Source organism: Anomaloglossus baeobatrachus, chromosome 4, assembly GCF_048569485.1.
Source record: "Anomaloglossus baeobatrachus isolate aAnoBae1 chromosome 4, aAnoBae1.hap1, whole genome shotgun sequence".
In the NCBI taxonomy this organism is placed as follows: domain Eukaryota; kingdom Metazoa; phylum Chordata; class Amphibia; order Anura; family Aromobatidae; genus Anomaloglossus; species Anomaloglossus baeobatrachus.
The window spans coordinates 182,164,824-182,741,539 of NC_134356.1; positions in this window are offsets into that span (position 1 = coordinate 182,164,824).

A 576,716-nucleotide genomic window follows, 5' to 3' on the forward strand; every position below is an offset into this window, starting at 1 on the left:
GAGACTCCGCTTGGAGTAACCCTTGCTTACAGTGTTTTTAAAAAGGAGCCAAGATAAACAGAGCTGGGATCCGGAAAGACTTAGCTACCTACCCCGGTGTCATCCTGGGGACGGTTAAGAATGACATATTTTTGAATGTGCTTGATGCAAATTTAGCTGTGAAGTGTACAACTGGGGCACAACTGCTGCCACTGAATGGGTGGGTGTGTGTGGGGCCCAATTTTTGGAAAAAAAGGGAGACTCCGCTTGGAGTAACCCTTGATTGCTGTGTTTTTTTAAAATGATCCAAGATGAACAGAGCTGGGATCAGGAAAGACTTTGCTACCTACCCCGGTGTCATCCTGGGGACGGTTAATTATGGCGTATTTTTGAATGTGCTTGATGCAAATCTAGCTGTGAAGTGTACAACTGGGGCACAACTGCTGCCATTGAAAAGGTGGGTGTGTGTGGGGCCCAATTTTTGGAAAAAAGGGAGACTCCGCTTGGAGTAACCTTTGCTTACAGTGTTTTTAAAAAGGAGCCAAGATAAACAGAGCTGGGATCCGGAAAGACTTAGCTACCTACCCCGGTGTCATCCTGGGGACAGTTAAGGATGGCGTATTTTTGAATGTGCTTGATGCAAATCTAGCTGTGAAGTGTACAAATGGGGCACAACTGCTGCTACTGATGGGGTGTCTGTGTGGCCCAATTTTTGGAAAAAAGGGAGACTCCACTTGGAGTAACCCTTGCTTGCTGTGTTTTTTAAAAGGAGCCAAGATGAACAAGTCATGGTTCAGCAAAGACTTTATCTACCTACCCCGGTGTCATGCTGGGGACGGTTAATTATGGCTTTTTTTTTAATGTGCTTGATGCAAATCTAGCTGTGAAGTGTACAACTAGGGCACAACTGCTGCCACTGAATGGGTGGGTGTGTGTGTGGCCCAATTTTTGGAAAAATGGGAGACTCTGCTTGGAGTCACCTTGCAGTGTTTTACATGATTTTAGAAGGGCGTGCCATGCCTATATCTGTGTGTCCTCCTCTTTTTCCTTGTCCTGCTCTTTTATTTTCGCATGAGTATATGTCCTTGTCACTTTCCCATGTGTTTGTGTTGTGTTGTGAGTTGTTTGTCACCTTTTTGACACCTTTGAGGGTGTTTTCTAGGTGTTTTTATGTGTTTGTGAATGCCTGCCATTGCTTCCTATGTGGTTCGAGTTCGGTTCGTCGAACGTTCGACGAACCGAACTCGATTGGGACCTCCGTTTGACAAACCGACCTCGAGCTGAACCGGGACCGGTTCGCTGATCTCTACCCCTGAGTACCCTTAGTTGCTGAAGCCTCACAGAGAAGGCAGATTGGAAAAGTGGGAAGGCATACCACACAGCTCAGCAACACAGTCCTGGAAATATTATACAGTGACAGTCAATGCAAACATGACACGCTGTCCATTTAAGGTTTTAAATGTAACTGACACCTGACACAGCAGAGGCTGCAAGTTTTACTGTGTGTATATGTAGCACCCACAGGGCAAGGGGTTAAACGTGTTATTCGTCGCCGGGATGTCACGGGTGGCCCTGCATGGCTTCATGGCCATGAGGCGTACAATAAAAGGGGATGGAGGCTGGTGGAGGATGAGGGTAGTAGTGGATGGGGGTGATGAGGATTGTCTTGTGACGCCACCTGCGGTATGTGGCCAGGGAATTAGCCGCTGCTGCTGTCACTGTCTTTTGGGGCGGATGGTTGTAGCAGCCGAGATGATTCTGCTTCCCACAGGTGAAACGGGCCCCTGTGAGGATGATGAGGGGAGTAGTATTGGCCATTGGTGCCAAAGCGCGGGGTGCCAGCAACGGCAATAACAGGCTGACACAGTATCTGTGGTTCCAGGTGTCTTTACTCACTGTTCCAGTGCTGTCCCAGAGTACCGGTGACTGCCGTGATGAGCTCCGGCGATCCCGGATCCGTTGGAGGTTGGGCCCGGTACAGTTGTCAGTGGGTCCTTTCTGCTTGCGCCTGTTATAATGGATCCCCATGGCCTGAAGCTACTTGTGGACCCTGATTCTTGACTCGTTGTTTCCCGTCCCGTATGCAGGTGCCACGGGTCCGCGGTGGGGTGTGACGTGGGTCTCAACTCCGGACCCTATGTGGCATTGTGCTCTGGGAACTGTGGTAGCCAGAGGGGCGCCACATATATATAGTCAGCCTAACTATAACAGATAGGTGTTTTGGTACCAAAACATAAAATGTAGCGTTCACGCGGTCCTGGGCCCAGCCTACTGTACCCGGGTACTATGGTGTCCAGCAGCCATAATAGGAGACTTGGAGTTCCTCTCATGGTGAACCAGTAGAGCCAGCAATTGCAGAATGGTGATCTCCGATATAGGATGCTGCTCATATGCGTCGCAGTCCTCCTGGCTAATCTCCAACACGAATCTTCTCCCAATTCACTTAAATGTTTCTGTGGTGACTACTTTCCGTTACACACACTCAAGCGCCTCCTCAGCCCTCGAAACCCAGTCCAGAAGTTTGTTGAGATGTTGCTATAGCAACTAAACAGTCGAATGCAGACGCAAAACAGCGGCCTCTTGTGGCTGGTCAGTAACAATGCATACAATGAACAGTAAATAAGTGTTTTGCAGCAGTTCACAGTGGATAAAGGTCACGAATACACTCTCACCCTCTCTCAAATGTTTCCATTCATTTCAAAGATTTCCAAGCCCCCCTCATGGAGGGTCTGCCGGAAACATGCTCAAATTTCCCATTGACTTCCATTACTCAAGATAGGCACCCGAGCATTAGAAATTGCTTTGCTCAAGTAACGAGCACCCAAGAATTTTAGTGCTTGCCCATTATTAGTTATAATGATACAGAACTCAGCAGCAGAGCAGACAGCACTATGGAAGGACAAGGGCTTCTAAAAATGTTTGGAATGAGACAAATTTTACTTGTTACTGAGTTCTTTCTGATTTGTGTGATTGTGAGAGCTATGTCTCACTTATTACTTGGCTCACACTTATAATGCCTCCTTTCATTTACGATAAGCTCAGAAGGCAGATTCTTATGCAGATCTGTGTCTTGCCCGTAGCCTGGAAAGCTTATATACATATTAGAAAAATATAGATTTCTCTGGAATAACACATCAGATTGTAAGTATCAAGTTAACTTTTTATTTAACTTTCCATAAGGTCTCCTTCATACATCTGTGTCTTCAATACGTGTGACGTCCATTTTCACACGAAGAGGAGACTCGGACACAAGTTGACCCATTAAAAACAATGGGCTTGGTCAAAAATCATTGTTTTCACACGGACCATGTGTGTATGTGGAGCACACGCATGTCTGTGTGCTCCACTTGCAACATGTCCGTTTTCTGCCAGCAGCATAGGTGTCACATTAACAACACACTGATATGATCCATGTGACATCAATGTGACATGTAGCAGAGAAAACACATCACCTAAAAAAAAGAATTTTTATACTTCCCTTTTCTCCAATGCTGCTCTCTCTGCCTCGTCTGTTGCTTCCATGTTCCGTTCATTGTACCTCCTAAATATGAACCGCACTGACCACGGACTCGAAAGTATGATCAGCACCAGAGACAGGTAAGTACAGAAGTCCATTCTGTCTGTGTGCTATCCGGATATTATATGGAAAGCACACTGACAGCATGCGTAGAACACACACATGGACACATGGATGGCTTTACGTACCTTCACCACAGACACACACACGTGATGTGGGAAAAAGGCCTTAACTGCATGCCCTTTTATATGTATTATGTGTGTTAAACCTACTTACAGATTTGCTTCAATGGTCGTATTTCATTACAGCACGGGATCACAGCTGATTCTTTTTGTGAGGTAATACATTTTCTTGCCTGTTTTTAAAAAATGTTTTACCTCAAAGAAAGATTTGTTTAAGAAGTAACGTGTAAATATTTTCTTACTTCCTCCCCTGCCCGGGAGATGTGGTATGATCAGACCATGTCCCTCGACAGTCAGACACAGCCATTACACAGCACATAGCAGGGACACATATATAATATTATCTCAGCACAGGAACATTTTTTTAAAACACATCCAATTGTGGAAATTATTATGATTCTAATATCTATTGATTAAAATGAACTTTGTTCTTAGGACACCTTTAATTCTTCCATTATCAGCACCAGTCTATTCCTCATCTGTATTACTCAACCGGCGCTGACAAGCAGAATTACATGGTACTGTACTGGTGGACTGGAAGTTATGATCTATATGTATTCCTACGAGAACGTTGATGTGTGTCTTATCAGATTGTACAGAGAAAATGGCTCTCAGTGTTCATACTGGTGACACAGTAAAAAACTAGTAACAGAGTGAGTCACATAATACAGAGGTAAAATAAAATTGCTGAAAAAATAAAAATAAAATGTAAAATAAAATGCTGAAATACAGAGTGACGTCTAGCATAGCTTATTGAAAATCATTTAAAAAACATTTTTGTCTTTCTTACAATACTCCATGTATATACTATTTCACAAGGCTTACTAAGCAGAAGCCTAGGGATAAGGGGCTGATCATTAATACAAGGTTTCATACATTTAGTGTGTAGTCCAGAATGCTGTATATATCCTTGAATTAATACATTTTAAACAGTTCTCTTAATGGCACATTCCCCCACTTTACTGATATGAATATACAGTATATATACAATATGTGTGAATATGTTGCAAAAGATTTCTATGTAAGAATATTTTACATTTTTCCTGTTAAATGTTAAAACACACTGAAAAATGAAATTCACACAAAATTCTATTATTTGCTATTTTTGAGGCAGTGCATTTTCAGCACAGCTTGCGTCATTAGAGAATATCATGTGTAGCATGCTCCGGGCAGCAATTTATTTCTAATTGGAGGGCTTCCAGTTATTTCCAGTAGGCTGACATAAGTTTATTTTTTCTCCCTGGTTTTCCTGCTCCGTGCCCTATTCCTTGCTGTCTGTTGCCTGAGTATTAATCGAGGAGATATGCCCTGGAGCAAGAGGACTTTTCTGTTCTGAGCATTTCTTCAATGTAAAAATAACACTGATGTCGTGGTGCTAAAGTAAAGCTGCAAAGCAGTTTGTTAATAGTGCTCCTGCTGTGTCCTATGGTGAAACGTGTGGCTTAATCTTTATCAGGGAGAAACTTTACAAACAAGAATATCAAAATGTACTAGGCATGGCTTCTGGGATCAAGAAAGCAATGTAGAATATAGAAAAATACTAATAATGAAGGAAGAAGTCGCTGATCAGTGCATCTTTTTGTTAAATGGAGATTTCTTGTGTTATAGGGCATGTCAGTAATTAACTGGATGCACCCTGACTGCTGTGCCCAGGCAGTACAGGGTTAAGCATTCTTCCCATGTCCGATTTAACACACCCTCCCCTTATAGATTTTGCCTCTCCCCTTATAGATTTTGCCCAATGGGATCGTTCCCAGAGTTCCATAGCTTTCCCCTATATAAAGTCCCTCTCTTCCTGATTCCGGCCTCTCCTCACTGTGTGAGAACCGGATTAAGCTGGTGAGAGATGACTGACAGGCTTGGTGACGCTGTCAGGGACAGGATCAGGAGGGAAGGGGACGCATGGCTTGCTGCAATTCTAGGTGAGCAGCGTCCCCCCCCTCCTGAGGCACAGACACTACAACCGGTCGGCAGGCGGCCTGCCCGTTCAATCCGCCCTCCGGAGCGTCTGAGCCCCTCTGCAGGAGCGTCTCAGCGCAGGCGCGGGGGGCGTGTGCGCGCCTCGCGCTCGGGACGCGCGCGTTCATGTCCCTCATGTGAAGACCCGCCCACCCGCCCAGCTCCAACGCATGCAGCGGCCGCAAGCCTTACCTGTCCTGCAGGCAAAGCGGCATTGCCATCTTTAACTCCATCGCTCCCTGCTCTGCTTCCGTCTGCTGTCCCACAAACGCTGCAGTGCTCTGCACTTCCTCCACCTCCTGTAAGGCCTATTCCCTCTGCTATGGGAGGCCATAACAGCCGCAGCAGCTCCTCCTCCTCCTCAGCAGAGGAGTGTGCGGCACAATTAATGCCTCCAATAGCAGTTGCTTACCCTTCCCTCCCACTCTGCAATGCCTCAGAAGTATGCAGGGTGGGATCTGCGGCAGAAGCCACAAATGTAGCACCCCAAACACTGCCACAAATCATTAACAATCAAGGGGGGATGGCTGCTCATCCTGCTATGGCTGCATCTGCGGTGATGGCTTCGCCTCCTGCAGCACCTGCGGTGATGGCTTCGCCTCCTCCTGCAGCACCTGCGGTGATGCCTTGGTCCCCTGCAGCATCTGCGGTGATGGCTTTGCCTCCTGCAGCACCTGCGGTGATGGCTTTGCCTCCTGCAGCACCTGCGGCGATGGCTTTGCCTCCTGCAGCACCTGTGGTGATGGCTTTGCCTCCTGCAGCACAAGCAATGATGGCCTTGCCTCCCACAGCGCAGAACGTACCCCAGCCCCCTCCTACTCAATCTGCCCCCTGGGTGGATTATGCAGCGGGTGCTGGAAGCACGGCCCACGGTCGGCGACGCCGTGGGCACGGTAACCGCTCTGCTGCCTCCTCAGCCTCTTCGCATTCCCGAAGCCCTTATAGGCGTAGTCGCTACGATAGGGATCATGATCGACATACCGGCTATTCTACGCGCCAGTCCAGGTCCTCTCGCCGACGTCATCGTTCACGGTCCTCAAGATGGCGTTCGCCTTCAACCACGGCGGAGTCGCCTGATGAGTCTGGAGTGTCTGGTAGACCCTCTCGACACAGAACCAGCCGCCAGAGGGACGCCGAGACATATATAGACCAGGCGCATGTTTCAGCTGCTCCACAGATACCGCTTAATCCTACAGATCCTCCTGCTGTCGGTGAGTACAATTATTCGGGGGCTTGGGCAGGGCCTGATACAACGGCTATGTCATTACAAACATTGCTAGCACATATTAATACCCCGGGTAATAAGATATTAGTTAACCCTTTATAACTTGGCCGGCAACCTGAAAAGAGACCCGACCCCCCTCCCCGTGCGGATATACATAGGGACACGTTTTTTTTGTGGTATTTCCCCCTTGAGTTCGCACCTTGATACCGAGACTACTAATAAAATATGGGCCAATGACTACATTGACATTTGGTCTCTGGTATCCACTAAACAATTCACGATTGACAAAGAGCGGCGGTCCGCTGATCGGCCTTTTGAGAGGAAACCCAGAGTCGCGAAAACAATTAACAATTGGTTGCAAGCCTTTTTTGTCATGGGTTGCGTTATGGGTCAAAAGCACCCCGAACGTTGTTCTGAGCTCTTTATATATGCCGATTCAATTTATAACTCTTTCAAAGCGCATGGCGGCTCGGCCTGGTGGCGCTATGATGAAGACTTTCGGCGCCGTTTAGCACTCCAACCCCATTTAGGTTGGGGAGTAAAAGCTACGGACTCATGGTTGCGTTTCATGATGACACCAAAAACCCCCTTTCCGTCTGCGGCCTCTGGCAACTCCGCCGATTCCAGTTCAGTGGCCATGCGTAGGCCCGGCACGTGCTGGTTGTTCAATGAGGGTCACTGCCGATTCTTCGGTCTCTGCAGATATAAACATGAATGCTCCAATTGTGGAGGCACACATGCTGCAGTCAAGTGCTCTCGACCTTCTCCAAAATTGTCAGCTAAATCGTCGTCAACTCCGTCCGACCATAAAGACCCCGGTGAGCGTAGCCGCGATGGGGCCGTGGCTCGACCGTTACCCCAATAAAGAGGCTGCCGCGCAGTTGCGCTTTGGATTCAGTTTCGGGTTCTTCATCCCCTTCAACTTTACCAGACTCCCTCTTTTTGCTCAGAATCTTAAGTCCGCGCATGAATTCCATGACATCCTACTAGACAAGCTTAACACTGAGTTAACTAAAGGCAGAATTGAAGGCCCTTTCCTTTCACCACCATTTTCCAACTTGCGGGTGTCCCCCCTTGGAGTCATACCAAAAAAAGAGCCTGGAAAATTCCGTTTGATACACCACTAGTGATGAGCGAGTACTAAAAAGCTCGGGTGCTCGAAGCTCGGGCCGAGCCTCCCAAGATACTCGTGTACTCAGCCCGAGCAACGAGCCCAATGTTATCCTATGGGAGACCCGAGTATTTTTGTGAAATGACCTCCCGGCAGCATGGAGAAACCCTAAAAATGGCACAAAAGTCTCAGAAGAGTGCTCAAATGACATGGCAACAGCATGGGGAAGACCCCTTGAAGCATTTATCACTCAAAAGTCACAGCTGTGAACAATTTTGTCCGCGTTTTACGCCATTTTTACGGACTCACCAGAAAACCTTCCAAAATGACCCCAAAATGATTTTTCATGGCGGAAATGTTAAGGGCACATACCCAATAGTGAGATAGATCTGGTGTATGTTACTTTTTGAGATTAATACATGAAAGATTTTAAGTGAAAACATTGTGTGGCACTCCGATGTCCCTGAGAAGAGACGTACATGAAGGCCTCTTGAGTCTAATGTGCCCATTTTGAGGAAGTGAGTCTTTGTAGTATTTTCCTTTGCCAGGGCAGTCCAAAATTGTGAGGTTCACCAATGGCCCTGCATACAGACGTGCATGAGGGCCTCAAAACATTAAGTGTCCATTGTCAGGAAGTGGGTGTATTATAGTATAGCCCTTAGGCAGGGCAGCCAAAAATTGGGAGGCTCCACATTGTCCCTGGATAGAGACGTGCATGATGGCCTTTAAACCTGAAGTGCCCATTGTAAGGAAGTGGGTCTATTTCAGTATAGCCCTTTGCCAGGGCAGCCAAAAATTGGGAGGCTCCACGTTGTCCCTGGGTAGAGACGTGCATGATGGCCTCAAAACATTAAGTGTCCATTTTAAGGAAGTGGGTGTATTTCAGTATAGCCCTTAGGCAGGGCAGCCAAAAATTGGGAGGCTCCACATTGTCCCTGGGTAGAGACGTGCATGAGGGCCTCAAAACATTAAGTGTCCATTTTAAGGAAGTGGGTGTATTTCAGTATAGCCCTTTGCCAGGGCAGCCAAAAATTGGGAGGCTCCACATTGTCCCTGGGTAGAGACGTGCATGATGGCCTCAAAACATTAAGTGTCCATTTTAAGGAAGTGGGTGTATTTCAGTATAGCCCTTAGGCAGGGCAGCCAAAAATTGGGAGGCTCCACATTGTCCCTGGGTAGAGACGTGCATGAGGGCCTCAAAACATTAAGTGTCCATTTTAAGGAAGTGGGTCTATTTCAGTATAGCCCTTAGGCAGGGCAGCCAAAAATTGGGAGGCTCCACATTGTCCCTGGGTAGAGACGTGCATGAGGGCCTCAAAACATTAAGTGTCCATTTTAAGGAAGTGGGTGTATTTCAGTATAGCCCTTAGGCAGGGCAGCCAAAAATTGGGAGGCTCCACGTTGTCCCTGGGTAGAGACGTGCATGATGGCCTCAAAACATTAAGTGTCCATTTTAAGGAAGTGGGTGTATTTCAGTATAGCCCTTAGGCAGGGCAGCCAAAAATTGGGAGGCTCCACATTGTCCCTGGGTAGAGACGTGCATGAGGGCCTCAAAACATTAAGTGTCCATTTTAAGGAAGTGGGTGTATTTCAGTATAGCCCTTTGCCAGGGCAGCCAAAAATTGGGAGGCTCCACATTGTCCCTGGGTAGAGACGTGCATGATGGCCTCAAAACATTAAGTGTCCATTTTAAGGAAGTGGGTGTATTTCAGTATAGCCCTTAGGCAGGGCAGCCAAAAATTGGGAGGCTCCACATTGTCCCTGGGTAGAGACGTGCATGAGGGCCTCAAAACATTAAGTGTCCATTTTAAGGAAGTGGGTCTATTTCAGTATAGCCCTTAGGCAGGGCAGCCAAAAATTGGGAGGCTCCACATTGTCCCTGGGTAGAGACGTGCATGAGGGCCTCAAAACATTAAGTGTCCATTTTAAGGAAGTGGGTGTATTTCAGTATAGCCCTTAGGCAGGGCAGCCAAAAATTGGGAGGCTCCACGTTGTCCCTGGGTAGAGACGTGCATGAGGGCCTCAAAACATTGTTCCCATTGCAAAGGAGCGGGTCTCCTGTCGTTGTAATGTCCATTCTGCAAAGAATGGGCGAAAAAATTTACCACTGGGGGTATACCTGAAACAAAGACCTAACTATTGTAACGGTCATCATGATGGCGCATGAGGAGAAGGAGGAGCAGTCCAGCGATTATCCAAAGTCGAGAAGTGTACCCATGGGTGAGTGGAGGTACATGGCAAACTTTAAATTCCGCTCTCATTTGCTGGTGGTGTGGTGAAGTCTGGCCCAATCCAACCCTTGTTCATCTTTATCAGAGTCAGCCTGTCAGCATTTTCAGTTGACAGGCGGGTGCGTTTATCTGTAATGATTCCACCTGCGGCACTAAAAACACGCTCTGACAAAACGCTAGCAGCAGGGCAGGCCAGGACTTCCAAGGCGTAGAGAGCCAATTCATGCCACGTGTCCAGCTTGGATACCCAATAATTGTAAGGCACACAGGAATGTCGGAGTACAGTTGTTCGATCTGCAAGGTACTCCTTCAGCATCTGGGCAAACTTAGGATTTCTTGTGGCACTACCCCGCACCTCAGGGGCTGTGGTACGTGAGGGGCTGAGAAAACTGTCCCACATCTTAAAGACTGTTCCCCTACCTCTGGCGGATTGGACTTGTGCCTCTCTCGGCTGTACGCCTCGGTTGTCCACTGATTCCTGACCTATGCCGCTAGCGTTTTGTGAGGGGAATGCTTTGCCTACTTCCGTGAGTATGGCCTTCCGAAACTGCTGCATTTTGGTTGACCTCTCCTCCACGGGAATAAGAGACAAAAAGTTCTCCTTGTAGCGTGGGTCTAACAGTGTTACCAACCAGTAATGATTGTCGGCCAAGATGTTCTTAACGCGAGGGTCACGAGACAGGCAGCTTACCATAAAGTCAGCCATGTGCGCCAGACTCTTAACAGCCAGGACTTCAGTAGCCTGACCAACAAGATGACTGAACATGCTGTCCTCCTCCTCCTCCTCCTCCTCCTCCTCCTCATCTACCCTGTCCTCTGGCCAGCCACGCTGAATCGAGGATATGACTGGTGTGCATGTCATATCCTCAATTTGGCCGGAGAGTTGCTCCATGTCTTCATCCTCCTCCTCGTCATAGTCCTCCACTGCACGTTGTGATGAGACGAGGCTGGGCTGTGTGTTATCACCCACACCCACTACTGTTTCTTGCTGCAACTCATCGCGCTCCGCCTGCAATGCATCATGTTTGTTTTTCAGCAGGGACCGTTTTAGAAGGCAGAGTAGCGGTATGGTGACGCTAATAATGGCGTCATCACCACTCACCATCTTGGTGGAGTCCTCAAAGTTTTGGAGGATGGTACATAGGTCTGACATCCATCTCCACTCCTCAGGTGTTATGTGTGGAGTTTGACCCATTTCCCGACGGCTTAGGTGATGCAGGTACTCAACAACTGCCCTCTTCTGCTCACATATCCTGACCAACATGTGCAGAGTTGAATTCCAACGCGTGGGGACATCACACACCAGTCTGTGAGCCGGAAGATGCAAACGGCGCTGAAAGCCGGCAAGGCCGGCTGAAGCAGTAGGTGACTTTCGAAAATGTGCAGACAGGCGGCGAACTTTTACCAGCAGATCAGACAGCTCTGGGTATGACTTTATAAACCGCTGAACCACGAGGTTGAGCACATGGGCCACGCATGGAACATGTGTCAGCTGGCCTCGCCTCAAAGCCGCCACCAGGTTCCGGCCATTGTCACAAACGACCTTTCCTGGCTTTAGGTTCAGAGGTGTGAGCCAGTGATCTGCCTGCTGTTTCAGAGCTGTCCACAGCTCTTCTGCATTGTGGGGTTTGTCACCTATGCAGATTAGCTTCAGCACAGCCTGTTGCCGCTTCGCCGAGGCAGTGCTGCAGTGCTTCCAGCTTGTGACTGGTGTGGAGGGCACAGTGGATGAGGATGCGCAGGAGGAGGAGGAGGCTGAAGAGCATGACATTCCGGAGCTGTAGAGTGTGGGTGAAACACTGACTGAGGTAGGGCCTGCAAACCTTGGTGTGGGAAGGACGTGTTCCGTCCCTCGCTCAGACTGGGTCCCAGCTTCCACAATATTAACCCAGTGTGCCGTCAACGAGATGTAGCGGCCTTGCCCACAAGCACTTGTCCACGTGTCTGTGGTTAGGTGGACCTTGGGTGAAACAGCGTTGTTCAGGGCACGTGTGATGTTTTGTGACACGTGGTTATGCAACGCGGGGACGGCACACCGGGAGAAATAGTGGCGGCTGGGGACCGAGTAACGTGGGACAGCTGCCGCCATCAGGTCACGGAATGCTTCTGTCTCCACCAGCCTAAAAGGCAACATTTCCAGCGCAAGCAGTCGCGAAATGTTAGCATTTAGAACTGTGGCATGTGGGGTGTTGGCAGTGTATTTGCGCCTGCGTTCAAAGGTTTGCTGAATGGATAACTGAACGCTGCGCTGGGACAAGGACGTGCTTGATGATGGTGTTCTTTCTGCGTAGGCAACTGCAGGTGCAGGAGTGGAGGAGGCTTGTTCGCAGGCAGCATGGACAGAGGATTGGCTCGCATGCACAACCAGCGAAGACGTAGCAGTGACATCAGCAAGCACTGCTCCTCGACTCTGTTGTACTTCCCACAAAGTCGGGTGCTTGGCTGACATGTGCCTGATCATGCTGGTGGTGGTCAGGCTGCTAGTTTTGGTACCCCTGCTGATGCTGGCACGGCAGGTGTTGCAAATGGCCTTTTTTGAATCATCTGGATCCAACTTAAAAAACTGCCAGACTCGTGAAGACCTAACATTTGTACAGGCACCTTGTGTCGTCGTGTTGTTCCGGGGAACGGTTGCCTGACTTCTGCCTGGGGCCACCACCCTGCTTCTTACTGCCTGTTGTGATGCTACGCCTCCCTCCCCCTGTGCACTGCTGTCCTCGCTCTGCATATCCTCCTGCCAGGTTGGGTCAGTTACTGGATCATCCACCACGTCGTCTTCCTCTTCCGCACCCTGCTCCTCCTCCTGACTTGCTGACAATTGTGTCTCATCATCGTCCACCACTTGTTGAGACACGTTGCCAACTTCGTGAGAACGTGGCTGCTCAAATATTTGGCCATCTGTACAGACGATCTCCTCATGACCCACTTCAATATGAGCTGGCGAGAGGCCAGAATGTGTGAATGGAAACGTGAACAGCTCTTCCGAGTGTCCAAGTGTGGGATCATTAATGTCCGAGGAGGACGTGTACTCAGCCTGGTGGTAGGAAGGAGGATCAGGTTCAGAAATGTGCGGTGCAGTATCACGGCTACTGACACTTGACCGTGTGGAAGACAGAGTGTTTGTGGTGGTGCCAATCTGACTGGAAGCATTATCCGCTATCCAACTAACAACCTGTTGACACTGGTCTTGGTTCAAGAGCGGTGTACTGCTGCGGTCCCCAAGAATTTGGGACAGGACGTGCGAGCGACTAGATGTGGCCCTTTGTTGTGGCGAAATTAGAGCTTGCCCACGACCTCGGCCTCTGCCTGCACCACCATCACGTCCACTTCCTTGTTCCTTGCCAATGCCCTTGCGCATTTTGCAATGCTGTGCACTGCTGACGTGTATATTCACTACGTGTGCGTTATATCAAAGTTTCTGGAAATTGCACACAAGTGCACCTGTACGCTGCCACCGACAGGCACACACGTGCGGTTTTTAAATGCAAGCACGGACGCACTAAGAACCTAACACAGGTTTTAGGAGCAAAAATTAAGAACTCTGACACTATCAGCCACTGCTGACTGACGTGTATTATACACTACACTTGTACGTTATATAATAGTTTGGTAAAAACGCACACCAGTGCACCTGTACGCTGCCACCAACAGGCACACACGTGCGGTTTTAAAAACCAAGCACGGACGCAATAATAACCTAACACAGGTTTTAGGAGCAAAAATTAAGAACTCTGACACTATCAGCCACTGCTGACTGACGTGTATTATACACTACACTTGTGCGTTATATAATAGTTTGGTAAAAACGCACACCAGTGCACCTGTACGCTGCCACCAACAGGCACACACGTGCGGTTTTAAAAACCAAGCACGGACGCAATAATAACCTAACACAGGTTTTAGGAGCAAAAATTAAGAACTCTGACACTATCAGCCACTGCTGACTGACGTGTATTATACACTACACTTGTGCGTTATATAATAGTTTGGTAAAAACGCACACCAGTGCACCTGTACGCTGCCACCAACAGGCACACACGTGCGGTTTTAAAAACCAAGCACGGACGCACTAAGAACCTAACACAGGTTTTAGGAGCAAAAATTAAGAACTCTGACACTATCAGCCACTGCTGACTGACGTGTATTATACACTACACTTGTGCGTTATATAATAGTTTGGTAAAAACGCACACCAGTGCACCTGTACGCTGCCACCAACAGGCACACACGTGCGGTTTTAAAAACCAAGCACGGACGCAATAATAACCTAACACAGGTTTTAGGAGCAAAAATTAAGAACTCTGACACTATCAGCCACTGCTGACTGACGTGTATTATACACTACACTTGTGCGTTATATAATAGTTTGGTAAAAACGCACACCAGTGCACCTGTACGCTGCCACCAACAGGCACACACGTGCGGTTTTAAAAACCAAGCACGGACGCAATAATAACCTAACACAGGTTTTAGGAGCAAAAATTAAGAACTCTGACACTATCAGCCACTGCTGACTGACGTGTATTATACACTACACTTGTGCGTTATATAATAGTTTGGTAAAAACGCACACCAGTGCACCTGTACGCTGCCACCAACAGGCACACACGTGCGGTTTTAAAAACCAAGCACGGACGCAATAATAACCTAACACAGGTTTTAGGAGCAAAAATTAAGAACTCTGACACTATCAGCCACTGCTGACTGACGTGTATTATACACTACACTTGTGCGTTATATAATAGTTTGGTAAAAACGCACACCAGTGCACCTGTACGCTGCCACCAACAGGCACACACGTGCGGTTTTAAAAACCAAGCACGGACGCAATAATAACCTAACACAGGTTTTAGGAGCAAAAATTAAGAACTCTGACACTATCAGCCACTGCTGACTGACGTGTATTATACACTACACTTGTGCGTTATATAATAGTTTGGTAAAAACGTACACCAGTGCACCTGTACGCTGCCACCAACAGGCACACACGTGCGGTTTTAAAAACCAAGCACGGACGCAATAATAACCTAACACAGGTTTTAGGAGCAAAAATTAAGAACTCTGACACTATCAGCCACTGCTGACTGACGTGTATTATACACTACACTTGTGCGTTATATAATAGTTTGGTAAAAACGCACACCAGTGCACCTGTACGCTGCCACCAACAGGCACACACGTGCGGTTTTAAAAACCAAGCACGGACGCAATAATAACCTAACACAGGTTTTAGGAGCAAAAATTAAGAACTCTGACACTATCAGCCACTGCTGACTGACGTGTATTATACACTACACTTGTGCGTTATATAATAGTTTGGTAAAAACGCACACCAGTGCACCTGTACGCTGCCACCAACAGGCACACACGTGCGGTTTTAAAAACCAAGCACGGACGCAATAATAACCTAACACAGGTTTTAGGAGCAAAAATTAAGAACTCTGACACTATCAGCCACTGCTGACTGACGTGTATTATACACTACACTTGTGCGTTATATAATAGTTTGGTAAAAACGCACACCAGTGCACCTGTACGCTGCCACCAACAGGCACACACGTGCGGTTTTAAAAACCAAGCACGGACGCAATAATAACCTAACACAGGTTTTAGGAGCAAAAATTAAGAACTCTGACACTATCAGCCACTGCTGACTGACGTGTATTATACACTACACTTGTGCGTTATATAATAGTTTGGTAAAAACGCACACCAGTGCACCTGTACGCTGCCACCAACAGGCACACACGTGCGGTTTTAAAAACCAAGCACGGACGCAATAATAACCTAACACAGGTTTTAGGAGCAAAAATTAAGAACTCTGACACTATCAGCCACTGCTGACTGACGTGTATTATACACTACACTTGTGCGTTATATAATAGTTTGGTAAAAACGCACACCAGTGCACCTGTACGCTGCCACCAACAGGCACACACGTGCGGTTTTAAAAACCAAGCACGGACGCAATAATAACCTAACAGGTTTTTTTGGGGAGCGACAATTACAGTACAGACAAGTCAGACACTATCTGGACTGTTTTACACTGTGTACACCAGCCCCAGATATGAAGGCTGGTATACGGTCACCACTACCCTGCCTGCCTGCCTGCCTGTATACTGCTACAATAGTCCTGACAAGGACTCTTTTGGTCACTAGCCTGTATTCAGACCTGGCTATACCCTGCCTGTATATAGCAACAATAGTCCTGAGAAGGACTCTGCTACTGTACTCCGACCTGGCTATACCCTGCCTGCCTGTATACAACTAGAATAGTCCTGAGAAGGACTTTTGGTCACACTGTTTGCAGCCCTGCAACTGAAAAAGCTATAAAGGGCCGCAAAGCTTTCCCTGAATCAGCGACACTCTCCCTACACTCACTGTCAGAATAGCTGTGAGCAGAGCACAGCGCGCCGGCCTATATAAAGGCTCGGTGACGCTGTGCAGGCCGGCCAATCACTGCAATTCCACAACTAACAGGGCTGTGGCATTGCAGTGGTCTGCCAGCCAATCCCTGCATGAGGGCTGGCTCTCAAAAGAGCGCCAACATGCAGAAATGAAGACCACGAGTAAAGCACGAGTATCGCGAGATTACTCGGTCCCCGCCGAGCAGCCCGAGTACAGTGATACTCGTGCGAGTACCGAGTAGTGACAAGCATGCTCGTTCATCACTATACACCACCTATCTCACCCTAGAGGTTCTTCCGTTAATGACGGTATACTTGAGTGTGAGGCGTCGGTGACTTATGTATCTTTCGACAGAGCCGTTGAGTTAGTCAGGAAGGCCGGTCCGGGTGCGCTCATGGCCAAGTCAGATATTGAGTCGGCTTTCCGCCTCCTGCCGGTCCACCCGGATTGTTACCATTTACTCGGTTGCTTCGTAGATGGTTATTACTACTTTGACACTTGCCTTCCTATGGGATGCTCAATCTCATTTTCCTATTTTGAATTATTCAGTTCGTTTTTGGAGTGGGCGGTTAAGGTTGAATCCCGTTCCCAATCTGTCATTCATTATCTTGATGACTTCCTGTTTGTGGGCCCTCAAGGTTCCTCCCATTGTCAAGTCTTATTGGATACGTTCTGTACCCTCATGGCCAGATTTGGCGATCCGTTGTCTGAGGACAAAACTATCGGTCCTTCTCCAGTCCTGTCTTTTCTAGGTATCGAGATCGATTCAAACGTAATGGTCTTCCGGCTTCCAGATGACAAGGTGTCGAGGCTGCTGTCCATGATAAAGGGGTTCTGCGCTGTACGGAGTGTGACCCTACGTCAGATGCAATCGTTGCTGGGCCTCTTAGTGTTTGCCTGTCGGGTCATGCCAATGGGCAGAATTTTTTCCCGCAGGCTCTCACTGGCTACAACAGGTGTTCGGCTCCCCCATCATCGTATCCGGATTACCTCCCGCTTGCATGAGGATTTGGCCGTGTGGGAAGAATTTCTTTCCAGGTACAATGGTCGCACTTGTTTTCAAGACAGTTTTGTGTCCAATACAGAGCTACCACTTTTTTCTGAAACATCTGGGTCGTTGGGTTTTGGCGTTATCTTTAAAGACCAATGGTGCGCGGAGCGTTGGCCTTCCTCCTGGCATACCAACGGTTTCATTTCCGACATAACGCTCCTTGAGTTGTTCCCCATTGTGGCAGCTGTGTCTATGTGGGGCCCTGCTATTCAGAATAGGAGAATTTTATTTTGCTCGGATAACTCGAGTGTGGTCCACGCGATTAATCACCTGACTTCGTCTTCCCTGAATGTTATCAAGCTGCTGAGATTTTTGGTTTTTAAATGTTTGGAGCTCAACATTTGGTTAAAAGCTCGCTATGTTCTGGGTACGTGTAACATGATAGCTGATTCCTTGTCCTGTTTTGACTTTCAGAAATTCCGACACCTTTACCCTCATGCCCAAGCAGAGGGACTCTCGTGCCCATCCAGCATGTGGGACCTGCTGGCCTGCAATTGATGCCATGTTGGTGACATCCTCCGTGGCCCCAGTGACATGGCGTTCTTACGGTAAGGCATGGGCCGAATGGTTAGTTTTCGCTGTGGGCCACCTGATCGCTACATCTGAATGTTCCAGGCTGGAAGTGACTTGCCAATACCTGATGAATATGTACAGTTAGGTCCAGAAATATTTGGACAGTGACACAAGTTTTGTTATTTTAGCTGTTTACAAAAACATGTTCAGAAATACAATTATATATATAATATGGGCTGAAAGTGCACACTCCCAGCTGCAATATGAGAGTTTTCACATCCAAATCGGAGAAAGGGTTTAGGAATCATAGCTCTGTAATGCATAGCCTCCTCTTTTTAAAGGGACCAAAAGTAATTGGACAAGGGACTCTAAGGGCTGCAATTAACTCTGAAGGCGTCTCCCTCGTTAACCTGTAATCAATGAAGTAGTTAAAAGGTCTGGGGTTGATTACAGGTGTGTGGTTTTGCATTTGGAAGCTGTTGCTGTGACCAGACAACATGCGGTCTAAGGAACTCTCAATTGAGGTGAAGCAGAACATCCTGAGGCTGAAAAAAAAGAAAAAATCCATCAGAGAGATAGCAGACATGCTTGGAGTAGCAAAATCAACAGTCGGGTACATTCTGAGAAAAAAGGAATTGACTGGTGAGCTTGGGAACTCAAAAAAGCCTGGGCGTCCACGGATGACAAAAGTGGTGGATGATCGCCGCATACTTTCTTTGGTGAAGAAGAACCCATTCACAACATCAACTGAAGTCCAGAACACTCTCAGTGAATTAGGTGTATCTGTCTCTAAGTCAACAGTAAAGAGAAGACTCCATGAAAGTAAATACAAAGGGTTCACATCTAGATGCAAACCATTCATCAATTCCAAAAATAGACAGGCCAGAATTAAATTTGCTGAAAAACACCTCATGAAGCCAGCTCAGTTCTAGAAAAGTATTCTATGGACAGTAGAGACAAAGATCAACCTGTACCAGAATGATGGGAAGAAAAAAGTTTGGAGAAGAAAGGGAACGGCACATGATCCAAGGCACACCACATCCTCTGTAAAACATGGTGGAGGCAACGTGATGGCATGGGCATGCATGGCTTTCAATGGCACTGGGTCACTTGTGTTTATTGATGACATAACAGCAGACAAGAGTAGCCGGATGAATTCTGAAGTGTACTGGGATATACTTTCAGCCCAGATTCAGCCAAATGCCGCAAAGTTGATCGGACGGCGCTTCATAGTACAGATGGACAATGACCCCAAGCATACAGCCAAAGCTACCCAGGAGTTCATGAGTGCAAAAAAGTGGAACATTCTGCAATGGCCAAGTCAATCACCAGATCTTAACCCAATTGAGCATGCATTTCACTTGCTCAAATCCAGACTTAAGACGGAAAGACCCACAAACAAGCAAGACCTGAAGGCTGCGGCTGTAAAGGCCTGGCAAAGCATTAAGAAGGAGGAAACCCAGCGTTTGGTGATGTCCATGGGTTCCAGACTTAAGGCAGTGATTGCCGCCAAAGGATTCGCAACAAAATATTGAAAATAAAAATATTTTGTTTGGGTTTGGTTTATTTGTCCAATTACTTTTGACCTCCTAAAATGTGGAGTGTTTGTAAAGAAATGTGTACAATTCTTACAATTTCTATCAGATATTTTTGTTCAAACCTTCAAATTAAACGTTACAATCTGCACTTGAATTCTGTTGTAGAGGTTTCATTTCAAATCCAATGTGGTGGCATGCAGAGCCCAACTCGCGAAAATTGTGTCACTGTCCAAATATTTCTGGACTTAACTGTACAACAAGGGTTTGTCCAGCGCGGTTGCTAGGAACCGGTTGTCCGGCCTCGCTTTTCATTTTAAGCTACGGGGATGGTCTGATGTTACCAAATTTTTCATAGTGCGGCAGGCAGTCAAGGGATGGAGCAGAGGGCGACCTAGCAAGGAGAGCAGGAGGCCAGTTTCCTTTAGCCTCCTGTCTTGCATCATTGACGGCATTCCTGCCGTCTGCCCTTCTCCTTTCGAGTCCGCCCTCCTCTCCGCCTCTTTCACTTTGGCCTTTTTCGGTGCATTACGCATCGGTGAGTTGGTGTCTTCTTCTAAAGGCACCCATGGTGGCCTCTGGCATGACGATGTTATTTTGAGTAATGTGGGTTTACGTATTCACATACGTAAATCCAAGACTGACCAATCCGGTAAGGGCTGCTGGGTTCCCTTATTTTCCATATCCGGACCTGTGTGCCCCGTTAGATTGGTTCATAATTATATGGCGGTCCGCCATGGGGAATTTTCCTTCCTAGTTCATGAAGATGGTTCCCCTATGACGAGATTCCAGTTCCTGTCGGTTTTTCGCAAATGCCTCAGGTCCTTGGGTTTTTCTCCATTGGAGTTTGGCACTCATTCCTTTAGGATCGGGGCTGCAACGGAGGCAGCCCGGGCGGGATTGCCCAATGAAGTTATTCAGCGTATTGGCCGCTGGCGTTCAGCTTTTTTTGCACGCTATATCAGACCGGAACTACTGCTTCATTGATAATTTCCTTTGCAGGTTGTCTGTTAAAATGCCAGTTGCTGTTCCCGCAGTAACGGTTTTTTACTTTTAGGCGCTGCTAAACCGGTGATTTGGCTGCTCGGCCATTCCTATATTTTTTGGGCTGGACAGCGAGCTGAGAATCGACCTGGCGGACAGGCCCTTGGATTCCGTGGCTTTGAGGTCAACTGGAGAGGAATTAGGGGTCTGATCTGGCCTCAGGTTCTCCCGGAGGTAGTTGGGATCGCTAGGTCAGCCCTGTCACCAGTGGTCCTTGTCATCCATGCCGGAGGAAATTACCTCGGTTCTCGTCGTTTGGCGGAGCTCATTACTACCATGCGATCGGACTTGGATAAGTTTCATGCATTTTTTCCAGAGCTGGTCATCGTGTGGTCCGAGGTCATTTCTCGGGTTGTATGGCGGAGGGCCCAGGGTGCTGCAGCGCTCGAGCGCTCTCGCCGTACGCTCAATTCGCGTATATCGCGATTTGTGCGTTTTAAAGCTGGAATTGTGGTTCGACATCGGCAATTAGAAGGGGACAATTCACCCCTCATGATTACGGATGGCGTTCATTTGAACGAAATTGGCTTAGACATATTCTTGTCTGGCCTACAAGACGGCATAGAGCAAGCGCTGTATTTGATGGGTGGGGGTCGGAGCGCAGTCTAAAGTCTTTGCTCCTCCGTGGCGGTATTTATCCAAAACTGGTATGTTTGTTAAGCTGAAGTGTGCCGGGAGTCCGGCCTGGCACAACGCTTCGTTTTGGAAGTTGCTAATAGTTATGGTTATCTTTGCTGTGACCGACCTACCTCCACAAAAAAGATGAGAGTATATAAGTGTTTTTGATAAAGCTCTCCAATAAAGTTTTATATTTTGGTTACATCGGTGTCGGTGTGTTTAATCGGACATGGGACGTGTTGGTTGGGGTGTTCAGGGTCTCAGCAGTCTATAGGGCATGTCAGTAATTAACTAAATGCACCCTGACTGCTGTGCCCAGGCAGTACAGGGTTAAGCATTCTTCCCATGTCCGATTTAACACACCCTCCCCTTATAGATTTTGCCTCTCCCCTTATAGATTTTGCCCAATGGGATCGTTCCCAGAGTTCCATAGTTTTCCCCTATATAAAGTCCCTCTTCCTGATTCCGGCCTCTCTTCACTGTGTGAGAACCGGATTAAGCTGTCCCACCCTCCCTCCCTCCCTAATGTTTGTGAATTTTACAAGTCACAGCGGTATTTATCCAAAACTGGTATGTTTGTTAAGCTGAAGTGCGCCTGGAGTCCGGCCTGGCACAACGCTTCATTTTGGAAGTTGCTAATAGTTATGGTTATCTTGGCTGTGACCGACCTACCTCCACAAAAAAGATGAGAGTATATAAGTGTTTTTGATAAAGCTCTCCAATAAAGTTTTATATTTTGGTTACATCGGTGTCGGTGTGTTTAATCGGACATGGGACGTGTTGGTTGGGGTGTTCAGGGTCTCAGCAGTCTGGAGATTATTGGCACACAGTATGTGAACAGTGGATCCATCGGTGTAATTTTATTCTCTTTTTAAATGTAGCATTAGGTTATGTGCCCACGGGACTCTGTACCTGCGGATATATCTGCAGGTTTCCCGCAGCAGCTCCCCAGAATCCGCAGCTGTACATAGCTGCAGGATTCCAGCGAAATATCTCCAAAAGCCTGCGGACGTTCATGCGACTTACCTGCGGACGTCCCAGCCTCTATCTCCATAGTGGAGGGCCGGGAATTCCGCAGGTATTTCCGCAGAAATAATTGACATGCAGTTATGTGCGGCTATGAGACATCTGCAGCATATTCCACAGCCGCACATACCACAGCATGCACACTGCACACAGACACTCCCCATGTCCCATAGGATAACATGGGGAGTGTCTGTACTTGCTAAAACCTGCGAATTTATCTAGAAAATTCAGATAAATTCACAGGTTTTCTTTGGCAAAATCCGTGGGTACAGAGTTCCGTGGGTACATAGCCTTAGGGGTACTTTACACGCTGCGATCTCACTAGCGAGATTGCTAGAGAGTGTTCCTGCCCCCGTCGGTTGTGCGTCAAAGGCACATCACTGGCCCGTGGTGCACAACATCGCTAGGAAATGTCACACATACTTACCTGCCTAGCGACGTCGCTGTGATCGGCAAACCGCCTCCTTTCTAAGGGGGCGGTTCGTTCGGCGTCATAGTGACGTCACTAAGCGGCCGCCCAATAGAAGCGGAGGGGCAGAGATGAGTGGGCTGAACATCCCGCCCACCTCCTTCCTTCCTCATTGTTTGCGGCCGCAGGTACGGTGATGTTCCTTGTTCCTGCGGTGTCACATATAGCGATGTGTGCTGCCGCAGGAATGACGAACAACCTCGCTACTGACCAGACAACGATTTTTGGTAAATAAACGACGTGTCACAGACCAACGATTTTTACCTTTTTTGCGATCGTTTAAGGTTGCTCATAGGTGTTACATGCAATGGCGTCGCTAACGACACAGATGTGCATCACAAACACCGTGACCCCAACGATATATCATTAGCGATGTCGCAGCGTGTAAATGGCCCTTTGGGGTATCCCCTATTTTTTTTACTTCAATTTTTTTAACTTATACCCTCTTATTTTTTTCTTGTCTAATATAAAAACACTCAGAAATCAAATTTCCTACCATTTGGTGTACGAGTTGCATCGAAACATGTTAGTACTTGCATACTTAGAAGCACATGCTCTAAAGGCCGCTTTACACGCAGCGACATCGCTAACGAAATGTCGTTGGGGTCACGGAATTCGTGACGCACATCCGGCCTCGTTAACGACGTCATTGCATGTGAAACGCAGGAACAACCGCAAACAATCAAAAATACTCACCTTATCGTTGATCGCTGACAAGTCGTTCTAATCCCAAATATTGTTGCTGCTGCAGGTACGATGTTGTTCGTCGTTCCTGCGTCAGCACACATCGCTATGTGTGACACCGCAGGAATGAGGAACATCACTATCCCTGTGGCTGCCGGCAATGAGGAAGGAAGGAGGTGGGCGGGATGTTACGGCCGCTCATCTCCGCCCCTCCGCTTCTATTGGGCGGTCGCTTAGTGACTTCGCTGTAACGCCATATGGACCGCCCCCTTAGAAAGGAGGTGGTTCGCCGGCAACAGTGACGTCACAAGGCAGTTAACTACGTGTGACGGCTGTTAGCGATGTTGTGCACCACCACGGGCAGCGATTTGCCCGTGATACACAACCGACGGGGGGCGATGTCACAGCATGTAAAGCACCCTTTATACCTCCCTGCCTCTGCTTCATAGTTTTGGTAATTCACAAATTGTTTTCAGTGAAACATCATGTCATTGTGCATGATTTTGTAATATTCATGAAGTTAAATTAACTGTTAGTGAAAGCACAAATCTTGCTAATCGTGAGTGTATTATAGTTTTGGAAGAGATAAAATTTAGTGATGAGTGAATGTATTCATCACTATTCGCTATTTGCAGAATAGTGCAGTGTTCAGGATATTCATTATATAGCGAGTAATAGTGTATTGCCTCGCTATATTCAGATGTCCCTCCCAGCAGGTTGGGCGGCTGATCTGCAGCCACTTAACATGTTGGGCTTCTTAACCAATCACAGTAATGCCACCGCAGCCATCTTGGTTGTGGGATTACTAGGATTCGCTGGCCGAGCAGCGTCATAGGGACTATAAAAGATCTTCCGCCGCATTTTGCGCACATTGCAGTCAGAGCCAGCATTGTATGCGTCGTTAGCGACGTCGTTGCATGAGTATAGGGATAGAGTGAGCAGCTGTTAGAGATAGTGTAGGCCCCTTAATAACACAAGAAGAGCATTTCAGGGCTACTTGCAGTGCATAGTAGGTCCGTGGAAGGAGGGACAGATTTCTAAGCAGGGACAGTGTTTAAAGCAGTATGTGTCACTACCACTATAGCACCATGCAGAAACCAGAATATTATAGCTCTTTTAAGAGCTGAAACTAGTGAACAAAGTCACAGCAGGAAGAGAGAGATTGTGGATTATGCAGGGAATTGGGACCTTTTTCTACAATATTTAGGGGTTCACAGCCTGCCTTGTGGCATCCAGATCAGCCACATTAATACATTGTTAGTGGCTTTTGCAAATAGTTACAAAGCAGTGCTCTAGCATTCAGCGCTGCCTGATACAGTAAATGCACAGGTTCTGTTTCCACAATATTTAGGGGTTCACAGCCTGCCTTGTGGCGTCCACATCAGCCACATTAATACGTTGCTAGTGGCTTTTGCAAATAGTTACAAAGAAGTGCTCTAGCATTCAGTGCTGCCTGATACAGTAAACACATCCTTCTTGTTTCCACGATATTTTGGTGTTCACAGCCTGCCTTGTGGTGTCCAGATCAGCCACATTAATACATTGCTAGTGGCTCTTTCAAATAGTTACAAAGCAGTATTCTAGCATTCGGTGCTGCCGAATACAGCAAACACACAATTTCTGTTTACACAATATTTAGGGGTTCACAGCCTGCCTTGTGGCGTCCACATCAGCCACATTAATGCGTTGCTAGTGGCCTTTGCAAATACAAAGCATTTTGTGCTGCCTGGTACAAAGTACTCACTTGTACTTTCTCAACGATATTTTGGGAGTCAAAGTTTGCTCGGCTTGGGCTATCAACATCTGCAAATATTTCAGTAAAACCAAAAATGACAAAAAAAGGCAGTTATTAAGCCACAGGGATGTGTACGTGGGCATGGTGTTGTCAGAGGTGGGAGACAAGGCACTGAGTCTGTGTCCTGTCAGAAGCTTGATGTATCCACTATGTTCCTTTCCAACTTTCCCAGTCTGGAATGTAAACATGTGTGGAAGCCAGAAGAGCGAGAGCAGGTTATGTCTTAGATGGCAGACAAGGCCTCTTTGCATTTCTTAAGAAGCAACAAATCTTTCACGACCACCCAGGCTATTGTGGATATACAGAAAGCTGGCCAATCCAATCCTCAACCTGGACCTCCTTCCTCCCACATCATCAGTCACAGGAGACATATGACCCCAGTTTTGGCCACTCTGAGGATCTGTTTTGTATGTATCCTTTGGTTGGCTTTGGCCTCTCACCATGCAGCATGGAAGAGGGACGTGTGGAGGTGGCATGGGTTGATGCACAAGTATTTGAGTACCTACGGCCAGAAAAAAAGACACTTTGAGAAACATGATTCACTGTGTCCAGAGGTGGAGGTTGATGATGATGAGACACAGTTGCCATCGGGTCAGCCTACAATCTAAAGTGGGAAGTAGGGTGAGATGGAAGACTAGTTGGTTGATGATGATGAGTCCACTGATCCAACCGGGACTGTTGAGATGCATAGCCAGCACAGCAACACAGAGGAAGATGGATATGTAGCACCAACACAGGCACCAAGGGGTAGTGGTTTGCTCAGAGTTAGAACTGGGTCAACTGTTCCCAAGAGCACCCCCAGTGTGGCCCAAGTCAGGGCAAGGGCAGTCTGGATGTTTTTTCTGAAAGTCCTTCAGAGAAAAACATTGTAATCTGTAGCATCTGCCATACCAAGCTGAGCAGAGGCCAGGGCAAAGGCAACCTAACCACAGTAGTATGCGGAACCATATGGCAGCCAAGCACCCCAGTAGGTGGGCAGAACACCAGGGTACTAAATTTGTGTCTGCAGGTCAAACCACTGCCATATCACCTGTACTAAGTGCTTCAAAACCTGCTGTCTAAGAAGCAGGCACTCATACATCCAACCTGCAAGGTGCAATTGAACAGACACAGCAAACATCAACTACATTATTTTTCTTGTCCCAGGGAAGCGTCCAGTTGTCTATGGCTGAGATCTTGGAAAGGAAGTGTAAATACCCAGCCACGCACCCACAGGCACAAATTGCTAGCCATGTAGATGTTGCTGTTTAGGCTTGTGGGAACACAGTGTTTCCATGATCTCTTGGCTATGGCTGCCCCACAATACAGTGTTCCTGGCCACCATTCTTTTGCCCATTGTGCAGTCCCCGTGTTACACATGCATGTGTTAAACAATCTCAACCGAGCTCTGACCAACGCCACAACAGGGAAGGTTCACCTAACAACAGACATGTGGACAAGCTGTTGTGGACAGGGACAATACATATCTGACACGGCACACTGGGTAAACCTGGTGGAGACTGGGACAAAGTTGCAAACTGTAACATCACACATCCTACCCATGCCAAGAATAGCGGGCCTAACTTCTACCAAAATACACACCTCATTACATGCCACTTCATGTCTCCCCTCCTTCTCCCCCTCCTGCTCTTCATCCTCTGCTGCATTACCCTCCACATCACTGCCAAGCTGGGAGCATTGAAGCAGCGCATCGGCAAAGTGGAACACAATCTGCTGAAGCTGATCTGTTTAGGTCACAAACCACACAATGCAGCAGAGCTGTTGCAAGGTATAAATGAGCAGACTGATCAGTGCCCCCCCCATGCTGCAGCTCCCACCCAGCCTGGTCATTTGGAGCAATGAGCGTAATCTGGTAACAGCTTTAAAGGTCAGCAAGCTGGTACATGTACCATGCATGGTTCACGTGCTGAACATAGGTGTTCAGAAATTTATGAAAACATACCCTTACTTGCCATACCTACTTGAGAATGTGTGCCGTATTGCTGCCCATTTTTGCCATTCCTTGAAATTACCAAGTCACCGACTCATGCGTGACCTGCCTATTAGGTGGAAGTCTACAATCTACTGTATATGTTGGTGAGGATTACTGAGCTGCAGAGGTCAGTAGCTGAATACCAGCTTCAACATGCCTGTCAGACTGAGAGTCAGCCACCACACCATAACAACTGTCAAGTGGGTGTGGATCGCTGACATTTGTGAGGTTCTTGAGAACTTTGAGTACAGCACCAAGCTCGAGAGTGCTGATCAGGCTATTAGTAGCTTCACCATCCCGCTGCTTTGTCTGTTGAAACAATTACTGCATAATCTCAAAGAGGAAGCTTTGAGTGCCCAGCATATGGCTATGGAGCAAGATTTTCCAATGTGCGATACTACCCAGCCCAGACAATATTCTGAGGCAACATTAGGTGAGGATGAGGAGAAGATTTGCTTTTCTGTGCTACCCAGTTCATCCCGTTGCCCTGGTGCAGTGGCAAATGGGGTAATAAATGGGGTTGATACCAGCTGTGTAATGTCACCTGGCATCAACCCTGGCATTATTGATGTCACTGCATGTATCAGATATACTTATACCGACACCACTAACCCAGTCAGTATTAAATAAAAAAAGACAACAAAAACATTTTTATTCGAAAAAACGCTCCCCAAAACATTCCCTCTTTCAGCAATTTGTTGAAAAGATAAAACAAATCTGGGTCCGGCGTAATCCAATAAGGGGGTCCCACGACGATCCATACCATACTCACTCTCCCAGTCAGTGAAAAACAGAATGTTCCCATTGGCTGGAAGAGCAGTGCACCTGAGCTACCATCATTAGGTCAGGCCATGTCACTGCAGGGCATGACGAGCACTGATGTCATGAGGTTAGCTGAGTTTATTACCTGCAGTGATGAACTCCGCTGAACTCGTGTCGTCAGCGCTTGTCACTGAGTTCCATGGCCGCCGTCCTCTCCCATGAACTATCCCATGTGCCCATGATGACACCGCTAGTCACAGTCTCGGGTGACCTGCGATACTTGATGTGAGAATGCGACATCATGAAAGTCAGTTACGAGTTCAGCGGAGATCATCACAGCAGGTAATGATATGTGCTCACCTCCTGATGTCGGCGCTCATCATCCTGCAGCTGCTTGCACACTGCTCTATGAGTCACTGTGGAGCTGGCCAGTGCAACATAGACTGCAGGGGCATCGATAGACTGAAGTCATACTGAAGTTCTTCCGTGTGGCTTCAGGGGATCCTAGAAACCATATGTGAGTTAGAAATGCATGCAGCCATATTTTTCAGGCTCTCTCCATTCAGTTTCATCACTTTCCCATTCATTTCAGCCTTTTCCTCAGGCCACCAGACCTCTTTGTTGGGTCCAGCAGAAAATTACTCGCATTTCCCGTTGACTTGCATTCTACTTGCTATTCGTAACGAATACACAAATATTACAAAGTACTCGCTACGAGTATAGTGAATACAAATATTATGGTATTTGCTCATCTCTAGTAAGAATATATTCAAAATCTTTATCCAGTTGTGTAAAAAAGCTAATGAATTTGCAATAATGTGCAAAAATGTGCAAAGAAAACTCAAGACATATTTGAGCATCGTAGAGAAGAGATTTCAATCAATTTAGATAGTCTATTTGACATTGTATATACCGATGCACTTTAGTTAATGAAAATAGAAGAAAGCAAGATATATTTACAGTGTCAGAGAGAGCCAGACCCAACCAAAACTTACCTGGAGTGGATAGAAAACTCGCTGAAAAAGAAGAGCATGTGAGACAAAGGGCAACATAAGAGGAAAATCGGCAAATAAAATATCTCTCTTTGGCATCAACACCTTCAGCAGCATATAATATTACAAACTTACCTGACAATTAATCTTACAGTTCAGATGATAATATTGAAAGTTCACAATTGCAGTTGTCAACATTTACTGAGACATCACAATCTTAAGCCCACTTTAAGCCCACTTTACACGCTTCAATATATCTCACAATCCGTCATTGGGGTCAAGTTGTAAGTGACGCACATCCGGCATCGTTTGTGAGGTATCTGCGTGGGACATCTACGTGCGATCAGGATTGAACGCAAAACCGTTGATCGCAAGCACATCGTATCTTTGTCTAGAATTGAGCGTTTTGTTGCACGAACCTAGTCAATTGTAACGTGTGACATCCCTCATACGATTTTGATGTCTGAGGCTATGTGCGCAGGTGTGTGCTCTGCACCGCAGCTTAAAAAAGGTCCGCTTCAGAGCGCAGCTGAAAAGCTGCGTTCTGACGCGCCTCACAATGTCTGTCATTCACTAATCTCTGTCAGTCGGTCACTATCTCTGTCCCTCACTCTCTGTCCATGTCAGTCTATCCCCCTCTCTCAGATACTCACCGATCCCCGACCTCCGGCGCGGCGCTGCACGGCATTCACACTGCTCCGGCGGCTTTTACTATTTTGAAAAATCCGGCCGCCCATTAAACAATCTCGTATTCCCTGCTTTCCCCGCCCACCGGCGGCTATGATTGGTTACAGTGAGACACGCCCCCACGCTGAGTGACAGGTGTCACACTGCACCCAATCACAGCAGCCGGTGGGCGTGTCTATACTGTGCAGTGAAATAAATAAATAATTAAAAAAAACGGCGTGCGGTCCACCCCAATTTTAAAACCAGCCACAGGCTTAAGACTCTTGTGAAACGAGGTAGGAAAGATTTTGTTATGCTGAAATTGCAGCTTTAGACTCAGTTTTCATTCTTCAAGGCCCTTGAATACAGGCACTTGGACATAATGTTGAAGATTTTCTGGTAAACAAGTAATTTATTCAATGAATTTCGACAGAAAAATGAAAGGAACGCTTAGTCATGAAAATTGATTTTCAAAATGAGGTAAAAGAACTTCTTATAGTAATTTATCTTGGAAATAAAGAAAAACTTATTGGTGTGCCAAAATTGGACAATTCTAAAGGCAAAAAGCAGACACAAGTTGTTTGGAATGTGATCACTAATTGGACCCTGTTAAATAAAGTACAGATTCCCTTTTGTGACACTACAGCCTCAAATACAGCTCCTATCAATGGTGCTTATGTGCTCTTGCAACAATTTTTTTTTTACAGAAATTTGCCAGTTTTCGCCTGTTGTCATCTTTGAGCTTTTGTTTGAAACTGTGTGTGAAGTCAAAATTCACCGAGTTATGACAGGTCCAGATATTCAACTTTTCTAAAAGTTGAAAGATAGTTGGAAAAACATTGATCTCAATAAGATATTAAGATATAATTCTGCAAGGAAACTGTGGAAGCGCATTTAAACTATTCCAAAATTGACGCATTGCTAGAGTTCTATTAAGCCAATCTAAAAGAAAATATTGCAAGAGACTATTGTTAATATAGTTCACCCTTTTCTTCTTAGGTGAAGATGTTTAGTGATGTGACCTGAAAACCAAACCTCCAAGTGACCTGCCCCAAGCTTGTTGGATGGTGAGATCACTTTACTTTCTGAAGATATTGCTACTCAGCTCTCAGTTCGGACCAATCCAGAAAGATTGGTAATGTAACAGTCGAACGTCCCGCCATGATTTGAATTGTGGCAGGCGGATCTACTGACGTGTCATCACAAATGTATATATAGAGGCTCCTCCTGTGCTGATGATATATTGTTCCTTTGATGTCCTGAGGAAGGAGAAAGATGTCTCTGAAACGCGTAGACCTGTATGAACAATAAAGGAATCATATTAATACAATATTGAGTATCAGCGCGGTATATACCCAATTTCCTTCTACGCCCTATTACAGAATTTTAGTATATAACTAAAGCCAGTGGCATACTGGCAACATCAGGCTGATTCTATACATACCTGTAGTGGTCAACTCGGATGTTTAGGTTTTGAAATCCAAGAAAGCAAAGTTTATAAAATCAAATGCTTGTTGAGTGACAGCAGCTGAGGATCAGAAATCTGGAGGGTATTCATAGTTATCCCCTCCCGCTGTTAGAATTAGCATAAGTATTATACAAACAATTCACTTTGTCTCTTGCAGGACCTGTGTGAGGTCATACCCATATGACCAAAAGGGGCGAGGCCTCAGCCAACAAAGCTGGATACCAGGTCATCTGGGTATGACCTCACACAGGTCCTGCAAGAGACAAAATGAATTGTTTGTATACTACTTATGCTAATTCTAACAGGGGGAGGGGATAACTATAAATAACCCCCAGGTATTATCTGATCCTCAGCTGCTGTCACTCAAGAAGCTGCTGATTTTATAAACTTTACTTTCTTGGATTTCAAAACCTAAACATCTGAGCTGACCACTACAGGTATGTAGAGAATCTGCCTGACAGTGCCAGTATAGCACTGGCTTTAGCTTGTATACGAAAATCCTTGTTATTGGCTCCCTTTAAGTCATTTATAATCAACAATGTTATGTGTAGGGGGAAATTATCAAACCCTTTTTTAAAAGCTGTTATTCCACAGTATTATTGTTATAACTGTAAAGAGCCCTTTCCTATTTAGCTGCTGGAATCACCTTTCTTTCACCTGCAGTGAGTGCTCCTTGGTCCTGTTATGTGCCAGTCCTTTGTCCACACATGTATTTATACATATAAAAGAGATCTCCTCTGAGACGTCTTTTTCAATCTCTCATCATATGGGAGGCCTTCCATTCCTTGCAATAATCTAGTTGCCCACCTTTAAACTGACTGTCTTTTAAATAATATTTTTAAAATGTGGAGCCCAAAACTGGATCCGATATTCCAGATGTGGCCTTACAAGTGATTTATAGAGGGGTAACAATACGTTGAGATCACGAGATATAATCTCTCTTTTTATACACCCTAAAATCTTGTTTGCTTTAGCAGCTGCTGCTTGACATTGAGTGCTGCTGCTCAGCTTATTTGTAATAAGAATACCCACGTCCTTCTCCTGTTCTGTAGTCCCGAGTTTACTTCCATTTAATGTATATGCAGATATAGGATTACTCCGTCCTAGGTGCATTACTTTACATTTATCAACATTAAATCTCATTTGCCAAGTATCTGCCCATTCTGACATCTTATCCAGATCTTTTTGTAATATTGTACTGTCAAGGTCAATTTTTAATATCCTACATAGTTTAGTGTCATCAGCAAAGACTGACACTTTACTATCAATCCAATCCACAAGGCCATTAATAAAGAGATTAAAAGAATTGGTCCTAGCACAGATCCCTGCGGCACCCCACTGCTGACTATAGCCCAATTAGAGAATTTAGCATTTATGACTATGCTTTGTTTCCTATCTTTTAGTCAATTTCTTACCCATCTGCTTATAGTTTCCCCTAGTCCCTGTTTATGGAGCTTCATTATAATGCCTTTACAAAGTCGAAATAAATCTCCTCATAGAAACCCATCATGTTGGTTAGACATGTCTTAGCTTTCATGAATCCATGCTGTCTTTCAGTTATTATATTATTTTCTGCAATATATTTTTGCATGTCATTTCTTAAAATGCCCTCAAAAACTTTGCATACTACTGATGTCAGGCTTACTGGACGGTAGTTGCCTGGATCCACCCTCTTACCTTTCTTAAATATTGGTACCACATCAGCAATCCTCCAATCCTGAGGCACCAACCCTGTTACAAGAGAGTCTAAGAAGAGAAGATACAACAGTCTGTCAATTACCGAGCTCAATTCCCTTAATATCCGTGACTTCAATGTGTTTCTGCAAAAAAAGCACCTTACCAAGACTTCCTAAAGTCAAAGAAGGGTTTTGAAAGTGTGGACGAAAACATGCCAAAAGCAGCTTTGCAGAAATTTTGCCAGCATTTATTGTAACTGATGAAGCAGCTGTCTTGTAATGGTTTGATGATGACCAAGAAACAAAAGCAAGAATGGTGTTAAAGCTGGACAATGAAAATATAGCAGCCACCAGGAAACGATACATGCCATCGAAGAAGAACTTTGCAGTTCATATGGTAATTTTATTGACAAATTTCTTTATTCCGATACCACTTTCATGCTAACCATTTTTTATTTTAGTTCAAAGAAAAACATTGATGATTTTATATCAATCAAGAGAAAAGATTTTTTTCTCGTGTTTCAAGATTGATGATAGTTTTCTCCAAGAGGATCCTTCTTCATGGAAGATTAGTGTCTCATTTTTGGAAGCCAAAAATAATGTATTGTCCCTTACAGTAGTGACCGATATAGCTGAAAAGTCTGTAAAGTTCATGCTAGACTTACATTGTCTAATTATTTCAGAAAAGAAACAAAACAATTTTTGCTTTGTATAATAATAGAGAGAGTTGTACACTGCATGAAAGAAGCTTTAAAAAGAAATTATCCCAATTAATTATTTTAAGCGTATTAAGATATTATCTTTCTAATGTATATATTACGTTATTAAATAAAAAATAATAAATAATTAATATTTTCAATACATTCTTGCTTTTTTCCTTAACTACATAAAACGTGAAATCATAGCTTAGTGACTAGTTTCCATATAGTAACTTCAAGTCAGCACGAGTTGATGTTTTCGTGATAATATCTTATAAATGAATGTTGGACTAAATGGAAAAAAAGCATTTTGTGCTCAACTGGGGGTGCAGTTGTCTTTATCTTCTGCCTTCCACTCTCAGTCAAATGGTCGGACTGAGTGCACAAATCTAACTTTGGAAACTTACCTCAGGTGTTTTGTCTCCAAGAAGAAGTAGGAGTGGGAATCTTACCTATTGTTGGCCGAATTTGCTATAAACAATATCCATCAGGAGACTACTGGCAAGTCACCTTTCTTTGGTGTATACAGTTTTCATCCAAAATTTGGTACGTTTAGTGGTAGAGGGGCTTCAGGAATTCCTGAGGAGGAATGTTTTGCCTTATCGCGCTCTTCTGTATGGCAAGTGTTTTAAAGTAATTTGGAGGTGAAGGGAAACAGATATAAAAGTATGGCTGACAAAAAACGCTTGACGGGTCTAGACCTAACGCAAAACCAAAGCCACAGCAAGGGATAGCCACAGGGTATATAAATCACAGAAAAACCTCAAAAGAAAAACCCTGTTAAATATTAATTTTTAATAGATAAGTTAAAAGGCCCAAAGAGGACATACATTTAGTTTAAAATTGAACAAAGTACCATAATAGGTCAAGGGGGCAGTGACAGTCACATAAAATATTAAAGATACAGTGCCTAATACTGACGTGCTATGAAGGGAAAACAGGGATTAACCATTTTCAATCAAGGGTATTCACAAGGCAAATGACCCTAATGAGCCCTAGAAATCCCAACCTACCAATGGAGGGTGTGACACCATACTGTTTTGGGCGCCCCCATTCACCGTCGGGAAGCCCTAGGCCAACCCTACAGTGACCCTGTCCACATTGACACACCTATCACCAAAAGGTAAGATTGCTTATCTGAATTTTCATATCCACAAAACGTCCCGACGCGCTTCTACCTAGTTTCCAATACACCAGGGTTCATCAGGGAAAAAGAAACAATTAATACTCAGGAGTCCCAAGTCCAGAGACTCCAGAAAAAGACAGCTGTGTGCCAAGATCTGGAAATGTCGGGAAGTTTTGTGGATATGAAAATTCAGATAAGTAATCTTACCTATTGGTGATAGGTGTGTCAATGTGGACAGGGTCACTGTAGGGTTGGCCTAGGGCTTCCTGACGGTTAATGGGGGCACCCAAAATAGTATGGTGTCACACCCTCCATTGCTAGGTAGGGATTTCTAGGGCTCATTAGGGTCATTTGCCTTGTGAATACCCTTGATTGAAAGTGGTTACTCCCTGTTTTCCCTTCCTAGCACGTCAGTATTAGGCACTGTATCTTTGATATTTTATGTGACTGTCACTGCCCCTTGACCTATTATGGTACCTCATTCAATTTTAAACTAAATGTGTGTCCTCTTTTGGCCTTTTAACTTATCTATTAAAAGTTAATTTTTAAAAGGGTTTTTCTTTTGAGGTTTTTCCCGGGTCTGGACCTAAGTCTGAATGAGTGTGTGGTTGTCTACAAGTTGAAGGTTTCTGGAAGCTAAGACTTAGGTTTATTGGTTCTATAAGGTAATCACCATCATTAACCCAGTAGCATTTCATCTGGAGTTCCCTCATGCTCTTAAGATCCACAATTTGTTCCACAGGTCTCTGCTCAGGAAGAATGTGGTACCCTTGGAGCCGTCTCCCTTGCCACCGGTCCCAATTATGATTGATGGCAATTTAGAGTTTCAAATATCTAAGATTGTTGATTCTCATTTTTTACATCGTTCCCTTCAATACTTAGTGCACTGAGAGGGTTACAGAGCAAAGGAGAGGATGTGAATGCCACAAGGTTGGCTCATTCATTTCATCCTGCCCATCCAGATAAGCCTGGTCCTGACTGTACGGAGACCAGTCATAAAAGGGGGATACAGTCACATGAATGTCATAGGTGACAGACAGTCCTGCGATGTCCGGCTAAAGAAAGTTGCAGCGTTTGGCTGTGCAAAATGCTCCCTTACTTTCTATTATTCCTGGTTTGTTTATTTGATAACCTGTATATCTCTTCTGCTTCAGATTTAGCCCTTTCCTTTAGGACCCTGCAGATTTCCTCACCCTTTCAGCTGTTTTCATCAGCACTTCCCTTTGTGTCCTTAAAGAGAAGGTACCGCAATTGTAAGTTTGAATTAATAGTGAGTGATTATGGAATCAATTATTTTTAATACAAATTAAATTGTTTAATTAGTTTTTATTTAATTCCATTGTTATTCAAACATTGCAGGCTTCCATCTTGAATTTGCAATAACGACAGTTAAGCTGGGTTCACACATAGCGACAGCGACAACGATGTCGCTGTTACTTCACCATTTTATGTGACGCAACAGCGACCTTGTATGTTGCTGTTATGATCACTGCTTAGCTGTCAAACACAAATGTACAAAGCTGTGGAAAAAGAAGCGCAGATAGGGTATTATCCCAATAATATGGGGTGAGGAGAGGGGAGTGAATACTCACCAGATAAAGTTGTGCAAGTCACAACCCCTTTAATCGCATGTAAGGTATTGATCCAGGCTGCAGCCACCCGATGGCAGATAACAGAGAATAATAGAGATAGGTGATAATGCCGCGCCAAAGATCACTTCTGGAACCGTAAGATTAACGTATCTTTATCTGGCGTAGACCTATGCCAATAAAGATACGTTAATCTTACGGTTCCAGAAGTGATCTTTGGCACGGCATTATCACCTATCTCTATTATTCTCTGTTAGCTGTCAAACACAGCAGACGCAGCAGCGATCATAACGTCGCTACATGTGCAGAGAGCAGGGAGCCGAGCACACTGCTTAGCGCTGGCTCCCTGCTCTCCTAGCTACAGTACACATCGGGTTAATTAACCCGATGTGTACTGCAGCTACATGTGCAGAGAGCAGGAGCCGGCAGCACAGGCAGCGTGAGAGCGGCGGAGGCTGGTAAGGAAGATAAATATCGGGTAACCATCTTGGTTACCTGATGTTTACCCTGGTTACAGCTTACCGCAGCTGCCAGATGCCGGCTCCTGCTCTCTGCTCGCTTCATTTCGTCGCTCTCTCGCTGTCACACAAAGCGATCTGTGCGTCACAGCGGGAGAGCAACAATAAAAAAAATGAACCAGGGCTGTGTGTAACGAGCAGCAATCTCACAGCAGGGGCCAGATCGCTGCTCAGTGTCACACACAGCGAGATCGCTAATGAGGTCACTGCAGCGTCACAAAAATCGTGACTCAGCAGCGATCTCAGCAGCAATCTCGCTGTGTGTGAAGCACCCCTTACACACTTCAAATACAACAGTCCCTGTACATAGAGACAATAGTGGACATCTGACCCTATCTCCTGCACTGTGGCTGCTCCCTGCTGTGACCTGGAGATGACCCCTGGGCTGCCCAGATCACAGCTCTGGGAGCAGACTGCCACCATCTCTGTGGAGCCCACAGCGTTTATTGAGCATGGGGCTGGCGGCGAGCAGTGATTTGCAGTCTGGTACTGTACTGTAGATTAGAGTTGAGCGCGGTTCGTGGTTCGTGGTTCTCCAGTTCTAGGCTCGAGTGATTTTTGGGCTGTTCGAGATCGAACTAGAACTCGAGCTTTTTGCTAAAAGCTCGATAGTTCTAGATACGTTCGAGAACGGTTCTAGCAGCAAAAAGCAGGGCTTTTTACAGCTACAGTGTGCAGGAGCCATCGCTGGCAGCCTGCCACAAGCTGGTAACCAAGATAAACATCGGGTATCCAAGCAAAGCGCTTTGGTTAGTAACCCGATGTTTATCTTAGTTACGTGCAGGAAGCCCACACTTTCCCGCTCAGCTCACTCCACCCCCTCCTGCCCGCGGCATGTACACATACATACACACACACACACACACACACACACACACATCCCCCCCCCCGCTCGGCTTACCTGCGGTGATGAAGTCCCGCCATCCCGACCTCAGCGCTGTCACTGTCCTCCATGGCCGCCGCTTGTCACATCACCTCTCGCTTCCGACCCGAGACTGACTAGCGGTGACGTCACGGACCTCTCGCGATGTTTGGCTGTGAAGGAGCCGGTCACTGAACTCAGTGACAGGGGCTGTCAGTGTGCTGGAGATCAGCGCAGGTAATGTACCTCGCTGACAGCAGCACTTGTCACCCCCCTGCAGTGACCTGGGCTGACCCATTGATGTTAGCTCAGGTCACTGCATTGCTTTCCCAGCCAATGGGGAACATCCTGCTCTTCATTGACTGGGACAGTGTGGATCGTCATGGCAACCCCTTGGATTACAGCAGACCTGGATTTGTTTTTCAATCTAATAAATTGGTTAAAGAGGGAATGTTTTGGGGAGTGTTTTTTCAAATAAAAATGTGTTTGTCGTCTATTTTTTTTATTACTGACTGGGTTGGTGATGTCGGGTATCTGATAGACGCCTGACCTCACCAACCCCAGGGCTTGATGCCAGGTGACATTACACATCTGGTATTAACCCCATATATTACCCCGTTTGCCACCGCACCAGGGCGCAGGATGAGCTGGGGCGAAGCACCAGGATTGGCGCATCTAATGGATGCGCCACTTCTGGGGCGGCTGCGGCCTGCTATTTTTAGGCTGGGGAGATTCCAATAACCATGGACCTCCCTAGTCTGAGAATATCAGACCCCAGCTGTCTGCTTTACCTTGGCTGGTGATCCAATTTTGGGGGACCCCTACGTGTTTTTTTTTTTAATTATTTATTTAATTTAAAATAACAGCGTGGGGTGCCCTCAGTTTTGGATTACCAGCCAAGGTGAGGTTGCCAGCTGTGGTCTGCAGGCTGCAGCCGTCTGCTTTACCCTAGCTGGCTACAAAACTAGGGGGAACCCTACGTCATTTTTTTTTCATTTTTTTGGCTAAATACAAAGCTAAGCACCCCTTAGTGCCACATGAAAGGTACCAAAGTGTGTTCCACTTTTTCTCCATTTTTTTCTCCACTTTTTCTCCATTTTTTTCTCCACTTATTCTCCACTTTTTCTCCTCTTATTCTCCACTTTTTCTCCACTTTTTCTCCACTTTTTCTCCATTTTTTTCTCCACTTTTTCTCCACTTTTTCTCCACTTTTTCTCCACTTTTTCTCCTCTTATGCTCCACTTTTTCTCCACTTTTTCTCCTCTTAATCTCCACTTTTTCTCCACTTTTTCTCCACTTTTTCTCCACTTTTTCTCCACTTTTTCTCCACTTTTTTCTCCACTTTTTCTCCTCTTATGCTCCACTTTTTCTCCACTTTTTCTCCACTTTTTCTCCACTTTTTCTCCACTTTTTCTCCTCTTATGCTCCACTTTTTCTCCACTTTTTCTCCTCTTAATCTCCACTTTTTCTCCTCTTATGCTCCACTTTTTCTCCACTTTTTCTCCACTTTTTCTCCACTTTTTTCTCCACTTTTTTCTCCACTTTTTCTCCTCTTATGCTCCACTTTTTTCTCCACTTTTTTCTCCACTTTTTCTCCTCTTATGCTCCACTTTTTCTCCACTTTTTCTCCACTTTTTCTCCACTTTTTCTCCACTTTTTCTCCACTTTTTCTCCTCTTATGCTCCACTTTTTCTCCACTTTTTCTCCTCTTAATCTCCACTTTTTCTCCTCTTATGCTCCACTTTTTCTCCACTTTTTCTCCACTTTTTTCTCCACTTTTTCTCCTCTTATGCTCCACTTTTTCTCCACTTTTTTCTCCACTTTTTCTCCTCTTATGCTCCACTTTTTCTCCACTTTTTCTCCACTGTTTCTCCACTTTTTCTCCTCTTATGCTCCACTTTTTCTCCACTTTTTCTCCACTTTTTCTCCTCTTAATCTCCACTTTTTCTCCTCTTATGCTCCACTTTTTCTCCACTTTTTCTCCACTTTTTCTCCACTTTTTCTCCACTTTTTCTCCACTTTTTTCTCCACTTTTTTCTCCACTTTTTCTCCTCTTATGCTCCACTTTTTTCTCCACTTTTTCTCCACTTTTTTCTCCACTTTTTCTCCTCTTATGCTCCACTTTTTCTCCACTTTTTCTCCACTTTTTCTCCACTTTTTCTCCACTTTTTTCTCCACTTTTTCTCCACTTTTTCTCCACTTTTTTCTCCACTTTTTCTCCACTTTTTTCTCCACTTTTTCTCCTCTTATGCTCCACTTTTTCTCCACTTTTTCTCCACTTTTTCTCCACTTTTTCTCCTCTTATGCTCCACTTTTTCTCCACTTTTTCTCCTCTTAATCTCCACTTTTTCTCCTCTTATGCTCCACTTTTTCTCCACTTTTTCTCCACTTTTTCTCCACTTTTTTCTCCACTTTTTCTCCTCTTATGCTCCACTTTTTCTCCACTTTTTTCTCCACTTTTTCTCCTCTTATGCTCCACTTTTTCTCCACTTTTTCTCCACTTTTTCTCCACTTTTTCTCCTCTTATGCTCCACTTTTTCTCCACTTTTTCTCCTCTTAATCTCCACTTTTTCTCCTCTTATGCTCCACTTTTTCTCCACTTTTTCTCCACTTTTTCTCCACTTTTTTCTCCACTTTTTCTCCTCTTATGCTCCACTTTTTCTCCACTTTTTCTCCACTTTTTTCTCCACTTTTTCTCCTCTTATGCTCCACTTTTTCTCCACTTTTTTCTCCACTTTTTCTCCTCTTATGCTCCACTTTTTCTCCACTTTTTCTCCACTTTTTCTCCACTTTTTCTCCTCTTATGCTCCACTTTTTCTCCACTTTTTCTCCACTTTTTCTCCACTTTTTCTCCACTTTTTCTCCTCTTATGCTCCACTTTTTCTCCACTTTTTCTCCTCTTAATCTCCACTTTTTCTCCTCTTATGCTCCACTTTTTCTCAACTTTTTCTCCACTTTTTCTCCACTTTTTTCTCCACTTTTTCTCCTCTTATGCTCCACTTTTTCTCCACTTTTTTCTCCACTTTTTCTCCTCTTATGCTCCACTTTTTCTCCACTTTTTCTCCACTTTTTCTCCACTTTTTCTCCACTTTTTCTCCTCTTATGCTCCACTTTTTCTCCACTTTTTCTCCTCTTAATCTCCACTTTTTCTCCTCTTATGCTCCACTTATTCTCCACTTTTTCTCCACTTTTTCTCCACTTTTTTCTCCACTTTTTCTCCTCTTATGCTCCACTTTTTCTCCACTTTTTCTCCACTTTTTCTCCGTTCTTTTTCTATGGTCAGTCTACCCATTAGCTCTGCCATGCATACTGTAGCTCTACACCTACTGCACATGTTACTTTATGATTGACATCTCTTTCGTACCAGAGCTGTCTAAGCCTACTCTGACCCCATATTTGTCATTACTATATTGTCCTTGTACTGTATTATGACATTTGTATCATGTGTTTCATTTCTTGCTGTGTTGCAATTTTTTTGCTGCATCCCAATTGTACCTCTACATTGTTCGAGTTTATGTTATTGTTCTCTAACTCTTATGTGATACTGATTATTGTCATTTGTAATGATTACATGCAGATAAGTCCAATCTGACGAAGGCTCAGGCCGAAACGTCATTTGTAACTTGTTTTGGACAAAAACATATATGCTTATGAAAAAAAAAATTTCTTAATACGGACCAATAAAGAGTGATTTTGCATTACTATCCATTGTGACTTACTGACTTAGTCTGGGAGATATAGAGTGCCGAGGTTACTCACTAATTTTATCTATTATTACCTCTGAGCACCTATATACCAGTGAGCAGAGCTTCCTCTACAGTAGTTCTCCTGATTAGGCATGCCCTTACCTCATGAGCAGGACATTGCAGCTTTGGTAGCAACCATTACGACATGGACTCTGCTGCTGTGGACCCGGGGAGAGTGAGTGCAGATTCATTGCACCCACACTCCTCACATGAAGGGTCCGCACTCCTAGAAAATGGGGGATACGTTCCCTGAGTGTCTCCCCCCCCATCTTCTAGACAGTCCAGAGTCGTCGTGGGACCCCTTTATTTTTTTTCTTACAATAAATTGGTGAAAGAGGAAATGTTTTGGGAACTGTTTTTTCAAATAAATTTCTTTTGTCGATTTTTTGTTTTTGTTAGTACTGACAGTTTATGATGTTGGGTATCTAATAGACGCCATGACATCACAAACTGCTGGGCTTGATCTCAGGTGACTTTACAGCTAGTATCAACCCGATTTATTACCCCGTTTGCCACTGCACCAGGGCACGGGATGAGCTGGGGTGAAGCGCCAGGATTGGCGCATCTAGTGGATGCGCCACGTCTGGGGTGCCTGCGGCCTGCTATTTTTAGGCTGTGAAGGCCCAATAACTATGGACCTTCCCACCCTGAGAATACCAGACCACAGCTGTCCGCTTTACCTTGGCTGGTGATCCAATTTGGGGGGGACCCTACTTTTATTGTGTAATTATTAATATTTATAAAATAATTATAAAAAAGAGCCTGAGGGGACCTCCACATTGGATCCCCAACCACGGTAAAGCTGCCAGCTGTGGTTTTCAGGCTACAGCCGTCTGCTTTACCCTAGCTGGCTATCAAAAATGGGGGGACCCAACGTAATTTTTTTTTTTAACTATTTTTTAAATAGAAAAAATTAATGGGCTTCCCTGTATTTTGATTGACAACCAAGGTAACGGCAGGCAGATGGGGGTGGCAACCCATAGCTGTCTGCTTTATCTGCGCTGAGAATCAAAAATACCGCGGAGCGTTACGTCATTTTTTTAAAGATTTATTTTTACAGCACTGTGATGTCCAGCAATCAAAATACAGGGAAGCCCATTTTATTTTTAGTTATTTAAATAAATAATTAAAAAAAAATATATATGGGCTTCCGCTGCATTTTTTGTATTGCTAGCTAAGGGTAATCCAAGCAGCTACTGGCTGCTAACCCCCACTGCTTGGTGTTACCTTCACTGGCAATAAAAAATCCAGGGAAGCATTTTTTATTTTTTTTGCCAAAAAACTACAAAAAAAGGACGTGAGCTTCGCCATTTTTTTGTATGCTAGCCAGGTATAGCAGGCAGGTGCTGGAAGAGTTGGATACAGCGCCAGAAGATGGCGATTCTATGAAAATGCCACTTTCTGAGGTGGCTGCAGATTGCAATTCGCAGCAGTGGGGCCCAGAAAGCTCAGGCCAACCGGTGGTGCGGATTCCAATCACCAGCTGACTAGTTGTACCTGGCTGGACACAAAAATGGGGCAAAGCCTACGTCATTTGTTTTCTAATTATTTCATGAAATTCATGAAATAATAAAAAAAGGGCTTCCCTTTATTTTTGGTTCCCAGCCGGGTACAAATAGGCAACTGGGGGTTGGGGGCAGCCGTACCTGCCTGCTGTACCTGGCTAGCATACAAAAATATGGCGAAGCCCACATAATTTTTTCAGGGGGCAAAAAACTTCTGCATACAGTCCTGGATGGAGTATGCTGAGCCTTGTAGTTCTGCAGCTGCTGTCTGTCTGTATGGAGAAGAGCAGACAGCAGCTGCAGAACTACAAGGCTCAGCATACTCCATCCAGGACTGTATGCAGAAGTTTTTTGCCCACCAAAAAAATGACGTGGGCTTCGCCATATTTTTGTATGCTAGCCAGGTACAGCTGGCAGCCACGGGCTGCCTCCAACCCCCAGTTGCCTATTTGTACCCGGCTGGGAACCAAAAATATAGGGAAGCCCGTTTTTTTTTAATTATTTCACTTATTTCATGAAATAATTAAAAAACAAATGACGTGGGCTTCGCCCTATTTTTGTGTCCAGCCGGGTACAACTAGGCAGCTGGGGATTGGAATCCGCAGCACAGGTTAGCCCGAGGTTTCTGGGCGCCTCTGCTGCGGATTTCAGTCCGCAGCCGTCCCAGAAAATGGCGCTCTCATAGAAGCGCCATCATCTGGCGCTGTATCCAACTCTTCCAACAGCCCTGGAGCCGGGTGGCTTGTTGGGTAATCATGAGTTAATACTGGCTTTGTTTTACCAGCCAGTATTAAGCCAGAGATTCTTAATGTCAGGCACGTTTGACCCGGCCATTAAGAATCTCCAATAAAGGGTTAAAAAAAAGACACCACACAGAGAAAAAATACTTTAATAGAAATAAATACACAGACACATTAGAGACTCCATCTTTATTACCCCTGTCAGCCCTCCACGATCCTGCTCTTCTGTCTTCTTTCTTTCTAGTGTAGTAGTAGTGACGATTGTAGTGAGGATGAGATTCACCAGCTCATCACTTGGGGCTGGGGAACCTCCATCCTCACTACAATGCTCACTACAATCGGGAAGCAGCGTACAGCCTTCACTCCGTGAGTGATCAGTGCTGGCTGCTAGCGGTAACGCTGACAGACGCGTTACCATACCAACGGTGCTCTCGGAGCCGCGGTTAGCGGTGACGTCACCGCTAACTGCGTTGCTATGGCAACGGTGATCTCCGTTAATGACCGGCTGTGTCAGCCGGTCCCTAACGGAACGGGGAGTCGACCGTGTGCTAAGGCATGTCGCCGGTACACGGCGATACACATATGTGCACCGTGTACCGGAGAGATGCACTCGCAGGTCCTACATGACGTGTCATAGTCATGTGACCAGTCTGTAGCCAATGAGATAATAGCCACGTGACTGGTCACATGGCTATTTTGACGTCACGATAGGTCCTGCTTCTCTGCTGGCAGTGCAGGTCACCGGGAGGATTCAGCGATCATCGGATGGAATAGCGGCAGGAGACAGAGTGCAGAAGGGATCGCGAGGACCGGTAAGTGTTATGGCAATGTTTATTAACTGTTTGTGTACATTTATAATGCATTTTTATGTGTTTGTGATTGCCTCCCATTATAGCCTATACGTTCGAGTTCGGTTCGTCGAACGTTCGACGAGCCGAACTCAAACGAGACCTCCGTTCGGCGAACCACCTCGAGCCGAACCGCGACCGGTTCGCTCATCTCTACTGTAGATGTCATGCTGTGATCACCGCTCCCCCCCGGTTGTAACTCACATCGGACCTCCGCTCCTGGCAATTCCTCCTGTCAATATTTTGTGCGCTGACAGGAGGAACTGCCAAGACACCAGGCTGACAGACAGGGGGAACTGCCGGGAGCGGAGGTCTGAGGTGAGTTACATAGTGTAAGCAGTGATTGCAGTGAGACATCTATAGTAGAATACCAGGCTGCAGATCACCACTTGATGCTGGCCCCATTCTCAGGGACCTCCACTCCCAACAGGAGGTGCTGCTCAGATCAGAGGTGACACAGTATTATGGGGCACAGTAATATGAGGGTACAGTATGTGGGGCACAGTAATATGGGAGCACAGTATATGGGGCAAAGTGATATGGGGCACAGTATTATGAGGCACAGTCTATGGGGACACAGTAATATCATGCACAGTACATGTGGCACCCCAGGGTTCAGTTGCCACAAATATACCTGTACCTGGGCAGGGAAGGATCTCCACATTAGGTAATCCCACATACAACATTTCCACTCCGAGCCTGGAGGGGGAGCTCTACAAGTCGAGTTCAGGTGAGGTCCCCTTTAAATCCAGGTTTGGAGGCGGAGTCAGAGAGACAGTTGACAGTTGGAGAAAAGGAGACTGTGCGAGCAGAGAGTGAGGGAAGACATCAAAATGGAGAGGACAGTGCTTAGCCCGCACAAGTAACTGTGTGACCGCCTGAGGGATCAAGAGTGAGGCAAAAGAGGAGTGACCGGGGAGGTGGAGCCAGACCGGTTCATCCCCAAGGAACAGCGCTGATTATCGGACACCGGCGTCCGAGATTGTGAGGGATCTAATCTGCCCAGCAATAAAGACCGGGGGCCAGGGAGACTGCAGATCTCCTGGCCACAGCAGCACCTGAAGGCAAAGTCGCTACACAGAGCTTAGGGACTGCAGTAAGTACAGCAGTGCCCCTTAGAGAAGCTCCCGCCGCCTGCCATACAGGTGAAGACAATGAGAGAGGGACAAGGTAAAGCTCCAGGTAGCCTAGTACCAAGGAGAAACATAGCGCAGCAGGGAGGCCTCACAACTAACCTGGTGCAGAGATCCTGAACTGTTCCCAGATCACCAAGAACTGTAACATCAGAAACTGAATCTTTTTAACACCTGCAAGTAAAATCTGGTCAGAGTTAATGAATTGGTGTGACACACTTTATTTCTTCATCTGAGGAGCCATAGGCTGCTGCACTAAAGTGACAGTTGAAAAGGCTGTGAGGAAAAACGGCCGCCATATCTGTGTACTACTAAAACTGCCCTGGGGAACCCGCCTCACCTACAGGAAGCGTAAAACAACTGGCTGCCTAACCATCACCCCAGAGGTCTGACCTGCAGCCCCAGTAACCATACTGGAACTGTAGGTGGCGTCACGAAATACTTTTATTTATTTATTTATTTGTTTTTATTTTTTTTATTTTTTTTTAATTTTTATTATTTATTGACTTTCAGCGACCACCAGGGCCACGGAACTGGGCACAGGCCCCCGTGACATAATCCTATTAACCAACACCCGGATCCGAGTACCCCATGGCCCTGGGGCGGGTCAGCTTTTGGCGTCACGAACAGGATCTGGACAAGGCCCAGTAACCCTGGGTAACGTGTGCCTTGAAAACTGTTTAATAATAACTGAACTTTGCCGCCATTTTGAGCATTTGAAAAACTAACTGCGCCACAGTGAGGTTGGAGATGCAAGGCGATGCAGCTGCAGCACCTGAAGCTGTAGCCCCGATCATGCCGCTTGCTCTGCCGTATGTCCCAGGGGCGGCATGGTTACCGCAATATGCTGGGGAGCCCAATACCCTAGCTGAATTTAGAGAAAAGATGTGCAATTTCCTGGATATATACTCTATGACTGACAAGCAAAAAGTGTCTGTTTTGCTGGGGCAACTGACGGGTGCAGCAGAGCGAGAGGTTAAATCCTGGCTGAATACAGATAAAAGGACAATAACCCAGATATTTGCTAATTTAAAAGCTGCTTTTGAAACTCGTACTGTAGCTGAGCTAAGGGGTGCTTCACACACAGCGAGCTCGCTGCCGAGATCGCTGCTGAGTCACGCTTTTTGTGACGCAGCAGTGACCTCATTAGCGATCTCGCTGTGTGTGACAATGAGCAGCGATCTGGCCCCTGCTGCGAGATCGCTGCTCGTTACACACAGCCCTGGTTCGTTTTCTTCAAAGCCGCTCTCCCGCTGTGACACACAGATCGCTGTGTGTGACAGCGAGAGAGCGACAAATGAAGCGAGCAGGGAGCAGGAGCCGGCATCTGACAGCTGAGGTAAGCTGTATCCAAGATAAACATCGGGTAACCAAGGTGGATACCCGATATTTACCTTAGTTACGAGCCTCTGCAGCTCTCACGCTGCCTGTGCTGCCGGCTCCGGCTCTCTGCACATGTAGCTGCTCTACACATCGGGTTAATTAACCCGATGTGTACAGCAGCTAGGAGAGCAAGGAGCCAGCGCTAAGCAGTGTGCGTGGCTCCCTGCTCTCTGAACATGTAGCTGCATTACACATCGGGTTAATTAACCCGATGTGTACTGTAGCTATGGTAGGAGAGCAAGGAGCCAGCGCTCAGTGTGCGCGGCTCCCTGCTCCCTGCACACACAGCTGTGCGCTGGTAACTAATGTAAACATCGGGTATCCATACCCGATGTTTACCTTAGTTACCAGTCTCCGCAGCTTCCAGATGGCAGCTCCGTGCAAGCGCAGCGTCGCTTGCACGTCGCTGCTGGCTGGGGGCTGTTCACTGGTCGCTGGTGAGATCTGCCTGTTTGACAGCTCACCAGCGACCATGTAGCGATGCAGCAGCGATCCTGACCAGGTCAGATCGCTGGTCGGATCGCTGCTGCATCGCTAAGTGTGAAGGTACCCTAAGAATGAGGTTTTACAACTGCAAACAAAGACCGCAGGATAGCATACGGGATTATGCATTGAACCTTCAGGAGGCGCTGCAGGCTGTAAAGCAGGTAGACCCTGAAAGTGCAGGAGAGGAAGATAAAATGTTAATTGAACAATTTCTTGAGGGGCTACATTCACCAATTCATCAAACACAGCTGCGTCTATGGGTCATGGAGCATCTGAGTCTAGACTTTGTAACTCTGAAGAACCGGGCCATTAGAGCACTGCGAGTCCCTGTGACTACAGACCCCGCACCTCAACCGCGGCAAGCAATCACCTCTCCCTCAGAGGTGGCGTCACTTTCCTTAACTCCAGCAGAAATCAATGGACAGACTGTAATACCTGGTGCCTCTGATGACTTGCGTTCCCAGGTACAGCAGCTGACAAAAGATGTGGCCATGCTCCTAAAGGCCATGCAACTCCAGCAGAAACCACAGTCGTCGGAGAGGATCCAGTTGGCTGACAGCCCTGAGGACATCCCGTGGATGCGAGGAAGGAGGAACCCACCGCCCAGAGGAAGACCCAACGACCGCTACGACTCGTCAGGACAACCTATCTGCCGCCGTTGTAACGAGGCGGGCCACTTTGCCAGGTCATGTCCTTTAAACCAGCGACTCCTGGGGCAGCGGGCTGGCCACCAGGAATAAAACAACCAGGCCCATCGAACTTGCGCGATAGATATGTGGGAGGACGACCATTCCTATCTATCGTGCTAGATGGCATTCCCACACTTGCTCTATTGGACACTGGCTCACAGGTGACGACGATCCCGCATATCCTTTACAAAAGATTTTGGGCCGATTCTGAGCTCACTCGCCCAGACCAAGACCTTACTATATATGCTGCTAATGGACAGCCGGTATCACAAGTAGGGTACAAGGAGGTGACGATAAAGGTGGGGAGGGAGGAGCTAAAAGGCCAAGGACTTATTGTGGTGGATACTGATTGTCGTGAAAGAAATCCAACAATAATATTAGGTACTAATGTTGTTGAAAATTGTCTAGGAGAAGTTCTTTTCTTGCTCCAGCAGGTTGCAGAAACTGCCAGCATTGGGCAGCAGAGGGTCCTACAGAAAGAAATCAAAGCCCTTCTGCAGAGACAACAGGTAGAGTTGTCTGGTGGAGAAATCGGCAGTGTACGGGTAAGCGACCCATTCCCCATTGTGTTACCCCCAAGAAGTGAAGTGATGATTTGGTGTCGGGCAGCTATAGGCCTCAGAGGGCGGGATTACCAGGCAATGGTAGAGCCCATGTACTCAGATAGTAGGCCCACAGTCCTGACAGCCAGGGGGATAGTTGATGTACGCAAAGGGAGGGTACCTGTACGAATTTTAAACTGTGGAGAGGAAGAGGTCAAGCTACCCAGATTGTTGTTCACTGTCAACAACATTTCAATTCAGGCAGTGGAACCCTTGACCCCGTCCGACCAGGCGGAGGACAACAGCTCCAAGGTACAGCTGGAGGACTGGTGTCAGAAGCTGCATGTCGGCACTGATTCCACCCCTTCTTACCAAAGGCACGGAGTTTAAAGGGTGGTGAAGGAATATGAACGAGTCTTTAGTAAGCATCCATTAGACTTTGGGCGGATAAAAGGGGTACACCATCGCATACCCATGGGAGACCATCCACCTATAAAAGAGAGATACAGGCCTATCCCACCAGCTCACTATCAGTGTGCTAAAGATATGTTACGGGAAATGAAGGAAGCTGGGGTTATTAGAGATAGTTGTAGCCCATGGTCAGCTCCACTTGTCCTGGTAAGAAAGAAAGATGGCACAATGAGGATGTGCGTTTACTATAGGCAGATAAACCGCATAACACACAAGGATGCTTACCCGTTGCCCCGCATTGAGGAATCACTTGCTGCACTGAAAGCTGCTAATTTCTTTTCCACCTTAGATCTTACCAGTGGGTATTGGCAGGTTTCCATGGCAGAAGATCGAGAGAAGACCGCATTCACGACGCCGATGGGTCTGTGTGAGTTCAACAGCATGCCGTTTGGACTCTGCAATGCACCCGGCACGTTCCAAAGGCTGATGGAGTGTTGCCTGGGACACCGAAACTTCGAGACTGTACTGATATATCTTGATGACGTCATCGTGTATTCCAAGACGTATGAGGAACATCTGGAGCACCTGGCCGAGGTGTTTGAAGCATTGTCAAAGTTTGGTATGAAACTAAAGCCTTCAAAATGCCATTTGCTGAAGCTGAAGGTTCAGTATCTTGGGCATGTGGTCAGTAGAGTTGAGCGCGGTTCGTGGTTCGTGGTTCTCCAGTTCGCGGCTCGAGTGATTTTGGGGCATGTTCTAGATCGAACTAGAACTCGAGCTTTTTGCAAAAGCTCGATAGTTCTAGAAACGTTCGAGAACGGTTCTAGCAGCCAAAAAACAGCTAAATCCTAGCTTGGTTTCTGCTGTAATAGTGTAAGTCACTCTGTGAATCAAACTATTATCACATTTCAGTGTATAGTGTGCGTGAACAGCGCCTTCAGATCACTGCTGTTTCTATAATGGCGATCGCCATTTTTTTTTTTTTTTTTTCTTGTCTTCCTTCCCTAAGCGCGCGCGTCTTGTGGGGCGGGCCAGCATGTCAGCCAATCACAGACACACACACACCTAAGTGGACTTTGAGCCAGAGAAGCAACGGCATGTGTGATAGGATCTGCATGTCACATGTCCCTGCATTATAAAACCGGACATTTTCTTCACGAACGCCATTATCTGCCTTCTGCGTCTTTGGTGTCAGACATCAGTGTCGCAGCTCCGTCCTCCTGAGTCCTATAGCCGATACAGCTGTATGCGCTGCATACACAGCGTTAGACAGCTTAGGGAGAGCACATTCTAGCAGTCCTTTTAAGGGCTCAAAGCGGCAGGGTCAGAGAGCCATAAGTGACAGGTCCTGCAAACAGCAACAGCGTCTGTGTAGCCCAGGTCAGGGATTTCCTCCCTGCATTTCACCATTAGGAGGGAATAGAAAGGCAGGCTTCCATTCCTCTACCCAGAGCACCACAATCCTGCCACTGTACCCTCTTGTCCTCTGCACACTCCAACTCATTCTAAGTAAGCCATTATACTAGCAAACATTCAGTGTACCTAGTGGCATCCTATACGTGGCTATTGGACTTTGCTATAGTCCCACTAGTGCAAAGACATTAGCAGAGCACATCTGCCTGCATTGCACACTCCAAGTTTTTTAAACTAAGCAATTTTACTAGCAAACACTCAGTGTACCTAGTGGCATCCTATACGTGGCTATTGGACTTTGCTATAGTCCCACTAGTGCAAAGACATTTGCAGAGCACGTCTGCCTGCATTGCACACTACAACTTTTTTAAACTAAGCAATTTTACTAGCAAACACTCAGTGTACCTAGTGGCATCCTATACGTGGCTATTGGACTTTGCTATAGTCCCACTAGTGCCAAGACATTTGCAGAGCGCATCTGCCTGCGTTGCACACTCCAACTAATTATAACTAAGCCATTATACTTGCACACACTAAGTGTTTTTTAGTGGCATCCTATACGTGGCTATTGGACTTTGCTATAGTCCTACTAGTGCCAAGACATTTGCAGAGCGCATCTGCCTGCGTTGCACACTCCAACTAATTATAACTAAGCCATTATACTAGCACACACTCAGTGAACCTAGTGGCATCCTATACGTGGCTATTGGACTTTGCTATAGTCCCAATAGTGCCAAGACATTTGCAGCACGTCTGCCTGCGTTGCACACTCCAACTAATTATAACTAAGCCATTATACTAGCACACACTCAGTGTACCTAGTGGCATCCTATACGTGGCTATTGGACTTTGCTATAGTCCCACTAGTGCCAAGACATTTGCAGCACGTCTGCCTGCGTTGCACACTCCAACTAATTATAACTAAGCCATTATACTAGCACACACTCAGTGTACCTAGTGGCATCCTATACGTGGCTATTGGACTTTGCTATAGTCCCACTAGTGCCAAGACATTTGCAGCACGTCTGCCTGCGTTGCACACTCCAACTAATTATAACTAAGCCATTATACTAGCATACACTCAGTGTACCTAGTGGCATCCTATACGTGGCTATTGGAATTTGCTATAGTCCCACTAGTGCCAAGACATTTGCAGCACGTCTGCCTGCGTTGCACACTCCAACTAATTATAACTAAGCCATTATACTAGCACACACTCAGTGTACCTAGTGGCATCCTATACGTGGCTATTGGACTTTGCTATAGTCCCACTAGTGCCAAGACATTTGCAGCACGTCTGCCTGCGTTGCACACTCCAACTAATTATAACTAAGCCATTATACTAGCACACACTCAGTGTACCTAGTGGCATCCTATACGTGGCTATTGGACTTTGCTATAGTCCCACTAGTGCCAAGACATTTGCAGCATGTCTGCCTGCGTTGCACACTCCAACTAATTATAACTAAGCCATTATACTAGCACACACTCAGTGTACCTAGTGGCATCCTATACGTGGCTATTCGACTTTGCTATAGTCCCACTAGTGCCAAGACATTTGCAGCACGTCTGCCTGCGTTGCACACTCCAACTAATTATAACTAAGCCATTATACTAGCACACACTCAGTGTACCTAGTGGCATCCTATACGTGGCTATTGGACTTTGCTATAGTCCCACTAGTGCCAAGACATTTGCAGCACGTCTGCCTGCGTTGCACACTCCAACTAATTATAACTAAGCCATTATACTAGCACACACTCAGTGTACCTAGTGGCATCCTATACGTGGCTATTGGACTTTGCTATAGTCCCACTAGTGCCAAGACATTTGCAGCACGTCTGCCTGCGTTGCACACTCCAACTAATTATAACTAAGCCATTATACTAGCACACACTCAGTGTACCTAGTGGCATCCTATACGTGGCTATTGGACTTTGCTATAGTCCTACTAGTGCCAAGACATTTGCAGAGCGCATCTGCCTGCGTTGCACACTCCAACTAATTATAACTAAGCCATTATACTAGCACACACTCAGTGAACCTAGTGGCATCCTATACGTGGATATTGGACTTTGCTATAGTCCCACTAGTGCCAAGACATTTGCAGCACGTCTGCCTGCGTTGCACACTCCAACTAATTATAACTAAGCCATTATACTAGCACACACTCAGTGTACCTAGTGGCATCCTATACGTGGCTATTGGACTTTGCTATAGTCCCACTAGTGCCAAGACATTTGCAGCACGTCTGCCTGCGTTGCACACTCCAACTAATTATAACTAAGCCATTATACTAGCACACACTCAGTGTACCTAGTGGCATCCTATACGTGGCTATTGGACTTTGCTATAGTCCCACTAGTGCCAAGACATTTGCAGCACGTCTGCCTGCGTTGCACACTTCAACTAATTATAACTAAGCCATTATACTAGCACACACTCAGTGTACCTAGTGGCATCCTATACGTGGCTATTGGACTTTGCTATAGTCCCACTAGTGCCAAGACATTTGCAGCACGTCTGCCTGCGTTGCACACTCCAACTAATTATAACTAAGCCATTATACTAGCACACACTCAGTGTACCTAGTGGCATCCTATACGTGGCTATTGGACTTTGCTATAGTCCTACTAGTGCCAAGACATTTGCAGAGCGCATCTGCCTGCGTTGCACACTCCAACTAATTATAACTAAGCCATTATACTAGCACACACTCAGTGAACCTAGTGGCATCCTATACGTGGATATTGGACTTTGCTATAGTCCCACTAGTGCCAAGACATTTGCAGCACGTCTGCCTGCGTTGCACACTCCAACTAATTATAACTAAGCCATTATACTAGCACACACTCAGTGTACCTAGTGGCATCCTATACGTGGCTATTGGACTTTGCTATAGTCCTACTAGTGCCAAGACATTTGCAGAGCGCATCTGCCTGCGTTGCACACTCCAACTAATTATAACTAAGCCATTATACTAGCACACACTCAGTGAACCTAGTGGCATCCTATACGTGGATATTGGACTTTGCTATAGTCCCACTAGTGCCAAGACATTTGCAGCACGTCTGCCTGCGTTGCACACTCCAACTAATTATAACTAAGCCATTATACTAGCACACACTCAGTGTACCTAGTGGCATCCTATACGTGGCTATTGGACTTTGCTATAGTCCCACTAGTGCCAAGACATTTGCAGCACGTCTGCCTGCGTTGCACACTCCAACTAATTATAACTAAGCCATTATACTAGCACACACTCAGTGTACCTAGTGGCATCCTATACGTGGCTATTGGACTTTGCTATAGTCCCACTAGTGCCAAGACATTTGCAGCACGTCTGCCTGCGTTGCACACTCCAACTAATTATAACTAAGCCATTATACTAGCACACACTCAGTGTACCTAGTGGCATCCTATACGTGGCTATTGGACTTTGCTATAGTCCTACTAGTGCCAAGACATTTGCAGAGCGCATCTGCCTGCGTTGCACACTCCAACTAATTATAACTAAGCCATTATACTAGCACACACTCAGTGAACCTAGTGGCATCCTATACGTGGCTATTGGACTTTGCTATAGTCCCACTAGTGCCAAGACATTTGCAGCACGTCTGCCTGCGTTGCACACTCCAACGAATTATAACTAAGTTACATTGTCAGGGATATTTATTCTTTATTATTCTGCTGTTAATAAAGCTAGACCACCACTGCAATCTTCACCACCTCTCAATTTTTACTACCACATTTTCAGTCCACAATCTTGTCGCAATCAACATGAGTGGCAAAATGACAGATGCTGGTGGAAAGGGGAAGAGGCGTGGTGGAAAAGGCAAAAAAGGTTTTGTCAGTGGGGAAGGTGCCAAAGCTCCATTATCATCTGCTGAAGATAGACCATCTACTAGCAAAAGTAAGATGTCTACTACTTATTGTGGACAATCCGATGTGCTCCCTTTTTTACGGACACGAACAAGAGGAACAAAGGTAGATGATGGGCAAAAAAGGAAAATGCTTGAATGGATCTCAAGTGGTCCAACAAGTGCCCTCTCAGCCACTTCAAGTACCGCATCCAAAAAACACCATTCCTCTGAGTTGTCATCCCAATCACACTTGATTTCTCCCAGCTCTGAAGTCTCCATCAGCCCTGCACAGTATGGTGGAACTGAGATGGCTGAGTCTGCAGAGCTGTTCAGTCACACTATAGCCTGGGAATCAGAGGTCTGCTCCCAAGCTACAGTGAGTACAGAACAGGAAATGGTCTGCAGTGATGCCCAGAACCTTTGTGACTCAGATTCAGGCCGTGAGGACCAAGTTTCTGAGCATAATGTTGACCCTTTGTCACAAACTGTAACACCTGTGGTTATAGACAATGAGGAACATACTGATGAAGATGAGACGCAGATACCCGATTGGGATGACAACTTAAATATTCGGTCAGGGCAAGAAGAGGCTCGGTCTGAGGGGGAGGGGAGTGCGAACACAACAATTGATGATGACGTTCTAGATCCCACCTACTGTCAACCCCCAGTCAGGCACTCGAGGAGGTCAACAGAGGCGGTGGAGGAGGATGCAACCGACGACGAAGTTACCTTGCGCCTTCCTGGACAGAGTCGGAGCACTGGTAGCACGTCTACAACTGCATCCTCAGCCACCACTCTGCCTATGAGCATTATTCGGGGTGGATCAACAGGTCGTATGGCCTCTAAGCCTTGCCTAGCCTGGGCCTTTTTTCACATCGAAAAAGATCGCCCAACTCATGTGATATGTAACATTTGTCATGATTCTGTTAGTAGAGGTCAAAACCTCAGCAGTTTGACAACTTCTTCCATGAATCGTCACATGAATAAATATCATAAGTCCCGGTGGGAAGCTCACCGTGCTGCAATGCCGGCTAGCGGAGCGAACCATCCACCGCCCGCCCCTTCCAGTGCATCCGCGCGCTCTTCATCTTCTAGGACTGTGGGGACAGCTGTCACACCTGTTTTTCCACGCAAAACTTCCACCACTGTAACCGCAACAGGCAGTTTGCTTGTAAGGTCGTCAGTTGGTTTGGAAGGGGAAACAAGTGAGTGTGTACAGCTCTCTCAGACATCGATAGCACCAACGTTGGATGAAGGCAACATCATGTCTCCGCCTGCACTTTCCTCACAAACCTGCATTTTTCCAGGGACACCCTACTCAACACCGTCTACACACAGCAGCCAGATCTCTGTCCCTCAGATGTGGTCAAATAAAAGGCCACTTCCTCCGACCCATGACAAAGCTAAGAGGTTGACTCTATCCCTCTGTAAGCTGTTGGCTACCGAAATGCTGCCTTTCCGCCTAGTGGACACACAGGATTTTAGAGACCTTATGTCTGTCGCTGTGCCCCAGTACCAGATGCCTAGTCGCCACTACTTCTCTAAGAAAGGTGTGCCCGCGCTACACCAGCATGTCGCACACAACATCACCGCTTCCTTGAGAAACTCTGTGTGTGAACGGGTGCATTTCACCACCGATACTTGGACCAGTAAGCATGGACAGGGACGTTACATGTCGCTGACTGGGCACTGGGTAACTATGGTGATAGATGGTGAAGGGTCTGCTGCACAAGTCTTGCCGTCCCCACGACTTGTGTGTCAATCCTCTGTCTGTCCAAGTTCCGCCACAGCTTCTGCATCCTCCACCTCATCTGGGTCCTCCACCTCCGCCCCAAGCCTGCCTGGTCAGGCCACCAGCGTTCTCACTGCGCAGAAGGAATCACGCACGCCTCATTACTATGCTGGCAGCCGAGCGCAACGGCATCAGGCGGTCTTTAGCTTGACATGTCTTGGTAATAAGAGTCACACAGCTGAGGAGTTGTGGTCAGCTCTGCGGTCCGAGTTTAATAAATGGTTGTCTCCACTCAACCTGCAGCCTGGTAAGGCCGTGTGCGACAATGCTGCAAACCTGGGTGCGGCCCTTCGCCTGGGCAAGGTGACACACGTACCTTGTATGGCTCACGTGTTGAACCTTGTCGTGCAGCAATTTTTAACACACTATCCCGGCCTAGATGGCCTTCTGAACAGGGCACGAAAACTGTCTGCTCACTTCCGGCGTTCAAGCGCCGCAGCTGAGCGACTTGCATCGCTACAGAAGTCTTTCGGCCTGCCGGTTCATCGCCTGAAATGCGATGTGGCGACACGCTGGAATTCAACTCTCCACATGTTACAGCGACTGTGGCAGCACCGCAGAGCCCTGGTGCAATACGTCATGACGTATAGCCTGGGCCAACGAGATGCAGAGGTGGGGCAGATCACCCTGATGGAGTGGTCTCAGATCAAGGACCTATGCACCCTTCTGCACAGTTTCGACATGGCGACGAATATGTTTAGCTCTGACAATGCCATTATCAGCATGACGATTCCAGTCATTTACATGCTGGAGCACACGCTAAACACTATTCGGAGTCAGGGGGTGGGACAACATGAAGGGGAGGAACTACAGGAGGATTCATATGTACAAGGGACAACAACATCACCAAGGTCCAGACGTTCATCATCACCAACGCAGCAGGCATGGGACCATGGGGAACAGGGATCGACAAGGGCGCATAGTAGCAGGCGAAATGTTGAGCAAGGTGCAGGAGAACATGAAGAAATGGAGGACGAACTGTCCATGGACATGGAAGACTCAGCGGATGAGGGAGACCTTGGTCAAATTTCAGTTGAAAGAGGTTGGGGGGAGATGTCAGAGGAAGAAAGAACGGGTAGCACCTCTATGCCACAAACACAGCGTGGACTTGGTCCGCATGGCTGCGCAAGACACATGAGTGCCTTTTTGTTGCACTACCTCCAACATGACAGTCGTATTGTCAAAATTAGAAGTGATGATGACTACTGGATTGCCACACTATTAGATCCCCGGTACAAGTCCAAATTTTGTGACATAATTCCAGCCATAGAAAGGGACGCACGTATGCAGGAGTATCAGCAGAAGCTGTTACTCGATCTTAGCTCGGCTTTTCCACCAAACAACCGTGCAGGTGCAGGGAGGGAATCTCCCAGTTGTAACTTGACAAACATGGGTACGGTCTCGTCATCTTCACCAGTCTACCCGTACCAGTAGGACCGTATCTGGTGCCGGTAACAGCAATTTTATGGAATCTTTTCATAATTTTTTTAGACCCTCTTTTGCAAGGCCACCAGAGACAACAAGTCTGACACATACTCAACGGCTGGAGAGGATGATACAGGAGTATCTCCAAATGAACATCGATGCCATGACTGTGCAACTGGAGCCTTGCTCCTTTTGGGCTTCAAACATAGAAAAATGGCCAGAGCTCTCCAGTTACGCCTTGGAGATTTTGTCGTGTCCAGCTGCCAGCGTTGTCTCTGAATGTGTATTCAGTGCTGCTGGGTGTGTGCTGACAGATAAGCGCACGCGTCTGTCCAGTGACAATGTGGACAGACTGACGTTCATCAAAATGAACAAGTCATGGATCCAGAAGGAATTTACTACCCCTGTGTCATCCTGGGGAGAGTAAATGCTTGTGGATTTGGAATGTGCTTGATGCAAATCTAGCTGTGAAGTGCCCAACTAGGGCACAAGTGCTGCCACTGATGGGGTGGGTGTCTGTGTGGCCCAATTTTTGGAAAAAAGGGAGACTCCGCTTGGAGTAACCCTTGCTTACATTGTTTTTAAAAGAAGCCAAGATGAACAAGTCATGGGTCAGCAAAGACTTTGCTACCTACCCCGGTGTAATCCTGGGGACGGTTAATTATGGGGTATTATTGAATGTGATTGATGCAAATGTAGCTGTGAAGTGTACAACTAGGGCCCAACTGCTGCCACTGATGGGGTGGGTGTCTGTGTGGCCCAATTTTTGGAAAAAAAGGGAGACTCCGCTTGGAGTAACCCTTGCTTGATGTGTTTTTAAAAGAAGCCAAGATGAACAGAGCTGGGATCAGGAAAGACTTTGCTACCTACCCCGGTGTCATCCTGGGGACGGATAAGAATGGCGTATTTTTGAATGTGCTTGATGCAAATCAAAACATCCTGTTTGCAACTAGGGCCCAAGTGCTGCCACTGATGGGGTGGGTGTCTGTGTGGCCCAATTTTTGGAAAAAAGGGAGACTCCGCTTGGAGTAACCCTTGCTTACATTGTTTTTAAAAGAAGCCAAGATGAACAAGTCATGGGTCAGCAAAGACTTTGCTACCTACCCCGGTGTCATCCTGGGGACGGTTAATTATGGGGTATTTTTGAATGTGATTGATGCAAATGTAGCTGTGAAGTGTACAACTAGGGCCCAAGTGCTGCCACTGATGGGGTGGGTGTCTGTGTGGCCCAATTTTTGGAAAAAAAGGGAGACTCCGCTTGGAGTAACCCTTGCTTGATGTGTTTTTAAAAGAAGCCAAGATGAACAGAGCTGGGATCAGCAAAGACTTTGCTACCTACCCCGGTGTCATCCTGGGGACGGATAAGAATGGCGTATTTTTGAATGTGCTTGATGCAAATCAAAACATCCTGTTTGCAACTAGGGCCCAAGTGCTGCCACTGATGGGGTGGGTGTCTGTGTGGCCCAATTTTTGGAAAAAAAGGGAGACTCCGCTTGGAGTAACCCTTGCTTGATGTGTTTTTAAAAGAAGCCAAGATGAACAGAGCTGGGATCAGGAAAGACTTTGCTACCTACCCCGGTGTCATCCTGGGGACGGATAAGAATGGCGTATTTTTGAATGTGCTTGATGCAAATCAAAACATCCTGTTTGCAACTAGGGCCCAAGTGCTGCCACTGATGGGGTGGGTGTCTGTGTGGCCCAATTTTTGGAAAAAAGGGAGACTCCGCTTGGAGTAACCCTTGCTTACATTGTTTTTAAAAGAAGCCAAGATGAACAAGTCATGGGTCAGCAAAGACTTTGCTACCTACCCCGGTGTCATCCTGGGGACGGTTAATTATGGGGTATTTTTGAATGTGATTGATGCAAATGTAGCTGTGAAGTGTACAACTAGGGCCCAAGTGCTGCCACTGATGGGGTGGGTGTCTGTGTGGCCCAATTTTTGGAAAAAAAGGGAGACTCCGCTTGGAGTAACCCTTGCTTGATGTGTTTTTAAAAGAAGCCAAGATGAACAGAGCTGGGATCAGCAAAGACTTTGCTACCTACCCCGGTGTCATCCTGGGGACGGATAAGAATGGCGTATTTTTGAATGTGCTTGATGCAAATCAAAACATCCTGTTTGCAACTAGGGCCCAAGTGCTGCCACTGATGGGGTGGGTGTCTGTGTGGCCCAATTTTTGGAAAAAAAGGGAGACTCCGCTTGGAGTAACCCTTGCTTGATGTGTTTTTAAAAGAAGCCAAGATGAACAGAGCTGGGATCAGCAAAGACTTTGCTACCTACCCCGGTGTCATCCTGGGGACGGATAAGAATGGCGTATTTTTGAATGTGCTTGATGCAAATCAAAACATCCTGTTTGCAACTAGGGCCCAAGTGCTGCCACTGATGGGGTGGGTGTCTGTGTGGCCCAATTTTTGGAAAAAAAGGGAGACTCCGCTTGGAGTAACCCTTGCTTGATGTGTTTTTAAAAGAAGCCAAGATGAACAGAGCTGGGATCAGGAAAGACTTTGCTACCTACCCCGGTGTCATCCTGGGGACGGATAAGAATGGCGTATTTTTGAATGTGCTTGATGCAAATCAAAACATCCTGTTTGCAACTAGGGCCCAAGTGCTGCCACTGATGGGGTGGGTGTCTGTGTGGCCCAATTTTTGGAAAAAAAGGGAGACTCCGCTTGGAGTAACCCTTGCTTGATGTGTTTTTAAAAGAAGCCAAGATGAACAGAGCTGGGATCAGGAAAGACTTTGCTACCTACCCCGGTGTCATCCTGGGGACGGATAAGAATGGCGTATTTTTGAATGTGCTTGATGCAAATCAAAACATCCTGTTTGCAACTAGGGCCCAAGTGCTGCCACTGATGGGGTGGGTGTCTGTGTGGCCCAATTTTTGGAAAAAAAGGGAGACTCCGCTTGGAGTAACCCTTGCTTGATGTGTTTTTAAAAGAAGCCAAGATGAACAGAGCTGGGATCAGCAAAGACTTTGCTACCTACCCCGGTGTCATCCTGGGGACGGATAAGAATGGCGTATTTTTGAATGTGCTTGATGCAAATCAAAACATCCTGTTTGCAACTAGGGCCCAAGTGCTGCCACTGATGGGGTGGGTGTCTGTGTGGCCCAATTTTTGGAAAAAAGGGAGACTCCGCTTGGAGTAACCCTTGCTTACATTGTTTTTAAAAGAAGCCAAGATGAACAAGTCATGGGTCAGCAAAGACTTTGCTACCTACCCCGGTGTCATCCTGGGGACGGTTAATTATGGGGTATTTTTGAATGTGATTGATGCAAATGTAGCTGTGAAGTGTACAACTAGGGCCCAAGTGCTGCCACTGATGGGGTGGGTGTCTGTGTGGCCCAATTTTTGGAAAAAAAGGGAGACTCCGCTTGGAGTAACCCTTGCTTGATGTGTTTTTAAAAGAAGCCAAGATGAACAGAGCTGGGATCAGCAAAGACTTTGCTACCTACCCCGGTGTCATCCTGGGGACGGATAAGAATGGCGTATTTTTGAATGTGCTTGATGCAAATCAAAACATCCTGTTTGCAACTAGGGCCCAAGTGCTGCCACTGATGGGGTGGGTGTCTGTGTGGCCCAATTTTTGGAAAAAAAGGGAGACTCCGCTTGGAGTAACCCTTGCTTGATGTGTTTTTAAAAGAAGCCAAGATGAACAGAGCTGGGATCAGGAAAGACTTTGCTACCTACCCCGGTGTCATCCTGGGGACGAATAAGAATGGCGTATTTTTGAATGTGCTTGATGCAAATCAAAACATCCTGTTTGCAACTAGGGCCCAAGTGCTGCCACTGATGGGGTGGGTGTCTGTGTGGCCCAATTTTTGGAAAAAAAGGGAGACTCTGCTTGGAGTAACCCTTGCTTGATGTGTTTTTAAAAGAAGCCAAGATGAACAGAGCTGGGATCAGGAAAGACTTTGCTACCTACCCCGGTGTCATCCTGGGGACGGATAAGAATGGCGTATTTTTGAATGTGCTTGATGCAAATCAAAACATCCTGTTTGCAACTAGGGCCCAAGTGCTGCCACTGATGGGGTGGGTGTCTGTGTGGCCCAATTTTTGGAAAAAAAAGGAGACTCCGCTTGGAGTAACCCTTGCTTGATGTGTTTTTAAAAGAAGCCAAGATGAACAGAGCTGGGATCAGGAAAGACTTTGCTACCTACCCCGGTGTCATCCTGGGGACGGATAAGAATGGCGTATTTTTGAATGTGCTTGATGCAAATCAAAACATTCTGTTTGCAACTAGGGCCCAAGTGCTGCCACTGATGGGGTGGGTGTCTGTGTGGCCCAATTTTTGGAAAAAAAGGGAGACTCCGCTTGGAGTAACCCTTGCTTGATGTGTTTTTAAAAGAAGCCAAGATGAACAGAGCTGGGATCAGCAAAGACTTTGCTACCTACCCCGGTGTCATCCTGGGGACGGATAAGAATGGCGTATTTTTGAATGTGCTTGATGCAAATCAAAACATCCTGTTTGCAACTAGGGCCCAAGTGCTGCCACTGATGGGGTGGGTGTCTGTGTGGCCCAATTTTTGGAAAAAAGGGAGACTCCGCTTGGAGTAACCCTTGCTTGATGTGTTTTTAAAAGAAGCCAAGATGAACAGAGCTGGGATCAGGAAATACTTTGCTACCTACCCCGGTGTCATCCTGGGGACGGATAAGAATGGCGTATTTTTGAATGTGCTTGATGCAAATCAAAACATCCTGTTTGCAACTAGGGCCCAAGTGCTGCCACTGATGGGGTGGGTGTCTGTGTGGCCCAATTTTTGGAAAAAAAGGGAGACTCCGCTTGGAGTAACCCTTGCTTGATGTGTTTTTAAAAGAAGCCAAGATGAACAGAGCTGGGATCAGCAAAGACTTTGCTACCTACCCCGGTGTCATCCTGGGGACGGATAAGAATGGCGTATTTTTGAATGTGCTTGATGCAAATCAAAACATCCTGTTTGCAACTAGGGCCCAAGTGCTGCCACTGATGGGGTGGGTGTCTGTGTGGCCCAATTTTTGGAAAAAAAGGGAGACTCCGCTTGGAGTAACCCTTGCTTGATGTGTTTTTAAAAGAAGCCAAGATGAACAGAGCTGGGATCAGGAAAGACTTTGCTACCTACCCCGGTGTCATCCTGGGGACGGATAAGAATGGCGTATTTTTGAATGTGCTTGATGCAAATCAAAACATCCTGTTTGCAACTAGGGCCCAAGTGCTGCCACTGATGGGGTGGGTGTCTGTGTGGCCCAATTTTTGGAAAAAAGGGAGACTCCGCTTGGAGTAACCCTTGCTTACATTGTTTTTAAAAGAAGCCAAGATGAACAAGTCATGGGTCAGCAAAGACTTTGCTACCTACCCCGGTGTCATCCTGGGGATGGATAAGAATGGCGTATTTTTGAATGTGCTTGATGCAAATGTAGCTGTGAAGTGTACAACTGGGGCACAACTGCTGCCACTGAAGGGGTGGGTGTGTGTGTGGCCCAATTTTTGGAAAAAATGGAGACTCCGCTTGGAGTCACCTTGCGGTGTTTTACATGATTTTAGAAGGGCGTGCCATGCCTATATCTGTGTGTCCTCCTCTTTTTCCTTGTCCAGCTGTTTTGTTTTCGCATGAGTATATGTCCTTGTCACTTTCCAATGTGTTTGAGTTGTTTGTCACCTTTAGGACACCTTTGAGGGTGTTTTCTAGGTGTTTTTCTGTGTTTGTGATTGCCTGCCATTGTTTCCTATGCAGTTCGAGTTCGGTTCGTCGAACGTTCGACGAACCGAACTCGAACGGGAGGTCCGTTCGGCGAACCAACCTCGAGCCGAACCGCGACCGGTTCGCTCATCTCTAGTGGTCAGTGCGGATGGTGAGGCACCAGACCCTGAAAAGGTCACTGCTATCAGAGACTGGCCAAGGCCAACAACCGTCAAAGAGGTGCGTCAGTTCTTAGGGCTGGTAGGATACTACAGGAGGTTCATAAAGGACTTCACGAAAATTGCGGCGCCTTTGTAAGATCTCCTGGTAGGCCAGACCAAAAAGGGCAAGACTTCCGGCCCTCCGTTTGAATGGGGTGAGAAAGAAGAAGACTCCTTCAAGCACATGAAGTGGGCCCTGACCGGTGAGGAAATCCTGGCCTACCCTGATTATAATCTGCCATTCGTGCTGTACACAGATGCCAGTAATGTGGGATTGGGAGCTGTGCTGTCGCAGGTGCAGAATGGCAAAGAACGTGTAATTGCCTTTGCAAGCAGGAAGCTCCGTCCTACTGAGAGAAACCCAGAAAACTACAGTTCGTTCAAGCTGGAATTCCTGGCCTTAGTCTGGGCCATCACTGAACGATTCAAGCACTACCTGGCATCTGCGAAGTTTACCATATTTACGGATAACAACCCGCTTACTCACTTGGACTCCGCAAAACTAGGTGCACTAGAGCAGCGATGGATGGCCCGGTTGTCAAACTATGACTTCACCATCAAATATCGGGCAGGCCGCAAAAACGCTAACGCTGATGCATTGTCGAGAATGCCCCATTTACCAGATGCAGGAGAAGACTCGGATGAGCTAGAAGAGATAGAGCTGCCGGCTTTTCACCGCAACAGTGCATCCCAGTGTAACCAAGGTGTTAAAGGCAAATGCCAAGAGGCCACGCTGAACCCATTACCTTACCACGGGTGGGAGGAAACGCAAGACAGCGATCCGGCTGTTCGCCTAGTTAAAGAGCTAATAATCCAACCAGACTCAAGTCTTAGCCCAGATGCCTCACCGGAAGCGCAGCACCTGTGGAAGGAAAAGAGCAGATTGTTCATCTACAGGGGTAGGCTATACAGACAGTACATCAACCCCCGAACCTATGAGAGGGTGTGGCAAATAGTGGTACCGAAGAGAGATGTTCAGATGGTGCTGGAGGCGTACCATGATGGAGCAGGACACTTCGGGTGGAAGAAGCTTGAGGTACTGTTACGCAACAGATTCTATTGGGTTGGCATGAGAACTACCATTGAGAACTGGTGCCGAAACTGTGGTCCATGCAACCTGAGAAGAAAGGATCATGCCAGTCAAAGAGCTCCACTACAACCAATTATCACTAAGCAGCCGCTGGAACTTGTAGCCTTGGACCATGTGAAATTGACACCCAGTAGATCCGGTTATACGTATGCCCTCACTATGGTGGACCACTATTCCCGGTTTCTGGTGGTAGTACCTGTAAAGGACTTGACAGCACGAACCGCAGCGAGAACCTTTCAAGCCTACTTCTGCAGACCACATGGCTACCCGGAACAGGTGTTGACGGATCAAGGTTCTGCGTTCGAAGCTGAAGTGTTCCAGGAGTTTTGCAACCTGTATGGATGTAAGAAAATCCGAACCACACCGAATTACCCACAGACAAACGGCATGTGTGAGAAAATGAACCAGGTTGTTATAGACCTGTTGAAAACCTTGCCCTTGGAAGAAAGAAGCATGTGGCCAGAGAAGTTGCCTGATTTAGTGGACATGTACAACAACATCCCTGTGAGTTCCACCAATTGCACGCCAGCATACTTGATGAGAGCAAGACCCGGGAAGTTACCAGTTGACTTAGAAATGGGAATTGTTGTTCCTGAAACCAGTTCACCTGAAGCTGATTGGGACACTAAGCGCCAAGAGCAGTACAAAAAGGTACAGGAGTGCGTAGAAAGAAGCCTAGACCAAATTAGAGAAAGGCAAGAGAACTACCTGTCGCAGTAGAACCAGAGAACCCTGCTATTGGGGATCCTGCCAGTCCTATGGTAAGACTAAGACAACATTCACGCATACCAATATTGCGTAGATCCTCATGCAGACTAGTAGATAGTGCACACATAGCACCAGCACTAGGTACCAGTACACTGCACCGACCAGTTGTGACACAGGCATTACGTAGGTCTAGCCGTAGCAACTTTGGTCAGCCCCCGTCCCGTTATATAGAAGAATATTAAATAGAAAGTGTAGTAGTTAGTAAAATGTTAAAATATTTTATTTATTTGTTTATTGCAACTAAGTAAATCCGTAACCGTCAAGCGTGTTGAGCCTGCAGGACTTTTTGCATGAACTTTTGCATCTTCTTGAACTTTTATGGACCAATGGACCAAAGAACTGGTAGTGGTCAAAAACGTTCTTATATATACCATACTCACATTTTGCAGCGGAAGGACTGCATTTTTCTGTTTTATTGGTTTTTGTAATTTTTATTTTTTAAAACTTTGTACTACTCTTTATTGTTGCTAATGTTTGATAAGTTTGTGTTTCCAGTCCAGGAGTACTGAATTTAACTAAGGGGGAATGTGGCACCCCAGGGTTCTGTTGCCACAAATATACCTGTACCTGGGCAGGGAAAGATCTCCACATTAGGTAATCCCACATACAACATTTCCACTCCGAGCCTGGAGGGGGAGCTCTACAAGTCGAGTTCAGGTGAGGTCCCCTTTAAATCCAGGTTTGGAGGCGGAGTCAGAGAGACAGTTGACAGTTGGAGAAAAGGAGACTGTGCGAGCAGAGAGTGAGGGAAGACATCAAAATGGAGAGGGCAGTGCTTAGCCCGCACAAGTAACTGTGTAACCGCCTGAGGGATCAAGAGTGAGGCAAAAGAGGAGAGACCGGGGAGGTGGAGCCCGACCGGTTCATCCCCAAGGAGCAGCGCTGATTATCGGACACCGGCGTCCGAGATTGTGAGGGATCTAATCTGCCCAGCAATAAAGACAGGGGGCCAGGGAGACTGCAGATCTCCTGGCCACAGCAGCACCTGAAGGCAAAGCCGCTACACAGAGCTTAGGGACCGCAGTGAGTACAGCAGTGCCCCTTAGAGAAGCTCCCGCCGCCTGCCATACAGGTGAAGACAATGAGAGAGGGACAAGGTATAGCTCCAGGTAGCCTAGTACCAAGGAGAAACATAGCGCAGCAGGGAGGCCACACAACTGACCTGGTGCAGAGATCCTGAACTGTTCCCAGATTACCCAAAAACTGTAACATCAGAAACTGAACCCCTTTTTAACACCTGCAAGTAAAATCTGGTCAGAGTTAATGAATTGGTGTGACGCACTTTATTTCTTCCTCTGAGGAGCCATAGGCTGCTGCACTAAAGTGACAGTTGAAAAGGCTGTGAGGAAAAATGGCCGCCATATCTGTGTACTACTAAAACTGCCCTGGGGACCCCGGTTCACCTACGGGAAGCGTAAACAACTGGCTGCCTAACTATCACCCCAGAGGTCTGACCTGCAGCCCCAGTAACCATACTGGAACCGTAGGTGGCGTCACGAAATACTTTTATTTATTTATTTATTTTTTTATTTTTTTTTTTATTTTTATTATTTATTGACTTTCAATGACCACCAGGGCCACGGAACCGGGCACAGGCCCCCGTGACATAATCCCATTAACCAACACCCGGAACCGAGTACCCCACGGCCTTGGGGCGGGTCATACATGGGGGCACATTAATATGTGGCACTGTATATGGGGGCACAGTAATATGGTGCACAGTAAATGGGGGCACAGCAGTATGGTGGTAAAGTATATGGGTTTACAGTAATATGATGCACAGTATATCGTTGCACAGTTATTTGGTGAACAGTATACGGGGCACAGTAATATGATGCACACTACATGGGGGTACAGTAATATGGTGCACAGTATATGGGCGCACAGTATATGGGGCACAGTAATATAGTGCACAGTATATGGAGGCGCAGTAAGGCCATGCCCATGCTGCGGAAAATGCGGGGAATTTGCCGCGGATTTTTCGTGGAAATTCCGCGGATTTTTCAAAAATCTGCAGCACAGCAACTCCCCAGCCATTTCTATGGCATTTGGGAACTGCTGTGCCCACGCTGCGGATTTTTCCCGCAGCGGAAATAATGCGGATTTTCCTGCGGAAAAATCAGCAGCATGTCAATTATTCCTGCGGATTTCTCCGCAGGGTCCCATATACTTACCTGCCTCACCGGAGTCATTTTCTCCGTCCGGTGTACAGGAGCACGTTAGATCCAGGTACAGGAAGGAAGAGGTGGGCGGGGCCTGCACGAGCTCCAGTCATGTGACAGCCGGAGCTCGTGCAGGCCCGCTCACCTCCAGCACAGTGCACCAGACTCTGACAGAGTGATACGGCTGCCGGAAAGCGAGGTGCTGCGCCATGGAGGTAGGTATGAACTCCCCCGATCACTGAGCACTTGTTCTGCTTTGAGGATGCAGTGCCGAAGCCATGGTACTGTATCCTCAATGCAGAATGCCAGCACCATATCCGCAGGACATTCCGCTGTATATCCACAACATGGAAACAGAGAAAGTTCTGCTGCGGATTTCTGGGAGCTCCTGCGGAATGTCCTGCGGATATAACCGCAGGACACTATCCCCGTGGGCACATAGCTTAATGGTGCACAGAATTGTGGTGCACAGTATATGGGTTAGCCAAGGGCAAGGTATCCTGCTCAGCGCATAGGTGTGGAACCCATCCAGAGTGATGAGGGAAGCTGGGACCAATCCCCGTTTACCTGAGATACAGGGTCTCCTTTTCCTTTTGCCTACTTCCCCGTACCTAACATGACATTCACTGTCCCTTTTCCTACTTGATCTGAAGAGGGCAAACTTTTGTGCCAAGGGCCATTTGGAAGTTTATCACGTAATTTATGGGCCGTACAGAAGTGGTTAGGCTTGTGATGTAAAGTAGCATTAATGATGTTGCTACTCACAACTGCTTTTCCAGGTAGAGATGGGTAAATTAGCAGTGCAGCTGACTCTTCAAGATGGTACGTTTTGAAAACAACTAATCATAGCTTTAAGTTGCACAAACACAGATAATATTTTAATGTGATTCTGATCAATGTGTGAAATTCATCACTGCTCATGTTTAGTGATAAGCAAACCCAAACTGCACAGTTTTGGGTTCGGTCCCGAACATGGATATTTCACTGTACGTCCGGTTTGAGTTTGTTATCTGAATAAAGCTTATGGAAAGGCAGAATAGCAGCCAATCAGCAAGATTTATCAGTGTTGACACTTCTGGGCCCATCACAAGCATGTCAAGTATTGGATAAGGCTTTGATTGGCTGGCATCCCACTTGAAAAAACTATGGGCTGCAACCCCCTGCTCTCAGCTTTACTTTGAAAAGTTATCCAAAATACGGAGGATACCATGCCATTTTTTAAAATTATTTAAAAAAATAAATTAAAAAAAATGTATGGGGTTCCTCCTTATTTTTGATAACCAGCGGACAGCGGACAGCTGGGGGCTGGTATTATCAGGTTTAAAAGGGTAATTGTGATGCCATGGCCTATCAGGTCGTCACAGGATATTGTGCAATCTGCTCTTTTGTGCAATATCCACCTCCTCCTTGGTTACTGGTCCCTCACATTTGCTGTTGCCAAGAACAAGCTAATCAAAATCCTAATAACACTCTGCACTACACCCACCAGACACAACAGTGGACAGCCTGAATGGAATAGGGTCGCCCACTTGGGGGGGTTGGTTAAGGGGAGGTCAGGAGTGTCAGGAGTCAGTCAGTGTGTTGAGTAGCTCTCAGAGAGAGAGGAGGTGAGGAGTTGGGCTCCTTGGATCTACTAGGTGGCAGACGTTGGTCTGGGCCTAGTAGGAGCTGGATCCCGGTTGCAGGGGATCGTGACAAGGGGCACTGACTGTCGAGGAGGACAGCTGGCGGCCTTGTGCCATCACTGGGCAGGGGCCAGGGCACGACGGGGTACGTGGACCCTAGGTCAGGGAGTAGCTTCAAGCATCCTGACAATTTACCCGACGAGGACTGAGCCTTCAAGATCCGTTCTCCACCCGCTCCAAAATCGGGGGTACTAGTGCAACGAGGGGGATAGGGCTTTCCACTACACAGTCCAGAAAATCCCAAGCGTGAACCCTGAGAGCAAGCTCACCCAGTTAGCCATACTGGGGAGCGGGATCCGATAGTTTCAGGCTAAAGGGACCAACTGGAAGACCAGGTGCAACGGGAAAAGGTCACAGGCCAACAGGCAACACCGACGGGCACGGGACCCAGGCGTGCTCCCTCAAAGCGGCAGCGTTGTCCAGAACTTTGGTTTACTACAGTTTTCGGTGTCACCGTTATTGGGCTGAGTGAGTATGCAAGAGACCCTTACCGCCCCAACGGCACACCCCCCGTCACCTTCACCGAGTCCCGGGGCATCCCCCCTACCCGTGGAGGGGTTAAACACCTGGCTGCCCGCACCATCGCCACCAGGTGCTCCCAATTGCAGCGTTGGTACTCCATCTTACCACGCACCATGGGTGGCATCTCGAACTTTCCACACCATCCCCTGTACATAGCCCCTCTTGGTTTGAGGAGCCATGCAACCCTCGGGTCCGGAGCCCTCTCGAGCCACCGTGGATCCGGATCCGAGCAGCTCAGCTGCTGATGCGGGGGCGACACATAATGGTTATCTTTCCTTCCCAGCCGAAAAATAGCAGCCACAACCACCCTAGAATTGGCTCATCACATTAGCTGTGCCAATTCTGGAGCTTTATCCGACTCATTCCGATCGCCGTGGTACGGTGGCAATCGGGGTGATATATAGGGTTGATAATTGCTGTAATTTGTCTAAAATAGGTAAAAGAGGGTATCTGTGGTTTTTATTTCAAATAAAGCATTTTTCTGTATTTGTGGTCATCTGTTTTGACTTACAAGGTTAATAATAGTGGTGTCTCATAGACACCTCTTCATTACTAACCTAGGGCTTGATGGCAGCAGTGATTTTTGTCATATCAAAGCTTTCAAAAACCTGCTATTATCATGGTGGGATAAGATATGGATATTGACCCTTTGCAACCTGGATATCAACCCTCAGCTGCTACTTTATCTTCGCTGGTTTGCATAATAGGGGTACCCCACGTCACTTTTAAAATAGTTTATTAATTTATTTATTTTTAAACTATAATACAGAAAACTAACTCTAACCAATCACAGACAATAGCAGAGAGGGTGTGGGGCTTGTATAGCAGTCTGATTGCAGCCAATCACAGATGCTGGCATGGTGGGTAGGCAGACAAGTAGAGAATATTTATGTAGTTTAATGAGCAAGCTAGAAAGGAATCTGACTGCTGTGTTATCTTCCTGGTAAGATAGTATGTGTAATTTGCATGCGCTTAATCCCAATTTGCTTTATTTTGTAGCCATCTGGCACTTACTATGACCACTTTGCAGTTATTTTTCAGCAGAGACATTTAGATTCCCATTGACTTGTCACTTGTGTAGGGTTCGGTGTCTGAGGTCAAGTTCGGGTCAAGTCCAGTTATCGAGATATTTTTTTTAAGTCCGGCCGAATCCAGTGAATCCAAAAATCCACGGGTTCTCTGATTTCTATTCATGTTACATTTATAGAACTCATGCAGTGTGAGGTCTGCTGTATAAATCAGATAGGAAAAACTAAGGGTCTGCTGTATACATCACATAGGATACATTGAGACACTGCTGTATACATTAAATAGGATACACTGAGACTGCACTATAAGTCGCATATGAAACACTAAGGCTGCTGTAAGCATTTCATAGGATACACTGAGGCTCTGCTGTTTACAACAGAGAGAGCCAGCAGTATAATCACAGACAGCTACATATAAATCTCATAGGATAACTATTACATTTTTCTATAAACATCACATAGGATACACTGAGACTGTTGTATACAGTGCCTACAAGTAGATTTAGCAGGTTTACACATTCGGAATTAACTTGGCATTGTGACATTTGGACTGTAGATCAGCCTGGAAGTGTGAAATGCACTGCAGCAAAAAAGAATGTTATTTCTTTTTTTATTTTTTTTTTAATTTGTGAAAAGTTTATTCAGAGGGTCATTTATTATTCAACCCCTCAAACCACAAGAATTCTGTTTGGTTCCCCTAAAGTATTAAGAAGTATTTAAGGCACAAAGAACAATGAGCTTCACATGTTTGGATTAATTATCTCTTTTTCCAGCCTTTTCTGACTAATTAAGACCCTCCCCAAACTTGTGAACAGCACTCATACTTGGTCAACATGTGAAAGACAAAGGAGCATTCCAAGGCCATCAGAGACAAGATCGTGGAGGCTCACAAGGCTGTCAAGGGGTACAAAACCCTTTCCAAGGAGTTGGGCCTACCTGTCTCCACTGTTGGGAGCATCATCCGGAAGTGGAAGGCTTATGGAACTACTGTTAGCCTTCCACGGCCTGGACAGCCTTTGAAAGTTTCCACCCGTGCCGAGGCCAGGCTTGTCCGAAGAGTCAAGGCTAACCCAAGGACAACAAGGAAGGAGCTCCGGGAAGATCTCATGGCAGTGGGGACATTGGTTTCAGTCAATACCATAAGTAACGTACTCCATCGCAATGGACTCCGTTCCAGACGAACCCGTAAGGTACCTTTACTTTCAAAGCGTCATGTCAAGGCTCGTCTACAGTTTGCTCATGATCACTTGGAGGACTCTGAGGCAGACTGGTTCAAGGTTCTCTGGTCTGATGAGACCAAGATCGAGATCTTTGGTGCCAACCACACACGTGACGTTTGGAGACTGGATGGCACTGCATACGACCCCAAGAATACCATCCCTACAGTCAAGCATGGTGGTGGCAGCATCATGCTGTGGGGCTGTTTCTCAGCCAAGGGGCCTGGCCATCTGGTCCGCAGCCATGGGAAGATGGATAGCACGGCCTACTTGGAGATTTTGGCCAAGAACCTCCGCTCCTCCATCAAGGATCTTAAGATGGGTCGTCATTTCATCTTCCAACAAGACAACGACCCAAAGCACACAGCCAAGAAAACCAAGGCCTGGTTCAAGAGGGAAAAAATCAAGGTGTTGCAGTGGCCTAGTCAGTCTCCTGACCTTAACCCAATTGAAAACTTGTGGAAGAAGCTCAAGATTAAAGTCCACATGAGACACCCAAAGAACCTAGATAACTTGGAGAAGATCTGCATGGAGGAGTGGGCCAAGATAACTCCAGAGACCTGTGCCGGCCTGATCAGGTCTTATAAAAGACGATTATTAGCTGTAATTGCAAACAAGGGTTATTCCACAAAATATTAAACCTAGGGGTTGAATAATAATTGATCCACACTTTTATGTTGAAAATTTATTAAAATTTAACTGAGCAACATAACTTGTTGGTTTGTAAGATTTATGCATCTGTTAATAAATCCTGCTCTTGTTTGAAGTTTGCAGGCTCTAACTTATTTGCATCTTATCAAACCTGCTAAATCTGCAGGGGGTTGAATACTACTTATAGGCACTGTATATCCCAAATGACATACTGAGCCTCTGCTGTATACATCACACTGGAGACATGGATTTGTCTATATATACATCACATAGGAGACACTGCTGTATCATTTACATAGGATACACAGAGACTGCTGTATATACATCAAATAAGTGACACTGACATTGTTGTTTACATTAAATAAGATACACTAAAACTGCAGGGTGTATCACATAGGACAAACTGAGATTCTGCTGTATACATTACATAGAATACCCTAAGACTGCTATATATGCATCACATAGCATACACTGAGACACTGCTCTATCTTTTATCTTTTACCACAAACGTAAGTACACCCTTCACATTTTTGAAAATATTTTATTATATCTTCTCTTCGGACAATACTGAAGATATGACACTTTTGTACAATATAAAGTAGTTAATGAATGTACAGCTTCTGTAACAGTGTAAATTTGATGTTTCCTCTAAATAACTCAACACACAGCCATTAATGCAAAAAATGCTGGCAACAAAAGTGAGTACATACATAAGGAAAAAATGACAAATTGTGCCTAAAGTTTCAATATTTTGTGTGGCCACCTCTATTTACAAGCTCTACCTTACCTATCTTGGGCATGGAGTTCACTAGAGATTCACAGGTTGCTATTGGAATCCTCTTACACTCCTCCATAACGACATCATGGAGCTGGTGGATCTTAGAGACCTTGTGCTTGGCCAGTCTAGTGACTTTACCCCCAGTTTCTTTAGCAAAGCAGTAGTGGTTTTGGTGGTGTGTAGTTTGAGGACATTATTATGTTTCCGAAAGAGAGGATTGTGCTCTGCTTAAGTAAGTTGGCAGTACATGTTGGCATTCTTGGTTCCCTCAATAAACTGTAACAAAGTATAAAAAACACTGCACTTCTGATATGAGTGCTTAGGTAGTATCCAGTCCCGTAATTTAACCCCTTAGCGACCCATGATGTACTGGGTACATCATGGATCATTTGAGGTTAATCCCCCCCCCTGCCGTGGGCATGCCGCAGCGATCCGCACACATATCAGCTGATTTCAACAGCTGATATGTGTGCCTGCTAGTCGCCAGTAGAATCGTGTTCTACCCACGACTATTAACCCCTTACATCTCGCTGCCAAAATCTGGCAGCGAGATGTATATGCACGCCGCCATTATGATAACTTACCCCGCCCCCATCGGAAGTCACGTAATGTTATCACTAGAGTTGAGCGATGTTCGAGGTTTGCCAATTTCATGCTCGAGTGATTTTGGGGGGTGCTTGAGATCGACCTCGAACTCGAGCTTTTTGCTAAAAGCTCGACAGTTGGAGTTAGGTTCGAGTTAGGTTCGATCAACATAAACGTAGCTTTTCACAGTAAGGCTATGTGCACATGTTGCTATCTGCATGCATCCTGCGTCCCCAGCACTATCCTTCTCTCTTTCCTACTCACCGTTCACGGGCGTCTCGCTTCACGTCTGTCACAAATCTGCGGTGTCTTTTCCTCTTTAGAAAATGGCTGCCGCTTCATTAGTTAATTAGTTATTCCGTGATCTCCCCGCCCACCGGCGCCTATGATTGGTTGCAGTCAGACACGTCCCCAAGCTGAATGACAGCTGTCTCACTGCAACCAATCACAGCCGCCGGCGGGCGGGTCTATATTGTGCAGTAAAATAAATAAATAAATAATTTAAAAAAAAAAATGCGGTTCCCCCATATTTGATACCAGCCAGGATAAAGCCGCATGAAAGCGCCCTTTTCTGGGGCAGCTGCGGACTGCAATTCGCAGCAGAGGGGCCCAGAAAGCTCAGGCCAACCTGTGCTGTGGATTCCAATCCCCAGCTGCCTAGTTGTACCTGGCTGGACACAAAAATATGGCAAAGCCCACGTCATTTGTTTTTTAATTATTTCATGTAATAAGTGAAATAACTAAAAAAAACGGGCTTCCCTATATTTTTGGTTCCCAGCCGGGTACAAATAGGCAGCTGGGGGTTGGGGGCAGCCTGTAGGTGCCTGCTGTACCTGGCTAGCATACAAAAACATGGCAAAGCCCACGTCATTTGTTTTTTAATTATTTCATGAAATTCATGAATAATTAATAAAAAAAAGGGCTTCCCTATATATTTGGTTCCCAGCTGGGTACAAATAGGTAGCTAGGGGTTGGGGGCAGCCCGTAGGTGCCTGCTGTATCTGGCTAGCATACAAAAATATGGCGAAGCCCACGTCATTTGTTTTTTAAATAACGATATCGTTAATGTTTTGTCGTCGGGGTCAAATTGTTATTGACGCACATCCGGCGTCATTAACGATATCGCAGAGTGTGACACTGACCAGCGACCTTAAACGACCTCAAAAATGGTGAAAATCGTTCACCATGGAGAGGTCGTCCCAAACCCAAAAATCGGTAAGGGTTGTTTATCCAGGTGGTTCATCGCTCATGCGGCAACACACATCGCTATGTGTGACACCGCAGGAGCGAGCAACGTCTCCTTACCTGCCGCCGGCCACAATGCGGAAGGAAGGAGGTGGGCGGGATGTTACGTCCTGCTCATCTCCGCCCCTCCGCTTTGATTAGCTGGCCGCTTAGTGACGTTGCTGTGATGCCGAACGTCCTTCCCCCTTGAAGGAGGGATTGTTCGGCAGTCACAGCGACGACGCCGACCAGGTAAGTATGTGTGACGCTGCCGTAGCGATAATGTTCGCTACAGCAGCGATCACAAACAATCGCATGCGCGACGGGGGCGGGTACTTACACGCTCGCTATTGCTACAAATTGCTAGCGATATCGCTACCATGTAAAGCCCCCTTTATAGTGTCACAGCACCTGCTGGTGCAACATTAAACCTACCGTTATTTTCTGGGCTAATTCAAATAGATTATATTCTATTCTAATACTAAAGCTATTAGTCTGCAGTTAGTGCTGGGCAAGCTGATGAATTATAGATAATACTACATCTAGATACATGTAGACAGGAATTAAAGCCTTACAAAACTAACTGCTGTTACATAAATAATCTATTCTATTCTCTAATAATCTCACTCCTAACAGCATTTAATATAGGGAAAGCTGCTAGAAAAGGGATAGTGTATAAGAGTTATGTAAGCTGGGATTCAAGCTTTAAGGCCGCTTTACACGCTGCGATATCGTGATCGATATCGCTAGCGTGGGTACCTGCCCCCATCGGTTGTGCGACTTGGACAAATCGCCCAGATCTGTCACACTACTTACCTGCCCTGCGGCGTCGCTGTGACTGGCGAAACGCCTCCTTTCTAAGGGGGCGGTTCGTTCAGTGTCACAGCGACATCACAGCTGCGTCACTGAACCGCCGCCCAATAGAAGCGGAGGGGTGGAGATGAGCGGGACGAACATCCCGCCCACCTCCTTCCTTCCGCCTTGCGGGCGGGAGGCAGGTAAGGAGAGGTTCCTCGTTCCTGCGGTGTCACGCGTACCGATGTGTGCTGCCGCAGGAACGAGAAACAACTTTGTTACTGCTGCAGCAACGATATTTGAGAATGGACCCCCATGTCACCGATGAGCGATTTTGCATGTTTTTGCAACGATGCAAAATCGCTCAAAGGTGTCACACGCAACGGCATTGCTAAAGCGACTTGATGTGCATCACAAATTCCGTGACCCCAACGAGATTGCTTGAGCGATGTCGCAGCGTGTAAAGCGGCCTTTACAGTCCTTGCTGATGAAACATTAAACCAAAACTCTTTTTCAGGCCCCCTTCACACGTCCGTGAAAAACACGCACGTGTGTTACGGGCCGTTTTTTGGGTCCGTGTCCCGTTTTTGTGTCTGTTTTTATGGTCCGTGTGGCATCTGTGTGAATTGCGTATGCTAGCCGTGTTTGTGTGTAGAACGTCCGTGTGTGCGTGTGGAATGAACGTGTATGTGCACGTGGAATGTCCGTGTGGAATGTCCGTGTGTGTGATGCACAATGTCGTTTATAAATGTCGGCTGACAGCCGACAGAGTTGCGCGATGAGAATGAACTCGGGTGAACTTCAACCGACTTCATCCTCATACCGCGGCTCTGTCTGTGTCGAGTACTGATTAGCAGTCACCTGTGAAGGATTCACCGGTGACCACTAATCCCCCGAGTGACTGAAGTTTCCCCCTTCTCCATACTCACCGATTCCCGATCACCGACGCGGCGCTGCACGGCATTCACACTGCTGCGGCGGCTTTTACTATTTTGAAAAAAACGGCCGCTCATTAAACAATCTCGTATTCCCTGCTTTCCCCGCCCATCGGCGCCTATGATTGGTTGCAGTGAGACGCCCCCACGCTGAGTGACAGGTGTCTCACTGCACCCAATCACAGCAGCCGGTGGGCGTGTCTATACTGTGCAGTAAAATAAATAAATAAATAATTAAAAAACCCGGCGTGCGGTCCCCCCCAATATTAATACCAGCCAGATAAAGCCATACGGCTGAAGGCTGGTATTCTCAGGATGGGGAGCTCCACGTTATGGGGAGTCCCCCACCCTAACAATATCAGTCAGCAGCCGCCCAGAATTGCCGCATACATTAGATGCGACAGTTCTGGGACTGTACCCGGCTCTTCCCGATAGCTGCCACTAAATCCTAGATTAATCATGTCAGGCGTCTCCCCGAGATTCCTTTCATGATTAATCTGTAAGTTACAGTAAATAAACACACACACCCGAAAAAATCCTTTATTAGAAATAAAAAACACAAACATATACCTTGGTTCAACAATTTAATCAGCTCGAAAAAGCCCTCCATGTCCGGCGTATTCCAGGATGGTCCAGCGTTGATTCCAGCTCTGCTGCATGGAGGTGACCGGAGGTGCAGAAGACACCGCCGCTCCTGACAGCTCTACGCGGCAAATGAAGTGCCGCGCGATTAGCTGAGCTGTCACTGAGGTTACCCGCTGTCAACGCTGGATCCAGTGACAGCGAGTAACCTCAGTGACAGCTCAGCTGATCGCGCGGCTGTCTTCAGTTTCTGCGTGGAGCTGACCGGAGCGGCGGTGTCTTCTGCTGCTCCGGTCACCTCCATGCAGCAGAGCTGGAAGCGACGCTGGACCATCCTGGAGTACGCCGGACATGGAGGGCTTTGTCGGGCTGATTAAATTGTTGAACCAGGGTATATGTTTGTGTTTTTTATTTCTAATAAAGGATTTTTTCGTGTGTGTGTGTTTATTTACTGTAATTTACAGATTAATCATGAAAGCAATCTCAGGGAGACGCCTGACATGATTAATCTAGGATTTAGTGGCAGCTATGGGCTGCCATTAACTCCTTATTACCCCGATTTGCCAAAGCACCAGGGAAAATCGGGAAGAGCCGGGTACAGTCCCAGAACTGTCGCATCTAATGTATGCGGCAATTCTGGGCGGCTGCTGACTGATATTGTTAGGGTGGGGGGCTCCCCATAACGTGGAGCTCCCCATCCTGAGAATACCAGCCTTCAGCCGTATGGCTTTATCTGGCTGGTATTAATATTGGGGGGGACCGCACGCCGATTTTTTTAATTAGTTAATTATTTATTTTATTGCACAGTATAGACACGCCCACCGGCTGCTGTGATTGGGTGCAGTGAGACACCTGTCACTCAGCGTGGGGGCGTCTCACTGCAACCAATCATAGGCGCCGGCGGTGGGCGGGGAAAGCAGGGAATACGAGATTGTTTAATGAGCGGCCGGCTTTTTCAAAATAGTAAAAGCCGCCGCAGTAGTGTGAATGCCGTGCAGCGCCGCGCCGGTGATCGGGGAACGGTAAGTATGAGAGAGGGGGAGAAACTGACCGACAGACTGTGAGAGAGGGACAGACAGAGAGACCGACAGAGAGACCGACCGACGGACTCAGGGAGATTGACCGACAAACACAGAAATAGAAAGAATGGCCAACATCACTAGAAATAAAAACACCAAACGGACACTTACTATGGGTAGATGCATACGTGTTTACTAACGTGTCTGCACATACCCATAGACTTTCATTGTGTCCACGTGTGCGTGCTCCGTGCAGATAACGGACATGCATCCGTGCAAAACGCAAACACATACGGATCACGGACACGTACACACGGACATAATGAAATAACGCACGTGTGACCACAATCATAGATTAACATTGGTGCATGTTTGTCCGTGTCTCCGGTATATACGGAAACGGAACAAACACGCTCGTGTTTCATGGACGTGTGAAGAGGGCGTCAGACGTACATCTGGACTATTCCCTATATATACCACTGTTAGCTGCATTTGTGACGCCCTAGCAAAACCAGGTAGTCACACAGTTAGGCCCCTGCATAACACCTTCACACACAGGGTTACATTCAGCCGACCTGAAATCCTAGCCACCCCTCCTTAGGGTAGGACAGACACACCGGTGGGCCGGACAAGGTGGATGATAAACGCCCACCTGGGGGTCTAGAGAAAAGAGTTGAGAGGAGTGGAAGTTCAAGGGGAGCAGTCTTGCTCCAGTGAAGTGCGGAGTCAGAAAGGAAAGGCGACGGGATTGGAGCCCCGGCGTACTGACTAGGTGGCAGACAGTGGTCCACATCTAACAGGAGATGGGAAGACGGATGCCGGAGATCCGAGGTGGACCGGGACAGGGTTGGAGCCCTCCGGTACCGACAACGGAGAACCGACCCGAAAACCGTGCACAGAGGGGGTACTTGGACCCTTAAGCCAGGACCAGAACCGACGGCCTAGCTAATTAACCAATTGAGTGCAGGATTATAGGTCCTGTCCCAACCAAAGTCCCAAAAGCAGACAACCACTCACAGAGAGGGATAGGGCATCCGCCAGGGCCCGGTAGATCCCAAGGGTCAGCGTCAGCGAGCAAGGCTCCCAACAGAAAGGACCAGGAGCGGACTCCCTTGTTTCACACCGGGAAGTCTAACACACCACACTCTCAGTGCAGAGGAAAATGATACGGATCATCAGCCCGGGTGTGGGACCAGATACACCCGACCGCGGCGGCTGGCCACCAGCACCTTGGTTTACCACTGGACTTGTGTGATTTATTCAACCGTGAGTAACCTACCATCTCCCGGTCCGACCGGGCGCGCTGGCCCCTGCAATCACCATCCCCGGCATAGAGACACTGGGCCCCTGGGCATCCATCCCTACCCACGGAGGGATGAACATCCAGCTGCCATCCCATCGCCCCAGGGAGCCCCACAACTGCAGCGGTGGTGCCATACTTTATCACACGCCGTGGGTGCCGTCACAAATGGTTTACGGCAAATCCCGTACAAATATGTCCCCTTTTATTTGAGGTGTCCATGTGACCCCCGGGTCCGGTAGAATCTTTCGAGCCACACTGCGGATCCGGATCCAAGCAGCCCGGCTGCTGGCACGGGGGCAGCACACATTCAGTGTTGGGATAGCTGCTGAAGGAGTGATAGTTTTTGATTAGTGGCATATAGGCAGAGTATATTTTTTTACAATTCTTCTCACTCAGGTATATTGCTGCTGTAACCTAACAGCATTGGTTAGCGCCTGGGAATGTTATGGGACATGTGCTGGTGTAAGGTGGAGATGGAAAAACAGGAAAAATATAGGCGGCTGAAGACCGAGTACAGCGGGATGTCCGCTGCAATAAAGTTGTGAAAAGCCTCAGAGTCCACAAGCCTAAACGGCAACATTTCCAAGGCAAGCAGTCAGGATATGCATGCAAGTAGCACCCTGTGTACTGTCACCATCTCCATATAGGCTACATGAAAAGCTTCCTATTTAACTATGAGCAGTGAGCATTTGAGAAGACACAAAAATGAGATGTTTATGCTGATTTTGATGTGATCAATGCGCACCATTTTGGTTACTTCCTCATAGTTTTAACCCCTTAATGACTGCGGGCAGTAAAATTACATCCCAGCGTTCATAGTGTTAATTCCAACTGGCTGCCGCGGGCAGCCAGTGGGGATCCACACACATGTCAGCTGATTTGTACAGCTGACATCTCTGGCTAGCAGGCATGAGCAGATCTGCGATTTGCCCATACCTGTTAACCCCTTAAATGGTGCTGTCAAAATGTGACATTATAATTGCGGTCGAAATAAAGGTTTACTCACCTCCCGACCCCAGAAGTCACGTAATATGATCATGTGGATCCGGTGGTTGTCATGGCAACACAGGGTCATATGATGACTCCTGTTGCTCACATGACTCAGGTCCTGTAACCAGCAGTCGAGTACTGCAGGTTACAAGAGATGATCATTTCTCTCTATTTGAGCGGTGTTGCTCTAATTGGGAGAAGAGAATGAGCAATCAGACTGCTGATCCTTATAGTCCCCTAGGAAGACTATTAAAAAAGTAAAAAAAAATAAAAAAAAATAAAAGTTCAAATCACCCCCCCTTTGCCACATTGAAAATTAAAAAATATACACACATTTGTTATCGTTTAGTTCAGAAACGCCAGATCTATCAAAATATAAATCAATTCATTTGATCGGTAAACGACGTAGTGGCAAAACATTTTCAAACATCAATATTACATCGCCACAAATTTTGCGCAAAATGCAATAACTGGAGATCAAACTGTAGCATCTGCGCAAAAATAGCACCATTGAAAACATCAGCTGGAGACACAAAAAATAAGCCATCACTGAGCCATAGATCCTAAAAATGAGAACGCTCCGGGTTGCGGAAAATGGCGTAAAACGTGTCCACCTATTTTGGGACAAACGTCTGGTTTTTTTAACCCCTTAGATAAAAGTAAACCTATACATGTTTGATGTCTACGAACTCGCACCAACTGGAGGCATCACACCAACTCATCGGTTCTACCATATAGTGAACATGGTGAATAAAACATCTCCAAAACAATCGTGCAATCACACTTTTTGTGTACTTTTTATGCATTTGGAATTTTTTTTGCTGTTTTCCAGTACACTATGTAGTAAAACTCATGGTTTCATTTAAAAGCACAGCTCATTCCTCAAGAAACAAGCCCTCACATGCCTATATTGAAAGGAAAATAAAAAGTTATGGCTCTTGGTAGAAGAATTGGGAAAAAAAGAAACGGAAAGCGCAACATCAGCCGGTTCTGAAGGGGTGAAAGAACCTCATGTGTGTCAGACATCGAAGCTCACTCATTGGTTCTTATATGCGGACAATGAATGGAATACCAATGGACATGTTGCAGCTGCTGATCACAAAGCCTTGCTAATATGTGTAATGTAGAGCTAAAACACATGATCACATCACACACCAGTCGGTGCGCTGGCACTTGCAAGCACTCTTGCAGCAATGTCAGACTGGCGGCAGCTGTATCTGACTTGTTCAAATAAGCATATTAGGTGTACCTTCACAAGTAGCTAAGGCACATGTGGGCTGGTTTTCAGAAAGCGCTGAAATACTACATTAAGCAAGAGAACAAGGCTTAGTAGGTGTGCCAGCTTCCTAAGCTTCTGACACCACCAGCTTACGACTATTATCAAACATAACCATGCCTGGTTGTAGATTCAAATAGATCGGATTAAATAGATATGATCAAATCAAATAGATAGGATCAAATAGACCTTTCAATAACTTTGTGGCAGTGTGCTTTTTGTCACCTAAACAAATTAGTTTCAGCAGAGGTTGTTGACACTTCACCCTGGCAGTTCTGCAGTGCTTACAGCTTGTGACTGATGTAGATGACATGCTCCAAGATGAAAATTTGGAGTTGGAGGAGGAGTGAGTACAGGAATTGGTACAGGAGTGGACAAACAAAACCCAGATGGAACTAGGGCCTGAAATCCTCAGTGTTGGTAGCATGTGTACCATCCCAGTGTCAGACTCGATTTCGGCCTCCACAATGTTCACAAGGCTCACCCTATGTGCCATCTGGGAAATGTAGCATCCCTGGCCACAAGAACTTGTCCACATGCTGGTCGTTAAGTGGACCTTCAAAGGAACTGATTTGGTAAGGGTATGGGTGATGTTATGGGACATGTGCAGGTGTAAGGCGGGATGGTACACAGTAGAAAATAGTGACAGCTGCTGACTGGGTACCATGGGATGGCTTTCTAATAATTATGAGTGAGGGCCATCTGATGACACTCTACAAATTATGAGAAACGGCAGCCAGATGGCCCTCCAAAATTGATGAGTGATTACTGCCTGATGGCTCTTCAACATTTTTGAGTGAGGGCCGCCTGGTGGCTCTTCAAAATTTATGAGTTAGGCCCACCTTATCGCCCTCCAAGAATTTGAAACTAGGGTCGCACAGTGGCAAGCTACAGTGCTTACAATTTGTGACTGATATGGACGACATACTCGTACATGACAATTCGGAGATAGAGGAAGAAGAGGGGGTGCATCACCTGGTGTATGAAGTGGGGGAAACCTTGGAACTAGGGGCTGCAATCCTTGGCAATGGCAGCACATGTGCCTTGCTCCAGGGTCCAATTCTATCCCGACCTCAACAAGATTGACATAATTTGCCATCAAGCAAATGTAACCACCCACGCCACAAATACTTATCCACATGTTGGTTAAGTGGACCTTCCCCGTAACTATATTGGTGAGGGCATGGAAGATGAAATGGTATATGTGCTGATGTAAGGTGAGAAAGGCAAACCGGGAAAAATTGTGGTGGTTGGGGAATGAATACTGAAGGACGGCCGTCGACATGAGGTTGTCGAAAGCCCCAGCATCCACAAGCCTAAATGCCACCATTTCCAGATAAAGCAGCCTGGAAATGTACCTATTTAGTGTTTGGACCTGTGGATGCATGGATGAGTGATTATTTATGTTTGCGTTCAAAGACCTGGGGTTAGGACAGCTGAACGCTGCCCTGGAATAAAGAATTGGAGAACATTGCTGATGGTGCTTGTGAGTGTGGCATCAACGCCTGCATCCTGGACATGGAATTGGCAACCAGGAAGCACGGGGGAGGAAGCAGTGGTGTAACACAAAGACAGTGACTGTGGATCCAGGCATTCAGCTCTCCTATTCAAGTGCATTGATGACAAGCAAGGGAATGCTCGGCACAACACAGAGGTTACAACAGGAATGAAATGGGTAGTAAGGTCCTAGCAGTGTGGAGAGGGGAGACGGGTAACATCATGACAGTAACCTGTGTCTGAACCCTTGAATCCCTAAAGTCCTTACATATGTCCTTCCCACATCGCCATCACATGGCTAGTTTATAGGTGTCCTTCCATTTACACTGAATAATGCACAGGCAAATGAGTGCACTGGACTACACCACTGCAATAGTCAAACACAGAGAAAGGAGACAGACAGAGGACCAAAGACAAAAGGATATACACTAATTTCATAGTCACAGCGCAACAACAGGGCTGTAAACAACAGGACTCCAAGAGCTCCAGAGACTTCCTAACTCCACAGTGATTCTATAACTGGCATCAGGTGATGGAAAAGGTGACTATTTAAAGGAAAGGAGAGTGGTCATAAATGAGCTGCCCCTGAGATTGAAGTTACAAGGAACTACCAGCAAGGAAAGAGTCATTAACCCTTGCTACATAAAAAAGTTGGGTGGCACAAACCATCTGACATACAGATATGTTAATATTCAAACTAAATTATATTGCATCTTTTGAAGAACTGCAGTCTATTGTCCCTTCAAAAAATTTCATGGTTTAAATACAAACAGCTTAGATCCTTTAGTCATGCATGAATGAGAGAGGGACGGCATTCTTTACTTGTTCTACCTACTCCATTTGAGGACCTATTTCTATTGAATTCACCACCTTCTCATCAGATTTCTCTGATAATTTCTTCAATCAATCATATTGTGCAAATGATCTTAGCTTTATCCGAAGTTAGGAAAGCGAGTTGTATACTGTCTTTTAAGAGGAGGAAAAACGAAAGTCATATATTCACTCAGAAAATTTTAGTAGCTGGATATGTTAAAAAAAAAAGCTACAAGATTTATACAAGGTGGTACAAATACCCAGCAAGAGTGCACTGAATGTTTTCTTCAGTACCAGAGTCATGTTGGCGTTGTGATGCAGAAAGGTGCACTATTGCCCATATTTGGTGGGATAAAGTCTTTAAGGTATACCATCAGATTTCTGGAGAAAGAATTGCCCCTTCCCCACAAATAGCCATTTTATCAATGTTTCTGGGCTCCATTAGGGCTCAAGAATGTTCTCTCCTAAGATTTTGCCAACATAGACATCCTCTACATCTGAATAGTGAAGAGAATTTTCACATATCTGTTATATCAAAGATAATTAAGTAAGATCCATCACTCAAACTTGTAGAATTTGCAAAAAGAAACATTTTTCTTTTTGCAAATTCTACAAGTTTGAGTACCGGATCTTACTTAATTGTTTATGGAGTTGGACCCTATCTGAACATCAACAAGGTTCATAAGGAGTGCCGTATTTGTAACCAGAATTGTTAAATCAAAGAGTTATCAACAGAAGTTTCTGGAAATAATGACAAAATTGTAAGATTGTGGCAACCTTGGATCATTTTCAGGGATTCATTTGATTTACAATCTTTATTCTTATGATTACATGTACCTTCAGCTCTTATGCTTTTTATCTCCCCTTCTCCTCCTCTCTTCTCCCCTTTCTTCCCTTCTTTTTTTTCTCCCCTATAGATCTATGCTTCTTCTCTTCCTCTTAGGTAGCTAGTATTTTATCTTTCAAGTGTTATTTCATTTCACATAAATCTAGCTATTTTAACAAAACTGGGAGTATATAATGTTGGCTACAGTTTAACATTGCTGATAAATAATATAATTGTATTCCTGGTTTACACAAAAGTATTCATCGTAGTTTAACATTAGCATCTGGAACAGAGCATGTTTACATCTTTTTCTCTCCTTAAATCTTTCTTGTTAGGACTGAAAATCAATAAAACTTGATTAATCATAAATGGAGTGAGGAGGAGTTGTTTGGTGAATGCGGAGATAGGAATGTGATAGGTAGTTGATGGCATCAGTGGTTGAAGGTATAGTGGGTAGAGTTGAGCGCGGTTCGCGGTTCGAGGTTCTCCCGTTCTAGGCTCGAGTGATTTTGGGGCCTGTTCTAGATCGAACTAGAACTCGAGCTTTTTGCAAAAGCTCAATAGTTCTAGAAACGTTCGAGAATGGTTCTAGCAGCAAAAAAACAGCTAATTCCTAGCTGGCTTTCCGCTGTAATAGTGTAAATCATTCTGTGACTCACACTATTATGAAATTTCAGTGTATAGTGTGCAGGAACAGCGCCTTCAGATCACTGCTGTTTGTAGAATGGCGATCGCCATTTTTTTTTTTTTTTCCTTGTCTTCCTTCCCTAAGCGCGCGTGTGTAGTGGGGTGGGCCAGCATGTCAGCCAATCCCAGACACACACACAGCTAAGTGTACTTTTAGCCAGAGAAGCAACGGCATGTGTGATAGGATGTCCATGTCCCTGCATTATAAAACCGGACATTTTCCTCCAGCACACCATTATCTGCCTTCTGCGTCCTTGGTGTCAGACATCACTGGCGCAGCTCCTATCGCCGATACAGCTGTATTACGCTCCATACACAGCGCTGGACAGCATAGGGATAGCACTTTCTATCAGTCCTTTTAAGGGCTCATACCGGCAGGCTCAGAGCCATAGGTGACAGGTCCTGAAAACAGAGTCAGCGTCTGTGTAGCTAAGGTCAGGGATTTCCTCGCTGCATTTCCCCATTAGGAGGGAATAGAAAGGCAGGCTTCCATTCCTCTACCCAGAGCCCCACAACACTGGCACTGTACCCTCCTGTCCTCTGCACACTCCAACTCATTATAACTAAGCCATTATACTAGCAAACACTGAGTGTACCTAGTGGCATCCTAAACGTGGCTATTGGACTTTTGTATAGTCAAACTAGTGCAAAGATATTTGCAGCACGTCTGCCTGCATTGCACACTCAAACTCATTATAACTAAGCCATTATACTAGCAAACACTGAGTGTACCTAGTGGCATCCTAAACGTGGCTATTGGACTTTTGTATAGTCCCACTAGTGCAAAGATATTTGCAGCACGTCTGCCTGCATTGCACACTCAAACTCATTATAACTAAGCCATTATACTAGCAAACACTGAGGAAACTTAGTGGCATCCTAAAAGTGGCTGTTGGACTTCTGTATTGTCCCACTAGTGCAAAGATATTTGCAGCACGTCTGCCTGCATTGCACACTCAAACTCATTATAACTAAGCCATTATACTAGCAAACACTGAGTGTACCTAGTGGCATCCTAAACGTGGCTATTGGACTTTTGTATAGTCCCACTAGTGCAAAGATATTTGCAGCACGTCTGCCTGCATTGCACACTCAAACTCATTATAACTAAGCCATTATACTAGCAAACACTGAGTGTACCTAGTGGCATCCTAAACGTGGCTATTGGACTTTTGTATAGTCTCACTAGTGCAAAGATATTTGCAGCACATCTGCCTGCATTGCACACTCAAACTCATTATAACTAAGCCATTATACTAGCAAACACTGAGTGTACCTAGTGGCATCCTAAACGTGGCTATTGGACTTCTGTATAGTCCCACTAGTGCAAAGATATTTGCAGCACGTCTGCCTGCATTGCACACTCAAACTCATTATAACTAAGCCATTATACTAGCAAACACTGAGTGTACCTACTGACATCCTAAACGTTGCTATTGGACTTCTATATAGTCCCACTAGTGCAAAGATATTTGCAGCACGTCTGCCTGCACTGCACACTCAAACTGATATTTACTAATCCATTATACTAGCAATTTATGCTGCCAGTTTAAGGGCCGTAGTTGCATTGTCAGGGATATTTATTCTTTATTATTCTGCTGTTAATAAAGCTAGACCACCGCTGCAATCTACACCACCTCTCAATTTTTACTACAACATTTTCAGTGCACAATCTTGTTGCAATCAACATGAGTGGCAAAATGACAGATGCTGGTGGAAAGGGGAAGAGGCGTGGTGGAAAAGGAAGAAAAGGGTTTGTCCGTGGGGAAGGTGGCAAAGCTCCATTATCATCTGCTGAAGATAGACCATCTACCAGCAAAAGTAAGATGTCTATTACTTACCGTGGACAATCCGATGTGCTCCCTTTTTTACGTACACGAACAACAGGAACAAAAGTAGATGATGGCCAAAAAAGGAAAATGCTTGAATGGATCTCAAGTGGTCCAACAAGGGCCCTCTCAGCCACTTCAAGTACCGCATCCAAAAAACACCAGTCCTCTGAGTTGTCATCCCAATCAAACTTGCTGTCTCCCAGCTCTGAAGTCTCCATCAGCCCTGCACAGTATGGTGGAACTGAGATGGGTGAGTCTGCAGAGCTGTTCAGTCACACTATAGCCTGGGAATCAGAGGTCTGCTCCCAAGCTACAGTGAGTACAGAACAGGAAATGGTCTGCAGTGATGCCCAGAACCTTTGTGACTCTGATTCAGGCCGTGAGGACCAAGTTTCTGAGCATAATGTTGACCCTTTGTCACAAACTGTAACACCTGTGGTTATAGACAATGAGGAACATACTGATGAAGATGAGACGCAGATACCCGATTGGGATGACAACTTAAATATTCGTTCAGGGCAAGAAGAGGCTCGGTCTGAGGGGGAGGGGAGTGCAAACACAACAATTGATGATGAAGTTGTAGATCCCACCTACTGTCAACCCACAGTCAGGCACTCGAGGAGATCAACAGAGGTGGTGGAGGAGGATGCAACTGATGACAAAGTTACCTTGCGCCTTCCTGGACAGAGTCGGAGTACTGGTAGCCCGTCTACAACTGCATCCTCAGCCACCACTCTACCTCTGAGCACTAGTCGGGGTGGATCAAAAGGTCACATGCCCTCTAAGCCTTGCCTAGCCTGGTCCTTTTTTGACATAGCAAAAGATCGCCCAAATTATGTGATCTGTAAAATTTGTCATGGTTCTATTAGTAGAGGTCAAAACCTCAGCAGTTTGACAACTTCTTCCATTAATCGTCACATGAATAAATATCATATGTCCCGGTGGGAAGCTCACCGTGCTGCAATGCGGCCTAGCAGAGCGAACCATCCACCGCCTGCCCCTTCTAGTGCATCCGCGCGCTCTTCATCTTCTAGGACTGTGGGGACAGCTGTCACACCTGTTTTTCCACGCACAACTTCCACCACTGTAACCGCAACAGGCAGTTTGCTTGGTAGGTCGTCAGTTGGTTTGGAAGGGGAAACAAGTGAGTGTGTACAGCTCTCTCAGACATCAATAGCACCAACGTTGGATGAAGGCAACATCATGTCTCCGCCTGCACTTTCCTCACAAACCTGCATTTTTCCAGGGACACCCTACTCAACACCCTCTTTACACAGCAGGCAGATCTCTGTCCCTCAGATGTGGTCAAATAAAAGGCCACTTCCTGCGACCCATGACAAAGCTAAGAGGTTGACTCTATCCCTCTGTAAGCTCTTGGCTACCGAAATGCTGCCTTTCCGCCTAGTGGACACACAGGATTTTAGAGACCTTATGTCTGTCGCTGTGCCCCAGTACCAGATGCCTAGTCGCCACTACTTCTCTAAGAAAGGTGTGCCCGCGCTACACCAGTATGTCGCACACAACATCACCGCTTCCTTGAGAAACTCTGTGTGTGAACGGGTGCATTTCACCACCAATACTTGGACCAGTAAGCATGGACAGGGACGTTACATGTCACTGACTGGGCACTGGGTAACTATGGTGATAGATGGTGAAGGGTCTGCTGCACAAGTCTTGCCGTCCCCACGACTTGTGTGTCAATCCTCTGTCTGTCCAAGTTCCGCCACTGCTTCTGCCTCCTCCACCTCATCTGGGTCCTCCACCTCCGCCCCAAGCCTGCCTGGTCAGGCCACCAGCGTTCTCACTGCGCAGAAGGAATCACTCACCCCTCATTACTATGGTGGCAGCAGAGCGCAACGGCATCAGGTGGTCTTTAGCTTGACATGTCTTGGGAATAAGAGTCACACAGCTGAGGAGTTGTGGTCAGCTCTGCAGTCCGAGTTTAATAAATGGTTGTCTCCACTCAAGCTGCAGCCTGGTAAGGCCGTGTGCAACTAGGGCACAAGTGCTGCCACTGATAAGGTGTCTGTGTGGCCCAATTTTTGGAAAAAAGGGAGACTCCGCTTGGAGTAACCCTTGCTTACATTGTTTTTAAAAGAAGCCAAGATGAACAGAGTTGGGATCAGGAAAGACTTTGCTACCTACCCCGGTCTCATCCTGGGGACGGTTAATTATGGCGTATTTTTGAATGTGCTTGATGCAAATCTAGCTGTGAAGTGTATAACTGGGGCACAAGTGCTGCCACTGAATGGGTGGGTGTGTGTGTGGCCCAGTTTTTGGAAAAAAGGGAGACTCCGCTTGGAGTAACCCTTGCTTACATTGTTTTTAAAAGAAGCCAAGATTAACAGAGCTGGGATCAGGAAAGACTTTGCTACCTACCCCGGTCTCATCCTGGGGATGGTTAATTATGACGTATTTTTGAATGTGCTTGATGCAAATCTAGCTGTGAAGTGTATAACTGGGGCACAAGTGCTGCCACTGAAGGAGTGGGTGTGTGTGGGGCCCAATTTTTGGAAAAAAGGGAGACTCCGCTTGGAGTAACCCTTGCTTACATTGTTTTTAAAAGAAGCCAAGATGAACAGAGCTGGGATCAGGAAAGACTTTGCTACCTACCCCGGTCTCATCCTGGGGACGGTTAATTATGGCGTATTTTTTAATGTGCTTGATGCAAATCTAGCTGTGAAGTGTATAACTGGGGCACAAGTGCTGCCACTGAAGGGGTGGGTGTGTGTGGGGCCCAATTTTTGGAAAAAAGGGAGACTCCGCTTGAAGTAACCCTTGCTTACATTGTTTTTAAAAGAAGCCAAGATGAACAGAGCTGGGATCAGGAAAGACTTTGCTACCTACCCCGGTCTCATCCTGGGGACGGTTAATTATGGCGTATTTTTGAATGTGCTTGATGCAAATCTAGCTGTGAAGTGTATAACTGGGGCACAAGTGCTGCCACTGAAGGGGTTTGTGTGTGTGGGCCCCAATTTTTGGAAAAAAGGGAGACTCCGCTTGAAGTAACCCTTGCTTACATTGTTTTTAAAAGAAGCCAAGATGAACAGAGCTGGGATCAGGAAAGACTTTGCTACCTACCCCGGTCTCATCCTGGGGACGGTTAATTATGGCGTATTTTTGAATGTGCTTGATGCAAATCTAGCTGTGAAGTGTATAACTGGGGCACAAGTGCTGCCACTGAAGGGGTGGGTGTGTGTGGGGCCCAATTTTTGGAAAAAAGGGAGACTCCGCTTGAAGTAACCCTTGCTTACATTGTTTTTAAAAGAAGCCAAGATGAACAGAGCTGGGATCAGGAAAGACTTTGCTACCTACCCCGGTCTCATCCTGGGGACGGTTAATTATGGCGTATTTTTGAATGTGCTTGATGCAAATCTAGCTGTGAAGTGTATAACTGGGGCACAAGTGCTGCCACTGAAGGGGTTTGTGTGTGTGGGCCCCAATTTTTGGAAAAAAGGGAGACTCCGCTTGGAGTCACCTTGCGGTGTTTTACATGATTTTAGAAGGGCATGCCATGCCTATATCTGTATCTCATCCTCTTTTTCCTCGTAACGCTGTTTTGTTTTCACATGAGAATTTGTCCTTGTCACTTTCCCATGTGTTTGTGTTGTGTTGTGAGTTGTTTGTCACCTTTTGGACACCTTTGAGGGTGTTTTCTAGGTGTTTTTATGTGTTTGTGATTGCCTGCCATTGTTTCCTATGCAGTTCGAGTTTGGTTCGTCGAACGTTCGACGAACCGAACTCGAACGGGACCTCCGTTCGGCGAACCGACCTCGAGCCGAACCGGGACCGGTTCGCTCATCTCTAATAGTGGGGTTTATATAAAGAAGTCAAGAAGTGTAGCTCTCTTTGGCTAGAAAAAATGTGACTAGGTTTGTGGCATTGGTCTATTGTGCTCAATGGCTAGGTTGATTAAAGCCTTACTTTATACTCCACAATGTCTAATTAGTTAAATTCACACCTAAGCACCTCAGCATGGCTTATTCTTTGCTTCAGATACAGTTCTTTTCTCTATGGATCCCTTTCTGTATGACTTCCAAGGACTCTGAGGTCCCGGCCACCTGTAAGGTTCAACTTATATATTTCTTCTGCTGGTTGAAGGAGGCAGAGTGCTTTCCCTTCTCTACTTGCTGTGCTGAGAAATGAGTTATGATACACTCATGGATGTTTTTCCCACTATCTGGCATGAAATCAGAATAAACCTTTCCCGTTTTAGTTCAATTAGGAACCAAAATGATTTATATTTGCCAAATGCTAGAATAATGAGACAATGTCATAAGTTTACATATATTTCATTAGTATTTCGTAGCTTTGCCCTTAAACTGTATGACTTGGGTCAAACGTTCTGGATATCCCTCCACAAGCTTCTCCCAATAGTTGGTAGGAATTTAGGACCATTCCTCTTGACAGAACTGGTGTAACTGAGCCATGTTTGTACGTCATCTTGTTCGCACCTGCCTTTTGAGCTTTGCCCGTACATTTCCAATAGGATTGAGATTCGGGCTTTATGATGGTCAAAGAATGCTTTGGGTCATTGTCCATTTGAAAGACACATTTCCTGGTTGTCTTGAGATGTTGGTTCAGTATTGCCACAAAATCTTCTTTCCTCATGATGCCATCTATTTTGTGAAATCCACCAGTCCCTTCTGTAGTAAAACAACCCAACAACATGATGTTGCCACCACCATATTTCATGGTTGGGATGGTGTTCTTAGGCTTCCAAGCTTCAAAGTAAGGTCTTTGTTCCTGTCTGGATTTGCAGACATTAATCTGGCTATTTTTATGTTTCTGTTGGAGTAATAGATTCTTCCTGGCATGTTGATAGAGTACTCGTTTCACTGTGAATAATGCCACAATCTTACTAGCTTCCACCAGCATATTCACATTTTGATTTTGTTCTTGGGTTGATACAATATGCACATGTCAGACTGAAGAACGTTCATCTCTGGTACACAAAACCTGTCTCCTTCATGAGCAATATGATGACTGGACATTCCCATTTTTATTGTACTTGTGTATAATTGTTTGTACAGATGAATGAGGCACCTTCAGGTATCTGGAAATTGCACCCCAGGATGAACCAGACTTCTGTAAGTCCACAATTCTCTTCCTGAGGCCTAAAACACACTTCCGCATAAAAACGTACGTGTCTCACGTTCCGTTTTTCGGGTACGAGTTCCATTTTTTATGGCCATTTCTCTGGTTCGTATGACATCCGTGTGATGGCATATGCTAGCCGTGTGTGCGTGTGGAATGGCTGTGTATGCATACGTGTAATGTTCGTGTGAAATGATCCGTGTGTGATGCATAATGTCGTTGATACATGTCGGCTAACAGCAGACAGAGTTGCGCGATGAGAATGAACTCGGGTGAACTTCACCCGACTTCATTGTCATACCGCGACTCTGTCTGGGTGTCCCGTACTGATTAGCGGTCACCCGTGAAGGACTCACCGGTGACCGCTAATCCCCTAAATGACTGAAGTGATCCGCGCGATTAGCGCTGCTGTCTCTCAGGCTACCTGTGGCCAGCTGGAGTCCTCCCCCCGAGACTGCAACTCTCCTGTGACTTCATCGCTGTCTCTTGGGCGACTTGCTTTCACAGGTGGAGGATCCAGCGGTGGCCGCGAGTAACGTCAGTGACAGCACAGCTGATCATGCAGCTCACCTCAGTTGCTGCGTGGAGCTGTCAGGAGCGGCGGTGTTCTTCTGCAGCTCCTGTCACCTTCCTGTAGCAAAGCTGGAAGCGACGCGGGACCTCCGTAGATTACGCCGGACATGGATGGGTTTTTGGGGCTTAAAAAATTGGTGAACGAGGGTATTTGTTATTGTTTTTTATTGCAAATAAAGGATTTTTCGTTGTGTGTGTTTATTAACTTTAAATTACAGGTTAATCATTGGGGGTGTCTCATAGACGCCTGCAATGATTAATCTAGGACTTAGTGGCAGCTATGGGTTGCTGCCATTAACTCCTTATTACCCCAATTGCCAACGCACCAGGGCAAATCAGGAAGAGCCGGGTAGAGTTTCAGAACTATTGCATCTAATGGATGCGGCAAATCTGGGCAGCTGCTGGTTGATATTTTTAGGCTGCAGGGCTCCCCATAACGTGGAGCTCCCCATCCTGAGAATACCAGCCTTCAGCCATATGGCTTTAACCTGGCTGGTATCAAAATTGGGGGGGACCGCACGTCGTTTTTTTTAATTAGTTAATTATTAGTGATGAGCGAGCATGCTTGTCACTACTCGGTACTCGCACGAGTATCGCTGTACTCGGGCTGCTCGGCGGGGACCGAGTAATCTCGCGATACTCGTGCTGTACTCGTGGTCTTCATTTCTGCATGTTGGCGCTCTTTTGAGAGCCAGCCCTCATGCAGGGATTGGCTGGCAGACCACTGCAATGCCACAGCCCTGTTAGTTGTGGAATTGCAGTGATTGGCCGGCCTGCACAGCGTGACCGAGCCTTTATATCGGCCGGCGCGCTGTGCTCTGCTCACAACTATCCAGACAGTCAGTGCAGGGAGAGTGTCGCTGATTCAGGGAAAGCTTTGCGGCCCTTTATAGTTAGTTCCGGAGCAGGGCTGCAAACAGTGTGACCAGAAGTCCTTCTCAGGACTATTCTAGTTGTATACAGGCAGGCAGGGTATAGCCAGGTCGGAGTACAGTAGCAGAGTCCTTCTCAGGACTATTGTTGCTATATACAGGCAGGGTATAGCCAGGTCGGAATACAGGCTAGTGACCAGAAGAGTCCTTGTCAGGACTATTGTAGCAGTATACAGGCAGGCAGGCAGGGTAGTGGTGACCGTATACCAGCCTTCATCATATCTGGGGCTGGTGTACACAGTGTAAAACAGTCCAGATAGTGTCAGACTTCTCAGTAATTGTCGCTCCTAAAAACCAGTTAGGTTCTTATTGCGTCCGTGCTTGCATTTAAAAACAGCACGTGTGTGGCAGTCAGTGGCAGCGTACAGGTGCGCGTTTTGCACAAACTATTATATAACGCACAAGTCTAGTGTATAATACACGTCAGTCAGCAGTGTCTGATAGTGTCAGACTTCTCAGTAATTGTCGCTCCTAAAAACCAGTTAGGTTCTTATTGCGTCCGTGGTTGCATTTAAAAACAGCACGTGTGTGGCAGTCGGTGGCAGCGTACAGGTGCGCGTTTTGCACAAACTATTATATAACGCACAAGTCTAGTGTATAATACACGTCAGTCAGCAGTGTCTGATAGTGTCAGACTTCTCAGTAATTGTCGCTCCGAAAAACCAGTTAGGTTCTTATTGCGTCCGTGCTTGCATTTAAAAACAGCACGTGTGTGGCAGTCAGTGGCAGCGTACAGGTGCGCGTTTTGCACAAACTATTATATAACGCACAAGTCTAGTGTATAATACACGTCAGTCAGCAGTGTCTGATAGTGTCAGACTTCTCAGTAATTGTCGCTCCTAAAAACCAGTTAGGTTCTTATTGCGTCCGTGCTTGCATTTAAAAACAGCACGTGTGTGGCAGTCAGTGGCAGCGTACAGGTGCGCGTTTTGCACAAACTATTATATAACGCACAAGTCTAGTGTATAATACACGTCAGTCAGCAGTGTCTGATAGTGTCAGACTTCTCAGTAATTGTCGCTCCTAAAAACCAGTTAGGTTCTTATTGCGTCCGTGCTTGCATTTAAAAACAGCACGTGTGTGGCAGTCAGTGGCAGCGTACAGGTGCGCGTTTTGCACAAACTATTATATAACGCACAAGTCTAGTGTATAATACACGTCAGTCAGCAGTGTCTGATAGTGTCAGACTTCTCAGTAATTGTCGCTCCTAAAAACCAGTTAGGTTCTTATTGCGTCCGTGCTTGCATTTAAAAACAGCACGTGTGGGGCAGTCAGTGGCAGCGTACAGGTGCGCGTTTTGCACAAACTATTATATAACGCACAAGTCTAGTGTATAATACACGTCAGTCAGCAGTGTCTGATAGTGTCAGACTTCTCAGTAATTGTCGCTCCTAAAAACCAGTTAGGTTCTTATTGCGTCCGTGCTTGCATTTAAAAACAGCACGTGTGTGGCAGTCAGTGGCAGCGTACAGGTGCGCGTTTTGCACAAACTATTATATAACGCACAAGTCTAGTGTATAATACACGTCAGTCAGCAGTGTCTGATAGTGTCAGACTTCTCAGTAATTGTCGCTCCTAAAAACCAGTTAGGTTCTTATTGCGTCCGTGCTTGCATTTAAAAACAGCATGTGTGTGGCAGTCGGTGGCAGCGTCAGGCTCCATATTGTCCCTGGATAGAGACGTGCATGATGGCCTGTAAACATGAAGTGCCCATTGTAAGGAAGTGGGTCTATTGTAGTATAGCCCTTAGGCAGGGCAGCCAAAAATTGGGAGGCTCCACGTTGTCCCTGGATAGAGACGTGCATGAGGTCCTGTAAACCTGAAGTGCCCATTGGAAGGAAGTGGGTCTATTGTAGTATAGCCCTTAGGCAGGGCAGCCAAAAATTGGGAGGCTCCACGTTGTCCCTGGGTAGAGACGTGCATGAGGGCCTGTAAACCTGAAGTGCCCATTGGAAGGAAGTGGGTCTATTGTAGTATAGCCCTTAGGCAGGGCAGCCAAAAATTGGGAGGCTCCACGTTGTCCCTGGGTAGAGACGTGCATGAGGGCATCAAAACATTGTTCCCATTGCAAAGGAGCGGGTCTCCTGTCGTTGTAATGTCCATTCTGCAAAGAATGGGTGAAAAAATTTACCACTGGGGGTATACCTGAAACAAAGGCCTAAGTATTGCAATTTGTAACGGTCATCATCATGGTGGCGCATGAGGAGAAGGAGGAGCAGTCCAGCGATTATCCAAAGTCCAGAAGTGTGTACCCATGGGTGAGTGGAGGTACATGGCAAACTTTAAATTCCGCTCTCATTTGCTGGTGGTGTGGTGAAGTCTGGCCCAATCCAACCCTTGTTCATCTTGATCAGAGTCAGCCTGTCAGCATTTTCAGTTGACAGGCGGGTGCGTTTATCTGTAATGATTCCACCTGCGGCACTAAAAACACGCTCTGACAAAACGCTAGCAGCAGGGCAGGCCAGGACTTCCAAGGCGTAGAGAGCCAATTCATGCCACGTGTCCAGCTTGGATACCCAATAATTGTAAGGCACACAGGAATGTCGGAGTACAGTTGTTCGATCTGCAAGGTACTCCTTCAGCATCTGGGCAAACTTAGGATTTCTTGTGGCACTACCCCGCACCTCAGGGGCTGTGGTACGTGAGGGGCTGAGAAAACTGTCCCACATCTTAAAGACTGTTCCCCTACCTCTGGCGGATTGGACTTGTGCCTCTCTCGGCTGTACGCCTCGGTTGTCCACTGATTCATGACCTATGCCGCTAGCGTTTTGTGAGGGGAATGCTTTGCCTACTTCCGTGACTATGGCCTTCTGGAACTGCTGCATTTTGCCTGACCTCTCCGCCTCGGGAATAAGAGACATAAAGTTCTCCTTTTAGCGTGGGTCTAACAGTGTTACCAACCAGTAATGATTGTCGGCCAAGATGTTCTTAACGCGAGGGTCACGAGACAGGCAGCTTACCATAAAGTCAGCCATGTGTGCCAGACTCTTAACAGCCATCACTTCAGTATCCTGACCAACACGATGACTGAACATGCTGTCCTCCTCCTCCTCCTCCTCATCATCTACCCTGTCCTCTGGCCAGCCACGCTGAACCGAGGATATGACTGCATGTCATATCCTCAATTTGGCCAGAGAGTTGCTCCATGTCTTCATCCTCCTCCTCGTCATAGTCCTCCACTGCACGTTGTGATGAGACGAGGCTGGGCTGTGTGTTATCATCACCCACACCCACTACTGTTTCTTGCTCAAACTCATCGCGCTCCGCCTGCAATGCATCATGGTTGTTTTTTGAGCAGAGACCATTTTAGAAGGCAGAGAAGCGGTATGGTGACGCTAATAATGTCGTCATCGCCGCTCACCATCTTGGTGGAGTCCTCAAACTTTTGGCGGATGGTGCATAGGTCGGACATCCATCTCCACTCCTCAGGTGTTATGTGTGGAGTTTGACCCATTTCCCGACGGCTTAGGTGATGCAGGTACTCAACAACTGCCCTCTTCTGCTCACATATCCTGACCAACTTGTGCAGAGTTGAATTCCAACGCGTGGGGACATCACACACCAGTCTGTGTGCCGGAAGATGCAAACGGCGTCTTAAGCCGGCAAGGCCGGCTGAAGCAGTAGGTGACTTTCGAAAATGTGCAGACAGGCGGCGAACTTTTACCAGCAGATCAGACAGCTCTGAATATGACTTTAGAAACCGCTGAACCACGAGGTTGAGCACATGGGCCACGCATGGAACATGTGTCAGCTGGCCTCGCCTCAAAGCCGCCACCAGGTTCCGGCCATTGTCACACACGACCTTTCCTGGCTTTAGGTTCAGAGTTGTGAGCCAGTGATCTGCCTGCTGTTTCAGAGCTGTCCACACCTCTTCTGCATTGTGGGGTTTGTCACCTATGCAGATTAGCTTCAGCACTGCCTGTTGCCGCTTCGCCGAGGCAGTGCTGCAGTGCTTCTGTGTCGCCCTGGACAAGCCAGAGGCCACTAAGCACAACACTTAAATACCCCACACTCCCTGCAGGCATATCATAGTCAAAACACAAAATCCTTGTTGCCTTCCCCAGGGGCTGTTGTCCACACCAGGGTGTGGAGCCAGGCGGTTGGTCTCCACCCACCGAGGAGGAGGGAAAACACAGGCAGTGAGAGTTAAGCTAAGGAAGTGGAAGGAGGAAAGTAGTAGAGAGGAGAAAAGTGACAGCAAAGAGCCTGAAGTTGGTCCGGGTGTGTGGCCCGGACAGGACAGCAAGGTTGGCAGGATGTGGTGACCGTCTGCAGTGGAGGCTGATTGGAGTCTGCCGTAAGGACTGTGGACGGGTGGTGACCCGGCCGTACCGGACCGGTATACAAAGAGAAGCCAGCACCATTGGCAGAGGACTTTCGGATCCCGGCAAGGCTTGGTGTCGCCGTGAATTTGCCAAATCCGTTAGTGAAGGGAACCTCAGGGTTTCCAAACAGCCAAGTCCAGATAGAAGGCAACCGTACAACCGTGAAGGGGAGACACAGCCACCGCCAAGGGCAACCGTCTCCCAGGGCCAGCGCCTGTGGGCAAAAGGGGCTCCTCCGGCCCATATCCAGGTCGGGGAGCGGGTTACCGTTGGGAAACCATCACTACCAACACTTAACTTAGGTGCAGGGAGAGACAGTCATCACTAACCTGCAGGGAGGAACAACCGCAGCCGTCCGAGTGACCCGTCCATCCAGCCACTTGTTTAACCGTGAACTGTGTCATCATCATTGGGCTGAGTGAGTACCTCCGTGCCGTGCGGCACAGCGCTGCCCCTGCGACCCTGCACCTCATCAGGCCCCGCAACCCGCCTGTCATCCATGTCTACCCCATCACCAGGCCCCGGGACAACCAACCCCCCTACCCACGGAGGGGAGAAATAACAACAAAGCTGCTCCCTGTCACAGGCTCCCGGGATCCCCGTCCAGAGCAGCGGTGGTGTCCACACAATCACCACAACCGTGGGTGGCGTCACGGACAATATCCCCAAAACCCAAACCACCCCTTTTCACTCACGGGCGAGTAGCGCCGCTCGAGTCCCCGGGATCCGGCCATCGCTCGAGCCAACGAGCAGCAGCAGCCGTAGAGCAGCGTCAGCCGGACCCGAGCAGTGGGAGAGCGCACCGTTCCCTCCTCCGCCCGCGACACTTCCAGCTTGGGACTGGTGTGGAGGGTAAAGTGGATCAGGATGCGCAGGAGGAGGAGGAGGCTGAGGAGCATGACATTCCGGAGCTGTAGAGTGTGTGTGAAACCCTGACTGAGGTAGGGCCTGCAAAACTTGGTGTGTGAAGGACGTGTTCCGTCCCTCGCTCAGACTGGGTCCCAGCTTGCACAATATTAACCCAGTGTGACGTCAACGAGATGTAGCGGCCTTGCCCACATGCACTTGTCCACGTGTCTGTGGTTAGGGGGACTTTGGCTGAAACAGCGTTGTTCAGGGCACGTGTGATGTTTTGTGACACGTGGTTATGCAATGCGGGGACGGCACACCGGGAGAAATAGTGGCGGCTGTGGACCGAGTAACGTGGGACAGCTGCCACCATCAGGTCGCGGAATGCTTCTGTCTCAACCAGCCTAAAAGGCAACATTTCCAGCGCAAGCAGTCGCGAAATGTTAGCATTTAGAACTGTGGCATGTGGGGTGTTGGCAGTGTATTTGCGCCTGCGTTCAAAGGTTTGCTGAATGGATAACTGAACGTTGCGCTGGGATAAGGACGTGCTTGATGATGGTGTTCTTTCTGCGTAGGCAACTGCAGGTGCAGGAGTGGAGGAGGCTTGTTCGCAGGCAGCATGGACAGGGGATTGGCTCGCATGCACAACCAGCGAAGACGTAGCAGTGACATCAGCAAGCACTGCTCCTCGACTCTGTTGTACTTCCCACAAAGTCGGGTGCTTGGCTGACATGTGCCTGATCATGCTGGTGGTGGTCAGGCTGCTAGTTTTGGTACCCCTGCTGATGCTGGCATGGCAGGTGTTGCAAATGGCCTTTTTAGAATCATCTGGAGCCAACTTAAAAAACTGCCAGTGTCAGAGTTCCGGGTTTTCCAGTTTTCTTTTGAAAGAGCTTGCCCTTTGTTAACATGGAGTTTTCTGTTCTGTTGCCCTACTTCCTGTCCATCTGTTTAAAAGCCGCCCCTAAAGCTTAGTCCAGTGCCTGAGTATACTGCTTCCTGTGTGCTCCTGCCCTGCTGCTTTTGGTTCCTGATTGTTATTCGGATCCTCTTGGAAAACAACCGACACCGACTCTGGACTTCATCTGGTATCATCTAGCTGTGCCCGGACTCCGTTTGCCGTCTTTGGTCGGCACTTCTGCCCGGTTCCTTCCGTTTAATACCACTCTGGACTCACATCACGTACAGAAATTTTTGGACTTACCTATTGCCCTTTTGTGTCCCGGCTGCTGCACATTTAGGGCTTCTGGGGTGATTGCCAGACAGTCCCTGTATAGGGGTTCGCTCTTGGTGGTCTCCCTGGGGGAGTCCGGTGCGCGGTCCCGGGAATTCCCTTTCGCTCCGTCACTGGAAGGTATTTCCTGTATTTATGTTCTACTGTGTTTTTGTTCCGTTTATGTACATATTTGCTGGTTGCATATTATAAACGTCTTGCACCAAGAACTCGTCTCTGGTTGTCATTGCCCTAACGCAATCGAAATCCTCAATACATACAATAGTATTACAGCCAGACTCGGGAAGACCTAACATTTGTACAGGCACCTTGTGTCGTGTTGTTCCGGGGAACAGTTGCCTGACGTCTGCCTGGGGCCACCACTCTGCTTCTTACTGCCTGTTGTGATGCTACGCCTCCCTCCCCCTGTGCACTGCTGTCCTCGCTCTGCATATCCTCCTGCCAGGTTGGGTCAGTTACTGGATCATCCACCACGTTGTCTTCCTCTTCCGCACCCTGCTCCTCCTCCTGACTTCCTGACAATTGTGTGTCATCATCGTCCACCCCTTGTTGAGACACGTTGCCAACTTCGTGAGAACGTGGCTGCTCAAATATTTGGGCATCTGTACATACAATCTCGTCATGGCCCACTTCAACAGGAGCTGGCGAGAGGCCAGAATTTGTGAATGGAAACGTGAACGAACAGCTCTTCCGAGTGTCCAAGTGTGGGATCAGTAATGTCCGTGGACGTGTACTCGGCCTGGTGGTAGGAAGGAGGATCAGGTTCTGAAATGTGCGGTGCAGTATCACGGCTACTGACACTTGACCGTGTGGAAGACAGAGTGTTTGTGGTGGTGCCAATCTGACTGGAAGCATTATCCGCTATCCAACTAACAACCTGTTGACACTGGTCTTGGTTCAAGAGCGGTGTACTGCTGCGGTCCCCAAGAATTTGGGACAGGACGTGCGAGCGACTAGATGTGGCCCTTTGTTGTGGCGAAATTAGAGCTTGCACACAACCTCGGTCTCTGCCTGCACCACAATCACGTCCACTTCCTTGTTCGTTGACAACGCCCTTGCGCATTTTGCAAAGCTGTGCTGATGTGTATTCACTAGACTTGTGCGTTATATCCAAGTTTTTGCAAAACTCACACAAATGCAGCGGAAAGCTGCCACCAACAGGCACACACGTGCGGTTTTTAAATGCAAGCACGGAGGCACTAAGAACCTAACAGGTCTCTATCCAGGGACAACGTGGAGCCTCCCAATTTTTGGCTGCCCTGCCTAAGGGCTATACTATAATACACCCACTTCCTTACAATGGGCACTTCAGGTTTACAGGCCCTCATGCACGTCTCTATCCAGGGACAACGTGGAGCCTCCCAATTTTTGGCTGCCCTGCCTAAGGGCTATACTACAATAGACCCACTTCCTTACAATGGGCACTTCAGGTTTACAGGCCATCATGCACGTCTCTATCCAGGGACAATGTGGAGCCTCCCAATTTTTGGCTGCCCTGCCTAAGGGCTATACTATAATACACCCACTTCCTTACAATGGGCACTTCAGGTTTACAGGCCCTCATGCACGTCTCTATCCAGGGACAACGTGGAGCCTCCCAATTTTTGGCTGCCCTGCCTAAGGGCTATACTACAATAGACCCACTTCCTTACAATGGGCACTTCAGGTTTACAGGCCATCATGCACGTCTCTATCCAGGGACAATGTGGAGCCTCCCAATTTTTGGCTGCCCTGCCTAAGGGCTATACTATAATACACCCACTTCCTTACAATGGGCACTTCAGGTTTACAGGCCATCATGCACGTCTCTATCCAGGGACAATGTGGAGCCTCCCAATTTTTGGCTGCCCTGCCTAAGGGCTATACTATAATACACCCACTTCCTTACAATGGGCACTTCAGGTTTACAGGCCCTCATGCACGTCTCTATCCAGGGACAACGTGGAGCCTCCCAATTTTTGACTGCCCTGCCTAAGGGCTATACTACAATAGACCCACTTCCTTACAATGGGCACTTCAGGTTTACAGGCCATCATGCACGTCTCTATCCAGGGACAATGTGGAGCCTCCCAATTTTTGGCTGCCCTGCCTAAGGGCTATACTATAATACACCCACTTCCTTACAATGGGCACTTCAGGTTTACAGGCCCTCATGCACGTCTCTATCCAGGGACAACGTGGAGCCTCCCAATTTTTGGCTGCCCTGCCTAAGGGCTATACTACAATAGACCCACTTCCTTACAATGGGCACTTCAGGTTTACAGGCCATCATGCACGTCTCTATCCAGGGACAATGTGGAGCCTCCCAATTTTTGGCTGCCCTGCCTAAGGGCTATACTATAATACACCCACTTCCTGACAATGGACACTTAATGTTTTGAGGCCCTCATGCACGTCTGTATGCAGGGGCATTGGTGAACCTCACAATTTTGGACTGCTCTGGCAAAGGAAAATACTACAAAGACTCACTTCCTCAAAATGGGCACATTAGACTCAAGAGGCCTTCATGTACGTCTCTTCTCAGGGACATCGGAGTGCCACACAATGTTTTCACGTAAAATCTTTCATGTTTTAATCTCAAAAAGTAACATACACCAGCTCTATCTCACTATTGGGTATGTGCCCTTAACATTTCCGCCATGAAAAATCATTTTGGGGTCATTTTGGAAGGTTTTCTGGTGAGTCCGTAAAAATGGCGTAAAACGCGGACAAAATTGTTCACAGCTGTGACTTTTCAGTGATAAATGCTTCAAGGGGTCTTCCCCATGCTGTTGCCATGTCATTTGAGCACTCTTCTGAGACTTTTGTGCCATTTTTAGGGTTTCTCCATGCTGCCGGGGGGTCATTTCACAAAAATACTCGGGTCTCCCATAGGATAACATTGGGCTCGTTGCTCGGCCCGAGTACACGAGTATCTTGGGAGGCTCGGCCCGAGCTTCGAGCACCCGAGCTTTTTAGTACTCGCTCATCACTATTAATTATTTATTTTACTGCACAGGCGGCTGTGATTGGTTGCAGTGAGACAGCTGTCATTCAGCGTGTGGGCGTGTCTAACTGCAACCAATCATAGGTGCCTGTGGGCGGGGGAAGCAGGGAATACGAGATTGATTAATGAGCGGCCGGCATTTTCAAATTAATTGAAGCCGCGTATCTTTGGAACAGCTGTTCTTCGCCGCGCTGATGATCGGGGATCGGTGAGTATGCGACAGGGGAAGATACAGACCGAGCGCAAGAGGGATGATGACTGAGAACAGCAGAAAAAAAGGTAAGTAGACTGACATTTAACAAAAAAACAAACAAACCTGATATCGTTAGTTTAAAAACGCACACGGACGGTACGTGCTGAACACGGACATGCTACGTGTGCCATCCGTGCAGGCACGGACTTATTGACTTTAGCGGGTCCGTGCTTGCGTGCTGACCGCCAAAAATGGACATGTCGACCGTGTGGGAAAACGCACACACGTACTAACCACACGGACACACGTTCCGTGTGACTTTACGTGTGTGTGCCATCTACCATAGGGCAACATTGGTCAACGTGTCTCCGTGTCTCTGGTATGTGCAAAAGCATACCAAACACGTACCGGAGGCACGGATGTGTGTTGCAGGCCTGAGATCTTGTCTGGTTTATTTTGACTTTCCCATGATGCTATGCAAAGAAGCAGTGTGTTTCAAGTGTTAATTAAAATACATCCACAGGTGTGTCTCTCATTAACTCAGATATCTCCATTAAACCTATGAGAAGCTCCCAAAAACATGACATCATCATATGGGCTCTCCCATATTGTTTTAAGGCATAGTACTCTTAGTGTATGTAAACTTTTAACTTTGCAGAAAGTAATAAAAATGCCTTAAAACATTCTCACTCTCTCATTATTCTAACATTTGACAAATATGAATAATTTTGGTTCCTAATTGACCTAAAACAGGAAAGGTTTATTCTGATTTCATGTCAGATAATGAGAAAAACATGCAGATGTGTCTTTTTAGATTGTGTATGTAAACATGCTTTCAACTGTATGTCAGCAGATGCTGACAAGACTTTTTCCACTAATGGGCCTTTGCCAGTTTTTGACTTGACAAAAGGGAGCATGTATGTTTGCATTATGGAATCAATAGGGGCTCATTTAAAAACAGGTTAAGAAGAAGATTTGTAAAAGGAAAAAAATGTATATATTTATGTTACTGTTGCTTGAGCATTTCAGAATTGAAAGATTGAAGAATGGGAAAAAGCATATGAAGCAGAAAGGTGAGGAATGTATCAGGTAAAGGCTGATCCCCATACTTTTGGAAATAGGATGCAGGCATTTGCTATTTTCTAGCTTCATAGGCAGCTTACACATGGATACAAAACAGTGGATTGCGGTGGAAGATTCATGAGAGCAGAAATGTTTTGCATGGAATAGTAACCATCGCAACGAGGGAGGAACTTCCTCTGTCAGACGCTACTGAAGGGCTCCTGCCTTTGACGTCAGCGTGCTGGCAGCGAAAGCTCTGGGGCATCGGTTGCATGGTTACCCAATACACATCTTGTACCGGTGAACTGCAAGTCCCAGGAGGCCAGCGATGGAACGGAAGGTAAGGTGAGCATAATATGTGTGTGTGCGTTCGTGTTTGTGCATGTTTGTAAGTGTTTGTGTTTGCCTGCCATTGTTCTCAATGGTGTTCGAAGGTGTTTGAAAGTGTTTGATAAACGTTCGTCAAACGTTCGACGATCACATCCGCCGTTCGACGAACTGAACCGAATTCGAACACTAAGGTGGTGGCTCATCTCTAGTCTTGACATTTAAAAAAACATTCAGGCAGAGAGCAGGATATTGGCATCAATTCCCCCCTTCCCCATTTCCCCATAGTGTTTTGCCACAGCAGGGAATTATGAACATGCAACGCAAAGCATGTGGGCTGGCATTTTTTAAAAATGAGCACACAATAATCGTGCCTTCTGCAGCAGAGCATCCAAGCCGGAATAGTGCTTTAGAAATTTCTGTACAACTAGGTAGATCTATGCAATGTACATGTGATGTCACCAGGCGTTATGCTTCCACCAGGTTTGCACCATTATCACACATGTTCTTCCCTGGCTCCAGGTTCAGTAGAGATAGCCATTAATTAAACTGGGACTGGATAGTGGTTCTCAACTCTGCAGCTAAGTGACTGGGTTGTCCAATGCATATTAATTTAAGCACTGCCTGATTGTGTTGACTAACACACTGAATGTTGCATGGTATTTTCATTTTAAAAATCAAGAGATTCATGAGTGACAGGCATAGGCCTCTCGCTCCCACAACCCTAACAATACAGACAAAAGACAATTTGGAGGCCCATCTTGGAGTCTTCAGATTAAAAACCTTACAGGCAGACAGCATGACAGTGGCATTAATTGCCCCTACCCCATTTTCCCATAGTGTGTTTGCACAGCAGGGAGGTATGGTCCATGCAACACACAGGATGTGGACTGCTATCCATTTTTTTTTAAAATAAAGAGATGCATGAGTGGCAAGCAAAGGCCTCCTGCTTCCAGAGCCTTGTCAATACTGACAAAAGACTATTTGGAGACCCATCTTTGAGTCTTGAGATTAAAAACTTTACAGGCACACAGCGGGACAGTGGCATTAATTGCCCCCCACCCTACTTTCCCATAGTGTGTTTTCACAGCAGGGAACTATGGTCCATGCAACACACAGTATGTGGACTGGCATTTACATTTTTAAAATTAAAGTGATACATGAATGACAAGCGTAGGCCTCCCTCTTGCTCCCAGAACTCTGGCACTACCGACGAAAGACAATTTTGAGACCCTACTTGGAGTCTAAACATTTTCAAATAATATGGTAAGGCAACAAGTGAAGTGGCAGCAATTGGCATAGACTACAAATAGTCCAACAAAGCAAAATGGATGCTTGGGAATGGTCCTGTAACAAGGCCTGAACCAGACCTTCACCAGAGACAGCAAGATGACAGACAGGCTTAGGCCTCTTGCTCCCAGAACTCTGGCATTAGCAACAAAATACAATTTGGGGATCCTACTTGGATTCTCCCTATTTCCAAATTTAAGGTCAGGCAATAGGAAAAATCGCAACAACTGGCACAGACTAAAAATTGTGGAATGCTGAAATATTGATGCTTGGGACCGGCACCATAACAAGGCCTGAACCATCATTTCTACCTTCACCAGAGACAGCAAGACACCATCGCCTAGTCTGCACAGTCTGGGACTGGGGTGGCAAAGTCATTAGACATCCATGACTTGTTCATCTTTATGAAAGTTAGGTGGTCTACATTTTCAGGGGACAACTGGATGCGCTTTTGCATCCAAACACCATCAGAAGTGCTGAAGACATGTTGTGAGAGAACACTGGCTGCCGGGCAGGCCAAAACGTCCAAGCGTGACTGGCAAGCTCAGGCCACTCTTCCAGTTTTAAAGACCAAAATACAAAAGGGTCCAAGCCCCCCCCCCCTTATGGGATCAAAATTGAGCTATAGATACTCCTAAATTATCCTCTACAGTCGTTCACTATGTGTCACACTTCTGCTCTGTTCTGCTGGTGCACGTGATGGTCTAAAAAATGTGTGCTAGACCTCACAGAAACTGCTTCTGCCACTTGAAATACTGCTGCTGCTAATGTTTCTGTGTTGTTGACGTGATGTTCCCGTGGTTGGAATTCTAGAATGCACGCTGTGTGCCTCACTGCTGTCTTGTGTATAACTACTGTTAACAAGGTCTACAAGATTGTTTCGATACTCTAGCATCCGAGTATCACTTTCCAGGGGGGAAGCATCTTGCTAAATTTACTTTTGTAAGGTGCATGTAACAGAGTGGCAAACCAGTAGTCAGCACTATTTCTAATACTAGCAATACAGACATCATTTTGCAGATATTGCAGCAACCTGGCATTTTCATTTTAATAATCAAGAGATGCAAAAGTGACAGGTGTAAGCCTCTTGCTCCCAGAACCCTGGAAATATAGACAAAAGACAATTTCAAGACACATTTTGGAGTCTTGAGATTAAAGACATTTCAGGCAGACAGCAGAACAGTGCCATCAATTCCCCCCTCCATCTCCCGATAGTGTGTTTGCAGACCAGGGAAGTATGGTCCACGCAACATAGGATGTGGGCTGGCATTTTCATTTTTAAAAAAAATCAAGAAATGCATGAGTTGCAGGCATAGGCCTCCTGCTCCCAAAACCATGGCAAAACAAACATGACACAACTTGGAGACCCATATTGGCATCTTGATATTTCAAACCATTGCAGGCAGACAGCAAGACAGCATAATCAATTCTCCCCCTTCATTGCCTCATAGTGTGTTTGCACACCTGGGAAGTATGGTCCATGCAACACACAGAATGAGGGCTGGCATTTTTATTTTTAAAAATTAAGAGATGCATGAGTGAAAAGCATAGGCCTCTTGCTCCCAGAACTCTGGCACTACAGACAAGACACAATTTGGAGACCCTACTTGCAGTCTTGATATTTAAAGCATTGCAGGCAGACAGCAGGATCAATCCTTCGACATTTCCCCATAGTGTGTTTGCACACCAGGGAAGTATGGTCCATGCAACATAGGATGAGGGCTAAAATTTTAATTTAAAAAAAACAATGCACGAGTGAAAGGCCCCATCATCACCGCACACACCGGCACTACCGCCCCCATCATCACCGCACAGACCCTGGCACTACTGCGCCCATCATCACCGCACACACCCCGGCACTACCGCCCTCATCACTACACACACCCCGGTACTACCGACCCCATCATCACCGCACACACCCCGGCACTACTGCCCCCATCATCACTGTACACCCGCAGGCACTATCGCCCCCATCATCACCGCACACACACTGGCTCTACTGCACCTATCATCACCGTACACACCAGCACTACCTCAGTGACGTCCCCACTGACAGCATGATTCACTTCAGTTGCTGCGTGGAGCTGACAGGAGCGGCGGTGTTATCCGGCCGCTCCTGTCAGCTTCATGTTGCAGAGCTAAAAGCATCGTGGGATCTCGTGTGGACTACATTGGACCTGGAGGGGTATTTGGGGATTAAAAAAGTGGTGAAAGAGGCTGTTTTTTGTCTTATATTCCAAATAAAGTATTTTTTCGGGTGTATGTGTTTATTTACTTTCACTTAAAGGTTAATCATTGGGGGTGTCTCATAGACACCTGTCATGATTAACCTAGGACTTAGTGGCAGCTATGGGCTTCCATTAACTCCTTATTACCCTGATTACCACCGCACCAGGGCAATTTGGGATGATCTGGGAAGAGTCCCGGGACTGTTGCATCTAATGCATGTGGCAATTCCGGGTGGCTGCTGGCTGATATTGTTAGGCTGGGGGGCTCTCCATAACGTGGAGCTTCCCATCCTGAGAATACCAGCCTTCTGCCGTGTGGCTTTACCTTGGCTGGTATCAAAATTGGGGGGGACCGCACGTCGTTTTTTGTTAATTATTTATTTATTTATTTTACTGCACGATATAGAACGCCCACCGGCGGCTGTGATTGGTTGCAGTGAGACAGCTGTTACACAGCATGGGGGCGTGTATGACTGCAACCAATTATAGGCGCCGGTGGGTGGGGAAAGCAGTGAATACGAGATGGAATAATGAGCGGCTGGCATTTTCAAAAGAGGAAAAGCCGCCAGAGCAGTGTGACAGCCGTGCAACGCCATGACGGTAATCGGTGAGTATGAGAGAGAGGTGAGAGGGAGAGACCGACTGACAGAGAGAGATAGAGACCGAGAGAGAGACCGACCAACAGACCGACCGACCGACAGAGAGAGAGAGATCGACAGACAGAGAGAGACCGACCGACCGAGAGAGCGAGAGACCAGGAGTGATTTTAAACGATTTAGAATGTTCTGCTGGACATGCTGAGCATGCTCAGTAGAACTTGATGAAATCCTGCACTGGAATCCGTCGCCAAATGTATGGCGACCAAATCCAGCACCATAGACATACATTATGCCTCTTAACGGATCCCGACGGAATCCTGGGGAGTGCATTTTTTTACAGCAACAAAAAACGCTACATTCAGCGTTCCTTCCGCCCGACGGTCACTGACGGTCACCGAACAAAACAACTGATGCGCCATGGGGTGGATGCAACGCAAGACCATCCGTTGCAATCTGCCCTTAATAGAAGCCTATGAGGAATAAACGGCTCCCTGCAACGGTTACTGTAATTCCTCAAGGCGGTGGATTGCAACGGATGCCACACAACGCAAGTGTGAAAGTACCCTTAAGCTCGCTTTACACACTACAATATATCTTACGATGTGTCGGCGGGGTCACGTCGTAAGTGACGCACATCCGGCATCGCAAGGTACATTGTAGTGTGTGACAGGTACGTGCGATTGCGATTGAACGAAAATCCGTTCATCGCATGCACGTCGTTCCTTTCTCATGAATTGAACGTGCGGTTGTGCAATGTTCCCGAGGCAGCACACATCGTAGTGTGTGACACCCCGGGAACATTGAACGACAGCTTACCTCCGTCCGCGGCTCCCGCCGACAATGCGGAAGGATGAGGTGGGCGGTATGTTTACGTCCCACTCATCTCCCCGCCCCTCCGCTTCTATTAGCCAACTGCCGCGTGACGTGGATGTGACGCCAAACGTCCCTCCCACTCCAGAAACTGGACGTTCGCCGCCCACATCGAGGTCATATGGACGGGTAAGTACGTGTGACAGGGGTTAATCGTTTGTGCGGCACGTTCAGCAAATTGAACGTGCCGCACATACGATGGGGGCGTTGCAAATCGCTTACGATATTGTATGCGAAATTGCAACGTGTAAAGCAGGCTTTAGTCTGTCAAGTTTCCTGCATCTAATTGTTTATTCTATATCGCAATGGTTTTCCTTCATTCAAGCAACATTTGTCTCCTCATATGTAGTTTAGGTTCCGCTAAACAATCAGTATCAGATGCTTCAATTTACAATGCAATATTTAATCATTATTTCCATTCATTTTTTGGACAGTTTATTTGTTTGATTAATTTTGTTTATATTATTGCAATATTAATGAAGATTTTGTAACCAGTGTACTATTTATAATAACCCTTGGGCTTATGTTAGATGATTTATTTTTCATTTATTTTTTTTTTCATTTATTTACCTTGTTTGGATGGTCTATGAGATTTGACATACCTGGAAAATCTTTGCCTGCTTATCCATCGTAAGTGATGGTATTAAAAACACTTTGTGTGAATGTCTATGCGCTTTCCTGGATTAAAGGCCGCTTTACACGCTGCGATATCGGTACTGATATCGCTAGCGTGGGCACCCGCCCCCATCTGTTGTGCGACACGGGCAAATCGCTGCCCGTGCCACACAACATCGCCCAGACCTGTTACACATACTTACCTGCCCGGCGACGTCGCTGTGACCGGCGAACCGCCTCCTTTCTAAGGAGGTGGTTCGTTCAGCGTCACAGCGACGTCACGGCAGCGTCACTGAACCACTGCCCAATAGAAGCAGAGGGGCGGAGATGAGCGGGATGTAACATCCCGCCCACCTCCTTCCTTCGCATTACGGCCGGGAGGCAGGTAAGGAGAGGTTCCTCGTTCCTGCGGTGTCACACGGAGCTATGTGTGCTGCCGCAGGAACGAGGAACAACCTCGTTACTGCTGCAGTAACGATTTTTGAGAATGGACCCCCATGTCACCGATGAGCGATTTTGCACGTTTTTGCAACGATGCAAAATCGCTCATAGGTGTCACACGCAACGGCATCGCTAATGCGGCCGGATGTGCGTCACCAATTCCGTGACCCCAACGAGTTCGCATTAGCGATATCGTAGCGTGTAAAGCCCCCTTAACTCTGTCTGCTGATCCTTTTTTTGGAGTTTTGAAGATACCATATCTTGAATGTCTATGAGTTTTCCTGCACAAATTTTGCTGCTGACTTACCTACCTAATGATAATGAAGACACTTTCTTTGAATGCCTATGAGCTTTCCTAGCTTAAAATTGCCAGCTAAGTCATCATCTTTATTGTCCATGAGTTTTCCTGGACAAATTTTACCCGCTGATTTGGCTACTGTACCTGATGGTACTGAGACACTTTGTTTGAATGCCTATGGCCTTTCCTGGACTAAATTTTGCCAATGATTTATTATCTGATATTATTGAACATTGTTGCCCAATGTTTTTCACATGGCTTTGAATGGATACTGGATGTGTTTATCCACCCTTATAAACCATTCATGGACTTTTTTGTTATTATTTATTTGAGCTTTGTGGATTTGATCTATTGGATCTGGGTTTTAATGTCTTTAATTTTAGGATCCTGAAAGTTGTAGGTGTTGGTAATATATTTGGTACAGTTTGCAGACTTAATGCGGGCTTCACACGAGACGATTGTCACACGCAACGACGTCACAGACGATGCCGGATGTGCGTCACGAAAACCGTGACCCCCGACGATATATCACACGATAGATCGTCTCGTGTGACGCCCGCAAAAGACTCTCTCGTCACGACTCTATACTCCTAAGTAAAGGCACGTATATAAAGGTGCTTATTTGCTGATTAAATAAATCTCTTGTATGCTAATGAGTTGCAAGTGCATTCGGGCAGGCACTGCACTTACAGCTCTCTTGCCTTTCTTCCTTTAGCCTTCCGGCTGCCTGACTCATGTCTCTTACTGATAGGTCAATCATGTTTTAGTGACCTGTCAGTCAGAGACAAAAGGCAGTGGGTGGGTAGTAGGCACAGAGACAGATGAGCTGTACGTGCTCTGCTCACCCCACTGCAATTGAAACTCATTAGAATATGGTTTTAATTTCATTAGCATACAATCTCTACTAATGATTTCTCTGAAACAGCCAAATGGATTTCTGTGAACAAGGTAAGGACTTACTATGCAATAAAGTGACTTTACATGCATGTCATTAGTTTGGGATATAAAATGTGGATGACAGAGTCTCTTTAAGAGGTCAAGTCTGCATAGCATGTCAGGTTCCCTGACAATTAATTAAGGTTTAATTGATGGAAAAATTCATGGTGATAGGGTAAATTCTAAAATGGTGGAATCCTATTATAGAGAATATGATTTCTCTAAGGGATCGACCCTGGAAAGCAAGTTATAATTATTATACTCTGATTATGCTACTGTAGATTAATAGTTTGTTAATAGTGAGTGGTCTTCTGGGTATTACAATGATTGCTTCTCAAGGTCTTGATTTTTAAAGAATCATTATGTTCTACTTACTGTGTTTCCATCTTACAGCTTTTGTGTTTAAACAGGTTTTGTGTTTGAATAAAGATCAATAAAGGCTATGACCATTTTCTGCCGATATTAATCATTGTTTTGTGTAGTCATTTTACTAAGCCTGCTTTCACACTACGTTTTTTTAACATCCGTCATGTACGGTTTTTTAACGCAAAAACGGATCCAGTGCAAATGCGTTTTCATTTCAATGCATTTGCAATGGACTCACGTCAACATGCGTTCACCTGCGTTTGCGTGCGTTATAGTGAGGATCCAGCGAGTTGCAGTTTTTTAACATTTTTCAAAAACGCTACTTGTAGCGTTTTTGAGCTGCGTCCAAATACTGCAAATTGCTGGATCCTGACTATACTGCATGCAAACGCATGTGAACGCTGGCGTGCTGATAGGCAGGATCCTGCTTACCCTACTGAGCATTCCCAGAAACAAGCCTCGCGTGATCAGTCTCTCCCTCCACCTCCCTCTCTGTCTCCCTCCGCCTCCCTCTCGCCCCCTCCCTCTCGCCCCCTCCCTCTCTGTCTCTCTCCCTCTCCCTCTCCTCTCTCCCTCTCCTCTCTCAACCTCTCCCTCTCCCCCGCCTGAGAGCTGCGGACACTCGTAACCAAGATAAATATCGGGTAACCAAGGAAAGCGCTTCTCTTAGTTACCTGATGTTTACGTTGGTTACGTGTGCAGGGAGCAGGGAGCTCGGCTCCTAGTTGTCGCGGGCGGGGAGGAGGGTGTCAGCACACCGCGCTCACCCCTTCTGCTCGGGTCCGGCAGCTGCTCCTGGTGGCTCGAGCCGTGGGCCGGATCCCGGGGTTTCTCGAGCGACACTCCTCGCCCGTGAGTGAAAGGGGGTGTTTGTTGGGTGAAGGGATTGTTATAGTTCGTGACGCCACCCACGGTTGTGGTGATTGCACCACCGCTGCTCAGTGTGGGGGTCCCGGGGATGGTGATGCGGAGCAGCCAGGTGTTGTGTTGCCCCTCCGTGGGTAGGGGTTGGTGATCCCGGGGCCCGGTGATGAGATGTAAAGTGTAGGGCCTGGAGGGCGCAGGGACGCGGGGGCAGCGCTGTGCCTTGCGGCACTATGGTACTCACTCAGCCTGACACACGGACACAGTTTGTACGGTAAACCAACGGCTGGTAGGACGGTCCCACAGACGGCTGCACCTGCACTCCCGGTAGGTGACGGTGATGTCCCTCTTCCTTGCACCTGTGTTGACTGATGGTAGCGGTGGATTCCCTCCGGTTACCCGCTCCCCGACTGCAATCTGGGCCGGAGGAGCTCTACACTTTGCCCGCAGGCGCTGGCCCTGAGAAACTGGTGCCGTGGCGGTGGCGGTGTCTCTCCAATACGGGTTGGGCTGTTGCCTTCAATCGGGACTTGGTTGTTGGGGGATCTGCGTCCCCGTCACTGACGGATTTGGCAAATCTGGCGACTCCTAGCCTTGCCGGGGTCCGAGAGGCCCCTGCCCTGGTGCTGACTGTCCTTCGGAACACTGCTCCAGACCACCAGGCACACAGCCAACGGGGTCCTTCCAGGAACTTCCAAACGGTCCCCCTCCAGACAGTCACCGCCGTTGCTGACCTTGCTGTTCTGGCCCTCACCAAGCTGGACCCTTCAGGCTGTCTTTCTCTTCTGTCACTTTACTTGTTTTTCCTCCTTTTCTACTTTCACTTTCACTCTGTCTAGACTACTGCTCCACTCCTTCCACTTCCTCCTCCCTGACTAGACTCCTCACTCAAGCTCTCCCTGAGCTCTTCTGCCTGGTTACTTCCTGCCTCCAGAGCTGTGAGCTCCTTGGTGGGCGGAGCCAACCGCCTTGCCCACCCCCTGGTGTGCATCATCAGACTCCTGGAGGAAGGCAACAAGGATTTGTAGTTAGCTGTGATGTGCCTACCTGGAGTGTGGGGTGTGGTGGTGTTTGACCTGTGTCCCCTGGCTTGCCCAGGGCGACATATTCCCCCTTAGCAAAATGCAGACCGTCCGCGGGCTGCCGTCCTACACCGGTTTTATTTTTCTGTAAAAGGGGTAACAGGGTTAAGCAAAACATAAATAACATTTTTAATAACTCTTCCCAAGACGGGAGGCACATTTACTTAAACGTTGCAACAGTTTGCGGTCACGGTTTCCGCTCTCTCCCACCCAAGCAACCTGGCCCTGATGCTGCCCCTAAAGCCCAGGCAGCACCCCTTGACCCACAGTCCAGCACAAGTTACCCGAGCGGGATCTGTCCTTCCCCTCCAGAGGGTGGCCACCGGTTCCTTTGGTGGCTGGGCCCTAGCCTGCTCTGCTCAGGGCCCTCCCTCCAACCTGCCTCTCCGGAGGCGGTATTGCGGAAACGGTAACGGTAACCAACATATTTACAAGCCACTTAATGTTTGTGGTGCCCTGCAAGTTTACGGGCTTGTCCATGGATAGTTCCCATGCATTTTAAACGGTCCCCACGGGGACAACGGTGCCGGCTCCTGCCGGTTCAATCACAAGGCCAATCAACAAACAAATCAGGTGACTTCTTCGGTAATTTCACTTATCATTTCAAACTTTTAAACAAACAACAACTTCAGTGATGGTCCCAACGGGGACGGTGCAACGGGCATCCGCTGCCCTACTCCGGTCCTTTTGCTGCTTCATCCGAGGGAGGGGATGCAGAGCTCACCTTGCTCTCCGGGCTGCCCTTCAGCTTTACATCCAGGGCAAACCACCCCCTCTCTCCACAGTGCCGGGTGTAACGCACCACGTCCCCCGGTATAAGATTGCGGCCAGGATGCTCCTCGGGCAGATGGGCATTCACGTCCCGCCGGGCCACAAACACCTCGGCCTCCAGGCCCGGTTCGTATATGAATCCGTAGCCCCGGCGGACATCAAACCGCCTCACCTGCCCCTCGTAGAACGGGCCCCGGACACGGAAGGTCGCTTGCCGCAGGTTTTCCTTTTCCCGAATGGCTCGGGCCACCAGCTCGGCTTTCCTTCTCTCCCTCTCCGCGATCTCCAGGCCCAGCTTTGTCGGCTCCCTGTCCCAGTATGGCGCTGCTGCCAGCTCCGGCGCACGGGTTGAGCCCCGCGGGACATCCAGCACGTTACCCACTGTCAGGAAGGTGGGCAGCGTATCCCGCGGTGTCATGGCCTTGGGCGCTGCCTTGCAGCAACAACCCGGCGCCACCTCAGCCGAGGTGTGGGGGATGGGCACAGGGGCTTTCCGCAGTTGGGCCTTCGGCTCGGAGCGGGTCGTCGGCTCCGGCTCGGGAAACTGCTCGGGGACTGTCTCTGGCACAATCTTCGGGGCCTTCCAAGGTAATGCCTCCGGTTGGTTACGGGCTCCGGCTACAGGTCGGTCCGCTGGGGCGGACGGGCTGGGTATCGCTACCGGTTGCGGTGGTAGCGGGCCTAGTGGCGGGGTCACGGCCTCCGAGACGGGTGGCGAGGGAGGCAACGGGGGGAGAGGGCTTGGACCGGGCCCCACAGCCGCGATGACCAGCCCTGCAAGGGCATCGGGACGTGGGTCACTCACCCTCCCTTTCTCCGCCTCCTCCTCGCGTCTCCGCACGGTGGCTACAACGTCCGCCATGTCGGCCTCCCACTCCTCCATGAGGAGCTGCATCTTCACCTGCAGCCGTTGATAGAGCTGCGCGGTCCGGATCTCCACCCACGCCGCGGTTCCAGGCGCGGGGGGTACGGTGTCGCGGGACGGCATCCACATGGTGTCTTCACTGTTTGCTTCCAGGAACGGTATTCTCGCAAGGTCCTGGCGTCCCTGCTTTTATAGCCGCAGCTACATGCGTCCAGCCGCCATCGCGTCCCCCTTAGCTCTTTCCGGCCCCTCCTCTCTCGGGGCGGAGCCTTGGCCTTCGCGCTTCTACTGCTCGAGAAGACGCTCGAGCGGGAACTTTTCGCGCCAAAGATGGCGGCTTCTGAAATTTTTCTGCCGGATGCCTCCGGCGGTAACAAGGCGCACCTCTACCTGACGGCAGAGCGGTAAGATCCTGTTCGTGACGCCAAGTTGTCGCGGGCGGGGAGGAGGGTGTCAGCACACCGCGCTCACCCCTTCTGCTCGGGTCCGGCAGCTGCTCCTGGTGGCTCGAGCCGTGGGCCGGATCCCGGGGTTTCTCGAGCGACACTCCTCGCCCGTGAGTGAAAGGGGGTGTTTGTTGGGTGAAGGGATTGTTATAGTTCGTGACGCCACCCACGGTTGTGGTGATTGCACCACCGCTGCTCAGTGTGGGGGTCCCGGGGATGGTGATGCGGAGCAGCCAGGTGTTGTGTTGCCCCTCCGTGGGTAGGGGTTGGTGATCCCGGGGCCCGGTGATGAGATGTAAAGTGTAGGGCCTGGAGGGCGCAGGGACGCGGGGGCAGCTCTGTGCCTTGCGGCACTATGGTACTCACTCAGCCTGACACACGGACACAGTTTGTACGGTAAACCAACGGCTGGTAGGACGGTCCCACAGACGGCTGCACCTGCACTCCCGGTAGGTGACGGTGATGTCCCTCTTCCTTGCACCTGTGTTGACTGATGGTAGCGGTGGATTCCCTCCGGTTACCCGCTCCCCGACTGCAATCTGGGCCGGAGGAGCTCTACACTTTGCCCGCAGGCGCTGGCCCTGAGAAACTGGTGCCGTGGCGGTGGCGGTGTCTCTCCAATACGGGTTGGGCTGTTGCCTTTAATCGGGACTTGGTTGTTCGGGGATCTGCGTCCCCGTCACTGACGGATTTGGCAAATCTGGCGACTCCTAGCCTTGCCGGGGTCCGAGAGGCCCCTGCCCTGGTGCTGACTGTCCTTCGGAACACTGCTCCAGACCACCGGGCACACAGCCAACGGGGTCCTTCCAGGAACTTCCAAACGGTCCCCCTCCAGACAGTCACCGCCGTTGCTGACCTTGCTGTTCTGGCCCTCACCAAGCTGGACCCTTCAGGCTGTCTTTCTCTTCTGTCACTTTACTTGTTTTTCCTTCTTTTCTACTTTCACTTTCACTCTGTCTAGACTACTCCTCCACTCCTTCCACTTCCTCCTCCCTGACTAGACTCCTCACTCAAGCTCTCCCTGAGCTCTTCTGCCTGGTTACTTCCTGCCTCCAGAGCTGTGAGCTCCTTGGTGGGCGGAGCCAACCGCCTGGCCCACCCCCTGGTGTGCATCATCAGACTCCTGGAGGAAGGCAACAAGGATTTGTGGTTAGCTGTGATGTGCCTACCTGGAGTGTGAGGTGTGGTGGTGTGTGACCTGTGTCCCCTGGCTTGCCCAGGGCGACACATTAGCACCTGCGGATGCTCGTAACCAACGTAAATATCGGGTATCCAAGCAAGTTACCCGATGTTTACCTTGGTTACGAGCAGGGGTGGGATTCAAATTTTTAACAACAGGTTCTCTGTAAACCCCGCCCATTTGAAAACCACACCCATTATGTATCCACACCCATTTTGTTAGCCACACCCATTTTCATGCACTTTCCTCAACCAAAAAATACAAGTAATTTAAAGTAAAATCTCCTTCCCCTTCTTCCCCTCCTCTACAGTCACTCTCCTGTCCAGCACCAGATGTTCCAGTCACTGTCTGTTATATTGTATTAAATGGTTTTTCTACAGTTTTTATAAATTATTGCTAAAGGAGCCCTGCTACAATTGGAACTGACGACCTTTCCCATACAAATCTCATCCCATGTGGTCTCTTTCCCCAACAGATCCCATCCCATGTGGTCTCTTGCCTCGTGCAGATTCCATCCCATGTGGTCTCTTTCCCCAGCAGATCCCATCCCATTATGGCCTCTTTCCCCAGCAGATCCCATCACATGTGGCCTCTTTCCCCAGCAGATCCTATCCCATTGGGCCTCTTTCCTCAGCAGATCCCATCCCATTATGGCCCCTTTCCCCTGCAGATCCCATCCCATTATGGCCTCTTTCCCCCTGCAGATCCCATGCAATTATGGCCCCTTTCCCCTGCAGATCCCATCCCATTATGGCCTCTTTCCCCCTGCAGATCCCATGCCATTATGGACTCTTTCCCCTGCAGATCCCATCCCGTTATGGCCCTTTTCTCCCTGCAGATCCCATCCCATTATGGCCGCTTTCCCCTGCAGATCCTGCCCCATTATGCCCCCTTTCCCCCTGCAGATCTCGTCCTATTATGGCCTCTTTCCCCCTGCAGATCCCATCCCATTATGGCCTCTTTCCCCCTGCAGATCCCATCCCATTATGGCCTCTTTCCCCTGCAGATCCCATCCCATTATGGCCTCTTTCCCCCTGCAGATCCCGTCACATTATGGCCTCTTTCTCCCTGCAGATCCCGTCCCATTATGGCCTCTTTCCCCTGCAGATCCCATCCCATTATGGCCTCTTTGCCCCTGCAGATCCCATCACATTATGGCCCCTTTCTCAATGCAAATACCATCCTATTATGGCCCCCTCTCCTCATATAGCCACATATAGCTCCCATCTTAATGTGCCCCTCTCCCTAAATAGCCACATATAGCTGCCATCTTATGTGGCTCCTCTCCCCATATAGCGCTCCCCTCTTATATGGCTCCTCTCCCCATATAGCGCTCCCCTCTTATATGGCTCCTCTCCCCATATAGCGCTCCCCTCTTATGTGGCCCCTCTCCCCATATAGTGCTCCCCTCTTATGTGGCCCCTCTCCCTATATAGCCACATATAGTTCCCATCTTATGCTTCCCCTCTCCCCATATAGCTGCCATGTTATGCGGTCCCTCTCCCTGCATCTTCGGCTGACTGAGCGCTTACCTGCAGCGGCGGCCTCTCCTTTGTCTCCCGTCCTCCTCCGCGGCTCTCTGCACACTGACGCTGACAGACGGCAGGAGGAGGAGCTCCATCCTCTCACTGCCGGGACCTCTCTGCAACGTCAGCGCGTCACTGAACGCCGGGTCAGGGAGCAGACAGGCTCCACTGAACCGGGAAGTGCGGCGCGGAGGGGCGGGGATTCATTTGCGCTAGTGTCTTAAAGAGACACTAGCACAAATGAATACAGAGAACCGGATCGCTGCAGCTGTTTCTTGCCAGTTCTGGGAACCGGCTGCAATTTTAACAACCGGTTCTCCAGAACCGGACAGAACCGACTGAAGCCCACCCCTGGTTACGAGCCTCTGCAGCTGTTAGAAGCCGGCTCCCAGTCTATCACTTTCAGTTCCACTAACTCCCGATCACATGACTCCAATGCTCGCCCATAAACTTAAAGTGACAGGATCCTGCAAAATAACACATGCGGTTGCATGTATTTTTTTGCTGTAAAAGCAGGATCCGCTTTTACAGCAAAAAACGTTCATGACGCATGTTAAAAAAACGTAGTGTGAAAGCAACCTTAGTTTTATGATAGGCAGCATGGATTTGCCTTTGTTTTGCTTGTTTGTTTTGCTTGTTTTAAAGGGTACCTGTCATGTGAAAAAAACGTGTTACTTGCAGATATGGGTTTATTCTGAAGAATAATAGCACTCTAAACCTGCCCGATGCCCACACCGAGAGACGGCATTAGGGCTGGCTTTCAGTCTGTGGCAGGGTGCATTTACAGTGGTCACTCATTATGAACACAGAGATCCTTGTGACTGAAAGCCGAATGCTACTGGGAATTAATTTCCTCCCGACAGAGGAACTTTTGATGTGGGCACTGCACATGTTCAGAAAGCTAATAACCTACAGATTAACCCTATATCTGCAGGTTAATAGCGTTTTTTCACATGACAGGTTCCCTTTAAACATTTTCTTAGCTTGCTTGAGTGGTCACTAAATGCTCACTGGATGCAATCTGCAGCAGATACTAGATAAGGGTGACATTTTGAAAAAAGGAAGTTATTCAAGGGAATGTGTCACTAGGTTTTTGATACATCATCTGAGAACATTATAAAGAATGAAATAAGACCCTGATTCCAGCAATGTATCACTTAATTTATTGGATGCAGCGGTTGTTAGACAGAGTTTTTAGATGTAGTATGTAGCAGAACTCAGAAAGCTGAACGCGCACACACCACAACTTTATATGTACTTTGTCTATAAGCAGTGAGCTGCTTATCAATGTTAGAGGAGTGGCTGGGCAAGGTCACATGAGACATCGTAAGGCAGTGATAATCTCCTGCTGATAAAATACGAATTGTATGTGAACAAGAGCACACAGCCTAATAAGTGACATTTTTCTTGAAATCAGCGTCTCAGCCACTTCCTTTTGCTATCTTTAGATTACATAGCAAAAACCTACTGACAGATTCCCTTTAAGGATGTGATATACTGTAGAAGGGGTAATATTTTTCTCACTTCTATATGCTGTTTAATATTATTTAGCTCCATATTTTGTTTAAGGTTTATCATTGTTTCATATATTATCTAATATCTTTTTATCTTATATGCAATGTTCTGGGAAGCTGTGTGTCATAGGTAGTATGCTGAAAAAAGGAAAGCTAAAAGTTATGTCATACTTCCAAAGAGAGGATGGCTGGGGGGAGGTTCCAATGGGAACTTTTCATGCAGAGTTCCTTTGTCAGTAAATGGTATAGGAAAACTGCTTACAAGGCAATAAATAGCATTGAATATGCTCATGACAAGTCTGTATTCTCGTATCTGATTGATTATGATTAATGGCGTCTAGTCTCACAATTTGGCCTCACTGGTGATCCTGCAGTCTAACCTTGGGTCAGAACAAAACAGCTACAACAGGTGCATCTACGCTGACTAATAATGACGAATGAGCATTCCCAGTACGGTAAGTTCCGGATAATCGGGTTGTCTAAACAGGTCACCAATCCAACAGATGAGCAAAATGCTCATTCACTGGGTGAAATTAACTTTCGCACCAAAAAAATCATCATTTTTAGCAGTTCATCATCCTGTGTAAACAGGATTCACAACTAAAAAGAACCAAAGTAGACAATGTGCACTGGGTAATCTAGTATACATGACTCCGTGCGCATCATTTACCTTGGCGTGCCTGTGTAAAAAGGCATTTAAAAGACCGCACATTGGTAAAAGTCTACAGACCCATAGAAACCCATTCCAAGTTTTAAAGCCTGTCTTTAGTTTCGATGTGTGAAGTATGAACAACTCAATTGAATGGGCAGATTAGCGTAGTTTTCTAAAACAATAGTAATATATGCAAAATTGTATGCAAATGGCCACAACTTTTTTTAAGAAGTTACAAGAAGCATGTAAATCCATTCTAAACAAAATAAATAAATAAAACTGTCTCTCAGCTTATAAAGATAAATGAGTTCTAACGGCTAAGCATAAATCTTGGAGTAAAAGAGAAGAAACAAAAGCGTCTTATTCATCTAGCGCCAATTAAAGTTCAAAGCCGAGGATATATGAGAACCATCTGCGCTAACAGTCAATGATTTGCATTTCAACATAAATACTTATGGCTTGCCTTTTGAGGAAGCCAAAAAATTCTGTTACATTTCTGACGCAAGTAAGCATAGAATTTTAATTTCCATATTGAATATTACTTTTAAAGTATTATCAGTTTGAAAAAATATTTTTAATTAGGTACGCGGGAAGATCACTGCAATCTCTGCGTCTTTTAACACACAATAATATTGCAGTACAGCTGTCTTTGATTTGCCTTCAGTAATCAGTAATGTATTTTCTATGAAGATTATAAGCTGAATTCATAGTAGTATACTGACTGAAATATTGATAACATAGACATCCAATACGGTATGGAAATGTAGAAACTTAAGAATGATGAATAGTGTAATGGAAAAGCAAGCCACATATCTAAAGTGTAACTGTCATTTTAATTTTGCAGAATAATAATATTCATGAAAATAAGAAACCTGGTAATATATCTTAGCAGAGAAATTCTCTTGTGTCTCTGTCAGGACTGATCGTTCATTCTCAAAATTCTAAGTTCATGAGTAAAATCTGTATTTAGGAAAGACAGATTTTTACATTGTAGAGAAATGACAGTTGGTACTGATAAGCTTCAATGTAGAGAGAAGGAAGTAAGGGGGGATAGAAACTGGAGGCAGAGCTCCTTCCACCTCCAGTATACATAGAATCTTATGACCACCAACTGTAACTGTCATCCACATCAGTAATGGGACAATCTGTATTCACTGACAACAGATTTTACACAGGAGTTGAGAATTTTCAGATTGAATGATTAGTCTTTGTGCAGAAAAAAAGCTGATTTCTCTGATAACATATTTTATGACAGATACACTTTATAGGGGACCTGTCAAGTAGAAAAATACTATTAACCTTCAGACATGGGGTTGAACTGCAGGTTAGTAGTATTCTGAACCTGCCCAATGCATGCACATTAAACCCTACTTCTGGGAGGAAATTAACTTTAATCCTCTAGGCAGCGATTCAGTTTCAGCCATGGAAGTGGTGCCAGCGTGGATTCAGTCACTGCTTTGTGTATGGAGAGCGGTGGCTGTTACCCTGCCCTCCATTGACTGACAGCTTCCTCTAAAATAGATTGGCTCTCAGTCAGTGCAGGGGGAGTGGTTACAACCGCCACTATCCATACACAAAGATGTGACTCAACCCACACTAGAACTGCCCCCATGACTGAAACTGGAATGCTGCTGTGAGGATTAAAGTCAGTTTCCTCCTGCCAGCAGCATTCAATGTGTAGGTTCAGGCATGATTCAAAAGCAATTAACCTGCAGATTAACCCCATATCTGGCATTTAATAACATTTTTCCATTCCACATGATAGGCGCCCATTAAATCAAGTATCCTTGTCTTCCCTTTTCATTAACAAAATGGATTGGATGCAATCGACAATGAGATACATAGGACACAATTCAATAACCCCTTTAGCACCCAACCTTTTTTCACTTTACTGACCAGGCAAATTTTTCAATTCCGACCAGTGCTTATGTAACGCAGCCGTCTGTCACGCTTCCTCCTAGCCGGCGAACTAACCCCCCAGTTGCTCTGCAGTGAAATTGGCATCTATCCTACCTGTCAGGTGCCCAGGCTCCCGGGAGCACCCTTAGGGCACGTGTGAGTGCTGACTCTTAAAGGGCCAACGTGCCCTAACTGGGAAGTGACAGCCTACGGCTGAGAGGCATAAGGTTCTTAAGGCATCCTCTCCCCATGGGAAGGGGCATCATGGTTTATTGCTAGAGTTATTCTGCTAGTTGTGTGTTTCCATCCCATTACCTGTATCTAATATCCTGTGTCTATATCTGTGCTTGCTAATCTGTACCTGTGTTCTAGTACCCAACTGAACCTGCCATACCTCCTGAACCTGTCAGTACCTGCTGTACCAGCCATGGCTGCTGTACCTGCCGTACCTGCTGAACTTGTTGTTACACCTGTACCTGCGTACCTATTGTACCTTTTACACCTCCTGTAACAGTCTTACCTGATACACCTGTCGTATTAGCCGTACCTTCTGCACCAGCCTGCACAAGTTGTCCAGTCTGAAACAGCTGTACTGACTGCACCTGATTGCACTGGAGACTGTACCTGCCTGCATCTATATCTGTACCTGCATCTCAGACTCCTGGGCCAGCTATTATAGTACTGTGCCTCCCTGAGTTTCACCTGGTGGCTATTTTCCAGCACAAGTATATTGTCTTCATGAGAGGCTCCAGTGAAGAAAAAGTAGTCACTTAGTCACAACTTTTCAGGTCGAACTGGTACTTTGCCCAGTAAGTCCACTCCCACTCGTACCTACAAGCATATCAGTTTGTCCAGGCCATGGATTCCGCTGGTTCCAATACTACACAGCTTGCATATCTGAAAAAGAGATAATCCATCAATGGGAATAAGAAGACAGAATCCTGAACTATTTGCGGTCAGTGGACGCCAGTCTGCTTACATTGACATGAACGGCTCTACCTGACATTGTTACGCCTGTAGTGCCTGCTCCAGCAGAATATTCAGCTCCTTGTTCCCCTCCTCGCTTGGCTGCTCCTCCACAGTTTGAAGGCGATCCCAAACATTTCAGTAGATTCATTAACTATTGCTTATAGCACTTAAAATTTATCTCTCACCAGTTTGTCTCAGATTGGGCCAAATGGCCTTTTTGAAAACCCACCTGACTGGTGAAACCCTCACTTGGATCAATCCATTATAGTAAAGAAGTGATACTGTTGTCTTTGACCTGCAAACCTTCCTAGAGGTGTTCCAATGGACAGTGGCATCAATTGCCCTACTGTACCCATAGTGTCTTAGTGCTGCAGTCAAGCATGGGCCATAGTACATGTTATGTGTCTCACAGCTGTCGTGGAAAACTAGTTTTAAGATGGCCTACAAACTTGTTTAGATACCACAGCATCCGTGTGTCACTTTCCAGGTGGGGAAGCATTTTGCAATAATATAATCTTGTACCAAGGATCTAACAGAGAGGCAATCCAATTGTCAGCATTATTTCTAATACTGACAATATGAACATCATGTTGCAGATATTGCAGTAGGAAGGCTCTCATGTGTCGGACGATTCCATTATGTGGTCTGGCATTTCCATTTTAAAAAATCAAGAGATACATGAGTGACAGACGTAGGCCTCTTGCTTCCAGAAGACTGGCAATACAAACATGACACATCTTGGAGACCCATATTGGAGTCTTTGAAAAAAAAATTCAGGCAGACAGCAGGACACTGGTATCAATCCCCCCCATTTCCCCATAGTGTGTTTGCACATCAGGGAAGTATAGTCCATGCAACACACAGAATGTAGGCTGGCATTTTAATTTGAAAACATCAAGAGATGCTTGAGTGACAGGCATAGGCCTTTCTCCTAGAACCCTGGCACTACAGACAAGACACGACTTAGAGACCCATAATGGACCCTTAACATTTGAAAACATTGCAGGCAAACAGCAGGACAGCAGGACAGTGTCATAAATCCCCCCCTCCCCCACACACACACTCATATCCCCACCCCAGAGTGTGTTTGCACACCAGGGAAGTATGGTCCATGCATAACCCTAGATGTGGACAGGTATTTTAAGTTAAAAAAAATCAAGAGATTCATCAGCGACAGGCATCGGCCTCTTGCTCCCAGAACCTTTGCAATACAGAAAAAATACAATTTGGAGACCCATCTTGGAGTCTTGAGATGAAAAACCATTCAGGCAGATAGCAGAACAGTAGCAAAAATTCCCCTCCCCCATTTCCCTATAGTGTGTTTGCACAGCAGGGAGGTATAGCCAATGCAACACCCAGGATGTGGCCTCGGGGTCTCACATGGGCCAAAAACACCAGGCATTGTCAATTCCGTAACAGCTGACAGGCTGTCACTCACCCTGAATGTAGTAGGTAAACAAGTGGAGGTTACGCAGTTGGTGACCTGTGTGAGAATAGTTTAGTGATGCAAGAAAAGGAAGAAGCAGCAGAAGCGGTTGATTTGGTGGGCAGTATGTGGGTAGGCCTGATAGTCCACATTTTAGCACAGTAAGTTACCCACAGTAGTGCATGTTGGTTGAGAATGTCTCAGTTCATGCATGTTGTAGTCAAATTATTTGAACTTCTACTACTGAGTCGTTGTTTACAACTTTGGCAGGTAACGAAAGTTGGGTCATCCTTTGCGCTCTCAAAAAGGTCCAGGCTACGCAACCCTTCCTACTAACTGCAGACCTGCGACCGCTGCTGGCCACAGCCAGAGTTATGGCGGAAGATGTATTGCTTTTCATAATTACATCACTATGTGTTTGTTTGGAAATTGCCAATTTTACCTGCTTCACTGTAGAGTTAAAAATATAGCGCATATGAGAAGCACCCGTGGAGTGATTTCTGTATATATATATTATAGAATTGCTCACCTGGTTAGGTTGTGCGCCCTCGCACAACCCCGGTGTTAGATGTATAATTCCTCTGGGGGATGAAGGACTGTCTCAGCTGGCGTTATCCGTTGTTCTGCTGGGTGGATCCAGGTTTGTTTCCGCTGCTGGCTTCAGATTCACCGACTTTTTGAATCCTGGAGCTCTGTGCGGACCTGTGTCCTCCCGCTGTTAGTTCAAATGATCTGATGGATTCTATTACTCACAGCAGCTCTACCCGGATTCCCTTATGGGAGTAGGCATGTAGAAAAAAGATTCCGGTCTTTGTGAGCGCTAGTAATAGATCTTTGGTCTTTGATCTTTTAAGAAATTTGGCTTTATTATTAATAACATAAAGCTCTTGTATTAACACAACGCGTTTCAGCAAGATACACCTGAGGATGGCAAGTGTATCTTGCTGAAACGCGTTGTGTTAATATTTCTTAAAAGATCAAAGACCAAAGATCTATTACTAGCGCTCACAAAGACCGAAATCTTTTTTCTACAATTTTACCTGCTTTGCTTAATCCTCCCCCTCCTCCTCATCTGCTGAGCTACACAGCTGTGTGCCTCTGGGTTCACACCAATTGGGATCTACAACTTCATTGTCAGGCTCATTGTTTTCCCACTCCTTCTGTTTCTGATATGATATCACATAACAGTACGCGTTCACTTAAGTTAACCGAGTCTCATTGTTATCACCTCAACCATTGGGGGTTAACGTCAGTTGACGAGTTTCGGGATCCTGTTCAGACTCTACTTCGTCTGGGCCATGATCCAACTCACAAGGATTTTGGCCATCAGCGCAGATGTTTTCCTTCTCTTGAGTCTGGGAATCTTTGTAGCAGACCTCTGCCCATGGGATAGAGTGTGTGAACAGCTCTGGACTTGCCTATATGTGGTTCCCCACAGTTAGTTTGCTGGTTGGATAATTGTGACATGGGGGGAAACAAGTGTAATTGGAGTGGCACCTCTGAGTAATGAACTGGTTGTCATGTTGGGGTGCAGGAAAAGGAGGAGAGGTCACTTGATGCAGCGCTTTCCATCCACTCTAGCACATTCTGTTAATCAAACTCATTTGGAAGTTGAAATGATTTGCAGCTGCCAAGTAAATCTAGTGGAGTAGGCTGTCCATTAATAGAAGTTGTTCTCATTTCTCTTGGGATAGGATGATCCAGTGTTTGCTCACTAGAGCTATGACTAACAGAACGTCCTACAGGTACACCTACAACACCCAGCCTATTCACCCTCCTAGCTCAAATTTGTTGTGGTTTACCATTCATGGTGATGTACCGTTCCCCTTTCAAACAGATGTTCCGCAACCCTACAGCCACACCTGTCAGACACCTGATACAAAAGATAAATTATTTCTTTCCTGCCTCAGTTAGCAATGTAGTGACACTAAAAAGTACCAAAAACTAGAAATGTGGTTCACTGCTTAATTTTGAGCAGACACTGAAAAGTGCCAAAACCTTTTTAGCTTGTACAGTAGCAACTTCATAGCAGGCAATACAAACCAATAATACCTAGAAATTTGGTTGATTAAGGAATTTCGAGCAGGCAATGAAAAATTCTCAGACCTTTAGAGCTAGCTCACCAACAAACTGACAACAGGCAGTGCTAACTAAAAATACCTACAAATTGAGGGCGTGGCTATGGTCTGGAGCTAGGAGGACGTGTTTGTGGCAAGCTCCATTATCCTGAAGGCGAATCCTGCTGATATACCGGTGGGGGAGGCTGTGATTGTTCCCCTAAGGGCCCCTGGAGAGGTGTACAGGCAGAGGAGCGCTCGGAGGTGCGGTGCAACTGTCAAGAGAACCAGGAGCGGTGACAGACGCTGGAGCCTTGCTGAGCATTCAGGCAGCGGATCCATATTGTGCACAGCGTGCAGAGCAGACAGAGGACCGTGGAGTGGGCCCGGCAGGAAGAACGTGATAAGAACTTACCTACTGCAGAACTCCGAGCTTCACTGTGTTATCTCTGCAGCCTTCACTTTGTTATCTCTGCAGCCGAGGAGAGGAGATACCGGCAGGCAGACGCCAGACTGGTAATTGCTTTACAGCAGGTGCGGTGTCCCTGGGTCCTAGTGCCCTCCAGCTTTATCTTCTCCCTGTGCCTTAGAGGAGGGGGCGCTCCGGAGCTGTACAGGAGATCCCTGGGAGCGAATATCAGCCGGGAGGGAGAGAGGAGACAAGATGGGGCCACCCAGAGGTGTGGGGAAGGCTTCACAAGATGGCGCCACAGGTGCTGGAGTGGCGGGAAAAGGAGGCAGATCTGCAGCACAGCAGAAAGCTGCTGCAACACGCCTGGCTCAATTTGCCAGACAACTCCCCAGGTCCGGAACCCGGCACTAGAGGGACAGCCTCCAGGTCACCCCAAGCTAGGCAGCAGCGGCAGGAGAGGGCCCAGGAATTGCAGGACCCACAGGCCATGATGGAGGAGGAAGAAGAGATCCTGTCTCCACCTTCCCCATTGCAGCTTACAGATGGATTGCAGCAAAAATCCTCTCAATTAAACTCATCGGCCCAGGAAAGTACAGATCTCCAAAAAGAACCCACTTTGTCTGATATCATGGCAGCTATAGGAGTCTGCAACACCTCCCTCAATAACCTCACATTTCAAGTGGGCTGCCTCACTAGAGACTTGGCTGGTGTGAGAAAAGATATGAAACAACAGGCTGAAAGAACCCCAGCCCTGGAGGAGAGAGTGAGCGAAATGGATGATGTACTATGGCCCATGTCGCAAAAAATGCAGGTGTATGGCAGAAATATCAACGCCATACAAGCTAAACAGGACAACCTGGAGAACCGCCTGCACAGAAGTAACATCCGTCTAGTGGGAGTGCCGGAGAGAGCGGAGGGAACATGACCTGCTGAATATTTTGAAGATTGGATTATACAGACTTTTGGAAAGGGCACGTTGACCACATTATTTGCTATTGAGCGGGCTCATAGGGTCCCTACCAGACCCCTCCCGCCAGGGACCCCTCCGTGCACAGTGCTTATAAAGATCCTGCACTACAGAGATAGAGATAACAATCTAAGAGCAGCAAGAAATATCCCAAACCTCTCTATAAATGGTCAGAAAGTGTCGCTTTTTCCTGACTACTCGGCAGAGATCCAAAAAAAGAGGGCACAGTTTCTGGACATTAAACAACGACTACGCCAGCTGGATATACCCTATTCAATGCTGTACCCTGCACAACTTCGAGTGGTAGCTATGAATTCTACACATTTTTTTGAAGCTCCTAAGGACGCACAGAGCTGGTTGGATCAACATGAGAAAAACATCCGGGATTCTTTCCCTCATTCTCTCCTTTATAACTCTATATTTGGGATGCGGGGAGAATGTATTGTGGGGGATGTGGGGGGGGGGATGAAGGTGCGGTTTTATGAACAAGGGGGAAATTTGTTATGGTTACATTACATTGCTGAATACAGGTATGTCCCCCGGGACTCTCTTTGGTCCACGGGCTTCATTGACTGTTCTCCCTCGCTCCCCCCTCTCCCTTCCTCGCCCCTTATTTTCCTTCTTCATTGCTATGTTTTCTTCTTTTCTCCTTTCTCTCTTTCTCCTCGCACTCCATGGAATATTCATCCGGACATTGTTGATGGGGGGGGGGGGGGTGTTGAGATGTGCTGTGGGGGGGGAGACGGCGCCACAACACTATATGCAAAAAGTAGCTTCATGTAAAGTATTGAAAGCAGCTTGCCATGGACTAAAAGAGTCCTTTGAGTTGCACACATTCCCCAAAGGGTAGGAGTAGTGGTTTTGGACAGTAGTTTTTCTTTTGGTCTGGACTCCTACTGGAGAGGAGTTGTAATACTATTGTATAAGCTGAGGATTTCGATTGCGTTAGGGCAATGACAACCAGAGACGGGTAGACGGGTTCTTGGTGCAAAGAAGTTTTATAATATTCAACCAACAATATGTACATAGGAAAGAACATAAACACAGTAGAACATAAACACAGTAAATACCTGCCAGGTTCGGAGCAAAGGGGAATTCCCAGGGCCGCGCACCGGACTCCCCCAGGGAGACCACCAGGAGCGAACCCCTATACAGGGGCTGTCTGGCGATCACCCCAGAAGGCCTAAATGCGCAGCAGTCGGGACACAAAAGGGCAATAGGTATAGTCCAAAAATGTCCGTACTTGATGTGGAACGGGAGTCCTAGGGTGGATATGACACGGAAGGAACCGGGCAGAAGTGCCGACCAGAGACGGCAGACGGAGTCCGGGACCAGCGAGGGCACAGCTTGATGAGACCAGGTGGAGTCCAGAGCCGGTGTCGGGTGTTTCAACAGGATCCAAATAGCAATCAGGAACCAAGAGCAGCAGGGCAGGAGTAGACAGGAAGCAGTATACTCAAGCAACTAGACTAAGCTTAGGGGCGGGCTTTTAAACAGATGAACAGGAAGTAGGGCAACAGAACAGAAAACTCCATGTTAACAAAGGGCAAGATCCTTCAGAAGCAAACTGGAAATCCCGGAACTCTGACAGGAGTATTTTTAACAGACCCTACTGTCGACTTGTTAGTGGTCATGATTATTAGGCTGTTTTTTTGCCTTAATGTTTTTGAAGATGTTTTTTCTTTTGGGCTTTATGGGAAACCGGAAATGTATGGTGTTGCCGATGTTGTGGTTCTTTACGGGATTTTACCCTCTACGGTCCTACAGGTGGGAGATCATAAGTGTATGATGTCATTGGGGGAGTGTTGGAGGAGCAAAATGTTATTATTTGTCTGGTATGGCGCGGAAGGTTAATATCTTAACGTGAAATGTCAGTGGTTTAGGGGATCCCACAAAAAGGGCGGCTGTTATGGATTTCGTCAGGGATAATTTTCCTGCGATAGTCTGTCTACAGGAAACTCACTTAGATGAGGAAAAAATAACATACCTGAATAGATCATGGATTAGTTATAGTTATCATTCTACTTTTTCATCCTATTCCAGGGGGGTCAGCCTATTGGTGCATAGAGCCATACCGTTTGAGCCCATTGCATCTAAGTTAGACAGGGAGGGGAGGTTTCTGTGGGTTCGGTGTAAAATTCATCCCTCCACCTTATAACAATGGGGTCATTAAGATGGTGGCGGAGGCTATGCAGGAGAATTCCGGTGTACAGGTGATATGAATGGGGGATTTTAACAATACTATTCACCCATATTGGGATAAATTTAACAATGACCCTTCCTTGGCGACATCACCTATCTCCGGCTTTGGTGAGACCTTAAAAGATTGGGCACTGACGGATGTGTGGAGGGTGGGACACCCGGGGGTTCGCCAATTCTCCTGCTATTCTAAGTCACATAAATCCCTATCCAGAATAGATATGACACTGGGGTCCTCGGGAGTGTTGCCACTAGTGGAGTCGGTATGTTACCTTCCAAGAGCCATATCGGATCATTCGCCCATGGTGACTTGCCTCTGGCTTGTTCCTGACCCTGATAAGACTCTGTTTACCTGGTCTCTGAACCCTTTTTGGCTGCAAATTATTGAGACTGACCCTATTGTTATCACTTTAAACCATTACTTTAAAGAAAATGTACAGGAAGATATTTCTCAATATGTTATATGGGATGCCATGAAGGCCTGTTTGAGAGGGGCATTAATACAGGGGATTAGCAGATCTAAGACTCGGTCATGCCAGTTTGGGATATTTCTCCGGGACAGAGTTCAGTCTACGGAAAGCCGGTATATAGAGTCGGCAACCACTCAGAATATGCTGGAGTGGAATGAGGCCCAGAAGTCATGATCTTCACCTCAGGGAAAAGGCCAAAAATAGGCGAATGTTCTGGCAGCACAAATTTTTTGAAGAGGGGGAAAAGGCAGGACATTTATTGGCTGTGATAGCTAGGGCACAGCAGGGAAATTCCTTTGTGGGGGCAATAAGGGACTCCACGGGGACTGTGGTTAATGAATCAGAGAAGATTTTGCGGGTTTTTGCTGACTTTTACCAGCAATTATATACTTCTAGGTTAAGTTTTAATGAGGAACAGATTGACTCATATCTGGAGGACATATCTCTTCCTAGGCTAACTGAGTCGGATACCTTAATGGTCCACTGCAATTGGAGGAACTACAGCTGGCGGTGATTTCCATGTCTAATGGAAAGTCCCTGGGATCGGATGGTCTTCCCATAGAAATATACAAAAAATGTGGAGACATCCTATTACCGCAGCTCCTGGAAATGTGCCAAGGAGCGGTCAAAACAGGCCGCTTTCCTCCATCAATGCAGGAGGCAATTGTGGTAGTCATACTTAAACCAGGTAAGGACCCCTTACTTCCTGATTCATATAGACAAATTTCTCTCCTTACCACTGATATTAAAATCATAGCCAAGGTATTGGCATCTAGATTGAAAAAAGTGATTTCCTCCCTGATTCATTCTGACCAGTCTGGCTTTATGCCCTCTAGATCTACAGCGGTTAACATTAAGCGTCTTCACCTCAACCTACAACTCCCAGTAGATAACCCAGGGGACAGAGTAATCTGCTCCCTGGACGCTGCTAAAGCATTCGACTCCATTGAATGGAACGTCTTGTGGGCGGTCCTCCATAAGTTTGGGTTAGGGGAGGATTTTATCTCCTGGGTGACACTATTATATGGCAGGCCCACTGCTAGAATCTGTGTTAATGGTAGGCTCACATCAGAATTTAATCTGACCAGGGGCACTCGTCAGGGGTGCCCTCTCTCACCCCTCCTGTTTGCAATGGCTATAGAGCCCATGGCAGAGATCCTGCGCAGACACCCGAATATAACGGGCTTTAGAAGAGGGGACCGAGAAGAAAAAGTGGCTCTATATGCGGGTGATACTCTCCTATTTTTGTCAGACGCATCGGTCTCATTACCAATGGCCATGGAGGTGATTCAGAGGTTTGGGACTTACTCTGGGTTAACTACTAATTGGGGGAAGTCTGTATTACTCCCTGTGGATTACTTGGCTGATACCCCTAGTTATACTACTTCAGGACTGCAGATCTCCTCGCAGTTTAAATACTTGGGAATTAATATTACCACCAGAGTAAATGATCACACTACACTTAATTTGTCCCCAATCCTTAAAAAATTTAAGGATAAAATTGACATATGGACCCGACTACCTCTGTCGGTGGTGGGACGGGCGAACTTGGTGAAAATGATATGGATGCCTCAGCTGTTGTCCGTCCTACTTTATTCTCCCCATTGGATCCCCCAGAGATATTTCTATAAAGTTAACTCACTCTTCAGAGAATTGATTTGGAGGAGGCGTAGTCCAAGAATTAAATTAGAAACTCTACAGAGGAACAAATGCGATGGAGGACTCTCAGTGCCAAATCCATGGGCATACTTTGCAGCCGCCCAGATGCAACACATCCGAGGGTGGGAGGACCGGGGGGGGGCTCGCAAAGAGTGTTATTGCAGCAATATTTCAAGTCACTTAGTCTCTATGAGGTCCTAGAAGCAGGTAAATTTAATACATCATCGGAATCTATGCCTACCCTTCTGCTGATACATAAGTGTCGCGGGCGGGGAAGGACGCCACTGTGCTCGCTAACACTCGGGTCCGGCGCTGATGCGATGGCTGCTCTGTGGCTCGAGCGGGCCGGATCCCGGGACTTGAGCGGTGCTCCTCGCCCATGAGTGAAAGGGGGTAGTTTGGTTTGGGGATTTGGTCCGTGACACCACCAACAGGTTGTGGTGAGGTTGGGCACCACCGCTGCTGGTGACGGGGATCCCGGGAGCGATGGCAGGGAGCAGCTAGGATGTTGTTTTCCCCCTCCGTGGGTAGGGGTTGGTGGTCCCGGGGCCCAGTGAGATGACGGGGAGGCAGGGTTGGATGGGTGCAGGGTCGCTTGGACTGCGCAGCGCGGTGCCGGACGGCACGGTTGTACTCACTCAGCCACAGAGGTACAAAAAGTCTCTGGTAAACCAAACAGCTGTATGGACGGGTCCCGCAGCTGGCTGCTGTGGCTTCTCCTGGACGGTTGGCGGTGGCTGCCTTTCCCTGCACCTTTGTGTATGTTCAGTCCCGACGGATTCCCACCGGTAACCCGCTCCCCAGCGTATATATGTGCCGAGGGAGCCTTTTTGCCCGCAGGCTCTGGCCCTTGGAACTCTAGCTGTGGCGGTAGCTGTATTTCCTTCTGTTGGTTGGACGGTTGCCTTCAATCTGGTCTTGGCTGTTAGGAAACCCCTGGGGTTCCGGTCACTGACGGATTTGACCTCTAATGGCGACTCCAAGCCTGGTAGGGGTCCGTAGGCTCTGCCTGGCTTCACTTCGCTCCCCGGTTCGGTACCGGTGGGCCACCGCCCGTCCCCGGTCCTTGGTTAAATGCAGACCGTCCGCGGGCTGCCCGTCCATCACCGGTTTTATTTTTCTTTTCAACTGTAAAAATAATAAATAACATGTAACAGTCAACATTAAGCATACTTTAGGTCATCTTGAACGTTGCAAAAACACAGGTATTTACATTTTTAATAACAAAGGACGGCTTCCACTCTCCCACCCAAGCAACCTAGCCCTGATGCTGCCCCTAAGAAGTGGGCAGCACCCCTTGACCCCAGTCTAGATCCAGGCTGCCTGAGCAGGAATGGATACGGTGCCTCGCACCCAGCTGTCACTTCAGGGGACCCCACGTCCATGGGGGACCCCTGACCCCCGGAGGATTGCCACCAGTTGCGGTAGTGGCAGGCCTGGGCCATCTCTTTCCTCCAGGCCCATCCTCCAAATCAGCCTCTCCGGAGGCGGCAACGGAAACATGCCCCAGCATATTTACAATCCCACCAGTTCGTGGGTGCCCTGCAAGTTCTCAGGCATGTCCATGAAGAGTTCCTCATGCCAACAGTACAAAGGGTCCCTATGGGGACAACTTGCCGGCAACGGCCGGGTCAATCACGGTGCCAATCAGGTTACTTTCTCAGTTGATTCATTCATTTACTCATTTACTTAACAGGTTACGGTACTGGTGGTCCCAACGGGGACAACGGTGCAACGGAGGAACTGCTGCCTTACTCCAACTCTTCCTCTGAGGTAGCCTCACCCTCCGCTGCCAATATTTCAAACATGCGGTGGCAGGCCTGTTGGGAAAGGGCCGCCCGGTATCCATTTCCACCGGTGCGCGGGACATAGAAAGCTACCGGCCCACTGCCGTGACGACAACTCTCACCCGCTTCCTCGGACTCCGAAACTGGCTCTGTATCAGGTCCGGAATCATCACTCCTAACCCCCTCACGGTCAGGCGCTCCCTCTAGGGCCAGGCGGACTGCCGGGGCTTTCTTCTCCTCTGTGCCAGGCGAGTCATTACCGGGTCCCACCGCCGTAGCACGGGGCAGCAGGTCAAGCAGGTTAGCGCTGGGGAGCCCCATGGTTAGTGGCAGGGATGGTACAAGGGCCAGGATCGGACTGGGTCTCCCAGCCGCAGTAGCCGGTCCCTGTGGAACATGGAGGCGTGGGTCACTCACCAGCTCCGTCACGTCGGCTCCCATCTCGTGCATCTGGGCAATCGCAACCAGCGCTTCCACTTCGGTGGTCCACTGCTCTGCCAGGAGATGTATCTGATTCCGATGACGTTGGTTAGACTCAGTTATTTGGGCCCTCATCAACGCCACGGTCCCGGGCGCGGGCTGTTGGGCCTCGGGCGGTGCAGGCAGGGCTGACATGGTGTCGCGGCTTCAGGGTTCTAGGAACCGGGTTGTTTACAGAGTCCTGGCGTCCCTGTTTTTATGGCCTCGGTTTAAATGCGGCTGGACGCCATCCGTCCCCCCTTGGTCTATTCTCGGCACCTCCTCTTCAGGGGCGGGGCTTCGGCTTTCGCACCTCCACTGCTCGAGAAGACTGTAGAGCGGGAAAATCTTCGCACCCAAGATGGCGGATTCTGAAATTTTTCGGCTGGACACCGCCGGCGGGGCACAAGGCGCACTTCTACCAGCCTGTCCACGATGTGGGGCGGACTCAGCGTCCATGCTCCACATGCTGTGGTCCTGCCCTAGTGTGGAGGCGTTTTGGAGGGGTGTGACCTCAATTGTTAACAGAGTGTATATCACAGATCTGAGCCTTACCCCCTTGGTGTGTATCCTGTGATATATCGAAGACCTGAAATTGGAAGAAGAGGGTAAAGTGGCGGCTGCCCGTATGCTATATATGGCAAGAAAATGAATAGCACAATATTGGATTACGGATCAAGTCCCCACCATATCAGAGTTTGTTAACAAGGTTAATTGGATAGTAAATTTGAAGAAAGGAATATATAAAAAGAAATTGCATGGCCAAATTTGAAAAGATCTGGGCCCCGTGGATAGATGACTCTGGTCTGGCATCTAGGGATCTATTTAGGTTCTGACTGGGCTTGTTTTAAACTATGGTATAAATAGCTGAAAGGCAGTATGACTGTGGGAACTGTAACCTCCTACCATGAACTCATTCCCTGTTTGTGTCTGGGTATAAGGTATACATGATGGTCACTGAGATAAGAACATGGATGTTCCAGATCCTCTAATACTCCATAGGTCAAGGGATTTTCTATGGAGAGCTACGGCATCTATATATCACATGTGGGGAATGGTCAAATATATGTTTACTGCTTCTTGGTTTCTCATGTGGGGCGGAGGGAGGATCTGGGACTGTAGGGGTTATGATGACCCCGAATTGTATGTTTTATGTAATGCACAAAATGTTTAATAAAAACATTTTGGTTTAAAAACAAAATACCTACAAGTGTGATTGACTATGTCATTTTGAGCAGGCGATGAAAACTTACAAAACCTTTTTACCTAGTACACTAGCAAATTTACAGCAGGCACTGCTAACTAACAATATCTTGAAATAGGATTGACTGCGTAATTTCGATCAGGCAGTGAAAACTGCCAGGACCTTTTTACCTATTTCACTAGCAAATTAACAGCAGGCAGTAATAACTAAAAATATCATCAAATGTGATTGACTACATAATTTGACTAAATAATTTTGAGCAGGCAATGAAAACTGACCAGACTTTTATGTCGTTTACTAGCAAATATACAGCAGGCAGTAATAGTGAACAATACCTACAAATGTGATTGACTGCGTAATTTTTACCAGGTGATGAAAACTGCCAAGACCTTTCTACCTAGTTCACTAGCAAAGTTATAGCACACAGTATTAACTAACAATACCTAGAAATGTGATTGACTGCGTAATTTGAAGCACGACATGAAAACTACCAAAACCTTTTTACTTAGTTCACTAGCAAATTTACAACAGGCACTATTAACTAACAATACCTACAAATGTTACTGACTGCGTAATTTTGAACAAGCCATGAAAACTTCAAAGACCTTTTTACCTAGTTCACTAGCACATTTGCAGCACGCAGTACTAAATAACAATACCTAGAAATGTGATTGACTGTGTAATTTGAAGCAGGAAATGAAAACTGCCAATACCTTTTTACCTAGTTTACTAGCAAATTTACAGCAGGTAAACTACCAATATCTAGAAATGTGATTAATTGCATACTTTTGACTAGGCCATGAAAACTACCAAGACCTTTTCACTTAGTTCACTAGCAAATTTACAGCAGCCAGTACTAACAACACCTAGAAATGTGATTGAAGGGCTAAATGGGAGCAGCCTGTAGTAAATAGCAATAGCTATTCAGATCCTTCACTGGAAACTCTTACATAGTTACATAGGTTGAAAAAATACCTAGATCCATCTAGTTCAACATTCCTCCAATTATACATGTTGTCACTAAGTCACTTATAACCAACAATGTTGTGTGCACTGAGGAAATCATCCAGCCCTGATATAAAAGCTGTTATAGTATCTGCCATTACTACCTCTTGCAATAGGGTATTCCACAGTCTCACTGCTCTAACTGTAAAGAACCCTTTCCTTTTTAGCTGCTGGAATCGCTTTTCTTCCACTCGCAGTGAATGCCCCCTGGTCCTTAGTATTGTTTTTGGAAGGAATAAGTCATGTACCAGTCTTTTATATTGACCACCCATGTATACATATAAATGAGATCTGCTTTGAGACGTCTTTTCTAAGCGTAACAAATCTAACTTTTTCCACCTCTCATCATATGGGAGGCCTTTCATTCCTTGTAGTAGTTTAGCTACTGGCCTTTGAACTGACTCTAACCTCTAAATGTGTTTTTTTTTTTTTAAATGTGGAGCCTAAAACTGGATCCCATATTCTAGATGTGGCCTTACAAGTGATTTATAAAGGGGTAACAATACGCTAGGATCACAAGATCTAATCTCTTTTTATACACCCTAAAATCTTGTTTGCTTTTGCAGCTGCTGCTTGACATTAAGCGCTGCGGCTGAGCTTATTTTTAACCACAATACCCAAGTCCTTCTCCTGTTCTGCAGTCCTGAGTTTAATTCCATTTCCTGTATATGCATCTATAGGATTACTCTATCCTAGGTGTATTACTTTACATTTATGAACATTAAATCTCGTTTACCTCATTTTCTCATTCTTACATCTCATCCAGCTAGTTTTGTTATATTGTATTATCAAGGTCAGTTTTTAGCATCCTACATAGTTTGGTGTCATCAGCAAAGACTGACAATTCACTATCAATCCCATCCACAAAGTTATTAATAAAGAGATTAAATAGAATTGGTCCTAGCACAGATCCCTGTGGTACACCACTGCTAACTATAGCCCATTTAGAGAATTTACCATTCATGACTACTCTTTGTTTCCTATCTTTTAGCTAATTTCTTACCCATTTGCATATAGTTTACCCTAGTCACTCCTATTAGGCTATTATGTGGTACAGTATCAAATGGCTGTGCAAAGTACAAATACAGTTAGGTCCAGAAATATTTGGACAGTGACACAAGTTTTGTTATTTTAGTTGTTTACAAAAACATGTTCAGAAATACAATTATATATAATATGGGCTGAAAGTGCACATTCCCAGCTACAATATGAGAGTTTTCACATCCAAATCGGAGAAAGGGTTTAGGAATCATAGCTCTGTAATGCATAGCCTCCTCTTTTTCAAGGGACCAAAAGTAATTGGACAAGGGACTCTAAGGGCTGCAATTAACTCTGAAGGCATCTCCCTTCTTAACCTGTAATCAATGAAGTAGTTAAAAGGTCTGGGGTTGATTACAGGTGTGTGGTTTTGCATTTGGAAGCTGTTGCTGTGACCAGACAACATGCGGTCTAAGGAACTCTCAATTGAGATGAAGCAGAACATCCTGAGGCTGAAAAAAAAGAAAAAATCCATCAGAGAGATAGCAGACATGCTTGGAGTAGCAAAATCAACAGTCGGGTACATTCTGAGAAAAAAGGAATTGACTGGTGAGCTTGGGAACTCAAAAAGGCCTGGGCGTCCACGGATGACAACAGTGGTGGATGATCGCCGCATACTTTCTTTGGTGAAGAAGAACCCGTTCACAACATCAACTGAAGTCCAGAACACTCTCAGTGAAGTAGGTGTATCTGTCTCTAAGTCAACAGTAAAGAGAAGATTCCATGAAAGTAAATACAAAGGGTTCACATCTAGATGCAAACCATTCATCAATTCCAAAAATAGACAGGCCAGAGTTAAATTTGCTGAAAAACACCTCATGAAGCCAGCTCAGTTCTGGAAAAGTGTTCTATGGACAGATGAGACCAAGATCAACCTGTACCAGAATGATGGGAAGAAAAAAGTTTGGAGAAGAAAGGGAACGGCACATGATCCAAGGCACACCACATCCTCTGTAAAACATGGTGGAGGCAACGTGATGGCATGGGCATGCATGGCTTTCAATGGCACTGGGTCACTTGTGTTTATTGATGACATAACAGCAGACAAGAGTAGCCGGATGAATTCTGAAGTGTACCGGAATATACTTTCAGCCCAGATTCGGCCAAATGCCGCAAAGTCGATCAGACGGCACTTCATAGTACAGATGGACAATGACCCCAAGCATACAGCCAAAGCTACCCAGGAGTTCATGAGTGCAAAAAAGTGGAACATTCTGCAATGGCCAAGTCAATCACCAGATCTTAACCAAATTGAGCATGCATTTCACTTGCTCAAATCCAGACTTAAGACGGAAAGACCCACAAACAAGCAAGACCTGAAGGCTGCGGCTGTAATGGCCTGGCAAAGCATTAAGAAGGAGGAAACCCAGCGTTTGGTGATGTCCATGGGTTCCAGACTTAAGGCAGTGATTGCCTCCAAAGGATTCGCAACAAAATATTGAAAATAAAAATATTTTGTTTGGGTTTGGTTTATTTGTCCAATTACTTTTGACCTCCTAAAATGTGGAGTGTTTGTAAAGAAATGTGTACAATTCCTACAATTTCTATCACATATTTTTGTTCAAACCTTCAAATTAAATGTTACAATCTGCACTTGAATTCTGTTGTAGAGGTTTCATTTCAAATCCAATGTGGGGGCATGCAGAGCCCAACTCGCGAAAATTGTGTCACTGTCCAAATATTTCTGGACCTAACTGTAAATATCACGCTTTGACACGTGGCAGACGTGTTCAGACCAAGCGATGTCTGGACACACAACAAAAATACAAACAACAGTAGGGGGGAACAATGGGGACACAATAACAATGGTGGACCCTAGCTCTAGTGAAAGGGGTAGATGGGCACCTCCAGCACTCACCTGCTGCTTACCCTAGGCTTCTAACCTGGTTTTATACAGACTCTTCAACTATCACCAAACAGGAACTTGAGACTCTAAGAAAAACCCTATAGTGACCCTGGCTAGTGCATTGGTTGGTGGCAGACGCTGGCTCCAACACTGCACTAATACACACAGGGAAAGGAAAGATGAATAAGGAAACACAACAAAGGATAAAGTCTAGATGCAGGAACAAGCCTTCACAGGTCCTTACACGTACGCAAGAGAACAAATGGCTTTTTATCTTCAGCAGGGATTGCTGGGTAACACGTCAATTTAAACCTGAAGGGCATGACTACAAAGCTACTGCAGCTGACACACTCAGCTAGAGACTGCTGGAGCAGCTGCCATCAGAAAAACTGACATTAACCATTTAGGTACTGAAGGAAACAAAACCCTATTTAAATGCGGATATCACGATAAAGATGAGAAGCTGTCACTAGTCTCCAAAAACAAAGAGATGACCATGACAGTACCCTCCTTTAACGAGAGAACTCCGGACTCTCATGATTGGTAATATTGTCCACTTCAAATGTGAACAGGTCCCTCCGGATACCAGTTCTAGACACAACACACTTCCGGATCAAGGACCTGTGGACTATGTCATGGGTGTTAAATATTGGGGGTAACTCCAGCCATATTTCCATAGGGTTAAGGATGTCAAGTGACCCTAAAAGGACCGATAAAAATCGAGCCTAGAGCCCCAGACACACTTCTACTTGTGTTTTTAGTGGACACCCACTCATAGTCATTCTTAGACAGGTCTGGACCTAAATGTGTATTTCTACATGTGCACCTGGTCATATAGGAAAAACTCCGGACAGAACCAATAACAGACGAGTCTCTCTGTCCATTCAAAACCTTATGCTCCGCTACCGCACACTTAGTGGAAACTACAACACTCCCACAATCACCTCTATCGGGGGCGCACTGAGGCCTACTCTTTCCCTGAGGTGGGGGAAGAACACTGTCTCTTTTCCTAAATACTAGTGATGAGCGAGCATGCTTGTAACTACTCGGTACTCGCACGAGTATCGCTGTACTCGGGCTGCTCGGCGGGGACCGAGTAATCTCGCGATACTCGTGCTGTACTCGTGGTCTTCATTTCTGCATGTTGGCGCTCTTTTGAGAGCCAGCCCTCATGCAGGGATTGGCTGGCAGACCACTGCAATGCCACAGCCCTGTTAGTTGTGGAATTGCAGTGATTGGCCGGCCTGCACAGCGTGACCGAGCCTTTATACCGGCCGGCGCGCTGTGCTCTGCTCACAGCTATCCAGACAGTCAGTGCAGGGAGAGTGTCGCTGATTCAGGGAAAGCTTTGCGGCACTTTATAGCTTTTTCAGTTGCAGGGCTGCAAACAGTGTGACCAAAAGTCCTTCTCAGGACTATTCTAGTTGTATACAGGCAGGCAGGGTATAGCCAGGTCGGAGTTCAGTAGCAGAGTCCTTCTCAGGACTATTGTTGCTATATACAGGCAGGGTATAGCCAGGTCTGAATACAGGCTAGTGACCAGAAGAGTCCTTGTCAGGACTATTGTACCAGTATACAGGCAGGCAGGCAGGCAGGGTAGTGGTGACCGTATACCAGCCTTCATCATATCTGGGGCTGGTGTACACAGTGTAAAACAGTCCAGATAGTGTCTGACTTGTCTGTAATTGTCGCTCCCCAAAAAAACCTGTTAGGTTCTTATTGCGTCCGTGCTTGGTTTTTAAAACCGCACGTGTGTGCCTGTCGGTGGCAGCGTACAGGTGCACTTGTGTGCAATTTCCACAAACTTTGATATAACGCACAAATAGTGAATATACACGTCAGCAGTGCACAGCATTGCAAAATGCGCAAGGGCATTGGCAAGGAACAAGGAAGTGGACGTGATGGTGGTGCAGGCAGAGGCCGAGGTCGTGGGCAAGCTCTAATTTCGCCACAACAAAGGGCCACATCTAGTCGCTCGCACGTCCTGTCCCAAATTCTTGGAGACCGCAGCAGTACACCGCTCTTGAACCAAGACCAGTGTCAACAGGTTGTTAGTTGGATAGCAGATAATGCTTCCAGTCAGATTGGCACCACCACAAACACTCTGTCTTCCACACGGTCAAGTGTCAGTAGCCGTGATACTGCACCGCACATTTCTGAACCTGATCCTCCTTCCTACCACCAGGCTGAGTACACGTCCTCCTCGGACATTAATGATCCCACACTTGGACACTCGGAAGAGCTGTTCACGTTTCCATTCACACATTCTGGCCTCTCGCCAGCTCATATTGAAGTGGGTCATGAGGAGATCGTCTGTACAGATGGCCAAATATTTGAGCAGCCACGTTCTCACGAAGTTGGCAACGTGTCTCAACAAGTGGTGGACGATGATGAGACACAATTGTCAGGAAGTCAGGAGGAGGAGCAGGGTGCGGAAGAGGTAGACGACGTGGTGGATGATCCAGTAACTGACCCAACCTGGCAGGAGGATATGCAGAGCGAGGACAACAGTGCACAGGGGGAGGGAGGCGTAGCATCACAACAGGCAGTAAGAAGCAGGGTGGTGGCCCCAGGCAGAAGTCAGGCAACCGTTCCCCGGAACAACACGACGACACAAGGTGCCTGTACAAATGTTAGGTCTTCCCGAGTCTGGCAGTTTTTTAAGTTGGATCCAGATGATTCAAAAAAGGCCATTTGCAACACCTGCCGTGCCAGCATCAGCAGGGGTACCAAAACTAGCAGCCTGACCACCACCAGCATGATCAGGCACATGTCAGCCAAGCACCCGACTTTGTGGGAAGTACAACAGAGTCGAGGAGCAGTGCTTGCTGATGTCACTGCTACGTCTTCGCTGGTTGTGCATGCGAGCCAATCCCCTGTCCATGCTGCCTGCGAACAAGCCTCCTCCACTCCTGCACCTGCAGTTGCCTACGCAGAAAGAACACCATCATCAAGCACGTCCTTGTCCCAGCGCAGCGTTCAGTTATCCATTCAGCAAACCTTTGAACGCAGGCGCAAATACACTGCCAACACCCCACATGCCACAGTTCTAAATGCTAACATTTCGCGACTGCTTGCGCTGGAAATGTTGCCTTTTAGGCTGGTGGAGACAGAAGCATTCCGTGACCTGATGGCGGCAGCTGTCCCACGTTACTCGGTCCCCAGCCGCCACTATTTCTCCCGGTGTGCCGTCCCCGCGTTGCATAACCACGTGTCACAAAACATCACACGTGCCCTGAACAACGCTGTTTCACCCAAGGTCCACCTAACCACAGACACGTGGACAAGTGCTTGTGGGCAAGGCCGCTACATCTCGTTGACGGCACACTGGGTTAATATTGTGGAAGCTGGGACCCAGTCTGAGCGAGGGACGGAACACGTCCTTCCCACACCAAGGTTTGCAGGCCCTACCTCAGTCAGTGTTTCACCCACACTCTACAGCTCCGGAATGTCATGCTCTTCAGCCTCCTCCTCCTCCTGCGCATCCTCATCCACTGTACCCTCCACACCAGTCACAAGCTGGAAGCACTGCAGCACTGCCTCGGCGAAGCGGCAACAGGCTGTGCTGAAGCTAATCTGCATAGGTGACAAACCCCACAATGCAGAAGAGCTGTGGACAGCTCTGAAACAGCAGGCAGATCACTGGCTCACACCTCTGAACCTAAAGCCAGGAAAGGTCGTGTGTGACAATGGCCGGAACCTGGTGGCGGCTTTGAGGCGAGGCCAGCTGACACATGTTCCATGCGTGGCCCATGTGCTCAACCTCGTGGTTCAGCGGTTTCTAAAGTCATACCCAGAGCTGTCTGATCTGCTGGTAAAAGTTCGCCGCCTGTCTGCACATTTTCGAAAGTCACCTACTGCTTCAGCCGGCCTTGCCGGCTTTCAACGCAGTTTGCATCTTCCGGCTCACAGACTGGTGTGTGATGTCCCCACGCGTTGGAATTCAACTCTGCACATGTTGGTCAGGATATGTGAGCAGAAGAGGGCAGTTGTTGAGTACCTGCATCACCTAAGCCGTCGGGAAATGGGTCAAACTCCACACATAACACCTGAGGAGCGGAGATGGATGTCAGACCTATGTACCATCCTCCAAAACTTTGAGGACTCCACCAAGATGGTGAGTGGTGATGACGCCATTATTAGCATCACCATACCGCTACTCTGCCTTCTAAAACGGTCTCTGCTGAAAAACAAACATGATGCATTGCAGGCGGAGCGCGATGAGTTGCAGCAAGAAACAGTAGTGGGTGTGGGTGATGATAACACACAGCCCAGCCTCGTCTCATCACAACGTGCAGTGGAGGACTATGACGAGGAGGAGCATGAAGACATGGAGCAACTCTCCGGCCAAATTGAGGATATGACATGCACACCAGTCATATCCTCGGTTCAGCGTGGCTGGCCAGAGGACAGGGTAGATGAGGAGGAGGAGGAGGAGGAGGAGGACAGCATGTTCAGTCATCTTGTTGGTCAGGCTACTGAAGTCCTGGCTGTTAAGAGTCTGGCGCACATGGCTGACTTTATGGTAAGCTGCCTGTATCGTGACCCTCGCGTTAAGAACATCTTGGCCGACAATCATTACTGGTTGGTAACACTGTTAGACCCACGCTACAAGGAGAACTTTTTGTCTCTTATTCCCGTGGAGGAGAGGTCAACCAAAATGCAGCAGTTCCGGAAGGCCATAGTCACGGAAGTAGGCAAAGCATTCCCCTCACAAAACGCTAGCGGCATAGGTCAGGAATCAGTGGACAACCGAGGCGTACAGCCGAGAGAGGCACAAGTCCAATCCGCCAGAGGTAGGGGAACAGTCTTTAAGATGTGGGACAGTTTTCTCAGCCCCTCACGTACCACAGCCCCTGAGGTGCGGGGTAGTGCCACAAGAAATCCTAAGTTTGCCCAGATGCTGAAGGAGTACCTTTCAGATCGAACAACTGTACTCCGACATTCCTCTGTGCCTTACAATTATTGGGTATCCAAGCTGGACACGTGGCATGAATTGGCTCTCTACGCCTTGGAAGTCCTGGCCTGCCCTGCTGCTAGCGTTTTGTCAGAGCGTGTTTTTAGTGCCGCAGGTGGAATCATTACAGATAAACGCACCCGCCTGTCAACTGAAAATGCTGACAGGCTGACTCTGATCAAGATGAACAAGGGTTGGATTGGGCCAGACTTCACCACACCACCAGCAAATGAGAGCGGAATTTAAAGTTTGCCATGTACCTCCACTCACCCATGGGTACACACTTCTGGACTTTGGATAATCGCTGGACTGCTCCTCCTTCTCCTCATGCGCCACCATGATGATGACCGTTACAAATTGCAATACTTAGGCCTTTGTTTCAGGTATACCCCCAGTGGTAAATTTTTTCGCCCATTCTTTGCAGAATGGACATTACAACGACAGGAGACCCGCTCCTTTGCAATGGGAACAATGTTTTGAGGCCCTCATGCACGTCTCTACCCAGGGACAACGTGGAGCCTCCCAATTTTTGGCTGCCCTGCCTAAGGGCTATACTATAATACACCCACTTCCTGACAATGGACACTTAATGTTTTGAGGCCCTCATGCACGTCTCTACCCAGGGACAACGTGGAGCCTCCCAATTTTTGGCTGCCCTGCCTAAGGGCTATACTACAATAGACCCACTTCCTTACAATGGGCACTTCAGGTTTACAGGCCATCATGCACGTCTCTATCCAGGGACAATGTGGAGCCTCCCAATTTTTGGCTGCCCTGCCTAAGGGCTATACTATAATACACCCACTTCCTGACAATGGACACTTAATGTTTTGAGGCCCTCATGCACGTCTCTACCCAGGGACAACGTGGAGCCTCCCAATTTTTGGCTGCCCTGCCTAAGGGCTATACTACAATAGACCCACTTCCTTACAATGGGCACTTCAGGTTTACAGGCCATCATGCACGTCTCTATCCAGGGACAACGTGGAGCCTCCCAATTTTTGGCTGCCCTGGCAAAGGGCTATACTAAAATAGACCCACTTCCTTACAATGGGCACTTCAGGTTTACAGGCCATCATGCACGTCTCTATCCAGGGACAATGTGGAGCCTCCCAATTTTTGGCTGGCCTGCCTAAGGGCTATACTACAATAGACCCACTTCCTTACAATGGGCACTTCAGGTTTACAGGCCATCATGCACGTCTCTATCCAGGGACAATGTGGAGCCTCCCAATTTTTGGCTGCCCTGCCTAAGGGCTATACTACAATAGACCCACTTCCTTACAATGGGCACTTCAGGTTTACAGGCCATCATGCACGTCTCTATCCAGGGACAATGTGGAGCCTCCTAATTTTTGGCTGCCCTGCCTAAGGGCTATACTATAATACACCCACTTCCTGACAATGGGCACTTCAGGTTTACAGGCCATCATGCACGTCTCTATCCAGGTACAATGTGGAGCCTCCCAATTTTTGGCTGCCCTGCCTAAGGGCTATACTACAATAGACCCACTTCCTTACAATGGGCACTTCAGGTTTACAGGCCATCATGCACGTCTCTATCCAGGGACAATGTGGAGCCTCCCAATTTTTCGCTGCCCTGCCTAAGGGCTATACTATAATAGACCCACTTCCTGACAATGGACACTTAATGTTTTGAGGCCCTCATGCACGTCTCTACCCAGGGACAACGTGGAGCCTCCCAATTTTTGGCTGCCCTGCCTAAGGGCTATACTACAATAGACCCACTTCCTTACAATGGGCACTTCAGGTTTACAGGCCCTCATGCACGTCTGTATGCAGGGGCATTGGTGAACCTCACAATTTTGGACTGCCCTGGCAAAGGAAAATACTACAAAGACTCACTTCCTCAAAATGGGCACATTAGACTCAAGAGGCCTTCATGTACGTCTCTTCTCAGGGACATCGGAGTGCCACACAATGTTTTCACGTAAAATCTTTCATGTATTAATCTCAAAAAGTAACATACACCAGCTCTATCTCACTATTGGGTATGTGCCCTTAACATTTCCGCCATGAAAAATCATTTTGGGGTCATTTTGGAAGGTTTTCTGGTGAGTCCATAAAAATGGCGTAAAACGCGGACAAAATTGTTCACAGCTGTGACTTTTCAGTGATAAATGCTTCAAGGGGTCTTCCCCATGCTGTTGCCATGTCATTTGAGCACTCTTCTGAGACTTTTGTGCCATTTTTAGGGTTTCTCCATGCTGCCGGGGGGTCATTTCACAAAAATACTCGGGTCTCCCATAGGATAACATTGGGCTCGTTGCTCGGCCCGAGTACACGAGTATCTTGGGAGGCTCGGCCCGAGCTTCAAGCACCCGAGCTTTTTAGTACTCGCTCATCACTACTAAATACCATGTTCGTCACTACTGGTGGACAGGGTTATAGGATAAGTACCGCAGAGATGGTAGCACGCAGGTACCTGGTTTCAAAGAAATTGCCCCAGCTGACTACTTCCCCTGACTGCCAGTCAATCATAGGGTTATGTCTCTTTAACCAGGGTAGATGCAACATGATGGGAGTGGGTAGATTCTTCAAGACATAACAGGACAGACATTCATTATTAACGGAGCCCACTCACAGGTTGATATTAGGCACGGTATGGGTGACCTCTCTGGGTGAGCAGAGCTGAGTCAATAGCCTGGATGGGAATGGATCTTGACAGTGCATTATGCGTCAGATCCTGAGTCTGAGCAAAGCAAGAATGCACCAATTCTCCGCTGTCCACCAGCACAGAGTTTGTCTCCGTTTTTTCACCTATAACCACCTCAGCTGTAATGGTGAACTGAGACAATTAAATGGAGGAGATATACACAGCCTGGTTATGTCCCTCCACCCGACCACGAGGATGGACTTGACTTATGGCGAGATGGACATGGCTTATGTCTTACAGGACAGGCCACGATGTAATGCCCTTGTCCTCACAGTAAAAGCAAGACACAGACCCATGACGAACCACAAGCGACTCAGACGGAGGGCAGGATCCCCCCAATTGCAGGGGTTTGTCAGCTTGCTCCTGTGAAAACTCCTCTTTTGGGCGCACAGCAGGGGACAGAGTTCTACAGTATCTCTCCCTGAGGTGTCGATCCACTCTAATGGCGAGGGCCATGGCGGCCTCCAGTGACTCCGGGCCAGAGTATTGCACCAGAAAGTCCCTCAGCCTAGCTGAAAACCCCTGACGGAAATGACTTCTAAGCACTGGGCCATTCCACTGGGTGCCAGTTGCCCACCTCCAGAGCTCCAAGTAATACTCCTCCACTGGCCCCACTCCCTGCTGGAGCCTTCGAGGTTTAGACTGCACAAGTGTGACACCATCAGGGTCACCATTCGCAAGGGCCAAAGCCACAAAAAACTCGTTCACTGACCATAATGATGGAAAGTCGGTTGTCAGAGAGAAGACCAAAGACTGCGCATCTCCCCACAACAGAAAGACAACAATCTCCACTTGCTGTTCCTCACTCCTCGAAGAACAAGGGCAGAGCCTGAAGTATAAATTACAAGCCTCCCTGAAGGTGGTTAACTTATCCCTCCCACCAGAAAACCTAAAGCCTGGGTGGGCTATACTTGGTTCTGGTTGCACATGGGCAAGCGCAGACACCAGGAACCCAGTAATTTGTTGGAAAATTCCTGAGATAGGGTCTGCATCAGCTGTGCAAATGTCGCAGCCCGGGTTACAGTGATTCAGGAAAAAAATGTATGGCTGAAGATAATGTCACGCCTTGATACGTGGCGGACGTGTTCAGACCAACCAATGTCTGCATGCACAACAAAAATATAAACAACAGATAGGTGGAAAACCAGGGACACAATAAAAACAGTGGACCCTAGCTCTAGTGAGAGGGATAGATTGGCACCTACTGCACTCATCTTTCTGCTGCGGAGCCTGGGGCTTTGGAGCAGCTGCTCAGCCCAGGTTCCTTCCGCTGATCGCTGACCAGCGAGGACAAACAGGATATTTACACTGACACCGGATAACCAGAGACTTACCAGCAGTGAACCAGGACACTCTCGGGTAATCTCCTAGCCAGTGAGTAAAACACCTGAACCGCAGCTTTTACCTCGTCCTGAATATTTACCGACAATGCCGACCTGCGCTCTGGCGCCTACGGTCCATTAACTACATCACCTACCCCGTGGGGTCCAGGCCCAACTCGCAGAGGGACCAACATCCAGGCTGCCATCACATCAGCCCCAGCAGAACGACTGTGCAGCGGCGGTTCCATCACCATAACTGCAATCCGCAAGTGGCGTCACGACATCAACTTTATTGAACATTCCCCTGTATATAACCCCTTTTAAAGCGACCCCCAAGGTCACGGAACCGGGCAACGGCCACCCAGTGACATCTCCCAGTAATACACCACCCGGGACTGAGTACCCCATAGCCCTGGGGCGGTACAGCTTTCTTGGTGTCATGAGCAGAATTGCACTAGACCTGTTAACACCGGGTGATGTGCGCCTTATGGACTGTTTTTGTGACTTGGGCAACTGTCGCCATTTTCCGTGAAATATCAACTGTGCCATCGCTGTGGAGAAAAGCGCGCAAACAAAAGCCCCGCCCCTTGGAGTCACCAAGCAATATGAGAGTGAAACTGATGCGGAGTACTGGAGCCCTGCGGCAGAATGCTCCAGGAGAGGAGAAGTTCACCAAGTTGATTTGAAAGGTGGACTGCTGGGAGGCTGAAAGAAGAGTTCCGGCGGCTGTGCTGTGTCATGTGGGCACAGCAGCTCCAGCAGATAGAGGAGTGGAGAGACGGTATGATGGAGGTGGTGGTGACCATGCAGGCCCATGAGAACCGGGTGCCGCACCGACCTGTCAACCGGAATCCACCATCGATCAGGCCGCAAAAGACCAAGCTGCATCGTCTCCTGACTCAGCAATGACAGACCTGTCCTGCTTTATTCCTTAATTTCTTTCTTTTGCAAGCTTTCTAGCATTTACTTACACCATTTTATAACACATATATTTGAGTCCTTTAGACTTAGATGGGGTTCGGTGTCTGGAGGGGGGCTGTTTGGGGTCAAGTTCAGCTGCCAAACTAGAACTTTTTTAGTTTGTGCCGGTTCAGCGAGCCCAAACATCCACGAATTTGCTTAACATTAGCATTAACATGCCTCTGTCAGCAGAAAAATAAAAAAAAACTATAGCCGTCAAAATTCGGTGATGCAAAAACATTTATTTTGTGAACAAGCATTTTTTAGAGTGATAGTAGTGAAACCTAAAAAAAATTCTAAACCTGCTATCGCTGGATCCATCGGTGCTTTCACGTATTTCAGAGCTATAGAGGGAAACCCTGATGTCAGTGCTCAGTATAGAGCACCAGATAAAATTGAAGTGATCCAAAATGTTCTGTACCCGAGAATGCCACCAAATAGCATTCAACTCAACTCACAAAAACACAAGTCTGCTCTCATGTCCGTTATCTGTTAAAGGAAATACAGGAGGCTTCCATGTTACTGGCAGTACAAAGATTCTGGAAATGGATCCTCCCTCCAAAAAAGAAAATCAGCAATATTTGTGCTCCCAAATTCAAATGGCCCCTCCCTTTGGAACCCCACAATGTGCATAACCCAAAGTTAATATTCATATATTTAGCATTATTGTAGTGAGGTAAGCTTGCTTAATTTACAGGGTGCTGGTTACCAGAAGTACAAGCTGGGTACAATGTGCGGACACTACAATGCATTGGGCACAATAAGGGCTTAATTTCAATTTCTAATTATGTAACATTCACTATGTTTGACTCCATGGGTGTTTTACAGTGAGTCACTACACCCATAGATTAATTCCCATAAGGGTGTAATTTCCAAAATTTTGTCAATTGAGGGGATTTCTGTTGTTCTGGCACTTATGGTCTCTGTAATGGAGTCCTGATTTAGGAAAATCTGTGCTTCCAAATTCAAATGGCGCTCCTTCCCTCCCGAGCCCTGTGGTGCGGCCAAAAATTTCTGTACAGTCACATTCCCATGTTCAGGAGAAATTGTGTAAAATACCATATGGTCTTTTTTACCCATTCCCCTATTGTAAAATTGGAAATCTTGAGTTAAAACAACATTTTAGTGGTAAAAATATAAATATTTTTTCCTCACTGCCCAAAATTATAAAATTGTGTGACAAACCTGTAGTGTCAATATGCTCACTGCACCCCATGATCAATAAATTGAGCGATGTAGTTTGTAAAATGCAGTCACTTGTGGGGGAATGCTGCTGTTCTTGCACCCAATGGGCTCTGCCTACGTGAAATGGCACACCCAAACATTCCGACTAAACATAAACTCAAATATGGCACTCAACAATCCTTCACTTTGTGCTGTACTTCAGAAGTAGTTTTGGACCACATATACTCAGGAAAAATGGCACACCAAATTGCAAGGTACATTATCTCCTCTTAGCCTAGAGAAAATGAAATATTTTGGAGTAAAAAAATGTTGCAGTTAAAATTTTATTTTTTCATTTTCAGAGCTCTATGTTATAAAATTCTGTGATGCTACTGGGTGTTCAAGGTGCTCACCAAACATCTAGGTAAATTCCAAGAGGGTCTAGTTTCCAAAATGGGGTCACTTGTGAGGGAGCTCCACTGATTAGGTACCTCAAGGGCTTTGCCAATGTAACATGGCACCCACAAACCATGCCAACTAAATCTGAACTCAAATATGGTGCTCCTTCCCTTCTTCACTTTGCACTGTGCCTCAGAACTTGTTTTCAACCACATATGGTGTATTGCAATACTCAGGAGAAATTGCACAGCAAATTGTGTGATCCATTATCTCCTGTTACAGTAGTAAAAATGAAGTATTTTGGGTTAAAGCAACATTTTTGTGGTTAAAAATCTATATTTTCATTTTCACGGCTCAACATTATCATTTTCTGTGAACCACCTGGGGTTCAAGTTGCTCACTAAACATCTAGATAAATTCCTTGAGGGGGTCTTGTTTCCAAAATGAGGTCAATTGTGGGGGAGCTCCACTGTTTAGGTACATCAGGGGCTCTCCAAACATTCCAGACAATTTTGTGCTCTAAAATTCAAATGAAGCTCCTTTCCTTCTGAGCACTGACATGCATCCAAAAAGAAAATTTCTCCCCAAACATGAGGTATCGGTGTACTCAAGAGAAATTTCACAACAAATGTTATAGTGCATTTTCTCATGTTACTCTTTTGAAAAGCCCACATTTGTGGCTAAAGTAACATTCTGTGGGAAAAAGTAAATTTTTATTTTTTCATTCCACATTGCATTAGTTCTTCTGAAGCACTAAAAGGGTTAATAAACTTCTTGGGAGTGGTTTTGAGTGGATTAAAGGGTGTAGTTTTTAGTATAGTGTTGTTTTTGGGGTATGTTATGTTACCAAGGACCCTCAAAGTTACTTTAAATGTGGTCCCTAAAAAATGGTTTTGTAAATTTTGTTAGTAAAATGAGAAATTGCTGAAGAACTTTGAAACCTTCTAACTCCTAGCAAAAAAAAAATCCAAAAATGACTCTGATGTAAAGTAGACATGTGAAAAATGTTATTTATTAACTATTTTGTGTGACATAACTCTCTGGTTTAAGGGCATGAAAATTGATGGTTTTGCTAGGGATCATCAAATATTGATATTTGTTCAGAACCCAACTCTGACTTGTACTTCTCAACATTGTGACTTGTTTGGAGATCTCCTTTGTCTTCATGGCATTGTTTGGTTAGTGGTGCCTCTTGCTTAAAGGCCTTTCAGAAAAGGTGTGTGTGTCACCCTGGGCAAGTCAGGGGACACAGGTCACACACCACCACACCCCACACTCCAGGTAGGCACATCACAGCTAACCTACAAATCCTTGTTGCCTTCCTCCAGGAGTCTGATGATGCACACCAGGGGGTGGGCCAGGCGGTTGGCTCCGCCCACCGAGGAGCTCACAACTCTGGAGGCGGGAAAACCAGGCAGATTAGCCCAGGCAGGGCAAGAGTGCAGATAGCTCAGGGACGAGCTTGAGTAAACAACAGAGTTCAGCTCAGGGAGGAGAGGAGTTAAGAAAGTGAAAGTGAAAGTAGTAAAGGAGGAAAGCAAGTAAAGTGACAGTGAAGAAAGAAAGCCTGAAGGGTCCAGCTTTGTGTAGGGCCAGAACAGCAAGGTCAGCAACGGCGGTGACTGTCTGGAGGGGGACCGTTTGGAAGTTCCTGGAAGGACCCCGTTGGCTGTGTGCCCGGTGGTCTGGAGCAGTGTTCCGAAGGACAGTCAGCACCAGGGCAGGGGCCTCTCGGACCCCGGCAAGGCTAGGAGTCGCCAGATTTGCCAAATCCGCCAGAGAAGGGGACGTAGATCCCCCATCAACCAAGTCCCGATTGAAGGCAACAGCCCAACCTGAACCGGAGAGACACCGCCACCGCCACGACACCAGTTTCTCAGGGCCAGCGCCTGCGGGCAAAGTGTAGAGCTCCTACGGCCCAGATTGCAGCCGGGGAGCGGGTAACCGGAGGGAATCCACCGCTACCACAAGTCAACCATAGGTGCAAGGAAGAGGGACATCACCGTCACCTACCGGGAGTGCAGGTGCAGCCGTCTGTGGGACCGTCCTACTAGTCGTTTGGTTTACCGTACAAACTGTGTCCATGTCTCAGGCTGAGTGAGTACCACAGTGCCGCAAGGCACAGTGCTGCCCCCGCGTCCACCAGGCCCCGCACCTCACAAACCATCACCGGGCCCCGGGATCACCAACCCCTGCCCACGGAGGGGCAACACAACACCTGGCTGCTCCGCATCACCATCCCCGGGATCCCCGTATTGAGCAGCGGTGGTGCAATCACCACAACCGTGGGTGGCGTCACGAACTATAACAATCCCCCACACCCAACAAACCCCCTTTCACTCACGGGCGAGGAGTGTCGCTCGAGAAACCCCGGGATCCGGCCCACAGCTCGAGCCACCACTGAGCAGCTGCCGGACCCGAGCAGAAGGGGTGAGCGTAGTGTGCCGACACCCTCCTCCCCGCCCGCGACATGTGTATATACCAACAGACCATGGGACACTTATGTGACACCCCTGGACTATCAGGTCGTAACAATTATTGCACAATCTACCCTCCCATGCAGTATCCACTTCCCTCTTGGTTATGGGTCCCTAACCAGACGGTGTTGCCTCCAACAGCAAATCAAATCCTAGATACACTCTGCACCATACCCACCACCCACCAGACACACCAGTGGACGGCTTGAGTGGAATAGAGTCGCCCACCTGGGGGGCAAAGGAAGGGAGATGAGGTGTGTAGTTAGTTAGTCACAGAAAGTTGGGAAGTAAACCTCGAGCTGTGAGGAGCTCTAAGGAGGTTGGGAGCGGGGAATCCCGTAAAGAAACTGTCTAGGTTGCAGACGGTGGTCTGGGCCTAGAGGAGTCGGACCCCTGGTCGCAGGGGATCATGGCAAGGGGCTCGGATCTGTCGAGCAGGACAGCCGGCGGCCTTGCACCATCACCGCTCCGGGACCGAGGCACGACAGGGTAGGTGGACCCTAGGTCAGGGAATAGCATCAGGCAACCCGATAATTTACCTGTGGAGAACAGAGCCTTCAAGATTTGTTCCCAACTGATTCAAAATCGGGGCACTAGCGCAACGAGGGGGATAGGACCTTCCATTCAAAACGGTCCAGAAAATCCCAAGCGTGAGGCCTGAAAGCAAGGTCCCACACTTAGCCATAGTAGGGAGCGGGGCCAGGCAAGTTTCACACTACTGGGACCACCAGAGAAGTAAACTTAGTGCCAGGAGGCAGGTCACGGATCACCAGGCAGCACCATTGGGGACGGGACTCAAACTAGCTCCCGTCAGCGGCAGCGGTGTCTAGAGACTTGGTTTACCCAGTTGTTGGTGTCTTCTGAATGGACTGAGTACGAGCGTGATCCCTGGATCCCCCTGCCTTACCTCCCACACCGAGTCCCGGAGCCTTCCCCCTACCCGTGGAGGGTTACAATACCTGGCTGCCCCCCGTCATCACCCCGGGTACTCCCCAACGGCAGCGGCGGTATTCTCTCTAGTTACCGCACACCACGGGTGGCATCACGAACTCTATAATTCCCTTGTAAATACCCCCTTCATTGGAGTGGCCTCACGACCCCCGAGTCCGGAGACCACTGAGAACCCGGATCCGAGCAGCTCGGCTGTTGCCATGGGGGCGGCACACTTACCTAGCACTAACCATGTGACTTATAAAAGTAGTCACATGCATGCACCACTCTGTGCCTCCTTATTACCTATACATGCCACAGTCTTCTGTTATGACCCATAACTGCCACTCTTTCCCTTCTTATGCACAATAATTAGCACTGTCTGCCTTTATGTACTATAGATTGCACACTGTCCTCACTTCACACTTTTCTCTCTCCTTTGTTTCCTCTCAAATGTTCCTATCTCAAGACTGCTACCTCTTCAAAATGTGCCTCCCAACCTACCTTTGTGCTGACATGTTTTAAAACTATCTTCCCACAACTCCATTCTCATTGTTGCCTTTTCATATTGTCTAGCCACGTAGTTCCTCCAAGCTGACCTACGTCTGTGCCCCTTTTGAATGCTTTTTTTTACTCTTCATAAGTTTTCTATGAGTTCTGCAAACCATCTGTCAATTTCACAAATGATTTAGAGAACTGGCCAAACTCCTCTCCTGGGAATGGCTTAATATTGCTCTTTGGGAGGCACCTCAGACCATCTCCTTAGGTGAGATGTTCATCTCACCATATGGTAGAAGCAGCCATGGGATATTGCATCTGGCACAGAGGTGGAAAACAAACAACATGCTCTTCTGTGCTAAGCATCTAAACCTGGCACCATTAAGATTGCCAATTCAGATATTGGTTGCCCTCTCTTCCACTTATATCATTATGTAAAGGATAAGGTAAAAGAGAGAAATCCAATATAACAGGCAGAAAAAAAGAATTTACTTAGCACAAGTTCCAAAAGAGCGTTTAAGTAAATGTTTTAAACATTTTTGTTGTTAGATTTCTGGATATCAGAATATGATGCTCTGATAACTTCTCCATCAGTTTAGGACACTGTATCAGTAATATGAAGTCAAGCATATGAAATACATATGATTATTACAGCCACTGCTTTACTTATTTGTACAACATATACAACTTATCTGTGCTTAATTTTCTGCAGTAGCATTTCAAGGCATCTGTATCCTATGAAACTGTTAGCAAATGCATCCAGTGGAAGAAAATACTCAAAATCCATTAAAACTTTCAACTTCACTTCCTACTTGTTAACACACAACACAGAAATTGCATATAAGTTCAGAAAGCATTCTCAAACCAATTCCACGCGTTCTGCACAATCTTACAACTCCACAAACCTGTCAATGAACAGCCAGTCTTAAATAGCCTTCTCTGATTCTATTTTTCTCATGTAGACAGTGTCCTAGCAATTGGTGCTAGTAAGAAAACGGAATTATGTTACAGTAATTTGTTCTTCTTATTAGAAAGGAAGATTTGGAGGGAAAATAAATTAGTTCCCGAGGATAGAATATTATTTTGCCATTCTGGTGCATAGAGATTAATTGCTGGTTTTAAAGACATTTCTTAATATTTCTATATCTAATAAGGAAGACTGTCAATTTGTATCAGATATTGATTACAGATTTATCAGTTTTATTGCTTTATTTTACCTACAGTTGCTCCTTTTGGTCTTTTGGCCAGGGACTTTTAGGAGTTGTTCGCTATTTTTACATTGATTGCTTACTGTTTGATTACAGACCTATTCTAAGGGGTACTTTGCACGATGCGACATCGCTAGACGATTGTAGCGATGCCGAGCACGATAGTCCCCGCCCCCGTCGCAGATGCGATATCTTGTGATTGATGCTGTAGCGAGCATTATCGCTACGGCAGCTTCACACGCATTTACCTTCCTTGCGACATCGCTCTGGCCGGCGACCCGCCTCCTTCCTAAGGGGGCGGGTCGTGCGACGTCACAGCGATGGCACACGGCAGGCGGCCAATAGAAGCAGAGGGGCGGAGATGAGTGGGACGTAAACATCCCGCCCATCTCCTTCCTTCCTCATTGCAGGCGGGATGCAGGTAAGGAGATGTTCCTCGCTCCTGCGTCTTCATACACAGCGATGTGTGCTGCCGCAGGAACAAGGAACATCATCGTACCTGTCGCTGCAGCGAAATTATGGAAATGACCGACACTACACAGATCACTGATTTTTAACGCTTTTGCGATCGTTTATCGGTGCTTCTAGGCTTTACAAGTTGCAAAGTCGTTACCGGCGTCGGATGTGCGTCATTTTCGATTTTACCCCGACGAGATCGCAGTAGCGATGTTGCAACGTGCAAAGTACCCCTAAGAATAATGTCAGATCACTTGGCTTCCAATACCCAGCAATCCAGCACTCTGTAACAATCACCGTATATAACCTCTGGCGGATGCTATAAATATACCATGTACAGAGCAGAATATCATTGCTCCATACAGTGTTTTGTGATGTCTCATGTGTACTGCAGATTATTCCCTTTTCTCTTAAACTAAAATAATAATAATAATAATAAAAATAATAATAATAGATAATCTCTTTAAGAACAGACACATAACTTTGTACAGTAAATTAATCAGAAAGGTAGGAATATCAGACTAGAAAATCCACAGCCCCAAATGTAATGCTTTATAAGCTTTGATAGATATCAAATAAAAAAATCCCATATTTATTTTTTTTTCTCTTATAGCTCTGACAAGTTACATTAAAATGGAATTTATTTTCAAGGAATTTAACATTCTAGATTATTACGATCAAAATAAGCAATATACTATGGTACCATGATGTCATTTACACACTGCGGTGAAAACCAACTCGTAATTTGTGTGGTGGTTTGAAATCTGCAGTGTCAGTTTATGTTGCAAATATTCTACGCATTGCAGATTTCATCCTTAACAATACAGAGAGCAGTCTTAGGCTATGTGCGCATGTGTGTGTAATTCATGCAGTTACGCTGCGCTTTGTAGCGCAGCGTAACTGCATGCGTCCTGCGTCCCCTGCATAATCTATGGAGATTGTGCAGGGGCCATGCGCACGTGGCGTCTTAGAGCGCAGCGCTTCGGCTGCTGTCCGAAGCACTGCGTTCAAGAAGTGACATGTCACTTCTTCCGTGAGCTTTGCCGGCAGCTCCTGCTCTGTCTATGGCAGGAGCTGCAGGCAGAGCGCATGGAATCGGCTTTTTTTTTTTTTTCTACGGACATTTTCTGCAGCGATTTGAAGCGCACGTGTGCTCTTCAGATCGCTGCAGAAATTTCGGCAGGGCTAGTACGCAACGTGCGCACATAGCCTTAGGCTGCTTTCACACTACGTTTTTTTAACATGCGTCCTGAACGTTTTTTTAACACAAAAACGGATCCACTGCAAATGCGTTTTCATTTCAATGCATTTGCAATGGACTCACGTCAACATGCGTTCACCTGCGTTTGCGTGCGTTATAGTGAGGATCCAGCGACTTGCAGTTTTTTAACTTTTTTCAAAAACGCTACTTGTAGTGTTTTTGAGCTACGTCCAAATACTGCAAATTGCTGGATCCTGACTATACTACACGCAAACGTATGTGAATGCTGGCATGCTGATAGACTGGATCCTGCTGGCCCTACTGAGCATGCCCAGAAACCAGCCTGGTGTGATCAGTCTTTCTCTCACCCTCCCTCTCTCCCCCTCCCTCCATCCCCCGCCTGAGAGCTGCGGAGGCTCATAACCAAGGTAAACATCGGGTAACTTGCTTGGATACCCGATGTTTACCTTGGTTACGTGTGCAGGGAGCCCGACTACTAGCAGCTGCAGATGCTCGTAACCAAGGTAAATATCAGGTATCCAAGCAAGTTACCCGATGTTTACCTTGGTTACGTGTTCAGGGAGCCCGGCTCCTAGCAGCTGCAGACGCTCGTAACCAAGGTAAATATCGGGTAACTTGCTTGGATGCCCGATGTTTACCTTGTTTACGTGTGCAGGGAGCCCGGCTCCTAGCAGCTGCAGACACTCGTAACCAAGGTAAATATCGGGTATCCAAGCAAGTTACCCTATGTTTACGTTGGTTACGAGCCTCCGCAGCTGTTAGATGCCGACTCCCGATCACATGACTTCAATGCTCACCCATAAAATTCAAGTGACAGGATCCTGCAAAATAACACTTGCGTTTGCATGCATTTTTCTTTGTAAAAACAGGATCCGCTTTTACAGCAAAAAAACGTTCATGACGCATGTTAAAAAACGTAGTGTGAAATCAGCCTTAATTGAATCTGATGAATTTTTTGTTTTGGGAACCACTGTGATATCCACACAACTTAAATATTGCAAATTTGAGACTTTTTGACACTACATCTAATAATAGTGTTACCTAGTATGAGTGAGCACTAAAGTGCTCGAGTGCTCGTTACTTGAATCGAGCTGGTCCAATACTCAGACGGGCTTGATTCAAGTAATTAGTATAATGGAAGTCTAAGGTCAACTCGAGCATTGAAATTGATGTACACAGTACTCAAATAGAATGGGAACAACATGAAGAAGTTGTTTGGATGCATCTCTGACTCACAGATCAGAGATGTGGGGTCATCTCCATTTTTTATAATCAGCCAAGATAAATCAGCCATACCTTGGCTGGTTATCAAAAATAGAAGAAACCCTATGCTGTCTTTTTAAATTATGTATTTAGAAATAAATTAAGAAAACATATGGGGTCCACCCATTTTTGGTAACCAGCTAAGTTAAAGCAGACAGCTGTGGGTTGGTATTATCAGACTGAGAAGGCCCTTGGTTATTTGGCCCTTCCCAGACTAAAAGTACTAGCCCACAGCTGCCCAAGAATTGGCGCATCACATTAGATGCACCAATTGTGGTACTTACCCTGGCTCTTCCTGCTCTGGTGTGGTGGCCATTAGGTTAATAGGTTAATGGGTTTGATGTCAGAGGTTTAATATCAGCTAGCATCAAGCCCTGGGGTTAGCAATGGAGAGGGAGTCTATCAGACACTCCCATTACTAAATGTTGCGCTACCCACAGTGGAGTGCGGTAGTGAACCCACAGGACCACAGAGGACTGTGGCAGCTGACCCCAGGAATGGCTTCAGACAAAGCTTGAGGGAAAGGAAGACCTTTATTGACCAGAGTCAAATAACAAGAGTCCTTGTGTAGAGTACAGAGCGCACATGCTCTTAGCACAAAAGAAGTCTGGATACCCATAGGTATGGCAGAGTAGAAATGCAAGCATGTACAGCCTGAGTGCCAGCAGAGTCCAGACCTAAGTGGAGGTAGATGGTATCACTCAGCCAGGTCTTGATCCAGTAGCAGGAAGAGCGTAGACACTTGATGACTCGGTACGGACGTCTACAGGTAATGCTTGGTCCGGACCTGCAAACTGAAGTGAGGTAGTCATGGCCGATCCGGTGTGGACTCTGTGGGAAGTAGGAATCCCAGGCAAGGACTGGAGCAGCAGACAAGGACGACGAGCTCTAAGCGGAGGCAAGGAACAGGGATTAGGAACAAGAAGATGGATAAACAGCAAGGACAAGAAACAGGGACCTGACGGAAAGCAAGGCCCCACTAAGGAACAGAAAGATGTTGCTCAGGCATCTCCCAGAAGGATAGAATGCCTTATATGCCCAGAGCTTCTCCACGATAGGCCAGGAAGCACTTTCGGGTTAAGGCATACTAGCCCTTTAAATCTCTGCAGGATGTGGCAGGTGACACCTAAGGAAAGTCCTGGAAGGTCTGTTCAGTGCACACATGCTTCTGGAAGAACATGTCACAAGTGGAGAGCTGGAGAAAGGTCCAGAATAGCAACCTGGGTGAGTACCCTGTATGGAAGAAAAGATAGCAGGATGGGCAGACCAAACGGAGCCACATGTTGGGTTCCGACCCACCTACCCAGTAGTCGTCAACCCTGTGGTTGGGTGCATGACACCAACTCAGTAAGTGAAAACTTTAAAAAGCACACATATTTAAGAGAAAAAAATGTTTATTTGAATAAAGACTCCCCAGCACTTTCCTTGGTTCACCAATTTATTAAAAAAAATCCCCAAAGGTCTTACGCAATCCAAAATACACAACTGCAACTGCAGCCACTATGAATAGCAGTAAAGTACAGCTATTCCCAGGTGCTAGGTGATGGCAATTCTGCTCAAAGGTGTTGGGTCTCGTTAAGCCCTGATGAGTGTTATCATCTGGCGCCTGTTAATAGCTAAACTTTTTACCCTGAGTGCTACCATACCAGAGCAATCAGGAAGAACCAGGGTGTAATACTTATTCTTTGTTCTGAGGATTTCGATAGCGTAGGGCAATGACAATCAGAGACGAGTTCCGGGTACAAGATGTTTTATAGTATGTCACCACGGTAGAAACAGAACAAACACAACAATACAATAACACATACAATACTTTCCGGAATAGACGCGCAGGGGATTCCCGGGACCACGCACCGGACTCCCCCAGGGAGACCACCGGAGCGAACCCCTATACAGGGACTGTCCGGCAATCTACCCCGGAAGGCCTAAATGCGCAGCGGCCGGGATAAGGAGCAAGCGGTAAAGTCAATGAGTGTCCGTACGGAAATGTTTATCCAGGATGGTTACGAACCAAAAGAGAACCAGGCGGAGTGCTGACCGAAGATGGTAAACGGAATCCGGGCACAGCCTTAAGAGCCGGGTACAGTCCTGAGACAATCGGTAGGTAGTCCTTTAGGGGAATCCCGAGGCAATCCGGAATAAGCAGCAAACACAGCAGGAGCACACAGCAGGCAGTATACTCAGGCACTGGACTGGGCTGGGAGGCGGCCTTTTAAGCTGCTGGACAGGAAGTAGGGCAACAGAACGGTAACCTCCATGTTAACCGAGGGCAAGGGCAGTCAAAAGAGAACTGGAAAACCTGGAAACCTGACATTACTCCCCCCCCAGAGACGGCCTCAGGACGGATCAGGGCCAGGTTTGTCCGGGTACCGGCGATGAAACTGAGCAATCTTCCGGGGTGCCCGAATGTTACCCACCGGTTCCCAGGAATCGTCCTCGGGGGCGTACCCCTGCCAACGTACCAGATACTGAAGCCGACGACGATGGAGCCGGGAGTCAATAATGTCCTCAACCACGAACTGCTCCTCGCCGTCGACCATCACAGGCGGAGGAGGAGGCACAATACGACCATGAAAAGTATTAGGGGAAACGGGTTTGAGGAGAGACACATGAAAGACCGGGTGTACCTTTAGATGGTGCGGTAACCGTAGCCGACAGGCCACAGGGCTCACGATCCCGGTGATTTTGAACGGACCGATGAATTTTTGTCCCAGTTTCTGCGAAGGAACACCCAATCTCAGGTTTTTGGTGGATAACCATACAGAGTCCCCTACCTTGTACATGGGTGCCGGTTTCCGGTGAGTGTCCGCCGACCTCTTGTAACGCTCCTGGGCCGTAGCTACGGTGTTCCTTAGAACCTCCAGATTTTGTCGTAGTTCTGTCACTCTGTCCTCCACCGCTGGTACCGAAACCGCAACCGGTGACCTAGGCAAAATAGTCGGATGGTAACCCAGGTTAGCGAAAAAGGGCGTTACCTTAGTGGAGCTGCTCTGAGTGTTGTTGTAGGAGAACTCCGCCAACGGAAGCATCTTCAACCAATCGTCTTGGAGATGGCTGACATAACAGCGAAGATATTGTTCCAGGGTTTGATTCGTCCGTTCGGTTTGTCCATTTGTCTGAGGATGGTATGCAGAAGACAAACAGACATCAATCTGGAGTGCCGTACAAAACCCCTTCCAGAATCTCGACGTGAACTGCACGCCCCGATCGGAGATGATCTCATCCGGTACCCCATGCAATCGGAATACGTTCTGGACAACCAAATCCACTGTCTCTGCGGCTGAGGGAAGACCGGTACACGGAATGAAGTGAGCAGCTTTAGTCAATCGATCCACCACCACTAAAATGGTATTATGCCCGCCTGAGACCGGCAACTCCACAATAAAATCCATGGAGATAGACCCCCAAGGGCGAGATGGCACGGGTAACGGTTGGAGGAGTCCCGTAGGAGCCACACGAGGGACCTTGCACCGGGCACAAACCACACATGAGTGGACATAGTCCTTCACGTCCTTTAAACAGGTAGGCCACCAGAAAAACCGGCTCAGAAATTCCTGCGTCTTCTGTACCCCCCTATGACCGGCCAACACGGAGTCATGAACCAACTTGAGAACCCGAAGTCTTACGGCCTCCGGGACATAAATGCGTCGTTCTCTTAACCACACACCATTCCGAAGAACAAGAGTTACATCATTCGGGGGGGCAGCAAGAAATACATCACCATCATAGGCCAGCTTGATGTCCTTCCACAAGTCCTGGTCCTGGATTACTCCAACGAAATTGGCATCTGTTAACACGGTCTGCGACGGGGTTCCAGGCACGGAGTCCACGGCAGGGATTCGGGACAAGGCATCGGCTTTCCCATTACGTGAACCTGGACGGTATGTAACAACAAAATTGAATTGGTTAAGAAATAGGCTCCAACGGGCTTGTCGTGGAGACAGGCACCTGGCAGACTTGAGAAATTCCAGATTACGGTGATCTGTGAGTACTATCACTTGCTGCGCGGCTCCCTGTAAGTGGTGTCTCCATTCCTTGAAGGCGGCAATAATCGCCAATAATTCCTTATCCGCAATGTCGTAGTTCCTTTCCGCAGGGGACAACCTGCGGGAGAAGAAGGCACACGGATGCAGGAGACTCTTGTCCCCGGTCCTTTGAGAAAGAATGGCCCCTAATGCGTAGTCGGAAGCGTCGACCTCCACGATGAAGGGAAGTGCGGGATTCGGATGCACTAGTATGGGTGCTGAGGTAAAACATCCCTTGAGACGATGGAACGCTTCCTGAGCCTGGGCGGACCATACAAACTTCTGTCCTTTCTTAGTCAACAGGGTGATGGGACGAACAATCTCTGAAAAGTTACGGATAAAGCGTCGGTAAAAGTTGGCAAAACCGACAAAGCGTTGTACCTCTTTGATGTTTCCCGGTTCCGGCCAGTCGCGAATGGCTTGTATCTTGCTAGATTCCATGTTCAGTCCCTGAGGAGAGATGACATAACCTAAGAATTGTATTTGTGAGCAGTGGAACTCACATTTCTCCAGTTTAATGTACAGGTGGTTGTCCCTCAGCCGGGTAAGTACGGTCTTGACGTGCTCCTGGTGTTCCTGGAGAGAATCAGAAAAGATTAGAATATCATCCAGATAGATCACCATGAATTGGTCCATGATATCCCTGAAAATATCATTAACTAGATGTTGAAATGCCGCAGGAGCGTTACAAAGTCCAAAAGGCATCACTAAATACTCAAAATGTCCGTACCGACATCGGAACGCGGTCTTCCACTCGTCTCCGGGACGTATACGAAGCAGATTATATGCCCCACGGAGGTCCAATTTGGTGAATATCTTTGCCTGTTGGACTCTCTCCAATAGCTCCGGAATCAACGGTAACGGATACCGGTTCCGGATGGTTATTTTATTCAGTTCCCGGTAGTCAATACAGGGTCTCAGAGTCCCCTCCTTCTTTTTCACAAAAAAGATGGGTGCCCCTGCGGGCGAGGTAGACGGGCGAATAAATCCCTTGGCCAGGCTTTCATCAATATACTCCTTTAGGGCTTCTAGCTCAGGTGCCGCCAACGGGTAAACATGACCAAACGGGATTTCTGCCCCTGGGAGTAAGTCTATGGGGCAATCATACGGTCTATGCGGAGGAAGCCGATCGGCCTTTCTTTTGTCGCATATGTCAGCGAAGTCACGATAAACCGAGGGTAAAACGGGTACCTGTACCGTGCCTTCTGCATGTGGTGTTACCGGAACCGGAACAGTTGGACAAATGGCCGGATCACTCTGCGGTGGGAAGGATATCTCCTTAGTTTCCCAATTGATGACCGGATTTGTAGACCGTAGCCACGGAATACCTAGAATAATCGGAAAATGTGGAGAAGAGATCATCATGAAAACAAGAGTCTCCTGCTGACCTGGTTTCATCACGCATTCTAGCGGTACTGTTTCCCGATCCACTGGTCCAGATGTTAACGGAGATCCGTCTACCGTCTCCATGGTAACCGGTAAGGATCTTTGCTGAGTCCGGATACCGTGTTTACTAGCAAAAGAAAAGTCCATGAAATTTCCCCCTGCCCCAGAGTCTATCATTGCAGAGGTAGGAATTAGCTGTCCCTCCCACCGGATCTGAATGGGGAGTGAACAATGGGTATATTTCCCTTCTGAGTCCTTCGGTGAGGTAGACATTACCGTCAAGGGAAATACCGCATCCAAGTGTCCACTTGCCTCAGAGATATCAGACTCTGCGTCCGTGTTATCACACTCTGCCATGGCTGCCAATACCTTATTTGGGCGATTCGGACGTTTCGGGCAGTCGATTAAAAAATGGTCCGATTGACCGCAGTAGAAACACAAACGCTCACGGAGCCGGTGTTCACGACGTTCGTTGGTCTCTCGCTTTTGTAGAGAGTCCACTTGCATAGGAACGTCCTCAGCCTCCCGTGGCGTCCTGAAAGCCGGTTCTCTGGAAGGAAATGTATTATTATTTATACGGTTTATAGCTGCCCATTTTTCCTGTCTACGTTCCGTTAAACGGGTATCTATGCGCACACAGTGCTGGAGAAACAGGTCAAAATCCCCTGGGGATTCGGAACGGGCTAACTCGCCCTTGATGGTACCGGACAAACCCTTTCTGAAAACGGACAATAATGCATTGTTTCCCCAGTCGGTGTCTACCACTAACCTCCTGAACTCAGTGGCGTATTCAATGACAGAGCGCTTTCCCTGACGTAAGGAAAGGAGAGCAGATTCAGCGGTAGCACGGCGATTCGGATCATCAAACATCTGCGCCATTGCGTTCAGAAAGTCATCTAGGTGATTTAAACGGATGTCCCGGTTTTCTATCATCGGATTAGCCCAAGCCAGTGCTCGTGAGGTTAATAACATGATGATACATAACACCTTTGACCGGTCAGAACGGTAATATTCAGCATGTACATCGAAAAACAGTATACATTGGTTAATAAATCCACGGAACTGACTACGATCACCATTAAAACGGAATGGGGGTAACCTAGGCATACCGGTAGCTGGTACGGACGTAGTGGGGACGGCTTCCTGAGCCTCCACTCTGACTCGCAAATCCTGTATAGCCGGACCCAGTACCTGGTGATCATGGCCCAGCTGCGCCTCCACATCTCTAAGCTTAGTCTGCACCACCTCCATCTCCTGCTGCAGGGAGGTAATCATGGAGAACAGCTGATCTACTCGTGTCTCAGTCATTGCCCCAGCGAAATCCTCTAATGGCCTGAGTATAATGTAATACTTATTCTATGTTCTGAGGATTTCGATAGCGTAGGGCAATGACAATCAGAGACGAGTTCCGGGTACAAGATGTTTTATAGTATGTCACCACGGTAGAAACAGAACAAACACAACAATACAATAACACATACAATACTTTCCGGAATAGACGCGCAGGGGATTCCCGGGACCACGCACCGGACTCCCCCAGGGAGACCACCGGAGCGAACCCCTATACAGGGACTGTCCAGCAATCTACCCCGGAAGGCCTAAATGCGCAGCGGCCGGGATAAGGAGCAAGCGGTAAAGTCAATGAGTGTCCGTACGGAAATGTTTATCCAGGATGGTTACGAACCAAAAGAGAACCAGGCGGAGTGCTGACCGAAGATGGTAAACGGAATCCGGGCACAGCCTTAAGAGCCGGGTACAGTCCTGAGACAATCGGTAGGTAGTCCTTTAGGGGAATCCCGAGGCAATCCGGAATAAGCAGCAAACACAGCAGGAGCACACAGCAGGCAGTATACTCAGGCACTGGACTGGGCTGGGAGGCGGCCTTTTAAGCTGCTGGACAGGAAGTAGGGCAACAGAACGGTAACCTCCATGTTAACCGAGGGCAAGGGCAGTCAAAAGAGAACTGGAAAACCTGGAAACCTGACACAGGGATGTGCCAATTCTGGAGCGACTGCGGTCTGATATTTTTAGGCTGGGAAGAGAAAAATAGCTATGGGCCTTCCCAGTCTCATAATAGGAGCCTACAATGTTTAGCCTGGTTTAACCTAATAAGTAAATGGTTAAAGAAAACGGTGTGGGCTTCCCTCCTCCCTCCTGCTACTTTTGATAGCCAGCCAAGGTAAAGCAGACAGCTGTGAGCTGGTATTATTAGGCTAGGAAAGCCCATGGTTATTAGGCTCTAAAAATATCAGCCTGCAGTTGCTCCAAAATTGGTGTATCACATTAGATGCACCAATTCTGGCTCTTCCACCAGATTATCCCGACTGCTCTGGTCTTGTGGCAGTTGTAGTGATATTTTTTGGGATTGATGACAGCTGTGAATTGTCAGCTTGCATCAAGCCCAGGCAATAGTAATAAAGAGGTAACTTCCCAAAGTATCTCTAGTTCACCAATTTATTTATTTTTTTAAAAACCATGTAGATCCGATGTAAGCCATTGTGTAGTGGTCACACAACATTCCCTTAATCTGTACTTCAAGCAATGAAGCCTCACTCAGAGAATGAGGCTCCATAGATCACTCCCGTAAGTGCCCTACCCGGAATATCTCAAGCTCTGACATCACCGTGCGTAAGAAATTCCAGGTTTGGATCTTATCGGGAGTGACCTCTGGAACTTCGTTCCCTTAATTTTTTTTAACTAATTGGTAAAAAAGGGAAAGTGTGGGGGAGTTTTTATTCAAAACATATTTTGTCCTGTTTGTGTGCTTTTTAACTTTACATTTACTAGGTTAGTGATGGGGGTGTCTGATAGACCCCTCTCCATTACTAACCCCTGACATCAACACCGTAAAATATTTCTGCAATTGTCAATGCATAAGTGCAATCAGAAAGAGCTGGGGCAAAGGGACAGAATACCCGCAACTAATGGATGCGCTAATTCTGGGGACAGGCCAAATAACAACATACCTTCTCAGCCTGATAAAACAAAATCCCAGCTGTCTGCTTTTCCTTTGCTGGTGCTCAAAAGTGGGGAAACTCCATGTTGTATTTTTAAATTATTTATTTAGTAAATTAAACCAGGCTAACACTACCCTTTAAGTGTATTAACCCTGCCTACATGCCTACTCTAAACTAAGCGTGCCCCTGATTCATATGCGGTGCCTTTTCTCTCCTCATTCTTCTGCTTGCCTTGTACACCGCATCAGGGTGCACCCAATTTGATTGTTTTGATTGGTGGTGCGCTCCAAAAACATTACTTGTTGTACTCTAAACTAAGCTATCCCTAATACATCAGCTCTCCCTGAATTGCAGTGTGCCGAGCATTGCACCCCAGTCTCATATAAAACCTGATGATGTGATGCAACCGCTAATCACAGCAATGACAGTAGCCAACATGGCTGCAGTAATACTGTCATTGGCGGGCAAGACTTTCATGTTTAGTGGCTGATAAACAGCCATGAAAAATGTGGGGTGGGGACTTGAGCATGGCGCTCAAGAACCCACAGTACTCAATTGAGTATCAAGCAGTGCCGGGTATGCTCACTCATCCCTCATCATAGTCATTGCAGATCCTTACTAGATTACCTATTAATACCACTATTAGCTGCTGCCATAATTTAATTTGCTCCAGCAAATTATGTGACATGAACAGGTGTATAAAGTTGGGCAGGTGAAACTGTGCCTGCTGCATAAGCACAACAGAGACGCATACCAGATGTCCCACTATGCAGGCTGATTTAATTTGGCCGACGAGGTTATTCTGTATGAAGGACACTGTGGGGTCCATTATTCTGGAGAAGGGCTATGTGGGGCCTGCGACTAGGTTGGTAGCAACTTTGTCCAATTTTTTAATTTTTACTCTCTTTGTATTTGAGTTTGACATCCTTAACCTATACTTTGATATTTACTGTAACAAACTGTAGGCGGTTGTAGAAATAGTTAACGCTGCACTGCCGTGAAAGAATGACATGTAGAGGAAATATACATAAAACAAAAAAAATCTTTTCATTGATTCACCTTTTTCCCCATTTAATTCCTTCCTTTTAAGATTTCAAGTAGTCTTATATATTATATATGCCAATTCCTACATTCACTTCACAAATACTATTTTTTGTGCTTTTATGTTAATACCTGGTTGTTCGCCCTTCGATAACACTGTTTTTACACATACAGTGTGTCCACCCATATCCTGTCCACCGCCATTAACTTGAGAACGGCGGCAGCTATAGGCATCAAACTGGTGTCTAGGTATAGTAAAGTAGCCATGCGCTACACAATGAAACCACCTATTGTGCCACCTGGTGGAAAACAACGGAATTAGCATTATTATCTCGAAAATGGAACGAGATAGAGAAAAAAAGTGAATTTCAAAGTTGTAGGGCATCATCAATTCAATACGAATCGACACCTTGCATACAAAAATGCTATGATTAGAACGTGTAAAACTCACAAGGCTGCGGCCATGAAGCAATACCTCATGGAGACCTTCCTACAAGTCATTGGGTATGGTGGCTGCGAGAAGTGGCCTCAACGCTCACCTGACCTGACTCTATTAGACTTCTTTCTTTGAGGTCACATTAAACAGCAGGTGTTTGCAACCCCTCCACCAACATTGCAGGACCTATGATGACGTATCACAGATGCTTGTGCAAACGTGTCACCTACCATATTGCACAATGTGCAGCAAGATACAGTATGCTGTCCAGAGTCCAGATGTGCATTGCAGCTGACGGTGGCCACTGAGCATTAAAGTTAAATGAGTGCCATATGCGTGACCAGCATTCAATGTTTTGGGAGGGTCATGGGTTTCATATCATAGCATTTCGGTATAAACCCAATATATTCTCAGTTATCTATTGTTCACTCCTTTATAAACTTGAATCTGAATCCACATTAGCTCACCAACAGTTTCTGTTTATACAGTGGGTACGGAAAGTATTCAGACCCCTTTAAATTTTTCACTCTTTGTTTCATTGCAGCCATTTGGTAACTTCAAACAAGTTCATTTTTTCTCATTAATGTACACTCTGCACCCCATTTTGACAGAAAAAAAAGAAATGTAGAAATTTTTGCAAATTTATTAAACAAGAAAAACTGAAATATCACATGGTCATAAGTATACAGACCCTTTGCTCAGTATTGAGAGGAAGCACCCTTTTGAGCTAGTAAAGCATGAGTCTTCTTGGGAATGATGCAACAAGTTTCTCACACCTCGATTTAGGGATCCTCTGCCATTCTTCCATGCAGATCCTCTCCAGTTCCATCAGGTTGGATGGTGAACGTTGGTGGACAGCCATTTTCAGGTCTCTCCAGAGATGCTCAATTGGGTTAGGGTCAAGGCTCTGGCTGGGCCAATCAAGAATGGTCACAGAGTTGTCCTGAAGCTACTCCTTTGTCATTTTAGCTCTGTGCTTGGGGACATTGTCTTGTTAGAAGGTGAACTTTCGGCCAAGTCTGAGGTCCAGAGCACTCTGGAAGAGGTTTTCTTCCAGGATATCTATGTACTTAACCGCATTCATCTTTCCTTTAATTGCAACCAGTCATCCTGTCCCTGGAGGTGAAAAACATCCCCATAGCATGATGCTGCCACCACCATCTTTCACTGTTGGGATTGTACTGGGCAGGTGATGAGCAGTGCCTTGTTTTCTTCACACATACCGCTTATAATTTTCACCAAAAAGTTCTATCTTCGTCTCATTAGACCATAGAATCTTATTTCTCATAGTCTGGGAGTCCTTTATGTGTCTTTTTGCAAACTCTATGCGGGCATTCATATGTCTTGCACTGAGGAGAGGCTTCCATCGGACAACTATGCCATAAAGGCCCGACTGGTGGATGGCTGCAGTGATAGTTGACTTTGTGGAACTTTCTCCCATCTCCCTACCACATCTCTATTGCTCAACCACAGTGATCTTGGGGTTCTTCTTTACCTCTCTCACCAAGGCTCCCATGATTGCTCAGTTTGGCTGGACGGCCAGGTCTAGGAACAGTTCTGGTGGTCCCAAACTTTTTCCATTTAAGGATTATGGAGGCCACTGTGCTCTTAGGAATCTTGAGTGCTGCAGAAATTCTTTTGTAACCTTGGCCAGATCTGTGCCTTGCCACAATTCTGACTCTGAGCTCTTTGGGCAGTTCCTTTGACCTCATGATTCTCATTTGGTCTGACATGCACTGTGAGCTGTGAGGTCTTATACAGACAGGTGTGTGCCTTTCCAAATCAAGTCCTATCAGTTAAATTAAACACAGCTGGACTCCTATGGAGGAGTAGAACCATCTCAAGGAGGATCACAAGGAAATATACAGCACGTGACTTAAATATGAATGTGTCATGCTGTACAAAGGGATAGTAAGATGTAGTATATCGTATTCCCTACTAGGTGGCAGCAGAGCAGGGAAGGAAAGACAAAGTGACACTGTAACAGAAAGGCAGCTGAAGTACAACAGAGTAACTTTAGCAGGCAGTTAACAGAAAAACCACCAGGGGGCAATAGAGTAGTCAAACAGTCAGGGTCTAGCTAGAAAAGTTAAGTCACTGCAAAGGGAGGATCCAAATCAAGTCAGAAAACCGAACCGAGTCGGAAGCCAGGAGATCAGGTATGCAGAAGGAAACACAAAGAACAGATAGGTGCAGGAAGCCAGGGACGGGGACAAACAGATGAATGGGGGAGGGTACGATTCAGGATACAGTAGCAGGGAGGCAGGACAGATTGGGAACACTCAGCAGAGCCAGTATAATCGCTACAAGATAGAAATATCACTGGCACTGAACCATAGGTAGAGAGGCAAGATATAGCATCTTGGGATCCGGAATGAGGCAAGGGAAGTTAACCCCTGATATGACCAGGCCAGAGCTGGGTGTAACCAGCAGCAGGGAAAAGCCGACCTGGATCATGACAGAATGTCTGAGCAAAGCGTCTGAATACTTATGACTAGAGATGAGAGATGTTCGAATCGAACCATTCGCAAATTTCAAATTCGAGTGATTTTGGGCGGTGTTCGAGTCATTCGATGAACTCGAACGCTTTGCTTTATGTTCGACCGTTCGAGTTACCGTTAATGATTCGATCACCAAAAGCGTAGCTAGTTACTAGCTGGCTTTTCACTGTCATACTGTCAGTCACTGTTACTAATGATATTATTATCAAAAGTAAGCGTATAGTGTGCGGGGGGGGGTACGGGGTTTAGATCAGTGCTGCTGAGTGCTGAAAGAACAGTGGGGCGGGCCAGGCTGTCAGCCAAACACAGACACACAGAAAAGTGGATTTTTGCCAGACAAGCAAGGGCATGTGTCATTGGCTGTGCATGTCACATGTCCTTGCCCTATAAGACCCGGAGATTTTCCCCATCGCTGCCATTATCTCTTTGCTGCGGGTGTGTGACAGTCACCACTCCCGCTGCTGCTGCTGATGTGTGCGCTATAGACTTATACAGTGCAATCTACACATCGGTTTAGGGATACTTTACAGCATTTCATAGCCATTTTTGCTAGGCAGGTCTGTGCCAGCACTGTGCAAGGGTTTATCACAGCGTCTATCTAAATCAGCTCAGGCAATTCCTTGGGGCATTGTTTTATTGTCAGGGATAGTAAGTGAGGGTTCCTCTGCTGACAAGAAAGCTAGACCACCTCTGCATTGCACACCACCTCTCCATCAGTAGAAGACAAAAAAGCCTCATGACACTAATTGGAAACAAGAAAACAGCACAAGAATGTCAAGATGTTACCTATAAAAGACAATAAAAGTATATGAATATAGCTGCAGAAAAAGAAAACAAAAAAAATTCATCTCAAAAATCATAATTTTTATAGTATTAAAGATATTGCTGAAAAATATAAACCTCATATAGATTTAAGAGATAATCTCCAAATAAAGGGTAGGTTTATCATTTTTTAAAAAAATTACCGCACTGAAGAAAACACACATAATGCATATATGGTAGTACCTGAAAGGAGAGGCAGGGTTCCAAAAACTAACTAATAGCAAGTAATAAGGTCCTGCCTCTTATTCAAACCATCAGAAATACGACTACCCAAGGTCCAATAGCTCTCTCTGATTTCAGTGATGTGCGACTTATTACCGTGTTTCCCCGAAAGTAAGACAGTGTCTTACATTCTTTTTACCCCCAAAAGTCCCACTATGTCTTACTTTCGGAATATATCTTATATTGGAAAAAAATCCCACAGCAATCGCAGCAAGTCTCCATGCAATGTACCGTATGGGGACTTGCCGCGATTACTGCACATGAGGGCACTGAGGCTGCGTGTTTTTGTATGTTGTCCGTGGTCCTGATGGACCACGGACAACATTACTGCAACATTTCTCGGTGGCCAAGCGTTCAGCTGAGCGCCCGACCGCCGGCATGTGACAGCTCTCACCTGAGCGCTCGGCCACCGGCATGTCAGGGCACTCAGCTGAGCGCTCGGCCGCTGGCGTGTCAGGGCGCTCGGCTGGGCGCCCGACCACCGGCTTGTGACGACTCTCAGCTGGGCGCTCGGCCGCCGGCATGTCAGGGCGCTTGGCTGGGCACCCGACCGCCGGCATGTGACCTCTATCAGCTGGGCGCTCGGCCTCCGGCATGTCAGGGCACTCAGCTGAGTGCTCAGCCGCCGGCGTGTCAGGGCGCTCGGCTGGGCGCTCGGCCGCCGGCGTGTCAGGGCGCTCGGCTGGGCGCCCGACCGCCGGCATTTGACGGCTCTCAGCTGAGCGCTCGGCCGCCAGCATGTCAAAGCGCTCAGCTGAGCACTCGGCCGCCGGCGTGTCAGGGCACTCAGCTGGGTGCTCGGCCGGTACTGTAAAGAAGAACTGGGCGCTCGGCCACCGGCATGTCAGGGCGCTCAGCTGAGCACTCGGCCGCTGGCATGTCAGGGCGCTCAGCTGAGCGCTCGGCCGCCGGCATGTCAGGGTGCTCAGCTGGGCGCTCAGCCGGTACAGTAAAGAAGAACTGGGCACTCGGCTGCTGGCATGTCAGGGCGCTCAGCTGAGCACTCGGCCGCCGCCATGTCAGGGCGCTCAGCTAGGCGCTCGGCCGGTACTGTAAAGAAGAACTGGGCGCTCGGCCGCTGGCATGTCAGGGCGCTCAGCTGGGCGCTCGGCTGCCGGCATGTCAGGGTGCTCAGCTGAGCGCTCGGCCGGTACTGTAAAGAAGAAAAAAAAAATAAATAACGCCTTCCGTTTACTATGTCTTACTTTCGGGGTACGTCTTACATTAGCCGACCCCCTCAAAACCCCCACTACTTCTTACTATCGGGGGTGTCTTACTATCGGGGAAACACGGTAGGCTATGTGCTTGTTTTAAGGTTTTATCACCGAAGATTATCACTGTTTTGACTACATTTCACTTAAGCCCTGGTCCAACCATGCCCCTTCCTCTGATAAGAAGCTTACTGACAATATATAATGTACACATAAAGCTTTGGTGAGGGCAGAGTTAACTTTCTGAGCTCTGCTACATTCTACATCTAAAAACTGACTCTGACACAACTGCTACAGCCAGTAAATTAAATGATGCATTGCTGGCATTGCTGGAATCAGAGTCTCTTGTTCTACATTATGCTGCTCTCAGATCAGGTAGCAAAAAACTGGTAACAGATTCTCTTTAAAAGATTTTTCACTATATAAAATGAAAGCACCACTTCTAAATCCTCTTTTTACGTCACTCCAGCAATCTGTGTATAACCTCCCACCCACTCCCTTGAAGATAGATGGATGAAAATTCCTTTCATAATTCCCCTGCAGCCTATGCCAATCAGCACAGGTTGGTCTGATGGGTGTAACAGATCTCTGCTCTGCACTTCCTCTTTCCCCATAATTGCTGACTCTCCTGTCTTGATGGAAGAAGACATCTCCTATGCAATCCATCCAGTGCTATAAATCACAAGTCTCTGCATAGATTCAGACCTGTGCATGTGTCGCGGGCGGAGGAGGGGACGCTGCACTCTCCCACTGCTCGGGTCCGGCTGCCGCTGCTGCTGCAGCCTCTGCTGCTCGGTGGCTCGAGCGATGGGCCGGATCCCGGGGACTCGAGCGGCGCTCCTCGCCCGTGAGTGAAAAGGGGATTGGTTTTGGGGATTTATTGTCCGTGACGCCACCCACGGTTGTGGTGATTGTGTGGACACCACCACTGCTCTGTATGGGGATCCCGGGAGCGGTGACAGGGAGCAGCAGAGTTGTTAGTTCTCCCCTCCGTGGGTAGGGGTTGGTTGTCCCGGGGCCCAGTGATGGGGTGGAGGATGAGGGATGGCAGGCCAGGTGCGGGGCCTGGAGAGGTGCAGGGTCGCGGGGGCAGCGCTGTGCCGTACGGCACGGTAGTACTCACTCAGCCTGAGACGTTGACACAGTTCTCAGTAAAACACACGGCTTGAAAGACGGTTCCCACGGACGGCTGCTGTTGCTTTTCCCCGGTAGTTAACGGTGACTGTCTCTTTCCCTGCACCTTGTATAATGTTGGTAGCGATGGGTTCCCACCAGTAACCCGCTCCCCGACTTGGATATGGGCCGGAGGAGCCCCTCTTTGCCCGCAGGCGCTGGCCCTGAGAAACTGGTGCCTTGGCGGTGGCGGTGTCTCTCTCATACGGTTGGACGGTTGCCTTCAATCGGGACTTAGTTAATGGAGACCCGGAAGTCCCCTTCACTGACGGATTTGGCAAATTCACGGCGACTCCTAGCCTTGCTGGGATCCGAAAGGCCCCTGCCAATGGTGCTGGCTTCTCCTTGTATACCGGTCCGGTACCGCCGGGCCACCACCTGTCCGCGGTCCTTACGGCACCTCCGATAGGCCACTCCTGCAGACGGTAACCGCCGTCTGCTAACCTTGCTGTCTCGGTCCGGGGCACACTCCCGGACCAACTTCAGGCTTTCAAACTGTCACTTTTTCTCTTTCCACTTCAACTCCTCTCACTTGCTCCTCTACCACTCTACTCTCACTTCAACTTCAACTCACTTCAATTCCTGGTTTTCCCGCCTCCAGGACTGTGAACTCCTCGGTGGGCGGAGCCAACTGCTTGGCCCACCCCCTGGTGTGGACATCAGCCCCTGGAGGAAGGCAACAAGGGTTTCTGGTTTAGCTTTGGTGTACCTATCCGGGGTGTAGGGTGTGGTGGTGTCACTACCTGTGACCCCTGGCTTGCCCAGGGCGTCACACATGCATACTTCACTCTGCACTCCTTAGTGTGGAGCGAAAACCTGTAATATGCATGCACTGGTTGCACTACTGGGTTGTAGGCTCCCTCATACTACTGTATCTGCGGGGCATCATAATTTGCGTCAGGCTAAAGGGGCATAATACTTTCTATGGGTGACAATATTTTGTAGAGAGGACTTTGTGGAGGTTATGTACCATAAGAGAGGCAATGTGGGAGTCATATTTTATCCAGGGAAAGAGAGAAATCCCCACTGACCCTATGAGTTTACACTGTGCAGGAGAAAGAGAGGACCCACTGATCATAAAAAACTTGCACCCCACGGTACAGAGAAAGAGAACGGACCCTGCTGACTATTAAAGCTTACACTATTAGGCCTAAAACACACTTCCACATAAAAAACGTCCGTGTGACACAGTCCATTTTTCGGGTCCGTGTTCCGTTTTTTTGGGGCGTTTCTCCGGTACGTATGGCATCCGTGTGATGGCGTATGCGAGCCGTGTGTGCGTGTGGAATGTCCGGATTGACATAAAATACGTACGTGTGCAGTCCGTGAGCCGTCCGTTTTTTCAGATCCGTATTTTCACATAAATAACCTTTTTAGCCCATCATAATGTGCTCCTGGTGTGTTAAATTGGTCAATTAAATACCCAATTTGGTTAGTTTGCTTAAAAAACATGACTTCTGAGCTCATTCTCACATTAGACACACTCCAAAATGTCTCTCTCCAATGAAGCAACCATGTATTTGCTCTGGTTGATATCTAGGAGATTTGGGGTTAGGTGACATATGATTGAAGAAGAGCCACCACTCGAGAGAAGGATGTGGATTCACCCCCTTGTGAAGCTCAGGAAAACACATGGGCATTTTAATATTCTCTATGGCGAAATGCGGAAATTTCCACCAAAATTCCAAGCCTACTGCCATCTCACCATGAATTCATTTGACAACATCCTTGGCTTTGTGTACCATCGTTTGAAGCATCAGGACTAGAGATGAGCGAACCGGTCCCGGTTCGGCTCGAGGTCGGTTCGCCGAACGGAGGTCCCGTTCGAGTTCGGCTCGTCGAACGTTCGACGAACCGAACTCAAACTGCATAGGAAACAATGGCAGGCAATCACAAACACAGAAAAACACCTAGAAAACACCCTCAAAGGTGTCCAAAAGGTGACAAACAACTCACAACACAACACAAACACATGGGAAAGTGACAAGGACATATACTCATGCGAAAACAAAAGAGCAGGACAAGGAAAAAGTGGAGGACACACAGATATAGGCATGGCACGCCCTTCTAAAATCATGTAAAGCACCGCAAGGTTACTCCAAGCGGAGTCTCCCTTTTTTCCAAAAATTGGGCCCCACACACACCCACCCCTTCAGTGGCAGCAGTTGTGCCCCACTTGTACACTTCACAGCTAGATTTGCATCAAGCACATTCAAAAATACGCCATTCTTATCCGTCCCCAGGATGACACCGGGGTAGGTAGCAAAGTCTTTGCTGAACCATGACTTGTTCATCTTGGCTTCTTTTAAAAACAATGTAAGCAAGGGTTACTCCAAGCGAAGTCTCCCTTTTTTCCAAAAATTGTGCCCCACACACACCCACCCATTCAGTGGCAGCACTTGTGCCCTTGTTGTACACTTCACAGCTAGATTTGCATCAAGCACATTCAAAAATACGCTATTCTTAACCGTCCCCAGGATGACACCGGGGTAGGTAGCAAAGTCTTTCCTGATCCCAGCTCTGTTCATCTTGGCTTCTTTTAACCCTTTCACGACCGGCCGATTTTTCGCTTTCCGTTTTTTTTTTTCGCCATTCTTTTTCTGAGAGACGTAACTTTTTTATTTTTCAGTCAATATGGTCATGTGAGGGCTCATTTTTTGCGGAACGAGCTGTACTTTTAAATGAAACCATCAGTTTTACCATATTGTGTACTAGAAAATGGCAAAAAAATTCCAAATGCTGAAAAATTGCAAAAAAAGTGCGATAGCACTATGGTTTTTGAGATATTTTATTCACTGTGTTCACTATATGGTAAAACTGATGTGTGGGTGTGATGCCTCAGGTCAGTGCGAGTTCGTAGACACCAAACATGTATAGGTTTACTTTTATATAAGGGGTTAAAAAAAAATCGGAAGTTTGTCCGAAAAAAGTGGCGCACGTTTTACGCCATATTCCGTGACCCGTAGCGTTCTCATTTTTCGGGATCTTAGGCTCAATGACGGCTTATTTTTTGCGTCTCGAGCTGACGTTTTTAACGGTACCATTTTTGCGCAGATGCTACGTTTTGATCGCCTCTTATTGCATTTTGCGCAAAAGTTGTGGCGACAAAAAAACGTCGTTTTGGCGTTTGGAATTTTTTTTCCGCTACGCCGTTTACTGATCAGATTAATTGATTTTATATTTTGATAGATCGGGCGTTTCTGAACGCGGCGATACCAAATGTGTGTATATTTTTTATTTTTTTAACCCTTTAATTTTCAATGGGGCGAATGGGGGGTGATTTGAACTTTTAGGTTTTTTTGGTTTTTTTTAATTTTTTAAAACTTATTTTTTTACTTTATTTTTTTATTTTACTAGTCCCCCTAGGGGGCTATTGCGATCAGCATTCCGATCGCTCTGCAGTATCTGCTGATCACAGCTGGAAGGCTGTAAACAGCAGATACGCTCTGTTTCTCTCTTGCTGTGCCCCGGGCACAGCGAAAGTGAAACCAATTCATGTGTAGTACAGGAGTCATCACATGACCCTGTACTACCATGACAACTATCGGGAGTCACGTGATCGCGTCACGTGACTTCCGGTTTCGGCGGTAAGTAAAACTTTACCGCGATTGCGCTTATAATGGCGCTGTCATGTATTGACAGCGCCATTATAAGGGGTTAATCGGCACGAGCAGATAACGATTCTGCTCGTGCCTAGCAGGCACACATCTCAGCTGTGAAAATCAGCTGAGATGTGTGCCGATCGCGGCATGCTGCCGCCGGAGGACCGCGGGCAGTAAGATTATGTCATTTAGGACGTAATTTTACGGCCCGCGGTCGTTAAGGGGTTAAAAACACAGCAAGCAAGGGTTACTCCAAGCGGAGTCTCCCTTTTTTACAAAAATTGGGCCCCACACACATCCACCCCTTCAGTGGCAGCAGTTGTGCCCCACTTGTACACTTCACTGCTAGATTTGCATCAAGCACATTCAAAAATACGCCATTCTTATCCGTCCCCAGGATGACACCGGGGTAGGTAGCAAAGTCTTTCCTGATCCCAGCTCTGTTCATCTTGGCTTCTTTTAAAAACACATCAAGCAAGGGTTACTCCAAGCGGAGCCTCCCTTTTTTCCAAAAATTGTGCCCCACACACTCACCCCTTCAGTGGCAGCAGTTGTGCCCCAGTTGTACAATTCACAGCTAGATTTGCATCAAGCACATTCAAAAATACTCCATTCTTATCCGTCCCCAGGATGACACCGGGGTAGGTAGCAAAGTCTTTGCTGAACCATGACTTGTTCATCTTGGCTTCTTTTAAAAACAATGTAAGCAAGGGTTACTCCAAGCGAAGTCTCCCTTTTTTCCAAAAATTGTGCCCCACACACACCCACCCATTCAGTGGCAGCACTTGTGCCCTAGTTGTACACTTCACAGCTAGATTTGCATCAAGCACATTCAAAAATACGCTATTCTTAACCGTCCCCAGGATGACACCGGGGTAGATAGCAAAGTCTTTCCTGATCCCAGCTCTGTTCATCTTGGCTTCTTTTAAAAACACAGCAAGCAAGGGTTACTCCAAGCGGAGTCTCCCTTTTTTACAAAAATTGGGCCCCACACACACCCACCCCTTCAGTGGCAGCAGTTGTGCCTCACTTCTACACTTCACAGCTAGATTTGCATCAAGCACATTCAAAAATACGCCATTCTTATCCGTCCCCAGGATGACACCGGGGTAGGTAGCAAAGTCTTTCCTGATCCCAGCTCTGTTCATCTTGGCTTCTTTTAAAAACACATCAAGCAAGGGTTACTCCAAGCGGAGCCTCCCTTTTTTCCAAAAATTGTGCCCCACACACCCACCCCTTCAGTGGCAGCAGTTGTGCCCCAATTGTACAATTCACAGCTAGATTTGCATCAAGCACATTCAAAAATACGCCATTCTTATCCGTCCCCAGGATGACACCGGGGTAGGTAGCAAAGTCTTTGCTGAACCATGACTTGTTCATCTTGGCTTCTTTTAAAAACAATGTAAGCAAGGGTTACTCCAAGCGGAGTCTCCCTTTTTTTTACAAAAATTGGGTCCCCACACACACCCACCCCTTCAGTGGCAGCAGTTGTGCCCCAGTTGTACAAATCACTTCTAGATTTGCATCAAGCACATTCAAAAATACACCATTCTTATCCGTCCCCAGGATGACACCGGGGTAGGTAGCAAAGTCTTTCCTGATCCCAGCTCTGTTCATCTTGGCTTCTTTTAAAAACACAGCAAGCAAGGGTTACTCCAAGCGGAGTCTCCCTTTTTTACAAAAATTGGGCCCCACACACACCCACCCCTTCAGTGGCAGCAGTTGTGCCCCAGTTGTACAATTCACAGCTAGATTTGCATCAAGCACATTCCAAATCCACAAGCATTTACTCTCCCCAGGATGACACAGGGGTAGTAAATTCCTTCTGGATCCATGACTTGTTCATTTTGATGAACGTCAGTCTGTCCACATTGTCACTGGACAGACGCGTGCGCTTATCTGTCAGCACACACCCAGCAGCACTGAAGACACGTTCAGAGACAACGCTGGCAGCTGGACACGACAAAATCTCCAAGGCGTAACTGGATAGCTCTGGCCATTTTTCTAGATTTGAAGCCCAAAATGAGCAAGGCTCCATTTGCAAAGTCATGGCATCGATGTTCATTTGTAGATACGCCTGTATCATCCTCTCCAGCCGTTGACTATGTGTCAGACTTGTTGTCTCTGGTGGCCTTGCAAAGGAGGGTCTAAAAAAATTATGAAAAGATTCCATAAAATTGCTGTTACCAGCACCAGATACGGTCCTACTGGTACGTGTAGACTGTTGAAGATGACGAGACCATCCCATGTTTGTCAAGTTACAACTGGGAGATTCACTCCCTGCACCTGCACGGTTGTTTGGTGGAAAAGCGGATCTAAGATCGAGTAACAGCTTCTGCTGATACTCCTGCATACGTGCGTCCCTTTCTATGGCTGGAATTATGTCACAAAATTTGGACTTGTACCGGGGATCTAATAGTGTGGCAATCCAGTAGTCATCATCACTTCTAATTTTGACAATACGAGGGTCATGTTGGAGGTAGTGCAACAAGAAGGCACTCATGTGTCTTGCGCAGCCATGCGGACCAAGTCCACGCTGTGTTTGTGGCATAGAGGTGCTAACCGTTCTTTCTTCCTCTGACATCTCCCCCCAACCTCTTTCAACTGAAATTTGACCAAGGTCTCCCTCATCTGCTGAGTCTTCCATGTCCATGGACAGTTCGTCCTCCATTTCTTCATGTCCTCCTGCACCTTCCTCAACATCTCGCCTGCTACCATGCGCCCTTCTTGATCCCTGTCCCCCATGCTCCCATGCCTGCCGCGTTGGTGATGATGAACGTCTGGACCTTGGTGATGTTGTTGTGTCTTGCGCATATGAATCCTCCTGTAGTTCATCCCCTTCCTGTTGTCCCACCCCCTGACTCCGAATAGTGTTTAGTGTGTGCTCCAGGATGTAAATGACTGGAATTGTCATGCTGATAATGGCATTGTCAGCGCTAAACATATTCGTCGCCATGTCGAAACTGTGCAGAAGGGTGCATAGGTCCTTGATCTGAGACCACTCCATCAGGGTGATCTGCCCCACCTCTGCATCTCGTTGGCCCAGGCTATACGTCATGACGTATTGCACCAGGGCACGGCGGTGCTGCCACAGTCGCTGTAACATGTGGAGAGTTGAATTCCAGTGTGTCGCCACATCGCATTTCAGGCGATGAACCGGCAGGCCGAAAGACTTCTGGAGCGATGCAAGTCGCTCAGCTGCGGCGTTTGAACGGCGGAAGTGAGCAGACAGTTTTCGTGCCCTGTTCAGAAGGCCATCTAGGCGGGGATAGTGTGATAAAAATTGCTGCACGACAAGGTTCAACACGTGAGCCATACAAGGTACGTGTGTCACCTTGCCCAGGCGAAGGGCCGCACCCAGGTTTGCAGCATTGTCGCACACGGCCTTACCAGGCTGCAGGTTGAGTGGAGACAACCATTTATTAAACTCGGACCGCAGAGCTGACCACAATTCCTCAGCTGTGTGACTCTTATTCCCAAGACATGTCAAGCTAAAGACCGCCTGATGCCGTTGCGCTCTGCTGCCAGCATAGTAATGAGGGGTGCGTGATTCCTTCTGCGCAGTGAGAACGCTGGTGGCCTGACCAGGCAGGCTTGGGGCAGAGGTGGAGGACCCAGATGAGGTGGAGGATGCAGAAGCAGTGGCGGAACATGGACAGACAGAGGATTGACACACAAGTCGTGGGGACGGCAAGACTTGTGCAGCAGACCCTTCACCATCTATCACCATAGTTACCCAGTGCCCAGTGAGCGACATGTAACGTCCCTGTCCATGCTTACTGGTCCAAGTATCGGTGGTGAAATGCACCCGTTCACACACAGAGTTTCTCAAGGAAGCGGTGATGTTGTGTGCGACATGCTGGTGTAGCGCGGGCACACCTTTCTTAGAGAAGTAGTGGCGACTAGGCATCTGGTACTGGGGCACAGCGACAGACATAAGGTCTCTAAAATCCTGTGTGTCCACTAGGCGGAAAGGCAGCATTTCTGTAGCCAACAGCTTACAGAGGGATAGAGTCAACCTCTTAGCTTTGTCATGGGTCGCAGGAAATGGCCTTTTATTTGTCCACATCTGAGGGACAGAGATCTGGCTGCTGTGTGTAGACGGTGTTGAGTAGGGTGTCCCTGGAAAAATGCAGGTTTGTGAGGAAAGTGCAGGCGGAGACATGATGTTGCCTTCATCCAACGTTGGTGCTATCGATGTCTGAGAGAGCTGTACACACTCACTTGTTTCCCCTTCCAAACCAACTGATGACCTACCAAGCAAACTGCCTGTTGCGGTTACAGTGGTGGAAGTTGTGGGTGGAAAAACAGGTGTGACAGCTGTCCCCACAGTCCTAGAAGATGACGAGCGCGCGGATGCACTGGAAGGGGCAGGCGGTGGATGGTTCGCTCCGCTAGGCCGCATTGCAGCACGGTGAGCTTCCCACCGGGCCATATGATATTTATTCATGTGACGATTCATGGAAGAAGTTGTCAAACTGCTGAGGTTTTGACCTCTACTAAGAGAACCATGACAAATTTTACAGATCACATAATTTGGGCGATCTTTTTCTATGTCAAAAAAGGACCAGGCTAGGCAAGGCTTAGAGGCCATGCGACCTGTTGATCCACCCCGAATAATGCTCAGAGGCAGAGTGGTGGCTGAGGATGCAGTTGTAGACGTGCTACCAGTACTCCGACTCTGTCCAGGAAGGCGCAAGGTAACTTCGTCATCAGTTGCATCCTCCTCCACCACCTCTGTTGACCTCCTCGAGTGCCTGACTGTGGATTGACAGTAGGTGGGATCTAGAACTTCATCATCAATTGTTGTGTTTGCACTCCCCTCCCCCTCAGACCGAGCCTCTTCTTGCCCTGACCGAATATTTAAGTTGTCATCCCAATCGGGTATCTGAGTCTCATCTTCATCAGTATGTTCCTCATTGTCTATAACCACAGGTGTTACAGTTTGTGACCAAGGGTCAACATTATGCTCCGAAACTTGGTCCTCACGGCCTGAATCAGAGTCACAAAGGTTCTGGGCATCACTGCAGACCATTTCCTGTTCTGTACTCACTGTAGCTTGGGAGCAGACCTCTGATTCCCAGGCTATAGTGTGACTGAACAGCTCTGCAGACTCAGCCATCTCAGTTCCACCATACTGTGCAGGGCTGATGGAGACTTCAGAGCTGGGACAAATCAAGTTTGATTGGGATGACAACTCAGAGGACTGGTGTTTTTTGGATGCGGTACTTGAAGTGGCTGAGAGGGCACTTGTTGGACCACTTGAGATCCATTCAAGCATTTTCCTTTTTTGCCCATCATCTACCTTTGTTCCTGTTGTTCGTGTCCGTAAAAAAGGGAGCACATCGGATTGTCCACGGTAAGTAGTAGACATCTTACTTTTGCTGGTAGATGGTCTATCTTCAGCAGATGATAATGGAGCTTTGCCACCTTCCCCAAGGACAAAACCTTTTTTGCCTTTTCCACCACGCCTCTTCCCCTTTCCACCAGCATCTGTCATTTTGCCACTCATGTTGATTGCGACAAGATTGTGGACTGAAAATGTGGTAGTAAAAATTGAGAGGTGGTGTAGATTGCAGTGGTGGTCTAGCTTTATTAACAGCAGAATAATAAAGAATAAATATCCCTGACAATTCAACTACGGCCCTTAAACTGGCAGCAAAAATTGCTAGTATAATGGCTTAGTTATAATGAGTTGGAGTGTGCAATGCAGGCAGAGGTGCTGCAAATGTCTTTGCACTAGTGGGACTATAGCAAAGTCCAATAGCCACGTTTAGGATGCCACTAGGTACACTGAGTGTTTGCTAGTATAATGGCTTAGTTATAATGAGTTGGAGTGTGCAATGCAGGCAGAGGTGCTGCAAATGTCTTTGCACTAGTGGGATTATAGCAAAGTCCAATAGCCACGTTTAGGATGCCACTAGGTACACTGAGTGTTTGCTAGTATAATGGCTTAGTTATAATGATTTTGAGTGTGCATTGCAGGCAGAGGTGCTGCAAATGTCTTTGCACTAGTGGGACTATAGCAAAGTCCAATAGCCACGTTTAGGATGCCACTAGGTACACTGAGTGTTTGCTAGTATAATGGCTTAGTTATAATGAGTTGGAGTGTGCAATGCAGGCAGAGGTGCTGCAAATGTCTTTGCACTAGTGGGACTATAGCAAAGTCCAATAGCCACGTTTAGGATGCCACTAGGTACACTGAGTGTTTGCTAGTATAATGGCTTAGTTATAATGAGTTGGAGTGTGCAATGCAGGCAGAGGTGCTGCAAATGTCTTTGCACTAGTGGGACTATAGCAAAGTCCAATAGCCACGTTTAGGATGCCACTAGGTACACTGAGTGTTTGCCAGTATAATGGCTTAGTTATCATGAGTCGGAGTGTGCAATGCAGGCAGAGGTGCTGCAAATGTCTTTGCACTAGTGGGACTATAGCAAAGTCCAATAGCCACGTTTAGGATGCCACTAGGTACACTGAGTGTTTGCTAGTATAATGGCTTAGTTATAATGAGTTGGAGTGTGCAATGCAGGCAGAGGTGCTGCAAATGTCTTTGCACTAGTGGGACTATAGCAAAGTCCAATAGCCACGTTTAGGATGCCACTAGGTACACTGAGTGTTTGCTAGTATAATGGCTTAGTTATAATGAGATTGGAGTGTGCAATGCAGGCAGAGGTGCTGCAAATGTCTTTGCACTAGTGGGACTATAGCAAAGTCCAATAGCCACGTTTAGGATGCCACTAGGTACACTGAGTGTTTGCTAGTATAATGGCTTAGTTATAATGAGTTGGAGTGTGCAATGCAGGCAGAGGTGCTGCAAATGTCTTTGCACTAGTGGGACTATAGCAAAGTCCAATAGCCACGTTTAGGATGCCACTAGGTACACTGAGTGTTTGCTAGTATAATGGCTTAGTTATAATGAGTTGGAGTGTGCAATGCAGGCAGAGGTGCTGCAAATGTCTTTGCACTAGTGGGACTATAGCAAAGTCCAATAGCCACGTTTAGGATGCCACTAGGTACACTGAGTGTTTGCTAGTATTATGGCTTAGTTATAATGAGTTGGAGTGTGCATTGCAGGCAGAGGTGCTGCAAATGTCTTTGCACTAGTGGGACTATAGCAAAGTCCAATAGCCACGTTTAGGATGCCACTAGGTACACTGAGTGTTTGCTAGTATAATGGCTTAGTTATCATGAGTTGGAGTGTGCAATGCAGGCAAAGGTCCTGCAAATGTCTTTGCACTAGTGTGACTAGACAAAAGTCCAATAGCCACGTTTAGGATGCCACTAGGTACACTGAGTGTTTGCTAGTATAATGGCTTAGTTATAATGATTTGGAGTGTGCAATGCAGGTAGAGGTGCTGCAAATGTCTTTGCACTAGTGTGACTAGACAAAAGTCCAATAGCCACGTTTAGGATGCCACTAGGTACACTGAGTGTTTGCTAGTATAATGGCTTAGTTATCATGAGTTGGAGTGTGCAGAGGACAGGAGGGTACAGTGCCAGGATTGTGGGGCTCTGGGTAGAGGAAAGAGGAAGCCTGCCTTTCTATTCCCTCCTAATAGGGAAATGCAGGGAGGAAATCCCTGACCTTGGCTACACAGACGCTGTCGCTGTTTTCAGGACCTGTCACCTATGGCTCTGACCCTGCCGGTTTGAGCCCTTAAAAGGACTGATAGAAAGTGCTATCCCTATGCTGTCCAGCGCTGTGTATGGAGCGCATACAGCTGTATCGGCGATAGGACTCAGGACGGAGCTGCGACAGTGATGTCTGACACCAAAGACGCAGAAGAGATAATGGCGTCCTGGAGGAAAATGTCCGATTTTATAATGCAGGGACATGTGACATGGACATCCTATCACACATGCCGTTGCTTCTCTGGCTAAAAGTCCACTTAGCTGTGTGTGTGTCTGGGATTGGCTGACATGCTGGCCCGCCCCACAAGACGCGCGCGCTTAGGGAAGGAAGACAAGGAAAAAAAAAAAAATGGCGATCGCCATTATAGAAACAGCAGTGATCTGAAGGCACTGTTCACGCACACTATACACTGAAATGTCATAATAGTGTGATTCACAGAGTGACTTACACTATTACAGCGGAAACCAAGCTAGGAATTAGCTGTTTTTTTGCTACTAGAACCGTTCTCGAACGTTTCTAGAACTATCGAGCTTTTGCAAAAAGCTCGAGTTCTAGTTCGATCTAGAACAGACCCCAAAATCACTCGAGCCTAGAACTGGAGAACCTCGAACCGCGAACCGCGCTCAACTCTAATCAGGACACCTCTATGCACCTCAGCATCTCCCCTAAGGAACGACTGTTGGTGACTTTACGGTAGGTGTTGTCATGTATACTCATGCTTTATCTGTTATTTTGAAATACATGTTAAATCTCAAAGGCATAATTTTGTTGAAATTATGTAATTTAAAATTTTGGTATTTGTTGAAAACTTATATTGATCACATAACCTCATTGCAATCTCAAAATAAGATCTGAGAGTTCACATCTACCATTCTATCTCTACCAAAATTAAAGAAACAAGAGGCTTAATTCAAACAAGCTTGTTTATTAAACAGAAAAATAACTATTTTTCCAATATGGAAAGTAAATATCAACACATATGTTTTCCCAACAAAAGCAATAAAAAAATAGTCATACACACTATCTCGCCAGTCATTGGATGATACAAATATTTGGTGTGAAATACAACTTACATGAATAGTCAAAGTAATGTCATGTTTTTATTCTATTTCAGTTACCTAGCAACTGGGCAATCCATCAGCAGTCTACATTTCGAATTCTTTTTGGGAAGGTTCACAATTGGCAAGATTATCCTGCATACCTGCACTGTGCTATGGGAGACCCTTAGGCATCATGTCATGCAGCTGCCTTCAACACAGGAATGGATGCACATTTCAGATGAATTTTGGGAGAAAACAGCTTTCCCTAATTGTATTGGTGCCATTGACGGAAAGCACATTAGAGTGAAGAAACCACCTAACGCTGCATCAAGATATTTTAATTATCATAAGTTTTTTTCTTTAGTTATATTGGCCATGGTAGATACAAACTACTGCTTATTATTTGCTGATATTGGGGCCTATGGCAGTGCCTCAGATGCACGCATTTTCAGAAGCTCACGTTTAGCAAGACGATTAATGTCTGATAGTTAAAGTTTGACTTCACCAAGACCATTGCCTTGTACAAATGGCCCTATTGTTCCTTTTGTCATGGTTGCAGATCAGGGGTTTGCATTGTCTAGGCATTTGATGCGTCCCATATCCCAGAAGGGGGCTGGACAGATCAAAAGCCCTATTTAATAGCAAATTGGCCAGAGCAAGTTGCTATGTTGAACGTGCCTTTAGCATTTTGGCCTCAAAATGGCGCATTTATCAAACCACCATCCAGCTCCAACCAACCACCATCAAGGCTGTCATTAAAGCTACAGTAGTGTTACATAATTACTGTAGATTACATGAAAGCAATGACGAGACATTGAGGAGTTGCCAGCTTTAAATGCACCATTTGTAGAGAATGATAGTGTTAGAACCACTGTGTCCACTTCTGGTCTACAAGTGAGGAATCAGTTTAAAGATTATTTTACTTTAAATCGCCATAGTCATGTAAAAATTTGACATTGTTATAGTTTTTTATTACTTGGTTACATAAGCACAAACACATATGTAATTCAAAAGAGAAAATGACCATACATAGGTATAATTTGTGTTATTTTTGTTGGTTGGTCGTGTTTGTGGTCCCCATAAGCTATTGTGATATAACTATATTGCTATAAAATCAGGAATTTTTGTTATTCAAAAAACAGTACTACTGAATGTACATGACTAATAAAAATATGGCAAATTGTTTTTGAAAAAATTAGTCCAGATTTATTATTTTATCTATGTATGTATTGTAACGCCTGGTCCCACCAGACCCCGGGGGGGAGCTCTCCCTTTTATCTGCCCAGTCTTAGCATGGCTCCCACGTGCACTCCTGCCCCCACTCCCAGGCAGCGATGGCCTTCCTCTTACCGGCCCCATGGCCCTGCAGACGCTGCTCCCACTCCTAGGCCTGCTGCAGTCTCCTCCTCACACAGAATTGCTGTAAGTGACTCTAGGCTGCGCGCGAGGCCATGCCCCCTTTCTTAAAGTGGCATGCCCCATTTACTGGAAGTGACCTCAGAGGTCACCTGTTGCCTAATAGGTATTTAAGTTCACCTCCCCCGGCAGCAGGCGCCCGAGCAACGCCTCTATTAGTGCATTGCCAGTGTCCAAATCCGTTTGTGCTATTGTTTGTGATCCGTGCATTTGTTACCTGATTCTAATCCTGTGTCTCACCGTAGTGCCATCTATACCATTCCAGCTGTGGACGTCACCACTTACACCTACCGTGGATGTCACCGTGCCATACCTGCCGTGGGCGCTATCTATACATACCCGCAGTGGACGTCACCGCTCATACCGAAAGTGGACGTCACCGTGCCCTACCTGCTGTGGACATTATCTGTACCGTACCTGCTGTGGACGTCACCTGCTGTGAACATCTCCGGTGCCGTTTCCGTGTTCTGCCGGCTGTGGACGTCACAACCTTGCTACACCTGACCCTACAGAGACTCCTTCTACCGGTTCCTGGCCGCCGTGCATTTAGGCCTTCTGGGGAGGTGCCGCGCAGTCCCTGTATAGGGGTTCGCTGCTGGTCGCCTTCTCGGGGGAGTCCGGTGCACGGTCCAGTGGGTCCACCTCCGGATGCTCGCCGCTCCTCGGTGAGCGTAACATGTATGTTATCTTTTGCAATACACCCTGTATTCTTTTTTTTTTTTTTACACAATTTTGTCAGGGACATTAGCCCATACAAAACACTATACTTTATTATGCAATAATGTCACGCAAACATAATTTGTTTGACACTATTGGAATACAAGTATGGGACCAGACCATATGCAGATACTGCATAGTGGCTGGATTTTTAATAATAAAGGTGTCTGAATGTTAGTGTAGTTTATGTGCATGCATTTTTTTCCCTAAACCCAGTTTATTCTAATTGATGGTCCAAACAACATGTCTAGAGCAAGGCAACATTCTAACAGGCAGGTAATGTTTTTGAAGTGATAGAGTAATTTCTATTGAATTTTTGGAAAGGAAAACACAAATATGACCCTATGCATATAGAGTAAGTAATGTGTTACATTTTGATATGTTTTCCCACCAGCAATATCCTAGAAAAAATACAAAAATGTAAAATAATACATTCAATATCCCATTATGATTCAACTAAATCCTCTAGGCTAGTGATGCTTTCCTGTGTAGTCTCAATTGCATTGACACCTACAGAATATGTTTGCTGCACAACACTAGATGTTGTAGTGAGTGACTGATCAGTGTTTCCACTAGTAACAGTTGTTGTACTTGGAACAAATAATGAGGCAGTTGTTTGAGCAGATGGAAGACCAAGTGTAGGTGGTACATATTGATGTGTTGGAAGAGGCCAAGTATGTGTGTATGTGAAGTTAGTTGGGTAAGTCTGTTGTTGAAAGTACTGTTGTTGTGGATTATTAGGAACATGGTAGGATGTTGGTTGTTGAAACATTTGAGGTAGTCTATGAACATTACTAACAATACTAGGATAGTTAAAAGAGGTTTGCATTGGTGTCTGTTGGGGTACTTGTGGGACAAATGATGGCTGTTGAGATGGCCTTTGTGTCATTAATGTACCTGTTTGGTGTGGGACAACTGTTGGCCTAATTTGTACATCAGTTACCATAGAAGAAGATGGACAATGTATATGTGTTTGTTGCACTAGAGGATTTAGTTGAAAATTAGAGAAATGTTCATCTGTTTGGGTTTCCACAGTTTGTTGGGTTGTGTTTGTGTGTGGACCACGTGGATTAGCTCTCCATTGCTCTATCACTTCAAAACAATATATGGGTTCTGTCTCACGTTGGGTAGCAGATATTAGTGTTATTAAGGACGCCCTCAATCTGTCCTGCCTATCAGCATGAACCAATGCAAGAGAGGGAGAAAGGGAGCGACAAAATCTCTCTCCATCACTCTCTGGTATCAGTGAATTCATCATGTGTATTATTCTGGTATCAATGATATCTGGCAGGGAACGTAAATCTTCATAACGCCTATGTCTGCGACCACGGATAGATTGGGCTACTGTGCGCATGGTATTAGTTGATATTCTTGGCTGTGTGCGTGCATGTAGCTGTGGACTACTCTGGTCAAGAACTGGTGAAGGGCCACTTTGTTGCCCTGTAGACTGGCCTGCAATTACATTCGTGGATTGACTTGTTCCCAAACCCAAATCAGAGGACATTTCTTCTGCGTCTGGCTGGTGTTGGGGATTGTTGGTGGTTGATATGAGGTAGGCTCCATCTCTGAAGCAGAGGTCGCTGTTAATACTGCTGACTGGACTTCCTCACTATCTTCTAGATTATCCTCTGTACTTTGATGAAAGAAAAAAAAAAATAATGTGTGCATATAAAAAAAAACCACCATGTGATGTAATGGTTTAAACTTACTTTGGTACTTCCATAATGGGCATGAGGAAGCTGAGTTTTTCATAATGGACTATTTTTTCTTTTTGGCTGCGGCAGCTGTGGTGGCCACTAGGTTATATTCTCTTCTGAACTGGTCACGGGCTGAGTGCCATCGCCGTTTTACAAGATCCACTGTTAAAAAAAAATAAATTGTAAAATATGGTCACAAATTATAACAATTGAACAATAAAAAAATAAAACATTATTCTTGTATTGCAGCAATTTAACCTCATAACGACGGCCGTACGACTTAAAGCGGCGGCAAAACAGGGTACTTATTCTGTTCCGCCGCTTTAAAGCGGCGGCCCGAAAAAACCCTCTAGCGCCCCCCAGCGACCGAAAATCTCGGGGGTTTCAGCTACCGGGGGTAGCTGAGACCCCCCAGATTATGAATCGGGGTGTTTTTTATGCACCCCGTTAATGCGATCGCCGGTATACACCGTATACCGGCGACAACATGAAAAAAAAATAAATGGCTGGTAAAATTGATTTATTTCTCATCTGACGTGATCAAACATGTCAGATGAGAAATAAATGTTAGCCCTTAGTGCCCCCAAGGCCCCCGGTACCGGAGAAAGCCATCCAACCCCCCCCCCCCCCCGGAAAATCCAAGATGGCGCCGACGCGCGCTGAAAACTCCCGCCGGCGCCGGCTCTGCAGTCATTTCCCTCCGATCTGAAATGATCAAACATTTCAGATCGGAGGGAAATGTCCTCCCCCTGACCTCTCCTCCGGTCCACCGGAGCTGTCTGGTCACCGGAGCCCCCTCCGGTTCTCCAGACCTTGCAAGATGGCGCCGACGCGCGCTGAAAACTGCCGCCGCCGGTGCATTCATTTCCCTCCGATCTGAAATGATCAAACATTTCAGATCGGAGGGAAATGTCCTCCCCCTGACCTCTCCTCCGGTACACCGGAGCTCTTTGGACCCTGGAGCCCCCTCCGGTTCTTCAGAGCCCCCCTCCGGAGCGTGCAAGATGGCGCCGGCGCGCTGAAAACTGCTGCCGCCGGCTCTGCATTCATTTCCCTCCGATCTGAAATGATCAAACATTTCAGATCGGAGGGAAATGCCCCCCCCCTGACCTCTCCTCCGGTACACCGGAGCTCTCTGGTCCCCCGGAGCCCCCTCCGGGGGACCAGAGAGAGGGATCTGGAGAACCGGAGTTCTCACCACCGTTCCCAGTCTCTCTCCCACCCGATCTGGGATCCCCCGTTCCCCCAATCCCCTCCCCTGTACCTCAATAAAAAAAATCACCGGTCCCCCGGTCCCCCGCGGCCCCCCTTCTTCTCTTCTCCGGGAAAATGGCGGGCGCATGCGCAGTGTGCTTGCCATAATCTGCCTCCTGCACCCGGCAACAAAAAAAAAAATTCTGATTGGCTGTTTAGATTTGAATACTGTGATAGATCCTATCACAGTAGTCAAAATGCCAATATTTGATAAATATGGCAGCATTTAGGTCTGCCTTTCTCCTCTCTCCCTTGTAGTTTATCTGGGAGAGAAGAGAGAGAGACTACGTGCTGCCATATAGAGAGAAAAAGTTATAAATTCACAAAGATCATCATAAATCTATTCCCAATTTTTCTGATCACCCCCCTGTGATCATCCCCCCTCCATCATTCCGTCATCCCTCGCTGCGTCATTCCCCTAAATATTTTTTTTTTATAATCTTTATAAAAAAATTTAGGGTTTATATAAAAAAAAAAAAAAAAAAAATACTAGTGTTAGGTTTAGGTTTATTTTTTGTTAGCCAGGGATAAAAACAAAAACCATGGCCCGCAGGATGTTTACGGCAGAGCAAGCGTACTCGCTGCTTGCCTCCGGCAGTTCTGGGTCAGAGACCGAATCGGCCTCAGAAAGAGATTTTTCGGATAGCGGTGACGATTCGGCTTCCTCCACGGGGTCCCACACCCCGCCAGTCGCCACTGCTGAAGAGTCAGGGGCAGGACCTAGTTCTGCAGTCCCCCATGCTCTCTGGTACCCCAACCCGTCCTTTACCCCACAAATTCCCCCTTTCATAGGAGACCCTGGCATAAAAATAATTGTCACCAATTTTGCCCCACTGGATTTTTTCCAAATTTTTGTTAACCAACAAGTACTTGAGCTTATCACCCACCACACCAACTTGTACGCCCGCCAATATATTGCCCAAAAGCCAACATCTGTCCATTCCCGTTCCTGGATCCCCACAAGTGTCCCGGAAATCAAAAAATTTTTAGGCATTACCCTCAACATGGGTATAGTGAAAAAACCCAGTATCCGCTCCTACTGGGCAACCAAATCTGTCCACGCCACCCCTGTATTTGCAGCCATAATGCCCAGAACCCGATATGAGACCCTATTGCGATTCCTCCATTTTAGTGATAATTCCCAAGTCCCCCCAAGAACTGACCCCAATTATGACCGCCTTAATAAATTGAAACCCCTAATATCCCTCCTGAAAGAGTCCTTCCTAACTTCCTACAGCCCAGAGGAGAATGTTTCGGTTGACGAGTCCCTAATGAGCTATAAGGGCCGTCTCTCATTCCGTCAGTTTATCCCCTCCAAAAGAGCCAAGTATGGCATAAAATTATATAAAGTGTGCGAAAGCACCAGCGGGTACACATGTAACTTTATCATTTATGAGGGTAGGGACCGCCAAATAAGCCCACCCAACTGTCCCCAGACAATTGGCGTCCCAGGAAAAATTGTCTGGGAGCTAATGTCCCCATTTCTTGGTAAAGGTTACCATGTGTACACCGACAACTACTACACTAGTATCCCCCTATACCAATCCCTCCATGCTGCAAATACAGGGGCCTGTGGGACAATAAGGAAAAACCGTGTTGGTTTGCCGGCACAGTTAGTGTCCAGACGTGTAGAGAAGGGGGCGTCATTCGCACTGGCAAGTGACAAATTGCTTGCCGTAAAGTGGAATGACCGCAAGGACGTCTACATGCTCACCACCCTGCATGAGGACACCACTGTGTCGGTCAGAGAGAGGGGAGCCACCAGGGACAAACAGAAACCCTTCTGTGTGACCCAATACAACAGGTTTATGGGTGGCGTGGACCTGTCTGACCAGGTGCTCCAACCATACCTGGTAAAGCGGAAAACGAGGGCCTGGTACAAAAAGGTAGCAATCTACCTGATACAGATTGCTACCTACAACAGTTTTGTACTGTTTAAAAAATCACAAGGGGCCCTCACATTTCTGCAGTACCAGGAAAAAAATTATTGAGTCCCTCATGTTTGACTCAGCGGCACCAGAGGCAGCCTTCGAGTCAGAGAATGCCCGGAGACTAACGGAACGGCATTTTATGCATCTCGTGCCTCCTACTCCCACCCAAAACCGTCCTAAAAAAAGGTGCCGGGTATGTCGCAAGCAGGGTAGGAGAAGCGACTCAAGATATTATTGTCCCATGTGCCCTTCCCAGCCAGGACTTTGTGTTACCCCCTGCTTCGAGATCTACCACACATCCCACAATTATTAGACGTCATACACTATTCCCAAATTGTGTGGTAGGGTTTTTCTTTTACGTTTATATTTTCTGTGTAGTGAGCCCCTGTGTTACTTGTCAAATAAAATTTACTATTTTCATCAGTAAAACACATTTTACCCCATTTCACAAATAATTCCAGAACTTGATCACTCACATACCGAAGTGTTATGCAGACAAATTCTCGTCATATGCCCACGTCTGCGTACTCCAGAATGTGGACCCCGCAAATGTTCTTGAAACATCTGATCATCTGACAAATAATTCCAAGATTTGATCACTCACAAAGTGTTAGCACCAGTCATCTTAGTCTGACTGCTATTACAACTACGTCTTGGTGATACGGGCATGATAATTTTATTGGAGGATCTGAAGCTGTTCTGTAATTTTACACCATGGGCTTTACTGCATGGTTCTTGCCGAACCTCCTGCACTGGACAATACTTTTATAACCCTGTGGGGGACTGGTTGTTTTGTGCATATAGCGGTTCCGACCTTGGCAGGTAGGAGCCTGTTATGATGTACCATGTCGTCTGGCACAATTGTCCCTCATATAGGGATTGATGATGCTAAACAGACATTGTACGACCAGTCTCTGAAAAATTAACGTGTCCTTCTAGCCCTCCTGGTGTTCCTTCATCTCTGGAACAAGCACAAGTCTGCCATATAGTTGGCGGTATTTTCCTCCACATTTTGCCCTTCACTCCAAGATAAAATGTACAAAAAAATCCATTTATGTGGGTTTTCAGTTGTTCTAAAAACACATAGGCTCTGCAAATCTAATAATCCAAAATTTGAAAAGTGCACCTTCCCTTCCAAGTCCTGCAGTTTGGCCAAACAGAAGTTTTTGACTACATGTTGGGTATCGCTGCACTCATAAGAAAGTGGGTAACAAACTGAGGGGTCCACTTTTTGATGTTACCTCTTGTAAAAGTGGAAAATCTGGTGCTAAAGCATCACTTTTGTGAAAAAGAAGAACATTTTCAATAGGACAACCTATTGTTATAAAATTCTGTGAAGTACTTGTGGGTTCAAAATGCACACTATACCCCTAGATAAAATCCTTGAGGGGTATAGATTCCAGAATGGGGTCAGTTGTGGGGGGCTCCACTGTTAAGCCACCTCAGGGGGTCTCCAAACGCAACATGGCGTTCGCTAAGGATTCCTGCCAATTTTGCAGTCAAATGGCGCTAGTTTCATTCTGAGCCCTGCTGTGCACCCAGACAGTTGATTTCCACCACATATGATGTATCAGCATACTCAGGAGAAATTGCACAATACATTTTATGCTGATTTTTGTCCTGTTACCCTTGTAAAAAAAAAAGCTACCTGGTTGAAATAACAATTTTGTGGTAAAAATGTTTTTTTTTATTTTCACAGCTCAACATTATAAATTTCTGTGAAGCACCTGGGGGTTCAGGGTACTCACCAAACATCTAAATAAATTCCTTGAGGGGTCTAGTTTCCAAAATGGGGTCAGTTGTGAGGGGTTTCTGCTGTTTAGGTACCTTAGGGACCCTACAAATGCAATATGGTGCCCGCAATCTTTTTCAGCCAAATTTGCTTTCCAAAATTCAAATATTGCTCCTTCTGTTCCAAGCCCTCCCATTTGTCCAAACAGAGGTTTCTTACCACATGTGGGGTACCACCGCGCTCATAAGAAGTTAGGTAACAAACGTTGGGGTACAATTTTTGGAATTACCTCTTGAAAAAGTGAGAAAATTAATGCTAAAGCAACTTTTTTGAGAAAAAAATGAAAATTTTCAATATGACAACGTAACGTTATCAAAATCTGTGAAGTACCTGTGGGTCCAAAATGCTCACTATACCCCTAGATAGAAGCCTTGAGGGGTCTAGTTTCCAGAATGGCATCACTTGTGAGGGGTTTCTGCTGTTTAGGTACCTTATCGGACCTGTAAATGCAACATGGTGCCCGCAATCTTTTTCAGCCAAATTTGCTTTCCAAAATTCAAATATTGCTCCTTCTGTTCCAAGCCCTCCCATTTGTCCAAACAGAGGTTTCTTACCACATGTGGGGTACCACCGCGCTCATAAGAAGTTAGGTAACAAACGTTGGGGTACAATTTTTGGAATTACCTCTTGAAAAAGTGAGAAAATTAATGCTAAAGCAACTTTTTTGAGAAAAAAATGAAAATTTTCAATATGACAACGTAACGTTATCAAAATCTGTGATGTACCTGTGGGTCCAAAATGCTCACTATACCCCTAGATAGAAGCCTTGAGGGGTCTAGTTTCCAGAATGGCATCACTTGTGAGGGGTTTCTGCTGTTTAGGTACCTTATCGGACCTGTAAATGCAACATGGTGCCCGCAATCTATTTCAGCCAAATTTGCTTTCCAAAATTCAAATATTGCTCCTTCTGTTCCGAGCCCTCCCATTTGTCCAAACAGAGGTTTCTGACCACATGTGGGGTATTGGCGCGTTCATAAGAAAGTGGGTAACAAGTTTTGGGGTCCATTTTGTTGTGTTATTTCTTCTAAAAGTGAATAAATTTGGGTTAGAGCAACATTTTTAGGTAAAATTTAATTTTTGCTTTTTTTCATTCCACATTGCTTTTGTTCATGTGAAGCACCTGAAGGGTTAATAAACTTCTTGAATGTGGTTTTGAGTACTTTGGGGGGTGCAGTTTTTAGAATGGTGTCACTTTTGGGTATTTTCTGTCATCTAGGCCTATTGAAGTCACTTCAAATGTGATGTGGTCCCTAAAAAACTGGTTTTGTAAATTTTGATGTAAAAATGAGAAATTGCTGATAAACTTTGAACCCCTCTAACTTCCTAACAAAAAAAAATTTTGTTTCCAAAATTGTGCTGATGTAAAGTAGACATGTGGGAAATGTTATTTATTAACTATTTTGTGTCACAGAAATCTCTGGTTTAATGGTATAAAAATTCAAAAGTTGAAAATTGCAAAATTTTCAAAATTTTTGCCAATATTCAATTTTTTTCATAAATAAACGCAAAAAATATTGTCCTAAATTTGGTACTAACATGAAGTCCAATATGTGACGAAAAAACAATCTCAGAATCATTGGGATCCGTTGAAGCGTTCCAGAGTTATAACCTCATGAAGTGACACTGGTCAGAATTGCAAAATTTGGTCTGGTCATTAAGGTGAAAATTAGCTCCGTCACTAAAGGGTTAAATAAATTGGAACACACATCCATGTGTATGAAAACAACAACCCATAACACTCATATAGTGACATAATAACACAATAAGCATGATAAAGAAAACAAGATTTCCACTAAAAAGATTAAACCACTGTATAATCAATTATCTCCTTTTAAATTTCCAAAAAAAAACCTTCAGTAAGCCATGAGAAACAAAATGTCTATAAACCCATGAAGTGCTATAAGTTCCACATATATTTTCCATTATACACTACAGATTACTGTTACCATTCCAGACATGGTGACACCAAGGGACATGCATAATAAACCAAACATGAAAATACAACTCAAAATGTATAGACATTTCACAGGACATTTACAGTAGAAAAAGCACAAAATTGCAAACCAAAAAAAAACCCCAAACATGTTTAATAGTTGCTTGACCACCCTGAAATGCCATTTGTACATGCATAAAATACTTTGCAGCCCACATATACACATGCTGACATTACTAGTAAACTGCAATGAATACTTCAAAAGGCCAGAAAACGACACTCTCCTGTTTGTGAGTCTCCAGTGTATCTCAAAATGAGTCAGGCCCATTAATACATGCCAAACAAACTATACAAATATAGATATAATCTGCCTACAGAATGTGCACATGTAAGTAAAGACAGAAGCAATGCAAATATCTGTACTCACCATATCTATTTTTCTTTCCAGGGGTACTTTGAGACCATCCATTCCTAGGGTAGACTAGCTCTGCCACAGACATCCATGCTCGTTCCACCATTAACGTGTCATGGTAGCCATCAACACGTGTGTCCCACAGCTCTGGATGCCTCTCTACTTCTCCAATCAGCCTCTCTGTATCGATTCTGGGCGCCATGCTCAGTACCTGTGGTGTTCTCTGTGCTCAAAGTTCCCCTGCAGTGAGAGGACAGGTGCCCAGCTGCTGTCTGGCGTGCAAATGAGACAGGAAATGTATGTTTGGTGCCAGAATTAATGGCCTACAATTGACCTGATAGATTGGTAACAAGTGTTTCAAATTTTGTGATTAAAAACTGACACGGACGATACGGGCTGAACACGGACATACTCCGTGTGCGGTCCGTGCAGGCACGGACCCATAGACTAAAGCAGATCCGTGCCTGCGTGTTGCCGGCCAAAAACGGACATGTCATCCGTGTAGAAAAGCGCACACACGTACTTACAACACGGACACATGTTCCGTGTGATTTTACGTGTGTGTGCCATCTACCATTGAATAATATGGGTTTCCGTGTGTACGTGTCTCCGGAACGTGCAAATATGTACCACACACGTACAAAAAAAACGGATGTGTGTTGCGGGTCTTAGGGATTACACTCTACTGGAGATAGACAAAGGACCCCACTGACCATAAAAGCTTACACTCTGCACCGTGTGCAGAATTATTAGGCAAGCTGTATTTTAGAGGATTTTTTTTTATTTTTGATCAACAACTATGTTCTCAATCAACCCAAAAGACTCATAAATATCAAGGCTTAATATTTTTGGAAATTTGAGTGTTTTTTTTAGATTTGGCTATCTTAAGAGGATATCTGTTTTTGCAGGTAACTATTACTGTGCAGAATTATTGGGCAATTTAATAAAAACCAAATATATTCCTATCTCACTTGTTTATTTTCACCAGGTAAATCAATATAACTGCAAAAAAAATAGAAATAAACATTTCTGACATGCAAAAACAAAACCCCCAAAAATGAAAAAAATCACCAATATAGCCACCTTTCTTTATGATTGATGACACTCAACGGCCTACCATCCATAGATTCTGTCAGTTGCTTGATCTGTTTACGATCAACATTGCGTGCAGCAGCTACCACAGCCTCACTGACACTGTTCCAAGAGGTGTACTGTTTTCCCTCCCTGTAGATCTCATTTTATGAGGGACCACAGGTTCTATATGGGGTTCAGATCAGGTGGACAAGGGGGCCATGTCATTATTTTTTCATCTTTTAAACCTTTACTGGCCAGCCATGCTGTGGAGTAGTTGGAAGCATGTGATGAAGCATTGTCCTGCATGAAAATCATGCTTTTCTTGAACGATACTGACTTCTTCCTTTAACACTGCTTGAAGAAGTTGTCTTCCAGAAACTGGCAGTAGGTCTGGGAGTTGAGCTTCACTCCATCCTCAACCCGAAAAGGTCCTACAAGTTCATCTTTGAGGATACAAGCCCATACAAGTACCCCACCTCAACCTTGCTGGCATCTGAGTTGGAGTGGAGCTCTCTGCCCTCAGCCTCTGGTCCATCCATCTGGCCCATCAACAGTCACTCTCATTTCATCAGTCCATAAAACCTTTGAAAAATCAGTCTTAAAGTATTTCCTGGCCCAGTCTTGACGTTTTATCTTATGTTTCTTGTCCAAAGGTGGTTGTTTTTCAGCCTTCATTACCTTGGCCATTTCCCTGAATATGGCATACCTTGTGCTTTTTAATACTCCAGTAACGTTGCAGATGGCATCTTGGTAGCTTCACACTTGATTTTCCTCAATTCTTGGGCAGTTATTTTGCGCCTTTTTTGCCCAACACGCTTCTTGCGACCCTGTTGGCTATTTGCCATAAAACGTTTGTTTGTTCGGTGATTACGCTTCAAAAGTTTGGCAATTTCAAGACTGCTGCATCCCTCTGCAAGACATCTCATAATTTTGGATTTTTTAGAGCCCGTCAAATCTTTCTTCTGACCCATTTTGCTAAAGGAAAGGAAGTTGCCTAATAATTAAGCAGACCTTATATAGGATGTTGATGTCATTACACCCCACACCTTCTCATTACAGAGATACACATAACCTGATTTACTTAATTGGTAGTTGGCTCTCAAGCCTATACAGCTTGGAGTAGCACAACATGTATAAAAAGTATCATGTGATCAAAATACTCATTTGCCTAATAATTCTGCACAGTGTAGAGAATAGAGAGAGACGGTCCTGCTCACCATAAGAGCTTATACGTTAAAGGAGGAGGAGGACCGTGCTGACTATAAGAGCTTACGTTCTACAGGAGAGAGAGAGGACCCTGCTGAACATAAGTGCTTACACTCTATAGAAGAGAGAGAGACGATACTACTGACCATAAGAGCTTACACTTTAAAGGGAACCTGGCACCACTTTTTTGGCCTATAAGATGCGGTCACCACCACCGGGCTCTTATATACAGCATTCTAACATGCTGTATATAAGAGCCCAGGCTAGGGGTATAACATAAAAAACACTTTATAATACTTACAAAAGATGAGCGAGTATGCTTGTTACTACTCGGTACTCGCATGAGTATCACTGTACTCGGGCTACTCGGCGGGGACCGAGTAATCTCGCGATACTCGTGCTGTACTCGTGGTCTTCATCCCTGCATGTTGGCGCTCTTTTGAGAGCCAGCCCTCATGCAGGGATTGGCTGGCAGACCACTGCAATGCCACAGCCCTGTTAGTTGTGAAATTGCAGTGATTGGCCGGCCTGCACAGCGTGACCGAGCCTTTATACCGGTGGGCGCGCTGTGCTCTGCACACAGCCATCCAGACAGTCAGTGCAGGGAGAGTGTTGCTGCTTCAGGGAAAGGTTTGCGGCCCTTTATAGTTATTTCTGTAGCAGGGCTGCAAACAGTGTGACCAGAAGTCCTTCTCAGGACTATTGTAGTTGTATACAGGCAGGCAGGGTATAGCCAGGTCGGAGTACAGTAGCAGAGTCCTTCTCAGGACTATTGTTGCTGTATACAGGCAGGGTATAGCCAGGTCGGAATACATGCTAGTGACCAGAAGAGTCCTTGTCAGGACTATTGTAGCAGTATACAGGCAGGCAGGGAGGGTATGTAGCCATTCCAAGTGGTGACCGTATACCAGCCTTCATCATATCTGGGGCTGATGTACACAGTCTAAAACAGTCCTGATAGTGTCAGACTTCTCAGCAATTGTCGCTCCTAAAAACCTGTTAGGTTCTTAGTGCGTCCGTGCTTGCATTTAAAAACCGCACGTGTGTGCCTGTCGGTGGCAGCGTACAGGTGCACGTTTTGCACAAACTATTATATAACGCACAACTCTAGTGAATAATACACGTCAGTCAGCAGTGTCTGATAGTGTAAGACTTCTCAGTAATTGTCGCTCCTAAAAACCTGTTAGGTTCTTAGTGCGTCCGTGCATGCATTTAAAAAACGCACGTGTGGGCCTGTCGGTGGCAGCGTACAGGTGCACGTTTTGCACAAACTATTATATAACGCACAAGACTAGTGTATAATACACGTCAGTCAGCAGTGTCTGATAGTGTCAGACTTCTCAGTAATTGTCGCTCCTAAAAACCTGTTAGGTTCTTAGTGCGTCCGTGCTTGCATTTAAAAACCGCACGTGTGTGCCAGTCGGTGGCAGCGTACAGGTGCACGTTTTGCACAAACTATTATATAACGCACAAGTCTAGTGAATAATACACGTCAGTCAGCAGTGTCTGATAGTGTCAGACTTCTCAGTAATTGTCGCTCCTAAAAACCTGTTAGGTTCTTAGTGCGTCCGTGCTTGCATTTAAAAACCGCACGTGTGTGCCTGTCGGTGGCAGCGTACAGGTGCACTTGTGTGCGTTTTGCACAAACTTGGATATAACGCACAAGTCTAGTGAATATACGTCAGCACAGCATTGCAAAATGCTCAAGGGCGTTGGCAACGAACAAGGAAGTGGACGTGATGGTGGTGCAGGCAGAGGCCGAGGTCGTGGGCAAGCTCTAATTTCGCCACAACAAAGGGCCACATCTAGTCGCTCGCACGTCCTGTCCCAAATTCTTGGGGACCGCAGCAGTACATCGCTCTTGAACCAAGACCAGTGTCAACAGGTTGTTAGTTGGATAGCGGATAATGCTTCCAGTCAGATTGGCACCACCACAAACACTCTGTCTTCCACATGGTCAAGTGTCAGTAGCCGTGATACTGCACCGCACATTTCAGAACCTGATCCTCCTTCCTACCACAAGGCTGAGTACACGTCCTCGGACATTACTGATCCCATACTTGGACACTCGGAAGAGCTGTTCACATTTCCATTCGCACATTCTGGCCTCTCGCCAGCTCATGTTGAAGTGGGTCATGAGGAGATCGTATGTACAGATGCCCCAATATTTGAGCAGCCACGTTCTCACGAAGTTGGCAACGTGTCTCAACAAGGGGTGGACGATGATGAGACACAATTGTCAGGAAGTCAGGAGGAGGAGCAGGGTGCGGAAGAGGAAGATGATGTGGTGGATGATCCAGTAACTGACCCAACCTGGCAGGAGGCAGCAGTGCACAGGGGGAGGGAGGCGTAGCATCCCAACAGGCAGTAAGAAGCAGGGTGGTGGCTCCAGGCAGAAGTCAGGCAACCGTTCCCCGGAACAACAACACGACACAAGGTGCCTGTACAAATGTTAGGTCTTCCCGAGTCTGGCAGTTTTTTAAGTTGGCTCCAGATGATTCTAAAAAGGCCATTTGCAACACCTGCCGTGCCAGCATCAGCAGGGGTACCAAAACTAGCAGCCTGACCACCACCAGCATGATCAGTCACATGTCAGCCAAGCACCCGACTTTGTGGGAAGTACAACAGAGTCGAGGAGCAGTGCTTGCTGATGTCACTGCTACATCTTCGCTTGTTGTGCATGCGAGCCAATCCCCTGTCCATGCTGCCTGCGAACAAGCCTCCTCCGGTCCTGCACCTGCAGTTGCCTACGCAGAAATAACACCATTATCAAGCACGTCCTTGTCCCAGCGCAGCGTTCAGTTATCCATTCAGCAAACCTTTGAACGCAGGCGCAAATACACTGCCAACGCCCCACATGCCACAGTTCTAAATGCTAACATTTCGCGACGGCTTGCGCTGGAAATGTTGCCTTTTAGGCTGGTGGAGACAGAAGCATTCCGCAACCTGATGGCGGCAGCTGTGCCACGTTACTCGGTCCCCAGCCGCCACTATTTCTCCCGGTGTGCCGTCCCCGCATTGCATAACCACGTGTCACAAAACATCACACGTGCCCTGAACAACGCTGTTTCTCCCAAAGTCCACCTAACCACAGACACGTGGACAAGTGCTTGTGGGCAAGGCCGCTACACCTCGTTGACGGCACACTGGGTTAATATTGTGGAAGCTGGGACCCAGTCTGAGCGAGGGACGGAACACGTCCTTCCCACACCAAGGTTTGCAGGCCCTACCTCAGTCAGGGTTTCACCCACACTCTACAGCTCTGGAATTTCATGCTCTTCAGCCTCCTCCTCCTCCTGCGCATCCTCATCCACTTTACCCTCCACACCAGTCCCAAGCTGGAAGCACTGCAGCACTGCCTCGGCGAAGCAGCAACAGGCTGTGCTGAAGCTAATCTGCATAGGTGACAAACCCCACAATGCAGAAGAGGTGTGGACAGCTCTGAAACAGCAGGCAGATCACTGGCTCACACCTCTGAACCTAAAGCCAGGAAAGTTCGTGTGTGACAATGGCCGGAACCTGGTGGCGGCTTTGAGGCGAGGCCAGCTGACACATGTTCCATGCGTGGCCCATGTGCTCAACCTCGTGGTTCAGCGGTTTCTAAAGTCATACCCAGAGCTGTCTGATCTGCTGGTAAAAGTTCGCCGCCTGTCTGCACATTTTCGAAAGTCACCTACTGCTTCAGCCGGCCTTGTCGGCTTTCAGCGCCGTTTGCATCTTCCGGCTCACAGACTGGTGTGTGATGTCCCAACGCGTTGGAATTCAACTCTGCACATGTTGGTCAGGATATGTGAGCAGAAGAGGGCAGTTGTTGAGTACCTGCATCACCTAAGCCATCGGGAAATGGGTCAAACTCCACACATAACACCTGAGGAGTGGAGATGGATGTCCGACCTATGTACCATCCTCCAAAACTTTGAGGACTGCACCAAGATGGTGAGTGGTGATGACGCCATTATTAGCGTCACCATACCGCTTCTCTGCCTTCTAAAACGGTCTCTGCTCAAAAACAAACATGATGCATTGCAGGCGGAGCGCGATGAGTTGGAGCAAGAAACAGTAGTGGGTGTGGGTAATAACACACAGCCCAGCCTCGTCTCATCACAACGTGCAGTGGAAGACTATGACGAGGAGGAGGATGAAGACATGGAGCAACTCTCCGGCCAAATTGAGGATATAACTTGCACACCAGTCATATCCTCGGTTCAGCGTGGCTGGCCAGAGGACAGGGTAGATGAGGAGGAGGAGGAGGAGGAGGACAGCATGTTCAGTCATCATGTTGGTCAGGATACTGAAGTACTGGCTGTTAAGAGTCTGGTGCACATGGCTGACTTTATGGTAAGCTGCCTGTCTCGTGACCCTCGCGTTAAGAACATCTTGGCCGACAATCATTACTGGTTGGTAACACTGTTAGACCCACGCTACAAGGAGAACTTTATGTCTCTTATTCCCGAGGTGGAGAGGTCAAAATGCAGCAGTTCCGGAAGGCCATAGTCACGGAAGTAGGCAAAGCATTCCCCTCACAAAACGCTTGCGGCATAGATCAGGAATCAGTGGACAACCAAGGCGTACAGCCGAGAGGGGCACAAGTCCAATCCGCCAGAGGTCGGGGAACATTCTTTAAGATGTGGGACAGTTTTCTCAGCCCCTCACGTACCACAGCCCCTGAGGTGCGGGGTAGTGCCACAAGAAATCCTAAGTTTGCCCAGATGCTCAAGGAGTACCTTGCAGATCGAACAACTGTACTCCGACATTCCTCTGTGCCTTACAATTATTGGGTATCCAAGGTGGACACGTGGCATGAATTGGCTCTCTACGCCTTGGAAGTCCTGACCTGCCCTGCCGCTAGCGTTTTGTCAGAGCGTGTTTTTAGTGCCGCAGGTGGAATCATTACAGATAAACGCACCCGCCTGTCAACTGAAAATGCTGACAGGCTGACTCTGATCAAGATGAACAAGGGTTGGATTGGGCCAGACTTCACCACACCACCAGCAAATGAGAGCGGAATTTAAAGTTTGTAACGGGAATTTGCCATGTACCTCCACGCACCCATGGGTACACACTTCTGGACTTTGGATAATCGCTGGACTGCTCCTCCTTCTCCTCATGCGCCACCATGATGACCGTTACAATAGTTAGGCCTTTGTTTCAGGTATACACCCAGTGGTAAATTTTTTCGCCCATTCTTTCAGAATGGACATTACAACGACAGGAGACCCGCTCCTTTGCAATGGGAACAATGTTTTGAGGCCCTCATGCACGTCTCTATCCAGGGACAATGTGGAGCCTCCCAATTTTTGGCTGCCCTGCCTAAGGGCTATACTACAATAGACCCACTTCCTGACAATGGACACTTCAGGTTTACAGGCCCTCATGCACGTCTCTATCCAGGGACAATGTGGAGCCTCCCAATTTTTGGCTGCCCTGCCTAAGGGCTATACTACAATAGACCCACTTCCTGACAATGGACACTTCAGGTTTACAGGCCCTCATGCACGTCTCTATCCAGGGACAATGTGGAGCCTCCCAATTTTTGGCTGCCCTGCCTAAGGGCTATACTACAATAGACCCACTTCCTGACAATGGACACTTCAGGTTTACAGGCCCTCATGCACGTCTCTATCCAGGGACAATGTGGAGCCTCCCAATTTTTGGCTGCCCTGCCTAAGGGCTATACTACAATAGACCCACTTCCTGACAATGGACACTTCAGGTTTACAGGCCCTCATGCACGTCTCTATCCAGGGACAATGTGGAGCCTCCCAATTTTTGGCTGCCCTGCCTAAGGGCTATACTACAATAGACCCACTTCCTGACAATGGACACTTCAGGTTTACAGGCCCTCATGCACGTCTCTATCCAGGGACAATGTGGAGCCTTCCAATTTTTGGCTGCCCTGCCTAAAGCTGGGTTTACACACTGCAACATCTTAAACGACATCACTGTAACGTCACCGGTTTTGTGATGCAATAGCGATGTTGTTTGCGATGTTGCAGTGTGTGAAACCTATCAGCGACCCGGCCCCTGCTGTGAAGTTGTAATCGTTTCAAATCGTTCAGGACCATTCCTAGGTCCTTTGTTTCCCGCTGTGCAGCAAGCATCGCTGGAAAGTTTCAGTGTGTGAAAGACTTTGCAGCAACTTTGTTAGCAACTTCCTTTTCAAAAGGCTGCTTATCAACGTCCCCAACAACCAGCTAGGTCGCTCTGCAGGTCCGGATCGCTGTTGCGTTGTTGGACAGGTTTGCCTGTTTGACTGCTCACCAGCGACTTAGCAGAGACTTAGGGAGGTCGCTGTTACGTCACAAAACCGGTGACGTTACAGCGATGTCCTTTGCGATGTTGCAGTGTGTAAACCCAGCTTAAGGGCTATACTACAATAGACTCACTTCCTGACAATGGACACTTTAGGTTTACAGGCCCTCATGCACGTCTCTATCCAGGGACAACGTGGAGCCTCCCAATTTTTGGCTGCCCTGCCAAAGGGCTATACTACAATAGACCCACTTCCTTACAATGGGCACTTCAGGGTTACACGCCCTCATGCACGTCTCTATCCAGGGACAACGTGGAGCCTCCCAATTTTTGGCTGCCCTGCCAAAGGGCTATACTACAATAGACCCACTTCCTCAAAATGAGCACATTAGACTCAAGAGGCCTTCATGTACGTCTCTTCTCAGGGACATCGAAGTGCCACACAATGTTTTCATATAAAATCTTTCATGTAATCTCCAAAAGTAACATACACCAGCTCTGTCTCACTATTGGGTATGTGCCCTTAACATTTCCGCCATGAAAATTCATTTTGGTGTTATTTTGGAAGGTTTTCTGGTGAGTCCGTAAAAATGGCGTAAAACGCGGACAAAATTGTTCACAGCTGTGACTTTTGAGTGATAAATGCTTCAAGGGGTCTTCCCCATGCTGTTGCCATGTCATTTGAGCACTCTTCTGAGACTTTTGTGACATTTTTAGGGTTTCTACATGCTGCCGGGGGTCATTTCATAAAAATACTCGGGTCTCCCATAGGATAACATTGGGCTCGGTGCTCGGGCCGAGTACACGAGTATCTTGGGATGCTCGGCCCGAGCCTCGAGCACTCGAGCTTTTTAGTACTCGCTCATCACTAATACTTACCTAACGGTCGCTGTGGTAGGCCTTATGGGCGTCTCCATTGTTCGGTGCCGACACCGCCTCTTTTGGCCATCTTCGTCCTCTTTCTGAAGCCTGGGTGCATGACGCGACTGTTTCATACACACTCGCCGGTCCTGCACAGGTGCACTGCAAAGCTTTAATCTGCCCTGCTCAGGACAGATCAAAGTGCACCTGCTCAGGACCTGAATGTTGGCGAGTGTGTATGACGTCTGACCCGTCATGCACCGCGGCTAGAGAAGAAGGAACACAAAGATGGACAAAAGAGGCGGCGCCAGCACCGGACAACGGAGACACCCATAAGGCCCACCGAGCGACCGTTAGCTAAGTATTATAAAGTGTTTTTTATGTTATACCCCCCGGCCTGGGCTCTTATTTGCAGCATGTTAGAATGCTGTATATAAGAGCCTGCTCGTGGTGGCCGCAGCTTATAGGCCAAAAAAGTGGTGAGAGGTTCCCTTTAAAGGAAAAAGCGGACCCTGCTGACTATAGGAGCTTACACTCTACAGAAGAGAGAGAGAACTCTGCTGATCACAAGAGTTTACACTCTACAGGACAGAGAGGGAGTGGACCATGCTGAACATAAGAGCTCACATTCTCTCCAGAGAGAGAGAGAGGTGCCTGCTAATCATAAGAGCTTACATTCTACATGACGGAGATAAAGGACCCTGCCGAGTATAAGTGATTATACACTACAGGAAAGAGTAAGGGGTACTTTGCACGTTGCAACATCGCTACTGCGATTTCGTCGGGGTCAAATCAAAAGTGATGCACATCCGGCGCCGGTAACGACATTGCAATGTGTAAAGCCTAGAAGCACCGATAAATGATCGCAAAAGCGTCGAAAATCGGTGATCTGTGTAGTGTCGGACATTTCCATAATTTTGCTGCAGCGACAGGTACGATGTTGTTCCTTGTACCTGCGGCAGCACACATCACTGTGTATGAAGCCGCAGGAGCGAGGAACATCTCCTTACCTGTGTCCCGCCTGCAATGAGGAAGGAAGGAGGTGGGCGGGATGTTTACGTCCCGCTCATCTCCGCCCCTCTGCTTCTATTGGCCTCCTGCCGTGTGACGTCGCTGTGACGCCGCACGACCCGCCCCCCGACGTCGCAGGGCAGGTAAGTGCGTGTGAAGCTGCCGTAGCGATAATGTTCTCTACGGCAGCTATCACAAGATATCGCAGGTATGGTAATCCACTAGATACCTGTAGGGCATTATGGAGAAGCTTGCATTGCCATTCGAAAGTACACTAGGTCACTCTTTCACAGTATTTACTTATGTAAAGGCTAACTATTTTGCCATATTAGTTTCATAAGTTTCCTAACACCCTGAAAATTGTACTTTTTCAATTATATCTTCCAGGCAGTCCCAGAGAAGACCAATTATGGCAGTACTATCAAATAGATTCCAAGGGCTCCATTCATCAGCTCCGGATGCACCTGTTAAGTTTCTTTTTTCCCATTATTTTCTACAGGGGAGAATGTATTACACAAATACATAATTCATTCTGGAGGCATGAAAACATATCAGAGATTAATGACTTTGTCCTACAGTCCCCTGCCTGAGTGGTATACCTGACTAGATTTTTCTCCTTGCCAACATTTGTCTTATAATTAATTACGATGGTGTGGGATCTAGACAGAGTAACAAGACGAACATGATTTTTTTGAAGTACAAATTTCACATGGCTTCATAGCCTGTCTATGCAAAGATGCAATAAAATGCACCTTTATAATTCCCATGAGTCATAGTTCTTGGACATCATGTAACAAAAGCTTCGGGTGAAAATGCTGCTTAATTTGCATCACTATCTTAGAAGCGGGGACACAGAATTCTCCTATGACAGGATACAGAAAATAAGAGAACAACCTGCTACCAATATTAAGATGTATGAAAGGGTCATAGATCATAAACTGTATATGTCTTCATGAAGCTGCTGACAGCAACCTGAAAAGATAGGGCAAATAATACTCCAGATAAAGTTTGTTCTGCCCATTCATAACAGTTTATATATTATTTAGGTGAAAGGAATGTTTTCAGCAATGACAAAATAAATTCATCAAGTAAAACTAAGGCTATGTGCCCACGTTGCGTATTTGCATGCAGTTACACTGCGTATTGCACTGCAGCGTAACTGCATGCGTCCTGCGTCCCCTGCACAATCTATGAAGATTGTGCATAATCCATGCCCACGTGGCGCTTTAGAACGCAGCGATTTGCATGCTGCCAAATCGCTGCATTCTAAAAAGCAACATGTCACTTCTTTCGTGCGCTTTGGATGCAGGTCCCGCTCTGTCTATGGGAGAGGCAGCATCCAGAGCGCACAAATTCTGCAGTCACCAAAGTTTCAGAACGGAGCTTTTCAGCTGCGCTCTGAAGCGGACAAGAAGCGACTTTACGCTGCGGTGCAGAGCGCACACACGTGGGCACATAGCCTAAAAGATTAGCATTGCTTTAAAGGAAATCTGACGCATAAACCACAGGCAGCATGAATCAGAGGCCAGGTCCAGCATACAACATATGTTTTACTCTAAAACATTAAGGGCAAAAGTCCACACACTGTGGCTTCTAACCATCAATGCTGGGTTTTTATTCAATATTATCTAGACACAAGCACAACACACCATGAAGGAAATATCTATTAAACCAAGTCAAGTGTGGAAGATTTACAGAAAGTACTTATTGAAAGCACTATACATCTACTTATATAACATTGGTCTACAATAATATATACAATAATAAATCTATACAATAATATATACAATAATAATATACAATAATATACTACAGTTAGGTCCAGAAATATTTGGACAGTGACACAAGTTTTGTTATTTTAGCTGTTTACAAAAACATGTTCAGAAATACAATTCTATATATAATATGGGCTGAAAGTGCACACTCCCAGCTGCAATATGAGAGTTTTCACATCCAAATCGGAGAAAGGGTTTAGGAATCATAGCTCTGTAATGCATAGCCTCCTCTTTTTCAAGGGACCAAAAGTAATTGGACAAGGGACTCTAAGGGCTGTAATTAACTCTGAAGGCGTCTCCCTCGTTAACCAGTAATCAATGAAGTAGTTAAAAGGTCTGGGGATGATTACAGGTGTGTGGTTTTGCATTTGGAAGCTGTTGCTGTGACCAGACAACATGCGGTCTAAGGAACTCTCAATTGAGGTGAAGCAGAACATCCTGAGGCTGGAAAAAAGAAAAAGTCCATCAGAGAGATAGCAGACATGCTTGGAGTAGCAAAATCAACAGTCGGGTACATTCTGAGAAAAAAGGAATTGACTGGTGAGCTTGGGAACTCAAAAAGGCCTGGGCGTCCACGGATGACAACAGTGGTGGATGATCGCCGCATACTTTCTTTGGTGAAGAAGAACCCATTTACAACATCAACTGAAGTCCAGAACACTCTCAGTGAAGTAGGTGTATCTGTCTCTAATTCAACAGTAAAGAGAAGACTCCATGAAAGTAAATACAAAGGGTTCACATCTAGATGCAAACCATTCATCAATTCCAAAAATAGACAGGCCAGAGTTAAATTTGCTGAAAAACACCTCATGAAGCCAGCTCAGTTCTGGAAAAGTATTCTATGGACAGATGAGACAAAGATCAACCTGTACCAGAATGATGGGAAGAAAAAAGTTTGGAGAAGAAAGGGAACGGCACATGATCCAAGGCACACCACATCCTCTGTAAAACATGGTGGAGGCAACGTGATGGTATGGGCATGCATGGCTTTCAATGGCACTGGGTCACTTGTGTTTATTGATGACATAACAGCAGACAAGAGTAGCCAGATGAATTCTGAAGTGTACCGGGATATACTTTCAGCCCAGATTCAGCCAAATGCCGCAAAGTTGATCGGACGGCGCTTCATAGTACAGATGGACAATGACCCCAAGCATACAGCCAAAGCTACCCAGGAGTTCATGAGTGCAAAAAAGTGGAACATTCTGCAATGGCCAAGTCAATCACCAGATCTTAACCCAATTGAGCATGCATTTCACTTGCTCAAATCCAGACTTAAGACGGAAAGACCTACAAACAAGCAAGACCTGAAGGCTGCGGCTGTAAAGGCCTGGCAAAGCATTAAGAAGGAGGAAACCCAGCGTTTGGTGATGTCCATGGGTTCCAGACTTAAGGCAGTGATTGCCTCCAAAGGATTCGCAACAAAATATTGAAAATAAAAATATTTTGTTTGGGTTTGGTTTATTTGTCCAATTACTTTTGACCTCCTAAAATGGGGAGTGTTTGTAAAGAAATGTGTACAATTCCTACAATTTCTATCAGATATTTTTGTTCAAACCTTCAAATTAAACGTTACAATCTGCACTTGAATTCTGTTGTAGAGGTTTCATTTCAAATCCAATGTGGTGGCATGCAGAGCCCAACTCGCGAAAATTGTGTCACTGTCCAAATATTTCTGAACCTAACTGTATATATATATATATATATATATATATATATAATTGTATTATTTAGATACTGTGAATGCGTAAAAAGAAATGCTGAATATGTATCTGGCATAACTAATGGGAAGACTGCATACATCAGAATTGTTTAGCTATATAGCAGTGTGAAAGCCAATGGCAGCATTCAGTAATTCAAAAGACATACAATGCGCATCAAGGGTGACACTATGTGATAGAAAAAGGTTAGGGGGTGACATGTTGCTCACCTGTGAAAATTGTGAATGGCACACAACTACAATACAAGCCTGTCTTAAAATCAACTGCTGTAGTCCACCAGCAGGAAGAAGAATCCATTTCTTCTGAAAAATTGTTGATAAAGAGTAGAGTACAGTGGAAACCTTGCATTAAGAGTAACTTGGTTTGAGAGCGTTTTGCAAGACAAGCAAAGCTTTCTAAAAATTTGTAACTTGGTTTAAGAGCAATGCTTTGCAAGAAGAGCAAATACTCACCGTGCACGCTTCCATTTCTGTCCTTTCATGCGCTCTGACCCGCTCTGGAGGTAACTTTCTGTACATATGTATTGTATACTGTATACAGTATACCATTGTACAGTATAGTATATACTATATAGCATGTCTTTCAATTTGCATCTGTGGATACAGTATTGTACTTTATTATTGATAACCAGTGCAGCACATTGCTTATACTGTACCTCTCGCACACCAACAATTTTATTGTAAGCTAAAGTGCAAATTAATTTGCTTTGTATGTTTTTACTGTACAGTATTTTGTATTAGTGTACTGTAATAATGTTATATGAATACAGTACATTATTTTGTATTACTGTAAAACATTTGTATAAATACTGTAAATATTTTTGGGTTGTGGAACGAATTGTCTGCTTTTCAATTATTTCCTATGGGAAAATTTGCTTTGATATAAGAGTAACTTGAATTAAGAGCGCACTCCCAAAACCACTTATGCTTGTAATCCAAGGTTCCACTGTATAGGCGTTTGAGGAAGACCGCACTGCTGTAAAGGATGCATGTTTCACACTCCTGGTAGAGTCAAGTAGTTTTGTTTCTGGCTTGAACTGGCTTGCCCTTTTTCAAATTAAACTACAGATAGGGCCTGGTACAGATGCATGGGGGTTTAAATAATGAAGAAATAATAAAGTGCCAATAAGCCAGGCAACACCTCACTGGGAATGACTGGGGTGTGATATGGAAATAAACTACAATGTTCAGGTGCATGGTACTCGTAACGACCAGTTGGATGCTTGGATGGGCGTGACTTGAGTGCCCGAGTATAATAGAAGACAACAGGGAAACCAAACTTTTTATATAGAAGATTTTCAGGAAAAATAATTGACTTTCATTATAGTCAAGTACTCAAGTCATGCCCATCCGAGCATCCAACTGCTATTGAATACTTAGCACCAGAGTATGGTAGTGCTCGTTCACCACTAATGGCCAGTGAAATTAATAATCATGTACTAATAATGCATAAGAGAAATACGAGTTCAAAGTGTAAAAAAGGAGATATTCTAATTATTATCATACAATGAATTATATTGGTATACTCTGTTTTATACATAAAAGAAGAGATAAGTATAATGGAATGCCATAGTACGATTCTAGGAAGCAGCTATATTGTCTGTTGGGGAAGCACACTAGACAACTATGCAGCTGGAAAGTTTAATCTCCATTGACCACTTAGAAGAGAGAAATATGAAGGTTTTTTATCAAGGTAAAGTGCGTAGAATAAGTGGTGTTAATAAAGCATTAGCTGTAGAGTGCACTAGAGATAAGCAGATCCATGGATGTTCATGTCTGACTTTAGGTAAAGGTTCAGTTTAGTGCCCGAACTTAACTTGAATTTGACTCCGCACCCCGAATCCCATATAAGCAACCCTCCGCTGTCAGCTTTATGATGTCTAGTAATCAAAAATAAAGAGGATCCCAAGTAATGTTTTTTTTAATCTTTAAATAACTAATTAAAAAAAAATGGCATAAGCTCTGCCCTTTTTTAATAACTAGCTAAGGTAAAGCAAAAAGCTAGAGGCTGATATTATCAGGGTGGGAAGGGCCATGGTTATTTAGCCTCTACAAGCCTAAAGATAGCAGACCGCAGCCTCCCCAGAAGTAGCTAAGGAAAAAATATAGATGAAGGATCCAGCACGATTTTTCTTGTTAGATAAAAACATCAAAGCTTTATTTTGAATAATTAAAAATAACAAAAACGTGAAGACCGAAATGTTTAAGGAATCAAAATTGGAACTTAACGCGTTTCGGACTTCATTTTTAAAAACATACAGAGTCCTTAATCATAAGTAAACCCAAGTTATGCCACATCGCTGTTCAATAGACCAAGTGAACAGCAGAAGTAAGGAAAAAAAAGGGGGGGAGAGGAAGGAGGGAGGAGACGGAGGAAGTTCTGATTGAGCAGACATACAGGTGGGTAGAAGGCAAGTATTCTCACCATCCTTAGGGAAAATTCCCAAGGGGTAGGAAAAAAAAAAAAAGTGAAATTGTGAACATTCACCAGACACAGCTCAGGCAATATATATACAACCACTGAGAAAGCAATGAACATGAGTATCTCTCAGGCTAAGCAGAGTTCACTAAACATTAAAATATGTACATTTATAGATGTCATTATATTAGAGTTCAAGAAAAATATATACATTTATATGTGTCATCATACTAAAGTCCAGGAGAAAAAAAATAAATAAATAAAAAAGAAAAAAAAAAAAAATATATATATATATATATATATATATATATATATATATATATATATAAAAGAAAATAATGATAATAGCAAATATATGTATATGAATAGGGAAAATACACATTATTACTAAGGTATTTATCGTATCCTGAAGCTGGTCACAGAAGTAGCACATCAATTACATATGCTAATTCTGGTGCTTTAGTCGACTCTTCCTGATTGCTCTGGTGTGTTGGCAATTATGGTAATACTTTTGCGGTTGATCTCAGCTGTGAATTGACAATTGGCATCAAGCCCAGTGGTTCGTAATGGAAAGGCATCTATCACACACCACCATTACTAACCCAGCAAGTATAGAGTTAAAACAGACAGACACAGAAAAAAAATTATTTGAATAAACACTCTGCTTCACTCACTAGTTCACTACTTTATAACTTTGAAATAAATCCTCAAAGTTCCGATGTAATTCAATCGTGAATAAAGACTCCCCCACACTCCCTCATTCACCAATTAACTAATTTAAAATAAATCCTGGAAGTTCTAATGTAATCCAATGTATAATGTCACACGATGTCCATCGAATCCTATGGAACATCATTTTGAGAACTTTCCAGGAATGGCGCTCCATAGATCACTGCCGGTCAGCCGCACCTCAGAATTTCTTACTAGCATGAGAAATTCCAGGCCTTCCACAGACCAGCAGTGACCTCTGGAGCCTTGTTCTGAGAATGTTTTCAGAATGATGCTCAATAGGTCATGAGAAATTACGAGCATGAGAAATTCCGGCAGTGACCTACGGAGCACCATTCTGAAAAAGTTCTCAGAACAATGCTCGATAGGAATCATTGGACATGGGAAATTACACTTTGGATTATGTCGGATCATTAAGGATTTATTTTGAATTAACAAGTGTGTGGGGGAGTCATCATTCAAATGAACTTTTTTTTTCTTGTGTCTGTGTCTTTTTTAACTGTATAGTTACTAAGTTAGTAATGGGGGTGTCTGATATACTCCTCTCCATTAATTACCTCTGATGCCAGCTGTGCTTTTAGAGCTGACATCAAGCTCAGAAGTAATATCCCAATTGCCACTGCATCAGAAGAAGAGCAGAAGGAGGCCAACCGCCTGGCTTCGCCCCTTGGTGTGACAATTAAGCTCTGAGGGAGGTGACTAGGTTTTAATGTGGTTGGCTGCTGCTACCTTTTTAGGGGGACAGGTGTTATGCGGGGCCTATCTGTGGCTAACTGGCTAGTCCAGGGTGTCCCACTCCCCCTTGGTTAATCACAGACCGTCCATGGGCTGTCCGACCACCAGAGGAAACACATACAATTCTAATAACATTATTTACATTTTTCAAATATATGTGAGGTTTCGTCCCTTGCGGAAGGCATTTTTCTTGAACTGTTGCTAACATTTCTATTGTAATTGGAAATGGGACGGGACCGGTTCTATTCAGTCACCCACCCAAGGACACCTGCCCCTTGATGGTGCTTCTAAGAAACAGGCAGCACCCCTTTTCCCCAGTCGAGGAAACAGGAACAGGTCCGGGTATTGCCCAAATGGGCCGGGTACAAAGTTCCATACCCGGCAGTCTCTCCAGAGGTCCCGCGTCCAGGGGACCCCTAGCCCGGAGGATTGTCACCGGTTGCGTTGGTGACAGGGCTTCGGCCATCACATTCCCACAGACCCTTCCTCCAGCCTGCCTCTTCGGAGGCTGTGGGACCAGAAAGGGTGGTCCGGGACTTATTTACAAACCCAATAGTTTTTGAGTGGCCTGCAAGTTCTCGGCCTCGTTCATGGGTTTAACGGGGAAAAAATCAACAAAGTCCCAACGGGGACGGGCAGCATGGTCTCAACGGGGACTTCAACATGGTAGCCGAGATCTGCTAACTTAATTTTCTTCTAAACGCGGGCATGCGCATCCGCTCTCCTGCTCAGGAGCCAGGCCCACCTGGGTGCCCACGGTGCCAGCTACGACCAGCCTCTCATACTGCCGTGGGCCGCACCAATCAGTGGCCTGCTCCGCCTCTCTGCAGGTGTACGCCGGCTGCTCCACAGCCGGGATGGGGTACTTGGGAATGGCCAGCACTGTGGCCGGGGTAGACTTCCAGTTGGGTGCTGCCTCCGTTGCAGCCGGGCGGACTGCTGGTGTCATCGTCATCACCGCTGCGGCTGGGCAGACTGCCGGAGCCGTCGTCATCACTGCTGCGGCCGGGCGGACTGCCGGAGCCGACATCATCACTGGTGCGGCCAGGCTCGGGGCCGGATGGGATGTCGTCAGCGGTACCAGAGCGATGGTGACGGTAAGGCCTGAGGGCCCAGTAGCTGGGTCCTACCCCGTAGATGGTACGGGCTTTTGCTGCCTCGGACTGGGGCAGCGGGTGGTTGGGGCGTTGGCTGCGGGCATGGGCGACGAGGGAAACGGCAAGGCGGACAGGATCAGGCCGGGCCCCTCAGCCGGGACAGCCGGTTTCTGGGGAACATAGGGGCGTAGGTCACTGCTTACCCGCTCCTCCGAGATCATCTCCACTTCGCACGCCCGGATGGCTGCAGCCATGCCCTTCATCTCCGACGCCCACTTCGCCAGCATGAAGTGGGCTTGGGCCTGGATCTTTCGACACATCCTGCCGCTATTAGCATAACTTCCCCGCCCTATTCGAAATCACGTGATGTGATCACGTGACTTTCGGTGGTTTCCATGGTAACACAGGATCATATGATCACTCTGTAGCTATCATGAGTCACTTTCTCTCACTGTCGGCAGAGAGCAGTGTTTGAGAGTAAACCACTTTTCTCCAGATCTCACCTGTGTAGCTGTGTTCTGGTGAAATGGAAGAGCGATCAGATTGCTGATCATTATAGTCCCCTTGGGGACCTAGTTAAATAAAAAAAAGTAAAAAAAAAGAAGTTTTAAAAAAAAATAAAAAAACCTAAAAGATCAAATCATTGAAAATTAAAGTGTTAAAAAATAATAAAAATGCACATTTTTATTCAGAATCGCCCGATCTATCAAAATATAATATGAATTTATCGGATCGGTAAACGGCGTAGCGGCTAAAATATTCCAAACGCCAAAATTACGTTTTTTAGGTCTGCGCAAAATGCAATAACAATCAAAACATAGCTTCTGCGCAAAAATGGTACCATTAAAAATATCAGCTCAAGATGCAAAAAATAAGCTGACACTGAAATATAGATCCCGAAAAAAAAAATGAGAACGCTACGAGTTTTGGAAAATGGTGCTAAAAGTGCGCCACTTTTTATGACAAACTTGTGATTTTTTTTTAACCCCTTAGACAAAAGTAAACCTATACATGTTTGGTGTCTACAAACTCATACCAACCTGAGACATTGCACCAACACATCAGTTTTATCACATAGTGAATATGGGGAATAAAATATCCCAAAAACTATTGTGCGATCACACTTTTTTTTCAGTTTCTCCACACCTGAAATTTTTTCTTGCTGTTTTCCAGTATACTATATAGTAAAACTCAAGATTTCATTTAAAAGTGCAGCTTGTCCCTCAAAAACAAGCCCTTATATATCAACATTGATGAAAAAATAGAAAAGTTACTGCTCTCGGAAGAAGGGGAGTAAAAAAAAAAAGGAAAAACGGAAAATCGCCTGGTGATGAAAGGGTTAAAGGTGTATTTTAATGTGCTTTAAAGTGGATGTGGAATAATCGTGCAAATAAATGAATATACAGTTAGGTCCATATATATTTGGACACTGACACAAATTTTGTTTATTTACCTGTGTACTGAAACATATTCAAGTTATAGTCGTATAGTGAACATGGATATACATTCCTGATTTTTAGCTTTCATTTGATGGTATCCACATTAAGATTTGATGAAGGGTTTAACAGCTTCAGCTCCTTTACATGTGTCACCCTGATTTTAAAGGGTCCAAGTAAAGGGTGCTTTACACGCTGCGACATCGCTAGCGATCTCGCGAGCGATAGCACCCGCCCACGTCATTGGTGCGATATGTGGTGATCGCTGCCGTAGCGAACATTGTTGCTATGGCAGCGTCACACGCACATACCTTTTCAGCGACGTCGCAGTGACCGCCGAACAATCCCTCCTTCATGGGGGAGGTGTGTTCGGCGTCATAGTGACGTCACTGCGGTGTCACTAAGCGGCCGCCCAATAGCAGAGGAGGGGCGGAGATGAGCGGCTGGAACATGCCGCCCACCTCCTTCCTTCCGCATTGCCGGTGGACGCAGGTAAGGAGATATTCGTCGTTCCTGCGGTGTCACACATAGCAATGTGTGATGCCGCAGGTACGACGAACAACCAGCGGCATGCACCACCAACGATATTTTGAAAAGGAGTGACATGTCAACGATCAACGATTTTTGACTTTTTTGCGATCGTTGAGCGTCGCTCCTTGGTGTCACACGTTGCGATGTCGCTAACGGCGTCGGATGTGCGTCACTAATGATGTGACCCCGACGATATATCGTTAGCGATGTTGCAGCGTGTAAAGCACCCTTAATTAGAGAATTGACTCAAAGGATGTTTCATGGGCATATGTATGCCATTCCTTTGTGATTTCATTCTCAATTAAGCACATAAAATGCCTGGAGTTGATTTGAGGTGTGGTGCTTTTGAAGTTTTTGATGAGAAGTAAACATGCAGTGAAAGGAGCTCTCCATGCATGTGAAACAAGCCATCCTTCATCTAAAAACAGAAAAAAACCATCAGAGAAATTGCTACAATTTTAGGAGTGGCTAAATCTACAGTTTGGTACAACCTGGGAAAGAAAGAAAGCACTGGTGATCTCAAGAATGCAAAAATACCTACACATCAACAGAAGACAACAGTGGTGGATGATCACAGAATAATTACCATGGTGAAGAGAAACTCTTTCACAACATCCAACCAAGTGAACAACACTCTCCAGGATGTCAGTGTATCAATATCTAAATCTGCCATAAAGAGAAGACTGCATGAAAGAAAATACAGAGGACTCACTGTAAAGTGCAAGCCACTCATGAGCCTAAAAAATAAGAAAGCTAGATTGGACTTAGCTAAAAAAAATCTTAAAAAACCAGCACAGTTCTGGAAGAGCATTCTTTAGACAGATGAAACCAAAATTAAGGTCTACCAGAATGAAGGAAAGAAAAAAGTGAGGAGAAGGCATGGTACAGCTCATGATCCAAAGCACACCACATCATCTGCTTGGGCATGCATGGATACCAGTGGTACTGTTTCCCTAATATTTATTGAGGATGTGACACAGGACAGAACAGCTGGATGAATTCTGGGGTTTTCAGATACTGTCTGCTCAAATCCCGCCAAATGCCGCCAAACTGATTGGTCGATGTTTCATAATACAGAAGGATAATTAATCAAACATAAAGCCAAAGCAACCCAGGAGTTTATTAAAACAAAGAAGTGGAATATTTTTGAATGGCCGAGACAGTCACCTGATTTCAATCCAATAGAGTTGCATTTCACTTGTTAAAGACTAAACTTCAGACAGAAAGGACCAGAAACAAAGAGCAACTGACAACCTCTGCAGTAAAGGCTTACAAAGCATTAAAAAGGAGGAAACACAGAGTCTGGTGATGTCCATAAGGTCAAGACTTCAGGCCGCCATTGCCAACAAATGGTTTTTAACCAAGTAGTTAACATTTTATTTCAAAATATTTAATTTGTCCAATTACTTTTAAGCCCCTGTAATGAAGGTATTGAGTTTAAAAAATGCTTTGGACTGTCATAATTTTTATGCAATCATTTTGTTCAACTCATTGAACTAAAACTAGTCTGAACTTCAACTGCATCTGAATTGATTTGTTCCAAATTCATTGTGGTAATGTACACAACAAAAATGTGAAAAATGTTGTTTCTGTCGAAATATACAGTATATGGACCTAACCGTATCAATCTGATGTTTTTATTTTCTAGTTTCTTATTTCCTTTTTTCTATATCATATTAGGAGGGTGAAAGTGGCATTTTTCTGGTAGGGAAATTAAAAATATTATTAATGACCTGCACTAGAGACATATAGATTGAGTTTTCTAAAATGGGCTACAATGCACTAATGTGAATTATAAATATTTTTTATTGAGTATGGATATTAAATAATGTAGAAATTAAAATGGTATGTTTATTTGTTATAAGATTCTTGTGTGATATTCTGTTAAAGAGGAAAAAATTATATTATTATTATTATTATTATTTCCTTCCAAAGATATTCCTCCACTAGGATATTTTTCTCTGTTACTACTTTGACCTATCTGGTGTATTAAATACATGTGCAAACTAACAACACATTGGTATAATAATAAAATACAAGTTTATTTGCTATCAAGACTACGCTTAATTCACAATATAGTACTAGTAACTGTAAAACATATACAGCTGAGGTTTTAACCCAGATAGTGGCATTTCAAGTTGGGTTTTTAGTCTAGCTGCCCAGACATGGAGGTTTTCAACCCAGATAGTAGCATTTCAAGTTAGGTTCCTGGTATACAGAGATTACCTTGCCGTGGTGACCAGGCTCACATGCATTGGCCAATACATATGCTAAATATCTCATATTTTCAAATATTCCTACAGCAGTAATACAGTACTAGAGTTCCCTTATTCATTGTTAGCATTTTAGTGTGCAGCTGTATATGTTTTGTAGTTATAATGTGTTTTTTCTGCTGGCACCTGTTCCCAACTGTTGAATGTGCGGGTCAGTCTTTTTTATATAAACATGATACGTGTCACGCAATGAGTGTGTCGAGCATATTCAGACCAACCGAGGTCTGACACACAACAAAAAAAACACCAAAACAACACTACAGACAAGGGGGTAATACCGGGGACACAATAACAATGTTGGGCCCTGACACTAGTGAGAGCGTAGATGGACACCTGAGCTGTCCCTGCTCTACTAACCAGTCCCTATACAGTTTTTGCAACTGTCACCGAGAATCACCCTGGGTCCACAAGAGACCCTATAAAGGCCCGCCCTGATTAGTGAGAGGCAGGTGAGGTTTGCTGGACCCACCACTGCACTAATAAAGAGACAAAAGGGTAGGGTGACAAACAGGAAATAAAGAACCAAAAATGGAGAAGATACGACTTCAGGACAATCCGTAGCAGCTTCCTTCCACCAGAGTGGCTTTCATACAACTGGTTTGTATAGTCAGCACAGCTTTCTGGGATACCTGTCTATTTAAGCACAAGGGGGTGTGTCTACAAAGCAGGTGCAGCTGACCTCAACTGCAGCAGAGCTGCAAATAAAAAAAAAACTGGCATTAACTACTTCAGTGCCAAATGTAACAAAATGACATTTAAATGCAGAGCCTTAGATAGAGATAAGGGGATCCAGACCTTAAGCTGTCACTAGTATAAAAAAAGGAGACAATCGTGACAACTAGCACATGTTAGTACATATATAAATCAGTATGAAATGCATATATTTAATTATACACAATTGCATTATAGGAAAACACCAGTAAATAGTACCTTCACCAATACATCATTAAACCCCAAATTATCAAATAATGTGCAACCCATGTTGACTAAAACACACACAATTACAGCCCACCCAACACTAACTCTATCCCTATATGGAGATACAGGAATATTAGAGTTAACTGTAATGTAATGCGGGCACGTGCATTGCCAGGTATTTGAGAAGACTCTGTCATCCTGTCAAAGGCTTAAGATTGATAAAGTGTTTTTCCAGCACACAACTTCTCTTTGTATACCTCTCCTCCAGCACTTGTGGTGAGGGGAGGGATATCTATCTATCTATCTATCTATATATATATATATATATATATATATATATATATATATATATATATATATATATATATATAGATTTATAGATATAGTTATACTATGTACCAACACAACACTATATTGTATATATTTTATATTTATTAATAGTTTTTTGTTTATATGCTTATGTGTTTGTTAATTAGATTATTTATTGGACTTTTAAAATAATTTTTGTACTTTATGAGTACAGAAAGGTATTTAATAAGATATATTTGTATAATTTTAGTCTAAAATGTTTTGTTGGATTGTCTGTTGGTCAATTTTAGAAAAAAAGGTTTGTGTTGAATATGTCACGCAACTCTCGAACATTTCGTGGAGAATGCAGGAACCATCTTATTCTATTATTAATAATAATAATAATAATATATTCTTCTACATTTGTGGTTATTTTACAACACGCAACTTTTAACTATTATATCATCACTATTTCAGAGCATCAAAAAGAAAAAAAAATTCCCTGACAACTAACATTTACACAACTATTGCTCTCTTGGATAGATGAAAGATTTGTTTTTTGTATGAAACAAATATATTATGTGCTATCGATTCTTCAGAATTTCTTATTACCCCTGATACTCAACTTTAAAACTTCTAAATAAACATTTCTCATTTGTGAAAAAAAAATAATGTATTGCATATTTTCTATTTCATATCTGTTATCAGCATTTTTTATTTGGGTAAAATCAGCAAAAACTCTAAGGTCAGCGGAATATATTTTTTTAAATGTAGACCATTGTAGCGTAATACAAGCACCATTACTGGAAAACAACATTTTATAATTTTAGACAATGTCTTTAGGTGTTTTGTAACAAAATCCATTTCACAAATTATTTTTCTCCTGTCAATTTTGTTTTTGTTACTTTAGCATCTAAGTCACATTCACAAATGTTATCAAATATAAACTCACTATTGTTTTCCAACTGGCAGATGGGATCACAATGCATTGCAAAGTACTATTTTAACTCTAATATCAGATCACCAAGAAAAAACATTGCTATTCGCCTCCAACTGTGACAAGAACTCGGAAAAGCAATTAACCATAACTTGTTACAGGGTTTATACACTATTTATGCAATTATCTTTCTTAATTTGTACATGGAGATATGAGCAACAGGAGGAAAAATAACAGCACAGAAAAATCTCATTCAATTTCTTTTCCTATTTGTTCTCTGCTGTCAAAATCCTTCAGAAATAAAAATAATTGCTTTGCATTATGGCTTCTGATATTTTGTAAAAGATTAATTATTTCTTGTGTGCCGTCCATAATCCCATTTATTTTAGTCTTTGTCCTTTTTATTCACTTATGGTTAAATATTCTATCTGCAAATGGAGCTCAGTGTACAAAGTGAGGAATAAAATTACACCATGTAAATTTTTATTTACTTTTATATTTGTATGACAAATGTAATCCAAGCTTATGTCTTATGTTCTCTTATATTCCGTTCAAGCAGAAAGCTGGAATGCTTCCTCTTTGTTTAAATGTGTTCTATCTTACAGAACCAGCAACAGCATGTTAATAGGCATTTTAGTGGAAGTTCTGTTTCAAAGAAACAGTGAAAAATTCCCTTTACTAAAATTTGTATTGAAGTGGTTTGTGTTGTAGTGGTAGTTTGTGCTGATGTAGTTGTTTGTGTTGATAAATTAGTTTCTAATTCAATTTATGAAGTTGTCTGTGTTGGTTTAGTGGTTTGTGCTGATGTGCAGTTGTAGTTTGTGTCAATTTACTAGTTTCTATTGATGTGGCTAACTGTTAATATAGTTGTTTGTACTAACGTACAGCAGAGGTTTGTGTTATTTTAAGTAGTTTTGAGTTGATGTACTTATTTGTATTATTAAAACCACTGCTTAGGCTGCTTTCACACTACGTTTACATGAACGTTTTTTTGGTGTAAAAGCGGATCCTGCTTTTACAGCAAAAAAACGCATACAGACGCATGTGTTATTTTGCAGGATTTTGTCACTTTAAGTTTATGAGCGGGCATTGGAGTCATGTGATTGGAAATCAGTGGAACTGAACGTGATATACTGGGAGCCGGCTTCGAACAGCTGCAGAGGCTCGTAACCAAGGTAAACATTGGGTAACTTGCTTGGATACCCGATATTTACGTTGGTTACGAGCGTCTGCAGCTGCTAGGAGCCGGGCTGCCTGCTCACGTAACTAAGGTAAACATCGGGTAACTTGCTTGGATACCCGATATTTACATTGGTTACGAGCATCCGCAGATGCTAGGAGCCGGGCTCCCTGCTCCCTGCACACATAACCAAAGTAAACATCGGGTAACTAAGAGAAGCGCTTTCCTTGGTTACCTGAAATTTATCTTGGTTACAAGTGTCTGCAGCTCTCAAGCGGGGGAGAGGGAAAGGGTGAGAGAGGAGAGGGAAAGGGAGAGAGAGGAGAGGGAGAGGGAGAGAGACCGAGAGGGAGGAGGCGAGAGGGAGGCGGAGAGAGACAGAGAGGGAAGGGGAGAGAGAGACTGATCAACCGAGGCTGGTTTCTGGGCATGTTCAGTAGAGCAAGCAGGATCCTGTCTATCAGCATGCCAGCATTCACATGTGTGTGCATGCAGTATAGTCAGGATCCAGCAATTTGCAGTATTTGGACGCAGCTCAAAAACGCTACAAGTAGCGTTTTTGAAAAATGTTAAAAAAAACTGCAACTCGCTGGATCCTCACTATAACGCACGCAAACGCAGGTGAACGCATGTTGACGCAAGTCCATTGCAAATGCATTAAAATGAAAACGCATTTGCACTGTATCCGTTTTTGCGTTAAAAAAACGTTCATGACGGATGTTAAAAAAACGTAGTGTGAAAGCAGCCTAAGGTACATGGCTACGGGCAGTGGCGTAACTAGAGTTTTCTGGGCCCCGATGCAAAATTTGGATCGGGGCCCCCCTTCACGTACACCGACACTTAGGGTACGGGATAATGACACTGACACTCGGGGTACAGGATAATGATGCTTACACTTGGCTCTTACCCTCAGCACCCAAGTTTCCCATGATCTGAAATCCCTCTATCAGCACCCAGCTTTCCCATGTTCTGTTATCCATCCATATGATTTGATGTTGTCTTTTCTATGGTCCTGAGGAAGGGGGCAGAGCTCCTGAAACGCATAGACCTATGCAACAATAAAGCTACATTAATCTGATCTTCAGACTTGTGATCATTGGCGTGGCATACAGAAACCCGTTTTCTACACCTCTCTCTGTTATCAGCCACTTGGGTTGCCGCTGCCATGGTCCATTTCTACATGCGAATATAGTAGTTGTGACCGTCACAACTACAGTTGGTGAGTATTATTGCTCCCCCCTCCCTTGCCCTGTACTTATAAGGGTAAGACCCTATTGCGCTTTATCTTCCACAGCTTTTTTCTCCTGTTATCCATCTTGTCCTCGGCACTCAGCTTTCCCATGCTCTGCTATACATCTTTCCCTCAGCACCCAGCTTTCCCATATCAGAGCATGGGAAAGCTGGGTACTGAGAGATGTACAGCAGAGGATGGGAAAGCTGGGTGCTGAGGGAAAGAGCCCTTTTCCCTCAGCACAAAACGTTCCCATCCCATGCTTGTATCTTTGTCCCCCCTCGTATATAGCTCTCAAAATACAATAATGGCCCCTGCATAGCCTTCCATATAGCATAAAGGGTCCCACATAACCCTTCATATATTAGAATGCAGCTACATAGTCCTCCATGTATTATAATACATTTCCCATAGCTCTCCATGTATTATAATTCACCCCATAGTCCTCCATAAATTATAATGCATTTCCCATAGTTCTCCATATATTATAATTCACCCCATAGTCCTCCATGTATAAGTAGCCCTCATAGCCCTCCAATTACTATAATGAATTTACCAAAGTTCTCCATGTATTATAATTCACCCCATAGTTGTCAATATATTATAATGCACCCCATAGTATTCCATATATTATACTACACCACATTGTCCTCCATGTTTTATAATGCACCCCCATAGTCCATGTATAAGGTACCCTTCATAGTCCTCCATATATTATTATGTAGCCCCCATAGTCCTATATGTATTATAATGCAGCCCCATAATACCTTCATATTGTGTTATGCAACCCCGTAGACCTCCATGTATAAAACAGCCAGCCCCCCATACTCCATGTATAATACAAGCTGCCCCCTTGCTCCATGTATAATGCAGGCTACCCCCCCATGCTCCATGTATAATGCAAGCTGCCCCCATGCTCCATGTATAATGGAAGCTGCCCCCATGCTCCATGTATAATGGAAGCTGCCCCCATGCTCCATGTATAATGCAGTCCCCCATGGCCTCTGGCCACCGTATACACACTGATTTAATAAAAATAAACAAAAAAACAAACAAAAAACCCCAAAAACAAGTTCTTCTTACCTCTCTCCTCATTTCAGCACTGCTCCGTCCTCAGCTCTCATCCGTCCTCAGCTCTCCTCCGTACCCAGCTCTCCTCCATTCCCCTGTTACTGCCGTCGGCATCCTCCCTTCCTGCGCTCTGTGGTCTGAGCACAGCTGACGCACAGAAGTGACGTCACCGCGCAGGCACGGGGGGGGAATGGCACGGGATGGGGGAGAATGATGGAGCGTGGAGCTGCACTGGCCGCTCCACGCTTCATTGTTCCTGAGCACGATGACCAGGGAGGGGGGCCCGATGTCAGCGGCGGCGGCACCGGGTTATATAGTGGCCGCGTGGTCTGTCCTAAATCAGTGGAGCTCCTCTCACAGAAAGGAGCTAGCTGCTGATCTGCCGGTGCCGGGCGGCCGCGAGACCCTAAGCTGCTGGGCCTGGTCGCAGTCGCGACCTATGGGACCGCGGTAGTTACGCCCCTGGCTACGGTGATATGGATGAAATAAAAAAAGTCCTGCTTAAAATTGAGCACACTTGCCGATCTGTGATGTGCATCACTGATCGGTGCTCGACGTCTGCAGGATGCACAGACGGATGAGGTGCAAAAAGCGATGGGGGATGACAGACAAAACAAAAATCATACTCACAGCACTAGAGGATTAGCAGGAGTATCAGTGACCAGAGGAACTGCAGAGGAATAGAAGACAGCAAGATGGAAGGCTCATCACAGAACCCAGCAGCAGGCAGCAAGATGGATGGCTCACGAGTAGAGTTGAGCGCGGTTCGTGGTTCGAGGTTCTCCAGTTCTAGGCTCGAGTGATTTTGGGGCCTGTTCTAGATCGAACTAGAACTCGAGCTTTTTGCAAAAGCTCGATAGTTCTAGAAACGTACGAGAACGGTTCTAGCAGCAAAAAAACAGCTAATTCCTAGCTTGGTTTCCGCTGTAATAGTGTAAGTCACTCTGTGAATCACACTATTATGACATTTCAGTGTATAGTGTGCGGGAACAGCACCTTCAGATCACTGCTGTTTCTATAATGGCGATCGCCATTTTTTTTTTTTCCTTGTCTTCCTTCCCTAAGCGCGCGCGTGTAGTGGGGCGGGCCAGCATGTCAGCCAATCCCAGACACACACACAGCTAAGTGGACGTTTAGCCAGAGAAGCAACGGCATGTGTGATAGGATGTCCATGTCACATGTCCCTGCATTATAAAACCGGACATTTTCCTCCAGGACGCCATTATCTCTTCTGCGTCTTTGGTGTCAGACATCACTGTCGCAGCTCCGTCCTGAGTCTTATCGCCGATACTGCTGTATGCGCTCCATACACAGCGCTGGACAGCTTAGGGATAGCACTTTCTAGCAGTCCTTTTAAGGGCTCAAACCGTTAGGGTCAGAGCCATAGGTGACAGGTCCTGAAAACAGCGACAGCGTCTGTGTAGCAAAGGTCAGGGATTTCCTCCCTGCATTTCCCTATTAGGAGGGAATAGAAAGGCAGGCTTCCATTCCTCTACCCAGAGCCCCACAATCCTGCCACTGTACCCTCCTGTCCTCTGCACACTCCAACTCATTATAACTAAGCCATTATACTAGCAAACACTCAGTGTACCTAGTGGCATCCTATACGTGGCTATTGGACTGTTGTCTAGTCACACTAGTGCAAAGACATTTGCAGAGCACGTCTGCCTGCATTGCACACTCCAACTCATTATAACTAAGCCATTATACTAGCAAACACTCAGTGTACCTAGTGGCATCCTAAACGTGGCTATTGGACTTTGCTATAGTCACACTAGTGCAAAGACATTTGCAGAGCACGTCTGCCTGCATTGCACACTCCAACTCATTATAACTAAGCCATTATACTAGCAAACACTCAGTGTACCTAGTGGCATCCTAAACGTGGCTATTGGACTTTGCTATAGTCACACTAGTGCAAAGACATTTGCAGAGCACGTCTGCCTGCATTGCACACTCCAACTCATTATAACTAAGCCATTATACTAGCAAACACTCAGTGTACCTAGTGGCATCCTAAACGTGGCTATTGGACTTTGCTATAGTCACACTAGTGCAAAGACATTTGCAGAGCACGTCTGCCTGCATTGCACACTCCAACTCATTATAACTAAGCCATTATACTAGCAATTTTTGCTGCCAGTTTAAGGGCCGTAGTTGCATTGTCAGGGATATTTATTCTTTATTATTCTGCTGTTAATAAAGCTAGACCACCACTGCAATCTACACCACCTCTCAATTTTTACTACCACATTTTCAGTCCACAATCTTGTCGTAATCAACATGAGTGGCAAAATGACAGATGCTGGTGGAAAGGGGAAGAGGCGTGGTGGAAAAGGCAAAAAAGGTTTTGTCCGTGGGGAAGGTGGCAAAGCTCCATTATCATCTGCTGAAGATAGACCATCTACCAGCAAAAGTAAGATGTCTACTACTTACCGTGGACAATCCGATGTGCTCCCTTTTTTACGGACACGAACAACAGGAACAAAGGTAGATGATGGGCAAAAAAGGAAAATGCTTGAATGGATCTCAAGTGGTCCAATAAGTGCCCTCTCAGCCACTTCAAGTACCGCATCCAAAAAACACCAGTCCTCTGAGTTGTCATCCCAATCAAACTTGATTTCTCCCAGATCTGAAGTCTCCATCAGCCCTGCACAGTATGGTGGAACTGAGATGGCTGAGTCTGCAGAGCTGTTCAGTCACACTATAGCCTGGGAATCAGAGGTCTGCTCCCAAGCTACAGTGAGTACAGAACAGGAAATGGTCTGCAGTGATGCCCAGAACCTTTGTGACTCTGATTCAGGCCGTGAGGACCAAGTTTCGGAGCATAATGTTGACCCTTTGTCACAAACTGTAACACCTGTGGTTATAGACAATGAGGAACATACTGATGAAGATGAGACTCAGATACCCGATTGGGATGACAACTTAAATATTCGGTCAGGGCAAGAAGAGGCTCGGTCAGAGGGGGAGGGGAGTGCAAACACAACAATTGATGATGAAGTTCTAGATCCCACCTACTGTCAACCCACAGTCAGGCACTCGAGGAGGTCAACAGAGGTGGTGGAGGAGGATGCAACTGATGACGAAGTTACCTTGCGCCTTCCTGGACAGAGTCGGAGTACTGGTAGCACGTCTACAACTGCATCCTCAGCCACCACTCTGCCTCTGAGCATTATTCGGGGTGGATCAACAGGTCGCATGGCCTCTAAGCCTTGCCTAGCCTGGTCCTTTTTTGACATAGAAAAAGATCGCCCAAATTATGTGATCTGTAAAATTTGTCATGGTTCTCTTAGTAGAGGTCAAAACCTCAGCAGTTTGACAACTTCTTCCATGAATCGTCACATGAATAAATATCATATGGCCCGGTGGGAAGCTCACCGTGCTGCAATGCGGCCTAGCGGAGCGAACCATCCACCGCCTGCCCCTTCCAGTGCATCCGCGCGCTCGTCATCTTCTAGGACTGTGGGGACAGCTGTCACACCTGTTTTTCCACCCACAACTTCCACCACTGTAACCGCAACAGGCAGTTTGCTTGGTAGGTCGTCAGTTGTTTTGGAAGGGGAAACAAGTGAGTGTGTACAGCTGTCTCAGACATCGATAGCACCAACTTTGGATGAAGGCAACATCATGTCTCTGCCTGCACTTTCCTCACAAACCTGCATTTTTCCAGAGACACCCTACTCAACACCGTCTACACACAGCAGCCAGATCTCTGTCCCTCAGATGTGGACAAATAAAAGGCCATTTCCTGCGACCCATGACAAAGCTAAGAGGTTGACTCTATCCCTCTGTAAGCTGTTGGCTACAGAAATGCTGCCTTTCCGCCTAGTGGACACACAGGATTTTAGAGACCTTATGTCTGTCGCTGTGCCCCAGTACCAGATGCCTAGTCGCCACTACTTCTCTAAGAAAGCTGTGCCCTCGCTACACCAGCATGTCGCACACAACATCACCGCTTCCTTGAGAAACTCTGTGTGTGAACGGGTGCATTTCACCACCGATACTTGGACCAGTAAGCATGGACAGGGACGTTACATGTCGCTGACTGGGCACTGGGTAACTATGGTTATAGATGGTGAAGGGTCTGCTGCACAAGTCTTGCCGTCCCCACGACTTGTGTGTCAATCCTCTGTCTGTCCAAGTTCCGCCACTGCTTCTGCATCCTCCACCTCATCTGGGTCCTCCACCTCCGCCCCAAGCCTGCCTGGTCAGGCCACCAGCGTTCTCACTGCGCAGAAGGAATCACGCACCCCTCATTACTATGCTGGCAGCAGAGCGCAACGGCATCAGGCGGTCTTTAGCTTGACATGTCTTGGGAATAAGAGTCACACAGCTGAGGAGTTGTGGTCAGCTCTGCGGTCCGAGTTTAATAAATGGTTGTCTCCACTCAACCTGCAGCCTGGTAAGGCCGTGTGCGACAATGCTGCAAACCTGGGTGCGGCCCTTCGCCTGGGCAAGGTGACACACGTACCTTGTATGGCTCACGTGTTGAACCTTGTCGTGCAGCAATTTTTAACACAGTATCCCGGCCTAGATGGCCTTCTGAACAGGGCACGAAAACTGTCTGCTCACTTCCGCCGTTCAAGCGCCGCAGCTGAGCGACTTGCATCGCTCCAGAAGTCTTTCGGCCTGCCGGTTCATCGCCTGAAATGCGATGTGGCGACACGCTGGAATTCAACTCTCCACATGTTACAGCGACTGTGGCAGCACCGCCGTGCCCTGGTGCAATACGTCATGACGTATAGCCTGGGCCAACGAGATGCAGAGGTGGGGCAGATCACCCTGATGGAGTGGTCTCAGATCAAGGACCTATGCACCCTTCTGCACAGTTTCGACATGGCGACGAATATGTTTAGCGCTGACAATGCCATTATCAGCATGACGATTCCAGTCATTTACATGCTGGAACACACGCTAAACACTATTCGGAGTCAGGGGGTGGGACAACAGGAAGGGGATGAACTACACGAGGATTCATATGCGCAAGACACAACAACATCACCAAGGTCCAGACGTTCATCATCACCAAGGCGCCAGGCATGGGAGCATGGGGGACAGGGATCAACAAGGGCGCATGGTAGCAGGCGAGATGTTGAGGAAGGTGCAGGAGGACATGAAGAAATGGAGGACGAACTGTCCATGGACATGGAAGACTCAGCAGATGAGGGAGACCTTGGTCAAATTTCAGTTGAAAGAGGTTGGGGGGAGATGTCAGAGGAAGAAAGAACGGTTAGCACCTCTATGCCACAAACACAGCGTGGACTTGGTCCGCATGGCTGCGCAAGACAGATGAGTGCCTTCTTGTTGCACTACCTCCAACATGACCCTCGTATTGTCAAAATTAGAAGTGATGATGACTACTGGCTTGCCACACTATTAGATCCCTGGTACAAGTCCAAATTTTGTGACATAATTCCAGCCATAGAAAGGGACGCACGTATGCAGGAGTATCAGCAGAAGCTGTTACTCGATCTTAGATCCGCTTTTCCACCAAACAACCGTGCAGGTGCAGGGAGTGAATCTCCCAGTTGTAACTTGACAAACATGGGACGGTCTCGTCATCTTCAACAGTCTACCCGTACCAGTAGGACCGTATCTGGTGCTGGTAACAGCAATTTTATGGAATCTTTTCATAATTTTTTTAGATTCTCCTTTGCAAGGCCACCAGAGACAACAAGTCTGACACATAGTCAACGGCTGGAGAGGATGATACAGGAGTATCTCCAAATGAACATCGATGCCATGACTGTGCAACTGGAGCCTTGCTCCTTTTGGGCTTCAAACCTAGAAAAATGGCCAGAGCTCTCAACTTACGCCTTGGAGATTTTGTCGTGTCCAGCTGCCAGCGTTGTCTCTGAACGTGTCTTCAGTGCTGCTGGGTGTGTGCTGACAGATAAGCGCACGCGTCTGTCCAGTGACAATGTGGACAGACTGACGTTCATCAAAATGAACAAGTCATGGATCCAGAAGGAATTTACAACCCCTGTGTCATCCTGGGGAGAGTAAATGCTTGTGGATTTGGAATGTGCTTGATGCAAATCTAGCTGTGAAGTGTACAACTGGGGCACAACTCTTGCCACTGAAGGGGTGGGCGTGTGTGGGGCCCAATTTTTGGAAAAAAAGGGAGACTCCGCTTGGAGTAACCCTTGCTTACATTGTTTTTAAAAGAAGCCAAGATGAACAAGTCATGGTTCAGCAAAGACTTTATCTACCTACCCCGGTGTCATGCTGGGGACGGTTAATTATGGCGTATTTTTGAATGTGCTTGATGCAAATCAAAACATCTTGTTTGCAACTAGGGCCCAAGTGCTGCCACTGATGGGGTGGGTGTCTGTGTGGCCCAATTTTTGGAAAAAAGGGAGACTCCGCTTGGAGTAACCCTTGCTTACATTGTTTTTAAAAGAAGCCAAGATGAACAAGTCATGGTTCAGCAAAGACTTTATCTACCTACCCCGGTGTCATGCTGGGGACGGTTAATTATGGCGTATTTTTGAATGTGCTTGATGCAAATCAAAACATCCTGTTTGCAACTAGGGCCCAAGTGCTGCCACTGATGGGGTGGGTGTCTGTGTGGCCCAATTTTTGGAAAAAAGGGAGACTCCGCTTGGAGTAACCCTTGCTTACATTGTTTTTAAAAGAAGCCAAGATGAACAGAGCTGGGATCAGGAAAGACTTTGCTACCTACCCTGGTGTCATCCTGGGGACGGTTAATTATGGCGTATTTTTGAATGTGCTTGATGCAAATCTAGCTGTGCAGTGTACAACTAGGGCACAAGTGCTGCCACTGAATGGGTGGGTGTGTGTGGAGCCCAATTTTTGGAAAAAAAGGGAGACTCCGCTTGGAGTAACCCTTGCTTACATTGTTTTTAAAAGAAGCCAAGATGAACAAGTCATGGTTCAGCAAAGACTTTATCTACCTACCCCGGTGTCATGCTGGGGACGGTTAATTATGGCGTATTTTTGAATGTGCTTGATGCAAATCAAAACATCCTGTTTGCAACTAGGGCCCAAGTGCTGCCACTGATGGGGTGGGTGTCTGTGTGGCCCAATTTTTGGAAAAAAGGGAGACTCCGCTTGGAGTAACCCTTGCTTACATTGTTTTTAAAAGAAGCCAAGATGAACAGAGCTGGGATCAGGAAAGACTTTGCTACCTACCCTGGTGTCATCCTGGGGACGGTTAATTATGGCGTATTTTTGAATGTGCTTGATGCAAATCTAGCTGTGCAGTGTACAACTAGGGCACAAGTGCTGCCACTGAATGGGTGGGTGTGTGTGGGGCCCAATTTTTGGAAAAAAAGGGAGACTCCGCTTGGAGTAACCCTTGCTTACATTGTTTTTAAAAGAAGCCAAGATGAACAGAGCTGGGATCAGGAAAGACTTTGCTACCTACCCTGGTGTCATCCTGGGGACGGTTAATTATGGCGTATTTTTGAATGTGCTTGATGCAAATCTAGCTGTGAATTGTACAACTGGGGCACAACTGCTGCCACTGAATGGGTGGGTGTGTGTGGGGCCCAATTTTTGGAAAAAAGGGAGACTACGCTTGGAGTCACCTTGCGGTGTTTTACATGATTTTAGAAGGGCGTGCCATGCCTATATCTGTGTGTCCTCCTCTTTTTCCTTGTCCAGCTGTTTTGTTTTCGCATGAGTATATGTTCTTGTCACTTTCCCATGTGTTTGTGTTGTTTGTCACCTTTTGGACACCTTTGAGGGTGTTTTCTAGGTGTTTTTATGTGTTTGTGATTGCCTGCCATTGTTTCCTATGCAGTTCGAGTTCGGTTCGTCGAACGTTCGACGAGCCGAACTCGAACGGGAGCTCCGTTCGGCGAACCGACCTCGAGCCGAACCGGGACCGGTTCGCTCATCTCTACTCACGAGCGAGTTCCTAGGACAGGAAGGACCCAGTGATTGAGGCAGATGTGATCGGACCAATGAAGAACTCGGACGACCTGGTGGCAGGAGGTAGGTGATGTCAGAGGAGGACAGCAGATGCCGAGGGTGAGACAGAAGAAGCAAATGGATCGCACCGACCGCAGATGCAAGAGAGTTAAGCCCGCTACACACGCTTCAATATATCTCACAATCCGTCGTTGGGGTCAAGTTGTAAGTGACGCACATCCGGCATCGTATGTGAGGTATCTGCGTGTGACATCTACGTGCGATCAGGATTGAACGCAAAACCGTTGATCGCAAGCACATCGTATCTTTGTCTAGAATTGAGCGTTTTGTTGCACGAACCTAGTCAATTGTAACGTGTGACATCCCTCATACGATTTTGGTGTCTGATGCTATGTGCGCAGGTGTGCGCTCTGCACCGCAGCTTAAAAAGGTCCGCTTCAGAGCGCAGCTGAAAAGCTGCGTTCTGAAGGCGCCTCACAATGTCTGTCATTCACTAATCTCTGTCAGTCGGTCACTATCTCTGTCCCTCACTCTCTGTCCATGTCAGTCTATCCCCCTCTCTCATATACTCACCGATCCCCGATCCCCGGCGCTGCCTGGCGTTCACACTGCTCCGGCGGCTTTTACTGTTTTGAAAAAGCCGGCCGCCCATTAAACAATCTCGTATTCCCTGCCATCCCCGCCCACCGGCGCCTATGATTGGTTACAGTGAGACACGCCCCCACGCTGAGTGACAGGTGTCACACTGCACCCAATCACAGCAGCCGGTGGGCGTGTCTATACTGTGTAGTGAAATAAATAATTAAATAATTTAAAAAAGCGACGTGCGGTCCCCCCCAATTTTAAAGCCAGCCAGATAAAGCCATACGGCTGATGACTGGTATTCTCAGGATGGGGAGCTCCACGTTATGGGGAGCCCCCCAGCCTAACAATATCAGCCAACAGCCGCCCAGAATCGCCGCAAACATTAGATGCGACAGTTCTGGGACTGTACCCGGCTCTTCCCGATTTGCCCTGGTGCGTTGGCAAATCGGGGTAATAAGGAGTTATTGGCAGCCAATAGCTGCCAATAAGTCCTAGATTAATCATGTCAGGCGTCTATGAGACACCTTCCATGATTAATCTGTAAATTACAGTAAATAAACACACACCAGAAAAAATCATTTATTAGAAATAAAAAACACAAACATATACCCTGGTTAACCACTTTAATCAGCCCCAAAAAGCCCTCCATGTCCGGCGTAATCCAGGATGCTCCAGCGTCGCATCCAGCGCTGCTGCATGGAGGTGACCGGAGCTGCAGCAGACACAGCCGCTCCTGTCACCTCCACACAGCAACTGAAGACAGCCGCGCGATCAGCTGAGCTGTCACTGAGGTTACCCGCGGCCACTGGATCCAGCGGTGGCCGCAGGTAACCTCAGTGACAGCTCAGCTGATAGCGAATTTTTTTTATTATTGATCAACAACTATGTTCTCAATCCACTCAAAAGACTCATAAATATCAAAGCTTAATATTTTTGGAAGTTGGAGTGGTTTATTTTTAGATTTGGCTATCTTAGGAGGATATTTGTTTTTGCAGTTAACTATTACTGTGCAGAATTATTAGGAAACTTAATAAAAACCAAATATATTCCCAACATTTCTGACATGCAAAAACAAAATCCCAAAAAATTAGTGACCAATATAACCACCTTTATTTATGATGACACTCAACAGGCTACAATCCATAGATTCTGTCAGTTGCTTGATCTGTTTACGATCAACATTGCATGCAGCAGCAACCACAGCCTCCCAGACACTGTTCCAAGAGGTGTACTGTTTTCCTTTCCTGTAGATCTCACATTTTATGAGGGACCACAGGTTCTCTATGGGGCTCAGATCAGGTGAACAAGGGGGCCATGTCATTATTTTTTCATCTTTTAGACCTTTTCTGGCCAGCCACGCTGTGGAGTAGTTGCATGCATGTGATTGAGCATTGTCCTGCATGAAAATCATGTTTTTCTTGAAGGATACCGACTTCTTCCTGTACCACTGCTTGAAGGAGTTGTCTTCCAGAAACTGGCAGTAGGTCTGGGAGTTCAGCTTCACTCCATCCTCAACCCGTAAAGTTCCCACAAGTTCATCTTGGATGATACCAGCCCATACCAGTAGCCCACCTCCACCTTGCTGGGGTCTGAGTCGGAGTGGAGTTTTCTGCCCTTTACTGATCCAGCCTCTGGCCCATCCATCTGGCCTATCAAAAGTCACTCTGATTTCATCAGTCCATAAAACCTTTGAAAAATCAGTCTTAAAATATTTCTTGGCCCAGTCTTGACAATTTCTCTGATGTTTCTTGTTCAAAAGTGGTCGTTTTTCAGCCTTCCTTACCTTCACCATGTCTCTGAGTATGGCACACCTTCTGCTTTTTGATACTCCAGTAATGTTGCAGCTCTGAAATATGGCCAAACTGGTGGCAAATGGCATCTTGGCAGCTTCACGCTTGATTTTCCTCAATTCATAGGCAGTTATTTTGTGCCTTTTTTGCCCAACACGCTTCTTGCGACCCTGTTGGCTATTTACCATGAAACGCTTTGGTTGTTTGGTGATAACGCTTCAAAAGTTTGGCAATTTCAAGACTGCTTCATCCCTCTGCAAGAAATCTCACAATTTTGGACTTTTCAGATCCCGTCAAATCTCTCTTCTGACCCATTTTGCCAAAGGAATGGAAGTTGCCTAATAATTAAGCATACCTTATATAGGGTGTTGATGTCATTACACCTCACGCCTACTCATTACAGAGATGCACATCACCTGATTTACTTAATTGGTAGTTGGCTCTCAAGCCTATACAGCTTGGAGTAGGACAACATATATAAAAATTATCATGTGATCAAAATACTCATTTGCCTAATAATTCTGCACAAAGTGTACAGTAAATGAGAACTCCTCTGAAACGTCTTTTCTCTAAGCTAAACAAATCCAACTTTTTTAATCTCCCATTCCCATTCCTTGCAATAATCTTGTTGCCCACCTTTATACTGAATATTCTTCTAAATGTCCTTTTTTTAAAATGTAGAGACTAAAACTGGATCCCATATTCCAAATGTTGCCTTACAAGTGATTTATAGAGAGTTGACATTACGTTGGGATCACAAGATCTGATCTCTCTTTTTTTACACCCTCATGCGGGCTTTACACGCTGCGATATCGGTCCCGATATCGCCAGCGTGGGTACCCGTCCCCATCTGTTGTGCGACACGGGCAAATCGCTGCCCGTGCCGCACAACATCCCCCAGACCCGTCACACATACTTACCTGCCCGGCGACGTCGCTGTGACCGGCAAACCGCCTCCTTTCTAAGGGGGCGGTCCATGCGGCATCACAGCGACGTCATTGAGCGGCCGCCCAATAACAGCAGAGGGGAGGAGCTGAGCGGGACGTAACATCCCGCGCACCTCCTTCCTTCCGCATAGCGGCCGGGAGGCAGGTAAGGAGAGCTTCCTCGTTCCTGCGGTGTCACTCGGAGCGATGTGTGCTGCCACAGGAACGAGGAACAACCTCGTTACTGCTGCAGTGACGATTTTTGGGAATGGACCCCCATGTCACCAATGAGCGATTTTGCACGTTTTTGCAACGATGCAAAATCGCTCATCGGTGTCACACGCAACGGCATCGCTAATGTGGCCGGATGTGCGTCACCAATTCCGTGACCCCAACGAGTTCGCATTAGCCATGTCGTAGCGTGTAAAGCCCCCTTTAAATCTTGTTTGCTTTAGCAGCTGCTGCCTGACATTGAGAACTGTTGCTCAGGTTACTTGAACCAGAATACCCAAATCTGTCTCCTGTTCTGTAGTCCTGAGTTTTCTTCCCTTTAATGTATATGCAGCTATAGGATTACTCCGTCCTAGGGGCATTACTCTACTTTTATGAACATAAAATCTCATTTGACAAGTATCTGCCCATTCATACATCTTATCCAGATCGTTTTTCGATATTGTTCTACTAAGGTCATTTTTTAATATCCTTCATAGTTGGTGTCGTCAGCAAAGACTGACACTTTACTCTTAATCCCATCAACAAGGTCATTAATAAAGAGATTAAAAAGAATCAGTCCTAGCACAGATCCCTGTGTTACCCCACAGTTGAATATAGCCCAATTGGAGAATGTACAATTTATGACTACTCTTTGTTTCCTATCTTTGAGCCAATTCCTTAACCATCTGCTAATAATTTCCCCTAGTCCTTGCTTCTGGAGCTTCATTATAAGACTTAGTGGTACAATATCAAATGTGTTTGCAAGGTCTCAATAAATCACATCGGCAGCATTACCAGATTTGAACTTACCCCCCCATAAAAACCTAACATGTTGTTAGACATGACTTATATAACATGAAGCCATGCTTGTAGTCGGTTATTATATTATTCTCTCTAATATGCATGCCATCTCTTAAAATGCCCTCAAAACCCTTGCACACCACTGATAAACATTGTTTTAAGCCATTAAGCATTAAAGCGGTTGTCCACTATTCATACTACTCCTTATCTATGTTTCTCCTCAGTAAAATAATAAGAACTACACTCACCTCCTATGTCGTTGCAAGAGTCTCGGTTCAATCTGTGGCAGCTTCACTGTCCCCTCCTTAGTACAAATCAGACATCCAGAAGAAGCCATAGCTCTCATTTCCTCTGGATGTCATTTACATCCAAAGGAAGTAACAGTGAAATGATCGCTAACTGGATGCAGGGATCACATCACATAATGATGTCTTACCCTCCCCAGGAGAGCCAATGTCAACACCTCTGGAATGGTGCCGGCATCAAAAGTGAGCATAAGTGTGATTATTTTACTGAGGGTAAACATAGGCAAACATAGAGATTGAGAAGGAGTTGTCCAAATAGTGGACAATCCCTTTAATGAACACAAATCTACCTTTTGTGCATTAGGATTTAAAACCATGGATGAAGTTTATCCCACAGGGAGTCATTTATATTTTACATATTGAGTTTTCTGATGGAGGAGATTTTGAATTTGTGATTTATATTCTGAGATAGACTGATGACATGAACAAGCTCACAACCCGTACCCATGTGTCCCGGTGCAGAAATAACAACTACAACTTCATAACCTTTAGTGGACGGGGTCGGCCACAGCTTTATTTTAACCTTAAACTTGTTTTAACCAACTTCCACTCAACACGTGAGTGACATCTCTCTTTGAACCGAAACGGTTGCCCCTCCAGCTCCTGGAGGGCATGTGCGTCCTCGGTCCCTTAACTGTTGAAAATACCGCCTGCTGGGACTTGTATCATAATCGTTAGCAAATTGAAACCACAAACAGGGAGGGTGGGTGGGGAGCTCTCGTCAGCCGATGCCGGAAGAGGAAGAAAACGGGGGTGGGGGAATCTATAAGCCCAAGGGCTAAACCATAAACCCACCAACTATAGGGTGAGCACCATGCAGGGGAGGGGGAGGGGCCCAAGCCCTAACCAGCCCATTAACACCAGGGCGCCCCCTGCCACATTCCACAATCCCTCCTCTTTTTTTTTTTTTTTAAACAAACTTTAATCATGTACCCCTTGGTACAAAACAGCTGCCGGACACCGCTCCATTCCTTCTCCTCCAACCTAGGCCCTCAGTCAGGGACTACTTGCCCATAAAGGGCTCGTACTCCATCAAAAATTTAGAATTTTCCGTAAGACTATCATGATAATAAAAAGAAGATAATTATCTGGCGTTAAAAAAACAATGCTCTTATACTTCTGCTTCAAAGTCATAGAATTATGTAAGTTCCCCAAATAGGACACCAACTAAGTAGACAAAGATTAAAAAATGCAGTTGTGATCCTTTCCAGTTCACTGTAATCGCTCTATGCTTACACAACCAGTGCTATATCTTCAGTGCTGTGATGTATAAAAGTATTTTTAGCCTGGAAATTTTCCAGTTAAAGTTCCTGATGCATATTTTATCTGATGATTTAAATTGCTCCATTTGTTATTATTGTCAACAGGATCTGGAAAATCACCATATTGGTCCATAGCCAACTCAGAAAGTAGACAAGATAATTCCTGACACCATACAGAGCTATTTAACAGAATTATAAGAGTTTCTCAATCATATACGTTTTGTGTAATAAGTTTTCAGCGGTATGGGAAAACAAGCAGACGGTAATGGAGCTAAAGCTAAACGTTATATAATGCACGTGTCTGCCCTGTGGCTACGTGGTTCACACTGTAGACTTCCAGCACTAAGGTCCTGAGGCCAGGTCCATTCAAGCACACATCTAACATCTAAAAGGATGTTCCTCCCATGTTTTTGGGGATTTAATCTAATTTCTCTGATGTCCTCCTACACTCCAAAGACATATTGATAGGCTGAAGTCACACTTGCGAGTGACTCACGCGAGTCTCACATCGCATCACCCGGCACAACAGCACATTCTCTTGAAATGGGCGGGTTTGTTGCATGTATTTTCTTCCAGCTGAGACGATTATATCCAGAGACTGTGTGACCGAGCCGGGTTATGCCATGTGAGACTCGCGCGAGTCACTCGCAAGTGTGACTACGGTCATAGGGAAATTAGATTGTATGCACCAATTAGGATGGTGATAGTCTATATATTGCTACAGAATAATGGCGCCAAATAAGTCAGTAAAATAATAAAAAAAAGGATCTGCATATTCTAAAGGTGGATGCATTACTAAGGCTTATATTGTTTTTAGTATATAATCTAATTTATTAAACATTGGTCATGATTTTAAAATAAATAAATACATTTTAATTTCAGAGATCTGCCTATAGCTGCTAATTTGTTAAATCCCATTGTCATTCTTTGACTGCAGGATTTAGCATGGGGACTTCGCTATTCCTGTGATGTGATAGTGGGGTACCGATGGGTTGTCATGACAGCCAGAGGTCAGCTCATGACCCCTATGTCTGTCATGATCAACTTCCTCTGAATGCCGACTGCGAGCCAGCATTCATAGGAGACCATTATTACTAATTCACTGCATGTACAGCACGAGCCATCAAACAATCGCAGCTTCAATTCCCCTAAGGGGACAAGTAAATACAATAAAAAAGTGAAAAAAAAGTTTGAAAAAAATAAAGAAGACATCATTTTTGCCTCGCTAAAAATAAAACAATAAAAAAATACACATATTTGGCACCGCTGAGTTAAAAAATGTCTGATCTATCAAAACATCAAATAAATTAATCTGATTAGTAGCAGAGTACTGGAAAAAAAATCAAAACACCGGAATTACCTTTCGGCACCTCAACATTAAACTAAAATGCAATAAGAGGTGATCAATACATCACATCTACCCAAAAAATAGAATTATGAAAAACATCAGCTTAGGGAGCAAAAAATAAGCCATCATACAGCCCCAGATCCTGAAAAATAAAAATGTTACAGGTCTTAAAAAATGGCACCTAAAACAATTTTTGTTTTTGTTTATACCAACTTCTGATTTTTTTTTCACCAAATAAATAAAAGAAAAACTATACATGTTAGGTATCTACATATTCACATAGACCTGGAGCATCATACTGCCAGGCCCATCTGAAGTTTGCCAATGAACACCTGGATGATTCTGAAAGTGACTGGTAGAAGGTGCTGTGGTCAGATAAGACAAAAAATAGAGCTCTTTGGCCTTAACTCAACTTGCTGTGTTTGGAGGAAGAGAAATTCTCCCTATGATCCAAAGAACACCATCCCTACTGTCAAGCATGGAGGTGGAAACATTATGTTTTGGGGATATTTCTCTGTAGGACTACTTCACCACACAGGAAGGGCACAGGACTACTTCACCACATCAATGGGACAATGGTTGGAACCATATATCCTGAAGTCCTGAGTGAGAACCTTCTTCCCTCCACCAGGACATTAAAAATGGGTTGTGGCTGGGTCTTCCTGCATGACAATGACCCAAAACATACAGCCAAGGCAACAAAGGAGTAGCTCAAAAAGAAGCACATTAACCCCTTAACGGCTACAGGCAGTAAAATTACGTCCTAGCGGTCATAACGTTACTGTTGGCGGTCTGCCGGCAGCAGCATGCCGCGATCGGCGCACATCTCAGCTGATTTTCACAGCTGAGATGTGTGCCTGCTAGGATCGAGCAGAATTGTTATCTGCTCGTGCCATTTAACCCCTGTAATGGCGCCGTCAATATGTGACAGCGCCATTATAAACGCGATAGCGGTAAAGTTTTACTTACCACCCGATACCGGAAGTTACATAACATGATCACGTGACTTCCGGTGGTTGTCATGGTAGCACAGGGTCATGTGATGAGTCCTGTGCTAGAAATGAACCACTTTCACTTTTGCTTTGTATGGAGGCCAGCCATCACCTCCTCCATATTTTGAAGTGAGTGTGAATGGCTCCACCTGCACCTGTGTTGCCTCCACCTAGTGGGGGTTTGGCTGTATCCTGCTGGAGTAGCAGTAGTCTTTTGGCCTGAGCAATATACAGTTGCAATTCCATCTTGCTGTAAGTAATGATATTTTCTTTTTTGCTTTTTTATTTTGTACGTAGGCCAGGGAAGCAGGAAGTGCATGTATCTGCTGTTTACAGCTGTGTAGCTGTGATCAGCAAATAGTGCAGAGCGATCGGATTGTTGATCGCTATAGGCCCCTAGGGGGACTAGTAAAATAAAAAAAAAAGTAAAAAAAAAGTTTTAAAAAATTTAAAAAAACAAAAAAACCTAAAAGTTCAAATCACCCCCCTTTCGCCCCATTGAAAATTAAAGGGTTAAAAAAATAAAAAATATACACACACATTTGGTATTGCCGCATTCAGAAACGCCCGATCTATCAAAATATAAAATCAATTAATCTGATCAGTAAACGGCGTAGCGGCAAAAATATTCCAAACGCCAAAATGACTTTTTTTGTCGCTACAACTTTTGCGCAAAATGCAATAACAGGCGATCAAAACATAGCATCTGCGCAAAAATGATACCGTTAAAAACGTCAGCTCGAGTAGCAAAAAATAAGCCATCACTGAGCCATAGATCCTGAAATATGAGAACGCTACGGGTCACGGAATATGGCGTAAAACGTGTGCCACTTTTTTTAGACAAACCTCCAAATTTTTTTTAACCCCTTATTTAAAAGTAAACCTATACATGTTTGGTGTCTACGAACTTGCACTGACCTGAGACATCATACCCACACATCAGTTTTACCATACAGTGAACACAGTGAATAAAATATCTCAAAAACAATAGTGCTATCGCACTTTTTTTTGCAATTTTTCTGCATTTGGAATTTTTTTGCCGTTTTCCAGTACACTATATGGTAAAACCTATGGTTTCATTTAAAAGTACAGCTAGTTCCGCAAAAAATGAGCCCTCACATGACCATATTGATTGAAAAATAAAAAAGTTATGTCTCTCAGAAAAAGAATGGCGAAAAAAAAAAACGGAAAGCGAAAAATCGGCTGGTCGTAAAGGGGTTAAGGTCACAGAGTGGCCTAGCCAGTCTCCAGACCTTAATCCCATAGAAAATTTTTGGAGGGAGATGAAGCTGAGAATTGCCAAGTGACAGCCTCAAAATTGTAATGATTTAGAGATGATCTGCAAAGAGGAGTGGACCAAAATTCCTTCTGATGTGCACAAACCTCATCATTAACTAAAAAACGGTCTGACTGCTTTGCTTACCAACAAGGGCTTTGCAACCAAGTAGTAACTTTTGTTTGCCAGAGGGATCAAATACTTATTTCTCTCTGCAAAACGCAAATATATTTATATAATTTATACAATGTGATTTTTCTGGATTTTATTGGATATTCTATCTCTCATTGTTAAAATTAACCTAACCTGATAATTATAGACTGCTCATGTCTTTGTCAGTGGGCAAACTTACAAAATCAGCAAGTAATCAAGAAATTATTTCCTTCACTGTATATACTTAAGATATTTCTTTCATAATTAATAACCCATATTAACTAAGACTACAAGTTCTTACACTTGTCTAAAATATCATATGAATGTAGTTGTTTGCCCCCAATTTATGAATGTTTCTCCAAAATTTAGTTTGCAGCAAATCCATTTCTTGGATGACAAGGACTTCAATTTCCCTGAAAACATGTGTATAACACTCTGAGGGCACCTAGTATGTATTAACCCCTTGACGAGTGACATAGCACATCATGAGTAGAGATGACCAAATCTGTCAAGGTTCGGTTTGGTTTGTATTCACCGACTTTCCCTATGTTCACTTAACAGCTTTATGAACATATCCAAATGCCTTTGAATTCAATGGGAGGCAAAACGTATATGTTAGTAAGGGCTAGGGGGGCTGCTGTTAGTAAGGGATAGGGGGGCTGCTCATTAACCCTGATTGGTTGCTATCAGTCTGCACCCCCAACCTGTGGAATAGCATCTGTGATGGGTTGGAATCACACCCGCTGTCTGGGTCCACTAATGGAGTGTAAAAAATAAAACAAATTGGCTTAGGGTCCCCCGTAGATTGATACCCAGCACAGATAAAGCATACAGTTACAGGCTGCAGCCCCTAGCAGTGTGCTTATCTTAGCTGTGTATTAAAATATGAGGGACCCCATGCGGCTTTTTTAAAAATTACTTAAATAAAAATAAAGAAAAAACAGCCTTAATGCCTCGCAGCGTTCAAATCACATGGTTTAGTACAGTCAATCATGAGAGGCTATTACCTAATATATAAAGCTGTGTATGTGTGTGTATGTATTTATGTATGTCTGCTAAAGGAATTCGCACCGTTGCATTTACAATCACAACATTTTGCACAGACACCTCACCTGACTCAGGGAACATCATAGTCTATATTTTGAGGGGAACAGGTAACCCCGTGCTTTACAGTTACTTCTCAAAAAATCTGCTTACATTAAATTCAATGGAGCTGGGAGCTACAGGTCATTAATAGGAGCTGTGATTGGTTGCTATAAGCAACGAAGGACATCCTTAGTATAAGAAGCTCATGTGGGAGGTAATATGATATCGGCAGAGACAGACACAGAGACAGAAATACACACAGACACACAGAGATGGAAACACACAAAAATACACAGCAAGACAGACACACACATATTGTGTATATATATATATATATATATATATATAAAAACATATATATATTTTATATATCTGTGTATATATATATATACATATATATATATATATATATATATATATGTATATATACTGTATATATATGTATGTGTATATACTGTATATGTATGTATGTGTATATACTGTATATGTATGTGTATATATATACTGCAACCTTTTGCTTATTTATTGTTTACATTTAACTAGGATTGCTTAATCACTTTTGGGAGGGGGGCAGTTTTATTAAAAATACAAAATTTAATTTATGCTTTATTAGTCTAATGTTACATATGTACATGCCACGCCTATGTGACGCCCTGGGCAAGCAAGGGGTCACAGGTCATAACACCACCACACCCTACACCCCAGTTAGGAACACCAAGGCTAACCAAAAATCCTTGTTGCCTTCCTCCAGGGGCTGATGTTCACACCAGGGGGGTGGGCCAGGCGGTTGGCTCCGCCCACCAAGGAGTTCACAGCCCTGGAGGCGGGAAAACCAGGCAGTTGAAGTCAGACTAGGGTCTGAGAAGGAGTCAAGCTAGGGAAGTGAAAGTGAGAGGAAGCAAGTCAAGCTAGGGAGGAGGAAGTAGAAGGAGGTGAAGTGGTAGAGGAGCTTGAGAGAAGGAGTAAAAAGTGACAGTTAGTAAAGCCTGAAGCTGGTCCGGGTGTGCGCCCCGGACTGAGACAGCAAGGTCAGCAGACGGCGGTGACTGTCCGCAGGAGCGGCTGACCGGAGGTTGCCGAAAGGACCGCGGACGGGTGGTGGCCCGGCGGTACCGGAGCGGTATACAAAGTGAAGCCAGCACCAGTGGCAGGGGCCTTTCGGATCCCGGCAAGGCTAGGAGTCGCCGTGAATTTGCCAAATCCATTAGTGAAGGGGACCTCTGGGTCTCCCAACAACCAAGTCCCGATTGAAGGCAACAGTCCAACCGTTGGAGAGAGACACCGCCACCGCCAGGGCACCAGTTTCTCAGGGCCAGCGCCTGCGGGCAAAGTAGGGCTCCTCCAGCCCATATCCAAGCCGGGGAGCGGGTTACCGGTGGGAACCCATCGTTACCAACATCATCTTAGGTGCAGGAAAAGGGACCGTCACCGTCAACTACTGGGGAAAAGCAAGTGCAGCCGTCCGTGGGAACCGTCTTTCCAGCCGTGTGTTTTACCGAGAACTGTGTCCCTGTCTCAGGCTGAGTGATTACCACAGTGCCGTGAGGCACAGCGCTGCCCCCGCGTCCCTGCACCCCACCAAGCCCTGCACCGGCCCTGGCATCCCTCATCACCTACCTCATCACTGGGCCCCGGGACAACCAACCCCCCTACCCACGGAGGGGAGGACTAACATCTAGCTGCTCCATACCATCACTCCCGGGATCCCCATACAGAGCAGCGGTGGTGTCAACAAATCACCACCACCGTGGGTGGCATCACGGACAATAAATTATCCCAAAAACCAATCCCCTTTCACTCACGGGCGAGGAGCGCCGCTCGAGTCCCCGGGATCCGGCCCATCGCTCGAGCCACCGAGCAGCGGCAGGCCGCAGCAGCCGCAGTGGCAGCCGGACCAGAGCAGTGGGAGAGCGCGTCGTCCCCTCCTCCGCCCGCAACAACTTGGCATCACGAACAGGATCTTACCGCTCTGCCGTTGGGTAGAGGTGCGCCTTGTGACCGCCGGAGGTGTCCGGCGAGAAAATCTCAGAAGCCGCCATCTTTGGCGCGAAAAGTTCCCACTCGAGCGTCTTCTCGAGTAGCGGAGGCGCGAAGGCCAAAACCCCGCCCCTATAGAGGAGGGGCCGGAAAGAGGCTAAGGGGGACACGGATGGAGGAATGGCGGCGTCCTCGAACTGGAGCACGGAAGTACCCGCTACCGGGGCATCCAAGCTCTGGGGAAAGAGAGGAGGAGTAGCCTTTGAAGACTGCGGCCCGGGTGAGCTCCCCGCCGGGACCGCTGAGTGGCTGGAGCGGGAATTGGGTCGGTTCTGCTTGAAGGTGAGGGCGCAGAGCCTGCAGCAGTTGATGGATTGGAAGGCGGAGATGCGCAGAATGGTTGCCGTAGTGGGGGCCCGTGAGCAAGGGGCCGCTGCGGCCGTACCGCGTCGCGATCAGTCCACCCAAACCCCAGAACCAGCCCTGATTGAGTGGGAGACGGACATCAGCGCCGCGGCTGGGGGTCCGGAGAGAATGCCGTTGATGGAGGAGGAGGTCCCAAGTATGTTGCATCCGCCGCCGTTCCTAACGGCTGTCAGTGGTTCGGGGTTGAACTGCTGATGGAAGGAGAACCCCATATACCGTTTGGTCCCTGAGTGGGCCGACCCCCTGCGGTGGTAGCCGCTTAAAGGGCAGCGGAGGCCCGCTGCAGTTGTCCCCGTTGGGACCACCTGTGTGTGTTAAAAGTTTTTGAAATGATGACAAATGAAAGTAAAAGATTACCGAACAGTAACCTGATTGTCTACCGTGATTGGAAACCGGCCGTTGCCGGCACCGTTGTCCCCGTGGGGACCATTGAGCTGCATAGAAACTTCTATGAACAGGCCCGAGAACTTGCAGGGCAACCACAAACGTTACGTGGCTTGTAAATAAAAATCTCTTGTTGCAGCTACCGTAACTGCCTCCGGAGAGGCAGGTTGGAGGGAGGGCCCGCAGTGGAGCAGGCTGGGGCCCAGCCACCATAGGAACCGGTGGCTACCCTCTGGAGGGGAAGGACAGATCCCGCTCGGGTAACTTGTGCTGGACTGGGGTCAAGGGGTGCTGCCTGGGTTTTAGGGGCAGCATCAGGGCCAGGTTACTTGGGTGGGAGAGAGCGGCAGCCGCAACCGTTTTAATGTTACCATTTGCAACGTTTAAGTACCGAACCTCCCGATGTGGGATGATGTCATAAGTTGTATTATGTTTACCTTTTATATATTTTTCAGAAAATAAAACCGGTGTTGGACGGGCAGCCCGCGGACGGTCTGCATTTTTCTAAGGGGGAATGTGACGCCTTGGGCAAGCCAGGGGTCACAGGTCATAACACCACCACACCCTACACCCCAGTTAGATACACCAAGGCTAACCAAAAATCCTTGTTGCCTTCCTCCAGGGGCTGATGTTCACACCAGGGGGGGTGGGCCAGGAGGTTGGCTCCGCCCACCGAGGAGTTCACAGCCCTGGAGGCGGGAAAACCAGGCAGTTGAAGTCAGACTAGGGTCTGAGAAGGAGTCAAGCTAGGGAAGTGAAAGTGAGAGGAAGCAAGTCAAGCTAGGGAGGAGGAAGTAGAAGGAGGTGAAGTGGTAGAGGAGCTTGAGAGAAGGAGTAAAAAGTGACAGTTAGTAAAGCCTGAAGCTGGTCCGGGTGTGTGCCCCGGACTGAGACAGCAAGGTCAGCAGACGGCGGTGACTGTCCGCAGGAGCGGCTGACCGGAGGTTGCCGAAAGGACCGCGGACGGGTGGTGGCCCGGCGGTACCGGAGCGGAATACAAGTGAAGCCAGCACCAGTGGCAGGGGCCTTTCGGATCCTGGCAAGGCTAGGAGTCACCGTGAATTTGCCAAATCCGTTAGTGAAGGGGACCTCTGGGTCTCCCAACAACCAAGTCCCGATAGAAGGCAACAGTCCAACCGTTGGAGAGAGACACCGCCACCGCCAGGGCACCAGTTTCTCAGGGCCAGCGCCTGCGAGCAAAGTAGGGCTCCTCGAGCCCATATCCAAGCCGGGGAGCGGGTTACCGGTTGGAACCCATCGTTACCAACATCATCTTAGGTGCAGGAAAAGGGACCGTCACCGTCAACTACTGGGGAAAAGCAAGTGCAGCCGTCCGTGGGAACCATCTTTCCAGCCGTGTGTTTTACTAAGAACTGTGTCCCTGTCTCAGGCTGAGTGAGTACCACAGTGCCGTGAGGCACAGTGCTGCCCCCGCATCCCTGCACCCCACCAATCCCTGCACCGGCCCTGCCATCCCTCATCACCCACCTCATCACTGGGCCCCGGGACAACCAACCCCCCTACCCACGGAGGGGAGGACTAACATCTAGCTGCTCCATACCATCACTCCCGGGATCCCCATACAGAGCAGCGGTGGTGTCAACAAATCACCACCACCGTGGGTGGCGTCACGGACAATAAATTATCCCAAAAACCAATCCCCTTTCACTCACGGGCGAGGAGCGCCGCTCGAGTCCCCGGGATCCGGCCCATCGCTCGAGCCACCGAGCAGCGGCAGGCCGCAGCAGCCGCAGTGGCAGCCGGACCCGAGCAGTGGGAGAGCACGGCGTCCCCTCCTCCACCCGCGACACCTATACTCTACCTACTGCCTCTGTGATTTTGACTTGTGTTAATATTTTGGGTTGATCTCTTTTGGGAAAGGGAAAATTGTGGTTCAAAAAACAAAAGTTATAGTGTAGTAAAAAATGGGTAAAAAAACAAAAAGTGGAAATGAAAGGGGTAATGTAAAGAATAAAAACTAACATATCACATGATCTGACAATAAGAATTTGGGAGTCGTAAGTAGCTGGAGCAGCAGCACTCCAACTGACACCAACTCACAGGTGTATTACCTACCATAGGGCACAACTGTCCTCTCTTGCCTCTGGTAAGCATAGTACTAGGGAAAAATGGTAGGATGTTATTGACTTTATTGCACATCTTAGTCACAGGATAATGTTATGTCTGACAGTAACAGAGAGTCAGTGTACTGTAAATTCCTTGTCCTTCACTGTCAGAATACTTCATCTCTTCAACTATGAGCTTTCAATTTAATGACCCATAGTCCCCTAAGCCACAATGCCCCTGATGCTAAGAAACATATTTTACAACTATTTCCAATATATGTGTTGGACTAGAACACACAGCATTTATACCGGGATGAGATGGGGTAGTGGAAGACATAACTCCATCATGTAGCTTTGTGGATGGTGGTAAAAATAGTGGTATTGGCAGCCAAGATCAGGGGTGTAACTACCACGGTCGCAGAGGTCGCGATTGCGGCGGGGCCTGGCAGCTCAGGGGTCCACTCTGCAGAGCAGATCAGCAGCCAGCTCCTTTCTATGAGAGAAGAGCTGTGCTGTTCTGACACAGACCATGCGGCCGCTCTTTGACCTGGTGCCGCCACTACTGACACCGGGCCCCCCTTCCCGGTGTCAGCGACGGCATTGGGCCCCCCTCCCCTGTCATCGCGCATAGCAATGATGAAGCATAGAGCGGCTGGCATCATTCCATGCATCATCATTCTCCCCCCGTGCCTGTGCATTGATGACACTCCTGTGCGACTGCTGTGCTGAGAGCATAGAGCGCAGGATGGGAGGACACTGACCTGAGGAGCAGGGGAACGGAGGAGAGAGATGAGGACAGCAGCGGTTGAATGAAGAGAGAGGTGAGGATTTGTTTGTTTGTTTTTATTTTATTATAGATCAGTGTGTATATGGTGGCCAGAGGCCTGTAGTGGGAGCTGCAATATACATGGAGGCCTGGGGAGACTGGCTGCTTTATTCTACATTGAGGCCTGGGGAGGCTGGCTGCATTATTCTACATGGAGACCTGGGAGGCTGGCTGAATTATTGTACATGGAGGCCAGGGGAGGCTTGCTGCATTATTATACATGGAGTCCTGGGGAGGCTGGCTGCATTATTATAAATGGAGGCCTGGGGGGGCTGGCTGTATTATTATACATGGAGGCCTGGGGAGGCTGGCTGCATTATTATACATGGAGGCCTGGGGAGACTGGCTGCATTAATATACATGGAGGCCTGGTGAGGCTGGATACATTATTATACGTGGAGGCCTGGGGAGACTGGCTGCATTATTATACATGGAGGCCTGGTGAGGCTAGATACATTATTATACATGGAGGCCTGGGGAGGCTGGCTGCATTATACATGAGGCCTGGGGGTGCTGCATTAAACATGGAGGTCTAGTTATACATGGAGGCCTGGGGGTGCTGTATTAAACATGGAGGTCTAGGGGGCAGTATTATACATGGACTATAGGAGTGTATTATACATGGAGGCCTGGGGAGGCTGGCTGCATTATTATACATGGAGACCTGGGAGGCTGGCTGCATTATTGTACATGGAGGCCAGGGGAGGCTTGCTGCATTATTATACATGGAGTCCTGGGGAGGCTGGCTGCATTATTATAAATGGAGGCCTGGGGGGGCTGGCTGTATTATTATACATGGAGGCCTGGGGAGGCTGGCTGCATTATTATACATGGAGGCCTGGGGAGACTGGCTGCATTATTATACATGGACGCCTGGTGAGGCTGGATACATTATTATACGTGGAGGCCTGGGGAGACTGGCTGCATTATTATACATGGAGGCCTGGTGAGGCTAGATACATTATTATACATGGAGGCCTGGGGAGGCTGGCTGCATTATACATGAGGCCTGGGGGTGCTGCATTAAACATGGAGGTCTAGTTATACATGGAGGCCTGGGGGTGCTGTATTAAACATGGAGGTCTAGGGGGCAGTATTATACATGGACTATAGGAGTGTATTATACATGGAGGCCTGGGGAGGCTGGCTGCATTATTATACATGGAGGCCTGGGGAGACTGGCTGCATTATTATACATGGAGGCCTGGTGAGGCTGGATACATTATTATACGTGGAGGCCTGGTGAGACTGGCTGCATTATTATACATGGAGGCCTGGTGAGGCTAGATACATTATTATACATGGAGGCCTGGGGAGGCTGGCTGCATTATTAATGAGGCCTGGGGGTGCTGCATTAAACATGGAGGTCTAGTTATACATGGAGGCCTGGGGGTGCTGCATTAAACATGGAGGTCTAGGGGGCAGCATTATACATGGACTATAGGAGTGTATTATACATGGAGGTCTAGGAGCTGCATTATACATGGATGTCTATGGGACTGCATTATACAACATGAAGGACACCATCTATATGGAATATAGGGGTACATTATGCATGGAGGAGTATGGGGCTTCATAATACAATATGAAGTTTTATGGGGTTGCATTATAATACATATAGGACAATGGGGGCTGCATTATAATATATGGAGGACTATGGAACCTACCTTATACATGGGCTTTGGGGGTGCATTATAAAACATGGAGGACTATGTGGTGCAGTATAATATATGGAATACTATGGGGGAAATTATAATATATGGAGAACTATGGGGTGAATTATAATACATGGAGAACTATGAGACATTCATTATAATAATTGGAGTGCTATGAGGGCTAATTTATACATGGAGGGCTATGGGGGTGCATTGTAATATATGGAGGAATATGTGGTGTAGTATAATATATGGAGGACTATGGGGTGAATTATAATACATGGAGAACTATGGGAAATGCATTATAATACATGTAAGACTATGGAGGTGCATTCTAATATATGAAGGTTTATGTGGGACCCTTTATACTATATGGAAGGCTATGTAGGGGCCATTTTAGTATTTGGAGAACTATATATACAAGGGGGGACAAAGATACAAGCAGGGGAAGAGAACGGTTTGTGCTGAGGGAAAGAGGCTCTTTCCCTCAGCACCCAGCGTTCCTATGCTCTGCTGTACATCTCTCAGCACCCAGCTTTCCCATGCTCTGCTGTACATCTCTCAGCACCCAGCTTTCCCATGCTCTGCTGTACATCTCTCAGCACCCAGCTTTCCCATGCTCTGCTATACATCTCACAGCATCCAGCTTTCCCCTGCTCTGATATTGGAAAGCTGGGTGCTGAGGGAAAGATGCATAGCAGAGCATGGGAAAGCTGGGTGCCGAGGACAATATGGATATCAGAACATAGGAAAGCTGGGTGCTGATAGAGGGAATTCAGATCATGGGAAACCTGGGTGCGGTAAGAGCCAAATGTCAGTGTCATTATCCTGCACCCCAAGTGTTGGTGTACGTGGAGGGGGGGGGCAGGTCCGAACTTTGCATCGGGGCCCATCAAACTCTAGTTATGCTACTGGCCAAGATGATAGAGGTACTGGCATTGGCAACCAAAATCTTAGTAAATTCTGAGTCAGTGAAAATCTCATGGTGAGAGTTTGATATTTATGACAAAGAGACAAATAGCTGAATGAGGAACAATGATAGCAATTGTGTGGTGAACATAATCCAGAAACTAGATTGTGGTGATGAGAACATCCAGTGACACATCTGCTTCTTTTGTAACCAGTTATCAGTTCCGGAGCACCTGATGCTACAACTGCTTTTAGTAAGGAAGCCTCAACAGTGCTTTAGTGATTTAGTCATGCTCACAGTGCTGGAGAGTCCTTTACGTGGTCATCATTTGTGTGTGAATAGTTTTCCACATTGTTGGCCAATGTATCTTTTGCAGTGTACAAGCTCTGCAAAAGGGAAATTGTTAGGTAAATAATCAGCACCATGCAGCATTAACTCTTCACACGAGAGAATCAATCTTTCTAGCAATATAAGCAAGCTTAGACTGTTCTACTCCTTTTTTTGTGATCTTCTTTCTGGTTGACAGGCTGCATCATTATGTAGCACCTGATCAGCGTTATCATCATCATGCTTCAAAATTACTGCTTGTCGCAATTGAGATTCTTCATTTTCATCTCTGGTGCGTGATCCGATATCCATACCTCATTTTGTGACCAGGCAATAAGAATATGCATCAAGTTACTGCTAGTTCAGTGACTGTTGAGCCACTTAGTGGACTTTAATGTCTTTTGAGAAATGATGATGCATGTTCAGCTTCGATGAAGGATACATAGCTTCCATTATTTTTCTTTGTGCATAAAAAGCACAGTAATTATTGAAAGGGACAGTACATGTCTTTCATGGTCCACTGGGCCAATGTATTGAGTAGCAGTGTTGCACCAAAACAATCAACACAGTGTCACACATGGGCAAAGGATCGTTCAGCACATAGCGCAACACAGAGGTTACAATGGGGGATGGAAAAGGATAGGAAGGCCCTTACGGAAAGGAGGGGGGAGACGGGTCATCCCCTGACACCAATCTGTGTCTGCACCCTGAGCTCCATACTGTCTCTAAGTTGATCCTCATCATTGTCTAATCCCTAGCTATCCCTCCAATCACCCTGGCTAGTGTGAAGGCCAGTGACTGCTTTAGTCTACACCACTGCAGTAGTAAGACACAATGGAAGGAAGTCAGACGGGAAACAAAAACAAAAAGGATATACTCCAACTTCCACAGTTGCAGTCAAGCACCAGGGCTGCAAATAACAAGACTCTAAAAGCAACTGAAAGCTTCTTCCCTTAAAGACGGTCAGATCAGAATGAATCTATACCGGCATCATGTGGTGGAAAATGTGACTAATTAAAGAAGAAGGAAGTGGTCACAAACTGGCTGCACCTGAGAAAAGACTAAATTAAACTACCAACAATGAGAAGGTTATTAACCCTTGGTGAACCAAAAGAAAGCAACTATGTTAAAAAACCAAAGTCTCACAAGGCAAAGTGAGACAAAGATTCCAAATCTCTCAGAAATATCCCAAGGACAGAAGACCCTCATGACAGTAGCCACCTTTCTACGAGAGATAATAGATATTAACAAGGCTCTTATAGACTTGCATTGAAGAGTTATCCTCTAGCTTGCTCCATGAAATAATGGAGTAACCTGCAGGTCACAAACTGCCTGATACCAACAGAAGAAGTGCGTATAACAGATGAGGGTGAGTATCAGACTAGGGGCAGGGGACTTAAATCACCACTCCAGAGGTGAAAAATAAAAAAAATTGGAGTAGTGCTTCAATGCTATCATGAATTTATGGATGTACCTCTCTATAGAGAAAAAGAAGATGCTACCATCACTCCGTGCCCATGGAAAATGTGCACTATTCCCATATGACAATGATCCAAAACACACGTATAAGGCCGCTGTTGTATTTCTGCAGGAGTACAGGGTGAAAGTGATTCAGTGCCATAGTATATCTTCTGATCTGAGCCCATTCAAAACACCTATGGGAATTCAAATTCTAAGAGAGGGCTTTCTTGAAGAATGGAAAAAGATAGATGTTGCAATATGTCACCAATTTGTACATTCCTTGTCTAACAGATCTGTGCACTGTCCTTAAAAACATGGAAATTATACAGAATATTAGACATAGTTGTTTGTGATGTGGCATATATTTATTTTGCATCAATTAATTTGAGTAAAACTGAAGATTTTGAAACACAACTTACGGTATATTTTTATGACCTGAATAACAATGAAGTTTAAAAAAGATTTAAATGGAGAAAACCTTTTTCTGCCAAATCGTAAGTGCTGCTACTTTTTCTTTATTTTAAGATATTGGTTAAAAATGTTCAATGAAACTCAGTCTTGTCAAAATTTTAAAAACTGCTCTTGTATTCAGTGACATACAATTGAAACCAGAAGTTTACATATACTATCTAATAAGACACATCTGCATGTTTTTCTCACCCTCTCCTTTTTTTAGGTCAATTAGGAATCAAAATTATTTATATTTGCCAAATGCCAGAATAACGAGAGAGAGAATGTTTTAAAGCATTTTATTACTTTCTGCAAAGTCAAAAGTTTACATACATTTCATTAATATTTGGTGCCATTTCCCTTAAACTGTATAACTTGGGTCAAACATTTTGGATAGCCTTCCACAAGCTTCTCACAATAGTTGGTAGGAATTTGGTCCCATTCCTCCTGACATAACTGGTGTAACTGAGACATGATTGTAGGTCACCTTGCCACACCTGCCTTTTTAGCTTTGCCCATACATTTTTAACAGGAGTGAGATCAGGGTTTGTGATGGCCACTCCAAAACATTGACTTTGTTATCCTTAAGCCACTCTGTATCCAGTTTGGCAGTTTTGCTGTGGATCATTGCTCAGACCCATTTGTCTTGAGATGTTGCTTCATTATTGCCACATAATCTTCTTTCCTCATGATGTTATCTAATTTTTGAAGTGCACCAGTCCCTCCTGCAGCAAAACCACCCCACAACATGATGCTGCCACCCCTGTGTTTCACAGTTGGAATAGTGTTCTTAGGTTTTTTCCTCCAAACATAATGATGTTTATTATGTCCAAACAGTTCAATTTTAGCTTTGTCAGACCACAAGACATGTCGTCAAAAATTAAAGTCTTTGTTCCTGTTTGCATATTGAAACATTAATATGGTCTTTTTATGTTTCTTTTGGAGTAATGGCTTCTTCCTGGCAGAGTGGCCTTTCAGCTGATGTTGGTACAGTATTCGTTTCACTGTGGATAATAACAGAATCTTGCCAGCTTCTGCCAGCATCTTCACAAGGTCTTTTGCTTTTGTTGTTGGGTTGATATGCACATGTCTGACCAAAGCACGTTCAACTCTGGTACACAGAACCCATCTTCTTGAGCGGTATGATGGCTGGACATTCCCATCTTGTTTGTAGTTGAGTATAATGGTTTGTACAGGTGAACTAGGCATCTTCAGGTATCTGGAAATTGCACCCAAAGATGAACCAGACTTCTGCAAGTCCACAATTCTCTTCCTTAGACATTAGCTGATTTCTTTTGACTTTCCCATGATGCTACACAAAGAAGCAGTGTGTTTCAAGTGTGCATTAAAATATATCCACAGGTGTCTCTAATTAACTCAGATGTTGGCAATGAACCTATCAGAAGATTTCAAAGACATGACATCATCATATGGGCTGTCCCATATTGTTTAAAGGCATAGTACTCTGTGTATGTAAACCTTTGACTTTGCAGAAAGTAATAAAAATTGCTTAAAACATTCTCTCTCATTATTCTGCCATTTGACAAATATAAATAATTTTCATATTCCTTATTGACCTAAAACAGGAAAGGTTTATTCTGATTTCACGTCAGGTAGTAAGAAAAACCTGCATATGTATCTTTTTAGAAAGTATATGTAAACTTTTGATTTCAACTGTATTGTTTAACGTCTAACTTTAAAAAGGGGTGTGGTTAAGCTCAGTACTATACATGAATGAATAAAAAAGATGGCCAGCGCAAACTAGCAAAGAAACTTGTGTAATTATTGGCCAATATGAACAGGTGACAACATTTCAGATCAAAAGTGAGCCTTTGTCAAGCATGTACACTGATGAGGAAAAGGATAACAATATTTTGAAATTTTGACTTTAACCCCTTAAGGACGAAGCCAGATTTGTACTTAATGCCCAGGCCATTTTTTGCAATTTTGACCAGTGTCACTTTATAAGGGTATAACTCTGGAACGCTTCAATGGATCCCGGTGATTCTGAGATTGTTTTTTCGTGACATATTGGGCTTCATGTTAGAGGTAAATTTAGGATGATTTTTTTTATTTTATTTGTGAAAAAATCTGAAATTTGACAAAAAAATTAAAAATTTTGCAAGTTTCAAACCTTTAATTTTTATGCCCATAAACCGGAGAGTTATGTCACACAAAATAGTTAATAAATAACATTTCCCACTTGTCTACTTTAGATCAGCGCAATTTTTGAAACAAAATTTTTTGGGGTTAGGAAGTTAGAAGGGTTCAAAGTTCATCAGCAATTTCCCATTTTTTCAACAAAATTTACAAAATCAATTTTTTAGGGACCACATCCCATTTGATGTGACTTTGAGAGGCCTAGGTGACAGAAAATACCCAAAAGTGACACCATTCTAAAACCTGCACCCCTCAAGGTACTCAAAACCACATTCAAGAAGTTTATTAACCCTTCAGGTGCTTCACAGGAACTAAAGTAATATGGAATGAAAAAAAATAAAAATTAACATTTTACCTAAAAATGTTACTTTAGCACTAATTTTCTTACTTTTTCAAGAGGTAACACCAAAAATTGGACCTCACACTTTGTTACCCACTGTCTTATGAGCGCGCCAATACCCACATGTGGTCAGAAACCCTTGTTTGGGTAAATGGGAGAGCTCGGAATGAAAGGAGCAATATTTGAATTTTGGAAAGCAAAGTTGGCTGAAACAGATTGCGGGCACCATGTTGCTTTTACAGATCCCCTAAGGTACCTAAACAGCAGGAACCCCCCTCAAGTGACCCCATTTTGGAAACTAGACCCCTTAAGGCTTCTATCGAGGGGTATACTGAGCATTTTGGACCCACAGGTACTTCACAGATTTTGATAACGTTACTTTGTCATATTGAAAATTGTAATTTTTTTTCTCAAAAATGTTGCTTTAGCATCAATTCTCTCACTTTTTCAAGAGGTAATTCCAAAAATTTGACCCAAATGTTTGTTACCCACTTTTTTATGAGCGCGGTGATACCTCACATGTGGTCTGAAACCTTTGTTTGGACAAATGGGAGGGCTTGGAACGAAAGGAGCAATATTTGAATTTTGGAAAGGAAATTTGGCTGAAAAAGATTGCGGGCACCATGTTGCATTTGGAGGACCCCTAAGGTACGTAAACAGCAAAAAACCACCACAAGTGACCACATATTGGAAACTAGGCCTCTCAAGGAATTTAGATGTTTGGTGAGTACCCTGAACCCCCAGGTGCTTCACAGAAGTTTATAACGTTGAGCCATGAAAATAAAAAAATAAAATTTTACCACAAAATTGTTACTTCAACCAGGTAGCTTTTTTTTTCACAAGGGTAACAGGAAAAAAATCACCATGAAATGTATTCTGCAATTTCTCCTGAGTTTGGTGATATCTTATATGTGGTGGAAATCAACTGTTTGGGTACACGGCAGGTCTTGGAAGGGAAGGAGTGCAATTTGACTGAACATTTGGCTGGAATAATTAGTGGACGCTATGTCGCATTTGGAAAGCCCCTAAAGTGCCTAAACAGTGGAGGCCCCCCACAAGTGACCCCATTCTGGAATCAAGAAACCTCAAGGCTTTTATCTAGGTGTATATTGAACATTTTGAATCCATGAATACTTCACAGAATTTGATAAGCTTAGGTTGCCATATTGAAAATTTTCATTTTTTTCACAAAAATGTTTCTTTAGCATCACATTTCTCACTTTTTCAAGAGGCAACAACAAAACGTATACCCCACAGGTTGTTATCCAATTTCTTGTGATCGCAGGGATACCCCATATGTGGCCAAAAACCTCTGTTTGGATATATGGCAGGGCTTGGAATGGAAGGAGCACCATTTGAATTTTGGAAAAGTTGAAATAAATTGCGCGCACCATGTCACATTAGCAGGGCCCCTTGGGTACCTATACAGCAGAAACCCCCCACAAGTGACCCCATTTTGGAAACTGGATTTTATTCAGGAGTATAGTAATCATTTTGAATCCACAGGTACTTCACAAAAATGTTGTTGTAGCAACAAATTTCTCTCTTTTAGGCTATGTGGCCATGATCCAGCGACACGGCGTCTAGTACACAGTGTCAGCCTTCCTGCAGAGATGTGAGTGTTGTCCACGGGAGAGCGCAGCTGCCCATGCCCATGATTTGGGTTCAGGCTGCTGTGGAGCTCTATGCTACCTGCAGAGCACACTCATCTCCGCAGCATAAATTGACATGCTGAGGCTCGGGAAGCTGCGCCACAGGTCGGTTTATGCTGCGGAGAAAAGAAGCACAGTGGGCACGGGATTTCTAAAAATCCTTCAACTGTGCTTCTACTGCACAACGCAGCGTTATGGACGCAGGGAAAACAATCTGCGCCCAAAACGCTGCAAACCCTGATTGTGGGCACACAGCCTAAAATGCTACAATGGATGAATGGATAGATGTAAAACATATATAACGTCCCACCCCCCTGCATATTCTAAGCTGGCGCCCTTTAGTGCCTTTCATGTGGCACGAAAGGATGCCTAGCCTTGTATTTAGCCCAAAAAGAAAAAAAAAATAATTAAAATAAATGACGTGGGGTCCCCCCTATTTTTGATAGCCAGCTAGGGTAAAGCAGACAGCTGTAGCCTGCAAACCACAGCTGACAGCTTCATCTTGTCTGGTGATCAATTTGGAGGGCTCCCCAAGCTGTTTTTTTTTTTTTAATTATTTATAAATAAATAATTAAAAAAAAAAAACAAACATAGGGTCCCCCCAAATTAGATCACCAGCCAAGGTGAAGCTGACAGCTGGGGTCTGGTATTCTCAGGGTGGGAAGAGCCATGGTTATTGGACTCTTCCCAGCCTAAAAATAGCAGGCCGCTTCGCCCCAGCTCATCCCGCGCCCTGGTGCGTTGGCAAACGGGGTAATAAATGGGGTTGATACCAGGTGTGTAATGTCACCTGGCATCAAGCCCAGCAATTAGTTATGTCACGGCGTCTATCAGATACCCGACATAACTAATTGACAGTAATAAAAAAAAAAATTGACAACAAAAAAAAATTTATTTGAAAAAACACTCCCCAAAACATTCCCTGATTGACCAATTTATTGAAAAGAAAAAAAAAAAATCCACTGTAATCCATTTGGACGTCCCACGTCGACTCTGGACCTTCTAGAATATGGGGGACACGTTCAGGGAACGTATCCCCCATTTTCTAGGAGGGCAGACCCTCCATTTGAGGAGAGTGGGCGCAAAGAATCTGCACCCACTCTCCCCGGGTCACAGCTGCAGACTCCGTGCAGCAGCAGCAGCAGCCAGCGTCCTGAACACAGGAAGCTGTCAGCTGCTCTGCACGTGTGACCGGCGTCTGCTGAGAAGGAGCCGGAGGAGGGGGCTGCGGGGGATCAGCGCTCTGACAGGTATGTATGACACCGGGGGACACCGGGGAACACCGGGGGGATAGGGGGGGACCCGGCAGGGCCTAGGGAGCAGGTTTATGTCGCATGTGTTATGGCACATACGACAGAAACCATAGGAACAGTGTAAATGCGGCCGGCGCGCTGCTGTGCTCGCCGGTGCGCGCGGCCATCTTGGATTTTCGGGAGGGGGTTGGGGGTCGGGGGGGCACTTTGGGGATACCGAGGGGACCGGAGGGAACCGGGAAAAAGATTTATCTCCCATCTGGCATGTTTGATCATGCCAGATGGGAGATAAATGATTTTTTACCGGCGCGCTCATATACTGTAACCTGATCATCGGTATACGGTGTATACCGGTCATCAGGTGAGCGGGGACTGGAAAAACCGGCCAGAATCATGATCTCCAGGGTCTCAGCTACCCCCGGCAGCTGAGACCCCGGAAATTTTCTGACTCTGGGGGGCGCTAGACCTTTTTTTCCGACCGCCGTTAAAAAGCGGCGGATCGGAAAAAGTACCCTAATTTGCCGCCGTTAAAAGGCGTATCGGCGGTCGTTAAGGGGTTAAGGCTATGTTCGCACGTTGCGTTTTTTTCCGCGTTTCTGAAGCGTTTTTAGCAGCAGCGTTTTTGCGCTAAAACGCATGCATTTTTGATTGCCAGCAAAGTCTATGGGAAAAGCAGAAATCCTGTCTGCACTTTGCTTTTTTTTCAGCAGCGTTTAATTTGCATATTTGTGGTCAAAAACCATGCTGAAAAAGAAGCAGCATGTCAGTTGTTTTGGCCATTTCTGCAGCGTTTCCTTAACATTGGAGTCAATGAGAAATGGCAAAACGCAACCAAAATCACAATTCCTGCGTTTTTCATGCTTTTTACCTGCTTTTCCACTGCGTTTTTGGCTCCAAAAACGCATGCTTTGCTGGACAAAAATTAATGGGTTCTAATGTTCCTTTACACACACACAATAACCGAAAATTTAAATGTTAAAAAATTAGAAACTTCACCTATTTTTCTGATAAAATGTGCATAACCACTATTTTTTCATTAAAATTGATAATTTCCCATATAGTTTTATTAAAAGTTAATTTTATACTTTTTTTCTCTTTTTTCATTCTTTTTGACTAATTCAACTTTATTTCTCAGTGTCTTGATCTCAAAAACGCATCTGCAGAAACGCAGGTGAAAACGCAGGTAAAAAGCGCTAAAAACGCACTAAAAACGTGGTAAAAACGCATGCGTTTTTAGCGCTAAAAAATGGTCAAAAGCCATTTGGTCAAAAACCAAGGGAAGGAAAACGTGCAGAATAAACTGCAGGTACTTCGACGCAACGTGCGCACATAGCCTTAGGCTTCATATCTCACCATTCACTACATCCTTAATTTTTTGCATACAATCATCTTGGCTGTCTCATACATAAACTTGGTTTGCAACTATTTAGTGTATGATTAGTCAGGCAGATTTTGTCATGTCATTGCCTTGTTACTGTTTTGCTCCTGGTATTTGACCTTTTTTTGCCATTGATAAGATGTGTTAATTTTATTAAAGGGAGATGGCAGCAGTTTTTTGCTATGTAATATGAGGACTACATATTGTAAGGCTTAAAACACAGATTTCAGAGATTTATATCTTCAATAGGTCCATGCTATTGTTTATTTGCAATGATTGCTTTAGCACCTGGACCTTATCATTGTGTGCCCTACATCAGCTTCAGTAACTCTAGTCAGACATGCCCCTCCTCTAATGAACAACACACTGTATATAGCCATTATACGTTGACAGCTGTGGTGTGAGCAGAGTTAGGTTTCTCAGCTCTGCTGCATATTAAATCTAAAACTCTGATTGTGTCACAACTGCAGCACCCAGCAAACTAAGTGCTACATTGTTGGAATCAAGGTCTCTTTTCATACATCATGCTGCTGTTAGATGAGGTAGCAAAAATATGCTGACAGATTCCTTTTAAGTGGCATGTACAGTTGAAACCAGAAGTTTACACACAGTGAAGAAAATAATTATTTGGTCTCTTGATGATTTTGTAAGTTTGCACACTAACAAAGATATGAACCATCTATAATTTTAACCTTTTAACGGCCGGCCAAATTTCCGTTTTTCATTTTTTTGCTCCCCTCCTTCTGAGAGCTGTATTGAGGGTGTCACATGGTACGATATATCTGGCGATATGTCGTTGGGGTCACGTCGTTAGTGATGCACATCCGCCATCGACAGAGATATCGTACCGTGTGACACCTATGAACGAGCAGAAATACTTACCTTCTCGTTCACCGTTGACACGTCGTTCATTTTCATAATCTTGTTCCTCCTTCTGTGCTCCAGTTGTTTGTCGCTTCCGTGGCAGCACACTTCGCTCTGTGTGACGGGAGCGACGAACACAGCTTACCTGCGTCCTGACGGCAATGCGGATGGAAGGAGGTGGGCGGAATATTTACGTCCCGCTCATCTCCGCCCCTCCGCTTCTATTGGCCGGCTGCTGTGTGACGTCACTGTGACGCCGAACGTCCCTCCCCCTTCAACTAATTGCCCGTGACGCACAAACGTTGGGGGCGGGTGCGATTGCTTAAGCGATCGCACAATTTTTCGTATCCGTGTGACGCCTGCATAACTTTTTTCTTTTTCCATCAATCTTGCCCTATGAATGCTTATTTTTTGCGGGACAAGTTGTACTTTTAAATGAAACCATAGGTTTTACCATATAGTGTACTGGAAAATGGCAAACAAAATTCCAGGTGCAGAAAATTTGCAAAACAAAGTGTGATTGCATGATTGTTTTTGAGATATTTTATTCACTGTGTTCACTATATGGTAAAACTGATGTGTTAGTGTGATGCCTCAGGTCAGTACGAGTTCGTAGACAACAAACTTGTATAGGTTTTCTTTTCTCTAAGGGGTTAAAAAAATCAAAAGTTTGTCCAAAAAAGTGGGGCATTTTTTGCACCATATTCCACAACCCATATTGTTCTCATTTTTCAGGATCTCTGGCTGAATAATGGCTTATTATTTGTATTTAGAGCTAATATTTGTAACGGCATCATTTTTGTGCAGATGCTATATTTTGATCGCCTGTTATTGCATTTTGTGCAAATTTTGCAGCGACCAAAAAACGTAATTTTGGCGTTTGGAATTTTTTTGCCGGTACGCCGTTTACCAATCAGAATAATTGATTTTATATTTTGATCGATTGGGAATTTCTGAACGTGGTGATACCAAATGTGTATATATTTTTTTTATTTTTTTAACCCTTTAATTTTCAATGGGGCAAATAGGGGGACGATTCTTTTTACATTTTTTTTTTACTTTTTTTATTTTACTAGTCCCCCTAGGGGGCAATGAGGATCAGCACTCTGATCGCTCATTCATTTCTCCTGATCAGAGCAGCACTGCTGAGATCGGGAGAAATGCTCATCTCCTGTAACCTGCAGTACTTGGCTGCTTATTACAGGACTGAAGTCATGTGAACTACAGGAGTGATCACATGACCCTGTGCTACCATGACAAACATCGGATCTACGTGATGACATCATGTTACGTCCGGTGGAGGCCGGTGAGTATGTAATTACCGCAATCGCTATTAAAATGGTACTGTCAAAATTTAACAGGTTAACAGGTACGGGTGGATAGTGATTCCACTCATACCTGCAAGTCAGACATGTCAGCTGTACACATCAGCTGACAAGTGCACAGATATTCCTGGCTGCTTGCAGCAGCTGGTGAGTATTAACACTATGACCACAGGGACGTTATATTACTGCTCGTGGTGGTTTTGGGGTTGAGTAGGTTAATTTTAACAGTGAGAGATAGAATATCCAAAATTAAATCCAGAAAATCACATTTTGTAAATTACATAAATTTATTTACATTTTGCAGAGAGAAATAAGAATTTGATCCCTCTGGCAAACAAGACTTCATACTTGGTGGCAAAACCATTGTTTGCAAGCACAGCAGTCATACGTTTTTGTAGTTGATGATGAGGTTTGTGCATATGTCAGGAGGAATTTTGTTCCACTCCTCTTTGCAGATCATCTTTAAATCATTAAGATTTTAAGGCTGTTACTTGGCAACTCGGAGCTTCAGCTCCCTTCATAAGTTTTCTATGAAATGAAGATATGGAGACTGGCTAGGTCACTCCATGACCTTAATGTGCTTCTTTTTGAGCCACTCCTTTGTTGCCTTGGCTCTATATTTTGGGTCATTTGTTTTCCATTTTTGCGGGGGGGGGTTTGCTCCCCTTTTTCCGAGAGCCGTAACTTTTTTATTTTTCTGTCAATCTTGCCATATGAGGGCTTGTTTTTTGCGGGATGAGTTGTACTTTTAAATGAAACCATAAGTTTTACAATATAATGTACTGGAAAACAGCAAAAAAATTCCAAGCGAGGAAAAACTGCCAAAAAAAAGTGTGATCGCACAATAGTTTTTGGGATATTTTATTCACCCTGTTCACTATATGGTAAAATTGATGAGTCGCTGTGATGTCTGAAGTTTGTGTGAGTTTGTAGATACCAAACATATATAGGTTTACTTGTATCTAAGGGGTTAAAAAAAATTCACAAGCTTGTCCAATAAAAGTGGCTCACGTTTTGCGCCATTTTATGAAACCCGTAGCGTTATCATTTTTCAGGATCTATGGCTCAGTGATGGCTTATTTTTTGCGTCTCGAGCTGATGTTTCTAATGGTAGCATTTTTGCGCAGATGCTACGTTTTGATCGCCTGTTATTGCATTTTGCGCAAAACTTGCGGCAACCAAAAAATGTAATTTTGGCGTTTGGAATTTTTTTGCCGCTAAGCGGTTTACTGATCGGATTAATTGATTTTATACTTTGATAGATCGGGCATTTCTGAATGCAGCAATACCAAATATGTGTATATTTTTAATTTTGTTAACCCTTTAATTTTCAATAGGGCGAAAGGGGGGGGATTTGAACTTTTAGGGTTTTTTTTTTTTTTTTAAACTTTTTTTATTTTACTAGTCCCCCTAGGGGGCTATAGCGATCAGCAATCTGATCGCTCTGCCATATCTCCAGAACACAGCTACAGAGCTAAGATTAGGAGATATGCTGCTTTACTCTCCATGCTGGCACTATGTCGGCACTGAGAGAAAGTGACTCATGTTAGCTACATCACATGACCCTGTGCTACCATGGCAACCACCGAAAGTCACGTGATCACACATGTGACTTCTGGTGGGGGCGGCGGTAAGTAAAAGTAATGGCCATGCACATATACATCTCACTGCCAGACTTTGGCAGCAAGTTGTAAGGGGTTAAAAGTTGCGGATGGAATGCGATTTCACTCGTAACTTGCAAGAACACATGTCAGCTGTTGATCGCCGTGACCTGCCCACAGCAGGGTGCGGGGATTAACCTCACACAATCCATGACAGATTTATGTTATGGGTCGTGAAGGGGTTAAACAATATGGGACAGCCCATATGATGATGTCATGTCTTTGGAAGCTCCTGATAGGCTTAGTGGCAATATCTGAGCTAGAGACAACCCTGTGGATGTGTGTTAATGCACACCTGAAACACACTGCTGCTTTTGTAGCATCATGGGAAAGTCAAAAGAAAGCAATCACGAATTCAGGAAGGGAATTGTGAACTTGCCCAAGTTTGGTTCATACTTGGGTGCAATTTCCAGACACCTGAAGGTGCCCCATTCATCTGTACAAGCAATTATATGCAAGTACAAACACAATGGGAATATCCAGCCAAAATACCGCTCAGTAAGGAGATGGGTTCTATGTACCAGAGATGAACGTGCTTTGGTCAGAAATATGCATATTAACCCAAGAACAAAAGCAAAAGACCTCATGAAGATGCTGGCAGAAGCTGGTAAGATTGTGTCATTAGCCATAGTGAAACAAGTACTGCATCAACATAGACTGAAAGGCATTCTGCTAGGAAGAAGCCATTACTCTAAGAGAAATATAAAAAAAGCCATATTAATGTGTGCAATTCCAAACAAGAATAAAGATCTTAATTTTAGGCGACATGTCCTGTGGTATAACAAAATTAAAATTTAACTGTTTGGTCATAATGACCATCATTATATTTGGATGAAAAAGGGAGAAGCTTAAAATCTAAGATTACGATTTCAACTGTGATACATGGGTTTGGCGGCATCATGTTGTGGGGTTGTTTTGCTGCAGGAGGTACTGGTGCACTTCACAAAATAGATGGCATCATGAGGAAAGAAGATTATGTGGCAATACTGAAGCAACATCTCAAGACATCAGCCAGGAACTTAAATCATGGGCAAAAATGGGTCTTCAAGATGGACAATGTCCAGAAGCAAACTGCTAAACTGGTTACAAAGTGGCTTAAGCATAACAAAGTCAATGTTTTGGAGTGGCCATCACAAAACCTTGATCTCAAAGCTATTGAAAATGTATGGGCAAAGCTGAAAAGGCAGGTCCAAGCAAGGCGACCTCCAAACATGGCTCAGTTATTCCAGTTCGGTCAGGAGTTATTCCTAGCAAATTAACTATTGTGAGAAGCTTGTGGAAGGATATCCAAAACGTTTGACCCAAGTCATACAGTTTAAGGGCAATGGTAACCAATACAGATGAAATTTATGTAACTTTTGACTTTGCATAAAGTAATAAATAAATAAATAAAAATGCCTTAAACATTCTTTGTCTCTCATTATTCTGGCATTTGGCAAATATAAATAATTTTGGTTCCTAATTGAGCTGAAACAGAAAAGGATTATTCTGATTTCATGTCAGACACTGAGAAAACATGCAGATATGTCTTTTTAGAATTTTAGATATTATATGTAAACTTCTGTTTTCAACTGTACCTCCTAATGAATTTAACGCATACTATTCCTCCACATGGTCACGTCAGATCACCAGTTCCATTTTTTTATCGTCATAGATGTATATTTTCAGATAGTGCTTGTAAAAACAGTTTTGATATTTATTGAATATTTAAATTTGCAGCCATCATTGAGATATTAATGTCACTCTAGAGGGTACATATCCTCAGAATGCTGGGAAACACAAAGGTAACAATGGGAATGGTATAGAAGGAAAGCCCTGGCGATAGGGAGTGGAGAGAAGGGACACTTTCGGCAACTCACCTGAGTCTGTACCCTGCACTCCCTAATGTCTTTATACGTGCCATTCCCCCTTTGACATCAAGTGCCTAGGCTCTTGCTTGCCCTGAACTAATCTTGGCTGGTGAGAAGGCCAGTAAGAACACTAGTCTCACCACTGCAATAATACAAAATGAGGTAATAGAAAACTCAGAGGGAAAATATACACAAACGAAAATATTCCAAGTTTCTCCAATACAGCTAAACTCTACAGCTGCAATAGTCCTCTTCTTTTTCTAGAGACAGGTTCCTTCCAAAGTAGTCAGCATAAGAATGAAATTTTCTAACAGAAGTTAGATGATAAGACACGTGACTTTTAATAGTAAAAGAGATTGGTCACAAAAGAGCTGCATCGGAGATTAAGGCTACAAAGCATAGCCCGAAAGTAAAGAGCCCTTACCCCCAACAGCACTAAAAAAAAAGTAGATCCACTTAAATGCAAGTTATAGACCAACAAATTGTGACCTTCTCATCCTGGACTTTACGGAGGTCTCCCCAGAATGAGAGACATTCATGACAAATTACACTTTTCTTTTGTATACAGTTTATTATGTAGGAGAAAGACAACCATTTCAGGCTAGGTTGTAAGCGCTGCACTGATGGCCAGAATTAATAGCTAAGAATGGGTTCCAGCTATCCTTGTCAGCTTTAAATCCTCACTTACAAGCTCATTAGAAAGCAGCTTGTATTTACTGAATGTATTCAGCCATTGCAATACTCATGGTCAGTCTGCTAGTTAACAAGCTGTAAAGAAAATAGAAAAGTGTCTCAAAAGTGGTTGTACATTTTAATCAACAGTAAATTGCAAAAAGCGTTTTTTTACAGGCACTATCTGACAATGGTCATCTATGAAGATGGGATTATTTTGCAATAATCATACCTTCCTTTGTTTGCATACAGCAGTTAGTGCAAAAGTTTAAAACTAGTCTGACTGCGTTCTTGAGCATAAGGAAGCCTTCTTAAGTAATCATTTCTGTGCAGACACTCTACCATGAAGCCCTAATTAATGTATGTATGTTTTAATGCAATATTATTCTATTTAATCTATTTAAAGTAAAAAAAAAATATTCCTTAGTTTCCATGGAAATGCAGAACATTTTTGGCTGAAAATAAACAACCATTTGACTTTAAAGCACACTCATTTTAAATTGTAATAAATCATTCATATTTAATTACAGTATGTCACAGTTATTGAAAAGGAAAATAAAGAAATAGATTTGGAAAGTAATTTACAAAATGATTTTGTGACAATCTGTAAAGAATCTATGACTTCTAACTGTGTTAACATGATTTTTTGTATCATGAGAGATTCTTGACATTTCAGTGTCTCTATCAGATGCAGTCACATCTCAGAAGGCATGACAATGAACTTGCCAGCTGACCTTTCTCTCAGTTTTTTGTCTCCAGCTAAGGAAGGTCACTAAAATCTATCACTCCTCGACTATAAATATGCTTGGGATCTCTTTGTTGAATTTCTATCTATTTAATCCTGAGCAACTGAAAAAGAAAATATTTTAAACAGAGTTGAAAATAATACAACCCAATGACCCAACACTATAGGTAAAATGGTCTTTAACTTACAGTATTCTCAGTAATATTTCTTTCTTGAAATATGCTATTTATCCAATGATCTCTCACAATTATATTCTGATATCCTTGTGCAGAGCCTTATAAAGCAATTAGAGATGATCGAACCGGTCGCGGTTCGGCTCGAGTTCGGTTCGGCGAACGGACGTCTCATTCGAGTTCGGTTCGGCGAACGTTCGACGAACCGAACTCGAACCGCATAGGAAACAATGGCAGGCAATCACAAACACATAAAAAAACCTAGAAAACACACTCAAAGGTGTCCAAAAGGTGACAAACAACTCACAACACAACACAAACACATGGGAAAGTGACAAGGACATATACTCATGCGAAAACAAAAGAGCAGGACAAGGAAAAAGAGGAGGAGACACAGATATGAGTATATGCAAGGGAACGTCGATGCCATTACTGTGCAACTTGAGCCCTGCTCATTTTAGGCTTCCAATCTGGATAAATTGCCTGAGCTCACCACGTACGCCTTGGGGATCTTGTTGTGTCCCGCAGCCAGCGTTTTCTCGGAACGTGTCCTCAGTGCTGCTGGGGGTGTGCTGACAGCTAAGCACACGCATCTGTCCACTGACAATGTGGACAGACTAACGTTCACCAAGATGAACAAGTCATGGCTCTCAGAGGACTTTTCTTCCCCTGGCTCAGCCAGGGGAGGCGAAAGGCACGCGTATTATGAGAGTGCTTCATGCAAAGGATCTTTTGCATCTTGAAAATGGGGTCAACTGATGCCAGTCAAGTGGGGTGTGTGTGGCCCAATTAGTGGAAACGAGGGAGACTGTGGTTGGAGTCCCCTCACTTTTGAAAAAAGAACCAAGATGAACAAGTCATGGCTCTCAGAGGACTTTTCTTGCCCTGGGTCAGCCAGGGGAGGTGAAAGGCACGTGTATTTTTGAGAGTGCTTCATGCAAAGCATCTTTTTCATCTTGAAAATGGGGGTCAACTGATGCCAGTCAAGTGGGGTGTGTGTGGCCCAATTAGTGGAAACGAGGGAGACTGTGGTTGGAGTCCCCTCGCTTTTGAAAAAAGAACCAAGATGAACAAGTCATGGCTCTCAGAGGACTTTTCTTCCCCTGGGTCATCCAGGGGAGGTGAAAGGCACGCGTATTTTTGAGAGTGCTTCATGCAAAGCATCTTTTTCATCTTGAAAATGGGGTTCAAGTGATGCCAGTCAAGTGGGGTGTGTGTGGCCCAATTAGTGGAAACGAGGGAGACTGTGGTTGGAGTCCCCTCGCTTTTGAAAAAAGAACCAAGATGAACAAGTCATGGCTCTCAGAGGACTTTTCTTCCCCTGGCTCAGCCAGGGGAGGTGAAAGGCATGCGTATTTTTGAGAGTGCTTCATGCAAAGCATCTTTTTCATCTTGAAAATGGGGGTCAACTGATGCCAGTCAAGTGGGGTGTGTGTGGCCCAATTAGTGGAAATGAGGGAGACTGTTGTTGGAGTCCCCTTGCTGTGTTTTACACGCTTTTAGAAGGGCATGACATGGCTTAGAGCTTGACTTTCAGCATCTGCAAACTGTTGGCTACCAAAATGCTTCCTTTCCAACCTTTTTAACCGAGGATTTTCGAGACCTTATGCCCATCGCAGTGCCCCAAGAGCCGATGCCCAGGCGCCACTCCTTCTCCAACAAAGGCGTACACGCGCTACACCAGCATGTCGCACTAAACATCACCGCTTCTTTGAGAAACTGTGTGACAGGGTGCATTTCACCACAGATACTTGGCCCAGTAGCATGGACAGGGGCGTTACATGTCGCTGACTGGGCAATGGGTTACTATGGGGAGAGATGGAGAAGGGTCTGCTGTACAAGTCTTGCTGTCCCCACGAGTTGTATCAATCCTTCCTCTGTATGTAGAAGTTAATACACTGCTTCTGCCTCCTCAACCTCGTGTGGGTCCTTCACCTCGGCCCAAACTCTGTGTGGTCAGGGCACCCTTCCTTGTAACTGCGCACAAGGAAAACCACACACCTCCTTACTATGCTGGCAGCAGAGCTCAATGCCATCATGCGGTCAAATGTTTACTTTGAAATGTATGGGAAATGTGAGTCACACCGCTGAGAAGTTGTGGACGGTTAGCTCTGGAGACCAAGTTTCATCAATGGTTGTCTCCACTCAACCAGCAGCCAGGGAAGGCCGGGTGTGACCGTGATGCAAACATGGGTGCGGCCCTTCGCCGTGACAATGTGACACACGTGCCTTGTGTGGCTCACGTGTTGAATCTAATTCTCCAGCAATTTTTAAAACACCATCCCGGACTACATGGCCTTGTGCAGCGGGTACGCTCGCTATGTGCTCACTTCCATCGTGCGCACACAGCAGCTCAACAACTTTCGTCGCTCCAGAAGTCTTTAGGTCTGGTGGTTAAACGCCTGAAATGCGATGTGCCGACATGCAGGAATTTGAATCTGCACATGTTGCAGCGTTTGTGGCAGCACCGCCGAACCCTGCTGCAATACGTTATGACATATAGCCTGACCTAACTTGATCCAGAGGTGGTGCAGATCACGCTGCTGGAGTGGTGTCAGATCAAGGACCTCAGCACCCTTCTACACAGTTTACAAATGTCGACGAAGATGTTTAGCACTGGCAATGCCATTCACAGCGTGACAATTCTGGTCATCTACATGATGGAGCACACTGTAAGCATTATTCGGAGTCAGGTGTTGGGACAAGAGGAAGGGGAGGAAGTACAGGAGGAGTCATATGCGGAAGGGATAACAAGATCTACGAGGTCCAGATGGTCAGCGGCACCTAGGTGGCAGTCATGGTGGGTGAGAGGGATTAACAAGGGCGCATAGTATCAGCAAAAAGTGTTGAGGAAGGTGCAGGAGCCCATGAAGAAATGGAGGACGAACTGGCGATGGGCATGGAAGACTCAGCAGATGAGTGAGAGCTTGCTCACATTTCGGTTGTGCGAGGTTGGGGGGAGAGGGCAGAGGAAGGAGGCACGATTCTCACCTCTCTGCCACCAACACACCAAGGACTTGGTCCTCCTGGATGCACAAGACACATGAGCGCCTTCTTGCTGCACTACCTACAACATGACCCTCGGATTGTACGAATTCGAAGTAATGCTAACTACTGGGTTGTAACACTGTTAGATCCCCGGTAGAAGACAAAATTTGGTGAAATAAATCCTGCCATAGAAAGGGACGCACGTATACAGGAGTATCTGCAGAAGGTGGTACGCAATCTTAGATCTGCTTTTCCACTAAACACCAGTGCTGCACAGAGTGAATCTCACCGCTTTGTCATGGATAGGAGGAAATGGTATTTTACTTGTCCACATCTGAGGGACCGAGGGCTGGCTGCTGTGCTGAGATGGCATTGAGTACGGTGTCCCTGCAGAGTTGCACTTTTGGTCATATACAAAATGAGTTGAAAAAGGACAGATGCTGGTGGAAAGGGGAACAGGTGTGTTGGAAAGGGGAAAAAAGTTTTTGTCCGTGGGTTTGGTGGTTAAGCAAAAGTAACATTTGCTGAAGAAACACCATCTGTTACGGTGGGACTGGCAGATTTGGATAAGGTGGTATATACTATGTTACCGCTATATAACGAAAATTAATAAGAAAAGAAAGAGAAAGGTATATATCCCCATCAGCAGTCAGTGTCCACCGTGCTCCCAGATGAAAAAGGAGAGGTTGGCAACTGGAAGGTTAGGTGGAGGATACAGAGCTGTGTGGCTATGAAACTAATAGTAGCCTGAACTGAGTTAGACGCCACTCGGATCTGGAGACTGGGAGCCCTGTTAGCGTCACAGGGTCCACACGCCCACCCAGCCCAGGAACTCCCTGTTAACATCACAGGGGCAATTAAGTACGCTGACCGTGTGCATTGGGGCCACACCTGTGGACAGCAGGCGCATCAGCAGCAGCAGGACTGTTAATGCCACGGGGCTGCACAAGCAGGACTGGTAGGACAGGAGCTGGTCTTAACCGTTCTGCGTTACCAACTGTGGTGGCGGCCTGCATCGACGCCCTATCCCTGCCTACCTCTGGCCTAAAGCCGCAATGGGTTCAACACATGGAGGTGTGCTCTTTCGGAGCATAATAGAAGACTGCGCACCTCCTTGTTGGCTCCAGCCCGTTTTATAACCTGGGTCCGCCCCAAACCAGGGTGGACCACAATGCACCTCCTGGAGACAAAAGCAGAGTGACACGTCATGAGTGGCATAACTAGCGTCCGATTTGGAACTGCAACTTCAATAATGACCTCATGGCTGCCACGACACAAGCACCTCACCAGTCATCGTCTGACCATCAATAATGAGGTGACAAGTCATAGGGGCGGGCCTCTGCAAGCCATTTGGGAGTGGCCTGGCCACATCATCAGGACACCTGATGCCCTGTGGTCTATATGGGCCCCCCACATCAGGGGCAGAGCCAAAGAGTTCATTACCGGACCTAGTCTCTGATGCAGTAAGTGCCTGAGCATGCTCAGTAGCATGAAATACAGTCTCTGAAAAAAGACTATCAGCTTTAGCATGGTGTCTAAGCACAAAACAGGACTTAGACCCGGCACAAAGTGCAAGTACCTGTGCAAAGAGGCTTTTCGCACTAAGTGTGGGAGCATGCGCTGTATCCCGAAATGAAGACTTAGCCTCAGGAATGGCACAGTCAGGCTGAGCATACTCACTAGGCGAAACACTGTAGTTAGGCTGCGGCTGGAGTAAATCAGCACACGCATGCGCACTAGCTGCCTCTCCACACTTAGACGTAGAGGAGAAATTGCTCTTCGGGTGTGGACTTGGAGATGTTGTCTATGAACAGAAGGAAAAGCTAAAGGTGTGTGTTACAGTAAGGAGCCACCGCGGAAACACTTCGTTCAATTGTGAGGGGAGTCATTTTGGAGTTTGGTGAGGAGTACCGTAACGCCAGTGAGCAGCATCCTGTGCCACAGACCAACATTCTTACGGTGCTGTCTATACTGCTTACCGTGAGAGGAGCGTAAAGTCTGTATTTCTGGCAACTGGACATCACAGTACCCGGGTACGGTAGGCTGTGCCCAGACAATAATGCGGGCACACAACACTTTGTTTTATTAGCAAAACACATATCTGTTCTGGGTAGGCCGACTATTTATAGACAATAAGACTTGCTGCCTCTGCACTGTCAAATTGTCACATACAGTTTAAATCATAGAGGGACAGCGACACATGTTTGCATTGACTGTTGATTTTCAAGATTTCCATGACTGTGTTGCAGAGCTGTGTGGTTCGCATTCACACTGTTATCATCTGCCTTATCTGTGAGGCTTCAGCTAACAAGGGTATTCAGGGGGGTAATGTGTTTTGTCTATGTTTAGGTAGATAACTGGGAAGCTCTTGTGATGCGCCACTGGTAAGTCGTGTTCGCACACACACACACACACACACACACACGCACAAACACACAATTACTGCTACGCAGAGGGATTAGCAGGTAGTAGGCAACAGAATAGATTGTTCAATTATTTAAATTGTATGCATGGTTCTTATTGTTTGTTTTGGTAAAGTTAAACAATCATTTATCAACCCAACTGCCTAGAGTCCTTTTCTTGTTGCCTGGTTTTGCTGCATACTGTGGAGCCCACCCTGTTCACGACTTAAAATGAAGCATAAGTCGCAATGTGAATTTCACTGTGCTACAATGCGGCCTAGCGTGCCTGTGCAACCACCGCCTGCCCCATCAAGTGCATCTACGTGCTCTTCATCCTCTGTGACTGTGGGGACAGCAGTCTCACATGGTTTTTCACACTGAACTTCCACCCCTTTACACGCAACAGGGAGTGTGATTGGCAGGTCATCACTTGTTTGGGAAGTGGAAACAGATTGTATTGTTGAGCTGTCAGACATCGAGAAAACCAACATTCGATGCAGGCTACATTATATCCACATCTGCACCTTCGTCACAGATTGGCTGGACTACCTGCAATTAATAATTGCATTCCAGAAATGGAAAGGAGTGTAGAATGCACATGTGTTGTACCTTGCTTGGCAGCAAAGGAACACTAACTTAGTATTACAGACAATTTTAGGAAGGCAGAAAAAGAGTCAGCTCTTTGGGCAAATTAAATAGCGTGGCAAAAGTGGACAGGTGGGTACAGTGGCCGTGTTCTGTGGGTACCAGGACAGTAAAGGAAGCCTCACTTTCTATCCCTCCGAATGATCAAACGCAGCAAGGAATTTCCTGAGTTTGCTATAAAATTAGCGTAGCAAAATGTGCATGAGGGTGTTATGCAGAGGTGCTGCAAATAGCTTTTCACCAGTGGGACAATAATGGAAGTCCAACAGCCACTTCTTGTATGCCACTAAATGGCAGCATTTTTTGCTATTATTATAGCTTATTAAAAACAGAGCAGGAGGGTGTCATGCAGAGGTGCTAGAAATAGCTTGGCACCAGTGGGGCACTAATGTAAGTCCAACAGCCACTTCTTGTATGCCACTAAATGGCAGCATTTTTTGCTATTATTATAGCTTATTAAAAACAGAGCAGGAGGGTGTCATGCAGAGGTGCTAGAAATAGCTTGGCACCAGTGGGACACTAATAGAGTACAACAGCCACTTCTTGTATGCCACTAAATGGCAGCATTTTTTGCTATTATTATAGCTTATTAAAAACAGAGCAGGAGGGTGTCATGCAGAGGTGATAGAAATAGCTTGGCACCAGTGGGGCACTAATGGAAGTCCAACAGCCACTTCTTGTATGCCACTAAATGGCAGCATATTTTGCTATTATTATAGCTTATTAAAAACAGAGCAGGAGGGTGTCATGCAGAGGTGCTAGAAATAGCTTGGCACCAGTGGGGCACTAATGGAAGTCCAACAGCCACTTCTTGTACGCCACTAAATGGCAGCATATTTTGCTATTATTATAGCTTATTAAAAACAGAGCAGGAGGGTGTCATGCAGAGGTGCTAGAAATAGCTTGGCACCAGTGGGGCACTAATGGAAGTCCAACAGCCACTTCTTGTATGCCACTAAATGGCAGCATGTTTTGCTATTATTATAGCTTATTAAAAACAGAGCAGGAGGGTGTCATGCAGAGGTGCTAGAAATAGCTTGGCACCAGTGGGGCACTAATGGAGTACAGCAGCCACTTCTTGTATGCCACTAAATGGCAGCATGTTTTGCTATTATTATAGCTTATTAAAAACAGAGCAGGAGGGTGTCATGCAGAGGTGCTAGAAATAGCTTGGCACCAGTGGGGCACTAATAGAGTACAACAGCCACTTCTTGTATGCCACTAAATGGCAGCATGTTTTGCTATTATTATAGCTTATTAAAAACAGAGCAGGAGGGTGTCATGCAGAGGTGCTAGAAATAGCTTGGCACCAGTGGGACACTAATGGAGTACAACAGCCACTTCTTGTATGCCACTAAATGGCAGCATTTTTTGCTATTATTATAGCTTATTAAAAACAGAGCAGGAGGGTGTCATGCAGAGGTGCTAGAAATAGCTTGGCACCAGTGGGGTACTAATGGAAGTCCAACAGCCACTTCTTGTATGCCACTAAATGGCAGCATTTTTTGCTATTATTATAGCTTATTAAAAACAGAGGAGGAGGGTGTCATGCAGAGGTGCTAGAAATAGCTTGGCACCAGTGGGACAATAATGGAGTACAACAGCCACTTCTTGTATGCCACTAAATGGCAGCATTTTTTGCTATTATTATAGCTTATTAAAAACAGAGCAGGAGGGTGTCATGCAGAGGTGCTAGAAATAGCTTGGCACCAGTGGGACACTAATGGAGTACAACAGCCACTTCTTGTATGCCACTAAATGGCAACATTTTGTTGCTATTATTATAGCTTATTAAAAAGAGAGCAGGAGGGTGTCATGCAGAGGTGCTAGAAATAGCTTGCCACCAGTGGGGCACTAATGGAAGTCCAACAGCCACTTCTTGTATGCCACTAAATGGCAGCATTTTTTGCTATTATTATAGCTTATCAAAAACAGAGCAGGAGGGTGTCATGCAGAGGTGCTAGAAATAGCTTGGCACCAGTGGGACACTAATGGAGTACAACAGCCACTTCTTGTATGCCACTAAATGGCAACATTTTGTTGCTATTATTATAGCTTATTAAAAAGAGAGCAGGAGGGTGTCGTGCAGAGGTGCTAGAAATAGCTTGCCACCAGTGGGGCACTAATGGAAGTCCAACAGCCACTTCTTGTATGCCACTAAATGGCAGCATTTTTTGCTATTATTATAGCTTATTAAAAACAGAGGAGGAGGGTGTCATGCAGAGGTGCTAGAAATACCTTGGCACCAGTGGGACACTAATGGAGTACAACAGCCACTTCTTGTATGCCACTAAATGGCAGCATTTTTTGCTATTATTATAGCTTATTAAAAACAGAGCAGGAGGGTGTCATGCAGAGGTGCTAGAAATAGCTTTGCACCAGTGGGACAATAATGAAGTCCAACAGCCACTTTTAGGATGCCACTAAGTTTACTCAGTGTTTGCTAGTATAATAGCTTAGTAACAATGAGTTTGAGTGTGCAATGCAGAGGTGCTGCACATAGGTTTGCACCAGTGGGACAATAATGGAAGTCCAACAGCCACTTTTAGGATGCCACTAAGTTTCCTCAGTGTTTGCTAGTATAATGCCTTAGTAACAATGAGTTTGAGTGTGCAAAGGGCAGGAGGGTACAGTGGCAGGGTTGTGGGTCTGGGTAGAAGAAAGGAAGCCCCCCTTTCTATCCCTCCTAATGGGAAAATGCAGCGAGGAAATCCCTGACCTTAGCTACACAGACGCTGTCATCTTGTGTAGCTGTTAAAATCTGTTTTCACGGACTTGACTGTCACCTATGGCTCTGACCCTGCCGGCCCGCTGAGGAGGGGCGGGCCGGCGCTGCGGAGGGGAGGGAGGGATTTCTCTCTCCCTCTCCTCCGTAGCTGGCTATTGCGATTCTCACACTGCACTCGCAGTACACCGGTGTACCGCGAGTGCAGTGCGATTTTTCACTCGCCCCATAGACTTGAATGGGTGCGAGAGAAAGAGTCTCGCATTACAATCGCATCATGCTGCGATCATTTTCTCGGTCCGATTAGGGCTGAGAAAATAATCGTTCATGTGTGCTTATACACAGGCTAATATTGGTCCGAGTGGAATGCGATGTTTTATCACACTCCACTCGCACCGTTTTTCTCGCCGTGTGGCTTAGGCCTTAGAAGGATCAGGTAGACTTCTGTTTCAGATCTTTACGGTTGCTATATCTGGCAATCAAGTGTGGAGGGGTTGAAGGCAAATTAAGACTTTCATTTTTTTGGTTTTACAACTACTATGAACATCTACTCTATATATGTTTTAACTACTTTAAACCATTACTACGGTCACATTACAAGTAGCTCTCCTGAAGGAGGTAGAATAGAGGGTAATGACAAACTAGACACAGAATATATGCTTTTTTCTAAAAAGGAATCATAAATCGGTTCACGGGTATGACCAGCATGCAGAACAAATGTGAAATACTTCCCATAAACTCTGTATTCACGTACAAAACAAGCAAATGACGTGTTTGGGAGTCTAGCATCAGAGGCTCTCTCAAAAGCCACATGGTATAAAAATATGACGAGTCAGATGAATAGATATCTGGCCTTCTAGGGCCAGCAACAGCAGCCACCGGTGGAAGCAGTATGTGGCGCCCCTGACCTGGTCAGGCACCACTGAGTACTGCACCCATGCTGGGGGCAGTACAATACAGGTAATCCAGAAGGCTGACCGAGGTGTGACTACACAGGCGCATAGTGATCAGGTCTCACACATGTACCCATGAGAGGACCCCTGGGGATCCCAGGAGGGGGAAAAGCCTTCACCTCCACTGGAATAGTGGAGGGGGCCAAAAGCCTCCATCTCCTCTCAAGGGGTGTGGTAAGAGAGTCTGGTTGCTAGGTGACGTAGGCAGGCACAAAGGGAAAAGAGAAGGAGGAGTAAACAGTCTGCAGCAGAGTGTGGAGGAGTGAGGAGCAGGAAAGTGAAGCTCTGACAGGAGCAGCAGTGAAGGTCCCAGATGTGAGCCGGTTCAGAGCAGAGTCCAGGGAGCTCCGAGGAGAGCTGACCCCTTCCCCTGGGCTGCTGTAGTCTGACAGCATCCGCGCAGTGGCTACCGACGGGGGAGAACGGTCACCTAGGAGTGCTACCCGAAACCCATCTCCAGCTAGAGAGAGAGCACAGAGTGGGAAGTAAGGAGACTGCTAGGGAGAACCAGGCCCAAACGGGCGGCAGATCCCGGAGCGGGGATAGATCCACCTTTCCTTGCTAAACCTGCCGGTGTGGGGCCCTCAAAGCCCACACCACAACACCTAAAAGCCGCAGCCACGTAGCCACAGTTAGGGCCCACAGTTCACAGGAGGCAAGAAGCTGGAGTGATCTGGCCCAGGCAACAAGCACACGGCAAACGAAGGGGAGTGAGGCTTCAGCAACTTCCCTGGGTGACCCCCATAGGGACTAAAAGTCGGGGTTACCCCAAACCACCAAGGGCTAAGGAAGGCGAGTTGGTAGTCACCATCAGAAGTCAGCCTGAAGGATAACTGATTCCCGCCTGGTTCATCCCAGCTACGCCCGGGTTACTCACCCTGCCACCTGAAGTGAGTAAAAACCCTGAAAGACATTCTGCCTGTGTGGAGTTATTCTGCGCCTTGTGGTTCTACGCACCTACACAGGGCCCTGGGGCTTGCCTCACTCTCAGGAGGCTATTCCAACTAACTGCACTCACCATCAGCCCCAGGCGTCCCTCAACCTGCAGTGGCGGTCCCCACTGACCGCAATACTGAGAGTGGCGTCACGACAAATAGAAGATTTCCTACCAGTGACAGGATCCAGCCGAGTGGAGTCCCTGAAGGTAATGCACCGACACTGCACTTGTGGGGCTTCACATCTGGCGTCACGAACAGGATAAGGACTAGACCTGTTCAGACAGGTGACCATGTGCCTGGGCGGTCCGCTTGAAAAATTGGAAGCGCCGCCATATTGCCACCATGAAAAGCGCGCTGAAAAACAACAGCAGCCCGCGCTGGGAGAAGTTACCGCCCACGAAGAGGTGTGGCTACCCAGAGATCCCCTGCAGAGTTCTGACCTCGCTTGTGAAGAGAGCGGAAGCGTTCGGAGACGTCGGGACAGAAAGGGAGCCAGAAGCCTGCTGCTGGGAGAGGAGCTGCTGAAAGAGGCAGAGCGGAAACTGAACAGCTTGCTACTAGAGGCAACGACGAGTCCACTGCTGGGGAATCGTACAGAAGAGGGCGCAGAAGAAATGGCGTCTGACCGCAGAAACCCAGAACCGGGCTCCGCTGCCTGGTGGTATCGGGAGCTGGCCCAGTTCTGCGACCGACTGGAGACCCGGGTCGTGGAGCAGATCAGAGAAGAACGCATGGAACTTCTGGAGATGGCTGCCGCGGTTCAGGCCTATGAGGGGAGAGCCGTGCGCCGAGTGCCAGACCGGACGGTGACGACTCAGACCCCGATGCTGCCACCGATGGGTGAGTCCAGTGATGCCCCTGCCGGCGCGAGTGCCCCGACCCCTGCTGCCACGCCCGCGGTCCCTGAAGAGGCGTCCGGCGCGGCGACGCTGAGCCAGGCCGCAGCCACGCCAGGTGCGGCCCGCCAAGCCCAGGCCGCCGCAGCGATGCCCTGCTCGGCCCACCAAGACCCGGTCCCTGCAGCGACGCCCAGTCCGGCCCGCAGAGAACCGGCAGCCACCGCGACCCTCATCCACGCCGCAGGTGTGACGCTGACCCAGGCCGCCGCCTTGTTAGGCCCGGCCCGCCGAGACCCCACCGCAGCAGCAACGCTCGTCCGCGCCGCAAGTGAGGTGCTGAACCAGGCCGCAGCCACGCCAGGTGCGGCCCGCCAAGCTCCGATCGCTGCAGCGACGCCCAGCCTGCACAGACCCCATCGCAGCTGCGACGCCGATCCAGGCCGCCGCCATACAGGGCGCGGCCCGCCAAGACCAGGCCGCCGCCATACAGGGCGCGGCCCGCCAAGATAAGATTGCCTCACCATTTACCCCGGCCTGCAAGGCCAGAGCAGACACCGCTCCCCAGTCCAAGGAGGTCCCTGCTAGGAAGCCCACGCTGGGGGAGGACCCCGCATACTGGCAGCTGAAGGCTGACATGGAGGCCAAGTTCCCACAGGAGATGGTGGATCAGTACATGCTCCCTCCGCACACCCCCAAGACGACTCCTGCAGCAATCATGCCAAAGAGATCCCTGCCTGGGCCTGCTGAAGAAAGTCCATCCCCAGCACTGCCACCAAAGGAGTGCTCAGAAGAACTAAGGGGGAGGGGAGGCCAGGAAGCTGAGGAGCTGACTCAGGAGCCACCAGCAGTGGATCCATGCCCAGAGCCAGAGATGTTGCCATATTCTCGCTGGGATGAAGAGGAAGATTTATCCAGCAACCTCACCTGGGAGCCTGCCAGCAGTGAAGCAGCCACCCAGCAGAATCAAGTCCGCAAGACACGGCGCCGTAGCAGAACCCAGTCTTTCCCTGCACCGCCATCCCCAGAGCAGAGAGAAGTCACGGCCAGAGACCTAGAAGAAAAACGGTTCCTGAGAAGAGCCAAAGCACAGGTCAGAGGACCCCTTTGTAGAGGAATTGTGGAAGACTTTAGCCTGAAGTCAGGATACGGATTCATCGTTGCACCTGGTATAAAGGAAGGTATCTTCGTCAATAGAAGAGACGTCAGAGCCCATTTGCCCAGAGGACATCCTGGAAGAAACTTAAAGATGGGAGACTCCGTACAATTTACCATGCATCAAGGAGAAAGAGGGTGGTACGCGCTAGATGTAGCACCATGTCCTAAGGAAGAAGAAAGGAAAGACAGCGATAAAGAAAGAAAAGACAAAGGACCTACTGATGAGACAACCACAGATGAAGAAAGAGATCAAGGAAGCAACAGGTGCCGCAGCCCTACAGGCCCAAGCCCTGGTATGGAGGAATCCACATAAAGTACAGAGAAGCAAAGAAGTTACCAGTTTGAAAAAGTTTGTTTTGCAACGTTTTACAAGTTTAAGAATGTGCCCACATAAACTGATGTGAGAAACGAACCTTAAGGCTATGAACTGGCTATAGCCACAAACTCTCGCAGTGTAAATAGTTACACCAGAGGGCACCACCACCACCAGAGTCAGCCTGTTTAGGGGCTTGGCTCGTCTGCAACCAGGGGGCACGTCCGTATATAGGGCCTTGGCTTACCTGCAACCAGAGAGCATGCCTGTTTATGGGGCCTGGCTCTCCACCACAAAGAGGGTACCTGGTCAGCACCAACTGTGGAGGCCGCCTCTACATCCTGCCAGAAGAGGCTGAAGGCGCGGATCCACCAGGCCAGGTATACCCTGAAGACCACCAGACCATGAAAGCCGCCTCTACATCCTGCCAGAAGTGGCTGAAGGCGCGGCCAACGTGAGAGGGTTTTGGGTGGGTTAACGGACTTGTGGGTGGAGGGTGGTGATGTATGGTACCTGGTGCTTTTAAAAATGTTTTACATGTTTTGATGTTTTATGCATTTTAAAATGTTGTCTTGCAGCCCGAGGACGTGCTGGTGATAACTAAGGGGGAATGTGGCGCCCCTGACCTGGTCAGGCACCACTGAGTACTGCACCCATGCTGGGGGCAGTACAATACAGGTAATCCAGAAGGCTGACCGAGGTGTGACTACACAGGCGCATAGTGATCAGGTCTCACACATGTACCCATGAGAGGACCCCTGGGGATCCCAGGAGGGGGAAAAGCCTTCACCTCCACTGGAATAGTGGAGGGGGCCAAAAGCCTCCATCTCCTCTCAAGGGGTGTGGTAAGAGAGTCTGGTTGCTAGGTGACGTAGGCAGGCACAAAGGGAAAAGAGAAGGAGGAGTAAACAGTCTGCAGCAGAGTGTGGAGGAGTGAGGAGCAGGAAAGTGAAGCTCTGACAGGAGCAGCAGTGAAGGTCCCAGATGTGAGCCGGTTCAGAGCAGAGTCCAGGGAGCTCCGAGGAGAGCTGACCCCTTCCCCTGGGCTGCTGTAGTCTGACAGCGTCCGCGCAGTGGCTACCGACGGGGGAGAACGGTCACCTAGGAGTGCTACCCGAAACCCATCTCCAGCTAGAGAGAGAGCACAGAGTGGGAAGTAAGGAGACTGCTAGGGAGAACCAGGCCCAAACGGGCGGCAGATCCCGGAGCGGGGATAGATCCACCTTTCCTTGCTAAACCTGCCGGTGTGGGGCCCTCAAAGCCCACACCACAACACCTAAAAGCCGCAGCCACGTAGCCACAGTTAGGGCCCACAGTTCACAGGAGGCAAGAAGCTGGAGTGATCTGGCCCAGGCAACAAGCACACGGCAAACGAAGGGGAGTGAGGCTTCAGCAACTTCCCTGGGTGACCCCCATAGGGACTAAAAGTCGGGGTTACCCCAAACCACCAAGGGCTAAGGAAGGCGAGTTGGTAGTCACCATCAGAAGTCAGCCTGAAGGATACCTGATTCCCGCCTGGTTCATCCCAGCTACGCCCGGGTTACTCACCCTGCCACCTGAAGTGAGTCAAAACCCTGAAAGACATTCTGCCTGTGTGGAGTTATTCTGCGCCTTGTGGTTCTACGCACCTACACAGGGCCCTGGGGCTTGCCTCACTCTCAGGAGGCTATTCCAACTAACTGCACTCACCATCAGCCCCAGGCGTCCCTCAACCTGCAGTGGCGGTCCCCACTGACCGCAATACTGAGAGTGGCGTCACGACAAATAGAAGATTTCCTACCAGTGACAGGATCCAGCCGAGTGGAGTCCCTGAAGGTAATGCACCGACACTGCACTTGTGGGGCTTCACAACTACAGTATAGATAATGCACAGTGTGCAGTCAATACCTGCTTGATGGGCATGGCTGTGCAGTGGCATCGAAATAACTATCTGGCAATGTAAGTCAGTAAGGGGGTGGTCGGTATGAGAAGAATTCCGCTCTGAAGACCCCAAACAGAAGGTTTCATTAGGTTTTAGGTGGTTATGTTGTAAGTGCGGCCGGAGCTATCTAGAGGCCAAAAGGGTACAGTGTTGTATTTAATGTTAAGTTATTGCTGATGTTTGTTTATATGCCTTTAAGCATGTAATGTGTTTTGTACCTGTTATTATTAAATGACTATATTGTGTTAAGAGTAAGAATGCTTAGATAAAGTATTAGTACAATATAGGGACAAAATAGCAGGAGTAGGGAAGTGGTAGCTAAGGTATTACTAACATTAGGCCAGTGATGGTTAGAACAGCAGAGTGGTTTATAGATAGAAAATATGTAACAGAGTTAGAAAGGTGCAGGTTAGATAAACATTGCTGGTGGAGTGTAAATAGCCAGGTAGCTCGGATGCATTTCACAGCAAGTACACTTTAAGCCCCTCGGAGGAGCTTGGGAATTAGGTCCCTGGGACAAGGGGAATGTTCATGGAGAAGAAGATGCCTGCCTGAGGAGCAGGGTGTGTGTGGTACCAGGGCAGGACCGGTTCTCCTATGAGTAGGACCGTTCTCGGCAGCCTGCTGGGCGACATAGGGGTACTCGGGACCCTCAGAACAAGGAAGAGTGCAGAACTGGGACCCTAGATATCGGTCAGAGTTGGACCCGTCTGCTGTGACAGCATGCAGCCAATGGAAGAAGCAATAGTACAGTGCAACAGTGCACAGAGAGAGAGAAAGGAACAGATAAAGGAAGAAGTAGAGAGGAAGGATTTAAAGTGATTGTAACCTGTATGAGAAACCCTGCTGAAGATCATTAATGTGTTTGAGAAAAGAAATCCTCCTGTTGTCGTCTCCTTGATTGAACCAGAGAATAGAAGTATCCCCAGGTGTCAAGTGAGTGGGCGCACCCCAGATGTCTACTAAGCCCTCAATCTGCCTGTAGCAGTGCCAGAGTGTTGCACGACACACAGACCATGACTACAGCATCCCCTGTGGCACTGTTTAAAGGTCCATCAAAGGCAGCCATAGCAGCATTAGTACTACAATATAGATGATACATGTCTGAGCCGTCAACATGGGCAGCAGCAGAACAGTACAGAAGACAGATGATGGACAGGCAGGCAGATAGTATACCCAATTTAATCATTGGCATCAGGTGGAAGAAAGTCAACCCTAATACATGCTTAATTAAATATGTCACATGTAAAGTTTTGTTCGATTGTGGAGAATAACCTGGTCCATCTGAGTTTAGCAAAACCATTGGCCGATGAATATTTTCGCTTGCTAGATATGACAGTGTGCTGATGATAAACTGGACCAATATTTTCCATTGATCCAACCTATGAGGCAGAAGTCTACTCAGGCTGTCTGCTGGTGCAATAACAGTGCTGGTACAACTGAATTTGGCTGTTTAGAAAGTGCAATTCTGCACTGAGTTTGCTGTAGCAGCAGAATAAACCTCTGGTCTTTTTATTATATTATATATACTGTACTTAGCCGCTGCTGTTGCTGCTGCTGTATTTTTTGTACCTGTAAATGTAGCACCCACGGGACCTGCAGGGCTTACTCATCACCGGGCCAGTGGTTTTGTGGGGTTGCTGTAAATGGCCTGACCCTGCTCTGTGGCCCTGTCAGCTACAGGCAAAGAGAGAGTCAAAAAGGGGCATGGGGGGGTTTGCTTTGCAGCGCCACACGTGGTGCGCTGCCAGGGATTAGCCGCTGCTGTGAGATGACGCTCTCCTCCGGGGCTGATGTTACTGCAGCCCAGAAAGTCCAGCTCCCCACAGGTGGATGGAGCCCCGGGGAGGACAGTGGTGATGGGGGAAGGGCCGCTGGTGCCGAAGCACGGTCCGGCGGCGCCGGCAAATCAGTCTCACACAGGGGTTGCGGTTCCAGGTGTTTTTACTCACAGTTTGTGTGCTGCACCCGCCGAGTATCGGTCATCGCCATGATGGGCCCCAGCCAATCCCGGATGAAGCACAGGTCACCACCACTGTTGTGAAGCGAGTGACACCTTCCTCCTTTCGCCTTGTAGTGTGGATCCTCATGGCGTGAAGCTACTTGGGGAACCCAGTGTCCTTGCTTAAGTTGCCGTCCCATATGCAAGCAGCGCAAAACTTGTTATGGACCCGACTGTGGCCATGGCTCCTGTCTCTATCTGCTGCTGTTCCCCGGGACTTTTAGTGGTGGGCAATGGGACATGAAATCCCCTTTCCCTGCAGATATGTTAGAGTCCATGAAGGTTCCCCTAACCGAGGGCTCTGCACACTGACTGACATCGGTCCCGAAGGGTCTGTTGGGGGCTCACCGAGTTGCGCCTAGGTCTCACTGCTCCACTTAGGCTGCTTTCACACATCCGGCTTGAGCTCTGCGGCTCAATCCGGCTGTGCAAGCTATGCAACGGATGCGGTGAACACACCGCATCCTTTGCATAAGTTTTTCCTTTGCGGCCAGTCCGGTTTTTGCCGCTTGCGGCATGCTACTGAGCATGCGCAGTGGCAAAAACAGCATGCGGCGGCCGGATGCGGTTATTGCCGCATCGCGCCGCATCTGGCCGCCATAGGCATGCATTGAAAAATGCGCCGCATCGGCCGAATGCGGCGCGATGCGTTTTTTTTTTTGCCGCACGAAAAAACGTGCTAGGCAACGTTCCATCCGGCCGCCGCATCGGCTAAATATGCCGCATGCGGCAAAAACAGGACGGAACTCAAGGCCATGCGGCACAATGCGGCACTAATTAAAGTCTATGCAGGAAAATCGCAACCGGCAGCAAAAAAAACCGGTTGCGATTTTCCTGCAAAGTGCCGGAGTGTGCCGCATTGCAGAAACCGGAGGTGTGAAAGCAGCCTTAGTCATCTCCTCCTTTTCCCAATCCGTCCTGTGCAAGCTCAGTGTGGTGTCATGGCCCCTGGTCCTGGAACTAATTCCTCCAGTCTCCTGTCCCCAGGACCAGTCTGATAATCGCTGCTCTCATAAGGCTGTCTGCTCTCCTCTGCGTCCAAACTGTTCTGGGGTAAAACTCCTTCAAGAGTTAAACTAAGTGTGTTTGCTCACTTCCCAGGCAGTCTCCACCTTTTTGATGACTCATCCTGCCTGGGAATTTCCCAGCCTGTCTTCCTGAGTAATGTAAGTGCTGGCTCACTAAATGGGTGTTTATCTATTGTGTACCGTAAGACAGATGCAATACTCTGTGGCGACTGAAGCCTCAGGGATATTCCACCACAGCAAATGGCAGCACTCCCGGGCTGCAACCAAGCAAAGTTAGTACACCGAAATTTTTGTTATGCATAGAAAATATGAACATTATTCCCTTTATCGGACGCAGGCTCACTTGAACGTTGCGAACATCATTACTCCTATCATTTCTATAAATCCTTATACACTTTACATGAAAAGCAAAAAAAAGAAAATAGAAAAAGAGCAGAGCAAAATAGCATATCATTAGTGATGAGCGACTATGCTTGTTACTACTCGGTACTCGCACGAGTATCACTGTACTCGGGCTACTCAGCGGGGACCGAGTAATCTCGCGATACTCGTGCTGTACTCGTGGTCTTCATCCCTGCATGTTGGCGCTCTTTTGAGAGCCAGCCCTCATGCAGGGATTGGCTGGCAGACCACTGCAATGCCACAGCCCTGTTAGTTGTGGAATTGCAGTGATTGGCTGGCCCGCACAGCGTGACCGAGCCTTTATACCGGCGGGCGCGCTGTGCTCTGCTCACAGCCATCCAGACAGTCAGTGCAGGGAGAGTGTTGCTGCTTCAGGGAAAGGTTTGCGGCCCTTTATAGTTAGTTCCGGAGCAGGGCTGCAAACAGTGTGACCAGAAGTCCTTCTCAGGACATACAAAAAGTTGTATACAGGCAGGCAGGGAATAGCCAGGTCGGAGTACAGTAGCAGAGTCCTTCTCAGGACTATTGTTGCTATATACAGGCAGGGTTTAGCCAGGTCGGAATACAGGCTAGTGACCAGAAGAGTCCTTGTCAGGACTATTGTAGCAGTATACAGGCAGGCAGGCAGGCAGGCAGGGTATATAGCCATTCCTAGTGGTGACCGTATACCAGCCTTCATCATATCTGGAGCTGGTGTACACAGTCTAAAACAGTCCAGATAGTGTCAGACTTCTCAGTAATTTTCGCTCCTAAAAACCTGTTAGGTTCTTAGTGCGTCCGTGCTTGCATTTAAAAACCGCACGTGTGTGCCTGTCGGTGGCAGCGTACAGGTGCACTTGTGTGCGTTTTTCACAAACTATTATATAACGCACAAGTGTAGTGTATAATACACGTCAGTCAGCAGTGGCTGATAGTGTCAGACTTCTCAGTAATTGTCGCTCCTAAAAACCTGTTAGGTTCTTAGTGCGTCCGTGCTTGCATTTAAAATCCGCACGTGTGTGCCTGTCGGTGGCAGCGTACAGGTGCACTTGTGTGCGTTTTTCACAAACTATTATGTAACGCACAAGTGTAGTATATAATACACGTCAGTCAGCAGTGGCTGATAGTGTCAGACTTCTCAGTAATTGTCGCTCCTAAAAACCTGTTAGGTTCTTAGTGCGTCCGTGCTTGCATTTAAAAACCGCACGTGTGTGCCTGTCGGTGGCAGCGTACAGGTGCACGTTTTGCACAAACTATTATATAACGCACAAGTCTAGTGAATAATACACGTCAGTCAGCAGTGTCTGATAGTGTCAGACTTCTCAGTAATTGTCGCTCCTAAAAACCTGTTAGGTTCTTATTGCGTCCGTGCTAGCATTTAAAAACCGCACGTGTGTGCCTGTCGGTGGCAGCGTACAGGTGCACGTTTTGCACAAACTATTATATAACGCACAAGTCTAGTGAATAATACACGTCAGTCAGCAGTGTCTGATAGTGTCAGACTTCTCAGTAATTGTCGCTCCTAAAAACCTGTTAGGTTCTTATTGCGTCCGTGCCTGCATTTAAAAACCGCACGTGTGTGCCTGTCGGTGGCAGCGTCAGGCTCCATATTGTCCCTGGATAGAGATGTGCATGAGGGCCTCAAAACATTGTTCCCATTGCAAAGGAGCGGGTCTCCTGTCGTTGTAATGCCCATTCTGAAAGAATGGGCGAGAAAATTTACCACTGGGGGTATACCTGAAACAACGGCCTAACTATTGTAACGGTCATCATGATGGCGCATGAGGAGAAGGAGGAGCAGTCCAGCGATTAGCCAAAGTCCAGAAGTGTGTTACCATGGGTGAGTGGAGGTACATGGCAAATTCCCGTTACAAACTTTAAATTCCGCTGTCATTTGCTGGTGGTGTGGTGAAGTCTGGCCCAATCCAACCCTTGTTCATCTTGATCAGAGTCAGCCTGTCAGCATTTACAGTTCACAGGCGGGTGCGTTTATCTGTAATGATTCCACCTGCGGCACTAAAAACACGCTCTGACAAAACGCTAGCGGCAGGGCAGGCCAGGACATCCAAGGCGTAGAGAGCCAATTCATGCCACGTGTCCAGCTTGGATACCCATTAATTGTAAGGCACAGAGGAATGTCGTAGTACAGTTGTTTGATCTGCAAGGTACTCCTTGAGCATCTGGGCAAACTTAGGATTTCTTGTGGCACTACCCCGCACCTCAGGGGCTGTGGTATGTGAGGGGCTGAGAAAACTGTCCCACATCTTAAAGACTGTTCCCCTACCTCTGGCGGATTGGACTTGTGTCCCTCTCGGCTGTACGCCTTGGTTGTTCACTGATTCCTGACCTATGCCGCTAGCGTTTTGTGAGGGGAATGCTTTGCCTACTTCCGTGACTATGGCCTTCTGGAACTGCTGCATTTTGCCTGACCTCTCCGCCTCGGGAATAAGAGACATAAAGTTCTCCTTTTAGCGTGGGTCTAACAGTGTTACCAACCAGTAATGATTGTCGGCCAAGATGTTCTTAACGCGAGGGTCACGAGACAGGCAGCTTACCATAAAGTCAGCCATGTGTGCCAGACTCTTAACAGCCATCACTTCAGTATCCTGACCAACACGATGACTGAACATGCTGTCCTCCTCCTCCTCATCCTCCTCCTCCTCATCATCTACCCTGTCCTCTGGCCAGCCACGCTGAACCGAGGATATGACTGCATGTCATATCCTCAATTTGGCCAGAGAGTTGCTCCATGTCTTCATCCTCCTCCTCGTCATAGTCCTCCACTGCACGTTGTGATGAGACGAGGCTGGGCTGTGTGTTATCACCCACACCCACTACTGTTTCTTGCTCAAACTCATCGCGCTCCGCCTGCAATGCATCATGGTTGTTTTTTGAGCAGAGACCATTTTAGAAGGCAGAGAAGCGGTATGGGGACGCTAATAATGTCGTCATCGCCGCTCACCATCTTGGTGGAGTCCTCAAAGTTTTGGCGGATGGTACATAGGTCGGACATCCATCTCCACTCCTCAGGTGTTATGTGTGGAGTTTGACCCATTTCCCGACGGCTTAGGTGATGCAGGTACTCAACAACTGCCCTCTTCTGCTCACATATCCTGACCAACATGTGCAGAGTTGAATTCCAACACGTGGGGACATCACACACCAGTCTGTGAGCCGGAAGATGCAAATGGCGCAGAAAGCCGGCAAGGCCGGCTGAAGCAGTAGGTGACTTTCGAAAATGTGCAGACAGGCGGCGAACGTTTACCAGCAGATCAGACAGCTCTGGGTATGACTTTATAAACCGCTGAACCACGAGGTTGAGCACATGGGCCACGCATGGAACATGTGTCAGCTGGCCTCGCCTCAAAGCCGCCACCAGGTTCCGGCCATTGTCACACACAACTTTTCCTGGCTTTAGGTTCAGAGGTGTGAGCCAGTGATCTGCCTGCTGTTTCAGAGCTGTCCACACCTCTTCTGCATTGTGGGGTTTGTCACCTATGCAGATTAGCTTCAGCACAGCCTGTTGCCGCTTCACCGAGGCAGTGCTGCAGTGCTTCTGTGTCGCCCTGGACAAGCCAGGGGCCACAGAGCACAACACTTACACACCCCACACTCCCTGCAGGCATATCATAGTCAAAACACAAAATCCTTGTTGCCTTCCCCAGGGGCTGTTTTCCACACCAGGGGGTGGAGCCAGGCGGTTGGTCTCCACCCACCAAGGAGGAGGGAAAACACAGGCAGTGAGAGTTAAGCTAAGGAAGTGGAAGGAGGAAAGTAGTAGAGAGGAGAAAAGTGACAGCAAAGAGTCTGAAGTTGGTCCGGGTGTGTGGCCCGGACAGGACAGCAAGGTTGGCAGGATGTGGTGACCGTCTGCAGTGGAGGCCGATTGGAGTCTGCCGTAAGGACCGTGGACGGGTGGTGACCCGGCGTACCGGACCGGTATACAAAGAGAAGCCAGCACCATTGGCAGGGGCCTTTCGGATCCCGGCAAGGCTTGGTGTCGCCGTGAATTTGCCAAATCCGTTAGTGAAGGGGACCTCAGGGTTTCCAAACAGCCAAGTCCCGATAGAAGGCAACCGTCCAACCGTGAAGGGGAGACACCACCACCGCCAAGGGCAACCGTCTCCCAAGGCCAGCGCCTGTGGGCAAAAGGGGCTCCTCCGGCCCATATCCAGTTCGGGGAGCGGGTTACCGGTGGGAAACCATCACTACCAACACTGAACTTAGGTGCAGGGAGAGACAGTCATCACTAACCTGCAGGGAGGAACAACCGCAGCCGTCCGAGGGACCCGTCCATCCAGCCACTTGTTTTACCGTGAACTGTGTCATCATCATTGGGCTGAGTGAGTACCTCCGTGCTGTGCGGCACAGCGCTGCCCCTGCGACCCTGCACCTCATCAGGCCCCGCAACCCGCCTGTCATCCATCTCTACCCCATCACCGGGCCCCGGGACAACCAACCCCCCTACCCACGGAGGGGAGAAATAACAACAAAGCTGCTCCCTGTCACAGGCTCCCGGGATCCCCGTCCAGAGCAGCGGTGGTGTCCACACAATCACCACAACCGTGGGTGGCGTCACGGACAATATCCCCAAAACCCAAACGACCCCTTTTCACTCACGGGCGATGAGCGCCGCTCGAGTCCCCGGGATCCGGCCATCGCTCGAGCCACCGAGCAGCAGCAGCCGTAGAGCAGCGGCAGCCAGACCCGAGCAGTGGGAGAGCGCAGCGTCCCCTCCTCCGCCCGCGACACTTCCAGCTTGGGACTGGTGTGGAGGGTAAAGTGGATGAGGATGCGCAGGAGGAGGAGGAGGCTGAGGAGCATGACATTCCGGAGCTGTAGAGTGTGGGTGAAACCCTGACTGAGGTAGGGCCTGCAAAACTTGGTGTGTGAAGGACGTGTTCCGTCCCTCGCTCAGACTGGGTCCCAGCTTCCACAATATTAATCCAGTGTGACGTCAACGAGATGTAGCGGCCTTGCCCACATGCACTTGTCCACGTGTCTGTGGTTAGGTGGACTTTGGCTGAAACAGCGTTGTTCAGGGCACGTGTGATGTTTTGTGACACGTGGTTATGCAACGCGGGGACGGCACACCGGGAGAAATAGTGGCGGCTGGGGACCGAGTAACGTGGGACAGCTGCCACCATCAGGTCGCGGAATGCTTCTGTCTCAACCAGCCTAAAAGGCAACATTTCCAGCGCAAGCAGTCGCGAAATGTTAGCATTTAGAAGTGTGGCATGTGGGGCGTTGGCAGTGTATTTGCGCCTGCGTTCAAAGGTTTGCTGAATGGATAACTGAACGCTGCGCTGGGACAAGGACGTGCTTGATGATGGTGTTACTTCTGCGTGGGCAACTGCAGGTGCAGGGCCGGAGGAGGCTTGTTCGCGGGCAGCATGGACAGGGGATTGGCTTGCATGCACAACAAGCGAAGACGTAGCAGTGACATCAGCAAGCACTGCTCCTCGACTCTGTTGTACATCCCACAAAGTCGGGTGCTTGGCTGACATGTGCCTGATCATGCTGGTGGAAGTCAGGCTGCTAGTTTTGGTACCCCTGCTGATGCTGGCATGGCAGGTGTTGCAAATGGCCTTTTTAGAATCATCTGGAGCCAACTTAAAAAACTGCCAGACTCGGGAAGACCTAACATTTGTACAGGCACCTTGTGTCGTGTTGTTCCGGGGAACAGTTGCCTGACGTCTGCCTGGGGCCACCACCCTGCTTCTTACTGCCTGTTGGGATGCTACGCCTCCCTCCCCCTGTGCACTGCTGTCCTCGCTCTGCATATCCTCCTGCCAGGTTGGGTCAGTTACTGGATCATCCACCACGTCGTCCTCCTCTTCTGCACCCTGCTCCTCCTGACTTCCTGACAATTGTGTCTCATCATCGTCCACCCCTTGTTGAGACACGTTGCCAACTTCGTGAGAACGTGGCTGCTCAAATATTTGGGCATCTGTACATACAATCTCGCCATGGCCCACTTCAACAGGAGCTGGCGAGAGGCCAGAATGTGTGAATGGAAACGTGAACGAACAGCTCTTCCGAGTGTCCAAGTGTGGGATCAGTAATGTCCGTGGACGTGTACTCGGCCTGGTGGTAGGAAGGAGGATCAGGTTCTGAAATGTGCGGTGCAGTATCACGGCTACTGACACTTGACCGTGTGGAAGACAGAGTGTTTGTGGTGGTGCCAATCTGACTGGAAGCATTATCCGCTATCCAACTAACAACCTGTTGACACTGGTCTTGGTTCAAGAGCGGTGTACTGCTGCGGTCCCCAAGAATTTGGGACAGGACGTGCGAGCGAGTAGATGTGGCCCTTTGTTGTGGCGAAATTAGAGCTTGCACACGACCTCGGTCTCTGCCTGCACCACCATCACGTCCACTTCATTGTTCGTTGACAACGCCCTTGCGCATTTTGCAATGCTGTGCTGATGTGTATTCACTAGACTTGTGCGTTATATCCAAGTTTTTGCAAAACGCACACAAGTGCAGCGGAAAGCTGCCACCAACAGGCACACACGTGCGGTTTTTAAATGCAAGCACGGAGGCACTAAGAACCTAACAGGTCTCTATCCAGGGACAACGTGGAGCCTCCCAATTTTTGGCTGCCCTGCCAAAGGGCTATACTACAATAGACCCACTTCCTTACAATAGGCACTTCAGGTTTACAGGCCCTCATGCACGTCTCTATCCCGGGACAACGTGGAGCCTCCCAATTTTTGGCTGCCCTGCCAAAGGGCTATACTACAATAGACCCACTTCCTTACAATAGGCACTTCAGGTTTACAAGCCCTCATGCACGTCTCTATCCAGGGACAACGTGGAGCCTCCCAATTTTTGGCTGCCCTGCCAAAGGGCTATACTACAATAGACCCACTTCTTTACAATAGGCACTTCAGGTTTACAGGCCCTCATGCACGTCTCTATCCAGGGACAACGTGGAGCCTCCCAATTTTTGGCTGCCCTGCCAAAGGGCTATACTACAATAGACCCACTTCCTTACAATAGGCACTTCAGGTTTACAGGCCCTCATGCACGTCTCTATCCAAGGACAACGTGGAGCCTCCCAATTTTTGGCTGCCCTGCCTAAGGGCTATACTACAATAGACCCACTTCCTTACAATGGGCACTTCAGGTTTACAGGCCCTCATGCACGTCTCTATCCAGGGACAACGTGGAGCCTCCCAATTTTTGGCTGCCCTGCCAAAGGGCTATACTACAATAGACCCACTTCCTTACAATAGGCACTTCAGGTTTACAAGCCCTCATGCACGTCTCTATCCAGGGACAACGTGGAGCCTCCCAATTTTTGGCTGCCCTGCCAAAGGGCTATACTACAATAGACCCACTTCTTTACAATAGGCACTTCAGGTTTACAGGCCCTCATGCACGTCTCTATCCAGGGACAACGTGGAGCCTCCCAATTTTTGGCTGCCCTGCCAAAGGGCTATACTACAATAGACCCACTTCCTTACAATAGGCACTTCAGGTTTACAGGCCCTCATGCACGTCTCTATCCAAGGACAACGTGGAGCCTCCCAATTTTTGGCTGCCCTGCCTAAGGGCTATACTACAATAGACCCACTTCCTTACAATGGGCACTTCAGGTTTACAGGCCCTCATGCACGTCTGTATGGAGGGGCATTGGTGAACCTCACAATTTTGGACTGCCCTGGCAAAGGAAAATACTACAAAGACTCACTTCCTCAAAATGGGCACATTAGACTCAGAGGCCTTTATGTACGTCTCTTCTCAGGGACATCGGAGTGCCACACAATGTTTTACGTAAAATCTTTCATGTATTAATCTCAAAAAGTAACATACATTAGCTCTATCTCACTATTGGGTATGTGCCCTTAACATTTCCGCCATGAAAATTCATTTTGGTGTAATTTTTGAAGGTTTTCTGGTGAGTCCGTAAAAATGGCGTAAAACGCGAACAAAATTGTTCACAGCTGTGACTTTTGAGTGATAAATGCTTCAAGGGGTCTTCCCCATGCTGTTGCCATGTCATTTGAGCACTCTTCTGAGACTTTTGTGCCATTTTTAGGGTTTCTACATGCTGCCGGGGGTCATTTCACAAAAATACTCGGGTCTCCCATAGGATAACATTGGGCTCGGTGCTCGGGCCGAGTACACGAGTATCTTGGGATGCTCGGCCCGAGCCTCGAGCACCCGAGCTTTTTAGTACTCGCTCATCACTACATATCATAACTCTATATCTGTACAGTAATAGCATCAATCAAACTTTTCATCAGCAGAGTCCATGCTGTCAGAAACCGATGCTAGTTGTTTACAAAGGCAGTCCTGGCCACGCATATCACAGTGGCCCAGATATCAACTTTGTGAAGAAAAAGAAAAAAAAACAGTACTTTCTATAAAGGCTACCAAGTATGTAACTAAGTACACCTTTGTCAAATACATATTTACATGCCTCACTGTTGCACAACAGGTGCACAATGCCACAGCCGAGGGTACTCCAGGCATCCAGGGTTGAGGACAACAACAGAGCCGGTCTGCAGGCCGTGCTGCCAATGTTACTGTTTGACAGCCAGGGAAGCTCAATGCTTTTGTGCCGCCCCCACGCCAGCAGCTGGGCTGCTCGGATCCGAACTCGCAGTGTGGCTCGAGGGGTCTCCGGACCCGGGGGTCTCGCGGACACTTCAAATAAAAAGGGGAATTGGTTGTATGTGGGATTTTCTGTATAGTCTGTGTCGCCACCTACGGCGTGTGGTTAGATGGGGTACCACCGCTGCTATTAGGGAGCACCCGGGGGCATTGGCATGGCAGCTAGTTGTTTTTAACCCTCCGTGGGTAGGGGTGAATGCCCCGGGGCCCAGTGTCACTGTGCTGAGGATGGTGGCTGCAGGGGCTGGCGTGCCCGATCGGACCGGGGGATGTTAGTGTACTCACAGTCAAAGAAATCACACAAGTCAAGCTGTAAACCAAGGTGCCAGTGTCCGGCCGCCGTGGCTGGGTGTATTCTGATCCCTCACCCAGGGTCATGGTCTGTGTCACTTTCCTCTGCAGGATTTAGTTCTCTTTGGACTTCCCGGTGTGGAACACGGGAGTCCGCTCCCAGAACTATGGTTGGGAGCCTTGCCCACAGACGCTGACCCGTGGGATCTAAAAGGGCCCTGGCGGATGCCCTATCCCCTGTGGTGGGCTGCTGGTCTGCACTTATGGGACTTTGGGTGGGATAGGACCTATAATCCTGTCCTCAACTGGTGAATTAACAAAGCCGGTGGTTCCGGACCTTGCTTCAGGGTCCAGGTACCCCTTCTGTGCACAGTTTCTGGGTCGGTTCTCCGGTGTCAGTACCGGCGGGCTCCTACCCTGTCCCGGTCTACCTCGTATCCCCAGCAGCCATCTTCCCGTCTCTTGACAGACACAGACCACCGTCTGCCACCTAGCCAGCACGCCGGGGCTCCAACCCCGACGCCTTTCCTATGTGATTTCCGCTTGAACTTCCCTTTCTCCTCTCCTCTCCTACTCCAAACTCTGCACTCTGCACTCAGCTCTCTGCACTCTGCTCTCTGCACTCTCTTCCCGCCCCGGATCCTCTAGACCCCTAGGTGGACTTTTTTCTTCCACCTGGTCCCTCCCACTGATGTGCCATTCCTACCCTGGGGGAGGGTGACTAGGCTTTGCTGACAGTAGCCTTTGTGTGGAACTTTGGTGACAGTAGCCTCTGTGTGGAACTTGGCTGACAGTAGCCTCTGTGTGGAAAATGGATTGAGTTCCTTGCAGAACACAAACAGGTGTCAATGAAGGAACTAAAATACCAGTATGTATAGAATTAAGTGTTATTTCAGTGGAGATGAACTGAGTAGAACACTGACTCAAGTTGATGGTGTCACTGTCAGAGGTTACATTTTCCTGCTATGATTGAGATATGTGGTGTAACATATAACCCACAAAGTTCTCCACTACCTTTCCACTAATGTGCTTGCAAAAAAGGCCAAGTATAACCAGCATTTGGTACGACTACCGCCAGGATGGACAGTGCCACCCGTGGCAGTGTTGTAACTGCTAGTGGTTCTCACAATTTTTTCCATGGTATTTTTTTTTTATTGTACTACATGTGTGTTGCCAGTGCCATTTATTTGTTTAATATACATTTTTGACACAAGTATAACATTTATGCAATTTACAAAAAATGTTTACCACAGTTTTACAACCAAAATATGGAAACAGCCAAATTCCAGGTGGTAGGTAGACAGCATAATAAAGTGCTGTTACAGCACATGATATTGTTTAGCGGCTATAATTGCCAACCTGGAATATTAAAAAAGATATGAAAAAAGCAAAATGTGTGTATAATCCTTTAACATTTTTATTTTTGACTAAAGCGGGCTTTACACGCTACGACATCGCTAATGCGGAGTCGTTGGGGTCACGGAATTCGTGACGCACATCCGGCCGCATTAGCGATGCCGTTGCGTGTGACATCGATTAGCGATTTTGCATCGTTGCAAAACAGTGCAAAATCGCTAATCGGCGACACGGGGGTCTATTCCCAATTATCGTTACTTCAGCAGTAACGAGGTTGTTCGTCGTTCCTGTGGCAGCACACATCGCTGCGTGTGATGCCGCAGGAGCGAGGAAGCTCTCCCTACCTGCCTCCCGGCCGCTATGCGGAAGGAAGGAGGTGGGCGGGATGTTACGTCCCGCTCATCTCCGCCCCTCCGCTGCGATTGGGCGGCGGTTCAGTGACGTTTCAGTGACGTCGCTGTGACGCCGCACGGACCGCCCCCTTAGAAAGGAGGCGGTTCGCCGGTCACAGCGACGTCGCCGGACAGGTAAGTATGTGTGACGGCTCTGGGCGATGTTGTGCGGCACGGGCAGCGATATGCCCGTGTCGCGCAACAGATGGGGGCGGGTACCCACACTAGCGATATCGGGACCGATATCGCAGTGTGTAAAGTAGCCTTAATAGCACTATTATTCTTCCATTTAAAACCATAACCAATAATGCTACATTGGTTAGTTACACGTATAGAAAGGGACTCACAGCAGTAGACAGTTGAAATGTTTCGGAGCTGCATGTTAAACAGGTCTACTAAAACAGTTATGCAAAAAAGTTATGCCTTTTGACAAAAAATCTGTAACCCTTAAATGATCAATGGCAAATGAACAAAACTAACAACCCATTTTTTCAGTGCTAAATTCATTCTTTAAAACAGTTATGTAATGGTTAAATGTTCACCTGTCTACAAATTGTACATTCTGCTTAAATTGTTCATCTGCCATTAGTCATTTGTACCATATACAGTAATGCTTTTTAGTGAGTTCCACCATTTGTTACGACTAAGGACACACAGTGTTCGAAAAGTTTTGGAGGAATTCTATGTACTTGTTATTCTGGATTTCACTTTGAAGAATAAAACTATTTTATCCCCATCTGAGTGTTGTATGTACTTCTCTTTCTTTTTGTATGACCCGCAACACACATCCGTTTAATTTGTACGTGTGCGGTACGTATTTGCACGTACCGGAGACACGTAGACACGGAGACCCATGTTATTCAATGGTAGATGGCACACACACGTAAAATCACACGGAACGTGTGACCGTGTGGTATGTACGTGTGTGCGCTTTTCTACACGGACGACATGTCCGTTTTGGGCCAGCAGCACGCAGGCACGGACCCGCTTTAGTTTATGGGTCCGTGCCTGCACGGACCGCACACGGAGTATGTCCGTGTTCAGCACGTTTCGTGCGTGTGCGTTTTTACACTAGCAATCTTTTCTTTTGTTTTTTTTAAATTAAATTCAGTATACTTACCTTTTTTTCTGCTGTTCTCAGTCATACTTACATCGGCGCTCATTTTTTTTCTTCCCCCGGCTCATACCGCTTCCCGATCACCAGCGCGGCGAGGAACAGCTGTGCAGAGAATACGCGGCAACAATTACTTTGAATATGCCGGCCGCTCATTAATCAATCTCGTATTCCCTGCTTTCCCCACCCACAGACGCCTGTGATTGGTTGCAGTCAGACACGCCCCCCACGCTGAGTGACAGGTGTCTCACTGCACCCAATCACAGCAGCCGGTGGGCGTGTCTATACTGTGCAGTAAAATAAATAAATAAATAATTAATTAAAAAAACGGCGTGCGGTCCCCCCAATTTTAATACCAGCCAGATAAAGCCATACGGCTGAAGGATGGTATTCTCAGGATGGGGAGCCCCACGTTATGGGGAGCCCCCCAGCCTAACAATATCAGTCAGCAGCCACCCAGAATTGCCGCATACATTATATGCGACAGTTCTGGGACTGTACCCGGCTCTTCCCGATTTGCCCTGGTGTGTTGGCAAATCGGGATAATAAGGAGTTTTTGGCAGCCCATAGCTGCCAATAAGTCCTAGATTAATCATGTCAGGCGTCTACCCGAGATACCTTCCATGATTAATCTGTAAATTACAGTAAATAAACACACACACACCCGAGCAACCCTTTATTATAAAAAAAAAACACTAACAAATTGCCTTGTTCACCAATTTAATAAGCCCGAAAAAGCCCTCCATGTCCGGAGTACTCCAGGATGGTCCAGCGTCGCATCCAGCTCTGCTGCATGAAGGTGCTCCTGTCAGCTCCACGCAGCTAATGAAGGGAATAGTGCAATCAGCTGTATTCAGCGTTGGCCGCGAGTAACCTCAGTGACAGCTCAGCTGATCGCGCTATTCCCTTCATTAGCTGCGTGGAGCTGACAGGAGCAGCGGTTTCTTTTGCAGCTCCGGTCACCTTCATGCAGCAGAGCTGGATGCGATGCTGGACCACCCTGGATTACGCCGGACATGGAGGGCTTTTTCGGGCTTATTAAATTGGTGAACAAGGCAATTTGTTAGTGTTTTTTTTTTCTAATAAAGGATTGTTCGGGTGTGTGTGTTTATTTACTGTAATTTACAGATTAATCATGGAAGGTATCTCGGGGAGACGCCTGACATGATTAATCTAGGACTTATTGGCAGCTATGGGCTGCCAAAAACTCCTTATTCCCCGATTTGCCAACGCACTAGGGCTAATCGGGAAGAGCCGGGTACAGTCCCAGAACTGTCGCATATAATGTATGTGTAAACTCTGGGCGGCTGCTGACTGATATTATTAGGCTGGGAGGCTCCCCATAACGTGGGGCTCCCCATCCTGAGAATACCAGCCTTCAGCCGTATGGCTTTATCTGGCTGGTATTAAAATTGGGGGGGACCGCACGCCGTTTTTATTAATTATTTATTTATTTATTTTACTGCACAGTATAGACACGCCCACCGGCTGCTGTGATTGGGTGCAGTGAGACACCTGTCACTCAGCGTGGGGGGCGTGTCTGACTGCAACCAATCACAGGCGTCTGTGGGTGGGGAAAGCAGGGAATACGAGATTGATTAATGAGCGGCCGGCATATTCAAAGTAATTGTTGCCGCGTATTCTCTGCACAGCTGTTCCTCGCCGCGCTGGTAATCAGGGAGCAGTAAGTATGAGAGCGGGCTGCTCACTTCAGTCACTCGGGGGATTAGCGGTCACTGGTGAATCCTTCACAGGTGACCGCTAATCAGTACGCGGCACACAGACAGTGTCGCGGCATGACAATGAAGTCGGGTGAAGTTCACCCGAGTTCATGCTCATCGCGCAACTCTGTCTGCTGTCAGCCGACATGTATCAACGACATTGTGCAACACACAAACGGACATTCCACACGGACATTCCACGTACACGTACACGGGCATTTTACACACAAACACGGACATTTTACACGTACACATGGCTCGCATACGCCATCACACGGATGCCATATGTACCGGAGAAACGCCCCAAAAAAGCGGAACACAGACCCGAAAAACGGACCGTGTCACACGGCCTTTTTTTTTGCGGAAGTGTGTTTTAGGCCTTTCAGACAGGAAAAATTGTACAAGGCAACATATACAGTGGGGAAAAAAAGTATTTAGTCAGCCACTAATTGTGCAAATTCTCCTACTTAATAAGATGAGGTCGGCCTGTAATTGACATCATAGGTAGACCACAACTATGAGAGACAAAATGAGAAAACAAATCTAGAAAATCACCTTGTCTGATTTGGCAAGATTTTGTTTTGCAAATTATGGTGGAAAATAAGTATTTGGTCAATAATAATAGTTCAATTCAATATTTTGTTATATATCCTTTGTTGGCAATGACAGAGGTCAAATGTTTTCTGTAAGTCTTCACGTAAGTAAGGTTGGCACACACTGTTGGTGGTATGTTGGCCCATTCCTACATGCAGATCTCCTCTAGAGCAGTGATGTTTTGGGTCAGTTGCTAGGCAACATGGACTTTCAACTGCTTCTAAAGGTTTTCTATGGGGTTGGGATCTGGAGACTGGCTAGGCCACTCCAGGACCTTCATATGGTGGTGTGGTTGGGATCTTTATCATCCTGAAAGACCCAGCCACGTTTCATCTTCAATGCCCTTGCTGATTAAATATGATTCATTCACTCTGCCCTGTCCCCTTTGCAGAAAAGTACCCTCAAAGTATGATGTTTCCACCCACATGCTTCATGGTTGGGTTGGTGTTCTTGGGGTTGTACTCATCTTCCCTCTTCCTCCAAACACTGGAGTTGATACCAAAAAGTTCTATTTAGATCTCAACTGACCACATGACTTTCTCCCATGCTTCCTCTGGATCATCCAGATGGTCATTGGCAAACTTAAATGGGCCTGGACATGTGCTAGCGTAAGCAGGGGGACCTTGCATGCCGTGCAGGATTTTAGTTCATGATGGTGTAATGCGTTAATAATGGTAATCTTTGAGACTTTTTCATTCTGTCTGCCACAGTTGAAGTGCACCAATGATAACAATTACAGACCTCCCCATTCTTTGTAGATTGTAGATAGGAAAACTTGGCACTCAAGGGCCACTAAGGACTATTCGCGTAATAAAATTTCCAGAGAAGAATTACATAGGCCACAAGTCTCTTTATGTCGATTTGGCACACTCTACAAAGAGGCATTATACTCAGCCAGATCAGACCTTCTGTTTGCATTAATGGGGAACAAATACCCAGAAACCAGTGTTTGTAGATGGATATTTTGGTTTTGCTCCTTTCCAAAGTGAAACAGCTCATTAAAGGGTTGATAATGAATTTCAGGATTGCTATATTCAATAGGTGGCACTAGAGGTCCAATTTTTGTCTTCTCTGAAAAGGATATTGACACACTAGAATATAGGAAAATATTAAGTGATAGCAAATAATATAAGTACTAGTGATGAGCAAGTACCAAAAAGCTCGGGTACTCGAGGCTCAGGCCGAGCATCCCAAGATACTCGCGTACTCGGCCCGAGTACCGAGCCAAATGTTGTCCTATGGGAGACCCGAGTATTTTTCTGAAATGACCCCCGGCAGCATGTAGAAACCCTAAAAATGTCACAAAAGTCTCAGAAGAGTGCTCAAATGACATGGCAACAGCATGGGTAAGACCCCTTGAAGCATTTATCACTCAAAAGTCACAGCTGTGAACAATTTTGTCCGAGTTTTACGCCATTTTTACGGACTCACCAGAAAACCTTCCAAAATGACACCAAAATGAATTTTCATGGCGGAAATGTTAAGGGCACATACCCAATAGTGAGATAGAGCTGGTGTATGTTACTTTTTGAGATTAATACATGAAAGATTTTACGTAAAACATTGTGTGGCACTCCGATGTCCAAAACGCACGTTTTGTGCTTTTTACTAGCGATGTCGGTCATTTTTTTTTTCATTCTATCTCCCGTCGGTCGGTCTTGCTCTGTCGGTCTCTCTCTGTCTTGTCTGTCCCCCTCTCACAGTCTGTCGGTCAGTTTTCCCCCCTCTCTCTTACTTACCATTCCCTGATCACTGCCGCGGCGCTGCACAGCTGTTCACTAAACTCCGGCGGCTTTTCCTCTTTTGAAAAAGCCGGCCGCTCATTAAACAATCTCGTATTCCCTGCTTTCCTGCTTTTCGGCGCCTATGATTGGTTGCAGTGAGACACGCCCCCACGCTGAGTGACAGGTGTCACACTGCACCCAAACACAGCAGCCGGTGGGTGTGTGTATACTGTGCAGTGAAATAAATAATTAAATAATTAAAAAAAACGGCGTGCGGTCCCCCCATTTTTAATACCAGCCAGATAAAGCCATACGGCTGAAGGCTGGTATTCTCAGGATGGGGAGCTCCACGTTATGGGGAGCCCCCCAGCCTAACAATATCAGTCAGCAGCCGCCCAGAATTGCCGCATACGTTATATGCGACAGTTCTGGGACTATACCCGGCTCTTTCCGATTTACCCTAGTGCGTTGGCAAATCGGGGTAATAAGGAGTTAATGGCAGCCCATAGCTGCCACTAAATCCTAGATTAATCATGTCAGGTGTCTCCCCGAGATTCCTTCCATGATTAATCTGTAAATTACAGTTAAAAAACACACACACCCGAAAAATCCTTTATTAGAAATAAAAAACACTAACAAAGTCCCTCATCACCAATTTATTAACCCCGACAAACCCTCCATGTCCGGCGTACTCCACAGTCCTCCAGCGTCGCATCCAGCTTAACTGCATGAAGGTGACAGGAGCTGCAGAATACACCGCCGCTCCTGTCAGCTTCACACAGCAACTGAAGACTGCCGCGCGATCAGCTGAGCTGTCACTGAGGTTACCTGGATCCAGCGGTGGATGCAGCGGTGGCCGCAGGTAACCTCAGTGACAGCTCTGCTGATCGCGCTACTCACCGCCGCACCGGTCAGCTCCATACTCACCTCAACTGAGGTGAGTATCGCGATCAGCTGAGCTGTCACTGAGGTTAATCGCGGCCATCGCTGGATGCAGCGGTGGCCGTGAGTTACCTGACTGACAGCAGCTGATCGCGCTACTCACCTCAGTTGCTGTGTGAAGCTGACCGGAGCGGCGGTGTATTCTGCAGCTCCTGTTACCTGCATGCAGCAGAGCTGGACGCGACGCTGGAGGTCCGTGGATTACGCCGGACATGGAGGGCTTTGTCGGGGTTAATAAATTGGTGATGAGGGACTTTGTTATTGTTTTTTATTTCTAAAAAAGGATTTTTCGGGTGTGTGTGTTTTTTAACTGTAATTTACAGATTAATCATGGAAGGTTTCTCGGGGAGACGCCTGACATGATTAATCTAGGATTTAATAGCAGCTATGGGCTGCCATTAACTCCTTATTACCCCGATTTGCCAACGCACTAGGGTAAATCGGGAAGAGCCGGGTACAGTCCCAGAACTTTCGCATCTAATGTATGCGGCAATTCTGGGCAGCTGCTGACTGATATTGTTAGGCTGGGGGGCTCCCCATAACGTGGGGCTCCCTATCCTGAGAATACCAGCCTTCAGCTGTATGGCTTTATCTGGCTGGTATTAAAATTGGGGGGAACGCACGCCGTTTTTTTTTAATTATTTATTTATTTATTTTACTGCACAGTATAGACACGACCACCGGCTGCTGTGATTGGGTGCAGTGAGACACCTGTCACTCAGCGTGGGGGCGTGTCTGACTGCAACCAATCATAGGCGCCTGTGGGTGGGGAAAGCAGGGAATATGAGATGGCTGTGTGCAGAGCACAGCGCGCCCGCCGGTATAAATGCTCGGTCACTCTGTGCGGGCCGGCCAATCACTGCAATTCCACAACTAACAGGGCTGTGGCATTGCAGTGGTCTGCCAGCCAATCCCTGCATGAGGGCTGGCTCTCAAAAGAGCGCCAACATGCAGGGATGAAGACCACGAGTACAGCACGAGTATCGCGAAATTACTCGGTACCCGCCGAGTAGCCCGAGTACAGTGATACTCGTGCGAGTACCGATTAGTAACAAGCATATTCGCTCATCACTAATAAGTACTTGATTAGCTGCATTATTTAATTTTGCAGAGGAATGTGGCTACATAGAATTAAACCATACGTTCCTACGATTAGCATTTGTCAAGAATTTTGATGCTGCAAAATTGCTGCTCCTTACTTTACTTGTGTTTTTTCACTGGATTTTTGTGTGCGTTTTTGATACAGCATTTTTATTACTTTTTGACACTGTTTTTTTTTTTATCTCTGGTGTGTTATGCTTTAAATAAAGCAGCAATGTTTTTTGAAACTTCCTGGTATTGACATGCTTTGGTGTGGATTACTTGTGTTTTGTTATGCATTTACACTGCGTTTTTTCAACTGCAGATTTTTCCCATCCAATGCAAGTCTATGGGGAAATTCAACACAGAAAACTCAGCGTACCCACAAGAGAAATTGACATGGTGCAGATTGGAAAAACACTTCACATGACTGTTTACACAGCGTAAGAGAGAAGCACAGCAGATATGAGATTTCAATCATGGTAGCATAAAGCCCACTATAACCAATTAACTTACCATTAATAAAGAATAAATACTCAGACACATGACATTTGGATAAAAATGGCCGTGGTGTTTTATTATTGGTAACTTGATAAATTAAATTCACCATATTATTAAAATTAAATAACCATAAAATTCCATAAATACCACCATAAAGTACCATTAACCACTTATAAAGCCACAATCCACCCAACATAGTTGGGCGATTTTTTCCCAACTAATAAAACATCACGACAAAAAATAATAAACAATTAAAAACCATGACTTTACACTGGGAGGGTGGGCGGGGGATTCTTCTTTCTTCACAGCTGGAAACTGACACAGCTGGCTCACAGCTGACTCCTTATAAAGGCAAGTCTCCTGCATATTTACCTCTGTCCACCAATGACAGACTTTAAAATTGGCGCGCAGCAGGCTGACCAATCACACAGCCTGCTCGCGTTACTCACAGGGGGCAGATTAACCCCATAAATTCCCATCATAACTACTTCCATTACCACCACGCAGCAGGCTGACCAATCACAGTAGCCTGCTTGTGTTACCACATGAAGGGCATTAACCCTTCATTCCCCATACTGAATTTGGCACCGCTGAATGCCACAACTTAAACTTGTAACACCTATAAACATAACGTCCGGGGGCCCATGCCACCATGTAATCACCAGGCTATACGCTGCTGGTGATTATACATGGTAGCATAAAGCCCACTATAACCAATTAACTTACCATTAATAAAGAATAAATACTCAGACACATGACATTTGGATAAAAATGGCCGTGGTGTTTTATTATTGGTAACTTGATAAATTAAATTCACCATATTATTAAAATTAAATAACCATAAAATTCCATAAATACCACCATAAAGTACCATTAACCACTTATAAAACCACAATCCACCCAACATAGTTGGGCGATTTTTTCCCAAACGGCCGAGTATTAACAATACGAGGCCCCCCCCAAACACCGCAGCCATTTTCCTATCATGTTCTGGATACCCACATTAAAAATGTCCAGACCAACATCAGAGAGATGTACTCCATCTGACCTGTACAGGCCAACCGTAAAACCTTCCAGATCACTATGGCGATACGAGAAGTCGCCCAAACTAACAAAAAATTTTGCCATGTCACGATTGACACATTTCCTTATTTTTTCCAAAAAGGCAAGCTGGCCATTCCAGACCAGTCTCGGTACAATTTCAGAAAAAATCAATGCTGAATAAGGAAATAGATTCTTTATGAGCGCAAAATCTCTGCGGAAATTAGATAACAAGTCCAATGTCTTTATTTTACCCAAGTCATTCCCTCCAATGTGTAAAATTATAAGGTCAGGATACGGGTGAGTCAACAGCATACCTTTTAAGGTGCCAACTAAATTAGAAAAGTTTAGCCCTCTTATACCGTACCAAAAAACATTTATCAGATCATACTGAAAAGATAAGTTCTCTGTGTAACGTCTACAAGCCGCTCTCCTCTGCGCCCAGTGTATAAACGAATGGCCTACAAGCCAAATCACCATTGGGCCTAGAATTGGAGAGAGACAGACTAAATTAATTACAATAAATTAGGGCGTATATACAACTGATAGCGTTTTGACGCCCATCTACCAATTTTACCAATTCTTTTTCCTTTGAGGCCAGCTCTTGCTGCCTCGGTTGCCGCCCCGATCCGAAAGAATGTGATGAGAAGTTGGAGCTATCTAGCTGCAACTTAACCATACATTTTTTTAATATTGCATTAAATTGAAACTTAGTGGCAGGCGAACAGTCCACATGTAAAAACAACAAACCCGGGGTATCCCCCCGTACAGTAAGCCATTGACATAAATTAGTGACGGGGCATATACATGAACCCCGTAAAGGACGCAACTTCACAGAACACCCTTTACCCAGTTGGTCCATTTTGGACCTACTAATAAATAACACCGCACAAGAGTCAGATACATGAACATCCTTTCTATATAAACCCGAGGTGTTGCACCGACTATGTGACAACAACTCGCTAATTCTAAGTGCTGCGAAGAAACAAATCACAAAAGCTGCACGAAATAAACATAACTCAAAATTATTAAAACAAACTTCACTCAACATAAACCATAACCTTTCTAAGAGATCCACGGATATAGGCCTGCGGCGATCAGGCACAACACAACCTTTTTTACAACCCTTTAGCGCCTGCCGAACCGCAAATATGCTTAATAGAGACTCCTCACCATATAATTTTAAGAAAAAAGAGATTCCACAAAATGTTTTATACAAAAATTTATAACGATAACCTAAACCAACATAAAAATTCAAAAAACCAAGTGCTGTAGACACATCACACTTGTGGGGAACCAGATTCCTGGAGTCACAAAACTGATTCCAAGCCAACCAAGCAGCCGAGTATGCCTTCCAAGTCCCTGGTGCAATAGAATTTTTAATGGAAGCTGCTACTAATCCAAAATCGCCTCCCATAACTGGGACGGACATGCAGTCAAAAGGGGGTCCATCTTTCCTGAACTCTTCCTGAATTCCTCTAACCGCTGAGAAGAGAGGTAAAGAACGGAAGCATTATTGCACTCAGGAGCAAAACGAGCCTTCAACCAAATATTCCACCTCAAACACAAAAGAACCAATTTTCGCAATACACCACCTAGAAACCTACACTTCACCACCAAGGTGTTCAAAGCAAAAACCAAACCTTGACAATGCGATATGAGTATAATCCTCTTATTTGCTAGTTCCTTACCCCAAATATGCACTGAAACAAAAACCGGAAAAAGCTCCAATAACACCTGCTTCTCCAGCAAACCTTCCGACAACCAAGATGAAGGCCATGAAGAAAAGCACCAGTGTGTACGAAAAATCGTACCGAACCCCACTTCCTTAGACACCCCTGTAAACCAAAGGAGATCCTGAGACAACATAAAATCCTGCTGAACGCAGCTAATTCCGTTAAAATTTTCTAAAAATTCATACCAAATTCTTAAATCCTTCCTCATCTCACATGAAATTCTAATGTGTGAACCTGAACACCTAACACCCTTAGTTGCATCATACAAACGTCTTGAAAACACTCTCCCCATTGGCAAAATTCTTAATGCAAAGTTCAAACCACCCAGCAGAGATTGGAGCTCTCGCAGGGTACACTTTTTCTTCACTAAAAAACTCGCAATACAGCCTTTTAACTTCATAATCTTCTGGCCAGGGAGCCTCAATTCCATTTTTTGTGAATCCAAAACAATCCCTAAAAACTCAAGCTCCGTACAAGGGAAAACTGTTTTATCATGAGCTAACGGAACTCCAAAAAACTTCATCAAACCCAAAAATTTATTTAGCAACTGCAAACAACGTCCTGACCTACCAACAAAAAGAAAATTGTCCAAATAATGTAACATACCCCCCTCTGAAAACCCCTCTTGAACTGCCCAATGCAAAAACGTGGAAAAGGACTCAAAATAATAACATGATAAAGAAAAACCCATAGGGAGGCACCTGTCAAAATAAAAAGAGCCCTCAAAACAAAACCCCAAAGAATTAAAACCCAAGGGGTTAATTGGCAGAAGCCGGAAGGCAGACTTAATATCAGATTTGGCCAGGAAACAATCCGGGCCAAATTTCCGTAGCAAATCCACAGCCTCATCAAAGGATGTGTAACTCACCGAAGATGCATTAGGATCAATAGCATCGTTCAGTGAGCTACCTGTTGGATAAGACAGATGATGTATGATCCTAAAAGAATTAACCTCCTTCTTGGGGACAACCCCCAAAGGTGAAATCCTAAAATTTGTAAACGGAGGAAATTCAAAAGGACCAGACACCCTGCCTAACAACAGCTCTTTTTCAATATGTGCCCTAACAACCTCCTTATGGCTATCAACTGATTGTAAATTCTTAGTTACATTACAACCTATACCTTCAAAAGAAGGTACAGGAAAACCATCCTGAAACCCACTACGAACCAGAGCTGCCTTCGGCCTGTCTGGGAAACGGTCTAGCCACGGGAGCATTCCTTCCAGGCTCACTGGAGTCTGAGCCTTTGAAAAACTGCTCCCTAACACCAGATGGCTGTACCGTGGACTGACCATGCTTTTTAAAACATTTAAACAAGGGGTGAGCCCCGCCACAAAACGAGCACTCATGGCGAAAGCGACAGGTACCCTGCCACTTGCATGAGGACTCATTGAATGCAAAGCACACCCCCCTTTTTTAATTGACATTCACCTGCTGTCTGTGAGGGTTCTGACGCTGAGGCAGCATTAAATTCAGCCATAACCCAACATCCTTGACACCCCACTTGACAGCAGGGTGAACCGCCAATTTCTGTCTGAAAGACTCATCGTAATTCAGCCATGCTAAGCCACCGAAATTACGATAAGCCTCCAGAATACAATCTTGGTGTTGAAACAAACCACTACATAATTTAGGAAACTTCTCCCCAAGAACTGCAGCATAAATGGAGAAAGCCTGTAACCATGAATAAAATGATTTAAAATTTTTCTTTCGCTCTGACTCAACCTCTTGTTTTCCATCAGGTTTCTCCACTTTATGCTGCAATTCCCTAGCAACCGGTAACAGAGAAAAGATATCTACATACTCTTGTCTCCAAATCTTTTCCTTAATGGAAGCACTGAGATGAAAACCCAAAGGGGAAACATCACATGTCAGTGCTTCCTTTAAATGAGACTCTGCCACCCCAGGGAACCTGTCCTGAATAGAAACTTCAGCAACAGGTGCCTGAGGAAGCACTACATGCCCCCCAAGCAGCTCTGACAAAGTCATAATGACCATTTCCTTTACACAATTAATATTGGGTGCTCCAGCAAGGGGGCTCTCACCATGTCCTCCGCTCCCAGGTCCATCCAACGCGCTGTACTGGGGTCGACGACCTCCGCTCGCTGCGACGTCCTCTTCGGATTCTTCAGTCGAGCTCCAGACCTGCGTCGCCGCCGCCAAAACCCCAGCTGAGCTCTTTTGCAATGGGGCCGGCGGCGCGTGCAGGCCCGTGAGCGACCCAGGATCTCCGCTATACCCGGCCACAACAGCCGAAGCGGAACTCCCGGCGGCGACTTCCGGGATAATCGCCCGCCGGGCATTCTGGGAGTCGCGCCCCGATGACGCGGCCAAATCTCGTCGGCTTCTTGGGCGGTCTCGCGATGCTCTGGACCCTCCTCTCGCCGGAACTCCCGCCTCTCGCGATGTCTCCGACGCCTTCCTCTCCGCGCCGCACCGACCGCGAGCAGATGCTGACCTCTTCCTCTCTCCGCCGGACCGCTGGGAACAGGATGCAGGCGGTGAGTAGACGTCGCTCTTCTTCCGCAAGGATCTCCGGACATCTTCTCCATCTCCGGGCCGCAGAAGCTCTTCCCTCCTCACAGGAACGCCGGCGGGATCCGGAGCTGGATCCAGGACCACTTCGGCGGCTTCGTTCACCGGCGCCAGGCACCTCTTCAGCCACTCCTCGCCGTCCGCTGCGCCGACCCGAGCCATCATCTTCTCCAGGAGGGACTCCATCTGGATTCTTCTTTCTTCACAGCTGGAAACTGACACAGCTGGCTCACAGCTGACTCCTTATAAAGGCAAGTCTCCTGCATATTTACCTCTGTCCACCAATGACAGACTTTAAAATTGGCGCGCAGCAGGCTGACCAATCACACAGCCTGCTCGCGTTACTCACAGGGGGCAGATTAACCCCATAAATTCCCATCATAACTACTTCCATTACCACCACGCAGCAGGCTGACCAATCACAGTAGCCTGCTCGTGTTACCACATGAAGGGCATTAACCCTTCATTCCCCATACTGAATTTGGCACCGCTGAATGCCACAACTTAAACTTGAAACACCTATAAACATAATGTCAGGGGGCCCATGCCACCATGTAATCACCAGGCTATACGCTGCTGGTGATTATACAATCCAATCCAGTTTGCTTGAACTGTAAAATGTTACATTTTTGACTGCGCATAAATAAGTAGAGTAAAAACCGTGACAAATCATGGGCACGTAGCCTTAGTGTGCTCTTATCTATGGGGAAACCACAATGCCCCATATGTAACCTTGGTGCCTACCAGAATTGAGTATTGGAAAAACTATACAGTGGAACCTTGGTTTACAAGTAACTTAGTGTGAGAGTTTTTCACTATATGAGCAAAGCTTACTGTAAATTTGTAACTCAGTTTACGAGCAAGCTTTGCTGTATGAGCAAATACTCACCGCACACACTTCCAGTTCTGCACTTTCACCGTGCCCTGACCCGCTTTTGCAGTTCGCACAAACACACACAAACACACACAACACACGCACACACACACATTATGCTCACCTTATCTTCCGTTTCCTCACCGGCCTCCTTGTTCTTCTAGTCTGGCAGTAAAGAATGTGTATCGGATAACCATCGCAACGATGGAGGAACTTCCGCTGTCAGCCGCTTCTCAAAGGCAGCACACTGACCAATCAGAGGCAATCAGCTCCTGCCTTTGACGTTAGTGCTCTGGCAGCGGAAGCTCCTGCATCGGTCATGATTGTTACCTGATACACAAGTGTACCGCGGGCAACAAGAACAGGAGGCCGGTGAGGGAACGGAAGGTAAGGTGAGCATAATATGTGTGTGTGTGTGCGTGTTTGTATGTGTTTGTATATGTTTGTATGTGTTTGTATGAGTTTGTGTGTGTTTGTGCGTGTGTGGAATGGCACAATAGGGGACCAGGATGGGACATTGCACAAGTTGTAGAACGAATTGTCTGAGCTGCATTATTTCCTATTGGAAATTATGCTTTGCTAGACGAGTAACTTGGTTTAGAAGCATACTCCCAGAACGGATTGTTCTCGTAAACCAAGGTTCCACTGTAATAGTAAAGTTTTTAGAGGAAAGGTATGAACTTGAAGGACAGCAATGTCATTGTGTAATTTTTTATAAAGTGCCACCATAAGCAATGCTTTGAATACAGATTAAAAACAAAAATGACTTTGTGCATAAAGCTGCTGAGGCTGCATGGCATATCGTACATCTTAATTTAATGTAATATTTTTGACATTATTGATGACAACAAATTCCCTTCAAATTAGTATCTTGAGAGGCATTTATTTGTAATTATTCTGCTGAAAGGATTAATTTGGCAAGCATAAAAGCACTGACACATGAAAAGCTTTAAATAGTGATCTTTGGACCTGGTAAAAAAAAAGTTACAATTCGGAACGAGTGAGGCTACTGGTGGCATTTGCTCTGCTGCTAAGATGCGAATTGAAGGAGACTCACATTTCATTGACTGGCATTAATTGCTTTGCAGCTGATATATAATTGCATCATTCTTTCAGTAAGCTTGTGCTCTAGGGTTGCCATAGTCTATTTTCGAGCAATATTGTGCCATTATTCACAAGCATTCCTTGAGGTCATGAATCATACATGGATTGCTCAGTGTCAGAAAAGGTGAAAAGACAGGGAGAGAAATTTCCATGCATTATCATAGCTTATCTCTAAATTATGGCAATAATATTACAATGAAGGAAAAATTAGCCCTAGATTTATAAATTGGTTGTCTGCTTTAAAAAATATGTTCAGCTGCATTGCTACTTTAAATGTATAAAACATGCTAATATACCATTACATCCAAAGGTCCCCAAATAACAAGCTCAATACTGGGTCCCGAAATCCCCTTAATATATTTTTACAGATTCCTGTCTTTGTATTTCATCAGTCCTATGCGCTCAATTTACTAACTAAGCTAGGCCAGCCAATGCATAGACAGACAAGAGGGCTGGTTTAGCTTATTAAATGGAATAGTCAGCCAACCACCTTCTACTGGTCATGTACCTAAACAAGCGACTCAGTGATGGAAGAGGAGTATGCAGGAAATATGGCTGAGGCTTATAAATATAATGTGTCTGTGTCTTAGATGCAGTAACAGTCCTAATGGTTGCTACTGGAACCATTCAACAGTTTGCCTATAGACACTCTTTAAAAGGACTCTATCAGCACAGAATGATTGTTCAAGCCAAGTACAGGCACTTGGGTGGCTCACGACATGGCTCATCATTTAAATCTACCTTCCCACCTACTTGTCTTCCATTTATCTCCGACCTTCGTTGGCTCTATGAAGCCAGATCTGTCAGTCATAGGCGAGTGGAGAGTGGAGATTGATGGAAAACAAGCAAGTAGGAAGGTGGACTTAATTGATTAGTTGCCATTAGGCATCGAGAACATGATCATGGCTTGCACGGTTATTCTGTTCTGATAGAGTCCTTTAAAGAGAACCTGTTAGCAGGATATTACACCCCTAAAAAATCACTTATGCAAATCCTTACCTTGTTCAAAAAATTTTGTTTTTAGGTTTTAAACAATCCAATTTTAAGTTTTAGTTTAATAAGCCAAAGGGGTGGACACTGCACTTACAGCTCACCAGAATTCCATTCCTTTTTCCTTTTCACCACTGGTCTCTGGTCTTGGACTTAAAGGTCACTCTTGTCTCAGTGACCTGCCTTCTCTGCCATGATTTTGTGTAGGTGCCATCATTGCCTGAATTTATATACTCTAAAGGAGCTGTCCGTGTGCATCAATAGTTTGTCTTTCTCACCGTCAACAGGAGCTTACTGCACATGTACGTCCCCGTCTGATGAAACTACCCCATGCACTGACAGCACCCAAGCAATATCTCAGACAGGGAAGGCAGGATACTGAAGCAAGAGTCACCTGTCAATCAAAGACTGGAGGACGGTAGCATGTGGTGAAACAGGAGAAAGCGTTGCAAAGCTGTAAGTGCAGTGCCCTGCTCCAAAGCACTTGCAGCTCATTATGATACAGCTTAAATTATGGATTTCTCTAAAACATAAAAATGAAATTTTACGAGCAAAGTAAGGATTTGATCAGCATTAAAGAGCCTTCACATAGATGGCCATAAAGTGAATCTGCGGGCAGGTTTTTTCTACCTCATCTGAGAGCAGCATGATGTAGCCAAACAGATCCTGAATACAAAGATGTAGCACTTAGATTACTGGGGACAGCCGTTCTTACACAATCAGAATGATTACATTTAGCATGTAGCAGAGCTGAGATTGCTGGGCGGACCACACCAGGCTTTCATTAGAGATTGTACATTAACAGTGAGGTGTCAATCAGAGGAAGGCACCTGTTGGACTGCCCTTTGTGTCACATTGTAGTCTGAGTAATGATAAGTCATTCTGCTTAAACAAATAACAGATTAGACCTTGACAAAACAGGCATCCCTAAATTCTCTGTGTTAACCCTTGCAATATGCTGTCTTCAGCTTACATAGGAAAAACCTGCAGACAAATTCCCTTTATTGTTTTACTACCTCGACGATAGGTTTCCTTTATATGAATCTGCTGAGCTTCTATGGTGCAAAGCTTTTTGCTGTACTAAATTCTAGTAAATGATGTCTTCCAGAGCCTACACTCAGCACTGTAGAGGGACGGCACAGGGGTTCAGAGGTTAAAATCCTCGCTTTATAGTGCTGCCTTCCGGGGTTCAAATCTCCCAAAGGGCAATATCTGCAAAATACTTTCTCATGTGTTTGAATAGTTTTTCTCGGGGTACTCTATTCTTTTCCATCCTTCTATGGCAATTTAGATTTTACCTGTCAATGGGGACAGTGGTGATGATGATATCAGTAAAGTGGTGTAGAAATGACTGGTGCTATATAATATATTATATATATATACAAATAATCTTGATAAATATATTCATTACCAGGGTAGGTTTGTGTACTCCATTTTTTATAGGAATGGATTTAAAAAATAAACAAATCTTTAGTCATTTTATTGCAGCCGTAACTAATAAACTATTGTACAAAGCTATGAATTATTGCTTCGTGAATTTCCAAAGACTGAAGAGAAGAGACTTAATGCCACAAATAAGCTGTGCAATTTGTAATAGTTTTATGCCTCATGACTTGCTAATTGATTATATTTCTATTCTTCTCAGTATCGGATTCATTTCCTCCTGAGAAGGTGTCACATTTCTTGCCACTATCTGCAACAATATTTATTAAGTGTCCAGTACTAACCTGGGAGGTAGAAGTTTGTGGAAGAAAAGTAAGAGCAGGAGAGCGGCAATCAACTTTACAAATCAGAGTTACAAATCAAGTCTGGCTCTTAAAATCTATATAAGATGAGAACACAAGGAGATTTATGGATACATTGTAGTGAATAGAGATAAGGAGGTTGGAATGGACAGTTTAATATATCAACAGCCTATTTTTCAAAACAAATTGGATGCTCCACATAAAAAAATAATTATTATTTCTATGGCAATGTATTTTGTCCTAACCCCAACCCATACTTCAAAGCTAGCACTGTAGGCAGGTTTGGTTCAAGGATAAAATGACTTGGGTATACACACTGCAAATTAGTCTAAATCGAGAGGTTCCTGTCATAGGCTGGTTTCACATCTCCGGTATTTTGCTGAAAGCCGGATCCGACACAAATGCAATACAGTTACATTCATTTACAATGGAAGCGTGACACCATGCAGACACATGCTTCATACACAACCACATGTGTCTGCACGGTGTCACACTTACATTGTAAATTAATGTAACTGTACTGCATTTGTGCCGGATCCGGCTTCCGGCAAAATACTGGAGATGTGAAACCAGCCATAGTTGCCTTTTAAGTGCTTTTCACTTATCCATCTACATACTCTCTCAAGTTGTTAGCAAATGGTACCGGCTGTAATTGTGTCTATATAGGAATGTAGGTAATAGGAAGCTGAATAAAGGGATACCTTGATAGCTGTGACCCAATGTATTATTCCAGAGAAAGTCACATTTTTTTCTATGTAAATGATTTGTTCAAGGCTATGGGCTCCACACAGATCTCCCTGAGAATCTTCCTCCAGAGCGTATTTTATGTGAAAGGGGGATATACCAGTGTGTTATGTGATGGGCTCTCTCTGCTCTCCTGTCCTCACTGTGAAGCTGTGTGTGATTATAACTGACACATCCACAGGGTCCTCTCAGCTTCAGCCTCTATCTCACAGGCAGACAGTGTTGCAATATTGTTGTAATACAGCAGAGCTGTGAGAGCTGCAGCAAATGTGTTTGCAAGAAGGTAAAGTTCAGATCTACTGTTCTGTGTTAGTTACATGTCTCACACTGGTAATTCCCCTTTTATGTAAAATAATCCCTGAAAGCAGAATTTCATGCACATCAATGTTCTATCCATAGCCTGCAACAGCTAATTTACATATAAAAAAACATGGATTTCCCTCAAACAAAACATCAGATTGCAAATACCATGGTATAATTTTATTCAGCTTCCCATGACATACATGCCCATGTAGACAGCTTATGTGGGTTGAACATACTGTACTGACAAATCCTTTAAAGGGAACCTGTCAACAGGCTTTTCCCATATGAGCTGTAGCCACCACCAGTGAGCCCTTATATACCACATTCCAAAATGCTATAAATAATAGTCCAGGCTGCTCTGTGGAATGTAAAAGAAACACCTTTATATTACTCACCTAAGGGGTGGTCCGGTCCAATGGGCGTCGCTGTCTGGTCGCTGTCGCTGTCTCCATCCTGTGCGATCATCGTCCTCCTGCCCAGCCCCATTTCGATGATGTATCCTACGTCATCCACACAGAGGCCTCCATTGCACTCCAGTGCATGTGCATTTTGATCTGCCCTGCCCAATGTTTTCCTTGGGGTTGCACACTACATGTGATCACGCTGTTGTTACCCCCAGTGTACGCCATTCAAACACTGCAAGTGGCTCATACAAGGCTGAGCACCAAGCATACCTGAGCACAGCGTTGCTCTTACGAGTTAATTTAGCAAATAAAGCATTTGAACTCCAAACCCAAGCCCTGTTTTTTTAAATTGGTGTTTGATTCGAAAACCAAACCTTAGGTTCGCTCATCTCTAACCAAGATAGTAGAAGGTCTTCAAACCAAGTCATATGAAGACCAGCTTAGGAATGTTTAGTTTTCAGAAGAGAAGGCTGAGAGGAGCTTTCTACAAATAGCTGAAAGATAGTCACAGGGCAGAGGGCACTTCCCTGTTGTCATTAGCACAAGGAAGTACAAGAAGCAATGGGTTGAAACTAAAAGGAAGGAGCTCCACATTAGACATTAGCAAAAACGTTCTGGCAGTGAGGGCAGTAAAAGAGTGGAACAAGCGACCACGGGAGGGGGTGAGCTCTCCATCAATTGAAATCTTCAAGCTTAAACTTGTTAAACACATAGCTGGAAAGAAAAAATGTCAGCGCTGTCCAATAAAAATACTCCACTTTATTAGAAAATTTTTAAAATCCAGCATAACAGCTCATGATACAGATCTCAATGAGAACTATGCGTTTCAACGCTAGGTCTTAATCATGTTCAGCCACATAGAACACATAGCTGGGATGATTTAAGATAACCTGCACTTGTAGGGTGTTGCACCCAATGGCCCTTGAGGTCAAAGTTTCCATGTAAATCCCCCAAAAATGAGATTGAGACCAAACCCCTGCTTTAACCATACACTTGTCACGCTGTACTCTAAGATGTACAATAGCAGTATAGCGCAGTAATGTGGGACTGAGAGGATTCCTGAAACTGAGAAGGCAGTTAGCTGGTAAACCACTAGGGGGCGTAAAAGTGGAGGAAACGTATGAGCAGGGAATTCCCTAGCAGAGGTAATACTAGTCAAGCCCACCAGATGGCAGTAGAATTGTCAGAAAGCCGTGTCACAACATGAGGTCTTGTAAGTACACAAGGGCAAAGTCTAAACGTAGTCAGAGGGAAGCAAATAGTCAGTAGCCGGGAAATCAGAGCCTAGAAGCGAGGGGGAGTGGGAAGACAAGACAGAATAAAGGTAAACAGATAAGGAACGAACAGGGAGACAGCGGGAGAGACACTGATGGAAACAGACAATAGAGGAGGTTAACAGGTCAGTTGAACACGGAGGTCAGGAGGGGGCAGGGCAGACAACAGGTCACTCAAGAGCAGAACACAGCAGAGCCAGAAGTATCATTGGCGAAGTCCAAGAGAAACAGTGCCCTAATAAAGCAGCCTGACCTCCAGAATGAGGCAGAAAGGATTAACCCCTAACGTGACTTGCATCAGAAGTGAAACTAAAAAAAAGGCTCAGCTCCAGCTGAGCCAGGAGTCAATCATAACAACACTCCAATGAGGCAGATGGAGCCACTTTGTACTCCGTTTGGCATCTTTTCCTGTGGTCTCCATTAGGTGTGCACAGAGCTGTGATCGTCCATATTCGTGCACTAAATAGACACCTAAAATTATGGGACATTGCTGGGCCGGAGCAGACACCAAATGGAGTCCAAATTGTCTCCATCTGCCTCATTATAATAAGCATTTCCAGGGGAGATATTGCTTGAATCGTGTTTTTTTGGATTTACATGGAAACCGTGACGTAACACTCAGTGAAGACCACAGGATGAATATCAACCAAGATTTGTTCCAATTTTTGTGAGACATAATGAAAAATAGCCAGCAGTACAGGAATAGTTCTTATTTTTATTTTTGTGCATTGCACTGTGCGGTATTAGTGATAGGACAAATTTATTGTGCGGGTCAGTGTGATTACAGCAATACTGGATTTGTTTAGTTTTTTATGTTCTGCTTCTATTACACAGTATAAATGCTTTTTTATATTAAACTAGAAGGTGGCCCGATTCTAACGCATCGGGTATTCTAGAATTTATTGTGTAGTTAATATATGATTTTTGTTATATATATAGATGTTGTTGTGTGTAGTTGCCAAGTGTTTGTGTAGGGCGCTATAAATGTTCTGGGTGTTGTCTGGGTGGGGGTGTGTGAGAGCGGTGTTGTTTGTGTGGAGCGCTGTGCGTGTGTTGCGTTGTTTGTGGAGCGTTGTGTGTCTGCAGTGTTGTCTGTGTGTGGTGCTGTGTGTGTTGCGCGGTTTGTGTGGGTGTGGGGTGCGTGTGTGTGTTTTGGGGGGAGGTATGTTTTGTGCAATGTGTGTGTGTTGCGTGGTATGTGCGTATATTTGTCTATGCTGCAGTGTTTGTGTGTTGGGTGTTGTGTGTGTGCGGCGTTATCTGTGTGTGTGGGTGTCTGTGTAGGGCGGTGTTTGTGGTTCCCAGTGTGTGTGTGGTGTGTTGTGCGGTGCGCGTGTGGCAGTGTGTGTGTGTTTTGGGGGGAGGTGTGCACCCCCATCATGCTCCATCCCCCATGCTGCGCACCCCCCATCGTGCTCCATCAACCATGCTGTGCATCCCCATCGTGCTCCATCCCCCATGCTGCGCACCCCCCATCGTGCTCCATCCCCCATGCTGCGCACCCTCCATCGTGCTCCATCCCCCATGCTGGGCACCCCCCATCGTGCTCCATCCCCCATGCTGCGCACCCCCCATCGTGCTCCATCCCCCATGCTGCACACCCCCCATCGTGCTCCATCCCCCATGCTGCGCACCCCCCATCGTGCTCCATCCCCCATGCTACGCACCTCCCATCGTGCTCCATCCCCCATGCTGCACACCCCCATCATGCTCCATCCCCTATGCTGCGCACCCTCCATCGTGCTCCATCCCCCATGCTGCGCACTCCCCATCGTGCTCCATCCCCCATGCTGCGCACCCCCCATCATGCTCCATTCCCCATACTGCGCACCCTCCACAGTGCTCCATCCCCCATGCTGCGCACTCCCCATCGTGCTCCATCCCCCATGCTGCGCACCCCCCATCGTGCTCTACAGTCACACATCAGACAGTATACACGCACACATCTGATCGCATACTGACTGTGCCCTCCGGTGGGCGGTCCAAGCAGCTGTGCTGCACGCCGTGCTCCTCTGCCTTCTGCCGACATGCACACATCCGATCGCATACACGCACACATCCGATCGCATACACGCACACATCCGATCGCATACACGCACACATCCGATCGCATACACGCACACACCCGATCGCATACACGCACACACCCGATCGCATACACGCACACACCCGATCGCATACACGCACACACACATTGACGATATCGCACATACGCGCCCACACACTCACAATATCCGGAGATACCACATGCTTCCGGCCATGTGATCCTCCGGCAGGTCCTGGAAGGTCACTGCACGCACAGTATCGCCGCCGAGAAGCAAGCGATATCACTGGATGTTGTTGCGTGTGGATGCGATCTGATGTGTGTGTGAGAGTGAGTGTGATCTGATGTGTGTGTGTCTGTTCTTATGTGTGTGCGTGTTTGTGTGTTCCGCCGCTGCAGGACCTTGATGCGCTCACCTGCTCCCGCTCAGCTTCTGGTGAGTATGATTGGGGGTCTTCTTTCTTCTGTCTTCTCTTTTCTGCACATGTGTACCGGGAGCCGGTGTACGCTGGTAACCATGCTACACAATATTACCCGATGTGTACCATGGTTACCAGCATACTCGCCCCCCGCACGCACAGGAGCCCACACCAGCGTACGCCAGCAACCCCAGCAATGCGAGGGTATGTGTCGGCTGGATTGCCGGCGTACGCTGGTGTGGGCTCCCGGGGGTACAGCACTCACCTGGGAGTCGGGGCTCCGTGTCGGTTCGGGGAATGCGTGCGGGGGGCGGGGCCAGGGTGTGCGTGCAATGCTTGAGGGGGCGGGGCCGAGTTGCCAATGCGTGCAGGGGGCCGGGGCGAGAGGCCAATCCGTGTGGGGGGCGGAGCCTGGGCGGAGCCTGGGCGAGCGGCCAATCCGTGTGAGGGGGCGGAGCCGAGGCGAGCGGCCAATGAGAAGCTTGTCGCGGTAACAACAGAATTTTGGAGCAAGACAGACAGAATAAGGCAATTATATATATAGATTGTTTTTCTGTCCCAATTAATAGAGCTGTAACTTTTTGATATTTTATAAAAGAGGGCTCTATGAGGGCTTATTGTTTGTGCCTTGAGTTGGAGGGGTTTTTGGGACCATTTTGGGGAGCATTTTTTGATCCCTATTTATTAAGATTTTTCAGCTGAAGAATGACTCAAATCCAGCAAGTCACTTATTGTTTTTTAATTTATTTTTTTTGCACGGGTCACTTTGTGGTACTAGTGATGATTGATTTATTCTTCGGGTCAGTATGGCTACAGCTATACCAAATATATATAGCCTTTCTATGCTTTGCTACTTTTACACACTAAAATCTATATTTTACAAAAAATTGCCATATTCTGAGTGCTCTATCCTTTATATTTTTTTTCCGAATTAGCCAAATTAGGCCTTGTTTTTTTGCAGTACGGTTTGGTGCTTTAATTTCTATATTTTTTTTTAAATATTACTTTTTGATCGCTTTGTATTTTCTTTTTTTGTGTCAGTATAATGAAGAAATGCCATTTGTGGCATGTTTTTTATTTATTTTTATTTTTCGCCAAACAGAAGTAATGTGACATTTCATAGGTTGGCTCTTTATGGATGCAGCAGTTATGTGTATATTTCTTTGTTTATTTTGGTTTTTACACAGGATCTGCTTATTTAGCAGCAAAATGGATTTTTGTGATTTGTGTGCGATTTTTTTTTTTTTGGTGTTTTTTTTTACTTTTCTACATATTTTTTTTTTTATTTATTTAGTTTTTCAATTAGTCCGACTGTGAAACACGATATTTTCTCAATTTTCTGAATTTGATCACTGCTTATAGCTGGATCTTACAGGCCATCGTACCCAGAGGTCATCAGATAATCCCATGATGCCATGGCAATGGTCAGCAACCACAATTATAATCACAGAGTGCTGATCCATCCCTAGGGGGCTTGTAACCCGCATTCACCTCTTAGATATCACTGCCGCGATTGTCATTATTAAAATACATCATATTATAATGATGACTGAGTCATTTTTTTAGTTTTTTTAATTCAGTACCACAGCTGCATGGCAGCACATGGATAAAAGAAAAATACTCACTAAAGAAGGATGAAAGATTAATTGAATTTAATAAGTCCTCTGCATGACTAAAATAATTTATGCAAAGTTAATAACATGTAACATATCTCATCAGTGCCATTTACAAGCAGCTGCTCGATCTGCAGCAGCATATGTTACACTACAACATTAGAAGACATGCTGATTCCATGAGTGTTACAGCTCAGATCAATAATTCTCTGTGAGTATAACAATATTTACTGTGATATCATTATTCTATTTAACTCTGTGTTGCCATGCAATGCATATTTATGTGGGTTTGAAAATATTTCAGCAACAAAGTCCAGAAGTATAAAAAAATACAAAAATATTTATTTGGAAATAATTAAAAAGTCCATCATGTAAGTATGAAGTCCATAATCAGGGCAGAGGATGCGTTTCGGACTTTTGCGTCCTTACTCTAACTCTGCCCTGCTTACAATGAATACTGGTTTAAAAAGACATGGGACCGGATGTGATATCAAACACAGAGAAACCTAAAAAAAAGCCAAGATTAGACAAAACTGAATAAGGAACCGGAAATATTCATAAGTGTCATATCACAATGGACATAATCAATGATATAAGATTAATATGCATGTAACATATATTTCTTAATATTCATACCAAGGAGGACCCTGGTTTCCATTAGAAATATCAATCTAACGTCCCAACGGTACAGAATCTCTTTGAGGTCCCCTCCCCATCTTTGGCAGGTGAACTTTCTCAATAGCATTAACTCGTAAGCTATCAACATTGCCTTTGTGTACACTGAGAAAGTGCTGAGAAGCACCAGATAGACTTCTCGTTGCAGCATTATCAGAATCATAAATATGTTCTGAGATTCTTTTTCTCTGGACTGAGTGGTACTCCTAACATATTGTAACTGACAGGTTACACATGAAATAACATAAATTACATTGATGGTACTGCAATTTATCAAGGAACCAATATCAAATTTTTTGTTATTAGTGTATGAAATAGGTGTTTTAACATTAGACATATATTTGCATAGTCTGCATGATTTCTGTCTGCATTTATTAGAGCCATTTGTCGGCCACCAGTTACCCATAAGGACAGTGTTCACTGTTTTCATTCTGGTGGTATGATCGCTCAATGATATTAACTAGGGATGAGCGAATATACAGTATTCGCCACTATTCAGTGTCCAGCGGATAATGGGGTATTCGAGGTATTTAGTATCCGACGGCTAATATGGTATTCACTCCGATACTTTCGTTTTCATTTCTGGACTTCCTGGCGCCTTTTTCCAGCCAATGAACACATCTGACGTTGCTTGCCCTCACAGTAATGTTGCAGCCATCTTTGTTGTGGTGTTACTATGATTGGCTTAGCCGCACAGCGTCATAGGGGCTATATAAGGCAGCCGCCATTTTGTGTGCACGCATTCATTCCTGAGCTGCCAGTGTAGCTAGGCTGTACTATGTGCAGGACAGCATATCTCCAGCCAACTAATACTAGTCGTTCTAAGGGCAGAAGATATCTAGCATTAGCTGCTAGAAACTGTGTAAATCATAGAAATAGGCATAGGGAGAGTGCAGTGCGTTCTATGAGATAGTGTTCCTGCTGCACAATCCAAAATGGTCCTTGTAAGGACTGAAGATACTGTCCACTGTGTGCAGCAGCTATGTAAATCATAGAACAAGATATAGGGACAGTGTTAGTGCATTGCTTAGTTAGGTGACAGCCGTTCCTGTTTTAAACCGGCCAAAAAAAAAGTCCTCTTATTAGTGGTGCATACGGTCTGTTACTGCAGTGTGTGATATAGGGAGAGCTTATTCACAGGCAGGGAGAGATTTAAAGCTGTCCTGACATCTGCTACTAAAAATCAACAATCTCAGCGCTACTACATCCCTTGTGTCTGTTATACTAGCAATAGGTATTTGTTAGGGCCAGGTGGACGGGCAGACCCAGGAGGTGGATCCACTAGGCCGAACACCTTAATGAAGGCAAGGGGTCCGGTAGCCGGAGCACTACGGGTAGCAGGACAGTCCGTGCAAAAGAGTGGAATGGAGAAGTCCCTGGGACCACGGAGTCACTGATGGTAGTCCGGGTGACGGAGCTCAGGTTCGGAGGCCGAGATGTTGTCAGGCAGAGTCCGGAACCGATGGAGCGAGAGGACGGATCACCACAGGGATCAGAGATGGTACGGACTGACGGGATGGCAGATAGTCAGCGTTCGGGGTTCGGGAATTGGCAGGACCGGATGGCGAGGCAGGAGCGGCTCTAGAAGAGAGATAGGTTAGTATATCACAGAGACACAAGGAGACCTGACTCCTAGCTTAGGAAACACGAAGAACAGGCCCCGCCCACTTGGACATTAAACCCCTTTATACTCTGTACCTGTGTGTTCAATTTCCTGTCAGTGGACGCTGGCCCTTTAAGAGAGGGTCAATGACCGCGCGCGCGCACCCTAATGCGCATGCGCGAGGCCCGGGTGCCAGAAGCCAGGGCAGGGAGCGGTGTATAGGAAGCAGGGGAGCCGGCCTGGAGCAGAGCTGCCGACGGGCGCCGGGAGCGGGGACCGGGCCGCCTGGGGACCGCAGGTGATGGAGGCTGGAGACCGTGGAGCGGGGGACGCCTGACAGAGGAGCCGGGGAGCGAAGCAGGGAAGCCGGGGAGCGTGGCAGGTGAGCCGGGGAGCAGAGCAGGGGACCCGGAGAGTGTGACAGTACCCCCCCCCACGCCACCCTCCCCGCAACCGGGACAGGAAGGCACGTACCAGAGGAGTACCCACATTCTCCCGGGGTTCCCAGGACCTATTCCTCAGGACCATACCCTGCCCAGTCCACCAGGAAGAACTGTTGGCCCCATGCAGTTTTCATGGCCACAATATCACTTACCGCATAGATGTCATCATAAGCGATAGGAGGAGGAGCCGAACTGGCAGCAGCGGAGAAGGGACCAAGGACAACCGGCTTGAGCAGGGAGACGTGGAAGGAGTTGGGTATCCTCATCGTGGCCGGGAGCTGCAGCTTGTAGGAGACCTCATTTATTCTGCAGAGGACTTTAAACGGCCCGATGTAGCGAGGGCCCAGCTTGTAGGATGGTAGCTTCAATCGGACGTACTTGGAAGCAAGCCAGACGAGATCTCCTGGAGAGAAACACGGAGAATCCAAACGCCTCTTGTCTGCGTGTCTCTTCATCCGCAGGGAAGCACGTCCAAGGAACGCCTTGACAGAGTCCCAAATTGTTGCAAAGTCACGGGCTACAGCATCAGCAGCAGGGACATCCGAGGAAGAGGATACAGGTAATGGGACGGAAGGCTGAAGTCCGTAAACGACATGGAAGGGAGAGCTGGAGGAGGACTCACTGACGTGGTGGTTATGGGAGAATTCAGCCCAAGGAAGAAGCATGGACCAGTCGTCATGATGGGCGTTGACGTAGTGACGTAAGAAGGAGGTCAAGATCTGATTGACTCGTTCCACTTGGCCATTCGACTGAGGATGGTAGGCTGAAGAAAAGTCCAGAGTCACTCCCAGATGTTTGCAGAGAGCCCTCCAGAAGCGGGAGGTGAACTGAGTTCCTCTGTCGGACACAATGTGTGATGGAAAGCCATGCAACCGGAAGATGTGCTGTATGTAGGCGTCAGCGAGTTCCTGGGCTGAGGGCAGTCCAGCCATAGGGACGAAATGAGCCATTTTGGAGAACCGATCCACCACGACCCATATGACTGTGTGTCCGGAGGACAGGGGCAAGTCCGCAATGAAGTCCATTGCAATGTGTTGCCACAGAACTGAGGGTATAGGCAGAGGCAGAAGACGGCCATATGGCAGATGTTTGGGCGTCTTATTCCTGGCACAAGAGGAGCAGGCTGAGACAAAAGAAGCGACGTCCGTGCGAACGGATGGCCACCAGTAATGACGTACAATCGTACTCCATGTTCTCTTCTGACCAGCATGGCCGGCTGTTTTCGAGGCATGGCCCCAGTGCAACACTTTTTGCCTGTCAGTCTCAGAGACATAGGTCTTCCCGGGCGATATCTGGGCCAGGGTGACAGGGGCCACCGGAACGATTTTACTAGGGCAGATGATGGGCTGGGATGTCTCCTCCTCCTGCTCCATGGGCATGAATGACCTGGACAAGGCATCTGCGCGTACATTCTTTTCCGCAGGTCGGAAATGGAGCTGGAAATCGAACCTGGCAAAGACCAAGGACCACCTGGCTTGCCGTGGGTTCAGTCGCTGAGCGGACCGCAGGTATTCCAGGTTCTTGTGGTCCGTGTAAATGATCACGGGGTACACTGCTCCCTCCAGAAGGTAGCGCCATTCCTCCAGAGCCAGTTTGACTGCCAATAGCTCTCGGTCACCGATGGTGTAGTTGCGTTCAGGCGCTGAGAAGCTCTTGGAGAAGAAACCGCAAGTAACCATCTTCCCGGAGGAGGACTTCTGCATGAGCACTGCTCCGGCTCCCGAGGAGGAGGCATCCACCTCCAAAGTGAACTGTCGGTTTAACTCCGGACGGTGGAGCACAGGGGAGGAAGTAAATGCCCGCTTCAGAGAGCCAAACGCGGCGTCGGCCACAGGTGACCAGTCCTTTGGATTAGCCCCCTTCTTGGTCAAGGCAGAGAGAGGTGCAGTCAGAGCAGAGAAGTGAGGGATGAACTGACGGTAATAGTTTGCGAATCCCAGAAAGCGTTGGATTGCCTTCAGTCCAGAAGGAGGAGGCCAGTTGAGAATGGAAGAGACCTTCTCCGGATCCATCTGCAGGCCGGTATCGGAGATTACGTAACCCAGGAAGGGAAGAGAAGACTGCTCGAAGACACACTTCTCGTACTTGGCGTACAGACGATTTTCCCTCAGTCTTTGTAGTACCAGCTGCACGTTCTCTCTGTGGGTCTGGAGGTCCGGAGAAAAGACCAGGATGTCATCAAGATACACCACCACACAGATGTAGAGAAGGTCCCGGAACACGTCGTTCACCAATTCCTGAAAGACTGCTGGTGCGTTACACAGGCCGAAGGGCATCACACAGTATTCATAGTGCCCATCGCGAGTATTGAACGCGGTCTTCCATTCGTCCCCAGAGCGGATGCGGACCAGGTTGTAGGCACCCCGAAGATCCAACTTGGTAAACACACGAGCTCCTCTAAGCCGATCAAACAATTCGGGGATGAGCGGCAGGGGGTATTTATTTTTCACGGTGATTTGGTTCAATCCCCGGTAGTCAATGCATGGGCGTAGGTCGCCCTCTTTCTTCTTAATGAAGAAGAAGCCTGCTCCAGCAGGAGAGGAGGATCTCCGAATGAATCCCCTTGCCAGGTTCTCTGTGATGTAGGTAGGCATGGCCCTTGTTTCGGCAGGTGACAGCGGATATATCCGTCCTCGAGGTGGTGTAGTTCCCGGGAGCAGGTCGATGGCACAATCGTAAGGACGATGTGGCGGCAGTACCTCTGACTCCTTTTTATCAAAGACGTCCGCGAAGGACCAATAGGCCGAGGGCAGTCCCGGTAGGGACTCTGGAACCGGAGGTCGTCGGATGGGTTGAATAGTCTTCAGACAGTTCTCGTGGCAAGAGGAGCCCCATCGGGTGATTTCACCAGTACCCCAGCTGACTGAGGGTTCGTGTGTCCGTAACCAGGGGAGTCCCAGCAAGATTTGATGAGACATGTGTGGGAGGACATAGAGAGAGATGTTCTCGGTGTGCAGGGCACCGATACGCAGTTCCACCGGCTTGGTGATCCACGAGATGGTGTCAGAGAGGGGTCTCCCATGCACAGAGGCAATCACGAGGGGTTTGTCGAGTGGAGTAACAGGCACCTGGTACTTGTCCACCGTGGCCTGCTGGATGAAATTGCCTGCTGCCCCGGAATCGAGGTACGCCTCGGCCGTGAACCGCGTCTCTCCCGTTGTCACTTGAACAGTCCACGTAACCGGGTCTGAGAGAATCCCAGCACCTAGGGTGGCCTCTCCTACCAATCCTAGGCTTTGGAGTTTCCCGGCCTCTCTGGACAGGAGCGTAGAAGGTGTGTGCCCTCTCCGCAGTAGAAGCAGAGGCCCTTGGCGAGCCGTTCTGCTCGGCGTTGTTCAGACTGCCGAAAACGGTCGATCTGCATGGGCTCGTGGACGGAGACACCAGATGACATTGACTGAAGTACGGCGGGCTTCTGCGGAGGAGAGAAATGCCGTATCGGACGTCTCTCACGGGACACCTCTTTGGATCGTTCCTGAAAGCGAAGATCCAGTCGAGTCGCTAGGGCAATCAGGGCATCCAGGGTGGACGGCACGTCACGACCAGCCAGCTCATCTTTGATACGACCCGAGAGGCCTTCCCAGAAGGCGGCGGTTAGAGCCTCATTGTTCCACCCGAGTTCCGAAGCCAAGGTGCGAAAACGGATGGAATATTGACCCACCGTCAGAGTCCCCTGACGTAACCGGAGGAGAGATGAGGCAGACGCGGAGGCGCGTCCGGGCTCGTCAAAGGTGCCACGAAATGCCTGCAGGAACTCCTGGATGTTGGTGGTCACCGGATCCTCCTTCTCCCACAAGGGGTTCATCCAGGCCAGTGCCTCACCCTCTAGATGGGACATCATGAACGCGACCTTGGCTTGGTCGGAGGAAAACAAGTGCGGCAGCTGCTTGAAATGGAGAGAGCATTGATTGATGAAACCCCTGCAGGTCTTGGGATCTCCAGCGTACCGGGGTGGTGAGGCCAAACGAAGTCTGGAAGCATCCGAGGAGGCTGCCACGGGAGCTGTGGCCGTGGATTGTACAGTGGAAGCTCGAGATGCCGAAGATGTGACCGACGCTTGCAGCGTGTTCAGGCGGGCGTCCACAGAAGACATGAAGTTCAGCATGCGGGTCTGGGTCTCACGCTGGCGTGTGAGTTCCTCCTGCAAGGCCGCTAGTGCTTGGGCGGGATCCATGGCCTGTTCTTACTGTTAGGGCCAGGTGGACGGGCAGACCCAGGAGGTGGATCCACTGGGCCGAACACCTTAATGAAGGCAAGGGGTCCGGGAGCCGGAGCACTACGGGTAGCAGGACAGTCCGTGCAAAAGAGTGGAATGGAGAAGTCCCTGGGACCACGGAGTCACTGATGGTAGTCCGGGTGACGAAGCTCAGGTTCGGAGGCCGAGATGTTGTCAGGCAGAGTCCGGAACCGATGGAGCGAGAGGACGGATCACCACAGGGATTAGAGATGGTACGGACTGACGGGATGGCAGATAGTCAGCGTTCGGGGTTCGGGAATTGGCAGGACCGGATGGCGAGGCAGGAGCGGCTCTAGAAGAGAGATAGGTAAGTATATCACAGAGACACAAGGAGACCTGACTCCTAGCTTAGGAAACACGAAGAACAGGCCCCGCCCACTTGGACATTAAACCCCTTTATACCCTGTACCTGTGTGTTCAATTTCCTGTCAGTGGACGCTGGCCCTTTAAGAGAGGGTCAATGACCGCGCGCGCGCACCCTAATGCGCATGCGCGAGGCCCGGGTGCCAGAAGCCAGGGCAGGGAGCGGTGTATAGGAAGCAGGGGAGCCGGCCTGGAGCAGAGCTGCCGACGGGCGCCGGGAGCGGGGACCGGGCCGCCTGGGGACCGCAGGTGATGGAGGCTGGAGACCGTGGAGCGGGGGACGCCTGACAGAGGAGCCGGGGAGCGAAGCAGGGAAGCCGGGGAGTGTGGCAGGTGAGCCGGGGAGCAGAGCAGGGGACCCGGAGAGCGTGACAGTATTAAAACTTGCAAAAAAAGTCCCAAAATTTTAAAAACAATGGGTTCAGGTATACTGTTGTGCCTGTCAGCCACCATCTCAATTCACAGTCTGAGTGTTACCAAATTTTTATTAATACTAGGTGTCAGTGGCACTACTTGTGCCTGAAGCAATATACCTTCATAGCACCAAACTAGCCTAATTTTGGGGATGTTCATATCTTACAGAACTTAGATAGTGGCCTGCTCATATTAAAACACAGTCTCAGTGTTACCAAATTTTTATTAATATTCGGTGTCAGTGGCACTACTTGTGCCTGAAGCAAAATACCTTCATAGCACCAAACTAGCATCCTGATGGTTTCGTCTTCCTATCTTACAGAACTTACATAGTGTTCTGCTCTTACTAAAACACAGTCTGAGTGCCAAAAACCAATACTAACATAAAAGTGTTGTTAAATCCTGTTTTCTTTTGGGGCTGAAAAACATTCACAACATCTTTGTCAACTCCTCCAAGTGGTACATTGTCTAATAAAGATACCTTGCGGTTTTTAGACTTACAGAAACAGCTATCGTGGGAAACTATTATCACAAGTTTAACAACCCGGCATCAGTGTTGTTCCACTGCCTGTACAAAAGGCCTTGTTACAGTATTCACCTTCAAATAATCAAACCAAAAAAATGGGAAAAAGAGGGGGTAAGGGCTGTGGACAAGGTGGTAGTGACAGTGGTGGTCGCCCAAGCAGTGTGATCGAGCCAAAGAAAAAGGTTCTTGCTTTATCTACCTCTGCCTTCCTATCCCAATTTTCTTGTCCACGTGGGAAAGTACTCTTGCGTCCTGAACAGTGCGACTAGGTAAGGAGTTGGCTAGCAGAAAATGCCTCCAGTTACTTGTCGAGTAGCAAATCCCAAGGGTCCACATAGACAGACTTGAGTAGCCCAGAGGCTGGCCCATCAAATCCTCAGCCTTGTCCTCCTTCCTCACAACATCAGAATTCTAAGGAAATATATAACACCAAAGCAGGTTACTCTGAGGAACTGTTTAAGGGAACCTTTGATCTTTCTTGCCTCTCACCGCGCATCACCACTAATGCAGGTGAGGCCGTGGTGTGCAGTGATGCACAGATCTTTCAGCACCCAAGGCCAGAAGAAAGCCATGTTGTTGGCCGTGACATGCTGGGCAATCAGGTGGAAGTGTTGGAGGATGATGAAGCACAGTTGCCCTCAGGGCAGCCTGAAACCTCCATTACCGAAGATGTTGACCTTCAGGAATTTGAAGACGACCTGGTTGATGATGAGGTAACTGATCCAACATGGACGGGTGGCATGGTTTGCATCAATGCAGAGAAGCATGTACCCATAGTCCACAAAAAGGCTGTAAGACATAGGGTTTTGACCACTGCCAGAATTCAATAAACTGTGCACATGACACTACCACCTGTGGCATCTCAGAGTCCAAGAATCTGAGCACCACCTGTGCCATCTCAAAGTGAAAAGGTCCATGCACCACCTCAGCCATCTCAGAGTCCAAGGGTCCGTGCTGCGATTCTGTGGGAGTTTTTTTCAAAGAGTCCTTCAGACCAAACGGTTGCCATTTGTCAAATCTGTCAGACCAAGTTTAGCAGAGGCAGAAATACTTCCAGCTTGGGCACCTCCAGCATGAGAAACCATATGTTAGCCAAGCACACCACTAGGTGGTTGACAGCTCTAGGTGAAGAAAACGATTACCAGACTCAAAACTCTGCCACTTCCCCTGGGCTGCCTGCTTCCCAAACTGGTGTGCAAGAAGGTGGCGCTGATGCCTACTTCTCCCAACCTGATGTTGGCCAAACTCAATCATCAACGACCAATCCGCTTCAGTGTCGCAGCATTCCATTCAGTTGTCCATACCACAGACATTCGAAAAGAAGCGAAAATACCCGGTTACTTACCCAAGGGCAGAAACCATAACAGCACACATTGCACAATTGATAGCCCTTGGGATGTTGCCGTATCGCCTTGTGGGAACAGAGGCTTTTGTGACCTTTGGACGGTGTTAGAACATTGGTAATCTGTGCCTAGCCGCCACTATTTTTCTCATTGGGCCATCCCTGCGCTCCAAAAACACATGTCCGTAAACATCAAATGGCCTCTCACCAATGCCTTAACAGGGAAGGTCCACTTAACCACAGACATGTGGACAAGCGGAAGTGGACAGGGATGCTACATCTCACTGATGGCACACTGGGTGAACCTGGTGGCGGCTGGTACAGAGTCTGAGCCGGCAGCATCCCATATAGTTCCCACACCCAGAATAGCGGGGCTTACTTCAATCACAGTTTCAGTACCGTCCTACAAAGCATCAACTCCCTCCTCCTCCTACTCTTCATTTGGCTCCTGTGCATCCTCCTCAACATCTGGCGGTATCCAACCTTCAACATCATTCCTCTGCTGGGGTCTCCGCACCACTGCCTCGGCTAAGCGGCAACACACTTTACAGAAGCTCATCTGTATCAGTGACAAATCGCACACGGCACCTGAGCTTTTGAAAGCAATAACTGAGCAGACAGATGAGTGGCTTGAGCCAATTGACCTTCGTCCAGGGATGGTAGTGTGCGATAATGGTCGTAATCTGGTGGCAGCTTTAAAGATTGGAAAATTTGTACATGTTCCTTGTATGGCCCATGTTGTAAATTTAGTAGTTCAGCACTTTCTGAAGAAATACCCTGTTATACCAGACCGACTTACCAAAGTACGACATATTAGCGCCCATTTCCGCAAGCCATCTCCCTCTTTTGCTGGCCTGGCAGTGCTGCAGCAGCGCTTACACTTGCCTCGTCACAGACTAATATGTGACCTCCCTATGAGATGGAGTTCAACCTACCATATGTTGGCCAGGATCCATGAGCAGCAGAGGGCAGTATCCCAATTCCAGCTGGAACATGCCCATCAGACGCAGCTGCCAGACATAAGTACTGCCAACTGAGTGTGGATTTCAGACATTTGTCAGGTCTTCGAGAATTTTGCTTACTGTACCAACATTGTGAGCAGTGATTATGTAATCAGCATTACCATTCCACTGATTTGTTTATTGAAACGCTCTCTGGAGGGTCTGACTTAAGTGTTCACGCACCCGAGTTGTCTGTGGATCCAGATTTCACAATGGTTGTTAGTAATTCGCACAACCTCAGCCAATAAGCTCAGGCCACCTTTGCTTAGCATCATGAGGATGAGGAGGATGATGAAGAACAGGAATGCTTTGAAGTTGGTAACCAATGGATTGACAACCCAAGCTTCAGGGCTGTCCAGCATGGATGGTCTGAGGAGGAGAGAGAGACTGAAGAGGAGAGGAGGTTTAGAGGTTTAGGGAGACAGAATGTATTCTTAGCAGTGACACACAAAGGTATCCAGTTCGGAGTCTGGGACACATGGCCCAGTGTTATGATCCGGAACCATGGAAGACCACCATAAATCATTGGTGAAAGGTGACAAGAGCATTGGCAACTAATCTGGCCGTCGTCCCCTTACTAACCATCAACACTAGAAGTAGCCAAGGGGTGAACTAACATCCTGTGGACCGCGAACCCAGCCGGAGAACTAAATATCCTAAAGGAAGGAAAGATGAATAACTTTCTGCCTCAGAAAATAGATAAAGAATAGCAAGCCCCCCACATTCAAAGACTGCGGTGATATAGGAAAACACAATACACAGATAGATGATAGGATTAGCAAAAGGTGAGGCCCCCACTGACTAAAATAGGAAAGGACAGGAAAGGGGCTGATGGTGGCCAGAGAAAAACCCTGCAAAATTCCTGATAGTCCAAAAAGGCCCTCAGATCGCACGACCTGCACTCCGTCCTATACCAGGCGCTCTTGTCATACCAATGAACAGAAAACAAGAATCATTACAAATTCAAAAAGCCACAAACACATGGACTTAAAGGGGCTATACTCCAAACATAGCTGCAGGGAGTTTCCCAGCTAAGCAACTGTGAGGGAAAATCCCTGCATGCAAATAAACTGAAAACAACCACAGCAAATGACAAACTCAGATAAGAGTAAAAGAACCAAACAACAAACAAAGAAAAAAGCACTTATCTGGGGTAGATGTAATGTGGAGCAGAATGAAGCAGGCTGGTGAACAAATAAGAACTGACATCCGGCATAGCCTGCTATCAGACCAGGATTTAAATAGGCAGAGAGTTAGCAATGGAAACGCCCATTGCTCAACACACCTGGTCTGTGTACAAACAATTCCTGGCCACAAGAGGGAGCCTCCCAGCAGCCAAAGCATAACTGACATTCACAACAGTACCCCCCCTTGAGAAGGGGTCACCGAACCCTCACCAACACCACCGGGTCGCTCGGGATGAGCGCGAACCAACCTGTCCGCATGAATGTCAGAAGCCACAACCCAAGAGTTATCCTCCTGCCCATAACCCTTCCATTTCACAAGGTACTGAAGCTGACGCCTACTACGACGGGAATCCAGAATTTTTTCAACCTCATACTCCAGATCCCCTTGTACCAAAACAGGGTCAGGAGGCGCTGCTGCAGGAACTGTTGGCTCCACATGTTTCTTCAACAAGGACTTATGGAAGACATTGTGACTCTTAAATGACACAGGCAGAGTCAAACGGAAAGATACAGGGTTGATAATCCCTAAAATCTTATAAGGTCCAATAAATCTGGGCTTAAATTTAGAAGATGGAACTCTCATAGGAATATTTTTAGAGGACAACCACACCATGTCCCCCACTTTAAACCGGGGACCAACAGTCCAACGCCGGTTGGCAAACTTTTGGGCAGTTTCTTGGGACTGAAACAATTTATCCACTACCAGCCCCCAAATCTGCTGCAATCTGTTTACCACCGAATCCACCCCTGGACAGTCAGATGTCTCAAGCTGCCCCGAGAGGAACCTGGGGTGATACCCAAAATTGCAGAAAAAGAGGGACACCAATGTGGTAGAGTTAGCTCTATTGTTAAGGGCAAATTCAGCCAAAGGCAAAAACAAAACCCAGTCATCCTGATCCGCAGAAACAAAACACCGTAAATAGGTCTCCAGGGTTTGGTTATCCCTTTCAATCTGACCGTTGGTCTGAGGATGAAACGCCAAGGAGAAAGACAGCTGAACACCCAATTTGGAGCAAAAAATCCTCCAAAACCTGGATAGAAACTGCACCCCTCTGTCAGAAACATTTTTTTCGGGAATACTATGCAAACGAACAACATGTTGGAAAAACAAAGGCACAAACTCTGATGAAGACGGCAACTTAGATAGGGGAACCAAGTGGACCATCTTGGAGAATCTATCACAGATCACCCAAATCACAGTCATTTTCTGAGAGATGGGAAGCTCTGAAATAAAATCCATAGAGATGTGCGTCCAAGGTTTCTTAGGTACCGGCAAAGGCAATAATAGCCCAATAGAACATGAACAACAGGGCTTGGACCTAGAACAAACTCCACACGACTGCACAAAATGACGGACATCCCGGGACAGGGAAGGCCACCAAAAAGAGTGTCTCACAAGATCCCGAGTACCAAAAATGCCAGGATGACCAGCGAAAACAGAGCAATGAACCTCAGAAACAACTCGGTCTCTCCATTGGTCCGGGACAAACAGTTTCCCTGTAGGACATCTCTCAGGTTTATCCCTCTGAAATTTCGCCAGTGCCAACCGCAGAACAGGCGAAATGGCCGAGAAAACTACACCATCATTCAGGATAGTAGACGGTTCGACAACCTCCAAAGAGTCAGCACAGAAACTCCTGGAAAGGGCATCGGCCTTAACATTCTTGGTGCCCGGCAAAAAAGAGACCACAAAATAAACCGGGTAAAAAATAAAGCCCACCTGGCCTGCCAAGGATTCAACTTCTTGGCCGATTCCAGATAGGTAAGATTCTTGTGGTCCGTAAGCACCACAACTTGATGTCTAGCCCCCTCCAACCAATGCCTCCACTCTTCAAATGCCCACTTCATAGCCAATAATTCCCGGTACCCCACATCATAATTCCGTTTAGAAGGAGCAAACTTCCGAGAGAAAAAGGCACAGGGCTTAAGTTTACCCGAAGTAGCATCTCGTTGAGACAGAACAGCTCCAGCTCCGATCTCTGAGGCATCGATCTCAACTTGAAATGGGAGAGACACATCAAGTTGCTGCAGGACTGGGGCAGAAGTGAATCACCTTTTAATCTCCTGGAAGGCCACAATCGCCTCTGGGGTCCAATGCTCAGCATCAGCTCCCTTCTTTGTCAAATCTGTCAGAGGTTTGACAATGGCAGAAAAATTGGCTATAAATTTACGGTAAAAATTAGCAAACCCCAAAAACTGCTGCAGGGATTTTAGAGAAGTCGGTTGCACCCAGTCGTAAATAGCCTGAACCTTAACCGGGTCCATTTCGATAGCAGAGGGAGACAAGATGAAGCCCAAAAATGAAATCCTTTGCACCCCAAAGAGGCACTTTGACCCCTTAACGTACAGTGCATGATCCTTAAGTATCTGAAAAACAGCCCGTACTTGTCCAACATGAGAGTCACAATCATCAGAAAAAATCAAGATGTCATCCAAATAGTAAGAGTAACCCTTGCTGTGTTTTTAAAAATGATCCAAGATGCATAGAGCTGGGATCAGGAAAGACTTTGCTACCTACCCTGGTGTCATCCTTGGGACGGTTAAGTATGGCGTATTTATGAATGTGCTTGATGCAAATCTAGCTGTGAAGTGTACAACTGGGGCACAATTGCTGCCACTGAAGGGGTGGGTGTGTGTTTGGCCCAATTTTTGGAAAAAAGGGAGACTCCGCTTGGAGTAACCCTTGCTTACATTGTTTTTAAAAATGATCGAAGATGCACAGAGCTGGGATCAGGAAAGACTTTGCTACCTACCCCGGTGTCATCCTGGGGACGGTTAAGTATGGTGTATTTTTGAATGTGCTTGATGCAAATCTAGCTGTGAAGTGTACAACTGGGGCAGAAGTGCTGCCACTGAAGGGGTGAGTGTGTGTGTGTGTGGTCCAATTTTTGGAAAAAAGGGAGACTCCGCTTGGAGTAACCCTTGCTTACATTGTTTTTAAAAATGATCCAAGATGCACAGCGCTGGGATCAGGAAAGACTTTGCTACCTACCCCGGTGTCATCCTGGGGACGGTTAAGTATGGCGTATTTTTGAATGTGCTTGATGCAAATCTAGCTGTGAAGTGTACAACTGGGGCACAAGTGCTGTCACTGAAGGGGTGGGTGTGTGTGTGGCCCAATTTTTGGAAAAAAGGGAGACTCCGCTTGGAGTAACCTTGCGGTGTTTTACATGATTTTAGAAGTGCCATGCCTATATCTGTGTCTCCTTCTCTTTTTCCTTGTCCTGCTCTTTTGTTTTCTCATGAGTATATGTCCTTGTCACTTTCCCATGTGTTTGTGTTGTGTTGTGAGTTGTTTGTCACCTTTTGGACACCTTTGAGGGTGTTTTCTAGGTGTTTTTATGTGTTTGTGATTGCCTGCCATAGTTTACTATGCGGTTCGAGTTCGGATCGTCGAACGTTCGCCGAACCGAACTCGAACGAGACAGCCGCTTGGCGAACCGAACTCGAGCCGAACAGCGACCGGTTCGCTCATCTCTAGTCATGTTTGCAGAGCCTGTGATGTGCTTAAACAGTAGAAACCCTCCACAAGTGACCCCCTTTTGGAACCTAGACCCCTTCAAGGAACTCATCTAGATTAGACATGAGCACCTTGAACTCTAAAGTGCTTCGCAGAAATTTAGAATGTTGAGGTGTAAAAAAATAAAATCATATTTTTCACAAAAAAATGTTGTTTTAACCCCATATTTTGCAAATTCTCAATGGTAACAGAAGAAAATGAACCAGAAAAATTCTTGTTAAGTTTTTCCTGAGTATATTGGAACCCCCTATGTTGTAGAAAACTAGTCTTTTGGTGCACGGCATAGCTCAGAATGGAAGGAGCGCCATTATGCCCTAGACACCATGTCACATTTGAAGAGCCCCTGACATGCCAAAACAGCAAAACACCCTATAATAGACCCCATTTTGGAATATTACACCTCTTAATAAATTCATTCAGAGGAATAGTGAGCATTTTTAACCCTCATGTGATTCACAGAATTGTCCAACATTATGCTGAGTAAATCAATTTTCCATTAAAATGTTGCTTTATCCAAAAGGTTTTCCTTTTCACAGGAGTAATGGGAGAAAATAAGCAATAAAATTTATTATGCAATTTTTTCTGAGTTCATCAATACCTGATATGTGGTCAAAAACAACTTTTGATGCACAGTGTAAAGCTCAGAAGGGAAATAGCGCCATATTATAGTACACTTATTGCTGTTATGATTTGTGGGTGGCATGTTACCTTGGCAGAGCCCTTGTGGTGCCAGACCAGTTGAACCTCACATATGTGACTGCATTTGACAATCTACACCTCTCAATGAATTTATCTAGCCAAGTAGTGGTCTTATAGACACCAGAGCTGTGTTCCGAGGTTTTATACTATTGGGTGGTGAAGAAAAAAATATGCTTTTTACCACAAAAGTTTTCTTTTAGCAACAGATTTTACATATTCACACATTTCACACAGGAAAGTATAAAAAGACATAAAAAGTTGTCAAATTTTCTGCTGAATGTGGAAATACTCCGCATGTAGCTGTATAGTATTGTTTAGCCACAAGGTGAGACCCAGGAAAGAAGGTGTGCTATTTGACTCTTGGAGTACAAATTTTCTTAAAATAGTTTGTGCACTCCATATACAGAGCTCCTTAGTACCAGAAGAGCAGAATCTCCTTGAGGTGACCAAATTTTTTAAATTACACTCTTTAGGAATTTATCTACAGGTGTAGTGATGACTTTGACTCCCTCTGTATTTCCAGAAACAAGCAGAAACAAATGTTGCTGAGTGAAAATTGCAAATCTGCCATTGTATTGCCAAGAACATTGTAGTGCCCATAGATTGTGCCTAGGTTCTACTTTTGGATATATGTGTACCGCCCCGGGGCTCGGCTGGCTGCCGAGACGCTCGGATTCGTGCTCGTCGGTGGGTGGCTCGAGCTCCTCCCAGACCTGGGGGTCACGTCGCTCTGAAGGAAAGCTGGCGCTACGTGTAGGGATTTCGGTGGGGAAGGTTCACGGCCGAGGCCGTGGCGTTTAGGGATGTAAGTTCGTGATGCCACCCACGGGTTGTGGTGAATGTGGACACCACCACTGCCGTTAACTAGGCTCCCAGGGACAGTGTTATGCAGCCTGGTGTTGACCCCTCCGTGGGCAGGGGGTGATGGTTCCAGGGCCCGATGGTTGAGAGGTGCGGTGCGCGGCCCGAGGGCACTGTTGTACTCACTATGACAGATACACCGGAGTCTCTAGTAAACCAAAAAGGATGGTGGTTGGTGCCCGCAGCTGGCTGCGCTTTGCCCCTTACTCAGGTTGGTGGTTCCCGCCTTTCTCCTGCACCCCTGTGGTCTTGGGACGGGAAAGGACCTAAGGTCCAGACCTCAATCAGGGAATTCGACGTGGTCCAGTGGCATCTAGGAAACAGGCAGCACCCCTTTTCCCCAGTCCAGGAACGGGTCAAATCCCGGGTATTGCCCTTGCGGGCCGGGTAAAAAGTTCCTTCCCCGGCAGTCTCTCAGAGGTTACATGTCCAGGGGACCTCTGACCCGGAGTGTTGTTACCGGCTACATTGGTGATGGGACCTCGGCCTCCTCTGCCGCAGGTCCTTCATCCAGTCTGCCTCTCCGGAGGCTGTAGGATCTGAAGGGTGGAATTATTTACAAACCCACAAGTTATTGGGTGGCCTGCAAGTTCACGGCCTTGTCTATGTTGGAATGGGGTAAAACAGCAAAGTCCCAAACGGGGACAACAACTGGGGTAGCCGGGATCCGCTACCTTTTACTCCTCATCTTCCTCGCACTCCTCTTCCACCATAACCTCAGGGCTGTACAGCGGGGGAGGGGACTGGGGGTGTCCTTTCCTCTTTACGCTGAGGGCAAACCAGACCCTCTCCCTGCAATGACGGGTGTAAGTAACGAGGTTGCCGGGTACCAGGTCATTGTCCGGTGACCTATGGGCAAGTGCGGGTACACGTCCCGGCGGGACACGAACACTTCAGCCTCCAGGCCGGGCTCGTATATAAACCCTCATCCCCGGTCGGGGTCAAATCGCCGGACTTGGCCTTGATAAGTCGGGCCCCACACCCGGTAGGTGGCGTTCCTGAGATTCTCCTTTTCCCGGATGGTACGGGCTAGGATCTCAGCTCTCCTTTTCTCCCGGGCCTCGATTTCCCGCCCACTTGGCTCGCTCGGCCGCTGCTCCTAATATGGGGTGTCTGCTTGCCCGGGGTCTCGTGGTGCGGGGGTCTGGCCCAGCCGGAGCTCCCCGGTGTCGGCAACGACCAACACCCTCCGTGGGGAACCCCGCTGTATCGTGGCCGGCTCTGCTGCCTCGCAGCCACCACCCCGCAGGACCTCAGCCGAGGCCTGCGACCCGGGAACGACCAGCCTCACCTGCTGGGCCTTCTTTCGGGCAGCGCCCACCTCCTTCTTGGCCGGGGCCAGGGTGTCTTCAGGCACAGCTTCTTCCGGGATCGGCGGGACCACATCAGGAACGGGCACCTTCTGGGAATGGTCCTTCCAGGGCAACTGGGTCGGTGCAGGCCGATCATGTGGCCGTCCACTGGCCGCCTCTGCAGGTGGATCCTCGCGGGCGTCTAAGACGGACTCCGCCACCGATGTCGGGGGTGGCGAACTAGGTGGAGAGGCAGCGGCAACCGAGACGGGCGGTGGGGGAGGCAGCATGGAAGGCAGGAGCAGACCGGGTCCCTCAGCCGCAGTGGCCGGTCCCTCTCGAACACAGGGGTGTGGGTCGCATACCTTTCCCTCCAAAACTGCCGCCACTTCACGTGCCCGCACGGCGGCGGATATCCCCTCCATCTCGGCCGCCCAGCGCTCCAGGAGGAAACGCACCTGCGCTTGGAGACGGCAGCTCATGTGTGCGGTCCGGGCTTCCAACCCACGCCGTAGTTCCAGGCGCGGGCTCTGGGTTCTCGGGCTTGCCAGATGGGGCAGACATGGTACACACTCGGGGTCCAGGAACACAACGGGTAGCAGAGTCCTGAAGTCCCTGCCCCTTATCCACTCGGTCACATGGCACGGGATCCTCACCCGCCTCCCCTTGGTTTTGTCGGGGCACTCCGCTTTCTTTCTGTTCAGCTTCCCTTTTCAGCCGCACACTTTTCTGCACCGCTCTGTTCCCAGGGGGCGAGGCTTCAACTCTCGTGCTCTTTTCGCGGGGAAGACGGGTCTGGCGGGAAACTTCGCGCCAAGGGATAGTGACAAGATGGCGGATTCTGAAATTTTTCAACGGGTCACCGCTGACTTCTGCTTCAAGGCGCACTTCCACCGGTAAGTGGATGGGTTCAATCCTGTTCGTGACGCGAGAAGAGTCGATGTGTACCACCCCGGTGCTCGGCCGGCTGCCGAGCCATTCGGATCCGTGCTCATCGGTGGGTGGCTCAAGCTTCTCCCGGACCCGGGGGTCACTTCGCTCTGAAGGAAAGCTGGCGCTACGTGTAGGGATTTCGGTGGGGAAGGTTCACGGCCGAGGCCGTGGCGTTTAGGGATGTAAGTTCGTGACGCCACCCACGGGTTGTGGTGAATGTGGACACCACCGCTGCCATTGACTAGGCTCCCAGGGACGGTGTTATGCAGCCTGGTGTTGACCCCTCCGTGGGCAGGGGGTGATGGTTCCGGGGCCCGGTGGTTGTGAGGTGCGAGCTGGATGGTGCGGTGCGGTGCGCGGCCCGAGGGCACTGTTGTACTCACTATGACAGATACACCGGAGTCTCTGGTAAACCAAAAAGGATGGTGGTCGGTGCCCGCAGCCGGCTGCACTTTGCCCTTTACTCAGGTTGGTGGTTCCCGCCTTTCTTCTGCACCTCTGTGGTAGAACTTGACTGCCTATGCTTCAGCAACTGTAGTCCACTCCCTGGCTTTATGTGTGTCGGGGAACCCATTTGCCCGCAGGCGCTAGCCTGTGGGATCTCTCTGCCTGTGCGGTGGCTTTCTATCCCCCTCGATGGGCTGTAGCCGTCTTTTGGGTCTTGGGACGGGAAAGGACTTAAGGTCCAGACCTCAATCAGTGAATTCGACGTGATCCAGTGGCTTCTGGACCTCGTTCTGGGTCTGAGTACCCCTCCTGGTGCTCCAGTTTCCAGTTGGCTCCCCGGTTCGGTACCGGCGGGCCACTACCCTGTCCCAGTCTCTTACAGTTCCACCAGCCATCTTCCCGACTCCTGCAGGCGGCAAACACCATCTGCCTCCTGGTCGCAGGGTATCTGGGCTCCTACCCAGATCCCTGACAGACATTGACACACTGCTACTACTCTCCTCTCCTCCCTAACTGATCTGCTTGCGTTTTTCCCACCTCATGCTATCCAAACTCCTTGGAGGGCGTGGCTAACCGCCTGGCTCTGCCCCCGGGTGTGAACGTCAAGACCTGAGAGGGGTGACTCAGGGTTTTTAGGTTGGTTGTTTACACCTTTTTAGGGGCTGGTGTTTGTGCAGGGGGTCTACCTGTGACTACCTGGCTAGTCCAGGGCTTCACGCATGCACCCTATAAATTAAGCTGGCTCTCCTCTCTACAGAAGGGCCACACATGTGAATGCTAAATGTGGTTTATGGACACTGTAGGATTGAGACAGGAGGAGGGAATTTGGATTTGTGAGTGCAGATTTGCTGGAATTCTTCTTTTTATCCATAGTGCTTTGAGTTGTTTACAGTCTGGGTAATACATAAGTTCACTGGTACTAATCTACCCAGGTAGATCTAACATAGCCCAAGGGGAAATTGAACTGTGTTTGTTAACATTAAGTGAAACTGTAAGATGCTGGAAGATATGTCTCCAATATCTGGAACATAAATTAGTGAAAGAGAATGAACTATGCAGAGAAGAATTATGGTTTAAAGGGAACTGTTGGGCTCCTTGTGAGAGTGTCATCATCCAGTCCTGGCCAGCTGACGTCAGTAGCAGTATGTGGCCTGCATGGATTCCCAGCCCACACAACAAAAGTCCACACACTCAGCAAGTACTAGGTATTTCATGTTGCGTGCACCCAGAGTGAATCTCTTGCCCTTGATTATCTGTCACGTCCCCACCGGAGTCCGCTTCTGTGACTTCTGCTTCAGTCACTAGGAGCCACCGTATTCCCGGTGCAGACAGTGCTGGTGATAGGGGAAGAGTCAGTGCCAGTGGCTCTGGTGGGCGAAGGCTCTGCCCATCTACTAGGCTGGTGTCACGCTCCCCGTGTCCCAGCACCACTCCTTACCCACTGATCCAGTCCACGTGTCCACCGGTCATGGCTGCCATTCCCGCTCATGCTCCCCAGAGTCCTGTTCCTGGTCTCAGGAGTCTGATTCTGACTAATGTTCTGTATAGGACCGGGCCGCGCCCACTCACCTGGTCTTATAGCCCCAGCACTGCTGCAACAGGAAATGACCTGAGGCTGTGCTGAGTATATAAGACTGGCCTCTCCATGTGGGCGGAGCCTGATCATTGTTTGTGTTTCTATGCCTTGTCTTGTGAGCTAGGTGCTCAGGTCTTTGTTCCTGTTTCCTATTACTGCCTTAAAGTACGCTGTGACCTTAGTGACTTGGTCCTGTCTTTGCTTCCTGATACCTGCACCCGTTCCTGCCACGTTAGTGCTCCAGCTACCGTGTACCCTGCCCTCCAGGTGGGGTGCTCGGTCCAGTGGATCCACCTCCTGGGCCTACCAGTCCTCCCTAGCCCTCACAGCTGGGTTTCTCTGGGACCTGCAGTACCACTGACTGACTGTGGTGGTGTGTGTCTTCAAACTGAAGTTTCCACCTTTCAGCTACAGCCAATGGGAAGACACCACTCCCTTCTAATTCCCCCTCCTGTCTGCTGGTAGTTGTCAGATACAGTTTTGCATTCATGCTTGTTTCTGGTTCTCGCTCTGTTCTGAATATTGATCCCTGTGTTTTAACCACTGCCTGCTCTCTGACTACTCTCCTGCCTGCTGTTTTTGTACCTCGCTGTCAGCTCCAGTTTTGACCTCAGAATGATTTCCTGACTATGCTCTTGTCTGTCGATTTTGTCCCTTTTAAGTATTTCCTGATTTGACCCTGACCAACGACTACTCTGCTCTGGACTCAGCCTTCCACAGATAGCAATCTCCGGGGCTCTGTAATAATTCCAAATCCCTGTATAAGGGGGTTAAATGGTTTTGGGGTTCTCAGGATCCTGCTTAGTGGGCGGCTTTCCTCTAACCTGTCCGTGACAGCCATTCTGAGACTGTGGTTCCAGGCAGGCATTACATTATCGCCCTATGCCACTCTAAACTATCTTCTTTCAAATGATTTATTCAGTTACATCCAAACTCAAGACTAGATGTCAAAAAGTGCTAATTACTGAGCAACCATGCAGCTTTTAACATCTTTATACACAACAGCAAGAAATGATAAAATATTACTTACACATTAAAGTAAGTATGAAAAAAGGTAGAGATGTTATATATCTTCATAAATCAATCATAGCAAACAGAACTACTACATCCATTTAGAATAAAAGCTGAAAAAATAAAGAATAACCATTTCACATAATGAATCTTAAATGTTACATATGCTATTAAACATATTTTTTCAATTTTCAATTTTATAAAAGGGAAATGTATAATGAGTAATATACACTAAAAAGCAGAAAGCATAGAGTTGCACATGGTGGTTAGCTTTTAATGGGCACTGATATATGAGATTGTCCATCTGAAATCCAATAAAATGTATACAGATTTGCATATACTCTAGCAAAACCATAAGCATGAACACAAATAACGTAGTGTACAAGAGTTGGATTTCAATCACAGTAATCCATGTGAGGAAAGCAAAACCATAGTAATCAGAATGAGAAAATCAAGAAAACCATAAAAGTGGGTAAAAGTGGATACTCTGATGGCACTTTATTGCACAAACTCTGCAGGGTCTGATTGAACAATTTCTTGCATTGGATCATGGCTATAAAAAATGGTTTCAAAATCGACCTTGATGAGGTTCATTTCCATAAACTAATGTCTCCTACTGAAAGTGCAAAATATGTTTTATATGGTGGAATATTTCTGGAAATATCCTTTCTTTTAAAGATAAAATCATTTGTACAATATTTTTTTAAGATAAAAGTGAAACTTTTGAAGAGTGACAGTGCCAGCAGTTCAGAATATTTCCCCAAATTTAATTTGCGGTATAAGAATTCACCAATAATCAAAAGTACTGCATGGTCTCCATTTGTACTCCAAAAATGTTTATACCGTTCTCCTAGAACTTTGCCCAATTTACTTTAAGCTATGTAATGCAAACACAGCATTAGTATTTGCAAAGTGATTCCACAAATGAAGAAAAGTCCAGCTCCAACAGAGAAATCCTTACTTTTGTTTTTTTTTTATTTTCCATTGCCACAAATATATTGGCACATTACAATAAGGAGAAAGTAATGACCGACGTCAGCAATGCGTTTCGAGTGACGCACCACTGTTATTAAGATCATGATTAAGAGTGCTGCGTCACTCGAAACGCGCCGCTGACATCGGTCATGACTTTGTCCTGACTGTAATTTGCCAACATATTTGTGCCGAAGAAAAATAAAAAGGAGAGCTAAATTTATTTTCTCATTGCCAAAGTTTACATATTGCTATGGGCAAATAGATGGAAATTGGTGTTAACCAGGAGTTTGTTTAATAACAAATTTTTATACCTTTTAAACTGTTAAAACTATGCTAAATATTCCATTTTTAGGTACAGATACCTGCTATGCACAAGTGGTGTACATAGAAGAAGCTATGACTTTCTGGCAAGTAGTGGTCCAAAAATTGTAATTTTTCTGGGGAGTGGCAAAAGGTTTATTCTTTAGAAAATGAGGAGGCTATAATAGCTTTTCAACACACCTTCAAAAAAGGCTACTTTTTTAGAGCATAAATACGTTTGATATTTGGAATATAAAGAAGCAATCCAAAATTAGCCCTTTTGGGAGCAGAATCAAGCTTGCTGTTTGGAAAGTGATGAAGTTTTGGCATTTTAAAAAGATGTGCAAAATTATTCCTTTTTACGAGCAGTTTAAGGATTACCATATTTACTTTTTGCAGGGTAGGGTTCCCAGTAGACTTACAGCATTCCTTTAAAACACATTAGTCAGGCAGGAGATGTGTGGCTGATTGGCTATCACCTGTGACAGTTGTAGCAACTGCACAGTATAGAATTTGCTGGGATAAGCAATCAGTAGCTCAGCTGTGTAGCGCCAGCACCGGCAACCCCAACAAGAGCTGACACTTTAAAATATAGTATGCAGTGTTGAATTACTTTGCATTTCAACATTGTAAATCAGAATTGGAACTTAGGAAGACTATACTTTATTTGCAAAACCAGCAAGGTTTGCTTTGCAATGTAATGAAATGAAATGCCTAGACACTTGTCTGGCCAGGGTCACCCCCTTCCTAAGTGGGTATATGTCTTTAAAACATACAATTAAATTTACTATTGTTATCATTCAGGGAGAATGAGTTAATTTGCCTGAAAATAGTTAAGCCACATTGTTCAGGGTTCTGAAATGTTGCTGTTAGGGATAGAATAATGTCTGAATGTATAAGGAGGTGAATGAGTATCCACTGGGTTTGGAAGAAAACCTAGCACCGTGATATTATCACTTGTCCTGGTTGCGGTTTTGCATTGCTGCTGTGTAAGGGGTGGGCAGACCCCTTACAAGGAGGTGCAGTTTCCCCCTGAAGATACCTCACTCTGGGATAGTTACTGTTGATGTTATTAATAAACATGTTTTTACTGTGCAGTGGGTTTTCCCCTAAAGCCCGGGTGGGACGGCTGTCCCCATAGAAACAGGGCAGGAGAGAGGAGGAGCCGGCAGCTTAGAGAGAGAAGGGTGTGTGTGTTGAAGTCAGTTGATTCCGGCACGGGGGAGAATGAACAGCCAGGGGCAGAGTGTGGAGCTGAGTGGGCAGAAAGAAAGAAAGAAAGAAGGGAAGAAGAGAAGAAGTGTCCTCAAGGGTGAAGCAGAATTGGTGTGGGTCCAGTCTGTGTTAGCCGGAGTGGGAGCCTAGATGAAGTGGAGTAGCCGGGCACATCCCCACTAGAGGAGACAACAAGGAAAGATTTCCCCGGACAGGAATTGTGACCGTGCGCTACAAAATCCGTGCATTGAGCTGTCTGTGAAACTCTGTGCAATAAAGATGTCGTCTGGTTTATCTGATCCCTGCCTGAAGAGTCTTCCTGTGGCTGAAAGTATGCTCTTTTCCACCACACTCTGCCCCACAGAACAATCCCCTGTCCCAGTAGTGACGGCGGAGCCGGGGGTTGGCCTGAGAGAAAAGGGGGCCACGACTACAAGCCCCGAGGCACCCCCGGCACCCCGTTACATGTGGCGTAGTCGGCAGGATCCGGATTATATGCAAGGGGTCCCGATCCAAGAAGATGGAGACCAAGTGGTGCGTAAGGCATTGGACCAGGCACAAAACGGCGGTAAGATGGCCGCCGTCTTCACGAGTACAGCGAGCGCGCGAAGAATTGGCGCCAAACGAAAGACCCTGAGTTGGCCGGCGAAGAAAAAGAAGTACAGAGTACGCCGTTCAAAGAGGGGAGGTGCTGGCCCTAAGATGTTACTGAAAACATGTGGAGAGGGTGGCAGTACAGAGAAAAAGAAGAGTCACCTATGCTGGGTCGATTTAATGTGTGAGACTGGGGGTGGAGCGTATACAAGAGCGGGAAAAGAAGGCCCGCCTCCACCTTCCCCAGCATCTCCACCGTTCCCGGCGCCATTACAGGAAGGTCTGCAAGAGATCGGATGGGAAGAGTGTCAGTACCGGAGACGTACACAGCAGAGACCGGTGCTGGCTGAGATTTCCCGGCCGAGAAACACGCTGGCGGTGTCGCCAGAAGTCATGTCAGGACTGAGTGCTGACCCAGACAAGGGGACACCGGCGGTGTTAGCGATCCACCAGAGTATGGTCACACACCCGGTGATCGTCGTGGGTAGTCCCCGTCCGTCCCGTTCAGCGACCCCGTCACCCCCGTCGGGAGTTGAAGAGGCAAAACCAGAGACAGAGGCGCCAGAACCACCAGTCAACTACGAACCATTCCGGAGGCTGCGCCGCTTGCCAGGTCAGTCCCTTTCCGATTATGTGAGGGCTCAGCGGGCCGAATGGCAGCGCGCTTACCATCCCGAGTGACCCGTAACGACTGGAGGTGATGGACATGTTCGTGTTGAAGACCGGTGTTGTTAAAGAGCCGGAAAAGTTCTACAGTTTGCAACCATGTTTAAGTTACCGAGCCCGGAAGGAGCCTGATGCTGGACTGAGCCAGGGGCTCCCTCCGTGATGTTAAGGAAGACTTTATTGTTTGTCCTCCTATCTACTAAGACCGGGAGTGCTGTAAAAGCCTCTGGGCACACTGCCTACAAAGACCGGGAGCTCCCAGGAGGGACTCCGGGCGCAGAACTTGGGCGCTCAGTGGTTGACTTTGTTTATGAAGGTTTTAAAGTTTTATCCAAAGTTTGCCTTGCTGCTAAATTGTGTTTTACAGGTTCGAGCCTTGCCGGGAGGCTTAGGCTTAAAGAGGGGAGGAATGTAAGGGGTGGGCATACCCCTTACAAGGAGGTGCAGTTTCCCCCTGAAGATACATCACTCTGGAGTAGTTACTGTTGATGTTATTAATAAACATGTTTTTACTGTGCAGTGGGTTTTCCCCTAGAGCCCGGGTGGGACGGCTGTCCCCATAGAAACAGGGCAGGAGAGAGGAGGAGCCGGCAGCTTAGAGAGAGAAGGGTGTGTGTGTTGAAGTCAGTTGATTCCGGGACGGGGGAGAAGGAACAGCCAGGGGCAGAGTGTGGAGCTGAGTGGGCAGAAAGAAAGAAAGAAAGAAAGAAGGGAAGAAGAGAAGAAGTGTCCTCAAGGGTGAAGCAGAATTGGTGTGGGTCCAGTCTGTGTTAGCCGGAGTGGGAGCCTAGGTGAAGTGGAGTAGCCGGGCACATCCCCACTAGAGGAGACAACAAGGAAAGATTTCCCCGGACAGGAATTGTGACCGTGCGCTACAAAATCCGTGCATTGAGTTGTCTGTGAAACACTGTGCAATAAAGATGTCGTCTGGTTTATCTGATCCCTGCCTGAAGAGTCTTCCTGTGGCTGAAAGTATGCTCTTTTCCACCACACTCTGCCCCACAGAACAATCCCCTGTCCCAGTAGTGACGGCGGAGCCGGGGGTTGGCCTGAGAGAAAAGGGGGCCACGACTACAAGCCCCGAGGCACCCCCGGCACCCCGTTACAGCTGCTTAAAACATTGACCTAGTGAGCCATTAAAAACGTGCTATCCCTCTCCTTAATTACTCCTCAATGTGGTGATGGTGCAGTACACCTTCGAGTTCATTGCTAAGTCCAGAGAATGCCCCTTGCTCTAGTGCACATAAGGGAACAGAGCTGGAATTTTATATTATTTGTCTTATACCATGTATTTCAAAATATAATAAAAAAAAACAAAACAATGGGCATTCAAAATCTAGAAGGCTGAGACTACAGCAATAGCATTTCAGAAGTATAAAATTCTCAATAGGAAAAGAAAAAAGAAATCAAGCAAGCAAAATTATCTACCAAAACAAAAATCGCCAAAGACATTTAAATAAACCCCAATTTTTTTATAAATACATCAATGCCAAAAGAAAAAAGGATGGTATTATCCCCATAAAAGATTATAACAGGATAATTATAGAGGACAAAGAAAAGGCTGTGATATTAAACAGACACTTTTTCAGGGATCATTCAAGAATACAAAAATCCAAGTCCTCCACTGATATAACTAATTTAACACAAGAAGAAGTATGCCTGCATCTGAGTAAATTAAACATTGACCAATCCCCCTGGCCAGATGGCATTCATCCACAGATATTGAGGGAATTGAGCTCAGTACCTGACAGACCACTGTATTTTATCTTCTTAGACTCTCTTGTAACAGGGTTGGTACCTCAGAATTGGAGAATGGCTGATGTGGTACCGATATTTAAGAAAGGTAAGAGGGTGGATACAGGCAACTACCATCCGATAAGTCTGACATTAGTTCTGTGCAAAGTTTTGAGGGCACTTTAAGAGATGATATGTAATGATATATTAGTGAGAATAATACAATAATTGGTAACTAGCATGGATTAGTCAAAGATAAGTCGTGTCTAACCAACATATTGGGTTTCTATGATGAGGTAAGTGCAAATCTGAAAATTGGTAATGCAGCTGAAGTCATTTATTTGGACTTTGTAAAGGCATGTGATACTGTGCCTCCTTATAGCCTTATACTGAAGCTCCAGAAGCAAGGACTAGGGGAAACTATATGCAACTGGGTAAGGAATTGGCTAAAAGATAGTAAACAAAGAGTAGTCATAAATGGTATCTTCTCTACTTGGACCAGCAGTGGGGAACTGGAGGGACCTGTGTTAGGACCGATTTTTTTTTTACCTCTTTATTAATGACCTTATAGATGGCATTGAAATTAAAGTGTCAGTCTTTGCTGATGGCACCAAACTATGTAGAATATTAAAAATGGACCTTGATAGTATAATATTACAAAATCATCTAGATAAGATGTCTGAATGGGCGGACACTTGGCAAGTGAGATGTAATGTTAATAAATGTAAAGTAATGCATCTAGGACAGAGTAATCCTATTGCTGCATATATATTAAGTGTAAGTAAACTCAGGACTACAGAACAGGAGAAGGACTTGGGTATTCTGGTTACAAGTAAGTTGAGCAGCAGCACTCAATGTCAGGCAGCAGCTGTAAAAGCAAACAAGATTTTAGGGTGTATAAGAAAAGAGATTAGATCCCGTGATCCCAACGTATTGTTATGCCTCTATAAGTCACTTGTAAGGCCACATCTGGAATATGGGATTCAGTTTTCGGCTCCACATTTTAAAAAGTCAGTTCAAAGGCAGGCAACTAGATTATTGCAAGGAATTATAACCTCCTATAAGATGAGAGGTTGAAAAAGTTGGATTTGCTTAGCTTAGAAAAAAGATGTCTCAGAGGAGATCTCATTTATATGTATAAATACATGTGTGGTCAATATAAAGGACTGGCACATGACTTATTTCTTCCAAAGATAATACTAAAGACAAGAGGGCACTCACTACGAGTGGAAGAAAAACGATTCCAGCAGCTAAATAGGAAAGGGTTCTTCACAGTTAAAGTAGTCAGATTCTGGAATGCCCTTACACAATAGGTCATACTGGCAGATACTATAACAACTTTAAAAAAAGGTGTTGATGATTTTCTCAGTACACACAACATTGTCAGTTCTAAATGACTTAGTGACGAAATGTATAACTGGTGGAAGAAGGTTGAACTAGATGGATCTACGTCATTTTTCAACATATGTCACTATATAGTTACTTTAAAGTTTGACTACTTTTCTACTAAAAAACAGTTTTTTGGATCACCGAGTCTTAAAGCCTTTAGTTTTTTTTTTTATTTTTCTGCTGACAGAGTTATGTGGGGGCTTGTTTTTTGAGGGACGCATTGGAGTTTTTATTGATACCATTTTGGACCACATCATTTTTTTTATTGCTTTCTACTCTGCTTTCTGTGAGGCAGGATTAAGAATAAGGCGGGCTTTACACGTTGCGGCATCGCTAGCAATTGCTAGCGATGTCCAGCGCGATAGCACCCGCCCCCCTCGCACATGCGATATGTGGTGATTGTTGCCATAGCGAACATTATCGCTATGGCAGCTTCACACGCACATACCTGCTCTGCAACGTCGCTGTGACTGACGAACAATCCCTCCTTCAAGGGGGAGGTGCGTTCGGCGTCACAGTGACATCACTAATCGGCCGGCCCATAGAAGTGGAGGGGCGGAGATGAGCGGGACATAACATAGGGCCCACCTTCTTCCTTCTGCATTGCCATCGGGACGCAGGTAAGGAGATGTTTGTCGCACCTGCGGGTTTACACACAGCGATGTGTGGAGCTGCAGGAACGACAAGCAACATCGTACCTGTGGTCGAACCGACATTATGGAAATGAGCGACGTTACACAGATCAGTGATATTGTACTCTTCTGTGCTCGTTCATCGTCGCACCTAGGATTTACACGTTGCGATGTCGCTACCGGCGCCGGATGTGCGTCACTAACGACGTGACCCCGACGATATATCGGTAGCGATGTTGTAACATGTAAAGCCCCCCTAAGGGGCAATTCAGGATTTTTTTAAGCTATCCCCGGTGTTGTAAAAGTGATGACAGCTTTATTCTTCGGTTCAGTATGATTACTGTGATACCACATTTACATTGTTGTTTTATGTTTCGCTGCTCTTACACCATAAAAAAAATCTTGTTAAAAAAAAATAGTTCTGAATTGCTGTATTCTGATAGCTTTAGTATTTTTATTAATTCACTTGAGCTGTATGGTGTTTTTTTGCAGGACAAGATGACGTTTTCTGTTGTACTATTTTTATTTACAGTACATATGACTTTCTGTTTGCGTTTTATTCCACTTTTCTGTCAGCTGTATTATGAAAAGCCAATGTTTTTGCTATGTTTTTTCCTACTGTGTTAACTGAACGGGTTAACTTGTGTGACAGTTTTAAAGATTGGGTTAATGGACGTGGTGATACCAAATATGTGCAAGCATGTGACTTATGAAGGTAATTATTAATTTTTAGGGGTTTCATAGTGAAAGAAGAAGACACATATGCAAATGACAGTTTTTATTTATTGTATCTAATAAATGTAATTGTTGTCTATATTTTCTCACTTCCCTCTCCCAACTTAGACTAATTATGGCGCTTGCTGGGTGTAGCGAGGTGCGTTCAGACCTACATGCATCTGATGCACAACAAAAAAACACAAGAAAAGGGGGGGCACTGGGGACACAAAACAATGGGAGGCCCTGGAACTAGTGAGAGGGGTTTGTAGGCACCTCCTAATCTCACTTGCAGCTGTCCCTCCTCTCCTCCCCAGTCCCTATACAGTCTCCGCAACAAAATGACTGCTGTATAAACTATGCTCCACTGGGAAGCACTGATTCTTGATGGCCCAGGTACTGACCACCACTCTACAGGTATACTAATCCATAACATGTCATCGCTGTTGGGCATAATAGTGAGCCCGCGTGGCAATGCAAAATAACTTTTGATCTCTTTTTTAGGGTTCAGCAATGTGGGAAATGGTGTCAGACAAGTTTTTTCAGCAAATTGCGAATCAACTGTCAAAACGTTTAAGACTACAAATGTTAGGAAATTTTACTAGAACTCAACTTTTAACGAATTGATACTCTGATGTCCAATACTTGGCAATGTCAAAAGAAAAGAAAGGAACATTTCTAATCCCCAGGAAACTGCAGTGGCTGATCCTACAGCTAATTATTTGCGTCATCTACAGCAGCCAATCACTGGTCTCAACGGTGTTGCGTTAATGTCCAGCATGTGACCCATGAGTCTGATTATACAATAAGTCTTATTATTCTGTATGAATCTATAGACACAGATATTATTTTATATTACAAGTTTTCTTGCAGATGCTTCAATGTCTTACTGCAGTCTACATAATACATGTTGTACAATATTTTTGTTTTTCTTTATATAGCTCTTCCTCCATGGTCTTCCTGAGTACATGGCATACAGTAAATGTTTAGTTATATGCTTTTCCTCTTAACTTCTTTGTAGGTCATTAAGCTCTATTAAAAAGTACTAACATGATGGGGTCATCACCCCTAATTGCTATAATTATAAAGCTCTATTATAACCTTCAGTACTCAGTCATAAATTGTTCTAATTACATGTTATTTTAGATAAAGCAAGCGGAGTTGCAAGCTTTTCTCTTTTCTCTAATATAATGATGTATAGGCTTATTTTCTAATCACTGCTATGCTTTTTATGATACCTATCCTTTGAAATAATTTGTATTAACCAGGCTAATTGTTATATTTTAGATCTAATGCTGTTTCACATGACTCCCTGTCTAAAATTGTGAAAGAATACTATGTTCCTATTGTGAAAAGATCCTCACATTTGCTGGCTGTAAGAGCTGCTGAAAATCAGCAACCTTTGTACAAAAACATGACATAAAAGTGCAGATTGAACCTAAAACATCATAGTTTTCGAGTTATGAAATATAGTTTTCTGTGATAAGAAAAATAGAAGCAGGAACTTGGGATGATTGAGTCTTTTGAAATTTGAATTCACAAGCTTCAATAAATATTTCCCAAAAATAGAATTTGCAGCTAATCTATTTGTCACAATTCCCTAGTATTGCTAAGCCTTTGTTTGCCGATAAAAGTTGTGATATATTGGACTTTTATGCCTCTCACTCATGAGCCATTTTTGTGTTTCTGCTTTTGTTTTTTTCCTCCTTTTCTTTCAAAAGTCATACATTTTTCTATTGACACAGTTTTATAAAGTTTTGAATTATATTATTCGTTTACCATAAAATGTACTGAATAAGGATAAAAAAGTGTGGGTAAAATGGTTAAAATAGGCAATTCACCATTGTTTTTAGGTTTTGTTTTTTTATATTGCTTTCATTGGAGGGTAAAAATAACCAGAGTACCTGATTTTCCATATTTGTGTTACGCTGTACAAAGGCTAGTAAGACATAGTACAGCATATTCTCCACTAGGTGGCAGCAGAGTAGTGAAGGAGAGACAAAGAAACACTGTAATGGAAAGGCAGCTAAGAACAGCAGAGTAACTTTAGCAAGCAGTTAACAGGCGAACCACCAAGGGGCAATAGAGTAGTCAAACAGTCAGGGTCTAGCCAGGAAAGTCGAGTCACTGAAAAGGGAGGATCAATATCAAAGTCAGAAAGCAGAAGCGAGTCAGAAGCCGGGAGATTGGGTATGCAGAGGGAAACACAAACAACAGACATGAGTGGGAAGTCAGGGACCGGGACAGGCAGATGAACGGGGAAGGTTACAAGTCAGGACACAGTAGCTGGGAGGCAGGACAGATCAGGAACACACACCAGAACCAGTATACACGCTGCAAGGCAGAAATATCACTGGCACTGAGCCATAGGTAGAGAGGCAATATCTATATAGTGTCCTGTGATCCAGTACAAGGCAAGGGAAGTTAACACCTGACATGACCAGGCCCGAGATGGGTGTAACCAGCAGTGAAAAGCCGGCCTGGATCATGACAATTTGTACAATAACAGCTAAGTCAAATTTGCTTTTAGTGAAACAAAACTTGAACATTTTTTTTTTTTTAAATTGGGTTTGTGTTAGCAGTTTTCAAGACCTGCAATAATTTTACTTTTTAATAACTGTGTGAGTGCTTGTTATCTGCATGGTTAGCTTCCATTTTCATTGATATCATTTCATGATCTGTAAGATATTTTTATCGCTCTTTATTGTATTTTTATGAAGATGCATTGATTGAGAAAAACACAATTCTGGCATTTCGATTATTTTTCCCATGCGGCTATGACCGATCAGGTTGATTAAAACTATATTTTGATAGATCATTATTTTATGGAAGCAACTACATCAAATATATTTATTCACTTTTTTTTATTTCTTTATTTACAATGGGGTAAAAGGGGTTATCTAAATTTTTATATTTAATTTAATTCTATATTTAATTTTTATATTTGATAAAAAAAATTACTCTATTTTTTGTTCAATTGTTTACAGCATGTACTTCAATTCTATGGCTTTGCAATATATAGTGAAGATCTGAGCATCCGTTGAAGCTCAGTACATAGCTAAGCTTCAGAGAAAGACAAAGAAGGCAGGGTCGGCAGCCCTTACCAAGCCCTAAGATGTCATTGTTAGTAATCGATGCCCCTCCAATCACATCCCAAGGTGACTGATGGGAAGTTATTTAAATGTCGCTGTCAGTGATTGACAGAAACATTTAAATGGTTAACCACTGTGTCTTGAAATGAGCTGAGGCTATTAGAGACAAATGCTTGTGATGTGTCACTTATTGGTAGGCTTATTGTAGTTTTGATAAAATCTTTATTTTATCAGCAGAAGGTTATGATAAGAGGACTAATAAACCTGCTGCGAGATATCTTAACAGTGTTTATGTCTGTATAACTCCACCACTGATTAGCAGCATTCTGTGTGCACTGTAAACGGGCAGAAAACTGGTAGTCAGTGATTTTATAGAAATGACAGCAAGCAGCTCTATAAGTAATATATCGCTGGAATCAGGGTCTCCATCTCTAAAATATGCTGGGCTCAGATGGGAGACTAAAAAGCTAATGATAGATTACCTTTAAAACAGGTGTGCAAATAATGTCATTTTCTTTTAAACTTGCTCAATTTATTATATAAATGGGGGAATTAAAGTTACTTTAAATGCTGAGAATTTTCTCTTGTCTTAAAAAAAGGTTATTAAATATTATTATTATAATTTTTATATACCTTTACAAAAAGTAATGCAAAATTAATGCAAAGAGAGATTGTTTATGGTTTGCCCTTCTTAAGCATGCTTTACATGCTGCAATGTATCTTATAATGTGTCGGCGGGGTCACGTCGTAAGTGATGCACATCCGGCATCGTAAGGTAGATTGCAGTGTGTAACAGCTAAGTGCGATTGCGAGTGAACGGTAAAACGTTCATCGCATACACATCGCACCTTTCTCTAGAATTGCATGTCAGATTGTTCATCGTACCCGGGGTAGCACACATTGCAGTGTGTGACACCCCGGAAACGATGAACAGATCTTACCTGCGTCCTGCGGCTCCCGGTTAGCAATGCGGAAGGAAGGAGGTGGGCGGGATGTTTACGTCCTGCTCATCTCCGCCCCTCCGCTTCTATTGGCCGGCTGCCGCGTGACGTCGATGTGACGCCGAACGTCCCTCCCACTCCAGGAAGTGGACGTTCGGCGCCCACATCGAGGTCGTATGGAAGGTAAGTACGTGTGACGGGGGTTAATCGTTTGTGCGGCACGTTCAACAAATTGAACGTGCCACACATACGATGGGGGCGTTGCAAATCGCATACAATATCGTATGCGAAATTGCAACGTGTAAAGCAGGCTATACAAGCCTTAAAAAAAGTAATTACAATATTATTATTATTATTATTATTATTATTATTACTATTATATACCTTTACAAAAAGTAATGCAAAATTAATGCAAAAGAGATTGTTTATGGTTTGCCCTCCTTACAAGCCAGGAAGCACTGCTTCTGAGACTGACAAGCTCTGGTTTTAGCATTTTTCTCCAGAAGAAAAATTAGGACTAAGGAGACTTAAACGGCTTTTTTTTCAAATTTTTATCTACTGTATACATTGTGTATCAACATATTCACAGTCATGTCAACTCTGCAGGTTTTACTATTACTTGACCTTTTGTATAGGGCAAAAAAAATGTAGACCACCATGATCAAGGGGCAGTGCTTAGTACTTTTTTCCCTGCAGTTCTGGGGTCCTAGGTTAAAATATACTATAGGCAGCATTTGTAAGAAATTTGTATGTTTGCCTTCCCTATCTCATCTTTATGGCCATGTGCGCACATTGCGTTTTTTCTTGCGCTTTGGTTGCTTTTTAAACTGCACCGTGTCATTGATAAAATGCATGCGTTTTGCTTCCCCAGCAAAGTCTATGATAAATTCCATCCGCACGTTGCTTTTTTTTTCGGCAGCGTTTTGTTTGACAAATATTTATCAAAATCGTTGCCTTAAAAAAGCAGCATGACACTTCTCCGTTGCGTTTTCTAGAACATTTTCCACCCATTGAGATGAATGAAGTGTGTCAAAACGCAGCCAAAATTTATAGCTGTGCGTTTTGTTTGCATTTTGGATCCGTTCTTTCAACAAAAATTCAGGTCACCAACTTTTCACCATTGTCTCTTTCTCTATCTCTCTCCACTTCATACTCACCAATCACTGTGGCGGCGTGGCTGTTACACTGCTCCCACGGCCTCTCCTCCTTCTGAAAGCGCTGGCCGCTCATTAGGCTCATCTCATATTCACTGCTTCCCCCGCCCACTGGCCCCTATGAATGGTTGCAGTCAAATGCCCCTCCTCACGCTGAATGACAGCTGTCTGACTGCAACCAATCACAGCCACCGGTGGGTGGGTATATATCGTACAGTACAATAAATAAATAATTAAAAAAAAATGATGTGTGGTCCCCCTCCATTTTGATATTCAGCCAAGATAAGGCCTCACAGCTGAAGGCTGGTATTCTCAGGCTTGGGAGATCCACGTTATTGGGAGCTCCTAGCCTATAAATATCAGCCAGCAGCTGTCCAGAATTGCCACATCCATTAGATGCGACAGTCCCGTGACTTTACTCAGCTAATCCCGATTGCCCTGGTGTGGTGGCAATTGGGGTAATAAAGAGTTAATGGCAGCCCATAATGGCAGCCCCTCTTTCACCACTTTATTAACTCCCAAACACCCCTCCGGGTCCGACGTAATCCACACAAGGTCTCACGACGCTTCCAGCACTGCTACATCTGACACTCACAGTGAGCGCCCATAGAGCATGACTGCTCGTGTGCTCTGACTTCACAACTGCGAGCCCCGCACTACTGCCTGTGTCGCAGCACTGACATCAGAGGTTTACCCGAGTTCATGACAGCACACAGAGACAGAGCTGCACTATGACAATGAACTCGGGTAAACCTCTGAAGTCACAACTTTGGGCCCCGCACTACTGCCTGTATCTCGGCACTGACGTCAGAGGTTCACCCGAGTTCATTTTCATTGTGCGGCTCTGTCTTTGTCTGCTGTCAGCGGCCAGTTTTGCTCTATGGTGCTGCTGTGACAGGATAGGGATATAGCAGACCACACTGTCAAAAACGCATCCAAAACGCATTCAAAAAAGATGCATTTTGGATGAGTTTTTTTTTTGTCAAACGCAGTGTTTACAGTTGTCAAAGTCTGCCAGAAGGTGCACTTTTTTTTGTCAAATCAAGAACGCAGCGTGCAGACATACATTAAAATGCTTGCAATAGTCCCACTTGATTGGCTGCATGTGAACTAATGGCTGTGTGGCCATGCCTGACTTTGTGAGTCCACTCTCTGACTGATGCAATCTACAATATGTGAAATGGTAAGGGTCAAAATTTTCAAATTTCTTGAACTTCAATCATCTCTAGTGAGACCGTTTATGGAATTTATTTGGTTGCACAATCTTTTACAATCTTTTCAACTGATCCCAAAGACAAGTAATTTGCTTTAGTTCAAGGAAACATGTTTCTTACTGCATCTTATTGTTCTGGATAATTAATCTTCCAAACTACACTGAGGCCATGTGATTTTTTTTTACCTCAGTTATTGCAGCCAAAACCGGGAATAGGTGATAAATACGGAATACTTTTCTTCTGATTGCTCCACACCTGATTTTGGGTTACAAATAGAGCTGGGCGGATTCACAAAAAAACGGGACCTGCTCTCTGTTAAAAAAAATCCAGATCCGGTCCGGAATCCGCCCCCATATAAGTCTGTGGGGAACAGAAACCAAGGCACTGACATGGCTGTATGCTGCTCCCAGGCTTCGCATTCACTTCCCGGGGCACTAATTACTGTCAGCATGCCTCCATCCTTAGTGGCAGCATGTCAGCTGACTGCATTCAATCACAGGCGCCAGGATAGCTGGTGGGCAGGTAAAGCAGTGTAACTGAAGGAGCCCATACACTCTGGCATCTATCATGAGCCTATAATGTATGTGCGCATTCCAGCTTAGTGGGCTTGGTGATGTTTCCTCTCATCCACCATAATCATAAAAGGGGGGCTTCATGAGTCAGACACATGGGACTGGGGACAGGACACAGGAAAGCACGAGCGCGAGTGGCAGCCGTGACCGGTGGACACGTGGACCGGATCAGTGGGTCAGGAGCGGTGCTGTGCAGGTACGATCGGATCAGTGGGTAAGGAGCGGTGCCGAGGCATCGGAAGCGTGACACGTATACAGTCCGTATGTCATCTGTTTGTCATCCGTGCGCCTTCCTTTTTTTGGCGTACTGCCAAAAAACTGAAGGAGGAAAAATACATAAATCTGGACACTTCATATCAGTCTTTTCTGTCATTATAATGGCAGAAAGACACATAATGTCCCACTCTCCTGCATTTTGTAATTTTGCACCCTTTGGTGCCTTTCATGTGGCACTAAAGGCCACTTTACACACAAAGATAAATCTTTGGCAGATCTGTGGTTGCAGTGAAATCATGGACATATTGTTCCATTTGTACACAGCCACAAACCTGGCACTGATTGTCCACAATTTCTCTTCAACCACAGATCTGCTGCAGATTTATCTCTGTGTGTGACAGGGCCTTTAGGGGTGCTTAGCCTTGTATTTAGCCAAAAAAAATGAAAAAAAATGACGTGGGGTTCCCTCTATTTTTGTAGCCAGCTAGGGTAAAGCAGACAGCTGCAGCCTGCAGACCACAGCTGGCAGCTTTATCTTGGCTGGTAATCCAAAGCTAAGGGCACCCCAAGCTGTTATTTTAAATTAAATAAATAATAAAAAAAAAACAAAATTGGATTACCAGCCAAGCTAAAGCGGACAGCTGGGGTCTGATATTCTCAGACTAGGGAGGTCCATGGTTATTGGACTCCCCCCAGCCTAAAAATAGCAGGCCGCAGCTGCCCCAGACGTGGCGCATCCATTAGATGCGCCAATCCTGGTGCTTTGCCCCAGCTCATCCCGTGCGGTGGCAAACGGGGTAATATATGGGGTTAATACCAGATGTGTAATGTCACCTGGCATCAAGCCCTGGGGTTGGTGAGGTCAGGCATCTATCAGATACCCGACATCACCAACCCAGTCAGTAATAAAAAAAAAAAAATAGACGACAAACACATTTTTATTTGAAAAAACACTCCCCAATACATTCCCTCTTTCACCAATTTATTAGAAAGAAAAACAAATCCAGGTCTGCTGTAATCCAAGGGGTTCCCATGACGATCCATACCATAGTCACTGTCCCAGTCCATGAAGAACAGAATGTTCCCCATTGACTGGGAGAGCAATGCAGTGACCTGAGCTAACATCAATAGGTCAGCCCAGGTCACTGCAGGGCATGACAAGAGCTGCTGTCAGGAGTGAGGTACATTACCTGCAGTGACGATCTCCTGCACTGCTGACAGCAGACCTGTCACTGAGTTCAATAACCTTCACAATCAAGTATCACGAGAGCCTGTGACGTCACCGCTAGTGACAGTCTCGGGCCACAGTGACAGATGTGAAGCGGCAGCCATGGAGGACAGTGACAGCGCTGAGGTCAGGAGGGCGGGAATTTGTCACCGCAGGTAAGTCGAGCGCAGTAATGTGTGTGGAATGCGAGGTGGGCGGAGCCTAGCGGGGCCATGTGTGTAGAGTGCCAGGTGGGCGGAGCCTAGCGGGGCCATGTGTGCAGAGTGCCGGGTGGGCGGAGCCTAGCGGGGCCATGTGTGCAGAGTGCCAGGTGGGCGGAGCCTAGCGGGGCCATGTGTGCAGAGTGCCAGGTGGGCGGAGCCTAGCAGGGCCATATGTGCGGAGTGCCAGGTGGGCACAGCCTAGCGGGGCCATGTGTGCAGAGTGCCAGGTGGGCGGAGCCTAGCGGGGCCATGTGTGCGTAGTTCCAGGTGGGCGGAGCCTAGCGGGGCGATGTATGCAGAGTGCCAGGTGGGCGGAGCCTAGTGGGGCCATGTGTGCAGAGTGCCAAGTGGGCGGAGCCTTGCAGGGCCATGTGTGCGGAGTGCCAGGTGGGCGGAGCCTAGTGGGGCCATGTGTGCGGAGTGCCAGTTGGGCGGAGCCTAGCGGGGCTATGTGTGCAGAGTGCTAGGTGGGCGGAGCCTAGCGAGGTCATGTGTGCAGAGTGCCAGGTGGGCGGAGCCTAGCGGGGCCATGTCTGAAGAGTGCCAGGTGGGCGGAGCCTAGCGGGGCCATGTGCGCGGAGTGCCAGGTGGGTGGAGCCTAGCGTGGCCATGTGTGCGGGCGTCAGTGTGCGAAGTGGGTGGAGCCTAGCGGGGCCATGTGGCGCTGAGGACGTCAGTGTCGTGGACTGCATGGCTGGGGACAGGTGAGTGTGAGTGTGAGTGTGTGTGTGTGTGTGTACATGCCGCGTGCAGGAGGGGGGCGGAGCGAGCTGAGCGGGGAAGTTTCGGCTTCCTGCACCCGTAGCTAGGATAAATATCGGGTTACTAAACAAAGCACTTTGCTTGGATACCCGATGTTTATCTTGGTTACCAGCTTACCGCAGGCTGCCAGCGATGGCTCCCTGCTAGAGATGAGCGAACCGGCCGTGGTTCGGCTCGAGTTTGGTTCGTTGAACGGAGGTCTCGTTCGAGTTCAGTTCGGCGAACGTTCGACGAACCGAACTCGAACCAATAGGAAATAATGGGAGGCAATCACAAACACATAAAAACGCATTATAAATGTACACATACAGTTAATAAACATTGCCATAACACTTACCGGTCCCCGCGATCCCTCCTGCACTATGTCTCCTGCCGCTATTCCATCCGATGATCGCTGAATCCTCCCGGTGAGCAGCACTGCCAGCAGTAATGCAGGACCTATCATGACGTCAAAATAGCCATGTGACCAGTAACGTGGCTATTATCTCATTGGCTACAGACTGGTCACATGGCTTTGACGTCATGTCCTGTCCTAGGTCCTGTCATTGCACTCTCCGGTACACAGTGCACATTTGTGTATCGCTGTGTACCGGCGACATGCTCTAGCACACGGTCGACTCCCCGTTCCGTTAGGGACCGGCTGACACAGCCGGTCATTAACGGAGATCACCGTTGCCATAGCAACGCAGTTAGCGGCGACGTCACCGCTAACCGCGTCTCCGGGAAATACATGATCGGAGCACCGTTGCTATGGTAACGCGTCTGCAAGCGTTACCGCTGTTACTGCTAACAGCCAGCAGCACTGATCTCTCACGGAGTGAAGGCTGCACGCTGCTTCCCGTGCAGCCTTCACAGAATGATTTCTGCACGGGAAGCAGCGTCTTCCCCCATGCAGCAGTGATGGAGCAGAGCTGCATTTGTTGAACGAGAAAGACAGAAGACCATGGATCGTGCGCCATTTTCTGGGGCGCCTGCGGACTGCAATTAGCAGTAGAGGCGCCCAGAAACCTCGGGCTAACCTGTGCTGCGAATTCCAATCCCCAGCTGCCTAGTTGTACCTGGCTGGACACAAAAATGGGGCGAAGCCCACGTCATTTGTTTTTTAATTATTTCATGAAATAAGTGAAATAATTAAAAAAAACGGGCTTTCCTATATTTTTGGTTCCCAGCCGGGTACAAATAGGCAACTGGGGGTTGGCTGCCTGCTGTACCTGGCTAGCATACAAAAATATGGCGAAGCCCACGTCACTTTTTTGGTGGGCAAAAAACTTCTTCATACAGTCCAGGATGGAGTATGCTGAGCCTTGTAGTTCTGCAGCTGCTGTCTGCTCTTCTCCATACAGACAGACAGCAGCTGCAGAACTACAAGGCTCAGCATACTCCATCCAGGACTGTATGCAGAAGTTTTTTGCCCCATGAAAAATTATGTGGGCTTCGCCATATTTTTGTATGCTAGTCAGGTACAGCAGGCAGGTACGGCTGCCCCCAACCCCCAGTTGCCTATTTGTACCCGGCTGGGAACCAAAAATAAAGGGAAGCCCTTTTTTTATTATTTCATGAATTTCATGAAATAATTAGAAAACAAATGACGTAGGCTTCGCCCCATTTTTGTGTCCAGCCAGGTACAACTAGGCAGCTGGGGATTGGAATCCGCAGCACAGGTTGGCCTGAGCTTTCTGGGTCCCACTGCTGCAAAATGCAGTCTGCAGCCGCCTCAGAAAATGGCACTTTCATAGAAGCGCCATCTTCTGGCGCTGTATCCAACTCTTCCAGCACCTGCCTGCTATACCTGGCTAGCATACAAAAATATGGCGAAGCTCACGTCCTTTTTTTGTAGTTTTTTGGCAAAAAAAATAAAAAATGCTTCCCTGGATTTTCCATTGCCAGTGAAGGTAACACCAAGCAGTGGGGGTTAGCAGCCAGTAGCTGCTGGGATTACCCTTAGCTAGCAATACAAAACAATGCAGCGGGAGCCCATTTATATTTTTTTTAATTATTTATTTAAATAACTAAAAACAAAATGGGCTTCCCTGTATTTTGATTGCTGGACATCACAGTGCTGTAAAAATAAATCTTTAAAAAAAATGACGTAGCGCTCCGCAGTATTTTTGATTCTCAGCGCAGATAAAGCAGACAGCTATGGGTTGCCACCCCCATCTGCCTGCCCTTACCTTGGTTGGCAATCAAAATACAGGGAAGCCCATTAATTTTTTCTATTTAAAAAATAGTTAAAAAAAATGACGTTGGGTCCCCCCATTTTTGATAGCCAGCTAGGGTAAAGCAGACGGCTGTAGCCTAAAAACCACAGCTGGCAGCTTTACCGTGGTTGGGGATCCAATGTGGAGGTCCCCCCAGGCTCTTTTTTTATAATTATTTTATAAATATTAATAATTACACAAAAAAAGTAGGGTCCCCCCCAAATTGGATCACCAGCCAAGGTAAAGCGGACAGCTGTAGTCTGGTATTCTCAGGGTGGGAAGGTCCATAGTTATTGTGCCTTCACAGCCTAAAAATAGCAGGCCGCAGGCACCCCAGACGTGGCGTATCCACTAGATGCGCCAATCCTGGCGCTTCACCCCAGCTCATCCCGTGCCCTGGTGCAGTGGCAAATGAGGTAATAAATCGGGTTGGTACTAGCTGTAAAGTCACCTGAGATCAAGCCCAGCAGTTTGTGATGTCATGGCGTCTATTAGATACCCAACATCATAAACTGTCAGTACTAACAAAAAAAAAATCGACAAAAGAAATTTATTTGAAAAAACAGTCCCCAAAACATTTCCTCTTTCACCAATTTATTGTAAGAAAAAAAATAAAGGGGTCCCACGACGACTCTGGACCGTCTAGAATATGGGGGGGAGACACTCAGGGAACGTATCCCCCATTTTCTAGGAGTGCAGACCCTTCATGTGAGGAGTGTGGGTGCAATTAATCTGCACTCACTCTCCCCGGGTCCACAGCAGTAGAGTCCATGTCGTAATGGTTGCTACCAAAACTGCAATGCCCTGCTCATGAGGTAAGGGCATGCCTAATCAGGAGAACTATTCTACATTTCCAAATATTGGTATTTGCTGATATTATTGCTATTCCACCTACTATATATTGGGGATAGGATCTTGGAGATGGAATACCCCTTTAAGTCCAGTTATCCAGCTGAATGAATACTTAACAACAGAGCTCGCTATTTAGATGTGTTTTCTTGTGGCGTATAACGGACTCTCATGTTTGGTAGTCGTTCAGCAGGGAAACTATAAAAGCAAATCCCTCCATTTGGAAATGTAGTATATAGCTCTCCTGATCAATTATGTTCCTTACCTCATGAGCAGGGCATTGCAGTAATAATAATAATTTATTCATTTATATAGCGTTATTAATTCCATATGTCTTTGGAGTGTGGGAGGAAACCAGAGTACCCGGAGGAAACCCACACAAACACGGGGAGAACATACAAACTTCTTGCAGATGGTGTCCTTGGTGAGAATTGAACCCAGGACCTCAGTGCTGCAAGACTGCAGTGCTAACCACTGAGCCACTGTGCCGCCCATTTAGCTTACAGATGCATAACCACCACTCACTGTGTCTGAACACAGGAAGCTGAGCTGATAGCCGCTCTGTGCATGCGGCAGCGTCTATTGTGAAGGAGAGGGCCGTGGGGGGATCAACGCTGCACAGGTACCGTGGGACACCGGGGAACACTGGTGGGTTTATAGGGGGTGACCTGGCAGGGCCTGGGGAGGAGTTTTCTGTCACATGTGTCATGGCACATGCGACAGAAATCAGAGGAGTAGGGTGAATGCGGCCGACGCTCTGCTGTGTGCGCGGCGATCTTGGATTTCTGGGAGGGCATCAGGGGGGGCACTTTGGTGACACCGGGGGACCGGAGGGGACCGGGGAGGAGATTTATCATGTTTGTTCATGCCAGATGGGAGATAAATAATTTTTTACCGGCGCTGTCATTTACTGTAACGTGATCATCGGTGTACGGTGTATACCTGTGATCACGTGAGCGGGGACCGGAAAAACCGTCCTGAATCATGATCTCCAGGGTCTCAGCTAGCCCTGAAACCCCAGAGATTTTTTGACGCTGGGGGGCGTTATTCACTTATTTCTTGTTTATAAACAGCAGATCAGAATAAGGCTGACACGACCGATCCATTTTTGCGGTCTGCAAAAAACAGTCCGTTTTTTTTCACGGGTGCATCCGTGTGGCATCCGTTTCCGTTCCGTAGACGGTCCGTATGTCATCTGTTTGTCATCCGTGTGCCTTCCGTTTTTTTTGTGTACTGCAAAAAAACTGAAGATGGGAAAATACATAAATTTACCCAGGATCCATAGCTTCATCCTGAGGCAGTCACATGCTCACTCCAGTGCCATTTTCTACTGCTTTTCACAGCGTAGAGCGCTCTGGTGATTTTCTTGTGCTTGTGCACTTCATATCAGTCTTTTCTGTCATTATAATGGCAGGAAGACACATAATGTCCCACTCTCCTGCATTTTGTAATTTTGCACCCTTTGGTGCCTTTCATGTGGCACTAAGGGGTGCTTAGCTTTGTATTTAGCCAAAAAAATGAAAAAAAAAAATGACGTAGGGTTTCCCCTATTTTTGTAGCCAGCTAGGGTAAAGCAGACGGCTGCAGCCTGCAGACTACAGCTGGCAGCCTCACCTTGGCTGGTAATCCAAAACTGAGGGCACCCCACGCTGTTATTTTAAATTAAATAAATAATTTAAAAAAAAAAACACATAGGGGTCCCCCCAAAATTGGATCACCAGCCAAGGTAAAGCAGACAGCTGGGGTCTGATATTCTCAGACTAGGGAGGTCCATGGTTATTGGACTCTCTCCAGCCTAAAAATAGCAGGCCGCAGCCACCCCAGAAGTGGCGCATCCATTAGATGTGCCAATCCTGGTGCTTCGCCCCAGCTCATCCCGTACCCTGGTGCGGTGGCAAACGGGGTAATATATGGGGTTAATACCAGATGTGTAATGTCACCTGGTATCAAGCCCTGGGGTTGGTGAGGTCAGGCGTCTATCAGATACGCGACATCACCAACCCAGTCAGTAATAAAAAAAAATAGATGACAAACACATTTTTATTTGAAAAAACACTCCCCAATACATTCCCTCTTTAACCAATTTATTAGAAAGAAAAACAAATCCAGGTCTGGTGTAATCAAAGGGGTTGCCATGACGATCCACACTGTCCCAGTTAGTGAAGAGCAGGATGTTCCCCATTGGCTGGGAGAGCAGTGCAGTGACCTGAGCTAACATCAATGGGTCAGCCCAGGTCACTGCAGGGGATGACAAGTGCTGCTGTCAGCGAGGTACATTACCTGCACTGATCTCCTGCACTGCCGACAGCACCTGTCACTGAGTTCAATGACCGCCGCCTTCACAGCCAAGTATCGCAAGCGGCCCATGACGTCACCGCTAGTCAGTCTCGGGTCGGAAGCGAGAGAAGGTGATGTGACAAGCGACGGCCATGGAGGACAGTGACAGCGCTGAGGTCGGGACTTCAACACCGCAGGTAAGCCGAGCGGGACCATGTGTGCATAGTGCAGGTGGGCGGAGCCATGTGTGCTGGCGGCGGAGTGCGAAGTGGGTGGCGCTGAGGACGTCAGTGTCGTGGACTGCTTGGCTGGGGCAGGTGAGTGTGAGTGTGTGTGTGTGTGTACATGCCGCGTGCAGGAGGTGGCGGAGTGAGCTGAGCGGGGAAGTGTGGGCTTCCTGCACGTAACTAGGATAAACATCGGGTTACTAACCAAAGCGTTTTGCTTGGATACCCGATGTTTATTTTGGTTACCAGCTTCTGGCAGGCTGCCAGCGATGGCTCCCTGCACACTGCAGCTGTAAAAAGCCCTGCTTTTTGCTGCTAGAACCGTTCTCGAACGTATCTAGAACTATCGAGCTTTAGCAAAAAGCTTGAGTTCTAGTTCGTTCTAGAACAGCCCCCAAAATCACTCAAGCCGCCAACTGGAGGGAGAACCTCGAACCGCGAACCGTGCTCAACTCTACTCCCTGCCCACTGTAGCTGTAAAAAGCAACGCTTTTGCTGATAGAACCATTCTCGAACGTAACTTGAACTGTCGAGCTTTTAGCTAGAACACTCACCAAAATCACTCGACCCGCGAACTGGAGAACCGCGAACCGTGCTCAACTCTAGTAAGTAGATGCTGGGAGTTGTTGTTATCAGACTGCGGACCATACAGGAACCACAATACTGATAAGACGCAGGCAATATCACAAATTATCACTTACATCCAGGCACCTTTATAGGTGACATCTTCTGAGTCGATCCCATCCTTTTTGTCTCCACGCAGTACAGACGCTATGATGAGGTTTCGTGCCCACTGCTCGTCTCTGAAGCCCTCCCTCTTTATTCTTCAGCAGCACTTCTCCACACAGCACCTTTAAAATAAAAGTATCATTACACTGCCCCATAAATATAAATATCTCCCATGCTGTGCCCCTGAATTAATAATTGATGTGCTTCCTTCACAAAATATCCCCCTACACTGCCCTTATCCAAAATACCTCACACACTGCCTCTCTCCTAAATATACCCCCACTCTGCCTCTTTCCATAATGTCCCCATACACAGCTTCTCTCCATAATGTCCCCTTCACACTGCTCTCTTTATAATATACCCCTACACTGCCTCTCTCCATAATATCCCCCCATATTGCCCCTCTCCAAAATATTCCCCCAAACTGCTCTTTTGTAACCCCCACACAAATTCACAATACAATGCACCCAATAACCCCCTCCCAACACCCCTCACACACACACATACACACTATATAATGCACTCCCCATCACCCCCTACACAAAAACACACAATACATTGCACCCCTCATCACCCACTGTACACACACATACATACACACACACACACACACAATACACCCCCATCACCCCCTTGCCACATACACACACACACACACACACACATACTACCATGCATCCCCCTTCACCCCCTCCACACACACACAATGCACCCCCATCACCACCTTGTCACATACACACACATACACACACACACACACACACACTACAATGCATCCCCATCACCCCCTCCACACACACACAATACACCCCCATCACCCCCTTGCCACACACAATAAAAAGCACCCCCCATCACCCCCTCCACACATACACACACACAATACAATGCACCCCCCCATCACCACACACACACAATACACCCCCATCATCCCCTTGCCACACACACAATACAAAGCACCCCCTATCACACCCTCCACACATACACACACAATACAATGCACCCCCCATCACCACACACACACAATACAATGCACTTCATCACCACACACACACACACACACAGTATACAATGCACCCCCATCACCACACACACAATACGATAAATCCCCCATCACCACGCACAATTCAATGCACCGCCATCACCACACACACACACACACACACACGCACACACACACACACACACAATACATTGCACCCCATCACCACACACACCCACAAAATACAATGCACCCCCATCACCACACACACAATACAATGCACCCCCATCACCCCACACACAGAGACACACACACACACATACACACACAATACAATGCACCCCCATTACCAGGCACACAATGCAATGCACCCCCCATCACCACACACACACACAATACAATGCACCCCCCATCACCACACACACACACACACACACAATACAATGCACCCCCCATCACCACACCCACACACACACACACACAATACAATGCACTCCCCATCACCACACACACCCAACCCCCTCCCTTGGAATACAGTACTTCCCCTATGCCTGTTGCAAAGCTGTGTTCCTTCACAAATGTTACCCCATTATGTGCCTTCAGCTTCTTCTCACTCATCCCCATTAATTAGACCTGTGATCTTCAGCTCTTCCAGGGAGCGCTTACCGCTGCCCCATGTGTCTGTGTCTCCCACAGCACTGTGATGATGTCAGCAAGGTGCTGATCTCATCACGTTGCTGCACGTCGGGGGCGGGCTGCAGACATGGCACTACACACTGTCTGAGAGACGCAAATACATTTGAATAGGAAGGAGGAAGCTGCGCTCACTGTTACTGCCACCACCACCGCGCTACTCAGCAGTGTGTGCATGCCGTCGGGCACACTATCACACAGCAGGGCCGGCACAGCGCAGCATGCTGGCTCCTGGTCCTGCTGCAGCTAGTGTGCGCACGGCAGATAATGCTGCCCGGCCTGCACACTGCTGAGAAAAGCGGCGGTGACTGCAGATAGATCGGCCCACTACAGGCACTGGTTAACTACACAGCACTGGCCTATCTGGCATTTGCCAGAATTGCCCTATGGCCAGTCTGGGCCTGCCCACTTCTATGATAAACAACTCCATGCCCACGTGGAGTTAGAAAAAGAATGTTTATTCTGGCTGAAAACATTGAACAGCATTTTGAACACGTCCCTATCATGTGACCCGTCAAGCCAAGGCAAAGATCAGTTTTGTTCAGTAACTGGCTCGGATGCACTAATGCTTTTCTTCTACTTTATTATCACTTTGGCTAGGATACTGGTGCTGTATGATCAGCAGGAGAATGTGTTTGATGTGAGGAGTGGTATGAGGAGTGTCAGACTGTTTTTATTTCTTAGTTTAATGTGTTCAGACACAAGGGCTTGTGTTATTGGCTGTCTAAGTCACATGTCACTTTGCATATAAATGGGGATGGCGCTATCGACACCATTTTGTGATTTTTACAGCTGAGGGACGGTGTAGTCGCCGCTGCCACTACTGCTGTACCTAGACAGGTAGTTATCTTAGCTAGTGGGTTTAATTTTAGGTAGTTGAGATAGTTAGGAGGGTGATAGTGTAGAATAGGAAAGTGCAAGGGTGTGCATTGTAAGGAACGTTATGTACCACAAATTGACATTTCATAATCTAGTGCTTGATAATTGTGTGGTCTTTACAAAAATTGCTGTTTCATCAACTAACTAGAAATTGCAATATCAGTGATCCAGCTGAATATTGCCATTTAATCATCTAAATAGTGGTAATTGTGTGGTCAAGACAAAACTGCTATTTCATCACCTAAATAGTGCAAGATCTGTGGTACAGCTAAAAATAATTTTATACACTAGATATTACAAAATCTGTGGTTCAGTCACAAATGGCAATTTCATCATCTAAATACAAATTGCTACTTCTTTGGTTCTGCTAGCAATTGCAATTTTAGCATCTAAATTCTGATAGCTAAATTTCTGGTCCTGCAGCCTGCCACAAATATAGATATTTCAGCATCTAAATACTGATTGATAATTCTGTGCACCTGCCCCAGTATTTCAGCCGAGATAAAAAGATTTTGATACCTGTACCTTGGGACGCCAACAAATATATATATCAATGGAGATAAATACTAATTGACACATCTTTGCCCATTTACAAAAATTAGGGGCAGACACAATGAAAGTGGCATCAATTGCCTCAAAGTATCCATAGTGTTGTGGCACTGCAGTCAGACATGGGCCATGCACAAGACAGAGTTTGGGCCAGCATTTATTGCTTTCAAATTTATTTAAAATGTGAGGTGGATGAGTGACAGGGGCCTGTTCTTCTGAGACCCCTGCCACTACAGGCAACGCACAACATGGAGACCCAACTTGGAGTCTTTACGTTTCCAAAAATTAGGGGCAGACACCACTAATGTGGCATTAAGTGCCTCAAAGTACAAAAGTATAATGGTGCACCATGGATGCATGGGACAAAGCCTGGGATAGGGCCTGGCCCAGCATTTCTAAAGGCCGCTTTACACGCTACAACATATCTAACGATGTGTCGGCGGGGTCACGTCGTAAGTGATGCACATCTGGCATCGTTAGTGGTGTTGTAGCGTGTGAAAGCTACGTGCGACTGCGATTGAACGTAAAACCGTTCATCGCATACACGTCATTCATTTCCTAAAAATTGCACGTCGGGTTGTTCAATGTTCCCGAGGCAGCACACATCGCAGTGTGTAACACCCCGGGAACGATGAACAGATCTTACCTGTGCCCCGCCGGCATTGCAGAAGTAAGGAGGTGGGCGGGATGTTTACGTCCCGCTCATTTCCGCCCCTCCGCTTCTATTGGCCGGCTGCCGCGTGACGTCGCTGTGACGCCGAACGTCCCTCCCACTCCAGAAAGTGGATGTTTGACGCCCAAATCGAGGTCGTATGGAAGGGTAAGTACGTGTGACAGCTTTTAATCGATTGTGCGACACGGTAAACAAATTGAACTTGCCGCACATACGATATGGGCGTGTCACATCGCATATGATATCGTATGCTTAATTGAAAGGTGTAAATCAAGCTTTACTTAAACAATGATTATTAAGAGGTGCATCAGTTTGAGATGTAGGCCTCATATTCTTAGAGCCCTTCCATTACTGGCATCACACAAAAAGGAGTCTAAAGGTGGCTTTACACGCTACGAGATCGCTAAAGCGATCTCGTTGGGGGTCACGGAATTTGTGACGCACATCCGGCCACTTTAGCGATGTCGTTGTGTGTGACACCTATGAGGGATTTTGAATTGTCGCAAAAACGTTCAAAATCGCTCATCGGTGACATGCTCCCCTATTCCCAATTATCGTTGCTGCTGCAGGTATGATGTTGTTTGTCGTTCCTTCGCTATGTGTGACGCCGGTGGAACGACAAACATCTCCTTACCTGCGTCCACCGGAAAAGGAGGAAGGAAGGAAGTGAGCGGGATGTTCTGGCCGCTCATCTCCTCCCCTCCTTTTCTATTGGGTGGCGGTTCAGTGACGCTGCTGTGACGTCGCTGTGATGCTGAACGAACTGCCCCCTTAGAAAGGAGGCGGTTCGCCGGTCACAGCGATGTCGCTGCACAGGTATGTGCGTGTGATGCTGCCGTAGCGATAATGTTCGCTACGGCAGCGATCACCACATATCGTTACAACGACAGGGGCGGGTGCTATTGTACGTGACATCGCTAGCAATTGCTAGCGATGTCGTAGCATGTAAAGCGGCCTTAAGTTGTGACCTGCACAGATCTGACCTGCATATGTCCAGCTGTCTAGGTCTCCCAATCAACAATGTATCTAATCCAGCATCTGTGATACAACTCTCAGACATTGTACCACTGCTTGCATAAGGGTCATATTACACTACCTTCTCCCAATAGATGGCACATAGTCACACATTACACCACTACTGCCATTGAAGTGTATGGAGCAGGACCACTCATTGAATATCATCTTGTCTGATGCACTACACTGATCCATATGTCTAACCTCAGCATCTGATAGTCTGCATATGTAATTACAACATGTGACACAAAGAGCAGCACCAACTAACAATCAGCTCTGCCAGCCATCCTTTGTGTCTCTGCCCACATTTCAGTATCACGTTGCAGTCACCAGTGTTGTCACTGCACTGTGCAAAAGGATAAGTGAGAGTGAAGTTTATGATCAAAAACTCAGAAGGGAGGTGACATCATACTCGAGAGCAAATCCTGCACACATTAATTGCAGGTGTAATGTTACCTAGCAGTACCTTAGGGTTTCATAGCAATTTTCAGCAGGTGCTCACTGCACACACTATACCTTTCTTTAATAATATACAATTAAAAAGCTTAATTTATTTTTAATTTAACATTTTTTTAAGTGGATTGTTTTTGTTTAAGGGCCCTGGTCCTTTGGTGTTGCTAACAGCTTAGCCAATCAAAATCCTAGGAACACTTCCCACTTTAACCTACCAGACACACCATTGGGGGGCCTGAAGGGAATAGGGCCGCCCACATGGAGGGTTGATAAGGGGAGAGTGAGGAAAGTGACAGTTGAGTTGAGCTTGGGAAGTGAGAAGGAGAGGTGGAGGTGAAGTGACTCTCTGGGAGGGAGAGGTCACGGAGAAGGGCTCCTGAGTACTAGGTGGCAGACGTTAATCTGGGCCTGGTAGGAGCTGGAACCCGGTCACAGGGGACAGTGTCAAGGGGCACGGACTGCCGAGGAGGGCAGCCGGCGGCCTTGAGCTATCACCAGGCAGGGGCCAGAGCACGACGGGGTACGTGGACCCCAAGCCGGAAAGTAGCTTCACGCGTTCTGGTAATTTACCCGACGGGGGTGAAGACTTCAAGTGTCATCCCCAACCCGCTCCAAAATCGGGGTACTAGCGCACCGATGGGATAGGACTTTCCCACTACAGTCCAAAGAAATCCTACGCGTGAACCCTGAGAGCAAGCTCACTCCGTTAGCCATACGGGTGAGCGGGACTCAAAGAGTTTTATACCCACGAGTCCAACGGAGAAGAAGGTGCCAAGGACAGGGCCACAGGCTAACAGCAACACCAAGGGCAAGGATCCAAGCGTGCTCCCCGCAGGCTGCAGTGGTGCTCAGAATTCTGGTTTACAAGTTGTCGGTTTAGTTATTCCAGGACTAAGTGAGTACATTGAAGACCCCTGTTCCTATCCCCCACGGCACCCAAATACCATCCCAACCATCAACGGGCCCCGGGACACAAACCCCCTACCCACGGAGGGGTTAAACATCAGGCTGCCACACCATCGTCACAGGGCTCCGCAGCGGCAACGCTGGTGCCTCACATAACTACGCACCATGGGTGGCGTCACGAACTTTTCAAACCCCCCTGTACATATCTCCCCCCTTCTTTTAATCGAGGGGCCGTGCGACCCCCGGGTTCGGAGACCCCTCGAGCCACCGAAGATCTGGATCCGAGCAGCAGCGGTAGCCCGGCTGCTGGCACGGGGACGGTACAGTAACATCAACCACAGTAGCAAAAACAGCCGCTGAAGCCATAACAAAGGTGTCACAGACTGCAATAATGCAAAATCAATGCAGCACACACCAACGCCTAGTCTACACAGTCAGCGACTGACTTGTTCATCTTAATGAAAGTTAGGTGGTCTACACTTTCAGTGAACAGCCATATGTGCTTATCTTTCAGGACACCACCAGCAGCCCTGAAGACAGGTTCTGAGAGAACCCTGGCTACCGGGCATGACAAAACCTCTAAGGCATTACTGGCAAGCTCAGGCCACTCTTCCATTTTTGAAGACCAAAATGCTAAAGTGTCCAATCCCGCTCTGATGGCATCAATAGTGAGCTCTAAATAATCAGTCATCATCTTTTCCAATATTTCACTATCTGTCAGACTTATAATTAGAGTTGAGCGCGGTTCGCGGTTCGTGGTTCTCCAGTTCGCGGTTCGAGTGATTTTGGGGGCTGTTCTAGATCGAACTAGAACTCGAGCTTTTTGCTAAAGCTCGATAGTTCTAGTTACGTTCGAGAACGGTTCTAGCAGCAAAAAGCCAAGCTAATTACTAGCTGGCTTTCCGCTGTAATAGTGTAAGTCACTCTGTGACTCACACTATTATGAAATTTCAGCGTATAGTGTGCGGGAACAGCCCATTTAGATCACTGCTGCTGGGATAATGGTGATCGACATTTTCTTTTTCCTTGTCTTCCTTCCCTAAGCGCGCGCGTGTAGTGGGGCGGGCCAGCATGTCAGGCAATCCCAGACACACACACAGCTAAGTGGACTTTTAGCCAGAGAAGCAACGGCATGTGTGATAGGATGTCCATGTCACATGTCCCTGCATTATAAAAACGGGTATCTGCCCGTCCGGACGCCATTATCTCTTCTGCGTCTGGGTGTCAGTCACCGCTGGCGTAGCTCCTGTCTCCGATACTGCTGTGTACGCTCTACACACAGTGCTATACAGAATAGGGATAGAAGTTTCTATTAGCCCTTGTAAGGGCTAATAACAGCAGGCTCAGAGCCATAGGTGACAGTCAGGTCCGTGGAAACAGATTTTAACAGCTACAGAAGATAACAGCGTCTGTGTAGCTAAGGTCAGGGACTTCCTCGCTGCATTTCCCCATTAAGAGGGATAGAAAGTGAGGCTTCCTTTCCTGTACACTGACCCACAACCCAGCCACTGTACCCTCCTGCCCTTTGTACACTCAAGCTCATTGTTACTGAGCCATTATACTAGCAAACACTGAGTAAACTTAGTGGCATCCTAAAAGTGGCTGTTGGACTTCCATTAGTGTCCCACTAGTGCAAATCTATTTGCAGCACCTCTGCATTGCACACTCAAACTCATTGTTACTAAGCCATTATACTAGCAAACACTGAGTAAACTTAGTGGCATCCTAAAAGTGGCTGTTGGACTTCCATTAGTGTCCCACTAGTGCAAATCTATTTGCAGCACCACTGCATTGCACACTCAAGCTCATTGTTACTAAGCCATTATACTAGCAAACACTGAGTAAACTTATGTGGCGCCCTGGACAAGCCAGGGGCCACAGAGCACAACACCCACACACCCCACATTCCCAGCAGGCACACCGAAGTCAGACACAAAACCCTTGTTGCCTCCCTCCAGGGGCTGATGTCCACACCAGGGGGTGGGCCAGTCGGTTGGTCCCACCCACCGAGGAGTTCACAGTCATGGAGGCGGGAAAACAAACAGTTGAGTTTGAGAGTGAAAGTGAGAGGAAGGAAAGTGGTAGTGGAGCAACTAACTGACAGCGTCCGGTTGTGTGGCCCGGGCGGTACAGCAAGGTTGGCAGACGGTGGTGACCGTCTGCAGGAGTGGCTGATTGGAGTCTACCTTAAGGACCGTGGATGGGCGGTGGCCCAGCGGTACCGGACCGGTACACAAAGAGAAGCCAGCACCATCTGGCAGGGGCTTATGGACCCCAGCAAGGCTAGGAGTCGCCGTGAATTTGCCGAATTCGTTAGTGAAGGGAACCTCCTGGGTTTCCCAACAGCCAAGTCCCAACAGAAGGCAACAGTCCAACCAAGAGAGGGAGACACCGCCACCGCCAAGGCAACCATTTCTCAGGGCCAGAGCCTGCGGGCAAAAGGGGCTCCTCCAGCCCATATCCAAGCTGCGGAGCGGGTTACCGGTGGGAACCCATTGGAACCATCTACCGTACATAGGTGCAGGGAAAGGCAGTCACCACCAACCTGCCGGGAGAAACAACACCGCAGCCGCCTGTGGGACCCGTCCATCCAGCCGTCTGTTTTACCGAGAACTGTGTCCTCATCATTGGCTGAGTGAGTATCATTGGCTGAGTGAGTACCACCGTGCCGTGCGGCACAGCGCTGCCCCAGCGACCCTGCACCTCACCAGGCCCTGTAACCCGCCTGCCATCCATCCCTACCCACCTCACCGGGCCCTGGGACAATCAATCCCCCTACCCACGGAGTGAAGAACCAACATCCAAGCTGCTCCCTGTCATCGCTCCCGGGATCCCCGTCCAGAGCAGCGGTGGTGTTACCAATCTCACCACAACCGTGGGTGGCGTCACGGACAATATCCAATCCCCACAATCAATCCCCATCCTTTTCACTCACGGGCGAGGAATGCCGCTCGAGTCCCCGGGATCCAGCCCACCGCTGGAGCCACCACCGAGCAGCGGCAGCAGCAGCCGGACCCGAGCAGTGGGAGAGCGCAGCGTCCCCTCCTCCGCCCACGACAATTTGGCGTCACGAACAGGATCCTACCGTTCTACCGACTGGTGGAAGTGCGCCTTGTGTGACCGCCGGAGGTGTCCGGCCGGAAAATTTGTGAAGCCGCCATCTTGGGCGCGAAGAATTCCCGCTCGAGCGTCTCCTCGAGTAGTGGAGGCGCGAAGGCCAAAACCCCGCCCCTGTAGAGGAGGAGCCGGAAAAAGACTAAGGGGGACTAATGGGGTCTGGCCGCATGTAGCCCGCGGCTATAAAAGCAGGGACGTCAGGACCCTGCGGCCATCTTGTTCCTGGAGAGGCCGCCAGCAAGATGTACATGCCGTCCCGTAGCACCGTAGCCCCCGCGCCAGGAACCGCGGCGTGGGTGTAGATCCGGACCGCACAGCTCCAACAGAGGCTGCAGGTCAAAATGCAGCTCCTCTTGGAGGAGTGGCAGACCGACATGACGGAGGTCAAAGCGACCATGCGGAGACGCGAGGAGGAAGTTGCGGAAGGGAGGGTGAGTGACCAACGCCCCAATACCCCTAGTGGCTCGGTCATCGCGGCTGCGGGACCCGGTCTGAACCCGCTCGCCCTGCTACCTCCCTCGCCACCCGTCCCGGCTGCCGTGACCCCGCCAGTAGGCCCGCTACCCCCGTAACCGGTAGCGATACCCCGCATGTCCGACCTGTAGCCGGAGCCCGTAGCCGACCGGAGGTGCTCCTTTGGAAAGCCCAGAAGCCTGAGCCGGAGGCATCTACAGCGACTTCCCCCGAGCCGGAGCCGACAGGCCGCTCCGTTCAGAAGGCCCAGCGGAAGAAAGCCCCTGTGCCCATCCCCCACACCTCGGCTGAGGTGGCGCCGGGTTGTAGCTGCAAAGCAGCACCCCAGGCCAAGTCACCGCGGGACCTTCCACCCAGATCGCCAGTGGAGGGCAGTGTCCGGAAGGTCTCGCGGGGCCCAACCCGTGCGCCGGAGCTCGCAGCAGCACCGTACTGGGATAGGGAGCGGCTACCGTTGGGCCCGGAGATAGCAGAATGGGAGAAGAAGAAGGCAGAGATGGTGGCCCGTACAATCCGGGAGAAGGAGAGCCTGAGACAAGCGACCTTCCGTGTCCGGGGTCCCCTGTATGAAGGGCAGGTGAGGCGGTTTGATGTCCGCCGGGGCTATGGCTTCATATATGAGCCAGGCCTGGAGGCCAAGGTCTTCATAGCCCGGCGGGACGTTAACGCCCACCTGCCAGAAGAGCACCCAGGCCGCAACTTGATGCCAGGGGACCTCGTACAATACACCCGGCACTGCGGGGAGAGGGGGTGGTTTGCGCTGGAGGCGAAGTTGAGGGGCAGCCAGGAGGCCCGTGTGTGCACCGCGCTCCCTCTCCCAAGTGATACCGAAGAATCAGAGTGATGGCAGCGGAGTACCGTTGTCCTTGTCCCCGTTGGGACCATAAAAGTACCGTTTGAAAGTTTGAAAATGAAAAGAATGAATAATTGATGAAAAGTTACCTGATTGTCAACGTGATTTGCACCGGTCGTTGCCGGCAACTGGTCCCCGTTGGGACCCCCTTTACATTTATGCATAAGGAACTCCTTATGGACAAGCCTGAGAACTAACAAGGCAACCACGAACTTGTGGCTTGTAAATAAAAATGTTGTTGTGGCTTCTACCGTTACCGCCTCCGGAGAGGCAGATTGGAGGAAGGGCCCGCAGTGGAGCAGGCTGGGGCACAGCCACCACCGGAATCGGTGGCGATCCTTTGGGGGTTTCAGGGGTTCCCCATGGATGCAGGTCCCCTGGAAAGGACACACCTGCTCGTGCAACTTGTGCTGGACTGGGATCAAGGGGTGCTGCCTGTTTGCTTAGGGGCAGCATCAGGGCCAGGTTGCTTGGGTGGGAGAGAGAGCGGAAGCCGTAACCGTTAAGTAACGTTTAAGTAAGAGTACCTCCCGATGTGGGAAGATGTTATTATGAATGTAATCTGTGTTTTACCGTTTTTCTATAATTTCCAGTTTGTGAAAATAAAACCGGTGATGGACGGGCAGCCCGCGAACGGTCTGCATTTAACTAAGGGGGAATGTGGCGCCCTGAACAGGCCAGGGGCCACAGAGCACAACACCCACACACCCCACACTCCCAGCAGGCACACCAAAGTCAGACACAAAATCCTTGTTGCCTCCCTCCAGGGGCTGATGTCCACACCAGGGGGTGGGCCAGGCGGTTGGTCCCGCCCACCAAGGAGTTCACAGTCCTGGAGGCGGGAAAACAAACAGTTGAGTTTGAGAGTGAAAGTGAGAGGAAGGAAAGTGGTAGTGGAGCAACTAACTGACAGCGTCCGGGTGTGTGGCCCAGGCGGTACAGCAAGGTTGGCAGACGGTGGTGACCGTCTGCAGGAGTGGCTGATTGGAGTCTACCGTAAGGACCGTGGACGGGCGGTGGCCCAGTGGTACCGGACCGGTACACAAAGAGAAGCCAGCACCATCTGGCAGGGGCTTACGGACCCCGGCAAGGCTAGGAGTCGCCGTGAATTTGCCGAATTCGTTAGTGAAGGGAACCTCCTGGGTTTCCCAACAGCCAAGTCCTGACAGAAGGCAACAGTCCAACCAAGAGAGGGAGACACCACCACCGCCAAGGCAACCGTTTCTCAGGGCCAGAGCCTGCGGGCAAAAGGGGCTCATCCAGCCCATATCCAAGCTGGGGAGCGGGTTACCGGTGGGAACCCATTGGAACCATCTACCGTACATAGGTGCAGGGAAAGGCAGTCACCACCAACCTGCCGGGAGAAACAACACCGCAGCCGCCTGTGGGACCCGTCCATCCAGCCGTCTGTTTTACTAAGAACTGTGTCCTCATCATTGGCTGAGTGAATACCACCGTGCCGTGCGGCACAGCGCTGCCCCCGCGACCCTGCACCTCACCAGGCCCCGTAACCCGCCTGCCATTAATCCCTACCCACCTCACCGGGCCCCGGGACAATCAATCCCCCTACCCACGGAGGGAAGAAGCAACATCCAAGCTGCTCCCTGTCATCGCTCCCGGGATCCCCATCCAGAGCAGCAGTGGTGTCACCAATCTCACCACAACCGTGGGTGGCGTCACGGACAATATCCAATCCCCACAAACAATCCCCATCCTTTTCACTCACGGGCGAGGAACGCCGCTCGAGTCCCCAGGATCCGGCCCTCCGCTCGAGCCACCACCGAGCAGCGGCAGCAGCAGCCAGACCCGAGCTGTGGGAGAGCGCAGCGTCCCCTCCTCCGCCCGCGACACTTAGTGGCATCCTAAAAGTGGCTGTTGGACTTCCATTAGTGTCCCACTAGTGCAAAGCTATTTGCAGCATCTCTGCATTGCACACTCAAACTCATTGTTACTAAGCCATTATACTAGCAAACACTGAGTAAACTTAGTGGCATCCTAAAAGTGGCTGTTGGACTTCCATTAGTGTCCCACTAATGCAAATCTATTTTCAGCACCACTGCATTGCACACTCAAGCTCATTGTTACTAAGCCATTATACTAGCAAACACTGAGTAAACTTAGTGGCATCCTAAAAGTGGCTGTTGGACTTCCATTAGTGTCCCACTGGTGCAAAGCATTTTGCAGCACCACTGCATTGCACACTCAAATGCTACTAAGCCATTATACTAGCAAACACTGAGTAAACTTAGTGGCATCCTAAAAATGGCTGTTGGACTTCCATTAGTGTCCCACTAGTGCAAATCTATTTGCAGCACCACTGCATTGCACACTCAAGCTCATTGTTACTAAGCCATTATACTAGCAAACACTGTGTAAACTTAGTGGCATCCTAAAAGTGGCTGTTGGACTTCCATTATTCTCCCACTAGTGCAAAGCTATTTGCAGCACCACTGCATTTCACACTCAAACTCATTGTTACTAAGCCATTATACTAGCAAACACTGAGTAAACTTAGGCGGGCTTTGCACGTTGCGACATCGCAAGCCAATACTGCGATGTCGCACTCGATAGTCCCCGCCCCCGTCGCAGGTACGATATCTTGTGATAGCTGTCGTAGCAAAAATAATCGCTACGCCAGCTTCACATGCACTCACCTGCCCTGCGACCGTAGCTCTGGCCGGCGACCCGCCTCCTTCCTAAGGGGGCGAGTCGTGCAGCGTCATAGCGACGTCACACGGCAGGCGGCCAATAGCGGCGGAGGGGCGGAGATGAGCAGGATGTAAACATCCCGCCCACCTCCTTCCTTCCGTAGAGCCACCGGCGGCAGGTAAGGTGAAGTTCCTCGCTCCTGCGGCGTAACACACAGCGATGTGTGCTGCCGCAGTAATGAGGAGCAGCATCGTACCATCGCTGCAGCAAAATTATGGAAAAGTCGGAGCTTTCAATGATGATACGATAACGATGCTTTTGCGCTCGTTTATCGTATCATCTAGAATTTACACACAACGATGTCGAAAGTGACGCCGGATGTGCGTCACTTTCGATTTGACCCCACCGACATCGCACGTGCGATGTTGCAACGTGCAAAGCCGCCCTTAGTGGCATCCTAAAAGTGGCTGTTGGACTTCCATTATTGTCCCACTGGTGCAAAGCTATTTGCAGCACCACTGCATTGCACACTCAAGCTCATTATTACTAAGCCATTATACTAGCAAACACAGAGTAAAGTTAGTGGCATCCTAAAAGTGGCTGTTGGACTTCCATTAGTGTCCCACTACTGCAAATTTATTTGCAGCACCTCTGCATTGCACACTCAAACTTATTGTTACTAAGCCATTATACTAGCAAACACTGAGTAAACTTAGTGGCATCTTAAAAGTGTCTGTTGGACTTCCATTAGTGTCCCACTAATGCAAATCTATTTGCAGCACCACTGCATTGCACACTCAAACTCATTGTTACTAAGCCATTATACTAGCAAACACTGAGTAAACTTAGTGGAATCCCAAATGTGGCTGTTGGACTTCCGTTAGTTGAGGAAAAAAAATATTAAACGGTCAGATAGGAGCGCTAAGCAGCAAGACCAAAGGACCAAAAAGTTTTTGATGTTAAAAAACTTTTTTCATTATTAAATTATAATACCCTCTAATGGCCACAACGCGTTTGATGTTAATCAGGTGAATACAGTAATAACCTGATGAAGACAGCAATATAGCTGTCGAAACGCGTTGTGGCCATTAGAGGGTATTATAATTTAATAATAAAAATAGTTTTTTAACATCAAAAACTTTTTGGTCCCTTGGTCTTGCTGCTTAGCGCTTCTATCTGACCGTTTAAGATTTTTTTTCCTCAATTCCTCTATCCCTTCAAGGGATTGACGGCAGGAGCAGCCTTGGCAGTAATATACCACTTTAAACCCGTTTAATCCCTGTTCTGCTCTCCTTCCTGGCTGCTTTGGACCTTTGGCAGCCCACAACAAGGAGGCCTGCAATCCTAATCACTGGGCTTTGCATGTTCATGTCATCCATCTGGAAGTAACACTCCACGTGAATGCACATAGCTTCAGGCTCCAGCGGGACTCCGGCTGTCTTTAAACCACATTAACCGGGGTTGTGCACGGGTGCACAACCCTTAAAGGTAAGCAGTGTCAGGTTAAACCTAATCTTCCTGTCACCGGGTCACGCTTAGCACGTCTCCCCCTTCTTCTCTCTCGGACTTCCATTAGTGTCCCACTAGTGCAAATCTATTTGCAGCACCTCTGCATTGCACACTCAAACTCATTGTTACTAAGCCATTATACTAGCAAATTATGCTGCCAGTTTAATGGCCGTAGTTGCATTGTCAGGGATAGCTATTGTTGTTTATTCTGCTGTTAATAAAGATAGACCACTGCTGCAATCTACACCACCTCTCAATTTTTACTACCCCATTTTAAGTGCACAATCTTGTCGCAATCAAAATGAGTGGCAAAATGACAGATGCTGGTGGAAAGGGGAATAGGCGTGTTGGAAAAGGAAAAAAAGGGTTTGTACGTGGGGAAGGTGGCAAAGCTCCATTAACATCTGCTGAAGATAGACCATCTTCCAGCAAAAGTAAGATGTCTACTACTTACCGTGGACAATCCGATGTGCTCCCTTTTTTACGGACACGAACAACTGGAACAAAGGTAGATGATGGCCAAAAAAAGAAAATGCTTGAATGGATCTCAAGTGGTCCAACAAGTGCCCTCTCCGCCACCTCAACTACCGCATCCAAAAAACACCAGTCCTCTGAGTTGTCATCCCAATCACACTTGCTTTCTCCCAGCTCTGAAGTCTCCATCCGCTTTGCACAGTATGGTGGAACTGAGATGGCTGAGACTGCAGAGCTGTTCAGTCACACTATAGCCTGGGAATCAGAGGTCTGCTCCCAAGCTACAGTGAGTACAGACCAGAAAATGGTCTGCAGTGATGCCCAGAACCTTTCTGACTCTGATTCAGGCCATGAGGACCAAGTTTCTGAGCATAATGTTGACCCTTATTCACAAACTGTAACACCTGTTGTTATAGACAATGAGGAACATACTGATGACGATGAAACACAGATACCAGATTGGGATGACAACTTAAATATTGGTTCACGTCAGGAAGAGGCTCGGTCTGAGGGTGAGGGGAGTGCAAACACAACGCTTGATGAGGAAGTTCTAGATCCCACCTACTGTCAACCCACAGTCAGGCACTCGAGGACGTCAACAGAGGCGGTGGAGGAGGATGCTACTGACGACGAAGTTACCTTGCGCCTTCCTGGACAGAGGAGTAGTACTGGTAGCACATCTACAACTGCATCCTCAGCCACCACTCTGCCTCTGAGTACTAGTCGGGGGGGCTCAGCAGGTCGCATGCCCTCCAAGCCTTGCCTAGCCTGGACCTTTTTTGACATAGAAAAAGATCGCCCAAATCATGTGATATGTAAAATTTGTCGCGATTCTGGTAGTAGAGGGCAAAACCTCAGGAGTTTGACAACTTCTTCCATGAATCGTCACATGAATAAATATCATATGTCCGAGTGAGATGCTCACCGTGCTGCAATGCGGTCTAGCGGAGCGAATCATCCACCGCCTGCCCCTTCAAGTGCATCCGCGCACTCTTCATCTTCTAGGATTGTGGGGACAGCTGTCACACCTGGTTATCCACGCACAACTTCCACCACTGTAACCGCAACAGGCAGTTTGCTTGGTAGGTCGTAATTTGGTTTGGAAGGGGAAACAAGTGCGTGTGTACAGCTCTCTCAGACATCGATAGCATCAACGTTGGATTAAGGCAACATCATGTCTACGCCTGCACTTTCCTCACAAACCTGCATTTTTCCAGGGACACCCTACTCACCACTGTCTCCACACAGCAGCCAGATCTCTGTCCCTCAGATGGGGACAAATAAAAGGCCATTTCCTGCGACCCATGACAAAGCTAAGAGGTTGACTTTATCCCTCTGTAAGTTCTTGGCTACCGAAATGCTGCCTTTCCGCCTGGTGGACACACAGGATTTTAGAGACCTTATGTCTGTCGCTGTGCCCCAGTACCAGATGCCCTGTCACCACTACTTCTCTAAGAAAGGTGTGCCTGCGCTACATCAGCATGTCGCACACAACATCACCGCTTCCTTCAGAAACTCTGTGTGTGAACGGTGCATTTCACCACCGATACTTGGACCAGTAAGCATGGACAGGGACGTTACATGTCGCTGACTGGGCACTGGGTAACTATGGTGATAGATGGTGAAGGGTCTGCTGCACAAGTCTTGCCGTCCCCAAGACTTGTGTGTCAATCCTCTGTCTGTCCAAGTTCCGCCACTGCTTCTGCCTCCTCCACCTCGTCTGGGCCCTCCAGCTCCGCCCCAAGCCTGCCTGGTCAGGCCACCAGCGTTGTAACTGCGCACAAGGAATCACGCACCCCTCATTACTATGCTGGCTACAGAGCGCAATGGCATCATGCGGTCTTTAGCTTGAAATGTCTTGGAAATAAGAGTCACACAGCGGCTGAGTTGTGGGCAGCTCTGGAGACTGAGTTTAATAAATGGTTGTCTCCACTCAACCTGCAGCCTGGTAAGGCCACGTGCGACAATGCTGCAAACCTGGTTGCGGCCCTTCGCCTGGGCAAGGTGACACACGTTCCTTGTATGGCTCACGTGTTGAACCTTGTTGTCCAGCAATTTTTAGCACACTATCCCGGCCTAGATGGCCTTCTGACCAGGGCACGAAAACTGTCTGCTCACTTCCGCGGTTCAACCGCCGCAGCTGAGCGACTTGCATCGCTCCAAAAGTCTTTCGGCCTGCCGGTTCGTTGCCTGAAATGCGATGTGCCGACACGCTGGAATTCGACTCTCCACATGTTACAGCGACTATGGCAGCACCGTCGAGCCCTGGTGCAATACGTCATGACATATTGCCTGGGCCAACGAGATGCAGAGGTGGGGAAGATCACCCTGATGGAGTGGTCTCAGATCAAGGACCTATGCATCCTTCTGCACAGTTTTGACATGGCGACGAATATGTTTAGCGCTGACAATGCCATTATCAGCATGACAATTCCAGTCATTTACATGCTGGAGCACACGCTAAACACTATTCGGAGTCAGGGGGCGGGACAACAGGAAGGGGATGAACTACAGGAGGATTCATATGCGCAAGACAAAACAACATCACCAAGGTCCAGACGTTCATCATCCCCAATGCGGCAGGCATGGGACCATGGGGGACAGGGATCAACAAGGGCACATGGTAGCAGGCGAAATGTTGAGGAAGGTGCAGGAGAACATGAAGAAATGGAGGGCGAACTGTCCATGGACATGGAAGACTCAGCGGATGAGGGAGACCTTGGTCAAATTTCAGTTGAAAGGGGTTGGGGGGAGATGTCAGAGGGAAAAAGATAGGTTAGCACCTCTATGCCACAAACACAGCGTGGACTTGGTCCGCATGGCTGCGCAAGCCACATGAGCGCCTTTTTGTTGCACTACCTCCAACATGACCCTCATATTGTCAAAATAGAAGTGATGATGAGTACTGACTTGCCAATCTATTAGATCCCTGGTACAAGTCCAAATTTTGTGACATAATTCCAGCCATAGAAAGGGACGCACGTATGCAGGAGTATCAGCAGAAGCTGTTACTCGATCTTAGCTCGGCTTTTCCACCAAACAACCGTGGTGCAGGGAGTGAATCTCCCAGTTGTAACTTGACAAACATGGGACAGTCTCGTCATCTTCAACAGTCTACCCGTACCAGTAGCACCGTATCTGGTGCTGGTAACAGCAATTTTATTGAATCTTTTCATAATTTTTTTAGACCATCCTTTGCAAGGCCACCAGAGACAACAAGTCTAACACATAGCTACCCTGCCGGTAGCGCTTACCTAGCATAGACAGAAAGATGCCTAGAGGAACGTGCACAGAGCGTCTACTCACATGCATGAACCAAGAGGACTGAGCGCCGTGCGGCATGCGTCAGGGTCTTATATAGACTCTGTGCCTCATCCAAGATAGAGGACACCAGAGCCAATCCGCTGCCAGAACGACAGGAATGACGTCACGCTGGCCTATCACCGAGCAAAGCGTCACAAGTACATGACCAGTGACCATTCGGCATAGAAGGTGTCAGAGACATGTGATCACGTGTCACAAGCACATGACCAGCGGCTTATCGGCATAGAAGGTGTCAGAGACATGTGACCTCGTGTCAGCGATGATGTCACCCGCACATGTGCAATGGCTCCAAGATAGGACTAAAGGCCCTGTCACACACAGAGATAAATCTGCGGCAGATCTGTGGTTGCAGTGAAATTGTGGACAATCAGTGCCAGGTTTGTGGCTGTGTACAAATGGAACAATATGTCCATGATTTCACTGCAACCACAGATCTGCCAAAGATTTCTCTCTGTGTGTGACGGGGCCTTTAGTCTCCAGCGCTTGCACATGTGCAGTAGCAAGAAATCTGGACATAGTCTCCAGTGCTCGCACATGTGCAGTAGCAAGAAATCTGGACATAGACTCCAGTGCCACAGCAACCGTAACAGTACCTCCCCCTCAAGGGCCCCCCTCCTGGCGACGCAGGTAATCGGCAACTAAGTTGGGAGCATGGACAGCCTCCTAAGGCTCCCAAGAGCGATGTTCCGGGCCGTAGCCCTCCCAATCTATCAAGAAGAACCTGCGCCCTCTAACCATCTTAGAACCAACTATGGCTCGTACCTCATAGCTAGAGCGAGAGGAATCAGAGGCAGGAGAGTGCACTTCACGAGCGTGAGGTAAAATAGCCGGCTTTAGCAGTGAGACATGGAATTTGTCATGGATCCTAAGATGGACGGGTAACTTCAATTGGTAGACTACAGGATTTACCTGTCGAAGAACCTCATAAGGACCCAGGAAGCGAGGAGCAAATTTGACAGAGCTCACTCTAAGTCTCACGTGTTTTGCAGAGAGCCACACAAAGTCCCCCGGAGAAAAGACAGGAGCCGGGCGATGAAACCGATCGGACACAGTCTTCATACGGTCCTTAGCTGCTTGGATCGACTCTTGAGTCCGATCCCAAACCTCTCTGGCATTAGTTTCCCAGTCGGCCACAAGAGGAGGAGGTGCAGCAGCGGGAAACGGTACCGGTACCCTAGGGTGTTGCCCATTATTGAGTACGAACGGTGTCTGCCCAGTGGCCTCAGCCAGCGAATTGTTAAGGGCAAATTCTGCCCAGGGTAGGAGGGAGGACCAGTTATCGTGGTTCTCAGCAACAAAGTGTCGAAGGTATATAATCATGGATTGATTGGTACGCTCAACCAAACCATTGGTCTCCAGATGGTATGCCAAAGAGAGATTCAACTCAATTTGCAGAAGGCTACAAAGATCTCGCCAGAAACGGGAAGCAAATTGCGGGCCTCTATCACAAATGATACGATCTGGCATCCCGTGAAGCCTAAAGACATGCTTGAGGAATAGTTTGGCTAGTACCCTGGAAGATGGGATTCTCGATAACGGTACGAGATCAACCATCCCGGAGAAATGGTCCATAATGACCCACACAAATCTATGCCCCTGTGAACACGGAAGATCACCCACAAAGTCCATGCCTACCACCTCCCATGGTCTATCTGGCACTGGTAAAGGATGCAAGAGCCCAGCCGGTCTCTGCCGTAATGGACGGTTGCGAGCACACGAGTAGCAGGAACCGACATATCTCTTGACGTGGCAGGCTAAGTGTGGCCACCAATACCACCTCTCCAGTAACTCTCGTGTCCGCCTAATACCAAAATGCCCACCCACCTTTGAGGTGTGGGCCCACGACAGTATATCATTCTGTCGATCAGGCGGAACAAAGGTCTTGCCCGGTGGGATTTGGTCTAACGTCACAGGGGAGAGCGTATGAAAAACCCTGGAGGGAAGGATAAGACGAGGTTCGTCAATCTCTTCCTGGGTAGAAACCATAGAGCGAGACAGGGCGTCTGCCTTGTTATTCTTACTCCCAGACAGATAGTTGATGGAGAAGTGAAAGCGGGAGAAAAACAAGGACCAGCGGGCTTGGTGAGGATTTAGACGCTGAGCGGTTTGTAAGTACGTCAGATTCTTATGGTCTGTATAGACCTGGAAAGGATGTTTCGCTCCTTCCAGCAAGTGACGCCACTCCTCCAAGGCTAATCTCAGGGCGAGCAGTTCCCTATCCCCAATGGTATCGTTTCTCTCTGCCGGTGAAAAGGTTTTAGCAAAGATGAAACACGGCCTTTTTCTACCTGCACCGTTCTTTTGATACAAGACCACACCAGCACCCACTGAAGAGGCATCAACCTCCAAGAGGAAGAGCATATTCTCATCGGGTCTTTGAAGAATGGGAGCAGTTGAAAAGTGTCTTTTTACTGCCTCAAAAGCCTGAGATGTCTCAGTAGACCAGACTTTGGGATTAGCACCTTTCTTAGTCAAGGCCACCAAAGGGGCCACCAAAGTAGAAAAATGGGGTATGAACTGCCTGTAATAATTTATGAATCCTAAGAAGCGTTGCACCGCCTTCAAGGAATGAGGTTCGGACCATTCCAGGACAGCAGAGAGCTTCGCGATCCATAGCCAGACCCTCTTGTGAGATAATGTAGCCCAAAAAAGGCAAGGATGACTGCTCGAATACACATTTTTCGAGTTTAGCAAACAATGAGTGCTCCCTTAAATGGGAAAGGACACGAACGACATCCTGACGATGAGTCTCCAGATCAGGAGAAAAAATCAGGATGTCGTCCAGATACACCACTACTGAGGATAACAGTAAATCCCTGAACACATTGTTTACGAAGTCCTGAAATACTGCGGGTGCATTACATAACCCAAAAGGCATGACGAGGTATTCATAGTGACCGTCTCGGGTGTTAAAAGCGGTCTTCCATTCGTCACCCTCTCGAATTCGTACCAAGTTATACGCACCCCGCAGATCCAACTTCGTAAAAATTTGAGCTCCCCTCAGTCTGTCAAAGAGCTCCGAAATTAAAGGTAACGGGTATTTGTTCTTTATTGTGATTGCGTTGAGACCCCTGTAATCTATGCAGGGACGCAAATCACCCTCTTTCTTCCGAACAAAGAAAAACCCAGCTCCCGCGGGAGAGACAGACTTACGAATGAACCCCTTCTCTAAACTCTCTCTTATATAGGTCGACATGGCCTCCGACTCAGGTATCGACAAGGGGTAAACCCTGCCCTTAGGTGGAACCGAACCTGGGATAAGGTCTATGGCACAGTCATACGGCCTATGGGGTGGAAGAACCTCAGCACCCTGTTTGGAGAACACGTCAGCGAAATCCAAATAGGGTGTAGGTATGGGAGAGAGATCAGTTGATGCAACCGCAACGACCTTAGGTGGTAAGGGAAGACATCGGGACTGACATTTCGAACCCCAACTAATATTGCTGTCGGACTCCCAGTCAATGTGAGGAGCATGAGTCCAAAGCCATGGGAGACCCAGAAGGACGTCGTCTATACCCTCAGGCAAAACAAGAAAAGAAATCTCCTCTATGTGACCCTGAGACAGAGAAAGGCGCAAGGGAACTCTCCTCAATGTAATGGAGTCAGACAACATAGTTCCATTAACAACACGGACAGGAATAGGCGCCTCTAACATGATAGAGGGAATATTGTGTCTCTTTACAAATCCTGAGGACACAAAAGTCCCGTCAGCTCCGGAATCCACAAAAGCCATAATAGGCCATGTATTCTCAGAGAATGAGAGCTGACCTGGGATACTACACTTAGAGGGTGCAGAAGACGTCTCTAGTAACCCCCCTCTAATGGTTACTAGGCCTGGGAGTTTCCCTGACGGCTAGGACACTTGTTGGCATAGTGCCCAGCCTGACGACATACGTAACATATAGGAGGACCAGACTTGCGTAGTCTGGAGGACGTATGACCTAACTCCATAGGAGTGGGAGATGTTTCAGATGCTGAGGAAGATGGTAGTGGACCCTCAACAACTGTAATAGCCCGATGCTTAGGGCGTGAGGAAGAGACCTCGAGTCTACATTCCCTATGGCGTACGTCGATCCTCGTTGCTACTGTGATCAAGTCTTCCAGAGAAACAGGGACCTCACGAGTAGCAAGAGCATCCTTGACATAGCCTGCCAACCCTCTCCAGAAGATAGGAATCAACACCTTCTCTGGCCAATCTAGTTCTGCCACCAGAGTTCTAAAAGCAATGGCATAAGAACTAGTGGATAACGAACCCTGAGATAGATCTAACAGTCTCAGGGCCGCATCATGGGTAACCTGCGGACCCATGAATACCGCCTTAAGAGCATCAAGAAAGTCTTGATGTCTCAGAGTAACCACATCAGAGCGCTCCCATAGGGGAGTCGCCCATTCTAAGGCTTTGTCCTGAAGTAAGGAGATGATAAAGCCTACTCTGGACCTCTCCGTAGAGAAACGAGAAGAGTTGACCTCTAGGTGTATCTGACACTGACTAATGAAACCACGACATGATCTGGCATTGCCAGAATATCTGTTTGGCAGAGCAAGTCGAGGATCATGTGCAGATGTCACCATGGTCTGAGGAGGTTTATCCTCTATACTCTTGAGCCGTGACTCAAGTACTTGTATGTAACGGTGTAACTGCTGATATTCTGTCATAACTGCCAGACCCTTGGCTCAGTCCTAATGTTACAGGGGGCTGTCTGATAATAAAACCTAAAGGAGTATCAGACAGTCAGGGTCCACCATGCAAAGACTCTGCTGCAGACTATGGCAGAGTGCAATACCTCTGTTAAACTCACAGAGGAATATAATTAGTAAATAACGCAATTCCTCCCTTACTTGGAGGGTGTGTGGAATGGTCTCTGTTAATAATCACAGAGACAAAGGCAGTGAGTGTGAAATGGCACCTACCTAGGTCCGTTCCTCTAGTGGTGCCATGAGACGGACAGCAGCGTAAGCCGCACAAAGCTCCTACCTGCGTTCGCTCCACTAGTGTGCGAGGACACGAACCACTAGATATGGCACCTGCCTAGGTCCGCTCTTCTAGTGGTGCAAAAGAGACAAACAGCAGCGTAAGCCGCATAAAGCTCCTACCTGCGTTCGCTCCACTAGTGTGCGAGGACACGAACCACTAGATATGGCACCTGCCTAGGTCCGCTCTTCTAGTGGGGCAAAAGAGATGGACAGTAGCATAAGCCACACAAAGCTCCTACCTCTGTTCGCTCCCCTAGTGTGCGAGGATACGAACAACTGCCAGATGCAGTATAAGGAACGTTAAGAACGCTACCCTGCCGGTAGCGCTCACCTAGCATAGACAGAGAGATGCCTAGAGGAACGTGCACAGAGCGTCTACTCTCATGCATGAACCAAGAGGACTGAGCGCCGTGCGGCGTGCGTCAGGGTCTTATATAGACTCTGTGCCTCATCCAAGATGGAGGACACCAGAGCCAATCCGCTGCCAGAACGACAGGAATGACGTCACGCTGGCCTATCACCGAGCAAAGCGTCACAAGCACATGACCAGCGACCAATCGGCATAGAAGGTGTCAGAGACATGTGACCACGTGTCACAAGCACATGACCAGCGGCTAATCGGCATAGAAGGTGTCAGAGACATGTGACCTCGTGTCAGCGATGATGTCACCCGCACATGTGCAATGGCTCCAAGATAGGACTTAGTCTCCAGCGCTTGCACATGTGCAGTAGCAAGAAATCTGGACATAGTCTCCAGTGCTCGCACATGTGCAGTAGCAAGAAATCTGGACATAGACTCCAGTGCCACAGCAACCGTAACAGTACCTCCCCCTCAAGGGCCCCCCTCCTGGCGACGCAGGTAATCAGCAACTAAGTCGGGAGCATGGACAGCCTCCTCAGGCTCCCATATATCCTATATCTGTGTCTCCTCCTCTTTTTCCTTGTCCAGCTCTTTTGTTTTCGCATGAGTATATGTCCTTGTCACTTTCCCATGTGTTTGTGTTGTGAGTTGTTTGTCACCTTTTGGACACCTTTGAGGGTGTTTTCTAGGTGTTTTTATGTGTTTGTGATTGCCTCCCATTGTTTCCTATGCGGTTCGAGTGGTTCGCCGAACCGGTTCGCCGAACCGAACTCGAACGAGACCTCCGTTCGGCGAACCGAACTCAAGCCGAACTGCGACCGGTTCGCTCATCTCTACTTATAATCTGTTCTGCTGGTGCATGGAATGGTTTAAAAAAAGTGTGCCACAACTCACAGAAATTGCTTCTACAACTTAAACTGTTGCTGCTAATGTCTCTGCAATGTTGACTTGACATTCTTGGGCTTGGCAGGCTAGTACTGTGATGTACACTATGTACCTCATTGCTGTCTTGGGGACAACCACTCTTATGTTTGTGTACAAGCTTGTTTCAATACTCCTAAGTGTCCCTTTCCATCGGGTAAGCATCTGGCAAAATTTACACCAGGGATTAAACAGAGTGGCAACCCGGTAGACAGCAGAATTTCTAATCATAACAATACAATCATCATGTTGCAGATAGTGCAGCAAGAAGGCGCCGCTCATGTGTCGGATGCTTCCATGAGGTCCAAGTCCGTGGTGTGTTGGTGGCAGAATAACATTCTAGCTTGGTTCCTCCGTCCCCCCACCCCAACCAGGGCCAATAGAGAGGGAATCAATATCTTCTTCATCTCCTGACTGTTGTGCACTTATCACCTCTTCCTCCTTATCCTCATCAATTTGTTCCTCAGCTCCTGCATCTTCACTAACTGTAATGCAGAATGATGGAACCAGACCCGCTGTACGCTAGCAAGCGCAATGTGTTGATCCCACTTGCGCTAGCCATCGCACTGCCGCACACCCTTAAAGGCCGGGGATATCCTTCCCCCAACTGCCAGTCCTGTTAAAGAGAGTCTTAAAAAGAGACCTTCCCAAGCAGCAACAGTGTGTGGCAACTGGTGACCGAGCACACAGCGACAGGTGGGGCAATCACACCGAGAAAAAAACTAAACGGAAAAAGGGAACAAACCTTAGGCTGGTACCACAGCAAAAACAAAAAGGATGCTGAACCCAGCTGTGAACATAGGAGAGCTGTAGCCTACAGTAGGATATGTACAACGAAAACCTCAGAGAACCAGCACAAAAGAAACTAGCCAAACTACCCCACACAACTAAATTAATCAACTAAACTAAGGAGGAAGTAAGATTGCAGGTTTAAATCTGCCTGCTAGAACTCATGTGACTCGTTGAGGCAATGCCCATTCCCCACCCTCTGTCCACAGAATATCAGAGGGAGAGGAGGAGACTGGAATGGAGGGAACCTCCCACCATATGACTGTGTGAGAGGATACAACATCCCGTGTCCATTGGTAACAGCTCACACCAGGGAACTCAGCGTCTTGGGGCCCCTGAGTAACACCAACGTTGGAAGCAGCGATGTCCTACCTCCCAGAGACCCCCAGGGTATGACATGCTTGGTCAGAGCGGGCACTCGTAAAAAGTCTGCCCCCATGGTAACACCCTGTCCCTTGTGGCCAGCGACAGGCAATGGGTGACCCCTCAGGGAGCCAGAGCACATGTAGGATCATAACATACCTGTTCAGGTATAGAACCACCTGACCTGACAGTACCAGTCTTTTGAGGAGAGACCAACGGACTCTCAGCACTCGGTTTGCCAGGAAACCTTTTATAGAATTCATCAATAAGTTCATTAGCAGGAATGTGAAGCAAGTATGGGACCAAAGTTTGTACTTTTCTTGGAGCAATAATTAGTTTGACCTTGAACTCCTCCTGACTATCTACGAGAATAGAATGTGTGGGAAGGTGAGGTATAATCTGTCTTTTAGCCTTCTTAAGGAGGGACCTATGAAAGACATTACAGATTCTGATGCTGGCAGGGAGCTTGATTTTAAAGGTGACTGGATTGACCCACCTCTTGGATGGGAAAAGGACCGATAAATCAAGGCCCACGGTTGGGGCAGGGTACCTTGAGCTTAAGATTTTTCGTGGATACCCACACCAGATCCCCAAGACAATTGATGCTGTTGATGTCTGTATTGTGTATTTATCTGTATTGTGTATTTGTAGTGTGTATTGTGTATTTGATGTATTGTGTTTTTTAATGTCTATTTTGTGTATTTGTTGTGTGTATTTGAGTGTATCAGTGATGTTGAAAGCTATGCCATTGGCAATGTATTTTGCCTTCAGTGACACCCTAGGCAGACATGTGTCAACTGAGTTACCAAACTAAGCATACTGCCCAGCACTGATGTTGGCAGCAGAACATTGTGTGATAAGGTTGTTTGTATTGACAACATAAAATGCTGATTTAGCGGGGCTCCTTCAAGGAAGCCACATTACTGTGCGAAAGAAAGGCTTGGCAATCTACTTCCACATTATGCCAAGAAAACGTGTTGGAGAGTATAACTAAAAGAATTTTATCTACTGCTGAAAGATGCACTTCTAGGTAAGAAGGCACTCATCAAGCTACTGGGAAAGAGCCAATGGTTGACCTGAGTATGATCATGTCTTCTGATGCGCCAGCATCAAAATATGTTACTCACAGCACCTATTTGTGGGAATCTTGCTTATACAGTGCCTTGCAAAAGTTTTCGGTCCCTTGAATTTTTCAACCTTTTCCCACATTTCAGGCTTCAAACATGAATATAAAAATTTTAATGTCATGGTGAAGAATCAACAACAAGTGGGACACAATTGTGAAGGTGAACAAAACGTATTGCTTATTTTAAACTTTTTTAAAAAATAAATAACAGAAATTTGGGACGTGCAATAGTATTCGGCCCCTTTAAGTTAATACTTTGTATCGCCACCTTTTGCTCCGATTACAGCTGCAAGTCGCTTGGGCTATGTGTTTATCAGTTTTGCACATTGAGAGACTGAAATTTTTGCCCATTCTTCCTTATCAAACAGCTCGAGCTGAGTGAGGTTGGATGGAGAGCATTTGTGAACAGCAGTTTTCAGCTCTTTCCACAGATTCTCGATTGGATTCAGGTCTGGACTGTGACTTGGCCATTTTAACACCTGGATACGTTTATTTGTGAACCATTCCATTGTAGATTTTGCTTTATGTTTTGGGATCATTGTCTTGTTGGAAAAAAAATCTCCACCCCAGTCTCAGGTCTTTTACAGACTCCAACAGTTTTTTTTAAAGAATGGTCCTGTATTTGGCTCCATCCATCTTCCCATCAATTTTAACCATCTTCCCTGTCCCTGCTGAAGAAAAGCAGGCCCAAACCATGATGCTACCACCACCATGTTTGACAGTGGGGATGGTCTGTTCAGGGTGATGATCTGTGTTGCTTTTACGCCTAACATATCGTTTGCCATTGTGCCCAAAAAGTCGGATTTTGGTTTCATCTAACCAGAGTACCTTCTTCTACATGTTTGGTGTGTCTCCCAGGTGGCTTGTGGCAAACTTTAAACAACACTTTTTTATGGCTATCTTTGAGAAATGGCTTTCTTCTTGCCACTCTTCCATAAAGGCCAGATTTGTGCAGTGTACGACTGATTGTTGTCCTATGGGCAGACTTTCCCACCTCAGCTGTAAAACTCTGCAGTTCATCCAGAGTGATCATGGGCCTCTTGGCTGCATCTCTGATCAGTCTTTTCCTTGTTTGAGATTAAATTTTTGAGGGACTGCCGGGTCTTGGTAGATTTGCATTGGTATGATACTCCTTCCATTTCAATATGATTGCTTGCACAGTGCTTCGTGGGATATTTAAAGGTTTGGAAATCTTTTTGCAACCAAATCCGGCTTTAAACTTCTCCACAACAGTATCACGGACCTGCCTGTCGTGTTCCTTGGTCTTCATGATGATCTATGCGCTTTAAACAGAACACTGAGACTATCACAGAGCAGGTGCATTTATATGGAGACTTGATTACACACAGGTGGATTATATTTATCATCAGTCATTTAGGACAACATTGAATAATTCAGAGATCCTCAATGAACTTCTGGAGTGAGTTTGCTGCAGTGAAAGCAAAGGGGCCGAATAATATTGCATGCCCCAATTTTCAGTTTGTTTTTTTTTACAAAAATTTAATATGATCAATAAATATCATTCACATTCACAATTGTGTGCCACTTGTTGATTCTTCACTATTAAATTTAAATTTTGTATCTTTATGTTTGAAGCCTGAAATGTTGGAAAAGGTTGAAAAATTCAAGGGGGCCGAATACTTTTGCAAGGCACTGTAGCAATGGGATACGCACATCAAAACCAAGGGATCCTCTTGGACACCTGAACCAGCAATCAATATAGAAAATACAGCATCTCCAGGGTGATTTGGTGAAAAACTGTCTTTCTTTTATTCCATGTGTGACGTTTCGACCTACACCATGATCTTTATCAAGCATGTTTGAGCTTCAGGGGCGCCACAAGTAGATTGAACTATTCTACAATTAAGTTAAAAAAAAAAATCGACAAAATCGACTCCTAAACAAGACTCACTACTCACGATCATGGGAGACTTGAATGCCAAAATGGATGATGGCAAACATGGAGTTGATGGAAACTTTGGACTTGATGAACAACATGAGGCTGTAGGAAGATTCCTTGAGTTTTGTACAACAAATCAACTATTACTAGTGATGAGCGAGTACTAAAAAGCTCGGGTGCTCGAGGCTCGGGCCGAGCATCCCAAGATACTCGTGTACTCGGCCCGAGCACTGAGCCCAATGTTATCCTATGGGAGACCCGAGTATTTTTGTGAAATGACCCCCGGCAGCATGTAGAAACCCTAAAAATGGCACAAAAGTCTCAGAAGAGTGCTCAAATGACATGGCAACAGCATGGGGAAGATCCCTTGAAGCATTTATCACTCAAAAGTCACAGCTGTGAACAATTTTGTCCACGTTTTACGCCATTTTTACGGACTCACCAGAAAACCTTCAAAAATGACACCAAAATGAATTTTCATGGCGGAAATGTTAAGGACACATACCCAATAGTGAGATAGAGCTAATGTATGTTACTTTTTGAGATTAATACATGAAAGATTTTACGTAAAACATTGTGTGGCACTCCGATGTCCCTGAGAAGAGACGTACATAAAGGCCTCTGAGTCTAATGTGCCCATTTTGAGGAAGTGAGTCTTTGTAGTATTTTCCTTTGCCAGGGCAGTCCAAAATTGTGAGGTTCACCAATGCCCCTGCATACAGACGTGCATGAGGGCCTGTAAACCTGAAGTGCCCATTGTAAGGAAGTGGGTCTATTGTAGTATAGCCCTTAGGCAGGGCAGCCAAAAATTGGGAGGCTCCACGTTGTCCCTGGATAGAGACGTGCATTCGGGCCTGTAAACCTGAAGTGCCTATTGTAAGGAAGTGGGTCTATTGTAGTATAGCCCTTTGGCAGGGCAGCCAAAAATTGGGAAGCTCCACGTTGTCCCTGGATAGAGACGTGCATGAGGGCCTCAAAACATTAAGTGTCCATTGTCAGGAAGTGGGTGTATTATAGTATAGCCCTTAGGCAGGGCAGCCAAAAATTGGGAGGCTCCACGTTGTCCCTGGATAGAGACGTGCATGAGGGCCTGTAAACCTGAAGTGCCTATTGTAAGGAAGTGGGTCTATTGTAGTATAGCCCTTTGGCAGGGCAGCCAAAAATTGGGAGGCTCCACGTTGTCCCTGGATAGAGACGTGCATGAGGGCCTCAAAACATTAAGTGTCCATTGTCAGGAAGTGGGTGTATTATAGTATAGCCCTTAGGCAGGGCAGCCAAAAATTGGGAGGCTCCACGTTGTCCCTGGATAGAGACGTGCATGAGGGCCTCAAAACATTAAGTGTCCATTGTCAGGAAGTGGGTGTATTATAGTATAGCCCTTAGGCAGGGTAGCCAAAAATTGGGAGGCACCACGTTGTCCCTGGATAGAGATGTGCATGAGGGCCTCAAAACCTTAAGTGTCCATTGTCAGGAAGTGGGTGTATTATAGCATAGCCCTTAGGCAGGCCAGCCAAAAATTGGGAGGCTCCACGTTGTCCCTGGATAGAGACGTGCATGAGGGCCTCAAACCATTAAGTGTCCATTGTGAGGAAGTGGATGTATTATAGTATAGCCCTTAGGCAGGGCAGCCAAAAATTGGGAGGCTCCACATTGTCCCTGGATAGAGACGTGCATAAGGGCCTCAAAACATTAAGTGTCCATTGTCAGGAAGTGGGTGTATTATAGTATAGCCATTAGGCAGGGAAGCCAAAAATTGGGAGGCTCCACGTTGTCCCTGGATAGAGACGTGCATGAGTTCCTCAAAACATTGTTCCCATTGTAAAGGAGCGGGTCTCCTGTCGTTGTAATGTCCATTCTGCAAAGAATGGGCGAAAAAATTTACCACTGGGGGTATACCTGAAACAAAGGCCTAACTATTGTAACGGTCATCATGGTGGCGCATGAGGAGAAGGAGGAGCAGTCCAGCGATTATCCAAAATCCAGAAGTGTGTACCCATGGGTGAGTGGAGGTACATGGCAAATTCCCGTTACAAACTTTAAATTCCGCTCTCATTTGCTGGTGGTGTGGTGAAGTCTGGCCCAATCCAACCCTTGTTCATCTTGATCAGAGTCAGCCTGTCAGCATTTTCAGTTGACAGGCGGGTGCGTTTATCTGTAATGATTCCACCTGCGGCACTAAAAACACGCTCTGACAAAACGCTAGCGGCAGGGCAGGCCAGGACTTCCAAGGCGTAGAGAGCCAATTCATGCCATGTGTCCACCTTGGATACCCAATAATTGTAAGGCACAGAGGAATGTCGGAGTACAGTTGTTCGATCTGCAAGGTACTCCTTGAGCATCTGGGCAAACTTAGGATTTCTTGTGGCACTACCCCGCACCTCAGGGGCTGTGGTACGTGAGGGGCTGAGAAAACTGTCCCACATCTTAAAGACTGTTCCCCTACCTCTGGCGGATTGGACTTGTGCCTCTCTCGGCTGTACGCCTTGGTTGTCCACTGATTCCTGACCTATGCCGCTAGCGTTTTGTGAGGGGAATGCTTTGCCTACTTCCGTGACTATGGCCTTCCGGAACTGCTGCATTTTGGTTGACCTCTCCGCCTCGGGAATAAGAGACATAAAGTTCTCCTTGTAGCGTGGGTCTAACAGTGTTACCAACCAGTAATGATTGTCGGCCAAGATGTTCTTAACACGAGGGTCACGAGACAGGCAGCTTACCATAAAGTCAGCCATGTGCGCCAGACTCTTAACAGCCAGGACTTCAGTAGCCTGACCAACACGATGACTGAACATGCCCTCCTCCTCCTCCTCCTCATCTACCCTGTCCTCTGGCCAGCCACGCTGAACCGAGGATATGACTGGTGTGCATGTCATATCCTCAATTTGGCCGGAGAGTTGCTCCATGTCTTCATCCTCCTCCTCGTCATAGTCCTCCACTGCACGTTGTGATGAGACGAGGCTGGGCTGTGTGTTATCACCCAGACCAACTACTGTTTCTTGCTGCAACTCATCGCGCTCTGCCTGCAATGCATCATGTTTGTTTCTGAGCAGAGACCGTTTTAGAAGGCAGAGTAGCGGTATGGTGACGCTAATAATGGCGTCATCACCACTCACCATCTTGGTGGAGTCCTCAAAGTTTTGGAGGATGGTACATAGGTCGGACATCCATCTCCACTCCTCAGGTGTTATGTGTGGAGTTTGACCCATTTCCCGACGGCTTAGGTGATGCAGGTACTCAACTACTGCCCTCTTCTGCTCACATATCCTGACCAACATGTGCAGAGTTGAATTCCAACGCGTGGGGACATCACACACCAGTCTGTGAGCCGGAAGATGCAAACGGCGCTGAAAGCCGGCAAGGCCGGCTGAAGCAGTAGGTGACTTTCGAAAATGTGCAGACAGGCGGTGAACTTTTACCAGCAGATCAGACAGCTCTGGGTATGACTTTAGAAACCGCTGAACCACGAGGTTGAGCACATGGGCCACGCATGGAACATGTGTCAGCTGGCCTCGCCTCAAAGCCGCCACCAGGTTCCGGCCATTGTCACACACGACCTTTCCTGGCTTTAGGTTCAGAGGTGTGAGCCAGTGATCTGCCTGCTGTTTCAGAGCTGTCCACACCTCTTCTGCATTGTGGGGTTTGTCACCTATGCAGATTAGCTTCAGCACAGCCTGTTGCCGCTTCGCCGAGGCAGTGCTGCAGTGCTTCCAGCTTGGGACTGGTGTGGAGGGTAAAGTGGATAAGGATGCGCAGGAGGAGGAGGAGGCTGAAGAGCATGACATTCCGGAGCTGTAGAGTGTGGGTGAAACCCTGACTGAGGTAGGGCCTGCAAACCTTGGTGTGGGAAGGACGTGTTCCGTCCCTCGCTCAGACTGGGTCCCAGCTTCTACAATATTAACCCAGTGTGCCGTCAACGAGATGTAGCGGCCTTGCCCACAAGCACTTGTCCATGTGTCTGTGGTTAGGTGGACTTTTGGTGAAACAGCGTTGTTCAGGGGACGTGTGATGTTTTGTGACACGTGGTTATGCAACGCGGGGACGGCACACCGGGAGAAATAGTGGCGGCTGGGGACCGAGTAACGTGGGACAGCTGCCGCCATCAGGTTGCGGAATGCTTCTGTCTCCACCAGCCTAAAAGGCAACATTTCCAGCGCAAGCAGTCGCGAAATGTTAGCATTTAGAACTGTGGCATGTGGGGCGTTGGCAGTGTATTTGCACCTGCTTTCAAAGGTTTGCTGAATGGATAACTGAACGCTGCGCTGGGACAAGGGCGTGCTTGATGATTGTGTTATTTCTGCATAGGCAACTGCAGGTGCAGGACCGGAGGAGGCTTGTTCGCAGGCAGCATGGACAGGGGATTGGCTCGCATGCACAACCAGCAAAGACGTAGCAGTGACATCAGCAAGCACTGCTCCTCGACTCTGTTGTACTTCCCACAAAGTCGGGTGCTTGGCTGACATGTGCCTGATCATGCTGGTGGTGGTCAGGCTGCTAGTTTTGGTACCCCTGCTGATGCTGGCACGGCAGGTGTTGCAAATGGCCTTTTTAGAATCATCTGGAGCCAACTTAAAAAACTGCCAGACTCGGGAAGACCTAACATTTGTACAGGCACCTTGTGTCATGTTGTTGTTCCGGAGAACGGTTGCCTGTCTTCTGCCTGGAGCCACCACCCTGCTTCTTACTGCCTGTTGGGATGCTACGCCTCCCTCCCCCTGTTCACTGCTGTCCTCGCTCTGCATATCCTCCTGCCAGGTTGGGTCAGTTACTGGATCATCCACCACGTTGTCTTCCTCTTCCGCACCCTGCTCCTCCTCCTAACTTCCTGACAATTGTGTGTCATCATCGTCCACCCCTTGTTGAGACACGTTGCCAACTTCGTGAGAACGTGGCTGCTCAAATATTTGGGCATCTGTACATACGATCTCCTCATGACCCACTTCAACATGAGCTGGCGAGAGGCCAGAATGTGCGAATGGAAACGTGAACAGCTCTTCCGAGTGTCCAAGTGTGGGATCAGTAATGTCCGAGGACGTGTACTCAGCCTTGTGGTAGGAAGGAGGATCAGGTTCTGAAATGTGCGGTGCAGTATCACGGCTACTGACACTTGACCGTGTGGAAGACAGAGTGTTTGTGGTGGTGCCAATCTGACTGGAAGCATTATCCGCTATCCAACTAACAACCTGTTGACACTGGTCTTGGTTCAAGAGCGGTGTACTGCTGTGGTCCCCAAGAATTTGGGACAGGACGTGCGAGCGACTAGATGTGGCCCTTTGTTGTGGCGAAATTAGAGCTTGCCCACGACCTCGGCCTCTGCCTGCACCACCATCACGTCCACTTCCTTGTTCCTTGCCAACGCCCTTGCGCATTTTGCAATGCTGTGCTGACGTGTATTCACTAGACTTGTGCGTTATAGCCAAGTTTGTGGAAATCGTGCACCTGTATGCTGCCACCGACAGGCACACACGTGCGTTTTTTAAATGCAAGCACGGACGCACTAAGAACCTAACAGGTTTTTAGGAGCGACAATTATTGAGAAGTCTGACACTATCAGCCACTGCTGACTGACGTGTATTATACACTACACTTGTGCGTTATATAATAGTTTGTGAAAAACGCACACAAGTGCACCTGTACGCTGCCACCAACAGGCACACACATGTGGTTTTTAAATGCAAGCACGGACGCACTAAGAACCTAACAGGTTTTTAGGAGCGACAATTACTGAGAAGTCTGACACTATCAGCCACTGCTGACTGACGTGTATTATACACTACACTTGTGCGTTATATAATAGTTTGTGAAAAACGCACACAAGTGCACCTGTACGCTGCAACCAACAGGCACACACGTGCGGTTTTTAAATGCAAGCACGGACGCACTAAGAACCTAACAGGTTTTTAGGAGCGACAATTACTGAGAAGTCTGACACTATCAGCCACTGCTGACTGACGTGTATTATACACTACACTTGTGCGTTATATAATAGTTTGTGAAAAACGCACACAAGTGCACCTGTACGCTGCCACCAACAGGCACACACATGCGGTTTTTAAATGCAAGCACGGACGCACTAAGAACCTAACAGGTTTTTAGGAGCGACAATTACTGAGAAGTCTGACACTATCAGCCACTGCTGACTGACGTGTATTATACACTACACTTGTGCATTATATAATAGTTTGTGAAAAACGCACACAAGTGCACCTGTACGCTGCAACCAACAGGCACACACGTGCGGTTTTTAAATGCAAGCACGGACGCACTAAGAACCTAACAGGTTTTTAGGAGCGACAATTACTGAGAAGTCTGACACTATCAGCCACTGCTGACTGACGTGTATTATACACTACACTTGTTCGTTATATAATAGTTTGTGAAAAACGCACACAAGTGCACCTGTACGCTGCCACCGACAGGCACACACGTGCGGTTTTTAAATGCAAGCACGAACGCACTAAGAACCTAACAGGTTTTTAGGAGCGACAATTACTGAGAAGTCTGACACTATCAGCCACTGCTGACTGACGTGTATTATACACTACACTTGTGCGTTATATAATAGTTTGTGAAAAACGCACACAAGTGCACCTGTACGCTGCCACCGACAGGCACACACGTGCGGTTTTTAAATGCAAGCACGGACGCACTAAGAACCTAACAGGTTTTTAGGAGCGACAATTACTGAGAAGTCTGACACTATCAGCCACTGCTGACTGACGTGTATTATACACTACACTTGTGCGTTATATAATAGTTTGTGAAAAACGCACACAAGTGCACCTGTACGCTGCCACCGACAGGCACACACGTGCGGTTTTTAAATGCAAGCACAGACGCACTAAGAACCTAACAGGTTTTTAGGAGCGAAAATTACTGAGAAGTCTGACACTATCAGCCACTGCTGACTGACGTGTATTATACACTAGACTTGTGCGTTATATAATAGTTTGTGAAAAACGCACACACGTGCACCTGTACGCTACCACCGACAGGCACACACGTGCGGTTTTTAAATGCAAGCACGGACGCACTAAGAACCTAACAGGTTTTTAGGAGCGACAATTACTGAGAAGTCTGACACTATCTGGACTGTTTTAGACTGTGTACACCAGCCCCAGATATGATGAAGGCTAGTATACGGTCACCACTAGGAATGGCTATATACCCTGCCTGCCTGCCTGCCTGTATACTGCTACAATAGTCCTGACAAGGACTCTTCTGGTCACTAGCCTGTATTCCGACCTGGCTATACCCTGCCTGTATACAACTACAATAGTCCTGAGAAGGACTTCTGGTCACACTGTTTGCAGCCCTGCTACGGAAATAACTATAAAGGGCCGCAAACCTTTCCCTGAAGCAGCATCCCTCTCCCTGCACTGACTTTTTGGATGGCTGTGAGCAGAGCACAGCGCGCCCGCCGGTATAAAGGCTCGGTCACGCTGTGCGGGCCGGCCAATCACTGCAATTCCACAACTAACAGGGCTGTGGCATTGCAGTGGTCTGCCAGCCAATCCCTGCATGAGGGCTGGCTCTCAAAAGAGCGCCAACATGCAGGGATGAAGACCACGAGTACAGCACGAGTATTGCGAGATTACTCGGTCCCCGCCGAGTAGCCCGAGTACAGTGATACTCGTGCGAGTACCGAGTAGTAACAAGCATACTCGCTCATCACTAACTATTACATGTTTGTAGATGGCATTTATTAATGGAGAATAATCATCTTTGTCACTTTTCCATTAGCATATTTGCTGCTTCTTTTGATCTTTCTTACATGATAATTGAAAGATTTTTTCATCCATATGTTATTGTACCTACAAGATTACATACACATTGTGTAGTAAACATCTAATTTGCTCATTCCTATACATCTTTTTCATTGTTCGTAAAAAAAGCGCATATATTTGCATTAAACTGTTGTCAAGCAGTGGAATAATTTGAATCTCGTGAACAGATGAGCGAGTCTTTTTCTGAAATTTTTTATTTGTATTGAATAAGTTTACTGTGAATCACAACACTGAAAAGCCATTAATTGCCTGGAAAATTGAGGAAAGAGGGGGAGAGGGTGAGAGTGAGTGAGGAGAGAGTGAGAGTGAGTGAGGAGATAGCAGGAGAAGGTGAGAGTGAGTAAGGAGAGGGGGGAGGGTGAGAGTGAGTGAGGAGGGAGGTGAAGAGGGGGAGAGTGAGTGAGGAGGGAGGGGAAGAGGGTGAGAGTGAGAGAGGAGAGAGAGGGGGGAGGGTGGGAGTGAGTGAGATGAGAGGGTGAGAGTGAGTGAGGAGAGAGGGGGTGATGGTGAGTGTGAGTGAGGAGAGAGGGTGAGAGTAAGTGAGGAGAGAGAGGGAGAGAGTGAGTGATGAACGAGGAAGGAGGGTCAGAGTGAGTGAGGAAGTAGGGGGAGAGGGGGAGAGTGAGTGAGGAGGGGGCAGAGGGGGAGAGTGAGTGAGAAGTAGAGATGAGCGAACCGGTCGCGGTTCAGCTCGAGGTCGGTTCGCCGAACGGAGGTTCCGTTCGACTTCGGTTCGTCGAACGTTCGACGAACCGAACTCGAACCGCATAGGAAACAATGGCAGGCATTCACAAACACAAAAGAAGGTGACAAACAACTCACAACACAACACAAACACATGGGAAAGTGACAAGAACAAATTCTCATGCGAAAACAAAAGAGCGTAACGAGGAAAAAGAGGACGAGAAACAGATATAGGCATGGCACGCCCTTCTAAAATCATGTAAAACACCGCAAGGTGACTCCAAGCGGAGTCTCCCTTTTTTCCAAAAATTGGGCCCCATACACACCCACCCATTCAGTGGCAGCACTTGTGCCCTAGTTGCAAACAGGATATTTTGATTTGCATCAAGCACATTCAAAAATACGCCATAATTAAGTGTCCCCAGGATGACACTGGGGTAGGTAGCAAAGTCTTTCCTGATCCCAGCTCTGTTCATCTTGGATCATTTTTAAAAAAACACAGCAAGCAAGGTTTACTCCAAGCAGAGTCTCCCTTTTTTTTTCCAAAAATTGTGCCCCACACACACCCACCCATTCAGTGGCAGCACTTGTGCCCTAGTTGTACACTTCACAGCTAGATTTGCATTAAGCACATTCAAAAATACGCCATTCTTAACCATCCCCAGGATGACACCGGGGTAGGTAGCAAAGTCTTTGCTGAACCATGACTTGTTCATCTTGGCTCCTTTTAAAAACAATGTAAGCAAGGGTTACTCCAAGCGGAGTCTCCCTTTTTTCCAAAAATTGGGCCACACAGACACCCCATCAGTGGCAGCACTTGTGCCCTAGTTGCAAACAGGATGTTATGATTTGCATCAAGCACATTCCAAATCCACAAGCATTTACTCTCCCCAGGATGACACAGGGGTAGTAAATTCCTTGTGGATCCATGACTTGTTCATTTTGATGAATGTTAGTCTGTCCACATTGTCACTGGACAGACGCGTGCGCTTATCTGTCAGCACACACCCAGCAGCACTGAAGACACGTACAGAGACAACGCTGGCAGCTGGACACGACAAAATCTCCAAGGCGTAAGGGGAGAGCTCTGGCCATTTTTCAAGATTTGAAGCCCAAAATGAGCAAGGCTCCATTTGCAAAGTCATGGCATCGATGTTCATTTGGAGATACTCCTGTATCATCCTCTCCAGCCGTTGACTATGTGTTAGACTTGTTGTCTCTGTTGGCCTTGCAAAGAAGGGTCTAAAAAAATTATGAAAAGATTCCATAAAATTGCTGTTACCTCACCAGATACAGTCCTACGGGTACGGGTAGACTGTTGAAGATGACGAGACCGTCCCATGTTTGTCAAGTTACAACTGGGAGATTCACTCCCTGCACCTGCGCGGTTGTTTGGTGTAAAAGCCGAGCTAAGATCGAGTAACAGCTTCTGCTGATACTCCTGCATACGTGCGTCCCTTTCTATGGCTGGAATTATGTCACAAAATTTGGTCTTGTACCGGGGATCTAATAGTGTGGCAAGCCAGTAGTCATCATCACTTCTAATTTTGACAATACGAGGGTCATGTTGGAGGTAGTGCAGCAAGAAAGCACTCATGTGTCTTGCGCAGCCATGGGGACCAAGTCCACGCTGTTTGTGTCATAGAGGTGCTAACCGTTCTTTCTTCCTCTGACATCTCCCCCCAACCTCTTTCAACTGAAATTTGACTAAGGTCTCCCTCATCCGCTGAGTCTTCCATGTCCATGGACAGTTTGTCCTCCATTTCTTCATGTTCTCCTGCACCTTCCTCAACATTTCGCTTGCTACCATGCGCCCTTGTTGATCCCTGTCCCCCATGGTCCCATGCCTGCCGCGTTGGTGATGATGAACGTCTGGACCTTGGAGATGTTGTTATGTCTTGCGCATATGAATCCTCCTGTAGTTCCTCCCCTTCCTGTTGTCCCACCCCCTGACTCCGAATAGTGTTTAGCGTGTGCTCCAGCATGTAAATGACTGGAATTGTCATGCTGATAATGGCATTGTCAGCGCTAAACATTTTTGTCGCCATGTCGAAACTGTGCAGAAGGGTGCATAGGTCCTTGATCTGAGACCACTCCATCAGGGTGATCTGCCCCACCTCTGCATCTCGTTGGCCCAGGCTATACGTCATGACGTATTGCACCAGGGCTCGGCGGTCCTGCCACAGTCGCTGTAACATGTGGAGAGTCGAATTCCAGCGTGTCGGCACATCGCATTTCAGGCGATGAACCGGCAAGCCGAAAGACTTCTGGAGCGATGCAAGTCGCTCAGCTGCGGCGCTTGAACGGCGGAAGTGAGCAGACAGTTTTCGTGCCCTGGTCAGAAGGCCATCTAGGCCGGGATAGTGTGTTAAAAATTGCTGGACAATTGGGTTGCCATATCTCACTCTTGCTCCCAGACACATGGCTGCTCCCGACCAGTTCAGGGTCGCGCCGGCGGTCTCTGTACCCCAACGTCCCACCGGTCTGAAGATGCCCCATTACCAGTCCGCTGGATGAGATATTGGTACATGTGAGGATTCCTCCCTATCCAGGCACACCCCTTGCTCTGGGTCCTGTCTGTAAGCTTCAGCTCCTGCCGTAGCGAACTAATCACTTACTACACACATTCTAATACCCTCAGCTTCTCCTCCCTCCTATCTTTGTCTCCCTAGTACCTATCTTGCTACCCTTCCTGTATTCCTGCTGAACCTTATTATAGCTAACTAACTACACCTCTCATCTTCCTCCTGCTGCTTGTTTCCCTAGTTAAAATGTAACCCTACTTTCTATATCTAAACCTATATCTACAACACTCTTGACCCTGTACTATGTCTCCTGCCTGACACGGCACAAGGGGCCAGTACTCTCGCTATACATTTTACATGGTATTCACAGGACATATACACACTACACTTTTATGCAGATTAAGTTTACACTGACACTACCTTCAAAGGAGAGGGCATTGTTTACCCCTCCCCTATACACCTCCTTCCTTTAATGTCGGCCATCCCAGTCGATTTGCTCCTCAGGACACATAACATCAAGTTTTTTCTTTTACCTTACTTAAAGCGAGCATTAATCAAAACACATTTTTTTCAAAACATTCTTTCCATATCACATTTCTTATCAGGTAGCCTTTCCTGACTAACTCAAGATCTGGGGCTCTGCTCAGTGGTACATGGTACCAAATACCCCACAGATACCTGAAAAAAAAAATCAATATATCTTTTTATCTTCGCTTACATAACATTTGAAATTACACTTTCCAGTCCAACTGTTATCCAGGCCAGCATGACCCGGATGGAATAGAGATAACATTCTTCTCAGGTCCGATGACCAAAAACAGTCCACCTTAAATCAGTCCTTGGGGGCAGCACCACTTCCCAGTGCCCCCCGAACACAAAGAGTCCTGAGTCTGTACTCCTCTGCCTCCCTCCTTGCAGGAGGACAGTCCTGGAATAAACAGTTCTCTTAGCTTACGATGACGCAACCGGCATCACTTATACAATTATTCTGGTGCAACAGGCACCACTCATTCTTCCAGTGCAACAGGCACCTCTATTAACCAGCTTCTGGGCTCCATCACTTGAGCGCTCCCAGTTGCGGAGTGGACCCCTTGAGCCTTGTGAAAAGCAGGGGCTGACTGCGCCAGTCCAGAGGCACTGAAGAGCTGCTACATGGTTTCTCCAGAACAAACATTTCCCAAGTCACTGCTGGGGGTCCAAGCTCGGGGCCTCAAACAGGGACCTGGAGGAGGACTGGAATTGTCCGCTTGCTCTGTCACCTCAGGCAAGGCAGCGGTTGGTTGCCACTGCTGCAGACCTCCTGGACAGTGTGAAAGCATCTCTGTCTCCTGCAGCTCTCACTCCTTCACCTCAGGCAAGACAGGGGTTGGTTCCCACTGCTGCAGACCTTCTGGACGGCAGGATAGCATCTCCATCTCCCGCAGGTTTTCTTCCCACGCACGTTGTATGTGTACACGGGCATGTACACCGACCCAGCGGGCCTCTCTTACCCTGGAGGGGATTGGGTGGAAGTCCATTCTCCACCAGTGTCACTTCCAAGATGGCCTTCTTTCTGGTGGGTAAGTCTTACTCTTACGCCTCGCTTTCCAAGGAGGTTCTTAGCTTTTGGCCCTCCCTGAGGCTGGACACAACTTCACGCTTCTGTGCAACTAATACGCCCACAACAGGCCGGTCTTCGTCGCCATGCAGCAGCGGCCATTTTCTTTCATTTCAGCCACACTTGAGCCGCAGCTTGCCACTTTATCTTCTTCACAGGCTTACGCTGCTCACAGTGCCACTTGAAGAGAGGAGCTGTGTGAAGGCCAACGGTTTGTTTCCCTGCTTAAGATAATGTAAATGTACGTTAAGTGCACCCATCGGGGCATAAGTCAATAATCGTCACAGTCTCTATTACCTTCATCTGTACTTGCTGGGTCCTTGTCATAGACAGGGATGGCGACATAAAGCACATACAGACTGTGATAAAAAAACAGGAACTTTTTTAATTGCAGATCACTCTTCTTCTCACGCTTCATGCCCTTAGGACCACCTGCGCTGTGTCTGTTGTACCTTGGGGGAAACTGCTATCTTCCTGGCACTTGCCCTAGGTACTGTCCTCCAGCAGCTGAGTCCTATATAACCTTGCTCCCTCGGTATCCCTTCCTGGCAGCTGCCATACCTCACTCTTGCCCCCAGACATGTGGCTGCTCCCGACCAGTTCAGGTTCGCGCCGGCGGTCTGTGTACCCCGATGTCCCATCGGTCTCAAGATGCCCCACTGCCCATCCGCTGGGTGAGATCTCGGTACACGGGAGGATTCCTCCCTATCCAGAAAGACCCCTTCCTCTGGATCCTGCCTGTAAGCTTCAGCTCCTGACAGAACTAACTAAACTCTTCCTTCACACATTCTAATACTTTCAGCTTCTCCTCCCTCCTATCTCAATCTCCCTAGTAGCCATCTTGCTACACTTTCTGTATTCCTGCTGAACCTTATTATAGCTAACTAACTACTCCTCTCATCTTCCTCCTGCTGCTTGTTTCACTAGTTATAACTTAACCCTACTTTCTATCTCTATACGCATATCTACAACATTCCTGGCCCTGTACTATGTCTCCTGCCTGACACAGCATTAGGGGCCAGTAATCCCACTATAAATTTTACATGGTATTCACAGTAATTATACACATTTAACTTTTATGCACATTAAGTTTACACGGACACTACCTTCGTAGGAGAGGGCGCTGTTCACCCCCCTACATTTACACCCTTATAGAGGCATACACAGTGTCTGTGATTCCAAACAGTCTAAATGCAACCAATAACAGATGCTGGGACTGCCAGTGGGGAGGAAAGCAGAGCATATGCATGAGAGCAATGAGTGGCCCCGGAAGTAGTGTTACAGTCATGCAGACTGGTAAGTATAATGCGCCTGCATAATTCCTATTTCCTTACTTGTTTTCTTTCTTTTTTTAGTTACCTGGATGGCCGGATCCAGATAGAGTCACAGAGTTTCCTGAGAACGCCAGGATCATTGCACGAGTACTAGGGATCCCACACTGATCCGGACTTTTACAGTCCGGGTTCGCCCATCACTAGCCATAGGTTCTTTATTAAAATCAGTTTTATTGCCTCTATTACTGGTTGTTTACTTAGCATTTGTTAAAATTCACCAAGTCGCTGGTTCATGTAAATTTCAGCTCTAATGGTAATTAGGTTTTAATTCACACATTATAATTCCCTCATTTATTTTCAGTTGCTGAGTATCTGTAAACAAATACTGTGTTACAATCAGCAAGACTGAAAGGTATTTCCATAAGGAGCCGTGATGAATTGTCCTATTGTATCACTACAAATAATTTATGGAAAGCGCTACTAACTAGTTGATTGAGACAAATATTCTCCTATTTTCTACTAATGATTGTTTTTCTTACAGTTTGGTTTATTATGCTTAGTTCATTAAAATACTGTTTGCTATACTTTTGAATGTAGTTAGCTTTAACTTTATTTACAGATGTCAATCCCCTCTCCTCACCCCCCCAAAAAAAAATGTTTCATAGTAAGAAACAATTATTTTTATTACAATGAAATAGGAGATTTTCATTAAAATCTCTATATTTTATAATAAATGCATAAAACCTTCTTTCAATGGCCATGTTTCACATGATTTTGGCTCAGGCTGTTGATTATTAAATCCTAAAATGTGCTTTTAACTTGTCATTCATTTTTATTAACATATGCTATAGTTAGCTCCTGTAGAAGAGATTGAACAAAGTCATTTTCTTCATGCAGTATTTTTTATATTGCCCCTACAACCATAAACAGTCATAACTAGGGATGAGCGAACCTGAACTGTAAAGTTCGGTGCCCGTACTGAACACTTTTTCTCCGGTGCTGAACACCGAATAAAGACTTTTGCCTGTACATCCGGTTCCTGTTCGGGCTTATCACCCGTATAAAGCTTGTTGAAAGGTTGAAGAACAGGCAATCAGCAAGCTTTTAGGGTATGGGCACTTCCAGAGCCATCCCATCCATGACAAATACTGGCATGGCTGTGATTGGCAGGGGCATCCTGTGACGCAGTCTGTATAAAGGCCAGATCACGGGCCGCTTTGCTATTTTGCCTTTGCTAAAATAGGGTGAGTACGCTGTTGGAGTGAGGGACAGTGATAGTTGCATTTAATTGTAAATCAAATATAGTGCTGCATCTCGCAGCTCTGTGTAGTGGTAAAAAAAAGCAGTGTACAGGTAGCGTAATCCATTAGCTCAATCTAGCCAAAAACTGAGTTTTTCACAGCACGCCTTGCTGTACGAGTAACTCTGCCCTTCATCCCACAGCTTTGCATAGCAGTACAACACAGTGTACAGGTGGTGTAATCTGTTATCTAAATCTAGCCAAAAAAAGATTTTTTTTTTCACAGAATGCCTTGCTGTGGCAATAGCTCTGCAACCTTGTTATAATCATTCTCTGTATACAGATATATAATTTGAACTAGTTTGTGTGCCAAACAATGAGGAGAACCTGTAATAGGGACCGTGACCGTGGTGGTGATGTTGGTGCTGTAGCTGCTTCAGGGCGATGATGTGATAGATGTCTGGCTGCTATGCCCAAAACTACAACACCTTCTCCTCTGCATGTAGGCTGCAGACTGGTCTTTGTCATTTCTTAGGCCCGGGTACCACTGCACGAATCCTTAAGTCGGAACATGTTAAAGCAGTTTAAGATTATATGGCCACCAGTGCCTCCAGTTCCTTTTCATTGTCTTTCACCTAGTCCACACCTGAAACTCAGAGTTGATGAAACACAGGTGCCAACTGTCAATGTGCAGACTAGTAAGGATGGCAAGCTGAGGACTGGGTGGAAGACATTGCGAGGGATGACTATGAGGTGCTTGACCCCACCTGGAGCAAACATGCGTCGTTCCAATGAATAGGAAATGTTCAGCCAGTTGAACTATCAGCACAGCAAAAGAGGGTGCATTGAGCAAAAGCCCTGTGGACAGCCCAGAGCCAGTAAGTTGGCTGCTACCAGCCGTCGCACAGTGAAAGCCTTCCAGCAAAGCCAGCTCAAAAGACCTCCCTGGCATGGCATTTTTTCTTCAAAACCATAAGTGAAAAAGGTCCATGTAACTATGGGTACTTGGACCAGTAAAAAGGGGCAGAGATGGTATATCTCTGTAACCACACACAGGGTAAACATAGTGGCGGATGGGCATGCAGCTCTTGGTGTTCAAGCGCATATCCTACCACTACCTCGGATCGCTGAATATATGTCTCTCAGTGTTTCTTCCTCCTCCCACTCCTCCACCTCCTTCTCATCTGGTCAGAATAAGACCTGCACCACCAAAATCAGCACAGCCAGGGGTAAACAACAGCAGGCAATTATTAAACTCATCTGCTTGGAAGACAAACCTCAAACCGTGCAGAAGCTGTGGATGAGCATGAAATAAGAAACAGATGAGTTGCTGTTGAAGGTGAACCTACATCTTGCACGGGTGGTGTGCGATAATGGCCGAAATCTCATCACACCTCTGGGCCTAGGCGGCTTGACACATATCCCTTGACTGGCACATGTGCTGAATCTGATGGTGCAGAACTTCCTCAAAAATTACTCTCATAAGCTCATATGTCAGAGCTTCTGCTTAAAGTGTTGGCAATACGTGTGCAATTCTGATCTTAATGCTGCTCGTCTTTCTGTGCTGCAAAGTCACTTCAGCTTTCCTACTCACCGCCTCATATGCGACGTACCAACAAGGTGGAACTCCACGTTACATATAGTGGAGAGACTGTGTGAGCAGCAGCTGGCAATAGTGGAGTTCCATCTGTTTCATGGAGTTTCATCTGCAGCACGCATGGCAGAATCACTTTGTGGACCAACACAATTCCACTACCAATGAATGGGCCTCCATGCAAGACCTGTGTGCCGTGTTGCACTGCTTAGAATACTCTAAAAACATAGCTACCACTGATGATGTCATAATCAGCATCACTATACCAATATTATGCATGCTGGAAAAAATGCTGGCTGCTATGATGGACGAGGTGTTGGCACCGGAGGAAGTGGAGCAGGAGGACACATTGACTCTTTATGTGGGCGGTCATCCACACAGGGCTCCGAGGCATGGATTCTGGGCCGCAAACGGCCATGTCTCCAACTTTCCAGCCAGGGGACAAATTCCTCATCATCGGAAGATGAACTGTCTGCCCAGCAGGGTGGTCGGGAAGTTAGGTCAGGGGCATCACTTCAGCATGGATAGGAGGACACAAAAGAGCCAGTCCACACACCTGCTAGTGAAGAATTTGAAAAGAGGAGCGCATGTGAAGGATCCACGGGATAATGTTAAGGAAAGTATTAGAATGAACGAGGTTTTAATGCGCTGCCAGGGAGTCAGCCCGTAGTCACCATCCAAAGGAACGGAATCCTAAGAAGCCGGTCATGTGACAGGTCACTGGGGAAGGTAAACATCTCTGATGCTGATTGAAATCTGGCCTCCAGCCAAGCTGCTCATGCCGTGAGTCCCACAACGGGGAAGGAATCCAGGGAATGCAAAAGAACACGGTCTTGAAAGCGCTAAGGAGGCCACGGTGATATATTAGTTTTGTAGATTTATTAAATGTTTACAGCCACAACGCGTTTTGATATCACAATATCTTCATCAGGTGGATATGTCTATATAAACGTATATAAATATATGTATATATAGATATATAAATGTAAACATTTAATAAATCTACAAAACTAATATATCACCGTGGCCTCCTTAGCGCTTTCAAGACCGTGTTCTTTTGCAGTCCACACACCTGCGACTGACAACAGCTCATCATTGACTCTGGGAAGCCTAGCCTACATGAGCCAATACATGCTGTTGTGCCTGCACAATGACCCTCGAGTTGCAAGAATTCTGACCAGTGGTGATTACTGGGTGCCGAACATGCTGGACTCATGATACAAAGACCACATGGCAGTGCTCCTTTCACCACTGGTGAACTTATGGCATTCCTACCAGATATCAGGAGTTGTTTTAACAGCAAGGAAGCATAGGAGGAAGTGAAAAATGCAGCAGTTGAACCAGCCACACCGCCAGAGGGTGGGTCATCATGTTCCCAATTTTGGTAACAAATCATATGCAGCCCTCCAAACCAACCAACACCATGTCCATCGGTGCATATTTCCAGTCAGCGTTTAGCAAACATGGTGGAAGAGTACAAGTCCACACGTACGCACTGCTATCTGATGGTTATACACCATTTAATCTATGGGTGTCAAAACGGAATGCATGGCCTGAGCTTGCACAATACGCTTTGAAGGTGTTTGCTCCCTGCCGTTAGTGTACTGTCTGAGTGTGTTCAGCATGTAGGGGGATTCATCACAGATAGGCACATCTGCATGTCCACAGCCAATGTGGACAAGCTGACATTTATTAAATTGAATAAATTGTGGATTACACCAGACTTGTCCATACCTTTGGCTAAGTAGACAAACAAACATTGGTATACTATGTTATTCATGCCCAGTGTTTTGGAGACTCCAAAAATAAAGTAACCCCCAAATATAATATCACATTGAAAACCCAAATAATAAATAGTTTGCTACCTCCTCCTTCTCTTTCTCCTCCAAAATAGTACTTCTAGCCAGTTTGAAACAAGGTTTGGGCCTTAATATTTTTGAAAAACAAACTCTTGCTACTTCTCACCAGGGTCTCTGCCCTGAATTTTTGGTAAAACTGTGAGTCGCTTCAAGTGTAAATGGCTCGGACTTGCAGTAGCAAGTCTAGCTGGTGTAGCTCATGCTCGATTCCAAATTCGACTACAAACTTTTTAAATGAAGCAACTAGACTGTCCACCACTGGAAAACTGGCTCATGTGTGGGAACTATTACAACAGACAGTCTAAGAATCGGTGCCCTCCTGAAAGTGCACAGTTGACACCTGAGGAGCAGGCACCTGGGACTGGTTTTTCAGCACTCTGTTGGATGGGGTCCGTGGACCATCTCTGTTTTAATTGGGTGCTGTGTGGTGGATCTCGGGCAATGAAAGCTGGGAGGGTCAACTGGGTAAACAGACAGTCTATGGGCCTTCTGAAACATTGGTACTGTGTGGTGGATTGCGGGCAAGCTTGGTTGTTAGAATGAACCCGTTAAATAGGTTTTTTAGGGGCCTTTTTTAAAATGTGGTGGTCAATGGTGGAACTCTGTGAATCTTGACTGTGGGGAACTGGGAATAAAGGCAACATAGGGCAAATTTGTTAAACTTTCTCTGTGGGGGAAGTCTGGCAATCTTGACTATGGGGCTAAACTGGGAATATAGGCTATATACAGTGGGTATGGAAAGTATTCAGACACCTTTAAATTTTTCCCTCTTTGTTTCATCGCAGCCATTTGGTAAATTCAAAAAGTTCCTTTTTTCTCATTAATGTACACTGCAACCCATCTTGACAGAAAAATACCAGAAATGTAGAATTTTTTGCAAATTTATTAAACAACAAAAACTGAAACATCACATGGTCATAAGTATTCAGACCCTTTGCTCAGCCACTCATATTTAAGTCACATGCTGTCCATTTCCTTGTGATCCTCCTTGAGATGGTTTTACTCTTTGATTGGAGTCCAGCTGTGTGTAATTTAGCTGATAGGACTTGATTTGGAAAGGCACATACCTTTCTATATAAGACCTCACAGCTCACAGTGCATGTCAGGCCAGTCAGTATTGAGTAGAAGCACCCTTTTGAGCTAGTACAGCTACAAGTCTTCTTGGAAATGATGCAACAAGTTTTTCACACCTGGATTTGGGGATCCTTTGCCATTCTTCCTTGCAGACTCTCTCCAGTTCCATCAGGTTGGATGGTGAACATTGGTGGTCAGCCATTTTCAGGTCTCTCCAGAGATGCTCAATTGGGTTTAGGTCAGGGCTCTGGCTGGGCCAGTCAAGAATGGTCACAGAGCTGTTCTGAAGTCATTCCTTTGTTATTTTAGCTGTGTTCTTAGAGTCATTGTCTTGTTGGAAGGTGAACCTTCGGCCAAGTCTTTACAGAGTCAGCCCATGCGGGGATTGGCTGCCACAGCCAGTGAATAGCGGCGCCGGGAATGAGGTGATCAGAGATCACCATTACTATAGTACCCCGCCCATGAGGTTATGATTGCAATGATGGCAGCAGTGACGTCCCCGCTTACCAACCTGCAGCTTCTGCTCACTCATTGAGTGATTAGACTGCTTGGAGAGGAGCATTGTTCTTCCTCCCATCTCGTGCTTTCTGATATAGCAGAGCTGCATGGGTTGAAGCAGAAAGAAGACATAAGATCTCCAGGATTGTGGAGGGGTGAGAGGGAGTAATAAACATGGAGTCTCTAAGTGTGTCTGTGTATTTATTTCTAATAAAGTATTTTTCTCTGTGTGGTGTGTCTTTTTTAACCCTTTATTAAAGATTCTTAATTGACGGGTCAAACTTGCCTGACATTAAGAATCTCTGGCTTAATACTAGCTAGTAAAACAAAGCTAGTATTAACCCCTTTTTACCCAGCGTGCCACCCATCACCAGGGCCACTGGTAGATTTGGATACAGCGCCAGAAGATGGCGCGTCTATGAAAGCACCAGGATTGTATCCATAGTCTTTAATATAAGTATGAAATGGAGACAGAGCAAGAAAGATATCACTTCAAGTGCACAAAATGGGCTTAGAAAAGCATTCTGATTAGTAACATCTAAAAAGGTTTTGTGTTTTAGTTTCCAGAAACCAGACAAAACATTTAATTTTCCATCTTAAGTATAACAAAGAACAACATTGTGTTAATTAAGTTAAAGTATGAAATCAATGATTGCCTAACTTCATTTGCTTTTTATTCCTCTTTTCAAATTTTTCCTCTCCTAATTAGTAATATAGTCATAGCCTAAAAGAACATTTAAGGCAACTATCTAACATATATTAACCTTAATTATCAGAAACTGTTACTACAACTTGGATATTTCAGCTTTTTCTAGAAATCTTTGAATTGAATTAAGTGACTTCTCCTAGATCACAATACTAGACATAACCTGGAAATGACTGGTGTTCTCAGTCAATTTAAGAAATTGATGGGTGCTTGGAACAAAAGGTTCTTAATTATTACTATTTCAAACAGAAACTTAATCATTGATTGACATTGCTACAAATTGTGTTATGGCGTGGGAATAAATCAATAGCACATCCTTATATGACAAGAATTCACAGCTGGTTAGAGGCAATGTAATTATCTTCATGATGAAACATCTAAAGCCCGCTACACACGCTTCAATATATCTCACAATCCGTCGTTGGGGTCAAGTTGTAAGTGACGCACATCCGGCATCGTTTGTGAGGTATCTGCGTGTGACAGCTACATGCGATCAGGATTGAACGCAAAACCGTTGATCGCAAACACATCGTATCATTCTCTAGAATTGAGCGTTTTGTTGCACGAACCTAGTCAATTGTAACGTGTGACATCCCTCATACGATTTTGTTGTCTGATGCTATGTGCGCAGGTGTGCGCTCTGCACCGCAGCTTAAAAAAGGTCTGCTTCAGAGCACAGCTGAAAAGCTGCGTTCTGAAGCGCCTCACAATGTCTGTCATGCACTAATCTCTGTCAGTCCGTCACTATCTCTGTCCCTCACTCTCTGTCCATGTCAGTCTATCCCCCTCTCTCATATACTCACCAATCCCCGATCCCCGGCGCTGCACGGCATTCACACTGCTCCGGCGGCTTTTACTGTTTTGAAAAAGCCGGCCGCCCATTAAACAATTTCGTATTCCCTGCTTTCCCCGCCCACCAGCGCCTATGATTGGTTACAGTGAGACACGCCCCCACTCTGAGTGACAGGTGTCACACTGCACCCAATCCAGCAGCCGGTGGGCGTGTCTATACTGTGTAGTGAAATAAATAATTAAATAATTAAAAAAAACGGCGTGCGGTTCCCCCCATTTTTAAAACCAGCCAGATAAAGCCATACGGCTGAAGGCTGGTATTCTCAGGATGGGGAGCTCCACGTTATGGGGAGCCCCCCACCCTAACAATATCAGCCAACAGCCGCCCAGAATTGCCGCATACATTATATGCGACAGTTCTGGGACTGTACCCGGCTCTTCCCGATTTGCCCTGGTGCGTTGGCAAATCGGGGTAATAAGGAGTTATTGGCAGCCCATAGCTGCCAATACGTCCTAGATTAATCATGTCAGGCGTCTATGAGACACCCTCCATGATTAATCTGTAAGTTACAGTAAATAAACACACACACCAGAAAAAATCCTTTATTAGAAATAAAAACACACACATATACCCTGGTTCACCACTTTAATCAGCCCCAAAAAGCCCTCCTTGTCCGGCGTAATCCAGGATGATGCAGCGTCGCTTCCACCGCAGCTGCATGGAGGTGACCGGAGCCGCAGCAGATACAGCCGCTCCGGTCACCTCCACACAGCAAATGAAGACAGCCGCGCGATCAGCTGCTGTCACTGAGGTTACCCGCGGCCACCGGTGGATGCAGCGGTGGCCGCGGGTAACCTCAGTGACAGCAGCTGATCGCGCGGCTGTGTTCATTTGCTGTGTGGAGGTGACCGGAGCGGCTGTGTCTGCTGCAGCTCCGGTCACCTCCATGCAGCAGCGCTGGATGCGACGCTGCATCATCCTGGATTACGCCGGACAAGGAGGGCTTTTTGGGGCTGATTAAAGTGGTGAACCAGGGTATATGTGTGTGTTTTTATTTCTAATAAAGGATTTTTTCTGGTGTGTGTGTTTATTTACTGTAACTTACAGATTAATCATGGAGGGTGTCTCATAGACGCCTGACATGATTAATCTAGGACTTATTGGCAGCTATGGGCTGCCAATAACTCCTTATTACCCCGATTTGCCAACGCACCAGGGCAAATCGGGAAGAGCCGGGTACAGTCCCAGAACTGTCGCATATAATGTATGCGGCAATTCTGGGTGGCTGTTGGCTGATATTGTTAGGGTGGGGGGCTCCCCATAACGTGGAGCTCCCCATCCTGAGAATACCAGCCTTCAGCCGTATGGCTTTATCTGGCTGGTTTTAAAAATGGGGGGAACCGCACGCCGTTTTTTTTAATTATTTAATTATTTATTTCACTACACAGTATAGACACGCCCACCGGCTGCTGTGATTGGGTGCAGTGTGACACCTGTCACTCAGAGTGGGGGCGTGTCTCACTGTAACCAATCATAGGCGCTGGTGGGCGGGGAAAGCAGGGAATACGAAATTGTTTAATGGGCGGCCGGCTTTTTCAAAACAGTAAAAGCCGCCGGAGCAGTGAGAAAGCCGTGCGTGCAGCGCCGGGGATCGGGGATTGGTGAGTATATGAGAGAGGGCTGCTAACTTCAGTTACTCAGGAGATTAGCGGTCACCGGTGAGTCTTCACTGGTGACCGCTAATCAGGGCGCGACACAGACAGAGCCGCAGCATGACAATGAAGTCGGGTGAAGTTCACCCGAGTTCATTCTGACAGTGCGGCTCTGTCTGTGTCTGCTGTCATCTGCCATTCAGCTCTGCTACATGGCTGTCTGTGTCTGCTGTTAGCGGCCATGTAGCAGAGCTGAATGGCAGATGACATAGTAAAAACGCATCCCTACACATTACACACGCTTGGCAAGTCAATAAATAAAAAAAAAAAAAAGGTGCTCAATGCATACGTCACAGAACACATGATCTAAAGGATCGCACACAAAATTGACCAATTTAACATAGACTACTAACGCTCGTGTGACAGCAAATGAACGACCAACGTGAAATCTCATAGATCCCGTATGCAACCTGGGCGTGTCACATCGCAAATGCGATTGTACAACTAATTGCAACGTGTAAAGTGGGCTTAAGGTAGGTTGGATCATTTAGAAAAAAAGTATGGTAGATGTTTCCAGTGACTTGTATGAGACATGAACTTATTGATAAAGATCAAGCTATCAGCAAGGCTTAACACACATCATTGATAATAATTAGAGATTATACTACTACAGCTATAACTATGTAGTCATTAATGTGCAAATTACTACATTGATTATAGATGGTGTCACTCCCAATGGAGCAACACTGATAAATTGCTCCCTATTTGATTAACATTTTACTTCCCTTCAAGTAAATGCAATTAAGTTTAGATTAACTGTCCAACAAAAGGGTAAATATATATTGTATATTACAGTTAAATCTCATTGAGACAACAACTCAATATTGCATTACAAAGTGGTTTTCTGCCAGAGAGCTAGTCTAGTTAGGAGAGTGGTCCTCTTAAAGTCATGATCTTTTGGTAAGGTTTTACTGATTGTTCATGAAAGTGTGAGATGCTTTATACCGCTTTTGATACTGTACCACACAACACCTTGTACTGAAGCTTCGGAAGCAGGGGCTAAGGGACACTATATGCACATAGTTAAAAAAGTGGTTAATGGACAGGAAACAAAGGATGGTAAATTTTATAAATGGTCTAAAGTCAGCAAGTGTAAGGCGGGCTTTACACACTACGACATCGCAGGTGCGATGTCGGTGGGGTCAAATTGAAAATGACGTACTTCCGGCATCGCATGCGACATCGTAGTGTGTAAAGGCTCGATGATTCGATTAACGAGCGCAGAAGCGTCGTAATCGTATCATCGGTGCAGCATCGGCGTAATCCATAATTATGCTGCCGCGACGGTCCGATGTTGTTCCTCGCTCCTGCGGCAGCACACATCGCTGTGTGTGAAGCCGCAGGAGCGAGGAACATCTCCTACCGGCGTCACCGCGGCTTCCGTAGAATATGCGGAAGGAAGGAGGTGGGCGGGATGTTTACATCCCACTCATCTCTGCCCCTCCGCTCCGATTGGCCACCTGCCGTGTGACGTCGCAGTGACGCCGCACGACCCGCCCCCTTAATAAGGATGCGGGTCGCCGGCCAGAGCGACGGTCGCAGGGCAGGTGAGTGCATGTGAAGCCGGCGTAGCGATAATTTTCGCTACGCCAGCTTTCACAAGATATTGTACCTGCGACGGGGGCGGCGACTATCGCGTGCGACATCGCAGCATCGGCTTGCGATGTCGCAACGTGCAAAGCCTGCCTAAGGATCAACATTAGGCCTAAGGATCCTGTCATTTCCGATAAAGGCCACTTTACACACAGAGATAAATCTACGGCAGATCTGTGGTTACAGTGAAATTGTGGACAATCAGTGCCAGGTTTGTGGCTGTGTACAAATGGAACAATATGTCTATGCAACTACAGATCTGCCAAAGATTTATCTCTGCATATAACGTGGCCCTTACACTAATGCAGTTAATCTGCAGGTTACTAGTGGTATGAAGTTGCCCAGCCAACGTACTGAAAATCAAGAACCTGGAAGAAAATGAACATTATTTCAGCCAGAAATCGCCGGCTTTCAGTTATGCAGGTGTGCATGGATCAATTGCAGTCAGTGCTCACAGCACTAATAGCGTCAGCTGTGAGCTCGCCCCGCCACTGACTGACAACCGGATCTGCACAGGCACTGACGCACTGCAATTGCACAAATGAAAATGTTGAACTTATGTTCCTTTGTTCATTTTTCCTCAGAAAAAATAACAATCCTAGTTTGACATTTATTCTGTGCTCTATGCTGAGCGCTTATATTGGTGTTTTAGTTTTAATCTATGAAAACAGAATTCAGACTACACCCTTGAACAGGGGCGGACTGACCCACCAGGAGGTCGGGAGAACCCCCGGTGGGCCCCTGCTATTGATGGCCACGCCCCCTAGACCCCGCCCCCCTACCCCCCTGGGCCCCTATGGATGTGTGTGAGAGGCCCTCCCCCCAGCCGGTAATTTCACTAATCATATCGGCACATTGCCGATATGATTAGTAACAATCCCATTCCCTCTGGAGCGGCAAGCAGGGAGAGCGATCTCCAGCTCTGCCTGCTGTCACTGTCAGTGCCACGTGGCTCTGACTCATCTGCGCAGCGACACTGCAGGAGGAGGCAGTCTCAGAGTGATGACTGCTTCTCCTTCCTGTGCAGGTGCTGGCAGCATCACGCTGCGCGCGGCGGAGGACAGACCGGCGTCACCCCACTGGCTGCAGCAGCACGTGAGTATAGAAGGCGGGGGCCCCGGAGGAGGGTGTGGGGGCCCGGGGAGCGAGCAGGGGCCCCAGGGGGTGGGTGCGGGGGCCCGGAGAGCGAGCAGGGGCCACGGGGGGGTGCAAGGGCCCGGAGAGCGATCAGGGGCCCGGGGGAGGGTGCGGGGGCCCGGAGAGCGAGCAGGGGCTCCGGGGGGGGGGTGCAAGGGCCCGGAGAGCAATCAGGGGCCCCGGGGGAGGGTGCGGGGGCCCGGAGAGCGAGCAGGGGCCCCCAGGTGGCCAGGAAGGGTGTACGGGGGCCCCGGAGGGGGGGTGCGGGGTCCCGGGGAGTGAGCAGGGGCCCCTCATACTCACCTGTCTGCAGCCTCCCGGTGCCATGTCCGCTCCCGATACTGCGGCTCCGGCTGTGTGCAGACGGCCGGGACACCTCCGATAGCTGCAGGACCTGGCGCTGATCACCTGATGCGGTCACCTGATGGAATCAGCTGACAGTGATAGTGACAGCGGTGACGCCGGCTTTTTACTACCCGGCCGGCTAAACTATCAGCTGATGCCGTCAGGAGACTTTATCAGCTGATTACCGCCGGGTCCTGCATTGATCAGTCTGACAGGAGTCTGCACTGAAGTGTGTGGGTTTTTTTTCTTTTTTTTTTGCACTGATGCATCAGCTGATTGTATAAACGGCTTTTATACAATCAGCTGCTGTGTCATGGAATTCACATCCTTGATCCTGACACATCATCTGATCGCTCTGCCTTCCAGCAAACCGATCAGATGATATTGGATCCGGATTGGACGGCGCGGGACCCTTGACCCAGGATTACTGCGGAGGGGGGGCTCTTTATTTCAATAAAGATGGAGTCACTAATTGTGTTGTGTTTTATTTCTAATAAAAATATTTTTCTGTGTGTTGTGTTTTTTTTTTTATCTTTACTAGAAATTCATGGTGGCCATGTCTAATATTGGCGTGACACCATGAATTTCGGGCTTAGGGCCATCTGATAATATACAGCTAGCTCTAACCCCATTATTACCCAGCGAGCCACCCGACATCAGGGCAGCTGGAGGAGTTGGATACAGCACCAGAAGATGGCGCTTCTATGAAAGCGCCATTTTCTGGGGTGGCTGCGGACTGCAATTCACAGAGGGGGTTCCCAGAAAGCTTGGGCACCCTGCACTGCGGATTCCAATTCCCAGCTGCCTAGTTGTACTTGGCTGGATTCAAAAATATGGCGAAGCCCACGTCATTTTTTTTTTAATTATTTAATGAAATTCATGAAATAAAAAAAAAAGGGCTTCCCTATATTTTTGGTTCACAGTCGGGTACAAATAGGCAGCTGGGGGTTGGGGCAGCCCATAGCTGCCTGTTGTACCTGGCTAGCATACAAAAATATGGCGAAGCCCACGTCATTTTATTGGAGGGCAAAAATCTCCTGCATACAGTCCTGCATGGAGCATGCTGAGCCTTGTAGTTCTGCAGCTGTCTGCTCTCCTGCATACACTAGTGGAGAATTAAGAACATATTGAAGAAGGAAATGACATCAGATCTTTTTTTTCAACAATCTTTAATGGCATTGTTCACTGATAAAAAACGCATAAAAAAGCAGTGAGCAAAAACGCAGCCAAAAACGTAAAAACGCATCGCGTTTTTACCGCGGGTGCATTTTTGTGCGTTTTTCTGCGGCCAAAAATGCACAAAAAACACCTAGTGCGCACATACCCTTAGTGTGCAGAGAGCTGTGGAGGAGGACGGAAGACAGAGGAGAGGCCACCGGTGCTTGGAGCAGATAAGCGCTCAGTGACCCGAAGATGCAGGGAGAGGGGCCACATAAGATGGCAGCTATATGTGGCTATATGGGGAGAGGGGCCACATTAAGATTGCAGCTATATGTGGCTATATGGGGAGAGGCCACATAAGATGGGAGCTATATGTGGCTATATGGGGAGAGGGGCCACATTAAGATGGCAGCTATATGTGGCTATATGGGGAGAGGGGTCACATAAGATGGCAGCTATATGTGGCTATATGGGGAGAGGAGCCACATTAAGATGGCAGCTATATGTGGCTATATGGGGAGAAGAGCCGCATTAAGATGGCAGCTATATGGGGAGAGGGGCCACATAAGATGGGAGCTATATGGGAAAAGGAGCACATGGGATGTGATCTGCTGGGGAAAGAGGCCATAATGGGATGGGACCTGCTGGGGAAAGAGGCCATAATGGGATGGGATCTGCAGGGGAAAGAGGCCATAATGGAATGGGATCTGCAGGGTAAAGAGGCCATAATGGGAAGGGATCTGCAAGGGAAAGAGGCCATAATGAGATGAGATCTGCAGGGGAAAAGAGGCCATAATGGGATGGGATCTGTAGGGGAAAAGAGGCCATAATGGGATGGGATCTGTATGGGGAAGGTCGTCCATTCCAATTTTAGCAGGGCTCCTTTAGTAATAATTTTTAAAAACTGTAGAAAAATCATTTAATACAATAAGACTGACAGTGACTGGAACAACTGGTGCTGGACAGGAGAGGAAGGGGAAGGAGATTTTACTTTAAATTACTTGTATTTTTTGGTTGAGGAAATTGCGTGAAAATGGGTGTGGCTAACATAATGGGTGTGGTTACAGAATGGGTGTGGTTTTATAATGGGCGGGGTTTACAGATAACCTGTTAAAAATTTTAATCCCACCCCTGCTATATATAGTACGGTAACTGCATGGTGCTGGTGGGCCCCAAGATTGATTTTTCCTGGTGGGCCCCAGGTACTCCAGTCCGCCGCTGCCCTTGAACCAACAATAACATGAGTAAAGAAATTTGAGTCACTTTACTCACTTTAGACTTCATCTGGATTCTGTTCCAGCAATATCCAATCTTTTTAGGCATGAACAAAAGCACAGACTTAATTTATGAGATGCTTGTGTCTATAAATTCAAGCTGGGCACAATGTACTGGGCACTTAGCTGGAATATTTGCAATTTTCACTCTGTGACACCAAATGCATGCTTATTTCTGGAAAACACCTGTAAAGATCAAATAGTTACCATAGATGAATTGCAAGAACAGTGTATTTTCCAAAATGGGGTCCCTTGAGAGGATTCTGTTGTTCTGATATTTATGGTCTTCTTGCAAATGTTGCCTACATATTATTCCAGGAATTTCTATTCTCCAAAAGTCAAAGCCCTCTTTACCTCTCAAATCCTGCTTTGTTTTCAAACAAAACTTTACATCTACATATGGACTGTTGTTGCATTCATGAATTCTGAAGCCAATTATTTTAACATTTTCACTTATTCTCCTTCATGGGAATTTAGATTAAAATCTGTGATGAACAATATTTTAGTGATAAATATTCTTTACCACCCAATGATATAAATTTCTGTGAAATACCCGTGGAGTCGACATGCTTGGACCTATAGATGAATTACTTAAATGGTGTAGTTTGTAAAATGGGGTCCCTAATGGGGGTTATGTCACATCGCATTAACAAACCATTCTAGCAAAATCTGTATTCCTTAATGGAGCAATTGATCCTATAACCGTTATTATATACCTACCAGGTAGTACTATAATCGCAAGATAGAAGAAAAAATAAGTGGCACTCACCATCTGTGAAATATCGTTTATTTAATCTTGAAAGATTAAAAATCCATGCAGGGGAGCAAGAATGCAGGAGGTGTCCGGATTACAGCTGTTTTGCGTGTCTTGCACACTTCAACAGATGCACACCTACTCCTCTGCATGGATTTTTAATATTTTGTGATTCAATAAAAAATCTTTGACAGATGGTGAGTGCCACTTTTTTTTTTTATTTTTCAATTGAAGTTTCTGTGATTTTTTTTTCACAAGTACAGCACCACCTCTTCCTTTCATCTTTCTTTCTCCTGTGTGGAGGCTTTTAATATATATATAGGAGGATAGGTGGGGGCTCAGAAATGTATATAGAAGGCTATTTGGGGGCTCATAAAGTATATATGAGGTTATGTTGACCGTTGACCTCAAAGTATTTAGTAGTAGTGATGGGCGATCCCCAACTGTAAAGTTTGGGGATCGTACCAAACACATAATGATCGTGTACACAATCCCAATCATGAGCTTTCCTGGGAAGCTCATGTTACAATTCTGGTCCAGTTCAGGTCCAGGGCAGGGCTGTAAAAAAAAAGCACATTATTAAAAAACATTATGATTATATTTACAGGTCCCATGACGCGTCCTGCATACTCTATCTCCCGGTTGCTTCTGCTTCCGCATCCGATCCTTGCTGTGCCCCCCGATAAGCATCACAGGCTAAAGGACCTTCAATGATGTCATAGCCAGGTCACCAGTCTGGTGTGAATGTTGTACAGACATTGGCTTATAGACTGGTCACCTGGCTATGACATCATCGAAGGTTCTTTTAACTGAATTTTGTCACTGTGCGAGTGTTGGCATCATCTGGCACACTCTCCTGCAGGAGCGGTCGGCTGCATGTATTTTCATGCAGCTAAGGCGCTCTTGTCCGGAGAGTGTCAGTCCATGCGGGATGATGCTGAGGCGAGACTGCACAAGTCATACGCACCGACCTCAGTATCAGCCTGCTTCTCACTCTGTATAGATGTTTGTTTGTACAGAGTGATGAAGCAGAGCTGACATTGCTTTACCTGTGGACTACATCGGACTAAGGATATTTTTAAAATACAGATGGAGTCTCTCAATGTTTTTTTTGTTTTATTTCTAATAAAAAAAAATTCTCTGTCTTGTGTATTTTTTTACTGTTTAGTAGAAATTCATGGTGGCCATGTCTAATTTGGAGTGACACCATGAATTTTGGGCTTAGTACCAGCTGAGAATACAAAGCTGGCATTAATCCTTTTATTAACCAGCATGCCACCGCCATCAGGGCCACTGGACGAGCTGGGTAAAGCACCTGGAAATGGCGCTAAGAAACAATGCGCCATTTCCAGGGGCGGCTGCCGGCTGCGGAGAATCCCAGCCCCCTGCTGCCTGCTTTTACCTGACTAGCGATCAAAATATGACAGGAGCCCCCACTTTTTTTTTTAATTATTTAAAAAGTAATACCTGCAAGTATAATGACAATGTTAATTATTAACTATATTCTTTAATTTACAGCTCCCTCACCCGATCCCATAACTGTAAAGCCCGAGTTCGGTGTTAGGACGCAAGTTCACCTTATCTCGATCTCGATCCTAATCTTTACAAAACGTTTTGGCAAGGCTCCCAATTCTGAACATCGAGGGGATCGCCCATCAGTATTTAGTATGTTATGTGGGGGCTCATGCTGTGTTTGGGAGGTAGTGTTGGGGCTCATACTGTATAAATTAGGCTAAATAGGGCTCATAAAGTATATTGGAAGCTATGTAATGTGGCTCATAAAGTATGGTTATGTGGGGCTCATGCTGTATTTCGGAAGCTACGTGGGACCTCATACTGTATATATGATGGTATGTGGGGCTCATAAAATATGTTGGAGGCTATGTGGGGTACACAAATTAATGTAAGAGGCTATGGGGAGGCTCATACTGTATATTTCAGACTTAGTGGGGCTCATAATGTACATATGAGGCTATGTGGAGTTCATAATGTATATATGAGTCTGTGTAAGGGTTTATACTGTATATAGGTGGCCATGTGGGGCTCATAATGTGTTTAGGAGACTGTGGGGGCTCATAATGTCTATAGGGGGCTATGTTGGAGCTCGTACTGTATGTAGAAGGGTGATGTGTGGGCTCACACTGTGTATCGAGAGGCTATGTGGGGGCTCACATTGTATATAGAAGGGGTATGTGGAGGCTCATATTTTTTTGTAAGGGGCTTTGTGGGGGCTCGTATTGAATATAGAGGCTATATGAGAGGTTTATAATCTATATGCAGGCTAAAAGCGGCTCATACTGTATGTAAAGGGAGTTTGTGGTGATTCATTCTATATATATGTGGCTAAGTGAGGGCTCATGCATTATTTAGGGAGCTATGTGAGGGCTCATAGTGAGGGGCACTGCAGCCAGAAACTTGAGATGCTGCCCCCTGACTGCTGGCCCCTCTGCATGTTAAAATAGAGTTCTCCCCCCTGGAAAGACACTGACCTGCCGCCCCCGCCTCCTGTGGTGTGACTGGCCTAAGCCCCGCCTCCTGGATACATATCACTGTGCTGCCCAGCTTCCAGCCTCTCGGCTGCAGGACCCGGACCTGTTTGGGCAGCCGGACACAGAGACCCGCTCCTGGAGGCGGTAAGAGAGCTATCAGCAGGGAGGTAAGCGTTTCAGCTCACAGCACTGTTAGCTGTGAGTGGCTCCCTCTCTGCTGAGGCACAAGCGATGTGTGACCGGTGAGCGCGGCGTTCTAAGGGAACTACCCGCCCGCTGGTCCGCTTGTGCTCGCCATTATTTAACACCCTCACACCCCCCCCCCCCGCCCCCCCCCCTCACACCCCCACCCCCCCCCTCCTCCCCTAAAATCAGCATGGAGGAAAGCGTTCTGCTCACGGCGCTGTTTGCTGTGAGCGGCTCCCTCCCTGCTGAGGCTCAAGCTACGGGCGCCGGCGAGCGGCGTTCTGAGGGAACTACCCGCCCGCCGGTCAGCTTGAGCCGCCATTAAGTTTGAAAAAGAGCGCTTCGCGCTCTTTGTCATTGGCCCCGCCCACCCGCCGCCCAGCCACCGCCGACCAGACACCGTCGCCAGTGCCGAGGAGGAGCTGGGTAGGGCTGTGTGCGCTCTGCACGGCACCTAAAAGGTGTGCCTCAGAGCGCAGCTGAAAAGCTCCGTTCTGAGGCGCATGGTGCCGGTAGAGAACGTGCGCTCTGCCTGCAGCTCCTGCCATCGACAGAGCAGGAGCTGCCGGCAAAGCGCACGGAAGTGACATGTCACTTCTTAGAACACAGCGATTCGGGCAACAGCTGAATCGCTGCGTTCTACTATGCAACGTGCGTACGGCCTCTGCACAGTCTCCATAGACTGTGCAGGGGACGCAGGACGCATGAATTAGGCACACAGCCTAATTGAAGTGCAGACTCAGTGCAGTCCCTGTCACAGCGCAGGTTGGAGGCACGGTAGGGGGGAATGTAGTATGCAGGCACTAACCTGCAAGAGTTCAAATCATCCCATCCCACACACACTGAACCTCCCCTCACCTCCGTTTGTATGCCCCGGGAATGCCAAGGGGGCTAGCCTGGGAATGAACCAGGGACCATGTGGGTCTCCCAGTGAGCGGGCGGTTTAAGGGATTCTGTTAGGACTTCAATGTTCAAATTGAGGGGGGCTGGTAGTGAACAGGGGCAAGAAGCAACAGTCAGCAGGTGGCGTGTTTTCCCTCCTGCTGATACCCCCACCTACACCAAGCCCCCTCCCAGGCCAAAACACACCCCATTTGACATTATGACAATGGTGACTGTTAACAGCCCCCGTTGTCACACAGTGGATTTCAGCATGTTATGGCGGCGGTGGGTGCGGTGCCGACTATCGCGTTGTACGGTCATGTGCAGGGGTCACGGTAGCAAGCTTTGGCATGGGTAGCCACCATGTCCGGAGTCTGTCATCTTAACCCTTGGATAGGTGTGAGCGTCGTCGTAGCAGGCGTTACGTGGGTAGATCTAGATCCAGTCGTCTTGTCATTTCCTGAATCACCAGGTGAGTACCCTGATGGGGAGTGCGGGGTGGGATAAGTCCCCCTAGGGAGGATAATGTGATGTCACAGGTAACAGGCTTCCCGCCCAGCTCTACATGTTGTCACTAAGTTATTTATAACAAACAATGTTATTGGTGCTGAGGGAATCGCCTTCCCCCGTTTTCTGTTAAAAGCTGTGATGGTATCTAGCATTCCTACCCCTTGTAGACAGCATTCCACAATCTACCTGCTCTAACTGTAAAGAAGCCTTCCCTATTTCGGAGGATTAAGTTTGGTGGCAGTTTATTTATATTGACCACACGGGTATTTATACAAATTATTATTATTTATTATGTGCCATATATTTCATGGCGCTTTACATGCGAAAGGGGTTTTTTACATAATAGGTACCAGTATAATAATCATAAACCATACAAGGCACGGTCTGGTACAGGAGGAGAGAGGACCCTGCCCGCGAGGGCTCACAGTCTACAAGGGATAGGTGAGGATACAGTAGATGAGGGCAGAGCTGATTGTGCGGCGCTGTATCAGACTGAGGGTTACGGCAGCTTGTAGGCCTGTCGGAAGAGGTACAAATGAGATATCCTCTGAGACGTCTTTCAAAAATTAAACATATCTTAATTTTTCAACCTTAGTTTAATACAGGCGGCCTACATTCCTTGTAATAATCTTGTTGCCACCGGTTAACTGACCCTTCAAGTGATTTATTGATTAGTGACAATATTATGGGATCACGGGATCTAACCCCCCTGTTTTACCCCTAATGTCATGCTGTAATTGAAAGAAGGGATCGATATTGGCCACAGTTAGTTTTATTGAAATGTGAGAAGTATATCTCTGTACATTTGCATGGTTTGATTGTTTTTCTAAAACTACTTCTTTTTTGTAGTGAAGTAATTTTCATCCTTTTGTACTAGATTTCCCCTCTTTGGTTAATTACGTATGTTTTAATTGGTTTTCCTTACCGTAAGAACCGAAAATAAACAAGTGAGATGGGAAAACCGGCAATGTTAGCTATTCGCAGAATAATTATGCCCGCTAATATTTTCTGGACAATTACTTCCACATACATATTCTAAAAGGTATAAAGTCACTTTTAGTTTTTGTGTGCGTTGCATGGATTGGGGACGCTGCCCCATCGTGGCTTACGGTCTGGATTCCCTATCTGTATGTTTGTGGGGGTGTGGGAGGAGGCTAGAGTGCCCGGAGTAGACCCACGCAGTCACGGGGAGAACGTACAGGCTCCTTGCGGATGGTGTCCTTGGCGGGATTTGGGCCCAGGTCCCCAGGGCTGCAGCTAGCCATTGAGCCACCGTGCCATGCCATAATAGTTTCAAGAGCAGGAACAGACAGAGTTGTAGATGGAGTATTACGGCGTTGCAGGGCCAGCTGTGTGGGATCATTTGCGATACAAAGTGTTTATATAGTTATATATAAAAAAAAAAAAAAAAAAAAAAAAAAATGCTCCTTATGCTGGGCCCGGGGGGACATGGTCCATTAACCTAACTTTGATTGCGCCTTTCCCCCTATTTCGGTTCCAGCTACACAAAAAGGGGGGTGGACTGGGAAATAGGAGAATGACCAGTGGTCCGACGATGCCGGTGGGTAAAAGCCTTAACCAACTACAGCCCTTTCCTTGAATAAGTAATCAGGCTGATTAGGTTTTTGTGGCTTGGAATGATTATGGGTCAACGCAGGGTTGAAGGCAAAACAGGCATCTGGGTTCCGGGTTTGTATCGGGCACCTTATTGCAATCTCAATCTCAGGTATTTTGGTAACTCAACCCACCAGCAGGATCAAGGTTGGAGTTCTCAGCTAGATGGTGGGGTGCTCGGTGAAGTTAGGCCTATGATCCGGGCCTCCATTTTGCATTGACCTGACGGTTCGATGGTACGTTATTCAGCGGGTGTTGCTCTGGTGGTTGATGTGCGTGACGATTTTACAAGCCACCCTCTAGTAATACACGCCCTGCAGTAGTCAGCGAATGTGCACCAATTTCGGTTGCAAGCAAACTGTTACGAGGTCGGTCTTCCCATTTTTAAATTGCGGAACGGTACTGAAGCGATGAGGGTCTTGTGGGGTGAAAGGTATTGAAGGGTTGGATGATTATGGTAAGCGAGTGGAGCACAGTAGGCCTATACTTTTTTAGCCGAAGATTGTTTGTTTTGTTTTTAAAAAAAAAAAAAAAAAAAAAAAAGGGGTGGTTTGGATTGTTCGCCCCATTGCAAATCTATACATTGATATTTTGGATCTTTTTCTCCCACTCGGCGGGTGTCCCGACGTTGTCGGTTGTTTCTCTTAGGCGAGCGGGAGTATGGGACCAGTTTTTACCCATGACGACGGCACTTCATTTTAGCGTCACGTAGTTTGTCCTCCATTTTGTGGGCTGGTTTTTGGTTGGTAATGCGACGGTTACTCGTTCGTTATTTTTGGTGTTTGCCAGCCTGGTACCCGGCACGTACTCTCCCAGAGTTGGGGTGCTACAAGGCTTCAGGAGCCAGCATACATGAGCACAGTTTCAGTGGATCTGGTGACGACAATGGAAATGCATTATGAGGGACGACAGGTCGGAGTTGGTTTTCTTTTTTGAAATTGGGTTTTATTTGACACGTAAGGAGATTCAGAACAGCGTACAGGGCTAATATAAAATGATATGATTGTGATTTGTTTATCCAAAAAAAAAAAAAAAAAAAGTTTTGTCAGTACCACCTTGGAGAGAAGAGGTGTTTGACGGTTACGAGAATTCCCTGTTCTGACAGTGTTTTTGCCTTTCAGATCCAAGTCGGCCCAGTGATTGGGTCCGAGGTTACTTCCATGTATGTTGGCAGCGAGGAGAGCGGATCTTCGCCTCTTCGCCTTGGTGGTCGGTTCTTTGTTCCTGTTACAGTGAAAGTAATTGGAGAGGTTGCCGGGGCTTGGCTCAGCGGTGGGTTTATCGGAGGGGACCAAGATTGCGTGAGCTCTCTTTTTTACAATCGACTTGGTGATACACATAGGCTTCAAGTATCTGGTCCAAGGCCGTCTAGCTAGGCCTCTTACCCTTATCTGGTAAGAGAGGTACAAATTTCCCTGTTTTAGTGCAGAGTGTTACAACGATCCGGTCGAAGGTTACCCTCTGGCCCAGGGGGCTTGGAGCTATGGAAGAAGGTGATAAGGATCTCTCCTGGCGCATGGGCGATCGGGGCCTACCCAAGTTGTGCTGTTCATAAAGTGTTTGTAAAAAAAAAAAAAAAAAAAAAAAAAAAAAAGGTTGGAGGTCTGGCACCGCCAGCTGGAAGGCAATATTTGGCTGTCCTTAAGCTCAGATGGGTACATCCCGAATGATGATGTTGTGGATATGGTGGTTGCGGAAATTCCTGGGACGGCTCAGGTATTTCAGTTTTTTGGGTGGGGTCGCAGCTTGCTGGCGCTGTGCTGCTCCTTGGCGGAAGGGGTAGGAAAAGTGGTGGTGAAATACCCGCGCCGGACGGCCGGATGGCGGTACATTTGCCTGAACCCCGTGATGTTGGCAAGTTAATGCCTGGTTAAAAGCTGCGACCAAATTTTATGCCAAAAGATGAGAGTGGTTTTTTCCCCATACCTCTCTCCAAAAATGGAAAATTTAAATAAAAGTATTTTAATTTATAAGAGAACGGTGTTGTGTCTTTCTAGGGGGGGAAAAATGGTGGTTGTTGGGTCCTGGCAGTCTGAGGGGCACTGCAGCCAGAAACTTGAGATGCTGCCCCCTGACTGCTGGCCCCTCTGCATGTTAAAATAGAGTTCTCCCCCCTGGAAAGACACTGACCTGCCGCCCCCGCCTCCTGTGGTGTGACTGGCCTAAGCCCCGCCTCCTGGATACATATCACTGTGCTGCCCAGCTTCCAGCCTCTCGGCTGCAGGACCCGGACCTGTTTCCCACCCTCCCTCCCTTTTGTTTTCCAAGTTTGTTGGAGTTTACTGTGTTTTAAGTCGCAGCAGCGGAAGGGGTAGGAAAAGTGGTGGTGAAATACCCGCGCCGGACGGCCGGATGGCGGTACATTTGCCTGAACCCCGTGATGTTGGCAAGTTAATGCCTGGTTAAAAGCTGCGACCAAATTTTATGCCAAAAGATGAGAGTGGTTTTTTCCCCATACCTCTCTCCAAAAATGGAAAATTTAAATAAAAGTATTTTAATTTATAAGAGAACGGTGTTGTGTCTTTCTAGGGGGGGAAAAATGGTGGTTGTTGGGTCCTGGCAGTCTGTATGTAGAGTGCTCCGTGTGTGTGTGTGTGTGTGTTTGTGTGTGTGCTCATCTTGTATTTAGGGGGCTGTGTTTGTGCTCATATTGTATATAGGGGAGATCAGCATACTTAATTCTGCTCAATATTAAGTGATACAATAAATATGAATATAAAATAATACTTATAATTAATCTGGTAATATTAATATTGAGTGGAATTAATTTCAGCTTCAGTCCTCTACACCAGTCACGGTCTCACATGTGGCCCCTTGTTGAAACATATTGCCTAATTGTGGTCTATAGGCTTCTGAGAAATAATAATCTTTAGTCATCAGAACTACATTACCTTACTACCCTTATATCTTTGTCTAACAATAACATTGTTAAGGCTTTTATTTCTGTTCAACTTAGGGGGAATTTGTGGATAGATCAAGTCTTATAATTTGTTTTGACATAAATCAATTCCATCTTTTGATCAAACAGATGGGTCAGAATTAGATTTGATAACTCATTAAGGTTACATTCTCATGATGAGCTTTCGGTGGGTTTTTGATGTTGCAAAATTTCTGCACCAGTGTTGCACCTATTATTTAAATTATGTCACTTGCTTTTTTCATTCTATTTTTGTGTGCATTAATTTACATGCATTTTTATCGCATTTTTTACTCTATAAATAGAACCGTAAGGTGCTGCATTTTTAACACACCGAAAATATGCATTGTCAAAACTGCACTAAAAACGAATTCTGGCAAAGTTCTCCATTTCGACAAAATATAGAGAGTAAGTCCAATTAGATCCCCCCTCTATAATGGGGCTCTTTCATTATACAAAAAGTCATTGAAAGTTCCAAATAGTCGTAGAAGTGAAGACAACAGCATTCACTACGTCATGGAAAAATCTTCTTTATTATTTCATAGCAAGAAATAAGATTCAGGTGGGAAGAGTACAGGCAAACAACCGCACACTAGGGCCGTTTTGTGTCTACTGACACTTCTACAGGTCTATATACACATGGGAGACAGCACACTATTTAAAGGTGTAGGTCCAACCTTATTGGGAGTAAATTTGAAAACACATATAACAACCTACAAAATAAAAATATGTACACAAAATGACAACATTAAAATTGTAGTATCTAATTGGCAATAAATATGGATGTCTTAAAATATAATTGCAGAAATTACCATATTTTTCCTTTCTATAAGACACACCGGATTATAAGATGCACCCCAAATTTAGAGATAAAAGGTAAAAAAAAAATGGGGTCCGTCTTATACTCTGGTGTTTTCTTACCGGAGGGGGGTGGCAGCAGTGGTGGAGCGGGGTCACAGGATGCAGAGGCTGTGCTGGCAGCAGTGGCGGGTCTGTGTTGGCAGCGGGTCTGTGCTGGCAGCGGTGGCAGATCTGTGCTGGTGGCAGTGTGTCAGTGCTGGTGGCAGTGGCAATGGGTCAGTGCTGTCAGTGGTGTTGGGTCAGTGCTGGCAGTGGAAGCTGTGATGGTTGTGTGATGGTGCAGGCTGGTGCGGCGAGTGTCCCAGATGCTATGTCGGCGGTCCGGACTTCAAAGAAATGGCACCCAGAGTGGCATGTGTGCAGATGGAGCTCTTATCCAAGAGCTCCATCTGCACACGTGCTGACTCCGGGTGCCATCATTAGAAGCTCGGACTTCGGACAGACCATTTGGGACACCCACTGCACCGCTATCACAGCTTCTGCTGCCAGCACAGCCACTACAATCCACACAGCCAGCCGGTCGCTCACACTGAGTGGCAGCCAGCAGGCCACCCACCCCCCTGCACAGAGAGACAGCCAGCCTCCTGCACAGAGAGGCAGCCGGCTGCCGGCACAGAAAGGCAGCTGACCGCCGGCACAGAGAGACAGCCACCTGCATGCACCAACAGGCACCTGGCTACCCACAAAGATAGGCACCCGGCCGCCCACACAGAGAGCTGTACAGACAGTCCCCCGCCAATTCTCCACCTCCCGGTAAGCTATATTCGGATTTCAAGACACACCCCTCATTATACTCTCAAATTTTTGGGAGGAAAAGTGCACCTTATAATCCGAAAAATACGGTACTTTCAAATATTTTTTTTCATTAAACCCCATTGTGTTATGAACCGGCGCCGCCATAGCCGCAAGCAGCCTGCTGCGGTTCCTGTTGCACACAGGCGCCGGCTGCCGTTCTTGGCCGTGCCTCGGGTCGTCCAGTTGGCTGTTCCTTCCACCACGTCTAAGTGTGGAGAGGCGGCTAGTGCGCATGCGTGCGCCGATTTACCCCAGCCAGAGTTTAAGCCCGGTGTTTTGCCTAGTGAGCATGCTCAGCCTGTTTGTATTATGTCTGAGACTAAGTCCTCAGTTCAGGCTACTGAGCATGCTCCCACAATTAACCCTAAAAGCCTCTTTGCACAGGTACTTGGACTTCCTGCTGTGTCTAAGTTCTGGGATGTGCCTACTGAGCATGCTCAAACTGATAGTCTGCTTTCTAAGCCTGTTGCTCAGGCTACTGAGCATGCTCAGGCACTTAGTGCATCAGAGGCTAGGTCCGGTAAGGACCTCACTGATCATGTCCATGAGGTGGCAGGCCCTGATAGGGCAGAGGGTGTCAGGTGTCCTGATGACGTGGCAACTCCAGACTGGCTCACAGAGGCCCGCCCCTATGATCTGGCACCTCACCATTGGTCGTCAGACGATGATTGGTGAAGTGTTTGGGGCGTGGCTGCTATGAGGTCATCAATGATGTGGCAGTTCCGGATAGGTCGCATGTGACGTCACTGATGACACGGCACTCTGCTATTGGACCTTGGTGGTTCCACCCTGGGTTTGGGGCGGACCCAGGTTATAAAAGGGGTTGGAGACAACATGGAGGTGCGCAGTCTTCATTTAGAGTTCTTGGTGGCATAAGCCTTGTTGGAAGCGGTAGGTAGGGCTAGGCGAACGGTGCCTGCCACGCCAAGATTAGTGGCTCAGCACATGAGGGTCAGGCGCCGTGCTTCCTTGCTACCGTTCCTGCTGTGCTAGAGCAGTCCAGTGGCGTTAACTGGGCTGCGACTGCTGTGTCACCTGTTCAGTTGTGCCTCCTACGCACACGGACAGAAAACCCATTGCGTCACCTGTCCGAGAGTGCCCTCTACGCACACGGACAGTGTACCTGCTGCGCCACCTGTCCGGTTGTGTCCTCTACGCGCACGGACAGCGCACCCCAGAACCCCTGTGAAGTTAACAGGGTGTTCCTGGATTGGGTGTGTGAAACCTATTATCCTCCTCGGCTTCCCAGTCAAATGCTACTGGTGTGACTACCTGGTCTGACGTGTCCTTTACACACGTGGCCAGTTGAGTGGTGGCCAGAAACGCTAATTGGAGGACCGCTCGGCCTGACGTGTCTTACACACGTGGCCGACAGGGCGCTGTCGCAGCGGTCTTCTCGGTCAACGCTAACTGGTTACCATCCGGCCTGACGTGTTGTTACACACGTGGTCGGAGTAGCGTCCGCTCCACCGAAATGCTAACTGGGTTGTCGTCCGGTCTGACGTGTCCCTACACACGTGACCGATTCCTTGAGTTATCTCAGAGCCATCGAGCTCTATAGTCTCCGCCTAACCCACAGGGTGCCAGCAGCTCCATTACCATCTGGAGCACGGTGGGCCCCGACTGGCGATTGGGATATATACCCCTGGTCCTAATCTGCCGGTCCCCCCATAACACATTGGTCTCTGTGCTTCTGTTTGTATCCAACATGCATCTTTTTGTAATAAAATGTTGTGTCTACCTCTTTTCCCAAATTCCAATGATTGATCAGAAAATAGGCAAAATCACTATTGATTTGTCTTAGATGAATAAACTATCCAGAAAGTAGGGCTTTCTTAATGTGTTATGCATGATAACTTTGAAAGGGCAGGAGTTGATTTCCTAAATGTCTTAGTAATAAAATTATTTTCTAATACCTAGAAACTGAGTTTTGAAATCTCAAGTGATGATGATGTAAAAGATATATTAACCGCTTCAAGAACGCTGATGGTAAATATACGTCGACTACTGCTGGGCTTTGTGCAGAGATGACGTTTAATCATGGTTGGCAGCCAGGAGGGGATTGCGACCCCTCGCACACTGCAATCACTGGGTTTCTAGTGCAGAACCATAGTTCTGCCCAGAGACATCATCAGGACCTGATTGAATCAGGTCCTGATGATATTAACCCTTTGTGATCTTTTATGTGGCATGATCAATAGCGATTGCGGCACATAGAAGTTAGAGAGGAGCAGTGCGCTCATTCTCTTACCTCTCTGGTTCCTCTGTGACATGATCACGGGGGAGCCGAGGATTGTCATGGCAGTCGGAGGTCACAGGATGACCTCCAGGTCTTCCATTTACTGCTGTGGCCTATTGGACCCAGCCTGTAGCAGGGTCTGACAGTCGATCTGCAGTCTGAAGCTGACAGTATAATGCATTACTATGCTGCTGCATGACAATGCATTATACCAGTGATCAGACTAAGAAAAGTTAAAGTCCCATAAAGAGACTAGGTAAAATAGCTCAGAAAAGTAAAAAAAGTAATTTGCAAAATGTAAAAAATAGTCACAAAAAAACATACAAAAAATGCATTTATGTAGCTATAAACAAACAATAAAGTACATGTTTGGCCCAAACTGATCTATAAAACTGTCATGCTATTTAACACCTTCAATGAACAGTTTAAAAAAATGCAGCAAAAAATGATTTTTGATCATACTGTAGAAAAAAAAGTGGAATAAAACGCAATCAAAAAGTTGAACGTAAACAAAAATGGTATTACTGAAAACTACATTTTGTCCTGCAAAAACAAGCTACCACAGAGTTTATCAGCAGAAAAAGAAAAATGTTATAGCTATGAAAGTGCAGCAATGCCCCCCAAAATTATTTTTTCTAAAAAATTGTTTTTATTGTATAAAAGCGGCAAAACATAAAAAAATATATAAATGTGGTATCACTGTAACTGTACTGACTCGAAGAATAAATTTTTGTTGCTACTTTTACCACACAGTGAACGGCATAAAAAAAATCACAATTCCTGAATTACTGTTTCATGTTAATTCTACCTTACAAAAATTAGATTAAAAAATTATCCAAAAATGTTAAAGTATGTTACAGAAAATGGTACCAATAGAAACATCAACTCATCCCGCAAAAAACAAGACCTCACTTGGCTCGCCAAATGCAACATGGTGTCCACTATCTATTTCAGACAATGTTGTGCTCTAAAATTCAAATAGGGCTCTTTCCCTTCCGAGCCCTGCTGAGCGCCCATATAGTAGATTTCCACTACATATCAGATATCAGCGTAAAAGCTATCTGTTTGAAGTAACAATTTTGTGTTAAAAATGTATTTTTTTCATTTTCATGGCTCAACGTTATAAACTTTTTTGAAGCCCCCGAAGGTTCAAGTTGCTCACCAAACATCCATATATATTCCTTGATGGGTCAAATTTCCAAAATGGGGTCGCTTGTGAGGGAGGTCCACTGTTTAGGCACCTCAGAGGGTGTCCAAAAAAAACATGGCGCCTGACTAACGGTTACAGCTAATTTTGCTTTCAAAAATTTCAATGGCGCTCCTTTCCTTCCAAGCCCTGCCATGCACCCAAAAGGTTGAATTCTATTACATATGAGGTATCAGAGTACTCAGGAGAAATTGCACAATAAATTATATAGTGCATTTTCTCCTGTTATCCTTGTGAAAATTAAAATTTGAGGCTAAAGTAACATTTTTGTGGAAAAAAGTAACATTTTCATTGTTTCCTCCCGCATTGCTTTAGTTCCTGTTAAGCCCCTAAAGGGTTAATAAACTTCTTGGATGTGGTTTTGAGCAGTGTGAGGGGATCAGTTTTTAGAATGGTGTCACTTTCTGTATTTTTTGTCACCTAGAGCCCTCAAAGTCAATTCAAATGTGATGAGTGCCCTAAAAAAAAATGGCTTTTTAAATTTTGTTGGAAAAATAAGGGGGGCCCAATAAGCATGGGTCTCCCCAACATGAGAATACTTTTTCCCAGCTGTTGGGCTTTAGCTTGGCTAGGAATCAAAATTGGGGGGAACTGCATGCCGAATATATTTAAATTATTAATTTAAATAAATATATATATTTTAAAAAAGGTGCATGTGGTTCCTCTTATTTTGATACACAGCAATGATAAGCACATGGCTGGGGCTGCAGCCTGTTGCCACGGCTTTTTTTCTGTGCTGGTATCAATACGAGGGGGGAAGGGACCCTATGACTTTTTTTATTTATTTACTTATTTATTTATCACCAGTATAAGGACACAGGCAACGTTTGTGACTCCAACCAATCACAGATGATGCCTCAGAGGGTGGAGGCGTGGTCCAACAACAGCCAATCAGAGACATTGGTGGAAGGGAAAAGCAGTGAATATGTATGAGAGATAATTAACAAACTAGCGCTGCAGCTGTGGGGAGACTCGGTAAGTATGTACTGCTTTAACCTTTTTTATTTCCTTTCTTTTGCAGGTCCCCTACACCATTTTACAACACATCACTTTTGCCTTCCATTGAATTTAATGGGTTAGGCTAGGATCGCCGATCTGAACGTGATCTCAGGCAGGATTGGTGATCCTGAACTGATCTGATACTTGGCAGAATCGCTCATCTCTATTCAGGACCAATTTATCAAGATTGAGTGCTCCAAGTGCTCTTTTTTCCATTTAGTTACAAATAACAAAATATCTTGAAATTGTAATATTTCTTAAAAACTTCTAAGCCTTGGGAAGCAGCGTTACAGTCATGGAGGGACCGTACATTTTTATTAGTTCAAAACAATTTAGCTATTTTTTTCAAAGTAAGATTTGTTAAATCCAGCAATTTTGTATTAAATACTTTTATATCTGCCTCAGTATGCCATTTTGTAAGTGTTTGCATAAGTGCACTTACTTATAGTGACTCTGTCCTCAATAAAATCGTCCGTATTCCTTGAGGTATATGAGTGTGCTCAGAAAAAAAAATAGATATTTAAGAGCCCATTAACAAGTAGTATAAATCTGTTCTGTTAGTCCTCTTTCTGTATGTTGCAGAAATACTGTATTGGATACCATCATCCATTTATCTTCTGTGAGATTTACTGTATCTGCATAAAGATTGTCATAGGAGTACTTTGTGGAAGAAAGTACCATGGCAATACTCCCCAAATGGAAACAAATCTTTTTTATTAAGGCATTTACTTGAGAGCTATACACATATGGTTCATGATTTTATGATGTATCGTTTAGATTTTACTGCATATGCTCTTATATGTGTGTGGCTTCTATTATATTGGAAAAATACTTTACCACTTATTTTTATTTATTGTCTATAATAACCAATATGTGCATAGTACATGATAATAATTCAATATCTCTTTCATATGTAGGTTTAGATTGCATCTCTAGCTCCGAAATTGGTGTGGATAGACGTGTAAAGGCCCCGTTACACGCAATGATGTATCTAACAATATATTGCCGGGGTCACGGATTCCGTGACGCACATCTGGCATCATTAGTGACGTCGTTGCGTGTGACACTAATGAACGGCCATTAACGATGGAAAATACTCACCAAATCGTCCATCGTTGACACGATATTCGTTTTCAAAAAATTGTTGATTGTTGAGGACACAGGTTGTTCGTCGTTCCCGAGGCAGCACACATCGCTATGTGTGACACCTCGGGAATGACGAACTGCAGCTTACCTGTGGCCGCCGGCAATGAGGAAAGAGGTGGGCGGGATGTTACGGCCGCTCATCTCCCTCCGCTTCGATTGGGCAGCCGCTTAGTGACGCCGCTGTGACGCCACACAAACTGCCCCCTTAGAAAGGAGGAGGTTCGCCGGCAACAGCGACACCGCTAGGCAGGTAAGTCCGTGTGACGGCTCCTAATGATTTTGTGCGCCACGGGCAGCGATTTGCCCGTGACGCACAAACGACGGGAGCGGGTGCTTTTACCAGCGATATCGCTAGTGATATCGCTGTGTGTAAGGCTCCCTTTAGTCTTTTGTAATGTGGATCTAGATTTAGTCTAAAAACAGCCATTAACGCCAATGGATGTGAATAAATGTTGCCATTTTGTAATAAATCGTTTTTGTTTTAGTGATTTGTTGCCTTTATATAACTAGTTGCAAAAAAAGTAATCTGTTTTGTTTTGTATAAAATAATTAGTTTGGAGGAAGCGGACACCACCAAAGTAGTAGGAAGTGCTCATAGTCACTCTATAGCAAAAAATGTTAGCCATAGGAAAGAAAGAAACTACACTTGCAAAGCCACATTCAAAATGTAATACATTATTTAGTAGTGCAAAAAAACAGATACAGACAAATTAAAACCAATGAAAAACATGCACAAAAGCAATGTGTCACAATAACAGTCTAAGCTGAAATAATGAGACAAGAGACTCCTTCACAGGAGAGGCCAGTAAATATCCAAGGAAAATAACCTTTAAGGCCCCTTTCACACGTCAGGGATTCTGGGACGTTTGTGCTTTTTTTTAAACGTACCAGAATCACTGACATACGCAGACACATTATAATGAATGGGTCTGCTCACACGTCAGTGATGTTTCACTGCACGTGTCTCCGTGCGGCGTACCCGCGTGTGCGTGATTGCTGCACGGAGTCATGTCCATTTTTTTCTGGCATCACTGATGTCCCACGGACCACGCAGTGGTGTGGTCCGTGAAACACGTGCCAGAAAAAAACGTGCATTTAAAATAATAAACATTTTTACTCACCCGGCTCCAGCAGCGCTCTCTGCAGCCTGTGCAGCTTGCTGCTTCTAAGCCGGCTGATTACTGTCGCGCATCTTAATGATGCACGACACAGCCGACCCGGAAGCAGCTGCTGCGGGGGTCAGCGCCGGCCGGATGCTGCATCGCGGGAGGATTCAGCACCATGGAGAGCGGGAGCGGGCGCAGGTGAGTTGATTTCTAAGTGCAATCACGGGCCACGGAGAACGGAGTCCGGATTGCACTTAGACAACCCACGTGTGCGTGATTCACGGCACACGCAGGGACATGTGCATGTTTTACACGCCAGTGAAAAATGTCTGTGTTTTTCACTGACGTGTGAAACGGGCCTAACTGTGGGAAAACATGACAAATGAAAAACTACAGGAAAAAAATAAAATATATATATATATATATATATATATATATATATATATATATATACACACACCTAATAATGGAAGAAATAGCACAGAATCAAATATCACATGAGCAGTATCAGTAATAAGAAAAAGGAGAATTAACACATTAGATAAATACTAGTCCAGGGGATAGGATAAGGGACGTGAATGATAAGAAACATTTTTTTTCCCTGTGAGTGACAAAGTAAAACCCAATGCAAATTTTGGCTTCATTTGAATGAATCTTGGCTTGACTTGATTGCAATAACATGCAGCTAAAAAGTACACAAGGTAAAATCACACCTTTAACACTACAAGTCCCAGAGAGGGGTCATTTAACATTTCTACCTTTGGAACCCAGAGACGAGTCGAATGACCTGAAGGATTTTAACTAACTTCCTATAATCACCGTCTTTTGTTCTGTAATTAAGGCAATTACTGTCGCACCACAGGAGGTTGTTGTTTTCCATTGAGTTTAGCCATTTAGTTTTTAGTTAGTTCTATTCAGTTTATTGTATGTCATTTGAGCCTCCTTCGGGATTTCAGGGGTGAGCTCGAAATTTCTGGGACTTCTAGTGTTAAATATCTTCATAAATATATTATATATATATACCGTATTTTTCGCTTTATAAGACGCACTTTTGTTCCCCCAAATTTTGGGGGAAAGTAGGGGGTGCGTCTTATAATCCGAATATACAGGGGTGTGTGTGTATATATATATATATATATATATATATATATATATATATATATATATATATATACAGTTAGGTCCAGAAATATTTGGACAGTGACACAATTTTCGCGAGTTGGGCTCTGCATGCCACCACATTGGATTTGAAATGAAACCTCTACAACAGAATTCAAGTGCAGATTGTAACGTTTAATTTGAAGGTTTGAACAAAAATATCTGATAGAAATTGTAGGAATTGTACACATTTCTTTACAAACACTCCACATTTTAGGAGGTCAAAAGTAATTGGACAAATAAACCAAACCCAAACAAAATATTTTTATTTTCAATATTTTGTTGCGAATCCTTTGGAGGCAATCACTGCCTTAAGTCTGGAACCCATGGACATCACCAAACGCTGGGTTTCCTCCTTCTTAATGCTTTGCCAGGCCTTTACAGCCGCAGCCTTCAGGTCTTGCTTGTTTGTGGGTCTTTCTGTCTTAAGTCTGGATTTGAGCAAGTGAAATGCATGCTCAATTGGGTTAAGATCTGGTGATTGACTTGGCCATTGCAGAATGTTCCACTTTTTTGCACTCATGAACTCCTGGGTAGCTTTGGCTGTATGCTTGGGGTCATTGTCCATCTGTACTATGAAGCGCCGTCCGATCAACTTTGCGGCATTTGGCTGAATCTGGGCTGAAAGTATATCCCGGTACACTTCAGAATTCATCCGGCTACTTTTGTCTGCTGTTATGTCATCAATAAACACAAGTGACCCAGTGCCATTGAAAGCCATGCATGCCCATGCCATCATGTTGCCTCCACCATGTTTTACAGAGGATGTGGTGTGCCTTGGATCATGTGGTGTGCCTTGGATCATGTGCCGTTCCCTTTCTTCTCCAAACTTTTTTCTTCCCATCATTCTGGTACAGGTTGATCTTTGTCTCATCTGTCCATAGAATACTTTTCCAGAACTGAGCTGGCTTCATGAGGTGTTTTTCAGCAAATTTAACTCTGGCCTGTCTATTTTTGGAATTGATGAATGGTTTGCATCTAGATGTGAACCCTTTGTATTTACTTTCATGGAGTCTTCTCTTTACTGTTGACTTAGAGACAGATACACCTACTTCACTGAGAGTGTTCTGGACTTCAGTTGATGTTGTGAACGGGTTCTTCTTCACCAAAGAAAGTATGCGGCGATCATCCACCACTGTTGTCATCCGTGGACGCCCAGGCCTTTTTGAGTTCCCAAGCTCACCAGTCAATTCCTTTTTTCTCAGAATGTACCCGACTGTTGATTTTGCTACTCCAAGCATGTCTGCTATCTCTCTGATGGATTTTTTCTTTTTTTTCAGCCTCAGGATGTTCTGCTTCACCTCAATTGAGAGTTCCTTAGACCGCATGTTGTCTGGTCACAGCAACAGCTTCCAAATGCAAAACCACACACCTGTAATCAACCCCAGACCTTTTAACTACTTCATTGATTACAGGTTAACGAGGGAGACGCCTTCAGAGTTAATTGCAGCCCTTAGAGTCCCTTGTCCAATTACTTTTGGTCCCTTGAAAAAGAGGAGGCTATGCATTACAGAGCTATGATTCCTAAACCCTTTCTCCGATTTGGATGTGAAAACTCTCATATTGCAGCTGGGAGTGTGCACTTTCAGCCCATATTATATATATAATTGTATTTCTGAACATGTTTTTTAAACAGCTAAAATAACAAAACTTGTGTCATTGTCCAAATATTTCTGGCCCTGACTGTATATATATATATATATACACTACAGAGTCCAGGGGAGGTGGGGGCAGCTCTGGAGCGGTGCTGGGGGCAGGTAAAAGCTGCGGGCGGCAGCGTTTGATCTCCTGCTCCCTCTCATATAAAATGCACAGCCGCTGTCCATCACCATGGTGCTGAAACCACACCGCGGCAATGGGCTGGGGCAGCGGCGCATATTATATGTGTCTGCGCCCTCCTTTGATCGCACATGCCCCCCTCCTGTGTTAGCTATGGACCACATGCTGCTGCCCATAGTAAAATAAAACACTCTTTACTCACCTCCTCTAGCGCTGATCTCCCGGTCTCCCTCCTGCTACTGTGGTCATGCACACAGAGATGATTCACTCTGCTGTGCTGATCACATGACCGGCCGAGAACCATGAAATGCAGGCAGGAGGCCGGAGCTGAACCCCAAGGAGGGAGTAACAAGACAGGACAGTGCTGGAGAAGGTAATGAAAGAGTTTAGTTTACTAAAAGCAGCAGCATGGAAGCGATATCTAACACAGGATGATGTGTGCCAGCCACAGGGGGCCGTGTGCAGCAATAGTGGGCCGTGTGCCAGCCACAGTGGGCCGTGTGCCAGCCACAGCGGGCCATGTGCATCCACAGGGGGCCATGTGCAGCCACAGGGGGCCATGTGCAGCCACAGTAGGCCATGTGCAAGCCACAGGGGGCCATGTGCATCCACAGAGGGCCATGTGCAGTCACAGTGGGCCGTGTGCAGCCACAGGGGGCCGTGTGCTAGCCACAGTAGGCCATGTGCAAGCCACAGGGGGCCATGTGCATCCACAGGGGGCCTGTGCAGTCACAGTGGGCCGTGTGCAGCCACAGGGGGCCGTGTGCTAGCCACAGGGGGCCATGTGCATCCACATGGGGCCATGTGCAGCCACACTGGGCCATGTGCAGCAACAGTGGGCTGTGTGCATCCACAGGGGGCAGTGTGCATCCGCAGGGGGCCATGTGCAGCCACAGTGGGCCATGTGCAGCCACAGTGGGCCGTGTGCCAGCCACAGTGGGCCGTGTGCCAGCCACAGAGGGCCGTGTGCCAGTCATAGGGGCCGTGTCCCAGCCATAGAGGATGTGTGCCAGCCATAGAGGATGTGTGCCAGCCATAGGGGACATGTGGCATCACTGGGGGACGTGTGCCAGCACAAGGGGGCTATATTCAATATAAGGTGGCCATATCCAGATTAAGGAGGCTAATTTTAGGATGGGAGGGCTATGAAGGACATATACCCTATATGATTTGTTAGACGGACACTGGCATTTTAAGACGGACCCCATTTATTAAAAAATTCTCTATTCCTTCACCAAATTTGGGGGTGCGTCTTATAATCAGGTGCATCTTATAAAGCGAAAAATACGGTACATATATATATATATATATATATATATATATATATATATATATACACAGTATATATGTTTATATATATATATACATATATATATATAAATACACAGTATATGTATATATATATATATATATATATATATATATACATTGTGTGTATATAATATATATATATATATATATATATATATATATATATATATATATATATATACATATATATATACAGTGCCTACAAGTAGTATTCAACCCCCTGCAGATTTAGCAGGTTTACACATACAGAATTAACTTGGCATTGTGACATTTGGACTGTAGATCAGCCTGGAAGTGCGAAATGCACTGCAGCAAAAAAGAATGTTATTTCTTTTTTTTTTTTTTTTTTTTTTTTTTTTAAATTGTGAAAAGTTTATTCAGAGGGTCATTTATTATTCAACCCCTCAAACCACCAGAATTCTGTTTGGTTCCCCTAAAGTATTAAGAAGTATTTCAGGCCCAAAGAACAATGAGCTTCACATGTTTGGATTAATTATCTCTTTTTCCAGCCTTTTCTGACTAATTAAGACCCTCCCCAAACTTGTGAACAGCACTCATACTTGGTCAACATGGGAAAGACAAAGGAGCATTCCATGGCCATCAGAGACAAGAACGTGGAGGGTCACAAGGCTGGCAAGGGGTACAAAACCCTTTCCAAGGAGTTGGGCCTACCTGTCTCCACTGTTGGGAGCATCATCCGGAAGTGGAAGGCTTATGGAACTACTGTTAGCCTTCCACGGCCTGGACAGCCTTTGAAAGTTTCCACCCGTGCCGAGGCCAGGCTTGTCCGAAGAGTCAAGGATAACCCAAGGACAACAAGGAAGGAGCTCCGGGAAGATCTCATGGCAGTGGGGACATTGGTTTCAGTCAATACCATAAGTAACGTACTCCACCGCAATGGTCTCCGTTCCAGACGAGCCCGTAAGGTACCTTTACTTTCAAAGCGTCATGTCAAGGCTCTTCTACAATTTGCTCATGATCACTTGGAGGACTCTGAGACAGACTGGTTATAGGTTCTCTGATCTGATGAGACCAAGATCGAGATCTTTGGTGCCAACCACACACGTGACGTTGTGAGACTGGATGGCACTGCATACGACCCCAAGAATACCATCCCTACAGTTAAGCATGGTGGTGGCAGCATCATGCTGTGGGGCTGTTTCTCAGGGGCCTGGCCATCTGGTCCGCATCCATGGGAAGATGGATAGCACGGCCTACCTGGAGATTTTGGCCAAGAACCTCCGCTCCTCCATCAAGGATCTTAAGATGGGTCGTCATTTCATCTTCCAACAAGACAACGACCCAAAGCACACAGCCAAGAAAACCAAGGCCTGGTTCAAGAGGGGAAAAATCAAGGTGGTGCAGTGGCCTAGTCAGTCTCCTGACCTTAACCCAATTGAAAACTTGTGGAAGGAGCTCAAGATTAAAGTCCACATGAGACACCAAAAGAACCTAGATAACTTGGAGAAGATCTGCATGGAGGAGTGGGCCAAGATAACTCCAGAGACCTGTGCCGGCCTGATCAGGTCTTATAAAAGACGATTATTAGCTGTAATTGCAAACAAGGGTTATTCCACAAAATATTAAACCTAGGGGTTGAATAATAATTGACCCACACTTTTATGTTGAAAATTTATTAAAATTTAACTGAGCAACATAACTTGTTGGTTTGTAAGATTTATGCATCTGTTAATAAATCCTGCTCTTGTTTGAAGTTTGCAGGCTCTAACTTATTTGCATCTTATCAAACCTGCTAAATCTGCAGGGGGTTGAAGACTACTTGTAGGCACTGTATATATATATTTATATAATATATATATATATATATATATATATATATACTAGCTGTAGTAACTGGATAGTAACTGTCTCTCTGTCTCTCTCCCAGTCTCTGTCTGTGTGTCGCTGTCTGTCTTTTTCCTTGTCTGTCTGTGTCTATGTCTCTGTCTGTCTGCTTCTATCTCTCTGTCTGTATTTGTATCAGTCTATCTGTCTCCATCTCTGTGTCTGTCTCTCTCTACCTCTGTGTCTGTCTCTATGTGTGTCTGTCTGTCTCTTTCCCCATCTGTCTCTTTCCTGTTTCTCTCTTTAAAGGTCTGTCTCTTTCCCTGTCTGTCTCTTTGCCCGTCTATCTCTTTGCCCGTCTGTCTCTTTGCCCGTCTGTCTCTGTCCAGTTCTATCTCTTTCCAGGTCTGTCTCTTTCCAGGTCCCTCTCTTTCCAGGTCTCTCTTTGCCCGTCTGTCTCTTTGCCCGTCTGTCTCTTTCCAGGTATGTCTCTTTCTAGGTCTGTCTGTTTGCCCGTCTGTCTCTTTGCCCATCTGTCTCTTTGCCCGTCTGTCTCTGTCTGTCTGTCTCTATCTCTCTGTCTCTTTCCCTGTCTTTCTCTGTCTGTCTGTCCTTTTCTGTCTCTCTATCAGTCTCTCCATCGACATCATATTACCTCACACATAAGCTTCTTATACTAACAGTTTATTTTGTTCCTACAGCAACCACTGACAGTTGCCATTAATAGCCTGTAGCTGTGACCTCCATTCAGTTTAATGGAGGCAGGATTTTGGAGAGTAACTATACAGCACCGGTTAAATTTGCCCATCAAAACATAGTCTATGACGTTCCCTGGGTCGCATGGAGTGTCTATGCAAAATTTTGTGATTGTAAATGCGACAGTGTGGATTCCTTTAGCGGAAATACACACATACATACACACATACACTCAGCTTTAATATTAGATAAAAACATATTACCTGTGTGGTGCTCACGTAGGTTTCGCATGAAGGGGTGGAATAAAAGTTCCTCTAAAAGGCAAAAATAAGTAAATATTTAATGAAGTGGAGGTAGGTGGTAAGAATGTACATATATATTAGATATACTATATATATAGGTATATATAAAACTATATATATATATATATATTAAAAGAAACAACCTATATATATGTATATGTATATATATATATATATATATATATATATATATATATATATATATATATATATATATATATATATTTATATATATATATTTGTTTTTATATATATATATATATTTGTATATGTTTATTCTATTCTAACATGAACCATATTGTGGATAGCAGTTCTAATAATATCAATTCAAGTAAGCAAGAATAGTGTTCATGTCATGTTTAAGATCTTTTACAATTAGGGCTGAGTTAAAGTTTATCTTTACATTCCATATTCCTACACAATGTATCTAGAAAGGTCTGCCAGACTAATAGCAGCAATTTGCATGTCCCTGGATAATATATTAAAGCATAAAATCTTTCATTTTCAATTATTAAACATGAACATCACACTGGTGATAAATGACCACCCCATTTTCCTGTTCCGTTTGATCTTAACATATTGCGTTTTGGTTCTTCATCTTGCAAACATGTACTAAAATCATTGAGTGTTTTCAGAGTTTAAAGAGATAAAGTGGGCTGTGCCATTTCAGAGAAACAGAGTAAAATAGATGTGAAATGACATGAACAAAAGGAAGCGAAGTGTCCAGATGGGTGAGACAGTTCCCCATGGAATGTTCTAGATGATCATTTCTGGCGTGTAAACATCGCACGGTCCTTGTGGGATAGGTGGATGAGGTGTTCCTTGCTAGCTTTATTTCAGTGTTTCTGATGTCAGTCAGAATATGCCAGATGTTAGTATTGTTATTCACCAATTTCATCAAGAAACTTTCATCTATGTTGACATGTTAAATGGCATTTACAGAGGCAAGAAATAACATTTTCACAGCCCATGTTTTCTTTTGATATATTGTCACATAGCATTGTACTCACTGCATATTTCTCAGAGTCTTATATTTGGAAGGGAGTTAGGTATTCAATGAATGAGAATGTTAAAAAGATTGCGTGTTTTCTGTGATGTCACATTTTTCTTCTAGGACCTAACTTTTTATTCTTGAGGATGAGCAATAAAGACATTGTTTTTTTTCAAGTCCATGTCAGCCTATACAATTCAGTTTAGAGCTGAAAACTTTTATCATCACTTGTTTGTTTAATATTTTCTTAGCTCCTGCTTTAGCAATATTAATATCCTTCTTAGAATTGTAAATTAATTAATAGATACTGTACAGTCAATGGTGCAGTATGGGTTGCCAGTGCACCCCTTAACCTGTGGACTTAAACTTAGGCCACCAGTCAAGTACTTGAACCACTTAAGGCCCCGTCACACACAGAGATAAATCTTTGGCAGATCTGTGGTTGCAGTGAAATCATGGACATATTATTCCATTTGTACACCGCCACAAACCTGGCACTGATTGTCCACAATTGCACTGCAACCATAGATCTGCCACAGATCTGCCACAGATCTGCCACAGATTTATCTCTGTGTGTGACAGGGCCTTTAGGGGTACTTTGCACACTGCGACATCGCAGGCCGATGCTGCGATGCCGAGCGCGATAGTCCCCGCCCCCGTAGCAGCAGGACGAGCGATCTACCTCTGCGGCACCACAAGTTCATGCTAGCTACCTTTGACTCCCTCCAGGCCCAATGGACCTCCCTCCAGGCCATACCACTGAAGTCATTAGCTGAGGCAACAAACAGGCATATTACCTTGACTACAAGTGTGAACTCTGGACTCTGACTCCGTGCTACAGGAGCTGTCCTCTGTGTGACCCTCATGATTGCTATATCCCCCAAGTCCAACAGACCTTCCTCCAAGCTATATCACTGAAGTCACCAGGATTTCAATCAGGCACAATATCCTGATTCCCAGCATGAGCCCGGGACTCTGACTCCACACCACAGGAGCTGCCCTTCTCCTCACTATCTTATGATTGTAATATATCTCAGGCCGTGCGGATCTTTCTCTAGGCTATAACACCAGAGCCAATAGGAGCTGCTTTCTCCCCCAGACTTGCATGGTCGCCACCCTTTCCAAGCATCTGGATTCTCCAACAAAGGGGTATATACAACCACTGAGACCTCCCCACCATGATCCACATACTTTCCTAGGATCTGATCCCATATGCCGACATTACCCAGAGAATTTACATGTTTGATATAAGCTTCTCCGCACGGAGGGCATTAAATTCTTGCAGCCACCCTACATGTTTACCAGGTTGCCATCCCAGTGTAAGTCAAGCCTGTCCGACCTGATGAAGGCTTGTTAGCCGAAACGTCGACACCTGGCGGACAATTGTACAGCACCGTTTTTTTCACATTTCTGCACTTACAAAATGAAATAAAGGAAAAGTATTTTGACATCCAACTACTGCATTCTTTTTTGGTTTTTGGGAAATCGGTAGTGTGCCGGAGTTAGCCTCTCATGCTTATAGCATTATACCATTATCTAACTTTGATGTGCAGCCTTATCCTTATGTACTATGTATTTTTTGGCTTGCACTCATAATATATATTAGTGCTCACTTCAGTTATCCTATTTAGTATGAAGTTTTTTTCTGAATGTGAACACAGCTCCGCCCCTTTCGGACATATTTTTTCCATCTCCTATATAAGAAAGTCCTTGGTTACCCCTCTCCACACACAGCAGTTTTTAATTGCAATGAGATGACACACAGTTAGGGTCATAGAGCTAGGGATCCCAATATAGAGATATACCTTGACGAGGTTTTGGGGCTCAGTTACATTGATCAATGCAATTGCTAAATATCTCCTTTTTTCTAATATTCATGGCAGGTATGCATTTCATTATTCACACTTTTAAGTTAGCAAGTGGCATTTTTCATTGTATGCTTCAATGTTTTTCGGTATGCTTATAGCATTATACCATTATCTAATTTTGATGTGCAGCCTTGTCCTTATGTACAATGTATTTTTTGGCTTGCACTCATAATATATATTAGTGCTCACTTCAGTTATTCTTTTACCATTCTGACTGACGGTAAGCCAATCAGGCCAAACCCCAATTTTCAGGGTGTGATGGCGCTCCGCTGTTACCAATGGGCTTGCAAAGGGAGCAATCTCTCTTTTCAGAATCTTCACATGCCACTGTCACTACTGACACTATTTCTGGTCTCTGCACTTGCAGTAGCGACCGGCCTGTGTATAACAGCTGGCTCCTGCAGGGAATGGCACAGGCACAACACATGTGCCAATGTAATCTATCTGACATAATAACTGTACATCAGATTGTAGAAATCATCTGTAATATTTATCTATAGTTACAACATTTTGTAGCTAGGAGTTAAAAAATCCTGATGTAATTAAGGTATGGTTAAGTTCCCAATTCAATAAATTTTGTTTCTCAGTTCCATTTAAAGGAACAGCAGCGAATAAGAACAAACACATTCTTAAAGTTGCTTTAAATGCTTCCAACAGGAAATGTCTATGTGTTTCAGAGATAGGACATGTGAACAATAATTTAAGGAACGTAGGCAACCAAAGGAGAAAGACGCAGGAGTAAAAAAGTAAATACATCTAAATGCTGTACAAACAATAAAGTGTGGGTATACATATATACAGTAAATGCAAATAAAAACAAATTCAAGTCGAAGAAAAGAGGGGAAAGAAGAGCTGCACCCATCACCAAAGGGTAAATATTTTCAAAATAAGATCAGGCAAAAAATACCAGTCAAGAAATATCAACATGATTCATGATATATATAGGAGATGTATCCTAAGAATAACAAGGGTAAAAAGAAACATAGATGATAGCGGTATGTATGTACAGACCTATTCGGGAGGCCTTACAAAAAAAGCAAAAATAAAGAGGGAGAGGTGGTGGGCTAGAGAACGATAGTACATGACATATGTCAGACATGCATGGCTACTCGTCGGTTCTAATGTGAGAAGGCTGACCGGAATACCAACGGGCATGTTCTAGCTGGTATTCAGCTAATGCCCTCTGCTGCTCACAAAGCCTTGCCTACATATTCAATGTTGAGTTCCAGTGCGTGGGCAGGTTGGAAACAAATCAGCGGCAGCTGTAGCTGTGGGTGACTTGAGGAAATAAGGAAATGAGCACACATGCAGTTTAGCTTGACAAGTAGCTATGGAAAATCTGGGTAGGTTTTCAGAGTTACAGCCAATATCACACACAACCATGGCTGGTTGAAGGTTCAGCAGCGAAAGCCACAGATCTGTCTGGTCTGTTAGACCTTTCAACAACTTTGCGGAGGTGTGCTGTTTGTCACCTAAAGATATGAGCTTCAGCAAAGCCTGTTCCACTTCACCAGGGCAGTGTTGCAGTGCTTCCAGCTTGTGACTGTTATGGAGGATAAGTAATAAAAGTGGGTGCAAGAACTTGTGTAGGAGGTCGAGGAAGCACTGATGGAACTAAGGCAAACAACTCTAGACATTGGCAGCACCTGTGCTGTTCCAGGGTATGACTCACTTCCTGCATCCACAAGGTTCCACCAATGTGCCACCTGGGAATTGTAGCAACCCTGGCCAGACGCACTTGTCCATGTGTTGGTGGTTAAGTGAATATTTCCAGTGACTTCATTGCTCAGGGCACAGGTGATGTTATTCAACACGTGCTTGTGTAATACAGTGACTGCACACTCGGATAAATAGTAGCGGCTTCGGGCCAAAAACCAAGGGACAGCTGCCGCCATAAGGCTGTGGAAAGCCTCAATGTCCAAAAACCTAAACTACAACATTACCAGGGCAAGCAGTTTGGAAATGTCCCCATTTAGCATTTGGGCCCATGGCAGGGTTGTAGGGTACTTCCACCTGCATTGAAAAGCCTGGCGGAGTGACAGATGAATGCTGCTCTAGGACAAGGAAGTCGATGTGGTTGATAATGGTGTTTATGAATGTGAAACGGCAGGTGCTGGGCAGAAGGCATTCATGCCTTTGTCCTAGACAGGGAATTTCACAGCACATTGCACAGGGGAAGAGATAGTGGTGTCACACAGAGACACTGATTGTGGACCCAGGCCTTCAGCTCACCTTGGAGGGTAATTGGGTGACATGAGCCCAAGCATACTGGTGGTCGTGAGGATGGTAGTGAAAAGGCCCCTGCTAACCTTGGTAAGGTTTAATTTGCAAATCACCATTTTTTTTATTTTCCAACAGTTCTGTAAAAAGCACAAGACTTGGGCTGGGATCTGGCTACGTGTGGTTGCTCTGGGAAACAATTGCCCACCATCTCCGTCTAGCCACTCCACTGCCTCTTCCTGCCTGTTGCTTTGCTGTGGATTCACCCCCCTCTTACGTACATCTTACATCTTACATCCCTTATGTAGTAGTGAAACGGGACCTTGTAGAAGAGGAAACAGATTGGAAGCATTGACTGCCATCCAACTGATCACCTGTTCACACTGCTCTGGCTTCAACAGTGGTATTCTGCGCCCTTCTGCAAAGTGGGAAAGGAGGATACTGTAGGTCTAAAATATGTCTGTGCTTGTTGTTCTCCCGCAAAAGTCACCGTCAATTTTCTATGGCCCACAGCCTTTGCAGTCAACACCATCAGAGGGATGTCCACTTTCCTGTCCCTTACCACACTTCTTGCTTATTTTAGATTAGGTGTGTAGCTAATAAAGTTATTAATAGAGAATAGAGTAATTTGAAATAGCCCTGAAAAGGACTTTTGTTTTTTATGTGGCTGCAGCAACTGTAAAGCAATAATTCCTTCCTAGATGCATCTGATACAGTATCCATTCTCCATCAGCTCTCTCATCACTACTTGCAGCTAACAGCAGAATTATTAGTGAATAGAATATATTTGAATTAGCCCTGAATAGGACTTTTGGTTAGCAAAGCAGTAGAAAAGAATGTAATAAGAATGTAAAAGAAGGCAATAATCACTCACAATCCCTTCTCCAGCAGCTCTCCCTACACTATCTCTGGGATATAGTGCGCTGAACATGGCATCACCTGGTCTTATATAGACCTGATGATGATATTTGGCCGGCCAATTACTGTAATGCTAATAGTCAACATGGCTATGGCATTACTGTGATTGGCAGGCAATATCTGCATGTTTTGTTGCTGAAAAACAACCGAAAAACTTTTGGCGGCAGAGCATGGCACCAGAGTAGGATACTCGATTGAGTACCCACCAAGTCAAGCACCCCGATACTCGATCAAATACAGAGCAGTGCTGAACATAACCCCCCATTACTAGACACCAATAGTAGGCAGATATGCATTAAGTATAGATGTGAATAAAGTATCAACAGTCCACATTAGATCAGTCCCTTAGGGCACTAGAATAATATAAAATATGCAAGGTGGAAAAAGGGTACTGAATGTGTTGACAGCTTACAACAGATGATGATATATAGTTAGCAGACTTATATACCCAATTGGGAAAAGAGGACCTAGCATCCACTATAATATGCTAACATAATACAAGACATAATATAAATAATGTTAGCAACAATCCTGGTTCTAATTAAATAAGTCCTATGGGACTATCAACCTAATTAAGTATGCAAGGTAGAAAAAAAGTAATAGAAAATGTTAACAGCCCATGCCGGATAATAATATATAGTTAGCAGACTTATGTACACCAGTGGGTAAAAAAGCCTATTATTCACTGTACTATGCCAACATAAAAATAGACACCATTAATGGGCAGAAAGTGCACTAAGAATCAATGTGAATGAAAGTAACAACATTCCTGGCTAAACTAGCCCTATATTGGTGAGACTGGCACTATAGTAGAATATGTAAGATGGCAAAAGGGACTGAATATGTAAACAGCCCACGCCAGATGATAATAAATGATTAGCAAACAATTATTAAAAAGCAGTATACATATAATGCAAAATATTTAAAAGCAACGGCTAAACTGTTAAATTCAGCCCCAATGCATGAATCAAGTGAGCAATGGTAGTAAAATTGAGAATATGAAACATATAAAGAACCAAATCTGAATAAGAGTCTCTGGTTTGGCAATGCGCCCCGTGGCGCGTTTTACTGTACTTCTTCAGGGTGAGTTAAAGGGATCCTGTCATGTGAAAAAAAATGATATTAACCCACAGATAGGGGGGTTAATTTGCAGGTTATTCTAACCTTGACCAGCACCTGCTCAAAGGCGGGCTTTGCACGTTGCGACATCGCAAGACGATGCTGCGATGTCGCACGCGATAGTCCCCGTCCCCGTCGCAGCAGCGATATCTTGTGATTCCTGGTGTAGCGAACATTATCGCTACGCCAGCTTCACATGCACTCACCTGTCCTGCGACGTCGCTCTGGCCGGCGTTCCGCCTCCTTCCTAAGGGGGCGGGTCGTACAACGTCAGAGCGACGTCACACGGCAGGTGGCCCATCAAAGTGGAGGGGTGGAGATGAGCAGGATGTAAACATCCCGCCCACCTTCTTCCTCCCGTATAGCCTCCGGCGGCAGGTAAGGTGATGTTCCTCGCTCCTGCGGCTTCATACACAGCGATGTGTGCTGCCGCAGGAACGAGGAACAACATCGTACCTGTCGCGGCAGCGTAATTTTGAAAAAGTCGGAGCCTACACCGATGATATGATAACGACGCTTTTGCGCTCGTTAATCGAATCATCTAGGATTTACACACTACGATGTCGAAAGTGACGCCGGATGGGCGTCACTTTCGATTTGACCCCACCAACATCGCACGTGCGATGTTGCAATGTGCAAAGCCGCCCTTAAGGCCCTGTCACATACAGAGATAAATCTGCGGCAGATCTGTGGTTGCAGTGAAATTGTGGACAATCAGTGCCAGGTTTGTGGCTGTGTACAAATGGAACAATATTTCCATGATTTGACTACAACCACAGATCTGTCAAAGATTTATTTCTGTGCGTGACGGGGCCTTTAGACTCTCGCTGCTGGGAGCAACTAAACATTATTCCTCACAGCAGCATTCGGCTTCTACTCATATGGGTGGTGTGGGTGCGGGTTCAGTCATCGCTCATTGTATAGTGAGTAGAGATGAGCGAACCGGTCGCGGTTCGGCTCGAGGTCGGTTCGCCGAATGGAGGTCCCGTTCGAGTTCGGTTCGTCAAACGTTCGCCGAACCGAACTCGAACCGCATAGGAAACAATGGCAGGCATTCACAAACACATAAAAACACCTAGAAAACACCCTCAAAGGTGTCCAAAAGGTGACAAACAACTCACAACACAACACAAACACATGGGAAAGTGAAGAGAACACATTCTCATGCGAAAACAAAAGAGCGTAACGAGGAAAAAGAGGACGAGACACAGATATAGGCATGGCACGCCCTTCTAAAATCATGTAAAACACCGCAAGGTGACTCCAAGCGGAGTCTCCCTTTTTTCCAAAAATTGGGCCCCGCACACACCCACCCATTCAGTGGCAGCACTTGTGCCCTAGTTGTACACTTTACAGCTAGATTTGCATCAAGCACATTCAAAAATACGCCATTCTTAACTGTCCCCAGGATGACACCGGGGTAGGTAGCAAAGTCTTTGCTGATCCCAGATCTGTTCATCTTGGCTCCTTTTAAAAAACACAGCAAGCAAGGGTTACTCCAAGCTGAGTCTTCCTTTTTTCCAAAAATTGGGCCACACAGACACCCACCCCTTCAGTGGCAGCACTTGTGCCCCAGTTGTACACTTCACAGGTAGATTTGCATCAAGCACATTCAAAAATACGCCATTCTTAACCGTCCCCAGGAGGACACCGGGGTAGGTAGCAAAGTCTTTCCTGATCCCAGATCTGTTCACCTTGGATCATTTTTAAAAACAATGTAAGCAAGGGTTACTCCAAGCGGAGTCTCCCTTTTTTCCAAAAATTGGGCCACACAGACACTCACCCCTTCAGTGGCAGCACTTGGGCCCCAGTTGTACACTTCACAGCTAGATTTGCATCAAGCACATTCAAAAATACGCCATACTTAACCGTTCCCAGGATGACCCCGGGGAAGGTAGCAAAGTCTTTGCTGAACCATGACTTGTTCATCTTGGCTCCTTTTAAAAAACACAGCAAACAAGGGTTACTCCAAGCGGAGTCTCCCTTTTTTCCAAAAATTGGGCCACACAGACACCCACCCCTTCAGTGGCAGCACTTGGGCCCCAGTTGTACACTTCACAGCTAGATTTGCATCACGCACATTCAAAAATACACCATACTTAACCGTTCCCAGGATGACCCCGGGGTAGGTAGCAAAGTCTTTGCTGAACCATGACTTGTTCATCTTGGCTCCTTTTAAAAAACACAGCAAGCAAGGGTTACTCCAAGCGGAGTCTCCCTTTTTTCCAAAAATTGGGCCACACAGACACTCACCCCTTCAGTGGCAGCACTTGTGCCCTAGTTGTACACTTCACAGCTAGATTTGCATCAAGCACATTCAAAAATACGCCATTCTTAACCGTCCCCAGGATGACTCCGGGGTAGGTAGCAAAGTCTTTCTTGATCCCAGCTCTGTTCATCTTGGATCATTTTTAAAAACAATGTAAGTAAGGGTTACTCCAAGCGGAGTCTCCCTTTTTTCCAAAAATTGGGCCACACTGACACCCCATCAGTGGCAGCACTTGTGCCCTAGTTGCAAACAGGATGTTTTGATTTGCATCAAGCACATTCAAAAATACGCCATTCTTAACCGTCCCCAGGATGACACCGGGGTAGGTAGCAAAGTCTTTGCTGAACCATGACTTGTTCATCTTGGCTCCTTTTAAAAACAATGTAAGCAAGGGTTACTCCAAGCGGAGTCTCCCTTTTTTCCAAAAATTGGGCCACACTGACACCCCATCAGTGGCAGCACTTGTGCCCTAGTTGCAAACAGGATGTTTTGATTTGCATCAAGCACATTCCAAATCCACAAGCATTTACTCTCCCCAGGATGACACAGGGGTAGTAAATTCCTTGTGGATCCATGACTTGTTCATTTTAATGAACGTTAGTCTGTCCACATTGTCACTGGACAGACGCATGCGCTTATCTGTCAGCACACACCCAGCAGCACTGAAGACACGTTCAGAGACAACGCTGGCAGCTGGACACAACAAAATCTCCAAGGCGTAAGTGGAGAGCTCTGGCCATTTTTCAAGATTTGAAGCCCAAAATGAGCAAGGCTCCATTTGCAAAGTCATGGCATCGATGTTCATTTGGAGATACTCCTGTATCATCCTCTCCAGCCGTTGACTATGTGTTAGACTTGTTGTCTCTGTTGGCCTTGCAAAGGAGGGTCTAAAAAAATTATGAAAAGATTCCATAAAATTGCTGTTACCAGCACCAGATACAGTCCTACTGGTACGGGTAGACTGTTGAAGATGACGAGACCGTCCCATGTTTGTCAAGTTACAACTGGGAGATTCACTCCCTGCACCTGCACGGTTGTTTGGTGGAAAAGCCGAGCTAAGATCGAGTAACAGCTTCTGCTGATACTCCTGCATACGTGCGTCCCTTTCTATGGCTGGAATTATGTCACAAAATTTGGACTTGTACCGGGGATCTAATAGTGTGGCAAGCCAGTAGTCATCATCACTTCTAATTTTGACAATACGAAGGTCATGTTGGAGGTAGTGCAGCAAGAAAGCACTCATGTGTCTTGCGCAGCCATGCGGACCAAGTCTACGCTGTGTTTGTGGCATAGAGGTGCTAACCATTCTTTCTTCCTCTGACATCTCCCACCAACCTCTTTCAACTGAAATTTGACCAAGGTCTCCCTCATCCGTTGAGTCTTCCATGTCCATGGACAGTTCGTCCTCCATTTCTTCATGTTCTCCTGCACCTTCCTCAACATTTCGCCTGCTACCATGCGCCCTTGTTGATCCCTGTCCCCCATGGTCCCATGCCTGCCGCCTTGGTGATGATGAACGTCTGGACCTTGGTGATGTTGTTGTCTCTTGCACATATGAATCCTCCTGTAGTTCCTCCCCTTCCTGTTGTCCCACCCCCTGACTCCGAATAGTGTTTAGTGTGTGCTCCAGCATGTAAATGACTGGAATTGTCATGCTGATAATGGCATTGTCAGCGCTAAACATATTCGTCGCCATGTCGAAACTGTGCAGAAGGGTGCATAGGTCCTTGATCTGAGACCACTCCATCAGGGTGATCTGCCCCACCTCTGCATCTCGTTGGCCCAGGTTATACGTCATGACGTATTGCACCAGGGCTCGGCGGTGCTGCCAAAGTCGCTGTAACATGTGGAGAGTCGAATTCCAGCGTGTCGGCACATCGCATTTCAGGTGATGAACCGGCAGGCCGAAAGACTTCTGGAGCGATGCAAGTCGCTCAGCTGCGGCGCTTTAACGGCGGAAGTGAGCAGACAGTTTTCGTACCCTGGTCAGAAGGCCATCTAGGCCGGGATAGTGTGTTAAAAATTGCTGGACAACAAGGTTCAATGTTGTGTGCGACATGCTGGTGTAGCGCGGGCACACCTTTCTTAGAGAAGTAGTGACGACTGGACATCTGGTACTGGGGCACAGCGACAGACATAAGGTCTCTAAAATCCTGTGTGTCCACCAGGCGGAAAGGCAGAATTTCGGTAGCCAAGAGCTTACAGAGGGATAAAGTCAACCTCTTAGCTTTGTCATGGGTCGCAGGAAATGGCCTTTTATTTGTCCACATCTGAGGGACAGAGATCTGGCTGCTGTGTGTAGACGGTGTTGAGTAGGGTGTCCCTGGAAAAATGCAGGTTTGTGAGGAAAGTGCAGGCGGAGACATGATGTTGCCTTCATCCAACATTGGTGCTATCGATGTCTGAGAGAGCTGTACACACGCACTTGTTTCCCCTTCCAAACCAACTGACGACATACCAAGCAAACTGCCTGTTGCGGTTACAGTGGTGGAAGTTGTGAGTGGGAAACCAGGTGTGACAGCTGTCCCTACAGTTCTAGAAGATGAAGAGCGCGCGGATGCACTGGAAGGGGCAGGCCGAGGATGGTTCGCTCCGCTAGGCCGAATTGCAGCACGAGCTTCCCACTGGGACCTATGATATTTATTCATGTGACGATTCATGGAAGAAGTTGTCAAACTGCTGAGGTTTTGACCTCTACTAACAGAATCACGACAAATTTTACATATCACATAATTTGGGCGATCTCTTTCTATGTCAAAAAAGGACCAGGCTAGGCAAGACTTAGAGGGCATGCGACCTGCTGAGCCCCCCCGACTAGTGCTCAGAGGCAGAGTGGTGGCTGATGATGCAGTTGTAGACGTGCTACCATTGCTCCGACTCTGTCCAGGAAGGCGCAAGGTAACTTCGTCGTCGGTTGCATCCTCCTCCACCGCCTCTGTTGACCTCCTCGAGTGCCTGACTGTGGGTTGACAGTAGGTGGGATCTAGAACTTCCTCATCAATTGTTGTGTTTGCACTCCCCTCACCCTCAAACCGAGCCTCTTCTTGCCCTGACCGAATATTTAAGTTGTCATCCCAATCTGGTATCTGCATCTCATCGTCATCAGTATGTTCCTCATTGTCTATAACCACAGGTGTTACAGTTTGTGACAAAGGGTCAACATTATGCTCAGAAACTTGGTCCTCACGGCCTGAATCAGAGTCACAAAGGTTCTGGGCATCACTGCAGACCATTTCCTGGTCTGTACTTACTGTAGCTTGGGAGCAGACCTCTGATTCCCAGGCTATAGTGTGACTGAACAGCTCTGCAGACTCAGCCATCTCACTTCCACCATACTGTGCAGCGCTGATGGAGACTTCAGAGCTAGGAGAAAGCAAGTTTGATTGGAATGACAACTGAGAGGACTGGTGTTTTTTGGATGCGGTAGTTGAGGTGGCTGAGAGGGCACTTGTTGGACCACTTGAGATCCATTCAAGCATTTTCCTTTTTTGGCCATCATCTACCTTTGTTCCTGTTGTTCGTGTCCGTAAAAAAGGGAGCACATCGGATTGTCCACGGTAAGTAGTAGACATCTTACTTTTGCTGGTAGATGGTCTATCTTCAGCAGATGATAATGGAGCTTTGCCACATTCCCCACGGACAAACCCTTTTTTCCTTTTCCAGCACGCCTCTTCCCCTTTCCACCAGCATCTGTCATTTTGCCACTCATGTTGATTGCAACAAGATTGTGCATTGAAAATGTGGTAGTAAAAATTAAGAGGTGGTGTAGATTGCAGCGGTGGTCTAGCTTTATTAACAGCAGAATAATAAAGAATAAATATCCCTGACAATGCAACTACGGCCCTTAAACTGGCAGCATAAATTGCTAGTATAATGGCTTAGTAACTATCAGTTTGAGTGTGCAATGCAGGCAGACGTGCTGCAAATATCTGTGCACTACTGGGACTATACAGAAGTCCAATAGCCACGTTTAGGATGCCACTAGGTTCACTCAGTGTTTGCTAGTATAATGGCTTAGTAACAATGAGTTTGAGTGTGCAATGCAGGCAGAGGTGCTGCAAATATCTTTGCACTTGTGGGACGATACAGAAGTCCAACAGCCACGTTTAGGATGCCACTAAGTTCACTCAGTGTTTGCTAGTATAATGGCTTAGTAACAATGTGTTTGAGTGTGCAATGCAGGCAGAGGTGCTGCAAATATCATTGCACTTGTGGGACGATACAGAAGTCCAACAGCCACGTTTAGGATGCCACTAAGTTCACTCAGTGTTTGCTAGTATAATGGCTTAGTAACAATGTGTTTGAGTGTACAATGCAGGCAGAGGTGCTGCAAATATCTTTGCACTTGTGGGACGATACAGAAGTCCAACAGCCACGTTTAGGATGCCACTAAGTTCAATCAGTGTTTGCTAGTAGAATGGCTTAGTAACAATGAGTTTGAGTGTGCAATGCAGGCAGAGGTGCTTCAAATATCTTTGCAATTGTGGGACGATACAGAAGTCCAACAGCCACGTTTAGGATGCCACTAAGTTCACTCAGTGTTTGCTAGTATAATGGCTTAGTTATAATGAGTTTGAGTGTGCAATGCAGGCAGACGTGCTGCAAATATCTTTGCACTAGTGGGACTATACAGAAGTCCAATAGCCACGTTTAGGATGCCACTAAGTTCACTCAGTGTTTGCTAGTATAATGGCTTAGTAACAATGAGTTTGAGTGTGCAATGCAGGCAGAGGTGCTGCAAATATCTTTGCACTTGTGGGACGATACAGAAGTCCAACAGCCACGTTTAGAATGCCACTAAGTTCACTCAGTGTATGCTAGTATAATGGCTTAGTTATAATGAGTTTGAGTGTGCAATGCAGGCATAGGTGCTGCAAATATCTTTGCACTTGTGGGACGATACAGAAGTCCAACAGCCACGTTTAGGATGCCACTAAGTTCACTCAGTGTTTGCTAGTATAACGGCTTAATAACAATGAGTTTTAGTGTGCAATGCAGGCAGACGTGCTGCAAATATCTTTGCACTACTGGGGCAATACAGCAGTCCAACACCACGTTTAGGATGCCACTAAGTTCACTCAGTGTTTGCTAGTATAATGGCTTAGTAACAATGAGTTTTAGTTTGCAATGCAGGCAGACGTGCTGCAAATATCTTTGCACTACTGGGGCAATACAGAAGTCCAACAGCCACGTTTAGGATGCCACTAAGTTCACTCAGTGTTTGCTAGTATAATGGCTTAGTAACAATGAGTTTGAGTGTGCAAAGGGCAGGAGGGTACAGTGGCAGGGTTGTGGGTCTCTGGGTAGAGGAAAGGAAGCCTGCCTTTCTATCTCTCCTAATGGGGAAATGCAGCGAGGAAATCCCTGACCTTAGCTACACAGACGCTGTCATCTTGTGTAGCTTTTAAACTCTGTTTTAAACTCTGTCACCTATGGCTCTGACCCTGCCGGTATGAGCCCTTAAAAGGGCTGATAGAAAGTGCTATCCCTAAGCTGTCCAGTGCTGTGTATAGAGCGTATACAGCAGTATCGGCGATAGGAGCTGCGCCAGTGATGTCTGACACCAAGGACGCAGAAGGCAGATAATGGCGTGCTGGAGGAAAATGTCTAGTTTTATAATGCAGGGACATGTGACATGGACATCCTATCACACATGCCGTTGCTTCTCTGGCTAAAAGTACACTTAGCTGTGTGTGTGTCTGGGATTGGCTGACATGCTGGCCCGCCCCACTACACGCGCGCGCTTAGGGAAGGAAGACAAGGAAAAAAAAAAAAAAATGACGATCGCCATTATACATACAGCAGTGATCTGAATGCGCTGTTCCCGCACACTATACACTGAAATGTCATAATAGTGTGAGTCACAGAGTGACTTACACTATTACAGCGGAAAGCCAGCTAGGAATTAGCTGTTTTTTTTTGCTGCTAGAACCGTTCTCAAACGTATCTAGAACTATCGAGCTTTAGCAAAAAAGCTTGAGTTCTAGTTCGATCTAGAACAGTCCCAAAATCACTCGAGCTGCGAACTGGAGAACCTCGAACCGCGAACCGCGCTCAACTCTAATAGTGAGTAATGGCTGTAACCGCGCCACTAGCACTGACTGACATCTGGCTCTAATGTGAACCATCTGTTAGAGCCCACTATGACTGGAAACCAAACACTGCTAAAAAGAATAATGTTAGTTTTCTCCAAGGCTCTAAAGCGGGCTTTACACGTTGCGAAATCGGCAACGAGATATCGTCAGAGTAACGTCGTTAGTGACGCACATCCGGCGCCGTTACCGACATCGCAGCGTGTAACGCAAATGCGCGACGATCATCGAGCACAAAAACGTCAAAAATCGTTGCTCGTTGTCACGTCGCTCATTTCCATAATATCGCTGCAGTGACAGGTAAGATGTTGTTTGTCATTCCTGCGGCAGCACACATCGCTGTGTGTGACACCGCAGGAGCGACAAACATCTCCTTACCTGCCTCCACCGGAAAAGGAGGAAGGATGGACGTGGGCGGCATGTTCCGGTCGCTCATCTCCGCCTCTCCTTTTCTATTGGGTGGTGGTTCAGTGACGCTGCTGTGACATCGCTGTGACGCTGAACAAACCGCCCCCTTAGAAAGGAGGCGGATCGCTGGTCACAGAGACGTCGCAGGGCAGGTAAGTGAGTGTGACGCTGTTGTAGTGATAATGTTTGCTACGGCAGCAATCACCACATATCGGCCGTACGACGGGGGCGGGTGCTATTGCGATCGGCATCGCTAGCATCGGATAGTGATGTCGCAGTGTGTAAAACCCGCTTAACCACTTAACGACCGCGGGCAGTAAAATACGTCCTAGCGGTCATAACGTTACTGCCCGCGGTCTGCCGGTAGCAGCATGCCACGATCGGCGCACATCTCAGCTGATTTTCACAGCTGAGATGTGTGCCTGCTAGGCACGAGCAGAATCGTTATCTACTCGTGCCATTTAACCCCTGTAATGGCGCTGTCAATATGTGACAGCACCATTATAAACGCGGTCGCGGTAAAGTTTTACTTACCGCCCGATACCGGAAGTCATGTGATATGATCATGTGACTTCTGGTGGTTGTCATGGTAGCACAGGGTCATGTGATGACTCCTGTGCTAGACATGAACCACTTTCACTTTCGCTTTGTACGGAGGCCAGGGAAGCAGGAAGTGCACGTATCTGCTGTTTACAGCTGTGTAGCTGTGATCAGCAGATAGTGGAGAGCGATCGGATTGCTGATTGCTATAGCCCCCTAGGGGGACTAGTAAAATAAAAAAAAAGTAAAAAAAAAAAAGTTTTAAATAATAAAAAAAAAAAAAAAAACCTAAACGTTCAAATCACCCCCCTTTCGCCCCATTGAAAATTAAAGGGTTAAAAAAATAAAAAATATACACATATTTGGTATCACCGCGTTCAGAAACGCATGATCTATCAAAATATAAAATCAATTAATCTGATCAGTATACGGCGTAGCGGCAAAAAAATTCCAAACGCCAAAATGACGTTTTTTTTGTCGCCACAACTTTTGTGCAAAATGCAATAACAAGCGATCAAAGCGTAGTATTTGCACAAATATGATACCGTTAAAAACGTCAGCTCGAGTCTCAAAAAATAAGCCATCACTGAGCCATAGATCCCGAAAAATGAGAACGCTACTGGTCACGGAATATGGCGTAAAACATGCCCACTTTTTTCAGACAAAATTCCGAATTTTTTTTAACCCCTTATATAAAAGTAAACCTATAAAGGTTTGATGTCTACGAACTCGCACTGACCTGAGGCATCACACCCACACATCAGTTTTACCATACAGTGAACACAGTGAATACAATATCTCAAAAAAAAATAGTGCTATCGCACTTTTTTTGCAATTTTTCTGCATTTGGAATTTTTTTGCTGTTTTCCAGTACACTATATGGTACAACCTATGGTTTCATTTAAAAGTACAGCTTGTTCCGCAAAAAAATGAGCCCTCACATGACCATATTGACTGAAAAATAAAAAAGTTACGTCTCTCAGAAAAAGAATGGTGAAAAAAAAAACGGAAAGCGAAAAATCGGCTGGTCGTGAAGGGGCTAAGTGTGGATGCCAGGTATGTTTAGAGTGCTATTAATCTGCAGATTAACCCTATATTTGCAGGTCAATAGTATTTTTTCACATGACAGGTTTTCTCTAATAGAAATTACAAAAATTCAAAACGAAAGAGGACAAAGAAGGGCTACATTTATCGCCAAAGGGAAACTAGATTCAAAATAAGATCAGTCAAAAAATATGGGTTAAGAAATATCAACATGGTACATGATAAATATAGATGTATGCTATGAAATGCAATTGTAGTAATAGAAGATATAACAAAGTCCAAAGTGTTCTTTTTTATTAAAAAAATAAGAACTTTATTGATCCCAGTAAACACTGAAAGAACAGGACAAATGCAACGTTTCAGCCAATGCAGGGCCTTTATCAAGCCATTAAAAAGTGTGCTTGAGAAAGGTCAAAATGGCCAAAATGTTGCGTTTGTCCAGTTTTTTGAGTCTATGCTGTGATCAATAAAATTGTTATTTTTATATTTTAAAGAGAAGAAAACTTTGTTGCCTTGGACTTTTTTATATCTTCTAGCATTTTACAACCATATAGAGGGTTGTACCAAGTAGCATGAACAGCGGAGTGGTGCACAGACTACAGCAATATATGCAAGGGTAACAATAAACAAAGGTCATTGAAATATATATTCCCAGCCTGAAGACAGCATAATGAGGTTAAGCCACGATGTGCGATGAGAGTGAGGGGACATCGGGAGTAATGTGTAAATAAAGGGAGAGAGGGGGGATATCCATTCTCAGCAAGCACCAGACTGAAAGTGTGCCATGGAGAGTAGGTTGTGAGATACAGTGGAAGGCAAAAGTTTGGGCATCCCTGGTCAAAATGACTGTTATTGTGAATAGTTAAGCAAGTTGAATAACTTTATGCCTTTTGAAGATGATTTAAAGATGAAATATTTACTTTGTATAATAAGAAAAACAATTGTTTTAATCTTTTACATATTTAAAATAACAAACAAGGAAAACTAGCCAATACAAACCCTGCAGGGTTAATACCTAGTAGCAACCTCTTTGGCAAGCATCACAGCTTGTAAATGCATTTTGTAGCCAGCCAAGAGTCTTTCAGTTTTTATTTGAGGAATTTTCATTGATTCTTCCTTGGAAAAGTCCTCCAGTTCTGTGAGAGTCCTGGCTTGTCTTGCATGCACTGCTCTTTTGAGGTCTAGCCATAGATTAACAATGATGTTCAGATCAGAGGACTGTGAGGGCCATTGTAAAACCTTCAGCTTGCACCTTTTGAGGTAGTCTATTGTGGATTTTCACTTGTGTTCAGGATCATTATTAGGGCTGAGTGGATCCAAACTGTAAAAGTCCGGATCCGCGCGGTTTTAAAGATTTCTGGGTGCCGGATCCAGATCTGGCACTGGGGAAAGTAATTGAAAAATAGAGAAAAACAGAAATTAAACAGCGTTTTATACTTACCGAGACTCGGTGTCATGGCTGCACGCTGCTTCTAGGTTGCGCAGTCACTTCCTATACTGTGCATCATATACAGACATCTATCCATGTTTTCCCCGCCCACCGGTTGTTCTCTCATCTGTGATTGGTTGCAGGCACACGCGCAGTGTGACAGTATCTGCCTGACGTGTAGTCATCATGGCTCAGTCATTGTCTGCACAGCCAGCGGTCGTGCTCTATGACCACTGGCTGTGTTATGTAGCAGAGCTGAACCAGCGTGGGACCTCGTGTGGATTACGCCAGACCTGCAGGGTGTTGGGAGTTAATAAAGAGGTGAAGGAGGGTGTGTGTTTTGAACTTTCTTCCAAATAAAAGATTTGTCTCTGTGTCTGTGTTTATTTACTTTCATTTACAGGTTAGTGTGATACAGGTATTTCATAGATGCCTGTGCCATCACTAAGCTAGGGCTTAGTAGCAGCTGTGAACTGCTATAAGCAGAAGAAAAAGAAAAGGATGTGGATCCAGCACCAAGCCAGTAAAAATGTAAAAAATCCTTTATTGGTATGCTTTAAAAATGAGCCAGGAAACGCACTGTACAAAATCACATCACAGGCAGACTTTACGCGTTTCGGACTTAGTAATTAAAAGCAAAAGAGACCTTAATCATAAGTAGACTCTTATGGACTGACCGGCGGACCTCGAGCACCCTGAGGAGTTACATGGTTCTGGATGACAAGTGAGCTGGATATTTTTGTCCTTTCCTGCACTGCTATTAACCCCTTATTAAATGATGGCCACCGCTCCAGGGTAATCGAGAAGAGCAGGTATTGCACCAGGATTGTAACATCTAATATATGCGGCAATCCCGGGTGGCTGAGGGCTAAGACTACCAGCCTTCAGCTGGCATTATCATGGCTGGGGATGAAAATTAGGGGGGACCGCATGTCGTTTTTTTAAATTATTTATTTAAATAATAAAATAAAAAAAGCCGCATCACTGGCACAGCTGCGCACACTTCTGAAAGGAGTGTGCATGTGTTTCTGTGTAAATGCACGCTCATGTTCAGAGCGCGGCAGACTGTGCCGGCTGACGTCATGTTAGACTTGTACGAGTCTGACAGCGCATCACCGGCACAGCTGCACACTTCTGACAGGAGCGTGCATGTGTTTCTAGGTACATTCAAGCTCATGCTCAGAGTGCTGCAGGCTGTGCCGGCTGATGTCATGTCAGATGCTTTTAGGAGTCTTAGAGCGCATCACCGGCACTGCCGCACACTTATGACAGGAGCGTGAATGTGTTTCTGTGTACATGCACACTCATGTTCAGAAAGTGCAGGCTGTGCCGGCTGATGTCATGTCAGACTTGTTCGAGTCTGTCAGTGCATCACCGCCACAGCCGCACACTTCTGACAGGAACGTGCATGTGTTCCTGAAAGACATGCATGTTCACCATACTGACCAGCAGACACATGCACTACTTTCCCCGCCCACTGGCCGTCCTGCCGCCAGTGATTAGTTGCAGTCAGCTAACACACTGACACTCAGGGTGGGGGCGCATCTAGCTGCAACCGATTACACGCGCTGGTGGGCGGGCAAAACAATGAATATTGAATTGTTGGCTCAGAGAGGGAAAAGCGTGACTCGGAAGGAGTTTGCTGCCATGATACAGCCTCGGGTGAGTACACACCGCGTGCTCCTACCCCTGTATTCCTTCCACAAACATTTTTAATCTCTGGATTCTGGTCCCCCATAGACTTATATGAGCACCGGAATCCGGAAACCGGAATCCGGAACAGATACAGATATTTTTTTCAATCCAGCAGGGATCCACCGGTCCCGGATTTTGGCGGATTACATCAACTCTAATCATTATCCATTTGTAGAAGCCATCCTCTTTTCAACATCAGCTTTTATACAGATTTTGTTATGTTTGGATCAAGAATTTGTTGAAATTTCATTGACACCATTCTTCCCTCTACCTGTGAATTGTTTCCTGTGCCATTGGCTACAACATAACCCCAAAGAAGGATTGATCCACCCCCATGCTTAATTGTTGGGGTTATGTTCTTTACCTGAAAGTCTGACAGCATGTGACTGACTTAAATATGAGTGTCTGAGCAAAGGGTCTGAATGCTTATGACCATGTGATATTTCAGTTTTTCTTGTTTAATAAAATTGAAAAACTTTCTACATTTCTGGGATTTTTTCTGTCAAAATGGGGAGCAGAGTGTACATTAATGAGAAAAAAAATGAACTTTTTTTGAATTTACCAAATGGCTGCAATGAAACAAAGAGTGAATAATGTAAAGGGGACTGAATACTTTCCATACCCACAGTAAGTATATATATATATATATATATATATATATATATATATACACATGTAACAAATGCCGGCTAGCTCACATCAATGAGTCACCTGGATCCTAACCTCTTCTGATTGCATTAGACCTGCTCGGAACTGCGTTTTGTTTCCTGCATTTACCTTTTGTACCCGAGTCATTTGGACCTCTGTATTTTAAGAATTGAAATAAACCTGAAGAATTTTAAACAGCATCCCGAAGTTCTGACATCTATGCTATATTTGGATAAGTAAGTATATATATATATCTATATATATATATATATATATATATATATATATATATATATATATATATATATATATATATATATATATATATATATATAGATATATATATATATAGATAACATGCTCTGGCTGGGGCCATGGGGTGACTCATTACCGGGCCATGTTTTCGGGTGTTTAAGACGGGACGTCGCGGAGGAGAGGCCCGATTCCGTAACCCTGGCGGTGTCAATAAATAAAGGTGTAGGGGAAGATGTTAGGTTCGTGACTACACCACGCCACCTGTGGTGTGCGGCCTGGTATTAGCTGCCACTGCGGAAAGTCTTTCTTCTGGAGCAGATGGTGACGCAGCTTGGGTGTTGCACCTCTCCACAGGTAGAGCTAGGCCCCAGGGAGGATGTGGGGGGTGATAGTCCCTTGCTGCTTTACAGCTGTGGCGTAGGAAGGATTAGATGAGACAGGGGTTGCAGTTAAAGTTCTTTACTCACTGAGTTGTTGCCACCATTGGACCGCCGGACTTCTCTGTCATGGGCTCCAGCCGACCCCTTATAGTTCAGAGGTCAGATTCGATGGATTTCTCTATGAGTCCTTCTTCCTCATAGCTGTGTTGTGTGAGTCCCTGCGGCCTGAAGCTTTGCTCGGACCCGAGTCCTAGGAATGTATGTCCAAAAAGATAAGGGAGGGTCCAGCTCACCGGGGACTGACCTGCTGGTTGTAATCAGGAGTCCTGGGCACGGAACAAGGTTCGGCAACCATCCAGATTAGAAGTAGAAAGAGAGATTTCCAGCGCCAGGAGTAGATTAAAAAATCCTTTTTTATTGAAAATAAGGCAGTAAAAATCCAGCAGATACCATGATAGATGTCAGAAAGCTGGCAGAACAACGCGTTTCGACGCTTCAGGTCTTAGTCATGTTCTGACTTAAAGTATAACCAACTCCCTTATATCGGATCCCTCCTCCACTGATTAAATTCACATGTGTGGTTTCACTAAAGGCAACTCCTCAAGTAGTAGTTGCAAGGGATCCGAGAAAATGGAGATATACAATGGCAAATTCATATATGTGAATATACATGAAGTAATATGGTATAATGCAAAGATACACAAATGCAGAAAATATACAAAAAAATATACATATAAAATGACATACACATTAAAAGAATTTTATGGACCGGTTTCCCTTGTTGTTTAATATAAATATAATATATAGTGATCGAACAAGACACTCAGCATATGACAACATATATATGATTATACATATCAAAGGGTATAAGAAATCCTTTGTTAGGTAAAAATCTAATCTATATCCATTAACGTATGACTTTCCACACATATGCAGCATATGCTAGCTAGCCTTTCAATAGTGCACTATATTAGATAGGAAATACTTGTTACACACCAATCCAACATTCCACTATTATTAAAGCAAGTAATATTCCAACAACATTTTTGGTTGCAAACATATAGTAAGGGAGTAAAAAACGCATAATATGAACTAGGGTGCAGACCATATTAATCCCATTAGATATAATACCAATATAATAGAAAGGAGAAGGGAAATACAGGAGCCGATTGTATTTAATAATGTAGTATCAGATCCTGACGATTATTTAAACCCTCCGGATATCTAGTGTTGAGGGTGAAAATCCAGAAGGATTCCCTATTTAATAATTTCCTTCTGTGATCTCCACCCCTAATCGGTCTGGGTATCTGTTCTACACCCTTAACCCCTTCACGACCATGGACGGATATATCCGTCATGGATCGTGTCCCGGTAAGCCCCGCCCCCTGCCGCGGGCAGGCGGCGTGGATCGGCACACATATCAGCTGTTTTCAACAGCTGACATGTGTGCCTACATGTTCCGAGTGGAATCGCATTCCACCCGGAACATTAACCCCTTAGATCTCGCTGCCAAAGTCTGGCAGCGAGATCTATATGCGCGCGGCCATCTTTTTAACTTACCGCCGCCCCCTCCGGACGTCACGTGAGTGATCACGTGACGTTCGGTGGTTGCCATCGTAGCACAGGGTCATGTGATGACGCCTGGTGCTACGAAGTTTCACTTTCATTCTTCCTCGGCACGGAGCAGAGGAAGAAAGAAAGTGACTAGTTCTGCTGTTTACAGCGGTATAGCTGTGATCAGCAGATAGCGATCAGCAATCGGATTGCTAATCGCTATAGCCCCCTAGGGGGACTAGTAAAATAAAATAAAAAAAGTAAAAATAAAGTTTTAAAAAATTTAAAAAAAAACAAAAAACCTAAAAGTTCAAATCACCCCCCTTTCCCCCCATTGAAAATTAAAGGGTTAAAAAATAAATAAATATACACATATTTGGCATCGCCGCGTTCAGAAATGCCCGATCTATCAAAATATAAAATCAATTAATCTGATTGGTAAACGGCGTAGTGGCAAAAAAATTCCAAACGCCAAAATTACGTTTTTTGGTCGCCGCAAGTTTTACGCAAAATGTAATAACAGGCGATCAAAACGTAGCATCTGCGCAAAAATGCTACCATTAGAAACATCAGCTTGAGACGCAAAAAATAAGCTGTCACTGAGTCATAGATCCCAAAAAATAAGAATGCTACGTGTTTCGGAAAATGGCGCAAAATGTGCGCCACTTTTATTGGACAAACTTGTGAATTTTTTTAACCCCTTAGATACAAGTAAACCTATACATGTTTGGTGTCTACAAACTCGCACCGACCTCAGGTATCATACCCACACATCAGTTTTACCATATAGTGAACACCGTGAATAAAACATCCCAAAAACTATTGTGCCATCACACTTTTTTTGCAATTTTTCCACACTTGGAATTTTTTTGCTGCTTTCCAGTACACCATATGGTAAAACTTATGGTTTCGTTTAAAAGTACAACTTGTCCCGCAAAAAACAAGCCCTCATATGGCAAGATTGACGGAAAAATAAAAAAGTTACGGCTCTCGGAAGAAGGGGAGCAAAAAACAAAAACGCAAAAACGGAAAGTGCCCCGGGGCTGAAGGGGTTAAATTGAAAACCACTAACATCACCCTGATGCACTAAGGCAAAGTGTTTAGAAACCGCTGATATAGCAATTGCGTTCTGTTTAAAGACGTCAGAAAGATGTCTTCTGATTCTAACTTTCAGAGGGCCCGTCGTGCAGCCTGTATATTGAATATTACAGATCTTACATGTTATTAAATATACAACAAAGGTCGTATTACAATTAATTAGAGTATTTATGTGAAATGTTTTTTGGTTTGAAGTAGACTGGAAGGTTTTTCCTTTTTGTGCAAAACTGCACGCTTTGCATTTGTTCGCACCACATTTATAAAAACCTTTTAGAGTAATCCAAGAGGATCCCTCTCTATGGTCAACCTCACTCAAAAAAAGACTCGGAGAAAGAATGGTACCAAGGGTAGGGGCTCGTTTGGCAACACATTTAATATTATTTTTAGTTACTTGTTTTAAAATTGGGTCCTCGCCGAGAATAGGTAGATATTTATTCACTATTTTTGTGATTAAGTCATATTGTTTGCTGTAATTAGTCGAAAAAACAATATTATTGCTTTGTGTCAATTTGTTTCTATTTTTTCCTTTCCTTGGGTTTATATTTAATAACTCTGATCTATCTATTTGTGCCACTATAGATTTGGCTCGTTTGAGAACCCAATCAGGGTACCCTCTGTCTGCAAGTCTGTCACAAGTCAAAGTCTCTTCCTTAAAATAGTCACTGAGTTGGGAACAATTTCGTTTCATTCTAATTAACTCTCCTACAGGAATATTTGTGTTTGTGCAATGCTCTGACAACCTCTTTTGTGTCCCTAATGTAACCTGGTAAATCAGGTATCAAAGGTTGGAGAAATTGAAAATTTGGGGGGTTGGATAGACCAATTTCTCCAACCTTTGATACCAGGTTACATTAGGGACACAAAAGAGGTTGTCAGAGCATTGGATGGATATGAGTGGAAAAATCAATTTTTATGGTTATGTGATGTGATATCCCTTTATCCATCCATACCTCATAATGTCGCATTACGTTGTTTATCCCAGCATTTGGACAGATTCAGTGATTATGATACCTGTCTCAAGGACTTCATAGTTTCCTCAATTGATTTTCTTTTGAACCACAATTATTTTTCATTTGATAGAAAGTTTTACTTACAGTGTAGAGGAGTTAGCATGGGGGCCCGCTTCTCCCCCTCGCTTGCAAATATTGTGATGGCGAGGTGGGAGGAAGATTTTTTATATGCCGAACAGAATAGGTTCTCCGGATATCTGCAATGGTATGGCAGGTATCTGGACGATCTGCTTATGATTTGGTCAGGTCCAATTGATACTATACAAGACTTTCTTATCTACATTAACGATAATGATTTTAATTTAAAATTCACATCATCTTATCATGAGACAACTATGAACTTCTTGGACATTACATTATGTACTGAAAATACGAATAGGGTTATCATTAAACCATACCGTAAATCTACTGCTACTAATTCTATTCTCACAGCAGACTCATGTCATCACCTACGGACCAAACACAATATTTCTGTGGGAGAGTTAATTAGAATGAAACGAAATTGTTCCCAACTCAGTGACTATTTTAAGGAAGAGACTTTGACTTGTGATAGACTCGCAGACAGAGGGTACCCTGATTGGGTCCTCAAACGAGCCAAATCTATAGTGGCACAAATAGATAGATCAGAGTTATTAAATAAAAACCCAAGGAAAGGAAAAAATAGAAACAAATTGACACAAAGCAATAATATTGTTTTTTCGACTAATTACAGCAAACAATATGACTTAATCACAAAAATAGTGAATAAATATCTACCTATTCTCGGCGAGGACCCAATTTTAAAACAAGTAACTAAAAATAATATTAAATGTGTTGCCAAACGAGCCCCTACCCTTGGTACCATTCTTTCTCCGAGTCTTTTTTTGAGTGAGGTTGACCATAGAGAGGGATCCTCTTGGATTACTCTAAAAGGTTTTTATAAATGTGGTGCGAACAAATGCAAAGCGTGCAGTTTTGCACAAAAAGGAAAAACCTTCCAGTCTACTTCAAACCAAAAAACATTTCACATAAATACTCTAATTAATTGTAATACGACCTTTGTTGTATATTTCATAACATGTAAGATCTGTAATATTCAATATACAGGCTGCACGACGGGCCCTCTGAAAGTTAGAATCAGAAGACATCTTTCTGACGTTTTTAAACAGAACGCAATTGCTATATAAGCGGTTTCTAAACACTTTGCCTTAGTGCATCAGGGTGATGTTAGTGGTTTTCAATTTAAGGGTGTAGAACAGATACCCAGACCGATTAGGGGTGGAGATCACAGAAGGAAATTATTAAATAGGGAATCCTTCTGGATTTTCACCCTCAACACTAGATACCCGGAGGGTTTAAATAATCGTCAGGATCTGATACTACATTATTAAATACAATCGGCTCCTGTATTTCCCTTCTCCTTTCTATTATATTGGTATTATATCTAATGGGATTAATATGGTCTGCAGCCTAGTTCATATTATGCGTTTTTTACTCCCTTACTATATGTTTGCAACCAAAAATGTTGTTGGAATATTACTTGCTTTAATAATAGTGGAATGTTGGATTGGTGTGTAACAAGTATTTCCTATCTAATATAGTGCACTATTGAAAGGCTAGCTAGCATATGCTGCATATGTGTGGAAAGTCATATGTTAATGGATATAGATTAGATTTTTACCTAACAAAGGATCTCTTATTCCCTTTGATATGTATAATCATATATATGTTGTCATATGCTGAGTGTCTTGTTCGATCACTATATATTATATTTATATTAAACAACAAGGGAAACCGGTCCATAAAATTCTTTTAATGTGTATGTCATTTTATATGTATATTTTTTTGTATATTTTCTGCATTTGTGTATCTTTGCATTATTGCACTTTCAAATGATGGCGCCGGTGGAGCTCTTGGATGAGAGCTCCATCTGCGCACACGCTGCTCCAGGAGTCAGCGCGTGCACAGATGGAGCCCTTGGATGAGAGCTTCATCAGTGCATGCGTCGCTCCGGGAGCTATTACTTGAAACGGCACCGCAGACACACTGGGAAAACATCTAATCTGTCTGCTCCACCACTGAGCAGTCGCCGCCGCTGCCACCACTGAGCAGTCCCCGCCGCTGCCACCACTGAGCAGTCCCCGCCGCTGCCACTACTGAGCAGTCACCGCCGCTGCCGCCACTGAACCGGGACCGCGGACACTAACTGCACCGGCCTGCTGCACGGCTCACATGCCGCTGCTGCTGCCGCCACCACGGACCCCACGGACCCCACGGCTCCTGCCACCACGGACGCCATCGCTCCTGCAACCACGGACACCACGGCACCTGCAACCATAAACCCCACTGCCACTGACCCGCCGCGCCTGCCAGCACAACCTGTGCCTCCTGTGACCCCGCTTCACCACCACTGCTGCCCCCCTCCGGTAAGAGAACACCGGAGTATAAGACGGACCCCATTTTCCTTTTTTTTCCCTTATTTATGTCTAAATTTGGGGTGCGTCTTATAATCCGGTGCGTCTTATAAAGCGAAAAATAAAGTATATATATATATATATATATATATATACAGTGCCTACAAGTAGTGTTCAACCCCCTGCAGATTTAGCAGGTTTGATAAGATGCAAATAAGTTAGAGCCTGCAAACTTCAAACAAGAGCAGGAGTTATTAACAGATGCATAAATCTTACAAACCAACAAGTTATGTTGCTCAGTTAAATTTTAATACATTTTCAACATAAAAGTGTGGGTCAATTATTATTCAACCCCTAGGTTTAATATTTTGTGGAATAACCCTTGTTTGCAATTACAGCTAATAATCGTCTTTTATAAGACCTGATCAGGCCGGCACAGGTCTCTGGAGTTATCTTGGCCCACTCCTCCATGCAGATCTTCTCCAAGTTATCTAGGTTCTTTGGGTGTCTCATGTGGACTTTAATCTTGAGCTCCTTCCACAAGTTTTCAATTGGGTTAAGGTCAGGAAACTGACTAGGCCACTGCAACACCTTGATTTTTTCCCTCTTGAACCAGGCCTTGGTTTTCTTGGCTGTGTGCTTTGGGTCGTTGTCTTGATGGAAGATGAAATGACGACCCATCTTAAGATCCTTGATGGAGGAGCGGAGGTTCTTGGCCAAAATCTCCAGGTAGGCCGTGCTATCCATCTTCCCATGGATGCGGACCAGATGGCCAGGCCCCTTGGCTGAGAAAAAGCCCCACAGCATGATGCTGCCACCACCATGCTTGACTGTAGGGATGGTATTCTTGGGGTCGTATGCAGTGCCATCCAGTCTCCAAACGTCACGTGTGTGGTTGGCACCAAAGATCTCGATCTTGGTCTCATCAGACCAGAGAACCTTGAACCAGTCTGTCTCAGAGTCCTCCAAGTGATCATGAGCAAACTGTAGACGAGCCTTGACATGACGCTTTGAAAGTAAAGGTACCTTACGGGCTCGTCTGGAACGGAGACCATTGCGGTGGAGTACGTTACTTATGGTATTGACTGAAACCAATGTCCCCACTGCCATGAGATCTTCCCGGAGCTCCTTCCTTGTTGTCCTTGGGTTAGCCTTGACTCTTCGGACAAGCCTGGCCTCGGCACGGGTGGAAACTTTCAAAGGCTGTCCAGGCCGTGGAAGGCTAACAGTAGTTCCATAAGCCTTCCACTTCCGGATGATGCTCCCAACAGTGGAGACAGGTAGGCCCAACTCCTTGGAAAGGGTTTTGTACCCCTTGCCAGCCTTGTGACCCTCCACGATCTTGTCTCTGATGGCCTTGGAATGCTCCTTTGTCTTTCCCATGTTGACCAAGTATGAGTGCTGTTCACAAGTTTGGGGAGGGTCTTAATTAGTAAGAAAAGGCTGGAAAAAGAGATAATTAATCCAAACATGTGAAGCTCATTGTTCTTTGTGCCTGAAATACTTCTTAATACTTTAGGGGAACCAAACAGAATTCTTGTGGTTTGAGGGGTTGAATAATAAATGACCCTCTGAATAAACTTTTCACAATTTAAAAAAAAATAAAAAAAGAAATAACATTCTTTTTTGCTGCAGTGCATTTCACACTTCCAGGCTGATCTACAGTCCAAATGTCACAATGCCCAGTTAATTCCAAATGTGTAAACCTGCTAAATCTGCAGGGGGTTGGGGGGTTGAATACTACTTGTAGGCACTGTATATATATATATATATATATATATATATATATATTGTGAGACTGTGACCGGGGTTATCTATGACGGCCGGTATGTCTCGCCCCGGTTGTGCTCACTCCATGATAGAAAGCAACTCCACTCCGGGGTTAATGCTGTTTCCCTACAGGCTTCAGGAAGGGTTAAAAGGAAACAGGAATGAGGGCAGGTGTGCCGGGTGTGAGGGAGTGATCACATCTCCCTGAGTTCTCTGCCGGAAAGGCACATATGTACTATTGTGGACTTGTTCTTTGGATAATAAACCGTGTGCTGTGAACCTTGGTGCCTGGATCCCGTGTCTTCTGCAGCGCAGCCGACGACGCTACCTCACATATGGTGGAGAATCGGCGGGCATGACAGCCGGTGAGGTGTAGCATTCATCCCTGGTGACCCAGCTGCGCTTGTCCTGGATTCGAGCGGCTATACTACAGCCCAAACCCGGCGACGCCATGGAGGACATACTAAAACATTTGGCTCAGGCTAATGCACAGCAGCAACAGGCTAATGCACAGCAGCAACAGGCTAATGCACAGCAGCAACAGACCAATGCACACCTGCTCCAATCCTTGCAAGTGCAGAAAAAAAAATTCCAAGAACAGATGGATCAGGCCAATGCACGTCAGCAGCAAGCCTTGCAATTGCAGGAAAAAAGGCATCAAGAACAGATGGTTCTCCTGGCCAAGTCGATCCGTGCCGGACCGGCAGCAACAACCCAGGGACCGGGTGACGACGGCAGCGTCCGGAAAGCGGTGAGACAAGCGTTGCAAAAGATGACCCCGGGTGATGATGTGGAAGCGTTCCTGGCGGTGTTTGAGCGGGTGGCCGAGCGGGAAAAGCTGCCGACCCAGTGGGCTGAGGTATTGTCACCCTATCTGACGGGGGAACCCCAAAAAGCATACCTGGACCTCTGTACCGAGGACGCCATTGACTATGTGACCCTGAAAGCCGAAATACTGGCTCGGTTGGGGGTGAATACCTATGTACGGGCTCAGCGGGTAAATCAGTGGTTCTTTGAGGAAACCAAACCTGTACGCTCCCAGGCCTATGACTTGTTGCATCTCGTAAAAAAGTGGTTACAGCCTGACACTCTGAGCCCGGCGCAAATGGTAGAAAGGGTAGTTGTTGACCGTTTTGTACGCACTTTACCCGTCACCATTCAACGGTGGGTTGGACAGGGCGACCCAAGTACCCTGGACCAATTAGTATGCCTGGTAGAGCGGCATGTGGCTACGCAGGACTTGATACGGGACACTGAGACTTTGCGTACCGCCCGTCGGTCCGGCCCCTCCAAGCCTAGGGCCAAGGACCCACCGCTGACACCGGTGCGGGAGTCCGCTACCGTCCCATCTGAGGCCGCACCCTCCGTCCCTGAGGTCCGGAAACCTATGTACCCTAAACGACAACTCGTCAAGGGGGTGTCCTTCCCTATTAGATGTTGGCGGTGCCAGCGGGTGGGACATATGGAAGCCCAGTGTCCCCTCACCACGGAGTCCATGGATTGTGGGGTTACCCGACGGGGTTCAATGTATGCTCAGGTGGTGTGTACCGCTGACCTGGTCTACCCAGAGACTGAGCCCCACTTGTGCCAAATACAGGTGAATGGATGTCCGGTTACAGGCTTGTTGGATTCCGGAAGCTTAGTGACCCTTGTGCGATCAACCCTAAGGGCTAAAGTAAAGGCCACAGGACGTACCGTGGGGGTGGTTTGCATACATGGGGACCGCCGAGACTATCCCATGGGGATAGTCACCATCACAGCACCTTGCGGTCAGGTGCAACATGAGGTGGGACTTATTAATACTCTTCCCTATGATGTGATCCTAGGAAGGGATCTGCCCTATTTTTGGACTTTGTGGAAGGGACCTCCTAAGTCCCCTCAGATATTGGTCAGTCCGGGACCTGAGCCCTACAATCCTGAATCCGGGACGCCTGCCGTAGGGGTCCCCATGATAGGGACAGGATGTGAACCGGATAGGTCACCCCTAGAGGTATTGGCAGGAGAGGCTGAGACGGTCGAGCCCATCCCGGAGTTGGAGGCGTCCCCGGATACGTTTGGGACAGCCCAACTCCAGGACCCTACGTTAATACATGCCCGGAGTCGGGTGACAGTAGTTGACGGGGTGGCACAGCTGCCTGGTGCCCAGGTAAGATACCCCCATTTCGCTCTTTAGCAGGATTTACTCTACCGGGTAGATGAAATACGGGGCGTAGGGGTAGAGCAGTTGGTGGTGCCCCAGTCGTATCGCCGGCGGGTCCTCGACTTGGCTCATAAACACCTGATGAGTGGTCACCTAGGGATCAAGAAAACGCAGGAGCGAATATTGCAAAGGTTCTATTGGCCCGGGGTCTTTGGGGAGGTAAAACGGTTCTGCGAAACCTGCCCGGAGTGTCAGCTTACCGCACCCCTGACCCACTTTCGCAGTCCGTTGGTACCGTTACCCATTATAGAAGTCCCTTTTGAACGGATAGGGATGGATCTGGTGGGGCCCCTCGTAAAGTCTGCTCGAGGGCACCAGCATATCCTAGTGATCGTTGACTATGCCACCCGGTATCCAGAGGCGATACCTCTCAGACATACTGCAGCAAAGCTTATAGCTCGGGAGTTGTTTGCTGTGTTCTGCCGGGTGGGGTTGCCCAAGGAGATCCTTACGGATCAGGGGACCCCATTCATGTCTAAAGTGACCAAAGAACTATGCCGGCTACTCCAGATCAAGCAGTTGCGTACGTCTGTGTATCATCCTCAGACGGATGGTTTAGTGGAACGATTCAATAAAACCCTGAAAACCATGCTAAGAAGGGTGATTTCCAAAGACGGGAAAGACTGGGATATGATGCTTCCCTATTTGATGTTTGCCATACGAGAGGTGCCACAGGCATCCACGGGGTTTTCGCCTGTTGAATTGTTATACGGGCGACATCCCCGGGGATTGTTGGATCTGTCAAAAGAAACCTGGGAGCAGGAGCCCACCCCCCATAAAAGTGTGATTGAACACATTTTGGGTATGCAGAACCGCATAAGCGCGGTCATGCCAATTGTGAAGGAGCATTTACAGGAGGCTCAGGCCGCGCAAAGCGGCCGCTACAATAGACAAGCCACCGTGCGGACCTTTAAACCCGGGGATCGGGTGTTGGTATTAATCCCCACGGCGGAGAGTAAATTCCTGGCTCAGTGGCACGGCCCCTACGAGATAAAGGAAAGAGTCGGGGTGGTTAACTATAAAGTATTGCAGCCCGGTAGGCGGAAACCTGAACAAATATACCATGTCAACTTATTAAAACCTTGGCAGGAACGGGAAAGCCTGATGGCTGTTTTCTCCCCATCTCCCTCCTCTTCGGGTCGTTCACATCCGGCTCCAGCGACCTCCGGAGAGGACGAACCGGAAGTAAGGATTGGAGAAGCCCTCACCAAGCAACAGAGGCGAGAGGCCAGACGGTTGGTTCAGCAGAACCCCGATGTCTTCTCTGAGCTGCCCGGTAGGACCAGTCTGATACGACATGATATTGTCACCGAGCCCCACCTGAAGGTACGCCTGAAGTCATACCGGGTACCGGAGGCTCGACGACAAGCCATATCGGAGGAAGTAAAGACAATGTTACGCCTGGGGGTCATTGAAAAATCCCGGAGTGAATGGGCTAGTCCGATTGTCCTAATACCAAAACCCGATGGCTCCTTAAGGTTCTGCAATGACTTTAGGAGATTGAACGAAATATCCAAGTTCGATCTCTACCCCATGCCCCGGGTGGATGAGCTGATTGATAGGCTGGGACAGGCGCGATATTTTACCACGCTCGACCTGACCAAGGGGTACTGGCAGGTGCCACTGACGGAGTCCGCCAAGGAGAAAACCGCTTTTGTTACGCCAGAGGGTCTCTTCCACTATGTTGTCTTGCCTTTCGGGTTACATGGCGCTCCGGCCACGTTCCAGAGGTTGATGGACTTAGTGCTGGAACCCCACCAGGCGTATGCATCAGCGTACCTTGATGACATCATTATTTACAGCTCCGATTGGCAGACCCACTTGGAACAGGTACAAGCGGTGGTGGACGCGCTTCGAACAGCCGGATTGACAGCCAATCCCAAGAAATGTGCATTGGGACTCACGGAAGCCCGTTACTTGGGCTACGTGATAGGCCAAGGAGTGATTAAGCCCCAAATTAACAAGGTTGAGGCGATCCAGCAGTGGCCTAGACCCCTGACCACGAAGCAGGTTAGGGCCTTCCTGGGTATCGTGGGGTACTACAGGAGGTTTGTAAAAGATTTTGCGGGACTATCAGCCCCCTTGACGGACCTTCTCAAAGGCAAGAAGTCCGTCATGGTGCGCTGGACTCCGCAGGCCGAGGACTCCTTCCGGGCCCTGAAGGAGGTCCTGTGCGGACAGCCCGTTCTGGTCAACCCTGATTTCCGGAAGGAGTTCATAGTACAGACTGACGCCTCGGAGGTCGGCCTGGGGGCAGTGCTGTCTCAGGTGGTTCAGGGGGAGGAACACCCCGTCACCTTCCTGAGTAGGAAGCTCACCCCTCCCGAGCGGAATTATAGCGTAGTGGAGAAGGAGTGCCTGGCGATCAAGTGGGCCTTGGAGTCCCTACGCTATTACCTGCTGGGACGGCAGTTTCGCTTGGTGACGGATCACTCTCCACTGGTCTGAATGAGGTCCGCCAAGGAACGGAATGCCCGGGTTACCCGGTGGTTCCTTTCTCTGCAGAACTTCCGGTTTACGGTTGAACACCGGGCCGGTAGGTTGCAGGGCAACGCCGATGCCTTGTCCCGCGGCCCGTGTTTGATGGCAGGAGTTCAACCCCGCACGCTTGAACTGAGGGGGGGGGTATGTGAGACTGTGACCGGGGTTATCTATGACGGCCGGTATGTCTCGCCCCGGTTGTGCTCACTCCATGATAGAAAGCAACTCCACTCCGGGGTTAATGCTGTTTCCCTACAGGCTTCAGGAAGGGTTAAAAGGAAACAGGAATGAGGGCAGGTGTGCCGGGTGTGAGGGAGTGATCACATCTCCCTGAGTTCTCTGCCGGAAAGGCACATATGTACTATTGTGGACTTGTTCTTTGGATAATAAACCGTGTGCTGTGAACCTTGGTGCCTGGATCCCGTGTCTTCTGCAGCGCAGCCGACGACGCTACCTCACAATATATATATATATATATTTTATTTATGTGACGCCCTGGAAAAACCAGGGTGTCACAGACCTGCAGAAATCCAGCAATGAGCAGGTCATTCTCCTCCTTGGTAACCTGATCCCACACCAGTGCAGCAGGACAGACAACACCCCCCAGTGTAAAAGCAAAACAGAGCAGCAGGGGAGGGGCTGGAGCAGAGTGAGTTTGAAGTGTGAAGAGAGCAGACCAGGAGAGCTAGCTCATGGCTGCTATAAGGAAGAGAAGGGTGAGGAAGGGGCCCGAGGTGGCCGGGGCAGGGTAGTGGCCCGCTGGCATCAAGGGGTGACCCGGATCACTGCAGGGGGAGTGGGCTCCCCGTTCCTGACTGAGGAAGGAGAAAAAAGTGTCTGGCTGCAAAACAAGACCAGGATCCTGCTGTACTGTGTGTGGGACCCCAAACACCCTCCGCACCGAAGGCTGCAGACACCGGCAATTTCTGCTTAATTCCTGACCCTGTGTGAATTTCCTCGAAAAGCGAACTGTGAGTAACAACATCTCCCGGTCCAACCGGGCGCACAGCTCTCAGACGGTCTCCATCTCCTCCCTGCACCACCTCACCGGGGTCCCGGGACACCAACACCCTACCCGTGGAGGGAAATCACCACCTTGCTGCCCACCACCATCCCCGGGATCCATTTACCGGTAGCGGCGGTGCTCCGTTACCTCACCGCACACCACGGGTGGCGTCACGGACAATCTCCCTTACCTAATCTCCTTCTTACTGTGGAGCCTGGGATCACAGACTGGGTCACGCCACCGTGATAACCACAGAAGTGACCCCGTGGCCCGGATCTGAGTACTCCTTATCCCCAGGCGACACATTTACCCTAAACGTCAAATGAAATGTGTTATCTTTATGCCTTTTAGAGATCAATTAATCTTCTGTGTCACCCAGGGTTATGAGATATTCGGTCCCGGGCGGTGTATAACTGGGGAATGTCACTTTGGTGGCCGTTGCCCAGTCCCGTGCCCTGGGAGCTTTTTAAAAGGGGGAAAATTTACAGTGAATTTGAATAATGTTCATACGTGACGCCACTTGTGGTGTTGCAGTTATGAGGATGGGGCCGTCGCTGCACAGTTTTCACTACTGGGGCTGGTGTTAGTGGCTGCCTGGATGTTAGGCCCTCCACAAGCAGGGTCAGGCCCCAGAGATTAGGTGATGCAGATGGGTGTTGAAAGAAGGTAAGCCACACAAGGGGTTTCAGTGTGACTTGTTCTTTTACTCACTGCAAGCTGATACTAATCACCCGAGGCCGGCTGGTCTCAACTGCAGGTCCCCTTCCAGTGCCGGTTTAGTGACCTGGTAGCTTCTTTCCCCTGCACCTGTCTTTGGTTGGTGGGTCCCCAAGACTTGGAGAAGCTGGGGGTCGCCTCCTGGTTGTCACATTACATTGTACGTTACATTGCAGTTCCCTGATGGCTTCAGGGGCACTACACTTCAATTTGCTTACCTGTTCACAGTATGAGTAATTTAGACCAGGGGTGCTCGAACTGTTGTATGCCACTGTATATGCCACTGGTGACTTGATTTTGTTCCACAACTCTAACATGCATGGGCTAATTTTCTTAGCACCATAATCCTTCTCACACCCATGGCTACATAGTCTCCATGATGCACTTCCGGTCTGGTGCTTGCAGAGACCAGATGTACTGCTCCCTCTACACTTATCCATATGTTAGCCCCTGTATCCCCACACCCTCAGCGTGCATACAAAATCTTATTGCTATTTAATTTGCAGGTTCATTGCATACAGTATGTTTTCTTATATTAGCTGCACCTAGTATCTTAAGACATTATTGATATGCCATTTATTACTTTTCTTTGGTCCTCGAGCATCTGCCTCTTTATTTTTGCTCCTTTTTATATGAGGCCTCCCATCTATTACTCTAGTTTTCTGGCCATACATACCTCTATTGTCTATATTTATTGTTACCATAGCAATTCCTTAGTTATCTTTACATCGTCTATATTTATCGCGTGCCAATATTTCTTGACTGATCTTACTTTCAAACAAGTTACCCTTTGGTGACGGATGTAGCTCTTTTTTTCCTCTACTTTGATTGAAATTTGTATTTAATTTTTATATATATATATATATATATATATATATATATATATACATATATATATACATATATATAAATATATATATATATATATAAACATATTATTTAATATGTGTATACTGCATTAATATATATATATATATATATATATATATATATATATATATATAGATATATCTATATATATATATATATATATATATATATATATATATATATATATATATATATATATATATATATATAGATATATATATATATATATATATATATATATATAAACATATTATTTAATATGTGTATACTGCATTAATATATATATATATATATATATATATATATATATATATATATATCTATATATATATATATATATATATATATATATATATATATATATATATATATATATATATATATATATATATAGATATATATATATATATATATATATATATATATATCCTGTAAATGTCATCCGAGTGGGTGCTGGTGTTGAGCTGCCCCTGGTGGCTAGGAATGGTAATGAGGCTGAAGTCTGAATCTGTGACCCAGACAAGTGTTGGAGTTAATTGGGAATCCAGGAAATCCTATTGCAAATCAGCCTAGTGTATTTAGGAGAGAATTTTCTGCCTGGCGGCCACTGGTGGTGATGCTTCCTGCCTGCTTCTGACGATGTTTGGTAGTTTCCCCTTCAGTTTCTCCCATTTCTTCTGCGCCTGAATCTACAGTACTTTAGATAAGTTTGCTAGTTTCTGTGGTTAATTGCTGAAATTGCACTTAAGGTAAGGTTGTTTCTGTTTATTCCATTTGGTTCTGTGTTTGGTTTCTTGTATGTGAGAATTTGTCTTTCTGCTTCTGTGAGCAGGGCAGTTTCTTCAGCAAGAAAGGCAGCTTTCTCCCTGTTCATGTTTGGATTATTTGCACTTGACTATTATTTGTTCTGTGATTTTGTTCCTTTCCATTATATTTGCAGTTCTGTCTAAAATGTCTGGCACAAGAGTACCTGATATAGTTGGGGAGAGACCATGTTGTCTCAGTATTTTTTTTATCAGGAGTTTGGTATTTTTTCTAGTTTATCTAGTAAGTCTGGCCTCACTTTTGCTAATCTATATTTTCTATCTGACTATTGTGATTTCTTACATCACCGTTGTTGCATATTGGGGGCTTGCTATATTTTTGCGGACTGCTCCGAGGCAAGTTAGGATTCCTCCTTTCTATCTTTGAGGTGTAGCAATTTTCTCAGGCAGTGACGAGGTGTATAGGTGTTTTAGGAACAACCCACTGTTACTTCTAGTGTTGCCTGATGGATAGGGGATTGCAGTCAGCTCAGTTTCCAACTACTCTTGTGGTTTTGTTTTTTCATGATTAATGGGATTTTTTGTGATCATCCACGGTTACCAGATCATAATATATGTGGCCAAGAGAACCCCCCTCTTTGGATGTGGCCCCCAACGAGTCGGTTGTTACCCATGCGGCAGCTGCCGAGGTTGTCAAAATATTATCAGGGCTACCACTTTTTGCTCCGCAGACGGAGGGAGAGAATTCTCCATTCGTGAATACATCTCCTGCAGCACATCTGGCGTAATTTATTACGCCACATGTGGCTGTGGTAAGATCTACATTGGTTTGACCTCCCGCGAGCTCCGTATTCGCACGAGAGAGCATGTGCGGGACATTTTGGCAGCAAAAGAGACCACCAACCCTGAGACCCTAAAAACGATACCCCGCCATTTCAGAGAGACTCATAATTGTGATCCAGTCTCTCTGCGGGTTAGAGGTATCGATAAGGTACATTTAGGAATCCGAGGCGGCAACCTCAAAAAACGCCTGGCACAGATGGAGTGTCGATGGATCTTCACCTTGGGCACCCAGACACCACATGGCCTCAATGAACGTCTCTCCTATGCCCCGTTTCTCTAGCCTCCCAGTCTCCCTGACATTGGTGGACCCGGATGTTTTCATTACTCTCTCTTTTTGATATTTCCCGAAGATGGATATATTTTATATATTTCCATGATGAATGTATCTCCGCTGAGGGCTGCGCACTGCCTAGATTTTAGTATATTGATGTGTTTTCCCATATAAGTTGATGCTTGCTCATGCTGGGACTTGTGGCAGTCATATATAACTCTTTTTTTAACAGTGTGTCTTTTATATTTGTCTAGTTAAAAGGGATCCATTGCCGTTATCTCGCCACCTTACTTCCATTCCAGGCCCCCTTCAGGAATTAATGGAAATACTGTGGCAATCATGCCTTCTGAACGAACTTTATATCTCTAAATCCATGAAGAATTATGTAGCAGCCGTCTGTTTGTTTGTTTTTTGTATATTCATGCATTGTGTGATCAATAATATTTACTATGTACTCTCTGCAGACGTCTGCTTCTTTTTCTGTTTTCTATTCTCACTTTTTCTATTAACCTTTATGTATTCGCTTCTCTCTATAAACTAACAACGATTGTCACCTTCTGCCATTTTGCTGGAGGTGATCATCGATTTAATGCAACTATTTGCATTATAACTTACAGTTCAGAGGGCCCCCCCTTTTTCCTCTTCCTGGATTGGAGATATCAGCGACGCGTCACTGACATGTTGTCCGCTGCTGGGGGCGTGCCTGTGCTGGCGTCCTTAGCAGCGGAGGACCGGAAACACTCGTAATGTGTCACAGACATAGTATCTGCCTCTATGGGCGTGCCTGAGTTAGCGTCCCTAGTAGCGAAGGACCGGAAGCACCAGTGACGTCACCGGAGGTTTTTCCTCCATCCGGCCTTCGCTGCTGACGCTGAACCACGGCGCAGCCCGTAGCATAATATCATGGCGCGCCGCTTAATTGGCGATTAAGCGGCAATCTGGCCCCTTTATAACCCTGTACTGAGCACTTATTTCTTATCTGTCCCCCGACGAAGCACACCACGCGAAACACGTGTTGGGACGCCGGTCCCCACGTGTACACCTGGGTCCAAGTCCAGTGATCTGCCGCCCTGGTAAGCTGTCCTATTTAGGCTATGCCTTGAGATTTTTGCCATCTCTTAGCTGGCCACTTTTTGCACTTGCATTTAGGCACTTCTTTGTATGTCCAGGCTTCTATGCAGATCACTGGTGATATTTGATTTCTTTCCCTAGGTCACGTGGGGTTTCTTCCCCTCCTACACTTTTCTATACTCTGGTTTCTTATGACTATTTTGTATTTATGTCACACCCTATGCAATTATTGAAAAATAAAAATGTTTATATTTTTTACTATGTCTGCCTCTTGGGTGTATTTCATACTCGGTAAATCTAAAGACTCTTTCCTCAAGATTTAATAATATTGTTTGAGTTGTTACCTAATATTTATCCACGGTCCTTTATGTTTTATATCATAATATATGTATTATTTGGGCAGCAGTTTGGTGTATTACTGTTTAATAGTGTTGGGCGAACCCCCCAAATGTTCGTGTTTGGAAGACTCGCCCGATCTTTTTGTAAAGTTTTAGTTCGGGTTCTGAGATAACGCGAACTTGTGTCCGAACCCAAAGCTTGGACTTTACAGTTATGGGATGGGGTAGGGGGTCTATCAAATAAAGAATATAGTTGTGCGTTCAGTCCAGGAGTGGATCCACGGGACCATGCACCGGACTCCCCCAGGGAGGCCACCAGGAGCGAACCCCTATACAGGAACTGTCTGGCGATCACCCCAGAGGGTCTAGATGCACAGCAGCTGTTAGACAGGCGGGATACTGGGAGTGTCCTTGGAAAGTTCGGGCAGAATACGGGGACTGATCCCGCGGTGGCTTCGGACCAGAGGGAATCTAGACGGATGACCAGAGCCAGGTGAAGACAGCAGGCAAAGTCCAGAACCAGTGATAAATGCAGGCTGGAGACGTCGGATGTTATCCAGAGCTGGTGGCGGAGTGAAGCAGAGGGAAGATGGTGAGATCCACTGCTAAGGACACCGGGGAATCTCCGGGGATCTGGAAGAGCTGAGGCATACACCGGCGTCAGGTTCTGAGGGTAGAGACAGGGTTACTCCAGGAGCAGAACATAGAGGGCTTGAACACTAGCACAAGAGACTAAGCTGCAAGAACTCATTGAACAAGCACTGCCCATATGCAAAAGGAAGTCTATTATACCTTGCACCTGTAAACGGCCATATCCTGTTCCAGGGATGCTGGCCCTTTAAAAAGAGGTGAATGAGCGTGCCCGTGCCCTAATGCGCATGCGCGAAGCTTGGGAGCCGGAGACAAGCACAGGAGGCTGGGGAAAGGACGCAGAGGACCCAGGGGCAGAGTCATGAGCCGCAGCATGCCGGCGTCACTGGCGAGCAGGGAGCACGGGAGACACAGGGGAGCAGGAGCGGGAGCAGCGGCCGCGGTCGATACGCACGTGGACCAGATCAGTGGGTAAAGAGCAGCGCCTTGATCCCGGGGCCGGATCAGTGGGTAAAGAGCAGTGGCGGGAGCGTGACAATAGTTAATAATAAACATTGTCATTATACTTACCGCTCCTGTGACACGTCTTGCAAACCCACTCAGCCGATGTCTCCCAGCCACTTTTGCTTTCGGATCTAATCATTAATATCCAGTGGAATTCCCTGCACTGCATGTCACTTGGCAATGTTCTCGTCCGTGTTCGCGGTGACATCAGGGTTCACCCGATTACATGGCTTAGCAATGGACTCGATTGAACTTTGACTGTCACTGTCAGTGTCAGCCTGCTTCCTGCTCTGTAGAGATACTTGTTTGCACAGAACGATGAAGCAGAGCTCACATTGCTCTACCTGTTGACTATGTTGGACAAAGGATTTTTTTATAATAAAGATGGAGTCTCTAAATTCTATGTGTTGTGTTTTTCTTTTTATTGTTTACTAGAAATTCATGGTGGCCATGTCTAATTTGGCATGACACCATGAATTTTGGGCTTAGTACCAGCTGAGAATACAAAGCTGGTATTAATCCATTTATTACCCAGCGTACCACCGCCATCAGGGCCGCTGGACGAGCCGGGTAAAGCACCTGGAAATAGCGCATGACAATCAACAACTTTTCTTGCTGAGAATTTGGGCAATTAGGTATACTCTAATTTGAGCGCACCAACATTTATAAATTCTATTCAGAATGTTTCTTTGTCAATGTTCTCAGGTTTCATGTCAATAATTCCCTTGCATTAAGCCCCTCCAAGTTCCAAGACCCTCACTCTTAAGCCCCTTCACACATGAGTGATTCTGGTACATATGTTGCTGTTTTTATACGTACTGGATTCACGGGCATACACAGACCCATTAAAATTAATGGGTCTGCCACACATCAGTGATTTTTCACTGACTGTGTTTCCGTGCGGCATACATGCGTGTCCATGTGTTCCACATGGAGACAAATCCATTTTTCTGTGGCATCACTGATGTCAGACAGTGGTGTGATCTGTGGGAAACATACCAGAGAAAACATGTATCTTTGAAAACAAATGATTTTTAAACTCCCCTGTCTCCAGCGATGCTGTCTCTGGCCTCAGCTGTCTCTTGCTTCCAGGCTGGCTAATTACACTCATGAATATTCATTCCACCGTGACCCGGAAATAACAGCAGAGGAGAGACAGCGGTGGCCAGAGACAGCAGAGCTGGAGATATTAGCACCATGTACAGCAGGGCCGGGGACAGGTGCGTATAGGAGTGCCTTATCTCTGTATGCTATCATGGAGAACGTTTGCCAAAATAATAGCATTCGAAGGGCCAAATGCATCTTTAACACGTCAATGAAAAATATGTGTGTTTTTGACTGACGTGTGAAAGAGGCCTTATGCATAGGTGAGTAATTTAGGTGGAATACCATCTTGCTTGTCCATGGCCTTTAAAGTGAATGGATTTTTTCAGCACTAGAAGGATTTCTGAATATTTACAGAGATTCTCTAGACAGCGAAATAAGAAATAGAGGCCACGTGAAAGTGTGGAAAATTCCACCTTCCTCTAATAAGATGCAAGTTTTTGCACTCAAATGTACTACTGATTAATGGAAAGTTAAATAAATATATGTAGTTCTAGATTTAATTTACTGTGAAAATGCACATAATCCATCATTTTCACTCATTTATATGTCAATATCGTCTTTAAGCTCTTCTGGATCAGGTTTGAATCGCTGCCTACAACAATTTGCTGAAAACTCCATGGCCCCTTATGACATACAAAAGGCTTTCAGCTGAAAGAAAGGACGTGCTTCAGGCCTGAGAAGCTTGGTTGATTTTATCTGTGCAAAAAGTATTTATTTTTCCAGCTAAAGTAGGAGATTTTCTTTTCTTTCAGATTATCCATATGCTTACCTAGACCATGTTTTCTACAACAAGGTTGTTATCTGAAAAAATCAAATTAAAGCTACAAAAAGCCAGCTTTTTTTATAAACAACATGGAATTGAGGAAATGTTAGGTTAATATAGCGCAATCTAAATCCTTCTACACATCCAATCAGTTTAACATCATTCAACCCCTCAGGTTCTCTCAGTACAAAACATATAGGATACTGCAAGTGGATCAAATGTTAAAGGATGCTAAGAAACCTTGAGCTGCAAAATTTAGCTTTTGAATTTGTTTTATAATTATTTTACAATTTTTTTTCTTGATGCAGTTGTACTATGTTTTCTTTGAAAATGAAGAATACCAAACTGATGGATATTACTGTCAGGCCATTTTATTTATTGATACAAAGAACCTCTCCTACACATGGCGGCTCTGCACACAACAGAGACATTCGCAGGGGCATTCCGGCAGCACATGGAATTTATGGTTCATCATATGATGTGTTGTTATGTACCATGTCTCTAAAGTTAAAAACTTATGGAGGTGCTTGTGGTCCTCATAAAAGTCTTTAGATGCCTTATGGCAGCAAGATTCAACCAACTATGCTAGAGATCCCAATTTTTAACATCTGCATGTACCTAAGCTGCATAATTGTGAATTAAAGGGTTTGGCCACTACTTTTTTTTTGATGGCCATCAATAACTAATCAGTTGGGGTACAACACCCGCCAACCCTGCATATCAGCTGTTACCAGAGGAAAATGGGAGTTCACAAACACTGCTAGAACACAATAGTCATTTCTATTTAAATACCATATTTTCCGGCGTAAAAGACGACTGGGTATATAAGACGACCCCCAACTTTTCCAGCTAAAATATAGAGTTTGGGATATACCACATACTCATGTATAAGCCGAGGCCCCTATTTTACCACAAAAAAACTGGGAAACCTTATTGAATCAAGTATAAGCCTATGGTGGAAAATGCAGCAGCTACTGGAAAATTTCAAAAATAAAAAAAGATCCCAATAAAATGTAATGTGCTCATCCTTGTCCCCCCTTGTAGTAATGTGTCCATCCTTGTGCTCCTTCCTTGGGCCCTCTAATAATGTGTCCATTGTTTAGTAATGTGCCCTGCAGTAATGTTTCCATTGTTTAGTAATGTGCCCTGCAGTAATGTACCTATTGTTTAGTAATGTCCCCTGCTGTAATGTGCCCATGGTTTAGAAATGTCCCCTGCAGTAATGAGCCAATTGTTTAGTACTGCCATCCTACTGTTCTCCTTCTTGTCCCCTATTATGCCATTGTTCTCACACAATAAAAATTATTCTCACCTGTCCTCCGTTCCCGCGGTATCATCAGCTGCTTCTTGCAGACCGCAGGCACATAGACCTCTCGGTGATCTCATCCAGTGCACGGAGCCACCGCTGCAGGCTGCCATCATGGCTTTACTGCAGTTGAATGCTTTACGGCGGCAGCGCCGCAAGGCATTCAACTGCTGTAAAGTGCTGACAGCAACAGCGGCTCCGTGAATTGAGCGTGATCATCAAGGGATGCTTCTTGTGTACTGCAGGCACATAGACTCCTCCATGATCATGTCCAAAACACAGGGCCCCCGCTGCTGCCAGCGCTTTACTGCAGTTGAATGCTTTGCACCGCCACCATAAAGCATTCAACTGCAGTAAAGTCATGATGGCAGCCTGCAGCCTCGTGCACCGGACGCGATCACGGAGGGGTCTATGTGCCTGAAAGGTAGAAAAGGAGGTAATAGGAGACAAGGGCAGGCCAGAGGGATGCGCTACTGCTCTGATAGTATTTGAGACACAGAGGGTTAATTATACGCCCTATAAGATGACACCCGGCATATAAGACGACTTTTGAGAAGATTTTCAGGGGTTAAAAAGTCATCTTATACATCGGAAAATTTGGTAAATAGGGGATTGATCTGTGGTATCTAGCGGCTACAGCAATAATTTTGATGGAACTGCTCTGGCCTGACAACATCCATGAACTTACAGCCACCGGTGGAAACTGACTGGCAGCACTGCCGGGTGCTGCACCCCCCAATCAAATATTGATAACCTATTCTAAGTATAGACCTTCAATAAGAAAGTAGTGGCTAAGCTCTTTAAGCTGGCCATACTGCTTACAATAAGACCTGGGCTACCCTGCAACATTTTGTAGCAGTACTGATTTTAACTATTTAGCAGGGGCTGATACATGATAACCCGACTGCTGACCATGTTCATTCCAGCCTGGATTCCTTTCCTTACAATTGGTGCTTATCTTTGCTTGTGGAGAAAGATCAGTTGAGATTTATCCATATTATTGCCCTTTTTGGCACCTTGTATTTTGTATAATGCACTGCACTTTGATATTCAATTTTATATGTTAGATTAAAGGTTGTGTTTACCTGTCCCACTAATATTGGCTGGTTTGGCTGACTTTAATCCAATGTGTATGGGCAACTTTATAGTGAAGTCCTACAATAGCACAGCACCGCAACAAGAAAAAGTCCTTCAGTGCCAGCCCAAGTGCTATGGTGCTAAGGTGATAGGACCTATGATAATGAGTACATGGAAAGGCTTATTAGGCATTGTTTGTCAAAATGAGTAAAAAGCAGCACTCGTAGCTGTTTGCAACATTTTCTTGTGGCCATATTATACTTGATATATCCATACATGATTGGTAACCTGTCCTCGTATTCATATATGAATGGGATGTTCGTTGCTTATGATCTATTTTAGTGAATTTATTTCATATATGCCTAATGTATGTTGTTTAAAATGTATGATTATTAGCTGTAATGTATAATTTTCTCCATTTCTATTTGAAGATAATGATGGTCAATTTACACGGTCAATTATATATAATACATTAGGCTGCCCGTAAATTGCATATTATGCAACCTTCAATAATTATTTTCAAGAGAAAACCGAACAAAAGAGGAAATACTACATATTTCTTCTGACTTGGTTTTAATCCTACAAACCTTAAAAACCTGATGAATTAAGTTTACTGGCAGAAAATACATTGCCACTGCATTAATTGTGTTGGCAGCCTCACAAGACAATCCTCTAAGGAGACGCATAAAAGCGTCCTAGCTCCCTTTGCCATAACACTGTTGAGGACATGAGAGGCAGCGCCTCATAATGACAGATGTCAGCTTGATTTGTAAAACCAACAAAAAATTCACAAGTCTCCAAAAGGCTTCTTTGAACTGTTCTGGGAACAAGCAAACAATCTTGTAAAAGAACTGCTTGATCATTGGATTAATTTTCAAGCCTTCTATGGGCAGCTGGACATAGTTTATTTGCGCAAGGAAAATGTATTTTCTATGACTTTACTGGCATAAGGTGATGTCGATTAGTGACCTATGAAGTTAGGTTATCATTAAACATAACCTATGCCCATACAGCGACAAATATTAAAGATAACAATGAATGTATGTTATAAAAACAATAAATAACGTTACATGGACTCGACCAAATAGGTAATACACATTTGTTCATAAACCAATTAATTTTGTTCAGTAATTTTTATGGAGAGACATATCAGCATTAGTGATGGCTAGATGAAAATTAGAAAAATCAAGTTTGAGTCATATTTACTGAAATCCGTAGTTTTACATGAATTCAAACAGTCTACTTTAAATTTGCAGTTTGCAATTAAAATAAATGTGTCACGCTGTTGAGTAGTACAGCGTATTACCCACTTGGTGGTAGCAGGGAAGTGAACGAGAGTCAAAGAAACACTGTAAAAGAAAGGAAAGTACAGCAGAGTAACTTCAGCAGACAATTCACAGGGGAACCACCAGGGGGCAATAGAGTAGTCAAACAGTCAGGGTCTAACCAGGAAGTCAAGTAAGTGCAGAGGGAGAATGAAGATCAGGTCAAAAAACAGAACCGAGATCAGATGCTAGGAGTTCAGGTATGCAGAGGGGAACACAAAGAGCACAGGGAGCAGAAGACAAGACCGGAGGGTGAGGAGACACAAACAAGGGAAGGAGGATGAACCAGGATGGGTAAACAACTGACAGTGAAGTCAGGGACTGGGGCAGACAGACAAATGGGGGAGGATACAGGTCAGGGCACGGTAACAAGGAGTCAGATCAAACAGGTAATCTCACCAGAACCAGTCACAGGTTGCAGAGCAAAGCTATAACCAGCACAGGAATGCAAGTGCAGAGTCCAGATATAGTGTCTCCTGAAATCGGAATGAGGCTGATGGGAGTTAACCCCTGACAAGACCAGGTCAGGTCTGGGAAACTCTGGAGTTGGGAATACCAGTCCTGGATCATGACAAAATGCTCAACACCATTGTACACATGCTGCACACTCAATAAGAGAGCTAATTGCTTCTAGCATGACAGTGCATGCTTTCCAAAATCACTACAGCAATCTGATCACATGGTATAGCATAGCTAATCAGGGGTGGGATAACACAGGCAGTGTAAAACATGCGTGTGTCCCTTCCATTATCAATAACCAGGGATATAGACATATGTCACACTCCCCGGGTCCCCTGCTCTGATCCCCGGCTCACCTGCCACGCTCCCCACTCTCCAGCCGCCATGTCCTGCACTTCCCAGGCCTCCTGGTCCCCGCGCCCGGCGCCCGTCGGTTTCCCAGCCCCAGCCCGGCTCTGCTGCTTCCTCCTCTCAGCTTCCTGCTCTGGCTTCTGGCACCCGGGCCGCGCGCATGCGCATTAGGGCGCGCGCGCGGTCATTGACCCTTTCTTAAAGGGCCAGCGTCCACTGACAGGAAATGAAGCACACAGGTACAGGGTATAAAGGGGTGTAGTGTCCAAGTGGGCGGGGCCTGTTCTTCGTGTTTCCCAAGCTAGGAGTCAGGTCTCCTTGTGTTCCTGTGAGATACTTCTCTCTCTTCTAGAGCCGATCCTGTCTTGCCATCCGGTCCTGCCGAATCCCGAACACCGAACGCTGTCTATCTGCCATCCTGACCATTCGTACCATCTCTGATCCCTGCGGTGACCCGTCATCTCGCTCCAACGGTTCCGGACTCCGCCTGACATCTTCTCGGCTTCCGAACCTGAGCTCCGTCACCCGGACTACCATCAGTGACTCCGTGGTCCCAGGGACTTCACCATTATACTCGTGTGCTGGGACTGTCCTGCTACCTGTAGTGCTCCAGCTACCGGACCCCTTACCATCATCAAGGAGTTCGGCCCAGTGGATCCACCTCCTGGGTCTGCCCGTCCACCTGGCCCTAACAACATATAGATACAAGTACTAAATGACAAATTTTTTATTGACTAATTGTTTAAAAAAAAAAACATCTACAATACAAGGAAATCAACCATAGGGAGATCAGACACTACAAGTTATGAAAATTGGAAAATTAACCTACATTACTATACAGTGCAGACCAAAAGTTTGGACACACCTTCTCATTCAAAGAGTTTTCTTTATTTTCATGACTCTAAAAATTGTAGATTCACATTGAAGACATCAAAACTATGACTGAATACATGTGGAATGAAATACTTAAAAAAGTGTGAAACAACTGAAAATTTGTCTTATATTCTAGATTCTTCAAAGTAGCCACCTTTTGCTTTGATTACTGCTTTGCACACTCTTAGCATTCTCTTAATGAGCTTCAAGAGGTAGTCACCGGAAATGGTTTTCCAACAGTCTTGAAGGAATTCCCAGAAATGCTTAGCACTTGTTAACAATTTTGCCTTCACTCTGCGGTCCAGCTCACCCCAAACCATCTTGATTGGGTTCAGGTCTGGGGACTGTGAAGGCCAGGTCATCTGGCGTAGCATCCCATCACTCTCCTTCTTAGTCAAATAGCTCTTACACAGCCTGGAGATGTGTTTAGGGTCATTGTCCTGTTGAAAAATAAATGATGGTCTAACTAACTGCAAACCGGATGGAATAGCATGCCGCTGCAAGATGCTGTGGTAGCGATGCTGGTTTAGTATGCCTTCAAGTTTGAATAAATCCCCAACAGTGTCACCAGCAAAGCACCCCCACACCGTCACACCTCCTCCTCCATGCTTCACGGTGGGAACCAGGCATGTAGAGTCCATCCGTTCACCTTTTCTACAAAGGCACGGTGGTTGGAGCCAAAGATCTCAAATTTGGACTCATCAGACCAAAGCACAGATTTCCACTGGTCTAATGTCCATTACTTGTGTTCTTTAGCCCAAACAAGTCTCTTCTGCTTGTTGCCTGTCCTTAGCAGTGGTTTCCTAGCAGCTATTTTAGCATGAAGGCCTGCTGCACAAAGTCTCCTCTTAACAGTTGTTCTAGAGATGAGAAGGTGTGTCCAAACTTTTGGTCTGTATTGTACATATAATACATGAAAATCAAGAACTCATCTCAAGTTTATACATAACATGCAGAGCCAAATATAAAAAGTACATTAGGTGCTCATATTTTTACATACATATATTCAATAATTTTAATCTAAAGTGCAAATGCCAAAACAGTACTATTATAAACTACTATAGTATATCATAAATAACCATAAATATCAATACATATGTGCATCTAAGATCAAAATATATTAAGTACTATAAATAATAATAAATAGCGTTAACAAAACATGCATATATACACACTAAACCTGCATAATAGGTTATACCTGTATAATCAGATCACTGGCCCATGTGTCTTCCTCCTGCCTCCAACGTGCGTTTCGTCACCTTTTTTCTGCGCCAAAACATGCACCTTGTGGCAGAAAAACGCACCAAAAATGTATGCGTTTTTTAGACCATTTAAGGTGCAATTTTGGTGCACTTTTTTCCATGTGTTTTTTGTGAAATCAATGACTGGAAGGGCTAAAAAAATGCAGGAAAAAATGCACCAACATGCTGCAGATTTTTTCTGCACTCAAATCTGCAAGGAAAAAATAAGCAACGTGCACACAGAACTTCAGAGTTCTCATTGACTTTGCAGGGATAAGTATAAACATGCAGATTTGGGCAACAATCTACATTATAAACTGAACCAAATCTGAAAAAATAAACAGTGTGCGCAACAGCCTTACTCCACGTTTACAGACTGACAATAAAACATACAAAACCAAAGATAAAATGGATTTTACAGGAAAAAATGTTAAGAAACTTTCTCTCCTGTATAATGACTTGTTTATTAGGCAAAATTAAAAGAGAAAAAAGATTGCTTCCTCCACTCCTTAATAACTAGGCCATCTCTCACTGTATTTTCCCATTGTCTATAACTAAAGGACAAGAGGGGGAAATAAAACTGTACCCACAGGTAGTGACAGTAAATGTCATTTTTAACAGTTTACTACCTTATCTGGGCATGTCATGTGTGACATTGCTAGAAACATCCTGTTTACACATGAGAAAACCTAGACAATAAAGTTTGTGGTTCATACCAGATACCTCGTGTCTAGTGCCAAACTTAAAATTCGAAGTCTCATAGAAATCCATGTTTCAGTTTGTGTTCACCACCCGAATAAAGCTTGCTGTAGCACAACCAATCAGCAGGCTTTTGGGCTGTGATAACTTCCATACCCATCATAGCTATGCCACATATAAAGTCCGAATCACGGGTTGCAAAGCAATTGCATTCTCAGTCTGGTGCAGAGTACATGTTCTTAGCTTGTTACAGAGTGCAAGTCTATTGCAGAGTTCCCTAATACAGCCTGATACAGAGTGCCATAACAGCCTTGGGCAGACTGCCCTAATAGCCTGGTGCAGACTGCCCTAATATAGCTTTATGCATACTGCCCTAATACAGCCTGGTGCAGAGTTCCCTAACACCCTGATGCACAGTGCCCATAGACAATTCAGGGTCCACTGGGAAAGAAGCAGAAAACTTGATCAAATAAATCGGTTTCAGCAAAGAAACATATTGGCAATAGCCCAATGAGACGGTAACTTGAGACGGTAGGCTACAGGATTAATCTTGGCAAGGATTTTGAAAGGACCAAGAAAGCAAGGAGCAAACTTGGGAGACGCTACTCGCAATTCAATGTGTTTAGAGGATTACCACACTAATTCCCCAGGAGAAAAAGTAGGAGCTGGGATGTAGCGTGTATCTGCTGTTACTCTCATTCGTTCTTTCGATACACAAATAGCTTCTTGGGTGTAATCCCAAACATCTCGAGTGTCAGTAGTCCAATCTACAACACTTGGGACAGTGAACGTAATGGGCATAGGTACTGGGACACGAGGTTGCTAACCATTATTCTGAACAAAAGAAGTTTGTCTAGTAGATTCGGTGACAGAATTATTCAAAGCGAATTCCGCCCAGGGCAGTAATGTGGACCAGTTATTAGAATTTTGAGAAACAAAATACCGTAGATACATGATGAACGTTTGATTTGTTCTTTCTACAAGACCATTTGTTTCAGGGTGATAGGCAGAAGACAGATTCAATTCTATCTTCATCAACTGTCAGAGTTCCCTCCAAAAACCAGAAGAAAATTGTGGGACCGTGTCACTGATGATTTTGTTGGGCATACCATATAGACATAAAATATTTTTAATGAAAAGTACCGCTAGAGCTCGTGAGGAGGGAATTCTCGGTAGAAGAACAAGATGAACCATTTTGGGAAAATGATCGGTAACAACCCAGATGGTGTTGTTGCCATGGGACTTGGATAAGTCCACAAGAAAATCCATCCCGATCATTTCCCATGGTATATCGGCAATGGGTAAAGGGTAAAGCAATTCAGCAGGTCTGAGTCTGGATGGTCGATTTCTGGCACAAGATGCACATGCCTGTATATATTCCTTAACATCCTGTGTCAGGCGAGGCCACCAATAAAATGTCTTTAGTAACTGAGTAGTTCATTTTACTCCAAAATGACCAACAATTTTATATGCATGCACCCAAGCAAGAACATCATTTTGCAAGCCTGCTGGAGCAAACGGTTTTCCCGGAGGCACTTCTACCAAACGACTTGGAAAAGAAAAAACAAGGATGTTTTTGGCCTTGATCATTTTTCTGGTATAGTACTGCACTGGCCCCGAAGAAAGAAGCATCCACATAAACAAGGAATGGTTTATTCAGATCGGGTCGGTGTAGAATTGGAGCTTTAGAAAAGCTCTAGAAACCTCCTCATACCAAATTTTAGGATTAGCTCCTTTCCACATAAGTGCAACTACAGGAGCTGCCAGGGTAGAAAGATGAGGAATGAATTGGTGGTAGTAATTAATGAATCCGAGAAAGCGTTGCACGGCTTTCAGTGAATGAGATTCAGGCCAATTCAATGCCGCTTCTAGTTTGGAGGGATCCATGGGTAGCCCTGTACCACAAACAATATACCCTAAAAATGGGAGAGAATGCCTTTCAAATATGCATTTTTCCAATTTAGCAAACAGGGAATTAGCTCGTAGGTGTTTAAAAACCTCGGCCACATCCCTACGGTGTGCTGTCATGCTCAGGGAAAAAAATCAGTATATCGTCAAGGTAGACAACCACAAATGACAGAAGAAGATAACTGAAGACGTCATTCACAAATCTTGAAACACTCCAGGGGCATTGCACAATCCAAAAGGCATGACGAGGTACTCGTAATGACCATCTCGAGTATTAAGGCCGTTTTTCACTTGTCACTTCTCAAATGCGAATGAAATTTTATGCCCCTCAGAGGTCTAACTTTTTGAACACCTTTGCTACCGGAACCTGTCAAAACATTCTGAGATAAGAGGCAAAGAGTACTTATTATTATAGTGATGGCATTCAACCACCAATAATCGATGCAAGGCTTCAGAGACCCATTTTTTTTCTCCATGAAGAAGAAGTCTGCACCGGCTGGAGACACAGATTTTCTTATGAAGCCTCAGTCCAGACTATCTTTAACATAGGCAGACATGGGTTCCGTTTCTGGTACGGAGAGCAGATATACATGTCCCTTAGGTGATTCCAAATCAGGAACCAAATCAATAGGGCAGCCATAAGGCCAGTGAAGGGGAAGGGTTTCTGTGGCTTTTTTGGAGAATACATCAGCATATTGCCAATAAGGGCAGGGAAGTGTTGACAAATCAGACAGAACTGCAGGACAGATCATCTCCACTGGTGTTAGAAGACAGTGGTCTTCACAAAAAGTACCCAGTTTGAGTATCTCCTCAGATGACCAATCAATTTGTGGAGAATGTTGACGCATCCACGGAAAGCCTAAGAGCAGATCATCCATACCATCAGAGATGACCAACAAAGAGATGAACTTCTGATGATTAGGTGCTATTTTAAGGGATATAGGTACAGTCTGGTGGGATATAAGTTGTGGCAAAGGGGAGCCATTTACTACCTGCACCTTCATAGGTTTAGGTAGCAAGACCAGAGAAACAGCATGTAGATGAGCAAACGTGGAAGGCATGAAGTTACCGTCTGCCCCTGAGTCCATACACACCCTGGCAGATAAAATCGACTTCCCAATCAACAGCTTCACTAGAAACAATTTTAGAGAGCGATGCAGATTGATCTAGTGAGCCCCTCTGATAGTCACTAGACGCAATTGTTTCCTGGTGAATTGAGGAAACGATTGCATAACAACCAGGTGGCTGACAAGCGAAGCAGGTTGGACTATTATGAGCTGTACGAGAGGAGGCAACTGACCTAGAGACATCCATAGGATCAGAGGAGTCTACGGAAGTGCGTTGTGAAGACAAAGGTATGGAAAAGCTCGAAGCCAAATGTACCCTAGGTCTGCTATTAGCTACCTCCAATTTACATTCGGAATGATGCAAATCGATATGAGTGGCCAGGATAATCAGTCCCTCAAATGTATTAGGTACTTACTTGTCTTTCACATGAGTAGCCAAACCCTTCCAGAACACTGGTATGAGGGCTTTATCAGGTCACTCTAGCTCAGCAGCTAAAGTCCTAAAATGAACTGCCTACTTGCTTGAAGAGACGCTCCCTTACACCAAAGCCAGCAATTCTAAAGCAGTATCGTGGGTAACCTGAGGACCAAGAAACACTTGCTTTAAGGACCCCAAAAATATAGCAGCATTGTACCATGGGGTCATTGTGTTCCCATAAAGGTGTAGCCCATTCCAATGCCCTGTTTGTGAGCAATGATATAATAAAGCCCACTTTACTTCTCTTAGTGTGTTAAGTAGAGGACCAAGCTCTAAATGTATGGAGCACTGATTAATAAAGCCCCTACAAGCCTTACTATGCACAGAGAATTTATTGGGCAACGACAGGTATGGGAGAGATGTAGTTGCTTGAGACTCAACAGTTGCTACGTCCACGGCCACAGGGCGCTGCTCTAGAGACAGTAACCATGCCTCCAATTGCTGAATATAGAGCTGAAGTTGGGCATTGTTTGCCATCTTTGCTAGACCCTGGTTCAGTCTTAACATTACAGGGTTGACGGTTTAGGAAAGGAGGTGTGAACGAACCTAAGCGCAACCTGGGGTCCCCTATGCTATGGATGGAATATAGCTGCTAAGAGCCCAGAGAGCAGGGCGGAAAATAGCAGGTTAAAGTAAAGCTGAGTATTAAATGAGCGAACAAGGTTCTGTGTTAATTGCACACAGACTGCACTAGCAGTAACATAAAATTAACGCAAAATTCTTATGATCTGCCTCTATGCGATGCACAGTATGCTTACCAGCATACACACCAGTACTCAAGACAAAATTCATGCTTGTATGTGGTGCACAACACGTTTAACTAGCATACACACTGGTACTAAAGACGCAATTCAAGTAACCTGCCTAAATGCGATGCACAGCATGCTTACTCAGCGTACACACCGCTACTAAAGAGGCAATTCAAGCAACCTGCCTATATCTGGGGTGAAAACATTTTAGTAGTAAAAATGTAATTATTTTTTTTTTCACCGCCCAATAGTATAAAATTTTGTGACACATCTGTAGTGTTAATTTTCTCATTGCACCCCTGGATAAGTTCATTGATGTGTGCAGTTTGTAAAATGAGGTCATTTGTAGAGGATTTCCGCTGTTCTGGCACCTCAGGGGCTCTGAAAATATGACGCAGCACCAGCAAACCATTCCAACTAAATTTGCGCTCAAATATAGTACTCCTTCCCTTCTTCACTTTGTAGTGTGCTTTGAAAATAATATTTGTCCACATATAGAGTAATTGTTTACTCATTAAAAATATCACAATAAATGTTATTGTCCGTTATCACCTTTTACGCTAGTGAATTTGAAAAATTTGGGGTTAGAGCAACATTTTTGTGATTAAAAATGTATTATTTTTTAGTTATACAATTCTGTGAAGCACCTAGGGACTTAAAGTGCTCATAGACTTTTAAATATAAGGATCTACTTAGGAGGTGAACTCATGTGTGTTGGAATAGAGCATTTCTTCCTAAATACCAAGAGGGTTTGATCCCCAGGGGTCTGAGAGTACAGGCATTCCTTTCCTTTCCTATTGAGGACGAAACATTCAAACAAATGGGATGTGCTGTCTAATGCATGCTCCAATGGGCTTCTCAAATGATTATCTAATATGAACAGTTTATCTCTGATTAGTATGGAGCGTGAAAGGACGAATTACCAAAATCCATTTTTTGTGAAATGACTGGAGAGTCACTGGTCAAATCTGAGGATGAAATAAACCTCCTTGTACAAAAATGGAATAAGGAAGAGAAGGATTTAAAATTTAAGAAATTTCAAAAAGATCTAAATGATCTGCAACTTAATCGGGCATACAGGTGGAGGTCCTTCATTGGGAGGTCCAAATACGTCTTTAGCTCTGGCTCTGTGTGTCACGCTCAAGATCTGCCTCAATACAATCTTTAATTTCTGGAGATGAGATGTGAGGAAATTCCATCTACCTCCTCCACCGATGAGCTTCAGAGAATGAATACCTGTGGGAAAGCTTAATATTGCTAAAAAAACTGCTTCAAACCCAAGGAATTCCAAAGATAAAACATTTGAAGGAATTAATTTGTTCAGTCACTCTTTAACTAGTGCACAATATGAAATACTCTCCATGAAACTCAGTTTTTTACCCACTAACTTGTTTAATTATTGTACAGGATTGAAAGATCTTCATTTGTTATGTCGCAAATTACTCCTCAAAAAAATAAATAATAGAGACTCATCTGTGCATGAGTTAGACTGCACTGCTGAGTGAGAAGTCCTTGAGGCTTTAAATGAATTATTGAATGAACAGACATCTATGGTGCAAGGTGTGTTCCCACCATCAATTTTTCCCATGTCACCAAGGTTCCCCCCTTTGCCCCTGTGTGCTGCCATTGAGATATTTACAAGAGTAGCAACTGAAGATTTTGCTAAAATGGCGATTTGATCATTTAAGCCATCATTATCTCCTTGCACTTCAACAGCTACAATCTGTCAATGATGTTGTAATAAAAGCTGCTGACAAGGGGGCATAATTATGATTTGGCCAGGCACCAGCTATGAGAAGGAAGCACAATGCCAGTTAAGAGATAAAAACATGTAAACCAAATTGGGCTGTAACCCCTTGACTCGATATAGGACAGAGTTATCTATTATTCTGGGCTTTCAACGTGGGCATAATTAATAAAAGAGTACTGGAGGGCTTCATCGTGAGCTTTCCCAAGATCCATACCTTTTATTGTCCAAGATCGAAAAGGACCCAGTCATCCCCCCGGGGCATCCAATCATGTTGGGCAATGAGGAGCTTTGTGACCCTGTATTTAATGTATCGGTTGTTATTTAACGATACTGGTAGAAAACGTGCCCTCGTATGTCCGTGACACAGTGGATGTCCTCAGTAGGGCTGATTGATTCTATGTGGATCCTGATGTTTTGTGGGTGACAGACAATATTGAGTTACTATACATAGGTACTGTATAGCTCATGAGGATTGTCTCAGGGTGGTCAGTTTCTTCTTGGGGACCAGCAACTATGATACTCAGCTGTGTCATCGTGTCCTTGAGCTACTCCAGTTTATCCCGACCCCCTGACTTTTTTGTCTATGAGGACCAATTTTGTTTACAGAAATAAGGCACTGCCATGGGAATGGCCTGTTTGCCCACATATACCAACCTGTTTCTTGGCCTGTGGAAGAGAGATCTGTTTGGTGTACAAGGGCGGCCAGACCATGAACCATCTGCAGTGCTGGATGAGATATATTGATGATCTACTCATCCTATGGCATGGAACACCAAAACAGCTCAGACAATTCATGAATGAACTGAACTACAACTCCATTAATCTTAGATTAACCTACAAATTTGACTGCAGAAAGGTGGACTTTCTGGATATTAGTGTGAGTATTGATTTTGACCATTCCATCCAGACCAATGTTTACAGGAAGTCGATTTCTGTTAATTACCTACTACATGCATCGCAGCACACAGCCCTTCTACCATCAAAGCAATTCCAATTGGTCAGTTCCTCAGGGTATGGCAAATCTGTTCCTATGAAACCACCTTTATGAGACAAGCTAGTGATTTGAGAAATGATTCAAATAAAAGGGTTATAGCCAGAAATGCATTAAGAATGGTTTTATCAGGGCAAACAAAACCCCACATACTGAACTACTACAATCCTCCAAACTTATAAAGGTTGATGTGAGAATATGAGATTTACTTCCACATTTAACTATGAATAAGATGCCTTGCGCAACATCCTCAAAAAAACATTGTCCCATTCTTAAATCTGAGCCTGCTTTTCAGAAATGCTGTCCAGATGCCCTCTCTTTCACATCAAGGTGATCCAGAAATCTCATGGATTTTTTTAGTGCGTAGTCATTATGTTGTGAGTCCTCAAAATTTCTTTGACTCTGCTGGTACAAGAAAATGATGTTTCCCATGTGGCCATTGCTTGGCCTCTACTAAAATTGATCGTGGCTTCATTTTTTACTTGGCAGATGAGACATGGCATTATATAAACCACTTTATATCTTGTGGCACAACGCACGTTATATATTATGCCCCTTGTAAGTGATTTACAATAGACTTACTTCCCATAAACAGTATGTCAGGACACAGAAATGTCTGAGAAATTCAGGAAGCAAAATCGGCAGTTGACCCTTCTCTCCTCAAAGACGTTACCGCCTCATTTTAGGACTTTTCATCAAGTCAATCCAAGATCCCTTAGAGCTCTTGGCATTGACGCTATACATGAGGAGATTAGAGGGTATAATCTGAAAAAAATGATGGCACAACGAGAGGCCAGATGGATTCCTACCCTTGAAACTCTCTCTCTGCGTAGATTCAACGAGTCTCTGAGCTTCTCCTCCTTTTTCTGATCCTTGTTATACTTTATGTTTTAGATCCACTTTTACATTTTTGTTTACTTTTGTTTTGTTTTCTACTGTGTTCACTGCCATTTCCATTCATTTACGGATTCTGTCTGGCTTGCTGTATATATATATAGTCACTCATACAGCAACAGTCTGGCAATCATCAAAGTATGCCTGGCATACTCTGGGGACATATATAAATCATATGCAATTCATGTCTATGTATTTTATTTGCTTATATGTATATACAAGCTGTCCCTATATTGATCCAGAATTATATATATATTTTGCCTTAATGGACTTATATTTGGAACTCATATGATGCCTATCCTTAGTGCCCAATAAATCTATCATGGGACTTTTCCATCTCCCTGCTGCCGGCGGCCTGAGGTGCCTGTTCTCTCTCCCTGGTGTTTTCTTGGGTAATTCCTTGCCATTAGAGCACATGTGCGATGACAGTAGTGAAGCGTCCTTTCTGCTTCTCGCGCATGCGTTCTGTGATGCGGGATTGTTTGACCAAGCTGCCTCGAGCAAAGCAGTGTGGGCATGTGCCTCATGTCCTTGTGACTAGTGGTATCAGGGATTCTGAAGACACCTGTACCCTCAGTTGCATTATCCCAGTCACATGACCTACTGCCAGGTTATTTTAAAGGTCCTGGCAGATACACAGACATACCCATATGCCTCCAGGAAGACGCAGGTGTTATACCCTGGAAACAAGTGTCAAACAAGTGCACTTCATTTGTTGTTCAGAGGGTACGTTTACTAGGGACCCTGTAAACAGGGTTTATCAGCTGACCCTGCGCTACCATGGCAACACCATTGTGCTCCATTACCACATCATGGGGGTGCCGATGGGGCGGGGAATGGTCACAACAACAAGCCCTTTAAATCATGCTGTCAGTGTTTGGAGTACCGTGGGCTCAACGCCAGAGCCTGCAGTAACCGTATGGAGGTGGTGGGTCCACTTTTCATTACTACTGCAATTCTGCCTAATTATTTATTTTTCCATCAATATTGTCATATGAGGGCTTATTTTTGCAGGATGAGTTATATTTTGAATGACACCATTCATTTCACATTTTTCATAGTTTAATGGAAAACGGGCAAAAAATTCAAAATGTGTAGATATAGTGAAAAAAGTGTGATTGCACAATAGTTTGGGTTTTTTTTATTCACTATGTTCACTATGTGGTAAAACTGATGTGCAAGTACGATATCTCAGGTCAGTATGAGTTCCTAGACACCAAAAATGTGTACTTTTACTTTTTTCTAAGTGGTGAAAAAAAATCTTAATTTTTGTCCAAAAAAAGAACTGCGTTTTTGTCACCATTTTCCAAGACTCATAGCGTTCTCATTTTTAAGAATCTGGGGCGCAGTGATGGCTTATTTTTTGCGTCTTGAGCTGGCATTTTTAATTTTACCCTTTTTTTGTGTAGCTGCACTGTTTTGATCGCCTTTTATTGTATTTTAATGAAATGTTGCGGCCACCAAAACCATAATTTTGATGTTTGATATTTGTTTCTTGCCAAACCATGTACTGATCAAATTTATTGAGTTTATATTTTTTATAAATTGAGCATTTCTGAATGCGGCGATACCAAATATGTGTATTTTTAAATTGTTTTATTTTCAATGCGGAAAACGGATGGGACTTGAACTTTTAGTTTTGTTTTATTTTTTTCATATTTTTTTTACTTTTTTACTTTTTTTTTATTGATTTTAATAGTCCCCCTAGGGGACTTTATGACTGCACCATCCGATCACTTGTGCTGATCAGAGCGATGCTGCAGCATCACTCTGATCAGCAAAAATGCAGTGTTCCTAGAGTGCCAGCGGTCTGTTGGCTCTCACAGGAAGTGAGTCATGGTAGTGTCATGCATCATCAGCTGACCCTGAGCTACCATGGCAACACTATGGTGTTCCATGACCACATTACGGGGCTGTCGATGGGGTGGGGAATGGCGCAATCCCAACAACAAGCCCTTTAAATTACTCTGTCAGTGTTTGGAGTACCGCGGGCTCACCACCAGAGCCCGCAGTAACCGAATGGAGGTGACCAGGGGTGTACCAGTACATCCTTAGTCATTAAGGGGTTAACATTCACATTGTTTTATATGGTAAAAAAAAATCTTTGGGGGGGACATATCCTGTATATATAATTATTGGCATTGACCGTTTCTTTGCACTCTTGTACTTTAGTTTGTACCATATTCAATAAGATTCAAAAATGATCTGTGATTGTTTTAATTAAAATCTTCATGTGACATCAGTTTTGGGTTCATCTTGCAGGCACTTGAATGTGTCACTGTTCTTTTGCATTAAGATTGTTTTTGTCCTGTATATATGACATTACCATGTAAAAATAAATTTGTATTTTTTTTTTACACATTGTCTCCATTTTCTTCTCTTTTTCAAATTCCTTGAGAGGTCTAGTTCCCAAAATGGGGTCACTTTTGAGGGAGCTGCACTTCCTAGACACATCAGTGGCTCATCAAATGAGACATGGCATCCGCTAAAAATTACAGCCAATTTTGCATTCAAAAAGTCAAATGGTGTTTCTTCCCTTACGAGTCTGCTGGAAGTTGATTTCCACCACATATAAGGTTTTGGTGTACTCAGGAGAAATTGCATAACAAATTGTATGGTGCAGTGTTTATTGTTACCTTTGTGCAAATGTAAAATTTGGTGATAAAAGAAGGTTTTTGTTAGAAAAAGTAACATTTTCATTTTTTTTGTCCACATTGCTTTATTTCCTGTAAAGCACCTAAAGGGTTAATAAACTTCCGGATGTAGTTTTGAGCAGTTTGAGGAGTGCAGTTTTTAGAATGGGTTCAGTTTGGGGCATTGTCTTTCACATAGGCCCCTCAAAGTCATTTCAAATGTGATGAGGTCTTGGAGAGATGGTGTTAGAAAATCAGATATGAATGTAAGTGGCAAATAAATAAAGCTTGCACTCTATCTCCCAAGGAAGAAAATTCAGGATCTTGGGGTTATACAAGGTTATAGCGGTCCAAATGAGATCCACCATATTGTAGATGTCTCTGAACGTAGCAGATTCAACTCTTGGGAAGATGTAAGATGGTTTAAGGAGCCATGTATAGAATCCAGCACAATGAATATGCTAAACTCTGATGTTACAGGAAAAATTACATTTTTACTGTACTACCTACTAGGCAGAAAAAAATAAATAAATATTGGAAAGCTTACTTTAATTTGGATGTTATCAGTTTCATGGATTGATAGAACAAACAAATTAATTTTGAAACAAATCAAGCCAGACATGTCACTCAAAGCAAGGATCACCAAGCTACGACTTACCTACTTTGGACACATCATACGAAGAGATCAATCATTTGGGAAGGACATCATGGTTGTAAGAATTAGAAGGAACAAGTTGAAGGAGATGACCAGCAATTCCATAGCTTTATACTATCAAGATAATGGCAGAGATGACCCTAGTGGTCCTATCTAGGCTTGCACAATATCGATCTTCCTACAGAGCTTTCATCCATCAAGTCACCATCAAGTCATCCATCAAGTAAAAATCGAGCTGAAGACCGTGAAAGAAAAAAGTTCAAATTGATGAGTGGTAGAAAAGTCTGGGAGTACATACTTATGAAAACCTTTGGCACAATCAGAGCAGGAATAAATGCATAGAATGGATTTATTTAATTCTTTTTTTTTTATTTCAATACATTTTTTTTAAGATTTTACATAATACAGGTTATACACCGCAACAAACATGCGGACAGTTGAAACATTTCTCCTATAACAGCAGGACAATAAAATTCAAAGTAAAGACAGATAACAGCTGAAAATTCTGCATAGTAGGGTTAGGGCATACAATTTGCAACATAGGAAGCAGGGGTAGGGATGATAGGTAATAAGATAACAGGTCCACCAATCAGGACTGGAAGGACGAGAATTTGGACACCACCCAGGGGGACCAACAATTCCTTATTTTATTTTTAGTAAACAGATCTGAGGTCAGAAGGAGCTCGTATTGGTAATGTTTATTAATTTTTTGGATAATTTCCAATTTAGAGGGGATAGTTATTTCCCTCCAGTGGTCTGCCAGACACATACGTGCTGCTATTAGCATGTGTGATACAACTAGTCTCAAATCGCCAGGGAATATATGTAAACCGATCCCTAAAAACCGCTAGTGGACCGCTCAAACTCCCAGCTAGCTAATAATGTTAGACACTTCTTCCCAAAAAGGCCGGATGAACGGGCAATCCCACCACACGTGCCCTAGGGAACCAACACCCGAGCAGCCCTACCAGCAGGATTGGCGATAGGAACCACGGAATTTGGAAATCTTCAGTGGGGTGTAGTACCAGTCAAAGTGAACTTTCTTAAGCTGCTCAAGATGATTGATACAGGAGGAATATTTCTGCAGGTCACCAGAAGTGGACCCCCATTGGTCTGGGGTTGAGGAGAAAGCAAGAGCCCCTTCCCAGCGCCTCATATACGCTTGTTTAGGATCATTACCGGGGGAATTAAACACTTTATATACTATCGAGAGGCCATGTTTTTGAGAGGAGGAGGAACTAAAAAAACGCTGTATTGGCGAGCAAACAGTATTATGGCAGGATAAGGGAAATACACATGAATTTAAAAAATGCCGAATTTGCAGATACTGGTAGAAGTTATTTCTGTGAAGCCCAAATACATCCATTAGGACAGAGAAAGGTTTCATCTCCTGAATTAAGAGGATATATTTCATGACCATAATACCATTCCTCACCCAATTGCCTAACGTGAGGCCATCCACATGAAGCTCCAAGGATCTAATAGAGATAGACTCAAATTTAATCACCTGATGAGTAGAGACCAGATCAGACCAGTAAGAAAATGCCACTTTCATTGTCTGCAGGGGAAGAGAGGGGGTAAAGGAATTAAGTACTCGCGCCTGCAGTAGAAATCTCAAAGTTCCACGCGGGGCCAAGTATTTCTCCACAAGCACCCATTTGTGAGTACTAGAATCATCATATCACTCCCATAACGCCTCTATAACCGCTGCTTTATGGTACAAATAAATATTCGGGACCCCCAGACCACCATGTGAATAACTATAAAATAAGGTAGACATACCAACCCTAAGTTTCTTTCCTACCCAAATAAATCTGCTTACAACTGCCTGCAGGAGAGAGAGAAACTTCTTCGGGAACCTCAAGGGAAGACAGCGGAATAAATAGATATTTTTTGGTAGGCACATCATCTTAACTATCTGAATGCGCGCCATCCAGGAAAGGGGTAAATGTACTTGTCTATGTTCTTTCGAATGGAACCAAGCAGAGTATTAAAATTCTGTTTAACAATATTGAAAAGTTTACAAATTCTTAGCTCTAGGTATGAAAAGCCATCCTGGGCCCAAGTATATGGGACAAGTGAGGAGATTCTATCTCTAACTGATGGTGGAACATTAACTGAGAAGAGAACCGATTTTCCTTCGTTTAGCTTGAAATATGAAATCTTAGAAAATTCAAGGAGAGCGTTTTTGATCCCTATCAATGATCTTTCACTATCAGTGCAAGAGAGTATTACATCGTCTGCATATAGACGGATCTTATGTTCTACAGGGCCTATTTTAACTCCAGAGATTTCCGGGTTGAGCCTAATGGACTCCGCCAGGGGCTTCATGACTAAAGCAAAAAATTATAGGAGGAAGGGGGCAACCCTGGCTGGTCCCATTAATCAGGTCAGATCTATCAGAATAGAAGCCTGCTGCACAGATCGAAGCATTTGGTTTTTTGTATAAGTCCATAATAGCCTCCTTTATATTACCAGAGAAACCAAATGTGTCAAAACGGCATCCACATAGCCCCAGTGTACCCTGTCAAACCCTTTTTCCGCATCTAGAGACAGGAATACACCGGGGGTACCAATGGACTCAAGAAAATCTATCAAATCAATCATTCTGCTAGTGCCATCTCTGGGACAAATCCCACTTGGTCAGGGGAGACCAGGACTGGCAAAACTGAGAGGAGTCTATTAGCCCAGACTTTTGCATATAACTTCACATCACAATTCAAAAGAGAGATAGGTCTGAAGTTACCAGGAGAGGTTGGAGGCTTCCCTGGTTTAGGAATAGTAGTGATTGTCACAGCCAAGCTTTTATATTGGATATCAGATGAGTCCCTCCAATGTGAGAACGTTCTAACCAAAAATGGAGCCAAGATGTGCGAACTGGCGGTAGTAAGAATTAGAAAAAACATCTGGCCCTGGGGCAGAAAGTCTCTTAGAGGAATTAATTACCCGAACTACTTCCTTCTCAGTAAGGGGGTGTTACAGGGGGCTGTCTGATAATAAAACCTAAAGGAGTATCAGACAGTCAGGGTCCACCATGCAAAGACTCTGCTGCAGACTATGGCAGAGTGCATTACCTCTGTTAAACTCACAGAGGAATATAATTAGTAAATAAGGCAATTCCTCCCTTACTTGGAGGGTGTGTGGAATGGTCTCTGTTAATAATCACAGAGACAAAGGCAGTGAGTGTGAAATGGCACCTACCTAGGTCCGTTCCTCTAGTGGTGCCAGGAGACGGACAGCAGCGTAAGCCGCACAAAGCTCCTACCTGCATTCGCTCCACTAGTGTGCGAGGACACGAACCACTAGATATGGCACCTGCCTAGGTCCGCTCTTCTAGTGGTGCAAAAGAGACGGACAGCAGCATAAGCCGCACAAAGCTCCTACCTCTGTTTGGTCCCCTAGTGTGCGAGGATACGAACAACTGCCAGACGCAGTATAAGGAACGTTACCCTAGTGGCAACGTCCACCTACGAGTAGAATCACAAGGCCCAGCCGGACCATGTGCCTCAGGCACCTGCCTATGTCCGCTCCCGTAAGAGATAAGGATACGGACTGCAGCCGAAGCTGTAAGGTATAAGAACGCTACCCTGCCGGTAGCGCTCACCTAGCATAGACAGAGAGATGCCTAGAGGAACGTGCACAGAGCGTCTATACACTCATGCATGAACCAAGAGGACTGAGCGCCGTGCGGCGTGCGTCAGGATCTTATATAGACTCTGTGCCTCATCCAAGATGGAGGACACCAGAGCCAATCCGCTGCCAGAATGACAGGAATGACGTCACGCTGGCCTATCACCGAGCAAAGCGTCACAAGCACATGACCAGCGACCAATCGGCATAGAAGGTGTCAGAGACATGTGACCACATGTCACAAGCACATGACCAGCGGCCAATCGGCATAGAAGGTGTCAGAGACATGTGACCTCGTGTCAGCGATGATGTCACCTGCACATGTGCAATGGCTCCAAGATAGGACTTAGTCTCCAGCGCTTGCACATGTGCAGTAGCAAGATATCTGGACATAGATTCCAGTGCCACAGCAACCATAACAGTGGGGCATTAGCAGCAGCCAGAGCCATCGGGGAACGTTTGGGCAAATTTAGTTTATCAAGGAAAGAAGAAATTTCACCCTTCGTGGGCTGGTGTGTTTTAGGAACTGACTTGAGATTATATAGTTGGGAATAGTATTCTTTAAACTCACCAGCTATATGAGTAGGATTTAAAACTTTGGACCCGTCGTGCTTAATCAAAAAGGGAATGGCCTTCCGAGCCTTCCTTTTCTTCACACGAATTGCTAGGACCCTACCGGCTCTATCACCCAAGCTATAGAATTTGGATTTAAGCTTTTTTAGATTTTTTTTCATAGGAATACAGCATAAATGATCTCAGCTGATATCTCAGACCTCTAATAGAGTCAAGGAAAATGTCAGAGGGGTGGGCTTTGTTTGCCCTTTCCAGGAGCTGGAGTTTAGACAAAATATCATTAAATGCTTTTAACCTTTTCCTTTTCTCCATTGCTACAATTTTGATGAGGATACCTCTAGCAAAGGTCTTATGGGCCGCCCAAAGAGTTTTATCTGAGACCATTTGATTATCATTAATGGCAAAACATTCTTTTAATTGCCGAGCGATTCATCATTGGTATCTTGGTTAGTGAGGATATAATCATTCAGTTTCCATTTGGAAGGAGACCATGTAGGACCCTCGTCTGAAATTGTTAACATAACGGCCGCGTGGTCTGACCACGTAATGGGGCCAATGTTAATCTGGTCACAACCCAACAGTAACGAATCATCTACTAAGATATAATCTATTCTATAGTAGGTATTAAACCTTAGGGAGTGAAAAGAGTAGTCTCTCTCTCCTGCATGAGTAGTCTCTCTCTCCTGCATGAGCATATTGCCATATATCATGAAAACGAAACTCACAGATCAGGTGGTCCATCTCTTTTCTGACCGGGGCTTGGTGGGAACAATCTAGGGATTTACACATAGGGACATTAAAATCTCCACATATCACTGAGGAACCCTTTGCCACTCCCCTAAAAGTCTCCAAAAATGTACGTATGAAGTTTAATTGGCCCACATTGGGAGCATACACTGAAGCAATAGTGAATTGCACATTGTTTAGTAGACCAATTAAAATGACATATCTCCCCTCAATGTCCCCCACCACCCTCTCAAGCTAGAAGGCTACAGAGCTTTTAACGAGGATTCCCACACCCGCCCTTTTGTGGACATTATTGGCAAAAAACTGATGAGGATAATTAATATTTTTCATTCTACCATTATCCTGGGCTAATAAATGTGATTCCTAAATGCACAAAATATGACTACTCGCCTTCCTTGCCTCCTTCCACACCCATGACCTTTTATGCGGAGAATTTAATCCCTTTACATTTACAGACAACACCTTTAAACCCATGGTATATATGGCCAGAAGTGGCTGTGATAGCCGAGAATCTGCTTCCTTTGGAGTATTAACCCTGCAGAAAGAAACGGTACAAACAGGCAAGACCTATCAACAAATAACATGACAAGACAATTAAAGAAAAACTGAGAAACAAGTTGCTCCTCACATAACATGACGGAGCTACACAAGGACTGACAAGCAGTCAAAACAGTAAGAGCGAAAAAAAGACGCTCGTGGGGAAGGAACTGCAGGTAGGCTGGATGCGGCCACAAAATTTAGTAGCAAGCACCCTCTGCGAAAAAAAAAAAAAATCCAGAAAAATGGAGACCACGACATCAAAAGGCGAAAGTTATGGGAACTTCAAGCTTTAAACCATTCAGGGTTAATTCTCCTGTTTTGGGGTGAATCTTATCTAAGGTAGATGGCAGAGAGGGTGGAATATCCCAGTCCTCAAACACTTTCCCAAGTTGCGCAGTAGAGAAGCACACCCTTTACTGACAATGAGCTTGATATGGAAACCCCAACGATATATAATGCCTTTATCTCGTAGAATCTTAGTAAAAGGGGTGAATTCTCTCCTCCTTGCAAGCGTGCCAGCTGAGAGGTCTGGAAGCACTGAAAGGCAAGCAAATCTGTCTGGCAGGGAAGGTTTCTTCTGTAAACCAAGCAGGAAGGCCTCTTTTGTTTTATAGAAGTGAATGCGGGCAATAGTATCTCTGGGAATCGAAGGGTTAAGTCCTTGAGGCTTAGGAATTCTGTGGATCCGGTCCACTAAGATATCTCTCCCTTCTGCTTCAGGCACAACAGCTTGAATAAAGTCCTGTAACAGGGGGAGCAAATCTTTACCATGTACTTCTTCTGGTTTCCCTCTTATTCTAACATTGTTTCTCCTGGATCTGTACTCCAGATCCAGCATTTTAGATGTTAACTTGCGGACATCAGCTTTAAGCTCCTCATGTTCATCTCTCAGGGCATTGTGGGACCCTGTTAACTCCTCCATTTTGTTCTCCAAATGATCTGTGCGGTTCCCTATGGCTCCAACTTCCCCCTTCAGCTCTGCCAACATGCTCTTTATATTATTTTGCATAGATTTCCTGAAAGCTGCAAAGAGGGATTTCATCTCCTCCTTTGTGACAGGCTGGTTATCAGGGCTTACCATTTCCACAGTGCCTGCAGTCTCCATGGAGCTTCTTCTGCTTGAGGTAGAGGAAGTAGCAGAATGTGCAGGACTTGCAGGCTTTGCAGCATGAGGGGAGGCAGCAGCCATCTTAGAAATCCTCTCCAGCCCGGAGCCTCTGGCAAAGAAGTCAGATACCTTCCTGGGGGAGCTCCGGAGCCCGGTTTTGGACCGCCTCATCTGATCCCAGGGTGATACTGAGTGCCTGGAGAAAGATTCACCGCTGAAGGAACTGCCGGTAAGATGTGTGAGCAGCTTCACCGCCTGAAGTCGTCAGAGCTCCTGGATTATGTGACCAGCACCATGCTCTACTAGGCCACGCCCCCGATTTATTTAATTCTAAATCAGTTAAGGAATGTGTCCCTTAGTCTTGAAGGTACAATATCATAATGAACCAAACTAATCAGTTGACAATAAAACTTTCACGCTTCTTATCTTTGAATTGCTACAATATTTTTTGCCAGAACTGTTTTCTTCGCTTCCAAAATCGATAGTTCTGCTTCACATCATTTATCTTATTTACTGCACTATTCATGTATGTTTTTTAAGAGACAGTTTCTCCATGTTGGGAGCAATATGTTAGCGTACAAGACTTATAGGTCATGGAATGCTCCTCTGGGAAACTAAGTATGCAATTAGTCTCTTCTTCTTAGAGAGAAATTAGCAGGTAGTTTGTTTGGCTTTGCGCTGATTAGGAGAAAATACTCCAAAATCCATGTCTACAAATGGACATTCTGGTTTTCCTGCATATCGTAAGTCATAAGTAGAGTTGAGCGAGTATCTAACTATTCATACCGAGTACTGTTTAATACTCGCATATTCATTCCAAATAGCGTGTGCATTGCAAGTCAATGGGGAAAAACTCGCACAAAAAGTACGGCATTCAGGTTACTCATTACATTGCGAGTTCTTCCCCATTGACTTGCATTGGACATGCTATTAGGAATGAATACACGAGTATTAGACAGTACTCGTTATGAGTATAGTGAGTATGAATAGTTAGGTAGTAGCGTAACTCTAGTCATAAGGCAAAAGCCTTTAAAGAGACATTATTTGCTTTTGGGATTATTATATCCACTAGGTAGCACTGGCGTTCCCACCTTGTTCCTTTCTACAAAGGATATTTGCATGTGTCAAGTTTATAAATATGTGATTTTTGTGTTTAACCATGCCTTATGAAGAGACTTAAAAGGTAGGTCTGACACCTAAAATGTGTTTTCTAACTATCTATTCATACCCCTTAACTACTTTTGTAATTATCTTTATTAAACAATTCTTTACACTTCTTCCTATCTATCTACTCACTAAATGTTTTAAACTTTTTTACTGCATTTCTTGTGATGTTTTCTCTTAATCCCTTAATGACCGTGGGCTGTAATATTACGTCCTAGCAGTCATAGTGTTAATCCCCGCGGGCTGCTACAAGGAGCCTGCGGCGATCAGTGCACAAGTCAGCTGAATTGTACAGATGATATGTCTGCCTGGCAGGCATGATTGGAATCACATTCTACCCGTGCGTTTTAACCCCTTAAATGGCATTGTCAATATGTGACAGCGCCATTATAATCGCGATCGCGCTAAAACTTTACTTACAGCGCAACACAGGAAGTCACATGATGTAATCACATGGATCCAATGGTTGTTATCATAGCACAGGGCCATGTGATGACTCCTGTAGCTCACATGGCTAAGGTCCTGTAAGAAACAGCGGAGTACTGCTTATTACAAGAGATGAGCTTTTCTCCTGATCTGAGCGATGCTGCTCTGATCGTGAGAAAGGAAACAGTAATCAGTTTGCTGATCCTTATAGCACCCTAGGGGGACTATTTAAAAAAAAGTAAAAACAAGTTTTAAAAAATTAAAGAAAAAATAAAAAAACCCTAAAATTTCAATTCACCTCCTTTTTGCCCCATTGAAAAGTAAAGGGTTAAAAAAAATAAAAACATACACACATTTGGTATTGCCGCATTCAAAAATACCTTGTCTATCAAAATATAAAAAAAATTCCAAATGCCAAAATTACTTTTTTTGGTTGCCCCAAATTTTGCGCAAAATGCAATAACAGAAGATCAAAATATAGCATCTACGCAAAAATTGTACCACTAAAAACGTCAGCTCAAGACACAAAACAATAAGCCATCACTGATCCATATATCCCGAAAATTGAGAATGCTATGGGTCATAGAAAATGGCACAAAACGTAACCCACTTTTTTCGGACAAACTTCTGATTTTATTTAACCCCTTAGATAAAAGTCAACCCATTCATGTTTGGTGTCTACGAACTTGCACTGACCTCAGGCATAACACCAATACATCAGTTTACCATATAGTGAACACAGTGTTATCTCAAAAACAATAGTGCAATTGCACTTTTTGTGCAATTTTTCCGCATTTGGAATTTTTTTGCCCTTTTCCAGTACACTTTATGGTAAAACTCATGGTTTAATTTAAAAGTACAACTCACTATGCAAAAAAACGAACCCTCACATGACCAGATTGACTGAAAAATAAAAAAGTTACGTCTCTCGAAAGAAGAATGGTGAAAAAAACCCCCAGAAAGCGCAAAATCGACCAGTCGTGAACGGGTTAAAAGAGTCTCAACATTTAGAGGCAGTATACTGCTTCTCTCTCTTGATTTTGTGAAAGATGTTGGCAGGGGGCAGTGCTAGATGTAGTGAGTGACACCAGCACCGCCACACAGCCTCTAGCAACACCCTCAAATGAAGCGTCATCGAGGGGCAGTGTTAGGGGCACTTTGCACACTACGACATCGCAGGTGCGATGTCGGAGGGGTCATGTCGAAAGTGACGCACTTCCGGCGTCGCACTCGACATCGTCGTGTGTAAATCCTAGATGATACGATTAACGAGCACAAAATCGTCGTAATCGTATCATCGGTGTAGTGTCTGGGAATTCCATAATTATGCAACTGCGACAGGTACAATGTTGTTCCTCGTTCCTGCGGCAGCACACATCGCTGTGTGTATAGCCGCAGTAGCGAGGAACATCTCCTACCTGCGTCCTGCAGCTCACGCCGGCTATGCGGAAGGACAGAGGTGGGCAGGATGTTTACGTCCCGCTCATCTCCACCCCTCCGCTTCTATTAGCCGCCTGCCGTGTGACGTCGCTATGATGCCGCACGACCCGCCCCCTTAATAAGGAGGCGGGTCGCCGGCCAGATCGACGTCGCAAGGCAGGTGAGTCCATGTGAAGCTGCCGTAGCGATAATTTTCGCTACGGCTGCTATCATAAGATATCGCTGCTGCGACTGGGGCGGGGACTAACGTGCTCGGCATCGCAAGCATCGGCTTGCGATGTCATTGTGTGCAAAGTACCCCTTAGTGTCACTTACTATTTTTAGCACTACCCCCTTATGATGATTCGTTTGAGGGGTGTGCTAAAATTAGTGAGTGAAACCAGCACAGCCTCCTGATGGCGATTCAATTGAGAGTGATAGAAGAGGCTGTGGAGCAGTGCTTATGCTACTTATTGAATCTAGCACCACCTCCTGCAGATATTTTTCACATAAGCAATGGAAGCGATGGTAGGGAGAGGAGTGACATGTTGGAGCTCCACTAACCCGTAGCATCCATTACCCATCATCCAGGATCCAGGAGTTTCATCCAGGATCCAGGAGTTTCTCAGAGGGGGCCGTGATGCAAGAAGCTAGTAACTATGACGTCTGTTCCAGGAGGGGCGACGCACACTGCGTAATTGCAGCCAAAGCCTCCTTTGATATCATGTTTGGCACTCCTCTCAAATGAAAACATCATAGGAAGTGCAGTAAAAATAAAAATCTCTAGATATTAGATAGATAGGGAAAAGTGTAAAGAATTTTATGATAAGGATTATTGTAAAAGTGGTTAAGGGGTAAAGATCAATAGTTAGAAAATACATTTTAGTTGCCATACCACCCCTTTAAGTAGTCTTGAAAGTTTGCAATTTGTCATAACCTTTTCAGATAGCTATTAAAGGGTATCAACCACTGAGGATTCTCTTTTTTTTCCAAACTCTGAGGTGAGAGGTGCAAATCTGTTGCCTTGCTTTGTAGTAATAATAACCTGTTCTGTAAATTTTCCTTGTGCCAATGTCTAACAGGGACATCATAGAGTCTAGTGATTTTCCCATTATAAGATGAAATTGTCATCAATCAATTATGGTCCAGTGGGTAAGACATAGACAATGCAAAACAGTCCTAAAAATCATGATTAAGGTTGTTACCCTGTTTAAATTATCCCTCAGATCCTGCATTATCATTATACAAAGTAGCAGTTTAGTTCTGAACCCCGTCTGTAATGATTAATGCATATATTAAAACTGTGTACTTTAAATAAAACAAAAGAGATCATAAACTACAGGGCATTCTAAAACTTTGAAGTTTTTCTCTTGGCAACATACCAGCTTCATTATTTTTATATCCCATGCTTGCTCTACAAAACAGCTCTACTTTATAGAGGTATTATGAGACAATTTAATATGGCTATGACCCTTATTAGTACCTCCATCTGTCAAACACTATTTCATAAGCTCGGTCTTAACGCAACCTCTAACCTCATAAAAGAATATGCTACTTAGATATTCAGCGAATGAAACAAAATCTACATATATTTGCCCTTGGCAAAAACTTCAAAGAAATTGTTGAGCTTTCATAAAACAAAATCACTTGTGCTTTAAAAGTGCTTAAATTGCCATAATCTCTGCAAATTATGACTAATTAAGTGAACTGTTTATTTAGATTACATTATTACAAATATTTAGGAAGCTTTTAAGCAGATGAAATTCTTTGATAGCTTTATAATTGTTCACTTTAGAGGTTATATACAACCTTCAATGAAATAGTATGTTTAGATGCTTTTGTAAATAATTTTGCAAACAAATATACTAAACACACTACAGGGTTCTTAAATAATGGGGGATTTCTGAAGACTTATGTAAAATTAGATTTTATGCTAATTAGCTCTCTTCTAGAAGAAAGAAAGGAGGCTTTTTTGACTATCGAATATAGGTATCTTCCCGATAAGTCAAAAATTGACCTCAATCTGCTCCTTAATAGAAATGAGTGGACCCATGGATGGTTGGGTTCACCAGATTCAGACAGACTTTAGTTAAACGTTTGTTCATTTTGGGATTTCACCTGAACTTGTTCTTGGGCCCTGAAGCCTATATAAGTCAATGAGGATGCATACTAATGGGTTTGACTCAAGTAATGAGTATAACAGAAGTCAATGTTTACACAGCTCAGCTCTCCACTCATATACAGTCAGCCATATACAGAGTATTTTTGAGGGAGAGAGGGTGAGGATTTTTTGGGGGACACACTACATCCAAAAACATTGCTATTACCCCCAGTTAGAGCCATTCAGAGACTGCAAGAGGCTCTTACTGGGCTGAGCACCGAGTGTACCCAAGCAAAGCGATTCTCTATTGAGTGGTTAGCATGCGAACAGCACCCAAATTCCGACATGGACTTTTATAAAAAAAAAACATGTTCAGTTCGCGCTCCGGACACCCATTGTTTGGTTTAAACTCTGACCTTTATTGTTCGGGTTCGCTGATCTCTACTCATTAATGCTTCATAGGGCACAGGTTTTTTTTTGTCCTTTTATTGAGGTGCAGTGAGTATTGTTTCTCCCACTGTGAAACACTAAGATCGTGCAGAGTGTCTTTTAAGCTCCTTGGGATAAGGAAAATTCAGTTATAAGAGGTCCATTACACTATTTGGAGTGCTATGGGGGTGCATTGTACTATATGGAAAGCAATGTGGAGCCCATTATACTGTATGGAAGGCAATGTAAGGCCCATTATACCACATGGAAGGCATTTTGGGGCCTATTGTACTTTTTTTCAGGGTAAGTGGGAGTAATTATACAGTGTGGAGGATTGTGTTTGGCCCATTATTATAGTGTGGTGAGTAGAGATGAGCGAACCGGTCCCGGTTCGGCTCGAGGCGGTTCGCCGAACGGGGGGTCTGGCTCGAGTTCGGCTCGTCGAACGTTCGACGAACCGAACTCGAGCCCATAGGAAACAATGGCAGGCAATCACAAACACAGTAAAACACCTAGAAAACACCCTGAAAGGTGTCCAAAAGGTGACAAACAACTCACAACATAACACAAACACATGGGAAAGTGACAAGGACATATACTCATGTGAAAACAAAACAGCTGGACAAGGAAAAAGAGGGAGACACAGATATATGAGTATATGCAAAGAAACATCGATTCCATTATTGTGCAACTTGAGCCCTGCTCATTTTAGGCTTCCAATCTGGATAAATTGCCTGAGCTCGCCACGTACGCCTTGAGGATCTTGTCGTGTCCTGCAGCCAGCGTTCTCTCGGAACCTGTCTTCAGTGCTGCTGGGGGTCTGCTGGCAGATAAGCACACGTGTCTGTCCACTGACAATGTGGACCTGGCTCTCAGAGGACTTTTCTTCCCCTGGGTCAGCCAGGGGAGGCGAAAGGCACGCGTATTTTTGAGAGTGCTTCATGCAAAGCATCTTTTTCTTTGTCAAAAGGGGGGCTCAACCGATGCCAGTCAAGTGGGGTGTGTGTGGCCCAGTTAGTGGCAACGAGGGAGACTGTGGTTGGAGTCCCCTCGCTGTGTCTCTAAAAGAACCAAGATGAACAAGTCATGGCTCTCAGAGGACTTTTCTTCCCCTGGGTCAGCCAGGGGACGGGAAAGGCACGCGTATTTTTGAGAGTGCTTCATGCAAAGCATCTTTTTCTTTTTCAAAAGGGGGCTCAACCGATGCCAGTCAAGTGGGGTGTGTGTGGCCCAGTTAGTGGCAACGAGGGAGACTGTGGTTGGAGTCCCCTCGCTGTGTCTCTAAAAGAACCAAGATGAACAAGTCATGGCTCTCAGAGGACTTTTCTTCCCCTGGGTCAGCCAGGGGACGGGAAAGGCACGCGTATTTTTGAGAGTGCTTCATGCAAAGCATCTTTTTCTTTGTCAAAAGGGGGGGTCAACCGATGCCAGTCAAGTGGGGTGTGTGTGGCCCAGTTAGTGGCAACGAGGGAGACTGTGGTTGGAGTCCCCTCGCTGTGTCTCTAAAAGAACCAAGATGAACAAGTCATGGCTCTCAGAGGACTTTTCTTCCCCTGGGTCAGCCAGGGGACGGGAAAGGCACGCGTATTTTTGAGAGTGCTTCATGCAAAGCATCTTTTTCTTTGTCAAAAGGGGGGGTCAACCGATGCCAGTCAAGTGGGGTGTGTGTGGCCCAGTTAGTGGCAACGAGGGAGACTGTGGTTGGAGTCCCCTCGCTGTGTCTCTAAAAGAACCAAGATGAACAAGTCATGGCTCTCAGAGGACTTTTCTTCCCCTGGGTCAGCCAGGGGACGGGAAAGGCACGCGTATTTTTGAGAGTGCTTCATGCAAAGCATCTTTTTCTTTTTCAAAAGGGGGCTCAACCGATGCCAGTCAAGTGGGGTGTGTGTGGCCCAGTTAGTGGCAACGAGGGAGACTGTGGTTGGAGTCCCCTCGCTGTGTCTCTAAAAGAACCAAGATGAACAAGTCATGGCTCTCAGAGGACTTTTCTTCCCCTGGGTCAGCCAGGGGACGGGAAAGGCACGCGTATTTTTGAGAGTGCTTCATGAAAAGCATCTTTTTCTTTGTCAAAAGGGGGGGTCAACCGATGCCAGTCAAGTGGGGTGTGTGTGGCCCAGTTAGTGGCAACGAGGGAGACTGTGGTTGGAGTCCCCTCGCTGTGTCTCTAAAAGAACCAAGATGAACAAGTCATGGCTCTCAGAGGACTTTTCTTCCCCTGGGTCAGCCAGGGGACGGGAAAGGCACGCGTATTTTTGAGAGTGCTTCATGCAAAGCATCTTTTTCTTTGTCAAAAGGGGGGCTCAACCGATGCCAGTCAAGTGGGGTGTGTGTGGCCCAGTTAGTGGCAACGAGGGAGACTGTGGTTGGAGTCCCCTCGCTGTGTCTCTAAAAGAACCAAGATGAACAAGTCATGGCTCTCAGAGGACTTTTCTTCCCCTGGGTCAGCCAGGGGACGGGAAAGGCACGCGTATTTTTGAGAGTGCTTCATGCAAAGCATCTTTTTCTTTTTCAAAAGGGGGCTCAACCGATGCCAGTCAAGTGGGGTGTGTGTGGCCCAGTTAGTGGCAACGAGGGAGACTGTGGTTGGAGTCCCCTCGCTGTGTCTCTAAAAGAACCAAGATGAACAAGTCATGGCTCTCAGAGGACTTTTCTTCCCCTGGGTCAGCCAGGGGACGGGAAAGGCACGCGTATTTTTGAGAGTGCTTCATGCAAAGCATCTTTTTCTTTTTCAAAAGGGGGCTCAACCGATGCCAGTCAAGTGGGGTGTGTGTGGCCCAGTTAGTGGCAACGAGGGAGACTGTGGTTGGAGTCCCCTCGCTGTGTCTCTAAAAGAACCAAGATGAACAAGTCATGGCTCTCAGAGGACTTTTCTTCCCCTGGGTCAGCCAGGGGACGGGAAAGGCACGCGTATTTTTGAGAGTGCTTCATGCAAAGCATCTTTTTCTTTGTCAAAAGGGGGGGTCAACCGATGCCAGTCAAGTGGGGTGTGTGTGGCCCAGTTAGTGGCAACGAGGGAGACTGTGGTTGGAGTCCCCTCGCTGTGTCTCTAAAAGAACCAAGATGAACAAGTCATGGCTCTCAGAGGACTTTTCTTCCCCTGGGTCAGCCAGGGGACGGGAAAGGCACGCGTATTTTTGAGAGTGCTTCATGCAAAGCATCTTTTTCTTTGTCAAAAGGGGGGGTCAACCGATGCCAGTCAAGTGGGGTGTGTGTGGCCCAGTTAGTGGCAACGAGGGAGACTGTGGTTGGAGTCCCCTCGCTGTGTCTCTAAAAGAACCAAGATGAACAAGTCATGGCTCTCAGAGGACTTTTCTTCCCCTGGGTCAGCCAGGGGACGGGAAAGGCACGCGTATTTTTGAGAGTGCTTCATGCAAAGCATCTTTTTCTTTTTCAAAAGGGGGCTCAACCGATGCCAGTCAAGTGGGGTGTGTGTGGCCCAGTTAGTGGCAACGAGGGAGACTGTGGTTGGAGTCCCCTCGCTGTGTCTCTAAAAGAACCAAGATGAACAAGTCATGGCTCTCAGAGGACTTTTCTTCCCCTGGGTCAGCCAGGGGACGGGAAAGGCACGCGTATTTTTGAGAGTGCTTCATGCAAAGCATCTTTTTCTTTGTCAAAAGGGGGGGTCAACCGATGCCAGTCAAGTGGGGTGTGTGTGGCCCAGTTAGTGGCAACGAGGGAGACTGTGGTTGGAGTCCCCTCGCTGTGTCTCTAAAAGAACCAAGATGAACAAGTCATGGCTCTCAGAGGACTTTTCTTCCCCTGGGTCAGCCAGGGGACGGGAAAGGCACGCGTATTTTTGAGAGTGCTTCATGCAAAGCATCTTTTTCTTTTTCAAAAGGGGGCTCAACCGATGCCAGTCAAGTGGGGTGTGTGTGGCCCAGTTAGTGGCAACGAGGGAGACTGTGGTTGGAGTCCCCTCGCTGTGTTTTACATGCTTTTAGAAGGGCATGAAATGGCTTGGAGGTTGACTTTCATCATATGCAAACTGTTGGCTACCAAAATGCTGCCTTTCCAACAACTGTGGTTATAGGCAATGAGGAACATACTGATGAAGATGAGACGCAGATACCCGATTGGGATGACAACTTAAATATTCGGTCAGGGCAAGAAGAAACTCGGTCTGAGGGGTAGGGGAGTGCAAACACAACAATTGATGATTAAGTTCTAGATCACACCTACTGTCAACCCACAGTCAGACACTCGAGGAGGTCAACAGAGGCGGTGGAGGAGGATGCAACCGACGTCGAAGTAACCTGGCGCCTTCCTGGACACAGTCGGAGCACTGGTAGCACGTCTACAACTGCATCCTCAGCCACCACTCTGCCTCTGAGCATTATTCGGGGTGGATCAACAGGTCGCATGGCCTCTAAGCCTTGCCTAGCCAGGTCCTTTTTTGACATAGAAAAAGATCGCCAAAATTATGTGATCTGTAAAATTTGTCATGGTTCTCTTAGTAGAGGTCAAAACCTCAGCAGTTTGACAACTTCTTCCATGAATCGTCACATGAATAAATATCATATGGCCCGATGGGAAGCTCACCGTGCTGCAATGCGGCCTAGCGGAGCGAACCATCCACCGCCTGCCCCTTCCAGTGCATCCGCGCGCTCGTCATCTTCTAGGACTGTGGGGACAGCTGTCACACCTGTTTTTCCACCCACAACTTCCACCACTGTAACCGCAACAGGCAGTTTGCTTGGTAGGTCGTCAGTTGGTTTGGAAGGGGAAACAAGTGAGTGTGTACAGCTCTCTCAGACATCGATAGCACCAACTTTGGATGAAGGCAACATCATGTCTCCGCCTGCACTTTCCTCACAAAGCTGCATTTTTCCAGGGACACCCGACTCAACACCGTCTACACACAGCAGCCAGATCTCTGTCCCTCAGATGTGGTCAAATAAAAGGCCACTTCCTGCGACCCATGACAAAGCGAAGAGGTTGACTCTATCCCTCTGTAAGCTGTTGACTACAGAAATGCTGCCTTTCCGCCTAGTGGACACACAGGATTTTAGAGACCTTATGTCTGTCGCTGTGCCCCAGTACCAGATGCCTAGTCGCCACTACTTCTCTAAGAAAGGTGTGCCCGCGCTACACCAGCATGTCGCACACAACATCACCGCTTCCTTGAGAAACTCTGTGTGTGAACGGGTGCATTTCACCACCGATACTTGGACCAGTAAGCATGGACAGGGACGTTACATGTCGCTGACTGGCCACTGGGTAACTATGGTGATAGATGGTGAAGGGTCTGCTGCACAAGTCTTGCCGTCCCCACGACTTGTGTGTCAATCCTCTGTCTGTCCAAGTTCCGCCACTGCTTCTGCATCCTCCACCTCATCTGGGTCCTCCACCTCCGCCCCAAGCCTGCCTGGTCAGGCCACCAGCGTTCTCACTGCGCAGAAGGAATCACGCACCCCTCATTACTATGCTGGTAGCAGAGCGCAACGGCATCAGGCGGTCTTTAGCTTGACATGTCTTTGAAATAGGAGTCACACAGCGACTGAGTTGTGGGCAGCTCTGGAGACTGATTTTGATAAATGGTTGTCTCCACTCAACCTGCAGCCTGGTAAGGCCGTGTGCGACAATGCTGCAAACCTGGGTGCGGCCCTTCGCCTGGGCAAGGTGACACACGTGCCTTGTATGGCTCACGTGTTTAACCTTGTTGTCCAGCAATTTTTAACACACTATCCCGGCCTAGATGGCCTTCTGACCAGGGCACGGAAACTGTCTGCAGTGCTCACTTCCGCCGTTCAACCGCCGCACCTGAGCGACTTGCATCGCTCCAGAAGTCTTTCGGCCTGCCGGTTCATCGCCTGAAATGCGATGTGGCGACACGCTGGAATTCAACTCTCCACATGTTACAGCGACTGTGGCAGCACCGGCGAGCCCTGGTGCAATACGTCATGATGTATAGCCTGGGCCAACGAGATGCAGAAGTGGGGCAGATCACCCTGATGGAGTGATCTCAGATCAAGGACCTATGCACCCTTCTGCACAGTTTCGACATGGCGACGAATATGTTTAGCGCTGACAATGCCATTATCAGCATGACGATTACAGTCATTTACATGCTGGAGCACACGCTAAACACTATTCGTAGTCAGGGGGTGGGACAACAGGAAGGGGAGGAACTACAGGAGGATTCATATGCGCAAGACACAACAACATCACCAAGGTCCAGACGTTCATCATCACCAACGCGGCAGGCATGGGACCATGGGGGACAGGGATCAACAAGGGCGCATGGTAGCAGGTGAGATGTTGAGGAAGGTGCAGGAGGACATGAAGATATGGAGGACGAACTGTCCATGGACATGGAAGACTCAGCAGATGAGGGGGACCTTGGTCAAATTTCAGTTGAAAGAGGTTGGGGGGAGATGACAGAGGAAGAAAGAACGGTTAGCACCTCTATGCCACAAACACAGCGTGGACTTGGTGCGCATGGCTGCGCAAGACACATGAGTGCCTTCTTGTTGCACTACCTACATGACCCTCGGATTGTATGAATTTGAAGTAATCCTGAATACTGGGTTGCCACACTGTTAGATCCCCGGTACAAGACAAAATTTGGCGAACTAATTCCTGCCATAGAAATAGACGCACGTATACAGGAGTATCTGCAGAATGTGGTACGCAATCTTAGATCTACTTTTCCACTAAACACCAGTGCTGCACAGAGTGAATCTCAACACTTTGTCATGGATAGGAGGAAATGGTCTTTTACTTGTCCACATCGGAGGGACCGAGGGATGGCTGCTGTGCTGAGATGGCGTTGAGTACGGTGTCCCTGCACAGTTGCACTTTTGGTCATATCCCAAAATGAGTTGAAAAAGGACAGATGCTGTTGGAAAGGGGAACAGGTGTGTTGGAAAGGGGAAAAAAATTTTGGTCCGTGGATTTGGTGGTTAAACAACTGTAACATTTGCTGAAGAAACAACATCTGTTACAGTGGGACTGGCAGATTTGGATAAAGTGGTATATAATCTGTGACCGCTATATAACAAAAATTAATAAGAAAAGAAAGAGAAAGGTATATATCACCTTCAGCAGTCAGTGTCCACCGTGCTCCCAGTTGGAAAAGGAGAGGTTGGCAACTTGAAGGTTTGGTGGAGGATACAGAGCTGTGTGGCTATGAAACTAATAGTAGCCTGAACCGAGTTAGACGCCATTCGGATCTGGAGACTGTGAGCCCTGTTAGCGTCACAGGGTCCACATGCCCACCCAGCCCAGGAACTCCCTGTTAACAACACAGGGGCCATTGAGTACGCTGACCGTGTGCGTAGGGGCCACACCTGTGGACAGCAGGCGCATCAGCAGCAGCAGGCCTGTTAATGCCACTGGGCTGCACAAGCAGGACTGTTAGGACAGGAGCTGGTCTTAACCGTTCTGCGTTACCAACTGTGGTGGTGGCCTGCATCCACCACCCTATCCCTGCCTACCTCTGGCCTAAAGCCGCAATGGGTTCAACACATGGAGGTGTGCTCTTTCGGAGCATAATAGAAGACTGCGCACCTCCTTGTTGGCTCCAGCCCCTTTTATAACCTGGGTCCGCCCCAAACCAGGGTGAACCACAATGCACCTCCTGGAGACAAAAGCAGAGTGACACGTCATGAGTGGCATAACTAGCGTCCTATTTGAAAACGCAACTTCAATGATGACCTCATGGCTGCCATGACCCAAACACCTCACCAGTCATCGTCTGACCATCAATAATGCGGTGACAAGTCATAGGTGTGGGCCTCTGCAAGCCATTTGGGAGGACACCTGATGCCCTGTGGTCTATATGGGACCCCCACATCAGGGCCAGGGCCAAAGAGTTCATTACCGGACCTAGTCTCTGATACAGGAAGTGCCTGAGCATGCTCAGTAGCATGAAATACAGTCTCTGAAAAAAGACTATCAGCTTTAGCATGGTGTCTAGGCACAAAACAGGACTTAGACCCGGCACAGAATGCAAGCACCTGTGCAAAGAGGCTTTTCACACTTAGTGTGGGAGCATGCGCTGTATCCCGAAATGAAGACTTAGCGTCAGGAATGGCACAGTCAGGCTGAGCATACTCACTAGGCGAAACACTGTAATTATGCTGCAGCTGGGGTACATCGGCACACGCATGCGCACTAGCTGCCTCTCCACACTTAGACGTGGAGGGGAAATTTGTCTTGGAGATGCTGTCTATGAACAGAAGGAAAAGCTAAAGGAAGCCTGACTTTCTATCCCTCCGAATTATGAAATGCAGCAATGAATTCCATGAGTTTGCTATAACATTAGCGTAGCTAAATGTGCATGAGGGTGTGATGTAGAGGTGCTAGAAATAGCTTGTCACCAGTGGGGCACTAATGGAATACAACAGCCAGTTCTATGATGCCACAAAATGGCAGTATTTTGTGCTATCATTATAGCTTATTAAAAACAGAGCACGAGGTTGTCATGCAGAGGTGCTGCACATAGATTTGCAGTAGTGTGAATAGACAAAAGTACAATAGCCACGTTTAGGATACAACTAGGTACAGTGAGTGTTTGCTAGTATAATGGCTGAGTTTAAAAAAGTTTGAGTGTGCAATGCAGGCAGATGTCCTGCAAATATCGTTCCAATACTGTGAATTGACAAAAGTACAATAGCCACGTTCAGGATACAACTAGGTACACTGAGTGTTTGCTAGTATAATGGCTTAGTAACAATGAGTTGTAGTGTGCAATGCAGGCAGACGTGCTCTGCAAATGTCTTTGCACTAGTGGGACTATAGCAAAGTCCAATAGCCACGTTTAGGATGCCACTAGGTACACTGAGTGTTTGCTAGTAAAATTGCTTAGTTTAAAAAAGTTGGAGTGTGCAATGCAGGCAGATGTGCTCTGCTAATATCTTTGCACTAGTGGGACTATAGCAAAGTCCAATAGCCACGTATAGGATGCCACTAGGTACACTGAGTGTTTGCTAGTATAATGGCTTAGTTAAAATGAGTTTGAGTGTGCAATGCAGGCAGACGCGCTATGCAAATGTCTTTGCACTAGTGGGACTATAGCAAAGTCCAATAGCCACGTATAGGATGCCACTAGGTACACTGAGTGTTTGCTAGTATAATGGCTTGGTTAGAATGAGTTGTAGTGTGCAATGCAGGCAGATGTGCTCTGCTAATGTCTTTGCACTAGTGGGACTATAGCAAAGTCCAATAGCCACGTATAGGATGCCACTAGGTACACTGAGTGTTTGCTAGTATAATGGCTTAGTTAAAATGAGTTTGAGTGTGCAATGCCGGCAGACGCGCTATGCAAATGTCTTTGCACTAGTGGGACTATAGCAAAGTCCAATAGCCACGTATAGGATGCCACTAGGTACACTGAGTGTTTGCTAGTATAATGGCTTGGTTTTAATGAGTTGGAGTGTGCAATGCAGGCAGACGCGCTCTGCAAATGTCTTTGCACTAGTGGGACTATAGCAAAGTCCAATAGCCACGTATAGGATGCCACTAGGTACACTGAGTGTTTGCTAGTATAATGGCTTGGTTAGAATGAGTTGTAGTGTGCAATGCAGGCAGACGCGCTCTGCAAATGTCTTTGCACTAGTGGGACTATAGCAAAGTCCAATAGCCACGTATAGGATGCCACTAGGTACACTGAGTGTTTGCTAGTATAATGGCTTGGTTAGAATGAGTTGTAGTGTGCAATGCAGGCAGACGCGCTCTGCAAATGTCTTTGCACTAGTGGGACTATAGCAAAGTCCAATAGCCACGTATAGGATGCCACTAGGTACACTGAGTGTTTGCTAGTATAATGGCTTAGTTATCAGTTGGAGTGTGCAGAGGACAAGAGGGTACAGTGGCAGGATTGTGGTGCTCTGGGTAGAGGAATGGAAGCCTGCCTTTCTATTCCCTCCTAATGGTGAAATGCAGGTAGGAAATCCCTGACCTGGGCTACACAGACGCTGTCGCTGTTTTCAGGACCTGTCACCTATGGCTCTCTGACCCTGCCGGTTGGAGCCCTTAAAAGGACTGCTATAAAGTGCTCTCCCTAAGCTGTCTAACGCTGTGTATGCAGCGCATACAGCTGTATCGGCTATAGGACTCAGGAAGACGGAGCTGCGACAGTGATGTCTGACACCAAAGACGCAGAAGGCAGATAATGGCGTCCGTGAAGAAAATGTCCGGTTTTATAATGCAGGGACATGTGACATGCAGATCCTATCACACATGCCGTTGCTTCTCTGGCTCAAAGTCCACTTAGCTGTGTGTGTGTCTGGGATTGGCTGACATGCTGGCCCGCCCCACAAGACGCGCGCGCTTAGGGAAGGAAGACAAGAAAAAAAAAAAAAAAAAATGGCGATCGCCATTATAGAAACAGCAGTGATCTGAAGGCGCTGTTCACGCACACTATACACTGAAATGTGATAATAGTTTGATTCACAGAGTGACTTACACTATTACAGCAGAAACCAAGCTATGATTTAGCTGTTTTTTGGCTGCTAGAACCGTTCTCGAACGTTTCTAGAACTACCGAGCTTTTGCAAAAAGCTCGAGTTCTAGTTCGATCTAGAACATGCCCCAAAATCACTCGAGCCGCGAACTGGAGAACCACGAACCACGAACCGCGCTCAACTCTAGTGGTGAGGTGTGGGGCCATTATTCTGTTTGCAATAATAATAATAATAATAATAATAATAATAATAATAATAAAGTTTATTTTTATAGCACCAACATATTTTGCAGCACTTTACAATCAGATGGGGGCATGTACAGACAAAAAATAAACAAAGTAGCACATAGATCAGCACCTACAATAGGAATGAAGGCCCTGCTCGTAACCTTACAATCTACGGGCAAATAGGGCCACACAAAAGGTAGAACATGCTTGTAGTGTCTTGTGCAGCAATCATTATGATAAATAATGGATTTCATATAAAGTTGAATGACCCGGTCATTAGACAGTAACCTTTTAAGTGCACCTACATGCTATCGGTTGTATGAAGGATGTGAGGACAGAAATAGGAGGGTTTGTAGGCCCATTAAACTGTATGGATGTGGAGATCACAGTTGGGGGATCATACAATAATGTCACCATACTTTGACTGTGGAGTTGAGAAGGGGTGCAGTTGAGTCATCACACTGTGTGTGTGGAGGATATTGTGGAGAACTTGATTTTGGGGGCATCATACTGTTTGGGGGCACTTTTGTTGGCATCATAATATATCAGGCAATTGAAAGGGAAATACAGGGGCTTCAATAGGAGGATAATTACTTGCTAAGGACTGCAAATTTGTGAGATATGCTTTTCAGTGACACCCCCCACCCCACCCCAAATAAATACTGTATATATATATTTTTTTGCAGGGGGCAATTAGAATTTATCCCATGGGGTACACATGATTTCTATGTATTCTAATGTGGAAAAACCTGTACTTTTTGCTTTTAATAAATAAGATATACCTTTTTATGCAGTGTTTTTAGAACCTCTTCCCTGGATTGTCTGCTTACAACTTTGCTGAATAAGAATTTAAAACTAGATGCAGTATATTTAACACATTTTGCTGTTGCTTTTTTGACATTTATTAGGTTAATGCAAAGTAACAGAAGAAATGTCTTCCTGCATTATAGGGTTTATGATTCAGCTCCATTTACTGTTTCTATAGTGTATAGGCAAGCATCTTCTGCTGCTCTGCTGCTTTGTTACATTACATTGTTTCCAGTATGCTGATACCAGCTGGCTATATTCAATTACCTCCATTCTACTGTGTGAATGTACTTGCATAGAGTTTTATGCAGGCTGATGGTATATTTAGTCATACTGTATAACTTGAATGATAAAAGAACTAAATGGAAACCTAAAGCAATTGCATTCAAGAAGCAGAACATCATTTTAAAAAATGCTTGTATATAGAAGAGCTGATAAAATAGAATCATCTCTCTTATTTTTTCCTCTGTCTTTTTCTCTCTCGTATGAAAACCTCTTAAAGGGAATCGGTCACCATATTTGAGCTACAGTATTTAACCTAGTAATATGGCCATACAGGTTATAGAATGCTGAAAATAGACACATCTGTATGTCTCATACTAGATGGCCCCTTGTGGATAAATTATTTTTTGTCCATTTATGTATTTGAGGTCTTCCAGGCTATGGGGTGGATGCTGTCTGCAATATACCGCAGCTTCCACACTTCATTAGCCTAGCTACCTCCTCCCATCAGTGTCACTGTGTCCCAGGAACATCTGCTCCTTATCCTGAAATCCTGCACCTGAGCCCTGCATTTTATGACCTTCCACTTTATTGGTCCTCCTTACTATGGGCAAAGACTTCACGTTCCTTCTGTGCAGGAGCCAGAGATCACTGCTATTGGGAGCGGAAATAGCAGTGATCTCCAAAACCTGTGCAGAAGGAACGTGACGTCTATGCCCATAGGAGGGCGGAACAATAAAGTGGAACATCGGAAAATAAAGGACACAGGTGCAGGATTTTGGGACAAGAAGCAGATGCTACTGGGAAACAGTGATGGGAGGAGGTAACTAGGCTAATGAAGTGTGGCCGCACCACTATCTTCCAAGCAGAATATGCCCCATAGCCTGGAAGAGCTCATTAACATAAGAGGATTAAAATGATTTATCCACATACAGGTATGACTATTTTCAGCAGCTATAACCTGTATGCCCACATTAATTGGTTAGATAGCTCAAATGTGATGCCAGATTTCCTTTAAAAGATTTCAACAGTCATGCTGACATGAATTTTCAAACTAATTGCCCCAGTCCCATCAAGTCTATGATTTATATGAAAAAGTATATAGGTTATTTTGCTAAACCGTGTGACATAGCCACTCTAATGAAAACCTGTCGTTAAATTCAGACTGACCAAACTATGAGCAGCATGAATGAGAACCTGGCTGCAAGATTGCAGCAAGGTATGTTTTTCTCTGAAACTAGCTGGAATTGACATGGTGCCCTTAAAAATAAAAGTATCATTATAATGCCCAATAAATAAATATCTTTCATGCTGCACCCCTAAATAAATAAGTGAACCTCAAAGTGCTTCCTGTACAAAATATAACCCCCAAACACTGTCCCTCTCCATAATGTACTCCCACACTGCCTCTCCTCATAATGTGCTCCCACACTGCCTCTCCTCATAATGTGCTCCCACACTGCCTCTCCTCATATTGTGCCCCCACACTGCCCTTCTACATATTATACCCCCACAAAGATCCTCTCAGTAATATCCTCCCACACTGCTCCCCTCCAAAATATCCTCCACACCCTGCACCTCTTTGCTAAGATTTCTCACACTATGCACCCCGCCATAATGTTCCTCACACTCTGCACCACTCTTTAATGTTCCCTCACACCCTGCACCACTCCATAATGCTCCTCCATACCATGCACAGCTCCATAATGTCCCACACACCTTGAACCCCACCATATTGTTCCTCCACACCTCTCCATGATGTTCATCCACACCCTCCATAGCTCCATAATGTTCCCCCATAACCTGCACAGTTCCATAATGTTCCCCACACCTTATACCGCCCCATAATGTCCCCCACACTCTGCACCACTACATAATATTCTCCCACAACCTACACAGCTCTATAATGTTTCCCTACACTCTGCACTTCTCAATAATGTTTCCTCACATGCCTCCTCATCCTATAATCTATATATATAATTGCCTTATTCTGTCTGTCTGTCTGTCTGTCTTGCTCCAAAATTCTGTCATTACCGCGACAAGCGTCTCATTGGCTGCTCGCCTTGCTCCGGCTCTGCCCCGCCGCACGGATTGGCCGCTCGCCTCGCCTCGGCTCTGCCCCCCGCATGGATTGGCCGCTCGCCCAGGCTCCGCCCCCACATGGATTGGCCTCTCGCCCCGGCCCCCTGCACGCATTGGCAACAAAGCCACGCCCCGCCCCCTCACGCATTGCACGTTCGCTCTGGCCCCGCCCCCCACACGTATTCCCCGAACCGACATGGAGCCCCGACTCCCAGGTGAGTGCTGTACCCCCGGGAGCCCACTTCAGCGTACGCCGGCAACCCAGCCGAAACATACACTAGCATTGCTGGGGTTGCCGGCGTACGCTGGTGTGGGCTCCCATGCGAGCGGGGGGCGGGGTACGCTGGTAACCATGATACACATCGAGTAATATTGTGTAGCATGGTTACCAGCATACACCGGCTCCCAGGTGAGCGCATCAAGGTCCTGCAGCGGCGGAACACACACACACGCACACACATAAGAACAGACACACACACACACACACATCAGATCACACTCACTCTCATACACACCTCACACACACATCAGATCGCATCCACACACTCACAACATCCAGTGATATCGCTTGCTTCTCAGCGGCGATACTGTGCGTGCAGTGACCTTCCAGGACCTGCCGGAGGATCACATGACCAGAAGCATGTGGTATCTCCGGATGTTGTGAGTGTGAGCACGTATGTGCAATATCGTCAATGGGTGTGTGCGTGTATCCAATCGGGTGTGTGCGTGTATCCGATCGGGTGTGTGCGTGTATGCGATCGGGTGTGTGCGTGTATGCGATCAGGTGTGTGCGTGTATGCGATCGGGTGTGTGCGTATCGGCACAAGGCAGAGGAGCACTGCGTGCAGCACAGCTGCTGGGACCGCACACCAGAGGGCACAGGCAGAAGTGGGGTGTGAGTGTATGCGATCAGATGTGTGCGTGCATACTGTCTGATGTGTGACTGTGGAGCACGATGGGGGGTGCACAGCATGGGGGATGGAGCAGGATGGGGAGTGCGCAGCATGGGGGATGGAGCACGATGGGGAGTGCGCAGCATGGGGGATGGAGCACAATGGGGAGTGTGCAGCATGGGGGATGGAGCACGATGGGGGGTTCGCAGCATGGGGGATGGAGCACGATGGGGGGTGCGCAGCATGGGGGATGGAGCACGATGGGGGGTGCACACCTCGCCCAAAAACACACACACACACACCGCCACACACGCACTGCACAACACACCACACACACACTGGGAACCACAAACACCGCCCTACACAGACACCCACACACACAGACAACGCCGCACACACACAACATCCAACACACAAACACCGTGCCACACACAAATATACGCACATACCGCACAACACACACATTGCACAAAACATACCTCCCACCAAAACACACACACACACCACACCCACACAAACCACGCAACACACACACAATGCTACAGACACACAGCGCTCCACAAACAACGCAACACACACAACGCAACACACAAACAACACCGCTCTCACCCCCCGCCACACCCAGACAACACCCAGAACATGTACAGCGCCCTACACAAACACTTGGTAACTACACACAACAACATCTATATATATATATATATATATATATATAACAAAAATCATACATTAACTACACAATACGTAAATTCTAGAATACCCGATGCGTAGAATCGGGCCACCTTCTAGTAGTATATATAATCTTCAGCTCCTCCTAAAGTGCTTACTGTTTCCTGCTGCATCCTTGGCTCCTCTGCCTCTTCATCCCCAGCAGCAATGTGATGAGGTCACAGTGTCATGATGTCATCACACTGCTGCATGCTGGGGCTGGGGATAACGAGTGCAGCTCTGCTCTGATCTCCCACAGTGTTGGTGCTTTAGTATTCAACTGCATTCACATCTGAAAGACACGAATACCTCTGAATATTGGAGAATGAGAACTGGAACCTCCTGTATTTCTGCAGACTGCACATCATTTGGCTGGCTGCATGAAGAGACATTTATAATGATGGCTATAACTACAGTACAGACCAAAAGTTTGGACACACCTTCTCATTCAAAGAGTTTTCTTTATTTTCATGAGTCTAAAAATTGTAGATTCACATTGAAGACATCAAAACTATGAATTAAAACATGTGGAATGAAATACTTAAAAAGTGTGAAACAACTGAAAATATGTCTTATATTGTAGGTTCTTCAAAGTAGCCACCTTTTGCTTTGTTACTTCTTTGCACACTCTTGGCATTCTCTTGATGAGCTTCAACAGGTAGTCACCGGAAATGGTCTTCCAACAGTCTTGAAGGAGTTCCCAGAGATGCTTAGCACTTGTTAGCCCTTTTGCCTTTACTCTGCGGTCCAGCTCACTCCAAACCATCTCGATTGGGTTCAGGTCTGATGACTGTGGAGACCAGGTCATCTGGTGTAGCACCCCATCACTCTCCTTCTTAGTCAAATAGCCCTTACACAGCCTGGAGGTGTGTTTGGGGTCATTGTCCTGTTGAAAAATAAATGATTGTCTATCTAAACGCAAACCGGATGGAATAGCATGCCACTGCAAGATGCTGTGGTAGGCAAGCTGATTCAGTATGCCTTCAATTTTGAATAAATCCCCAACAGTGTCACCAGCAAAGCACCCGCACACCATCACATCTCCTCCTCCATGCTTCATGGTGGGAACCAGGCATGTAGAGTCCATCCGTTCACCTTTTCTACAAAGACACGGTGGTTGGATGCAAAGATCTCAAATTTGGACTCATCAGACCAAAGCACAGATTTCCACTGTTCTAATGTCCATTCCTTGTGTTCTTTAGCCCACACAAGTCTCTTCTGCTTGTTGCCTGTCCTTTGCAGTGGTTTCCTAGCAGCTATTTTACCATGAAGGCATGCTGCACACAGTCTCCTCTTAACAGTTGTTCTAGAGATGAGAAGGTGTGTTCAAACTTTTGGTCTGTACTGTACATATCAGCATTAGAAAACAAGAGTGTGCACAAAAAGGCTGTAAATATTAAACCAGTCCAATTTGTACTTCACATGTGCTTTCAACATAATGCGGAAACAGTTGCAGACATATGTATGTCCATTGAGGCGGGCAATTATTTGCATATCTCACATAAAGAAGACCTTTTCCATACAGAAAATCTATATAGCAAGTGGACGTCCAATGGTGGTGAATTCCAGAGAGACGCTGATTGCTGGATTAGGACGTTTTCGCCGAATGTATACAAGACATGTAAGGGACTTTCTATAATATATGAAGCTAAGTATTGCTCATTGTGGATCTCCTTACTAATTATGTGTACATCTTATGTCCTCGTGTGAATATTACCATTATAGTGTAAATCCGGTTGCTGTTCAACCTTGCCTTCTGAGGTATATCTTGGATTACTGGAGAGCCAATGTCCACATAATCTTTATTTGTTTTGTCTATATTGGCCCCAGGGAGATTAAAGTCTATATGGTGGAGGGCTGGATTTAATGGGGTGGATTTTTTTCCATATGTTAATTTAATTCTATGGAATAACAAGCTGTACCCTATACATACTATGATATAAGGATTGCACTGTCTGTCTATACATGTTTAGTGTGTTTTTGCACGTTTGCGTGTAAATTTTAATAATTTATTGTAATAAAATTTGTATGGGAAATTTTGTGAATTTTTTAGAGTATATTTCCCATATGTATATTTTCCCTAAATGCACATTTATAATGATGGCCTATAACTATATATCAGCATTAGAATACAAGTGTGTGCACAAAAAGGCTGTCGATATTAAAACACAGTCCAATTTGCACTTCACATGTGCTTTCATCATAATGCGTAAACAGTTGCAGACATGTATGACCATGAGGCGTGTGGTTTCTGTCTGTCCACATATCCCAGGTCCATGGTGTCCCTTAGCTCTGGCTGCTCCTGCACCAGCACCAGTAGCATCTTGATATTGAGAGCTTTAGACACAGTGGTTGTCTTTGTGGAGGAGTGTACAGATGTCTGTGATCTCTAGATCAGTTGGGGTAGGATGCAAATACTTACCTTTGTGCTATTTTGCTGGTATGGGATGCTTGAATATCCTGTGTTTTTTTGTTTTTTTTGTATAGGTGTATAAATCAGGTGGCATACAGATAGTCTGTGTGGCGTCCATTTTTTTCTCGCACCCACTGACTTGCACTGGCGAGTCTGTGCCATTTTAAGTGAACATACTCAGCATGTTGTCCTCAGGCCAAAAACAGCTGAGGAATATTTGCAGATCAGCACTGCCTTATTGTGTAACATTGGTACAAGTACAATGTAATTTTTTATTGGTTTGCACTTGCCATATTTATATGCAGATTTCAGCTAACCCTGAGGCTATGTGCCCACGGGAGATTAAACCTACGGATTTATCTGCGGAAAATCCACAGATTTTCTGGATTTTCCAGATAAATCTGCAGGTTTCAGCATGCACAGACACTCCCCATGTTATCCTATGGGACATGGGGAGTGCTGTGTCTATGCTGCGGAATGTGCGTCTGCAGAATATGCTGTGGATGTCCCGCAGTCACACGTAATTGAATGTCAATTCTTTCTGCGGAATTACCTGCGGAAATCCCACCTCTCCACTATGGAGATAGGGCCGGGACTTCCGCAGGTAATCCGCATGAATGTTCGCAGGTTTACCGCAGCTATTTCGCTGTACTACCGCAGCAATGGATAGCTGCAGATTCTGGCGAGCAGATGTGGGAAACCTGCGGCCGTATCTGCGGATATATATATATATATATATATATATATATATATATGTATATGGGCACATAGCCTTAATGTAAAAAGGACTTGCTACTCATATGTTCAGGCTTATTAGTGTCTATTAACCCCTTTAGGTTTACATAGATGACACGTGGTTAAAAGAACCGAGGAGAAAATTCAGAGGTTTCTGCTTTGAAGATGTTCTATACATTACAGTACAAATCAGTGGGAAGACTCAAAAAATTAACAGAAAGCACACAGGCATCTTTTTGAGCAATTTACCAGTGTATTTTTTTCTTGAAAAAAACCCACTCTCAGTTTCTTCATTGATGCACGCAGGTAAAAATGTGTCTGGAAAATTACATCACTAATATACTGAAAAAGAGTACAAAAACTGTCAGTGATCAAAAACATTGGAAAAGTGTTGAGAAAATTCCCCAACAAACCACAACATACTAAAAAAAGGTTTTAAAAAACACAGGCGTTTCCTGAAGCATCTTTCCCCTGAAAAATTCAGCATGCTTGAACGTTTATAAAACCCCACTGTGTGCACGTCATTAGGCTAAGTTCCCACAATGAATATCTGGAGCGTTATTGATGTTATGCCCGATATTTTCATTGCTCAAGGAATTACATTACATTACAGTTCCAGCAAAGTGTATTGAATTTATCAAATTACATGCCTCTGCGATTTTTTAAAAATTGCATAAATTTGCTTTGGGTGGATTTTTTAAATTTGCAACATGTCAATAGCTTTTGTGGTAAATGTGCGTTTTTTGTGTGAATTTTTTTAAAACCCTTGAATGAGATGAGGATAATTTGTATTTTTAGTGTGATTCTATAGTGTGAATGCACTAAAAATGCATGTAGTCCGTACTTGACTTTATCAATAAAGTTTTATCAAAGTTTTAGTAATAGGAAGCATTCGAAACAAATAATTTTATTTAAAATATGATGTACCAAATGGACAAAATAAATCCTGCAGAATAAACGTAACAAAAACACTTAAAAAAGTGCACTCAAAAAAGCAATAAAAAATGCAAGTAATGTAATTTAACTACTTAATGCTAAATACTGCAGAAAACTGTTTGTGGGAATGTAGTCTTAGGCCTCTGCCACACTCACGTGAAAATCACTCACGTGCCGCGAGACACGTATTTTCCCTGCATGTTGCGTGTAGGTAAGTACGTGTCTCCAGTACGTGCGGGCCACGTGTGTTCTCCATGTGCTATCCGCGATAACACACGGAGAACCGGTTATTTGCATACTCACGTGGTCCTTGCTGCTGTCTGTGGTGCTGATCTTTGGTCTCCGGTCCTGCTGACTCCCCGCTGCTGCTGGCCACAGTGAAGTGAATATTAAATGAGCATAATGAACGGCGGTCGGCAGCAAGTGACAGCAGTGGCAGAGACAGGAGGACTGGAGAAGGTGAGTAAAGATTTGTTATTTTTTTCTCTGACACGTGAGTTTTCTCCGGCGCGTGTCACACGGGACCGCATCCACACTACATCCATGTGGTATGGGTGCGGGCCGTGTGATATCCGTGATGCCGGAGAAAAACGGACATGTCAGCGTGTTGGAAAATGCACACACGTACAAACGGACATGGACACACGTTCCGTGTGGTTTTACGTGTGTGTGCCTGCTACCATAGGGTAGCATTGGTGTACGCGTCTCTGTGCCGCTGGTACGTGCAAAAACCGGCGGCACGGATGTGTGACGGAGGCCTTAGGCAGTGTTCACACGTTGCGTTTTTGCTGTGATCTTTCTGCAAATGAAAAACTGCTACAGCACCAGCAAAACCTATGAGATTTCAAAAATCTTATGAACACGCAGCTTTTTTTTCCAGACTGAATTTGAAAACTCCTGCCCTTTGCTACTGTGTTAATGCTGCACAACTATGACTACCACTGAGTTCTCTCCTATATATTTTTAGGGGGCCTACTGTTTTTTAGACATTATTCAATCACAATTTAGTATTTGGTTTGGTTTGCCTGAAGGTCCAAGTTCTGCCAGTTGTAGCCTGAGTAGTGGCCTTGAATGTCAAACTCCTTTTTATTGGCCAAAAAAGTACCACTACTTCTAAATTTAAATGTTTTCTGAGGCCCTACACTACATGTGTTTCAGGGTGTATTGGAGAGCCTATGAGTCAAATTTCTTCTAATAAGAAAAAAAAATTGAGGCCATCCTCTACATGTATTCCAGGGTGTATTTCAATTCCTACTTTCAATTTTTAATAGGCTTGCACTTAGTGCATAGGCTTCACCAGTCTAGGACTCCCACTCCTTACAAATGGGAAGAAAATTGAGAACTTTCATGCTGCCATTTTGAAAGAACGAGCCTATCAAATGCTTTCAGTATCTTTGCAGTTCTTTTTCACCATTTAAAGCAATGAGAGTGCAAAAATGTTATGCGTGAATATAGCCTAAAGACCGGTTTACACGCTGCGATCTCACTAGCGTGCGTACCCCCCCCATCGTTTGTGGGTCATGGGCAAATTGCTGTCCGTGGCACACAAAATCGCGCGGACCCATCACACTACTTACCTGCCTAGCGACGTCGCTGTGACCGGCAAACTGCCTCTTTTCTAAGGGGGTGGTTCGTTTGGCGTCACAGCGACGTCACTAAGTGGCCGCCCAATAGAAGCGGAGGGGCGGAGATGAGCGGGACGTAACATCCCGCCCACCTCCTTCTTTCCTCATTGTGGGCGGCTGCAGGTAAGGGGAGGTTCCTCGTTCCTGTGATGTCACACATAGCGATGGGTGCTGTCACAGGAACGATGAACAACATCGTACCTGCAGCTGCAACGATAACTGGGAATAGGGGGGCATGTCACCGATTTAGCGATTTTGAACATTTTTGCGACGATTCAAAATTGCTCATAGATGTCACGCGCAACGATATTCAGTGACCCCAACAACATCGCTTTAGCGATGTCGTAGCGTGTAAAGCGGCCTTAAGGGTTGAATAAGGCATTTGTTCTCTCTAGTAACATTTTCCTTATATACAAGTCATTTTACAGGAAAGAATGCATCCAAACATTTTTTCCTGTAAAATCCATGTTGTCTTTGTTTGTTATGTTTTTTTGTCAGTCCGTAAAAGTTTAATATTCTGACAATATTGTTCTCAGCAGCAACTTGGGAGTCAGAAATGGGTTCAGGTATCTTCCCCATGCTATTCCCATTCCATCTGAGCACTTTTTCCATCCATATCAGCAATTTTACTGCCCCCCAGTCTGCTTGAAAAATGCACGAGTTTCCCATTAACTTTCAATATACCTGTTACTTAATACGAGCCCCTGAGCATTCTGAGCTCCTGAGCATTGCTTGTTTCGAGTACTGAGCACCCGAGCATTTTAACGTTTGCTCATCACTAGTCATGAGGTAATCAATGGAATCTAATCTTGATTCAAATTGCAGTACCTCTTCTCAGGATCACTTAAGGTTGACCTCTTTTCAATTCCCATATAAAAATGTCTATCAATGACAATATTCCACAGGTCAGTGTCACATAAGTTTTGATATTTTTTTACAGTAGTGTTTATAAAATCAGGGGAATCAAAATCCTTTACTTAAAGGAGTTGTCCGACATTAGCTTACCAAAAAATTTTGAGTTTATCTGTGCTTTATTGTCATATAAAACATCCCTACATACGTTATTTTTTGTTTTCTATCTTTTGTTCCTCTTGAATTATCCCTTTATTCTCTGCAGCTCTTTGTTTACATTCAGCTCAAGCAAACTGACCATTTCCTGTGAAAAACCTCAGTCAGAGCTGGCACCGCCCAGCCTCAGTGTCCAGCCCCGCCCCCTGCCCAGCCTCAGTGTCCAGAACTGCCCCCTGCCCGCCCCCTGCACACACATTCCCTGTCAGCAATCTGCCCCAGCACTGACCTGTTATCACTCTAGCAATGGAAAAAACAGCCCCATATCGGGCTCTGCACACACACACACACACACACACATCGGGCTCTGCGCCCCACATTACATCAGGCTCTGCAACCCTCCCCCCACCCACACACACAAACACACACACGGCGCTCTGTACAGACCACCCCCCCTCACCATCATTGTGTACCGACCCCTACCCCCATAGGGAACACATGTGGGCTACATTCACATGACCGTTCCGTTTTTGCGGTCCGCAAAAAACAATCCATTTTTTCACGGATGCATCTGTGTGTCATCCGTGTGCCTTCCGTTTTTTTGCGGACCGCAAAAAATGGAAGCAGCAAGAAAGATAAATAGATGAGTAGATATAGAGATGAATAGATATCTATAGAGACAGAGATAGAGGGATAAATGAATAGATAGATAGATAGATAGATAGATAGACAGATAGAGAATGGATAGATGAATAGATAGATAGATGAGAAAGACATATATAATGTCCCACCCCCCTGCATATTCTAAGCTGGCACCCTTTAGTGACTTTCATGTGGCACTAAAGGGTGCTTAGCCTTGTATTTAGCCAAAAAAATAAATAAATGATTAAAAAAAAAACCCGACATGGGGTACCCCTATCTTTTGTAGCCAGCTAGGGTAAAGCAGACGGCTGCAGCTTGCAGACCATAGCTTGCAGCTTCACCCTGGCTGGTAATCCAAAACAGAGGGCACCCCACGCTATTTTAAATTAAATAAATAATTTAAAACAAAAAAATGGGGTCCCCCCCAAATTGGATCACCAGCCGAGGTAAAGCAGACAGCTGGGGTCTGGTATTCTCAGACTAGGGAGGTCCACTGTTATTGGACATTCCCCAGCCTAAAAATCGCAGGCCGCAGCCGCCCCAGAAGTGGCGCTTCCATTAGATGTGCCAATCCTGGCGCTTTTCCCCAACTCATACCATTGCCCTGGTGCGGTGGCAAACGGGGTAATATATGGGCTTGATGCCAGATGTGTAATGTCACCTGGCATCAAGCCCTGGGGTTAGTGATGTCACGCGTCTATCAGATAACCGACATCACAAACCCAGTCAGTAATAAAAAAAATAGACAACAAAAAAGTTTTATTTGAAAAAACACTCCCCAAAACATTCCCTCTTTCACCAATTTATTGAAAAGGACAATCAAATCCGGGTCCAGCGTAATCCAATAATGGGGACACATGACTATCCATACCATAGTCAATGTCCCAGTCAGTGGAGAACAGAATGTTCCCCATTGGCTGGGAGAATAATGCAGTGACCTGAGCTAAAATCAATAGTCCAGGTCACTGCAGGGGATGACGAGTGCTGCCATTAGGAGGTTAGATGAGATCATTACCTGCTGTGACGATCTCCTCTTCACTCCTGTCAGCGATGTCACTGACTTCTATGCCCGCCACGTTCTCAGCAGTATTGCCCGTGACATCACCGCTAGTGATGTGAGAATGCAGCGGGCATAGACAGCAGTGACCACGCTGACAGGAGTGAAGAGGAGATCATCACAGCAGGTAATGATGTCATCTAACCTCCTCGCGGCTGCCTGCGCTGCAGGGTGAGAAGCTGCATGCGGGCAGACACACACTGCAATGAAGGCAGCCACGGGGCTGGAGAGGGACACAGACTGCACGGGCACTCCTGCTATCCTGAGCAGGGGGCCCGGTGCTGTCGGGGACACCATGGGCGGGGAAATTACGGGGTGTGGGGGAATGTGTGGGAGGGTGCAGGGAAGGGGGCGGGGACTCACGCACTGTACCAGCCCAGCAGGGCGGCAACATGCTGTTCCAGATTTGCATGTCAACATGGTCCTGCCAATGTTGACATGAAATTACCGGAAGCAGCAAAATCGCGGCAGGAGCGGTCACATGACCACTCTGACCCGGGGGAGAGGGGCTGACAGCAGGGCAGGTAAGTTCTCACTATCTACTTACCTGCCCCAATGTAGCCCAATAGGGAAATAATAAAAAAAGTCAAAATAAGCCGGATAATCCCTTTAAGTTTTCTACTTCTAAAATTACACTAAAAACATCAAAAATTGCAGCTACTGAGACTGAATTCTAAAGAAAAGAGTAAAAAACTTTCACTTCTACTTTTTCTCTATTTGGGAATAACTTTTGATTATAGATTAAAAAAAAACCTGCAGAAAAATTGCACCAAACAAAGTGAACAAAGCCTTGAGTCAAGACACTATCAAGATATAAGTAATAGAACAAGCTTGTAAAAGGAAACTGATCTGAAATTGTCCAGCAGGAATAATACATAAACCAACTGAGTGTATAAAGCTTTTGGTGTTTTATGGCATGTATAGAATAATGGATTGCTCACAGTACAGAGTAGATATGTGTTCACATCAATGGTTTAATCAAAGGCTTTAATAGGGAACATATATTCTCTTTTATTGAGTAGGCATTGAAATATCTTACTGTGCTTATTGGAAGCTGCTGTATATAACATTATTTGGTAGATTTATAACCTAAGCATAATTAAAAAAATCAATTAAAATTAAAATGATCTACAACATATAATGTGTAATACATATAATCTAGCATTTTTTACTTCCTGAAAAAAGTTATCACTAGTTAAAGACAAGTTTTATTATGGATCTTATTCATGATTATGTTATAGGTGCTTTACTACGATATCGATCAATGTTGATTTTTAAATACACTTTCGGTTAAAGATAGACACCACCAAAAAAAAATAAACCAGGAATAGGTGAATATATACTGTATGTCATGATGACTATAGGATAGTGGGGAACCGGGCATCCAAAACGGTCTGTCAAGCTAGGGGGCCCTATGATGTCCATAATCTCATGGATACTCCTGATGGCGGAGGCCTGACTCTCCTTCCTGACCTTGATCCTGATCAGTTCTGATCCAATTCGTCCTCTCTCTCCCACCAGGAAGAGACGGGACAGGAGTGTGATGAAACATACATATAAAGACAGACAAGGGAAAACCAAAACTATGTCACACAGCACGCACACATAAAGGTAAAGACAATAGGAGGCTCAGGAGGAAAAACAAGAACAGAAGGGAAGCTACAAAACAATATCGGTAAACTTCACAACCGCAGCAAAAATGAGCAAAACTTTCACCAGTAAGTCAGGGACAGCACACCTCACAGACCAAGATAGAGTAAACTATAGCTGGCATGGGTGGAAGGTTTCAACCAGCACAAATAGGAAGGGAGCAGATGGGGTATGCCTTGCCAAAACATGGGACCAATAGAGCAAGCAGACCAGTGGAGATTAAGGGGTACTTTGCATGCTGTGACATCGCAGGCCGATGCTGCGATGCCGAGCGCGATAGTACCCGCCCCCGTCGCAGCAGCGATTTCCTTGTGATAGCTGCCGTAGCGAACATTATCGCTACGGCAGCTTCACATGGACTCACCTGTCCTGCGACCGTCGCTCTGGCCGGCTACCCGCCTCCTTGTTAAGGGGGCGGGTCGTGCGGCGTCATAGCGACGTCACACGCCAGGCGGCCAATCGGAGCGGAGGGGCGGAGATGAGTGGGATGTAAACATCCCGCCCATCTCCTTCCTTCCGCATATCCTACGGAAGCCGCAGTGACGCTGGTAGGAGATGTTCCTTGCTCCTGCGGCTTGACACACAGCGATGTGTGCTGCCGCAGGAGCGAGGAACAACATCGGACTGTCGCGTCAGCGTAATCATGGATTACGCCGACGCTGCACCGATGATACGATTACGACGCTTTTGCGCTCGTTAATCGTATCATCGAGCCTTTACACACTACGATGTCGCATGCGATGCCGGAAGTGCGACATTTTCAATTTGACCCCACCGACATCGCACCTGCGATGTCGTAGTGTGCAAAGCCCGCCTAACTCTTGCTAGCCTGCCTATAAATCAGCACACAGCAGGTCGATGCCTGAGTATGCCTGTGTTGATTCCAGATAACTGAATAGGATAACTGAAGTGAGCACTAATATATATATATTATGAGTGCAAGCCAAAAAATACATACTATACAAGGATAAGGCTGCACATCAAACATAGATAATGGTATAATGCCTCAAGCATATGGAAAAATATTCGAATATACAATGAAAAATGCTACTTGCTAATTTGAACATGTGAATAATGAATTGCATACCTGCCATGAATATTAGGAAAAAGGAGTTATTTAGCAATCGCATTGATCAATGTAACTGAGCCCCAAGACCTCGTCAAGGTATATCTCTATATTGGGGTCCCTAGCTCTGTGACCCTAACTGTGTGTCATCTCATTGCAATTAAAAACTGCTGTGGGTGGAGAGGGGTAACTAAGGACTTTCTTATATAGGAGATGGAAAAAAACATGGCCAAAAGGGGCGGAGCTGTGTTCATATTCAGAAAAAAAAAACTACACATAACTGAATAGGATAACTGAAGTGAGCACTAATATATATATATATTATGAGTGCAAGCCAAAAAATACATACTATACAAGGATAAGGCTGCACATCAAACATAGATAATGGTATAATGCCTCAAGCATATGGAAAAATATTGGAATATACAATGAAAAATGCTACTTGCTAATTTGAACATGTGAATAATGAATTGCATACCTGCCATGAATATTAGGAAAAAGGAGATATTTAGCAATCGCATTGATCAATGTAACTGAGCCCCAAGACCTCGTCAAGGTATATCTCTATATTGGGGTCCCTAGCTCTGTGACCCTAACTGTGTGTCATCTCATTGTGTTGATTCCAGACACCTGAGAAACCATTGGGTAGATTGTAAGGATCAGCAATCTGAACACAGCCCAAAGCAGCCATGATTAGAGTTGAGCGCGGTTCGAGGTTCTCCAGTTGTAGGCTCGAGTGATTTTGGGGGCTGTTCGAGATCGAACTAGAACTCGAGCTTTTTGCAAAAGCTCGATAGTTCTATATACGTTCGAGAATGGTTCTAGCAGCAAAAAGCAGGGCTTTTTACAGCTACAGTGTGCAGGAGCCATCGCTGGCAGCCTGCCAGAAGCTGGTAACCAAGATAAACATCGGGTATCCAAGCAAAGCGCTTTGGTTAGTAACCCGATGTTTATCCTAGTTACGTGCAGGAAGCCCACACTTCCCCGCTCAGCTCGCTCCGCCCCCTCCTGCCCGCGGCATGTACACATACACACACACACACACACACACACACACACACACACACACACACACACATGGTCCCGCTCGGCTTACCTGCAGTGATGAAGTCCCGCCATCCCGACCTCAGCGCTGTCACTGTCCTCCATGGCCGCCGCTTGTCACATCACCTTCTCTCGCTTCCGACCCGAGACTGACTAGCGGTGACGTCACGGGCCTCTCGCGATACTTGGTGTGAAGGCGCCGGTCATTGAACTCAGTGACAGGGGCTGTCAGTGTGCTGGAGATCAGCGCAGGTAATGTACCTCGCTGACAGCAGCACTTGTCATCCCCTGCAGTGACCTGGGCTGACCTATTGATGTTAGCTCAGGTCACTGCACTGCTCTCCCAGCCAATGGGGAACATCCTGCTCTTCATTGACTGGGACAGTGTGGATCATCATGGCAACCCCTTGGATTACACCAGACCTGGATTTGTTTTTCTTTCTAATAAATTGGTTAAAGAGGGAATGTTTTGGGGAGTGTTTTTTCAAATAAAAATGTGTTTGTCGTCTATTTTTTTTTATTACCGACTGGGTTGGTGATGTCGGGTATCTGATAGACGCCTGACCTCACCAACCCCAGGGCTTGATGCCAGGTGACATTACACATCTGGTATTAACCCCATATATTTCCCCGTTTGCCACCGCACCAGGGCGCGGGATGAGCTGGGGCGAAGCACCAGGATTGGCGCATCTAATGGATGCGCCACTTCTGGGGCGGCTGCGGCCTGCTATTTTTAGGCTGGGGAGAGTCCAATAACCATGGACCTCCTTAGTCTGAGAATATCAGACCCCAGCTGTCTGCTTTACCTTGGCTGGTGATCCAATTTTGGGGGGACACCTATGTGGTTTTTTTTTTAACTATTTATTTAATTTAAAATAACAGCGTGGGGTGCCCTCAGTTTTGGATTACCAGCCAAGGTGAGGTTGCCAGCTGTGGTCTGCAGGCTGCAGCCGTCTGCTTTACCCTAGCTGGCTACAAAAATAGGGGGAACCCTACGTCATTTTTTTGTTTTCATTTTTTTGGCTAAATACAAAGCTAAGCACTCCTTAGTGCCTCATGAAAGGCACCAAAGGGTGCAAAATTACAAAATGCAGGAGAGTGGGACATTATGTGTCTTTTTGCCATTATAATGACAGAAAAGACTGATATGAAGTGTACAAGCACAAGAAAATCACCAGAACGCTCTACGCTGTGAAAAGCAGTAGAAAATGGCACTGGAGTGAACATGTGACCGCCTCATGTAGGATGAAGCTCTGGATCCTGGGTAAATTTATACATTTACCCTCATTCAGCTTTTTGCAGTACACAAAAAAAACGGAAGGAACACGGATGACAAACAGATGACATAAGGAACGTCTACGGAACGGAAACGGATGCCACACGGATGCACCCGTGAAAAAAAACGGACTGTTTTTTGCAGACCACAAAAATGGATCGGTCGTGTTAATGTATGCCTTATTCTGATCTGCCGTTTATAAACAGCAGGCAGACGTAAGTGAATAACGCCCCCCAGCGTCAGAAAATCTCCGGGGTTTCAGGGAGTAGCTGAGACCCTGGAGATCATGATTCAGGACGGTTTTTCCGGTCCCCGCTCACGTGATCACAGGTATACACCGTACACCGATGATCACGTTACAGTAAATGACAGCGCCGGTAAAAAATTATTTATCTCCCATCTGGCATGAACAAACACTTCTCCACTTCGTCTCCACTTCTCCACTTCATCTCCACTTTTTCTCCACTTTTTCTCCACTTTTTCTCCACTTTTTCTCCAATTTTTCTACATTTTTTCTCCACTTTTTCTCCACTTTTTCTCCACTTTTTCTCCACTTTTTCTCCATTTTTTCTCCACTTTTTCTCCACTTTTTCTCCACCTTTTCTCCACCTTTTCTCCATTTTTTCTCCACTTTTTCTCCACTTTTTCTCCACTTTTCCTCCATTTTTTCTCCACTTTTTCTCCATTTTTTCTCCACTTTTTCTCCACTTTTTCTCCACTTTTTCTACATTTTTCCTCCACTTTTTCTCCACTTTTTCTCCACTTTTTCTCCATTTTTTCTCGATTTTTTCTCCACTTTTTCTACATTTTTTCTCTACTTTTTCTCCACTTTTTCTCCATTTTTTCTCCCCTTTTTCTACATTTTTTCTCCACTTTTTCTCCACTTTTTCTCCACTTTTTCTCCATTTTTTCTCCACTTTTTCTCCACTTTTTCTCCATTTTTTCTCCACTTTTTCTCCACTTTTTCTCCGTTCTTTTTCTATGGTCGGTCTACCCTTTAGCTCTGCCATGCATAGTGTAGCTCTACACCTACTGCACATGTTACTTTATGATTGACATCTCTTTCGTACCAGAGCTGTCTAAGCCTACTATGACCCCATATTTGTCATTACTATATTGTCCTTGTACTGTATTATGACATTTGTATCATGTGTTTCATTTCTTGCTGTGTTGCAATTTTTTTGCTGCATCCCAATTGTACCTCTACATTGTTCGAGTTTATGTTATTGTTCTCTCACTCTTATGTGATACTGATTATTGTCATTTTTCATGATTACATGCAGATAAGTCCAATCTGACGAAGGCTCAGGCCGAAACGTCATTTGTAACTTGTTTTGGACAAAAACATATATGCTTATGAAAAATTTTTTTTTTTTAATACGGACCAATAAAGAGTGATTTTGCATTACTATCCATTGTGACTTACTGACTTACTGACTTTGGTAGCAACCATTACGACATGGACTCTGCTGCTGTGGACCCGGGGAGAGTGAGTGCAGATTCATTGCACCCACACTCTTCACATGAAGGGTCCGCACTCCTAGAAAATTGGGGATACGTTCCCTGAGTGTCTCCCCCCCATATTCTAGACGGTCCAGAGTCGTCGTGGGACCCCTTTATTTTTTTTCTTACAATAAATTGGTGAAAGAGGAAATGTTTTGGGGACTGTTTTTTCAAATAAATTTCTTTTGTCGATTTTTTGTTTTTGTTAGTACTGACAGTTTATGATGTTGGGTATCTAATAGATGCCATGACATCACAAACTGCTGGGCTTGATCTCAGGTGACTTTACAGCTAGTATCAACCCGATTTATTACCCCGTTTGCCACTGCACCAGGGCACGGGATGAGCTGGGGTGAAGCGCCAGGATTGGCGCATCTAGTGGATGCGCCACGTCTGGGGTGCCTGCGGCCTGCTATTTTTAGGCTGTGAAGGCCCAATAACTATGGACCTTCCCAGCCTGAGAATACCAGACCACAGCTGTCCGCTTTACCTTGGCTGGTGATCCAATTTGGAGGGGACCCTACTTTTTGTGTAATTATTAATATTTATAAAATAATTATAAAAAAAGAGCCTGGGGGGACCTCCACATTGGATCCCCAACCACGGTAAAGCTGCCAGCTGTGGTTTTCAGGCTACAGCCGTCTGCTTTACCCTAGCTGGCTACAAAAATAGGGGGAACCCTACGTCATTTTTTTGTTTTCATTTTTTCGGCTAAATACAAAGCTAAGCACCCCTTAGTGCCTCATGAAAGGCACCAAAGGGTGCAAAATTACAAAATGCAGGAGACTGGGACATTATGTGTCTTTCTGCCATTATAATGACAGAAAAGACTGATATGAAGTGTACAAGCACAAGAAAATCACCAGAGCGCTCTACGCTGTGAAAAGCAGTAGAAAATGGCACTGGAGTGAACATGTGACCACCTCATGTAGGATGAAGCTCTGGATCCTGGGTAAATTTATACATTTACCCTCATTCAGTTTTTTTGCAGTACACAAAAAAAACGGAAGGAACACGGATGACAAACAGATGACATACGGAACGTCTACAGAACGGAAACGGATGCCACACGGATGCACCCGTGAAAAAAAACGGACTGTTTTTTGCAGACCACAAAAATGGATCGGTCGTGTTAATGTAGCCTTATTCTGATCTGCCGTTTATAAACAGCAGGCAGACATAAGTGAATAACGCCCCCCAGCGTCAGAAAATCTCCGGGGTTTCAGGGGGTAGCTGAGACCCTGGAGATCACGATTCAGGACGGTTTTTCCGGTCCCCGCTCACGTGATCACAGGTATACACCGTACACTGATGATCACGTTACAGTAAATGACAGCGCCGGTAAAAAATTATTTATCTCCCATCTGGCATGAACAAACACTTCTCCACTTCGTCTCCACTTCTCCACTTCATCTCCACTTTTTCTCCACTTTTTCTCCACTTTTTCTACATTTTTTCTCCACTTTTTCTCCACTTTTTCTCCACTTTTTCTCCATTTTTTCTCCACTTTTTCTCCACTTTTTCTCCACCTTTTCTCCATTTTTTCTCCACTTTTTCTCCATTTTTTCTCCACTTTTTCTCCATTTTTTCTCCACTTTTTCTCCACTTTTTCTACATTTTTTCTCCACTTTTTCTCCACTTTTTCTCCACTTTTTCTCCATTTTTTCTCCCTTTTTTCTACATTTTTTCTCCACTTTTTCTCCACTTTTTCTCCACTTTTTCTCCATTTTTTCTCCACTTTTTCTCCACTTTTTCTCCATTTTTTCTCCACTTTTTCTCCACTTTTTCTCCACTTTTTCTCCGTTCTTTTTCTATGGTCGGTCTACCCTTTAGCTCTGCCATGCATAGTGTAGCTCTACACCTACTGCACATGTTACTTTATGATTGACATCTCTTTCGTACCAGAGCTGTCTAAGCCTACTCTGACCCCATATTTGGCATTACTATATTGTCCTTGTACTGTATTATGACATTTGTATCATGTGTTTCATTTCTTGCTGTGTTGCAATTTTTTTGCTGCATCCCAATTGTACCTCTACATTGTTCGAGTTTATGTTATTGTTCTCTCACTCTTATGTGATACTGATTATTGTCATTTTTCATGATTACATGCAGATAAGTCCAATCTGACGAAGGCTCAGGCCGAAACGTCATTTGTAACTTGTTTTGGACAAAAACATATATGCTTATGAAAAATTTTTTTTTTTTAATACGGACCAATAAAGAGTGATTTTGCATTACTATCCATTGTGACTTACTGACTTACTGACTTTGGCAGCAACCATTACAACATGGACTCTGCTGCTGTGGACCCGGGGAGAGTGAGTGCAGATTCATTGCACCCACACTCTTCACATGAAGGGTCCGCACTCCTAGAAAATTGGGGATACGTTCCCTGAGTGTCTCCCCCCCATATTCTAGACGGTCCAGAGTCGTCGTGGGACCCCTTTATTTTTTTTCTTACAATAAATTGGTGAAAGAGGAAATGTTTTGGGGACTGTTTTTTCAAATAAATTTCTTTTGTCGATTTTTTGTTTTTGTTAGTACTGACAGTTTATGATGTTGGGTATCTAATAGATGCCATGACATCACAAACTGCTGGGCTTGATCTCAGGTGACTTTACAGCTAGTATCAACCCGATTTATTACCCCGTTTGCCACTGCACCAGGGCACGGGATGAGCTGGGGTGAAGCGCCAGGATTGGCGCATCTAGTGGATGCGCCACGTCTGGGGTGCCTGCGGCCTGCTATTTTTAGGCTGTGAAGGCCCAATAACTATGGACCTTCCCAGCCTGAGAATACCAGACCACAGCTGTCCGCTTTACCTTGGCTGGTGATCCAATTTGGAGGGGACCCTACTTTTTGTGTAATTATTAATATTTATAAAATAATTATAAAAAAAGAGCCTGGGGGGACCTCCACATTGGATCCCCAACCACGGTAAAGCTGCCAGCTGTGGTTTTCAGGCTACAGACGTCTGCTTTACCCTAGCTGGCTACAAAAATAGGGGGAACCCTACGTCATTTTTTTGTTTTCATTTTTTTGGCTAAATACAAAGCTAAGCACCCCTTAGTGCCTCATGAAAGGCACCAAAGGGTGCAAAATTACAAAATGCAGGAGAGTGGGACATTATGTGTCTTTCTGCCATTATAATGACAGAAAAGACTGATATGAAGTGTACAAGCACAAGAAAATCACCAGAGCGCTCTACGCTGTGAAAAGCAGTAGAAAATGGCACTGGAGTGAACATGTGACCGCCTCATGTAGGATGAAGCTCTGGATCCTGGGTAAATTTATACATTTACCCTCATTCAGTTTTTTTGCAGTACACAAAAAAAACGGAAGGAACACGGATGACAAACAGATGACATACGGAACGTCTACGGAACGGAAACGGATGCCACACGGATGCACCCGTGAAAAAAAACGGACTGTTTTTTGCAGACCACAAAAATGGATCGGTCGTGTTAATGTATGCCTTATTCTGATCTGCCGTTTATAAACAGCAGGCAGACATAAGTGAATAACGCCCCCCAGCGTCAGAAAATCTCCGGGGTTTAAGGGGGTAGCTGAGACCCTGGAGATCATGATTCAGGACGGTTTTTCCGGTCCCCGCTCACGTGATCACAGGTATACACTGTACACCGATGATCACGTTACAGTAAATGACAGCGCCGGTAAAAAATTATTTATCTCCCATCTGGCATGAACAAACACTTCTCCACTTCGTCTCCACTTCTCCACTTCATCTCCACTTTTTCTCCACTTTTTCTCCACTTTTTCTACATTTTTTCTCCACTTTTTCTCCACTTTTTCTCCACTTTTTCTCCACTTTTTCTCCATTTTTTCTCCAATTTTTCTCCACTTTTTCTCCACCTTTTTTCCTTTTTTTCTCCACTTTTTCTCCACTTTTTCTCCACTTTTTCTCCATTTTTTCTCCATTTTTTCTCCACTTTTTCTCCATTTTTTCTCCACTTTTTCTCCACTTTTTCTCCACTTTTTCTCCACTTTTTCTACATTTTTTCTCCACTTTTTCTCCACTTTTTCTCCACTTTTTCTCCATTTTTTCTCCATTTTTTCTCCACTTTTTCTCCACTTTTTCTCCATTTTTTCTCCACTTTTTCTCCACTTTTTCTCCATTTTTTTCTCCCCTTTTTCTACATTTTTTCTCCACTTTTTCTCCACTTTTTCTCCACTTTTTCTCCATTTTTTCTCCACTTTTTCTCCACTTTTTCTCCATTTTTTCTCCACTTTTTCTCCACTTTTTCTCCGTTCTTTTTCTATGGTCGGTCTACCCTTTAGCTCTGCCATGCATAGTGTAGCTCTACACCTACTGCACATGTTACTTTATGATTGACATCTCTTTCGTACCAGAGCTGTCTAAGCCTACTCTGACCCCATATTTGTCATTACTATATTGTCCTTGTACTGTATTATGACATTTGTATCATGTGTTTCATTTCTTGCTGTGTTGCAATTTTTTGGCTGCATCCCAATTGTACCTCTACATTGTTCGAGTTTATGTTATTGTTCTCTCACTCTTATGTGATACTGATTATTGTCATTTTTCATGATTACATGCAGATAAGTCCAATCTGACGAAGGCTCAGGCCGAAACGTCATTTGTAACTTGTTTTGGACAAAAACATATATGCTTATGAAAATTTTTTTTTTTTTAATACGGACCAATAAAGAGTGATTTTGCATTACTATCCATTGTGACTTACTGACTTACTGACTTTGGTAGCAACCATTACGACATGGACTCTGCTGCTGTGGACCCGGGGAGAGTGAGTGCAGATTCATTGCACCCACACTCTTCACATGAAGGGTCCGCACTCCTAGAAAATTGGGGATACGTTCCCTGAGTGTCTCCCCCCCATATTCTAGACGGTCCAGAGTCGTCGTGGGACCCCTTTATTTTTTTTCTTACAATAAATTGGTGAAAGAGGAAATGTTTTGGGGACTGTTTTTTCAAATAAATTTCTTTTGTCGATTTTTTGTTTTTGTTAGTACTGACAGTTTATGATGTTGGGTATCTAATAGATGCCATGACATCACAAACTGCTGGGCTTGATCTCAGGTGACTTTACAGCTAGTATCAACCCGATTTATTACCCCGTTTGCCACTGCACCAGGGCACGGGATGAGCTGGGGTGAAGCGCCAGGATTGGCGCATCTAGTGGATGCGCCACGTCTGGGGTGCCTGCGGCCTGCTATTTTTAGGCTGTGAAGGCCCAATAACTATGGACCTCCCCACCCTGAGAATACCAGACCACAGCTGTCCGCTTTACCTTGGCTGGTGATCCAATTTGGAGGGGACCCTACTTTTTGTGTAATTATTAATATTTATAAAATAATTATAAAAAAAGAGCCTGGGGGGACCTCCACATTGGATCCCCAACCACGGTAAAGCTGCCAGCTGTGGTTTTCAGGCTACAGACGTCTGCTTTACCCTAGCTGGCTATCAAAAATGGGGGGACCCAACGTCATTTTTTTTTTAACTATTTTTTAAATAGAAAAAATTAATGGGCTTCCCTGTATTTTGATTGCCAACCAAGGTAACAACAGGCAGATGGGGGTGGCAACCCATAGCTGTCTGCTTTATCTGCGCTGAGAATCAAAAATACCGTGGAGCGCTATGTCATTTTTTTTAAAGATTTATTTTTACAGCACTGTGATGTCCAGCAATCAAAATACAGGGAAGCCCATTTTGTTTTTAGTTATTTAAATAAATAATTAAAAAAAATATATATGGGCTCCCGCTGCATTTTTTATATTGCTAGCTAAGGGTAATCCAAGCAGCTACTGGCTGCTAACCCCCACTGCTTGGTGTTACCTTCACTGGCAATGGAAAATCCAGGGAAGCATTTTTTAATTTTTTGGCCAAAAAACTACAAAAAAAGGACGTGAGCTTCGCCATATTTTTGTATGCTAGCCAGGTATAGCAGGCAAGTGCTGGAAGAGTTGGATACAGCGCCAGAAGATGGCGCTTCTATGAAAGTGCCATTGTCTGAGGCGGCTGCAGACTGCAATTCGCAGCAGTGGGGCCCAGAAAGCTCAGGCCAACCTGTGCTGCGTATTCCAATCCCCAGCTGCCTAGATGTACCTGGCTGGACACAAAAATGGAGCGAAGCCTACGTCATTTGTTTTCTAATTATTTCATGAAATTCATGAAATAATAAAAAAAGGGCTTCCCTTTATTTTTGGTTCCCAGCCGGGTACAAATAGGCAACTGGGGGTTGGGGGCAGCCGTACCTGCCTGCTGTACCTGGCTAGCATACAAAAATATGGCGAAGCCCACATAATTTTTTCAGCAAAAAATTTCTGCATACAGTCCTGGATGGAGTATGCTGAGTATGCTGAGCCTTGTAGTTCTGCAGCTGCTGTGTGTCTGTATGGAGAAGAGCAGACAGCAGCTGCAGAACTACAAGGCTCAGTATACTCCATCCAGGACTGTATGCAGAAGTTTTTTGCCCACCAAAAAAATGACGTGGGCTTCGCCATATTTTTGTATGCTAGCCAGGTACAGCATGCAGCCACGGGCTGCCTCCAACCCCCAGTTGCCTATTTGTACCCGGCTGGGAACCAAAAATATAGGGAAGCCCTTTTTTTTTTAATTATTTTTCTTATTTCATGAAATAATTAAAAAACAAATGACGAGGGCTTCGCCCCATTTTTGTGTCCAGCCGGGTACAACTAGGCAGCTGGGGATTGGAATCCGCAGCACAGGTTAGCCCGAGGTTTGTGGGCGCCTCTGCTGCGAATTTCAGTTCGCAGCCGTCCCAGAAAATGGCGCTCTCATAGAAGCACCATCATCTGGCGCTGTATCCAACTCTTCCAACAGCCCTGGAGCCGGGTGGCTTGTTGGGTAATCATGAGTTAATACTGGCTTTGTTTTACTAGCCAGTATTAAGCCAGAGATTCTTAATGTCAGGCACGTTTGACCCGGCCATTAAGAATCTCCAATAAAGGGTTAAAAAAAAGACAACACACAGAGAAAAAATACTTTAATAGAAATAAATACACAGACACATTAGAGACTCCATCTTTATTACCCCCTGTCAGCCCAATAAATCCCCAATAAACCAGCGCTGATAAGAGGTTTTTAATAGAGGCTTAAATTATAAGCAGCAATTTCAGCGTTCCAAGTGCCTTTAAATGAATTTGAAGAAACTGCACTTCAGGATTGTAGTGAGGATTGTAGTGAGGATGAGGTGCCCCAGCCCATTACTTGATGGGCTGGGGCACCTCATCCTCACTACAATCCTTACTAGTGTAGTAGTAGTGACGATTGTAGTGAGGATGAGGTGCACCAGCCCATCACTTGATGGGCTGGGGCACCTTATCCTCACTACAATCCTCACTACAATCGGGAAGCAGCGTGCAGCCTTCACTCCGTGAGTGATCAGTGCTGCTAGCGGTAACAGCGGTAACGCTGACAGACGCGTTACCATAGCAACGGTGCTCCCGGAGCCGCGGTTAGCGGTGACGTCACCGCTAACTGCGTTGCTATGGCAACGGTGATCTCCGTTATTGACCGGCTGTGTCAGCCGGTCCCTAACGGAACGGGGAGTCGACCGTGTGCTAGAGCATGTCGCCGGTACACGGCGATACACAAATGTGCACCGTGTACCGGAGAGATGCACTCGCAGGTCCTACATGACGTGTCATAGTCATGTGACCAGTCTGTAGCCAATGAGATAATAGCCACGTGACTGGTCACATGGCTATTTTGACGTCACGATAGGTCCTGCTTCTCTGCTGGCAGTGCCGGTCACCGGGAGGATTCAGCGATCATCGGATGGAATAGCGGCAGGAGACAGAGTGCAGGAGGGATCGCGGGGACCGGTAAGTGTTATGGCAATGTTTATTAACTGTTTGTGTACATTTATCATGCATTTTTATGTGTTTGTGATTGCTTCCCATTATAGCCTATTGGTTCGAGTTCGGTTCGTCGAACGTTCAACGAACCGAACTCGAACGGGACCCCCGTTCGGCGAACCGACCTCGAGCCAAACTGCGACCGGTTCGCTCATTTCTAGCCATGATATTCAGCGAAGTTTGTGCAGAACTTCGTGAGACACTATTATTTTTTATATTATACATTTTAAGGGGCTATAATAGAGTATACAAGAGATTGTGGGGGCAATAATAGAGTATTCAAGAGGTTGTGGGGGCCATCATACTATATAGGGAGAAGTGGGAAGATTCATGAAGTATATAGGAGGTTATAGGGGCCATCATACTATAAATAGGGATCTGTGGGGGCCATCATGGCAACATATACATTTAAAAAAAAAAATATTCATGTATGAACTGTTTTGTTTTGTGAAGCCCAATATAAATACAATCAGACAGGTCATATTTAGCTATAACGTTCTGTTTAACCCCTTCAACCTCCAGACTGTTTTCACCTTCATGACCAGGACAATTTTTTTTCAGAGGTAATAACTCTAGAATGCTTCAACAGATCCCAGCGATTCTGAAAATACTGTTTCAAAGAAATAGTTTTTTAAGGGACCATATCACATTTGAAGGGATTTAGAGAGGCTTAACTGATAGTAAATACCCAAAAAGTGATACCATTTTAAACAGTGAACTCCTTAATCTGCTTAAAACCACATCCAAGAAGATTATTAACCCTTTAAGTGCTTCAGAGGAACTAAAGCAATGTGGATGGAAAATGTAAACTTTTACTTTTTCTACAAAAATGTTACTTTAGCCCCAAATGTTGCATTTTCACAAAGGTAACAAGAGAAAATGCACCATACAGTTTCTCCTGAGTACATGATATCTCGTGCCTAGTGGAAATATACAGTTTAGGTGCACGGCAGTGCTCGGAAGGGAAGGAGTACCATTTGAATTTTGGAGTGCAAAATTGGCTGGAGTTAATAGCGGAAGCCATGTCGTATTTGGAGAGCCTCTGATGTGCCTAAACAGTGGAAACTCCACACAAGTTACCTGATTTTGGAAACTAGACCCCTCAAGGAATTTATCTAGATGTTTTGTGAGTCCCTTGCATCCCCAGATGCTTTGCAAAATTTATAATGTTGAGCTGTGAAAATGCAAAATCACATTTTTATCACAAAAATGTTTTAACCCCAAATCTTTCCAGCAGAAAATGCACCATAAAATTTGTTTTGCAATTTCTCCTGAGTACCCTAATACCCCATATGTGGTGGAAAAGTACTGTTTTGAGCACAGCAGGGCTAGGAAGGGAAGGAGCGCCATTTGACTTTTTGAAAGCAAAATTGGCTTAGCAGCGGCATTTTAACTGTAGGATCTTCCATCCATCCATGGCTGTTAGTGGCATTGGATGGCTGATAAAATCAGCTGTTAAGTGTTGCAAGAGAATGCGGGCTCAGCATTCCAGCCCACATAAAAGACAGGGACATTGCCAATGACGAACATGTAAAACATTGGTTATGGAGGGTTTAAAATTGAAAGTATAGGAAAGACATTGTAGTTTAATTTTTCATATCTATTTCTGAAAAAAATAGATGTCAGAGGGACAACACACAGATGACACCTGGTTTTAAATTGTACACATGGATGAGTGATTAAAAATAGACATAGGTGGTCCAAATGGACCGTGCCACATGCACATCTTTTTATAGGGACTTGTGAAGGAGGCTTAAGAGTTCGCGGACGCTAGTGTATTTTTAGTCACGGTGCTGTCCATGGAAAAACAGACAGCACATGAACCGCACTAATGTTATTCAATGGGGCAGTGAAGATGAGTATTTTTTTTCATGGACTGAATTAGCATGCATTGATTTTTTCCGTGTGTTGAGTGACACTCTCACATTCAAGTCTATGAGTATGCAAAAGAAAAATCAGACTCCAGACGGAGCCATCGTATACCATCAGATTTCTATGGACACATTGCAATACTTTAACACAGGGAACTCAATTTGGTCTTGTAAAGTTTTAATAATTGCCGTTGAATAAAAACGGATTCCATTTGGATGGCATATAGAAAACATGAGAGTAAAAATTCATCCAAAAATCTCGGAGATATCATTGGGGTCACGGAATTCGTGACGCACATCCGGCCTCGTTAGCAACGTCATTGCGTGTGACACATATGAGCGACCGCTAACGATCAAAAATACTCACCACATCGTTGATCGTTGACACGTCGTAGATTTTCAAAATGTCGTTGATCTTCTGGGACGCAGGTTGTTTGTCAATCCTGAGGCAGCACACATTGCTATGTGTGACACCCCGGGAACGATGAACAACAGCGTTCCTACGTCCTCCGGTAATGAGGTGGGAGTGACCTTCATGTGGCTGCTCTCCGCCCCTCTGTTTCTATTGGAGGCCTGCTGTGTGACGTCGCTGTGACGCAGAACAAAACACCTCCTTATAAAAGAGATTGTTCACCGGCCACAGCGACGTCGTTAGGCAGGTAAGTATGTGTGACGTGTACCTCCGATATTGTGCGCCACGGGCAGTGATTTGCCTGTGACAGACAAATGACGGGGGCGGGTGCGATCGCTAGCGACATCGCTAGCAATGTTTCAGTGTGTAAAGCGCCCTTAAGAATGGAGTGCAAACCTTGTCAGATTTTGGCTCTATAGTGAGTAGTGATGAGCGAGTACTAAAAAGCTCGGGTGCTCGAAGCTCGGGCCGAGCCTCCCAAGATACTCGTGTACTCGGCCCGAGCAACGAGCCCAATGTTATCCTATGGGAGACCCGAGTATTTTTGTGAAATGACCCCCGGCAGCATGTAGAAACCCTAAAAATGTCACAAAAGTCTCAGAAGAGTGCTCAAATGACATGGCAACAGCATGGGGAAGACCCCTTGAAGCATTTATCACTCAAAAGTCACAGCTCTGAACAATTTTGTCCGAGTTTTACGCCATTTTTACGGACTCACCTGAAAACCTTCCAAAATGACACCAAAATGAATTTTCATGGCGGAAATGTTAAGGGCACATACCCAAGACACGCCCCCCACACTGAGTGACAGGTGTCACACTGCACCCAATCACAGCAGCCGGTGGGCGTGTCTATACTGTGCAGTGAAATAAATAATTAAATAATTAAAAAAAACGGCGTGTGGTCCCCCCAATTTTAATACCAGCCAGATAAAGCCATACGGCTGAAGGCTGGTATTCTCAGGATGGGGAGCTCCACGTTATGGGGAGCCCCCCACCCTAACAATATCAGTCAGCAGCCGCCCAGAATTGCCGCATACATTATATGCGACAGTTCTGGGGCTGTACCCGGCTCTTCCCGATTTACCCTAGTGCGTTGGCAAATCGGGGTAATAAGGAGTTAATGGCAGCCCATAGCTGCCAATAAGTCCTAGATTAATCATGTCAGGCGTCTCCCCGAGATTCCTTCCATGATTAATCTGTAAATTACAGTTAAAAAACACACACACACCCGAAAAATCCTTTATTAGAAATAAAAAACACTAACAAAGTCCCTCATTACCAATTTATTAACCCCGACAAACCCTCCATGTCCGGCGTACTCCACAGTCCTCCAGCATCGCGTCCAGCTCTGCTGCATGGAAGTGACAGGAGCTGCAGAATACACCGCCGCTCCGGTCACCTCCACGCAGCTAATGAGATGAGTATAGCGATCAGCTGCTGTCAGTCAGGTAACTCCCGGCCACCGCTGGATCCAGCGGTGGCCGCGATTAACCTCAGTGACAGCAGCTGATCGCGCTACTCACCGCCGCTCCGGTCAGCTCCATGCACCAACTGAGGTGAGTAGCGCGATCAGCTGCTGTCACTGAGGTTAATCGCGGCCACCGCTGGATCCAGCGGTGGCCGGGAGTTACCTGACTGACAGCAGCTGATCGCTATACTCACCTCAGTTGGTGCATAGAGCTGACCGGAGCGGCGGTGAGTAGCGCGATCAGCTGCTGTCACTGAGGTTAATCGCGGCCACCGCTGCATCCAGCGGTGGCCGGGAGTTACCTGACTGACAGCAGCTGATCGCTATACTCATCTCATTAGCTGCGTGGAGGTGACCGGAGCGGCGGTGTATTCTGCAGCTCCTGTCACTTCCATGCAGCAGAGCTGGACGCGACGCTGGAGGACTGTGGAGTACGCCGGACATGGAGGGTTTGTAGGGGTTAATAAATTGGTAATGAGGGACTTTGTTAGTGTTTTTTATTTCTAATAAAGGATTTTTCGGGTGTGTGTGTTTTTTAACTGTAATTTACAGATTAATCATGGAAGGTATCTCGGGGAGACGCCTGACATGATTAATCTAGGATTTAGTGGCAGCTATGGGCTGCCATTAACTCCTTATTACCCCGATTTGCCAACGCACTAGGGTAAATCGGGAAGAGCCGGGTACAGCCCCAGAACTGTCGCATATAATGTATGCGGCAATTCTGGGCAGCTGCTGACTGATATTGTTAGGGTGGGGGGCTCCCCATAACGTGGGGCTCCCCATCCTGAGAATACCAGCCTTCAGCTGTATGGCTTTATCTGGCTGGTATTAAAATTGGGGGGACCGCACGCCGGTTTTTTTAATTATTTATTTATTTATTTTACTGCACAGTATAGACACGCCCACCGGCTGCTGTGATTGGGTGCAGTGTGACACCTGTCACTCAGAGTGGGGGCGTGTCTCACTGCAACCAATCATAGGCGCCTGTGGGCGTGGAAAGCAGGGAATATGAGATGGCTGTGTGCAGAGCACAGCGCGGCGGCCGGTATAAAGGCTCGGTCACGCTGTGCAGGCCGGCCAATCACTGCAATTCCACAACTAACAGGGCTGTGGCATTGCAGTGGTCTGCCAGCCAATCCCTGCATGAGGGCTGGCTCTCAAAAGAGCGCCAACATGCAGAAATCAAGACCACGAGTAAAGCACGAGTATTGCAAAATTACTCGGTACCCGCCGAGTAGCCCGAGTACAGTGATACTCGTGCGAGTACCGAGTAGTAACAAGCATACTCGCTCATCACTAATAGAAACCATTATCACTGTAACATCAGGAGTCATACCCTTGGAAAGTTCTTTATAATGTAAATAGTTTTGAGGTAGATTATGAAGTATATTGTGCTACAAAATCTATGTTAAAAAAATCTTTACAAATAAGCTTTATTTTGATTACAAGAGGAAATTGTGCCTATAGTACACATAGTAAGTTATTTTAATATGTTGTTTTTTCAGCATAGGAAAAAAAAGCATTTTGCCGATTCTCTGAACATTTTCTGGATGAAAAATGCATCTAATGTTCCAATTAATGCAACTAGAAGTAGGTAAAATGCCCTGTAATTATAAAATATATCAAAAACTGTATTAAAACATCTACATTATTTACAGTGTGTACGGAAAGTATTCAGACCCCTTTTTTCACTTTGTTTAATTGCAGCCATTTGGTAAATTCAAAAAAGTTTATTTTTTTCTCATTAATGTACACTCTGCACCCCAATAGCAATATTGATGGATAAATAAAAAAGTTATGGCTCTTGACCTCAGTGAAAAGGCTGATACAAGTGGCTCTTTTTGTGGAGGTGGGGCTTGATCCAGCAATTTACCTTCTTAATGTTACTCCTAGAGGGTCGGGGAACAATTCAGCTAAACTGTTACTACACCTTCTAACACCAGCCAGATGCATAATTGCTCTCCATTGAAAAAAGTCCATTCCCCCGCTCTATTGGGACTTACTAACCAGAATTTCTGACATTCACAGAATGGAAAATTTGACGGCACTGCTGAATGTTGAATTTTGAATGTAGCTAGGCTCCCTAGGGTCATTTTGGGGCCCAATTTAACAATTCAGTTTTACTCAACCTTTGTCCCCCCCTCCTTTCTTTATCTCTAGTGTGTCAGTCCTCTGTCTTTGTTTGTCAATTTTTGGTTTCACACCTTTAAGGTTAACTGTTTAAGAGAAAGATGTACTAAGGCACTTTAGTAATTTAGCTTCAAAAGTCTATAATTCTTGCAATATTATGCTGTTTGTTCAGGAGCGCTAGAGCAGGGGTCCTCAACTCTAGTCCTCAAGGGCCATCAACAGGTCTTTCTTTCAGGATTTCTTTAGCATTGCATGGGTGATGGAATCATCACCTGTGCAGGTGATTAAATTATCATCTGTGCAATACTATGGAGACCCTGAAAACATGACCTGTTGGGGGCCCTTGAGTAGAGATGAGCGAACCGGTCGCGGTTCGGCTCGATCTCGGTTCGCTGAACCGAGGTCTGGTTCGAGTTCGGTTCGGCGAACCACTTAAACCCATAGGAAACAATGGGAGGCAATCACAAACACATAAAAACGCATTATAAATATACACATACAGTTAATAAACATTGCCATAACACTTACCTGTCCCCGGGATGCGTCCTGCACTCTGTCTCCCACAGCTATTCCATCGGTAATCGCTGCGTCCTCCGGGAACACCAGCAGTGATGCAGGACCTATTGTGACGTCAAAATAGCCATGTGACCAGTCACGTGTCTATTATCTCATTGGCTACAGACTGTTCACATGACTATGATGCGTCATGCTAGGACCTGTCATTACATCACTCTGTTACACCTTGCACGTTTGTGTATCGCCGTGTACCGGTGACATGCTCTAGCACACGGTCAACTCCCCGCTCTGCTTCTCTGTTCCCTTAAGGTACCGTCACACTAAGCGATGCTCCAGCGATCCCACCAGCAACCTTATCTGGCAAGGATCGCTGGAGCGTCGCTACACAGGTTGCTGGTGAGCTGTCAAACAGGCAGATCTCACCAGCAACCAGTGACCAGCCCCCAGCCAGCAGCGATGCATGGAAGCGATGCTGCGCCTGGTAACTAAGGTAAATATCGGGTAACCAACCCGATATTTACCTTGGTTACCAGCGCACACCGCTTAGCGCTGGCTCCCTGCACTCCTAGCTACAGTACACATCGGGTTAATTACCCTATGTGTACTGCAGCTACATGTGCAGAGAGCAGGGAGCCAGCACTGGCAGCGTGAGAGCGGTGGATGCTGGTAACGAAGGTAAATATCGGGTAACCAAGGAAAGGGCTTCTTGGTTACCCAATGTTTACCGTAGTTACCAGCGTCCACAGAAGCCGGCTACCAGCACGCAGCAGCACTGGAATCACGTGATCGGAGCAGCGTTGCTATCGCAACCCGTGCCACCGCTTACAGCCGGGAGCCTGTGGTCACTCTCACAGAGTGATTTCTGCACGGAGCATAGCGTCTTTTCTCCCATGCAGTGCTGTCTGATGGAGCAGAGCTGCATGTGTTGAAGGAGAAAGAAGACAGAAGAGCAGGATCGTGGAGGGGTGACACGTAGTAATAAAGATGGAGTCTCTAATGTGTCTGTGTATTTATTTCTATTAAAGTATTTTTTCTGTGTGGTGTTTTTTTTTAACCCTTTATTGGAGATTCTTAATGGCCGGGTCAAACGTGCCTGACATTAAGAATCTCTGACTTAATATTAGCTAGTAAAACAAAGCTAGTATTAACTCATTATTACCCAGCAAGCCACCCAGCTTCAGGGCTGCTGGAAGAGTTGGATAAAGCGCCAGATGATGGCGCTTCTATGAGAGCACCATTTTCTGGGGCGGCTGCGGACTGCAATTCGCAGCAGAGGGGCCCAGAAACCTCGGGCTAACCTGTGCTGCGGATCCAATCCCCAGCTGCCTAGCTGTACCCGGCTGGACACAAAAATGAGGCGAAGCTCATGTCATTTTGTTTTTTTTAATTATTTCAAAAAATTCATGAATTAAGTGAAAAAAGGGCTTCCCTATATTTGTAGTTCCCAGCCAGGTACAAATAGGCAGCTGGGGGTTGGGAGCAGTCGTACCTGCCTGCTGTACCTGGTTAGCATACAAAAATATGGCAAAGCTCACGTCATTTTTTTTTGCAGTTTTTTGGCAAAAAAAAAAAAAATGCTTCCCTGGATTTTCCATTGCCAGTGAAGGTAACACCAAGCAGTGGCTGCTTGTATTACCCTTAGCTAGCAATACAAAAAATGCAGCGGGAGCCCATATATATATTTTTTAAATTATTTATTTAAATAACTAAAACCAAAAAGAGCTTCCCTGTATTTTGATTGCTGGACATCACAGTGCTGTAAAAATTATTCTTTAAAAGAAATGACGTAGCGCTCCGCGGTATTTTTGATTCTCAGCGCAGATAAAGCAGACAGCTATGGGTTGCCACCCCCATCTGCCTGGTGTTACCTTGGCTAGCAATCAAAATACAGGGAAGCCCATTAATTTTTTTTATTTAAAAAAATAGTTTCAAAAAAATGACATTGGGTCCCCCCATTTTTGATAGCCAGCTAGGGTAAAGCAGACGGCTGTAGCCTGAAAACCACAGCTGGCAGCTTTACCGTGGTTGGGGTTCCAATGTGTAGGTCACCCCAGGCTCTTTTTTTATAATTATTTTATAAATATTAATAATTACAAAAAAAAAGTAGGGTCCCCCCCAAATTGGATCACCAGCCAAGGTAAAGCGGACAGCTGTGGTCTGGTATTCTCAGGGTGGGAAGGTCCATAGTTATTGGTCCTTCACAGCCTTGAAATAGCAGGCCACAGGCACCCCAGAATTGGCGCATCCACTAGATGCGCCAATCCTGGCGCTTCACCCCAGCTCATCCCGTGCTCTGGTGTGGTGGCAAACGGGGTAATAAATGGGGTTGATACTAGCTGTAAAGTCACCTGACATCAAGCCCAGCAGTTTATGATGTCATGGCGTCTATCAGATACCCGACATCACAAACTATCAGTACTAACAAAACAAATAGACGAAAAAAAATGTATTTGAAAAAACACTCCCCAAAAAATTCCCTCTTTCACCAATTTATTGTAAGGAAAAATATAAGGGGGTCCCACGATGACTCTGGACCATCTAGACTATGGGGGGACACGCTCAGGGAACGTACCCCCCATTTTCTAGGAGTGCAGACCCTCCATGTCAGGAGTGTGGGTGCAATGAATCTGCACCCACTCCCCCCCCGGGTCCATAGCAGCAGAGTCCATGTCGTAACTGTTGCTACCAAAGTTGCAATGTCCTGTTCATGAGGTAAGGGCATGCCTAATCAGGAGAACTATTCTACTTTTCCAAATATTGATATTTGCTGATATTATTGCTATTCCGCCTACTATATATTGGGGATAGGATCTTGGAGATGGAATACCCCTTTAAGTCCAGTTATCCAGCTGAATGAATACTAAACAGAGCTCGCTATTTAGACATGTTTTCTTGTGGCGTATAATGGACTCTCATGTTTGGTAGTCGTTCAGCAGGGCCACAGAAATAGCAAATCCCTCCATTTGTAAATGTTGTATAGCTCTCCTGATCAATTATGTTCCTTACCTTATGAGCAGGGCATTGCAGTAGCTTACAGATGCATGGTTACCGCCACTCACTGTGTCTGAACACAGGAAGCTGAGCTGACAGCCGCTCTGTGCATACGGCAGCGTCTATTGTGAAGGAGGGGGCCGCGGGGGATCAACGCTGCACAGGTATCGTGGGACACCGGGGGTTATAGGGGGTGAGGAGTTTTCTGTTGCATGTGTCATGGCACATGCGACAGAAATCAGAGGAGTAGGGTGAATGCGGCCGGCGCGCTGCTGTGCGCGTGCCCTTCTTGGATTTTCGAGATGGGGGTCAGGGGGGCACTTTGGCGACACCGTGGGACCGGAGGGGACCGGGGAGGAGATTTATCTCTGATCTGACATGTTTTTTCATGCCAGATGGGAGATAAATATTTTTTTAACGGCGCTGTCATTTACTGTAACATGATCACTGGTATACGGTGTATACTGGTGATCACGTGAGCGGGGACCGGAAAAACCGGCCTGAATCATGATCTCCAGTGTCTCAGCTACCCCTAAAAGATTTTCTGATGCTGGGGGGCGGAATTCACTTTTTTCTGCCTGCTGTTTATAATGGGAAGATCAGAATAAGGCTACATTCACACGACCGATCCGTTTTTGCGGTACGCAAAAAACGGTCTGTTTTTTTCACGGGTGCATCCGTGTGGCATCCGTTTCTGTTCCGTATTGTTAGGTCCGGGTGGTGGATCCACAAGCGGGGTAATGTGTGCAGGGTGCCAGGTGGGTGGAGCCTAGCGGGGTCATGTGTGCAGAGTGCCAGGTGGGCGGAGCTTAGCGGGGCCATGTGTGCGGGCGGTGGAGTGCGAAGTGGGTGGAGCCTAGCGGGGCCATGTGTGCGGGCGGTGGAGTGCGAAGTGGGTGGAGCCTAGCAGGGCCATGTGGCGCTGAGGACATCAGTGTCGTGGACTGCATGGCTGGGGACAGGTGAGTGTGAGTGTGTGTGTGTGTGCCGCGTGCAGGAGGGGGCGGAGTGAGCTGAGCGGGGAAGTGTCGGCTCCCTGCACACGTAACCAGGGTAAATATCGGGTTACTAACCAAAGCGCTTTGCTCGGATACCCGATGTTTATCTTGGTTACCAGCTTCTGGCAGGCTGCCAGCGATTGCTCCCTGCACACTGTAGCTGTAAAAAGCCACGCTTTTGCTGATAGAACCGTTCTTGAACGTAACTCGAACTGTCGAGCTTTTAGCAAAAAGCTCGAGTTCGAGTTCTAACTAGAACACCCCCCAAAATCACTCGAACCGCGAACTGGCGAACCGCGAACCACGAATC